The 574,177-nt window shown below is 45.1% G+C and overlaps 5 protein-coding genes, 2 non-coding genes and 1 pseudogene across 69 annotated transcripts; 4 read left to right on the forward strand and 4 right to left on the reverse strand.

Annotated features, from left to right (window-relative positions):
- The first annotated feature begins 1,118 nt into the window (after positions 1-1,118).
- Positions 1,119-166,142, forward strand: INPP4A (inositol polyphosphate-4-phosphatase type I A). Of its 47 annotated transcripts, none has more exons than XM_045368772.3 (26): positions 1,119-1,339; positions 79,261-79,322; positions 80,545-80,735; positions 81,279-81,323; positions 94,974-95,092; positions 97,485-97,601; positions 97,885-97,964; positions 99,618-99,729; positions 100,651-100,741; positions 101,287-101,434; positions 105,103-105,233; positions 107,179-107,283; positions 107,764-107,872; positions 110,154-110,171; positions 113,978-114,161; positions 115,480-115,698; positions 116,778-117,033; positions 120,614-120,646; positions 124,909-125,081; positions 125,985-126,108; positions 126,986-127,112; positions 127,378-127,518; positions 129,873-129,970; positions 134,132-134,244; positions 138,309-138,463; positions 163,906-166,142. In XM_045368772.3, exons 3-26 carry the CDS (start codon positions 80,630-80,632, stop codon positions 164,057-164,059), a joined length of 2,958 nt encoding a protein of 985 aa, XP_045224707.2. In that variant the 5' UTR covers positions 1,119-1,339; positions 79,261-79,322; positions 80,545-80,629; the 3' UTR covers positions 164,060-166,142. The 47 variants fall into 47 exon arrangements, 43 of the variants coding, with proteins under 43 accessions (XP_045224707.2, XP_073867132.1, XP_045224700.1 ...); XM_074011031.1 differs by having other exon boundaries at positions 116,778-116,916; XM_045368765.2 differs by lacking the exon at positions 163,906-166,142 and adding an exon at positions 148,403-151,707.
- On the reverse strand, positions 158,803-166,127 carry COA5 (cytochrome c oxidase assembly factor 5). Its single transcript, XM_005575051.5, has 3 exons — positions 165,943-166,127; positions 161,253-161,336; positions 158,803-160,179 (listed from the first exon to the last, which is right to left on the reverse strand). The coding sequence occupies exons 1-3, from the start codon at positions 166,039-166,041 to the stop codon at positions 160,138-160,140; spliced, it is 225 nt and encodes a 74-aa protein (XP_005575108.3). The 5' UTR covers positions 166,042-166,127; the 3' UTR covers positions 158,803-160,137.
- A 118-nt stretch (positions 166,143-166,260) lies between the features above and the next one.
- On the forward strand, positions 166,261-182,103 carry UNC50 (unc-50 inner nuclear membrane RNA binding protein). Of its 4 annotated transcripts, none has more exons than XM_045368784.3 (7): positions 166,261-166,361; positions 167,386-167,669; positions 168,405-168,525; positions 177,052-177,129; positions 179,818-179,957; positions 180,043-180,144; positions 180,504-182,103. In XM_045368784.3, the coding sequence occupies exons 2-7, from the start codon at positions 167,390-167,392 to the stop codon at positions 180,527-180,529; spliced, it is 747 nt and encodes a 248-aa protein (XP_045224719.2). In that variant the 5' UTR covers positions 166,261-166,361; positions 167,386-167,389; the 3' UTR covers positions 180,530-182,103. The 4 variants fall into 4 exon arrangements, with proteins under 4 accessions (XP_045224719.2, XP_045224718.2, XP_073867151.1 ...); XM_045368783.2 differs by having other exon boundaries at positions 181,763-182,103; XM_074011050.1 differs by lacking the exon at positions 177,052-177,129.
- Positions 182,104-182,723: 620 nt separating this feature from the next.
- MGAT4A (alpha-1,3-mannosyl-glycoprotein 4-beta-N-acetylglucosaminyltransferase A) lies at positions 182,724-311,733 on the reverse strand. 5 transcript variants are annotated; one of them, XM_045368782.3, is made up of 16 exons: positions 311,648-311,733; positions 306,856-307,184; positions 256,668-256,835; positions 253,110-253,250; positions 241,099-241,232; positions 220,718-220,764; positions 218,851-218,964; positions 217,931-218,006; positions 207,049-207,163; positions 205,543-205,673; positions 201,438-201,545; positions 201,125-201,318; positions 197,690-197,768; positions 196,406-196,472; positions 189,321-189,433; positions 182,724-189,190 (listed from the first exon to the last, which is right to left on the reverse strand). In XM_045368782.3, the coding sequence occupies exons 2-16, from the start codon at positions 306,947-306,949 to the stop codon at positions 189,164-189,166; spliced, it is 1,608 nt and encodes a 535-aa protein (XP_045224717.1). In that variant the 5' UTR covers positions 306,950-307,184; positions 311,648-311,733; the 3' UTR covers positions 182,724-189,163. The 5 variants fall into 5 exon arrangements, with proteins under 5 accessions (XP_045224717.1, XP_073867149.1, XP_005575110.1 ...); XM_074011048.1 differs by having other exon boundaries at positions 187,955-189,190; positions 220,718-220,760; XM_005575053.5 differs by lacking the exon at positions 311,648-311,733 and adding an exon at positions 310,903-310,957 and having other exon boundaries at positions 187,955-189,190.
- On the forward strand, positions 221,519-224,305 carry LOC135966924 (DNA topoisomerase 2-alpha pseudogene; annotated as a pseudogene).
- Positions 311,734-364,559: 52,826 nt separating the features above from the next.
- Positions 364,560-364,698, forward strand: LOC123568554 (U4 spliceosomal RNA). Its single transcript, XR_006691917.1, has one exon. It is a non-coding gene; the product is annotated as a U4 spliceosomal RNA (small nuclear RNA).
- An 11,939-nt stretch (positions 364,699-376,637) lies between these two features.
- CRACDL (CRACD like) lies at positions 376,638-522,967 on the reverse strand. 10 transcript variants are annotated; one of them, XM_074011051.1, is made up of 10 exons: positions 522,680-522,967; positions 431,632-431,711; positions 422,722-422,890; positions 417,174-417,309; positions 416,665-416,829; positions 411,316-411,510; positions 405,890-407,858; positions 380,203-380,372; positions 378,944-379,088; positions 376,638-377,463 (listed from the first exon to the last, which is right to left on the reverse strand). In XM_074011051.1, the coding sequence occupies exons 2-10, from the start codon at positions 431,699-431,701 to the stop codon at positions 377,324-377,326; spliced, it is 3,159 nt and encodes a 1,052-aa protein (XP_073867152.1). In that variant the 5' UTR covers positions 431,702-431,711; positions 522,680-522,967; the 3' UTR covers positions 376,638-377,323. The 10 variants fall into 10 exon arrangements, with proteins under 10 accessions (XP_073867152.1, XP_045224692.2, XP_045224694.2 ...); XM_045368757.2 differs by having other exon boundaries at positions 376,638-377,466; XM_045368759.2 differs by lacking the exon at positions 522,680-522,967 and adding an exon at positions 518,754-518,864 and having other exon boundaries at positions 376,638-377,466.
- LOC123568486 (U7 small nuclear RNA) lies at positions 425,642-425,703 on the reverse strand. Its single transcript, XR_006691861.1, has one exon. It is a non-coding gene; the product is annotated as a U7 small nuclear RNA (small nuclear RNA).
- Positions 522,968-574,177: the final 51,210 nt, after the last annotated feature.

Here is a 574,177-nt window from a genome sequence, read left to right on the forward strand (position 1 = left end):
AGGGAACTGTTTTATTACTAAGTTACTTTTCAGAAGAGAAATAAAATAAAAAGTCAGAAAAGAAATAAAAATTTAAAACTAGGGCTCTTTCTTTCTTTTTTTTTTCTTTTTTTTTTTGAGATACAGGGTGTTGCTCTGTCTCCCAGGCCTCAAACTCTTCTGCTCAATCGATGTTACTGCCTCAGGCTCCCCAAAAAACTAGTTTTTAATTTATTTTTATTCCAGACTATTGTGTGTATTTTGGTGACTTGAGGAGGATCAGAAGTAATTCTAAATGAGTTCGGAGAATTCTTTCCATTCCTAAATCTCTTTTTTTTTGAAGTAAATCATATGTATAAATGCTGTGCCTGAGAAGTATTCTGGTTTATTGAATTAAAATAGTTTGAATAATTTTTTTTCGGATAAAATGTGAAGACTCAAAGATAAGGATACGTTTAGTCCAATATTTGCCCTTGCTCAAGGAGAAATGTTGTTTTAAAGTCAAAGTGAAATTTTTTTCCCAAAACTTCTGATTCCTCTTTTTGTCTATGGCAAAATAGAAACTTGGGGCCAAGCGTAAGGACTGATGCTGCTGCAAGTCTGTGAGTGCACACTTAACGCACACAGGCCGCAACAGGTCTGGAAGGACATACACTTAGAAGTTAGCAATTTTCTTCTTTCTGCAAGTCTGTATTTTCAAAGAATTAAGATTTTAGTTTTTTTGCTTGTCTCTGGTTGGAATGTTCAGTTTCCTGAACATCTCCTGGGAAGCGAGCACGTCTGCACTTCGGGAAGTGCTCTTGTCCCAAAAGGTTGGGAGCGCACCCCCGGGTCGCGGCTCCTCCAGGAAACCTTCCCTGGGGGATCCGTCAGGGCCTCAGAAGCCTCAGTGAAGGTGCCACCGTTCAGTCAAGTCCAGAAGTTCAAGAACTCCTTGCAGGTGAAGCAGTCACAGGCTAGGGTGGGATCATGTGGGAACCCAGCAGTAGGAATTGGCGCGGGCAGCTCGGCCACCGGCCCTGCGGCCTCAGGGGGCGGCCCCAGCTCGGACATGTCGCGGGGCGGGGGTCGAGGGCGCGGGCCGGCCTCAGCGCGCATGCGCGGCGAGGGGGCGGGGTCAGGGCGGGGCTGCGCCCGGCGACTAGAGCGGCGGCGGCTGGGGCTGCGGCGAGCGTGGAGGGTTCGCGGCTGGTGCGCCTCCGGGTCGGGCTCCGCGGGCCGGGGCGGGAGGACCAGCACCTGAGGCCGGGCCCGCCGCCCGCGACTTCACAACCAGGCGGCGGCGCTGCTGCTGCGGGGCTCCGGCGCGCGACCCGGCGGGACAGCGGGGCGGCTGGCGCCGGGGGCCGGGGAACGCCAGGTAGGTGGATCGGGCCGGGCGGGAGGCGACGCGGCCGCCGCGGGGGCCGGGGCCGGGGACTGACAGCGGGCGCGGGGGCGCGTCCGGGTCCCTGCTGGGCCGGACGGAGACGGCGCCCGCGGTTTTCATGGAAATTGCACTGCCTAGCGGTGCCAGCGGTCCACCTGCGGTGGCGTCTTTTGAGAACAATCCGAGCCCGGCCGACCCCGAGCCCCGTGAAGATGCGGCCGCCCCGGCAGGGGGCCGGGTGCCGGGTGCCGAGCGGGCGCGGGGCCGCGGGATGCAGACGCGGCGCCTGCCCGGTGCGGCTCCAGGGCTGGGTCTCCGGGCTCCTGACGCTGAAGGCCTTGCCGTGTTTTGGGTGAAAACATCACCGGGTGAAAGTAAACATGCATCTCCGTGTAGGAAATCTGGTCTCTATCCTCGAAACTCCTCCCTTTTCTGCCCGCCCTTAGACCCCGACAACATTTCTGGCATCTTTGCTTTCTGTTATTTTATTTCTCCCTGGCTTTGCTAGTCAATTAATTGAGGCCTGAGAAATGTGCAGGGATCTGTGGCAGTCTCTTGAAAAGCCAGCCAGGAATGGGTAGGCCCCAGAAGACAGACATTCAAAATGTCAGAGGTAAATTTGTGTCTTTGTGGGCGAAGGAAGGGCGTGTTGATGGTCTCGCTTCCCTCCCCCTGTTGCCTGCCCTCTGACATTACATAATGATGGGGCCTTCCTGCCCCGAGTTCATCCATAATGACAGACCATGAAAATGTTCCTCTGGGTGAAAGACCTATAGCTGGTAGAGCCCATCTTCTCTTTGGCTTTGCCACGGAATGTGTCTTCTGCCGGGAAGCTGCCTAAGAGTGGAATTTGATTTGTCACCTGCCCCTCAGGACATTTAAACCAAGGGAATGGGGGTGGGGTGGCGATTTGGGTGTTGCAAAGAAATTCTGCCTGGTTCATCCGTTCACAGTGGGTTGTGTGGACCGTGGGGAAGCCAGTGGGGTTGAGGACAGAGTGGGTTGACTACGGTGTGAATCATGGTTCTGCCGCTTGCTGACTCTGGTTCTTGTCTCTAAAAGGTGAGAGCAGAGCTTTTTTTGCTGTTTGTTTTGGAATCTAGCTGCTGTTGGCGTTGGCCGGTGCACGTAGAATTGCTAATTTTTCTTTGGTTGAAAACACGCTTTCTTTAACGAAAATTTTGTTTTTGGATCTGGGCTAGGGCATTTGTTTCGGGGGTTCTTTGCTGAAGTGTCAACTGCTAATTTACTGTTGTCTTTGAAGAAAGAATGATGGGGCCCATGTGAGAAGCACAGTGTGGTTGGTCTGTTGGAGGAGTGGTGCCAGGAGACCTTGATGCTGTCTGTCCCAGGGGTGGCGTTGCATGTGAACGGGCCTCCCAGTGCCTCATTCCCTGTGATGTCTTGTAAACACGCCTGTGAAGCCAGAGCTACTTGGTAGAGTCTGGCTTGAAGATAAGGCTTAAAGAAGTGGATGTGGACAAATTCAAAGAGAAAGAAACATTGTATTTCTACTGAGCTCCTTATAGAATTAGTCCACTTACCTGGCCACCTTACTCATCATGTAGCAACTTTTTGCATTTAGAGTTTTCTGTCTCAGGGTGTTTATCTGCTTACGTAAGTCTTGTTTCCTAACTAGATTCAGAACCAAGGGCAGATGTTACAGTGCGTCCCTGTTTTGAAAACTGGATATTTTGTACTATTGCTGTTGAACCGAATATTAGCTTTTTTTTTTTTTTTTTTAAATCACTTTAAGGAAAGGATGAAATAATACACATGAGAGCTTTTTGTAAACTGTAGAGCACTAGAAAAATGGGATGTGTGTGACAGAGAACTATCAGCCCTGCAAGTCCCTTTAACTAGCTGCCTGCCTAAGAGGGAGCGTTCTCAGCCAGCATCTCTTCAAATGCACACAGGAATGGACCTGAAGGCGGTGTGGGACCAACAGACCCACTGATCCCCAGCCCAGGGCTTAACATCTCAAGAGTTCAGTGAGGCAGAGTGGAGGGGGAGGCTTCCCAGCAAGACTGTTTCATCCTGTTTTCGTTTTTAAATGAAAAGCTCCTTTTTAGCTTAGTAATCCAGAAAGGTTGCCGCAACATCATCAACCGCTCATGGTGTCAGGAGGCTTTGACTTTCACTGAGAAGAAAATAGCACAAATCTGCAGTGAAAAAGGCTTGATTATGTTGGCGCTTCTGTAGAACTTGATTAATGAGCTGGTCTTGAGAGAGCCTTCGAAATGGCTTTTTTTTTTTTTTTTTTTTTTTTTTCAGTGTCCTAAAACAGAAGCTCTGTGAGGAAAACATATTTCCAGGAGACCAATATTAATGCCCATGCATGCTTGCTTCATTTTCTCTCTCTGTTTTAAGGAAAATGCCATCAGGAAGCTAATCCCAGGGAATTTACCTATATTTCTATTCATATGCACATGTTCTCTAATTTTTTTTTTTTTTTAGTATTTTGATATAGTTTTAGACTTACAGAAAAGTTGCAAGAATAAGCCAAAGGTTTCTCAGATTCTCCAAATGTGGACATTCTGTTACACTGCTTTATCATTCTCTTGTATTCCTATGTATTACTACTTTTTTCTGAACTACTTAATAGTAAGTTGCAGGCTTGAGGCCCTTTTACCTCTAAATGCTTCACTGTGTATGTCCCAAAAAACAAGGATATTCATAACAACGGTAATCCCAGCACTTTGGGAGGCTGAGGCAGGCAGATCACAAAGTCAGGAGATCGAGACCATCCTGGCTAACATAGTGAAACCCCGTCTCTACTAAAAATACAAAAAATTAGCTGGGCGTGGTGGCAGGCGCCTGTAGTCCCAGCTACTTGGGAGGCTGAGGCAGGAGAATGGTGTGAACCAGGAGGCGGAGCTTGTAGTGAGCAGAGATTGCACCACTGCACTCCAGCGTGGGCAACAGAGTGAGACTCCATCTCCAAAAAAAAAAATCATGGCTGGGCGCAGTGGCTCATGCCTGTAATCCCAGCAATTTGGGAGGCTGAGGCAGGAGGATCACTTGAGGTCAGGATTGTGAGAACAGCCTGGCCAACATGACAAAATCCTGTCTCTACTAAAAATACAAAAATTAGCGGGGTATAGTGACAGTCCCAGCTACTTGGGAGGCTAAGGCATGAACTCAGGAGGTGGAGGTTGCAGTGAGCCGAGATCATGCCACTGCACTCTAACCTGGGCAACAGAGTGAGACTCTGTCTCAAAAAAAGAAAAAAAAATCAGGAAATTAAGGTTGATACAACACTATTTAGTGTAGAGGTCGTATTTAGATTTTGTCAATTGCTTCTATAATGCCCTTTATAGCAAAAGAAAATCCTAGATCATCTGTTTTGCATTAGGTTTTTCTGTCTCTATAGTGTCCTTTAATCTGAAACAGTTATCAAGTCTTTCTTTTGTATTTCACAGCATAGACATATTTGAAGACTACTGACTTTTTAAGATAATGCCCTCAATTGGGTTTCCTGTGGTTTCATGATTAGATTCAGGTTTTGCACTTCTGGTGGGAGTAGCACAGGGTTGCAGCAGTCGCAGTCTTCTCTTCTCTCTCTCTCTCTCTTTTTTTTTCTTAAAGAGAAAAGATCTCCCTTGGTTGCCCAGGCTGGAGTGCAGTGGTGCCATCGTAGCTCACTACAGCTTGGACCCCCTCCACTCAGTGATCCTTCTGCCTCAACCTCCTGAGTAGCTGGGACTATAGGTGTGTGCCATTGCACCTGGCCAATTTTTAAATATTTTACAGGGACAGGATCTCACACTGTGTTGCTCAGGCTGGTCTCAGACTCCTAGTCTCGCCATCCTCCTGCGTTGGCCTACCACAGTGCCGAGTTTACAGATATGAGCCACTGTGCCCGACTGATGCTGCAGCCTTCTTAGTGTGCCCCAGCAGGAGGCATATGCTGTGATTTTCCCCTTCTCTGGCCCTGTTAACTTTGATCACTTGAATTAAGGTGGTATCTATCTCATAAAAAAGTTACCATTTTTCCCTTTGTAGTTAATCTGTGTCTCAAAGGAAGAGAATTTAACACTAGGTAAATATACTGTTACTTCTCATACAGTTACTGACTAGTTTCAGAATCCATTGATGTTTCTTACCTGAGTCAATTATTAACATAGTTGGCAGATGATGATTTTCTAGTTTCATAGTTCCTTCTATATTTATTAGTTGGAATTGTACTGAAAGGAAGAACCTTCCTTTCTCTATTATTTATTTTTTGATTTGTATCGCTGGACTCATGAATTCTTGCTTTATTCAATAGATTATAGTCCATTGCTCCAATCATGTATTTTATTGCTCACATTATCCTAGATTTGGCCAGTGGGAGTCCCTTCAATCTGGCTTTTGTGTCCTTTTGACAAATGCTCATCATTGTTTGAGGACTTTTCTTCCTGGCACAAAATCTTCAAGACTCAGCCTCTACTTTCCTTGTCCCAGCCCTGGAATCAGCCGTTTCTCCAAAGAGTCCTGGTTTCCTTTAGTGGAGAACGGTATTAAAAACCGAGATGGCCGGGCGCGGTGGCTCACGCTTGTAATCCCAGCATTTTTGGAGGCCGAGGCGGGCGGATCACGAGATCAGGAGATCGAGACCATCCTGGTTAACATGGTAAAACCCCGTCTCTACTAAAAATACAAAAACTTAGCCGGGAGTGGGGGGTGCCTGTAGTCCCAGCTACTCAGGAGGCTGAGGCAGGAGAATGGCATGAACTGGGGTGGCGGAGCTTGCAGTGAGCCAAGATCGCGCCACCGCACTCCAGCCTGGGAGACAGAGCGAGACTCCGTCTCAAAAAAAAAAAAAAAAAAAAAAATTAAAATAAACAACAACAAAAAACCCCCGAGATATAGGCACTAAGCCTGCCCGTTGCTACTGAGGTGTCACCGATTCTAGACCTTCTCAGGGGATGGATGCTCTCATTGTAAACATAAATGTAGTCACATTACACACAATTTTCTGTGGCTTGGTACTCCTTCCATTAGGCTGTGAAACTGTATTTCCCTTTAATTCGGCCACCATTTAAGAGAATAAGTCTTGTCAATTTTGCCAATCTAATGGGCAAGGAAGACATTATTGTTTTAATTACATTTCCCAAATTCCCAAAAATATCGGATACCTTTTCTTGTTAATGTATATTTTAACTTCTAATGAATTACCTTTTAATATCCTTTGTTCATTTTTTCTTATCGGGCTGTTTTTCCTTATCTTACTAGATTGTGGAAGTTACTGTAACTTTGAATTTTATTCTTGGCAGCTTTAGAATGCTTTTTAAAGTGTGATGCTTTTTTTTTTTTTTTTTTAAGTCCTAAATGCCAAGGAACCCCAGCTTTTCTGAGTACCCCCTGCATGCCAGGCCTCCCTGGACATCCTGTGGGAGGTTCTGTCCGAAGGTGAGCTGTGGTGTTGAGGAGTGGTTAGGACACCCTCCTGAGGGTAGTTAAAAGAGGCTCAACTGGGACTAAAACCCAGTTATATCACCTAACTTCCTTCACAGGATTAAAAAATAAATGCTTTTCAATGTAGGGATAAAAATTGATTACCTGGACTTGCCGGTATCAACAATTTTCTATTTTCAGTATTTTGGTTTATAAATCAGGACTTTCTTTTACACAGTCCTTTTTGCTGAGCATACACACATGCATGTCTTTCAAAACCCTTTATTTTATCCCTAGAACTATTGTGGACTCTGGCGCTGCACTTTCTGTGAGCATCCAGCTAGCTGTGTGACTTTGGGCAAGGGGCTTAATCTTTCTGTGCCTCAGTTATCTCGTCCACAAAACTGGGCTGATGGTAGTAGCAGTCCCAGAGGCCTGTTGGGGGATTAAATGAATTAACAGTTAATCCTGGTGCCTCAGAAGTGTGCAGAACGGAAGTGGTACAATGGGTTCATATACAGAGTGTGGGTGGTTGGCGGAGCTTGGAATTAGATCAGCCTTTCCTCTGTGGATTTAAGCTCTTAGTTATCTCTCTTTTTTTGAGATAGAGTCTCACTCTGTTGCCCAGGCTAGAGTGCAGTGGCACCATCTTGGCTCATTGCAACTTCCGCCCCGTGGGTTCAAGCAATCCTCCTGCCTCACCCTCCCGAGTAGCTGAGGTTACAGGCATACACCACCACACCTGACTAATTTTGTATTTTTAGTAGAGACAGGGTTTCACCATGTTGGCCAGGCTGGTCTCGAGCTCCTCACCTCAGGTGATCCACCTGCTTCAGCCTTCCAAAGTGCTGGGATTACAGGTGTGAGCCACTGCATCCAGACTTAGCTGTCCCTTGCATCATAGCCTGTCTGGTATTGGAAAGCCAGGGTCCTGGGTGCGGTGTGCATGTCTCCTCTTTCTGGTCTTTGCACGTCCCTTTGTCGTGCCTTGTGAGGCTCGCAGGCCCATGCCTGCCAGCCAGCCCAGCTGGCCTCTGGTGTTTGCCCACAGCCCTAACCTGGAGTATGTGTAAGACTGCTGGTTTTTAATATGGAACTTGTTCAGTGAGGCTCACCTGGTGAAGGACTTAGGCACAGTAAGCAGATGTATACGGTGGGGGCGGTGGCGGGGATCATGCTCTGGTCAGGTCCATTTTCTGGAATAGGGGCAGGAAGACAGGGATGTCCTCTGATGTCCAGGAGGAAGGGTGGGGACCACTGGAAGAGGAAAGTGTTTACCTGCTCCCAGCTCCGGTCCTGGGATCCTCCTAGAGCCCTTCCCTGAGACACCTGGTAGTTCTGACCTCCGGTTGCTGCAGCGCCCCTCTTGTTGCACCTCACCAGGTGGTATTCTGATGTCTCCCCCTACCCCTTTCCTGCGCCTCCCATAGCCCTCACGCAGGTGGCCTCAGCTGCTATTATGAAAGCTGTCTGTTATTAATTCACCCTAGTATATTGAACACCCCTCTTTCCCTCTCTCGTGTTGCTTGCATTTCTAAATGGTGTATTCTCAAACCAATTAATTTGAATTTTCAAGAAGGATGACCTGAGTGTGTGAACTCTGGAAATGTGAAGGAAGTGTTTAGGCAGATGGTTGTTTCTGGGGGAACAGGGTCCTACGAGGAAACAGGGATGCCCAGTTCAAGCTTTTCCCTGGATTATGGGGTGTGTCAGTTGGGATACTTTTGGCTGCCAGCAGTGACATTTATTATCTCAGAGAACTGGAGTCTCCATCAGCACGTCACAGTTTCATCAAGGACCTTGATTCTGCTCCTCTGTGCAGCCATCACTGCCGGTTTCATCCTAGCGGGTCAGTCTCCTCGTGATTCTGAGATGGTCATTAGGGGCAGTGGGACTGCATACTTCCTTGTTCCTGTCCAGCAGGAGCAGGGAACGAGACCAACCAGCTGATTCCCCAGCCAGCGTCTACCAGTCCTTCCCTCTGGCCTGTGAGAGCAAAGGGTCACGGGGCCTTCCCTGGACCAGCAACTTGAGGCTGTTGAGAGTGCTGTGTGCTGATTGGCTTAGGCTGGTGGTCCTCCAGGTGCAGTCCTCAGACCAGTAGCGGCAGCATCACCTGAGAACTTGTTAGAACTGGAGATTCATGGATCCCATCCCACCCACTGAATCGGAAACTCTGGGATGGGGCCCAGAAAGCTGTGCTTTGAGAAGACTTCCAGGTGATTCTGATGCAAGGTCACATTGGAGAGCAGCTCTTTTAGTTTAATCAAGACTTTCCCCACTCCCCAGTTGGAGACAGAGCTGACTTCCTGAGGACTGGGGAGGAGGTCAGGTCCTAGAATAGCAAGAAGGAAGAGTGGATGGTGGGTGGCCGGCCCACCGTGTGAACTAGCCAGTGTTTAAGGCCCTGAGGGCCACTTTGCTCTCCTGAGTCCTTCCCCTGCCCCCCCATTCGCCGGCTTGTCCACCCATATAAGTTTCTCAGCCCCCTTGCGTGAAGCTTCTTCAGTTCCTCCAAGTGTGGCCTGTACTCTCCCTGTATGACTCGGTGCTAAAGGAAGCAACCTCAGTAACACCCCAGCTCCAGGTCCGTCTCTGGCCTAGCAGGGATGGTGTCCACTGGGCTGGTGCTGAGAGTCCCCATGGGCTATTATGACTCATCTTCTGAAGCCGTTCCTGAAGCGTGTTCATTTGTGTAGGGGCTGCCTACGCTGCTGCTCCTTGCTCGGCTAGAAAAAAAGAGCAGTGCAGTTAGTAGGTGCCTGAGAAATATTTAGGGAATTGGCCTGGAGACAGCCCAAGTGATTACTTTCAGTGGTGGTTTTTGCCTGTGTTCTGTCCCCGGTTTTGCAAGTACAACTCCAACTTAATGTTTGGGTGAAATAAATAGCCACCTCCATGGTGTAATTTGTGAGATCACAATGACCCACTTTTCTGAATTTTTCCTGAAACTAAAGAGTTGAGATATTTCTGGACTTTCAGCTTTAAAGATTCATCTTAATACATAAAAATAACGTTTAAGGGTAGTCTTGCGCTGAGCTCTAACCACATTTGCACTAATTATTGAGGAAGGAAGGGCACCTGAGGAGGAAACAGGCTAGAGAAGGGTCCACACAGCACGTTTCAAAATGCAATGGTTCATGAAATCAATTTGAGGCTGTAACTAGCATTAAAAAGCTTTTTTGAAATATCAGATATCCAAGTACATTTCCTATGGGAAGCATAACCCTTTTTTGGTGAAATATCTAGTTATTCACATGCAGTGTATTTGGGGTATTGTGATGGCGTGACTGTTTCTTACAGTGGGTTTTGGTAAAGATGTGTCAAACCCTAGGGCTGAGTGCAGTGGGTCCCAACCTGTAGGAAGGCGGGGCCTATGCTGGATATGTGTACACTTGGGGTCTTTTCCTGGGCCTGTGGCTTTTGTCAGAACCTGGTGGTCTGTGACTCGCCATAGATCGAGAACCACTGACCTAAAAGCAGAGGAGACTTTCAGTGGTGTGGGCCAGTGGGAGTGGAGCTGGGGGCATGAGGAGCAGGTACAAAGCCCTGGGCCTGCTCCTGCTGTGGCGTATTGTCCATGGCATTAAGCCATCTGGGCCAGATCCTCCTGATGAGGAGGCCTCTGCACGGCCACCCTGAAAGACAGCGGAGATGGTGGCAGGGAGTGTGTTGATCACCTGAGGTCAGGAGTTCAAGACCAGCCTGGCCAACATAGTGAAAACCCGTCTCTACTAAAAATACAAAAATTAGCTGGGTATGGTGGTGCATACCTGTAGTCCCAGCTACTCGGGAGGCTGAGGCAGGAGAATCACCTGAACCCAGGAGGTGGAGGTTGCAGTGAGCTGAGATCACACCACTTCCCTCTAGGCTGGGTGACAGGGCAAAACTCCCTCTCAAAAAAAAAAAAAAAAAAAAATTAACTCTGGTTGCCAGATGGGTCCTTTACCTATCAGGTGGATCCGCATATTCCTTCATAAGAGAGAGTCTCCTTGTTTGGGGTGGCCCCAGTGAAGGCATTGCTGCTTGTGACTCCCCGCTGGAATCCTTTGTGCCTTGACACTGTCAGGACAGTTCCCAAGACTGGCTTCGGGTCAGCCATGATCCCCATTATTTAATGCAGGCTCTAGTCTGGTTTGTATCACAAAGCTTGTGTAGTGATGGCTTTGGCATGTTTGTACTTGTTGTTTTGGGGAAGGGGCAAGTTGGATTGTAGGTAGAAAGTGCTGGATGTGAATCCAAGTCAGCTTTCTCATCTGTAAAGTGGGGAGGGTGCTGGTCTCACAGGAGGGTGGCGGGGAATGATAATATACATGGGAGAGGGCTGTGAACCGCAGTGCACTGGATCAGTCCAGACACGAATGTTTCCACCCCCGCTCCACCTCACAGTCTTGGTAACTCTGTTTTCCCCCACAGCACTGTTATTTTTCACGTGTGCTCAAAGGGCTGGAGTATACCCTGTTGTTGACTCCTGCTCAGGGCACCGTCCAGGGGAAATGTCACAGAAGAAGGAGGTGCTGAGAGGCAGGGATGTCCAGCGAAGTTCAGAGGAGAAGGGTGTTGGGGTGGGGGGGTGGGAGGAGGAAGTGGAGGGCTGGCACTCCCTAAACTCTCAGTCAGCTGGTCACTGACCCAACTGAGCCTTCTACTGACACTGGTTTTATAAGGAATGGAAGGACTAATGATTGTACGAGCTGAAATGTTGAGTATTTTCACATTTCTTATTCATTCTTTGTTCTCAGTATATGCAAATGTTAAATGAAATGATCACATTACATAATTGGGTGATAATCAAATGGCAATAAAATGGTAAGTTTGACAGAGCCCAATATTTTAAAATAGGGCTACGTGCCAAGAAATGTCAAGATAGGCTGGGTAAGGTGTCTCAGGCCAGTGATCTCAGCACTTTGGGAGGCCAAGGTAGGAGGATCGCTTGAGCCCAGGAATTCAGACCAGCCTGAGCAACAAAGCAAGACCCCGTCTCTACTAAAAATTAAAAAATTAGCCAGGTGTAGTAGTGCACACCTATATTCCCAGCTTCTTGGGAAGCTGAGGCGGGAGGATCACTTGAATTCAGGAGGTTGAGGCTGCAGCGAGCTACGATCGCACCAGTGCACTCCAGCCTGGGTAACAGAGTGAGGCCCTGTCTCTATAAAAAAAGAAAAAAAAAAGAGATACCCCAGAATCTTCCAAATATTGTTACCCTTATGGTTTGGAAGAGGGGAGTGAATAAATGGATTGGCCTTAGGGACGGCACCTTGCTGGTAGACTGTGCCCACCTCAGGTAGACGGGAAGGGCTAGCAGTCTCATGTGTAGTTTGTCTCCAACTTGCCAGTGACTTGGTGAAGTCATGCCTGAATCTCACCTTCCTCTTTTCTTGTTCATCTAGCGAAGGTGATTTCCTTTGTTCCTCCCCCGTGGCATCCTCCCTGACGGTGGAATGGAGTGGTGGTAGTGCCCAGGGGCTACATGGGTGAAGTGTGGTGTGTTCTTGATTTAGTTGGCATTGGACTAAGACACACACGCATACAAGTGTCTATTTAGGGAAGTTGTTCTTTAGTCTGTTTCCTTGGAAATACTGCCTTTTTATTCTTTCACTTTCTCTCCCCTCTGCAGTGATTCAGCAGTAGCTTTCTAGAGAAGAAGAAACTACATAGTGTCAGAGACCCTGGAATACCAAGGATATGTCAGTGGAGAGGGAAGCTGCCTGTGTGTCACGCAGGCCACATTCTTCCTGGTCCAGCTAGAGCGTCCCGTGCCTTTCCTTGGTTTTTCCAGCCTCTCTCCATCACTGCTTCTGAGGCCCTTTGCAGACAGTCCCCCAGTGCAACTACAGCATTTTTGTAAGACCAGCCCTTGTCGTTTTCCCCTTGACTGATGGAGACCACTTGACTCTAGCATGCTGTATGCACACTTATCTTCTGTTTCAGATCTGAACTGTCTTTCTGGCAACTTTCTTTCCTCTTAGCCATTCCTGACTTGTTTCAAAAAGGATACATGGACTTGAAATTACCAGTTAAAGCAGAAAGTGATTAAAAAGAAAAAAAGGGCTTCAAATGTCAAATGGATACAACTGTATAAGTTGTAGAAGAAGCTCTGAACATGTTACAGGGAGGTTGCCATTGCTAAAAGCTTTTACATTATTTATTTATTTATTTTTAGAGACAGAGTCTTGCTGTGTTGCCCAGGTTGGAGTGCAGTGGTGTGATCATAGCTCACTGCAGCCTTGAACTCCTGGGCTCAAGCATCCTCCTGCCTCAACCTCCCAAGTAGCAATGACTACATGCGTGTGCCACCACACTTGGCTAATTTTTAATTTTAATTTTTTCTGGAGACTGGATCTTGTTGTGTTGCCCAGGCTGGTCTTAAACTCCTGGCCTCAGGCAGTCCTCCTGCCTCAGCCTCCCAAATTGCTGAGATAACAGGGCATGAGCCGCTGTACCCAGCCACTTTCACGTTTTTCGTTCTCATCCGTTTCTTCTGGAAACACCACAGAGACCATGAGAATAGGAGCTTGTCTTACTCCATAGTGCAAATAGTCTTACAAATAGTGTTCCACCATCAATTGCCCAAAACATGTGTTTTGTGACTATTATTGTAGGATGCCTTTGAACTGTATGGTATGTTAAGTAACTCCACTGGAGGGAGGAAGATCTTTGTGTTTTGAGTCAACTTAATTATTTAATCATTCTTTAATTAGTGTAGTGTCTTTACCAAGCTAGATAATTCATATCTTTTGTCAAAGAGAGAAGAAAGCCAGTGGATGGGTTGTGAAGTGGTGAGGGACTTTTTGTATGGGTGGTTTTTCGTGTGGCTCAAAGGGAAGGATACCTCAGTGACAGCAGTGTCACCGGAAACAACTTCGTACCAACTTGCATGGTGAGGAACATTCAGGTTTTAAAGTTAGTCTCACTCAGTTTCTCCTGGGGGACAACATTGGCCTTTCTCACTGGGGATTTGACTGTTGGGCCATGTCCCTGGGTGTGTCCCAGCCCAGACACTCAGGGTACTGGCCACCCTGCCTCAGCCCCCTCTGGAGCGAAGAGAATTTTAAGCAGTAGTGGATATAACTCATTTCAAGTAGGATTAGATCTAGCCGGGTGAGCATAGTGGCATGCACCTGGTGAGGCTGTAGTCCCAGCTACTTGGGAGACTGGGGCCGGAGGACTGCTTGAGCCCAGGAGTTTGAGACCAGCCTGTCTCAAGCAAACAAACAAACAACAGGATTCCGTGAGCTATGACTAAATTCCAGGGCAGTAACTGCTGTGTTATTCTTTGGGAACTGGGCATCCCAGGGTTTGACCAGTGTTTCATATGATAGGTTGGCTCTTTTGTAAACTATTAGGACTATACCAGTGTTTCTCATGGCAGCTAGCAGCCTGTGGTGTAGACAGTGAACCTAACTTAATGGACTACTGTCATGAATACAGACAGGTGCTATTTTTACCTCATAACCTAGATTCGTCTGCAAATTAAACATTTGAGACAATAAACAGGAGTTTGGTTTATTAAAGCTGTTTGAACTTGCTACTCAGGCAGGCCTAGAAATAGGATTGGCTAGCTTTTTTAGGATTATATAAATGTTGACTCTATTAGGGAGAAATTCTTATTTTTGTTTTGTTTTTATTTTAGAGACAGGGTCTCACTGTGTTGCCCAGGCTGGAGTGCAGTAGACAGCCATAGTTCGCTGCAGCCTCAAAATCTGGGGCTCAAGTGGTTCTCCCACCTCAGCCTCCCAATTAGCAAGGACTACAGGCACATGCTACTGTGCCCAGCTAATTAAACAATTTTTATTTTATTTTATTTTTTTAGAAATAAAGTCTTTTTCTGTGGCCCAGGCTGGTCTGGAACTCCCGGCCTCAAGTGATCCTCCTGACTCAACCTCCCAAAGTGCTTGGATTGCAATCATGAGCCATCACACCCTGCCTGACTTCACATTTAAAAAAGGCTTGAGCCTGGGCAACATAGTGAAGCTTCATCTTTACTAAAAATTAAAAAATTAGCTGGGCGCACACAATTATGTGGTGCACACGTATCTGTAGTCCCAGCTGCTCAGGAGGTTGTGGCAGGAGGATGGCTTCAGCCCAGGAGTTCAAAGTTGCAGTGAGCTATGATTGTACCGCTGCACAACGTCTTGGTGACAGGGGCTTGCCCCTGCCTCGGAAAAAAAAAAAAATCATCAAATAGCCCTTTCTCACCTTCTCTCCCCTGGGAGTGGCTGCGGACAGGCAACAAATGAACACAACACGTTTCCTGGTACCTAAGATGAGTCTTTGCTGCCTGTGACGCCTGAGCCTAGTGATTATCTTCCAGAGTGTTTTGCTAGCCAGTTCTTTCTCCATAAAAACACTCAGATTTTTTTTCCTCTTTGAGAGTGAAATGTTTTACTTAAGGAAGCTGACCACCGAACTTCACAGAAATGCCTTCCTGCCCCATCATGGCTGTGCTGGTCTGTGTGGTTTTCGGGGCTTGCTTTCCCATTCTGCTGGTATCCTGGGTGAGCCTCTGGCCCAATGAATGGGATGCCACACATTTTTTTTTTTTTCCAGGAGAAACAGAAGGTGTTGGGACCTCTGAGCATGCAGAGTGAGGCGTGGCCAGGGGGAAGTGGTTCTGATTTCCACATTGCGTCTCTCTGGACCTTAAGGGGGAAGGCACTCAGTGGAGCACGGCAGGGAGAGAAGCACAGCAGAGGTGAAGGTCTCAAAGCGTGACCGACTGTGAAAGGTGGCTTTCAGCACACCCCTTGTGACCCTGCTAACACCTGTCAGGATGGCAGCCACCACACGCCCGAAGGCACCCGAAGTGCTTGATTTTGACTGAGTTTTACCACATTTGCCACCGGTGTGATTGGAGCATTCGTGGGGCACGGAATGTGGTACCAGGTCAGGACTGCGTAGTACTCAGGCAGAGCTTTGTCCTTCGGGAACGCCGCTCACTTGTGAGACAAGATGGATGGTTCAGGTCTGGACTGGCCCAGGGGAGGGAGTGACACTGAGTAGACCTGGGCCAGGGGCTTGCCCCTAAACCAGTGGTCCCTGCACCTGGGAAAATCGGCACTCTGATGGCCTCACCTGTTTCCCGCCCACCCCTCCCTACCCTAGTTGAGTGGCCTAAGAGAGGGTAGAGTTCAGGGAGCTGTTAGGAGGAAGGGGGTCACTGCTAAGTAGCCAAAAGGAAAAACAACATAGAAGTAAGAAAATCTACCAGGACACCCAGGAGGGCTGGCGTGCAGAGTGCTGAGGGGCTGACTCCCCTGCGTCCGTGTGTGGGAGGCCCTCTTACCCTCTCCTCCTTGGTGTGCAACTGGTTAATAGTAATTCCTTGAGGATCTGGAGAAGTTGCTCAAGTATTAGATTCCACTTTACTGCATGCTTCAGGGGCATTGTGTCCCACAGTGGCATTCACAGTGTGATGATTGCCAGAGTTCTCTATGGACACACCCTGCGAACATCATGGATCTGGGTTGTCATAAGACTTAAGTGTCCTTCAGGGCAGGGACAATAGCTCAGTTTTCCTTGTATCTCCAGAGTGCCCCACTGTGCCTGGCACAAAATAGGCATATAATCAATGTTTGTTGAGTGAATGAATGAACAAAGCTAGTCTGTCCTTCTCAAAAGTAGCAAGAGAAGCCTCAGCCTGTCTTGGGAAGACAGCCTGCTTCCCTGAGGTCAAGTTGAGGTTCAGTCTCACTGAGGAGAAGGAGGTGAGACCAGAAGCCACTGCACAGCTGCTGCCCCAGTAAGTTCTCGGGGAGAAACCGGAATGGTCAGTTTGTCTCCCTGTGCTTGTCAAAGGCAGAAGCCTGTTCTCAGCAGTGACCTTTTTTGTCCTTGGCACACAAGCCCTTTTGTCCAGGTGGCTGGAACCTAGGGCTGCTTCCGCTCCTCTGGGTGAGAAGGTGCCACACCTTCGGGTTTGGTCATCGTGTGTGTGTGTGTGTGTGTGTGTGTGTGTGTGTGTGTGTGTGTTTAAAAGTCAAAGTTTTCCCCATACGCATGTACGTGTACACACATATGCAAGTGTGGTATTATAGGTGCTAAAGGGTGCAGAGAAGCCTGGTAGGGTAGGGGCACCCAGGAAAGGTGACCTCTTCCTCTCATGGGTTTTGGGGAGCATCACAGGGCCTCAGGGAAGGGTGAGTTATGTGTCAAGGGAGGGCAGTGGCTCAAGCCAGGGGCCTTCAGAGATAAATGAGGAGGGACTGGGGCAGTGCATCAGGAAGGAGGCTCCGGAGAGGCAGGGCCAGATCACCCAGGGGCTTGAGCCCCTTCAGGCCTTTCGTAAAGTTTGGGAATTCATTCATCCGACACTGGAGGGTGTCAGACTCTTTAAGACTCTTCCATTCTTTTTGTTTGTATCATTACTTTAAATGACAGAAGCAGTTCCATAGTCATTTTCGTGGATTGGGGAGACCTTGCTTGGATCACAGTAATTCTTACAACGGTGCCAGTGCTCTCACCACCAGTTTCGGGGGATGGTGGGCCGCGACTTGGCTTCCTTGTCTCCGCTCCCTGTTGCCTGTACAGTTGCGGATGCCACGGCTCACCGAGTGCCGCGTGGCAGTGGGTCCTGCTGCAGGATGTCCACAGTGCGGACCACAGGGCAGGGTGTCCCTGGCCTCCACGGGGTCAGGGGTGGGCTGTTATCTGTGAAATGACAGAAATGAAACCCGGCAATGGGGAAGAATCGTCTGCACCCCCTGTAAGCCACCTATGAAGCACTGTGCTGAAACACCATGAGGAAGAGGAAGCATTGGGGTGTAAAGAAACCCGGAAATACTGGTTTCTAGAAACGGTATTAATTGTCCCAGGGGCTCTCCCTACAGTGTGAAATAGCTGACTGGGCAGCTGCAGCAGGCTCCATCTTCTCCGTAGCCGTGCTCTTCCCGTGACCTCACGGGGTGTCTGCGCAGTGGGTGCAGCGCAAAAAGACCCAGTCAAGCCTGCCAGCCAGTAGCTGGCGAGGGGTGGTCTGGTAGTGAGAGACGATTACAGGGACGGGGTTGGCTCGTGGTTCTGCCACCCCACCCTCCATCTCTAAGATCCTGGGACTCTGACATGGAATATAGACTTCACTGTGCCACACGATGTAGTGACGTGGCAGAGGAGGCAAACAGGGTAGAAGGAGACAAGTCAGAGAAGAAGGAAGGACGCTCACCGCCAAGGCCGTGGCAGTCACTGCCAGCAACAGTCGTGGGCCTGGCTTCGATTCTGTCACCTGCGGGGGTGACTGCCCCAGAGCAGGGCCCCTTGAAATCTTCCATCCCCTTATTAGCTGTGCACTAATGTCTCTTGGAGAGACTTCTCAAAAACCTCCGTGTACTTAACTTGGTTTGAGGCGTTTGATAACATTTTATATTTTGTTTCTTAATAGGCAAACATTTTCATGGCTTAAAAATTGTAAAATATAGCAGGATATGTGGTGAAACCTGCTTCCTACCGTACCCTCTAGCCATCCGTGTCCCCTCTGTTAAGACACCAATGCCATATGCTTGTGGGGTGTTTTCCTGAAGTTATGCTGTGTATATGCCAGCAGGCCTGCGTGTGCAGACATGAGACAGTTTTCCACACCCCGGTGCCGTGCTGCGTGCTCGCTCTGCACCCCTTCTCCTGACGGTTTCACTGGCCCACGAGGAGTTCCTTTGTCCAGCTGCATGCTGGCCTACTGCCGCGCTGTGCTGCAGATTCTTCAACCAGTGCTCTCTGGGTGCCTGTTAGCCTCTTTCCAGCCTGTGCTTGGCACTAATACGTTAGTGAAAGAAGTTGCACCCCCCTTGCTGTGAGGTCTGGGCCTAGGCTCTGGCTGGATTGCGTATCACTCTAGCTGGAAAAAGAGGGTGGGGATAGATGACGTTTTTAAGCTTCTGCCCAGTTATTTTAATTATGACCTGGCCTGTAGGGTTTTCTTTGGGAAATCGGCAGTTAATGGTTAGATAGTATTTGTAAGGCGTGTGCCTTTAAAAGATTGCCTTCTAGTGGCCGGGCGTTGGTTACTCGCAGCTGTAATCCCAGCACTTTGGAAGGCCAAGGCGGGTGGATCACGAGGTCAGGAGATTGAGACCATCCTGGCTAACACGGTGAAACCCCATCTCTACTAAAAATGCAAAAAAATAGCCAGACGAGGTGGTGGGCGCCTGTAGTCCCAGCTACTCAGAAGTCTGAGGCAGGAGAATGGCGTGAACCCGGGAGGCAGAGGTTGCAGTGAGCCCAGATCGCACCACAGCACTCCAGCCTGGGCGACAGAGGGAGGCTCTGTCTCAAAGTAAATGAATAAATAGATAAAAATAAAATAAAATATTACCTTCTAGTTAACACACAGACCTTTTATTTTTTTAATTTTAATTTTAATTTTTTTTTTTTTTTTTGAGACAGACTCTGTCATCCAGGCTAGAGTATAGTGGCGGGATCATGGCTCACTGCAGTCTCTGCCTTCCAGGCCCTAGTGATCTTCCCACTGCAGCCTCCTGAGTAGCTGGGACTACAGGTATACGCCACCATGGCTGGCTAATTTTTAATTTTTTTTTGTAGGTAGGGGGTTTGGCCATGTTGCCTAGGCTGGTATTGAACTCCTGGGCTCAAGCAATCCACCTGCGTCAGCCTTTCAAACTGCTGAGATTACGGGTGTGATCCACCATGCCCGGCCAACACACAGACATTTAATTTTTAATTAATTTTTAATTTTTAATTTTTAAAAATTTTTATTGGTGACAGAATCTTATTCTGTCGCAATCTCGGCTCACTGCAACCTCCACCTCCCAGGTTCAAGCCATTCTCCTGCCTCAGCCTCCCAGGTGGCTGGGATTACAGGCGTGTGCCATCATGCCCGGCTCATTTTTGTATTTTTAGTAGAAACGGTCTCGTTTCTACTAAAGGATCTCGAACTCCTGACCTCAGATGATCTGCCCGCCTCCACCTCCCAAAGTGCTGGGATTACAGACATGAGCCACCATGCCCGGCCCACACAGACATTTTAAACTAACCTGTAGCATCGTACAGTGAGGCTTGTCAAGGCCGCTTTTGGCCCCAGTTTCAGGTACACTGGCTCTGTTGGGCTTTCCTCCGCCTGGCCTGTCAAGGGGCCAACTCAAGCTGCAGGTGCAAAGGCAGATGGTTCTGAAGGGACCTTAGTGACAGCCAGGCCCAGGAACATCCAGTGCTTGTGTGGAAGTCTACATTTCAGCTGTGATGGTGTCTCGCTGAGGCTGGTTCTTGCCACGCCCTCCCGGCGTTTCAGCTGTCCCAGCCAAGGTGCTCTGCATCTTAGAGGGAAGGGAACGGCCTGGGCAGGGCATTGCCCATACATTCTGGAGTCGCGTTGGTTGGCGGTCTTCAGTTTCTGAATCTGCGATATGGCATGGTCGTTCGTCACAGGTGGGGTGATGCGAAGTTACCGAGTGGGAGCACACCTGCCCCTTCTCATTTCACTCATGCAGCAGGTCATTTTCAGGCACAAAGGAAGTGACTTGTGGAGCTGGCCCTGGGGTCCGTAGGAGAGCAGGAAGTAGTAGCCACCCGCAGAGGGCTCACAGGCATGTGCTTTCGAGACTGCTTACAAGCCCTCGTGTGGGATTTAGGGCAGATCAGAGCCATGAGCCTCCGTGGACAAGTGAAGGTCTGGTGGGTGTGAGCTGTTAGCCCTAGAGTCTGCTACGTGCTGTAGTGCCAGGGGCCGAGGAATGCGGAGGCAGCTCTTCCTCCGGTCTCTGCTCGCTCCGTGCACAGCCCTTGTCTCCTGCCTGATAGCGGTCAGTGGTCAGTTGGCTCAGGGTACACGGTCTCTACCCAGTGAACCGGGCGCTGGCAGAAGCTCATAGAAGAATGGGTGCAAAGAAGATAGCTCAGAGGGCCTGCAGATGGCCGCTTTTAGGAAGTGAATAGGCTTCTTCTTTTTCTTCACTTTTTCTTTAACATACTCTTGAGGTTTTGAGGCTCCACCCTGAGCTCTTTGTGTCTGAGGGTTGCTGTGGCTTGGTGAAGGGCACAGTCTTCAAATCTTGCACAGGCTGGGGAAGGTTGGGACAGCACAGCCCTGACTCTCAAACAAAATGGGGCAGAGGGGAGGGCAGGAGAGCCGTTAGATTCTCAGGGCCTGATCCTCGCAGGAACTCAGGGGAAGCTGAGGCCCAGGGTCTGCATGGCGGAGGCCGAGCTCGACGGAGGAAGTGGAATTATTGCACACGGTGTGTTTCGACACTTGAGTCTCACCCCTGAAGGAGGAAAATCGAGAGTGGGGGTGCACGGAGCAGGGGTGAAGAAACAAAAAGCGGGGGTTTAGGGGAGAGAGAAACCTCTTTGCATGAGTCAAGCTGAAAAGCACTTTGGAGGGTCAAGTGTTAGGCAGTGTCTTCTTTTGCCTGCCCAGCTCCTCCTTCTGCCGTGTCTGCCTGACAGGGGCAGAGTTCTCAGTTCCCACGTCAGACTCAGCAGCAGCTTCTCCTTTGACGGTTGCAAGTCCTGTGGCTGAGAGAAGTACTTGTGCTGTGTTTCTGCAAAGGTTAGATGGCCCTGATCACAGCTCATGATGCCTCGGATCTGGGGGGTCCGCTCCACGAGGTATGAGCAGAGGCCATCCTGTGAAATATTTTCACTAACTGAACTGAGTGTTGAAGACAAGGCCTGTGGCAAAGTTATATTTATATGGAACAAGCTGCGAGTCCTTGGACAACCTTGGAAACTCCTTTTTAGGACAGAATCAAGTGAGACGATACACACGCAGGAGCTTTTGTGAGCGGGGTACAGGACTCACTATTGCAGCACAAGGTTGTAGCTTTTCACACAGCTTTTGAGGATGGGTTGGTGGTCCAGGGAGGATGTCAGGAACTGTCTTTCACTAATGGGGATCCTGGAATTCCTACCACGTGCCAGGTAGCGTGCTTATGGCTTTGTATCCACTTCCCTTTTAATCCCTTGTATTAGCTTCCCGTGGTTGCTGTGACAAACTCGGTGGCTTAAAGCAACAGGAACTTATTGTCTCACTGTTCTGGAGGCCAGAGTCCAGAATCAGCATCACTGGGCTGAGTCAAGCTGTGGGCAAGGCCATGTTCTCTCCAGTAACTTAGGGCAGAATCCATTCTGTGGCTGCTGGCGTGCCTCGACTGCCGGCCCCTTCCTCCGTCTTCACACCAGCACGGTGGCATCTTCTCTCCATGACTCCACTTCTCTCTGCTTCTGTCACACGGCCTTCTCTTCTCTCCAAAATCTGCTACCTTCCTGTAAGGACATTTGTGATGGCATTTGGGGCCTACCAGCGTGATCCAGGATAATCTCATCTCAAGATTCAAAACTTAATGAGCCTGCAAATCCTTTGCCGTGTGAAGTAACAGTAATAGGTTCCGAGGATTTGAACGTGAACCTCTTTTGCAGAGGGCATGATTTGACCTGCCACACCTCACAGCAGCCTGATGAGGACTGTACTGTCCCACATACAGTGGGCTTGATGAGGAAGCTGAGGCTTGGGGAGGCCTGGGGGTGGCCGTGGTCCTTTCCTCTCCCAGACTCTGGGGTAGCTGACTCTGGGGTCATTTTGTCGTGTTGCTGGGCACTCACTTGGTGAACAGATAATCCCCTGTCGTTTTACTATGTTGTTACATGGGTTTGAAAAAGAGTTTTTCAGCTCTCTCTGGCTGAGCCCCCGTTCCCGTGAGGGCCTGTGGTTTCTCCTCCCGGCTCCACCCTGGCTTCAGTGCAGTGCTTGAGCGGACAGTGGCTTGGGTCTCACTCTGGCGCTCTCCCCCTTCCTCTCTGCTCTGTCTGCCACAAGTCTCACGCCACCCCTCCCCCCGGTTGCTGAGGAAGGGACCTTCTTGTTATTTTTATTTTTATTTTTTGTGATGGAGTCTCACTCTGTTGGCCAGGCTGGAGTGCAGTGGCGCGATTTCTGCTCACTGCAAGCTCTGTTTCCCGGATTCAAGCAGTTCTCCTGCCTCAGCCTCCTGAGTAGCTGGGACTACAGGCGCCCACTACCACGCCCGGCTAATTTTTGTATTTTTAGTAGAGATAGGGTTTCACCATGTTGTTCAGGTTGGTCTCCAACTCCCAACCTCAAGCAATCTGCTTGCCTCGGCCTTCCGAAATGCTGGGATTGTAGGCGTGAGCCACCGTGCCCGGCCTTGTTATGTTTTTTTAAGCTAACCCTATAGAGCACTCACTGTGCACCAGCACCTGCTGGCTGAAGGGGGTGACAGACATTGCCTATCACAGATTACGATGAGTCACCGGCATTTTTGGAAGTTTACTGTGTTGTTGCTGTACATGCAGCACTTCATGTAATCCTCATTACTGTGTTGTTGTGCATGCAGCACTTCATGTAATCCTCTCTTTACTGTGTTGTTGCTGTACATGCAGCGCTTCATGTAATCTTCTCTTTACTGTGTTGTGGCTGTACATGCAGCGCTTCATGTAATCCTCTCTTTACTGTGTTGCTGTGCATGCAGCGCTTCATGTAATCCTCTCTTTACTGTGTTGCTGTGCATGCAGCACTTCATGTAATCCTCTCTTTACTGTGTTGTTGTGCATGCAGCACTTCATGTAATCCTCTCTTTACTGTGTTGCTGTACATGCAGCACTTCACGTAATCCTCTGGGATTAGATGATAAATGTCTGTCATGCCATTTTACCAGTGAGAGAATTGCAGCTCAGAGAAGTTGTCGCCCAGCTGGTTGGTGGCAGAGGTTTCAGAGGTCTTTCTGTGCATGAAACCCTCACTTGCGGTTATGCCAGGTAGGCCTGGAAGGGGGTAGACCCATTGCCAAACTCACAGGAGAGAGAGGAGGGCACTGACAGGTGGTGATGTCTGTCTGTCTTCTTTCTGGTGGGGACCCACAGTTTTATTTCCATCTCTTCTTCTTTTTCTTTATTAATACTTGTCTCACACTTGTGTGTGTTTTGGGCAGTCCCTAAATAACTACAGCAGGCTTCCGAAGGCTGAGTTTCTTAGAGTAGCCGGGAAAGGGCCTTTGTCTTTTCCTCTTAGATGTTCTCTTGGTCTGGTTTGTGCTGCTATAAAAGAATACCTGAAGCTGGGTAGTTTTTAAAGAAAGGAGGTTTACTTGGCTCACAATTCTGATGGCTGGAAGGTTCAAGACTGGACATCTGCATCTGGTGAGGCCTCAGGCTGCTTCCCCTCGTGGTGGAAAGTGAAGGGGAGCTGGCGTGTGCTGAGCTCGCATGGCGAGAGAGGAAGGAAGGGAGCGGTGTGGTGGTAGTGGTGTCCCAGGCTCTTTTCACAGCCAGCTCTTATGGGAACCAACGGAGTGAGAACTCATGCACTCCCAAGGAGTGGGGGGTTGGGGGAGGGCATTAATGTATACATGGGGGATCCACTCCCATGGCCCAAATACTTCCCATTAGGCCCCACTTCTAACATTCAGGATTAAATTTCAGTGTTTGGAGGGGAAAAACATTGTCCTCTTGTGCCTGTGCCACACCTGCCCCTCTGTCCCCCTCATCTGCTGATTATTCATCACGCTGTTAACTTGGTTTCTCCATCCATTTAAACCCTTTCTCCTTTCCCCCTACTATGTTACTGTTAGGACTGCGAAGCTGTCAGCAGTGTTAGCGACACCGCCCACATGTAGGGGCGACAGGTACAGTGAACCTAGTATCATTAGCGTCCTTTGCTCTTGGAATGGAGCAGAAATTATCTTCTCAACCTCCATGGATTTAAATTCTGTGTTCTTGATGTGAAGCTTCTTTTCCTTAAGTTAGAGTTTTTGCATATACACCCCACACATACACTTGCATTTAAGTTTCTTGTCTATATATGCACACACAACACACACTTGATTTTCTTGCATCATAACGTTTTTCTGATTTTAAATCAGAAAAGGGCAAATGAGTTGAATAGTTACCTATTAGTTATAGATAATTATCTATTATCTAATTGTCTATTATCTAGTTCTCTATTATCTAATAGTTATGTATTATTAACTATCTAATAGTAATCTATTTCTTTGGAACTTAAGTACCAACTTAGTGGTAATTTTACATGAAATGAAATGTTCTCTGGGTTCCAGATAACTTATAAATGGGCTTTTAGAGTACAGCCTGTTGGTTGAACAGGCCGTAAGTTCAGCCTCATCTTTGTAGAGTTCCACAACTAAGTTTTACAATTATTTATGAATGATAGTGCTTAGCATACTTTCCAACTCAGTGAGACCATGTCCTGACTGAACTTGTAATAACCCTGAGTAAATCTTAGTGAAATAATATTAAAACTTGGAGGTTTTACAGTCAGAGAGATCCTTAGACACACCAATTTTAATGTCTCAGTAAAGAAAACAATTTTATTGGTTGATTGAGACAGGGTCTTGCTCTGTTGCCTAGTCTGGAGTACAGCCATGTAATCATAGCTCACTGCAGCCTTGAACTCCTGGACTCAAGTGATCCTCCCACCTCAGGGTTCTGGGTAGCTGGGACTACAGAAATGCGCTACCATGCCTAAATTTTATTTTTTATTTTTTTGTAGGGATGGGGGTCTTGCTGTGTTACCCATGCTGGTCTTGAACCCCTGGCCTCAAATGATCCTCTCACCTTGGCCTCCCAAAGTGCTAGGATTTCAAGCATGAGCCACCATGTGTGGCTGAAAACAGAACATTTATAAGGTGCCACTAGGGGAGGGTAATGAAGGAAGGGGAATAAAATCGAAACCAAAATAAGTGCTGTGTGGTGTGTGGCTGGTGGGTGGGTCGCATTTCGGATTCTAAGAACCGTGGCATTTCTTTTTGTTGGTTCTGTTGATCCTGAAACCAGTGAGACTGCAGTTTGTGAAGGATGGTGCTCGAAGTTGATAACTCCTCCTGGTTCACTGCAGGACCATGAGTCCAGCTGAGACCAGATGCAAAGCTCAGGGCTGAGATTGAGAGCCAGAGAGACCCAAAGTCTCTACATCACACCCACACTGGTACATCCAGCCTAGGAGGTACGGTGGCCGCCTCCCAGGGTGGTTGCTGAGATGGTTTTGAGCAGAGCAGAGATGAGCCAACCATGGCAGGACAAAGTGAACGGCTGGGAAAAGGGGTTGTGGGGGTTGGAGGTAAAGGGAATTGGAATAGTGTTGCAACTTTCCCCGTCCTGGCTGTACCTTACCATCACCTGGGGGCTTTTGAAAAACATGGCGTCCCGCCCCCTCCCACGCTATGCTAATTAGCGTAATCCCCGGGTGCAGCCAACATGACATTTGCCACCTTTCCCATGAGGTGATTCTGAGGTGCAGCTGGGGTGGAGAGCAGTGGGCCTTAGAGGTTCAGAACTTGGCCTCCTGGCTGGGCACAGTGGCTCACGCCTGTAATTCCAGCACTTTGGGAGGCCGAGGTGGGTAGATCACAAGGTCAGGAGTTCAAGACCAGCCTGGCCAAGATGGTGAAACCCCATCTCTACTAAAAATACAAAAATTAGTCGGGTGTGGTGGCGCGCGCCTGTAGTCCCAGCTTCTCGGGAGGCTGAGGCAAGGAATTGCTTAAACCTGGGAGGCGGAGGTTGCAGTGAGCAGAGATTGCTCCACTGTACTCCAGCCTGGGTGACAGAGCAAGACTCCGTCTCAAAAAAAAAAAAAAAAAAAAACTTGGGCCGGGTACAGTGGCTCAGGCCTGTAATCTCAGCACTTTGAGAGGCCGAGGTGGGCGGATCACCTGAGGTCGGGAGTTCAAGACCAGCCTGACCAACATGGAGAAACCCTGTGTCTACTAAAAATACAAAATTTAGCTGTGCGTGGGGGCGCATCCCTGTAATCCCAGCTACTCGGGAGGCTGAGGCAGAATTGCTTAAACCTGGGAGATGGAGGTTGCGATGAGCTGAGATTGCGTCATTGCACTCCAGCCTGGGCAACAAGAACAAAATTCCGTCTCAAAAAAAAAAAAGTACGTGGTCTCCTGATGAAATAGGCCCACCTATTTCAAATCCCCTCATACCGGTATTGAGCCAGTCCCTTAGATGCCGAGCCTCAGTCCCCTCCATCTCTCAGGCTGTGAAGGTGAACTGTGATGTGTGATGTGTGATGTGTGATGTGTGATGTGTGATGTGTGAACTGTGATGTGTGACGTGTGATGTGTGATGTGTGATGTGTGAACTGTGATGTGTGACGTGTGATGTGTGTTGTGTGATGTGTGATGTGTGAACTGTGATGTGTGACGTGTGATGTGTGATCTGTGATGTGTGACGTGTGACGTGTGACGTGTGATGTGTGACGTGTGATGTGTGATGTGTGATGTGTGAACTGTGACGTGTGACGTGTGACGTGTGACGTGTGATGTGTGATGTGTGACGTGTGAACTGTGATGTGTGACGTGTGATGTGTGACGTGTGACGTGTGACGTGTGATGTGTGATGTGTGAACTGTGATGTGTGACGTGTGACGTGTGACGTGTGACATGTGACGTGTGAACTGTGATGTGTGACGTGTGACGTGTGACGTGTGACGTGTGATGTGTGAACTGTGATGTGTGATGTGTGATGTGTGATGTGTGAACTGTGATGTGTGACGTGTGATGTGTGAACTGTGATGTGTGATGTGTGATGTGTGAACTGTGATGTGTGACGTGTGATGTGTGATGTGTGATGTGTGAACTGTGATGTGTGATGTGTGATGTGACGTGTGACGTGTGATGTGTGATGTGTGAACTGTGATGTGTGACGTGTGACGTGTGATGTGTGATGTGTGACGTGTGATGTGTGAACTGTGATGTGTGATGTGTGATGTGTGAACTGTGATGTGTGACGTGTGATGTGTGATGTGTGATGTGTGAACTGTGAACTGTGATGTGTGATGTGTGACGTGTGATGTGTGAACTGTGATGTGTGACGTGTGATGTGTGATGTGTGATGTGCATAGTGGCAGTGTGTTCTGCTGTGCACCATGGAGGATTCCACGGCCATAGAGGCTTAGTCATGACTGATGTGAAAGGGCCAGCAGCACGTGACCTCCCACCCCTCTCCTTACACATCTCACTTGGTAAAACCATAGTCCTGGCTCTGGCCACTTCTCAGCACAGTGGCCTGTGGCTGGAGAAGAACACATGACATGTTGGTGAGTCTCTAAATTCATGGTCTCAGAGCTCCAGTGAGCCGTTGGACGTGCTTGGCATTCGGGGTGTTTCCCTGTGGTCCTAGGCTGGGGAGCGGCCCCTGGATTTTAAAGAGTTCTGGACCCAGTGGTGCAGGTGGGGAGACCTGGCCAGGGAGGCCACTGGGAGGCTGACCCAGTGCAGGTGCAGCTCCACCTGGAGCTCCCCTGGTTGGACTCCGCCTCACAAGGGGCATGAGACTCACTCGGCGCTGCTTCTGAGCTCTGAGTCCTTGCTCTTTAGTGGTCTGTCCCTTCCCTTCGCCGGGAGGCATGGCTCGCTGGGCTTTGGCCCCCGCAAGGAGGCCTGGTGGGGCCTTTCCCCTTCTCAGCCAGGCACTGAAGGAGCAGGAAGGGAAGCATGATGCCAGAACCACAGGAAGAAGTGGTGCTGAGTTGGGTGGTCACTTGCTTGGTGTGGCCTCTGGTTAGACGTGGTTCAGGGCCATGCTGCAGGAGGAGCTGGAAGACTTTTCTTCCTTTTTTTTTTTTGAGATGGAATCTTGCTCTGTTGCCAGGCTGGAGTGCAATGGCGCGATCTCGGCTCATTGCAACCTCTGCCTCCTGGGTTTAAGCAATCCTCCTGCCTCAGCCTCCTGAGCAGCTGGGACTACAGGCGCGCACCACCACGCCCGGCTAATTTTTGTATTTTTAGTGGAGACAGGATTTCACCATATTGGCCAGGCTGGTCTCAAACTCCTGACCTGGTGATCCACCCACCTCGGCCTCCCAAAGTGCTGGGATTACAGGTGTGAGCCACCACACCCGGCCGCTGGAAGACATTTCTAAAGAACCCATCACTGTCCCTCTCTAAATAGGTTTCAGTGTGGTTTTATGTTTGTTACAACCTTGTTGATCTGTAGTTTCAGAAACCAGAATGGTTTGGCCCAAGCTTTTGTTTTGAGATCACACTAAAATAGTGCTAGCTGTGGGTGTTGGAGGTGCCTCCTGTGTACGTGAGTGTGCGTGTATGTGGTGTGCAGTGCATGCATGTGTGTGTCTGTGGCTTCACTGTAGATGGCCGGCGTGAATGACGACCTGACCTGAGTCCTGTGAGAAGCACTGTTGAGTTACTTCTCAGTCATTCCACACAGGAGAAAAGGACGAATGACCCTGTTGGGTTAAAACATTGAGTTTCGCAAAGCTTTTTTCCCTTTATACTTGGCAGTCTCACAAAGCTATCAGGAGAAAATGTAGAATTAAAATATATAGCAGGTGGGAGTATGGTTTTTTAACTTACACTTAAGGTTTCTATGGTATCTCATCGTGTGTGGAATATTTCTGTTAGACCATCTGAGAATTTTAAGCTCTGGTGGATGGAAGTAAGGTTGCTTTTGAGCAGAAGGTTTGCCGTGCTGCTGCTGCTCAGAGGCTGAGCGCTGAGGAACCAAGGTCGACGCCCAGTGTGTGCTGGCCGCAAGTGGACTGTGTAGATTCGGAGTGCTTAGTCTGGCGGTCTGCAAGCTTTTAAAACATTTCTTCATTTAATAATCTATAAACGTCGAAGCCTCCCACGATGTTGCCGACCCTGTTAGTAAGTTTGCCGCAGCCCCCCCAGCTGCCAGGAGTGCCTGAGAACCCCTGTGGGGGCTGAAGTCACAGACAGCGCCGTGGAGTTCGGGACTGTAGCTCTGGAATTCTGCCACAGGCCAAGCAAACTGCCAGGGGTGTGTGGTCTGGGGTGAGGACTGATTGAAGAAGTAACAATCTTGGATGACTTTGAAAAGCTCTGGGAGGTGCCGTTGATGTGATGTTGGTACTGGGAGTGTGCTGGAGGCCACCTGTCCCCGCCCCTCTTTTTGTGCCCCGCAAGGAGGGTGTGGGGATCAAGAGTTTCAGCTGGGCGCTGGTCGGCTCCAACAAGGCCTCTTTTTGGTCTCCCATGTGACTCCATTTTCTCGTTCTCTCCTGTGGCCGGGCCTGTCTCTGCCGCCCCGGAGCAGCAGTGTGGTCCACGTGGGTGGAGACCTTCAGGGGCCAAGGAGGGCTGGGCCTTGGGAATGATGAGCTTGAGCCCCTGTTAGGGTCCGGGGTTGGGGGAAGGGCACGAGGTACACAGCTGGGCTTGACCCAGCCCTTCTCCTGGGAGTTCCCTCAGAGTGTGCCCCGAGCAGAAGGGTCTGTGCTGTGAGCACACCCACGGCAGTGTGCACAGACTCGAGTCCTCCAGCAGATTCTCTTGGCTGCCCTGGATGGAGTCAGGATGAAACTCTGCTGGGGAGAGCACCGTCCATGGAGAAGCCGACCTGATGTGGACAGACGCGCTCTGTGGCGGGTGTCCAGGGGACCGGGCCGGTGGTTTAGACGTCTGTCCCTTTCTGCTGAAGTGCTTTCTCCCTCATGCGGCTGTTTTCCGCGTGTCCTCTGTCTTCTGGACGATGACTTTCTGAGGGAGAGGCCACAGCAGATACGTCTGTGTCCCCTCCCTAGCCCAAGCCCAGAGCTCAGTGAGGGTCTGCAGTGGGTATTCAAATCTGTGCATTCTCAGCAGGAAGCATCTGCAGGACGGGGCAGTGAGGATTGAGAACCTGAGATTCTCCTCTCACAGAAGAGGGCACTGGGGCCCAGAAAGGGCAGTGGCATGCCTAGAGTCTGGCAGCTTAGCTGGGGCATGGCTGGCTCTGGAGTCCAGGCTCCAGGCCTCCTCTCCGCGAGGTGCTCCTTCCTGCGGCTCTGAGCTGCGCTTCCGCTTGCCACCGTGTGGTGCCCTGGGCAGGTATCGTAGGTGCAGTGTCGAGAGAGGAGGGCAGTGTGGTAGGAGTGTGGAGTGTGGAGGTCAGTGTGGGGACAGTGGAGAGTGTGGGGGGCAGTGTGGGTGCAGTGGAGAGTGTGGAGGTCAGTGTGGGGACAGTGGAGAGTGTGGGGGGCAGTGTGGTAGGAGTGTGAAGTGTGGAAGGCAGTGTGGGGACAGTGGAGAGTGTGGGGGGCAGTGTGGTAGGAGTGTGAAGTGTGGAGGTCAGTGTGGGGACAGTGGAGAGTGTGGGGGGCAGTGTGGGTGCAGTGGAGAGTGTGGGGGGCAGTGTGAGGACAGTGGAGAGTGGGGGGCAGTGTGGGGACAGTGGAGAGTGTGGAGGGCAGTGTGGTAGGAGTGTGGACTGTGGAGGGCAGTGTGGGGACAGTGGAGAGTGTGGGGGGCAGTGTGGTAGGAGTGTGGAGTGTGGAGGGCAGTGTGGGGACAGTGGAGAGTTAGGAGGGCAGTGTGGGGACAGTGTAGAGTGAGGAGGGCAGTGTGGGTGCAGTGGAGAGTGTGGAGGGCAGTGTGAGGACAGTGGAGAGTGTGGAGGGCAGTGTGGGTACAGTGGAGAGTGTGGGGAGCATTGTGAGGACAGTGGAGAGTGTGGAGGGCAGTGTGGGGACAGTGGAGAGTGTGGAGGGCAGTGTGAGACAGTGGAGAGTGTGGAGGGCAGTGTGGGTGCAGTGGAGAGTGTGGAGGGCAGTGTGGGGACAGTGGAGAGTGTGGGGGGCAGTGTGGTAGGAGTGTGGAGTGTGGAGGGCAGTGTGGGGACAGTGGAGAGTTAGGAGGGCAGTGTGGGGACAGTGTAGAGTGAGGAGGGCAGTGTGGGTGCAGTGGAGAGTGTGGAGGGCAGTGTGAGGACAGTGGAGAGTGTGGAGGGCAGTGTGGGTACAGTGGAGAGTGTGGGGAGCATTGTGAGGACAGTGGAGAGTGTGGAGGGCAGTGTGGGGACAGTGGAGAGTGTGGAGGGCAGTGTGAGACAGTGGAGAGTGTGGAGGGCAGTGTGGGGACAGTGGAGAGTGTGGGAGGAAATGTCGGGACAGTGGAGAGTTAGGAAGGCAGTGTGGGGACAGTGGAGAGTGAGGAGGGCAGTGTGGGTGCAGTGGAGAGAGAGGAGGGCAGTGTGGAGACAGTGGAGAATGTGGAGAGCAGTGTGGGTGCAGTGGAGAGTGTGGGGGGCAGTGTGAGGACAGTGGAGAGTGTGGGGAGCAGTGTGAGGACAGTGGAGAGTGTGGAGGGCAGTGTGGAGGGCAGTGTGGGTGTAGTGGAGAGTGTGGGGGGCAGTGTGGAGACAGTGGAGAGCGTGGGGGGCAGTGTGGAGACAGTGGAGAGCATGGGGGGCAGTGTGGAGATAGTGGAGAGTGTGGAGGGCAGTGTGGGTGCAGTGGAGAGTGTGGGGGGCAGTGTGAGGACAGTGGAGAGTGTGGGGAGCAGTGTGGAGGGCAGTGTGGGTGTAGTGGAGAGTGAGGAGGTCAGTGTAGGTGCAGTGGAGAGTGTGGGGAGCAGTGTGAGGACAGTGGAGAGTGTGGAGGGCAGTGTGGAGGGCAGTGTGGGTGTAGTGGAGAGTGTGGGGGGCAGTGTGGAGACAGTGGAGAGTGTGGGGGGCAGTGTGGGGATAGTGGAGAGTGTGGGGGGCAGTGTGGGGACAGTGGAGAGTGTGGGAGGCAATGTCGGGACAGTGGAGAGTTAGGAGGGCAGTGTGGGGACAGTGTAGAGTGAGGAGGGCAGTGTGGGTGCAGTGGAGAGTGTGGGGAGCAGTGTGAGGACAGTGGAGAGTGTGGAGGGCAGTGTGGAGGGCAGTGTGGGTGTAGTGGAGAGTGTGGGGGGCAGTGTGGAGACAGTGGAGAGTGTGGGGGGCAGTGTGGGGATAGTGGAGAGTGTGGAGGGCAGTGTGGGGATAGTGGAGAGTGTGGGGGGCAGTGTGAGGACAGTGGAGAGTGTGGAGGGCAGTGTGGGTGTAGTGGAGAGTGTGGAGGGCAGTGTGGGTGTAGTGGAGAGTGTGGAGGGCAGTGTGGGTGTAGTGGAGAGTGTGGGGGGCAGTGTGGGTGTAGTGGAGAGTGTGGAGGGCAGTGTGGGTGTAGTGGAGAGTGTGGAGGGCAGTGTGGAGGGCAGTGTGGGTGTAGTGGAGAGTGTGGGGGGCAGTGTGGAGACAGTGGAGAGTGTGGGGGGCAGTGTGGGGATAGTGGAGAGTGTGGAGGGCAGTGTGGGTGTAGTGAAGAGTGAGGAGGGCAGTGTAGGTGCAGTGGAGAGTGTGGGGAGCAGTGTGAGGACAGTGGAGAGTGTGGAGGGCAGTGTGGGTGTAGTGGAGAGTGTGGGGGGCAGTGTGGAGACAGTGGAGAGTGTGGGGGGCAGTGTGGAGACAGTGGAGAGTGTGGGGGGCAGTGTGGAGACAGTGGAGAGTGTGGGGAGCAGTGTGAGGACAGTGGAGAGTGTGGAGGGCAGTGTGGAGGGCAGTGTGGGTGTAGTGGAGAGTGTGGGGGGCAGTGTGGAGACAGTGGAGAGTGTGGGGGGCAGTGTGGGGATAGTGGAGAGTGTGGAGGGCAGTGTGGGTGTGGTGAAGAGTGAGGAGGTCAGTGTAGGTGCAGTGGAGAGTGTGGGGAGCAGTGTGAGGACAGTGGAGAGTGTGGAGGGCAGTGTGGAGGGCAGTGTGGGTGTAGTGGAGAGTGTGGGGGGCAGTGTGGAGACAGTGGAGAGTGTGGGGGGCAGTGTGGGGATAGTGGAGAGTGTGGAGGGCAGTGTGGGTGTAGGGAAGAGTGAGGAGGTCAGTGTAGGTGCAGTGTAGAGGGGCTGACGCCGTGTCGTGGGCCACCTGCTTCCCCTCCTTACTCTGGGCATGGGCCGTGATGGACTGCAGTGTGGTCAGGGCCTCCCAGGAGGTGCCACTCAGTGAATGGCCTCACCTGGGCCGGATGGTGACCATGAGCTGGTTGCTACCTTTGGAGTCTTGGTGGGTGGGTGGATGGCACCCAGGGTCACACAGCATTAAAAAGTGGATCCAGGCCTTAAAGTATCTTGATTTTCCGCTTCACCAGGTGGTTGAATGAAAACATGTTGGAAAGGTAATACATGTGATTGGGGAAGATAAGTTTATTTACAGGAGGACATTTTCATAAGTTTTGTTTCAGGGCATTACGTATCTCACATGGTTACACACTGTGAAGGTATTACCTCTGGTCTCATTCAAAAATTACAAAACGGCATATCGAGAAGAATCACCTCTCCCACCTTGTCTTCCAGTTCCTCTCCCCAGAGGCAAGCAGTGTGCCCAGCATTTTTGTGAGGCCTTCGGGAGCAGTCTGCCATATACAGACACGGATGTTTCCATACCCTTTCTTCTGAAGTGTGCATTCGTTTGAGCAGCTTGTTTGGAAAGCCGTATAGGCGGGTTGTGAAGTCACTTTTGGTTTTGATTTCAGCCTCCCATTCTTCCCCTTTCTGCATGTGTGGTATCTACTATCACCGTGGCAGCCTCAAGAGCAGCCTGTGTGGGTGGGTTTTGGTGTCCACGGTGCCGTGGGCGACGGCCACCCCCAGCCCTCCCAGTGCTTGGCGAGACCCGAGAGTGGGTTTTGCTTTTTGAAGCAGGATTTGTACACAAAAGGACATCCTCTGAAATAGTTGGGGTTGGGAGCTTGCTTTTTGCTGCGTTGTGTTGTCTTCTCTGTAACGTGGAAAACCTTAGAGATCCAGTTCCACCTGTGCTCCGAAGAGCCCTGGGTGGGACGAGCCCACGCTGGCACCGCATGGCCGCTTACCCCACAGGCTTTATGGGGAGAGCCAGATCAGGCGAATGTCCTGCCCGGGTCCTCCTGCTTGGTGAGTGACAGACAAGACCCAAACCGGGCTTCTGGCCCTTGCTCTGGGCCTTTGGTGTACCCCGATGTCCTGGGAGGCGGCAGACCCATCTCACCCGAGCGCCATCACTCCGACATTTGGCAGCCTTTCTTTGCAGATTGCCATTAGCATCAGCCTAAGTGAGGTGCAGGAATTTCATAGTTACAGCTTGGGTTTTTTGTTTTTTTTTTTGTTTTGTTTTGTTTTTGTGTGTTTTTTTTTTTTTTTTTTTTTTGAGACGGAGTCTGGCTCTGTTGCCCAGGCTGGAGTGCAGTGGCCGGATCTCAGCTCACTGCAAGCCCCGCCTCCCGGGTTCACGCCATTCTCCTGCCTCAGCCTCCCGAGTAGCTGGGACCACAGGCACCGCCACCTCGCCCGGCTAATTTTTTTTTGTATTTTTAGTAGAGACGGGGTTTCACCGTGTTAGCCAGGATGGTCTCGATCTCCTGAACTCGTGATTCGCCCGTCTCGGCCTCCCAAAGTGCTGGGATTACAGGCTTGAGCCACCGCGCCCGGCCTGTTTTTTTTTTTTTTAAATTCTATTTCATGAATAAAAAGCATCTTCAAATAAGTTTTCTTGTGTACCAAACCCATGTGGGGCCCTGGGGGATCCAAAAGTTATTTTTTATTAATCACTTGATAAAAGCTTATTTGGGGCTCCTGCAGTGACTCAGCTTTGTTAAAGATGAAGAGTTAAAGATGACTTAGGCCCTTCCCCTAAGGAGCTAGAGGAGACAAGGATGTCCACTGTATCAGAGGTTTTTTTTCTTTGTGGCAACAGAAAGGGCCATGTCACAATAAGCAGAGGGTATTTCCTTCTGCCTGGAAGTGAGGGAAACTTCACAGCGGAATTGCTGTTTAAATTGGTCGTGCAACATCAGTATGAATTGCCAAGCAGACAGGAACAGGAGGGGCACTCCAGGTGGGAGCGAACGGCTGAGCAAAGGCATGGAGAGGGCCCTTGTGAGATGCTGTCGGGAGCAGCTTGTGAGTGTGGTACTTAGGAAGCTTGGGAGACGGAGGAGGGCGGGAGATCTACCCTGGGTGCAACCTCATGCTGCGTTCTGTGTGTGCTGAGAGCCACAGAGGGGATTTAAGCCAGGGAGTTAGCCCATTCGATTTACAAATTAAGAGAGACCTCTCAAACCCCATGGGTGGTGTTTGAAGTTCTGAGGTCATCTTTCTTTCTCAGCTATTTAAACTCAACTCTTGACCAACCGGGATGACAGGTGAGGTAGGAGAGGGAGCATAGGCCTTGGAGGCAAGCAAAACTATGGGTAATACAGGAGTCAGAATATGGTGTGAAATACATTTAATCTGGCTGGAATTCCTTGTAAAATTTAGCAGGACATTGAACGTTTACAGATACTTAGTTTTTTTGCTTTAGGCATCAATATTACATTGCATGACCAACAGTGGTTGTAGTCTCCTGCTGTTTGCTGGGGCATACTGGGCTGTGTGGGCAGGGCTGGGCTCAGCCACCCTCTCCCTTCTACCTGCTTTCCTCACCTGGGGTGGGGGTTTTGGGAGGAGGGGAGCAGTACTACCTGTGATGGGGAGGGACGGGCCTCTGTAGGGGGCCCTGCGTGTCCATCTTGCCTGCCAGTAATCGCTGTGTGGAATGCAGTTATAATGGTTTTTATTTTAAAACTTTTTCCACAAATGCACTATCTTCTCATTTATTTACCAAGGCTAATCCACAAATGTTTAATCCACCCACAGGTAATCCAGATTTGATGGCAGAACTTTACTGAAATCAACTCCAAATAGTTTTGTGGTAACAAGTCTTTGCAATGATATCTTGCCCTTGTTTTTTTCCTTAATGAGTCAGATTTGCCACATGAAATTTCTGCCATCTCAAAACTTTTTGAAGAATTTAATTAGAATGGGTACATAGGATAATGAAGATTCACATTGTAGAAACTTTTAAATGTTGAGTTTCAATTGTTTCTGGAATTTTAAGTTTCCTTTTTTGGTGCCAGGTGATGCCCAGTTTCAGGGACAGGTGTTGCCAGGACACACGAGCCAGTGCCAGTTTGACTAAGCTTTAGGGTTATATATTAAAGTAACGCATGGCTGGATGCCCATTCAAACTAAGACATGCTAAGCTCCACGTCTGAGCAGTAATGGCCCTGTTTGCTGTCCCTCGGAAGGGTTCACACCCAGGAGCTCAGAGCAGGGACTTCTCCTTGTTCTGGGGACGAGCTCTCCTCCACCAAGCCCCGCTTAGGTATCCAGTCTCCAGCCACAGTCGGGGAGGCTCTCAGCTGGGGTGCTGGGACCCAGCCCTGGGGTGCGTGTGGGGAGGAGCCCTGCTCGGGGGAGGGGTGGTGCCCCGGAGACCTCTCCGGGCTCAGAGGGCAGTGATGGACATTCCGAAGCGGATCCAGCAGGGCCGGCCTCCCTCTGAGCTCATGGTTTCCGCAGCGCTTTCCCTCATTCACCATCACCTGGGAATGGCCACGAGAGCCTTGCCTCCCTTCCTGTCTTCCAGAAATTCTCATGGGACCCTCCCGCCCACTCTCTTCCTGGCCTGTGACGATAGTGGGTTAAGTTTGCACTTTTAACAGATAATTAACCTTCATCATGGCCTCGTTTGCTGTTGTAACTGTTCCCTGTTCTCTGGGTGCTCTTGGAATTTGAGTCAGGAGGACCACCAGCGGCCTCAGTCTTCTGACCTTTAAAATGGGACTGGAGTGGGAGACGGATCCAGTGCGAGTGCAGTCCCTGCGGCCCGCAACCTTCTGTCTCTGTGCAGTGCTGGTCTCCAAACTCCAGGTCTATTTTGTGGCCTGTTCAGGAACTGCCTCTGAGCTCCCTAAAATAGGATGTGCTATTTTGGACACTGCTGTAGGTGGGAGGAGTGTGTGTTTAAAGCTAAAATAGAGCGCACTTTAATTTGCGGGTGTTTCCTTTTTCTTTCTCAGCCACACTGTGTTTAAGTCACAGTGTCCTCCCTCCCACCCAGGGGCACAGCCTCAGGCGGGCCCTGCTCTCGGTGGAGGCCTCGTCATGACGAGGGAGGTGGCCACCAGGGAGGAGGATTCCTGTCGCTTGGGACCAGGACTCCTCCAAGTCCAGGGAGCTGTTACGAGGCTCTGTTCCTGGATGGCTTGTCTGCTGATCTGAGGTCCGGGGTGTGAGAAGCTCAGCCAGCCTTGCAGTCCAGCTGAGTGCCTCTCCACCAGACCTGCGCTGCAGTTAGAGTGAAGGCGAGGCAGGCGGTGGGGGTAGGAGTGGCAGAGCACACCCCGATCCCTAGTTAGTGGAGTTAACTCTGGGCACGTGTCAAGTCTCCCTCCCCGGACTTCCTTTGCAACAAATCATGGTGATCTCTTTGGACCTTTTCAGTGGTTACCGGTGTGGCTGTGAAGAGGGTCCCTGCCCCAGCTGGGGAGGACGGGTGAACGGGGGTAGGAAGGGTGAGGGGGTGAGGGTAGAAGGGTGTGATGGATTTCCGAGAAGCCTGCAGGTGTGTGTCTGTCCCATTCTGTCCTGACTTACTCTGCATTCAGTTCTAGCTGAGCGTGAATGCAGCCCACACCCATGGCTTTCCGTGGTGGTGCGATGTTTCTGTTTTTTGAAAAGAGAGAGGTCTAGTGTTTTTGTAGATTGTTAGGACTTAACTGGAAATAATCGTGTTAAGTCTTCAGGCATCTTTCAAAGATGGCAGGCTAGAGATGGCTACTCCAGCTTGAATGCCTAGCGGTCACCTGGAAGACGTACGTGTTCAATGCAGATGCTGGGCCCTACCCGCAGGGAGTCAGGCTTCATAGATGGGCACTCCCTCCCAGCTCCCGGGGGTACTGCTGCTGCCAGTTCACAGAACACACTTCCAGTTGCCCGAGAGTGCTTGTCCTATTCCACTCCCCACTAAAGATATTATTCGCTGATTTTTTATCACTTTCCCCAAACTAGGCTACTTATTTTGGTGCTAATTGATGGCCTTTTAATTTTAGGAGTGGGAGGTGCTCCTGTCCCCATTTGGCTGCAGTGGTGCCGATGGGGGGTATCTGCTGTGCCTTGGGTGGGAGCTCCTCCTGTGTGTGCGTCGTGAGGTATCCCAAGGCTACCCTACTTTGATGAGTTGAGCAAGGTGTCTTAGAAGCCAGGTGCTGACTGCTCTATCATAATTACAAGCCAGTTCGAGATAAATACATAGTCAGTGGCATCTCTGCATGGGGATAGCTGGTTTGAAGCAGCTTGCTCCAGCCCTGGGAAACAGAGTTTTGACCCTACTATGTATGAACTGACAGTGTGGGCTGCATCAGGATCTTGCCAGGTGTGCCAGGAGGCACAGAACCCACGTGTAACCTGCAGCCCACAGTTTCTGCGACACAGAAAGTGTGGCCAGGTGCTGGGAAATCATTGTCTCACAGATAAAACGTCTGACATGCACCAGCTTTTCTGAAACAAATAATGGTTGCAAATGGAATTCGGGGCACACAGGACAACAGATTTCTTCCTCTCCTTGAAGAAAGCTGTCTCCTTTATCCCTTTGACCGACTTGGATTGAGCTGGAACCCTTTGTGCCTGACTCTGGGCTGGCCCTTCCCTCAGGGTCTCTGTCTGGTCCATGGGTCAGCTCTCCCTTGGGCTGTGCACTTCTCTAGAACTGCCTCCCAGACACCTAGTTTGTGACTTCCTAGAAAGCCTGTGGCAGGGAGCTATTTTCTTAAGGCTGTAGAAACTGCCCCCAGACAGCCCAGAGGGGCAGGGTCCTGCCCCCAGGAGTGCTGCTTGAGGTCTGTTTCCTGCAGTCAGGGCTTCCAGCCAGCTCGCTGTCCTTCCAGTGCCTCCTCTGCTGCCCGCCAGACACGAAGCCTCTGGCTGACGCCCTCCCTGCCAGCCCCAGAGGCCTGCCCTCTCAGCCTCTGCTGAAACTGAAGCTTTTTTCTGTTTCTGTAGGGCACTGGGTGGAGCCTTGCCAGGGGCTCCTGGTTCTGACTGTCTTGGGTGGGTGGGGAACTCAGCCCTGAGAGGTTGGCTCGCTGAGCATTTACCATATGCTGGGCGTTGGGCCAGATGTCTGTCTAGGATCAGTTTATTAATCCCCAGCTACCTGATGAGGTAATTATTATTCATTTCCATTTCGCAGAGGAGGGAAGGGATGCTCAGAGAGAGGTGGAGTGACTTTAATCTGGTGCCCTATCATATGCTCTCGTGACACAGGGCAGCTTTTTGCTGTGGAAAGGACTGTCGTCATTTTACCTGTGTTAGGAACATCATCACTGACTGTGGTTCCCCTTCACTGTCATTCTGGACATCAAGGGCTGAGTCTGGGCTCTTTCTCCTATGGGTGTCTGCCCTCTCACTTGGCCCCAGGCCTTGGTGGCCCTCTGTGCACTGAAGAAGTAAATGACCCAGGTGGCCAGCTAGCTCCTTTGATTTGCACACATGGTCCCTCACTCCTGGCCAGCATCCCTTGCCAGGCAGAATGTGCCCATCTCCAGTCCCTTGCATTGCTGGCAGCCTCAGACCCCAGAGCACTGCACCTTCCGCCAGCCTGTCTTCTTGCCAGCTGTAGCCCCGGGGCCCGTGCGTCCATCTCCCCAGCCAAACTCCCCCTGTGCTGGCCTGTGAAGGGTGAGTTGGGGGCAGGGCACCGCACGCCCCGGACCCTTCCAACCCCAGGAAGGGGTTGTGGTGCCGCACGTTCTCCGTTCCGACATGCTTCTCAGGCTGCAGGCCGTGCATTACCAGTGTGCAGTTTCGGAAACCGAGGCCCAGAGAGAGCACAGCAGCACCTGGGGATTGACCTTGAGTTAAACAGGTGTGCTGCAAGTTCTCCTGCTAGTTACCTTTCAATGCCACCACTGGGGAGGGGGTGTCCTAACAAAACAGAATTTAATCAGAGCACCGTGAACTTTTCCTGCAACTGACACGTCCATCTCAAGGTGGAGGGTGTTACTACCTGCTGTCCATTGTAATCCCTCACCCCACAGAGAGATCAGGAAATGAACAGGAGACTTGGAGGAACGTGAACCTGGTGTGATCCTGAGTGGAGCAAAGACGTCTTCCTCTGAAAATCCTCTGGAGGGAAAGAGACGGTGTGCATTTCCTGTACCAGTGGCGGCTTGGTCCCTCGGCACGCATACATCGACCACTCTTGGCAGCCAGAACCCTCGCTCCTTCTCCTTCCGGTTGCCTGTGGCTCTTAGATAACCTGTGGTCTCTTCGGGGTGCTGGTTTCTTTAGGGAGCTGCATTTGGCTTAAGGCTGGCATGTGTTTTGGCTGTCTGAGTGGGTTTAGATACAAAGATTCAGTGACAGAGTTCTCTATATAAAATGATTATATCACAGTGAGCCTCAGTAACAGATTAATGGGGACGGAAGGATTTATTATGTTTCCAAGTGATCCAGTGCGAGCAAGCAGGCTCTGTGCCAGGGGAGAATTCTAAGTGCTTGTCCTCCCTGGGGAATGGTGTTTTGCAGAATCCCAGGAAGACAGGGAGGCTGTGACAGCCTGTACATGTGATGCTCGGCTGGCCTTGAGTGTCAGCTAGCTTGCTGGTCTTCAGGGTGCTCCCTGTCCATGGCACCGCCTCTGGCTGGGCGTTCCGTTCTCTAGTGAAAGGTTTCCTCAGCAGCACCTTTGCCTCTCCTCCTTCCTTCATGACGAGTTTGCCATGTTGGAACTGGATTGTTTGATGTCTTGTCCTGGCTTAACAACTCAACATTGTGTATGTTAAAAGCTCGAAGTTTAGACTCACGCCTGTAATCCCAGTGCTTTGGGAAGCTGCAGTGGGGGGATCACTTGAGGCAAGGAATTTGAGACCAGTTTGGGTGACAGAGTAAGATCCTGTCTCTAAAATAAATATAACTTTTTAAAACTTGGAGTTGAAGCAGAAGCCATGTTAAAGAAAGTGGCATGGCAGGTGATGTGAGGGACCCTACTGGGCCACCTTGCTGTAAAATGTTTTCTGTATCCTGCTTTTTTCCTCGTTGCCTTTCCACCTGTGGTTCCCACAGTATCATATTTTGGGGCTGAGACTCTGGAGATCTGGGTAAAATCCCATCCTAGAGGGACAGCAGGTTAAATTGCTTTTCCTGTCTTGGCCAGCTGTGGTTTAGCTTATTGGTGCCAGTCAGAGCAGGGCCTCGAGGGATATTGGGACTGGTTGCACCTGGTTCAGAGTACGAGGCCCTGCAAAGAGTGCAGTCTGAAGAAGAGTGGGATTAAAAACGAAAGCAGCCAACAGAAAGGTGGACACCTAGAGGCAGGTACAACTGGCTGTCCTGGAAAGCAGAGAGGGGCAGCTGTGGGCCTCTGTGCAGGGGCCCTCCAGTGGTCACACCTGCCAGAATGGAGGTGTCTCCCCCGTGGGCCTGTCACGGGGAGGCCAGTGACCAGCCAGTCAGCACTGACGGTAGGCAAGTGTGGTTGACATCCAGGGATGAGCCTCTGAACGACCCTGGGATGTGATCCAAAAAGATATATGTGTACTCTTGCATTTAAGAGAAGTGCAGAGCTTTTGCTCTAAGCTTACACTTGAAAAAAATTTTATACTTACATTGCTTTTTTGAAAATAAGTGAAAACATAAGATAGGTTGAATATCCCTGATCTGAAAATTCAAAATTTGAAGTACTTCCAAACCTGACACTTTTTTAGCACTGACATGACCTTCAGAGGAAATGCTTATTGGAGCATTTTGGATTTCAGATTTTTGGATTAGGTATACTGAATCTGTAAGTATATAATGCAAAGATTTCAAAATCTTAAAAAAAATTCCAAACCCTAACCACTCCTGATGTCAAGCATTTCAGATAAGGGATACTCAACCTGTTCTAATAATGATTTTGGCAGGTACCTTTTTGTACTCTATAATAATAAAATGTTTATTAGGCAGTCGTTTGTGTGAAAAATGATAGGAAGAACAATACAGTGAATCACCACTCAGCTTTAGACATTTTGATGACCAATACACTTGAAACTACATATGCCTTCCCACCTTCTCTCTGGGTTACCATTACCCCGAATTTGCTTTTCATTTTTTCCATTCATCACATTCTTTTTGTTTTGTGACCCAGTCAGTCTTCCTAGTTTTCACGCTGGGAGACAGGAAGCAAGCATTGCTTAGCTTCACTCTTGTGATGCTTGTGGTCAGAAACAGGTATTGCTTGAAACTGGGCTTGTGGCTGCAGGGCTGCCCCAGGCGGGCAGAGATGGTCAAGTGCAAGGTGGGGCTGCTGTGGGGCCAAGTCCTGATGGATCATGTTCCCCCTGGTCTTGTCTTTCTGCTGTCTCGCTGCATGTGGGGTCTGTCCCCATTGCCAGTGGGAAGGGCAGGCTAGTCTGTGTCCATCTTTGTTGCAGAGTTGGCTTCCTTCAAGCAGGTTCACCCTGCCACTGAATGTCCCTGTGGTCCATGCCTCAAACACCTCGTCATTAGTATTGTTTCTGAACCCTGCCTACACGTAGCAGCATGGACCAGCTCTCAGCCCTTTCTCTTCCTGGGCCTACCCTACCTTCCTGTTGGCTACTCTGCTCCCATGGACGGTTGAGAGGGAGACCCTCTTTGTGGCTATCCAAAGTTGCACATTGGCTGCCTGCAACAGATGGACTGCATTGTAGTTGGTCTAGTGAAGTCCGCGCTTCCTCTCCACCCTCTTGCCTGAGCCTCCGCCTTTGCATAAAGAAGCTCCTGCACCCCCATCCCTCCTTGCAGATGCCCCTCTCCACACGCCACCTCTTCACATAACCGAAACATGGCTGGTTCTCCCAGAAGAGCCAGAGGCCTCTAAATGGAGTGAGGTCCTTTCTCTGCATGTCCTGTCTCTCTCCAGAGGGGGGGCTTGGAATGTCTTTCGCTTCCATCCATGACTGTGCCATCCCCTCCACTCCTGTCCCTGCCCTGTGTCACTCTGGGTTACCTCCGGCCCCAGAGGTCTCTGAGGTCCCATCACCTTCTGATGACTCTGTCTGCGGGGACGAGTCTGTTGTTCACTGAGCCCCTGGCCTCCGGCTTCCTCTCCCATGGTCATTCCTGAGGCTGCCCGCCCCACCCAGTTGCCTACCAGCCTTCTGAACTCCCATCTCCGCTCCTCCTGCGTGGCCTGTTCTGGCTCCGTCTCCTCCCTGTCTGCCAGGCTCACTGGATCTTCGTTTACCTTGACCCTGCAGTCAGTGAGACCAAGCCCCAGTTACTGTCCTGATGAGCTCAAAGTTCAGAACGCAGTCATGTGACCGGGGCGGGGAGCCGTGCACAGGGCCCTGAGAGGGTGTGAGGGATTTGAGGCAGCTTCTGGAAGGAGAGCCCTTCCAGCCGAGAGGAATTTAGCCCCGGAGAGGCGCTAAACAACCTGAGGATGGTACAGTTCCCCAGTTACTAAAATTTTGCATACTTCTTGTAGAGGGTTTAGTAAAACATAGTCTAGAGGAAGCAAACCAGAAAAGCATGATGTGTCCATCTCCCAGTGCTAACATTTTTGTATGTGTTCTTTTCCTGTCTCCCGCTCTGCGCGAGTGCTTCTGTGTCTTCATACTGGTAGGTCTTACTTAGAATCTGACTTTTTCGCTTGCCAAGTTGTCATAAAACCGATTTCCATTTCAAATGTCTGTATGGTATTTCACATATGATGAAGCCATTATTTACCATTTCCCTGACAGGCTTATAGGCTGCTATTAAATCTTGCAGTTTATGGTGTCAGATCCTTTATGGTACAAGTAATGCTGCAGTGAGCATCCTTGTCTGAGATCCTACTGAGAGTACTGGCTTCAGTCTTCCAGTCAGTGGCTTTTCTCCCACTTGGCTGGCCTCTTGTAGCGAACAGAGAGTGTGTGTGTCCTGGTAGCTGAGTAAACTCCAGCTCTGCACATCTGCTTGGTGGAGTGGCTGGGGTCTAAATGAGTGTGACCTCAGCTTTTGTGGTAGTGGAGACCGTCCTGGTCACGCAGGGTCCTTGCTGCTTGCAGGCCTGTGGCTGCTGAAGAGCTGAAGAAATGTTACTTCTTTGTAAGAAATATTTTAGATGGAAATGAAAACCTGTGATAATCATGCGGTCTGGTTGCAGCATGAAATGTGTTCACAGGCTAAGATTCAGGTGAAAAGGCAGGATGCCATATCTTGTGTACTTGCTGAGCTTATCTGTGTAGAATATCCAAGTCAGAACTGATTTTAATTAAGGTATCTGCAGGAGGTGGGGTTTCCCTCTCTCTGTTTTCCAAGCCTGCAGTAACAGAACTATGGCATCCATCTTTCTTTTTAACCTTTCCGTCTTACTGCCCTACGTTGGCCACAGTCAGATTTCTCGAAAGCCCCTAGGGCTGGGCGCGGGTGTCTGGTTGCCCCTTCGAGGCTCAGGGCTCACTCTCGCTTCGGGAACATGAATGCAGCTCTTCTGGTGGTGAGAACCCAGCGGAGGGTTCCTTTATTTTGTTGATTTCAGGGTGTAAGTATTTAAATATTTGAAAATATTTTGATTTTTAAATGAGACGTGTGGGAACTTTTTTGATTCATCACCCTTGGAATGGTTACAGAGTTTTGTTTTTATAATACAAAACTTTCCTGAGGTAAATCTGTGACTGAGAAAAGAGAGATCTATTTGAAATATCTTGTCTAAAGTACTAAAATATTGCTGGTTGATAACCACTTAAATTGAGTATTTTTCTTCGTAAACATTAAGTTTGATTGAAAGAGTTGCTGTGATTTCCAGACAGTCTTCTTTACTGCTTATTAAAATAAGGGGAGGGCACCTCCAGATGAAAATGTTAAACTAGAGGCAGGTCTGCTTGAAAGTTTTGAGTCAGGAACTTCAGTGGGAGATTTGCCAGAGTCCCACGCAGTAGGCCATAGGCTCCTGTTTCCTTGAGTCTCTGGGAGGAGGTTTCACCTCTCTGTAATGGAAAGTTGGATTTCTAGGTTTTTTTCTGGATACTTGATGGGGTCCTGTAATTGTGTTGACTGATTGATGCTCTTTCCTGGAGTCTCGCTCATTAATTAGGCCCATTTCTATGGAATGCACAAATATTGAAGTCTAAGAATCAGATATATGCTGGTTGAAGATGCTGTGTGAAGCAGCAGAGCTACTGTGAACTCTCTGGGATCCCGAAAGTCTAGGAAGTTTGGAAAATCCTCCTCCTTGTCCAGGCCTGTGCTTCCCTGTCCTCTCTGTTTGCTTTGCTTCCTCTTTCTCCTTTCCTTGCTTTTGGTTATCTTCTGAAAGATGAGACTTTACTTTTCCACACCTTCCTGACCCTCCCTTTCCCCAAAGCAGCGATGCATCTGAATGGCCTAAAAAGGCATGGAAACCCAGGGGTTCCTGATCTGGCAGAAGTTCCTCAGGTGCCCACAGGGCCTGAGGTCTGGGGTGAGGAACACCTGGTTCAGGTCAAAGAGCTTTTAGGGTGTGGGACTGGATTTTTGCATACAGGTTACATCAGAAGGAGTCCAGGAGTAAAATTAATTCTTAGAAGGCCAAATTGCATGAAAGGCAAGGCGAAGAGGGGTCTGCAAACACCAACCGCCTCTCGAGTGTCTGACTGTACTCGTCTCATGGCCTCAGCCTGGAGGGAGCTGACTGGGGAGGCATCTGTGGGCCCTGACCTGGAATGCTGCACAGTGGCCTCAGCCAGTGACAGGGGTGGGCGAGGCTGAGTCTGGAAGCAAATGCCAGCCCACAAATGTGCAGTGATGGGTACCTACGGAGGTCAGGGATAGCTAAGTACTGTGGAGAGATAAAATGTGTGGCGTACCATCCTTGCTCTTAAAAGGAAAAAGGCGGGGAGCCGGGCGCGGTAGCTCAAGCCTGTAATCCCAGCACTTTGGGAGGCCGAGACGGGCGGATCATCAGGTCAGGAAATCGAGACCATCCTGGCTAACACGGTGAAACCCTGTCTCTACTAAAAAAATACAAAAAATTCTAGCCGGGCGAGGTGGCGAGTGCCTGTAGTCCCAGCTACTCGGGAGGCTGAGGCAGGAGAATGGCGTGAACCCGGGAGGCGGAGCTTGCAGTGAGCTGAGATCCGGCCACTGCACTCCAGCCCAGGCGACAGAGCAAGACTCCGTCTCAAAAAAAAAAAAAAAGAAAGAAAGAAAAAAGGGGGAAAAAAGCAAAGACTAGTTGATTCAGAGCTAAGGTTGTTTGTTAAATAAACTTTTAAGTTTTGGAATAGTTTTAGATTTACAGAAAAGTTGCAAAGAGTGCCCGAGGTTCTCCCATATCATACCTCCTGCCAGCTTCCCTGTTGTTAACATGTTAATCACCATGGTACATTGTAGTGCATTAGTCGTAACCAAAATTGATACATTATTCACCAAATTCCATGTTTTATTCACGTTTCCCTAGTTTTTAACCTAATCATCTTTTTCTGTCCTAGGATTCTATCCAGGATACCAGGTTATGTGTATTTGTCATATCTCCCTAGGCTCCTTGTGGTTGTGAGTTTCTCAGAATTTCCTTGTTTTTAATGACCTTGACGGTGTTTAGAGACAGAATCAATTTTTATTTTATTTATTTATTTTTTTTTGAGACAAGGTCTTGCTATGTTGCCTACGTTGGTCTCAAACTCTTGGACTTAAGCAATTAGCCTGCCTCAGCCTCCCAAAGTGCTGGGATTTCAGGCCTGAGCCACCATGCCTGGCCTGTCTCTTATTTATTTAGTCATTTATATCAATATGGACTCATGTTTTTTTTGTTGTTGTTGTTTGGGTTATAATTGTCAAAGTTGAGTAAAATATAGAGACAATTCTCTGTTTTATTTAGGAAGCAAGAATTGTAGTTTCGGGTGTATACACAGACTGGATGGTCTTCCGTATGTCTGAAGAACAAAGAGAAGGTTGGAGGTTTTAGAAAAAGCAGACACATTACCCATTATTTTGAAAGACAGTTCATTGGTACTAGTAATGTTTCGAGGAGCTGGCAAGCTCTGATTGGTGAGTGATGGCAGTGGATAAAGCTATTCTTAGAGTTACAGCAGGTTGTTTCGGTAGCTATTAGATAAAAACTGGTTTCAGGTCACAGCAGGCAGTTTCAGCAGCTGGACTTGTGGAGAATTACCTTCCTGTGGCAATGTTACGTGCCCAGGGTGCTCTGTCCCGCCTTGGCTTCTCGATTCTGTTTTAGTTGGATATGACAGGAATAACCCAATCCATATGACCAGAGTAATCCAGTACTAGGGTATTCATTGTGTTGCTCAGATTGTTCCAGCTTTGGCCACTGGGGGCTCTTCCAGTTAGCTGGTGTTCCTCTGACACACCTCCATTACTGTGGGTTGTTTGATTTTGAGTACTTCCTTATTGGCACTGCAAGATACTCCAGGCTCATCTTGTGTATCTCCTGTCCGAGCCCTAGAATCACCCATTTCTCCAGAGAACCCTCATCCCTTTTATTGGAGTGTGGTCTTAGAAATCAAGATGTGGGTGCCAAGTGGCTAAAGTTATTGTGATCTCAATTTATGTGTACTCAGCTGAGCAAAAGCAAAGCATCCAAATGGCAGTGGCAGCAAAAACTACCTGAGGATTTCTCCCCATTTGCCAGTTCTGTGTTTCCTTCTTGGGCTCTACCCACACAGTTTTCTAGTTGCAGACCTGCTGTGCACCTCATTCAGAGTTCTGTACCTGAAATTGTCTCTGTCGTGGTGATGTCTTTATGCACAGGCACTCACTCTTACTCTGAAGTCACTCACCCTCTCACCAGCTCGTGGTAGAGATGCAGTAAGCAGATCTTGAATGAATGAATTCTGCTAGTTCCTCTCTGAGTCCTGTAGTGGCTCTAGGTCAAAAGCAGTAAAATCTGGAAAAAACCAGAGGGGAAAATAGTTTGGACACACGAGAAGCTGTGTAGACAGGAAGCAAGTGGGAGCTCCTTGGAGAGGGGAGTTGCTTGAGACTGGAGTTCAGGGAAAGGACCAGGAGACTGGGTTGGTACTGGTTCTTGCGGGCTGGAGGGGGTGGGGTGGGGAGTGTTGTGAAAGCTTCAAGTGCAGAGGACTGAATGGAAGCCTCACAACGCAACCTAAGGACTTTGGATTCTTGCTTTTGAATACATGCACTGCGTGTGTGTGTGTGTGTGTGTGTGTGTGTGTGTGTGTGTGGAAATGGTGTAGTTTGTTGGCTGTCAGCTTCACTAGGAGGCTGGTTTGGAGCCTGTTGCCTTAGCTCTGTGGGGGGATGATGGGAATAGTGAAAAAGAGGGTGGCAAAAGCAGAGAGTCTCAAAGAGGGGACAGAACTCAGTGACTGACCAGTTTGGTTGATGGTTGGAAAGAGGTGTCAGATACATCTGAGCTCCCAAGAATGGTGGTATCTGGAAGGGAGAGAAATCAGGAGGAGCCAGTTCTGAAGGGAATGTGGTCTCGGGTCTCAGTGGATACCAGGAGTTCAGAGGTGGGTAACTTGGAAATGCAGGACTGGGCCTTAGGAGAGTCGTTAGGGCCAGGGCGAGAGGGGTTTTGACATCATCTCCTGGATGGCCTTAGTGGATAAAATTGACAAGGCTGCAGAGTGGAAGGATATACCAATGCCCAACCCTGGCTTGAACTTGTCCCTGTCCCTTGATGTTGGGAAGCAGAGATTCCCTGTCATGTCGAATGACTCAGAGGGGCCCTGGGATGCTGAAGCACCAAGTGGGGGCTGTCATTTACACACCGTCTATGGATACCGTTGGTACCAAGCAGTATAGGGTCTTTTATCTTGGAGATTCTGAGCCTCTGTGATGGAACCCTGAGGTGCGCATGTACTATGACAGTCCCATTCTGAGGGGAAATTTGGCCCTAATGCTTCCTCTTCGGCATAGCAAACTCGGCTTCCTCTTCTGGATAGGGTGCACAGAAATGTTTCCTCTAGTCTGTAACTATGGACAGGTAATTTGTTTCTGGGAGGTAAACGAAATAGGTCACCTTTAACGATTTGATCTGAGTTTTTGTCCTTGAATGACATGGAATTACACATAGGGTTTATATTTATACACCCCCCCACCCACCCCATGCAGCTGCAAGATTCTATCTGCCTTTTCTTTTCCTTCCCTATGGGATCGACATCCTTGTAGGATCCAAGTGCTTGTGGAGTGGGGAGGACAGTCTAGAAAGGCCTAGGGCGATGGAAGCTACTGCGGAACTCCTTGTAACCTCTTAAGGTGCGGTGGCAGGCACTGAGGTTGGGGCTGTGACCATGGTGAGAGGTGCTCCAGGTCTGGGTGTGCCTCTAAGTCTTACAGATGGCTTGGGCATGAGGGAGGGAGGGACTGACTGACAGAAAGCACAAAGATTCCACGTGTTTGGCACGGCCACTTACTTGGAGAATGGCAGTGCCATTGCTGAGATGGAGAAGACCGGGGCAGAGCAGGCTGGACACAGCAACAGCGAGCATCCTGGAAAATTGGGCATCACTTGAAGGGCTGGGTGTTTCATCTGGTTTCCTTTTTCTGGCCATGCTGCATATCACATGGGAATCTCTACAAGCAGAGGAGGAGAAGGTGGTTTCAGAAACAGCACTTGGCCCTGGAGAAAGTCATCTTGTGTGAAGATGAAGGTGCCCTGTGGGAGGAGCTGTGCCCATCCCTCAGTGGTCTCCTCCGTTGGGCCTCACAGAGGTACCTCAAGTCCCTGCACCTGTGCTATCATGGCTGTATATGGAGGTGGAGCCCGGGGTTTCTGGTGAGGGAGTTTGACACTTCACTGGTTCATATGTGACATACTCCAGAGGTATTTGCGACCTGGTTCAGTCCTGACCCCTTTATTGTCCTCGTGGGGATACTTCCTCTCTCCTTTTGTTTGAAACTAGGGCTCCACATCTTGCCCTAGAATTGCCAGCCACCTGTGATGCCAGGGCCTCCAAGTAGATGAGGCCAGAATCTCCAACAGTCACCTGCAGCTGGTGTGGATGGAGGTCCTCTGCCTGCCTCCGGCCAAACAACAGCTTGAGTTTATTTAAACCATCAGTCCTTTGGGCGTCATAACAAGTCACGAGGGGCTTTTGTGCGTTTTCCAAAATTATTATTTTATAACATCTGGACTCTTTCTGCTTTGGAAACAAAATGAAAACCCTTTGCAAAGAAAATAAGCATTTTAATGATAGCATTTTAATTAAAAAAATTACAGTAGGGAAAAAAATAAAATGAGGTTACTTTTTTTTATGTTGACAGAGAAAAAAATTCAAAACCCAAACTGGGTCAGACAGACAATAGTAGGAACAACAAGTCCTGCCTGTGTCCGCGTGCAGCAGAGTCTCCGTCAGAAACAAACTGTATTTCCAGAAAGGGGGCGGGGGAGGAGCTTCGTGCACTTCCTTGGGATTTTCCCATCGCGGGTAGTAACATCGTCAGACGGCAGATTTTTCTGTTTGGATTCAAGTTTCTATTTTGAGCAACCACTTTGCTGAAAGCATGCTGCTCTCTGACCCGAGGGTCTCATGAGCAGCCATCCTGGACGCAGCCCCACGTAGGGCCTGGGGAGCAGAAAGTCAGCCGAGTGCCCTGAGTCCCCACTTACACCCCCAGGCCCCCACCATCGGCTGTTCTTTTTAAAGCATTGACTCCTGCTGTCATCTGGATGATTTGGTTTCCAAGCCTCCAGCCAGGAAGACGCCGCACGTGTTTCCCTTGACAGGAGCACCGAAAGCTGATAACCTGGTGGCAGGTGAGGAAGGTGAGCCCATCACGATGAGTAGACGTGACACCTGGAAAGGTGCAGCAAGCCAGGTGCATTTAATACGATCTGCGGTCCTGTGCATCCCAAGAGAAGGCACTTTGCACACCAATCACCTACCTGAGTCATGTTCCTTTTCATCCCCGTGTCAGAGATGAGCAGACGGTGGAGCACCAGGGAAATGACCCTTTGGGGCACACAGTCATGAACAGGATTGGATCTGTACAGCATTTTAACTGTGTTATGATTCTCTAGTTCAGAATAGTCTTTAAAATCGGGGAAGAATATACAGATGCTCCTCAACTTACGATGGGGCTGCATTCCCACAAACCCATAAGTTGAAAATATCATATGGCACAAGTGCATTTTTTTTTTTTTTTTTTTGTGACAGAATCTTGCTCTGTCACCCGGGCTAGATCTCAGCTCACCTCAGCCTCTACCCCCTGGGCTCAAGCGATTCTCATGCCTCAGCCTCTCCAATAGCTAGGATTATAGGTATGAACCACCATGCCCGGCTACTTTTTGTATTTTCAGTAGTGATGGGGTTTCACCATGTTGGCCAGGCTGATCTCGAACACTGACCTCAAGTGATCCGCCCGCCTCAACCTCCCAAAGTGCTGGGATTACTGGTGTGAGCCACCGACAGCTGCATTTTTTACTTCTGATGTTTTGGTCTTATGATGAGTTTATTGGGATGTGACACCATTGTAAGTTGAGAAGCGTACTGAGTGGATTTCACACCATCCTCAAGTCGAAAAATCATTGAACTCTTGTAAGTTGGGGACTGTCTGTAGTACATGATAGAAAAATTTTCTCCTAGCATGGTTTGCTTTTTATAAAATTTCCACCCAAGTTGTATCTCACTGGCCAGGAGCTGCTGCTGGAGATTTTCCTGCTGTAACATCTCTCTTGTCTGAAAGGGTTGGTTCTATTGACGTGCTGCCCCTGGGAGGGCCAATGCATTAGGCCTTTACTCATTCCTGTCTTACTCAGAGAATCGATCCTGCCTTCAGCTGGCTAGGAGGAGATCTCAAAGGGGTGAGAGGGCAAGGCTGTAGAGACCTGGGAGCCCATTAGGGATGACTGGATTGGTGTGATCATGAAGGTGAGCACACTCAGGTCCCAGGGGGAGGTGAAGGCAGGAGCCAGCTCTGGAAAGGGTCCCCGTGGGGCCTGTACAGGAAGCATAACTCTTGGACTGTCTGGTATCAGTTTGATATCTGAGGGACTCACTGGGAAAACAGAGCCTAGCCAGGACCCCTGTCCAGAGTAATAGCAGCTGTGGTTTGCCAAGTACTGACTTTGGATCTTGCAGGCTATTGAGAATTCCCATTTAATAGACAAGGAGCCTGGGGCCAGAGGGGTCCTGGAGTCCAGTTCAGTTCTGCAGCACCTCCTACATGGCAGAGCAAGCATTGGAGCCAGCGGCTCTGGCTTCTCCCCTGATATCATGGGCAATGGTCTTATCCTGGAGCTTCAGCCTGAAAGACCCTCCACCAGCTGCCCATCAGGTGGACGTGGTTGGCTGGTGGCGTCACATTCCCTCCTTAATGTGGATTCTGAGAACAGTCTTCTGTCCTTGAAGATTGGACAACAGTTGGGGACTTCCAGGAACGTGTTGGTGACTCCCTTTGCCCCTGTGCTGGGTTCCCTGAGCCCTGTGTTTTTTGGAAAGCATGAGCTCTTTCTTTGGATGTTGGTTGTGAGTGGGAACTGCGCCCCCTACGTATCCAGGGAGCTACTCTGAGGGAGATGTGGCTTGTCTGCCTACCCTGACTTCCTGGTGACTGGTGATCACACACCTCTCATGATACTAAATTTACCTCTTATTTTCAACTTATTTACTAATGAGGATATATGTCGGGGTGACTGTTATTTTTCTGTTTTTATTTTTTTTTTTGAGACAGGGTTTCACTCTGTCATCCACGCTGGAGTGCAGTGGTACAGTCTTGGCTTGCTGCAGCCTCAACCTCCCAGGCTCCAGAGGTGCACTCACCTCAGCCCCCCGAGTAGCTGGGACTACAGGTGTGTGCACCTCCACGCCTGGCTAATTTTTGTAGACACAGGGTTTCACTATGTTGCCCAGGCTGGTCTTAAACTTATGAGCTCAAGCAATCTGCCTGCCTTGGCTTCCCAAAGTGCTAGGATTACAGCCTCAGCCCCAAAATAATGTCTTTTTTAAAAGCATGGTTTAATTCTATCTGGCGAGGCAGAACTCTACATAGAGTGTAGAGTTCATATTCTCCAGGTTAATGCCAGCTTCCCTAACATGGCATATTAAGCAGGGAGGAACTTTTGAGTATAACATTTTGTGGATTAAGAATAAAGAAATTAAGATTAAATTTTATTGGGATTCGCTTCTGGAATAGTGGTATTAGGGGCTTTGTGGACTTGTTGCTCAGTGAAACAATAACCGATAAAAATTATTTTAAGAAAACAGCCAAACTTAGAAACTTGCCGTATGTCCTAAGGGCATACAGCAAATGAAGAAACATTTATTCAAGAAAATCTGCTAGATCTCAGTAAGAATAGCAGATGTCTGTGGCACTCGAGCCAGGACCTGCTCCCTCCTTCCGTTTTCCCATCCACTGCCCAGCTCAGCATGAGAAGCTATCAAGAGTGACCAAGAAGACTGGGCTCCCTTTTCCCCAAGTTCCCCTCAAGGGCTATGGCATCTCCCCAGGAGAGCAGGCTATCAGCATCCTCCTATCTCTGGCAAGGTTCCATGTTGCAGAGGCTAAATTCCAGGAGACTGTTGTTGCCCCTACTCATAGGGCAGAGATTCTACCTGAGGCCGAGAATACTGGGTCCCCAGTTGCCCTTTGTCAGTCCAGCTAGTTTGTAGGACAGAGGTTCCATCCTAGGAGAATCAAGCCAAGAAGAGCAAAGGCTACTGCCCCCATCCAGCACCCTGTTCATAAAGTGGAAGCGTCACTCCGAGAGAAGTGGGACACTGTGCTCCTAGCTCTAGAACAGCGACTCCATTTTCCCAAGTAGGAGAGGTAGGATATAATAACAGAAAGCTCTGAAGCTCTCTGAAAGATACTGACTTTGTTTATAAAAGTGTAGGGAAAGTTCAAGCCTAAGGGTGTTCTAAAAAAAAAAAAAAAATGGAGATTTTGGTGGTAATTAATAAGAGGCTGATAAGCAACAGGCAAAAACTTGGGCCAGAGACCAGGAAAGAGACAGTAAAGAGTCATCTGGGGTCAGAACAAACCTCAAACCCTGACATCAAAAACTATCCCTGTGAAAGGTCTCCATTTAATTAGATAAAATGTAGAACAATTTATGCCCTAGGCAGTGGTCAAAAACAATAGAGCAATCAGGCAGCAGTTAGTGAGATCTAACAGCTGGGTATGAAAACACCAGAGGCAGACAGCTTCACGAAGAGATTAGGGTAGATACAGACAGCCCTGATAAAATGATTGTCATCCCGGAGAGAATGTGTGTACACTCAAGACTGTGCCCCCCTGAGGAGCAAAATCAAAGGTTGGGTGGGGAGGGGAATATACTTCACCACAGGAGTCCAGCCAAGTCATTGAAAAAATAAGCAAACAAAAACAAGCCCTGGGATAGAGGGGCTTGTAGTATCCAGAGTTGCTACGATATTTTAGCTAAGATGTCATTTTCAACACAAAATTATATGCAAAGAAATATGTGTTTTTGGCCGGGCGCGGTGGCTCAAGCCTGTAATCCCAGCACTTTGGGAGGCCGAGACGGGCGGATCACGAGGTCAGGAGATCGAGACCATCCTGGCTAACACGGTGAAACCCCGTCTCTATTAAGAAATACAAAAAAAACTAGCCGGGCGAGGTGGCGGGCGCCTGTAGTCCCAGCTACTTGGGAGGCTGAGGCCGGAGAATGGCGTGAACCCGGGAGGCGGAGCTTGCAGTGAGCTGAGATCCGGCCACTGCACTCCAGCCTGGGTGACAGAGCGAGACTCCGTCTCAAAAAAAAAAAAAAAAAAGAAATAGACAATGACAGAAAAATGGGTATGACAGAAAAAAAGCAGGCAACAGAAGCTGCCTGGGAGAGGATACAGATGTTGGGCTTAACAAAGACTTTAAAACTGCTATTGTATTTGTTCCACTGGTCTACTTGTCTATTTTTATACTAGTACCTTACTGGTGCCCAGAAATAAATTTAGACATTTGTAGCCAACTTATTTTTGACAAAGGTGCCAAGAACAGGCAATGGGTAAAGGACAGTGTTGTTAACGAAGAGTCAAACTCTGTAAAATATTTGAAGAGATTTATTCTGAGCCAAATATAAGTGACCAGCCCCAGGAGATCCTGAGAACATGTGCCCAAGGTGGTCAGGCTACAGCTTAGTTTTATATGTTTTAGGGAGACATAAGATATCAATCAGTACATGTAAGATGTATATTGGTTTGGTCCGGGACAACTCGAATTGGTGGGACTTCAGCTTATAGGTGGATTCAAAGATTTTATGATTGACAGTTGGTTGAAAGTGTTAAGTTACTACCTAAAGACCTGGAATCTTAGAAGGGATTGTTTGGGTTAAGATAAGGGGTTGTGGAGACCAGGGCTTTATCATGCAGATGAAGCTTCCAGGTAGTAGGCTTTAGAGCTCTTATAGGACCTAAAATGGTGCCAGATGCTTAGTTAATTCTCTCCTGGGTTAGGCAAAAGACCTGGAAAGGGAAGGGGATTTTCTACAGAACGTAGATTTTCCCCCACAAGAGACAGCTTTGCAGGGCTACTTCATAATATGTCAAATAAATATATTTTTGAGTAAAATATTTTTATTTATTTCAGGGCCTGCCATCTATCATGTGATGGTATATTGGCGTCAGGCTGGAATCTGGTGTCTTATTACTACAGAGAGTCAGTCTTAAGATCTCTGTTTTATCAGTCTTAAGACCTCTGTTTTAGTGTTAATGCTAGTCAGTTGTGCCTAAATTTCAAAGGGAGGAGGGTATAAATGAGACATATCCAACCTCCTCTTCCCATCATAGCCTTAACTAGATTTTCGGGTTTACTCTGAAATGCTCTTGGCCAAGAGGAGGGGTCCAGTTCAGATGCTTAAGGGGCTTAGAATTACATTTTTGTCTTATAGTCTCCAATAAATGCTGTTGAGAAAATGGGATATCCACCTACAAAAGAATAAAATTAGACCCTTATTTCTTACCATATACAAAAATTAACTCAAAATCAATTAAATACTTAAATATGAGACCTGACACTATGAGACTGCTGAAGAAAACATAGGTGAAGTGCTTCAGGACATTGGTATGGGCAAGGCTTTTTGAATAAGATCTCAACAGCACAGGCAACAAAAGCAAAAATAGAAAAATGGCATTACATTAAACTAAAAAGCTTCTGCACAGCAGAGGAAACAATTGACAGAGTGAAAAGACAAACTACAGGATTGAAGAAAATATTTGCAAACTATACATTAGACAAGGGGTTAACATCAGAAACATACAAGGAACTCAAACAGCTCAATTGCAGAAAACAAATAATCCAATTTAAAAATGGGCAAAAGACCTGAATAGACACTTCCCAGAAAAAGACATACAAATGGCCAACAGGTATAGGAAGAAATGCTCAACATCACTAATCATCAGGGAAATGCAAATTAAGGAAACAGCTGTAAAGTGAGGAAGAAGCTTGGGGCCTGGAGTTTATAGTCTGGGGTTAGAGTGTCCTGGTTCTACTGCTATCTGCTTTATGACCTTGAGCTGGTTGCTTTTCCCTCTCTGACTCTGGGTTTCACGTGTGGCCCTGAGCACTCAGGAAATTATCACTGGGAAGTGCTTGATGGAAGGTCTTTTCCACCCTACTCTCAGCAGGTCAGATATGGGGAGGAGAGAGAGGGAGTTAGGTTTCTCTGCTTCGCTGTTGATATGGACTTGGTGCCCTGTGTCCCAGCCGCTCTAACTGGCTGAAAGCAGCCAAGGTAGAGCTCAACCTGTGGCTTCAGAGGGTGCAAGCCTCAACCTTGGCAGCTTCCACATGATGTTGAGCCTGCCAGTGCACAGAAGTCAAGAATTGGGGTTTGGGAACCACTGCCTAGATTTCAGGATGTAGGGAAACTCCTGGATGTCCAGGCAGAAGTTTGCTGCACAGGTGGGGCCCTCGTGGAGAATTTCTGCTAGGCCAGTGCAGAAGGGAAATGTGGAGTGGGAGCCCCCACAAAGAGTCCCTACTGGGTCACTGCCTAGTGGAGCTGTGAGAAGAGGGCCACTGTCCTCCAGAGCCCAGAATGGTAGCTCCACTGACAGCTTTCACTGCGCACACCTGGAAAAGCCACAGACACTCAATGCCAGCCCATGAAAGGAGCCAGGAGGGGGACTATACCCTGTTGGCTATTTGCATGTCTTCTTTTGGGAAATGTCTATTCAGATCTTTTGCCCATTTTTAAATTGGATTAGTTGTTTTCTGCAGTTGAGTTGTTTTGAGTTCCTTGTATGTTTCTGAAGTTAACCCCTTGTCTAATGCATAGTTTGCAAATATTTTCTTCTATCCTGATTTTGTCTTTTTACTCTGTTGATTGTTTGCTTTGCTGTGCAGAACTTGGGTGCAACTGCCCAAGGCTGTGGAAGCCCACCTCTTGCATCAGCATGACCTGGATATGAGACATAGAGTCAAAGGAGATCATTCTGAAGCCTTAAGGTTTGACTGCCCCTTTGGATTTCAGACTTGCCTGGGACCAGTAGCCCCTTTATTTTGGCCAATTTCTCCCATTTGGAATGGCTGTATTTACCCAATACTTGTACCCCCATTGTATCCAGGAAGTAACTAACTTACTTTTGATTTTACAGGCTCGTAGGCAGAAGGAACTTGCCTTGTCTCAGATAAGACTTTGGACTGTGGACTTTTGAGTTAATGCTGAAATGAGTTAAGACTTTGAGGAGCTGTTGGGAAGGCATGATTGGTTTTGAAATGTGAGGACATGAGATTTGTCAGGGGCCAGGGGTGGAGTGATATGGTTTGGCTCTGTGTTCCCACCCAAGTCTCATCTTGAATTGTACTCCCATAATTCCCATGTGTTGTGCGGGGGGCCTGGTGGGAGAGAATTGAATCATGGGGGGTGGTTTCTCCCATACTGTTCTCATGATAATAAGTCTCACGAGATCTGATGGTTTGATGAAGGGAAACTTGTTTCACTTGCTTCTCATTCTCTCTTGCTTTCTGTGATGTAAGATGTGCCTTTTGCCTTCTGCTATGATTGTGAGGCCTCCCCAGCCACGTGGAACTGTGAGTCCATTAAATCTCTTTTTTATTGTAAATTACCCAGTCTCAGGTATGTCTTTATCAGCAGCATGAAAATGAACTATTACAACTGTGCACCCTCCGCAAGCAGAAGCTGGCTCTTCTGGCTCTTGGCCTCTCACTGGCAATACTCACCAATTCAGGTGCTGGATTGGGTGGTGATAAGATGGAAGATGCAGATACAATCCATAAAGCACTGTGTTAAGGACTGAATTGTGTCCCACCCTCAGATCCATATGTTGAAGTACTAACCCCTAATGTGACTGTATTTGGAGATGGCATCTGTAAACAGATCATTAAGGTTAAATTAGGTCATAAAAGTAGAACCCTAATCTCATAGAACTGGTGTCCTTATAAGAAAAGAACTCATGAAAGAGGTGCACAGAGAAAAGGCCATGTGAGGACACAGCTCAAAGGTGACTATCTGTAAGCCAGAGAGAGTGGCCTCACCAGCAACTGAATCAGCTGTCACCTTGACCTTGGACTTCCCAGCCTCCAGGACTGTAAGAAAATCAATATCTATTGTTTAAGCCCCCTCGTCTGTGGGATTTTGTTATGGCAACCTGAGCAGACTGATCCACATGTCTAATGTGGAATCTCAGTGCTCTTTTTGCCCAGTTCTGACCCCCTGAGGAACTAGGAAAGCAGTCCTACTCACAATTATCAAAGCGCAAGCATGAATGATGATGACAAATAAAAAAGACTGTTTTGGAGATTGTTTTCTTTCTACCCTTCTTCGTATCTGTTTGCTGACCAGCCTGGTGACAGAAGCCATCTGTCGGCCTGCTGTGGGGTCTGCTTGTGAGCACGGTGATACAGGGGAACAGAATCGCATGTCAGCAGTTATCCCAGAAATGCCAGGTTTGCTTCAGATTTTGATTTCCTCCCTGTTTTCTCCCCTCAAACAGTATTTTTAGAACTGCCTTGCAGCTTCCCTGTAGAAACCTTTCCTCACTACATGGTTTAATCCTCTCATCTAGCCTTGTTTAAGATCTACAGAATGCTATATTTATTTAACTTTATTTGAGATTTCAAGGCTTTTCTGATTGTTGCTCCAAGTAATCTGAATGCAGAACTCCAAAATTTAAGCCTTAAAAGGCTGAACTACTGGTGTGTTTGGGGACTGACTTATTTTCTCCCTTTATTCTAAACCTTATAGGGCAGGGCAGCTAAAAAATCCCCTTGGAATTAATGTCAGAAAGTCCCTTTTTAAAAATTAATAAACTTAAAAATTTTTAGAGCAGTTTTAGTTCACAGAAAAATTGAGTGGAAAGTACAGAGAGTTCCTATATATCCCTTATCTTCACACATAAAGTCTTTTAATTGGGCCATTGTAACTTTCAAGGACAAAAGGATAGTATTCCCCTTTATGGAGAAGTAGTAAGTTTCTTGGCTAGATTAATGGCCTTCAGTGATGGATGGGGGAGGGTGCAAGTGTCTGGCTAACTGCTCAGCCTGCGGCTTGAGTGAACCTGAGCCCAGGACCCAGCAGAGTGTACTTGTGTCTGTGAGTCTGGTGGAGCCATATGAAATGTCAATGGCAGACCCATATCTAATTCCAGGGGAAGCCTTTCCGGTGGTCACAACCTTGGGCCGTGTTGTTCTCCAGAGAGAGTGTGTCATTTAAAGATTGAAATCCTAACTCCTACCTTTTTAAGGTAGTTTTTCCTGTATATCTCATTTGATCCTCAGCAAGGTCTAGTGTCGTTTAACTTAGTAACTTGTGGTCTACAAAGCCCCCACGCATGTTTTCTTACTTGAGATTTCAGCAAACCTCTAAGGTGGGAGTATTGTCCCCACTTTATGACATTGGGTGTGAGCTGAGAGCCAGATTCTCCAACAGCCAGCAGCTGATTGGTGTCTGTTTGATGATCCACCAGCACTGTTTGAGGGGGGAAAATAGGGAGGAAATCAAAATCCAGCTGTGGATGGAGATGGCATGCTGTCCTCCATGCACCCTGCCGCAGGTCCACTGTCTCCCAAAGGGGATGTCTGCTGTTCCAGAAAAAAGTCATTCAGTGAGACTTGTGAAAGCATGTGAATAAAGGAAGACTTTATCCAGGACCATCACGATAGGTATGGGGACCACAGCAACAGGGGCTTGCAGAGGAGCGGGATCGGGCTCAACTCCCAATACAGCACAGGCAAGTGGGAATTTATAGCCTAGGAACAGGGTAGGAGGTCAGCGGATGAGAACTTACTAAGAGGAAACATTAAGAGTAAAGTGGATTCTGGCTAAACCCACCTAACAGGATTCTTGCTAAAGACTGGCCAGGACAATCAGACATCACCTAGGGAATGGTGGTAGAGGAGCCTAATCAGATATTGAGGAGGGGAGGTTTTTGCTAAACTGGCTCGGCAGGGTTCTTTGCTAAAACTGGGTTTTACAGGGAAGTGCACAGATGGGCCTGGAAGGTTCAGGAACCTGACTCAAGTTTGGCTAAGCAGAAAATCTTTGTTACTGCCACTGGTGGAATGGCTGCAAGCCTTCTATTTGAAGAGCTTTAAATTTGTTTTATAAATCCTTAAATACTTAGCTAGTTTAAAATATTCCGTGTAGTAAATTTAAGTTAAAAAATGTGTTTAGGCCAGGTGCAGTGGCTCATACCTATAATCCCAGCACTGGGAGTTTTTTGGGAGGCCGGGGCGGGCGGATCACTTGATTGGGGGTTTGAGACCAGCCTGGCCAACATGGTGAAACCTCGTCTCTACTAAAAATGCAAAAATTAGCTGGGTGCGGTGGCACGTGCCTGTGGTCACAGCTGCTTGGGAGGCTGAGGCAGGAGAATTTGAGGCAGGAGAATTGCTTGAACTTGGGAGATGGAGGTTGCAGTGAGTCAGGATTGCGCCGCTGCACTCCAGCCTGGGCAACACAGCAAGACTTCGTCTCAACAAGAAAATGTATTTAAAGAAAAACCTATGGACCACAGTACAAGGTCATGGTAGAAGCAGTGATTTCCTGAGTGCCAGTAGTTCAGGAAATACTGTAGTATCCATGCTAACTTCGGGAGGTGACCGTGGAAGTCCAAGTCCTGTGCTCTTTCCAGCCTTGCTGGTTGTACACAGAATGTGGAGGGCAAGAATCACCCCAGCCCCCCATTCTCTGAACCCTGATGTCCTCACTGAGGCAGGGAGTCATGATTTCCCTGTGGTGAAGCAGGCCTTGTTGTGAGGAGCACATGACAAACAGAAGAAACACCATTGATACCGCTTTGGGCCCTCCAGCAGCTTAGAATCCTAGCCTGGGGGAGGGAGGTGAGGGCTGGGGAAAGGGACCACATCTGGCAGGGGGACACTGAAGTGCCTAGTTTGTGATTTCCCTGGAATTTGATAGTTAAATTCAAACCTGGACCAGGTTGAGAGCCCAGGGGCTCCAAGTCTATATCAGTTGCATTTGCATCATGTTTGTCTGCCTCTCACTAGTGGTTGAAGAACATGTCGGGCCCATGCACGGCTGAGCTGAGCAATGCTGTGAAGCGTTCAGCGGCGTTACTGTTAGTCTTGGCCTGTGCAGGTTTCTCTGACTGATCCTTTCGGTATCTGTGACCTCAGTTATCTTCCTACATCAGTGCCCACCTGCTCCTGGGTACACTGTTCTGGAATGATGTGAATGTGTTCACACCTTGCTAGTGGGCGTGCATCTGGCCATGCAAGAGTCTAGTCCTCACGGAACCCTGGTTTTGGGGCCAGATGATAGTCCTGAAGGCATTAGGTGGTACCTGTGTTCTCCTGGGCTGGCCACGTTCTCCAGATGAGACAGGGCATTCCTTCTGCCAGAGGCCTGCCCACAGTGGCTCCACCGTCAATGTCCTGGTTTGCACGTACGGAGGCAGGGCCTGAAGTTGTTGTTGGTAAGTAGGGGCTTGAGGTGGCTTGGAGGCTGTACCTGCTACATGTTGGTTTACAGTTTTTAGTTTTTCTATAGGTTTCTTCCAGTGGGACATAGGATTACTTCTAAAAAATGAATTCCAAAGGCACATTTTCCCCTGATCTCTTTATTTTCCAGCTACCAAGAGTGTTTTAAAAAATGTAAAAGCACACGTAGAAATTGTAATGAGCTTTCACTGTCACTGCTCTTGGTGGTGGTAATTTTACGTATAATATATGACAGGGAGACACTTTGTGAGGGCCTTTGTTCTCAATGCATTCTCTCCCTCTCAGAACTCAGATGTAAATAAAGTTTGGAGAAAGAGATAATGGTGAAAGTACCTCAACATTTTCTTATTTTTGCATTGATATTCCTACTTGTTAGCATTTTCTTTGGAAACAGCACCACAACCAGATTAGGAATCTTTCTGGAACAGAGGGAAGATAGTTCTTGTGACTTTTGTGAGCAGTCTCACTACTGCGCTGTTTTTGGGTGGGGTCACCTGGGAGACCCAGCTCAAAGGCAAAAGATGACCCTGCTCTAAGGGTTTTCCTAATAGACCTGAAATTGCTTTGCCCTCTTGAATTACCCAAGTGGTTTTAGTTTCTTTTGTTGTTTTTGATGTTGTTGGATTTTGTTTTATATTTGCAGAATCAGTGCTTCCTTCAGAGATAGTGAGTTTCGACTGACTAGGTTTAGTCGTGCTGATGACAAACTGACCTTTGGAACCCCTGGAGACCTCCTGGGACAAACGAGTTGCCCTTTATGTGTTGGTTGTGAATGTTGCCTGTTCGTTTGGTGGTGGGTGCCATCATGACCCAGCTTTACCAGGTCTGAGCAGGGATCTGTCTTTGCTGGTGAGAAGGGATGCTCATTGCAATTCTTGTGGGCAGGTTCCTCCCTGGTTTGTCCCAAGTGAGAAAGAGATTTATCTTCAAAAGCCCAGTAGGAGAGTCCAAGAGAGTACCAGGACTTTTCAGATTGGTTTGAACAATTGAGATCCTAGGGAGTTCTTCACTGCCTGCAAGCTAAAACCCAGCTCTGTGGTCTGGTGTTAGAGGATCTCCACAATTGACCTCGTCCTGGCTCTCCAGCCCCGTTCTCTCTTTCCTTAATACACAAGACTTTCCTGTTTCCTGAATGAATGCTTGTTGCTGGATGCCCCTGTGCCTGTTGCTTTTGAAGTCAGATCAGTTCTCACCTCGTCTGGATCATCTCCTGCCAGCTTTCAAGCTTCCTCCTTGCCTCCCTTGCAGCATGGGGCATGCATCTCATTTTGTCTTGGAGTTGTGTTATCTGAATGTCTTACTCCATCATTAAACTGTTGGATTCTTGCAGGCAGAGATCGCTTCTGACTCACTTGTGTGTTCACTGTAAGTGCCTAGCTCAGTCCTTGTTGAACAGACGAATGGACAGTTCCAGATTACAGACTTCTCTGGACACTCGCCTCAGAAGGCATTTCAGACCATCAAGCCAGGCTTGCTTGACAGGATGACAGACTCCTCCTTCTGCAGGCAGGGCTGCTGTCTGTCTTCTGCCCTGGTCCCTCCCCTGTCAGCCTGATCTTTGCTGGTGGTTGAGAAGAGGTGCCACGTGAGAAGAAGGCAGATGTTGCTGTTGAGCGCGAAGGTGCTGCGTGTCGGTTGGCACCTGTCCCTACGTGGTTGAACTTACTCAACCACAGCTGTGGTGGGTAGCTACAGAGCACTGCCCAAGGAAGGGCACGGGCCTCAGAGGCACAGCTGGTTGCACTCTTTTAAAAACTGCACTTCTTTTTGAGGTTTCTTGATTCCAGCCGCTGTCAGCTTTGCAATAAAGATCTGTGGTCAGGCCACTGTGGAAGAGGCCCCTGGAGGGCTGCCAGTGGGGGGTCCTCCCTCACCAAACATTGAACGCTGAACAACAGCAACACAGCCGAGTAGCTGAAGCCGTAGAACCCTCTCTCCAGGAAGGTCCTATATGAAGATGAGGACTGCTTGCTGCCCTTTTGATTTGTTTTAATGAGAATGTGGAAGACTGAAGTCCTTTTGTGTCTTCGCTAAGTGTTCGCCCCAACACTGAATGTTTCAAACAGGATTCCATTTTCACAGCTAGAATAAACAGGTGATCCATCAGTTTGCCAGAGATCTGCATGTAGTAAGGTTGCTGACTGTGTGACCACTTTGTTTCGTGGGACCTAGAGGACCAGGATATCTCTGCCGGATTTCAGTTTGTTGATGAGGAAGCTAGAAACAGCATTGTAACGTTGGCGCTGCCACTCGGAGGCCTCGGGCCGGTCGTCCCCGGTCTCCTGGCGTACTGCCTGGTTTCTAAAATAGCATTGTCTTCCCGGCATTTCATTGATCTGTGGTGGTGGCTTCACATTTATAGCCCTTTATGGAATTTTGTTGCTACTCAGAAAATTTTTTATTTTCTTGTGAAGCCAATTTTGACACTTGCGAATTAGAAAGCGGGCTTTCCTAGTGCTTATAAAAATACACAGAGCCCGCCTGACTCCACTTGTCTGAAACATGTTGTTATTAACTTTCAACTTATTATCAGTTCTGCTCTTAACGTGGTGCTCTACAAGGAAATGATGTGTCTGGTGTTCATCTTCAGTGCCTCATCAGGGCCACGTGCCATCCTGCTGAAGGTGCAGGACTGGTAATGGCGAGGGGGTCCACAGCTTTGGCTGGCCTTGACATTCTGCACCATGGGATTGAGCAAGCTTGAGCCCATCTTACCAGATTCACTGTAAGCTCTCTGTCTTGTCTTCGTTTTCCCAAAGCTCTGTTAGCATGGACTTTTGAAAGTTGCCTGGATATTAAAGTGTACTATTCTAATAACTTGTTTTCTAGTAAACAAGACCAAAAGTTGGCTTCATGGTTGCTCACTGACCTGGCATAAACTAGAACATGAAGCTTCTCATTTAGAAAAGGTTCAGGCAGCCTCCTGCTGGGATCTGCCCAACCCTCTAGGAGGTGCCATGGGTGCCCAGCTCTCCTTCCAAGGGTGCACTTCGCCTTTAGGTTCGGGGAAAAGTACTGGGCGCGTCTTTGGGACTGTTGTGTCTCATGAGTGGGCTGACCTTGGTGGAGGCCTGCGTTTCCCACGTGAGGCCTGACGTTTTATGTGTCCAGCCGGAGGGATGAGCTGGTTCACTTTCCCTGCAGCGCTTCCTTGTTGAACCTGAAAGAGAGGACAGGGGAGCTTTTGTAGGAGGGAGGACACATGCTTTATTCTTAAACTGTGGGGCGTGTGTCACCAGAGAGAACTGGAGACAGCGGCGACTGTTTCTCTAAACACCTTGCACACTCTTCCCTGACCAAATCAGGAATGAGTAAAGCCTGTCGGTAATGGTAAAGAGAAGGCAGTTACAAATAAAACAGTCTTCAGACAAGCAGAGCAGAGAAGCCCCGCTCGCAGAGCCAGCCGTCACTGCAGACACCGAGGCTTGAGTTGTGTCTGACCGATTCCGCAGGAGGGTGCGTTTCCCCTTCCACTTCCCCATTGAAGTATATTATTTCTGTACAATATTTATGGAACCCCTGTCTCCACCATTAGAAATACAGAAGAGTTTTGCTTTTTTACTTTACTATTAGTTGATATTGTGGGCTAGGTTTTGTCTGTTTACCCTGTTCACAAATTTTTGTGTTTTTTTTAAATTTATTTTTTAACTATTTTTGACAGAAACATTAACAATATTTCTTCAAGGGGTTTAATTTCAGCTTAATTTAAGAAAAGAAAATCAGGCTCAAGCCTGTAATCCCAGGACTTTGGGAGGCCGAGGCGGGCGGATCACGAGGTCAGGAGATCAAGACCATCCTGGCTAACACGGTGAAACCCCGTCTCTACTAAAAATACAAAAAACTAGCCGGGAGAGGTGGCGGGCGCCTGTAGTCCCAGCTACTCGGGAGGCTGAGGCAGGAGAATGGCGTGAACCCGGGAGGCGGAGCTTGCAGTGAGCTGAGATCCGGCCACTGCACTCCAGCCTGGGCGACAGAGCGAGACTCCGTCTCAGAGGAAAAAAAAAAAAAAAAAAAAAGAAAAGAAAATCAGACATGAATGATACAAAAAATAATCTTCTCTCATCTTAAAGTTCTGCCTTTCGCTTCTCCAGGAAGCCCCATTTCCTGACTGGAGTTTGGTGTTGCTTGATGGGAAAAGCTGGAGATGGAGTCAGAGACTGAGTAACCCCAGGGGATGCTTATGAAGACATGGGTGGGGACAGGGTGGGAAATAATGAGGAACTCTACAGCTGAAACAGATGACGCCTTTTCTTAGCATTTGGTAGCAATGGACGTGCTGTGCACTGTCCTGCATATCAGAAAGAGCACTGGACCAGTAAGGCCTGCTTTTAGGTCCTGACTGCTGCTCCTGACCTTGAGGGAGCCCCTCTACCATGGTGTGCCTGGCTCCCAGGCATCAAACTAGAACAGCCGTCTCTCCCAGCCCAGCGGTGTGGTGTGAGGACCAGGCGCGTCAAAAACCGTGGGCAGCATTTGCAAGCTGCGTTGTTGTTGCTCGCACTGACAAATTTCTTCCCCCTTGAGGTTTTTGACCTACAGAGACCTCTAGAGAAGGTATTTCCTCCCATGGAGACCAGATGAGGCAGGTGAGCGGGCGGAAGGCACCTTGGCCTGAGAAGTTCTTGGTCTCGTCCTGTCTTGACCCTCTTCTGTGGTTTGGAAACATTGTGAGAAACCACATCCCTTGCATGCATTGGCAGCAGATCCTGTTGAAGTCCTGGGAGAACGCAATGCTGTGAACAGACGGAGGGGAGGAATGGTGGCTGCTCCTCGCAAGAGGAAGGGGTCCTGGGCACATTTGGACTTTGCCTCCGGGAGTGGCCCACAAGGCGGGCCCTTCCCTACGACGGGGAGGGGGAGTCAAGGAAAGGAACTCAGCATTTTCAGGGCTGCGTTTTCACACAGCAAGCCCTGAAGCTGCGTTTGTTTCCTGAAGCGATCTTGATTTCATCCAGAGGAGGAAAACGACGTTTTGGAGAGTCTGCGGTCTGGGGTGCTTTGATCCTCGTTCACAGTCCAGGGAGGTGTGGCCGCATTCGCCTCCTCTGCCCTGCTTGGCAACTCACTTTCTTGGGGAATGGTGGCCGCTGGCCGCTGCTGTTTTGACCAGATAGCTGGGTAGACCCTGAAGGGGCCATTCTGGCCATTTCTGGCCTCAGGCTGGGCAACGGTAGAGTAGAGGATGTAGAGGCTTCTGGTCATGCCTCTGTAGTGTCAAGGTTGTGCGTGACTGATCCTTGTGTTGGGGTTTGCTTGTGTTAATTTATAGATCACTTTTAGTTTTCCAATAGTTTAAATGTTCTAAACAAAAGAGTTTATAACTAATTATGTGTTTCTGTTGTGTGTCTGCTACAATGTAAAGCCATCTAGTTAACATGAGAGTTATTTGACCGTTCCTTTTAAAGTTGAAGCAACACCTGCTGTAGGGGAATCTCCGTTTGGCTGCTGAAAGTTGTGATGGATTGAAGGGTGGTGGTGCTCCACGCCTTTGTGGGCGCTGTCTCCCACCCAAGCTCATGGGTAGTGTTGAAGCCCCCATGCTACAACGTGACCCCCACCCCTGCCTGGGGGGCCTGGCTCAAGCTGGAGAGAACTGGGAGAGCACCCATGCAGGCGGCCTCTGGTGGCTGGAGCTGGAGGGTTTAAAGTTGGGGGCTGCCGCAGCCCCCACCGTGTGGACTGGCTCATTTGCAGAGTGGGGGGATGATGGACATGGGTAAGCGGAGGGGAAGGGCCACATGTGCTGCCAGCCTTGGAGTCAGTGGGCCAGCTCAGCCATGTTCCTGCTGAGGTGTTTAGCTCAGCCCAGACTCCCAAGACACATACGCCTTTCTGCCTGAGCTCCCCCCCACCGGCAGTGTCCTGCCTGAGCTCCGCCCCCGGCAGTGTCCTGCCTGAGCTCCCCCACCGCAGTGTCCTGCCTGAGCTCCCCCCACCCCCGCAGTGTCCTGCCTGAGCTCACCCCGCCCCCGCAGTGTCCTGCCTGAGCTCCCCCCCCACAGTGTCCTGCCTGAGCTCCCCCACCGCAGTGTCCTGCCTGAGCTCCCCCCCCCCGCAGTGTCCTGCCTGAGCTCCCCCCCGCAGTGTCCTGGCTGTTCTCTATGGTGTCTTAGTCAGGCTAGAAGGAGTTCCCATGACTGTTCTCACCATGATGGCATTGTCACTGCATCCCCGGGGTTGAGGGCGTGGATGGTGAGGGCATGGGGTGAATGCAAAACACTGTAAGGCAAGCAAAGGACATTGCAGTGGCTGGGATGTGGGCTGCCCACTTTGCATTCTGTGGTGAGAAGCCATGAGCAGCTGTAGCCACACCCCTCCCGGAAGGGAAGAAGGAGAGAAGCAGAGCTTGGGTTAGAGACTGTTCTAGAGGCTGGGGCAAGTCAGGGTCCAGCTTCCAGGTGGCCAGCTCTGAGCAAGGGAAGCAGGAGCAGGCACCAGGCCAGGCCTGACAGCCTTGTGTTTGGGTGGAAGAAGAAAAGGGAAGAGAAACCACCATCTTAGGCAATGAATAAGGCACACCCAGCCTGCTTTGGGGTTTGGAGCCTCCCGCACCCGGCCTCCACCATAGAGGAGCCAGACTGGGTTCATGCTCCACAGTCTTCCAGCTGCGTCTCCTGGAACCAACCTTTGAGTAACTACCCCGGGTGAGTGATGATACCCCCCTTATTGTGGACCCACACTCAGAGATAAGCCCAACCCACAGATCACAGGAAGCCCGTGTCCTTATCTGTTCAGTTCTTGGCCCTCTTGGAGCAGCATGTCTCCTTTGATGAGGGGGTTGAAACACTGGATGCTTTCCTCGGTCCTTTCATACACTTATTTAGAAATTTGTGTGGCACTGCTGGAAGGCCTTCCTGGACAACAGACGGGCAAACTTTCAGTTAATCGTGTGAGGGCTTCAAGTGGTTTCAAGTGAGCGTGGAGTAAGAAATGAGACTTGTCAAAGTCCTTGCCTGGTGTAGGAGAGAGAGCCGCGCTGCCCCTGGTGCACGCTGACTGCAGTCCTAACCAGGCAGCTCTGACAGCAGACCGCCATGTGCAGTGTTCCTGTCGTCTTTGTCCGTGGTATTGGGAAATTGATGTGGTAATCAAATGACCAATGAGGCCTGGTGTGCGGGAGTGAGAGGGGTCATGTGTGGGAACACTGGGTTGATTTAACTCAAGAAAAAACCCCAGAATCCCTGGCCGCAGCACGCAGGGGTGCCCCTGCCTGGAAAGGACAGAGTAGCAAGCCAGCCCCTCACCCAAGGGAAGGCTGCAGAAGAGGTTTGGTCCCCACCATTGTGGCCCTCAGGTTGTCCACCATTTATCTTTGTTACACTTTGTGATGTAGCTCTAGACCAACCCTCCCATCATCTTTGTGTCCCTAAGGCCTGCTCCGTAATAGACCCTCACCTGTTTGTTAAAGCAGGGGTCCACAGTCCCCGGGCTGCAGACCAGTACTGGCCTGTGGCCTGTTAGGAACTGGTCTGAGTGGCAGACATTACTGCCTGAGCTCCACCTCTTGTCAGTCAGCGGCGACGTTAGGTTCTCACAGGAGCCAAACCCTGTTGTGAACTGCACATGCGAGGGATCTGGGTTGCGTGCTCCTTAAGAGAATCTAATGCCTGATGATCTGAGGTGGAACAGTTTGGTCCCGAAACCACTCCCCTTGACCAGCCCCCCAAAATTGTCTTCCACAAAACCAGTCCCTGGTGCCAAAAAGGTTGGGCACCGCCGTGTTAAAGACATTGCCAGTTGACAGAGAAGAAACAGCATGAGGTGCAGAAGCAAGAAATTGGAGGTGCTGAGGAAAGAGTGGCTGAAGTGTGTGGTGTGGGAGGCGGCCAACAGACCTCCGCCAGCCCCAGGCTGCTCCTGGCACCTTCCAGACATTGCGCTTGTGATGATTGACACATCTCCCTCATCTCCCAGATTGTGAGCACCTGTTTTGCTCAGCACAAACATTTTAAAGCACTTTCTTCAGGGCAACTTATTTTCAAACTGCTTCTTACAGAAAGTCCCCTGAAGCTTCATGGTGTGTGGGTGAACCACAAGGAGCTGAGCTGCAGTTCTAAACTGGGCTGTCTCAGAGACCTCCAGGAGAAGCTGGGAACCAAGAAGGACATCAAAGAAGTGAGGGAGTTGCCTGCCTTGTTATCTGAGGAAGGACAGTCCCAGACAGGGTGGCTGATGCAAAGGCCACACCAGATAAAGTCTAAACAGCAAAGAGGCCAGGGCAAGCGCGGGGTGAAGACACTGCTAGGAGATTCATGGGCCCCATCATTGCTGTTGGACACAGACTCTGAGGACTATGGGAGGGACACTGGTCAAATTCCCAGGGTGTGGGAGCTGGGGTACTGAGGGAGTTGAAGTTGTACTTATGGGGAAGATAGAGCTGATAGAATTGTCGATGGATTGGACGTGGCATGTGAGAGAAGGAGGAGGCCTGGATTTGATTTCTTGCCTGGAGCAATTGGAGGGACAGAACTCCATCTACTGAGATGGGAACCCTTGAGGGGCTGGTGAGGTGGAAGAGGAAGGCTGGAACGGTCTGGGCTTATTTTGCTCCTGGAGCATCCTCGTCTGCCCTTTTGTTTCCAGGTATCTCAGTCAGTTCAGGCTGCTATAACAAAACTGAGACTGGTAAACAACAGAAATGTATTTCTTAGACCTGTGGATGTTGGGAAGGCACTGGCATTTAGGGTCAGCTGAGGGCCTTCTTGCCGTGTCCTCACATGACAAAAGGTGAAGGGTGAAAAGGGCCCACCGAGTTCCCTCCAGCCCTTTCCTTCAGCATTAACCCCACCCATGAGGCCAGAGCCCTCAGGGTCTAATCACCTCCCAAAGGCCCCGCTTCTTAATACTATCACATTGATGGCTACATTTCAACATAGGAATTCTGGGGGATACATTCAGACTGTAGCACAGTGACTGACTCCCTCCATCGGAGTCTGGGATGTGCGTATGTATTCTGGTTCAGGCCCTGTATTATAATAGTCAACACATTTATTAAACTAATGAGGCATGTCAGTTAAGTAAACGAAGTTAACTCGTTGCCAGTGCTACCTGTCCATCTTCACTGGCAGACAGAAGGCTTGGGAAATGGGAAGCCAGAGATAAATGAACATCTCCCAGTGAGCACAAGCTCGGGGGCCCTGAGTCTGGTCATTTGTGTCTGCAGGTGAGAAGGGATGTGCATTGCCAGCATGTTACTTCTCTTCCTGTGCTTGATTTAATTTGGTTTTTTTTTTTTTTTTGAGATGGAGTCTCACTGTGTTGCCCAGACTGGAGTGCAGTGGCGTGATCTCTGCAACCTCCGCCTCCCGGGTTCAAGTGATTCTTCTGCCTCAGCCTTCCTAGTAGCTGGGACTACAGGCATGTGCTAGCACGCCCGGCTAAGTTTTTGTATTTTTAGTAGTGACGGGATTTCACCATGTTGGCCAAGATGGTCTCGATCTCCTGACCTTGCGATCTGCCCTCCTCGGCCTCCCAAAGTGCTGGGATGACCCGGCCCCTGTGCTTGATTTTCTAAAGCACATTGCTTTCCTGTGTTTAAGCCCTAGCAGCACTGCATGGACGTTTTGCAGCATGCTTGTGTGTTAAGTGTCCTTTGAGTCAGAGCTTTCCTCACAGTGACCCTCTCCTGCCCTGTGCAGGTCCAGGGAGGTAGGAGAGGGCTGGGCCCCAGCTCTGAGGGGAGGAGGAGGAAGACCTCTCCAGTGTAAGAGGACTGTGATGCGGCCCCTGGAGAACATGGATGTTCTATCCTGGAGGGACAGAGCACCTGCCTCACTTCCCTTGAGAACATGGATGTTGTATCCTAGAGGGACAGAGCCCCTGCCTCACTTCCCTTGAGAACATGGATGTTCTATCCTAGAGGGACAGAGCCCCTGCCTCACTTCCCTTGAGAACGTGGATGTTGTATCCTGGAGGAACAGAGCACCTGCCTCACTTCCCTTGAGAACGTGGATGTTGTATCCTGGAGGGACAGAGCACCTGCCTCACTTCCCTAGGCGTCCGGGGTCCGCTCACACTCCTCTGAGTGGGGGACTGTGAATTCCTTCCAACAGTGGTCGTACCTTCATTGGGCAGGTGAGGAAACTGATGCACAGAGATGGGACCCTGTGGAAGGTCACACGCTTCATGGTGCCTCACTAGGTCTGATGCCACTGCCTGGGCTCCCCTCCCCCATGCCACCAAGCCGTATTGCCTCAAGAACAGGCCTGCGCGCTCATGTTCCTTTCCAATAGCAACCTTTGGGCCTAATTTTTGGTGATTGTAAACTGCACCGCAAGCAAAGTACCGGTGAAAAGTTCTGGTTGGAGGAACTGGAGAAAGTAGGAAAGTTGGGTAAAATTCAGATAGACTTAGCTATAGAGAAAGGGCTTCCAGGCTCACAGATGGCCCCAGTACAAGCGCTGTGGGGGCCAGCCTCAGGGGAGGTTAGGAAAAGCCAAGGCGAGAACCTCGCATGGCCGACAGCGCATGCCCCGAGCTCTGTGCAATGTTTTCTGTGTTTCTTCACATACGTGCTTGCTCCTCTGTGTCCCGGTGAGACCAGTGTTATTTCCGTTATACAGAAGCTGAGGCTGGGAGAAGCTCGGCGGCTCTTGCACCTATCGGGGAGGAGGGATCTGAAGTGGGATTAGCTGAGCAAGTGGTTGGATTCCTGAGGCCCCACTCTGGGCCTCACAGGTTGATCCAAGGGTTTAGTTTGCGGAAGGGCAGGTGTCGACACCTGTCTGAATCCATTTTCTGCTACTCTAACAACATACCACAGCCTGGGTAGTCTGTAAAGAAAAGCAACTTATTTCTTACAGTCTGGAGGCTGGGAAGTCCAGGAGCGTGGTGCCAGCATCTGGTGAGGGTCTTCCCATGGTGGAAGAGCGGAAGGTAGAAGCCAGCACGAGAGATAGGGAGAGGAAACTGGGCTAAACTCCCGGTTTATGGGGAACCCACTCCGCTCACTCCTACAGAAACAGCATTAATCCCTTCATGAGGACAGAGTCCTCAAATGGCCTAATCACCTCTTAAAGGCCCCACCTCCCACTGCTGTTACGACGACAAGTTTTCAACACAGGAACTTTAGGAGAACACATTCAAACTGTATCAAGAGCCTTCTGTGGACCAGGGTGCTGGGGGCCTGGTGGGCTGGGAGCCAGAGCTCAGGAGAGGCATGAGGAAGGCCTCCCAGGTACCCTCCACTCTTGTCCTGGTTCCTGCAGCATCTGGCCTTTCCATCCTAGTTAATACCTGGGCCTTTGAGACAGCATTTGTGTGTGTGTGTGTGTGTGTTTTATGCTAGAGAAGCATACTTTACTTTGTTTAAAAGATGAAGATCTTCCTAAGCAGTTGGCTTTTGTTTGAAAGAAAAAAAAAGGAAGACCTGCTTGCTTCCACTATTCCCTTGCACCGTAGGATGGGGAAGGACATGCAGCGCTGGAGGAGTCTCCATAGTGGGCAGATTAGAATCCAGGACCCCAACTGCTGTATCCTAGGCCTCACTCCTCCTGCATCACCTCCCAGAATCAGTCCTTTTGCTTTTATCACCCATGTCCACGCCACAACCCCTTCCCATTTGCCATCAGATGGCAGTTTTCTCCAGTGTTCACCATTCTCTTCTTCTTCTGGGGCAGCCCCCTCAAGTTGGCCATATTTAAGGAAGAATGAGTTTTCATGTGTTCTTCTCACTCCGAGTTCACACACTCCTCTTCTCATACCCATTTTATCATTTGCTTTGCATTAAAAGTAGATTCATAGCACTTAACGTTCTCATTTGTTATGTAGAGGCATTCATTCATTCATTCACTCACTCACTCATTCATTTCAAATATAAATCAGAGGAAGTTTCTGTTGCCATTGGCTACTGCTGTGGAATACTTGGAAGCAGGCCTTCCTGGTCCTTGCTGTGTGCAGCATGTACCTCGGCTGGTGACGGACCTGAGTGGATGCTTGGGAGCAGAATGTGAGCTGTTGTGGCAGTGGGTGTGCCAAGCCCACACACAGGCTGGTGCTGCCTTGTCTTTGGAGTGGAGCCTCCAGGTTGCTGGTCACCTTGGGCTTGGCCATTCTGGAGTTACTGCTCCTGTTCTCTCTGTTGGTCTTGCCTTGTCCCTGCTGCCCACCCCTGTCACCGCAGTCATTCTGGCTCTGGCCCATTCAGTTTGTATCATCAGTGGCTGCACTTTAGTTACCCTGTGCCCATCCCCATGTTTGTGCCTATGTCATAGAAAATCCTCCTAGATGCCCATTCTCTTATTTGCTGGGCTTCAAGAATTGGTGGCCCTGAAGTCCCCAAGGGTCTCAGGACCCCTGTTAGGTGTAAACAAGGTCTGAGTAGAGCTCTGGGTAGGCTCAGTTTCCATCTGGCTCTAGGGGACCTATGGAAACAGAGCTGGTCTGGGACACTGTGGTTGAGATTGGGTCACATTTTCTCTCTAGGTTGGATTAGCAGCTCTAGTAGAGCCACTTCAGTGAACCTATCATCTTGACATTAAAGCCATCTCACACCATAGAGTGTCCAGAGTGGTGAGGTCCAAGGCTGGCCTCGGGAACATTGGGAGTAGGGGAGGATCAGGGGATGTGTTCCGGGTGTCCTGAGCCCCACCAGGAGTTGGGGGGGGTGGCATTGTGAAATCTGTATTTGGTCTTCCTCCCTCTTTTCCTGAGGTATTCTTAGAATCTCTGGAGTGATAGGAGTGTCTTTGTATGCTAGTGAGATGACTGGTGGCTGGGGGCTCTTAGATTGCTCTAGGATTGGCTGGTTGCCAGGGTAACCAATCCCATGATTAGAGGGCTGGAATTTACAGTCTTCCACCCTCCCACCTCTGGGGAGGGGAGAGAGGCTGAAGGTTGAGCCTGTAGATCAATGGCCAGTGATTTAGTCAATTATGTCTATAATGAAGCTTTCATGAAAGACCCCAAAGGAGGCCAGGTGTTAGGGCTCACACCTGTAATCCCACCACTTTGGGAGGTCAGGGTGGGATTATTGCTTGAGGTCAGGAGTTTGAGACCAGCCTGGACAACATAGACCCCATCTGTAATTTAAAAAAATTAATTATTATCCAGATTTGGTGGCACACACGTGTAGTCCCAGCTGCTCAGGAGGCTGAGATGGGTGGATGGCTTGAGCCCAGGAGTTCGAGGCTACAGTAAGCCTTACATCATTGCACTCCAGCCTAGGAGACAGAGCAAGACCCTGTCTCTAAAAGCTGAAGGGGGAAAAAAAGTACAAAACCCCAAACCTCCAAAGGACTGAGTTCTGGGAGCTTTTGGATAGCTGAGCATGCAGAGGTTCCTGGGGAGTGGCACACAGGGCAGGCAGGGCAGCTCCACGCCCTTCCCACATGCCTTGCCCTATGCACCTCTTCCGGCTGGAGGTTCGTCCGCATCCTTTGCAGTATCCTTCCCGTCTGTCTGCAGGAAGGTGATATTTGTCTCTCTGAGGTTATTATTAATAGTAACTTTCAGTGCCAGTGAATGGTGTGACACCTCACTGGTCTATGATTTTAGCTGTCCTGGATTTGGGGTTTCTGAGAGTAAGTCTTTCCTCTTTCTGCCCCTGTAAAGTAGCCTCTTTTTTAGGGACTCCTGACTCATGGTCAGCTTCATGCCAGCCTTTCATTTTACTTTCTCTCGTGCTGCCTGTGTTTGGAGAGTAGAGGCACAGTGAAGCTTCTCAGCCCATTTGCTGCTGCGGTGACAGCAGTAGGCTGTGGTGGGTAGGACGGGGTGGGGTAGGACAGGGTCCGGTGGGTTGGGCAGGGAGAGGGACCCCCATTGCACCTGGGTTTTTTCTTTGGGTTGATAACGATAGTTCATCCTTCATCTCCATGCGACTTTGAAAAAAATCACTCTGCCTGAGCTCCATGACCTCATCTGTGCAACTCCTTTTAGAAATTATTCTTAGAAGAACCCCAATGAATAAGCAAAAGTGGAGCTCTGACGTGTTAATCCTCGCCCCTCAACTCCAGCTCAGGGGAGCCTGAGAGGTTCCTGGGGCGGAGGGGCCTGCAGTCCTCCCTCTAGGCCTCTGGCAAACCTTTCCCAGGGCTGCTGCTGAAGGCCTTGCCACTTACTGGTCCTGTGTGAATCCTAACACCCCTCCCGTCCTGCCAGTGCCCTCTCCGCCACCCCTTTCCCTGCCCCCCGTGGCTGGAACGGACATCATGGGAAGTGGAATAGAACCTCAGGGTTTGCTGTCCACTTGATGCCCCGCTGCCGCTTGTTGGAGGGGTCACGTGACTGCACAGCGTGAGGAATGGGAGCTGCTCACTTCTTGGGTTATTGCTTTTTTTTTTCTTGACACCAAGAAAAAATTCCAACCCCGTAGGCAGCTCCCACACAGTCTGTCTCCTCTTCTACTTAAGTGCAGTTTTTCCTCTTCATGAGCTCTGGTCTTCAAATGGAGCTGGGAGGCAAAACAAGGACCTTGGGAATAGAAGAATCCTTGGTGAATTTCCTTATATTAATGAGACCAAGAAGAGAAATCACGTTCAGCTGAGCAAATTAGCTTTGCGTTCTGGGCCTTGATGACTTAAATTGCAGATTCTAATTAAATGTCCCCAAATAATTACGAAGTGCTTCTAAGGTCTTTTTGACCTAAACGTTTCTGTGGCCTGTGAACTCTCTCAGGTGTAAAATTGGTTTGTAGATGTACCCCGTGAAGCATTTCTATCTCCAGAAACCTCACCGCGCCTAAGATACAAACCACCCTCCTAAGGGCAGAGCAGGCAGGTAGAGTGGGCAGGGACCCTGCGGGGAAGGGTGGAAAGGGGTGGGCTGGCAGGATGTTGGGGTACAGATGTGTCCCTCTGTTAGGTGGCCTGTCTCCACTGTCGCAACCGAAGCGGGTGACGGACACCTTCACTAGCAGGCTGAGCTGGGCGGCAAGGCAGGCAATGGAAGGCTGGAGACACTGGGAAGAGGTTCAGAAGAGAGGAACCCTTTCTTCTAGCTGAAATCATGCCTGGGATGCTGCCCTGCCTCTGGCCAGCATGGGGCGCAATCTTCAGTGACACAAGAGGACGGCCGTTAGAGAAGGAGGAAGACAGTTCCCCATGATCACACCCCCAGCATGGCTGTCGTCTTGATGCAGCCTCCTGCTGGCTCTCCCCTCTGTACAGTATCTCTTTAAACGGCTGCAAACAGAGCAAAGGTGGGCTATTTCTTTAAAAACGCATGATGCAGAACTGACGTAAGTGGTTTTTTTTTGTTTTTTTTTTTTGCTATGCTGTCTTGTATACACTTTGTATTGGGGTATAAAAATCACCTGCCTAGAGCTCAGTGAATTTCACACAGTCAAGTCTGTGTGTAAGTCACACCCAGATCATTTCCAGAGCCCCAGAAGCCCTCTCACTCTCCCCAGTCAGTACCCACCCCTTCAGGAGACCACTCTCCATACTCCAAACGCCACAGATTCGTTTGGCCTGTGCTTGAACTTCATACGAATGGATTTGCCTGGAACGGTCTTAACTTTTCCCCTTGACGTTGTTTCTGAGACTCATCCCATTGTTTCATCTGTTCTGTTGACGAACATTTAGGTTGTCTCTAGTATCTTACTCCTGTGAACGTTGCTGCTCCAAACCTTCTCTACAGGCTTTTGGTGAGCATAAGTGTGCGTTTCTGTTCGCAGCTGCCAGTCTGAGTTGTATGCCAGGTCACAGGGTAGGTGTATGTTCAACTTAAGTAGAGACGGCCAGTTTTCCAGCGTGGGTGACTACTTACGCTCTACCAGTAGAGTGTCACTTCCAGTTACTTCACATCCTCATCAACACTTGGTATTGTTGGTCTGTGTCATTTTTGCTGTTCTAGTGCTTGTGCAGAGGTATCTCATGGTTTCAGTTTGCATTTCTCTCATGACGCATGGGGTTGAATAACTTTTTATGTGTCTATTGGCTATATTATGATCATTTTGATAGCCAGATAATAGTGTGTCTTATGGATGTTCCAGAACATTCTTTTCTTACCTGTAGCTGGACATTTGGATTGCTTTATTATTATAAGTAATGCTACAATAAGCATTTTTACCCAGTAGTCTTTTCCGTGTTCTAGACTATTGGCAAGAGTTTTGTTATCATTTACACATTTTGATCATTAATGCCAGATGGCTTTCTGAATGTTTGAAGTACTCTAAGATGGACTAACAATGTAGGAGAGTCCTAGACAGCTTCCCCCAGGTCTTCCAGCAATGTGTATTCTCATTAAAGAACAAACAAAACTCTTTAGGAGGACTAATTTAGGTGAAGGAAAGCATATTTAGCATTGTGTTACTTAAATGAGTTTGGTCACTTTTTCAAAATGTTTACCACGTGTGTTCCTCATTTATGAATTCCTACCTTTTGCCACTTGCATTTTGGTGAGTGTTTTGTTAATGTGTACAAGCATTACTGTAAAAAGCAGATGTTAGTATGGTAAGCACTTTCCTGTTTTACCAGTCACATTGCATATTGCTTCACTTGTGTGCCTTTGACGTTCACCAGCAAATCTTCCCCTTGGTGATTTTTATTGTGGCTCCCCCACCAGGACACTGCCCTGCCTGCGGAGATGCCCAGGCTGAAGGTCCCTGGGCACCCCTAATGGGAGGGATAGGAGCACAGCCTGCAAGAGACACTGAGTCGGCCTTGGGCTAAGCACTCTGCTCTTGCTGTCATCTGATTCCCCGACCCTGGTGCTTTGAGAGGGATGGCTCATGAGCCAAGCCCTGAGGCCTGCCTAACAGCCCCTGTGGTGCTGAAGCTGGCTGGGGCCTGGGGGCCCAGTATTGTGGGAGCCTAGTGGAGTTTGCAGAGCCCTCTCCTGTTCATGCGCATTGGTTTTCATTGCAGCCCCATGAGATGGGTGCAGCCCATCCATCCCGAAGGGCAGGGCCTTAGAGAGCCCTGCTGCTTCTCCCAGGGCCTGTAGTTTGTGAGTGGGGAAACTGGTCTCAGATTCTCATCTCCTCATCTCCCTAAACCACACCCAGCTGCCCACTTGGCTCTTTAGGACAGGCCCAGACTCCCCCAACAGATCAGCCCTGCAGGGGAGAGGCAGATGTGCTTTCTCTTTCTCATTCATTTTGGGTTTGGGCAAAACTTGTATTTCTGAGCCAGAAGGTTGGATTGGGATGTGGAGCTCAAACAAACGTGGATTAGCTCTTGGCCTCTCCACGTTTCCAGGCATTGCAGTCTCAGGAACTTCATGTTTGAGCAGCTTGTTAAGTTTTCGCTTTCTTATTTTTAGATGATGGATTTGGACGTGCTTCTATGAAGAAATGCCACATGGTCCGAGAGCAAACATGTCCAGTAAGTTGTTTGGTGAATTAACCCAAGGACAGGCGCCCAGGTCCTTCAGGCACAGGGTGTGGACACTGTTTGAGAAGACAGGGCTGTCTCTGGAAATAGGAAGACCCCTGAGACAGTGTTTAAACCAGGCTTATTGCTCAGTCTAATTATCTTAACTTCTAAAGGTTGGTTCTTTCTAGAGACAGCAGGAGTTGTAGCACATAGGGTTGGAAAAACCTGAAACTCCCTTCTTGCTGCTTAACCTAGTTCTGAGAGCAGAGTGTGAGCTCTGGAGCTCGGAGCCATGTGAAGCGTCTGACTCAGCCTGTGGCAGTGTTTTACCCAGAACCCTCCCTTTCCACAGCACAGCACCCCCCACTTCGCTTAGGCCTAGATTACGTGCTTTGCGGGAAGCAAAGCCTGAGACCCAGACACGTGAAGTTTATGCAGCTCCGGGAAGAAAGCCAGCAGGCTAGAGTTTTGAGCTTCGTCCCGCTAGTGTTTTGCCACCTCTATGTAGCCCGTGGGCAGCAGACTCTTCTGCAGCCCTTACCCTTGTCACAGAGGCTGTGTTGAATTGATTTAAATTTTTTTTTTTTTTTTTTTTTGAGACGGAGTCTCACGCTGTTGCCCAGGCTGGAGTGCAGTGGCGCGATCTCGGCTCACTGCAAGCTCCGCCTCCTGGGTTCCCACCATTCTCCTGCCTCAGCCTCCTGAGTAGCTGGGACTACAGGCGCCCGCCACCGCGCCCGGCTAATTTTTTTTTGTATTTTTAGTAGAGACGGGGTTTCACTGTGGTCTCGATCTCCTGACCTTGTGATCCGCCCACCTCGGCCTCCCAAAGTGCTGGGATTACAGGCTTGAGCCACCGCGCCCGGCCGAATTGATTTAAATTTTTAAAGGTTCTACAAGACTTGCCAACAGAAGAGCATAATAAAGAGAACAAGAAAATCTCAAAAGCCATATTTTATGATTATATGAAAACTGTCATTCACTGTGGCATATCTCCATTGAAGAGGACAGGACATCCTCAAGCGATCCCATGGACACCCTGTGTTGGGGAGTGGGGAGGAAGAAGTGACCGGAAGGGGCGGGGAGTAGCGGACGGTCCACCCCGGTTCCTCACAGGCTGGGGAACCCTGTCCCTGTACCTTGCCCCTGTTAGGTCACGTTCTTTCTAAATGAGAGCATGGTTTCTCTCATCACCATCCCCCTGATTTCTTACCAGTGCTCCTTTTCTCAGGGCTACTGCCACTTTAGCGGACTAGGGCTCGGTGCCAAGGCTTCCCGGGTAATCAGGCGTGGTCTGATCCAGGATCAATGACATCATGACAGCAAGAGAGCACAGCCCTCGCCATGGCGCCAGGGCCCGTGCGGTGCAGCGGGCTTCCACCATTGACGTGGCGGCCGACATGCTGGGCCTCTCTCTGGCAGGTGAGCCTCACAGGGCCTGCACCGGGCTCCAGGTATGAGCTCACAGCGCGTGGGCTCCACACTGTGGCAGTGCTGGGAGGGACCCGATGAGTCCCCACGACTACCCTAGACTACAGGGTACCCTGGTTTGGCATCCTTTTGGTTGAATGAGGAAATAGGGAAGGGGGGCATCAGCCCTCTTCCTGTGAACCGCTTCTGCTGGAGCCTGACTACATTCGTTTTCCAGTGTGGTGGGGGGCACCAGCAGGGTAGTGTGGGAATGTCCAAGTGTCTGGCTGGCTCACGCCCAGGCAGAGGTAAAAGCCCTCCCTGTTGTGGGTGTGTAGATCCGAGGAGAAGCAGGGCTTTGGCTGTGGGGTCAGGGGCTTCTTAGCAATCTCAAAAACAAAGTATTTTTAAAATAAAGAAATTGTCTTGCAAGGCAGTTTTTGTTGTTGTTGTTGTTGTTGTTGTTGGGGGAAAGTAGAGGGTTATTTGTGCATTTAATCTGAAAACGGAAAAGTTTATTAAGGGTGATTTTTCTGTCATTTCTTTTCTATTCAGGAAATATACAGGACCCAGATGAGCCCATTTTAGAATTTAGCTTAGGTAGGTATCTTTCATTGTTTTTTGTCTCAAAAAATATTTTACTTAAAAATGAACACAAAAACACGACCACCAGCGCATGGGCTCGTCTCAGAGAGCTTGCTGCTGCCGCCGCCACTGCCGCAGTGTTTCTGAGAAGGCGGGGCCCTCACAGCTGTCAACTTCTGTGGACGGGAAGGCACCTCGGAGGCTCTGTGCCCACAGGTTCCTGGCTCCTCAGCATGGGGCCCGCTCCCTTGGGGGTGTGCTCTGCACAGGGGGCTGGGGACAGGGAGGTGAGCCCACCTAGAGCTGTCAACAGGGCCCTCCCCACCCCCACCCCAATGGGAGAAAGGGAAGGAGGGGCTGGCCAAACCGGACGTAGAGTTCAGCTTTGTTGCCCCCGGCTGCAAGGCCTTGTGTTGGCTGAGTTTCACTCTCCAGCCCTCAGTTCCCTGTTGTATAAAAGGCAGCACTGGCACCTGCGTGCTGTCTTTCTCAGGATCAAATAAGAATATACTGAAAAGTGGATCAGAATGTGCTGAGTCCGGGGTCAGTGATGCGTGGCATCCCTGTGCTTACCCAGAGGCCTGAGACGCCTCTCCATCAGAGCCCAGTACTACCCAGCACTCCGCTCCCCTTTTCCCATTCCTTAGTCAACATGAGTTGGTGGCCTGGCACCAATGTCCAAGAGGTGATGTGACATAAAAGAGGCACCTCCTGGGGAGTCAGATGACCTGGATTCCAGCCTTGACCATGCCAGGCTAACCACGTGGCCTTGAGCCTGCCACTCGACCTTGCTGGAACAGTTTCCTCCTGTGCTACATGAGGATTCTACTGCTTGTTTGAGAGACAAAGAAGATCAAGGTGGTTAAGCACCCCCCAGCCCCAAAAGACTTGGACAAATTGCAAAACCCTTAAAAGTGTAAGTACACTACTGGCCGGGTACAGGAGCTCACATCTGTAATCCTAGCACTTTGAGAGGCTAAGCCAGGAGGACTGCTTGAGGCCAGGAGTTTGAGAGCAGCCTGGGCAACATAGCAAGACCCTGTTTCTAAAAAAAAAAGAAAAAAAAAAAAAAACGTACCTGGCTGTGGTGGCACACACCTGTATTCCCAGCTACTGAGGAGGCTGAGGTGGAGGGCGCCCTTGTGCCTAGGAGTTTGAGACTACAGCGAGTTATGATTGGGCCACAGAGGGATGCCCTGTCTCTAAAAAATAATAATGAAAAAGAAACAAAAAATAGAATTTGGAAGAAACTGAGACATTGCAGAAAGTTCCAAAGAAATTATAATTTATGTTGGCCAGGTGTGGTGGCTCACTCCTGTAATCCCAGCAGTTTGGGAGGCCGAGGTGGGCGGATCACCTGAGGTCAGGAGTTCAAGACCAGCCTGGCCAACATGGTGAAACCCTGTGTCTACAAAAATACAAAAATTAGGCAGGCATGATGGCGGGTGCCTGTAATCCCAGCTACTCAGGAGGCTTAGGCACGGGAATAGCTTGAAGCCAGGAGGTGGAGGTTGCAGTGAGCCGAGATTGCACCATTGCACTCCAGCCTGGGCAACAGAGCGAAACTCTGTCTCGAAAAAAAAAAAAAAAAAAGAATTATAATTTATATACTCAAGAAAACATAGTATATCTATAAAACAAAACCAGGACACTATAAAGGCAAAAAGAACAATTGAAGAACAAGAACAATCTTAGATATTTAAAATACGATAGACAAAATTTAAAAAATTCTGTAAAGTTTGGAAGTTGGTCAAGGAATTCTTCCAGAAAGTAAGATTTTAAAAACAAAATAGAAAATGGGTAAGAAATAGAAATGGAAATTTTGAGAGTAAATCCAGAAGGCCCAATATTTAGAAGAAAAAACAGAAGAGAATGTAAGGGAGGAAATGCAAAGAAAGAGGAAATCTCCGAGAACTGAAGAATGTGTCTGTAGGTTAAAAATGTCTACCAAGGCCCAGCACAACGATGAGAGAGACCCATAGCAAGATATGCTGTGGTGAAATTTCAGATCATAGAGAATAAAATGAAGATCCTAAAAAGTTCCAGGAAGAAAATAAAACAGATCATACCCAAGGATCAGGAATAAAACTGGCATGGAATGTCTCAGGGACACTGGAAACTGGAAGGAAAACTGGAAGACAACACCTTTAATTATATTTTCAACCCAGAATTCTCTGCCCAACCAGACTGTCAGTCAAATGTGAGGGTAGGAAGGAACTTGTTTCAGCTGCACAGAGTTGTACAGCAAAAATTTACTTCCCCTGCATTCTTTTCTCCGGAAGCTAGTGGAGGATGTGTTCCCATCCTAAAGAGGGACCACACTAAGCAAAGAAGTCATGGGATCCAGGAAACAGGGTCATCACAAGAGGGAGGTGGAAGGAATCCCACATGGTTTTTAATGAGTAATACGTGCTTAACTTTCATCATGACAATGTGGATTTAACAAAATTGAGCTAAAATGATTGCATATGGAGAGAGGATGACAGTTGGTATAATTGAGTTAAAAATCCTCATCCCCTCTAAAAGAAATCAGGACATTTCTGAATCTGGTGAACGGAAAACAGTAATATAGTCATGTTAATTGGGCACATGGAGGAAGAAACTGCTTTAAAAAGTAAGGATGAGTTTTTTTTGTTGTTGTTTTGTTTTTTTTTTGTTTTTTTGTTTTTTTTTTTTTTGAGACGGAGTCTCGCTCTGCCGCCCAGGCTGGAGTGCAGGATGAGTTTTATGTAAAGTGAATTTTACCCCAGTTTTTTAAAAAGGGAGGAGCCAGGTACAGTGGCTCATGCCTGTAATCCCAGCACTGTGGGAGGCCGAGGCGGGTCAGGAGATTGAGACCATCCTGGCTAACACGGTGAAACCCCATCTCTACTAAAAATACAAAAAAATTAGCCAGGCGTGGTGGCGGCGCCTATAGTCCCAGCTACTCCGGAGGCTGAGGCAGGAGAATGGCGTGAACCTGGGAGGTGGAGCTTGCAGTGAGCCGAGATGGCGCCACTGCACTCCAGCCTGGGCGACAGAGCAAGACTCCATCTCAAAAAAAAAAAAAAAGGAGCAGGAGCTGAATTATTGAATGGACAAATGTGTTGACTTTTAAAATAAAAATTTTAAATTTAAAAAATGTATGTTCATTGTAAAACTTTCAATACAGAAAATGTTGAAGAAAAAGCAAACTTTATTGCAGCGAGGTAGTCAGTTATCACTTTGGTATATATCCTTCCAAGTATATATGTTTGACCCTGTACTGTATGGAGATTTTTCATGATTTTTGGTTGTGGAAGTGATGGAATTATTTCCAAACATGTCGTCATAGTGCTCTTGACATTCTTTTTTCATGTAGCAAAACATCTTTTTAAATATGTATGGGGTCTGCTTCATCATTTTAAATGCCTTCATAGAGTCTCTAATAGCGCTGTGCCATACTTACTTTAGCCAGCTGTTCGACTTTCAGGTTCTTCCCAATTTGCCATTATAAACACCATCACAGTGAACGTATTTATGTATAGATCTTTCATACATTTTGCTGATTATTTCCTTAGGATATACTCTTGAATATAGCATTGTCGAATCAAATGTATGCAGTTTACCTCAACAGCATTTATTTAGCGTTTAGTCAGCTGGGATTACAGATGATCAGGTTGGAGAGACAAGGCTTACACATCAGAGGTGTGTGGTTTCTATGGAAATATGCCAAATGAGTGACGTAAGTGAGCCTGCAGGCTGCTCAGAGAAAACTTATAATGGAAGCTATGGAACTTGAGCCAGGAATCAAACCCTGGTTGAAATTTAGATAGGCTGGGTTGTGGGAGGAGGCCAGGAGAGAATGTCCCTTGTAGGAAGGCATGTTCTGAAGGTGGCCATGGGACCATCAGCCCTTAAAGTAATCTCAGTCTTCTCAGCCTTTGGTCACCTGCTGTACCTTAGTCCATCTGCCATCGTTACTGCCTGAAAGACCTGAATATTCCTACCTTGCATAGGTGTCAAGAAAACTCACACCTGATAAAAGGGCAAGTAGAGAGAAGCCACAGGTCACTTAAGGGTACTTTGTAACTTAAAGGAGAGACAAGTAGATCAGTCAAATTAGGGGATTCCTGTTGAGGCAGATGTAATGGAAGAAACAGAGAACTTAAAATAGTAATAAAACCTTGAAGCCTCTAGAAGAAAAATAGGAGAACTTTCAAACTCAGGGTAGGCATAGATTTGGACAGAGCACAAAAAGCACTTTGTTTTAGTTTGCTACTGCTGCCATAACAAATTACCACAAATTTAGCATGTTAAAGCAATACAAATATGTGATCTTACAGTCCCTTAGATTAGAAATCCAGTGTACTCACTGGGTCTTTGCGTAGAGTCTCACAACACCAAAATCAGCGTTAGCAGGGCTGGATTTATTTAGAAGGCCTCTAGGGCCTGTTCCTATCAATTTCCTTGCTCATTCACGTCGTTGACAGAATTCAGTTGCTAGTGGTTTTAAATTTTAGGACCCCAGTTTTTTGCTAGCTATCAGTTAAGGCCCGCTCCCAGCTCATAGAGACCACTCACATTCCTCTTGTGGGCTTATAGCCCTCTGCCTCCATCTTCAAAGCTGGCAGTGGCAGGTCTAGTGGCCTTCCATGCTTTGAATCTCTCCTGCCTCTTCTTCCATTGTTATATCTTTATGATTCACCCTAAGGCCTTCGTCTTCTACTTTCAAGGGCCTCTGTGATAGATTGAGCCCATCCGCATGATCCATCTGAAGATCCCATAATCACATCTGTAAAGTCTCTTTTGCCATGTAATGTAATCGATTCGTAGTTTCTGAGGATTAGGACATAGATACTTGTTGTCAGGGAGGGGCTTCTCTGCCTACCACTCCCTAAAATTTAAAAGGGATACATTGGATTTCATCAAAATAAGAAATTGCTGTCCATAAGAGAAGAGACATCACTAAGAAAATGAATAGATGAACCACAGACTGGAAAAAAACATTCACAACACATATACTTCACAAAGGACAAATAAATAGTAAAAAAGTAAACAACCCAATTTTTAAAAGAAGCAAAAGACTTGAGCAGACGCTAGACAAAATAAGTTATACAAATGAACAATAAACAATAAAATGATGCTTAACATCGTTAGTCGTCATGTAACCGTAAATTAAAACACATCCATTAGAATGGGTAAAATTAACAACAACAACAAAAACACTAACTGTACCCAACTGGAACTTTTGTATATTGCTGGTGGGAGTGGAAAATGATACAAACACATTGGAAAACTGTTAGTTTCTCGTAAAGTTAAATAGATTTCAGGCGTTTGTAATTATGCAGAAGAAATGAAAAAGTGTTCACAAAAAGACATGAACAACAACATTTATGTCACCTTTATTTAATAGTTCAAAGCCGAAAACAGCCCAAATGTCTATTAACAGTAGAAGGAATAAATTGTACAGTGGAATAGGACTCTTTTTTTTAAAAAAGAATGAATTGTCAGTACATGTAATAACATAGATGAGTCTCGAAAACATTCCGTGTGTATGAAATTCAAGAACAGACAAAAGAATAGTGATGGAAATCAGAAAATGATTGCAAAACTAGGAGATTTGTACAAGAGGGAACTTTCTAGTCTGACGAAAAAGTTGTACTATCTTGTTTTGATGGTGCTTACATGGGTGTTTATGGTTGTCAAAACTCATTGATCAGAAAAACCTAAGCTCTTTGTATTTTATTGTATCCAATAAATAATGAAGGTTCATGAAGATATATGAGAAGATATTACAGAGAATGAAAATTAATTTTTGGAAATAAAAATCAGTTTACTAATTTTAAACCACTAGTTGACATTTAAAAAATAAAATAAGAATGATGAGGGCAGATATGGCAGAGTGAAGACTTCCAAAAATCTTCTCTTCTATAAAGGCAATGAGTGTACAAAAATGGTCAAAATTGTTTCAGAACTCTGAAAATTAACAGAGGCCTACAGTACTCTGGGGAACATTTATTTAAGAAAAATGGTGTATTAATCTGTTCTTGCAGTGCTATAAAGAAATACCTGAGGCTGAGTAATTTATAAAGAAAAGAGGTTTCTTTTCTCTTATGAGGCTTATGGTTCTGCAGGCTGTTCAAGCATGGCACCAGTGGCTTCTCAGCTTCTGGTGAGCCCTCCGGGATCTTTTATTTACAGCAGAAGGAAAAGCAAGAGCGAGCATCTTACATGGTGAGAGAGGGAGGAGGTGCTGCACACTTTTAAACAACCAGGTCTCACGTAAACTCAGAGCTAAAACTCACTCATCACCAAGGGGATGGCGCTAAGCCATTCATGAGGGATTTGTCCCCCATGATCCAAACACCTTCCACCAGGCCCCACCTCCAATATTGGGGATTACATTTCAACATGAGATTTGGAGGGGACAGAACATCCAAATAATATCAAATGGCTTCTTAGTTAGAACAGAGAGCTTTATGATGTTTTAACTTGCCCCGTTATCGTCCTCTCCCTAGCTCCAGGTAGCCTTGAAAGCCAGCATCTCGCCTAAAGGTCACTGAAGGGGACAGAATGGGGTTGGAGATCCTACAAAAAGCCCCTTTCTTAGAGAGTTGTCATTATTTGTCCTGTCTGGCAGTTCCCTGGAAAACCCCACATCCTGTACCTGCCTTTATTTGGCTTAACTCAGAATCAGTGGGAACAGTTTTTTCCCTGAGAATGTTTGTCAAAAACAATCACTGTCCATTTTTTGACATTACAGCTGCCTGAGGTAGTGATAACAGTTGGAGCAAACAAAAAGCTAAGCAAAAAAACCTTAAAAGGGGAAGCTGGGGAATGAGATATTCACAGGGAGATTTGAAAAGCTCTTTCATATTCCTGGGAACCTCAAAGGCCCGTGAAGGGCTGTGCACGTGTCCAGAGCTGTGTGCATACTCAGGAGACTTGAGAAGGCCCTAAGCAAGTACCTGAGATTGACCCTGAGGTTCTATGCAAGCAGCACATGAAGTCTAAGACAGAGTTATAAACTGACTGCCTGAACGATGAAAATGCACCCCAGTATACACACAGGGACTGTTAGCTAAAGCTACAGCAAAGGTCTGTGATTCTGGTATTTACAGAAACATCTGTCCAACCATTATCTGACTACTAACCTAATGAAGCAGTCACTTCAATGGCCACACATGACAAAGAGTATTACTTTACAGAATTCAATCAGAAAAGGCACTGAAGAAACAGCCACACAAAAGAGCAGCAACAACAAAGCCTGGGGAAGGGGGAGAATCTAATTCCAGAGATCCCACATTGTATTATTTAAAATGTGTAGTTGCCAACAAGAAGTTTTGAGACATTGCAGATAACAAAGTATGGCTCATACACAGATGGAAAAAAACCCATACAGTCGGTAGAAACCATCCGTAGGAAGCACAAATGTTGAACTTAGTAGACAAAGATTTGTAAATCAGCTATTTTAAGTATGTTGAGATAACTGAAGGAGACTATGTCCAAAGAACTGAGGAAAGTGTGAGAACAATGTCTCACCAAATAGAGACTTGAAGAGATAGAAACTATAAAGATATCTAAATAGAAATTCTGGAGTTCAAAATTATAATAACTGAAATGAAAAATTCATTAAGAGAAGCTCAACTGTAGACTTGAGAAGGCAGAAGAAAGAATCAGCAAACCCGAAGACAGGTCAGTTGAGATTATCCAGTCTGAGGAACAGAAAGGAAAAAAGAATGAAGAGAAATGAACAGAGCCTCAGATACCTATGGGACACAATCAAGTGCACCAATATATGTATAATAGGAGTACTAGAAGAAGAGTAAATCGAGAAGGGGGAAGATAAAAATGTTTCAATAAATAATGACCAAAACTTCCCATATTTGATAGAAAACATGAATCTACACATCCAGGAAGCCCAATGAACTCCGCGTAGGATAAACTCAAAAGAGATCCACACTTGATACATCATACTCAAACCACTGAAAGCCAAAGACAGAATCTTTAAAGCGGCAGGAAAGAAGTGATCTATCGTGTATAAGGGATCATCAATAAGAGTAACAGCTGATTTCTCATCAGAAACCATGGAGGTCAGGAAGGTGGTGGGATGATGTATGCAAACTGCTGAAAGAAAAAGACAACCAAGAATTTTCTATTCATCAAAAATGTCCTTCATAAATGAATAAGCCATATGTGGTATGTTTATACAACTGAATGTTACTCATCAATGAAAAGGAACGAAGTATGGATATTTGCTAGAGTATGGATAAACCTTTACAATATTCTAATTGAAGAAGCCAGATACAAAAGCCACCTATTGTGTGATTCCACTTATATGAAATGTCTGGAATAGACAAATCTATATAGATAGAAAGTAGATTAGTGGTTTCATGGGGGACCAGTGAATGGGGTAATGGGTTTGGTTTGTTGTTGTTTTTGGGTTGATGAGAATGTTAAGATGTTAAGGAATTTGTGGTGATGGTTGCACAACTCTGAATGCCTTTAAAAACCACAGAATTGGGCCGGGTGTGTAGCTCATGCCTGTAATCCCAGCACTTTGGGAGGCCAAGGCAGGCAGATCACAAGGTCAGGAGATCGAGACCATCCTGGCTAATATGGTGAAACCCCGTCTCTACTAAAATTATAAAAAACTAGCTGGGCGCGGTGGCGGGCACCTGTAGTCCCTGCTACTCGGGAGGCTGAGGCAGGAGAATGGCGTGAACCCGGGAGGCGGAGCTTGCAGTGAGCTGAGATCACGCCACCACACTCCAGCCTGGGCAACAGAGTGAGACTCCGCCTCAAAACAAAACGAAACAAAACAGAGAATTGTGTACTTTAAGAGGGTGAACTTTATGATATGTAAATCATATCTTAAAAGAAGCGTAGTAAAAATCAAAGCAACACTGCTGAAAGCTGTTACAAATCTGTGAAGGTAAACGAAGGAACCCTCTCACAGTTCAAGGAGAAAATATCAAGACAGAGATTGTTGGTGAAGAGATATGACAGGTTTGGGAGTTCTGGTATTTGATCAATAGGAGACCTAGAAGCAGAGAGCCGGAGAGAGGAGTAGCAGCGAGCCAGAAGCAACAGAGAATTCTTTCCAGAGGGAAGAATGGACTTAAGACTCAAGAATATTCCAACTGCCAGGCATCTCCTTGTGAGACTAACACATTCTAAGGAGAAAGAAAATCTTTTTCTAGATAAATAACAAACAAAAATCAAATCTACCATTAAGGACAACTAGAAAAAATGAAAAAAAAAATCTGAACTATCTGGTCCATGCGACCAGAGAACTGATAGGACCGTAAAGAATCTGAGAGCAGAGGCCCACTTATTCCTTTGAGGGCTTACAGTGGTTCCCAAGAGGAAGGCCAAGAGGTCCAGAGGCTGTGCAGTGCTTTAGACAGTGTCTCAGTGCAGAAGTGACAGGGGTTGCTTTCTAGGGTCTGTTAGGGGAAGGATACTTGACGAAACCCCTCTCACTTTGATCTAGAATCCAGAAGGCTAAATCTAAACCTCTAGAGTAAGGGGAACCAGAAGCAGGTGTTCATAGGGACTACAGGTTCATTAAGTTACTGCAAGTAAATGAAAACGTTTCAGAGTGCTAGTCCTCCCTAGAACCTTGCAGAAGTAGTTACAAATCTTGTCTGGAGAAAGACAGCACCATCCTAGGCCTCAAATCACTTCTACAAGCAATTCTTGTAGTATTCAGCATAAAATCATGATTTCTCGGAAACAGGAAATAAGAAATATGAACAGAAACAGTAAACATAGAAATAGACCCAAAGGGGCCGTGTATATTAGAGTTAAGAGACAAACACTAAAATAACCGTTATTGACTATATGTCTTAGTTAATAGGGGCTGCTATAACAGAATATTGTAGACTGGGTGGCTTAAAAAATAGAAGTTTATTGCTCACAGTTCTGGAACCTGAGAAGTGCAAGATTGAGATGCTAGGATATCTGTTGTCTGATGAGGGCCAGCTTCCTGGTTTGCAGATGGACGTAGTCTTGCTGTGTTCTCACATGGCAGAGAGCAGAGCAGAGGGAGCAAGCTCTTGTGTCTCTTCTTTTAAAGGCACTAATCCCATTCATGAAGAGTCTACCCTCGTGACCTAATCACCTCTGAAAGGCCCCACCCCTAATACCATCACATTGGGATATAAGATTTCAACACATAAGTTTTGATGTTTGTGTCAGAGGACAGACCTACTTCAAGAAACTTTAGGGGGACACAAACTTTCAGTCATAACACTATGGTAAAGAAGAAAAAAGACGACATTGAACATTTTCAGAGAACTAGAAGCCATGAAAAGAACCACATACATATTTTAGAATTCAAAGAAAAATTTCAAGAAGAAAATTTACAAAATGAAGCCAGAGCCATAAAAATAATGGAAAAAAAGCTCAGAGGAGAGTAAAAACAGCATAGTGAGAGGTCTAACATTACATTTATTCTGTATCTTTAAGAAGGAACACAGAAAAGGGTCCGAAGCAATATTTATAGGTGAGCATTTCTCCCAAATGAATACAACAGTTTCACCAAATAAATACAAACAAACGTACCTCGGCACATCATAATGAAACTACTGAAAGCCGCAGTCAGTGGGAAAATTATAAAAACTGTCACAAAACACAATCTTAAAGTAGCAACAACTAGACTGACAGCTGACTTCATAACAGAAACATAGAGGCCTAGAGACAATATATTTAAAGGGCTTAGAGAAAATAACTGCTTAGAGAACATTTCCTTCAAGAAGTAAGGTGGAATAAAGACATTTTTTAAACCTTGAAAGCTGAAAGCATGCCAACACCACACTTACAGAATAAACAATGCTAAGAGATGTTCCTCAGTAGAAGGCCAATGATTCCAGATGGGCGTTCACCAATAGAGAAAGCACTGAAAATTCCAAGACATGAGATTAGGGGTCAACATCTGGGTTATAGCTGCACAAATAGCAACTATAGAAAAACATGCACACACACACAAATGTGTGTGCTAACAAAAGAGAGAGCTGGTATGGCAATCTTAATGTCAGAAAAAGTGTAATTAGAACCCGAAGAGTAGATCGAGCTGTGAACAGTGGTTAGTTAGGTCACCACAGGTCCTTTCAAAGGACGGAGATAGCCAGTAACTTACAAATGAACAAAGATATCTTCCCAACTAAACTCTCCTCAAAGCATGTCAAGCTATTGCTCTCCCCCACCCTTCCAGAGTCATATCTCTTCCTTCCCTCTTTGTATTTTTCTGTCTTTTAATCTCTCCTTTTTTCTCCCTGTTCTTTCTTTCATTTTTATTAATGTCTTCCTTCATCCCATCACTCCTCCTCTCCCTGAATTTTGTGTGCATTTGTCTCACCTGTTGTGGACACAATAATATATTTTTAAATAGGAGTTCATATGTTTTTTCTATTTTATTTTAAAATTGCAATAAAATGTACACAAAATGTATTATTTTAACCATTTTTAAGTATACAGTTCGGTGGCGTTAAGTATAGTCATGTATCACTTAATGGTGAGGATACATTCTGTCAAATGTGTCATTAGGCGATGTTGTCCTTTTGTGAACATGACAGAGTGTACTAACAGGATCCCAGATGGTGCAGCTTCCTAGGCTCCTAAGTATAGACTGTCACTCCTAGCCTATTAGACTATGTCCATGGTATAGCCTGTTACTCCTAGTCTGTTACTGTGTCCATGGTGGAGCCTGTTACTCCTGGCCTGTTACTATATCCATGGTATAGCCTGTTACTCCTGGCCTGTTACTATGTCCATGGTATAGCCTGTTACTCCTAGCCTGTTGCTATATCCATGGTATAGCCTGTTACTCCTAACCTGTTACTATATCCATGGTATAGCCTGTTACTCCTAACCTGTTACTGTTTCCATGGAATAGCCTGTTACTCCTAGCCTGTTACTATATCCATGGTATAGCCTGTTACCCCTGGCCTGTTACTATGTCCATGGTATAGCCTGTTACTCCTAGCCTGTTACTATGTCCATGGTATAGCCTGTTACTCCTAGCCTGTTACTATGTCCATGGTATAGCCTGTTACTCCTAGCCTGTTGCTATATCCATGGTATAGCCTGTTACTCCTAGCCTATTACTGTGTTTGTGGTATAGCCTGTTACTCCTAACCTGTTACTATATCTGTGGTATAGCCTGTTACTCCTAGCCTATTACTGTGTTCGTGGTATAGCCTGTTACTCCTAGCCTGTTAGTATATCCATGGTATAGCCTGTTACTCCTAGCCTGTTACTATATCCATGGTATAGCCTGTTACTCCTAACCTGTTACTATATCCATGGTATAGCCTGTTACTCCTAGCCTGTTACTATGTCCATGGTATAGCCTGTTACTCCTAGCCTGTTACTATATCCATGGTATAGCCTGTTACTCCTAACCTGTTGCTATATCCATGGTATAGCCTGTTACTCGTAGCCTGTTACTATGTCCATGGTATAGCCTGTTACTCGTAGCCTGTTACTATGTCCATGGTATAGCCTGTTACTCGTAGCCTGTTACTATGTCCATGGTATAGCCTGTTACTCCTAACCTGTTACTATATCCATGGTATAGCCTGTTACTCCTAGCCTGTTACTATATCCATGGTATAGCCTGTTACTCCTAGCCTGTTACTATGTCCATGGTATAGCCTGTTACTCCTAACCTGTTACTATATCCATGGTATAGCCTGTTACTCCTAACCTGTTACTATATCCATGGTATAGCCTGTTACTCCTAACCTGTTACTATATCCATGGTATAGCCTGTTACTCCTAGCCTGTTACTATGTCCATGGTATAGCCTGTTACTCTTAGCCTGTTAGTATGTCCATGGTATAGCCTGTTACTCCTAGCCTGTTACTATATCCATGGTATAGCCTGTTACTCCTAACCTGTTACTATGTCCATGGTATAGCCTGTTACTCCTAGCCTGTTACTATGTCCATGGTATAGCCTGTTACTCCTAGGCTTCCAACCTGGACAGCATGTTACTGTACTAAATATTACAGGCAGTTGTGTATCTAAACATAGAAAAGGGAATGTGTTTGTACTGGGGTGTTAGGATGGCTGTGACATCACTAGACAATAGGAATTTTTCAGCTCCGTTGTAATCTGTGAGACCACTGTCATGTATGTGGTTTATCATTGATTGTAAATGAACAGTGGCTCACTTAAAAAAAAAGAAGAGCTTTGTTTACTTTGCCATAGAATTCTAATTTTCTTCCAGCATCCATCCATCCACCTGCCAAGACACGTGGGGCACCATATGCTCAGAGTCAGCCACAGCAGGCACAGGATGCAAGCACGGGTAGCTCTGTCTTAGATTTCATAGACTCCGTGGTTCCTTTGCTCGATTGCTTAGAGTTGGAATAGTTACCGAGGTCAGACTTGAAGGGTTGGACCTGTATGAGGTTTCTGGCTTTGTGTTCCACTCCATGGACATGGGAAGCCCCTGTCAGCGCAGCCTTTCACTGAAGTTATGGCATTGCTGTCTTGGAGGGTGCTGGGGAGGGGGCGTATAAAGAGATTGTTTCAAATTTTAAAAATCACCTCCCTGTGACAACTGACGATGTGATCGTCTCACCTCTTTGAATGTCGTTTACTCTTTGTGCTTTCTTTGAGTGTATTTGGAACAGAGAACTGATGAGAGTCTGGTTTTAAAGGATTCATTTCTTTCCCATCTTGATTCTGTAGCTTGCAGTGAGCTGCATACTCCATCGCTAGATCGAAAGCCAAATAGTTTTGTTGCGGTGAGTGTCACCACCCCTCCTCAGGCATTCTGGACGAAGCATGCACAGACGGAGATCATTGAGGTGGGTGCTGGTGGTCCCTCCCTGAGGTGCTGTGGGACATTCTCTAGTGGTGTGTCTTGTCCTGATGTTCAGTTACTCGTGCATCTGTAGCTGAAGCCGTATTTACGTGAGTTGTTGCTATTTTCCCGTGGGTTTTCAGTACATTGATATTGTTCATCACATTTACTCATCTGGGTAGCATTTATGTTGCCATATCCTTTACAGTTATTGATTAACTATTGGCAGCTTGTTTTTGAACAATGATCCTGTAAGCTTTATTGCCTTGTAAGAGGTAAGACCTAATTCCTTCTTGTCACCTCCAGTTGGCTGTTACTTTGGAAGAGTTGTGCTCGTTAATCAAAGCTTAGAAGAGTATTAACTATTAACCACTCTCTTGTCCAGACATACCCCTATTTTTGTTGGTTTTTGTTTTTACAGCCTTTTGAGTTTTGTGTCACATGTTTACGTTTTCCACTAAGTTACATGATAAACATTTATGGAGGGAATTTTGCAAAATCCTTTTAGATCATTGAGCACACTACGTAACACTAAGTGTAGGAGTTGGTGGCATGAGATTCTGCAGTTGTACAGTGAAGAATTATCAAACTTAAACTGCATTTCTTCTTCTTCACCAGTTGTGCATTTTGGAAGCTAGCCCACCCTTTCAGTCTCTTAGGAACTTATTTCCAAGTTCACGTCAACAATTCTGCTTTCTAAGCATTTGTCGAGTGCTACCTACACATCTAAGCATAGTGCCAGGCACTGTGGATGATACAGAGCCCACCAGGGCACAGTCCCTGCCCCGAGGAACTGACCAGCTGGTGGATGGGGAGGCAGAAATGAATATGGCTGCCCCTGTGCACAGCGAGTATGGGAAGTATTGGAGTAGGAAGGTGAGGAGAGCACCAGGAGGCTGGGATCCTATCTGACTCTCAGAACAGGCTTCCTAGGGTGGGGCTTCATGAAATTCTGCTTCAGTACGTCTGCATTTCTCGCAAGCATTTCTTGCAAGCTCCCAAGTGCATTTCTCCCAAGTGCATTTCTCGCAAGCTCCCAAGTGATGCCCAGGTAGCCAGTCGGGGGACTCCATGTGAAGAGCCCCGCCAAAGTTCTGTTGTGGTTATGCAGATGTGTGACCACAGGGAAGGATCATGCGGGTTTGGGGTCTAACTGTATCCTGGTCGGTGTGTGAAAGGCACACGTAGGAGAGCAAGGAACGAAAGCCTTGAAGGCCGTGGTGTTAATCAGCACATGGTAGTGAGCCAGTGTAGGCTTCTGGGCAAGGGGAGTCACCTGACCAGATGTCCTAACTTGTATAGGACAGTCATTTGGAGGAGCGAGAGTGGGAGGGAGTGGAAAGAAAGGAGTGTGTGACAGAGACTTTGAAGGTGAACCTTGCAAGGGGAGTTGCAAGAGAATAGCATCTCCCAGACAGCAGGGAGTTTTGTCTGCTTTGCTTCACTACTGTTTCCCAGACACTTAGAATAGTGCCTGGTGCCCAATAAATGTTTGTGGAAGGAATGAGTGAATGAATGATCACTGGGTGGTTGAGAACAACAGAGAAGAAGGCACCAAAGTACATGCCCAGGCTTTTAGCCTGCTTGGAAAGGGAGTCAGAGGTGGCCTTAGCCAAGGGCGGCCTTAGCCAAGGGCGGGTAGAGGGAGAGATGAGTTGGTCGAGGCCCTAGCAGCCCACTCAGGTGGAGCTGTCCAGTCAGCTTGACCGCCTGGATCTGGATCTGCAGAGAGAAAACGGAGCCAGAGGCCCAGGGAACAGTGGCTGTGATAATTACCTGGTACCTGAGAGAGTATGGTATTACGGGGCTTTGGAGGACACGGCTAAGCTGCCGGGAAATAGTCACCTATAATCTAAAAACTAGTAGTTGATCCTAAAAAAAAGGATAGCTTTTAAAAAGTCAGGCTTTAATTATCCCAGACACAGGCTTCTAGAAGTATATAATAAACCACTTAAGCCATTCATTTTCTCTCTTTCATCTGCTTGTTTGTACCTCTTAAAGGAATAACCCAAAGTCGTAGGTCTAAATACACATTACACTTTAAGTCATAAAACTAAGAGTGCGTGTGGACATCCAACTTGTTTCAGTTTTTAGAAATTCCTCCCTCTGAGTGTGAAACCCATGAAATGAGTCCTCAGGCCGAGCTTGTTTCATGGGCTGATTTATTGTGTGTGGATCTGTCATGGTCTGTCAGACTTCCTTTTCCTCTTTTAAAAAGCAGAGGGTTTTGTTTGTTTGTTTGTTTTATGTATTTATTTGAGCTGCCTTTAGCATTCGTGTTGATTCAAGACAGTGAGAATGTTAGTTTCTCATTCTGAAAATGTTGATGTATTTCAAAAGCAATTACATTTTTAAAACCCAACCCTGTGTTCTGATTATTTCCTTTTCTGTTCTAGGGAACCAACAATCCTATATTTCTAAGCAGTATTGCCTTCTTTCAAGACTCTCTTATCAATCAGATGACACAAGTCAAACTCTCCGTGTATGATGTCAAAGATAGATCTCAGGGAACAGTTAAGTAATGTGTTGTAGTTCGTGGGATTTTCTTCCCTTTGAAAAAATTATGTAATCATTTGAATGAGAGGTGAACACAGATTCACTTCACTACTGGCTCACAAGTTAGCTCATGTCTAAATACATTTGTCTTTGCAAATTTTTAAGCTTTCCCATCGGGCTTCTGACATCAGAGTAAGAGGTGCTGTGGGAGGCAGTCAGCTGGACTCTCTGGGGCCATGGTAATTGCATCAGAAGCAAAGCAAGTACACCAATGCTGCCTCTCTTCCTTCTCTTCCTCAGATGTATTTACTGGGCTCTGGAACGTTCATTGTCAAAGATCTGCTGCAGGACAGGCATCATAGGTTGCATTTAACACTAAGGTTGGTGTTCAGTTTTATTCCCTTGGAAGGATCTGGAATGATGAGGTCCAGGGACAGGTGGGGAAAGGACCCACTTCCTATACTGAGAGAGCACCCTTCCCTTCCCAGAAGCAGTCTGTGTGGCGACACTGTGTTGTCTCCTGAGGCGAAACAAATTACTTAGCCTATCAGGGAATGGTAACTTTTAGCATCCATAGGAGATATGAGCACAGCTGTTCCGAGCCCTAAAGGAAGGCCTGGATACATATCTAATAATACTGAGTGTGTTTCTCTGTTATTTAGCCCCTCCCCAGTAAAATATAATCTCCCAGACAGCAGGGAGTTCTGTCTGCTTTGCTTCACTACTATTTCCCAGACACTTAGAATAGTGCCTGGTGCCCAATAAATGTTTGTGGAAGGAATGAGTGAATGAAAGAGAAACGCCCACCGTGTCCCAGGATGAAAAGATGAAAGATATCAGGATGTCAGTCCTTCCAAATCATTTTAGGGGCACTTCCCACCAAAAACTCTGACATGGTGTTCTTTTTTCAGAATAATGTAAAAATTGTGAGAACTATGATCTGGGAAAATAATCCAAAAAAGCTAGGAAAATTTGACAAAAAATTAAGTCCCTGCAATGTTGAGACGTTCTGAAGTTACTGTAAGTAAAGTAAAGACAGTATTGCAGGCGTTGACTATCTAATCAGTGGACAGGATGAGAACCCTGCAGCATCGTCTAAACATAGTTTGTTTAGAGAACTTCATTCAGGAAAAAGGAAAAAGGAAAAATCTTAGGTAAAATGAGAGGGATCATGTAAGGAAAAGGACTTTGAGAAAAATATTTAGTTACATCATGCGTCAGAGTTAACTCTAGTTGGGTTAGAGTTAAATGTACAAAATGGACACCATTCTTTTTAAAGGAGCTAAAGGCGACTGATCATTGAACAGATAGAGCAGGAAAGGACTTCACAGGCACGAGGACAGGGCGAGGAAATCACAAAGGAAATGGTCAGTAGATGGGACCAGACAAAAATTTAGAACCTGGTTAAGTGAGACCTTGTAAATAGAAAGCCTGAAGTTCCAGGGTGAACCCAGGCTCCCTGGATGGATCAGATGAGCCCAGGCCACCATCAGCCACCTAGGTAAAATTAGAGGGATCGTGTAAGGAAAAGGTGTCAGGTCAAAGCCGACTGAGGCTGGGGTAGCCTCAGCTCTGTCATCTCAGGATTCAAGGGCCTTGGGCTAATATAAACCTGAGGGTGGGGTGGGAAGGAACAGAAAAGGGCCCAGGGCCAGAACAAGGTGTTCTCTAGTCCTCAATCTGGCACGTGTCCCCCTCACCCTCTGGGCAGGGGTGAACCCAGGCACTGGCAGCAGCTCGAGAACAGCATTGGCTCCTCCTCAAGGAGGCCCCCTCTGACTTCACCCGCACGTCCACACTTCCCTGTGGTGCATTGTCCGTTCAGACACAGCCCTCCGCTGTGCCCCATGGTTTTCTCGTCTGTCTCGCTGGGGACGAGCCCTGTGTACACAGCGAATGCTGACCGACTGGTCAGTCAGCTCGGCCCTGCTGCCCCCAGGACCCTGATGACCCAGTATGGCCAGGACTTTGCATTTCAGCAGAAAAGAAGCACAGTTGCAGCACCACTCATTAAAGCATGTTGTACATCACAGGTCTGCAGAGAGTGACCGTGTGGGTAACATCACCGTGATTGGCTGGCAGATGGAGGAGAAGTCAGACCAACGGCCCCCTGTGACCCGGTCTGTGGACACTGTCAATGGGAGGGTGAGTTACGCCACTTTCCTCCTCTCCTTTAGAAAGAGCAAGGGAATTAATCGGTAAAAATGCGGCTCTCGTGGACTTAGCCTTTGTGCTCAGCAACGGGCAGGGCCTGCTGCTTGATGCCGCTCCCCATGGACACTCCGGTCCTCCTTAGGCACACCTTGAAGCAGGAAACAGGGCTCCCGCCTGTAAAGCCCTGCTGCCCTGGAGCCTGCCTGTGTTCTGGGTGCTATACTGGCCACATCTAGAGGGCAAGAGTAAGCAGGAAAGAGCCCTGCTGGAAGAACTGCAGTCGGGGGCAACTTAGCGGGTGTGGAGGGCAAGTGAAGAGGCATTTAGGACCCAGGTCATCTGTCCTGTTTTGTTAATATCTTCCTCTCCCAGACACATGCATGCCCTGCAGTCTCCTGGTACATACCTTCACCTTTTCATATGCTCCCCTCTTCCCCGATCCTCCTCCGCCTCTCCAGCTACACCCTCCTGCACCCACTCTCATGCACAGTCTCTCACACAGACACTCAAAGAAAAATTCTAATTTCAGAGCCCCAACGCTGGTAAGTAGTCATTGTTGTACAATACAGAGATGTCTCATTTCACCCAAAATAAGCCCAGAGTGTTAGTTCTGGAAATATCCCTTGGCATCATCTATTCTCTTCCTTTCCTTTTATACATCAGAACACTGAACCACAAGGTGAAGTGGCTGAGAAACCACGCCTGCCTAGAGACTTGTGTGTGCATGAAGTGGTTCAACACACTGGGAGGTGAATTACTTTGTGGCTTGGGCAGCATCTTTATTGTAGAGTTCATGGTGGATATTCATCTTAAGAGTTCTGTTGTGATGTATTTAGGCCACTGTTTCTGCTGAGTGTTCTGGAGTCATCTGAATCTCACAGTTTTCTTGTGCATTTCCTTACACATTATCAGATGGTTCTTCCCGTCGATGAGAGCTTGACGGAGGCATTAGGAATCCGATCCAAATATGCTTCGTTGCGAAAGGACACTTTGCTGAAATCGGGTAAACAGCTTCCTCCTTTGGTATTCTTGCCTCTCTTGTGAGTATCCACTTGGGCCTGCAGTCCCCTTTGCTCCCCACCTGCTGCGATTGTCCCAGCCATGTACCCTCATTGTCACCTCTCTGCTGCTTATCCTCGTGTTCTTTTTGCAGCATATAAAGAGTTACTACAAAAAACAATAATAATTTTCCTTTAAAGAGGATTAAAAAATAAAAAAGAGTCAGTAATACTCCAAGGAAGTCATACTTCATCTCACTCTTTCCTGTTTCACATCGGGGTTGGTGACTGGCGACAGCCTCCCTGCCCCCAGCTGCTCGCGCTTTAGAGTTAGTTACATGTTCTGGGACAGGAAGATTGCATGTTGCTGGGAAGAAGCGTTCAGACCTAGTCATTTGGTAGGTTTTCGGTGTAAGAGTTTTAATTCCCGTGAGATGAACAGTGAGAGGACTTGAGTTGTCACCATCCCCGAGGGCCAGGAGCGAAGAACCCACGAGGCAGGTCTGCAGCCAGTTCACATTGCAGCCTGTCTCCTGTCATCCCACCTCAGTGTTTGGCGGCGCCATCTGCCGCATGTACCGGTTTCCAACCACCGACGGTAACCACCTGCGGATCCTGGAGCAGATGGCAGAGAGCGTGCTCTCCCTGCACGTGCCCCGGCAGTTCGTGAAGCTCCTACTAGAGGAAGATGCAGCCAGGTGAGGCCACACGGAAGGACTGACTGTCCATCATACCCATATCATGTGCCCCTTCCTTTCTGAGATATAGCGGGCAGAGCACGGGCATCAGATAGACTGGACTGCAGACACAGCCTCTCCCCTGCAACTCTGTGGCCTTGGCTTGCCTAAGCCTCAGTGTGCTCATTGGGATTATGGATTCCTGTGCAGGGATTTTGTAAGACAGTGTGCTTGAACCCAGATGTGTGTCCTGCACTCAGAACCTCCTCCCTTCTCCTCTTTCCTCTTTTTTTTGAAACAGAGTCTTGCTCTGTTGCTCAGGCTGGAGTGCAGTGGTGCAATCTCAGCTCAACGCAGCCCCCGTCTCCCAGGTTCAAGTAATTCTGCTGCCTCAGCCTCTGAAGTAGCTGGGATTACAGGTGTGCGCCACCAGGACTGGCTAATTTTTGTATTTTTAGTAGAGATGGCGTTTCACCATGTTGATTAGGCTGGTCTCGAACTACTGACCTCAGGTGATCCACCCACCTCTGCCTCCCAAAGTGCTGGGATTACAGGTGTGAGCCACCATGCCCGGCCTGCCTTCTCTTCTTTTCTTTCCCCTCTCACTAGTCCTTCAGAAAGTTAGAAATAACTGGTAATTGTTTGATCCTAGCTGCCCAGCAGTAGTTTTCTAGGTTAGGGTCATAGATAAGGGCTCCAGAAGACTGAGTATGACCTGTCAGCTCACTGTGGTCCCATAAGGGTCTTAACCCTTCTGCATCTCTCAACCCAGGGCATATTTTGTCAGTGCTAAGGTGAGGAGAAGCCCAACAGGTGGCCCAGGCCGTGCAGATTATGTCCCCTGTCTCTCTCTGTTTCAGTTTTGTGCTGCTGTAACAGAATGCCAGAGACTGAGTAATTTATAATGATCAGAAAAGTGTTTGACTCATGGTTCTGGAAACTGGGAAGTCCAAAAGCATGGTGCTGGCATCTGGTGAGGGCCTTCATGCTGCATCATCCTGTGGTAGAAGGCATCACACAGCAAGAGCGCTCTTGAGAGAAGGCCAAACTTGCTTTTATGACAAACCCACTGTTGCAATAACCAACCCATTCCCACCATAATGACATCAATCCATTCATGCGGGCAGAGCCCTCATGACCACATCATCTCTTAAAGGTCCTACTTCTCAAAACTGTGGCATTCAGGATAAAGTTTCCAACATAGGAACTTTGGGGGATAGTCTCAGACTGTCATTTCTCCTCCTTGTCCTCAAATGATGTTAATTATAAACACAATATAACAGAAGCATGAAAGAAAGCAAGGTAGCCAGAATCCTGCTGTTTTCAAAGAGCTATTTTGTTTACATTTTTTATCTGGAAAAAACATCACACTTAAAGATGAAGGGCAAGAATAATGCAATGAGCACCTAGATACCTTTCACCTAGAATCACCAATTGTTAATATTTTGCCAATTGCTTTCTCCATGTATGCACATATTTTAGTAATTTTAATTTTACAAATTTTCATTAAGCTTTGTCCATATTTTTGTGTATTTACATAGTGACAATCTATTTTTCCATGTATTTTCGGTTTTTATGTTTAAATTTCCCATTACATGGTGTATTATAACTTTAAAGAGTTTATTCATTTTTTATTTGAGACAGGGTATTGCTCTGTTACCCAGGCTGGAGTGCAGTGGCGCCATCAGAGCTCACTGCAGCCTGAAACTCCTGGGCTCAAGCCATCCTCTTACCTCAGCTTCCTGGACAGATAGAACTACAAGCACACACCACTATGCCCAGCTAATTTTTTCATTTGTTGTAGAGACAGGGTCTTGCTCTGTTGCCTAGGCTGGTCCCCAACTCCTGGCCTCAAGCACTCCTCCCACCTTGGCCTCCCGGAAAGCTGGGATTCCAGGCGTGACCCACCATTCCTGGCCAAGAGTTCATTCACTTAACAAGTGCTTTAGTTCAAGGGTTTTGTTGTTGTTTTCAGCAACAACCACATGTCAGGCACTGTTCTCGGTGTGGGAGGCTTCTTGGTGAGCTCAGTGTGGGGGTTGGTTGGAAGCAGAACTGGGAACCTCACACAGGAACTCCAGATGTGTCCGCGTGTGCTGGGACTGAAAAGGGAACTGTGAGAAGAAAGAGGGTGCTCAGGGCAGGCCTCTGTGAGATGATGACATTAAACTAACACCTAAAGCCTAGGAAGCAGTCACATGAACACGGCAGACACATTCCAGAGAGAGAAACTAGCAGTGGCCTGGCAGACAGAGCTGCTGTGCTCAGAGCGGCCTGAGGTCATGGGGTGGCAGGCCATGTAGCCCTACCTGCTCTGGGTGTCCTTTTATATTAATTTTGCTATTTTAATAATAATAAAATGGCACAGCTTTTAAAAACAATTTAGACAAGTCAGATTTCCTAAGACCTTATATAAAATTTAGCTTTTTTTCTTTCTCAAAGGAAAACATGAGTGCAGTATAAAAAAAACAAATAGCGCAGAAAGGTTTTAACTAAAAACAACTCTTGGGGCTCTACTTTCTGATCTGCTTCCCAGAAACAATCACTTTTTGAGAGTTTTAGTGTTTACTGATGTATTTCTAAATATATGTGTAAAGTGTTCTCTTCATTAATCAATAAATTCATTAATCAATTTCAGGGATTAGCTACTGATTTTCTATGCTGAGGGTTTGGCCTTTTATACCTTCCCAGTCCCCATTTTCCTAATTTGGTTATCGTTTTTGTTTTTAAATCCATCTTGTGATTTTGCTGTTATGATTGTGTAGCTGTTCTTCATTGCTGAGCTAAGGAATTTATATTTCAGTTCTTATACAGCTTTTATTTTTTTGGAGATGACAATTCCTCTTTTTCTTCTCTCCTCCCTCCTCTTCCCCCTTCCCCCTTCTGTGACCCTGTGCCTCTGTCGAGCACACACATAAAGACAAGATCTGGCCTGATTTCATCCACAGTGACACAGCGGGCCACTTTTAGGTTCAGACGGCTCCTCTCTCACATAGACACGGAAGGAAGAATAGCCAGAGGTCCCAGCTCCCATGGTCCTCGTCCCATACCCAGAAAGGATGGCAGTGAGACAGAAGGGCTTGTGACGGCAGCGCGATCTGTGGAACTCCGCTGCTGAGGAGCCAACTCTAGGCTGCAGCTGAGCAGTTTTAGATTCTGCAGCTCCCTTATCAGGGGGAGGGCAGAAGGCCCACACCTCAGGAGAACCTGGGAGGCGATGAGAAACGCCGTCCTGATAGCCTCCTAGGGGAGATGATGAGACAAGCAGGAGATGGCTCGGGGCGGTTACTCACAGCCTGCAGTCCTCTCTGTTCCGGGAGGATCACACGTGGTTTGCCCAGACTCAGGTGGGCTGTGGTTTGAGCCTGTGCCTGAGGGTGCCTGCAGGTCATTAAGGTAAAGCGTCTCCCCGGCAGCCCTGCCTCCTTCTCCCCACCTGCACTTAGTTTCCCTTGAACATTTGACTAAGTTCCCGTGAAAAGCTACTCTGGATACATTCCCGTGTGGTCAGTGGTCTGCCTTTCATGTAGCTAGTTGCCTTTTAGACAGGTAGTGTAACCATTGTCCTGGCCCACCCTGGGCATCCGTGATTCTTGCCCTGCAAATGCTGTTGTCCTGGGTAGGCCTCCTGGGCCTCTCTGGGGAAACCAGTTAGCCCGCAGCCTGATGCATCTGTGTCTTGCTTTCAGAGTGTGTGAGCTGGAGGAGCTGGGAGAGCTGTCCCCTTGCTGGGAGAGCCTCCGGCGTCAAATTGTCACCCAGTACCAGACCATCATCCTCACATACCAGGAGAACCTGACCGACCTCCATCAGTACAAAGGTGGGCGCACCCCCATGCTGTCCCCACACACACACAGGCACACACACACACTCTCACTCACTGTCACTCACCCTGCTTTCCCAGCCAGAGATCTGGAAGACAGGGCCACTTACACATTCCCACTGACAGACCCTTTAATGCATTTTTAAAAATAACTTCTCATGTAGGTGTGAATTCTTTCAAATATGGGTTTTTCAGATCTTAATTAAAAAGACCAATCTGTGAATTGCAGTGAAGAGTCCTCCTATGGTGTCATCTACCAAAACAGTCACTGTGGAATGAAATTTAGGGGAGGCGAAATCTCGGGCTATTACTGGTTCATGTTATTTCTTCATCTTGGACTAATGTCAGTACAGTGACCGAAAGGATGTAGGTCACTCGCCTGGAAACAAAGCAGGTTTTCTTGATTTCGCGATTTAAAGAGTCGGGGTAACTTCTGTTAAACATATACATTGTTAAGGGGGAACTCTGTATTTTAAGGCACAGAAAGCAAAGTGGAGTGTGAATGAACACCTCACTGTTTCTCCTTGAAAGATGCCATTTGATTTTCAAAACGCTCTCAGGGCAGATTTAGAAATCTGTTCTTGCTCCTTTTTTATTCCAAGTGGAATGCATTTTTTGGTTTTTCGTTACTCTATGTATTACTTTAGCATTTTGAATTATTCTCTATTTTTAGATTCTTCCCTTTGATTCCTCTACATAATGGAATTTCAGGGTTTAAGGAAAACCATAAGCCCTTAATATGGTTTTGACACAGAACCTATGAACCCGTCCGTAAACTTGGATGAGAAGAAGCCAAATGCAGAACTGACAAGGAGGTGTTGCTTAGGCTTGGCGTGAGTCTGAAGAGAGGGTCTGAGTATGTCACCAGGAGAAACGGCAGCATTTGCCCAGGAAGGAACCGAGGGACTCACCCATGCCTGCTGCCTCTTACCTGGGAAAGTGTGAAACCCACCCAGCCTTGAGTGTTCTAGAGCAGAGCTTCTCAAATGTCAGTGTGCACCCGGATTCCTTGAGAACTGTGTTGAAGTGGCGATCCGGGATTGTGCCTTTCTCATAGGCTCTCGGACGCTCATGCTGCGGTCTGTGGACTGCACCCTAAGTATCAGGCCTCAGAGAGCCATCTCCTGTGGCAAACTGGAGGCACACAGTGGCTGGTCTGCGGTTCGTATGCTGGCAGTATCAGTTGATATTTTTCATTAGATGAAACGTTTTTTTTCTTCTACTCTTGTGGTTGTCAGTTTAATTTGCAATCCCTTTATTTTGTAGGCATGTGATTCTCTAATTAGTTATGGATTCTGATTGTAGAAACAAGATTGTGGATATTTGTTATAAAATAGTGTCCAGGCTCCTTAACCAACAGACGTGAACAGGGAAACATCGAAGTTCGTGTGTCAGAAGGCTGGAATCAATGCTGTATTGCATTTGTTCATCTCGATGGGCCTGAAGGGTTGAGAAGGCCTCTTCATCAATTTTGAGAGTTGAGATGTATTGCTCTAGCCAAACCAAATTCTTAGCTGTTTGATGATGGCGGTCTCTGGAGTCAGAACTGGCAGTCTCTGGCATGGACCCCTTTGCTTATTCCAGTAGTGCTGACATCGTGCTGCACAGAATGACATTTTTTGTATCAGATCTCTCAGTAGAGAGCCGGGTCTTGGAAGACGCAGCATCGTTACCATAGCTTTTTGAAGCCAGTTCTCCCTGGCGCCATTCATTCCCTGAGCACCCAGAACCAGCTCTCCCGACCAGCGGGCTGCCCTTGGCGTCTCACCCACCTGCCACCTGCAAATGAAATGTGCTCATGGCAACTCAGAACCTTCTAGGCCACTGCTGACACATACCTGCATATATGCCACAGCATCCTCTGAATTCCATGTTCTACTTGCAGCTCGTGAACGCAGCATGCGTGCTGATGGCCTTTATCTTCTCCTGTTCCATTTCTTAGGGCCCTCGTTTAAAGCAAGCAGTTTGAAAGCAGATAAAAAGTTAGAATTTGTTCCCACAAACTTGCACATACAAAGGATGAGAGTTCAAGACGATGGAGGATCAGGTACCTATTTTTCTGCCCCCTCTCGTTGAATCACATTTTGCTGCTTTTCTCTCTAGGTACTTGGTCCCTGAGTGCCCCACATCTGCCCATTTCCCTGTGTGCTCTGGGCGGCTGGGAGGAGAGATTTGTCACAAAGATCTTCAGAAGGCCTCTGTTAAGAGCCCACACCCCTTCCTTTTGTCTCTCCTCGCTCTAGCTTCCCTTTGCATTTCTGCAGTAGAAAGTTGCCTGTAGGCCGTTCTGCCCAAGGAGGGATGCAAACAGGAGTTACAGGGTGGCTTTTTGCAGCCCGTGTGGCTCCACTTGAAATGTTTTGAACCCCTTTTTGCTGAGGTGATGGCACTGGGCTCCAGGAGACCCTTGGGCGGCCAGGGCTGTGGGAGGGAGGGTCAGGACCCCAGACTTGTGTGCATATCCCTATAGCTGGCTTGTCCACAGGCCTGAGCCCAGAGTAATGGAGGAGAGCTTTCTGTCATTCAGATCAGAACTACGATATCGTCACCATCGGGGCGCCAGCAGCACACTGCCAAGGTTTTAAGTCAGGAGGTCTCCGCAAAAAGCTGCACAAATTTGAAGAGACCAAGAAACAGTAAGTAGCCAGAGAGAGCTTGTGGTCCTTGTACAGTTTTCTGATGCTTCTTTTCTCCGTTTAAAATAAAATCAAAGTATGACCACAAGAACATCCAGCCGTCTGATCTGCCTCTGCATGGCGGGAGGATCTGCCTCATGGAGCCTGTGCTGCTCTGTTGGCGTGTGACTGAGCTGGGTGGGTGATGAGGGCACTGGATCGATGGTCCTGTCCTGCAAAATGAGGAGCAGATTGTGATCCCACCTCAGAAGTGGTGCTCCGGGCAGCCACCCTGTGCGGACTCTGCTGGCTCGGCATCCTTTAGAGTCCCTGGCCAGTCAGTCGAGCACCACAGGCACTGAGCCTGAAGCATGTTGTTTCCTAGAGTGCAGCAGTGGTAAACATTCCCAGTTTCTGAAAGATTTGGGGGGCCGTACAGAGCTCCTGTCCTGAGCAGGAAATTTCCAGGTAGGGCGGGTGGTGAAGGGCATGTCAGGCAAAGACGTGGCAGAAGCAGTGCACGTGGCGAAATGTGGCCGGGTGCGCAGTGCCGGCGGCGGAGAGCTAAGAGGGCTGGCCTTGCTGCCAGCCTGCTCTGTGACCAGAGGTACAGTGCCCAGCAGATCTAGGCTTGGTTCCAGGAGCTCAGGGCCTTGCCTGGGAGTAGACAAGTCAGCAAGCGCCATTTGGCGTGACCAATGCCCGAAACAAGCATGCTGTTTCGGGTGCATGGAGCAGGGCATCCACCCAGCCCCCAGGGGTGGGAGGGAGAGAGCCAGAAATAAACCCAAGCTGTTGTGTTAGATGTGCGGGAGGCATTGATGATCTTCCAGAACGTCACCTGTGAAGATTTCAGCAGCTCAGGAAGTGGGGGTGATGAGTGTCGATGACCGGTAAGGTCCTTGGACTGTGACCGTAAAATAGAGGAAGTAGCATGAGGTGTTTGGTTGAGGGAGAATAATTATGACTTAGCATGTGTTTGGGCTGATAGGGAAAGACAGAAGTGGATGAGGTAAGGTGAATGAGAAGAAAACAGTGTTGGAGCAGGGTTCTCACAGGATGGAAAGAGGCAAGAGCAGGCGTTCGTCAGAAGGGCCAGGAGAAGAGGGGGCGCTGCAGAGAGGTGTTTGAGGTGGGAAGGAGCAAGCGGAGGCATCCATGGACAGCCTCTGCGGCATGTGGGCTGGGGAGGGTCAGACTCAGCAAGCGAGCATGGAACAGTGTGAGGGAAGGTGAGCAAAGGCCCAGGGAGCGTCACAAGAATCCCCTGGACGGTCAGGTGAAGAACTCTGGCACAGGCCACGGAGCTGGTGGGTGGCACCTGACTGTGCTGCCACGGCTGGGAGTCAGGACATGACCTGAGAAAACGGACTCTAGGCTGGAGCTGGAAGGAGGTAAAAGGTCAGATCCGTGGCTGAGGGGGTCAGGGAGGCAGCTAGGGGCATCACTGCTCAGGGGCAAGGCTGAGCAGGGAACGGAAGAGCGTGCCCTGTGAGAATCACGTTCAGATACATGCACGGGCTGCCTGGGCCAGCCCAGAGCCCAGTGAGTCCTGGAGATGGGAGGAGAAACAGGGAAGGGGAATTCAGGCCCCCAGACAACCTACTTGACCTCGATTCATTCCCAAGGGTGCTTCCCTAAGACAAACCAGGTAACCGGACCTGCCTTAGGATTCGCTGACTCCAGCGTCCCTTTGGGAAATAGGAAGAAGACGCAGCTTCCTGTGGCCACCGCAGCTCTGCACAGCCAGCCAGAAAGCGTGTCTGTCGCTCCATTGCATGTTGCCCTGTGGAGAGTGTGAGCGTGCAGCTTGAGATGGGGTGGGGCCTTGAAGGAGAACGCGTAGTAACTCTGTGTGGCCAGTCGAGAAGGGGGCCTCCTGGGGGTCTTCATCCCAGGCGGCTTGGGGTGTTAATTCTTGATAACTCTGCATGTTAACTTTAGAATTTATTTCTCAAAATACCTCTTTAGTATTTTTCAAATAGATAAGTTTCTATTTAATTTCCTACTAATGCCATCAAGCCACTTATGGATACGGTATTCATGATCTGAACTTTCCTTCCAATGCAGAGGTAACTTGGCCTGAGGTGGGGTGTCTCCCTGGGGCTCGAGCACAGGGAGTGAGGCTGCCCTGAGGAATAAGCACGTCGGGCTCATAATTGTAGTCATCCCTGTAGTTGGGACCTCAACACATAATTTTAAGTATTTTGTCAAAAAATAAGTTGGCTTTTTAATTTTTTTGTTTTTGCATTTGGTATTTGCTAACAAACTGCTAATATTTCATTTTGGTTCTTTTCTTTAGCAGTTTTGAGGAGTGTTGGTGAGTTTTCTGTCTGTGGAGAGAGTGTCTGTTTGGGTCTCGTCCTCACGCAGAGAAAGCTTGTGCCATCCCCACCCCTCCTCGTGTGGGCTTCCCCCGCGGTGCTGCCATGGTTCCTAGTCACGCACCTCGTAGACAGTTCTCCCTTCCAACTGCAATGTTCTTTAATAATGAATAGCCAATCTTCAGTCTGCTGTTTTACCTTTCAAACCTGGCAGCCGCGTGTTGCCGTGCTCGCTCTGAGAAAGGTCCTCGTTCTGTTTCTCCCAGGAGGAGGAAGGGCCCAACCTGGGAAGCCTCTAGGTGCCGAGTTCTCGTGTCAGCCCCTGGGTGCAGCTGGGAACCCCTTTCTGTCTTAAACAGGAATCTTGTGGCTTTTCAGTTTTCACTTCACTATTACCTCTTGTACAAATGAAGCCAGCCTACCTCTTCATGATACTTATTAATTTATGCTGATGTTAATAACACTGTTACCAGGGTCAGTTTTACTCCTGGGGGTGGGTGCAAACCAAGATTTAATACAACTGAGTGGCTTTTGCCACCAGATAATTAGTTGACAGTTAGAATCCACAGTGTCTGCTGCCTGGGCTTCCCTCCTGCTGCCCCAGGCTCATAACAGAGGCTCTGCAGTGGTGCTTCATTCAGAGGCACCTGCAGCCCCTCAAGAAATGCTGCTGCCTCAGAGCCTGTGACCCATGGGGCTCAGGGGCTATGGCTGGGCCCTGCTGCAGGTGTCAGGCTCTGCTGGGGGCATCTGACAGCAGGGAGCACTGAGGACATTCCTCCATGTCCAGGCTGAGGCCTCTCAGCTTCCCCCTGGGGTCCTTTTCCCTGAGGGTACTTCAGGTACAAGGGAGGGAGGAGGGCATCTAGGCACGGTCGCTGCTGCTCCCGCCTCCCTAACGGAGGAGACCCACGCTACTTCTGTGGAAGTGGCTCCCAGCCTCCCCTCCCTGCCTTTTCTCTACTGGGGCCTCTTTCAAGGCCTGATCTTTCCCATAGGGGACAAGTAAAGTACTTAGGGGTTGAGTCTAGGGGTGCAGGGGAAGAGGAATGGGAGGAGAGTGCCAAAGGCCCAGCTGCCACCAAGGCCTGCTCCTGGGTAAATCCCAACCCAGGTGTTTTGGGTTGAACCTTGTTACTGGGGAACTTTCTGAGTTCCTGGGTTCCCTCTGAGGACCCTCCATTGCCCAGTCTGGGCCTGGTCACCCCTTCCCCCTCTGCTCCCTGCTCCCCATATACAAGACTGTCCCCGAAGCGGGGAGGGGATGGAGTGGGGAGGGTTATAGGCAGAAGGAGGGTCCCTGCCTGGAGACTGTGAGGGGCTAAATCCCAGGCGGAGAGGACCCAGCCTCCCCATCCTCCTACCCTTGCAGAACCCAGCTCCTTGGGGGCTCAGCCTCTGCAGAGGTGATCCTGCTCTTCTCATGTCCAGAGTGACTGTTGCTCAGCAGTTACCAGCAGTTCCTGGCCAGGGCCACAAGACTCCACCCTTACGCTCTCGTGGCATCTTCAGTTTAGCCCATGACCCCAGCTCTGGGTAGGTCCGGGTCTGGGGTGGGGTCCTAATGCAAAGTCCAAGGGCCATACCTAGGATACTGCCTCCTGGGGCTGCCCCTGGGCTTCATGTCTACACCTCCATCCTGCCGCCTTCATGTGGCCGCCTGGTTTTTAAAACTAGGTAGTTGAGCACACATGCTTCTATTTTCCTCATCATCCTAAACAGCACTTCTTTGGAATTTGCCTTTTCTTGCCTCTGCCATGTATATCCCGTGCATAAGTCCCAGGTACCATCGTCAAAACATGACTTGTGAGAACACAGGGCAAGTAGAGGGCAGTGCTTTTCTCTTGGCCTGGGCAGAGGGTATATATTTGTTGAAGGGCACACGGCCACCTCCTTGCACAGAAGTAGATCTGCATACAGCACATTTAATATATTTACTCTAAATATTGGGGGTCTGGGAAGAATCCATTTTTTTTCACCATTTTTGGAGTCAGGGTCTTGCTCTGTCCCCCAGACTGGAGTGCACTGGCACCATCAAAACTCACTGCAGCCTCAAACTCTTGGGCTCAGTTGACCCTCCTGCCTCAGCCTCCTAAGTAGCCAGAACCACAAGCACAAGCCACCATGCCTAACTAATTTTTACATTTTTTTAAAAGATGGGGTCTCCCGATGTTGCCCAGGCTGGTCTTGAACTCCCGGGCTCAAGCAGTCCTCCCACCTTGGCCTACCAAAGTGCTAGGATTATAGGCCACCATGCTTGGCTGAATTGATTTTTTAACACCCTATTTTGAGATTGTGTTTTTAAGACGAAATGATCCTAGAAGGCAGCTATTCATTTGGAAGAGTGATTGCAGATTGGAAAGTAGTCGTGTGCACATCGTGCTGTGGAATGACTCCTGTTGTGCCCCGCGAGCTTGAGTGCGGTCTGCTGCATGAGCTTCTGGCACATCCATTGTTTTTTACTGTGGCGTGTGGGCTTGTGGTGGTGGTGTTTCTTTCTGGGGTGCTTTGGTTTTCGGTTTTTGCATGTTTGCCGCATAATCCAGCAAGGGAAGGGGTAGTGGTGGTTTCTTGATGACCCACTTTGGGACTTCCCTGGGAAGGGGCCAATGGGAGAAGATTCTCAGCCCTGAGCAAGGTGACCGTCATCTCCAGGGGAAGTGATGGAGGATGTGGTGAGAGGTGCCCTCGCTCCTCCTCTTTCTCGCTGTTCCCCAGAATTCAAAGGGTCACTCTTTATAGGGACCAGTCAGGACCCCTCATCCTATGTGTGAAGGGACACCAGTTCTACCCAGAGCTCACAATTTCAAATTTTAGGAGGAGACCCTCTGCACTGGTGGCTTGTACTTCTCTGCTTTCCTCAGCTTCCTCAGATGGTCTGAAAATAAATGTATAATATTGCATTGATTGGGATCCAGGCTAAGAGACACGCAATTCATCATCACCATGTAGTTGGACCCAACATGCTGGCCAGGCCCCTATAGCGGGGGGACGTGAAGTTGGTCCTTCAGAGCCTCCTGATTGTGCTGGGAGGGGCCAGGCTGTAGGCTGTAGGCTTGGCATCAGACCCCTAGACACACACGCTGCTTGGTGGCGAAGAGGTGGGAAGGAGGGATAGCCAGGGTTTCACAGCCGCTGAGGAGTCCGGCTTTGCCTGTGGCTTGGCATGTTCTCTACTTTCTCTTTATTTGATGAAACATTAGTTCTCAAATTAGGGAAGTCCTGGAGTGAAGGAAAGGGAAAGGAAACCCAATTTTCTAGGGACTTGCTGGGGTCAGACATGAGAAGAAGGATGACTGTGGGTGTGTTCACAGGGAGCTTGAATTCCTGATTGGCCAAGTGAAAAAAAATAGGTTTTGGTTGCTTGGGGACAAAGTCCAACACCCACTGCAGTCTCTGCTACACTGTGATAACCTGACCCCTTCTTCTGTAGATGGTCTCCACGTCTCCACTGAAGTACTGCTTACAAGTTAATAGATGAGGTTGTGAGGTGAAAGATTATGATCATTTGGGTGATTACGGGATATGATTGTTCAATACCTGTTCACACATTTACATACACAAGTGAAAATACAGATACATGCAAATACAGATGAAAGACTGAGTCATAGTTTAATATTTCAAGCTTCTGCCATATAGACAGGAAGAATCCACTAAGATATACTTTGCTCATCAACAACTAGAGTAGCCTAGGAGAACAGCCCTGAGTCATCTTAGGGTTAATGTGACTGGGGCTGGCATGGTGCTGTCGTCCTTTACAGATTCTGGAGAATCCCTTAGAATCTGTTCTTATCCTTTCCAGTACATCATCTGGCTGCCAGTCCATAATCTACATACCGCAGGACGTTGTCAGAGCCAAGGAGATCATCGCCCAGATCAACACCCTGAAAACCCAAGTCAGCTACTATGCAGAGCGGCTGTCAAGGGCAGCCAAGGACAGGTCTGCCACTGGCCTTGAGAGGACACTCGCCATCTTGGCAGACAAGGTAGGAGGGGTGCCCTGCTGCATGTGGGCTGGGGAGTTTCCTTGGGTTTCTGGGGGCCGCCGGGCAGCCCAGGTGTGCCTAAGGTGGTCCACAAAGAGCGTGACATTGGGAAGACTTTGAAGGTCTACCTGAGGTCCATTTCCCACAAAAACCAGGGCGGTTTCGTGATTCGTCCGCAGAGCCGGACAGACAAAGGGCAGAGCCCAGGGCTCATGACTCTTAGGTGCAGCCTCAGGCACGTGTGCCCTTCAGTGAGTCTGTGGGGCTCATTTTGTTGAGGCTAATACAGTTCCACGTCTTTCTCAGTAACAGCCTAACCAGCACTCTTTTTTTTTTTTTTTTTTTTTTTGCCACATTTCTATTGTAGTTGAATTTGAAAACAGAAACTGAGCTATTATACAGACATAAGATAAGAACAATATAATTTTATTGGCTTACATACAGTCAGTACACCAGCTTCTACTTAGCCATAACTTGATCCTGATTTAAAAATATGTAAGTATTAATCCCAACTGAGGAAGTGGCTATTATCAGACCCTTTTGATGGATGATGCTTTTTCCCATCACTCAGTCTCCCTCTCAGTGCACACACACACACACACACAGTCACACACAAACACACACAGATTCTGACTGCACCTCTGCACTCACACTCACTGTGCTATTGAACTGCTTTTCCTGATCAGAATGTGTAATACCCTTCACGTGTGTTCACACAGCATAAAGAGTGTGAGGTGGGGATTAGATCCACTGGAAAAGAAAGATGTAGTTGTCAGCAGTAACATTGTGAACCACAGAACCCGTGATGCGTGCGGAATTCTCCTAAACCAGACATGTTGTGCCAGGAGGCCAGCTACCCAGACCCAGAACTTGATGTATTAGATGCTGAGGAACGAAAGATAAGACTTCCACAATTGAACCAAAGTAAGACCTGACCCCTGGACACTTGTTCGCTGGAAGGTGGAGGACAGACCAGGAAGTCTGTCAAGGCTGGGGCAGTGGGCTGTCTCTGCAGGCCCCTCCCCTAGCAATCACAGGTCAGAGGCAGGCAGGGATCAGAGAATGTCAGAGATTTCTCACCCTCTTTTCCTCTTGCTTGGTGGGAAATTCTTGTTAAGATTCAGCCCCAGCGGGCCACAGGGCCGTCTTCGTATTCAGACATCTTGAGGGATGTAGCCCTTCAGTTGCTTTGCACTGTGGAGAAAGGCAGAGGGGTGCAGTACTGGGCTTTAAGCCCATTCTCCATTTCTCAGATAAGGCAGGGGCCTCCCCAACCCCTGGCCTGGGCTCAGCAGCCTTGGTTTGTGTGCACCTGCAGACACGGCAGCTGGTCACGGTCTGCGACTGCAAGCTCCTGGCCAACTCCATCCATGGGCTGAACGCCGCGCGGCCTGACTACATTGCCTCCAAGGCTTCTCCCACTTCGACTGAGGAGGAGCAGGTGATGCTTAGAAATGACCAGGACACCCTCATGGCCCGGTGGACAGGGAGAAACAGCCGATCTTCCCTGCAGGTGGACTGGCACGAGGAGGAGTGGGTGAGTCTGCTGCCGTGGCTGTCATCCCACTGCTGGACTTGGGCCGAAAACCGCAAAGCCTGTTGCCAGTCTCTGTCCCTCCGAAGTGCCTCAAGGTTTGACTGCTGGGAACAAGCTCCAGGTTTCCTTCCTGGATGGCTCCTTGGCTCCTGATGCAGGGAGGGAGACTATTTTGGAAACCTGGTGTCCAGATAGGGGTAGAGCTGTGCTGGGGCCTGGGCCAGCCTCAGGCCTGGATGAAGAGGAAGAGAAGTGGGTTGTCCTCCCCTGTTGGAGGTCTCTCCTTCCCCTGCCGCCTGTGCCTTCTGTGGCCCTGGGATGCTTGAGACCAGTCAGGCCTCTCCTACTTCCTCAGTGCTCTGTTTGCTGTTAGATTTTCCAGGGCTATGTGTATGTGGGGATGTGGTAGCTCTGGTGCTGGGGCAAGTAGTTGTGGATTTTGGAGCGGCCGCCCTGACATTGCATCACATTATTGTTCCTCAGAGAATTGGCGCCGGGAGCAGGATCTGTGTTTCTTGAGGGAGTGACATATTGTACAACTTGTTTTTGCCATTGATTGAGACTACCGCTTAGAGGCATTGTTCTGCAAGCCCTGAACTATTAATCAGCAGCAAAGTAGCATCCTATATGCTGTGTGTGTTTCTGCACATCACTCCCAGACCTCCCTCACCTCCTCCCCACCTCCTCTATCCAAATTTCCGTTCCCTTCCATCCAAAGGAGACCTCCATCTTGTCTGTGTGTGACGGTTGTAGGAAGTCTTCAGTGGCAGGAGGAGGAGATGGGACAGTGCCCTGTGGCCCTTCAGGCAGCACTGGAGGGCCACCTGGCCTCCAGAAGAGTTACTAGCAAACCTTTCCCAAACTCTAGAAACAATGGCCACAGGAGATCGATACATCATTGAAAAGCAAATGCAACTTTAATGGGGAATTAGGAATCATCTTTATATTTCTAAACTTTGAGGTATTTTAACAAGTGTGGAAGCCCAGGGCAGGGGATCGGTGGAGGGCGATTTGGTTTGTGTTCTGTTTGTGTTTCTGTTCGGGAGAGCTGACCCACACGGGCCCCTTTGATTTGGAAGGAGAAAGTGTGGCTGAACGTGGACAAGAGCCTAGAATGCATCATTCAGCGTGTGGACAAGCTGCTGCAGAGGGAGCGGCTGCACGGCGAGGGCTGTGAGGACGTCTTCCCCTGTGCAGGCAGCTGCACCAGCAAGAAAGGTAACCCGGACAGCCACGCCTACTGGATCAGACCAGAAGACCCCTTCTGTGATGTCCCCTCCTCACCATGCCCCTCCACCATGCCCTCCGCTGCATGCCATCCTCATCTGACCACACGTGCGTATGCATCCATGCTTCCCACACGCTGCCTCCACTTCACCTTGTGTTGCTTCCGTTTGTCTGTGTCTCTGATCCATGCACTCCTCCCCCACGCAGACTGCAGGGAGGGCCGCCAGGTGGAGCGGGGGCGTCCCAGTGCACGGAGCAGCGGGCGGTGAGAGCGGAGTCTCCGGTTGCCTTTCCATGTAACTGGAGCCCATGTGTGATTCTGCATCTCTGCCAGTCAGAATCTCAGGGTCCTCTTGGGATACACCATCCTGGCTCTAAGGGTTGGGCTCCTGGGCTTTTCAGGTTTGTAAAGCAGTCTGAGAACCTGAAGGAGGCCAGGATGCAGACGCCTTTCTGATGTGATTGTCTATGGCATTAGGAATTGGTTGAGTGAAAGGGGAAAGGGGAATTGTGCAGGGACACAGCTGGATGAGAGAGATTGGCAGGTCCAGTGGACGCGTCTGAAAGCTGGTTGGCATTGGCTGGGCACTCTCTGACGCAGCAGAGGCATGTTGCCTTGGGGCTTGGTAACAGAGAGTGGGCCCCTGTTCCTGGGCTTCTTGTGGTCCGAGTCGAGTGGTTTGGTAGGACATTGGCATGAAGCAGCACGCCTCACAACAGTCTCCTGTCCGCAGAGACACGGCACACCAGGACACTGTCCTGCAGAGAGCCTTAAAGCTGGGAAACGGTCCCTGCAACTGAGGTGCCTCCCGTCTTTTCCTGTAAGAGCCGGAGAGTTACAAGCTAGGCGGCTGAGACTTGCCCACAGACCTAGCTTCTGCCTCCTTTTTGTTCTCCTGTGGGAGTTTTAAGCCATAGTAGGAAAGGCCCAGATGTGCTGGGATTAGGCTTCCTGTGATGAGGGCTTTTATATTCTGAATTGGGGAACTTCCATTCAAGGTGTCAGCGTGCTTCTTGGTCAGAGCCTCTGGGCAAATCCCCCTTCGGGTTGTCAGACGCCCTTTGCCTATTTACTCCGCCTGCAGTCTGTTTCCAGGGCACTGTCTCACTTGAGCCTCTGTCTCGACCGTTGTCCCGTCACCCATCTCTCCATCTCTGGGGGTTTGTAGTTTCACTTCCCCACACCTGTGATTGGTTCATGGAACTATTTTATCTTTATTCATGTTCTCTTTTTTATGTAAATCGTGTTCCTTTTGAAAACTTTCTGAAAGTTCATTGTTTATTTCTTTCCACTTTATTATCTTGTGATTTTAAATTTTTCTACAGATAACGAAAAGAGTAATTTATTGGCTGTTTTAAATGTGGGAGCTAGTTTATTTCATCAGATGGGATTATATCCCTAACTTAAGTGTCATTTTTTTTCTAGGCACATCCTGTATTGTTTAAATATAGATACATTTTTATTCAGTTTTAAAGTTATTTAAATGAGCATTTATGCTATTTAGGGTTTGGCTTGCGTGTGCCATAAAAATCAGCTGTTATAATAATGGGAATGTGAAGCTTACTTACATTTGAGAGAGTCTAACTCTGCTGATCAGTACTCAAAGAAATGTATGAAACCATATGCCACCAAATTATCTGTGGATGGTCCTTAATTTAAACATTTTTAGCACAGCCAGGAAGCTGTTCAGTCCTCACTGTAAGCAGGAGGATCAGAAAGAAGCAGTCTGTGAGGTATTTATTTCAGTGAGTCTTGTCCACAGTGCCACGGCTTGGCTCTGTCGTGGCTTTTTATATCATTCCAAGTTACTGGAGCCATTGTTTTGGCTTAATGAGCAGGTGTGTTCACACCAACATATTTATTATATGAAAATAACTCTGTACTGCTCTGAAAGGCATCATCACTTTTCATTCCAGTGCTATGCCCTGTCCTAGGTCCTTGGTTTTTATTTTTCACCAGGGAGCTGCCCTGCCTCAGAGCTGCCCTGCCCTGATCAGAGAGCCCTGTCTGGCAGGTGAGGGTCACCCAGGGCCAAGGCTTTGTGGGGGACCCACTGACAAGTATCTGCCAAAACCACAGAGGCTCCTCAAACTTCCCTTCTTCTCATCTCTCCAAAAGTCTCCCGTGCCCCTCTACCCCCACCTGCCAAGGTGTGCCACTGTTGCCCCACTAGGATTTAGTGGCTTCTACCGCCTTCCTCCTGTACACTCTGTCACTCTCCTCATACCCAAAGAGACCCTTAGACCAAGTTTTTCTTAGTCTGGGGTCTGTGGGTACCCACAGGTTCTTGTACCCCTGAGATTATGTGCTGGAATCTGCGTGTGTATAGAGAGGAAGTCCAGAGTGGTCATCTGTTCCCAACTGCATGACCCAAGGCAAGTTACAAACCATTATTCCAGGAGTACCAGGGAAGACCCCCTCTTTCTCCCCTTTGATTGAAAGATGAATTTAGCAAATCGGGTTTAATCCCTGATGCCTTCACAGCAACGGTCCCAACCCAGCTGTTGGGGAACAGGCTCCTAGACCTTCCTCCTCATTCATGAACTCAGAATCCTAGAAGATGGGTTATGGGGAGGCAAAAATCTGTATTTTTTCAAGGCCTCGCATAACCTGATGAGCAGATCAATATGTAAGAGCCACAGTTCCGAATCACTGTGGGTTTCTACCTTTGTTAGCAACATGGTCTCAGGGTATCTGGGTTAACGAAGAGGTTGAACTCTTAACCTTACAGATGCCTTTGTATTCTCTTTCCCCTTTGCCAGTTTGAAAAGTCACTTCCAAAGACGATGAGAGAGGAAGGATGCTTTGCCCTTCTTTACAACCTAGGTTGTAAAATCCCCATCAAGCTGTTCTGGCTGTTCTTCGGGATCCGGGATCCGAGGCCACCTCATTTCCGCATCCTGAAGACATTCTTTGAACTGAAATGCTCAGACATAAATTAACATATATGTTTTCTCCCATGATTCCTTTTCAAACTCATTTTCTCTTAGATGGTGCACCCAGTTAACTGGAAAGTTTAGTTTTTAAGGGAAATATGAAATTGAAATAAGGTTAAATGGAATCAAAATTGGTATTCTTTGAGGACCTGAAGGGACATTCTAATTGGAGACTACCCCTAAATCACAAAACTTAGCATTTGGTTTAAATGTGGAAGATTGGCATCGTTGTTTTTTTTTTTTGGTATACTGGTTTCATTCCTGGATCTTAACACTTTGGATCTCAGCAGTCAATCCTGAGCCCAGGCTTCCCCGGTGAATCAGAGCAGTGGGCCTGACCGGGGAACGCTCCGTGTGCTGGTCAGTCTCTCTCCTTACAAGTTGCTTCCAGATGCCGCAAGCCAACGCAGGGCTCCGCCACTACAATGTGATTTATGTGGGTGCTGTTTCCTGCAGCATTTATCACATTGTAATAAGCTGGATCGCACATCCCGAAGAGCATTGTATGTTGAAGTATTGGCAACATGAATGTTTAAGCCGGGGAATCTCATTGTTTACCACTGAGAGGGCTTGCTGCCGGAGTACTTTGGTGAGCCTTCTTGGGGAAGAGGCAGCCAGGCACCAAGACCTCTTCTCTGTTTGTTAGCCACGTTACTGCAAGCTGCTGACGCAGCTGCTCTGAGATTGAGTTGCTTGGTTTGAACTGTGTGCTGCTCCTTAATCATCCATGTCGCCCTCCATTTCTGTGCAGATTGCAGCCCCCCTCCTGAAGAGTCCAGCCCAGGTACGTGGTTTCCGTTCAAGGCTCCTGCTGACGCCCTCTTACTTAACACTCAGGTAGTGTTTTGTAGCTAAATTACCAAAGATTGCCTTATGATCCCAGAGTCGGGAAAGTATTCCAGGACCACCTTCGTTGTGAGGCATGAAACACTTTTCGCAGGTTTGGTGAGGGACCAGCTGAGCAGAGGAAATTGTGACCTGAGGCAGACTACCACATGTCTTTGTTTTACTCTTACATTCTAAAGTCTTTTCAGATGAGCGCGTTGGGCTACCTGACGTGGGTGACCTGAGGTAGGGAGGTACACATTTTGGACTTTCTGGGTGCGGTTTTAGAATTCTTACCAGACATCGCTATGGGCCTCAGTTGGAGTTAGTGCCAGAAATGTAATCTCTTTGCTGCATTTGCATGTAGAAACCAATGTTTATGGTTCTAGTTCAGGGGTTGGCAAGCTACAGCACTGAGCTAAATCTTGTCCACAGCCTGCTCTTATAAATAATGTTTTGTTGGAAACCAACCTTGCCCACTTGTTCATGGATTGTCTACAGCTGCTTTTGTGCAGCAGTGCCAGAGTTCATTGCAGCAGAGAACCCGTGGCCTTCAAAGCCTAAAATATTTACTGTCTAGCTCTTTACAGAAAATGTGTGCTCGGCCGGGCACAGTGGCTCCCGCCTGTAATCCCAGCACTTTGGGAGGCCGACGCGGGCGGATCACGAGGTCAGGAGATCGAGACCGTCCTGGCTAACAATGTGAGACCTCGTCTCTACTAAAAATACAAAAAAAAAAAGGAGCCGGGCGTGGTGGCGGGCGCCTATAGTCCCAGCTACTCGGGAGGCTGAGGCAGGAGAATGGCATGAACCCGGGAGGCAGAGCTTGCAGTCAGCCGAGATCGCACCACTGCACTCCAGCCTGGGTGACAGAGCAAGGCTCCATCTCAAAAAAAATAAAAAAAGAAAAAAAAGAAAAAGAAAATGTGTGCTGACCCCTGATCTAGTTCATATTGAGTTTCCTGGGTATTGCTTGTGGTTTTGAGCATGAGTCCCCCAAATAATAAATATGATTTGATGTTCTTTTTCTTACATTCCAAAAGTCAGCTGCATGGTCAGTCTATCGCTTGCGTATTTCTGACTGGTTATACACGTAAGAGAGCAGGATACTTTGTTGAGTTCTAGAATGTAACGAGTCCATGACTGTGGGATTTACCAGGCTAACGGCTATTCCTGTGCATTGCTAGTGAAGCCTGTCCACCCATACAGCCCCGTGAGTCAGCGTAGTGTGGTGGCTCCTGGCAGCAACCCCAGGACGCTCTTAGAAGTTAGCCCGTCGGCGGGTTAATCTGATTGGACACCTCATAGGGACTCTCCCAGTTTGCTTTCAGCCCCTTCATAGTTTCTCTTTCCCCAAAAGTCAGTGTCACCTTGAGCAGGCCTTGGGCCCCACCCCCTTGGACCCTGAAGGTTATTGAGGCCTTGGTAGATGTACGAATAGTTGGCCTTGGTCTCCTCCTCCATGTCCTCCCCTGGGCCCATGCCTCAGCTGACCTCCATGGCAGGCCAGTGCCTTCAGACCGAGCTGTCGCCTGAGCCTCAGTGGTGCTGAAGCCTGGGGCCGTACCCAGCCGTTAGGGCCAGGAGAGGGCTGGTGGCGTGTGCATCTGCTCCCACAGAAGCTCGGGGGTCTTCTCAATTCTGGGCTTCTGAGGGTTGCAGAACTAATGGGAAGTCTCGTGGGTCCCCGGGCAGCCCACGGACAATGCCTGGCCTGTAGAGCCCTCCTGGTTGTGCGTCAGCTGGGACATTCCCAGAAGCACTGATGGCTTTTTCACAGTTGATGCTGATGGACTAAGATGGTCCCTGCAAGGAGTTCTTTTGGCTTTTCCTGGAGAACTGCATTTAATCTGGGCTAAAATATACACACTTACAAAGGCACACACACTCTCCCTTTCTCCCTCCCCTACTAATGAGGGGAAAATGCAGAAGCAAAGTCCGGATTTGAAAGTGCTCTTCAAAGTTACCTAAGTTAGTATGGCCCATGGATTCACTACCGGTCTGCAAACATTACGGGTTAGGAACTAAATAAGGAGCTTTCTACAAAAACACGGGTCGGCGACGTCACTCAGGACATTGTTTCATTGAGCTGATGTTTTTTCATAACTCGGCTTTCTAGTGAAGGAAGCAGAGTATAAACCCTTCAGCGATCCCGGGGACCCAGGTGCCTTTACGTCACTAGATCCTGGGTAGAAATCATGTTACTGCCCAAGAAACTCATTTTGGTTGAAGTTTTAAAAAATTGTTCCAGACATGTCTGAGCCCTTCTCTGGGCAGATAACCACACTCACCTTCTACCAAGTTCCATATCTCCTCTTTTCCAGGACACACGTCTTAGTGCTTTTTAGCCATTCTTTCTATACTACAATTTTTTTTTTCCATTTTTTTCCTGATATAGCAAAGCAACGTTCTCATGGGAATTTAGTTTAAAGGGAAATAGGCAAAGTGAAAAAGTTGTAAGACCGATTGTATAGTTTGATCATTTTCAGATTAAAATAATCATGATTTTTACGATATGCATGATAGGTAGAAGAGCAAAGTAAAACTGGCAACATTTTCTTTAAGAGCATGTACTTCTTAGAGAAGGATAGTCTACTGCCTACCTTTCCCCAGACTGTTTGGCTAGAAAAACCTGTTTGCCATTGGCATTTTTGATAGGCACTTCATGTAATCGGCATACATTCAACAGAATTCTTCAAAGAAACAAAAACATGGTCTCTGAGAACTTCAGTGGAGGAAAGAGACTCGGATATTATCTAGTGCCTCTCATTTTATGAAAAAGGTCCCACATGGCTGAGGGGTCAAGGGCCTGGCCTGTGGTCACCTCTGCTCAGCAGTGGCCGGGGCCGGGACTCAACATTTTCCACCTCTCAGTTCAGTGTTCTTCGTCACTGGGGTTCCTTTGCTAAGACCTGTTTGCTGTGGACTTTCTAAATTTAAGCCTGCTTTTTCCGTTACAGATACAAACGCTGTCCACAAACAGTTAGTGTGCCTGCATGTGCAATTAGGCCACCTCCAACTTTTGAGCTGCTACAGATACTTAAACATTTCCATTAACCAAACACTGAGTGTAGGGAATTCTTAGGCATGTTTCAATATTTCTTTAGGTTGGTTTCTCAGTGACGTGCCAACCGTCCAGCTTGAGAGGACAGGGCCAAGCCGCCCTTCTCTCGGTCTCTGAGATTCTGTTTATCTGAGACAGAGGTTACCCTCTGGCAGCCGCACAGCTCCCACAGCCCGGGGCCTTCCCTGAGTGCCGTGCCGGGACATGGCCTGGTGCATTCTGTGGCTCGAACCCTCACCCTAAGGAGCCTGCACTGCCCGGGCTTCACTCCGCAACTTCTCACCATGTTTGGTGTGGTGGATTCACCAAGTGGTGATGGCCAGATGCCTATTTCTGGTCTTAGTGACCTGTTACAAATAGAACCTTAATGAGGGCCTGTCTTCCCTTTTAAATGTCTTCTAAATAGGAAGGAAAAAAAGAGTCAAAACCCAAAATATCTTTCACCCTGTTTTTCTCCCTTGAGGCTCTATTTTTAAAAAGTTGTTTTGGTATAGGGTCAAAGTTTCCATATATTCCTAAAAGAAAACTGAGCTAGAAATAGTACTGGGGAAGGAAGGTGGGGGTGGGGAAGGAAGTGAGTGCAAGGTGGGGCCGTTCTGAGGGCTGAAAGCTCTGGAGCTGTGAGGAATGGTCCCCCTCCAGGTGTGCAGGGTGAGAATTGAACACAGTTGCATACAAGGCTTGGCAAGGGCAGAGGAGTCTCTGACTTAACTTCATACCCAGGTCAAGAGAAGGGGGAGCACAGAGAACCTTTCTGGGGTCCTTCCTCTTCGCGTGGAGGTGCTACCGCGCGTGGAAGGAGATGAGCCTCTGCGGACAGAGCATTTTCTGGCCTCGTCATGACTTGCAGAAGTTTTTTTGTTGTTCTCCCCCAAAGGCATTGTCTGAAGTATTTCTGTCTAGGGTCCCCAACAGGTTCAGGAGACCAGGCATGTGTTGGAGGTACCGGAGTAGAACTGATGTTTGAGGTTGCTGGAAAGAGCTGGGGCTCGAGGGCTAGGGACTGGGTTGGTTCTAGACAGAGCTAGAAGATAGGGTGGAGATGGGCGAGTGGGAGGACTGCAGTGGTTAGGGGCCAGGTGACTTGTTAAATTGCCAGAACCTAATTCTTCAAATACATCTCTCTCATTGTGATGACCCCCTCGCTTGTGCCGCAGGTGAATGGAGTGAGGCCCTTTACCCGCTGCTGACCACTCTCACCGACTGCGTGGCCATGATGAGTGACAAGGCCAAGAAGGCCATGGTATTCCTGCTCATGCAGGACAGCGCGCCCACCATAGCCACCTACCTGAGCCTGCAGTACCGCCGTGACGTGGTCTTCTGCCAGACGGTAGGCCCCGGGAGCACCCCGAGGGAGGCAGCGGGCACCTCCCAGCTCGGAAAAGACAGGCTTAGGAAGCCCTTGCCTCTCACTTCACTTGTAAAGTGAGCACGCTAACCCTAACCCTAACCCTAACTTTGCACCTGCAAAGTCTGCTGATTCTGTACCCAGGAGGTAGTGAGGGCGTGGGTGGCGCAAGCCTCTTTGCTATGTTTGTTTTTTTTTTTTTTAGCTGCACAGGAGTTGAGTGAGGGCAACAACACAGGTATTTGCGGTCAGTGCAGACATTGCTGATATAACAGTAGGTGCCTTAGGTCTGCAGCTTGTTGCAGGACTCTTATTGTTGAGAGAAGTGAAGCCTTGAAATGAACGTAACAAGTTTAATAGTTGCCAGTAACCAAATTAGTAAAGTGAACAGTGCTTTGGGGTTGGGCTGGTTCTCTCCGAGTTCCCTCACCCATCCTGGAGAGTCCTGTTTCATTCCACAGAAAATCTCCCACTGAGGAAACTTTGAGTGACCATGTTGTCTCTCACTTCTGTTTTTTGCTGGGGCTGAGTTTCCAGCCAGGGTGGCGTGGCTCTATGAGCAGATAGACCCTTTCACTGTGAGTAATTAATTATGGGCTTCCAGAAGGTTCCAGCCTAGGAATAATGCCAGGTACAGGTCAGGTCAGAAGCCGGGCCAAAACCAAACCTACGTTGTGAGTGACAGGAATAGCAAGCCCACTGTTGGGCGTCTTCCCATGGCTAGGGCGTGCCCCACCTGGGCTTCTTGAGGGACAGGAGGTGCTGCTGAAGCCCCTTTGAGTAGTGGCAACAGGGGAAGGGGGCGGTGGGGGGCTGGGCATGATCTGACTGCCATTTGGTGGGCAGGCATGTGACCCTGAACCGCTTCACCCCACGCCCCCACAGCTGACTGCCCTCATCTGCGGCTTCATCATTAAGCTGAGGAACTGCCTGCATGACGACGGCTTCCTGCGCCAGCTCTACACCATCGGGCTGCTGGCCCAGTTCGAGAGCCTGCTGAGCACCTACGGTGAGGCGCCCCGGGCCAGGATCGGGAGCCCTACTTGCGTGTGTGGTTTCCATCTTTTCTGGCTAGGTATTTTTCTCACCGTACCAGTAATGCGTGCTGATTAGAATAAATCCAAAATACATAACAGCAGACCAGATGGCAGTCCTGGCAGTTACACAGGCACACGCCTTGGTTTGTTGTTGTTTCTGGTTGAGGATGGATGTTCATCACTTAACCAGTAACTTCCTGTTGGACTTCGGGTTGTTCCTGAAACACCAGTGCAGCAGTGGCCTCTGTGCACGAGACACTTGTGGGCCTGTTTCTACGGCTCCTGAATGACTAGAAGGAGAGTTACTGGGTCAGAGGGTAGGAATATTTTTAAATTTAATAGATATTTCCAAGTTGCTTTCCAAAAAGGCTCTCTTCTTCCTACCCTTGTTTATTATTTATTTCTTCTGAGAAGGTGATAGAAAGCATTTGTTAATCTTTGGAAACCGAGGACATCGAATAGATATCAAGCCCTGTGTAACGGGAGGGTCTGGCCTCAGCAAAGCTGCTTTAGCATCTCTCATTTCGTGTTTCAAGAGCTGGCTTTGCTTTCTGAGTTTATGTATTTGTTTCCCTCCCTACTATCCTGCGCTTGCCCAAGAAAGAACGGGAAAGGATGGCGCGTGTTTCCACCGGCTGCATGTTCTGATGTGGCTGTGGGATTTCAGAGGCATTGTTGACTGACAGAGGAGTGGGTTGCAGGGGAAGAGGCTCAGAAAATCCCCCTCCCCCAGAGCCACACCTGCACCACTCCTGTCACAGCCAGGCCCGAGCTCGGCTGCCTTCTGCTGAGACTGGGGAGAGCGGCAGGGCCCTCTGCCTGACAGCCCCGCCCCTCTCTCGTGTCCAGGGGAGGAGCTGGCAATGCTGGAGGACATGAGCCTTGGGATCATGGACTTGAGGAACGTGACCTTCAAAGTCACTCAGGCCACTTCCAGCGCCTCCGCAGACATGCTGCCCGTCATCACAGGAAATCGGTAGAGTGTTGGTTTAAAATTCTCTGAGCCAGAGAGCAGTGTTCGTATTTGTTTATTTCAGGGAATCTACTCTTCCTTCTGAATTTTTTATCCTATTTCATTTTGTTAAATGCTCTGATTACAGCCCCTAGGTTAGTACCACTCCCTTAAAGGTCTGTGGTTGGCCGTTTGGCCATCACTGAGCCAGAGGGCCAGCCTGGGCACTGCCGTCTGCTCGGTGGCCCTCTGGCCTCACACTGCTCTCCCTCTCTCCGCCTTTCTCCAGCGACGGGTTTAACGTGCGGGTCCCTCTGCCGGGTCCACTGTTTGACGCCCTGCCCCGGGAGATCCAGAGCGGCATGCTGCTGCGAGTGCAACCCGTCCTCTTCAATGTGGGCATCAATGAGCAACAGACACTGGCCGAGAGGTGCGTGCCGGCCCTTCGGGGCTGCGGGAGTGCGGCGGCCTTGGAGATGACACAGAAAACGTACTTACCCCTCTTCAGGCTCCAAGTGCTGGACAGACGTCGTTATCTTTCCCTCCTTTGGCCAACATTTTCGTCATGGCCGTGCACCTCACTGTCTTTGGTGCTAGGGACACAGGGTGGCCCAAAGGTGGTCTCTGTCCTCAGAGACTCAGCAGGTGGGAGAGAGAGACATGGATGCAACGATGAAGACAGATACAGGGCATTGTGGGATCCCGAGTAGGGCACCCAGCAAGTTCTAAGGGGGTCTGTAGAGGCTTCTTGGAGTTGCAGGGGATGAGGCTTTGAAGTGTGAGTAGGAGTTGGATGATTAGGTGGAGGGGAGACGTGTCAGATTAAGAAGACTGAGGAAAGGCCTGGTGGGGAGAAACAGCATGTAGTTCAGGGGCAGCAGGTTCCAGGCAGGGATTGGCAGGTAGGGGTAGACAGGCTCTGTGTGCCAGGCTGACACTCATGCCTGAACCTAAAGGCTTACACCTTGTAAACTGCCCTCCAGGGTCACTTGCCACTCCGCGGAGGGGAGTTGTGTGTGCCTGTGTGTGCACATGTGCCTGTGTGTGCACATGTGTGTGAGGAGATAGGGTAGATGGGGTATATGTACCCTGTACTGGCCTTCCACTACATGAGAATGAGTCCTGTGTTGTCAGTGATCTTCATGTGATGTGTGTAGACTAGTCTAAACAGATATCTTCAAGTACTTGCTGTGAAGGAAATTTGGTTTCCAGAACAGTATGCCATGTTGCTGCTGGGCCTTCTCATGTCCAGCCCCAGTGGTTGATGTCCATTGTCGCCCAGGTGTAGGGTCACCCCAACTTAGGAAATACGGTGTTGTTGCTGGGAGACAATGAAGAACTTTCAGTGGGCCAGGACGCAATCCGATTTACATTTCAAGTAGGTTGTTTCACTGGCACGTGCTGGGAGGAGATAAAGGGGACAGGTGTGAGGAGGAAACTGCTGGGAGGAGTCCAGGCCAGAGGTGGGAACCTGGATCAGGGCCGGGGGAGTGTTGGTGTTCTGCAGAGGGGTAGGCTGGGGAACTGTTTAAGTGGTCAGTGGAAGGGTTTAGTCTTTAGTGGGGCTGGGGCTGAGCGGGAGGAGAGTACACCAGACAGACCCACCCACTGAGCTCATAAACTGGCAGGAGAGTCGTGTCCAGAGGCAGGTGGTGAGCTGGGTTTGGGCTGAGGGCACCAGCCCAGGAAGCAAAGCCCCAAAGGTGTGAGCAGAGCTGGAGGCGCCTATGCCAGGGAGAGGCAAAGCCTCACTGGAGCCCCAGCAGGGAGGTGGCCCAGGGAAGGGAGAAGGATGGTGCCTGCATCCGGTAGCTGCGGATCCCACGGGCTTGCAGGAGCAGTTTCTGGAGAGGACTGAGCCAGGGCCAGGTGCACTGAGTAGAGGGGAGGGTGGAGGATGCAACGCTGAGGACAGAGAGGACTTGGGAAGAGCAGGTTCTTGGCTTTGTTCCTTTATTGGCCCTGCAGTCACTGGTGAGCTGGGCTTGTTTATAAGCTGAGGGGAGAGCCCTCAGAGGGGAGACCACAGGCCCAGGGTCAGGGATGGCCCCCAAGGGAGCAGGTGCCTAGAGAAAAGGCCATTGTGGGCACCGGGGTGGATGGGCTGGGACTCGTAGGAGGGAGTCGTGCCCTCTGAGGGATGCTCTAGGGCCGCAAAGAAACTGATGCTCAGAAGGCCTCTCAGCAGGGACTTGTGGGACTGCACTGGGGCCCAGGACCTGGACTTCAGAGCCTGCATTTTCTAATGACCACCTTGTGCCTTGTTTGCAGGTGGCATTTTATGGCCTTGTTTCTTAGGCATTTGGCACATGCTCCTTGCAGCACACGGAGTGTAATCGGGGTGAACCTGCATGATGAGGAAAGGGCAAGGGCTTCATGGTCAGTCCTGGAGGAGCTGGCAGTCAGGCATGTGCATTCTGCACACACAGAGTGACTTCAGATTGGAGTACAGGGCTGCAGCCTCACCTCCCAGCCGTACCTCACTGCCGTCCCCCCTCCTAAGTGCCTCAGGTGTGCTGCACAGGGCCTGTACCAGATCATGTTCTGATCATCTCTCGGCACGCCTGTAACAGTGATACATGATTCCTGCCAATGCAATGCATTTAAACTGATCAGCAACACTGAAGAGATGCCTTTCTGCTCGGAAGAAGGAAAGTGGCTTAGAATTTAGATATGCATAGGAACTGTTTGAGAGAATCAGCATAGTTAGTTTCCATGCAGTTGTGTTCGTGTTGGAAGAAAGTGACATTACCCAACTAATGGCATCCCCTATAATCTCCCAAGGTTTGGTGATACGTCTTTACAAGAAGTCATCAACGTGGAGAGTTTGGTGCGGTTAAATTCCTACTTTGAGCAGTTTAAGGAAGTTTTGCCTGAGGATTGTAAGTATTTCTTCAGTCACGGTAGGTTTCACTTACTCGTCTTTTTATCAGTTTAGATGTCTGAGCTCTGGCTTGCCCTGCCTCTATTAGTTCATGTTCCTTCTCTCCCTAAACACACACATGCAGAGAGAGAGAGAGAGAGAGAAAGAGAGAGAGAGAGAGAGAGAGAGAGAAGCTTCCCTTGGCCGCGGCCCTCATCCATCTCTTTGCTGTTGATTCTCTACTAGCCTGTGAGACATGGCTCCTTCCCACGCTGTCGTAGTCACTGACACTCGATGCGTTTGGTGGCACGCATTGTGTACCTGCTGGTAGGGCTTGGGGGAATCCCAGAGGCAGGACCCACCCTCGGCCAGGTGAGCGGCCCACACACCTCCCTTTGTGGTGCTTAGAGAGGAAGATGCAGGGCCAACATTGCTGGGTGTTTGGGAGCAAGATGGCCCCATCTCAGCGTCTCCTGGAGGCCGTGGAGATGCTGACAGTCATCTCTCTGCGTGTCCTCCAGTGAAGATGCTGCAGCTAGGGCTCTGCGGCCACAGAACTCAGGGAGGAACCGAGGGCTGCACAGCACTGCCTACGAGTAGAATTCCCTCTTGAATTCAACCCAGTGAATATTCCCTGCAGACCTGCTGAGTGTAAAGTGCTAGAGGATCCGATGGCAAATGAGGGGTGGACCCTGCCTTGGAAGGAGAGCTGGTCCCAGAGTGCCGGCCCCTCTCTGCAGGCACTGCTACAGTCACTAGGGGGCGCCACACAGCAGACGGTGTCATCCCCACTGCCTTACACGAATGTCCTCTGCTGGGGGTTTCCAAAGAGGGAACCCACGTCGGCTGGGCTTTAAATTGGGCAGGCTTCATCTGCAGCCTTTTGGACGGTATGGTAGACCTTAGAGTTTAGAGATAGTCAAACGGTACTGCTGGTGAACCTTCACAGGTCACGGGTGCGCCAGGCACTGGGCTGGGCTCTACATACATTTACTCGCCGAATCCATAGCAGCCCATGGGTCGGTAATAGGATCCATGTCCAGATGAAGAAAGGGGCGCCTGGCTCTGAAGCCCGTGTGCTTGGATTGTGGCCGAAGCCGTCCTGCTAGGAGACACTGACACAGAACACTCGGGGCCAGGCCAGGAAGTTGTGGCTGCAGCAGGGAAGCAGTGGGAAAAAAGCTGCCTCTTCACAGATTCATCTAGCAAGAGCGTGTGGCGGGGCCGGAAGAGGGGAGGCAAGCCGCTGATGGCCAGCATGAGGCTGTGAACTTCAGATGACACTTCAGATGAGATGTTGCTTCGCTCTGACCACAGCCGGGTAGTGACAGTGAGCGTGGAGAGAGGGATGAGGTATTAGGAGGGTCTGGGCTGAGGATGCGCTCCTAAGCGGCCACGTGCAGCTGGCGCTGGGGAGGTGAGGGCTGTGCCTGCCGGGAGAGCTGACAGACCTGGCGCTGGGCAAGGACGCTGGAGTTGGCGGCAACAGCAGGGGCTGCCCCGCCGATGAGAGAGGCACAGGGCTATAGGGGAGAGCGAGCGCAGCACTGGCCCAGCTGAGCTGATGACATGGGCAAGTGACCTGTGGGGAGTGCAGATGTGGAGCCACAGAGCGGAGCCCTTTCGTGGTTGAGGCCACTGAGTGGCAAGACGAGAAGGGGCTGGAACAGCATCTGGAGGGGCCCCCGCCCCCAGGGGGACAGCAGGGAAGAAGGGACTCAACAGAAGGCCAGAGGGAGCATCACAGGCTAGCAGGAAGAAGATAGGAGCCAGGAGGGTGTGGGGCGCTGCTGGACTCCGGATGTGTGGACAAGGAGCTGCCGGTGATCTCTCCCAGACAGTCTCACTGTGGCGAGGGCTGGGCCAGGGATCAAGGGGTGACAAAATGGTGCTGCCTTGGAAGGGCCCACTTTGTCCCGAAGACTGTCAGCGACTTGAGGGATGGGGCTGTGGGCAGGTGGGACACACCCTGGAGCTGCAGGGGCCATGGGAGTGCTCAGAGGCCTGAGGAAGGAGAACACACAGGGCTGGAAGATGCAAGAGGACTGCAGAGTCCCAGGCGAGGCCCTGGAGCGGGCAGGCGGAGGGTGCCCTTGCAGGGAGGGAAGGAGGGAGGAGAGAAGGTAGGGACACGAATGGAGGAAGTTTGCTCAGGCTGGGCGGCCTCAGTCTCCCCAGTAAAACAGGTGTTCTTGTCCCACTCAACATGAGAGAGGTGAGCACAGAACTGGGGCCTTGAGGGGAGTGAAGGTGACTGGCACAGATGCCATTGGAGCCAGAGAGCCTGGAAAAGTACAGATGCCCGGGCCCCACCCCAGAGTGTGGTAAGTGGGCAGGGCCTGGGCATTAGGGTTTCAGAAACTCCCCAGGTGGTCCCTGTGTGCCACAGCCAGGGTGGTAAATATAACATGAAGTCGAGGTCCTGCAAGGATTTGGCAGCTGCAGGCCATCAGTGCCGTGGGCGTGGGAGCTGTTAGAAGGCGTCCTCATGCTCTTTAGCAGGGGTTGGAGTTCAGACAGCGGACTTATCACACACTCGCCACAAGCCTGGCCCCCTGCTACCCACTTTATGTGGATTCTCTAGTCTGATCCCCACAGCAGCCCTGGGAAATGGGCACCGGTTTCACACCCACTTGGCAGATGAGGAAACTGAGGCATGGAGAGCGAGTCTCCCCAGGAGCTGGGCCAAGCCCAGGCAGCGTCTTCTGACTGCTGTAGGGGAGAGGATGGGCCCACCCGCAGGGCCAGCCAGGGAGCCACGAAGGTGAGCAGGGAGGGAGCAGGGAGGGAGCAGGGGCGCGCTGAGGCCGGGAGGAGCGGGAGTGCTGAGCGGCTGCAGGAAGTAGGAAGCGGGAATTTGTTCCTAGCGCCCAGTCCCCAGGGCTCGGGGAGCCGTTACCATAGGCAGTGAAGGCCCAGGGTGAGCGAGGCCTCTGGAAGCCGAGCAGCCAGGCTGGACCACGCAGGCAGGAACGAGCCGACTGGACCGTGACCCAGGAAGCTGGGGCAGATGCGGCCCAGGTACCCCTCCCCGCAGGAGGATGGCTGGTCTCTGAGGCTGAGGAGATGGAGCCCACCAGTTGAATATCCCCAAACTTTGCGTGGTTCCTCAGTGGACAGGTATTCATTAAAGTAGGGGCTGCAGGGGCAGCCAGCGAGAAGCCAGAGTGCATCCTGGGAGGTGAGATGGTCTACGCCGGGGGCATATATCCTGACCCGGCTAAGCTCCCCTCCTCTGGGCTCCCACAGCTTCCATCTCAGCTGATGCCAGCTTTCCATCTCTGTCTCTGGCCTGTCCCCTGACCGGTGTGGTGCGGAGCACTCAGCAGCAACGTGAAGTAATTAGCACAGAACCTGTGTACACCAGGGCAAGGCTGTGTGGTGGAAACCAGGTGTGCAGTTAGATCCCAGATGCTACCATGTACTTGGTTTGGCTTTGGGCATTCCGGCGCTGTGTCTGTTTTCTTTAGCCATGACCTTGAGGCTCTTCTCTTTGTCTTTAATAATCCCAGTGTTTGAAAATTCCAGAGTACCTTTCGGGAGTGGTTGATGTTTCCCTCAGTTTTGTCTGGGGCTTCTTGGTAAGGTGACCTGATGGATCTTCAGGCCCAAGGGGTCCTGGAAGGACCTGGAGATTGCCAGAGTGGAGGAGGAGCTGTTAGGATGTGGCAGCAGGGGCCTCCCTGGGTCCTGCAGAGGTGTGTTCTCCTGGTAGGGGCCAAGGGACCCCTGGCAAGGGCTACGCTTTCCTGATCCCTCCTCAGGTTTCCAGGCCTGCTCAGTGGCCCAGACCCACTGCCCCAGTTTCTTCCACCCTGGGGAAGGTTTGAAGACCAGCTGGATCCCCCCTCCGACTCCCTGCTAACTCCCTCGTCTGGGAGGGGTGCAGGAGGCATGGGTAGTTACAAGGAGTCCTGTAGGTGGTTCGGTGGCCATTCCCAGCCCCTCAGAAGAACTGAAGGGAGGTGAAGGAAATGTCCTTTGAAGGTGGCAGTAAAAGAAATTAAGTGCTCACCACACCAGCAGCCATGTCCTATCCCCAAACACCTCCATCCCTTCTTCAACTGGGACCTCATCGTTTTACCACTGTGTGCCACGGCAGCTCACTTGGGTGGGCTCCCTCTGCCAGGGGTGTTCCTGGGTGCGGCACCCACTCCCACGGACTCCTTTTCTCTTCCAGGCCTGCCTCGGTCTCGCAGTCAGACGTGCCTGCCAGAGCTGCTGCGGTTCCTGGGTCAGAATGTGCACGCCCGGAAGAATAAGAACGTGGACATTCTCTGGCAAGCCGCTGAGGTACTGGTTATAGAGAAGAAAAGGAGGCTATCGCGGTGCCCGTTACCGAACGTCATGACAGAAACGTTACAAAGCAGAATCTCCGAGGAGAGCAGAGCTCTCCACACGGGGAGAAGAGGGAGTCACTGAGAACGTTCAGTTCACGGGTCCGTTCCTTTGGGGCTGCCTGAATTCTGATAAACCTGACACAGCCCATCTCTTGGGCATTTACTAGCCAGGCTGATGACAATTGTCACCCTCAGAAGCCTGGCGATCGATACCAGCTGAAACCACTGTCTTACTGCATCATTTAATAGGGTCAGAAGGAGGCCATGTGACCTTTCAGGTCTCTTTAAACCATCTTTATCGTCCATTGTGCTTCTGAGCTCCTCATTTTCCCAAGCACTTACCCTGCTCGTAGTTTTTTCTAAGTTTGTTTGTGGAATTCCAAGCCACTGCTCTGAGCCTGGGTATCAGAGCAATTTCGTAGCTGGTCATTCATTCACCCTCCATGAGGGGTGAGGTTAATTCTTCTCCACAGCAGCATAACGTGCCCAGCACTGGGACCCGGGCACACGTGGCCTCCAGTGGCATTGCCGCTCCCTGCCTGGGCCTGAGGAAAGGGAGGGTGAGCCCAGGAGGGAGGTGGCACTGCACTGCCCACCACACCTCAGCCACCACACCTTGTCACAGAGCTCGAGCAGCAGGGGGTCCCGCCCTCCACGGCTTCCCCGAGCAGCTCACTCTGAAGTGTGCCGCTCCGTCTTGTCAGGAAGGGGCTTCTCTCAGCCCCGGGTCTCTTCCACAGCAGCAGACGGTCTCAGCTGCTCACGGTGCGTGGCCGCCGCTTCAGGTTGGTTATTAGTCCTGTGTTCAAACCGGGCTTCATGAAGCCGCACTTTGTGAACGTGCTGTACATTCTGGGTTTGTTAACAGTCGTGGCTGCTGATACCATTCCGTTGAATTCAGCTTTAAAGAGTGAACATTCCCCTCCATCTGCTGAGTGCCTCAACTGGTCAGCCTTTATCCTTGTGGGAAGCAGGGGGTGGGTCAGTCTGCAGATCTCCCCTCTCTGGGCCAGGCTGCCCTCTAAATCTTTTCCTTCTAACAGAACACATTTGGAAGCACAAAGTGACAGGAAGTTCGGCAGGTTTCTCAGGCCTCATTTTTCAGGTATCCTCTTGGTTTTGGGGCCTCATCTGGCATTGCTTGCTCAGGACAGGCCCAGCAAGTGAGGTGTAGGGCAGGGAACACACTGGCTGCGGGGGTCTCTGCAGCAGGGCAGAGGGGGCTCCCTACTGTGTTTTTTCTGGGGGGTTGCTAAACCCCCCTGGCCAGGCTGTGACAGCCTCTTACCTAAGCACCTTAAGAGATTTTGTGTGAAGAGCAAGCCTTTCCCACAGGACACGAAGAATACAGAGGGTGGCCGGGCTCGGTGGCTCACGCCTGTAATCCCAGCACTTTGGGAGGCCGAGGCCGATGAGTTACCTGAGGTCAGGGGTTCGAGACCAGCCCGGCCAACATAGTGAAACCCCATCTGTACTAAAAATACAAAAATTAGCCAGGCGTGGTGACGCATGCCTATAATCCCAGCTACTCGGGAGGCTGAGGCAGGAGAATTGCTTGAACCTGGCAGGCGGAGGTTGTAGTGAGCCGAGATCACGCTACTGCACTCCAGCCTGGGTGACAGAGTGAGATTACATCTCAAAAAAAAAAAAAAAAAACAAGAATGCAGAGGGTGACACAGCTAGGTGTCTGAACAGTGGTGGGGGACTGGGGGACGTGCACTCACTGATTCGTTCTCCTTAGAATACACACACAGGCAGCTTTACAGACAAGCGGTGCAGAGACCTTGTGCATGCCTTGTTTGGGAACTGTGGTCCTACCTGTCTATTGCCATGTAATAGAAAAATCATTAAGTATAGGGACAACTGACCATCCCCTGTCACCAGAACAGAAAAGCAGTGCATCAAGTCCTGTATTTCTTGTTCCTGTAGAGGCCTCAGGGTGTACAAGCATGAGTGTAGAGGTGGCAGGCTCTCAGAGACCCCCAGTTGCATGTGTTCTCACGTTGTCCACCGAACCCCAGGCATCCCCTGGGGATAAGGGGTTGTGGAGCAGCAGTGCCAGCCACTCAGGTACTGAGTCCTCCCATCCTCAGTCTGACCAGAGCTGCTCTCTTTTTCAGGCTCTTATTTCTTTTCGTTTGTGTGTATGAACAAAGGGTCCCTGGCTAAATAGCTGGAATCCCTTTAGTCAGGTCTCAGCCCGTATCTCATGGATGGGGAGACCCAGCAGGGCACCAGAAGTGGCTGATGGCCATCTGGGATGGGAGCCTGGCACTGCAGTGCCCTCTCGGGCAAGGATGCATCACGGCCACCCCTGCCTGCCTTCCAGAACCTTACGTTAGCTCTGGATACAGCATCCATGAATTTAAAGCTTTTTGAAACCTGTAGTGCCAGCTTCCATCATGTGTTTGGGTCCTGAACTCTACAGCCTATAGGATTTAGTGCACACACCAGGCTCACTCTTGCTTTGTCAGTTACAACTTCACAAATGTGATTAATTTACTCTTCATTAGCTTAAGGTCTGCTTATCTGCTTAGAGCCTGTTAGTTTTTCTTTTTTCTTTCCTTCTTTTTGTCGGTCTGTTCTCAGAAGAAGCCTGTCCTCCTTCTGATTGTCTTGCCTGAACACTGAGTCTATTCTGTTTTGCCTTTCCCTAGACAAGGCTCTTAGCACTGTGCCACGTGTGCCATGTTCGTGTCTAGCGATGATCCTGGCAGTGACTGGCATGCTCTCTGGCTTTGCTGGCCTGCCAGGCAGGTGTTGTGCCATCTTCAGGAGTTGACGAGACACTGATATTTTTCTGGCGTACAACAGATACCTGGAGCCCGCCATCACATCACTTGGATGATGTTTCATTAGATACCAGCCTTGGCGTCATAGTGCAGTGTCTGATAGGGTGCATGGCCCTTTACCTGAAGCCCCTGTGGCCAGATGTTTTGGAACGCACAGGTTTTCAGATTGTGGAAAGTCCTGTGGTGCACAATTGGTGTTTGTTTATGTAAGTAACATGGTGCACATCGCATGTGTGTACCATGGTATACATACAGGATTTAACATCCCCGAGGGAGCCTGAGACAGCACTCTGCAATCATATTATTGCCACACTGAAAAGTATGAATATTTACATAACATTGGATAAGTAAAGATTGTAAGTGGTCTTGTATCAGCTCAGGTCTGGTTGTGCTGCCAAATGAGATTGCCACAGATATACAAGAAAAAAATCACCTTGTTTCAGAGCTTGCTGGATTTGGTGACTGTGTGCCTAGGATTGTATCTAGTGGTGCAGGGAAAATGCCCTGAAATCTCCCCGTGGGGAGAGGAGGTGCACTCAAGTGGCCTTTTCCCAGTCCGGAGGCTGCCCTGCCCCCTACTCTGTGAGCCATTCTGTTGTGAGGAGGGAAGTGTGCTGGCATTAACTCCGCGACCGGGAAAGGATGGCGGGAGGAGGCCTGTGGGGCTGGTGATCAGGAGGTGGCCAAAGGGCAGTGCAACTTCTCAGCTGCTCCCGTCTGTGCAGGTGAGAGAGGAGAGTCGAGAGAGTAGGTCTGTTCCTTACCTTCCAGGGAGATCTGGAGACCTGGCCCGGGACTATGGGCATCCTGAGAGTGGCTCTGGCTTCCCCAGTGGGTCATCTTTGCCGCTCTCTTTCCCTGAGGGATCAGCAGTGAAGGGCTGAGCGTGACAAGAGGGCCCAGGCATGGTTTGGAAGGGGACAGCACACTGCAAAAGAGTGTCCTGTGGGAGAAGACAGGCCACATGAGGGATGGCAGGGATGACGGCAGGCCCGCAGGCAGCATGCTCCCCAAAGGGCTGGTGTCTGTAAGTGACTTGGTTTCTGTTACCAGCTCTGGCAGGGCATGGAGTTGGGGAACAGAATGGGAGCATCTGGCCAGGCCTGGGTGCTGAGTTTCTGTCCCTGCCCTTGCTGGGCTGCTTGGGAGCCTCTCTTGGGTGTGAAAGGTGCTGCCTTTCTGCGGAGCCTCGCCTCCTAAGCACGGCCCATGTTTCTGTTGGCAGATCTGCCGTCGCCTCAATGGGGTCCGGTTCACCAGCTGCAAGAGCGCGAAGGACCGTACAGCCATGTCGGTGACGCTGGAGCAGTGCCTGATCCTGCAGCACGAGCATGGCATGGCCCCGCAGGTCTTCACCCAGGCCCTGGAGTGCATGCGCAGGTGAGTGCTGCAGCCAGGCCGTGCGCCCCGCCTGCCCCGGCCCGTGTAAACTGCAGATGAGCTGGTGCCCTGCTCCTGCCCGCGGGGCCTACCCTGCATGAGCCCCTTGACTCCAGCCGTCACACTTGAGTTTGACAAACCAGTCAAACTATTGGCACAATCAAATTCAGACAGGGTGCTCTTGTAAGGAAAGGTGAGGGGAAAGAGCTAGCAGGACTTTCTGAGCAGGACTGCCCGGAAAACCGGTAGACTGGTGGGCCAGCCAGGGGTCAGGCAGCTAAACGGGAAGCTGGGATGCAGCCGTGACGTGCAGTGCCCTGCTGGCCACCTGCCTGGCCGTGGGTGTGACTTCAGGCCAGTGCTTTCTCAGCAGGCATCTGCTGTTGTCGTCGTGTACATATTGATATCCGCACATTTCCAAACTCGAGCGAAGCAACGCGTCTGCAGGTTGCACCGGTCTGCTCCGCTGCTTCTCTAGCAGTCGACACAGTTGGCTCTCACGAGCCAAGTGTCACATGAGTGTTTTATCATGAGAGCTGTCCGTGTGCCCTGGCGACCTCACCCTAATGATGTTCTGATTCTGAGGCAGCAGGCGTGTTTGCAGAATGAAACCCGGAACTAAAAGTGTCTCCTGTTGATCGATGCCTTGTTTCAAGCACTGCTGGGCAGCCCCCTACCTCACATACCAAAAGAAAGGATAAGAAACCTGGTTTCCCGTCTCCTTCGATGTAGTCACCAATGCTGTTAAAGTCTCGTTTCCAACGGTCACTTCTACTAAATGTTCTGTATCATTTGTCCTCTCACCAAATTATTTAAAGTGTTCAATTCTCTTATCCTTTCTGTATGTTTCTGCCATTTGACCTTCTCACAACAATGCACAAAAGCAGCGCGCGAGTCCCTGCCTCTTGATAAGCGCATTTTGTAGAAATGGAATCGTTTTGTCCTGTGTTGTCTTTCCAAGTTCATCCCAACCTCTCTGTGAAAGCTCGCCATCCCTCTGCCCAGGCTCAGGGAAGCAGTGGAGACTCAAAGACCCCTGCTCCGGGGCACCTTTTTAAAATTTTAATTCCCTGGTCTGCTCCCCAGGAGCCTCGGTGCCCTTCAGGCCTGATGTCCAGTGTGACCCTGGTGCTGAGGGACGGCAGCTGCGCCTGTGCCCATTAGCTGCACGGGGGTGGGAGGGGACGCTCTGGTGAGCTGCAGACCTCCGCCAGTAAAGAAAGGAGAACGAAGCGGACAGGCATCCCTGCGGTGGTGGCAGCAAGGAGCAGGATCAGGGCGAGTCAGGAGCCGGCGCCCCAAGTTAGGCACACAGTCCACGCGGAGACCTCTACTCAGTTCTTGGGCTCTCAAACAAGTTCAACAAAAACCATTCATTCTGACCACCTCTGAACAGAGACCCCAGGAGACCAGTGACAAAGTGGCCCCAGGGAGAGCCACAGTGCGATGGCTGGCCTGCCACTGAGCCCAGACCCGCAAGGGCCCTGTCTGCCTTCCCCAGCCCACTTGGGTTGTGTGCTCAGGACAGCTGCTACAGTTACAACTGTTAGGATGCACAGTGCACAAAGCACTTTTTATAACTTTTAATCACATAAGGAATTGAAAATCCTTGTAGGAAAATTAGAAAATACAGATAAACACCCACACTAGTTCTTCAGAACCCTCCCCACAAAGAATCCCCCGGTTTCGTACTGTGAACAGGTAGCGCTGCTGACATTTGGATAGATTCTGAGATAAGAGACGTGTGTGCCTGCATCTGGGTGTGAGGACGTACACGGGGGCTAACCAGTCCCTGCATTACACCAAGCAGAAACACCCACATGCACAAACAAGTGTAATTATATTTGCAATTAACAGTCTTGTGAGCATTTTTTAGGTTAATAAATGTAGACCTTCTCTCTCACTTTTTTTTTTTTTTTTTGAGGTGGAATCTTGCTTTGTCACCCAGGCTGGAGTGCAGCGATGCAATCTTGGCTCACTGCATCCTCTGCCTCCAGATTTTAAGCAACTCTCCTGCCTCAGCCTCCTGAGTAGCTGGGATTACAGGCACCAGCCACCACACCTGGCTAATTTTTTGTATTTTTAGTAGAGATGGGGTTTCGCCATGTTGGCCAGGCTGTTCTCAAATTCCTGACCTCAGGTGATCCATCCACCTCGGCCTCCCATAGTGCTGGGATTACAGTTGTGAGCCAGCACACCCAGCCACTTTCCACACACTATAATTTATCCAATTTGCTGTCGTTTAATATTTAAAAGCTGTATATGGTTTTCCAGCATTTTAATCAAAGGCACAGTGAATATCATTATACATTCTCCTAGCCACATTGCCTTAGGTTAAAAAGTATACATGTTTGTAAGGCTTTTGCATAATTTTAGTACAGATCATCAAATGGTCCCCACAGTAGCCGCTCTCGTGCCCGGTGTCCCAGAGTGCACAGGACACTACCCGTGCCGGGCGCTATCTGTCCTGTCACTCTCGTGAGGCTTCTGAAGCTGTAAGGGCTGTTGTTTCTCCGCGTTAGCGGTAAGGGCCCTGGGGCCTGGCAAAGGGAAGGAAGGCCCTTCCTCCTGGGGAACAGGCAGCATTCCCTCTACCTCGCCCTCTTCCTCTCTCAACACCCCCCTGCCTCCAATCATGGATGTCTTCTTAACTTGCTTATTTATTGGTTTTCTGAAATCTCTACAGTGAACATGTATTACTCTTAATAGTTTTTTAAGAAGTTATAAAAACAAAACAAAGCTGCATCTTACTTTACCTGTGCCTGCCCCGGAATTCTCACACCAGCCCTGGGGACACGGCTCGCTGCCACCTTGAGCCGACCCTTGCAGGTCTGAGGCTCTTGTCACAAGCATTGGTTTTAAGGGGACTTCTGTCTTTGGTACAATCCCATGAGGGGAAGACATGTACCTGTTCAGACGGCTGCAAGCCGAGGTGGCTGGGTCACAAGCTAGCAGCTCTGGCCGCTGGGGTGCCGAGGACCTGCAGTTTAGCGGAGAGCCCCAGAAGGCAGCATAAACTTCCACCCTGCCCGTGGGTGGACGGGGACGTTTTGGTTCATGGCTTTCTGGCTTGCATCTTATCAGACGGAAGAGTAGAGCATGCAGGTGGGGTGGAGGCGGTGGGGGCCAAGGTGGCACCCAGGCTTTTCTCCTGGAGGCCCAGGGTGACTGGTGGCCAGGGCTGTGCTGTCAATGTTCAGCCACCAGCCCTGTCCCCAAGAGCCCTGATCTGTCATGTTGGCCATTTCTGTGGCATAAATGCTTCTGCCAGGGCCCGTTTCAGGCTCCCAATGTGGCACCACTGAACATGGAGTTGGGAAGAGAGTCACACATTTGGCCACTGGGGCGCCCCTGCCCCCAGTCCTGGGGCTGACGCCCTCGAAGTAGGCCTTCCTGAGGGTAGCCACAGGGCCCCCCACCAGCCTGTCCTGGCAGGGAGTGTGGCAGCGGGCCAGTGCTCCGCGGCTTGGGAATCGCGCCCTCGCAGAACGGCACATTCCAGCAGGGCCACGGGGCCTTTGGGCTCCTCTGGGAGAGCTGGGGAGGGCCCTGTGTGAAGAGGAACCCTGGGCCTCCTGCCGCCCCATCTCCCAGTGGAGCCTTCACAAGCTGCCTGCTGTGTCCTCAGGCCTCTGATTCTGTGTCACTGCTGCCACTTGGCAGACATAAATGTGCTCCCAGAGTCGTGTGGTGCTAGGTACCATCTCACCTCAGTGCAGTTCTTCTGTAGCACCAAAAGGGGAGAGAAGCCCCAAATTTCCAGTGTGGTATTGGCTGGATTCCACCCTTGGGGATGCTTGTAGAACCCTAACTTGCAAAGATGGAAACAGCAGTTCGCTCGTGCCTGCACGGCTGAGCCTGGAACCCGAGGCGGGGCTGGCGGGGGCTCTGCGCTTGGTTGGTTGGTACCTGAGGTAAATGGTTTTCGTTTGCGTGGTTGATCAAGAGGCAGCTTTGGCCAAATCCTTTGTACCACCCCCTGCTCAGGCATCTGTGAGAAGGTCAAACCCCCAATGGTTCTTCATGTTCAGCTTGCTTCTCAGAAGTCCCTGTGTGTGCAGCATGTGGGAGCATGGCCGGGCGGCATGGAGTTGGGCTTGGCCAGCCGAGAGAGTGAACATGGAAAACCATTCGTTCAACCTACATGTGTTTATTTTCAGTAGATTGCAGTATTTTTTCTTATTTTCACTTCTCTTTCTCTCCTTTTTTTTTTCCTGTAACTGTGCTGGTTTTGTTTTGGTCTTCCTCTCATACCCGTTTCTGCATTCCATCTTTTCTTTCTCTTGTGACTTCATTTCATTTTTGTTTAACCTTATCTTTTGGTTCTCTTCTTTATCCCATCCTTTTTGATAAAACCCATCGCATGTGTCTTCTTTCTTTCTTTATTTTCTTTCCTTTTTCGTTTTTCTTTCTCCCAAACTTTTTCCTTTTCACAGCATTGGAACACGGGAGGTAGTCACCCAGAAGAACTTGAGCGGCCTGGTGCCCATCCGAGACTTAAGGCTAGACCCCAGCCTCCTCTGTTCCATTCCTTTATTGGCTCTGAGCCCCAATTTACTGATTGTGTGGCTCTTTCTGAGCATAGCATACCTGGTGACCAAATTGCGTTGCAAATGAGTATCATTCTGAAAAATTAATAAGTCACAAGAAAAACAAAAGTGCCAGAACATGTCCAGCCACCGTGTACCTAACTGGACAGAAGGAATGTGTCAAAGCGTGGTCTGCCAAGAAATATTTCATGCCTTACATTTTGACGTTTTGTTCTTCTGAACTGTAAATATCTGCCAAATTATTTCACCAAGAAGACTTGTTTGTTTAGCTCCTGTAGCATCTTCAGTGCTTGTAACATGTTCTTACGGTACCCTGTCACTGCACTGTTTAGCTGGCCTGGAATTCCTTGTACCACGTCTCTACCTTCTGATGTACAACTATCTGTCACCTGTACCTCTCATGTGCCCTGCTTCCAAGAGAAACTAGTTCTGTTTGAAGAGAATTTGTATATTTGATACTATTCTTTAAGTGGACTGCTAACCCTTCCTTTCCTTTCAGTGACAAACAAAAAGAAAAAGACAGATGCTTTATAACCGGCCCATCTAGAAAAACCTATCTAATAGGACATGTACTTCCTGCTTTCAATTCAAAGCGTAGTCCCTGAATTACAGTCGCAAACAGTTTGCAGAGTCCTACCATTTCCTTGCTTATGTTTATTATTTCCAATTAAGGATGACACAAAGCTGTGAATACAGTAGTACACTGTAGCAAGAGCCAGGCACAGTCAGACACAGAAAGATCACCTACTGCATACGCCAGACACAGAAAGAGCACCTACTGCATACGCCAGACACAGAAAGATCAGCCACTGCATACGCCAGACACAGAAAGAGCACCTACTGCATACGCCACAGAAAGATCACCTACTGCATATGCCAGACACAGAAAGAGCACCCACTACATACGCCAGACACAGAAAGAGCACCTACTGCATACGCCAGACAGAAAGATCACCCACTACATACGCCAGACACAGAAAGATCACGTACTGCATACGCCAGACACAGAAAGATCACCCACTGCATACACCAGACACAGAAAGAGCACCTACTGCATACGCCAGACACAGAAAGAGCACCTACTGCATATGACATTAGATTTACTCTTCACCATGTAAGGATCATTCAGCTGGTTCGAGGAATTAATGCATATAGTCACCAAAGGCTGTTAAAGTTATATACTTTTATTTATTTTAAAGCAGTATTTTTCATTTAAAAATGGTATCTTTAATTGCAGTTTAAAGTTCCAACATCTTTTCTCTCTTACTAATCAAATATGATTGATAATCAAATCAAATCAAAGAAAAATTGCCAAAAAAAAAGATCCCTGACTTGTGGGCAGTTGCGGTGGATGGAGCCGTGAGAGCAGCAGGCGCTCTGGTTTCTGCCGGTGCCCCTCAGTCCTCACGCGGCATTCCCTGCAACGCGATGACGTGTAACCTTAACACCCATGTGGGGCAGAGGGTAACTGTACACCTGTAAAGGTGACCAAATAGATCAGGAAGAACTCCCCACACCCTGTGCAGGACAGGCAGCGGCTTCTCTGTTTTCCAGTTCATATTACGTTGTGCCCCCACTTCCTATCTCCAGCTAGTTCCCCATACACTGTAGTTGATGAAGACAATTTTCTTTAACCAGGCCAGAAAAATGGGAATGAATTTAGAGAAGTTTGCTTCTCCAGAAACTTGACACCCACGCATGCCCAGAAATCCAGTCGACCACAAAAGTCCTCTCTCCAGGACTCCCAGACCTTACCCCGGGCTTTCTCTCATTCGGTCTCAGCTCAGAGTCTGGGTCCTAGGAGTCATAGAAGCGGTTAGCAATGAATGGCAAATGCTAGACTCGACACTTTACATTCTAAAGCGTAAGACCATCCTGAGCACTGCAGGCTCCCCAGGGCAGGCGTCCCCTGTGTGTCACCCCGTAAGTGAATCCACGCTTCTCCAAGTGCAGCGTGTTCACTTGTCTCTTCTAAAATAAATGAGGTGGCTGTTGTGGCGTAGCTCCTGGCAGCCTTCAGTAGGGAGTCTCTCACCAAACGCCAGCTCCTGGGTGGTGTAAGCTCTGGTAGCATGACAGCAGTCCCTGGGCAGCGTCCTGTCCAGCCTGTGATTATTTGAAAGGCATGTTTGCCACTTTCCCTCTTTCACATTGAGCCGTGCACTTCACCTGAGACCATCTTGTTTGCATTATTTGAAAGCAAGAAATAGAGTCCACAGCCTCCTCCAGGTCCCATTTCACAGCTTCCTGGTCCTGCTCCTGGTAATGTGGTTCCAGTGCCTGCAGTGGTGACTCACGCGCACTCCCACCTCCACAGCAGGGCTAGTGGCAGGGCAGAGCCCATGCACAGAGGGGGCCCTCTGACTGCAGACAGCACCCCTCCCTCTCCCAGGGTTCAGGGATGCTTCTGTGGCATCCTCTAGGGGCCCCTCCCAGGCCCCTGCCCCACAGCACAGAGAAGCTGTGCCCAGGCCGAGGAGCCCCTCCCAGGGGGCCTCAAGGGCACCATGGCCTGATCCTTGATTGTCACCACACCTTTTCGCCCATGTGGGCTTGGCCCTTGGGCTGAGAGAAATGAGACCAAAGGGACCGAGATAAGGTTCTTGGTTTCTCTCCACCAGGGGCTGGGTGAACATCAGTATGCCGCCTGTGCGCTTGGAGAGCTACCAGAAGGACACCATGAGATTAGCGTAGGCAGTGGGCTGGTGTTGGTTTTTTACAACTTAAAGTATTTGAGAAAAGAAACTCCGTTGCTCTCCCTTTATGCTGAATTTTAATGTCACTAAGGCCTTTTAACTCATGAAATCAGGCCAAATACATATTCAAAATCTTACTTGCTTTAGTGAGAAATAGGATGAAACAAAGATGGGGAGATGATTCAAGAAAGGGGTCACTGACATTTAGTGATGGTTTTTAGTTGCTTATACAGTAGTAGTGCTGAGGCACTGTCAATGTCAACCAGCTCCTGGTGTCCAGGGAAACCATGATCAGGAGTGGCTCTCTTTGGTTGGTCTTATAAAATTGTTGTGTAAGTTTTTTCAACTAGGGTGACAGTCACCATTTACACCTATGGCTTGGTTCCAGCAGAGATTTTAACACGATGGCCTGTTCCCCCACAAAGTGGCAGGTGTAGCAGCCACGCCATGCTTGGCCATAGAATCACTAAGATCCTGATGACTGCAGATGAGTTCTCAAGTAGAAGACCCCACTGGAACCGGAAAACTAGAGGATTCCCTAAAATTACCTGTCATATGGGGTGTCCATTTTAATTTTCATTTCAAAAATGGATGCCCTTGGAAAGAAATAATTTGTTGATATAATAAAATAATCGTGGAGCTTTGAAATAATTAAGTCCCTCTTGCTAAAATCTATCTAAGACCACCTCAACATGTACCATTGATTCCTAAAAAGTATGCAGCCAATGTAATCAGTGGAGGTGTCCTGCCTTAGGGCAGCAGCTTGGCCTCTGCAGCAGGAAGCCCCAGTTAGCACAGGCTGCCTTCGCCACCTCTGCACACCTCGCCCCGGGCCCTCTTGCCAGCTCATCCGCACAGGCAGGTGGCAGAATGACTGTCGGCTTGTAGATCAGCCACATCAGCCGGATTTTGCAAATTCAGACATCTGGGGGAAAGTAAATACAATTTGATTTGAAAACTACGTTGAAATGAAAGTATAATCTTTATTATAATTTCACGTCTGATGTGTTCAGCCAGCTAAACTAGGCACTAGCTCCTTTAGCATGTAAATAAAAGATAACGTCAAAGTTCACAAATTATTCTGCCTCGCGCCTCACGGCAGTTTAGTGTTTACTAGTGATAGGTGGTTTTTAAGCAGTTTGTACGTTTCTATATAAATGGAGAAGCCATATCTGAAGTAGTTCATTAATGTAAGAGTTTCCAAAGATTAAAGGAGATTAACTGTATATAAGAACCTATAGCTTCTGCTTTAAGTGGAAGTACGTTTTTGATTACTGAATGAATGTTAGGCAAACATGATTGTTCCTTGCTCCAGGGGGCCTGCTCCTGTGGCCTAGGTGTTCAGCTCAGATGACACACATCTAGCTGAGGCCTTGAGGCTCTGTGACAAGAAAGCATATCCAAGTTACCAAATTAGTTATAACAACCAGGTGGATACTTTTCTAAACTATCGGAGCTTAGCTTTTGAATAAAAATTACTGTCTTACCAAAAGTATTTTACATGTTCTTGATAATGAGACTGTCATTTTCACTTTAAAAGGCTTGAGCAATTGCCACTAATGTTTTTTTTAAAATGCATGACATAATGGTCTTCACACAATTTGAAGTTTTTTAAAAAAATCACTGTTTCTTGGTAACTGCAAATTTTACATCTCATAAGGGGAATTTTGTACTAAATTTGATAACTAGTTGATTTCACTGCTAGTCTTAGAACAGTATAAAGCTATGAAGTTATACTGTGCTGTGGGAAGTCATTTATGTTTAAAATCGCTTTTGCCAGTTAGTTTTATGTCTACACCTGAACATTTCCCAGAGAACTCCCCGGATGCGCTCACTGAGCAGGTGAGGCCACCTCACGCAATGTTTGTTTTTGTCCCCTGGATTGCCATGGCAACCTTCCATCAAATGCAGCTGGGGATGATGCTGGTAGTGAGTTCTCTAGGGAAGGGTACCTGTGGGCTCTCACTGGCTCAGTGGCACCTGTGCAAGAGGGAATACGTGGGGGCAGCCCACCTGTGGAAGGGTGACTGGCTGCTACCAGAACTCGGTGAGATCCCTCCCTCATAACATTCCAGCCCTGATTGCCAGGCTGCTCTGCAGACAGTGCATGAACCCACTGGATTACCTGGCACCCAGAACAACTGTCCTCCGGGAGACAGCAGACCAGAACAGCCTCCCTAGCCAGCTGGCTTTGCTACCTGTTGAATTCTGCAAGGAAAGTCCGCATTTTGAATTCGATGTGACTACAGCTCTTGCTAATATAGAAAAGTGCAGCTCTTTAAAGCTCTGAAGTGCAACTTTAGTAAGAGTAGTAGTATTTCTCTTTCCACTTCATTTGCTGTGTAAGAGAATCTTGGAACCACAAGTTATGGTAGAACCCCAGATGACTCAGACATGAGCTACATGAAGCCATTCACTTGGAAAACGTTTGCTTCCACTTAGCTACAGTGCTGCTTTTAGGAACGCACAACTCACAGCCCCATGCAGCATGTGTCCGTCTCTGTGCTTCTTAGTTGCCTTGTTCAGAAACCTGCCATCTTACGTATGTATTTGTTGTAAATGAGTCCGGCACCCATTTAAATTAATCTTTTTTTTAATGTTATGAAAATAATCAGTTCATTTCATCTTAGTTTAAGTCTTTTCTTTTTTCCTTTTTTACTGCTGTCATTTCTTGTGCTTGTTTTTTTCCCCAGTGAGGGTTGTCGAAGAGAAAATACAATGAAGAATGTTGGAAGTCGCAAATATGCATTTAATTCCCTGCAGCTGAAGGCTTTCCCCAAGCATTACAGGCCTCCCGAAGGGACTTACGGAAAAGTTGAAACGTGAACACACGGTTTCCTCTAATTAGCTGTTACATAATAAATGTGGGTACCCTCTAGTGTCATATATGAATTCTTCAAGAAGACCCGAAGGATTGGTTTTTATTTTTTGTGGTTTTTTTTTTTTTTTTAAAAAAAGAAACATTTCACTAAAGAGTTTCTGGAGCATGTTTTTTGTTTTTTGGGTTTTTTTTTTCCCATTGGAATCAATAGGAGGTAATGTTTGGCTCAATAGTGTGGACAGTAACAACTGCCCATTTCAATAGCCTTTGGCTGTAACTACACAGATCTCATCAATAGTTACCTACATGAATCAAGCTAGGTTTGTCCGAAATGCTAGAAGACTTTTTCAGACGCCTACTTGCTCACTTATTTTTCTACAGAGTAACTCAAAAGTGACCATTGAATTACAATCCACTTTGTAAAAATCTGAATGTAAAACAGTAAATAATAAATTAAATAATTGGATCGTAGGCAGACCAATAAATGTGATTTGGGGAAAGAAGCTAGCACCATCTCATGCAGTGAGAATAACGGGTTCTAGTGAATTATCCTATCTACACCACCACCTGAAGAAGTTGAAAGAAAGATTGATAAATCAACGGGAGATAAGACTTGGTTAGAAGGTAACATCTGCAAGGCACCCCACACAGTTGGGGCCACTCTTTTTTCTGTCCCTCATGAGTTACAGAACAGGGAGTCTGCTGGAGACACAAAGCCAGCAGTAAGGTCCCTTTAGCCTGTCTCCTGTTCTCTGAAGCTCCCTGCCTAGGCTTCCCCATGCCCAGAGGACACATCTCCCCTTCTTCTCTAGATGTTAATCTAGGGCTTCAGATGTGGCATGTCAACACTCCCATGGGGAATTTATGACCATAGAGATAGTAGAAACCTAAATATTTTCGGAAAAAAATTTTTTTGCAGGATTTCCAATTCATCTTCGAAAAGACAGTACAATCGTGTTTGAACGTCTGATAAAAGTGTCTTATTTTTAGGTTTGCAATAATTGTTACTTTTTTATTCTCATTCTTATGTAAGATGACAATTGAGAAACAGTTGAAATTATTCTCCTCAAATGAGATTTTGAAAGGGATTTATGGGCCATAAAACTTAGGAATTTCATAGAAAATTGTGTCTGGTCATCTTTTATAAGATGATGATGAGTCTTATCTGCACATAGCAGACTTTTTTCCTTAGGAGTTTATATGTTTTATTGATTCTGTTTATGATGTTTACATGTTCTTGAAAAGGTTGTCAAAGAAATATATATGGCACATATTAATGATGCTGATCCTAATGATTTGTGAACCTCCTAGAAATTCTTATGTCTAAAAACCTAGAGATTCTTCTGGTTCCTTTAGAAACACGTAACAGACTTGGGCCAGGGGTGCTGAGGCACGGGGAGGACTGCTTCTTGGCAGGAACACAGAGGGGGAGGGCATCAGGTAGGGGTGGAACTGGATGACCTTCCAGACCCGCTCCTACTCAGAAGTCAGCGCGCAGGCAGAGCCTGCTGTCTCCCGATGCTTGCAGGGAGGAAAATGTCTGTGGAGGACACTTGAATGAAGGATGAAGCTCTCTGCCGCTCCCTCGAAGCTGGGTTCACTGTGGCAGGCAGGAGGCCGAGAAACTCCTCCCGCCAAACCCACTGCTCAGGTGGCTGCTGCTGGTGTCAGAGTCTCCTTTTTAAGTGTCAGTTTCTGTTCACAGACAGTTCGTTTCAATATGGCTGATTTACCCTTTCACCTCCCCACCATCTCCTTTAATTGGTAAATTTTTAGTTCCATCTTTTCTCATTTGAACTTTAAAAAAAAAATCTCCTTGCTTTTAAAAAATACAAGTATTACTCACATAGTTTTCAGATCTTTTTTGTCTGAAGAGCATTAAATATCTGCACTTATCAAAGGGAATATAGCAGATGTTGATCATCTGTCAGCAGTTTTGCATGTGGCACCTTTATACGAATTATTTTCCCAATTTTCGCTTTCTGTAATGGGTCACCATAAAACTGTAAGACTTGGCAAATGCTGTAGAAAAGGTTCGGGTTTCAGGATCTCTCTGAAGGCATCGTTCCTGGGCGTCCGGCACCTGCACGGGTGTGTGTTGCACAGCCCTGGAGGCCAGCAGCTCCTCTCTTCTCTAGGAGTTTCGAGTTTTCAGAGGTGCAGGGAAGGCAGTTTTACAGGTTACCATAAAATAGAGGTTCCGTCTATTCCATCCAGTGTTCCTTACAATGCCTCCCCATTTAAAAAGAAAAGAGATCTGTGGAAAACCGGGAATGTCACGTGGATTCTGTCAGAGCTTCTACAGAGCACAGTTGCCTTTAGTTTCCTTTAAAGATGTAAAAATATTGTATAATACAGTTTTGTCCCTACGCAATTGTATTTGCCAAGCTTAGTGCATTATGATACCTTTATTTATTTGTTTTGGGCAGTATTAATATATATATATATAAACATACAGTTACTGTTTTATATATTCTTAGGTCATTCAAAGCCATGTATGCTGTAAATGTGCTAGTCTTTAGAATGACACATAATAAATAACTGACAAGATATTAAATGTGGTCTTGCCTGATTGATCCTATTGGGAGGACTAGTTCTACGTGACCAGCCTGTGACGGGACCGTTGTTGTTGGGCATTGCGTTGAGAGCTCGGGTGCTGAGTACATATGTTTGTAAACATGGGACCGTGGGAGACTTCCATTTTATAAGCTTGTTTCTGCCTAATCTGAAGCAGAGGGGCAACAGGGTCGAGGACTTTGGGAACGGCCAGACCAGGTCCCAGTCCAGGTTCTGCCCCTCACTGGCTGGTGACTCTGAGCAAGCTGCTTGACCTCTCCAAGCCTCCGTGTCCTCGTGTGCAAAGTGTGGACAACAACAGTACCGTCCTCATGAAGAACGTGCAGCGCGCCGCGGAAGCAGGTGCTCGTAAATGGCAGCCATTGTTGTTACCTTTCCGTCCGTGAACATGGACCACATCACCTCCGTGGGTAACCCAGTCCTTGTTGTATGACTTGTCAAAATGCAGTTCCACTTGTATTGATAGTGACCCTGTTCATCGCCACCAGGACTGCATCTTGCACCACCGTGCCATCTTCTAGGCACACACGACCCGTTATCTCCCTTGGAAAAATTCCTCTCACTGGAAATGTACAATTAAAGAATGATTGAAATGTTTAACTCTTGGAGTTTTTAGTATTACCAGACTCCTAGAAATTTAAGCTACCACCAAAAATAACATGTGCCTTTTCCCTTTATTCTCACTGATGGTAGCAGTGCACCTCGTTTCAATGTCCATTGCGTTGATTACTGTGAACACTGAACATCTTTTATACCTTTATGGTATTTCTATTTTTGTGACTTCATTGGAGTGTTGGCCTATTTCATATAGATTGTTTGTAATATACAATGTATTAACCCCAGTCATATGTTGCACACTTTTTAACCTATTTGTCAGCTGTCTTTTGGTCTGTGGTAGGGGGTTATACAATATTTTAAATGGTTTATATAGTCACATATACCTGTCTTTCATTTTGATGCTTGTTCTGAATTGGAGTCCTGGCTTCACCATGGAAGGTGGGACATATGGGGCAGCCATGTCCTTGTGGGCACGGTGGTGTGGCTGCGTGCCCACGACGAGGGGCTGGACTAAAGTGCTCACTGGCACCTTGCTTGGTGCGTGGGCCGTGCTCAGTTTAATATTATTAATAGTTTCTACCTTCACTGTCGTGTCCCAGGATGATTTTTCAGCATTTACCTGTTCTTATTTCTAGGATGTTTATGGTTTCAGTTCTGCATTTAGATTACTCCATCTGGAATCATGTTGGTGTCAGTCCTGTGTTGTGCTTCGAGTATGCTAAAGTCAGAGGGAATCCCTCAAGGCCAGGCCTAATTTTGCTTCTCTTTAAAGTTAAGCCAAGGAGAAGACATGTCAGGACGCCCAGACATCAGCCACCGTGAGCTGCTTCCTGCCCTCCCTCCCCATGCCATTCCCCGCTTTGGTTTCCTGTTGAGTCTCTGCTTAGTACATGACTTGGCACAGTCTGGCTGCCCAGATCTAGGGGAGCTGTCCCAGGGAGGCTTTGCACTGGAGGAAGGTAAGAGGAGCCGGAGGTTGGAGCTTCCCGATCTGTGATTTTTCCGAAAACAGAAATGATTAGCCATGGGGGGCGGTTACGTCGTTATATGTTGTTCTACTGGGTAACCGTCCTCTGTTCTCTACCAGCATCACCCCGCAGGTTGGCACCATTTTTGAACAGAGGCTTCTCACAGTGTCCTCAGCAGTACTGAGTGCTCCTCGTGTTGTAGTAACGAGCAGCAGATCTCTGGTCACTCTGAAGGGCTGCCAGCCTTTCTCTTTTCTCACGCCTGGGGGAGAAGAGCTGTTCTGTGTGTAGGGGTGTTGGGAACACATGGACAGAAGGAACTGGCCTCATGTCCCATCGTGCTCCTGGGATGGCTCTTCTAAGACCAGCACTTCTTCCTGGCAGGCAGGCCCTCACAGAACTCTGCATTTGGAGATGGACAAACTGTCTTGTCACTTGCACCCCAAAATGTCCTTCTGTACAAGCCCCTCTTAAGAGCTGGTTTTCCGTAAGTTGTAGTGAGGGCACTGCTGTGCTGTGCGCAGGAGGAACCCCGGCCCAGAAGCACAAGCTCCCTGTGGAACCTGCAGGGATGGCAGTGATGACAGAACCAAGGGGGTCAAGGAAGGTTGGAGAGGAGTGGGCAGCAGAAAACAGCTCAGGCTGCCTGACCTGGCCCCCGGCTGCCCATGAGGGCCTCCGGAGAGGGGCGGAGCTGGCTTATCGGGATCCGTGATGGTTTTTACACTTTTAAAAGTGCCCTCTTCTCAGAGGCCCTGGTTATTTCCAAAAGTAGGAAGTAATCAAATTTACAGTGGATAAAATCCAGTATTTGAAATCAGGAAGACAGAAAAAAAAAAAAGCAAAATAGCATCTCTTTCTGAGAGGTATATGCTGACCAAAAAGATCTTTCATTCCTGTGAACACCAGGCAGCGCAGCCTCTGGCAGAGAGAGGAGAGCTGGGTTGTAGAGATGGAAACTTGTGTTTGGCAGCCTGTCTGCTCCCAATAGGGGCCCTGGCCGCCACTGACCTCCTGATGCCTCGCTGACGCTAACTGTGGGTACCAACCAGCACAGTGGACATCGGCCCCAGGATCAGTCTACGATTTGTCTGGAGGCCAAATGGTGACTTTTAAGTGGGGAAAACTGGTGGGGGCTTCACCGTGCTCTGCAGTGTAGTGGGATCTGTGAGCTGGCCTGCACAGGCACTCCCTCCCCTGCCAGGGACACCAGGGAAGCTTCTTCAGCCTGAGGCTGCGCCCTCCGTACAATTCCACCCCCATCCTGTGCCAACAGCAGGCAGACGGAGAGTAGCTTGGTCTTGTTTTTATTAGCTATGGCTCTCCAGGCTATGACAGGGCTCCCAGGGTGCAGCCTCAGAACGCCCATACTCTCTAGATCCCTCCACCGCGCCCGTGTCTTTGCCATGACTTCTTCCTGCACCAGGCGCCATGTGCCTTGCAAGCCAGTCCAGGCAGGTCTTTCACACTCTGTTGTCCCACATAGCAGAAAAAGCTGAGTAGACAGGGTAGGAAACATACTTCTGTCCCCATGGCTCCGAGGAGGATGCTGTGTTAGATGGATGGAGACAGACACAGCACTTCACTGCCTCCTCCTCCTCGCCACCCGGCCCTCCCTTGGTGTCTGTGGCCTGACTCTCTCCTGGTGGTCCTACGTCTCTGACCGTCCCTCCTCACTCTCAGATTTGCTGTCGCTCACCACCTGCCAGTAATGGCGTGGTGTTCTCCTGGGTTCCGTCCATAACTTTCTCACTTAAGATGTTCTTCCTGAAAAATCTTACACATTGCTGTTGAACAAATGGTCACTTATATGCTAGTGACGCCTAAACTTGTAGGTCCATCCCAGACTCTCCCCCAAGGTCCAGATTACCTATACTTGCAAGCACTGTGCCTGTCACTTTGCCTGTGTCACAGTCATCTCAAACACAGTGTGCTCATGCCCCTCCTCCTCCAAGCTGGCTGATCTCCCTCTAATAGATGACCTTGGGGTCATTTTCTCCTCCACATCCCATCAGCCACTGAGACCTGTATCTCTTGAGAACCATTCCATAATTTCCATCCATGCACCCCCAGGCCTGGTCTATATCTCCTCGGATCTGGACCTCTCCTGAGCATCCTCACCCCTCCTGTAAGGCTGGTCTTAGGTCTGCCTTCCTCTATGGTGATTTCTCCCCACAAATGAAGTTGGCCCTTTCAGAAAAAGTTCCTCTCCTTCAGTGTTGACTGTGACGACTCTATCATGCATATGCTGTCCACTGTCAGTCCCCTCTGTATTCACAAGAGCAAGTGTAATGCCTGCCGTGAAGGACCTAAAGTTTGTTGAATAAACAGATGAACAGATGGTGGTTTTGTGGTGGTCAACTGAAATCTTTCCTATTTCAGCACTGGACCACACTGTTTTTCTCTCTATGTAATCAGTTATGCTAAACGCATCCCAAGGAGCCAAATTCAGAAGGTCAAAGGAGAAGGCAAATGGCAGAGTGTGGTAAAGGGGCTAGTGAGAGGGTCTCTAAAAAAGACTAAAATTACAGGGGGTTCAGGCAATGTTATCTTGATCTGGATGGCCAGTTACATGAGAGATTACTTTGTTCTTAACATACGAACATCCTATTCACTTTTCAGTATACTGGTTATGTTTAACAGTAAAAATTAAATGTTAAAAACCCACCATTTTTGAACAATCTCCAAAGGAAATTAAGGAAACAGTTCTATGTACAGTAGCACCACAAAGAAAATTCTCAGGAATAAACAACCAAGGAGACAAAAGTCTTGTATACTGGAAACTACAAAATTTTGCTGCAAAGAAATTAAGGACTCCAATAAATGGAAAGACATCTTGTGCACATGGATTGAAAGACCTAATATTGTTAAGATGACAGTACTGTCAAAAGTGAGCTACAGATTCAATGTACCCCCCTCATCAAATTCCCAACTGATTTTTTTGTGTGTGGAAATAGAAAAATCCATCCTAAGATTTACATCGAATCTCAAGGAATCCTAAGTAGCCAAAACAATCCTGAAAAAGAACAAAGCTGGAGGTCACATACTTCTTGATTTCAAAGCTTATTATTACAGAGCTACAGTAATCAAAATAATGTGGCACTGGCATAAATACGTACAGACAGAAGTGCAAAAGAGAATAGCATGCCCAGAAATAAACCCTGGCATATATGGTCAAATGATTTTCCACAGGACGCCAAGACCATTCGATGGGGAAAGAACATCTTTTCAACAAATGGTGTTGGGAAAACCAGCTATCCTTAGGCAAAAGAATGAAGCTGGACATTCACACCATATACAAAAGTTAATTCAAAATAGATCAAAGACATAATTTAAAAGCTAAAACTCTTAACTCCTAGAAGAAAACACGGGAGCAGCTTCATTGGAGTCGGCGGTGACTTGGGTATGACACGAAAAGCACAGGCAACAAAAGTAAAAATAAACTAGACTACACCAAAATGCAAAACCCCCGTGCATTAAAAAAAAAAAAAAATGAAAAGGCAGCCTACAGAATGGGAGAAAATACTTGCAAATCATGCATCTGATAAGAGGTTAACATCTAGAATATAGAAGGAACTTCAACTCAACAACAAAAGAACAAACAACCTATTTTTTTAATACCCATCTACCACCTTAACCATTTTAAGGGACTGAAAATGATTTAACCCATTTGAATGATTTAACCCATTCAAAATGACTTGAGACATCTCTCCAAAGAGATATACAAATGGCCTCGAAGTACATGAAATTATGTTCACCACTAATCATTAGGGAGATGCAAATTAAAACCACATTGAGATACTTCACACCTATTAGGATGGCCACTGTTTAAAAAAAAAAAAAAAAAAAAAACAAGTATAGGCAAGAATGTGGAAAAGTTGAAATCCTTGTGTGCTGTTACTGTAGACTACTACGGCTGCTGTGGAAAACAATACGGCTGATCCTGAAAAAATTTAAAAATAGAATATGTGCTCCAGCAATTCCACTTGTGGGTATATACCCACAAGAACTGAAAGCAGGGTCTCAGATATCTGTATACCCATATTCACACAGCATTATTCACAGTTACCCAAAGGCACAAGCAACCGAAGTGTCCACTGACAGATGAGTAAACAAAACAATGTGCTATGTACGTACAATGGAATATTATTTGGCCTTAAAAAGGAAGGAAATTTTGATATGTACTACAACATGGATGAACCTTGAGGACATAATGCTAAGTGAAATATGCCAGTCAAAGACAAATGTGGTATGAGTCCACACGAGGCACTTACTGTAGTAAAGTTCATAAAGACATAAAGTGGAATGGTGACTGTCAGGGTAGAGAGGTGGAGGGGTGGTGGAGTGAAAGGGGAGTTGTGGAGATTGGTTGCATAATTGTGAACGCACTCAACTCTGTTGAACTGTACACTTAAAAATGGCTAAGATAGTAAATGTTATATGTATTTTACCACAATTAAAATTTTAAAAATAGATTGCAAATAAAGGCCTGAAAAATTATTTTTAAAATGAATCACAGACTTACACGGAAGAGGTAAAACTGTAAAACTCTTAAATGAACAGAATAAATTTCCATCAGCTTAGATTAGGCAATGGTTTCTTAGATACACCAAAAGAAAAAATAAATTGTAATTCACCAAAATTAGAAATTATACTTCAAAGGATACCATTAAGAAAGTGAGGGGACGGCCGGGCACGTAATCCCAAGCACTTTGGGAGGCCGAGACGGGCGGATCACGAGGTCAGGAGATCGAGAGACGATCCCGGCTAACACGGTGAAACCCCGTCTCTACTAAAAAAATACAAAAAACTAGCCGGGTGCGGTGGCGGGCGCCTGTAGTCCCAGCTACTCGGGAGGCTGAGGCAGGAGAATGGCGTAAACCCGGGAGGCGGAGCTTGCAGTGAGCTGAGATCCGGCCACTGCACTCCAGCCTGGGTGACAGAGCAAGACTCCGTCTCAAAAAAAAAAAAAAAAAGAAAAAAAAGAAAGTGAGGAGACAAACCACAAATTGGGAGAATCTGTGAATCACTTATCTTTAGGCGACTCATATCTACAACATACAAAAAACTGTTACAACAGTAAAAAGAACTGAACTGAGAACTGGACTAAGGACTTGAATAGATCTAGTTTCTCCAAAGACATACAAATGGCCAATAAGCGCATGAAAACATGCTCAAACATCATTAGCCATTAGAGAAATGAAAGTCAGAATCTCAAGTGGATAGCACTTCATACCCAGTAGAATGGCTATAATCAAAACATGAATTATAACTGCTGGTGATGTGGAGAAATTGGAACCCTCAAAGATGGTTGGTGGAAATGTAAAATGCTACAGCTTCTGTGAAAAATTTTGGCAGTTCACCAAATGCTAAAGTTGGCCAGGAACAGTGGCCCACGCCTGTAATCCCAGCACTTTGGGAGGCCGAGGTGGGAGGATCACCTGAGCCAAGAGTTTGAGACCAGCCTGGGCAACATGGGGAGACCCTGTCTCCACAAAAATACAAAAAAATTAGCCAGGCGTGATAGCACGTGACTGTGGTCCCAGCTACTCAGGAGGCTGAGTTAGGAGGAGCCTGGGTGAGACTGCAGTGAGCTGCAATCATGCCATTGCATTCTGGGCAACAGCAGAGACCCTGTCTCAAAAAAAAAAAAAAAAAAAAAGTTGGAATTATATGACCCTGTAATTCTGCTCTTACGGAAACATATGCTCATGCAAAATTTGTTCACCATTGTTCATAGCATTAGTCATAATAGCCCAAAGTGGAAACAGACCAAAGTGTGCCAACTGATGAATGGATACATAAAATGTGGTACATCTATACTGTGGAGTATTATTCAAAAATAAAAGGTAATGAAGTACAGATAGATTCTACATGGGGATGAGCCTTGAAAACATGGTAAGTGAAGCCAGTCACAAAAGGCTACATGTTATATAAAAAGTGGATTAGTGGCTTTTAGAGGCTGAGGGGGAAGGGAAGTGACTGCTAATGGGTACAGGTTGCTCTTTGTAGTGATGCAAATGTTCTGGAATTAGTGGTGATGGTAGCTCTGTAGATACAGTATAAAAACCACTGAACTGATAAGTTTCAGGGTGAATCTGATGGTATGTGTATTTCTCCAAATAAAGCTCAATAAAGCTGTTAATAAAGATGAGAAGGCTTTATAATATACATTTTAGAGTTGTTTACTTTTATTAATAAAAAGTTATATCACTTAAATATGTATACAGTGAAAAAAACCATGACTATCCCTTTCCCAGTGAAAAGGATTACACTCAACAGACCTTTGTGATACTCTGCAACAATGACCCATGCTGGGGTGGAATTCTCACTTTTTAGTAGAACCTTTACAAACTCAAGTGAGCTGTACAACACCCTGACTGCTTTAACTCCAGTGAACCATGAAGGTATAAAGACGCTAGGGTTGTTTGTGATTCTTCAATGCCAAAAGTAAAGTTGGAAACTTGGATTCCTGTTTGACTCTACTGTATTAAGTGATCAGAATAAAATTAAGGCTAATTTTCAACCACTTCATGGTTTTCATTCTTGCTTCTATAGTGAACATCTGTTGTTTCCACTTGCTCTAAACCCCTTTCCTTTTGGGATTCAGCTCACTGCTCATCCATGTGATTCTGACAGGAGTCAGCAATGACAGCGCAGATAGCCCAGGCCTGGCCAAGATCACAGGCCCCCATCCCCTTTTCCATAGGGACTGGTCCAATGCAAGGGCAGGTGATCCTGGGAAGACCAGAGTCCTTTTATAGGATTTGATTTGTGAACCCTGAAAAAGGAAGTTCTCTCTCTCCCTTTTGAATCATGGATCGTAAAGATGTGGGCTTGGAGCTCACACTGGCCCATTATGTAGAGAGGGCCAGCCTGAAAATGAAACCAGGAAACAAAAGCAGTCCGAAGATGATGGTAAAGAGCCTGGGCACCACAATGTGGGGCCGAGCGCCAGCTACGCCTGTGGATTCTGTTGAGGTGCTGAGGTTACTACTTCAGTGAATCACAGCACACATGAAGTATTTCTTCTCTAAGGAATCAAACACAATTTATTTTCGAACTAGACAGGAAAAGACTGAATAAAGAAAAAGTTCATCCTAAACTTTCCCAACAGACATCTGGATGGGCTCCATGTTATCAACTCTGTCAGTCACATCAGTGGCCTGTACAAATTGTGTAATTCGATTGAAGAGTCAAGTTTGCAAATAACAGTCTTTCCATTCTCTGTGCTTTAGAACAATTCTCAAAACACATTTATTATGCTGCCAACCCGTAACTGTTCAATTAGGTTTTTCTTCTAAAAATAACTTGGATCAAGAGAATCATTTACTTTATACATATTCAAAAACAGAACTCATCCATTTTCGTCAGCGTTCCATGGAGGGGAAATCTGGTCCAACCAAACAGATATGGTAAAAAGTATGTTTCCTGTTTTGGCTTATTTGTGTTAATGACCAGAGAAAATATCTGTTGTCTTCCATCTTGGCTTCAACGTAATGTATCAATATCCTTTTCTTCCTCTGAATCTTGCTCTGTTATCCAACTGAAAATAAATATACAATTAAATCAAATTTGGTACAATATAATTAATTAAACACCCCTTACTTTGGTAAGGGTATCACTGTATGAGAGAAATAAACCAGTTATTAGCAAAATCAAAAAGGCAATGACATCAGAACTACCAAGAAAAACCACAGTAATGAAGATGGCACTGACAGGGCGCGGTGGCTCACTCCTGTGATCCCAGCACTTTGGGAAGCCGAGACAAGCAGATCACCTGAGGTCAGGAGTTCAAGACCAGCCTGGCCAACACGGTGAAATCCCATCTCTACTAAAAAAAATACAAAAATTAGCTGGGCATCGTGGCAGGCGCCTGTAATCCCAGCTACTCAGGAGGCTGAGGCAGGAGAATCTCTTGAACCCAGGAGGCAGAGCTTGCAGTGAGCCAACGTCGCACCATTGTACTCCAGCCTGGGCAACAGAGTGAGACTCTGTCTCAAAAACAAAAAAACAGCATCCTTAGGTCAAAGTGCTTTCTTCCTTTAATGGGATGATCTTATTTCTGGTTTTGTACTTTTCTCCAAGAAAAGGGTCTCAGTTTCCATTCCAAAGATCTCCGTAGATCTTCCAAATCAAAGAAAGTCAGAAAGAACCCCAGAGATTTGTAATATCTTTTTAGGCCCTATTTCTACAATCCATCCCTCCAAAATTCAAACACAGATACGGGCATTTTCTCTTAGTCACATAAGGCACAAGTGTATACAGCTTAGAGCTCCACACGAGAGGTTTGTGGACACTTGCCAACCGAGCTGAACTCGAGAGTGGCCAACAGGAACTTTTACCCATATATACCTGCTGAGACTTCATTCTCACCCTTTCGGAAATGCATGAAGTTCAGCAGCTGTGGCTAGCACGGTGACAGAAGAACATAAAAATGAGCTGTGGGTTTTCCTGAATGCTACCTAACATTAACCCACTGGAGTAAGAACTATTATCTACATCCTTTTTTCCAAACCATATCACTGCAACTCATCTATAACTATTAAGTCTTTCATATATTTAACCTCCATATAGCTAATTTTTAGCATAAGCGTTTAAAAATCTTTAACCACTTACCATTGATCTTCTACACTCAAAAAATGCATATTTTAAAGCGCTGCAGTGTCCTTCCTTCAAACACTGCCGAGGGGATTTTCCTTCCTATGACAGACACATAAAACAATATAAACACCTTGGAAATTTTCTCACAAAGTACAAAATACTTGTCCTGAAAACAGTCCTTTTTTAAAGTGTTAAAAGAGGAAAATAGAGAGTTATGTAAGAAACAGTTCTTGACCATCCTGGCTAACACGGTGAAACCCCGTCTCTACTAAAAAATACAAAAAACTAGCCAGGCGAGGTGGCAGGCGCCTGTAGTCCCAGCTACTCGGGAGGCTGAGGCAGGAGAATGGTGTAAACCCGGGAGGCAGAGCTTGCAGTGAGCTGAGATCTGGCCACTGCACTCCAGCCTGGGTGACAGAGTGAGATTCCGTCTCAAAAAAACAAACAAAAAAATCTATTTGGGCTGTTGGTGCCTAAAGAATGAAAAAAAAATGTAACTTGGGAACTTTAAGGACACTGTTGAATTCTTGAAAACACTGGTTTCCATGGGACACTTTTCCTTAAATTGTTTATATTAATATCTAGAAAAGGATACCTTCATTTCCTTATGGGTGAAATGTGTGAACTGGGTACCTTAAAATCAGAATATTTTTAGTGTCAGTACGAAACACTTTACATAGCTAAAGTGTATGAGGCGGGCTAGAATACTACTTAAATAGAAATGTGGCCCATTCATGCACCAGGAAAAATGTAACCCAAAGCTCATATGCTCTGCATAATCAGGGATTTTCCCTCAAGCAGATTTTGACTCTGCAACCTCATCACTGCAGCCACTCCCCAGAACATTTATGTTCCAAGTGCCAGGCACACTCCGCTAGTTTTTACTATGAAAAGCTACAGGGTAGTATGTCTGTGGTATTCCTGTCCTCCAGGATCCTGGCCACCTTCCAGTCTGTATGTCTGCCTGGGTCCTAGATATCAAATGTCATCTACACCAGTGACTCTCAAAAGTGGATCAGAGTCGCAAATTTCCTTCCTCTCCAAACTCTGCAATTCTGCTGGCGGGATGCCTTGCCCACATGAACAATGTGGAAGCAGACAACAGACTAACCATACAAAAGGTTGTAACTATAGTTTATAAGCTGATGCCTCTTCAAACTGTATCTAAGAAGCTACCTTTTTCAAAAGCTTTCAACCTATATTGCCAACTGCCTGGGGTAAAAATCCATCTAGATACACTAAAGCTAAGAGACAGTCATTCATCATCCACTCCACCCCAAATAACAGACTGCTAGCTGTCTGCTCTTCCTTTTTATCCAGCATATGACTGGGTGAGAATCTCCTGGACACCCTTGCATTTAGCTGTGGTCATGTGACTAAGTTCTAGCCACTGGAATGTGTGGGAAACAGGCGTAGAACTTCTGGGTTGGTCTTTAAAGAGGCTTGCCCCCTTCCTCACTTCACTCCATAAGGTTGCCGGGCCTGATGACTGCAGTCTTGGACCATGAATATGAGAGCAACACCCTATTTCCTATATTTTCCTATTTTCACAGCACAGAGTCACAAGAGTAACAGTGTCTGTGTCCATGGGAGATTGAGGGAAATGACCAGGCCCTGATTATAGGCACAAGAACAAAAGAGAAAGTTCTCTATCTTATTTAAGCCACTATTATTCTGGGTCTCTGTAACATGTGCTTGAATCTGTATTTTAACTAATACACTCCCAAGCTTTTTTGCCTTCTGAGGTCAAGATTAGTCAGTGCTCTCAAACATGGCTGTGACCAAGAACCAACCTAGGAAAGAAACTTTTAACTTATTGGGGGTGGGGTGAGGGCAGCAGTGGAATCTGTACTTTTAAAAAGCCACGCCACTTCAGGCCGGGCGCGGTGGCTCAAGCCTGTAATCCCAGCACTTTGGGAGGCCGAGACGGGCGGATCACTAGGTCAGGAGATCGAGACCATCCTGGCTAACACGGTGAAACCCCGTCTCTACTAAAAAATACAAAAAACTAGCCGGGCGAGGTGGCGGGCGCCTGTAGTCCCAGCTACTCAGGAGGCTGAGACAGGAGAATGGCCCGAACCCGGGAGGCGGAGCTTGCAGTGAGCTGAGATCCAGCCACTGCACTCCAGCCTGGGCGACAGAGCGAGACTCCGTCTCAAAAAAAAAAAAAAAAAGCCACGCCACTTCTAGGTGATTCTGATGAAGAGTCAGCAGGTCTGGAAGCTGTTAGTGGAGACAAAGAAGATATCCTGTGATGAGTGAAGTTCCTCTGGCAGAATTTCATTGTCCTGATCATCCAGGAGTCATTAAATCCTAAGAAGTCTCTTCAAGAGATGCCTTTTGAATCTGCTTTTTCCCTGCTTCCCTCCAGGCCCACTGGAATTTACATCCTTACCATTACCCTGAGTTTCTCTGAGGCCCTCTAACTCCTTGACAATCTCCCAAAGCAGCATCTAGAACTAAATACATGTTTATGTTGAATTTCTCTCTAGAGTGAGGTACTGCAGGTTTCAGGTGGACTGGCAAGAAGAGACTACAGCACCAACCTGCCCTAAGATCAGATTAACCTTTTTATTCAAGAACTTAAGAAATCAGAAATTTCCATCATAAATAAGGTTGCCATACAGAGCAAGCAAAGACCTCAGCAGAGCTTTCCTTGGTCTTTCAGAGTCCCCAGTGAGGAGCGGTCGGCAGTAGCTGCCAACAGACTGGAGGAGATGGTTCTGGACCTGCAAACCTCTTCACTTTTGCCCTTTTACACTCCAGCTGAAGTCACCATTCAGAATGAATTTAACACAACCTGTAAACGAACTTCCATCTAAAGAACTGTTTATAAGCATCACATTTTCTGGCTGACCAAACTGAGCACTGGTAAGGCCACATTCAATGGCGGGAAAAGCAAAGTCTGTACCAGCTGTCGCGACCACAATCTCTACCTACAGCATTCCAGCCAAACGGCCCCGCTTTCTACACTGCAGAGGCCATGTCCCATTCGTCAGTGTTTGTTCCCTGAGCCGGAGCCTGGCACTCCATACATGTTTGCTGTATCAACCGCTGCAGAAAGCCAGCTTGGACTTCTCTGTGCTGCTGCTATTGTCTTCCGCTTGGACTTTTTTTCCTCAGTCCTATTCGGTGTGCTTTCTTCCCTTGACTAAACGTGGCCTTCCGTGCTGAACATCTAGATAAAATCCAGTCTCCTCACTCTGACACACGCGCAGGCCTTCACACCTGGCTGCAACCTTCCCCTCAGGCTTCTCTCGCATTCCCGTATTGCAGGACGCTAGCTCCTCTGGGCCCTCCCACGTCTCCCTGCCTCTGCACTTGCTGTTCTTTCAGATCTTCCCCACAATCACAACAGTTCCCACTTCTTTACTTGATAAACTGCTATTCAACTTTTAAGACTCAGCTCAAATGTCACCTCAGAAGATTCCAAATTCTGAAGCAAAATCAGATGCTCTCCATTGGGCTAAGGCACTTTTTTCCTCAAGATCTAGTCATTAAACACGTTTAATAAATGCTTACAGTATTATGGCAGGAATTTAGACTCTTAGATGTCTATTTCTCCCATGACACCAAGCTTACATGGATAGTGACTGCAACTGATTCATCTTCGTTATAACCAGTGTCAGGCACCATGCCTGCCACTTAAGAGGCATTTACCAGGAGCTGGCTGAATGGCAGCACCAGTGAATACGGGGCAGAGGGGACACAGCCCCGGACAGGGGAGCCTGAAAACAGCGGTACCTCAGTTTCCTCATTTATATAAGGAAGTTGGGCGAGATAATCTCTTAAATTTATAATAACTCAAGTTTTACTAGACCTTGGGAGGCGAGAATGGCCGACTGCTAAAATCAGTGAACCAAACATAAAATTGTGACTCGGCAGAAACACTAATACGGCCCTATAGTGGATGTCCATTTGGGGGTAATCTTTTCTCTGAAATAACAGCAACTTTCTGGAACTACATCTCCCAATGCAAAGATAACCGCACACAATTGAATGCCCTCTGGTCGGGCCTCTGTAACTGGAAAAGGCACTTGTGGTTTATTTGAGCTCTAAAACCAGAACCCAGGTCCACTCTGAACCTCACTACATGCCTCAGTGCATTCCGAGAGGGTGCTGAGGAGACCTGTGTCTGTAGTAGGGGAGTAAAGTAAGAGCGTAGGGGAAGCAAGATACCAAATCGTGAAAACATGGAGTTGCTTTATTTTTACAACTTAACATCCAAGAATGCAGAGAACTGTAACTCAGAAACAAATTCATATCAACACAAGGCAAACTGAGCACACATTCAGTCACAACTGAACGGGCAGGGGACACGACTGGCCAGGGCAGTGTACCAGGTTTACACAACTCTCTGGAATCATTAATTCTGCAGATCATCATTTCTAGGCAGGCAAGAAACCCGGCTTATTCTCCTTTATGTCTCCAGAACCCGGCAGAGTGCTAGCATGCAATACACGCTTCGTGAACTGAAATGGGTTAATCTTTGCAAAAACCCGACAGGGTGGGTTTATCGTTATCTCCGATTTAACCCCACGGGGAACTAGCTCAGCGGATCTGCGCACGTTCAGTGAGCCCAAGCTGTGACCTCCGCCCGGGATGGTTAACTCCAACCGCCGCCGCGGGCGACCCGCTGCCCTCCGCCGAGCCGGGCCTCCCCGGGGCAGGCGTCGTCACCACCGGGAGCGCCCGGCCGCGCTACCTGGACCACACAGTCCGACTGCAGCAGACACTCGCCCAGGTCCTCCTTCAGGCCTCCGCACGCGCCGCTCTCCAGCTTGTCCTCGTAATACTTGGGCATGACGGCGCTTCCCGTCCGCTGCGGACTCTACTTTCTTCCACTGCAACGGTGGCGACCGGATCGGGAGCAAGCGAGGCCCCAGTCTCAGCGGGCCGGAAGCCAGCGGCAATAACTTCCGGCGGGCCGCGGCTGTCGGGCCGAGGACTACAGGGCCGAGAGGTGGCGCGTGCGCGACGGAAGTGGGTGCGCGTGACGGGGCGCGCCGGAAGCGCCGGCTACGTTGCGGGAAGGGAAGCCCGCCCTGTGGCGGCTGGGCTCGGCTGCTGGGAGGAGGTGGTGAGCTGGTTCGGACGCGGTTCGAGGCTGTAGCAGGATTCCAGGTGAGGCCTGAGGACCGCTCTGTCCTCCCGCAGCCCGGGTTCGCGCCGGGGGCCATTTAATCCCGACAGCTTGCGACCTGATATCACTGCGGCCTGACAGTGACCATGTCGGCGTCCGGCCCCGCGGCCGGCGATAGAGTTGCGGATAAAATGAAAGGACGCCCAGTTACCTTTGCATCATAGATAAAGAGCATTTAGTATTAGCATGTCCGAAATGTTGCGTGGGATGTAGGCGTACTAAAACCTTATTCGTGGCCTGTCTGAACTCCACACGGAGCTGGGCATTCTGTTTTTATTTGCTAAACCTGGCGGCCGTATCCGCGGCCCCGGGCAGGGAGGGAGCAGCTGGGCCCGGTCAGGCGCTGCCGGCGTCCCGGGGGCCTGCGAAGTGCAGGGGAGACGGGCAGCCGGGCAGTGGCCGGCGCTCCCCGGAGCTCGGACCGGTTGGACTGGACTCCGACGCTACCGCTCCCTCTGGTGACCTATTCCGGATGTAAAACACTAGGGATCGGAGTTTTGCTTGGTTTTTAATCTCATTCTAGTGACCGAGGAGCTTGCTGGCAGTGCGCTGATGGATCTATGTGAATAGGCCATTTGTTTTACCTTTTCGGTAACACTGTTCTAACCGGCTGAAACATTGCTTTCTTAGTTATTTTCTTAAAAGCTTGGTGGTTAAGAGCACGGAATTTCGAGTCAGATTTGGAATCTTGGCTCTATCACTCTTCTTGGAGTCATGGGGCTGTCACATCATCCCCGTCTCTGTGATGGTAGCTGCCCCTGGATATGTGTTATTAAGTGATTGAGAAGGGTGAGCTGTTGCCCTTGCCTGAGGTTGCAGGCTGCGGTTCCCAAGCCCCAAGCCCCGCCTCAGAACCAACTGCATTTGCTTTTGACTCCTGGCCTTTCTCTAGGGTTGGGAAGAACATGGAAAGTGACCTCCCTGCCAAGTAACTCAGAAGAGGGGTGCCCGTAGCCAAAAGTTTCTTCAGCATACGTGTAAAAGAAATGTTTTTCTTCCATCTAGGAAGATGTTACCGAGTACTTCAGTGAATTCCTCAGTGCAGGGGAACGGAGTCTTGAATTCCAGGGATGCAGCAAGACACACAGCCGGAGCGAAACGCTACAAATATCTGAGAAGGCTTTTCCGCTTTCGGCAGATGGACTTTGAATTTGCTGCCTGGCAGATGCTCTACCTGTTCACATCCCCACAGAGAGTTTACAGAAATTTTCATTATCGAAAACAGACGAAGGACCAGTGGGCCAGAGATGACCCTGCTTTCTTGGTCCTGTTAAGTGTCTGGCTCTGTGGTAAGTGTGTGTGTCTGAGACAGAATTGAACGCTTAGCGTTTCTGATTAGACTTTTTATTTGTTATAAATGTGTTGTGGGTCAGAATCTGGAAATATTGGAAACTATTTCTCCTTTTTACTGAAGCCTCAAAAATCTCACAGGAAAGAAAGTCGTAGTCTTGGTTCTACAGGTCCCAAGCAGATACCAGAGTAAACTGTTACCCTAGGACATTGAAAAGCAGGGGACGAAATTCACTCCATATCTTTTCAACTACTGTGAACCAGTATGCAGCTGACTGTGAAAAGGAATATGAAACTGGAAATTGCATTTCAGTCAGGCAAATCCAGAGTGAGAATTGTAAAAGTATTGATGTGAACCTGAGAAACTGAAGTTCTCCAATTCCATAATGCAAGGGTCTCATTTACCTGTAGGGTGTTGAGGTGGGTAAGATATTGAAGTTTACAGGGTGTTTTGCACCTTAACTGGACTTAAGGTATGTTAGTGCCTTCTCTAGACTGGCGTTCTAAATACTGAGGCCACCGTGGTGAATCAGCCTGGCAGGGGCCCACCTCAGGAAACTTCCAACTCTCTCAGTGGCCACGCTTTGTTCCAAGGTGGTGTTCACACATCTTGGGAGTTTTGTGTACAGACCTGTCTCTCCCACTAGCCTGGGCATCTGGAGGGCAAGGGATGTGTTCTGTATTTCCAGAACCTAGCCGAGTCCCTAAATGAATCTTGTGAATCTTTCTTTCAGTGTCCACTATAGGATTTGGCTTTGTGCTGGACATGGGATTCTTTGAGACAATAAAGCTTCTCCTTTGGGTTGTATTCATAGATTGTGTAGGCGTTGGTCTTCTGATAGCAACTTTAATGTGGTAAGTACCATAACTTTGGTTTTTCAGATACTGTTGTAGCATCTCCATTTGTTTGCTTCAGAGCTACAATGGCAGCAGATGGAAATTGAAACCAAGGTAGAGTCACTGAATGATCGATTTTGACTGCCAAGATTATTACAATTTGCCCTCCTGTGTTGCCACCTAGATCAGAAAATAAAGACTGGTTTATATTGTCAAATATAGCAAATAATTGAAATAATTATGTTTTGAACCCAAAATATCTGAGATAGGTCTCAATTTAGAAAGTTTAGTTTGCCAAGTTTAAGGACACGCCGGTGACACAGCCTCAGGAGGTCCTGAGGACATGTGCCCAAGGTGGTCGGGGCACAGCTTGCTCTTACACATTTTAAGGAGACTTGAGATATCAGTCACCATGTGTAAGAAGTACATTGTTAGCCGGGCACGGTGGCTCAAGCCTGTAATCCCAGCACTTTGGGAGGCCGAGACGGGCGAATCACGAGGTCAGGAGATCGAAACCATCCTGGCTAACACAGTGAAACCCCGTCTCTACTAAAAAATACAAAAAACTAGCCGGGCGAGGTGGCAGGCGCCTGTAGTCCCAGCTACTCGGGAGGCTGAGGCAGGAGAATGGCGTAAACCCGGGAGGCGGAGCTTGCAGTGAGCTGAGATCCGGCCACTGCACTCCAGCCTGGAGGACAGAGCCAGACTCCGTCTCGAAGAAAAAAAAATGAAAGTGGGGAAAGCAGGTTATAGTTAGATCAGAGACAAATGGTTGCATGCTTTTGAGTCTTTGATCAGCCTTTCACTGAACACACAACTTACTTGTGAGAGGCAAGTACAGGAATAGTCATTTATGCCTTAGTCTGGCTCAGTGAGTCTGCATTTTTAGATGAACAATGGGGCAGAGGAAGCAATCAGATAAACACTTGTCTCGGGTGAGCAGAAGGAGGACTTTCTGTCCCACACCTGTAAAGATAAGCTATCTTAGGAATAAAATAGGAGGCAAGTTTGCCTGACACGGTTCCCAGCTTGACTTTTCCCTTTGGCTTAGTGATTTTGGGGTCCCGAGATTTATTTTTCACATACTAACAAAATCCCTGGTTTTGCAAAAATGTTACAGATTGAGCCAGTTCTGCTTAAGTTGTCTGGATGATAGCATGGTTTTCTGCATTTGTCAGGAGGGACCAGTTCTTGATATTCATTGCGTTTAAATCCATTTCGATCTAAAGGGTTATTTTGTGGAATCTTACTTTGAATCTTTGCATTAAATGAAGTATACTTGAAAAAGAAGGATTTTTTTTTAAACTTCTCATGCCTTCCTACTGAGAATAAAACTCTCTAACCCTCACCCCCCTCTGTCTCTCTGTCACACACACACACACACACACACACACACACACACACACACACAGGCTTTGTCAAAAGGGTTCTCAGTCTGACTTTGGTTGATTTAACAACAGCAGTGTACTGAGGACAAATCTGGTGTTTAAATCCTTCTGTGTGGTTGGCATGCTGGATGAAGGGCAGGGGATGTGGCCAGTGATCTCAGTGGAGGACCAGTGGTTGAGTGGGCGTGGTGGTCATTGTAGTGAACATTTCAGTTACAGAGAGACCTGGGTCCAAATGCCAACTTAGTTATCTGTGAAACCCCCCTTTTTTTTTCTTTATTATTATATTTTAAGTTCTAGGGTACATGTGCGTAACGTGCAGGTTTGTTACATATGTATACTTGTGCCATGTTGGCGTGCTGCACCCATCAACTCGTCAGCACCCATCAACTCGTCATTTACATCAGGTATAACTCCCAATGCAATCCCTCCCCCCTCCCCCCTCCCCATGATAGGCCCTGGTGTGTGATGTTCCCCTTCCCGAGTCCAAGTGATCTCATTGTTCAGTTCCCACCTATGAGTGAGAACATGCGGTGTTTGGTTTTCTGTTCTTGCGATAGTTTGCTGAGAATGATGGTTTCCAGCTGCATCCATGTCCCTACAAAGGACACAAACTCATCCTTTTTTATGGCTGCATAGTATTCCATGGTGTATATGTGCCACATTTTCTTAATCCAGTCTGTCACTGATGGACATTTGGGTTGATTCCAAGTCTTTGCTATTGTGAATAGTGCCGCAGTAAACATACGTGTGCATGTGTCTTTATAGCAGCATGATTTATAATCCTTTGGGTATATACCCAGTAATGGGATGGCTGGGTCATATGGTACTTCTAGTTCTAGATCCTTGAGGAATTGCCATACCGTTTTCCATAATGGTTGAACTAGTTTACAATCCCACCAACAGTGTAAAAGTGTTCCTATTTCTCCACATCCTCTCCAGCACCTGTTGTTTCCTGACTTTTTAATGATTGCCATTCTAACTGGTGTGAGATGGTATCTCATTGTGGTTTTGATTTGCATTTCTCTGATGGCCAGTGATGATGAGCATTTTTTCGTGTGTCTGTTGGCTGTATGAATGTCTTCTTTTGAGAACTGTCTGTTCATATCCTTTGCCCACTTTTTGATGGGGTTGTTTGTTTTTTTCTTGTAAATTTGTTTGAGTTCTTTGTAGGTTCTGGATATTAGCCCTTTGTCAGATGAGTAGATTGCAAAAATTTTCTCCCATTCTGTAGGTTGCCTGTTCACTCTGATGGTAGTTTCTTTTGCTGTGCAGAAGCTCTTTAGTTTAATTAGATCCCATTTGTCAATTTTGGCTTTTGTTGCCGTTGCTTTTGGTGTTTTAGATATGAAGTCCTTGCCCATGCCTATGTCCTGAATGGTATTACTTAGGTTTTCTTCTAGGGTTTTTATGGTATTAGGTCTAACATTTAAGTCTCTAATCCATCTTGAATTAATTTTCATATAAGGAGTAAGGAAAGGATCCAGTTTCAGCTTTCTACTTATGGCTAGCCAATTTTCCCAGCACCATTTATTAAATAGGGAATCCTTTCCCCATTTCTTGTTTTTCTCAGGTTTGTCAAAGATCAGATGGCTGTAGATGTGTGGTATTATTTCTGAGGACTCTGTTCTGTTCCATTGGTCTATATCTCTGTTTTGGTACCAGTACCATGCTGTTTTGGTTACTGTAGCCTTGTAGTATAGTTTGAAGTCAGGTAACGTGATGCCTCCAGCTTTGTTCTTTTGACTTAGGATTGTCTTGGCGATGCGGGCTCTTTTTTGGTTCCATATGAACTTTAAAGCAGTTTTTTCCAATTCTGTGAAGAAACTCATTGGTAGCTTGATGGGGATGGCATTGAATCTATAAATTACTTTGGGCAGTATGGCCATTTTCACGATACTGATTCTTCCTATCCATGAGCATGGTCTGTTCTTCCATTTGTTTGTGTCCTCTTTTATTTCACTGAGCAGTGGTTTGTAATTCTCCTTGAAGAGGTCCTTTACATCCCTTGTAAGTTGTATTCCTAGGTATTTGATTCTCTTTGAAGCAATTGTGAATGGAAGTTCATTCATGATTTGGCTCTCTGTTTGTCTGTTACTGGTGTATAAGAATGCTTGTGATTTTTGCACATTAATTTTGTATCCTGAGACTTTGCTGAAGTTTCTTATCAGCTTAAGGAGATTTTGGGCTGAGACAATGGGGTTTTCTAAATATACAATCATGTCATCTGCAAACGGGGACAATTTGACTTCTTCTTTTCCTAACTGAATACCCTTTATTTCTTTCTCTTGCCTGATTGCCCTAGCCAGAACTTCCAACACTATGTTGAATAGGAGTGGTGAGAGAGGGCATCCCTGTCTTGTGCCAGTTTTCAAAGGGAATTTTTCCAGTTTTTGCCCATTCAGTATGATATTGGCTGTGGGTTTGTTATAAATAGCTCTTATTATTTTGAGATACGTTCCATCAATACCGAATTTATTGAGAGATTTTAGCATGAAGGGCTGTTGAATTTTGTCAAAGGCCTTTTCTGCATCTCTTGAGATAATCATGTGGTTTTTGTCTTTGGTTCTGTTTATATGCTGGATTAAGTTTATTGATTTGCGTATGTTGAACCAGCCTTGCATCCCAGGGATGAAGCCCACTTGATCATGGTGGATAAGCTTTTTGATGTGCTGCTGGATCCGGTTTGCCAGTATTTTATTGAGGATTTTTGCATCGATGTTCATCAGGGATATTGGTCTAAAATTCTCTTTTTTTGTTGTGTCTCTGCCAGGCTTTGGTATCAGGATGATGTTGGCCTCATAAAATGAGTTAGGGAGGATTCCCTCTTTTTCTGTTGATTGGAATAGTTTCAGAAGGAATGGTATCAGCTCCTCCTTGTACCTCTGGTAGAAATCAGCTGTGAATCCATCTGGTCCTGGACTTTTTTTCATTGGTAGGCTATTAATTATTACCTCAATTTCAGAGCCTGCTATTGGTCTATTCAGGAATTCCGCTTCTTCCTGGTTTAGTCTTGGGAGAGTGTAAGTGTCCAGGAAATTATCTATTTCTTCTAGATTTTCTAGTTTATTTGCGTAGAGGTGTTTATAGTATTCTCTGATGGTAGTTTGTATTTCTGTGGGGTCGGTGGTGATATCCCCTTTATCATTTTTTATTGCGTCTATTTGATTCTTCTCTCTTTTCTTCTTTATTAGTCTTGCTAGCGGTCTGTCAATTTTGTTGATCTTTTCAAAAAACCAACTCCGGGATTCATTGATTTTTTGGAGGGTTTTTTGTGTCTCTATCTCCTTCAGTTGTGCTCTGAGCTTAGTTATTTCTTGCCTTCTGCTAGCTTTTGAATGTGTTTGCTCTTGCTTCTCTAGTTCTTTTAATTGTGATGTTGGAGTGTCAATTTTAGATCTTTCCAGCTTTCTCTTGGGGGCATTTAGTGCTATAAATTTCCCTCTACACACTGCTTTAAATGTGTCCCAGAGATTCTGGTATGTTGTATCTTTGTTCTCATTGGTTTCAAAGAACATCTTTATTTCTGCCTTCATTTTGTTATGTACCCAGTAGTCATTCAGGAGCAGGTTGTTCAGTTTCCATGTAGTTGAGCGGTTTTGATTGAGTTTCTTAGTCCTGAGTTCTAGTTTGATAGCACTTTGGTCTGAGAGACAGTTTGTTATAATTTCTGTTCTTGTACATTTGCTGAGGAGTGCTTTACTTCCAATTATGTGGTCAATTTTGGAATAAGTGTGATGCGGTACTGAGTAGAATGTATATTCTGTTGATTTGGGGTGGAGAGTTCTATTGATGTCTATTAGGTCTGCTTGCTGTAGAGATGAGTTCAATTCCTGGATATCCTTGTTAACTTTCTGTCTTGTTGATCTGTCTAATGTTGACAGTGGGGTGTTGAAGTCTCCTGTTATTATTGTATGGGAGTCTAAGTCTCTTTGTAAGTCTCTAAGGACTTGCTTATGAATCTGGGAGCTCCTGTATTGGGTGCATATATATTGAGGATAGTTAGCTCTTCCTGTTGAATTGATCCCTTTACCATTATGTAATGGCCTTCTTTGTCTCTTTTGATCTTTGATGGTTTAAAGTCTGTTTTATCAGAGACTAGGATTGCAACCCCTGCTTTTTTTTGTTCTCCATTTGATTGGTAGATCTTCCTCCATCCCTTTATTTTGAGTCTGTGTATGTCTCTGCATGTGAGATGGGTCTCCTGAATACAGCAAACTGATGGGTCTTGACTCTTTATCTAGTTTGCCAGTTTGTGTCTTTTAATTGGAGGATTTAGTCCATCTACATTTAAGGTTAATATTGTTATGTGTGAACTTCATCCTGCTATTATGATATTAACTGGTTATTTTGCTCATTAGTTGATGCAGTTTCTTCCTAGCCTCAATGGTCTTTACATTTTGGCATGTTTTTGCAATGGCTGGTACTGGTTGTTCCTTTCCATGTTTAGTGCTTCCTTCAGGGTCTCTTGTAGGGCAGGCCTGGTGGTGACAACATCTCTAAGCATTTGCTTATCTGTAAAGGATTTTATTTCTCCTTCACTTATGAAACTTAGTTTGGCTGGATATGAAATTCTGGGTTGAAAATTCTTTTTTTTAAGAATGTTGAATATTGGCCCCCACTCTCTTCTGGGTGTAGAGTTTCTGCCGAGAGATCTGCTGTTAGTCTGATAGGCTTCCCTTTGTGGGTAACCCGACCTTTCTCCCTGGCTGCCCTTAACAGTTTTTCCTTCATTGCAACTTTGGTGAATCTGGCAATTATGTGTCTTGGAGTTGCTCTTCTCGAGGAGTATCTTTGTGGCATTCTCTGTATTTCCTGAATTTGAATGTTGGCCTGGCCTACTAGGTTGGGGAAGTTCTCCTGGATGATATCCTGTAGAGTGTTTTCCAACTTGGTTCCATTTTCCCCCTCACTTTCAGGCACCCCATCAGATGTAGATTTGGTCTTTTTACATAATCCCATACTTCTTGCAGGCTTTGTTCATTTCTTTTTCTTCTTTTTTCTTTAGATTTCTCTTCTCGCTTCATTTCATTCATTTGATCCTCAATCGCTGATACTCTTTCTTCCAGTTGATCGAGTCGGTTACTGAAGCTTGTGCATTTGTCATGTATTTCTCATGTCATGGTTTTCATCTCTGTCAATTCGTTTATGGCCTTCTCCGCATTAATTATTCTAGTTATCAATTCTTCTACTCTTTTTTCAAGATTTTTAGTTTCTTTGCGCTGGGTATGTAATTCCTCCTTTAGCTCTGAGAAGTTTGATGGACTGGAGCCTTCTTCTCTCATCTCGTCAAAGTCATTCTCTGTCCAGCTTTGATCCGTTGCTGGCGATGAGCTGCGTTCCTTTGCAGGGGGCGATGCGCTCTTATTTTTTGAATTTCCAACTTTTCTGCCCTGCTTTTTCCCCATCTTTGTGGTTTTATCTGCCTGTGGTCTTTGACGATGGTGACGTACTGATGGGGTTTTGGTGTGGGTGTCCTTCCTGTTTGTTAGTTTTCCTTCTAACAGTCAGGAACCTCAGCTGTAGGTCTGTTGGAGATTGCTTGAGGTCCACTCCAGACCCTGGTTGCCTGGGTATCAGCAGCAGAGGCTGCAGAAGATAGAATATTGCTGAACAGCGAGTGTACTTGTCTGATTCTTGCTTTGGAAGCTTCCTCTCAGGGTTGTACTCCACTGTGTGAGGTGTGGGGTGTTGGTCTGCCCTAGTGGGGATGTCTCCCAGTTAGGCTACTCAGGGATCAGGGACCCACTTGAGCAGGCAGTCTGTCCGTTCTCAGATCTCAGCCTCCGTGTTGGGAGATCCACTGCTCTCTTGAAAGCTGTCCGACAGAGTCGTTCGCGTCTGCAGAGGTTTCAGCTGCTTTTTGTTGTTGTTGTTGTTGTTTAGCTGTGCCCTGTCCCCAGAGGTGGAGTCTCAGTTGAAAATGCAGAAATCACCTGTCTTCTGTGTCGCTCGCCATCTGTGAAACTCTTAGTCCCAGTCTCTTTATTTTGTAAAATTGAGTTAACTATTTTGTCCAATTTTTGAGAGAATTATGTTATGAAAAGTACCTGACACATAGTTAAGTGTTCAGTATTTGGTAGTTACTAATATTTTAAGCAAAACTCTGCAACTATAACTTCTGATGATACCAGCCTTTTTTTTTTTGAGATGAAGTCTCACTCTGTCACCCAGGCTGGAGTGCAATGGTGCAATCTCAGCTCGCTGCAACCTCCACCTCCCGGGTTCAAGCAAATCTCCTGCTGCAGCTTCCCTGAGTAGCTGGGATTACAGGCACACTACCACCACACCCGGCTAATTTTTGTACTTTTAGTAGAGACGGGGTTTTGCCATGTTGGCCAGGCTGGTCTCGAACTCCTGACCTCAGGTGATCCTCCCACCTCGGCCTCCCAAAATGCTGGCATTACAGGTGTGAGCCACCACGCCTGGCCAATACCACCCTTTTACAGGCGTAGCTCAGATATGCTAGTTCCATGCCAGACTACTTCAGTAAAGCAAATATCGCAGTAAACTGAGTCACAGAGATGTGTTGGTTCCCAGTGCATATTAAAATCATATTTACACTGTACTGTAGTCTTAAGTGTACAGTAGCACTATGGCTCTATAAAGCAATGTACAGACTTTAAAATGCTTTATTGCTAGAAAATGCTGACACAGAGACGTGAAGTGAGCATATGTTGCTGGAAAAATGGCACAGGAAGACTTGCTGGACATAGTTGCCACAAACCTTCAATATGTAAAAATGAAAAAACTACTGTATCTCTGAGGTGCGGTTCAGTGCAGTGTGATAAAATGATATATGCCTGTATTTTTCTTTGTAACTTCTGACTAGTACAGCAGAACTTTTGTATATGCTAGTTAGCCAATAAATGCTGTGCACTGTTAACATAAATTCTAAAATCTGGCCTAGAATTAATACTAATGTAAGTCACATATTCATTACCAAGAAATTCATGAAAAACAAATGGTGTATTTTGAAATTTCAATAAATAAGACTTTCAAAGGAATAGTTTCATAATAAGCATTCTGCCATGAATACAGTAATTCTGGAGGCCACTGTCTTAGTCTGTTCTCAGCGCTGCTGTAAAGAAATATCTGAGACTGGGTAATTTATAAAGGAAAGAGGTTTAATTGACTCACAGTTCTGCATTGCTAGGGAGGCCTCAGGAAACTTACAATCATGGCGGAAGGCAAAGGAGAAGCAGCCACCTTCCTCACAAGGTGGCAGGATGGAGTGAGTACAAATGGGGGAAATGCCAAATGCTTATAAAACCATCGGATCTTGTGAGACTCACTGACTATCACAAGAACAGCATGGGGGAAGTTATGTCCATCTGGCCCCACCCTTGACATACGGGAATTTCGGAGATCACTGTTCAAGATGAGATTTTGGGTTGGGGACACAGCCAAACCATATCAGCCACAGAAACCAAATCAACCTGGAGATTAGCACTTTTCATGTGAGTCTGTATCATAGTTCGAATTAAATAGAAAGGGATTCAGTGTAGTTTTGAGAACCTATGTTGTGTGAGGAACTAGAAGGAGAAGTGACTGCATGTAATGATGACCATCACAGATGTATTACTGAAGCCAGCATAAGGAGGTGGTTTGTGGAGATGGGGAATAGTTGACTCCTGGCACCAGGAATTGCAAGTGCAGAGGCATAGAGGTGTAGAACAGCATGCTAGGTCTGGGAGCATAGGGTGACACCGAGTGACTGGGGAAGAGATGTGACTACAGAAATTGGCCTTAATGCCATTCAGGAAAAAAATTGGACTTTATCTCATAGACTGCATGTTTGGGTTGGGGGCAGAAGGAGGTGGGGAGGTTTGAGGCTTTGAAGTAAGGAAATAATGTCAAACTCACACTTTAGGAAAAATCTTTTCCATGGCAGTGGAGGAGGCAAAAGTTGGAGTAGTGAGTGGGCAAGGCTGGATACACTTGCAGAGGTCTGCGTAGGAGTAGAGGCGGCCCAGATAGTATGGTGGTGATGGGAATAGAGAGGAGAGATGGATTTGAGAGCTTCCTGAGATAACAAGGTATGAGGAGGATCAGGAAGGGGGAGTAGGTGGGAGGCTCCTTTGGGATGGCCTGCAAGGTTTGGCCTTGGAGGACTGAGGAAGCAGCAGGTGCAGATGAAGCAGCCCTTGATGGCCTGTTGAGTTCAGGGAACTTGTTGAAGAGTGGAAAAGGTCAGTAGACACTGAGGTTGATGACTCTAGACCTAGAGGCAAGAGTCTGGGCCATGATGAGCCTCTGACTGGCGTTAATATGGAGCTGGGAGGTGAAAACCACAGTGCCTTGGAGTGCTCTCAGAAGGCACATCTGTCTTCTAGAGGAAAGACTCTCACTGAGGCCAGAAGCTTGGAAAGTGCCCATTTGGGATAAGCAGGGGAATAGGGGCAGCAGAGAACTTCTGCTTTCATAGAGGGTGCTCTTGGGGAGTGAGCTACATGTTGAGTCCATACAATTTGAATGGCACACATTCTTGGCTAAAAAGGAAACTGTCTTGGTAAGCTCTAGTTTGTTCAGTATTGTTTTGGCATTTTCAGATAACTAAATGCAGGAACTGTTACCATTAGTATTGTACCATGTTTTTCATCTGTTTATTTTTCATTTTTATCCCCAGTGTCAGAATAGTATATTCTTAATTGTATCCTTGAGATGAAATGAAGTGATGAAATGAAGTGATACATTAAAAAGTACATTGAATTTCCAGTATATGTTTATAATACAACTTTTGTTGTTTGAAGATCTACTTTTCTATTACTTGGATATTTTACTTTTTATTCATCATTGAACTGAAAAACTAGTAGGCCATGTTGTAGAACAGTGACATACGCTTGAATAATTGTTCTTACGGCTGGATGTGTCACTCTTCCTAACTGCTTCTTACTATTTCATCCTCCTCTTAATAGGGGTCTTGGGCCTTGGGCCTGTTCATTATCCACATTTCTTTGGTGACATGATTCAGGCCCGTGGCTTTAAATATTAATATCATCTACACACTGATGAGTTTATATCTCCAGTTTGGACTTGTCCTCTAAACTCTAGACATGGTATACAACTTCTTACTCCATACTAGTTGGCATCTTCAACATAACAGGTCCAAATTCAAACTTCCGCACACTCCTTCCCACCTCAGAACCACTCCTCTCACAGCCAGCCCCACCTCAATTGAAGGCGGCTTCATCTCCATCTTCCATTTGTTCAAGGCAGAAATCTCTCAGTCATCCTTGAGTCTTTTTTTCTCATACTGCACATCCAATAATGTCGGGGGTCTACCTTCCGAGTATCATGTGTGCCACATCTTAGTACCTCCACTGCCACCAGTCCCTCTGCTCATCTCTTCCTTGCTATAGCCTTCTAACTGGCCTCTGCTTCCAGTGTTGTCTCTCGAGTGTGTTCTCAGATCAGCCACCAGGGAGGCTCTGTCAAGGCATTTAAGTCAAATAAGGCTTCTCATTTCACCAGGAATAAAAGCCAAAGATTGTAAAATGGCCACAGGCTCCATGAAACATGGAGTCAAACATGGATCCTGTGTGACCTGATGTTGGACCCAACCCTGTTTCTTCTCTGACTTCATTTCTTGCTCCTTTTCTTTCAGCACATTGGTCTTTTTACCATTCCTCAGACCTGCCAGGCACCATCACTGTCCTTGGGTCTTTACCCAAATGTTACTTTATAACCCTCATATGTAAAATTGCATCTCAGGTTTGTATTCTCCACATTTCTCTACTGCTCTCTCTCTTTCCATAGTACCATCTAACATATTTATCCATGGTCAGTCTTCCTTCCTAGGTGGAAGGTAGGGATTTTTGTCTGTTTTGTCTAGCTCCAGAATTTAGAATGTCTGCCACATAGTAAGTAAACATTTACAGAATCAATTTTATTATGAAAGAAATTTTAATTTTGCTCTTAGGTTCATCTCTAACAAGTATTTAGTGAAACGACAGAGCAGAGACTATGATGTGGAATGGGGCTATGCTTTTGATGTGCATCTCAATGCTTTTTATCCACTCCTGGTCATTTTGCATTTTATCCAGCTTTTTTTCATCAACCGTAAGTAGCAGTTACTTAGAATATTATCCAAGTCTTCACTGCATGCATTGGTGAAGGGACTCATGGTCTGCATCTCTTCTGGCAGATGTTATCCTGACAGACACATTTATTGGATATTTAGTTGGAAACACCTTATGGTTGGTTGCAGTTGGCTATTATATCTATGTCACTTTCCTGGGATACAGTGGTAAGTAATTTTTTAAAATGTTTTTGGGTGAGAACATAGGAAGAGGGGGAAAGTTGTAACAGTAATACTAAGAGCTTGCTTTTATGGAACACTTACAGGCACTGTCCTAAATATTTTATGTGCATTATCTCATTTAATCTTCATAATTACACAGGTTTACTTGTTTCTGGTTTTCAAATGAGGAAACTGAGGCACAGAGATTAAGCAGCTTACCCATGGTCATGCAGCTAGAAAATGGCCTAGCTGGTATAGAACAGATTTTATACTTTGAAGGAGCCATGTTAAACCATACTGGTTATCTCCAAATGACTTGCAGGAATCCAAGACCATTCGCTCCTCCTCTTCTCCCATGCTTTCAGGTTGTGGGTTACCAGCCGCAGGGTAGAGCGAAGAAAGGTGGGACCCAGAATCTTGTTACACAGGTCTATGAACTGAAGTTCTCTAAAGCCTTTGGAGTCATACTTCTCGCCCCCTTTTTAGTTTTCTCGATTACCGTATGGTTCTGTAGACGATCACAGAAGATCGGGCCCAGCATTTATTGTCCTCAGGACATGTTTGCAGATTTACTCTTAAATCCTGTTGTCAGTTCATTTTTCTTAGTATGAATGAGGAACATTATTTTTCATTTATGTTAAGAAATGATCTCCATTAAATAAAGCCACATAAAATCTAGAGACTGCACTGTATGTTTCTTAGCCCTTCCTTTCCTGTTACTGTGGATGGTTAGGGCCTAACTGTAAACACAGATGGCTTTGACTGTGCCTGGCTCCAGAGTTGTTCCCACCCGCATTCTCTCCCCCTTCGGCTGGTTGGCCAGGGAACACTTAACGCCTTCATTGTAATGCTTTGTTTGGGGAGTGCTTTCTCTAGTCCAGGGGAGATGTCTGTGCCATTTCTAATGAATTTTGAAAGTGTTTTGTGATGAGAACACTGCAGCACTGTGGTTTCTCTAAGTGGTTATTTGAACACTGCTCCTAACTCCTATACCACTTAGAATAGTTGGAGTACAGCTCAGTTTCTGTTTAAGACCTTCCTGTATGAGAAATACTCAGGTCAGGATGCATGGGGTAGGCCCGCCAACTAACCAGTGACCAAGAAACATCAGTATTTGGAGCCAGATTTTTATATTTGAGTTTCAGTTCTTTTCTGAAGCCTGGGCTACTAGTTGAGCTCACACCTTCTTCAAGTGAGGGTATAATGCTTTACACTGGAAAATCTCAAATAGCTAAAAGATATTTTCCTGTATCATCCATCTCTGTACTTGAAGTTGGACTCCTAGAGGCTTCTGAGGCAGTCACAAGTTTAAATTCACCACTGTTTTCATGAATATTTGTGATATTTCTCCCTGTTAACCTCTCTTGGTCCAGTGTATGTCCCACTCAGTCTCTGTGCTGAAATAATTCCTCTCCTAGGTTTCTTCCCAGCCCTAGACAAGAAGGAAACAGCACAGAGGGGTTGGGAGGAGTAGTCTAGTTCTGGGTATAAATAGCATAATCTTACTGATTCAAAAGATGCATTCCCTTCCACCCCACATGTTGAAGTAAGCTGTCTTTCAAAATGTTCATTTATTAGTCATAATTTTTTTAAAAAAATCAGTTTGGATTCCTTTCTTTTCCAGCATTGCCATTTTTGAAAAATACAGTAATTCTTCTGTATCCATTTGCACCTCTGATTCTGCTCTACGGGCTGTCCCTGGCACTGGGATGGAACTTCACCCATACTCTGTGTTCTTTCTATAAGTACAGAGTGAAATAAAAAAAAGTGAGAATATTCAATCATAACTGTGTCAACAGTATTGTGAAGTGATCATTTCTTGTAAAACTTGTAAATAAACTATCTTTGTAGATATCTTAAAGGTGTAAAGTTTGCAAATTTGAAGAAATATCAACACTGTGGTCAGGTACATTCCTTAAAACTAATTAAATGTACATTTCTGTAATAAATATTTTTTAAACTAAAGCATGTGTGTTCACTCTAATATTTGCAAACCTAAGAGCTACATGTAAAATGCTAAGGGCATGGGGAAAACATGTAAAACAACATGAATTAAGTATTTTTGAAAGAGTATCTAGTTGGAGAACAAGGGAATAATCATCCAGCCCCATCTCTCTCCTGTTGACAAAAATGCATAATCTCCATTTCTAATGAGCTGTATTTTAAATATTTAGATAAGCCACATGATCCCTTCTAACCTTCAGAATCCTCTTTAACCTGTAGTATCCCTCAAACGGGGGTCACTGTACTTCAGGCCCTAAGCATCATTAGTAGCATTTTCTACATTAAAAACTTACTAGCCCCTAAATATTTTAGATCAAAGAGGCCCAGGTAGCTACTCTTATTTTAGGAACTGTATAGTGCATATAATAAAGTGAACATCAGCATAATATTCGTCATCACTGTCTTCACAGTAAGGCTTTTTTTCCCCCTTTAAAGACTTTACAAAACCCAAATAAAGAATCCACTCTCTTTTCTAACTGAAAATGGGTAACTAGTATGTATCAGTGTTAAACAAAATTAATAATAAAATACTACTCATTAAGTTTCACCTGTTTTTATTAGAAGGAATCTTGAATTCAACATGGCTTTTTAAACTTCTTTATTTCAAATACACATGAACGGTTGTGGCACAGAAAAACAGTGATGAAAGGCACAATCAACAGGACCAGTTATTAGGTTTTCAATTATAGCAGCAAATCTGAAAATAAATAATCTTCCTTTAAAAATCCAACAAGTACCTAAAATATTACTACAGATAAGAATCATTCAGCCAATGAAGACATTTTAAGGAAAATATATACAATACATTTAAGGAAAAAAAAAAAAAATCTGGTACAACCTGGCAAGGAGATTCCTCAGGCAGCTTCTCTAAGGGATGCTTCCAGAAACATCCCCTAATGCAAAGACAACCTTTCCAAAGTGTTCTGAATGGGACACTTCAGTTTTTTCATTCCATAAATGAAACACAGTTGTTATACTATGCTGATTTCTAAATCTTTCTTAGAAAACATTACTGCCTACACTGAAATGAAAAGTATCAAATCTACTGGCAGTGCATCTTACAGTACTGTCGATAGCAGCCATTTTTAAGGCTCAGAGAATATGTCTTCAAAAGATATTTTCACCAAATTTGAGCACACACTGAGCATTTCAAATAAATAATGGAATGCTAATCAAGCAAAAGTACCAAACCCTTGGATCCAGGACAGTTTGCTAATTACTAACACAATGAAACAGCTAGGAGCAAGTGACACATAAAATAGCCTCCCTAAAGTCCAAGAGTATTAAAATATTCCCCACAACAAAAACAGTCTTCATTTAAGAACAATGTTAGCACCACTATTTTTTTTTCCACAATTTTTACTGCAACGTTAACAGTGGGAATGATACTTCGCGCAAAGTGCCTTCCCGTCAATGCTCAGTTTACTTTCTTGAATAAGGTCTTCTAAATTCTCAGCTCAGACGCACTCTGGAGTGCCAGCTTGCTCACTCCCGTCTGTTCCTTTGAAAAGGATCTAGTTAGTGCCCAAACCGGTGAAGGAGTGTTTCAGGTAAGAAGAGAGGAGTTTATATATAGGTGTTGATACAGATATGTATAACAAAATCCTCAGTTTGGTTGGGTCTTTAAAAAATATCTTTTTAGCATTGTATGATCACATGCACTAAAGAAAGTAAGCATACTAGTTATCGTAGCATATAAGATCAATAATTTAAAATGCACAACTACCAAAGTCAAAATTTTACACACTATAAATATTGCAACATAGCTTGGAAAAGTTCCTTTTCTATAAAGGGATTGGATTGGATAAAGTTCCCTTAAAACATTAAGGTATGATTATGACTCACATTTCTTAACTTTTGACAGTCTTAACCTCTCATTTTCTTTCTTTTAGTTCTACTTGTCTTGTATCAAGGCCATGGCAATACAGTAAAAAGCACAAAAATTAATGGACAAAATAAAACTTCATTAGCAATTAATGGCTTGGAAGCAGAGAGGTATTTGCAAAACATTCTCAAACTGCAAACATTTGGCTGGCCCATACAGGATTTGATCTGTTCTAGATGGTAAAAAGAGAAACTAAGTTTTGGTTAAAAAAAATTAAGTCCCTCGATAAACAGCAGATTATCTGATCTCTACAAGGCCAAGGTTGTTTTTGCTCTTAATGTTGTATCTAAAATACCACTGTTAATCATTCTTGAATTTACTTCTGACAGGCTCAGAGCAGTCTAAATCAGCATAAAGTAACACCTCTTCTAGAAATAAAAAAGATTCATTATACACTGTTTCAGTCCTATTCCTATAGTCTCATTCTAGCAGTTCCTTTACAAAACGCTACTCAGTAAGATGCTGCAACTTTGCCAACAAACGTCCAACGAAGACGAACTGAGATCTCTGGCAAGAGAACATCCCCACCGAGGTCCAGGTACATGACTTGCTACTGAAGACTTTATTCATGCATTTACCAAGAAAGATCCAGCATACTACAGGGAATCAAGTACGAAGAGTTCCTCTTTACCTCTTTTAAAATACTGTATTCATTTCCTATTCCGACATAACATATTTGCCACAAATTTAGCAGCTTAAAACACCACTGATTTATTCTCTCATAGTTCTGTAGGTCAGAAGTCCAAGCAGGCTTAACTGAGTTCTTGGCTTAGGGTCTCACAAGGCTGGACTCAAAGTGTTGGCCAGGCTTGGTCTTACCTGGAGACTGGAGATGAATGCCTTTCCAAGCCCATGAATGAGCTGAATTCAGTTCCCGTGGCTGTAGGACTGCAGTTCCCAGCTCCCTGGGCTATTAGCCAAGGCCTCTCTCAGCTCCTTAAAGCCCCGTGCATTCTTTCTCACGCAGCCCCCGACCTTAAAACAGCAATGGTGCCTGGGGTCCTGCTGCTTTGTCTCTGACTTCTGCTACCAGCCCGAGGAAACTCTCTGCTTCTAAAGGAGTCACAAGATTTGATTAGCCACCCCTAGACAGTCTTCCTTTTGCTACATAACATGATATAATCATGGATCAAACAGGTTCCACCCATGCTCAGAGGGGGAGGATATTGTACAAGGTCATTGGCAGGGGTGTCAGTAGGGGTCATTCTTAGAAATTTGCGCACCACAAATATACACTGCTATTCACTAGAACAATCTCCAAATGTGCTGTTTCCACATAACCAATCTTTTCTTTGAGGGACAGCACTGTTGGGAGACAACCTCTTTTTCATTATTATGATCGATTTTTTAAAGGCCTTCATAATTTTGCTTATAGTTTTAAAAATAACACCTTCTAATTATTTACTAGTGCAACCACTGATTTGAGAAGCTATACACTTTGTTCAAAGGTATTCAGCCATCTCCAATGCTTGAATAAATACACACATACGTATCTACAAGCCTGTGTGCTAAATAATCCTTTGTGTTCACTTTTTCCAAAGCTTTTCAATCACATTGTCTGTTCTGACTATACAGCATGGTACACAGTGTGGTACAGTGCACGATGTGGAGAATGCACGAGACTAAGATAAAGAACTTAAATCTTACATCTTAGAATTCTAGAAATGGGTCCTCGGCTTTCTCTTCTCACCCAAAATACTCATCCTCATTTGCGTTATGTTCTATTCCCATGTCTGCTTTTAACCTCATAAGGAGAATGTATTAATCGTGGTTTCTAAACTGTTCATAATGAGCACTCTGGACACAGTACTGGTCAACAGAGCTCTCTGCGGCGATGGAAAAGTTCTGCGTCCGTGGTGTCCAGTGTGGTGGCCACTAGCCCCACATGGCCACTAAATACTTGGAATGTCACTAGTGCGTGTGATGGCAGAACCGGGTAAAAAAAAAATTATTTTAACAGCCCCCATGTGTCTACTGGCTGTATGTGTTTTTAAAACTAGTCCCAACCTTTGACACTTTTTCCATTTCCTATTTTGGTAAAATGGTTCAGTGCCCTCTCAAGGCAGAGTATTTACCTTCTTCCAGTTCCAGGGACTCTTCCCCTCCCTTAATCTTCTGCCCTCACACTGCTCTTAAGGGCGACCACTACAATCTCTTGCTGGGGAAAGCATGGCTGCTTCTACTAGTTGAGTGCAGAACTGGGCAGAACGGAGGGAGTAACCAACAGTGAGAGGCCCTGAGCACCCATCACAGGAGAGGACAGATGAGCAGTATGAGCTGCAGGCTCGCCTCAGGAACCTGAAATCTGGTGAGAGAGACAACACACACCATACACACAAACTTATCCACAAACAGTCCAAAACTAGACAGCTGATTGTGTATGCAAGAGTATGGCAACATCAGCAGGGAGAGGGAGTTAAGAGAGAGAAAGTGGGCTGGGCATGGTGGCATATACCTATAATCCCAGCACTTTGGGAGGCCGAGGCAGGAGGACTGCTTGAGACTGGAGGTCGAGGCTGCAGTGAGCTATTGAGAGCACCACTGCACTCCAGCCTAGGCAACAAAGCGAGACCCTGTCTCAAAAATAATACAAAATAATAATTAAAAAAAAAAGAGAAAGGAGGGCAGCTGGAAAAACTGGTCCCACATCCAGATGCTGACTGGCCACCTGCCTTGTGCCTGGCACACCCTAGGCACTGGTAGATTCATGGGGAGGGAAGTACAACAAAGTCCTGGAATGATAGGAAAGATTTGACTAAAAGGAGTCTTGGGAACAAGAATGAGTTTCTTAGGAACAGGTAGGCTGATGCTGGGAGGGGAAACTGCATGAAAACAGGGAAAAGCGAGCCAGGCAGACTGGCTTTAAAGAAGTTGTAACAGATCACACCAGGTGCTGCACTAACTTTCTCCTCCCTAGATTTCCAGCGCATGGTCTTTCTTCATGAAACCAGAGTTGGCAACTGAGGAACCAGGGACCCAAGGGGACTCCTAAGCCCACCTGCACAGATTTTTACCTCTGGTTACTCAGTTATTTTTGCGGTCATTTAGTACGCTAAGCTGGTGGCAAAATTTTATGATGAAAGGTTATTCCTGTTTTTGAATGAAATTTGCTTGTGGGCACTGGGCCAAGGAAATTTGAGAAGAAAAAAATTCAAGAAAGTGAAAAGTAAATTTAAAACATCCTAATAAAAAAATTTCAACTGGCCTTTAACTGACATAAAAATCATTTTTGGCAACGTGATTGACTTTTCAATCAAGAAAAGTAGCTAAAAATTGTAGCAACATGGAGTGATGGAAATAATTGTACTGTATCAGTGTTTCCAAACGTTTGCACTTCCTAACACTGCACAGGAAATGAAGCTATTTGATGCAGTTGGTTCAGCACATTGGGTAACTAGATGAAGCTCCTCCAGGTTAGAGGCCGCCAGCTGGAACCTTGCCCCAACACTAGGCCCCAGCCGGCGGCCACTCTGAAAGCTCAGTGAATCCATCTCTGCCCATCTGCAACCAACCTGCAACCCACTTGTGCCACCCCAGTGTGTCCAGCAGACTGGCTGGGAACTGATGTTGATCATTCATCTTTTTTTTTTTTTTTGAAATGGAGTCTTGCTCTGTCGCCCAGGCTGGAGTGCAATGGCGCAATCTGTGCTCACTGCCAGCTCCGCCTCCCGGGTTCACGCCATTCTCCTGCCTCAGCCTCCTGAGTAGCTGGGACTACAGGCGCCCGCCACCTCGCCCGGCTAATTTTTTTTGTTTTGTATTTTTAGTAGAGACAGGGTTTCACCGTGTTAGCCAGGATGGTCTCCATCTCCTGACCTCGTGATCTGCCCCCCTCAGCCTCCCAAAGTGCTGGGATTACAGGCGTGAGCCCCCGCGCCTGGCCGACAATTCATCATTTTTTAAAAGTACTTTTATAAAGATCACTGATTGCGGAGACCGGTAATATTCTTTGTTTGTAGCAGTAATATCATTTGGAATTGCATGTTTAAGAGTAATAAATACACTCTCCTGGACACGGGACTCACTTAGCAGTTCATACTACAATAAAATCATTTTGGAAAATATACTACTACTAATATATTTCGCCAAAAACCAATATTACAATTTTTCTTTAAAATTATACCAATTATGACTCATACAATAGCAACACCTAGAAAACATTTGTCAGAACTCATAAAATGAGTGCAGATATAAAAGAATCAACAGGAGATAATGCACCTAATTCATGGATTAAAGACAAAGATTAAAAACAAAAGAAGAGTTTGTCATTTTACACATCAGAGGAAATATAATAAGTCTACAATAATCTGGGTTGAATGCATCACACTTACACATTGAAAATTTATCAGACTGACTTTCTGTGGCTATACACCATACACAGTATAGTAAAGTAACCCTCAGGAAGGACATTAGTCTTTAAAATCTTGGCTTTTAAGGAATGACAAATGTCTTTGAAAATATTTTGTTCAGTCACTGTGATTATAAAAGTACTTCAGTTAAGAAATCCATCTATAATCAATCTTAAATGGCAGTGTATTTGAAAAATGGCATTGATTTGTAATGTTTGCATTTCCAAAGAAAAATATAGAAAGAACTTAAAAAAGCAAGGTAACTGGTTTTCAAAAAAAGTATCGATTCAAAAATCTACTGCACAAAAATATGTACGTAAGTGTTTCTAATAAATTAATTCCATAACATTTTTATGTATATTTATATATTTATATATATAATCCCTGATAATCTATAAAAGAGGGTCTATAATAGTAAAATAAGTGAACCTCAAAAGTACCCCCTTCATAAAATGTATGCAACATTAGTTTTTCTCAAATTTAAGGAATGTAACAATATGTACAACTGTTATGTATTAGTATAATACCAAAATAGTACAAGTCATATTAACAGGCTGTCATAATTGAAAAATGTTTGAGTCAAGTTAAAATCGGAGGACAGCTTAGTTTCAAACGAATACAATTATTATGGGAGATTCACTTTCCAAGTGGAAATGACAATTGTCTTATCTACAGTAGATTTCACAAGAGGTAGTGTTCAAGTAGAAATAAAAAAAAAAGATACATGCTTGACTATCTTTAATTAACAAATTCACAGGAAAAAATGTGTTGGTTTCTCAGCAGATGATCACTTGGTGGCTTTTTTAATATGAATCTGAAATACAAAATCATAAAAGGTATGATAAAGCTGTTAATTCTCAATTCCAAAAAGGCCTTAAATACAAAATAAAAACATAATAAAAATGTAGTTTCTAAGCTGTTTCACTAATTTGATATATGCTTACCTCATTAAGAATGGCCCAAACAGCAGAATTCTGAATAACTGAAAGTCGAAAGGCTGAAATGGGATTGAGGCTTGGATCCACCATTCCTTCTGCAACACCATTCTCAAATTTTCCTTCAAAATAAAAATTAATACTTGTTGGACACACTGAGATAAGCAAACATAAAATATCACTGAGTTAAGGCAGGAAAGGAATACACCAAAATATTTCTAGTCGATGTCTTTTGACAGGGCATGGGTAATTTCCTTCCCCCTTCTTTCTACTTTTGTTCAGCTTTTATATTTTTCATGAAGAAGTGCATATTTAAAAACTTCACAGGCGATTTACTTAATTAGGCAGAGCTATACTTTTTCTCACTACAAATTAAAAAACAAAAATACATTTGTTCTTACATCAACAATGTTTTAACCTATAGGTTTTTTTGTAAATTGTGATTTACCTAAATCTTACCAAAATATAATCTGTACCATTATGCACTCTGATTGCTTTGAATGTTAATAACAAATTTTGATTTGTGAATTAAATATGCACACAGTTGTTCACCTTGAGCAAGGACTCAATACAAGTGTATTCTTTCCAAAGGCACATTTAGAAGGAATTAAGAAATAACGCCTCTCTACACAGTTCAATATAAAACTCCATTATAATAAGCTAAAATAGGCTCTCCTATAAAAATAAAGACCAAGAACCAGACAAGGTAACGTACTCTGTACCACCTTTCTTTATATAAGGAATAATATCCATCTTAAAACAAAATCAAAAAATGTTGTCAGAAAAGTGACAAGAAAACGGTTCATCATGGGCCAAATTCCTTTAAGCCAACGGTTGGTAAACTTTTTCTATAAAGGACAGTCCTTGTGGGCCAAGAGGAAGTTTGAGATTACTATGTAGGGTAATATATACAGGAAGAGAGAAAACAAATTTTCACAAATCTGAGGTGGAAATTCAATATATAATGATAACTGAATACAATATATAGTTTTTGGTAATCTAGGTATACCAAGGAGAACATAATTCCTTTCAGGAGTATAACATTTCACTTAATTGGGGTTCAAAGTTAATGATCCCTATAATCAAAACTGACTGCAAATGTTCCCTTGTTATTGCTGATTTATAATGATATTTTATATACATCTTTGAAACATTCTTTCACACAGCCTAGGTGCTGCCTAATACTGATATCAATCCACAAACACACGATTTTACTGGGGCACACGCATCCCTTGGGAGGCATTTATGGAATTCGATTTGGTTTTCCTTTTGGTATATTATTAGCCTTCTGGTATATTATTACACTGCAGATGAATCATTTCCAATTGAGATTTAGGCGAAGTTCCTCAATTCAATGGATTTTGAGATATGGAAATTTCTCTTTCATTTGTATTGAGGTCCAAAACCACTGCTGGGACCATAGTTTGAGCTTGGAAAGTGCATCTGCCGTAAATTTGTGTGGGATGGAGATCTTGCTTCCTGTTTTAACTTTTGACAGCATGAAAAATGTATAAAAAGCTTGATGGTACTTCAAGTCCAATGTTAACTAACTGTCATTACAATGATTTGACTGCAATGTAAGTTTTGCATATAAGCACCATTTTGTCTTGTAATTTTAGGTTGAATTCATTAAGAAACAGTATTAAGTATGCAGCAAAAACTAATTTTCTTTTTTTCTTTGAGATAGAGTCTCACTCTGTCACCCAAGCTGGAGTGTGATGGCACAATCTCGGCTTACTGCAACCTCCACTTCCCAGGTTCAAGTGATCCTCCCACCTCAGCCTCCGGAGGAGCTGGGATTACAGGCATGTGCCACTACACCTGGCTAATTTTTGTATCTTTTTTAGCGATGGGGTTTCACCATGCTGGCCAGGCTGGTCTTGGACCTGTGACCTCAAGTGATCCACCTGCCTCGGCCTCCCAAAGTGCTGGGATCACAGGCGTTAGCCACCATGCCCAGTCTAGCAAAAATGAATTTTCAAAGTGGTAATAGTTGTTGAGGGAAGTTCTCATTTGGGAAAATTTCAATCTTGGTCCTGAACTCAAAAAAACTGCAGTAAATCTTTACCACTGCTAAGCCACTGAACTGCTGTGTGGCAGGGCAAGTCAGGATATTCAGTTCCTATTTCTGACAAAAATTCACAGCATCTGTGATGGCTAAGTCCATGAGAGTGAATAAGGTTCACTGTTGACACTTTGGTTCAATGACATATGACACATTCACATCTTTTCTGCAAAGTACCTGGCTGATGAATAATAAAATAAATAACGATAGGCTTTAAATACCTTACATTTTCTCAAGCTTTATAAATTAATGCAACTAAGCCATCTTCTCCACACATTTTTTTTTTTTTTTTTTTAAACCACCATTTGTTGTAGCACATCTTAGCAGATTCTACTTCAGGTTTTACTGAATTTGTGTTTTCTCAGCCTGTGTGAAAATACTCTTCTCTGTAGTTGTTCCAAACTGACTATTTATGGGGACCAACTCTTCAGTCTCTTCAGCCTTGGCATTGATTCTAAGTAACAATTGAGCAGTACCAGTGACAACTCCATCAATTCCTCAGGAGCCAAGAAAAACACTCAAAATAATCTGCTTTGCTTTTTGACTACTGATATTGCTCCCAATGTCCTTAAGTCTTCAAGCAATTGTTATTGCTGAAAGCCTCCTATCCTTAAATAAGTTTACTTTCTCAGCTGCTGCTCCTAAACATGACTTAATTAACTCGATTGGTAAGTGGTTTTTCTTGCTTAGCTAAAAAATGAGCCACTTGAAATATCACTTTGGGAACAGCCTCATTTGTATTTTTAGTGAAGAAATTCTGCTGTGATGAGATATTCCATTCTAGACTTCCTAACTTTTCTGACCACTGCTTTCCTGTGAGTTGGGAATATCGTTGTATTTAGCTTAATAACATACAGCTCTCACGTAACTGCACAATAACTACAATAACTTGCCAACAATTTTGTAAAATAACCCACATTCTACTGTGTTAAAAGCCACAATGCTCAAAATCTACTTTTCTTGCTTTGAGGATGGATAAGTACTTGTAATTTTTTTAAGTCACAGCGCCATGATATGTGTGGCTCTCAAAATACTGTCCAATTATAAATGCATCATTGTGCAGCAGTGCAAAGCCAGGAGAGCATGACTTTGATCTCTACTGCACCTACTCACTCATCTCTGCTGTTGGAGAGTAGAAGCACATACACACTACATTAGAAAATGAGCATGGCTGTCTTCCAAAAAAAACTATTTATGGACACAGAAATTTGAATTTTATATAATTTTCACATATCACAATGTATTCTTTTTACTTTTTTAACCATTTAAAAATAAAAAAAGAAAAAGACTTAAAAAATGTTTTTAGATCACAGAGTATTCAAAAACAGGTGGAGGGCCAGATGTGCCCCATGGGCTATAGTCTGCTCATCGCATGCTGTTACATTATGCAATCCATCATCCAGTCTCACAACATAGTAATTAGATTAATCATAAGATAAGGTACATTCAGATTGAAAAACCACAGCGGAGCAGGCTTGTACTAATTTGTATTGTAAATGTTGAACCTAGAGCTTCCACAGTAATGCTTTTATTCAAAAATCATTAATAAACTTATTTCATAGAAGTTTGTCCATACTTGGTGCTGTACTGGGGTAGCAGGTAGGTGCTACCAAAAATTATTATTGAATATTGAATTGGACAGGGGATTCAGAGCTTAAAACTATTGCAAAACTTGGAACATTTTAACCAATGCGACACTGAATACTGTCACCTGATGAGTTCATTTAATTAGAAAAATAATTACCAAATGATAACTAGCTTCATCAAAACACTGTCACCCAGCAATTTGTCCTCTCCCATGTATAAGAACAGGATATATACTTCAGCAAAAGATTGCAAACAACCTAGGTATCCATCACTAGGAGTCTGGCCAAATATATTACAATATGCTGATACAAGGGAATTCTAGGCAGCCAATTAAATGACTGAAGAAAAAATAAAAAGAGTAAGCCAGGCACAGTAGCTCACACCTGTAATCCCGGCACTTTGGGAGGCTGAGGCAGGTGGATTATCTGAGGTCAGGAGTTCGAGACCAGCCTGGCCAACACAGTGAAACCCCGTCACTACTAAAAATACAAAAATTAAGCCAGGCATGGGGCTTGCGCCTGTAATCCCAGCTACTCGGGAGGCTGAGGTGGAGAGAAATGCTTGAACCCGGGAGGCAGAGGATGCAGTCAGCCAAGATTGTGCCACTGCACTCCATCCTGGGCGACAGAGCGAGACTCCATCTCTAAATAAATAAATAAATAAAATAATGAAGTAACAGTTGAAGATAATGCAGTTGAAGATTTGCTTCTCTTCTTAAGTCTATATTGTTGAGAAACTCTCATACATGTGCATAAGTGTTCAAAGCAGCCGTGTTTATTACAGCAAAAACATGGACACAAACTTTATGACCAAACAGAGAACAGATTGTGCTATCCACAGAATCCATCCATACAGGAGTGAAAAAGAATGAGTCGTAAACCCACACCCCCACATGGATGAATCTCACAATTGTGAGGGGGAAGAAACCAAATTGTAGACTACAGAAAGATATTTATATCAAATGTGAAAACAGGCAAAATCCCACTGTGCATTGCTTAGGAATATATTCCACAAGTAGTAAAAATGGAAATGGTAACCATAAAATTCAGATATTGAAGGAGAAGAGAACCTCCACCTCCTGGGTTGGGTTCAAGCGATTCTCCAGCCTCAGCCTACCAAGTAGCTGGAACTACAGGCATGCACCACCACACCTGGCTAAGTTTTGTATTTTTAACTAGAGATAGGGTTTCACCATGTTGGCCAGGCCGGTCTCGAACTCTTGAGCTGGTGATCCGCCTACCTCGGCCTCCCAAAGTGCTGAGATTACAGGCGTGAACCACCGTGCCCAGCCAAGCCCTTGGTTTTCTCGGCTGGTTTCTGCTACTGGACTGGGGCAGCGAGCTGGGGCAGCGGTGATCAGGGCCAAGTATTCTCACCCTGCTGTGCCTGGGGCACACTTCTGCCCAGATGCATCAGCTGCTCTTGTCTGGAACAGAGCTTCTGCAACAGAACTGGGGGTAAGGAGAGATGCTGGCAGCCTGACCTTCCTGGGGAGATGCCACAGCCCTAGCCTAGAAGCTGGCAGGAGAGTCCAGATACAGTCCAGGCTGTACCGGCACAGGGCAGAGCTCTGTCCCCCTGAGCTGGGGTGGTGTGGGTGATGAGGCTGGTCCTGGTTCCCTCCCCGAGATCTGGGAGATTCTCATGAATAAATGTTCCTCCATTTGCTTCAAGCCCTTAGGACAATCTTCACAGATTTAAAATAGTTTCTTAAAAAAATTTTCACCAGTTATAACTGTTTTGCTACCGAGAGGGTCAAGGAAGCTCCTCACACACAATTCCATTAAAGACTTCTAAAGGAAGCAGAATTTTCTACATTCAGTTGAAAAAAGATCAGCTGCTCTTGAGTTCTGTTCTGTTTGATTACACAAGGTCCTAGGCTGATGATCCAGAAGTTCTCTTCTCGTTCTAAGAACATGAGTTGATATTTTAGATGGTCATTTTCTTCAAATTACTATAGAGATATTTAATATAGATGTCTCCATTTCCTATGCTACTTTTGTAATCTAGAACATACCATTCTCAGAAATTTAATAAGTGACAGGTAATGGGGTAATAAATGTCTTGGATACTCGGCTGATTTTGTGTATATTTCTAGAGATGGGCTAAGATACAGCCCAAATGTAAAAATCATTCATCCACCAAAATGATAAAGAAAGTAGCCAGGGTTATTGTGCAAGCCTCTTAGCAACGGCTGAATGACACCTGCCAAAGGTAGAACCGCTCTAGAAAGGGCTTAAAAATGTTATCTATGCTATAGACCTACAATATCAAGTTACCAATATTCGCTCTTGCCTAAAACTAAGAGAAGCATTCGTTTGTTTTAAGCAAAAGGAAATGTACAGTTATTTATTGAGTCTGTGTCTACCAAGTGACAGGCCCTGTTAACTACAGGACATGCAGGGGAGACACAGCCCCTCCCTCTCCGGGGGGAGCGCACAGAACGGAGCTATGGAACGACACAATCACACAGCAAAGGCGCACATGGGGGGTCTGAAGAACAGGGAAGAGGGGCCACTAAATTGGCAGATTAAAGGTGAAAAACCATTTATTAGAAGGAAAAATAATTGACCAAACATTTCAGGCAGAGAAAATGGCTAGAGATGTGGCTGCCCGGAGAGTGTGGGGCCTTCATCAGAGGAACAACAGTCTCAGGGCTGGAGAGAAAGAGCGAGAGAAAGTCACAGACGTGAAGGTGGGTGGGAGCTAAGGGATCGGATAACGAAAAGGTCTCAGGATTCTAGTTACGTTTTGGAAAAGTAACTGCAGTGGCTCTAGAAAGCCACAGGAAAGCCACAGCAGGACGCAGTCCCTCCCTTGGCTGTCAATCGGAGACACGGGGCAGACTGCCCCTCACAGACAGGGCGACTCAAGGCTTTCAGATGAAAAACTGACAGATTTGTGCTAATGGACAGTAAGAAGAGGGCGGTCTTCAGGGTGACTCCCAAGGTTAGGCTTAGGCGACCAGATGGATAGGGACAGCAAAAACTGGTGACCAATAAAGAAATGTGGGTGTTACAGACGCTTGTGGTAGGCGGCTTGTGGCCGGCAGGTATAAGGCTATGTCAGTGGACATCTCAACACAGGTGTGACGCTGGAGAAGGGGGAAGGGGCCCGAAGCACGGATTCTGGCCTGTCATGTGAGCTGAGACCGGAGAGGAGCTAAGCCCGTCCAGTAGGAGGCAGTACAGGCAGACTCTCTATCAGCATCAACAAGAGCACGGCAGAAGGAGCGAGAAAGACCAGGAAGTGAACCAATCTGTGATATGAAATCCTACTTGGGTCAAATAATAAAAGCAAGTACTACAACACAGCACACATAAAACCCTGGAGGACACTGGTAATTGTAATCCTCAAGTTGCTGAACATCTGAAAAGAACTTAAAAGTACTTCAGGAGTAAATCCACAAAAATAAAGGCCATTTTACTAAAGTAGATATTACCTATTCTGAAATAGCCATCTTCTAGTCGTTTGTCTTTGGTTTCTTTGCTTATTTCCAAACCTTCACTCTACAATAAAACAAAAGCATTAATTTCAAAAATAATTCTTTCTATTTAACCTAAGTTATCAATATATCTTAATATAGATGAAGTGGCATTTGTAACACAGCTATCCCTAAAAAGAGAAATATCATCTCAGTCTTGAACTTTAAAAAACGTATTATATTAATAATAAAAGGTGTTTTCCTAAGCCATCATTTGAATCTATATATAATATATTGGTGGTTGGAAATGAAACATTAAATCAATCAAATAGAACAGTATTTTCTATTAAAACTATAGAAGAACTGTGTAGTTAACTTGGAAGAAATCTAAGGATTCCATAGAGACCAATAAATTAAATTGTGTATTAATTAACAGGCATTAAAAACACATAGAATTTGGGACTCAAAATACAAATAGCAAGCAAACACTAAAGAAAACAATGATTCAGGCCAGGCGCAGTGGCTCACGCCTGTAATCCCAGCACTTTGGGAGGCCGAGGCAGGTGGATCATGAGGTCAGGAGATCGAGACTATCCTGGCCAACATGGTGAAACCCAATCTCTACTAAAAATGCAAAAATTAGCTGGGTGTAGTGGCATGTGCCTGTAATCCCAGCTACTTGGGAGGCTGAGGCAGGAGAATCACTTGAACCCGGCAGGTGGAGGTTGCAGTGAGCCAATATTACACCACTGTACTCCAGCCTGGCGACAGAGTGAGACTCTATCTAAGAAAAAAACAAAACAAAACAAAACAAAACAAAACAACGATTCATTTCTTTTCCTAGTAGAAACGTTCATATTATTTACAACCTCCACCTCCCAGGTTCAAGTGATTCTCACGCCTCAGCCTCCCGAGTAGCTGGGACTACAGGCGACTGCCACCATGCCTGCCTAAGTTTTGTATTTTTAGCAGAGATGGGTTTTGCCATGTTGGCCAGACTGGTTTTTAACTCTTGACCTCAAGTGATCCACCTGTCTCAGCCTCCCAAATTGCTGGGATTACAGACGTGAGCCACCAGGTCGGCCTGTTATTTTCCAAGATAAAATGAAGGCTCTTTCTACAAATGGGTCAAATGCACTCATCAAATATACAAGTGCTTCATATTTCAAAAAAATTAATATTATTCACCATTGAGTCCTGCAAATCATGAGAATTTTCTTTCCCCTTAAAAACAAGAAAAGCTTCAAGCTAAGTCTACTAGTATAGTTGTTAGGGAAAGGTAAGAGGAAAAAGCAGTCATACCTTAAAAGGCAAAACTTCCACAGTTGTGTTTAGCAGAATGTCTCCAGGATGTTCTTGGTTGCCGCTATGGAACAAATAACTGAAAATACAAACATCCAGATAAAAACACAAGTTGGGCTAGATTCTACAAAGATTCAAGAAAATGAGCTTACCTTAGAGTCAACTTTTCTGGACAAGACTCTAAGCAAGCAAAGTTGACAATGATAGAGCTTGCAGTAACTGCACAGTATGTGTTCTGAAAGGTTGTAGGGAACTTAAAGACTTAAGAGTATGACCCCTAGTTCATTCCTTCTGTCAGAAACAATTATGTTTGCTGCCTAACCAAATAATGTACCTAGACATTTTCAAAAAGGATGACAGTTTTATGTCACTGTCTATAATGCTTTAAATATTTAAACCTCTTCCCAGGAAGAGTCAAAATTATAACACCTATGTAATACTATTGTATCTTGTATCTGAAAAAAACTTTACCGGAACAACCGGTAGTCATGACATGTCCAAAGACCAGTTCTAGGCTGGGCGTGGTGGCTTACACCTGTAATCCCAGCACTTTGGGAGGCCGAGGCAGGAGGATCACTTGAGGCCAGGGGTTCAAGATCAGCCTGGGCAACATAGTGAGACCTCGTCACTACAAAAAAAAAAAAATTAGCCAGGCATGGTGGTATGTACCTGCAGTCCCAGCTACTCAGGAAGCTAAGGTGAGAGGATTGCTTGAGCTTAGCCCAGAAGGTCTAGGCTACTGTGAGCCATGACTGTGCCACTGCACTCCAGCCTAGGTAACAGAGCAAGAACTCATCTCTAAATAATAATAATAATAGTAATAAATAATAATAATAATAAAAGAAACAAAGACTAGTTCTACCCAATACAAATAACTTTAATATAAATATACTAAAAGTAAATTAACCTCTTAAAATATCTGAATATCAATATTAAAACATTTGAAGAATGACTAATTATCAATATATGGTGACAGATCTAAAATACTCTGTGGGTATGAGTATAATACTGTTTTGATACTCTGAAAACAAACTAGTAAGTATGCGTACGTGTCAGTGTGTGGGGAAGGGTGGAAACTAGGTAAGACGTGCAAAGTATGTCTGAATCTAAACCTAACTTGAGTTCAGTTGCATGGTTAAAAGTTTAGGCTTAGGAGTCAGAAAGACCTGGGTCCAAATCCTGGGTCTCTCACTTACTAGAATTTTCACCTTTCACGAGTTTCCTCAGCTTTCTGCACCTGAGTTTCTTCTGTAATGCAGATAGTCCCATCTACCTCAGACGACTGCTCCAATCAGTTCAGGAGAACTGACAAAAAGTCCCCTGAACATTCAAAATGCTCAGCCAGTCACAGCGTGGTTATGATACAGTTACAGCCGCGGGACGGGAGATGTGGCTGTAAAAGGGTAACATGGGAATTCTTGGGGTGATAGAAACGGTCCTTATCTTGATACAGTGGTGTCAAAACCACAGTCTGCAAGACGCTACCCTTGGGCAAGTGGGGTGATAGATACACAGGACGTCTCAGTTTTACTTCTTATAGCTGCATGTGAATCTACACTTTCTCAAAAGTCAAAAACTAAGAAAAAGAAATTGATTGTTGGCCAGGCATGGTGGCTCACGCCTGTAATCCCAGCACTTTGGGAGGCCGAGGTGGGCGGATCACCTGAGGTCGGGAGTTCAAGACCAGCCTGACCAACATGGGGAAACCCCATCTCTACTAAAAAAAAAAAAAAAAAAAAAAAAAGAAAAATAAATTGATTGTTGAGGGAAAAAGCACACAAAATAAATGTATCAAGTCAAATGAAATTGTCCCTGTTATCTCACCTCTATTAACAGTTTAATAGATATTTTACAGATTTGTTCTATGTACATATATAAAATATTGCTTTTATTATTTCAAAAAATCCTTCTATAATCTATAAGTCTATACTCTCTCTATAGAATGCTATATATTCTAGAATCCTATACACATAGAATGCTATAATCTATAAAATGATAACGATATTCTATAAAGTTATAAAATTTGCTTTTTACCCCACTTAGTGCATATCTAAAAAAGTTTTCATGCCAATACATATTAATCTATGTCATTATTTTTGATGACTGTTTACAGCATTCCACTGAGTGGCAATATTTTATTTAACCAAACACATGCTAACGGATATCTATGTTCTTTCTAATTCCATGCTGGCTCTCTGAGTGGTAAACAGTATCTCAAAGTGCAGAATATTACTAATAGTATAAAAATGAACTTTAACAGCAAAACAAATAAATGCTCATGCAAGTGCTAAATATTATTCAAAACTATTTCTGTATGTTCTTCCAGTAGTATTCCCATTGCTTAAAACATTTTTACAACTTGAATTCCTCTTTGGAATCAGTTGAGAGTAACAAAAGAAGATTATTCACATCATATCACAGCTCTAAACTGTTTCTGACCACCTTAAATAGAATTACTGACAATGACTTCTGGTGGGTTCTAGAAATCAAATTGGCCCTCCCATCGGGACACACAGAATGAAATACCACCGAGTGGGGCACTATGTTCTTTTAAGTCTGCCACGGCCAATCTGGGGAACACACCCAAACCTGAAGAAAGACTGAAGGAATCATGACTATTAAATTAAAAATAGGCCAGATGCAGTGGCTCACGCCTGTAATTCCAGCACTTTGGGTGGCCGAGGCAGGTGGATCACTTGAGGTCAGGAGTTTGAGACTAGCCTGGTCAACATGGTGAAACCCCATCTCCACTAAAAATACAAAAAAAATTAGCCAGGTGTGGCAGGCACCTGTAATCCCAGTTACTTGGGAGGCTGAGGCAGGAGAATCTCTTGAACCCGGGAGGTGGAGGTTGCAATGAGCTACATCGCACCACTGCACTCCAGCCCGGGCAACAGAGCGAGACTCTGTCTCAAAAAAAAAAAAAAAAAAGTCCTAAATTTTGTAAAATGAATATAAATGCTCGAAAACATAAAACGGCTGTAAATTTCTCCCTGGTGTACCGAAAATAACCTAGCATTTGTAAAACCATTGACTAAGAATAGTCATACTCTGTCAAATCTGTCATTTCAACCAAATTACTGGGCTAATCAAGTAGGTCCAGATCCATCTTCAAGAGACATGCCAAGATGAAGACATAAACACTAATTTGAGATTTTTGAGAGTTGCGCATATAAGTATTAAAAAAATTATACTAGATGGAAGTCCAGAAATACCAACGAAGTTCACCAAACATGTCTAATGTCGATGTTACATCTGAACACAACACACTCATTTTATTATGGAGTTGTTTTACATGTAATTTAAAGCCCAACATTTTGGAGCCCACTGTGTCCCCACATCTGTCATGCACACACACACACAAATCTATTGTAAATCACATTATGAATAAGAGGTCTGAATTGTAAGATCACATACATTTCAGTAATCACCAACCTTTCTACATTGACTGGTTTATCAAATTTAAACAAGATGTAGTCTCCAGCTATTGGCGTGATAGCCCAGAAAAAATCCTCTCCCATGTAAGTCTTCTCCAGCGTATGCCCTTGGTAGACCTTCAAGGAAGTAGACACCTCTGCAGGTGGGTTTACATGGATTTTAAGAAGTAACGGTTTCATGTAATCTTTATCCTGGGAGCAAAGACATATATGCTATTAAATAATATACAGCTTATTTAAGAAGAAAAACAATAATTATACCTTAAATAACAAGTTGTATGTTCATGAGAAAATAAAATTAAGTCACCAACCGTGAGTTTTTGGATTTTTCCTGATAGTGATGAGTGCAGACCAACGTGTTGGAAAAGGGAAGGTCTGAAGCGAATTCGCAGATTTGCTTTCTGTCTATCACAGTGTTTCTAAATATTTAAAAAAAAATCATGTTAGTGTTGCATAATAAAGTGAAATCTTGCCCTCACCGGGAAAATGAAAAGTCCTTTATTAAAATATTGAAAAGAAGGGCAGGGCATGGGTGGGTCATCCCTGGTAATCCCAGCATGTTGAGAGGCCGAGGCAGGTGGATCACCTGAGGTCAGGAGTTTGAGAGCAGCGTGGCCAACATGGTGAAACCCCGTCTCTCCTAAAAATACGAAAATCAGCCAGGTGTGCACGCCTATAATTCCAGTTACTCGGGAGGCTGAAGCAGGAGAATCACTTGAACCCAGGAGGTGGAGGCTGCAGTGAGCCGAGATCGTGCCACTGCACTCCAGCCTGGGTGACAGAGTAAAACTCTGTCACCAAAAAAAAAAAAAAAAAAAAAAAATTAAAAAGAAAACAATATCAAGTCATAATTACAAGTCATGTTTTTTTCTAGTCTTTGAGGCACTAATAGATTTGCTGCTTACTTGATAGACAGTCATGATCCAGAAATTTAAAATAAGCATAGTTAAGAGAAGAATGAAGAGTCTAATTTCAACCATCCTTCAACACATGTCAACAAAGATTTGACTTTTAACATTAAAAATGCACAAACTATAGACTCGGGGGTTGGTTCAAATATATGAAATATTTTTGATTGAATAATATAATGAAGAATTTGCAAATTATAAATGGCGCATTTTGTTGCATGAAAGCAACTTGAAAATGTGAGGCAATCATTTGCTTAGAAGCAAGTAAATGATATGAAAAATTCCACAGACAGTCTCTGTCAACACAGGGAGGGACACCTATGTTTCTTTTTTTTTTTTTTTTTGAGACGGAGTCTCGCTCTGTTGCCCAGGCTGGAGGGCAGTGGCATGATCTCGGCTCACTGCAAGCTCTGCCTCCCGGGTTTATGCCATTCTTCTGCCTCAGCCTCCCGAGTAGCTGGGACTACAGGCGCCCGCCACCACGCCCGGCTAATTTTTTGTATTTTTAGTAGAGATGGGGTATCACCGTGGTCTCGATCTCCTGACCTTGTGATCTGCCCGCCTCGGCCTCCCAAAGTGCTGGGATTACAGGCGTGAGCCACCGCGCCCGGCCACCTATGTTTCAACTCAACAGTGCCCCATGGTCTAGATGTTCCATCTCAACCTGTCCTCATGCGTGGGCCCGTGTGTGAAGGCTGTGCAACACCGAGGGCCCCCTGGACAGATATTTTTAGACTTTTCATTTTCAATAACTTATACAAGTTTGGGGCCAAAAAAAAACAAAAGAACACATATTTATAAGAAATTTACACTTGGCTGGGCATGGTGGCTCATGCCTGTAATCCCAGCACTTTGGGAAGCCAAGGTGGATGGATCATCTGAGGTCAGGAGTTTGAGACCAGTCTGGCTAACGTGGTGAAACCCCATCTCTACTAAAAATACAAAAATTAGCAGCCAGGCCTGGTGGCTCACATCTGTAATCCTAGCACTTTGGGAGGCTGAGGCGGGGGCGATCATGAGGGCAGGAGATTGAGACCATCCTGGCCAACACGGTGAAACCTGGTCTCTACTAAAAAATATAAAAATTCGCCAGGCATGGTAGCGCATGCCTGTAGTCCCTGCTGCTTGGGAGGCTGAGAAGCAGGAGAATCGCTTGAACCCGGGGGGGCAGAGGCTGCAGTGAGCCGAGATTGCACCATTGCACTCCAGTCTGGGTGACAAGAGTGAAATGCTGTCTCAAAAAAAAAAAAAAAAAGAAAAAAGAAAAAGAAAAGAAAAGAAAGAAATTTACACTTGAGAAGACTTCTAATAATATACTGGGTCCTAAAATGCCTATTTCTCAAGAGGTTTCACTTCACTGGCATCATTACTGTCACTATGATACAGGTGAAATAGGGTATTTTCTTTGCACAAATACTAAAGTGGAAGGAAAAAGAAAGGGAGGAAGAGTCACAGGGAAGGGCAAAGGGCGGGAGAGGAGTGCGAGGTTGAGGAGACAGCGAAACCACCAAGGCAGTGTCTGGAACTCAGCCTGTCACTCCAGCGGCAATGGAAGGACTCAAGGGCCCAAGGAGGCTGATAACCCTTTGGGAGAATGTGTGAATGATTCGCAGGGTTTCCCGGGCCACTGTCAAGCATGTGGTGACAGCACCCTCGACATTCTAGGGGAAGCAACTGAAGAATTACAGGCCACAGAAAAACATGGACTACAGAAGGGTGAAGGAATGGATGAAATCATCCAAAAGTTCATGTACCCAAATTTATGGATGATTTAGAGGGTTTCTGTGGTTTTAATTTTTACTATAGATTTTTTCACCTCACAGGCTCATTTTAGAACCACATATTAAATAAAATTGCACAGGACGAATGAAATGCAAGCATATTGTAGGAGGTTAAAGATGACACTAACTTTTTTGTGTCCTAAAATAAAAATTTCTATAAGTCACAGTGAAAATACATGTAAGGACTGAGATCTCTAAAAAATGAATTGTTTAAAACAATTTATATGTTCAACTAATTGTCGGAAAACAGATAACTCTGCCATTTTGCTATATTCCATGATTTCCTCTAAGAATGTGTTTTTTTTTTTTAATTGTGTGTTTTGTTTTTTTTTTTTTTTTTAAACAAAATGCAATGGTAGCCTACAGACACCAGAGGGTAGTATCTTAAAAACTAGCAGGTATGAGGATTCAACTATTCTAGGGAGCAGAAGGTCATGAAGTCACACTAATGCTTATTTGTTACAATGAACGGTAAGACAACTCTATGATGACATTTTCTTACAATAATACTTATCATTACACATCAAAATGGACCTTTTTAAGAATTTGTACTTCTATATTTTGTTTATGCTTACACCAGATAAATTAAAAGCTGTATTTTTTCAGAGATACAATTCAAATTGGACAAGGAAAACATACCTAATTACTCTTTTTTAAAAAAAATTACGGTTTTTTTTGGTAGAGATGGGTCTTGATATGTTGCCCAGGCTTGTCCTGAACTTCTGGGCTCAAGTGATCCTCCAGTCTTGGCCTCCCAAGGTGCTGGGATTACAGGTGCGAGCCACTGCACCTGGCCTAATTACTCTTTTTTTTTTTTTTTTTTTTTTTTTTTTTTGAGATGGAGTCTTGGTCTGTTGCCCAGGCTGGAGTGCAGTGGCGTGATCTCGGCTCACTGCAAGCTCCGCTTCCCAGGTTCACGCCATTCTCCTGCCTCAGCCTCCCGAGTAGCTGGGACTATAGGTGCCTGCCACCACACCCAGCTAATTTTTTTTTTTTTTTTGTATTTTTAGTACAGACGGGATTTCACCGTGTTAGCCAGGATGGTCTCGATTTCCTGACCTCGTGATTCACTCGCCTCGGCCCCCCAAAGCACTGGGATTACATGCGTGAGCCACTGCGCCCAGTCTAATTACTCTTGACAATAAGATCTCTATGGTAATAACGTGCTATCTGAATGATCAAAGCAAAAATTATTATTCACTTACTTGACTGCAATCATCACCCCAAAGGTAATCATATTATTATGAACACTGGCTTGTTGTGAGTAACACTGAAAGGTACTTTAACGTGTCATTGTTTTGGTATAAAATATTACTTCTATTTTATTCCTCATGTACAGACGTGTTAGGGTCTAATAAAGTCCGCAGTATACATGGAAAAAGAGAGTGAACAGGAAATATGAAGAAAACAAACTGCAATGGCATCGCACGCAAAAACGGATATGAGCAACATCTATAGCCAATAGTTAGCGAACTGCCAGGGCTTACAAACACTAGAAACGTTTATCAGCAATTTAAAGGACGTCCATCATCTTGCAACAGCTTCCTGCTTTACAGGATTTTCCACTGCTATCTAAAAGTTCTTCTACTATAGAAACTTTGTATCAGCTCAGGAAAGAAGTTTTATATCACCTACCTATTTAACTATTTATTTGCAAAATCTCTAAAAGTCACTTTCATGAAATACAGAAAAGAAACTCCCTCCACTCTGGTGAGGAATTAACTTACTGCATCTTTTTCAGGGTTGCAGACTTTCACCCAGAGAATATGGTCCAAGAGCCAGTCAATGGGTTTCTCCTTGTAAAACATGAATATGAATTCTACAATCAGAGTAAGATCCGGCGCTTGAAACATTTTACCTGAAAAGATATTCCCAGTCAGTAGCTGCAATACAGAAACCAAGCACCAAACTGGCTGACATTCGTGAACTCTTGTCCACGACCTACGCTGAAGCTTGTGCATTCAACTACAAAATCATCATAAACAATTTCTCCACTTGTATTATCAAAATTAAACAAACTTGCTTCGGCTAAACTTTTTCATGAGCTGTCACCTGGGTGTAAACAGATGTAGTAAATTCCTGATGTTATTTTAATAATCTATCGTATACCTAACGGCCCAAAGCATTCAAAAGGCAAGTCAGATATTTTCCCTTCCTGTGTTACTAAGATTCTTCCGTTAAACACTGAGAGGTTTAGGTAAAAAATTTTCATCCAAATCAATAAATCCAAACAACAAGGACTCCTAATTTTGTTTTCACTGAAGCATTCACAAGTAAAGATGGTTTTTGAGTCTTAAGTTTTGAGTTAAATGATCAAGACAGTCAAAGGTCCAGCCTCTAATGCTTAAAGTGTTAAAAAGTACCATAGGAGATGAAATGTTATCCTCTGAGTATTATTTGAACCCTGTAAATTTCCTTTAATTCTTCAACTTGAAACATATATATGTATTTTTTTTTCTTTAGATAGAGTCTCGCTCTTGTCCCCAAGGCTGGAGAGCAGTGGCATGATCTCAGCTCACTACAACCTCCACCTCCCCCGTTCAAGCAATTCTCTTGCCTCAGCCTCCCAGGTAGCTAGGATTACATGCACCTGCCACCACGCCAGGCTAATTTTTGTATTTTTAGTAGAGACAGGATTTCACCATGTTGGCCAGGCTGGTCTTGAACTGACCTCAGCTGATCCACACACCTCGGCCTCCCAAAGTGCTGGGATTACAGGCATGAGCCACTGCGCCTGGCCAACTTCAAACATATTCTTTATAGCTGGCTAATTTTGAAACAGCAGCCAAAAAACATTTAGAAATGAGTGCCCCAACTAGTTAAGAGAAAAACAAATAAAAATTAATCACCGAATGAGGACTTCATGCATTACATGAAAATACTAGGAATTCATATGAGAAAACTCTTTGTGGTCCTCTTTTTAAAAGAACCGCAATCTTATGTTAACAAAGGAGCTGGAAATGCCAGAGAAGAAAAAATCAAACATGTTCACCAGGACCACGGTTGGCATTGCGGAGAACTCTAGAGGAAACACAACCATCTGAGAAGTCTCCAAATTATCTTGGGTTGACTTTCATCATGTCATACAAAGAGGTTTACCTAACTTAAGTTTTCTCAAAAACAACCCATTTCTATAGGAAAAAAGACAACATTAGGACAAGTAAGCATTTGGTTTTAGATTCTGAGAGTCGCAGTCATTTCTGAAAAGTAGGTAAGTGTGACACTTTTCTTACCAATGAAGCCCAGCTGGGAAAACTCTAGAATCATCCATTCCTCAGAAGAAAGTTGAAGTGCAAAATTTTTTATGGTATTAAAATAATTTTGTTTGACAATAATATCATCTTCAAGCTAGAGAAAATTGAACAACCATATTAATAACATCAAAAAAAAAAAAAAAGAAGGAAAGGTATTGAGAGAAGGACATTATTATGGAAAAATACAAGCATACTTTTATCATGAAAATCAAGAAAACAATGGTAAAAACAATAAAAATATAAAGCTAGAGATTATTAAAAGAAAGTGAAGAAAATAAAATGGAAGAAATACATCGTCTAAGTCAACTAAGCCACTCCTTTCTATGGGAAATAACAATGAGGAAAATGAGGACATCCTTTCCAAGTAAGACAGCTGGAATGATGCTGACATGTGAGTGGACGGGGCAGAGAGAGAACAAGATAAAGGTCTTATCACAGCAGAAATTATGGGGACAGAGGGGGAAAAGAGAGAGAAGGAGGATATCAGGATACATTCTATGGGGGAGAAAGCACAAAGAAAGTTTATACTGCATTTAGTAGTCTTCCTGTTAGTAGTGATAATGGTATTGGTATTTTGAAGCTATTTTAGGTATATTATAGAATAAAAATTTATATTATTAGGATATTATTAAAAACCAAGGCTTTTAATATAAAAGAAAATAAATACATGTAAACATTTGAAAAGCTAAGTACAAGCCCTATAATTTTATTATAACCCTGAAATCTTACATCTTAATCTAGTTTGAATTGGAACTATCAATACAAACTTGTGATTTTTTTCCTCTGTAAAATAAAATACACTTTTTCTTGCTGAAAGTCCTAGAAGCAAAAACAAGACAATAGCAATGGGCACCTTTAAGCGCCCAGATTGTGTTTCTATATACCACACACCCTGAAGAGGAACAGATCCGTTCAGAGATCTGTTCGGAGAAATGATCCGTTCTAGATCTGGGATAGGAAATCATCAAAGAAGCAATCACGATTACTGAGGCCAGGCGCCGTGGCTCACGCCTGTCATCCCGGCACTTCGGGGGGCCAAAGCAGGTGGATGGCTTGAGTTGCCCAGGAGTTCAAGATGAGCCTAGGCAACAGAGCAAGACCTCATCTCTACAAAAAATAAAAAAATTAGCCGGGCACGGGGATGGGTACCTGTAATCCCAGCTACTTGGAAGGCTGAAGCAGGAGGATCACTTGAGCACCCCCAAAAGATTGCTGGACTTATAAAGGATACAAAAGCCAATTTGAAGGGGTTCCCACTGGATTATGATGTACCAATGAAAGCATCAATAAGAATAATGATTGTAATGGACTGGGGCAAATCAAATGTATTTTAAATATCCATGAGTTCATAATGATACATTGTTTTAAGGGGATACATGTGCAGGTCTGTTACATGGATAGATTGCATAATGCTGAGGTTTCGGCTTCTATGGTACTCGCCACCCAAATAGTGAACATAGTACCCAATAGGTAACATAATGATACTTTAAAAACAGCTACCACTGGAGATTGCTAAGGCACCAACTTTAAAAATTGAGAATGAAATCAAGCATTTACTCCAGCTTTTCTTTAAGAACTATTTTTCAAGGTAATCTAATAAAGGGAAGAAAAATTCTTTATTAGAAGAACTCAACATAGCATTTAGAACTAAGCTAAGAGCATCAGCAATTACAGAATTAGGAAAGCACCACTTGGAAACCGCTAATGAAATAATTGATCTAGGGAAGAAGAATCAATGGATGCTGAAGCCTTAAGTGGAACAGCTACGGGAGAGCTAAGTTCATAATGTAGCAATGAGGCGGGCAGACGGAACCCACTGATTACTCTCAGCATCACTGCAGGTGGGACTGCCTGAGGTAACGTGCTTTCTTTTTTTATTTTTGAGATGGAGTTTCCCTCTGTCGCCTACACTAGAGTGCAGTGGTGCGATGTCGGCTCACTGTAACCTCTGCCTCCTGGGTTCAAGTGATTCTCCTGCCTCAGCCTCTCTGAGTAGCTGGGATTACAGGCACACACCACCACGCCTAGCTAATTTTTTTGTATTTTTAATACAGACGAGGTTTCACCATGTTGGCCAGGCTGGTCTCAAACCCTTGACCTCAGGTGATCCGCCTGCCTCGGCCTCCCAAAGTGTTGGGATTACAGGCGTGAGCCACGGCGCCCGGCCCGTAACACGCTTTCTTATGCGCTACCATAAGAATTACTCAGTACCACCTGTGAAGTGCCTGCATCATCTGTCAGTTTTCCAGAAGGCACTGTGTTCAACTCAGAGTTCTTTGCAATAAACCACTTTATGAAACTGTGTGATGCTGTCCGTGGAAACTCCATTCTAAGCCACAGCATCTCCCTTTCCCCTGAGGTGTATGTCTGTGACAATCACAAAGTAACTCCTGACTCCACTGCCTTTTGGAAAGCATTCTTTAAGAGTCATGGGTGTGGGCTGGGCGCGGTGGCTCAAGCCTGTAATCCCAGCACTTTGGGAGGCCAAGATGGGTGGATCACGAGGTCAGGAGATCGAGACCATCCTGGCTAACACGGTGAAACCCCGTCTCTACTAAAAAAAAATACAAAAAACTAGCCGGATGAGGTGGCGGGCGCCTGTAGTCCCAGCTACTCAGGAGGCTGAGGCAGGAGAATGGCGTAAACCCGAGAGGCGGAGCTTGCAGTGAGCTGAGATCCGGCCACTGCACCCCAGCCTGGGCGACAGAGCGAGACTCCGTCTCAAAAAAAAAAAAAAAAAGTCATGGGTGTGATACATTGCTAAACCATGCAACCCTGGAGTCATATCCCGAGGGGATAATTATGAAGTGTGGAATAAATTCCTTTGCCACATCACCTCTCATCTGTCTTCAACAAAATGTCCCAGGTAAAATCTATGTATGACCATTTAAAACTATCATTAACTGAGAACTTTTTAGGCTAGTATGTTTTTCCCACTAATACTTTGTAGATGACAATGAACTCACTGAGAGAACTGCACATAATAAGCATATGTGAAGACTTGAATATAAAGCAACTCACTCTTTCCTGAGGCATAATTTTTGGGCAAATGTGATTATTTTAAGAATGTTCAGGCTGGGTGCAGTGGCTCATGCCTGTAATCCCAGCACTTTGTGAGGCTGAGATGGGTGGATCACTTGAGGTCAGGAGTTTGAGACCAGCCTGGCCAACATGATGAAACCCTGTCTCCACTAAAAATACAAAAAATTAGCCAGGCGTGGTGGCAAGTGCCTGTAATCCCAGCTACTTGGGAGGCTGAGGCAGGAGAATCACTTGAACCTGGGAGGCGGAGGTTGCAATGAGCAGAGATCACACCATTGCAGTCCAGCCTGGGCTAGAGGGAGATCATGTCTCAAACAAACAAACAAAAAGAAGAATGTTCAAGCCTGGGCAACAAAGTGAGACCCTGTTTTTTACAAAAAGTAAAAAAAAAAAAAAAAAAAATAGCCAGGCATGGTGGTGCATGCCTGTGGCCCCAACCACATAGGAGGCTAAGGCAGGAGGATCACATGACCCAGGTCAAGGCTGCAGCGAGCCGTGAACTGTGTTTGCACCACTGCACTCCAGCCTGGGCAACAGAGGAAGACCCTGTCTCAAAAAAAAAAAAGAAAAGCTCATTGACGCCAGTGGCTCACATCTGTAACCCCTGCTCTTTGGAAGGCAGAGGCAGCAGGATCATTTGAGGCCAGGAGTTCAAGACCCGCCTAGGCAACATAGCAATACCCCCGTCTCTACCAAAAAGAAATACAAAAATTAGCCTGGTATGATGGTGCATGCCTGTAGTCCCAGCTTCCTGGGAGGCTAAAACAGGAGGATCACTTGAGCCCAGGTGTTTGAGGCTGCCATGAGCTATGACTGTGCCACTGCGCTCCAGCCTGTGTGACAGTCAGACTCTGTCTCTGAAAAACAAAAGAACGTTCACTGAATGTGACTTTGAAACAGCTGAACAATTAGAAACAATAAATGACCAACAACAAGGTTGATTATGATATCTGAATAACAGGACTTCAAGAAGGGATTAAAAATCACACCAATCTATATTCACTGGCATATAGAGGTACGTACCAACAATACGGTAAGTGACAGTGAAAAAGGTTATCAGACAGTACATACAGCATGATCCTCCATTGTAAAAGAGGGCTGTGTGAGAGTGACATCAGCAAGACAGAAACAGGAAACCCAGACACACAAGACACATTCCCCACACGAGACACAGATTTAAAATCTGAGCATTCCACAGCCAGAGGCCCTCTCTCGGGCACCGTGCACCGTGAGGAAACTCTCAATTTCCGACTTCTCCCTGAGGACAGAAAGAAGTTGGTGTACGCCCAGTGTTTTTGACTTTTTCAAGTGCAGCCAGAGGGAATGATTTCTGTCTCATCTAAATCAAAGTAGTGACAGGAACAGGGCACCAGGTTGGGAGCTAAGAACAAAGGCCATCACTTGGCACCAGACGTTGCAGTACCAGAGACAGAAACTAGGTGGAGCTCCAGTACTGCAGCTTACTACAATACCAACAAGGCCACAGTCCCGCAGAGCTCGTGGGTAGAAGTCAGTGAACTTCAGTTACGAGATTACAACCACAAGGGGAGAGGACATGGCCCCAGAAAAGGCTCAAAGGGCTCCAGAGTCTTTAACTAGGCTGACTGAAGAAAATCCTTCCGCTGCAAAACCAGACTGCAAAGACTGGGAGAGGTGGCTGATTTTTCAAATGCCAAGATCCCAACAACAAAAACAAGATACACAAATAAACAAAAATACGGCATAAAAGGAACAAGTTAAAACTCCAGAAACCAACTCCAAAGAAATGAAGACATATGAATTGCCCAGTAATTCAAAATAACTGTCATAAGATTGCTCAGTAAATTAAAAAAGAGCAGAGATAGACAACTAAATGAAATCGGGAATATGATGCATGAACAAAATGAGAATATCAACAGAGATAGAAACTACAAAGAGCCAAACAGAAATTCTAAAACTGAAGAATACAAAACCTGAAGTGAAAATTTCACTAGAAGGACTAAACAGCAGACCTGAGCAGGCAGAAGAATCAGTGAACTTAACGATAGGACTTTTGAAATTACTGAGGCACAGGAGCAAAAAGAAAAAAGAAGAAAAGAAAAATAATGATACCCTAAGGGACCTACAGACAGCATAAGGCGAAACAACATACACATTATGAGAGTTCTACAAGGAGAACAGAGCCAATTTCAACTTCCCAAATATGAGGATAGAAATGGGCACACAAATTCAAAAAGTTCAAAGAACCCCAACTACAAAAAATCGATCTACATCAAGAAGTATCATAATGAAGTTGTCAAAAGTCACAAAGAAAGGATCTTGAAACCCGTAAGAGGAAAGTGACCCAACAAATACAAGATAACATCTATTAGATGATGAGCAGATTTCCCAGCAGAAACTTTATAGGCTGGAAGAAAGTGGAATGATATGTTCAAAGTGCTAAAACATACTAAACAAAAACCGGCCAGCCAGGAATATTATATCTGACAAAATTGTAATTCAAAAGTAAAGAAGGCTGGGCGCGGTGGCTCACACCTGTAATTTCAGCACTTTGGGAGGTAGAGGCAGGTGGATCACCTGAGGTCAGGAGTTTGAGACCAGCCTGAACAACATGGTGAAACTCCCATCTCTACTAAAACTACAAAAATTAGCTGAGTGTAGTGGTGGACACCTGTAATCCCAGCTACTCGGGAGGCTGAGGCAGGAGAATCACTTGAACTCACTAAAAATACAAAAAATTAGCCAGGCATAGCGGCAGGCGCCTGTAATCCCTGACTCGACTCTATTGTCTTTTGGAAAGCATTCTTTTTTTTTTTTTTGAGATGGGAGTCTTGCTCTATCGCCCAGGCTGGAGTGCAGTGGTGCGATCTCAGCTCACTCCAAGCTCCGCCTCCCAAGTTCATGCCATTCTCCTGCCTCAGCCTCCCCAGCAGCTGGGACTGTAGGTGCCTGCCACCACACCCAGCTATTTTTTTTTTTTTTTTTTTTGTATTTTTAGTAGAGACGGGGTTTCACCATGTTAGCCAGGATTGTCTCGATCTCCTGACCTCGTGATCCGCCCGCCTCAGCCAGAAAGCATTCTTTAAGAGTCATGGGTGTGATACATTCCCAAACCATGCAACCCTGGAGTCATATCCCAAGGGGATAATTACGAAGGCTGGAATAAATTCCTTTGCCACATCACCTCTCATCTTAGTCTTCAACAAAATGTCCCAGGTAAAATCTATCCTGTATAAACCTTTAAAACTACCATTAACTGAGAACTTTTTAGGCTAATATGTTTTTCCCACTAATACTTTGTAGATGACAACGAACTCACTGAAAGAATTCCGCATAATAAGCTAATGTGAAGACCTGAATATAAAATAACTCCCTCTTTCCTGAGGCGTAATTTTGGGCAAATGTGATTATATTAAGAATGTTCAGGTTGGGCGCAGCAAGGTGGAGGTTGCAGTGAGCTAAGATCATGCCACTACTGCACTCCAGCCTGGAGAACAGAGCAAGACTCCATCTCAAAAAAAAAAGAAAAAGAAAAAAGAAAGAAAGAAGAAATTAAGACTTTCCCAGATAAACAAAAGCTGAGTGGGTTCATCACGACTAGACCTGCCCTATTGCTGAGGGAACACTTTCAAGTGAAGTGAAAGGTCAACAAGCAGTAATAAAGCACTATATAAAAATATAAAACCCCTGGTAAAGGTAAATATAAAGATAAATATGGATGTAGTAAGGTAATGCAGGTGCATGAATCACTTTAAAATCTGGTACCCCTTTTAAATCTTTTAATCACATTAAAATCACTTCTTAAAGACCAAAAGCATAAACAACAATTATAAATCTAAGTTAATGTATATGCAATATAAAAGAGGTCACTGGCGTCATTGGTAAAACAGAGTGCACGGGATACAGAGATGTAAAACGGTAGAGATTTTGTCATTGAAGAAATCAGCTTCAAATAGATTGTTATAACTTTAAGATATCTTATGTCATTGCAATGGTAACTACAAAATGAGTATCTATTGAATATACACAAAGGGAAACAGAAAGGGAATCAAAACACGTCACTATTTTAAAAAATCAACAAAATACAAAAGAAAGCAGCAAGAGAGGAAAAGATAAACAAAAAGTTCCAAGACATACAAAAAATAAAGTAAATGGCAATAATAAGTCCTTCTGTATTAGTAATCACTAAAAATGTAAATGGGTCAAACATCCCAATTAAAAGACACAGGCCAAATGAAAATTTTTAATGAGATCAATTAATATACTATCTACAAGAAATTTACTTTACATCAAAAGACACACATGGGTTAAAAGTGAAAGAATGAAAAAAAAAAATTCATGCAATCCAGAACCGAAAACAAGGGTGGCCATACTTAGACAAAATAAGACTTTAAGACAAAAACTGTCACAAGAGACAAAGAAGGACATTATATAATAATAAAAGGGTCAGGCAAATATCTGAAAAGACCTAACAATTCTAAATAAAGATGCACGTAATAATAGAGGTCTCAGATATAAGAAGTCAACACTGACAGAACTGAAAGAAGAAACAAACACCACCACAGTAATAGTAGGGATTTCAATTTTCCACTTTCAGTTATGCATAGATCAGACAGAAGATCAATAAGGAAACACTGGACTCAAACGACACTATCATCAAATGGACCCAACGGACATAAAGAACACTGATCCCAACAGCAGCAGAATACACATTCTTCTCAGGAGCAATGGAACATTCTCCAAGACAGACGACATGTTAGGCCCCATAATGTCTCAACAATTTTTTTTTTTTGAGACGGAGTCTCGCTCTGTCGCCCAGGCTGGAGTGCAGTGGCACGATCTCGGCTCACTGCAAGCTCCGCCTCCCGGGTTCACGCCATTCTCCTGCCTCAGCCTCCCGAGTAGCTGGGACTACAGGCGCCCGCCACCTCGCCCGGCTAGTTTTTTTATTTTTTAGTAGAGACGGGGTTTCACCGTGTTAGCCAGGATGGTCTTGATCTCCTGACCTCGTGATCCGCCCGTCTCGGCCTCCCAAAGTGCTGGGATTACAGGCTTGAGCCACCGTACCCAGCCACCAATTTTTTTTTTTTTTAAGACAGGTTTTCACTCTGGCACCCAGGCTGGAGAGCAGTGGCACAAAGCTCACTGTAGTCTCAATCTCCTGGGCTCAACTGATCCTCCCACCTCAGACTCCCAAGTAGGTGGAACTACAGGTATGCACCACAATGCCCAGTGTTTTTTTTGTATTTTTAGTAGAGACATGATTTCGTCATGTTGCCCAGACTGGTCTTGAACTCTTGAACTCCTGAACTCAAGTGACCTGCCCACCTCAGCCTACCAAAGTGTTGGGATTACAGGTGTGAGCCAATGCCGCCTGCCAACAGATTAAAGAAGACTAAAACTATGCAATGTATCTTCTCTGACTACAACAAAATGAAACTAGAAGTCAATAGCAGAAAACTAAACTCGGAAAATACACAAATGTGTGGAAATTAAACAACTCATCCCTAAACAACCAACGGGTCAAAGAAGAAATCATAAGGGAACTGAGAAAAACATCCAGAAACAAATGAAAACAACAACAACAACAAAAGTCATACAAAGAGGGAAGTTTATACCAGTAAACATTTACATTAAAAAAAAAAAAGATCTCAAAAATCAGCAACCTAACTTTATACCTCAAGGAAATTGAAAAAAAAGAAAACAAACTAAACCCAAAATTAGCAGAAGGAAGAAAAAAAAATAAAGATTAGATCAGATAAATAGAAAAAAAAGCAGAAAAAAAACAAAGAAACCTAGAGTTGGTTTTTGAAAAGATCAATAAAATGAATAAACCCTTAGCTAGATTAGCTAAGAAAAAAAGAAAGAAGATTCAAATAACTAAAAGTAGAAATGAAAGAGGGAACATAACAACTGATATCACAGAAATAGAAGAATTACAAGTGACTCCTAGGAACAATTATGTGCAAATTGAATAATCTACAAGAAATGGATAAACCTCTAAAAACATACAACTTTCCACGGGTGAATTATGGAGAAATAAAAACTTGGAACACACTCATAAGAACTAAGGGGACTAAAGCAGTAATCAGAAACCTCTCAGCAAAGAAAAGCCCAGGACCAGAGGACTTCACTGGAGAATTCCGCTGAATACTTAAAGGAGAATGAACATCAGTCCCCCTCAAACAGCTCTCTTCCAAAGAACTGAAACAGAGGAAACACTTTTCAAACATATTCTATGAGGCCAGCATTTCTCTGACACCAAAACCAAAGACACAAGAAAACGACAGACCAATATCCCTGATGCAAAAATCCTCAGCAGAACACTAGCAAATGGAATTAAACTGCACATTAAAAGAATTAGGTATACCATAACCAAGTGGGATTTATACCTGCAATACAGGGATCATTCAACACACAAAAATCAATTAGTGTAATATATACTACATTAAGAAAATGGAGGAAAAAAAACACATGATCATCTCAATTGATATGGAAAAGCAGATGACAAAATTCAAGACACTTTCTTGATTAAAAAAATATGACAAACTAGAAATAGAAAAAAAAAAACTTCTTCAGCAAAATAAAGGTAATATATGAAAAACCCATTGGTAATATCACACTTGGCAGCAAACAACTGAAAGCTTTCCCTCTAAGATTAGGAGCAAGGCAGGGAGTCCCACTTTCACCACTACTAGTCAACACAGTGCTGGAAATCCTAACCAGAGCTATTAAACAGGCAAAAAAGTAAAAGGTACCCAAACTGGAGAAGAAGTAAAATTATCATTATTTGCGGATGAAATGATCTTATATGTAGAAAAAACTGAAGAATCCACCAAAAACTACAAATAATAAATGATTTCAGCAAAGTTTCAGGATCCAAAGTCAACACACAAAAATAGTTGTATTTTTGTATACTAACAATGACCAATCCAAAAAAATAAAAATAAATAAGAAAACAATCCCATTTACTATAGCATCAGAAAAGATCAAATACTTGGGAATAAACCTAACCGGGGAGGTGGAAAATTTTTCTACAAAACATTTCTAAAAGAACTCAAAGAAGATACAAATAAATGGAAAGATATCCTGTGCTCATGTATTGGGAGACTTAATAATATTAAAATGTCCACACTAGCTAAAGCGATCGATAGATTCAATACAATCCCTACCAAAATCCCCAAGGCATTTTTTACAGAAATAGAAAAAAATCCTCCTAAAATTTACATGGAATCTCAAGGAGTCTCAAGTGACCCTAAACAGTCAAAATAGTCTTGAAAAAAAGAGAACACAATTGGAGGCCTCATACTTCCTAATTTTAAAACATGCTACATGTCAGGCGCAGCAGCTCATGTCTACAATCCCACGACATATTGTGTTCTTGGTAAAAGCTGGACTGTTGTGCTGCTAAAAAAATTGGACTGTTAGAATTAAATGTCAATTTTATTATCTTCAAAATAGTGGTAACAGTATTGTGGCCTACAAAAAAAAATTATTTCATTGTAAGCCCACTAAAGAAAAATTGTAAGAAAATTCCTCTTTAAAATCTGCCACATAATGACATCTTAGTTCTTCTAGACAGCGAAGAGAGGGAAGAGGGGAGAGAAGATGGGGGAATGGGAGAAAAACAGGAAAAAGGTAAGGTGTCCCTACTCAGTGGAGAAACGTCAGAGCCCACATGCTTGGTTACCATGGAAACCCCTCTGCTCTGAGATAGTTATGATTTGTCAGATCTCAGAGGGTTTGCACTTCCAAAACTTCCTGTTTTAATGAAAACATACCCTTGATAACACTTTTTCTTTACAAGTGTGAAAAACATTAAAGGAAAAACCCCACTTACCTGAATGTAATATATGCCCTTTTCTTGAGCATACATCATTAGAAAACAGTAATCTAGGTTTTGCTTTGTTCTCCATCTGAAATAAACATTTGCAAAAAGTAAGTTAGGAATCAGACTCAAACTTAGTAAAATAAGATTAAATGTATAAACCTCAAGTGTCTATATGTCATCTATGTATATGTACACACACACACACACACACACACTCACTCACTCAGGACAAAGAGTCAAAGAAAATTCACTTTCCTCTAATGAAGCCTTTATCAAAATGTATTCCCAAGAACACTAATCCTCAAGCTGTCCTGAGGAAAAAAGGAGTCTAATTATCAAGTAAGTCTGTATACATATTCCCCTTCTAGAAACATATTAGTTTATAAGAGGCATGAAAATATCCAGCAGTAAAGACATTTATTGGAAAAAAATTTCTTAATACATATTTTTTCCAAACTTCCTTGACCACAGACCCTTTTTTCAGTAATATCTTAATGTTTCATCAAACGAGTGCTTCAAAAATTGCACTTTTAGGATCCCTGCTCTAGTGCCTAGGACTGTTTGCACACAGATAAAAGTTCATAAATAAGTACTGAATGCTTAAAAAAATTCATATTTAAATTTACAGTATTAAACCCTGTCACTGAATTCCTGGTAGCCTACAGAAACACTCTGATGAAAGTTAAATAAGAGAAGTGGATCTAAAAGCTAGTTTAAGAAAACACAGTAAAATAAAAGCTGATGTGAAGTTTTTACATATGCTAAGAAAACTCCACATTATTTCACAAGTGTCCTGGACTTAACGAGACTGACCTAGAATATTTTACCAAATTCAACTCTAAAATGTTTTCAGCTTCGATAAATAAAAACTACATGTATTAGATGTTTACGCTCACAAGTGCGGAAGGTTTTAAACGGCACGTGCTCACCTTACTCTTTCTTTGGAGTCTCCAAATGTCTCCTTTAGGTTTGTCAAGTCTGGATAGTAGCTTTCAGGGGGTGATATGACTTCCACCAAGCCAGAACTGATTTCTTTGGAAAATCTATTATGAGAAAGGTTAGCTGAGTTACTTAAGTTCTGTAGGATTTTATTTATCTCAAAGCTCAATACACTGTGTTTAACATAAAACACATCAGTAATCATTTGTAGCAATGTATAATGTTATGGCCACAAGGTGTTCAATGGAGCATCTCATGATTGATTTCCTTTAGAGAAAATACAGTTTTTTCTAATAGCAAAAGTTTTTTTTTTTTTTTTTAAGTAATGCTTTAAAAACTGTAAAATACTGCTCTTATTAAAGTAGCATAGAAATCCTAAGCCAACTGCAGGCATTAACATTCCTAAAATGCATCTGAATTAAAACAACAAATCAAGGTCTCACAGAAAATAGAAAATTGAAGAAAAACAAGTAAGTATGTATCTTTAAATACATATATTTATGCAAAAACCGAAGTTCTGACATCTTCGAGAAGCTTTGCTCGTGGGTTAGAGACCACATGTCATTCTCAACCAGCATTTCTCAACTGGGGGTGACTCTGCCTCTGGGAGGACATTTAGCAGTGTCTGAAGACATTCTGATCGCTACAGCTGTGATCAGCACTACTGACGCCTGGTGGGTGGACACTAGGGATCCTGTCCCACATTCTACAATGCACAGGGCAGCCCCCACAACAAAAAATCATCTGGCCCAAAATGTTCACTGCGCTGAGGTTCAGAACCCTTTCTAAAGTTTTTTAATTAGTCTGTACTGACCGAATGGTAATTTATTTTGCATTTGCATTCTCCCTTGATTCATTTTTGCAAATCTCCACAAAATGCTAGTGCGACTGCCTGCCTTTGCACAAATGTTCTTAGTGTTTAACTGTGCTTTTTGTCTGAGCTTGGTTTTCTACACACTGAGGAAGATGTAAATCAATAGAATCCTTGCATAAGCCCAGACTTGCCCCTGAGGTCAGTGGGAAAGGGGGCCAATCATCACTGCTCTGTTCCTTTACTTAAGAAGTCTACGCCAAATTGTGTTTCTATGAGGACTTCCAAGAAACTCAGCACTTCAGGAAAATCAAACAAATAGCAATTTAATCCTGAACTATGCATAATTTTTAAAAATATTCAATTTTAACATTTTGATGGACAAGGAGTCACATTATATTAAATGTAGGGTTAGCAAATGATTGTTGCTTCTTTTTGGTCTTTTCTTTTTAAGTAGAAGGTATGTCTTCTAGGGTCAAAAAACAGATACAATTTAATGAAGAAATTCATAGCAAGATTAATTTTATTACATAATTAAGGCAATATTATAAAAAATAATATCTGAAACTTACTAAGCTTCCCCTCTGTTACCTACCATGTGCCTTGCTCATAGTGAACTGCTACTCAATCTTTGCAGAAGAGAACAGATTAAGACATAGTTTAAAATTGAGGTCTGAAATTACTACATAAATATCTACCCTGAGAGCAGAAAAATCTTGCCTGGTAGATACAGTGTGAAAGATTTAATCTCATATGACTCTCTGTGTATTCATTGTCTTCAAGATTAAAGACTGTTATTTAATAATGTTACATACATAGGTCATTCAAGTCTTTTCTATAATGAAATACACCAATTCATCCCATCACATAACTGGATATATATGCACCTACTTTATGACAATATAAAATACCAATCAGAGGTGATCTAGTAAACAATGAACTCCACAGAGAAATGAACTATCAGGGAAGGCATTTTCTTTTAGCAAGAAACCCAAGAGATAACAGTAACCAAAATATTCTTATGTTTATAATTAAGAAGAACTTACTCTTTCTCCAGGTTGGCTACAACACCATGCACATAATCAGTATCTGTCTGGGAAAGAAAAAAAATGTATCTACATTCAAGTTTTTATGTTTTTATTTAACTGTTTATACTGAACTCAAAATTAAATGAATGATAAAAACATTCATTAAAAACATATATTAAATTTTTAGACAATTGATTATATTTGCATTTCTGCATTGTTCTATTGTATTATGGAATGTCATTGAGCACTTGCTGATAAAATAAGCAGACATTGACGTTATTATTTTTAATTGTCTGTGTTGCATTCACTACGAAAACTGAGCACAAAAACTATTTCTACTTCTATCAAAACATCCAAACTATAGTGAACAGTATTAGTGACAGATGCTGCATGATATGAAGAAAGATTTTTCTAACTTGGAATCATAAACCCTAGATTCAAGATTTGCCTCTGTAGCTACTTAACTGTGTGCTCTAAAGTAAGTCATTTCTCTGAGTTTCAATTTCCTATTCTATTAAAAAAGGAAACATCTTAGAGATTATGAGATTAAGTGATAAAACTATGTAATAAAAAGCTGCTGTTATTACACTATATTAATATTATTACACTGACACTGAGAACTGAATCAAGAGCACTTCAGTTAGAAATAAACATTTATCAGATCTGTGTATTTTTAAATTATGAACAAGTCAAAATTCTAATACTTATTAAATTTACTTTATTTATTCTTTTAATGAATCACATATTCACATTTCACAAACATTTATCGAATGCCTACTCTAGGCCAGGCTGGAACCACTGCAGTGAACAAGTCTAAGCATGGCAAGTATGTTTTAAACAGACATTTTCAACCAAGTTCAGACCTAACCCACCCTGGAGGGTAGAAGCATCAGAAGAGGCTGCCTGGAAGAGGTGACATTCAACAGCAAGAATTGGCTTGTTCCAGGGCTCTGGCTCCCAGAGGTCTAACAGAGATAAACACCATTAGCTCTTCTCTTCTAAGAGGTAAACTGAGTCTGTCTCTGATGCTATGTCAAAGACCATGGAATTGGGCCAAAGTGAAAATTCCAGCTTTGCCTCTTACCAGCTGGACAGCCTTGGGAGAGCTGCTAGGCCTCTCTGGGCCTCAGTTCCCTGGTAAATTCGAGAAGACAGGAGAAACCGCTTTCTAGGATAGCTGTATCAGATGCTAGTCCACCCAAGACCAAAACTTCCCCAAAACTTACTAACAAAGATCTGAAACCACAGAAAAGTGCTATGTCAGACCTTGAAGCTGATGATGCTAAGGACAGCATACCACTGTCTTCAAGCCCTCCTGCTACACATTTCCCAAGTGAAACTGAAATTACAAACACAGTTCCTAAAAAGAATGTGACAGTGAAGAAGACAGCAGCAAAAAGTCAGTCTTCCACCTCCACTACCGGTGCCAAAAAAAGGGCTGCCCCTAAAGGAGCTAAAAGGGAACCAGCCTTGAATTCTGGTATCTCTCAAAAGCCTGATCCTGCCAAAACCAAGATTTGCCACAAAAGGAAGCCATCCACTTCTGATGATTCTGACTCTAATTTTGAGAAAATTGTTTCGAAAGCAGTCACAAGCAAGAAATCCAGGGGGGAGAGTGATGACTTTCATATGGACTTTGACTCAGCTGTGGCTTCTCGGGCAAAATCTGTGCAGGCAAAGAAACCTATAAAGTACCTGGAAGAGTCAGATGAAGATGATCTGTTTTAAAACGTGAGGTGATTATTTTAAGTAATTATCTTACTGAGCCCAGGATGGGTTTTAAAGTTACCTGAAGCTCTTAACTTCCTCCCCTCTGAATTTAGTTTGGGGAAGGTGTTTTTAGTACAAGACCATGAAAGTGAACTAAAGCCCAAGTGTTCTTTAGCTTTTTATAATACTGTCTAAATAGTGACCATCTCATGGGCATTGTTTTCTTCTCTGCTTTGTCAGTGTTTTGAGTCTGCTTTCTTTGGTCTTTAAAACCTGATTTTAAGTTATTCTGAACTGTAGAAATAGTTATCTGGTCACTTCAGCATAAAGCAGTGTGTTTATTAACCATCCACTGTGCTAAAACTAGAGCAGTTTGATTTAAAAGTGTCACTCTTCCTCCTTTCCTACTTTCAGTAAATATGAGATAGAGCATAATTCTGTTTTATCTTAGTTTTATACATAATTTACCATCAGACAGAACTTTATGGTTCTAGTATAGATACTCTACACTCAGCCTCTCATGTGCTAAGTTTTTCTTTAAGCAATGAGAAATTGCTCACGTTCTTCATCTTCTCAAATCATCAGAGGCTGAAGGAAGACAGTTTGGCTGTGTCTGTAACTTGACACAGTCAATAGAATGAAGAAAATTAGACTAGTTAGGTGATTATTTCAGCTCTTGACCTGTCCCCTCTGGCTGCCTCTCAGTCTGAATCTCCCAAAGAGAGAAACCAATTTTAAGGGGCACTGGACTACAGAAGACTTGGGGACAACATTTGCTCCAAGATCTTAAATGTTATATTGATAACCATGCTCAGCAATGAGCTATTAGATTTATTTTGGGAAATCTCCATAATTTCAATTTGTAAACTTTGTTAAGACCTGTCTACATTGTTACATGTGTGTGACTTGAGTGATGTTATCAGTGTTTTTGTAAATATTTACTATGTTTTTCTATTAGCTAAATTCCAACAATTTTGTACTTTAATAAAATGTTCTAAACATTGCAAAAAAAAAAAAAAAAAAAAGACTGATTAACAGGGTGGAGCACAGGTGATGGGCAAACGTAAATAATTATAAGCATTATTTCTCCAGTGTGTGTGTCCAGACACCATCCTCCTCCTAACTCCAGATCCTTGCCCCTTCAAGGACCCCAGGAAGCCCAAGGGACAACTAGGCCAGGGACATGGCAGGCTGGGTTGCAGGGCCATGGCCATATTTTTGAGCCAGCCAGAGCCCTACTGATCTGGTTTGGCTGTGCCCCCACCCAAGTCTCATCTTGAATTGTAGCTTCCATAATTCCCATGTGTTGTGGGCGGGACCCTGTGGAGACAGCTGAATCATGGGGGCGGCTTCCCCCACACTGTTCTTGTGATAGTGAGTAAGTCTTACAAGATCTGATGGTTTTTGTAAGAGGTTTCCCCTTTCACTTGATTCTCATTTTCTCTCTTGTCTGTTGCCATGGAAGACATGCCTTTTGCCGTCCGCCATGATTGTGAGGCCTTCCCAGCCATGCGGAACTGTGAGTCCATTTTTCTTTATAAATTACCCAGTCTTGGGTATGTCTTTACCAGCAGCGTGAAAATGGACTAATACACCTACCTATCCATTTTAAATACAGCAATAACTCATAAAAATGCTCAATTGTTAAAAGACTCAATGATATATAAAATATCATCTATCTTATAAAGACTGTCAAAATACTTAATACTTGAGAAAAACAAACAAAAAAGGTATAGCTTAATCCTGGAAATTATAAAACCATCAAATTAGAAAAAGTTTTTATAACAGGTTTTCTGAAAAAAGTATTTTAATTTCTGTAATTGAAAGTAATTCTAATTTTTGTTGTTCAGTCTAACAACTCATGAGTAAGATAGTTTCATGAGACCACATCCTTCAAACTCTTAACAAACTATGGAGACACAATTGGAATATAGCTCAAAGCTCTTTGTACTTCCTCTATAGAAGTCCAAACATTAGTGATTTCTTTTTAAATAAATTATCATTCACAAATTTGACCAGTGAGTACTCATTAATCTATAACTTTGAAGAATATGAACAAGCATGGTTTTTACGAACTTCACTGTGTTTAACAACCTGAAATTCAATTCGATAAGCATTTAATGAAGGACAATAATTTGTCCACCTAAGGAAACAGGAATACAAAGGTGAATAACACCAGTTCCAGGTCTCTGGCAGGCTGTCCAAGAGGGGAACTAAGAAGAATAAACTTATGTGAACTTAGATTTGTTACGTAATGTGTAATAAAATTTACAAAACAAAGTAATCCATGTGTACTACTACACAAAATCCTATGTTGCCTTCTAGTTAATGTATGCAGTAAAAGATTCACTTAAACAACTGTAATTTGTGTCACTTTACACAAATTACAAATTTAACAAAAGCAGTTCTAGGAGGGAAGAAGAACAAATAACAATCCTTCTCAAACTATTTCAAAAATGTGGAAGAGGAGTGAATACTTCCAAACTCTTCTTAATGAGGCCAGTGCCACTCTGACACCAAAGCCATATGAAGACATTATAAGAAAATTATAGGCCAATATTTGTGGTGAACATACACGCAAAAATCCTCAACAAAATACTAGCATTCAGCTACACATTAAAAGGATCATTCACCATGATCAAGTGGGACTTATCCCTGGGATCCAAGAATGGTCCAACATATACAAATCAATGAATGTGATAACTCACATTAACAAAATAAAGGACAGAAACCATACGATCATCTCATTAGATGCAGAAAATACACTGGACAAAATTCAACATGCTTTCATTATGAAAAAGTTCTCACCAACCTAGGTACAGAAGGAATGCACTTCAACACAAGAAAGCCATATATATGAAAGACCAACAACTAATGTTACACTGCATGGTAAAAAATTAAAGCTTTTCCTTGAATATCTGGAACAAGACAGGGAAGCACACTCTCAACACTTCTATTCAACATAATACTAGAGGTCCCTGACACACTAATTAGCCAGGAGAAAGAAATAAAAGGCATCTAAATAGAAAAAGAAGAAGTGTTTGCTGAAGTCACTGTTTGCTGATGACATGATCAACTCACACTTACAGAAAACCCTAACGTTTCCACTAAAAAACTGTTAGAAGTAATAAATACAGTAAAGTTGTGGATACAAAATCAATATACAAACATCGGTAACATTTCTATATACTAACAATGAACTATCTGAAAAAGAAATCAAGAGAATAATCCCATTTAGTATAGCTACCAAAAAAAATACTTAGGAAAAAATTTAACCAAGGAAGTGAAAGAAGTAGACACCAAAAATTATAAAATGTTGATGAAATAATTTGAAGAACACACAAATAAATAGAAAGATATCTTGTGTTCATGGATTGGAAGAATTAATATCATTTAAATGTCCATATTACCCAAAGTGATCTACAGATTCAATGTAATCCCTATCAAAAAATTTAATGACATTTTTCTCAGAAATGGGAAAAAATCCTAAAATTCATATATAACCACACACACACACACACACACACACACACACACACACCGAATAGCCAAGTTAATCATGAGGAAAAACAATAAAGCTGATGGCAACACACCTTATTAATTTCAAACTATACTATGAAGCTACAGTAATGTAAACAGTATGGTATTGATTTTTTAAAAACAGACACACTGGCCAATGGAATAGAATATAGAGCCTAGAAATGAACCCATGTATGTATGGTCAGTTGATTTTTGGCAAAGGTGCCAAGAACACGCAATGAAAAAAGTTTCTTTAGTAAATGGTGCTGAGAAAACTGGATATCCACATACAGATGAATGAAAGTGGACCTTCAACTCACACCAAATATACAAATCAACTCAAAATGGAATGAAAACAAAAGAAGACTCTCAAACTACCAGAAGAAAACATAGGAGAAAAACTACACGACACTGGCCTGAGCAATGGTTTTTTGGATATGACCCCAAAAGCTCAGGCAACAAGAACAAAAATAGACAAATAGGATCACATCTAACTAACACTCTTCTACATGGCAAAGCAGATAATTAACAGCATGCCTGATAACCTGTGGGTTAGGAGAAAATATCTGCATGCTGCACATCTGATAAGAAGTTAATATCCAAAGTATGTAAGGAACTCAAACAGCTCAAGAGTAAGAAAAAACACTGGAAAAATAGGCAAGGGATCTGAATAGACATTTCCCAAAAGAAGACATACAAATGGCCAACAGATATATGAAAAATGCTCAACACTGCTAATCATTAAGGAAATGCAAATTAAAACCACAATCAGATATCATCACATCTGTCAGGATGGCTAACTGTCAAAAAGACAAGAGATAACAAGTATTAGGAAGAATGTGGAGAAAAGAAATGGATGGCTATATACACTGTATCCATGCGGGATACACACATGGATCTACCATATCCATATTATCAAGCTCTGAGTATAGGTTGGTATATAAAGAAGATTTCTGCTTGTAGAACTTAAAACTGGTGAGAGAAGCAGTTCATAAGCAAACAAAAATATGTACACATATGGATGTATATATATAACTGAATATTGTGCTACAAAAATAGAATGCAATAATAGAGGAAACACAGAGATGATCTATTTCAACATTACATTCAGAGAAAATCTGTCTGAAGATTTAACATTTAAGCCTAAATTTGATATATATTTCTATTCAAATGTACAAAACTAAACAGAAAACATTAAAAGGGCTATTTTAAGTTTATTAATTGGAGCTTTGTCCTTAATAGTATGTTGATGCTATAGCAGTGGTTCTCACTTTTTATAAGAAACCATTTAGTTCAAAAGATGCTCATCATCTACCCATCTCTGATCACCTCCATGAACAGTCTCTCAGTCCAGGCCTCACCTCGATTATGGCAACAGCTTTCTAACTAGTCTCCTTTCTTTTGCCCTTACCAAAGCAGATGGTAGGATCCTATTTAAAAAGGTTAACTCATATTATTCTTGCCAAAAATGCATAGCCAAAATAGAATCATGAGAAAATAGCAGATAAATCCAAACTGAGACATTTTACAAAATAACTGACCAGTACCCAACAAATTTGTCCAAGTTCATGAAAGACGCAAACATACTGAGGAGTTGTCATGGACAGCAGGAAGCTAAGGCATGAGAACCACTAACTGCAGTGTGGTGTTCCGTAGTGCATGCTGGAACAGAAAGGCAAACCCAGGCGGAAAAACGTGAAACTCAGGTAAAGTCTATAGTTTGGTTGAGTATTATACCAGTGTTAATTTCCTGGTTTTGATAACTGTGATATGGCTATGTAAGTTGTTAACATCAGAGCAAGCTGAGTGAAGGAGATACCCTCTATAATTTTTGCAACTTTCTATAAATCTAAAATTATTTCAGAATAAAAAGTCGTTTTAAATACTTTTTTTCTTTTTTAAAAAAAGGGTTGGTAAAGTGTCTTTTCTATTAAAAACTCTCAAATGACTTTCCATCTAAATTAGGGTCAGGATTGGCAAAACAGATCCGCTGCCTGTTATCCTACAGTAAAATGTTATTGAAACTCAACCCCACTCGTTCATGTATTGTGTATGGCTGTTTTCAAGCTAAAATGGCGAAGTTGAATAGTTCCAACAGAGACTGTACGACTCCCAAAGCCTAAAATATTTATTACTGGTCCTTTAAAAAAAGTTTGCCAGCCCTAATGACTTAGAGTAAAAGCCAAGTTCTTGCAATGGCCTGTAGCATCCTATGTGATCTGGCCCACTCCACCCTTCTCTGCCTTCCTGCTACTGAGCCCCCCACCTTCTCTATTCAAGCCATATAGGCTTGCTGTTTGGCAAAAGGTGCCAAGCAATGCTCTTGCCACAGGGCCTTTGCACATACAGTTCCTCTGCTTGGATTGTCCAACTCTTACATCCCTCAGGCTTTTGCCCAAATGTCCTGTCTACCCTCCCTGGGCAACTCAACTTTTCTTATGTACTGATTTATCCTCCACAGCACTCATTATCATCTAACATTCACCTAACATATTACATATTTCGGGGTTTTCTTTCTTGTCCTTCTACGTAAGTTTCAGTGGGCAGAGGCTTGTAAAAATATGTATTGAATTACAAACAAATTATTTGCTTGTAAATGTTTATTGAATTACAAGCAAACTTTACGGAATATTGTTCATACACACACACACACACACACACACACACATACAATTTCTTTCCTATAGTAGTTTGTATGATTTTTCTTTTTTTAAGAAACATAGCCTTGCTCTGTCACCCAGGTTGGAGTGCAGTGACATGAGTGATCATAGTTCACTGCAGCCTGGAATTCCTGGGCTCAAGTGATCCTCCCACCTCAGCCTCCCAAGTAGTTGGGACCACAGGTGTGCACCACCATGCCTGGCTACATTTTTATTTTGTGTACAGATGAGGTCTTGCTATGTTGCCCGGGCTGATCCCAAGCTCCTGGGCTTAAGCAATCCTCCCACTCAAGTCTCCCAAAGTACTGGGATTAGAGGCATGAGCCACCATGCCCAGCCAGTTTGTATGATTTACAACCAATGCATAAACATTTTTAAATCTAGCTGCTGAAAAATTACAGGCCAAAATACTACTGATATACCAATACAATAAATCTAGCATTTAAAATCAAGAATAGAAGCTAGACAGATTAAAAAACTAGACAGATAATTAGCAAGTATATAGAACACCTGAACACTATCAACCAACTTGATCTAATATATATCTATAGAAAGACACTTCTAGCTACTCAGGAGGCCAGGGCAGGAAGATTGCTTGAGCTCAGGAGTTCAAGACCAGCCACTGCCACATAGTGAGACAAAAATTAAAAACTAAAACTAAAACAATTAGCCATGGAAAGGCATGGTGGCTCATGCCTGTAATTTCAGTGCTTTGGGAGGTCAAGGTGGGAGAATTGCTTGAGCCCAGGAGCTCAAGGTTACAGTGAGTTATGATCACAACACTGTACTCTAGCCTGGGTGACAGAGCAAGATTCCATCTCTAAAATAATAAATAGATTAGATGGACAGATAGATTAGACAGACAAATGATAGATTAGATAGATGATTGTGGAAGGAAAGAAGGAAGGAAGGAAGAAAGGAAAAAAGAAAGGAAAGGAAAGGAAAGGGAAGGAAAGGGAGGGAAGGGAAGGGAAGGGAAGAGAAGGGAAGGAAAGGGAAGAGAAGGGAAGATAGGAGGGAGGAAGGGAGGGAAGGCACTTTACTGGATAACAGCAGAATTCATTCTTTTTAAGAACACATGAAACACTGTCCAGGACAGCCCATACACTAGGTCATAAACAAGTATTGATAAATTTTAAAGGACTGAAATCATGCAAAGTATGTATTCTCTGACTATGAAGTAGTTAAATTACAAACCAACAAACGAAGAAAATTTTGGAAATCCTCAAACGGGTAAAAAAAATTTAAACACTTTTCTAAATAACTCATGGGTCAAAGAAGAGATTATAAGAGGATCAGAAAGTATTTTGATCTGAATGAAAATGAAAACATGACAGATCAAAATTTATGGGATGCAGCCAAAGTGGTACTTAGAGGCAAAGTTATAGCTTTAAACTGGCTATATTAGAAAAGAAGAAAGCCTTCCAACCAATAATCTACCCAATCACCTTAAAAATCCAGAAAAAGAAGAGTAAGCCAAACTAAAAGCAGCAGAATAAAGCTAATAAGATTAGAGTGAAAAACTAATAAAATAGAATGCAGAAAAACGATAAAGTCACAGAGAGTTTTTTTTTACTTTACTTGCTACCTAAAAGGACCCAGAAGACGAGGAAATGGAGAAGGGAAAGCAAAGAAAATAGGGGCTGGGGAATGGGTGGGGGAATGAAAACAGGAGACTATTTTAACCAGCTTTGTAGAACTATTGGACACTGTAGCCATGTACATGTATAACTAATAATTTTTTTTCAAAAAGCAGAAAAATAAAGCTAATGGCATTAAATATTAACATTCTAGTGTACTGCTAGACTTTAATTTAGGGCCAAAATTTATTACCTAATGGGTTTTTAAAGATTTTTTTTTTTGAGATAAGGTCTCTGTCACCCAAACTGGATGCAGTAGCTTGATCACAGCTCACTGAAGCCTTGAACTTCTGAGCTGAAGTGATCCTCCCACCTCAACCTCCTGAGTAGCTGGGACTACAGGTATATACCACAATGCCTGGATAATTAAAAAACATTTTTTTAGAGATAGAGTCTTGCTCTGTTGCGCAGGCTGGTCTACAACTCCTGGAGATTCAAGTGATCCTCCTGCCTCAGCCTCCCACCTCATTGGGATTACAGGCAGGAGTCACCGTGTCTGGCCTTTAAAGAGTTTTAGTCTCTTCCAGTACCTTCCTCATTTTGGTACTTCAATGGACACTTGTTCAGTAAGTAAAAGAATACTTAAAATGAAATGTACCCTTTTGCCTTTAAAAAAAAATATGATTAACAGGCAACTAAAAGAGTTTGTATTGTTTCTATGGCTGTTGTACTCTTCAGGTGCTTTGGGACAGAAAAAGAGTTCAAAAACATCAAGTAACTAAACCTTGGTTGAAGGCAGACTAAGCTGTCTTAACTAGAACAGACTCAGCTACTTACACAGAGTTTGGGTGGGAACACAGCACTGACAGTACTTCCCACTTTCCCTCCTGGAAATCATTTACAATTATCAATGAGAACCTGATGCAAAAACTGCAAACTTTATTTTAAGGTATTAATAGCCCAAATTCTTAAACTCCAAAGGGATCCAGTTTAGTCGTAATAACCAGAGGCAACATGAAGAGCTGCACAGGCTAGCAGTATTTGCAGGAAGCGGCCCAACTGCGTGGCAGCAAGAAAGGCAGAGTCGTCTGGAACACTACTCTGTCACCTCATCCTCCTGTAAACCAGCAGCCTAGGGAAAACTTCATCTCCAATGATGATCCTTAAAGATGAACCAGCACAATAACTAACCAAAGTAATAAGACAAAAAGGGGAAATTCTGCAGAACAAAAACTATATGTATCTATGTGTGTATAAACATGTATGCACACGCACAAACACACACACCAGCTGAAAAATTATGACCAAACATTTCACCATTCATTTAAAACAACAAAAAGCTCCCAATTAAAGCAGTTGCCACCAGGCAGCAAAATGCATATTAATTCCGATATCTAAAAAATAAATAATGAAAATAAGTTAGCATTTGGGTGAACATGTTTGAAAAGTAAAAAATGGAACTAAAATAGAAGAAAAAATTAATAATGTTAAAAGCAGACATCAATGGATCAGAAAACAAACAAAAAAGGAAATAATAAATACACCCAAGAAGGTTTTTAGAACATCATAAATGAAAACAGATCCGTTAACTAGCCAGTCACAAATACACACGCGTGCACAAAGCAATCAGAGGGAAGCATTGCAAAAAGAACAGGAGCCTGCATTTCCCACCTCTGCCTAAAGCAAAGTTTAAAAGTTGGATAAAATGGATAATTTTCCAGGAAAATATTTTATGAAAATCAGAAGGAAATCTAAATAGCTGTTTATGCTCTAATATGAACATTAACCTTATACTATCTGTACAGAATTAGGGCCATTACATGTCTCTGAATGGGTACAGCTATCAACAGTCATCACGGTAAACCAAGTGTCTAAAACACAGTACTGGAAGGAACACTGTTCAGTGTACACAACACACACGGAGATTTTAAAAACCATGTGATTATATTTTTATCAAAAAATGAATTAAAACACAAAAGAAATAATATTTCTTAGTATAAATGAAATGCACGACAGAAAATAAAAATAAAAACCAAAAATGCCACAGCAATTTAATAAATACTCTCTGGTTATTCAATTTCTATATTCCTGCTGTGCAAATTCCTTTTTTCTTTCCTTTTCTTTTTCTTTTCTTTTTTTTTTTTAAACAGAGTCTCACTCTGTCGCCCAGGCTGGAGTGCAGTGGTGCGATCTTGGCTCACTGCAACATCTGCCTCCTGGGTTCAAGCGACTCTCCTGCCTTAGCCTCCCGAGTAGCTGGGACTACAGGCGTGTGCCACCATGCCCAGTTAATTTTTGTATTTTCAGTAGAGATGGGGTTTCACCAAGTTGGCCAGGATGGTCTCGATCTCTTGACCTTATGATCCGCCCATCTCAGCCTCCCAAATTGTTGGAATTACAGGAGGGAGCCACTGCGCCCGGCCTCTACTGTGCAAATTTCTGACCCTAGGCAAACTAACTAGCCCTGTTAAACCAGCTTACATGAAAGAGTTTACTTTAAACCTTTAAAGACCATAATAAAGGTCTCGGGCACTCTTCCTGTGAAGCAAACCAGAATGTGTACTATAGTAAAATAAGAACACTGGAGAGGGCTGAGCAAGATGGCCGAACAGGAACAGCTCCAGTCTCCAGCTCCCAGCATGAGCAACACAGAAGATGGGTGATTTCTGTATTTTCAACTGAGGTAGCGGGTTCACCTCACTAGGGAGTGCCGGACAATCGGTGCTGGTCAGCTGCTGCAGCCCGACCAGCAAGAGCTGAAGCAGGGCAAGGCATCACCTCACCTGGGAAGCACAAGGGGGAAGGGAATCCCTTTTCCTAGCCAGGGGAACTGAGACACATAACACCTGGAAAATCGGGTAACTCCTACCCCAATACTGCGCTTTACCAAGGGTCTTAGCAAACGGCACACCAGAAGATTATATCCCACACCTGGCCGGGAGGGTCCCACGCCCATGGAGCCTCCCTCATTGCTAGCACAGCAGTCTGTAGCAAGGCTGGCAGAGGGTCGCCCTCCATTGCTGACGCTTAAGTAGGTAAACAAGGCTGCTGGGAAGCTCCAACTGGGTGGAGCCCACAGCAGCTCAAGGAGGCCTGCCTGTCTCTGTAGACTCCACCTCTGGGGACAGGGCACAGCTAAACAAAAAGCAGCAGAAACCTCTGCAGATGCAAACGACTCTGTCTGACAGCTTTGAAGAGAGCAGTGGATCTCCCAACACGGAGGTTGAGATCTGAGAACGGACAGACTGTCTGCTCAAGTGGGTCCCTGACCCCTGAGTAGCCTAACTGGGAGACATCCCCCACTATGTGCAGACCAACACCCCACACCTCACACGGCGGGGTACACCCCTGAGATGAAGCTTCCAAAGCAAGAATCAGACAGGTACACTCGCTGTTCAGCAATATTCTATCTTCTGCAGCCTCTGCTGCTGATACCCAGGCAAACAGGGTCTGGAGTGGACCTCAAGCAATCTCCAACAGACCTACAGCTGAGGGTCCTGACTGTTAGAAGGAAAACTAACAAACAGGAAGGACACCCACACCAAAACCCCATAAGTTCGTCACCATCATCAAAGACCATAGGCAGATAAAACCACAAAGATGGGGAAAAAGCAGGGCAGAAAAGCTGGAAATTCAAAAAATAAGAGCACATCTCCCCCTCCAAAGGAACGCAGCTCATCGCCAGTAACGGATCAAAGCTGGATGGAGAATGACTTTCACAAGTTGAGAGAAGGTTTCAGTCCATCAAATTTCTCAGAGCTAAAGGAGGAATTACGTACCCAGCGCAAACTAAAAATCTTGAAAAAAGAATGGAAGAATGGATAAGTAGAATAATCAATGCAGAGAAGGCCATAAACGAACTGACAGAGATAAAAACCATGACACGAGAAATACGTGACAAATGCACAAGCTTCAGTAACCGACTTGATCAACTGGAAGAAAGAGTATCAGCGATTGAGGATCAAATGAATGAAATGAAGCGAGAAGAGAAGTCTAAAGAAAAAAGAGGAAAAAGAAATGAATAAAGCCTTCAAGAAGTATGGGATTATGTGAAAAGACCAAATCTACATCTGATTGGGGTGCCTGAAAGTGAGGGGGGAAATGGAACCAAGTTGGAAAACACTCTTCAGGATATCATCCAGGAGAACTTCCCCAACCTAGTAAAGCAGGCCAACATTCAAATTCAGGAAATACAGAGAACGCCACAAAGATACTCCTTGAGAAGAGCAACTCCAAGACACATAAATGTCAGATTCTCCAAAGTTGAAATGAAGGAAAAAATCTTAAGGGCAGCCAGAGAGAAAGGTCGGGTTACCCACAAAGGGAAGCCCATTAGAAAACAGCACATCTCTCGGCAGAAACTCTACAAGCCAGAAGAGAGTGGGGGCCAATATTCAACATTCTTAAAGAAAAGAATTTTCAACCCAGAATTTCATATCCAGCCAAACTAAGTTTCATAAGTGAAGGAGAAATAAAATCCTTTACAGACAAGCAAATGCTTAGAGATGTTGTCACCACCAGGCCTGCCCTACAAGAGACCCTGAAGGAAGCACTAAACATGGAAAGGAACAACCGATACCAGCCATTGCAAAAACATGCCAAAATGTAAAGACCATCGAGGCTAGGAAGAAACTGCATCAACTAACGAGCAAAATAACCAGCTAATATCATAATGGCAGGATGAAGTTCACACATAACAATATTAACCTTAAATGTAAATGTACTAAATGGTCCAATTAAAAGACACAGACTGGCAAATTGGATAAAGAGTCAAGACCCATCTCACATGCAGAGACATACATAGGCTCAAAATAAATGCATGGAGGAAGATCTACCAAGCAAATGGAGAACAAAAAAAAAGCAGGGGTTGCAATCCTAGTCTCTGATAAAACAGACTTTAAACCATCAAAGATCAAAAGAGACAAAGAAGGCCATTACATAATGGTAAAGGGATCAATTCAACAGAAAGAGCTAACTATCCTAAATATATATGCACCCAATACAGGAGCACCCAGATTCATAAAGCAAGTCCTTAGAGACTTACAAAGAGACTTAGACTCCCATACAATAATAATGGGAGACTTCAACACCCCACTGTCAACATTAGACAGATCAACGAGACAGAAAGTTAACAAGGATATCCAGGAATTGAACTAAACTGCCCCAAAGGGACCTAATAGACACCTACAGAACTCTCCACCCCAAATCAACAGAATATACATTCTTCTCAGCAACACGTCACACTTATTCCAAAATTGACCACATAATTGGAAGTAAAGCACTCCTCAGCAAATGTACAAGAACAGAAATTATAACAAACTGTCTCTCAGACCACAGTGCAATCAAACTAGAACTCAGGACTAAGAAACTCAATCAAAACCGCTCAACTACATGGAAACTGAACAACCTGCTCCTGAATGACTACTGGGTACATAACAAAATGAAGGCAGAAATAAAGATGTTCTTTGAAACCAATGAGAACAAAGATACAACATACCAGAATCTCTGGGACACATTTAAAGCAGTGTGTAGAGGGAAATTTATAGCACTAAATGCCCACAAGAGAAAGCTGGAAACATCTAAAATTGACACCCTAACATCACAATTAGAAGAACTAGAGAAGCAAGAGCAAACACATTCAAAAGCTAGCAGAAGGCAAGAAATAACTAAGATCAGAGCAGAACTGAAGGAGATAGAGACACAAAAAACCCTCCAAAAAATCAATGAATCCAGGAGCTGGTTTTTTGAAAAGATCAACAAAATGGATAGACTGCTAGCAAGACTAATAAAGAAGAAAAGAGAGAAGAATCAAATAGACGCAATAAAAAATGATAAAGGGAATATCACCACCGACCCCACAGAAATACAAACTACCATCAGAGAATACTATAAACACCTCTATGCAAATAAACTAGAAAATCTAGAAGAAATGGATAATTTCCTGGACACGTACTCTCTCCCAAGACTAAACCAGGAAGAAGTTGAATCTGTGAATAGACCAATAGCAGGCTCTGAAATTGAGGTAATAATTAACAGCCTACCAACCAAAAAAAGTCCAGGACCAGATGGATTCACAGCTGAATTCTACCAGAGCTACAAGGAGGAGCTGGTACCATTCCTTCTGAAACTATTCCAATCAATTGAAAAAGAGGGAATCCTCCCTAACTCATTTTATGAGGCCAACATCATCCTGATACCAAAGCCTGGCAGAGACACAACAAAAAAAGAGAACTTTTAGACCAATATCCCTGATGAACATCGATGCAAAAATCCTCAATAAAATACTGGCAAACCAGATCCAGCAGCACATCAAAAAGCTTATCCACCATGATCAAGTGGAATTTATCCCTGGGATGCAAGGCTGTTTCAACATACGCAAATCAATAAACTTAATCCAGCATATAAACAGAACCAAAGACAAAAACCACATGATTATCTCAAGAGATGGAGAAAAGGACTTTGACAAAACTCAACAGCCCTTCATGCTAAAAACTCTAAATAACTAGGTATTGATGGAACGTATCTCAAAATAATAAGAGCTATTTATGACAAACCTACAGCCAATATCATACTGAACGGGTAAAACTGGAAGCATTCCCTTTGAAAACTGGCACAAGACAGGGATGCCCTCTTTCACCACTCCTATTCAACATAGTGTTGGAAGTTCTGGCTAGGGCAATCAGGCAAGAGAAAGAAATAAAGGGTATTCAGTTAGGAAAAGAAGAAGTCACATTGTCCCTGTTTGCAGATGACAGGATTGTATATTTAGAAAACCCCATCATCTCAGCCCAAAATCTCCTTAAGCTGATAAGAAACTTTAGCAAAGTCTCAGGATACAAAATTAACATGCAAAAATCACAAGCATTCTTATACACCAGTAACAGACAAACAGAGAGCCAAATCATGAATGAACTTCCATTCACAATTGCTTCAAAGATAATAAAATACCTAGGAATACAACTTACAAGGGATGTAAGGGACCTCTTCAAGGAGAACGACAAACCACCGCTCAGTGAAATAAAAGAGGACACAAACAAATGGAAGAACAGACCATGCTCATGGATAGGAAGAATCAATATCGTGAAAATGGCCATACTGTCCAAGGTAATTTATAGATTCAGTGCCATCCCCATCAAGCTAACGATGAGTTTCTTCACAGAATTGGAAAAAACTGCTTTAAGGTTCATATGGAACCAAAAAAGAGCCCGCATTGCCAAGACAATCCTAAGTCAAAAGAACAAAGCTGGAGGCATCACACTACCTGACTTCAAACTATACTACAAGGCTACAGTAACCAAAACAGCATGGTACTGAGATATAGACCAGTGGAACAGAACAGAATCCTCAGAAATAATACCACACATCTACAGCCATCTGATCTTTGACAAACCTGAGAAAAACAAGAAATGGGGAAAGGATTCCCTATTTAATAAATGGTGCTGGGAAAATTGGCTAGCCATAAGTAGAAAGCTGAAACTGGATCCTTTCCTTACTCCTTATACGAAAATTAATTCAAGATGGATTAGAGACTTAAATGTTAGACGTAATACCATAAAAACCCCAGAAGAAAACCTAGGTAATACCATTCAGGACATAGGCATGGGTAAGGACTTCATGTCTAAAACACCAAAAGCAACAGCAACAAAAGCCAAAATTGACAAATGGGATCTAATTAAACTAAAGAGCTTCTGCACAGCAAAAGAAACTACCATCAGAGTGAACAGGCAACCTACAGAATGGGAGAAAATTTTTGCAATCTACTCATCTGACAAAGGACTAATATCCAGAACCTACAAAGAACTCAAATAAATTTACAAGAAAAAAACAAACACCCCATCAAAAAGTGGGCAAAGGATATGAACAGACATTTCTCAAAAGAAGACATGCATACAGCCAACAGACACATGAAAAAATGCTCATCATCACTGGCCATCAGAGAAATGCAAATCAAAACCACAATGAGATAGCATCTCACACCAGTTAGAATGGCAATCATTAAAAAGTCAGGAAATAACAGGTGCTGGAGAAGATGTGGAGAAACAGGAACACTTTTACACTGTTGGTGGGATTGTAAACTAGTTCAACCATTATGGAAAACAGTATGGCAATTCCTCAAGGATCTAGAACTAGAAGTACCATATGACCCAGCCATCCCATTACTGGGTATATACCGAAAGTATTTTAAATCATGCTGCTATAAAGACACATGCACACATATATTCATTGCGGCACTATTCACAATAGCAAAGACTTGGAATCAACCCAAGTGTCCATCAGTGACAGACTGGATTAAGAAAATGTGGCACATATACACCATGGAATACTACGCAGCCATAAAAAAGGATGAGTTTGTGTCCTTTGTAGGGACATGGATGAAGCTGGAAGCCATCATTCTCAGCAAACTATCGCAAGAACAGAAAGCCAAACACTGCATGTTCTCACTCATAGGTGGGAACTGAACAATGAGTGCTTGGACTCGGGAAGGGGAACATCAGACACCAGGGCCTATTATGGGGAGAGGGGAGGGGGAGGGATGGCACTGGGAGTTATACCTGATGTAAATGACAAGTTGATGGGTGCTGACGAGTTGATGGGTGCAGCACACCAACATGGCACAAGTATACATATGTAACAAACCTGCACGTTGTGCGCATGTACCCTAGAACTTAAAGTATAATAATTAAAAAAAAAAGAACACTGAATTAAAAAAAAAAACCAACATTGTTTTCATACTGTATACTAAATACTCCATGAACCTGAAAATTCTAGAAACTCAATTTTTCAAAGTTGAACAGTAGGTGCTCGTCCAACTTCATGAATTTGTTATTTCCTTATAGAATCTAAATTCAAATCCTATAGTTTTTATGTAAGGTATTTGGAATGCTGCTGTGCAAATTGCTGAAACAATGTGAATAAACAAGGTAATATAAAAAAATATCTTAGGCTGGGTGTGGTGGTGCACACCTGTAATCCCAGAACTTTGGGAGGCTGCAGTAGGAGAATCACTTGAGCTCAGGAGACAACCTGGGCAACATAGTGAAATCCCGTCTTGACAAACATACACACACACACACACACACACACACACACACACACACACAAAATACAAAAAATTAGCTGGGCATGGTGGTGCACACCTGTAGTCCCAGCTACTCGGGAGGCTGATATAGGAGGATTGCTTGAGCCTGGGAGGTCGAGGCTGCAATGAGCCAAACCTGCACCACTGCACTCCAGCCTGGGTGACAGAGTGAGATCCTGTCACAAAATATATACATATATATTCATTCAATACAAAGTCCTCTTCATGGTTACCACCAGCATCATTTGGTTGTTCTGGTTTAGGCAATATTCTGCCTGAAACCCACCTCAAAAACTCCTTCTGTCTCTTTCTAACCGCTTCATTTAGCCATCACCTCCGCATACATATGATTTCCTGTTCCGTTTTGCAACAATTACAAAGAATTCAGGTGTTTTTGAACAAGAGACAACCTGTATCAGTTAGGAAACAGCCTAAATGTCTATCAATCACACATTAAATAAATTGTGCTAAAACCACATAATGAAATATTTTATAGCCACAAAGAATGATGTTGTGATATTTATTCTTGTTAGCATGGAAAAATGTCCACTACATTAAAATATATATAGAATGGTTCCATTCATATATAGCTGTACAAGCCACAGGAAAAAAACCCTTAACATATATTTTGAAATAGCTATATTTATATAGAGGAGTAACAGGTAATTTTTCATTATACATTTATGTAATTGTTTTGAACAGCATGCATTTGTTTACTTCTCTAATAAGGAAATCATCAAGACCATTTTCATCTAAAAAGACATGGGGAACTCTAAAAAGTTACGAATTAGTGGGCCAGAACTATACTATGTCCTAAATCCTTTCCCATTCTGAAACTCTACACAATAATTAAGAAAATATTTACTCTAGGGTCTTCTTCCTCATGATTTAAAAATAACTTTTTCGAGATTTATTCTTTCTCTAAATCTTTTGAGGATACTAAAATACAAGAAGTGTGGTATTTCTCATTCACACGATTTCTTAGGAGTACAGAGAAGGGATGGAGAGAATAAAAGGATGATGAAACTCCAGCTGAGACTAAACCTTTTTCAGGTTTCAGGACTCCCAAAGATCATCAGTGCAAATGTCCAAATTTAAGTCTTAGAGCTAGAAACGGGGACATGTCTTTTTTTTTTTTTTTTTTTTTTACATATTTTTCTTTTTTTTTTTATTATACTTTAAGTTCTAGGGTACGTGTGCACAACGTGCAGGTTTGTTACATATGTATACATGTGCCATGTTAGTATGCTGCACCCATTAACTCATCATTTACATTAGGTATATCCCCTAATGCTATCCCTCCCCCCCCCTTCCCCTCACCCACCGACAGGCCCCGGTGTGTGATGTTCCCCATCCTGTGTCCAAGTGTTCTCATTGTTCAATTTCCACCTACGAGTGAGAACCAACCCAAATGTCCATCAATGACAGACTGGATTAAGAAAATGTGGCACATATACACCATGGAACACTATGCAGCCATAAAAAACGATGAGTTCATGTCCTTTGTAGGGACATGGATGAAGCTGGAAACCATCATTCTGAGCAAACTATCACAAGGACAGAAAACCAAACACCGCATGTTCTCACTCATAGGGGACACGTTCTTAAAGATCTATGGGTATAGCATTCTATTGACAACAAAGATTACTATTCCTGGTTTGTAACTGCAGGAGAGAAGTAAAGGCAAATATAAGTTAGATTTACATTAAACTGTCAGATAGAATATATTACCTAAGCTTTACTCATCACATTTTTTAAAAGTGCTTTTAAAAGCATATTCAAATATTCAATTAGGGTTTCAACTCTTATAGGCTATATATGGTAAAAACATAACAACAATTAAATAATTACCTCTCCTATGAAGACTACTATCACACAGTCCAACTTCTCTTCAGGATACAGATTATCAATAAGGGAATGAAGAGTTTCTATGAGGTAAGATTTAACTTCTCTTTTCACTGTGGGAATGCCCATGACTATGGAAACTGAAAAAAAAAACAAACCGTAATTATATTAAAAAATTGTACAAGGACAATACAGAAAAACACTTCCATTTCAAAAGTATTATACCCTCTCAAATGGATAGGAATAATTGATGGATTAAAATATATTAAGTTTCAGAAAGAAAAATAAAGAATACGCGGGCATACCTATAATGACTGTAATTCATTTTCACATAGCTTAACCATAAGAAAAAGGGAACTGATAAAAATGAAAGACATTAAACCTCACACTAAAAATGAATGGCTGTAAAGTATAAACAGCAAACTGTATTATACAACTAAAACTTAAAAATACTAAACATATCTTAAAAATTAACGTCTTATCTATTGACTTCAAGCATAAGACATGCCAAGAAGAGCACAACATCAATTGTGTGGTTGTTCTTGCCAACAATGCATAACCTCAACTTAACCACAAAAGAACATCAGAGAAATCCAAACTGGGGCAATGCTCCACAAAATAACAGTACTCTTTAAAGTGTTATGGTCATGAAAGACAGGGTAATGAACTGTCCCCGATTGGAAAAGACTTAGGAACCATGACAACTAAGTGAAATATGGGATCTTGAGTTGGATCCTGGAAGAGAAAAATAACAACAATGAAACACATGACAAAATTGGAATAAGAGCTAAGGTTAGTTAACACTGTAGCATCGACGTTAACTTCCTGGCTTTTGATCACTGTACTAATGGTCATGTAGGGACACTGGGTAAAGGCATATGAAAACTTTGTGACCGGGCACAGTGGCTCATGCCTGTAATCCCAGCACTTTGGGAGGCAGAGGTGGTGGACTACTTGAGCTCAGGAGTTTCAGACCAGCCTGGCCAACATGGTGAAACCCAGTCTCGACTAAAAATACAAAAATTATCTGGGCATGGGGGCGTGCACCTATAATCCCAGCTACTTGGGAGGCGGAGGCACAAGAATCACCTGGGAGGCAGAGGATGCAGTGAGCTGAGATTGTGCTCTTGCACTGCAGCCTGGGTGACAAAGCAAGATTCCATCTCAAAAAAAAAAAAGAAAAGAAAAGAAAAAATTTTGTGTACTATTTGTGCAACATTTTTAAAGTCTAAAATTACAGTCAATGTTCCTGTAATGCTTGTTTTCAACACAAATTTGTTTCTACATGATTAACATATTAGGGAAAAATTGGGGCATAACACGTAAAGTTCACATTAGCTTACGTGCAATTTGTCTTCTGAAACAAACACCAGGTCAGCAACAGAAAATTGTACCCAGCTGATCTGAGTTCAGAAAATTGAACCGAACTGTGCAGAAATACTGCATACAAAATGCACACACATCAAAATACCTACCAGCGGTCTCAGTTCACCACAGCTATCAACCACACCCATCTACACTGGGTGTTGCAACCTTCCATCAGATTTCAAATAACCTACCTCACAGCCCTTCACAATAACTTAAAAGCTGCAACCTTCAGCAACCCACTTTAACAAGCAAATCTCAGGGCTTTTTCAAGATAGAGTGCCACATCTATGTATTTCTCAATCATTTAACCTGTGAAAAAATGTGCCACCATTATTATTAGGTTCTTATCCTTTTTTATGTGTAACTGACAAAGTTTTTTGAGTGTTGTGATCCTAACCCCCTTGCTCTCATTTTTTTGCACCATTTTCATACCACAGTGATTTTTTAGGAACATATTGCATTATAGAGGTATTTCAAAGTAAGTTTTTTAAAATTATGCCTTAAAGTCTTAGTATACTAAGTATGTATCAATAGAGAAGTATTTTGAATATGTTAAAAACAACTTAGTCTTAATCATGCAACAAGTTTTTGGAGATACTAAAAAATACTTATAATTCACAGAATTCTAATGCCAGCGGCTGGGTGCAGTGGCTCACGCCTGTAATCTCAGCACTTTGGAAGGCCGAAGCGGGCGGATCACGAGGTCAGGAGATCGAGACCATCCTGGCTAACATGGTGAAACCCTGTCTCTACTGAAAATACAAAAAATTAGCCAGGCATGGTAGCGGGCACCTGTAGTCTCAGCTATTCAGGAGGCTGAGGCAGGAGAATAGCTTGAATCCAGGAAGTGGAGGTTGCAGTGAGCCAAGATCGTGCCACTGCACTCCAGCCTGGGCGACACAGTGAGACTCCATCTCAAAAACAAAAGAATTCTAATGCCAGAAGGAAGCATAAAGACCATGGATCTACCACCACGATTCTTGAGGTAAGAATACTAAGATGTGAAAGGTTTAAGGGACTGCCCCAAGGTCTCATGCCACATTCCTCTATTCCATTTTAGGTAAGAAGAGTTTTCAAGCACTCAAAAAGATATTTGCTCTACAAGACTCCGTCCCCCACCTCCAAAAAAAGATATTTGCTCTATTTGTTTTGCACATGTTTACTGCAAGGCATTATTCTAGGTGTCAGGCATACAATGGTAAATAACATAGATAAGGTCCCTGCCCTTATGGAACGCACATTCTAGAAAGGGGAAAAAGATTTAAAATATATGTGTCTTACAGGATGATATATATAGGTTGATACTGTCAAAGTGATGAATGGGGAGGGGGTACCCCTATAGGTCATGTGGTCACGGAAGGCCTCTCTGATACCAGTTGAGCTGGTAACCATGAGAAAGAGCTGATGAAGAACACTGCAGAAGAGGAAGCAACAAGGCCCTGAAGACAGAATGATTTTGACATAGTCAAGAAATACCAAGAGCAGGTTGGATCGAAAGCAGAATAAGCCCAGATTGAGAAAATCAGCCGGGGGTCACATTGCATATAACAAAGTTTGTTTTAATGCTGAGTGCAAGAGAAAGCCATTGTAAGGTTGTAAGCAGGGGAGTGACATTATCCAATTTGTAATTTTAAGAGATTATCAAATTTCACAAAAAGTAAAAGCACTTTGGGAGATCAGTTAGGAAGTTACTGTATTAACTAAAGAAAGATGGTGGTTTAAACGAGGCTGTAGGGTGTTTGAAGAGGTGGAGATGAGTGGATGATGGAGACCCTCACCAATGGGGCTTCAGCTGGCAGACAAGAGAAGGGGAGGAATCAAGGATGACTTGAGTAAGTGGACGGGGCAACTTTCACTCAGAACAACATACTTGAGGAGAGGGCCCCCAATCCAGATTTCTGTTCTGACCAAGTTACTCTGAGATGCCAAAAGACAGGATGAGTTACAATGGAAGCAAAATTACACAGAATAATCTACCTCAGAATTTAAGGCCGGGTGTGGTGGCTGATGCCTTTAATCCCGGCACTTCAGGAGGCTGAGGCAGGAGGATCACTTGAGCCCAGGAGTTCGAGACCAGCCTGAGCAACGTGGCAAGACCCTGTCTCTAAAAAAAATAAAAAACTTAGCTGGGCATAGTGGAGCATGCCTGTAGTCCTAGCTACTTGGGAGGCTGAGGTGGGAGGATCACTTAAGCCTGGGAGGTGGAGGCTGCAGTGAGCTGTGATCACACCACTGTACTCCAGCCCGGGCAACAGAGCGAGACCCTGTCTCAAAAAAACAAAAAAAAATTACAAGCGTAACAACTAGGATGAGGAGCATTCTTAGAAAATGCTAACTCATATGGAGTGCAAAGACTGCACTTATGATGAAAGCAAAACCCATGGTGATCCACAGTGTGCAAACAAAAATGGCATAAAGTCACAACGCAAATTCTCTATCCCTACCACACTCTTGGGGATTTCTGGTTTCTGCTTTGCTTTGCTGAAGTTTAGATGGTACGTGATATGGTTTGGCTGTGTCCCTACCCAAATCTCATCTTGAATTCCTACGTATTGTGGGAAGGACCTGGTGGGAGTTAATGGAATCATGGGGGCAAATCTTTCCCATACTGTTCTCGTGATAGTGAATAAGTCTTACGAGATCTGATGGTTTTAAAAAGAGGAGTTCCCCTGCACAAGGTTGCTCTCTCTTTGCCTGCTGCCATCCATGTAAGATGTGACTTGCTCCTCCTTGCCTTCTGCCATGATTGTGAGGCTTCCCCAGCCACTTGGAAATGTAAGTTCAATTAAATCTCTTTTGTAAATTGCCCAGTCTCAGGTATGTCTTTATCAGCAGCATGAAAATAGACTAATACAGTAAACTGGTACCAGTAGAGTGGGGCGCTGCTGAAAAGATACCCGAAAATGTGGAAGCGACTTTGGAACTGGGTAACAGGCAGAGGCCGAACAGTTTGGAGGGCTCAGAAGGCAGGAAAATATAGGAAAGTCTGGAGCTCCCTAGAGACATGTTGAATGGCTTTGACCAAAATGCTGATAATGATATGGACAATGAAATCTAGGCTGAGGTAGTCTCAGATGGAGATGAGGAACTTGTTGGGAACTGGAGTAAAGGTGACTCTTGTTATGTTTTAGCAAAGAGACTGGCAGCATTTTGCCCCTGCCCTAGAGATTTGTGGAACTTTGAACTTGAGAGAGATGATTTATGGTATCTGGTGGAAGAAACTTCTAAGCAGCAAAGCATTCAAGAGGTAATTTGGGTGCTGTTAAAGGCATTCAGTTTTTTTGTTTTTTGTTTGTTTGTTTGTTTTTGGTTGTTGTTGTTGTTGCTTTGAGACAGAGTTTCACTCTTGTGGCACAGGCTGGAGTGCAATGGCATGATCTCGGCTAACTGCAATCTCCACCTCCCAGCTTCAAACAATTCTCCTGCCTCAGCCTCCCAAGTAGCTGGGATTACAGGTGCCCGCCACCATGGCCAGATTTCCTGTGCTGTTTTGTATTTTTAGTAGAGACAGGGTTTCACCACATTGGTTACACTGGTCTCGAACTCCTGACCTCGTGATCCACCCGCCTTGGCCTCCCAAAGTGCTGGGATTATAGGCATGAGCCACCACGCCTGGCCAGCATTCAGTTTTAAAAGGGAAAGAGCATAAAAGTTTGGAAAATTTGCAGCCTGACAATGTGATAGAAAAGAAAAATCTCATTTTCTGAGGTGAAATTCAAGCCAGTTGCAGAAATTTGCATAAGTAATGAGGAGCTGAATGGTTAAGCTCAATGGGGAAAATGTCTCCAAGGCATGTCAGAGACCTTTGTGGCAACCCCTCCCATCACAGGCCCAGAGATTTAGGAGGGAAACATGGTTTCCTGGGCCGGGCCCAGGGTCCCTCTGCTGTGTGCAGTCTAGGGACTTGGTGACCTGTGTCCCAGCCACTCCAGCCTTGACTAAAAGGGGCCAAGGTACTGCTCAGGCTGTGGCTTCAGAGGGTGCAAGTCCCAAGCCTTGGCAGCTTCCGTGTGGTGTTGAGCCTGCAGGTGCAAGTCAAGAATTGGGAACTTCCACCTAGATTCCAGAGGATGAATGGATACGCCTGGATGCTCAGGCAAAAGTTTGCTGTAGGGGTGGTGCTCTCATGGAGAACCTCTGCTAGTGCAGTGCAGAAGGGACATGTGGGGTCAGAGACCCCCTGACAGAGTCCCTATTGGGGCACCACCTAGTGTAGCTGTGAGAAGAGGACCACTGTCCTCCAGACCCCAGAATGGTAGATCCACCCATGGCTTTCACCACGTGCCTGGAAAAGCTGCACTCAACACAAGCCCATGAAAGCAGCCGGGAAGGAGGCTGTAACCCGCAGAGCCACAGGGGCAGAGCTGCCCAAGACCAAGGGAACCCATCTCTTGCATCAGTGTGACCTGGATGTGAGACATGGAGTCAAAGGAAATCATTTTGGAGTTTAAAGATTTGACTGCCCTGCTGGATTTTGGACTTGCATAGGGCCTATAGCCCCTTTGTTTTGGCCAATTTTTCCCATTTGGAATGGCTGTATTTACCCAATGCTGGGACCCCATTGTATCTAGGAAGTAACTGGCTTGCTTTTGATTTTACAGGCTCATAGGTGGAATGGACTTGCCTCATCTCAGATGAGGCATTGGACTGTGGACTTTTGAGTTAATGTTGAAATGAGTTAAGACTTCAGGGAACGGTTGGGAAGGCATGATTGGTTTTGAAATGTGAGGATGTGAGATTTGGGAGGGGCCAGGGGCGGAATGATATGGTTTGGCTGTGTCCCCACCCAAATCTCATCTTGAATTCCTGTGTGTTGTGGGAGGGACCCGATGAGAGGTAATTGAATCACGGGGGCAAGTCTTTCCTGTGCTGTTCTCATGACAGTGAATAAGCCTCACGAGATCTGATGGTTTTAAAAAGAGAAGCTTCCTTGCACAAGCTCGCTCTCTCTTTGCTTGCTGCCATCCATGTAAGATGTGACTTGCTCCTCCTTGCCTTAGGCCATGATTGTGAGGCTTCCCCAGTCATGTGGAACTCTAAGTCCAATTAAACCTCTTTCTTTTGTAAATGGCCCAGTCTCAGGTGTGTCTTTATTGGCAGCGTGAAAATGGACTAATACAGCGTGTTTAGAGAATAAACCATTTTATCCCTAATACACTATTTTAGAGTTAAAATTTAAATTATTTAGCTTAAACCAGGGTATTCAAAGACTTCAAAAGCACTAAAAATGAAACTTTTAATTTCAGCCCAACCTACAAAATTAGAGTAACCGCGCTTATGGTAATTTGTAAAATTACCACCAAAAAACGGTAGTTTCCTTGGCCTTCTGAGCCCATGGAAGGGCTTCACTTCTTAGTCCCCTTATGGTTGGGGACTGTGGGGCCAAAGGGATATAATTATTAATAGCCCATGAGTCATCGGCATGTGTAATCTGTGGGCTGAGCACTGATAACTGCAGTGTGAAATCCTTGAGTTGCCTGTTCTTTTTGGCAGAGCAGCCAGAAACATTCAAGATGGCAACTGCTCTGTCAGCCTGGATCCCTGCATGACTGGTCAACCTTGGTGGACATGTACTATGAGCAAAAAAAAAAAAAAAAAATACACATGTGTTATCTCAATCACTGAGACTCTGGTGTTGTTAGTTACCACAACATAACCCAGCCTGTCCTATCTGATACCATGTTCTTCTACCATTTACAAACCAGAAAATGTAAGTATTCTACTGAGTTAGAGTTCAGAAGAAATATGTCAGCAAAGAAGAAGAATATGGTCATATCATCCTTTTAGGGAGGAGCAATATGGACCAAGGAAACCAAACAGAAATAGAGCCAACGGGTTTGGCTAGGTACTGGGATCACTGATTTTGTTTTAATTCTGAGTGCAAGAGTTCCATTGATTAACCACCTAGTATTTCCAATTCAAGTAGTAACCGTGCATATATAATACATCTATTGTGTACTAGACAGTCTGAAATACAGCCATGAGATAGGTAAGCCCCCTACCTCATGGTATTTATAATTTGACAGAACTATCAACTCTGATTATTTCATTTGCTTCCACTTTCCTGGGAAGTTTTCCAATTCTAATTTGTATTTCTTTTAAAGTAAAAAAAGAATTAGGAAAAATCTTGGCATTCTCAATCTTCAGTAACTCAATCTACCTTCAGTTATAACTAAATTATGTCCCCTTAAAAATGTTCATTGCTAGCCAAATATTTTTAGCCTATCATGTTTCCTTATGGTTTGACTTTAGTCATTTATTCCTCATTTCTTTCCTTATATATCATGACAATATTTTTTTTTTTCTTCTACTGCCTCATTGCCCTTTCTCTGCCTCTGTCTTCCTTGTGTTCATCTTCCTCTTTCCCTGGAAATTAACTGGTGGAAAACCTTCAAGTCTGAGTCCTAGGCCCTAGGAGATCTCATCCATTTCTGTGTCTTCAATCACTTACTCCCAAACAATGACTCATAAAATTAAATCTAACTCAGATCTCTCCTTTGAGTCCCAGATCTAAATATCCAACTGCCTACTCCAACATCTCCACTGTGATATCTCAAAATCACCTCCAAATTATCATATCCAAATTTAATTTATAAATTTCTCTTGCAAACCAGTGATGCAAAACAGTGTCTACTGTCCTCTATCTCACTGAATGGCCCGCCACGCATCCAGCCACTCAATCCAGAAACCCTGGGCTCATTCCTGACCACTCCTCTACCTCAGTCCACAAATCCAGAACACTATGTCTTCCCTGATACATTCCCATATGTTCCAAACAACTCTAGGTCCGTCTTCTACTTCCCATCTCTACTACTACCACTGCTACCTTGTCCAAGTTGACCCTCTCTCCAGTGGATTACTGAAACAGCCTATCTGGTTCTTCATATTTATTCTTCTTCCCACATCCTCAATCATCCTTCCCATTCCAGCAAATCTGATCTCTGTAAAATTTAAATCTTACCAAGTCATTATTAATAAGTACTGTTGAAAACCCTTCAATGGCTTCCTACTGCTCTTAGGATAGAAACCAAAATCCCATAAATGGTCTAGGAGGCCCTACATGGTCTGGCCTCAACTTACATCTCTAGCCTCATCTTGTTCCACACACCTCCTCACTCTACACTTAAACTACAGCGACCTTCTTTCATTCTCTAGAACATTCCACACTCCCTTCCATAACGGGACTTTTGTAGTGCTCTTTCCATCTTCCGGAATATTCTTTTCCATTGTGATGGAGAGAATAACAGTATCCCAAAGATATCCATGCCATAATTCCTGGAGCCTGTGAATATGTTACCTTACATGGCAAAACAGACTTTGCAGATGTGATGAAAGTTCTTGAGATGGGGTAATTATTCTGGATTACCTGGTGGGCCCAATATAAACACAAGGGTCTTTATGAAAGGAAGGAGGGAGGGTCACAGCAAAAGAAGGAGATGGAACAACAGAATCAAGAGGGTCATGGTCAGAGAGATTTGAAGATACTGTACTTTGAAGATGAAGGAAGAGGCCACAAAGTAATGTGGAAAAGGCAAAAAATAAATAAATAAATAAAAAGGATCCTTCCCTAGAGATTCCAGAAGGCACACACCCCTCTTGACAATCTGGTTCTAGGACCTCTGCCTTCCCAAACTGTAAGATGAAAAATCTGTGTTGTGGTTTAAACACAGTGATTTTGTGTCCATTTGTTACAGCAGCAATAGGACACCAACGCACCCATCTTCACCAGTAAATGACAGATTCTATCAGCCTCAGGCCAAACGCAATTTCTCAGAGTTCCTTTAACTCCCTAATTAGGCCAAAAGTCCTTCTTACACATTCTCAAAGCATCCTTTACACTGGTAATTACAGTTGTAATTATACAGTTGTTTGTATAATTGACTACGTGACTAATTCGTGTCTTCTTTACTGGGCTGAAACTCCACAAGACTCAGAACCACATCTAATTTTGTGTACCAAAGTATCTGGCAAGGTGCCTGGCCCATAGCAATTGCTCGTGGACTTTTATTGCAGCAAATACTCCAAGAATTATCTGTTATCCACCACCAAGCAGTAGTGCCATTTCACTAGATAACCCAGTAAAAGTCTTTTCTCAGCTCTCTTGCTCTGCCCTAAATGGGCCCTTCAACCTGAAGACCTGAATGTTTCTTCAACTCAAAGAAATTCACTCCTATAAGCTGGTAATTCCCTCTTTTCACTCTCTTTGTTCACTCCTTCTGAAATTACTACCAGATGACCATTAAAACTTCTGTCTACTTCCATTCTTTATGCGTTTATGCTGCATTCTAGAAGAAATACAGAGCTCGGTCTTTCTGATCACTAATTTGATCTTTAGCTATGTCTAGCTAAAATTCCGTATCGGTCCCTCGATATGGGATTTTTAAATATAATCATTGAAATCATAAGTACAAAGATTTCTAATGGATCCTTTGATAATGGTCAGTTATTGTATTATGGGCAAGTTGTCGTCCCTCATTTCTAGAAATATGTTGATGTTTTATTTTTAAATCATATTCGTTCTGTTTGTTCTGCAAACTCAATTTTCTTTAGTATTAAGTCATCCATGGTACTAATTTTCTTAAATGATTCGGCAACCCCTCGTTCCTGAAGTCGCCTTGCGCCCGTTTGCAGTCTCTGGGTCTGTTTGCCGCAGCCTGCCTTGGCGAATGTGGTGGGAGGATACAGATGTGGTGCTGGGTAGTGGGCCGGCCGTTTTCTGTTCTGGGTGTGAGAATCCCAGCCACTCCCCTGGGGTCAGCAGCCACCGGCAGCACTGTCCTTCCTCTTCAGCCTTACGATGGCTTAGCTGTTCTAAGTGCTGTTCCCTAATTAATCAGCCTGAACACTGAAAAACAGAATTTCTAGCAAGAAGCTGTTTTTCTTCATCTAAGAAACAGAAGTTCTGAATATGAAACCCTAGATAAGTTCTGGGCTTCCATAAAATTCCAGAAATTACAAACAAAATTATATCTTCTATGGGCATTTTCCGAAGTAGAGATTGACAGCTTTCCTAGAATATCCAAAGGGTCCTGTAACTAAAAATATTAAGAGCTGTTCCCCAACGATTTAGGGAGGAAGATGTTTAAGGTAGTAAATATGGGTTATTTGCCTATCCGTTTTTTCTACCGAGCTGTTTTTTCTACCTTTCAAAAATAGTGGCAGCTTTATAAGAATGTTAACTATTGGAAAGCTGGTTGACCAAGATTTTATTCTATTTATAATGGATAAAGTCATGTAAACAAATGGGATGGAATACCTAGCTTCAAAAGAAAGAGAATGTCACATTTATAAAATAAAAACCTAATAGAGACCTTGGAAGTTTTAAATGACTTTAAAATCACTTCTAATTTCTTTTCATTTGATACTCTTATGAATGAAGAAATAGTCTAAACAAACAAACCCACAATCACTTAAGACATCTTATCCAAAGAGTGGTTATTAAAGGGAGACATGATATCAGCTTCAAAAATAATTAACAATCAACATTCTAAAACAAACAAACAAACAAACAAAGAAACAAAGTACCACACATACCTTGTTAGTCTCTGTATACCTGGCACCTGCAAAATGCCTGGCTTCAATAAGTATTTTTTGAATCATTAGAGAAAGGAAAGAAGGAGTTTGTTTCAACATGCTATTTTAAGAGTTTCTACCTCCTTAAGAAGGAAGGTGGTATATTATTTCAACTGATTAATGAAATAGACAGCAGAACTAAAACAAGATGAATGTAAAAGTTTACATTTATAGATCAGTGAGAAGATGTGATCCCCCCAAAAAGACAGCAAAATACTTAAGAATCCCATTGAATCAAAAGTAGACTCAGCTTTTCAAAAACACTAACCCAAAAATGAATTTTGGTATCTATGAAGTAATCGTTTCATCACTTGTTAAAAACTTACAGAAGAACAAAATAATATTCTGCCCTCTGCATTTTAAAATCTACGAAGAAAAGATTAACAAAGTTGACACGGCGGAATAAAAAGTATGAGTGGTAAACGGCTCTTGGGCTGGCTTGCTCAAGCCCACTTCCACTCGGCGGAGTGTACTTCGATTTCAATAAATTTGTGCTTACGTTGCTTCAAAAAAAAAAAAGAGTGGTAAATAGTTTCTATATGGAAAATTGAGGAAGTTCTGTTGGCTCTGACAAGAAGAGAAAAATAAGCTATATAGTATCTTTTGAATAAATTAGGAAGAAGTAAATCAAAGTATTTCTACTACTGCATAAAAAGTTACACGAAAGTTACTATCTACTTACATCTCTGTACGAAAATGAGGCGGATGTAAGAAAAACCTTTGTGACGTGACCAAAAGAGCTGTTAATTTTGAAATAAGATACAAGGAGAAAATGTCATCTCTCTACTTCTCAAATCTCTAAAACAGAAAAATGACCAAGGTGTCAACATTTGTCTGCCTAGGATGGGGCCTCAACTAGATTTCACATGGTCCCTTTCGGCTATATTACTTTGGTCTACAAAGGAAATGTCCAACTCCTTTCAACATGGGGTTTAGAATGAGACCCAACCTGATGTGCACAGATAAAGAAAGAACTTTTATTTTTTGACCTCCCAGACTTCTGATGGTGAACATAAGAGTCCAAAACACAATTAACAGCAGTAGTACAACTGCAGTAAGAAACAAAATAAACCTACCTCCTGTTCTTCCATTGCCAATCTGCACAGCAGGTCGAAGACTTCCTTCATTTTTCAATAAATGAGGCAAATGATAATAAATACTTGGCACTTGAAGAGATTTTTTGCTTGTTAACTCCTTTAACAGCTTTAGGGTATTATCTGAAACACAGAAGTATAATTAATACACAAGAATTACCTTACAGAAATTGCTGATTTTATAAAACCAGCAGTAAAAATTAATGAGAACTAGAACTAAAGAATTTTCTTTCCTAGTTTCACACTCTGGTAAATGAGATCTCCATTTAAGATGAAAAGGACACTTTCAAAGCCAGAGTCTCACAGGTCATGATGTTGATAAAACTGGCTGAAGGAAACCAAAATGGCCAGCTAGAGGACCATAAGAAGGTGGGATGCTAAGGGCTCACCTATATAATGTGTTAGAACTCAAGTTTGCCAAGCGGACTCTAAATATGCTGTCAGTTTATGAAAACGTAATAAATAATAATAAGTACATTCACTATCAATCACTTTCATTTTCTTTTTTTTTTTTTTTTTTTGAGACAGGGTCTTGCTCTGTAGCCCAGGCTGGTGTCCACTGGCACAATCACGGTTTACTGTCGCCTTGACCTCCCAGGCTCAAGAAATCCTCCCCGCCTCAGCCTCCTGAGTACCTGGGACAGCAGGCACATGCTACCACAATGGTTAATTTAAAAAAAAATTTTTTTTTTTTTTTTTTTTAAAGACTGGAGTCTCACTATGTCGCCCAGGCTGGTCTCAAACTCCTGGCTCAAGCAATCCTACCTTGACCTCCCAAAGTGCTAAGATTACAGGCATGAGCCACCATGCCCAGCCATTCACTTTCTTTATGCATTACATGTTATCAAAATTTCACATGGAAGGAATTTTTTTCTGAAAACTTCAAGTAAAATAATATAAACAGCATGAGCTGGGAATGTCCAGCACAGATCACAACTTTCAGAGAGTTTGATTTATTTTTCTCACTCCTTGGTAGTATAAATAATATTGTTTTAAAATTTCATTAAATTATAATTTAACCTTAGAAACAAGGAAGTTAGCAGTAGGAATTTGTTACCTCAACTTCATTAAAAATGAGAAGAACCAAAAATTCACAAAAGAAATGCAAATGACTGTCATATGTAAAATTGAAGTTTAATCTCATGAGTGAAGAAACAATTACAAATTATAATATATCTATCAATTTCCACCTATGAAATCAGTAGATTAATAATATTAAATACTGGTGATAATAAGATAAACGTTCCAACTATTCAAAGCAGCATCAAAAACCCTAAAACATTTCTGTCCTATTACTCAGTAATTTCCCTTTGAAGAATTTAGCTTCTATGCATTCAACAAATATTTAGTGATTATCTATTTTATTCCAGCAAATGTACCATGTGTTCAAAAATCAATAGTCACCAAAACACAGATCTTATTTCTAAGGAAGTCATAATCCAATGAAAATAACTTAAAGGTTACTAGAAATATGATTGATTTATATACAAATATGTTCACCAGAGTTATAAACTACAGGGGAAAAACCCCCCAGAAAAACCCATCTGAATAACTGAGAAAAAATGTTTAATATATTATGGTATCTATAGCTGGCATATTCACAGCCACTAAAAATAACATTTCGAAGATTATTTAATGACATAGTTTTAAAATGCTCATAGTATAATTTCTTTTTTTTTCTTTTTTTTTTTTTTTTTTGAGACGGAGTCTCGCTCTGTCGCCCAGGCTGGAGTGCAGTGGCCGGATCTCAGCTCACTGCAAGCTCCGCCTCCCGGGTTCACTCCATTCTCCTGCCTCAGCCTCCCGAGTAGCTGGGACTACAGGCGCCCGCCACCTCGCCCGGCTAGTTTTTTGTAATTTTTAGTAGAGACGGGGTTTCACCGTGTTAACCAGGATGGTCTCGATCTCCTGACCTCGTGATCCGCCCGTCTCGGCCTCCCAAAGTGCTGGGATTACAGGCTTGAGCCACCGCGCCCAGCCCACTCATAGTATAATTTCAAGAGTGAAAATCAGGTCATCATACACAATAACAACTTTGAAGAAAAATAGTCATGGAAAAAATACTAGAAGGAAACAAAAAGTGTTAGTAGAAATCACTGGGAATCAGGCTTATGGGTGATTTATGTTTTATCTACACCAGTCCATGAGTTTCGACATCAGGGGGACATAATGTGAAGTTTATCAGCAGGAGGAGGAGGAGTATGCAACTTTACAAATAAGGGCAGGCAGTGGATCTGGAGATCCAGATGAAGCTAAATGAAAACAGGTGAAGCTAAATGAAAAAGTATGCTAATCTAGAAAGATTATGCAAATTTGGAGGCAATCAATTAGATATGTATGTCGATTTCATTATCAGATAAAGAAGAGCACAGAAAGAGAGATCATTTGACCTCATCTTACTCTGACCAGGATTTCTCAGAGAAGAAACAGGCCAGATACTCCTAAAGTATCCACTAGAAAACTATGCGTGTTCTTCATTATAAATCAGGTTTAAGAGCACTAATTGCTTCAAATAGTTCAAAGATTTCTCCAGAGTCCATCTGAAGTCCACACATAAGTCATCACAGAAACACGGATACACAGAAAGTTAAATTGTAATCTCATTTTGAGTATGTTTTCAGAAGATGCACGTTCTTCACTACTGCCAATGAAATTTATTCCACTGTAATTTAACTTTTTTTGTTTCTGAGATGGAGTCTCGTTCTGGAGTGCAGAGCTGGAGTGCCGTGGCGTGATCACAGCTCACTGCAACTTCCGCCTCCAGGGTTCAAGTGATTCTCCTGCCTCAGCCTCCCGAGTAGCTGGCACTACAGGCACGCGCCACCACGCCCGGCTAATTATTGTATTTTTAGTAGGGATGAGGTTTCACCATGTTGGCCAGCCTGGTCTTGAACTCCTGACCGCAAAAGATCTGCCCACCTCGGTCTCCCAGAGTGCTGGGATTATAGGCGTGAGCCACTGTGCCCAGACAATTTAACTTAACATGACTCTCTTGAAATCAAATTTAGCAGGTAATAAATTTTTTTTTTTTTTTTTTTTTTTTTTTGTAATTTACTAGAAGAGAAAGTTTTGTGTGGTGGTTTTTCTCTCTGAAAAGGGTAACAGATGCTGGCTGATAAACTATTCTACATGACCTTCAAAAAAAATATTCCACATGCCCCTTTGAAAATATAATCTTTTTCAGCCGGGTGTGGTGGCTCACGCCTGTCATCCCAGCACTTTGGGAGGCCGAGGCAGGCGGATCATGAGGTCAGGAGATCCAGACCACCCTGGCTAACACAGTGAAATCCCCTCTCTACTAAAAATACAAAAAAATTAGCCGGGCGTGGTGGTGGCACCTGTAGTCCCAGCTACTTGGGAGGCTGAGGCAGGAGAATGGCGGGAACCCGGGAGGCAGAGCTTGTAGGGAGCCGAGATCGCTCCACTGCACTCCAGCCTGGGCGACAGAGCGAGACTCCGTCTTAAAAAAACAAAAAAACAAAAAACAAACAAAACAAACAAAAAAATATATATATTTAATACAAAAAATACTGTTTGTACCTGAAAACTTATTTAATGCATCCTTACTTCCATTTGTTTCTGCTCCTACACGCTTGAACTGTTGCACAATGGTATTTAATTCAGAAGAGCGCTGTGAGATTCTATGTTCAGCTATTCGAAGACGTTCTTTCAAAGCAAGGAATTCTCGTTGATAAGCAATCAGTTTTTCTAGAAGCAAAACCAAAACAGTTATAGTATATGTCTTAAAACAAACAACATAATCTAAACAGAACTGTAAAATTACGAAGTTTAAAGTTGAGTTTTTCAGAAGAAAATATTTATTCATTGATACATAACAGAAAAAAAAGGGCTCTGACTTGTTACATAACAAAACTTACATGCTCTTATTATTTGTAAGAATGCTCTTAATGCTTATTATTATGCTCTTATTATTTGTAAAAATGTGAGCAGTCTCCAGCACTTCATATAATTAAAGATGGATAAAACAATAAAAGGTTTAGAATAAACACTTTAAAGCATCATACTAACATCATCTGTCAAAGGGTACAAACAACTATAAATACCGTATTCACATCAACCAGATAGAGAGATGAGGCAGAAACTGATGGTAATATATATAATAGTATAATGAATATAACATATTTTGTAGCATAATCATTAATTTCCATAGACCAAACTTTCCCTCTGAACTTCCTAGTCCTCAAAGATTTCCCTAGGCCAGACATCAGTCAAATTCCTGATCTCTAAAAACACAGTGAGTGGCCAGGCGTGGTGGCTCACACCTGTAATCCCAGCACTCTAGGAGGCCAAGGTGGAGGATGGCTTGAGCCCAGGAGTCCAAGACCAGCCTAGGCAACACAGCAAGACCCCATCTCTACAAAACAATAAAAAATTCGCGGCCGGGAGTGGTGGCTCACGCCTGTAATCCCAGCACTTTGGGAGGCCCAGGCGGGCAGATCACAAGGTCAGGAGATCGAGACCAGCCTGGCTAACATAGTGAAACCTCGTCTCTACTAAAAATACAAAAAATTAGCCAGCCATGGTGGCGGATGCCTGTAGTCCCAGCTACTCGGGAGGCTGAGGCAGGAGAATGGCATGAACCCGGGAGGTGGAGCTTGCAGTGAGCCTAGATCGCACCACTGCACTCCAGCCTGGGTGACAGAGCAAGACTCCATCTCAAAAAGAAAAAAAAAAAATTAGCTAGGCATGGTGGTGTGCGCCTGTAGTCTCAGCTACTCAAGAGGCTGAGGTGGGAGGATTGCTAGAGCCCAAGTGTTGGCGGCTACAGTGAGCTATGATCACACTACTGCACCCCAGCCTGGGCAGCAGAGTGAGACCTTGTCTTAAAAAACAATAAAATAAAAATCCACTGAGCTAGATGTACAATGACCCTTGTTAAAAGATATTCATTTTAATAATTTAAGAGCATCACAGGACAAAAAAACCTGGTCTAGGAAATGAAAGTGGGCTTTGATGAGGATAAATGTAAGCATTGACACAACGAGTAGAAATTAAACAGCAAAGAGACAAAGCACACAGTAGAAGAGGCTCAAGGACAGAACTGGACACCAACACCTGAGAGATGGTGGAAGACAAGAGGACATTCATTTACTTGCTTGGTGGTACTGAGTCGTAGTGGAAGCTGTGAGAATGTTATGCACAATGTCCGCAACCTCATTAAATTAGGATAAACCACAAGCGTGCTTCCAACTTCTATAGGAAGCTAAAGCTACTACTTTGACACCTAAACAAACCTTAAAAAGGCCTTTTTTTTTTTTTTTTTCCTGAGATGAGTCTCACTCTGTCGCCCAGGCTTGAGTACAGTGGTATGATCTTGGCTCACCGCTGCAACCTCCGCCTCCTGGATTCAGACAATTCTCCCACCTCAGCCTCCCGAGTAGCTGGGATTACAGGTGCACGCCACCACACCCAGATAATTTCCGTATTCTTAGTAGAGACAGGGTTTCACCATGTTGGTCTGGTTGGTCTCGAACTCCTGACCTCAGCTGATCCGCCTGCCTCGGCGTCTGAAAGTACTGGGATTACAGGCGTGAGCCACTACGCCCAGCCAGAAAGTCTTGTTTTTAATTTAACATTATAATTTCTGCTTTAATCATGGATAGAAGCAATAAAAACAGACTTATGAAAAATGAATCTGCAGTCTTAGTAACACTCAAGTATACTGTTCCTTGTCCCTTACATAAAGATCCTTACAGTAAACACCTCTTAAGATTCCATAGCAGAAAAAAAATATCTCTGGCTTAACTGCCATGCTTCACCGCATGGAATAACAGAAGCACGTATGTCACCGTATTTGCCTTAATTTGCTTGGAAGGAAAGGAGAAGAGGTAGGACGGAGAAGGCTGTGATGGGGAAAGGGCATACAGGGAGCTCCAGGGTGCCAGCTACGTTCTGTTTCTCGATCTGGGTGGCAGTTTAGTGAAAGTCATTCATGGTTTAGGCATTTTCTGCATGTGTAAATTCACAATATAAGACATGTGAAAGAGATACTATTCCCAAACACAAAACTATGAACGATTATATTAAACAATTATAAGAAGAGACACATAAGATATATGTGAAGAAAAGTACAAGCCTTTTACTGAAGCCTATAATAGAATCAATAAAATTATCTCTTATTCCTAAATAGGAAGACTCGGTCTTAGAAAAGGATTAATTCTACCCTAAGCAAAAGAAATTCAATTGAGTATCTTTCTCTTTTTTTTTTTTTTTTGAGACGGAGTCTCGCTCTGTCGCCCAGGCTGGAGTGCAGTGGTGCGATCTCGGCTCACTGCAAGCTCCACCACCTCCCGGGTTCACGCCATTCTCCTGCCTCAGCCTCCCGAGTAGCTGGGATTACAGGCGCCTGCCACCTCGCCCGGCTAATTTTTTGTATTTTTAGTAGAGACGGGGTTTCATCGTGTTAGCCAGGACGGTCTCGATCTCCTGTGATGTGCCCACCTCGGCCTCCCAAAGTGCTGGGATTACAGGTGTGAGTCACCGCGCCTGGCCCAATTCAGTATCTTTCAAAATAACAAATTTTTTGAACTGATGTATAATTCTAATATTTATCTAGAAGAATTAATGTTTTTAAAGGGCCAAGAAAAATCTAGAAGATAATATGGGGGAACTTGCTCTGAGATCAGAATATGTTATACGGTTACAGAAACTAAAAGAGTATGAACTGCCAGTCCAGAGGGTGTGGACAAGGGCAGATCAGTATAAACACAGTGTCCAAACACAGCGTGTGTCCAGAACAGATCTTTGAGTTCTTCCCTTTTTATGTGAACAACATTCGAATCCTACCCTTAAGACTTAAGCAGTGCCTAGATACTGGTTTCTCAACACCATTTGCCACTAAAATAAATTAGAACTCTTTGGAGGCCGGGCATGGTAGCTCACCCCTATAATCCCAGCACTTTGGGAAGCCATGGTGAGAGGATCGCATGAGCCCAGGAGTTTGAGACCACCCTGGGCAACGCAGCAAGACTCTGACTCTATTTTAAAATTTTTTTAAAGAACTCTTTAGAGAAATAACTTTAAGATAAACCTAGAATATTCTTCTGCCAGCAAGAAAGTACTATCAAAAGAAAAAAATGACCTAGCCAAAGGGCACAGAAGGGCAGTCGAGAGGCCCCCATTGGCCAAATGGGGAGCAATTTAAGTACCAAAATAAATATTGATGGTAATGGATTATAACCCATTGAATAAAATAAGAATCCATGAGTCCGTTGGGAGGCTGAGGCAGGAGAATGGTGCGAACCCGGGAGGCGGAGCTTGCAGTGAGCTGAGATCGCACCACTGCACTCCAGCCTGGGTGACAGGTGGAGACTCCGTCTCGACAAAAAATAAAAATAAAAAAAAAGAATCCATGAGTCCGTATCAACAATAAATAAATAAAAATGAGTGGACGAGGGGAAAGTGTTTCTTACAGAAGGCCAGTTACTAAATGTAGAAGAAATCATGAACATTAGAAAAACCACCATTTTGGGCCGGGCACGGTGGCTCACACCTGTAATCCCAGCACTTTGGGAGGCCGAGGTGGGCGGATCACCTGAGGTCGGGAGTTCAAGACCAGCCTGACCAACAAGGAGAAATCCCGTCTCTATTAAAAATACAAAATTAGCTGAACGTGGTGACGCATGCCTGTAATCCCAGCTACTTGGGAGGCTGAGGGGGGAGAATCGCTTGAACCTGGGAGGCAGAGGTTGCGGTGAGCCAAGATCACCACTCCAGCCTGGGCAACAAGAGCTGAACTCCGTCTCAAAAAACAAACAAAAACAAAAACACGATTTTGCAACCATCATAGCAATAACTGACTCAGGCAAGCATCAAAAATGCATGCTAAAACTAACCGGTGAAAGTCTGATGAGAAACAGGTATTTATAGCATCTCAAAATACCTCCCCACAAAGTAGTCATTACTTTACAAAGAAGGAAATGATAATATCACAGTGGAAAAACCTGACACCATCTTCATCAAGTGGTCAAGGTTAAAGTTGGCAATAATGGGACAGACATCATGTGCCTTGTGAAGTGAACCCCAGAGGATCCCCCTCATTACGTGGAATTCCTGCCAAAAATGCATAATCTGATTCTAATCTCAAGGAAACGTCGGACACATTCAAATAGAGGGATTATGTATAAAACAAATGGTCCACTTTAAGACACGTCAAGGTCATCAAAGACAAAGGCTGAAGAAATGACCAAGGGTAAGGAGAGACTAAATGCAAAGCACTGTCCTGGACTGGATCCTGGACCAGAAGAAATAAATGCTGTCAAGAACATTACTGGAAAAGTAACAGCACACAGACTGCAGAATGGGTATGATTGTGCCAGTGTTAAATTTCCTGAATTTGACACTTGAACTGTGGTAAGGTAAGAGAATGTCCTGGTTCTTAGAAAATAAACATAAAATTATTTAGGTGTAAAGGAGCATGATTTCTGCAATTTACTCTGAAATGGTTCTGAAAAGAAACAAATATCTGTAGAAAGGAAGATGATAGAGGCAAAATGTTCACAATAGGTGAAATGTATAGAGAAGTTATTTGTACTACCCTTCATTTCATCATTTTTTTTTAATACAAAGATGATTTAAAGTAAGCAGGAGACTGAATGGCAGATATAGGCTCAGTCTTTCATTAGCTCTTGAGTGGCAGAAAGGGATAGGAGTCTGAGGGCAGTCTCCATTTCCACATGCATTTTCTTGTTATGTTTTGAAATCACCCTCTCAGAGACCAGCTTCACCAAGTAGGCAGAATAAGCAGTCCCAGTAGAGAAATGCCCCACCCCTAATTCTAAAATGCTTCCCTGCTTTGAGGGGAACTGTCCATGCTTTTGGAAAGTTAGCTTAGAAAAAGTCCCTGGGGGCCCATGGGCTATTGGATAATATCACAGATATTTAGTTTCTAGCCCGGATGCTATTGCTGTTCTTAGTCCAAGGCCCACAGCTATGAAAAGGCTCCAGAGGGGCCATTTTTCATCTCTCTCACATCCATCCTTTGTTTCTGACTCCATTCTGCCATATTGAAAGAGTTCTCCACAACAACAGGGCACCGTCATATTCCATCTAAAAAGCTAACTCAGTTTTCTAGAACTTTCTAGAATTTTCCCTAGAATTTTCTCCATTTATAGTTCCCATAATACTACACAGCTTTCTTGAGGAAGAGAGCTGTTTATCTGCTTCCAGCATTCAGTTCACTTTAACATAACAGATGAAAAAATTCCTCCAAATTAATACATTTGATAATTCCCTATTGTCAACATTAGTAGCAAAATTCTTATTTTTGCTTTTCTTTGAATCATTTCAATCGGTTTGTAGGGAGGGTTATGGCGGGAAACTGAGGGAACTCTCATACTACCATCTTACTGGGAAGTGCCAGGTTTTGTTTGTTGTTTTGTTTTTACTGTAGACAAAATCTAACTTTTTTAATTGTAGAAAATTATATGTCCAGCCTAGGCAATGAAAGTACAAATTATGTTTTGTACAAATCATGTTTTGTGAACCCAAGATTCTAAAACAAAATTTCCAGAGAAACCACTTTGATTCTTCAGCTCAAATATTTAGGTCAGTTTTCCAGTGAAAAAGATAACTTTGGACTTTCAAAGACTTACTAGGCTAAACCGTATAAAATTGCTGATATTTGATCCTTTTTGGCAAAAATGGTAATTTCATATGAAATTGTTCAACAGTATAAATGAATGATTAACATAAACAAAAAGCACCAAGAAGTCACATCTAATGTGTGGTGAATAAAAACAGACCAGAGAACTTTATTTTTAAAAGAATAGTAACTTCTTATCAGCAAGATGTACAAGACACTACTAAATTCAGAGCTAACATTAAAAACTGGCTTTTTGTATTGAAATAAAAACTACCAAAAGTTAAACCCACTCTTTATTTCTTAAATTAAAACATTTTAATATTTATTAGATAATAAAATTCTGGCACTGAAAAAAAAAATCTGGGCTGGGCACGGTGGCTCACACCTGAAATCCCAGTGCTTTGGGAGGCCAGGGCAGGAGGATTGCTTGAACCCAAAAGTTTGAGACCAGCCTGGGCAAAATAGGGAGACATTGTCTCTACAACAAATATTTAAAAATTAGCCAGTGTGGTACTGCATGCTTGTAGCCCCAGCTACTCAGGACGCTGAAGTGGGAGGATCCCTTGAGCCCAGGGGTTTGAGGCTGCAGTGAGTGGCAAATGTACCATCGCACTCCAGTCCGGGCGACAGAGCAAGACCCTATCTCTTAAAAAAAAAAAAAAAGTAGTCATCTGATTCAACTTTAGTACCACATTGAACCGATACAATTCTTTCCACAGATAAAATTTAAATATGAATGAGGAACGTTTTTAGTAAGATTCCAAAATTTAACAATCTTTACTTCTCAGGAAGCCACTGCCTTTGAAAAAAGTTTTATTTCACTTTTTAAAGATTTCACATGTATCACTCTTACACAACCATTTTAAATTAGAAAGAAGATGGCCTAGATGAAATTGCAGAAAATTTCCCACTTATAAACCTCTTAAGCATAAAGAAAAAAAATAAAAGAACTGGATTCAGAGGGTGGTTTAGGAGAACTAATGCCATAAAAAGCCAAAAGACACAGTGAACATGAGTCCAAATGAAATAGGCTGAAAGAACAGAACTTGAACAGACAATTCTAAATAGAATGGATGGCCAAAACTTACAAACGAGACCAAGTATCTCACTGTTTCCTGAATTTATCATGCATAAGAACCACCTAAAAGCAAAAGGGTTCATTAAAAAGCAGAGTTCTGGACTTCACTTCCAGGGATCCTGATTCCATAGGTCTGAGGTGGGGCCTAAGAATGTTTTTTTGTTTTGTTTTTTTTTGAGACGGAGTCTGGCTCTGTCGCCCAGGCTGGAGTGCAGCGGTGAGGTCTCAGCTCACTGCAAGCACCACCTCCTGGGTTCACGCCATCCTCCTGCCTCAGCCTCCCGAGTAGCTGGAACTACAGGCGCCCGCCACCCCGCCCGGCTAATTTTTTGTATTTTTAGTAGAGACGGGGTATCATCATGTTAGCCAGGATGGTCTCGATCTCCTGACCTCATGATCTGCCCGCCTCGGCCTCCCAAAGCGCTGGGATTACAGGCGTGAGCCACCGCGCCCGGCCTAAGCTCCCAGGTGACGCTGATGTGCCAGTCCCAGGTCCATGAGCTGTGAAGCCCAGAGGCAGCCAGCGTTATCCTCAGGGTAGTTCTAGACTCGAGCAGCCTAGAAGTTGATGTAGTTCTAGTGTACCAGTTCCTTCTCCTCTCCTTTCCTCTGGCCCACGGGTTAAGGGTTCCAGGGACAGGGGGTGCTCATTAAAATGTTTGGGGCCATAATCCTGAAGATTAACTTGGGGCAGAAAGGGGTTTCCAAGTATCCAGTGAACACCAGTTTCAAAGGTCTCTTACATGGCATTGTCAAGATTATTCTGGTTTTGGAGTACTCCAGTCAGGATCCAACACATATGCATGGATTCTGAAAACAGCTGCACCCTTCTAAATTCAAAAGGGAAAATGGGGCTCATAGATATACAGGATCATACACTTTATTTAAATTAAAATAATGTATATAATTCATTTATTCCCTTACAAGATGTTTTCAGTATACTTACAAATCAGTGACTAGTGAATACCAAATTGGCTATGGTTGAAATATTTTCTGGAATGCAACCACTATTTCTCTAAGCTGTCGGCTAAGTAATATAATCATTAACAATGTCATTCAAAACAAACTTCCAGGTAGAGGTTTAATAAGTTAAAATCTATCCCCTAACCTAATAAACATAACACCTTAAGACAAACAAACAATGCTGCAAGTACCTATAACACACTTTTTTTTTTTTTTTTTTTGGAGACAGAGTCTCGCTCTGTCACCCAGGCTGGAGTGCAGTGGTGCGATCTCGGCTCACTGCAACCTCCGCCTCTTGGGTTCAAGCAGTTCTCCTGCCTCAGCCTCCCAAAGAGCTGGGATTACAGGTGCACACTGCCACACTCGGCTAAGTTTTTATATTTTAGTAGACATGGGGTTTCACCGTGTTGCCCAGGCTGGTCCTGAACTCCTGACCTCAAGTGATCTGCCCGCCTCGGCCTCCCAAACCTAAATAGATGTAATAATTTTCCTTGATTTCCCTTGGGAAAGAGCAATCTCTTTTTAGTAAGTTCATCATAAAGTCCCAAATTCCCTTATCATAATAAAATGAGGAACTATAAAAATTCATACCTCATGATAACATTCATTAGAGTATACTTAGTTATATGTTTATAACAGCTCTTCTAAATATATTAACAATGATTGTATTCAACCTTTTTAAAATTCAACAACCACAAGGAGCTTGGAATAAAAATTCTAAGATGATTATAAACTATTTTCCTTAAGTACTTTAAAGTTACTGGGAGACACTTCTTCATAGAGGTATATTTCATTCTAAAAGGAAAATTAAAAATATTTTGTATTCTGAAAGCTATAATGCCCTGTATTTTCCTATGAAGAATTCCCAAGACACAGCATTAGAATTCTAATGTAGTTCTACATTAGGACTACAAAGATAACTACATAGTTATCTAATGTAGAACTATGTAGATAGTTGTAACTGTTATAAACATATAGCTAAGTGTACTATGTAGATAGTTCTACATTAGAACTATCTTTAACTAAAAAGCAGGGTACTGATAATTAACCAGTCACACACTATGGAGTAGCTCTATTAACAAGCGTGTCCTCTTACTGCATGTCCCTAGCTAGATCTGGTTATTCCTTGTATGACCTATTTCATGCTTTCTCCTTCTTCCCTCTTCTCACTTTCTTCTTGTTTGTTCATTTCCACCTTCCCCCTCCTAATATTCTTCTGCAAAGTCTTTTTCAAATTCTTCTGTGTTTCTTTTCTGGACTTTACATTTTCAATCAAACTTTACTGCTCTCACCTCTTTCATGTTATTCATGCTCCCCACACCCAACCCACAATAGCCCTGCCTCCTTTTTCTTTGTTTCAAATTACTGAGGACTTTTTTTCTCCAAGTGAACGGTTTAAACAGTCTACTCGCTTGCCCTGCAGGCCCAGACCAAAATCACAGTTGACACCATTTCCTATACCAGCTAGTGCTTCTAGGCTGTGGCACTACTACTTTAACTATGGGAACTTGACAGACCCACCCTGTGGTCTTGTGAAAGGGGCCTAGTGAACCAGAAGATGCCTCAGACTGAAAAAGAAAAAAACAAATGAATCTGCCTAACTACAGGTGAGGCAGCAGGGAGAATGTGAGCTACAGCCTACTCCACCCTTGTCTGACTCTTCCAATAGTCCACTGATGATGAGACAGGTGAGGATACAGGTTATCAAGATTTTATCTTCCCATCCCATCTCATTCCTCCTTAACCCCCAGTATGTCACCAAGGTCCACTGCACCCACATTTAGCTATAGTTTCTTTTTTGAAATCTTCTATGTTTAAGGACTGAAATTTCATGGCTTTTAGTCTTTCTTAGAAACCTTCCACAGGATAAAGGGAACATCTGGGCTTTTTTTTAAACAAACAAAAAAAAGAATATAACTCATTCTGTCTAGCAATGACCGTATGTGTCCCTCAGACTGTTTTATAAATCTAAGACACGGTGGCGAGTGGACTCTGCAGTGACCCCAGTGACCCTCGTCCTTCTGGTATTCACAGACTTCCATAACCTCTGCCCCTTGAGTGCAGGCAGGAGCAATGACTTGCTTCTAATGAACAGAAAATGGCAACGGTGATAGATGTCACTTCCGGGATTAGGTTATATTATATAGGACTCCATCATATATCAAACATCTATAGTGTATAGTATAATATATGGTGTCTACAGACTTCCTAGCTGGCTCTGAAGAAGTAAACAACTGAACTGAAAAGCGCATGTCACAAAGGGCTTAGCGCCGCTTCCCAGTAAAGAGCCAGCAACAAGCCTGGGCCCTCAGTCCTACAGCCACAAGGAAATGGCTTCTGCCAACAATCTGGGTAAGCTCGGGAGCGTATTCGTTCCAAGTCAGGTCTCAAGATGATACTGAGGTCCAGCTGACACCTCAATGCATCCTTCTGAGAGCCCAGGTAGAGGGCTCAGCTAAGCCAGGCCCAGTTTCCCAGCCCACAGAAAACGAGAGATAATAACTGTATGTCATTTTAAACCACTAAACTTGTGGTAATTTATTGTGCATAAATAGATAACTAATACAGATATAGGAGACCAGTGAGCCTATTTTTTCTGTATCTTAAACCTTTTTGCTATTTCATTTTTCTAAGAAGTATTTTACAATTTTACAATTACTCATCAATCATTCCTAATCATGCTTAAAAAAACTAAATAAAATGGAAGAATGATAGAATCACCTGGAGGATGGTACACAGTGACGTAAATCACCACTATTATATTATCTTTTAGTTTTCTTATTGCGTTGCTAAGACTGTTGGCATCATCTTTCAGGACGGTATAAAAGAAGTTCAAAAACACTACTTTGTCGTCTTCTGTAACCTTTGCTGAAAACAACTGAGAATCTAGGATTTTTCCTTTTTGTACCCAAAATGGCAAAAAGAAGAAAAGTCACAGCAAAGATACCTCACAACTGTAGGACAAATCAGAAAATGAATGTAGAAAGACGGGTAGTATCACCACAGGCTCTAATAATGTTGGTAAAACTGATCATAAAAGCAAAATCTCAGACTATGAGTCTTCAGGTGACAATATCCTTGAAGAACTTTCTCTAGTTCAAGATGACACTTCCAGTCCAGACCAAGATGGAATAGACACACTTCTCTCTATGCATCCTGCTAAACACAATTATAAATCCAGATAGTATAAATAAGGAGGCTGGACACCATAGCTCACATCCATAATCCCAACACTTTGCAGGCTGAAGCGGGTGGATCACTTGAGCTCAGGAGTTCAAGACCAGCCTCAGCACCATGGGGAAACCCTGTCTCTACAAAAAATACAAAAATTAGCCAGGTGTGGTGGCAGGCACCTGCAGTCCAAGCTACTCGGGAAGCTGAGGTGGGAGGATGGCTTGAGCATAGGAGGCAGAGGTTGCAGTGAACTGAGTTTGTGCCGGTGCACTCCAGCCTGGGCAACATAGTGAGACCCTGTTTCAACAACCACCACAAAAAATTAAAAATAAGAAGACTCTGAAAGGTGGAAAGCATAAGGCGGAAAGGGCAGAGTCACTAGGACCCAAGAAACAACACAGTAGTGAGTTCTGAGTTTTCTTTCTGCCTCATATATCCTAGAATGGGAACTAGAAACGTCAGCAACCTGAAAACACCAACAGGAGCACACACACACACACACACACACAAAAAGGACTAAGAAAAGCCTGCTAACTCTATGCAAAGGACTCAATGAGGGGCAACCTAGCAGGACAGAAAACGTCAGACAATCACCACTCTACTCCAGCCATACACCATGAAAACACATGGTCCCCTCCCCACCCTATCAGCAATGGCCAGGCAGGGAGCCTAGACTTCCACCCTTGCCCATCTGTTAAAAGGCCCCCTCACACCCATAATATGTGGATGAGGTCAGGAAAGACTGAGGGAGGGAGCTGGGACTTTCACTACCCTCCACCAGTAATGAGCCTCCCAGTGAGGCATGAGTGGAGGCCACAGGGGAAGCAGTAGCAGCACTCCTTCTCCCCTCTTAGTAAGGGTGGCGTCAGCACAGGCCTTACGGGAAACTGACCTCCCAACCCTGCACAGCTGGAAGGAGGAATCCCTCCCTGCTTCTGATGGATGCTTTGGACTTTCATCCCATTCCCACCAGCAGAATGAGGTGGCACAGCCCCGCACCCTCCCAAAATGATGTCAGAAAAGGCCAGCTATGACAGACAATGTAAATAAAAGCCAGTCTTATAACAAACACCCAAAATGCCCTGAACACAACTGAAAAATCACTCATAATATTAAGAACCAGGAAAATCTCAACATCAGTGAGAACAAACTATGAACAGGTGCTAACACCAAGATGATGCAGATGCTGAAATTATCTTCTAAGGATTTTAAAGCAGCCATCATAAAAATGCTTCAATGGGTACATTAAACAAATTTTTAAAAACTGAAACCCTAAGCAAAGAAATAGAAAATATAAATAAACAATAGAAGTTTTTATAAATAAAAAAATAAACAAAAAACAAATAGAATATAAAACATAATATTTGAAACAAAAAAAACCTAATGGGTGAGCTCAAGAGCAGATGGAGAGAATCAGTGATCCTGAAGAAAGACAACAGCAATTACCCAATCTAGGCAGAAGAGAGAAAACAGACTAAGGAAAAAATTAACAGAGCCTCAGGAACCTTTGGAACTGTAACAAAAGATCTGAGATCTAACACTGCTATCGTCAGCATCACAGAAGGGATGGATAAAGAGGGTGGGGTGGGAAAAGTACAGTCATGCCACATATATGTCCAGGGGTCCTGTAAGATTATAATGGAGGCTGGGCGCAGTGGCTCACACCTGTAATCCCAGCACTTTGGAAGGTGGAGGCAGGAGGATCGCTTGACGCCAGAAGTTCAAGACCAGCCCGAGCAACACAGTGAAACCCCATCTCTACAAAAAATATAAAAATTAACTGGGTAAATGTAGTCCCAGCTACTAAGGAGCTGAGGCGGGAGGATCACTGGAGCCTAGAAGACTGATGGTAAAGTGAGCCATGCTCACACTACTGCACTCCAGCCTGGACATCAGAGCAAGCCCTGTCTCAAAAAAAAAGATTATAATGGAGCTGAAAAATTCCTATCGCCTAGCGACACTGTAGCCATTGTAACGGGATAACACAATGCATGACTCACATGGATGTGGTGATGTTGGTGTAAATAAACCTACTGCACTGCCAATCATATAACAGTCTAGCACATACAATTATGTACAGTACATACTTGATAATGACAATAAACTGTTACTGGGTTTTGTATTTACTATACTATACTTTACTATACTTTTTATTGTTCTTTTAGAGTATACTTCTTCTGCTCATAGGAAAAAAAGTTACCTGGAAAACAGCCTCAGACAGGTCCTTCAGGAGGTATCCTAGAAGGAGGCACTATTCTCATAGGAGATGACAGCTTCATGTGTGTTACCGCCCCGGAAGGCCTTCCAGTGGGACAAGATGTGGAGGTGGAAGACAGGGAGACTGATGATCCTGATGCTTTGTAGGCCTAGGTTAATGTGTATGTCTCTTCATTTTTAACAACAAAGTTTAAGAAGTAAAAAAATAATAATTTTTAAATAGAAAAAGCTTATAGAATATGAATATAAAAAATAAAATATTTTATGCGGTTATACAATATGTTTGTGTTTTATGCTTAGTATTATTACAAAGGAGTCAGCTAAAACTTTTTTAAGTTAAAAAGTTACAATATGCTAAGATGAATCAATTATTAATATTTTTTGAGACAGGGTCTCGTTTGGTCACCTGGGCTAGAGTGCAGTGGCCCAGTCAAGGCTGACCGCAGCCTCAACCTTCTTGGCTCAAGTGATCCTCTCACCTCAGCCTCCAGAGTAGCTGGAAGTACAGGTACGTGCCACTATGCTCAGCGAATTTTTGTGCTTTTTGTAGAGACAGGGTCTCACTCTATTGCCCAGGCTGGTCTTGAACTCCTGAGCTCAAGTGATCCTCGCACCTCAGCCTCCCAAAGTGCTAGGATTCCACGTGTGAGCCACTACCCCCAGCCAGGTTAATTTCTTTTTGAAGAAAGAATAATATTTTTGGGCCGGGCGCGGTGGCTCACGCCTGTAATCCCAGCACTTTGGGAGGCCGAGGCAGGTGGATCACAAGGTCAGGAGATCGAGACCACGGTGAAACCCCGTCTCTACTAAGAATACAAAAAATTAGCCGGGCGCGGTGGCGGGCGCCTGTAGTCCCAGCTACTCGGGAGGCTGAGGCAGGAGAATGGCGTAAACCCAGGAGGCGGAGCTTGCAGTGAGCCGAGATCGCGCCACTGCACTCCAGCCTGGGCGACAGAGCGAGACTCCGTCTCAAAAAAAAAAAAAAAAAAAAAAAGACTAATATTTTTATAAACTGAATGTATCCTTAGTTCGGTATTTGTGAAGGCTACAGCAGTCTACAGGACTGTACAGGAATGTCTTAGACCTTCACATTCATTCCCCACTGACTCGCTGGTATCTAGAGCAACTTCTACTCCGGCAAGCTCCATTCATGGTGAGGGCCCTCTACGGGTGCACTGTTTCACCTTTTATACTGTATTTTCCGTTTATCTTTTCTATGTTTAAATATATTTAGATACACAAATACCATTGTGTGGTAATTGCCTACTGTATTCAGTATGGTAACATGCTATACAGGTTTGCAGGCTAGGAGCAGGACATAGGTGTGTAGTGGGCTGTACCATCTAGGTTTGTGTAAGTAGACCCCATGATGTTCACACAACAAAACGACCTAACGGCGCATTTCTCAGAACACATCCCCATCATTAAGTGACACGTGACTGTACTTGGAGAAATAATAGCTAGAATTTCCCAAATTTGGTAAAAGACATAAACCTACATAAAGATTCAAGAAGTTGAGCAAAACCCACAGGATAAACCCAAAGAAACTCATGAAAAGAAACACCACAACTCAACTTTAGAGAACTAGAGACAAGGCCGGGCGCAGTGGCTCAAGCCTGTAATCCCAGCACTTTGAGACGGGCGGATCACAAGGTCAGGAGATCAAGACCATCCTGGCTAACACGGTGAAACCCCATCTCTACTAAAAATACAAAAAACTAGCTGGGCGAGGTGGCGGGTGCCTGTAGTCCCAGCTACTCGGGAGGCTGAGGCAGGAGAATGGCGTGAACCCAGGAGGTGGAGCTTGCAGTGAGCTAAGATCATGCCACTGCACTCCAGCCTGGGCGACAGAGCGAGACTCCATCTCAAAAAAAAAAAAAGACAACTAGAGACAAAGAAGAAATCTTGAAATCAACCAGAGGGAAAACACATATGACCTACTGGAGAAAAGATTCTGAATTACAGCAAATTTCTCATCAGAAACCATGGAGGCCAGAAGGAAATGGCACATTTTTTAAGCACTAAAAGAAAACAACTGTCAACCTCAAATTCCATCTATGGAAAATTATCCGTAAGGAATAAACGAAAAATCAAGATATTCTTATAAAAAAGAAAACTGATAGAATTTGCCATCAGCAAACCTATCTGAAAAGAATGGCTAAAGGAAGTTCTTAAAAAATAAAGGAGATGATAAAGGAAGGAATCTTGCAGCATCAAAAAGGAAGAACTGAAAAAAAGAAAAAAATGCAAGGAGACATTCCTTTTCTCCTTGAGTTTTCTAACTTATGTTTGATGGTTGAGGCAAAACGCGTAACATTGTCTGATGTGGTTCTCAATGTAAAAGAAATATTTAAAACAATTATAACCAGGCTAGGCAACCAAGCGAGACCCCATTTCTATAGACAAATTAAAGAGTTAGCTGGGTGTGGTGGCACACATCTGTGGTCCCACATATTTGCAGGGCTCAGGTGGGAGAAATGCTTGAGCCTTAGAGGTCAAGGCTGCAGTGAGCTGTGACAGAGTGAGGCCTTCTCTAAAAAAAAAAAAAAAAAAAAAAAAAAAGTTGATATATCAACTGGGGAGAGCAAAGGACTTCAAAGGAAACAAAGTTTCTATACTTCACTCAAACTGATAAAACATCAACCCCAGTAGACTCTAAGTTATATATGTATATTGAAATACCTAGAGCAACCACTCAAATATCTATACAAAGGAATACACTCAAAAAACACTACAGATACATCAAAATGGAATTTTGAAAACTGTTTCAGGAACACACAAGAAGTCAGGAAAAAGAAAATTAAATCACAGAAGGAACAAACTATAAAGAAAGATAAAATGGTAGACTTGATTAAGCTTAACATAACAATAATCACACTAAACGTAAATGGTCTAGAGCTCTTGGGGAAGACTCTTTCAGATTTGTCCTCCACCCCAGCCCCAGCCCCAGCCACCCACCCACCATGGAGAAGGCAGAGCTGGCCCAGAAGGCCAGGCACTATGACAACATGGCCACCTACACAAAGGCCATGACCAAGCGGGGCACCCAGCTGTCCAGCGAGGAGCACAATCTGCTCTCAGTGGCCTACAAGTCTCAGTGGCCTACAAGTATGGGGTCAGGGACTACAGGTCCACCTGGAAGGACATCTCGAGCACTGAGCAGGAAACTGACACCTCCGATATGAAGTTGCTGCTGATTAAGTACTATGGGGAGAAAGTGGAGTCTGAGCTGAGATCCACCTGCACCATGGTCTTGGAATTTTCTATATATTTTCTATATATTTCTATATATTTCTATATAATTCTATATATTTCTATATATTCTATATATTTTTTCTATATATTTTCTATATATTCAATAGCCAATGCAACTAATCCAGAGACAACTGTCTTCTATCTGAAAGTAAAGGGGAATTACTTTCAATATCTTGCTGAAGTTGCATGCGGTAATGACCAAAAACAGATGGTACGTCAGGTGCAGTGGCTCATGCCTGAAATCCTGGCACTTTGGGAGGCCAAGGCGGGTGAATCACTGAGGACAGGAGTTCAAGAACAGCCTGGCCAACATGGCGAAATCCCCTATCTACCAAAAATACAAAAATTAGCTGGATGTGGTGGTGTGTACCTGTAATCTCAGCTACTCGGGAGGCTGAGGTAGGAGAATCACTTGACCCCAGGAGGTGGAAGTTGAGTGAGCTGAGATGGCACCACTGCACTCTAGCCTGGATGACAGAGCAAGACTCCATCTCAAAATAAAAACAAAACAAAACAAACAAACAACAAAAAACACAGATGACAGATAATTCCTAGGAGCTTACCAAGAGGCATTAGATAATTTAATATGCAAGAGAGAGATGAAATCCCCACTTCCAATCTGCTTGGGGCTGGCTCTTTTCTACATTTTACTGTGAGAGCCTTAACAACCCTGAGCTCACCTGCCCACTGGCTAAAATGGCATTTTTTGTTTTTTGTTGGAGACAGAGTCTTGCTCTGTCTCCCAGGCTGGAGTGCAGTGGTGTGATTTCAGCTCACTGCAAACTCCGCCTCCTGGGTTCAAGTGATTCTTGTGCCTCAGTCTCCCGAGTGGTTGGGACTACATGTGCTCGCCATCATGCCAGGCTAATTTTTTGTATTTTTTAGTAGACGTGGGGTTTCACCATGCTGGCCTGCCTGATCTCGAAATCCTGGCCTCAAGTGATCCATCCACCTGCCTTTATCTCCCAAAATGTTGGGATTACAGACATAAACCACTGCACCTAGCCCTAAAACAGCCTTCAATGAAGCCACTGCAGAACTTGATACGCTGAAGACTCAAAGACAGCCCCTCATCGTGCAGTTTCTGAGAGACAACCTAACAACACCGTGGACATCACACAGTGCAAGAAAAGAACGTGAGGCAGGAGAAGGGGCTGAACACTAAATGCATGCAGGGTGTTATCCTTCTTCCCTTCAAGAAGCCTTTTTTACCATGTCCATTCCTTATGAAACTTGGATTTCCTATAGCAAAGAAACCTATTCATGTGTATGGAACCAGCTGTTTACAGTATTTCCACACTGCAGCTTTGAGAAAACCTGATTGCCTGATTTGTGTTTGTCTTGGCCTTCCTGGTGTGCACTTACTCCTGTAGAAAAGTATTCACAGCTTCATTCCATATAAATGAAAGGAACTTGAAGAAACCGATGTAGAGGACATATTTGTATCTGGTATTTAAGTAATCTTAACCAGTTCTGCAAGTGACTGTGTTTTGTATTACTGTAAAGATATGAAAATGTAGTTAATTACAATTTGAAGAGTGTTCCACAGAATTTTTTTTTTTTTTTTTTTTTTGAGAGACAGAGTCTGATTCTGTCACCCAGGCTGGAGTCTAGTGGCACAATCTTGGCTCACTGCAACCTCCGCCTCCCAGGCTCAAGAGATTCTCCTTCCGCCTCAGCCTCCCAAGTAGCTGGGACTACAGGCATGCACCACCATGCCTGGCTAATTTTTCTGTTTTTTGTAGAGATGGGGTCTCACTTTGTTGCCCAGGCTGGTCTGGAACTCCTGACCTCAGGTGATCTGCCCACCTCAGCCTACCAAAGTGCTGGGATTACAGACAGGAGCTACCACACCCAGCCAACTTCCTAATTTCTACATTCCCTCCCTTGCTCTTTGGGATTTCCTTTCAGTAAGCAATTTTTCTATGCTGTTAATATATTCCTTTTTAGTTCCTACTAAAATGCAGAAGTATTAGACTGAATGGAAAAGCACTTGCCATCTCTGGGCTGGAGGCCATAAATTTGAAATGCCTCTTATATCACATATTACAGAGGTCATGTACATCTGTGGCAACAGGGAGTTTTCCTATTCACTCTTCATTTGCTGTTGTCTACGCTGACGTCTCTTCCCAATACGAATTCACTTACACCACCTGCCTTTGCAGTTCTGGTATTCACTTTACTATGTAATAGAAGTAGCTTGCTGCCGCCAGAATACAAGCATTGCTTTTGGCAAATTAAAGCGCATGTCATCTCTTAATACACTAGAAAGGGGAAATAAGTACACACGTCCAAGTCTAAAAGTTTAGTCCTTTTCCATGCAGATTTGTGCACATGTGACAGAGGGTATCCAGCCTGTCTAGTGATTGTTCTTTAGAGCTGGACCACGACTATGTGCCACTAATCACTGGCTGTAGTCCCAAAAGAGCCTTGTAAAAATGCTATGCCCTATGAAACAGCAGAGGAACACAAAATAAAGTCTCATTTTATAAACCATTTACTATAGCTTTGTAACAACTGCCTACCCGTACTTAAGAAATGGGTGAATTTATTACTTTCTAAGGTTTATTGATATCTCCCTTTTATCTTATGTAAATTGTAGTCATGATGCCTATATTTCTGCATTGTGATCCACTTTTTTAGGGGTGCCTGGAAATGTACAGAATTGGACTGCATTTCTGAGAGTGTTTTACTACCGATCAATTTCATGGGCCATCTCTTCCTCAGATGTAAATGATCTCTGGTGAAGTGTTATAAGGAATAAAGTGGACATTTTAAAACTAAAAATAATATAAATAGTCTAAATGCACCAATTAAAAGGGAGAGTGGATTTTAAACTATGATCCAATTAAATGCCATGTAAAAGGATGGCATCCATGCCATGGAATCCTCCTCAGCAAGATAACAGAGCAAACTACTCAAACACCCAGCAACTTGGATGGGCCTCATGGGCATCATGCAGAATAAAAAATTCCAATCTCTCACACACTGTACGATTCCATTTATACAACATTTCCAAAATGACAAAATCATACTGAAGGATAGTAGACTAGGTTCCCAGGGGTTAGGGATGATGGGGGATGCAGGGGTTGGTGTGACTATCAACACCACAGGGGAGATCTTTGTGGTGATAGAACTGTTCTATAGTGGTGGTTACAAGAATCTAGATGTGATAAAAGGACACAGAACTATCCACACTCAAAATACCAATGTCAATTTCCTGATTTTGATATTGTACATTATATACACCTAAGTTATCTCAAGAAGTAACTGTCAGGGAAAGACGGGTGAAGGCTGCACTGTATCGCTCTGTCTTTGCAGCTTCCTTTAGTTCCACAATTATTTTTAAATAGATTTTTTAAAAAGCAAAGCAGACAAGAATCAATGATCGAATAATAATTATTAAGGGCAAAAAGAAAATAGGGCATGTTCATCCAGTGGGTCATTCAACTGAAAGGACTTCACCACAAGGTTTGTCAGAGGAGCCCAGAACACTGCCTTACTAAGGGGATGTGTAACAGTACTCTTTTGTCTACTGTGTATTTGCACGACAAGATTTAACTGGATGGGTTCTTAAGAAGACACATGCTAAAGGTTGATGTACACACGAAAGTGATTAGAAAGAGAGAGAATGTTAAAAAATGTTTCATTGATCATTCTAATTGCTGTTTATAAACCTAATAATAAAAATGTTTTACAACTGAAAAGATGGCCATTCTCTTTTCAAAATTGTTAGCTGTCAGTTTGCAAAAACTGCCATTTGCATTTGATGATTCGAGTGCAGAAGAACTAGAAGTAGCGATAAGCTGGCTGGGTGCGGTGGCTCCTGCCTATAATTCCAGCACTTTGGGAGGCCAAGACAGGCAGATCATTTGAGGCCAAGAGTCTCAAGACCAGCCTGGCCAACATGGTGAAAACCCGTCTCTACTAAAAATACAGAAATGAGCCAGGTGTGGTGATGGGCGCCTGTAATCCCAGCTACTTGGGAGGCTGAGGCAAAAAAAAACCACTTGAACTCAGGAGGCAAAGGTTGCAGTGACCTGAGATTGCATCACTGCACTGCAGCCTGGGCAACAGAGCAAGACTCCATCTCAAAAAATAAAATTAATTAAAAATAAATAAATATACTCTGAAATCTCCTCACATTTGCTTACATTAATGCTCATTAATCCTCTCTTCTTTACACAAACCCCAGTATCAGCCCTCCTTTTATTCATCTCCTGGCCAGGAGCACAAAACTGTTCTCCATGCCTTTTCCTTTTCCCCTTCATTATCCTTTGCACCTTACATTTCTAACTGGAAACCCTTCAATGACTACCTGCTTAACTCTCCAAGATGATCTCCTCACGTTGCCCAGGATCTTTCTTGCTTCGGTATTAGCAAGCTGCCTGGAGTGCTCCAAGCCCACCCACTATGAGTTTCATTGCTCTACGTTCATGCTGTCTGCCTACCAGACCCACCTTCTCTTTCTTTATTGGAAAAAAAATTCCATGCATCCTTCAAAATACTCTTTCGTTGTCTTCCTGTGAAGTTTTCTCTGATCTCTATCCTCTCTTTAGCTCCTTTTTATCTTGTTAACTACACTATTTTATATCAACACAAACTGTACTATAATTACATACTTATCTCTTTTTCCCTTCTCAGCTGTGAGTTCCTTGACAGCAGGTTTGTCAGGAGTTCCTAAGACTATCCCCAGGTTCAGTGATTCACTTGACGGACTCACAGGACTCAGCGTTGAGTTGCAGCACAGGGAAAAGACACACGGAGAGAAGTTTGGAAGAAACCAGGTATGCAGGGACACAGGACGCACTTCCCCCAGTAGCGAGTGCTGACAACGTGTGCAACGTGTTGTCTACCAGGGAAGCTCATTGGAGACTCAATGTCGAAGAGTGTTACTGCGGGCTGGTCCCATAGGCACCCGCTGCCTAGTACATACCAAAATTTCAGACTCCAATAAGGAAACCAGGTGTTCAGCATAACCACACAACTTGTACAAACAGTTTCGGCGCAATGAGCCACTCTTCTCATGTAGGCAAAGATTATTATCAGGGTTTATCAGCCAAGTTCCCAGAGGCCAGCCAAGGACCAGCCTTTCAAGACGGCCTTTCTGACAACTAGCAGTCTCAGATTTGCCATGTTAACTCTTTTCTGCACAGCAGGAATCATAGTTTCGTCTTTTTTTCCCCTAAATGCCATTGCCTTACAGAATGCCGAGCAAGAAGTAACAATGTCAGTGAACTGAGGCAAATCCTCTTAAACTAAAAAAAAATATTAAAAAATTGATCCATAATATGCACAAAATTCGTTAAACCATTACTTATAAGATTAAGCTAATTACAGTAATTGTAAAATGGAATATTATGGACCCACTACAGTTCTTGGTATGGGAAACATTTGTGATATATGAAGCAAAAAATGTACATTATACAATACGCGCAGCATAAGGGCAATCCCATTTTTTGAGGGAGACAGATATGCAGTACTGTGAGACAAATTAGCAAATGTAGGAAGCCGTGTTTGCCATCTCCGCTTGAACCCCTGAGTTTGTGACAAAACGCTCCCTGGAAGAATGCTTTGAAGACAAATAGGGTAGAGCACATGGCCCACCACAACTCTTGCCTGAGTCATGATGTTTCTTACAGGATGAATGACCCACCCTTGCCTTTTTCTGCACGTGAGATAACCTCTGACGGGGTTAGTGAGTATGCTTCTGCAAGCTATAACCAGATGTCCTCTGACACCCAAACCTTGTGATTCCACTTTTATGGAACTTTCTGAGCAAGTGTGATATGATTTTACCTGGAATGGACCCGCACTACCTGCATATAAGCAGTGGCTGAAACGCTGTGCCACAGCCATCTCACGAGACCTCTCCAAAGGACCACTCCTGGGCTACTGGCCTCAGGCTCTAGTCCTTAGCAAGACTTCTGAATAAAATTAACTTTAATTCTTTAAAAGCTTGATTTTTTCTTTAGTTGACTATATATATAATATATACTACATATAATATTATATTCGTATGTAAGTATATAAGTATTTACTATATATTAATACTCTATATTATATTAGTATATGTTGCATTATCTATCTATCTATAAGGTAGGTCTTAGAACCCCTTTACACTCTCTTCAAAATTAGACGACCCCAAAGACCTTTTGTTTATGTGAATTATATCAATCAACATTTACCATATTGCAAATTAAAACCAATAAACTTTTAGAAGACGTATTTAAAATTCATTTAAATTTGAATGATGGCCGGGCGCAGTGGCTCATGCCTGTAATCCCAGCACTTTGGAAGGCCGAGGCAGGCAGATTACCTGAGGTCAGGAGTTCGAGACCAGCCTGGCCAACATGGCAAAACCCCATCTCTACTAAAAGTACAAAAATTAGCCAGGCGTGGTGACAGGTGCCTGTAATCCCAGCTACTCAGGAGGCTGAGGCAGGAGAATCACTGGAACCCGGGAGGCGGAGGTTACAGTGAGCTGAGATCGTGCCACTGTACTCCAGCCTGGGGAACAAAAGTAAGACTCTGTCTCAAAAAAAAAAAAAAAAAAAAAAAAAAAAAAAAAAAAAAAATTCCATTACATGTTAGCATAAATAACGTATTTTATTAAAAATAATTGTTTTCTTGGCCGGGCGCGGTGGCTCAAGCCTGTAATCCCAGCACTTTGGGAGGCCGAGGCGGGTGGATCACGAGGTCAGGAGATCGAGACTATCCTGGCTAACATGGTGAAACCCCGTCTCTACTAAAAATACAAAAAAAAACTAGCCGGGCGTGGTTGCGGGCGCCTGTAGTCTCAGCTACTTGGGAGGCTGAGGCGGGAGAATGGCGTGAACCCGGGAGGCGGAGCTTGCAGTGAGCCGAGATCACGCCACTGCACTCCAGCCTGGGAGACACAGCGAGACTCTGTCTCAAAAAAAAAATAAATAAATAAATAAAAAATAATTGTTTTCTTAAAAAAATTAGTGAAAAGAGTGACATTTGCTCACATCTCCTTAATTCAGCTGAACAGAATATAGCTGAGTTCTCATCTGCTTCAGCTATTTCTTATGAGAGTGGAAAAGGCCATTATAAAAATGGTCTCCACTTCATGAACCTCCTGAAAGGGTCTAGGGATCCCCACAGGTCCTTGGATCACATGTTCAGAACCACTAGTCCAGAAAAATGAAAGAAAATATACCAAAAATGTTAACACTGCTCTAAAGATTCAGTTCACTGGTACTTTATTTAAGATTTCTATGCGTTTGCATCCTATTAGGTAAGGCTGATCGATTAGTCTCTTTTTTATGCCATTCTTGTCCACTACTGGTTTCAGAGTCCAGTACAACTTTATCCACTGTATCCATTGTACAATGGGTCTAGAACTGGACAATTACTCACAACCCCAAAACCTGATTAGTAATGCTTCTGAAGCAGCACAAAAAGATCAGTTAATGTCCTGTAATAACCCAATGTTCTCAATTTAGTCCCCTCTAATATGTCAGCCATGAATAATATCCTTTCAGAGTTAAGAATATATCAAACACAGATTGCAGACAGCCTCTGAGCACAGCACATGTACTGCTTAAGAAGCTTTCCAACCTGGAAAAATTAGGTTAGGAGTCTGTTTCAGGAAATGGATGCTAGCCAACGAAGCTGAACATAAAATAATACCATGCCAAGTGCAAGGTCTATACTGGCCAACTTTAACATACCAGCAAGAGAGACTGCTGACCAATGTGGCAGAGGCTAGGTCTACATTCTAGACCCTCGTTAGGTCCTGTTTTAAAATTAGGTCCTTATTTATAACACCTGAGACATTCAAGACTCTTCTTTTTAGAAAGTCAATATGGCAAAAACTTTCTTATGCCCTGATACTGTGTGTGTATATTTACAGCTTAAAGAGTCCCAGGTGTGCTGGTGACGAACCCTGGCTGCCAATCAGAATCACCTGCGGGCACGTTCAAGCCCTTCCCAGGGGGATGTCTAACTTCTAGCCTAACAGAGTGAGAGGGCTCTGTTATGAGCCTTCCCACAAAGCAACTATAAAGCTGGTCAAGAGTCAAAAACAGCCTAGTTGGTGCTCTGGAAATGAACCAGGACATTCAACAACCTGAGACGTGTTTATTCATGAAAACCACCGGACTTCAGGTGGGAACAGCACAAGTCTGTGACTTCTCCAGCCAGGAGCTGCCCTCATCTCTCCTCCCCCCAGCTCTGTCAATTCAGACGTTAACAAGCCTGGGGCAGGCCTTGAAAACTAGCATACTCACTGTCGCTGCTGGCAGGGACTCAGTGGATTCAGAGCGTCCTCAGTGACAGCAGCAAGCCCAGGGGCAGGCGAGCAGCACGGAGGGCCAGAGGCCTGCAGCCATGAGGCTGCTGCTCTACCTGGGACAAGCAACGGACCGGCGCACCAGCTGGAGACTCAACAAGGAGGCCTTGAAAGCGAGACGGCTGTAAGGAGCTTAAAAAGCTCTTCACGCATCCCAGGTGGACGAGAGGCTCTGAGCATGCGCAGCAGACAGCAGTGTAGGCCCACACCATCCACGCACACCTGGTCATTAGAGCCGATGCGTGCACACACGGAGAAGCTGTAAAAGGAGACCAGGGCAAAGTACAGCTGGGGTGCACTCGCAAATAGCTTGCGGTGCCCTGTGCTCCACAGTCTAACAGGTCCTGAGCAGGGAAGGGAGCCCTACCCGCTCGAGGTGTCTGACTACTACAACCACTGACCAAGCTTTGCTGAACGCCATGCTATGCAGACACAGGGGCAAGCTCTCTAGGAAACCAGGCTTAAAAATAAAAACTAATCAAAACGGAAGTACAGAGACATCCAGAGTCAGACACAGCCGGAGAGTCAGACTTGAGATTTAGTCCAGTCCAGTTACTTAAACAAATGAGCAAATAAAACAATCACCATCCATTTGAGTTAAAAATGTAAAGAATCCAGAACTGCATCAATGTATTACTTAAAATATAGGGCAGTCAACAAAAACTCACAGGACAGCAAAGAAAAAAACCAGGACCCATAGTCGGGGGGAAAAAAAAAATTCCAGCAGTCGATGGAAATGGTCTGTGAGTATTCCCAGATGGGGGATTTAGCAGATGAAGACTTCCAAACAGTTACTATAAATAAGTTAAAAGAACTAACAAAGCCAAGTTGAAAGAACTAAAGGACCATCTGAGGAAACTGACTCAACGAAGAGAGAACATAAAGAGACAGGAAATATAAAACAAAATGGAATTTAGTTGTTACAGCAACTAAAATTAAAATTCACTAGAGAGGCTCGGCAGCAGATTTCAGATGGCAGAAGAAGAGAAGAATCAGTGAACTTGATGTCAGGTTAATAGAAATTATCAAGTCTGAAGAACAGAGGGAAAACAGATTGAGGAAAACTGAACAGACTGAACAGAGAGGCCTTACAGTATAGGATACCCCCAAGTGTGCACAGAAGGAAATAGAGAAAAAGTAGGAGAAAAAAATATATAGGAAAAAGTAATGACTTTCTGCAAACTAGGAACAGAGGGAAACTTCCTCAACTGGATAAAGAACACCTTCTTGAAGGCAGAGGAGTCTTTGAAAAATGTCAGTCAGACCGTGGTGCACCCTCGGCATAAAGCCTCCCACTGAGGAATGAAATCCAAAGGTGTCACTGGGGCCTCAGTGTCCAGTGTGACCTGGCCCCTGCCTGCTTTTCCAGCTTTATCTCCCACCACACCCCCGACACTCGCTACCCCTAACAATGCTTTCACCACACTAGCTTTCTTTTTTTATTATTATTATACTTTAAGTTCTAGGGTACATGTGCATAACGTGCAGGTTCAGTGACAGACTGGATTAAGAAAATGTGGCACATATACACCATGGAATACTATGCAGCCATAAAAAAGGATGAGTTTGTGTCCTTTGTAGGGACATGGATGCAGCACGAAACCATCGTTCTCAGCAAACTATCGCAAGAACAGAAAACCAAACACCGCATGTTCTCACTCATAGGTGGGAACTGAACAATGAGATCACTTGGACTCGGGAAGGGGAACATCACACACCAGGGCCTATCATGGGGAGGGGGAAGGGGGGAGGGATTGCATTGGGAGTTATACCTGATATAAATGACGAGTTGATGGGTGCAGCACAGCAACATGGCACAAGTATACATATGTCGCCACACTAGCTTTCTTTTACACTCTCCTAAGGTGCCACACTCACTCTGGCCTCAGGACTTTTGTACTTGCTGTGATACTGCCGGGACCCCTCTTCACTCCAACTGTCTGGCTCCTTACGATTTAGGTCTCAGTTCAACTGTTACCTTCTCAGAGAGGCATTCTCTGACCACTGGCATCTAAACAGCCGTCATTCCCACCTCAGTCACTTGCCATCGCCTCAGCTTGTTTGGTTGTCAGTATTCATCCCTCTCTGAAATAACTCAGTCTGCCCAGTTGCTCAACTATGACTGTGTAATGTCCCCGCACTGAGCCTCTCTGTAAGTAGGCTCTATATAGCAAGGACATTACCTATCTTGTTTACCATGAAATTGCCAGTGCCTAGTGGGTCGCCACCTAGTACATGCTCAATAAACACTAAGTGAATGAATAAATTAACTGAGCTGAAGAGAGAAAAAGCAGCAATATGAAGAAAGCTACTTAAGATCAAAATCGCCGGGCGCGGTGGCTCAAGCCTGTAATCCCAGCACTTTGGGAGGCCGAGACGGGCGGATCACGAGGTCAGGAGATCGAGACCATCCTGGCTAACACGGTGAAACCCCATCTCTACTAAAAAATACAAAAAAAAAACTAGCCGGGCGAGGTGGCGGGCGCCTGTAGTCCCGGCTACTCGGGAGGCTGAGGCAGGAGAATGGCGGGAACCCGGGAGGCGGAGCTTGCAGTGAGCTGAGATCCGGCCACAGTACTCCAGCCGGGGTACAGAGCGAGACTCCGTCTCAAAAAAAAAAAAAAAAAAAAAAAAAAAAAAGATCAAAATCACTATGCTGGCCTATGTAAAAAGTGTAAAAGCACTATGTAAGCAGTCGCTTACATCTGTAATCCCAGCAGCTGGGGAGGCCGAGGCGGGTGGACTGCTTGAACTCAGGAGTTTGAGACCAGCCTGAGCAACATGGCAAAACCCTGTATCTACAAACAATACAAAAATTAGCCATTCAGCCTGGGCAACATAGCATGGCCCCATCTCTACCCTCCAAAAAATACAAAACGTAGCAGGGTACGGTGGCATGCACCTGTGGTCCCAGCTATTTGGGAAACTGAAGTGGGAGGACTGCTTGAGCTCAGGAGCCCGAGGTTGCAGTGAGCAGCGATCATACCACTGTCCTCCAGCTTGGGCAACAGAGCGAGACCCTGTCTTAAAAAAAAAAAAAATAGCCAGGCATGGTGGCAGGTACCTGTAGTCCCAGCTAGTTGGGAGGCTAAGGTGGGAGGATGGCTTGAACCCAGGAGGCAGAGGTTGCAGTGAACCATGATTACACCACTGCACTATAGCCTGGGCAACAGAGCCAGATCCTGTCTCAATTAAAAAAAAAAAAAAGTATTATGCCAATAAAACACTAATATCCCATAACTAGGATTAGCAAATTGCCCTCAGGATCAAATCTGTTATTGCAGTAGTTTATGTGCTGAGACCAATAAGGTCATTGTTCACTTACTCCTCCATAGCTGAGCAAATAGGCTTCTGGAGAGTACCCCGGAGGCACAACTCACCTGTGGGAACAAACATCCCTTAAGGCGTGACAGGAGGACCTCCGGCGTGCTGCATTTCTACCTGATCGTTAACCCTCGCTTTCTGATAAGGAAACCCAAGTTACTTACCTTGATTCCAAGAAGTTCCCCTGAGAAGAGGGTTTACTGAGCTTCTAGATCTGATCAGCACACTGAAAGATCACCTTTCATTACTGCCCCAGCAAAACGCTTGCCCCCACCTCCGGCAATGCTTGCCCTCCCCCCATTTTAAGCACAGATTGCAATGCTGCGCAGATTTCACAGGTGTGATTAATTCATTGGCTCGTGGACTCTCTCAGGTGCGGAGGTTCATAATGATCTTGAATGATGGTTCTAAATAGCAGGGAGCTTCATCCCCCCGCATACCTAAGCGAGTTCAGCAGCAGCATCCAGGCTCCTTGTTCCACCTGATCGTGGCCAGTTGTTCTCTACCACCGCCTCTCACTTCATGAACAGGGTGACGGCATGCTATCTTTGCCTAGGATGGTTCCAACTGACAACTGTCACCCCAACACGACTGTCAACAGTACTCCCTTTACTTTCAAGTGCCCTGCTCTGGACAGTAAATCATATGATCACCCTGGCTACAGAGGAGATAACTATTATCCATTTTAAAAGTATCTATAGTGGAACAATTGATTAGGTGATTGTGGAGTAGTCCGAACTTAATGAAAATCAACTAACAGTAAAATTCCCATTATTGAACACAAAGACCTCACTGTGCCCAAACCCTGAAAATGAGAAAACCAATGCAGACGTTGAACAGATTTATAAAAATAATAACACAGAGGTTTTGATATGGTGCCCTAAATGCTATCCACCATGTATGTAGGCACAAAAAAGCTACTTCTACTCTTTTATGTCATGACCTAAACCCTAAAAGTTAAGCTTTTGAGTGAAGAAGAATGAAAATTCTAGACAATAGCCAGTTTGGATGAATTTGGACGAGAATCTTGCTAGGAACTAGAGAACGGAATGGTGTAAGAAGTGGCTTCAGAGTGACATCAGCAAAAATGGTAGAGGAGGGACTACCGAGGTGTGTCCCTCCCCAGAATTATCAAACTGACGTGAGTTTTTTGATTTTTGATTTTTATTTTTACGATCTCAGCTCATTGCAACCTCTGCCTCCAGGTTCAAGTGACTCTCCTGCCTCAGCCTCCCGAGTAGCTGGGACTACAGGCGCACGCCACCATGCCCAGCTAATTTTTGTATTTTTAGTAGAGACAGGGTTTCACCATGTTGGCCAGGATGGTCTCGATCTCTTGACCTCGTGATCCACCTGCCTCGGCCTCCCAAAGTGCTGGGATTACAGGCATGAGCCACTGTGCCTGGCCTCATGTGAATTAAAAAAAAAAAAAAAGATGTAGAATATACATGGCATAATACTACCTGTGTGAAGTTTTTAGATACTAAAATTATATATATGTACATATACACATACATAAAAAGTGAATATTCACATCCATAAATCAACACATAAAAATGTACTACAGGAGTACACAACATGATGTGGTTTGCCCCAGTCTAGGCAGGGTGGCAGAGATGGAAACTGGGTGGGAGACTTTAGGGAGATCGGCCATGCTTTCTTCATTAAAAATGAAAAAACAAAAGAAGACTAGAAGTAAATATTAAAAATCTGGGCCAGGCACGGTGGCTCATGCCTGTTATCCCAGCACTTTGGGAGGCCAAGGCAGGCAGATCGCTTGAGCTCAGAAGTTTGAGACCATCCTGGCCAACATGGTAAAACTCCGCCTCTACTAAAAATACAAAAATTAGCTGGGTGTGGTGGCGGGCGCCTGTAGTCCCAGCTACTTGGAAGGCTGAGGCATGTGAATCACTTGGACCTGGGAGGCAGAGAGAGGTACAGTGAGCTGAGATCACGCCATTGCATTCCAGCCTGGGCAACAGAGAGAGACCCTGTCTCCATTTTTATTAAAAATGAAAAATCTGAGTAATAGTAACATAGGTGTTTCTGTATCATTTACGATACTTTTCTGTATAATTTTTAAAATTTAAATGGGGTAGGGTGGTGTGCAGGCATGGCCTCTGCCTCCTTAAGAAGCTCATTGTTTAGACTTCAGCCTAGTTTATTTTTGCTGGCTGCTAGCAATCACTGCTTCTTTTTATAAGTGTTTATGCTCACAAAGCACCCAATGAATATCTGTCCACAGATGTCAAGCTCTGCAATCTGCGGTAGCCACTTTCTCATCCTTTAATAACAGTAATAATGGTATCTGCCTTTATTTTACCTCCTAGCACTTCTCCCGATCTTACAGCTCCTCTCCGATCAACAGTGGAATGAGAGGGGGAAAAAAAAATCATAGCAGTCTCATGAGAGCTAAAATGACCCTTGCAAGATGAAAGAGCAAACTACAAGAGAACCAAGGTCTCCAGACTCCCCAGTGATAGCACAGCCATTATTCCTCAGGAAAAGAAAACCATGAACAGCATCTGGAGAGGTCAATGACTTCCGCAACCACCCTGCCTGTCCCTTCTGAGAAGGGACCAAATCCTACCATTCCAGAGCAAGGCTGCTCACGTGTAATCTCCGGAGTTCTTTCTGGATCTTCTCTGTGACTTAATCCAAACAGTGAGACATCTGTTTGGAGTCAAAAATTCCACCATTCCACAACATACCTAACCCTCAGTAGGACTTGCTTTTACAAAATGGTTTCAAAGTAACCTAAGTTCCACACTGTGAATCTACATTTTCTGGCTATTTATAATAATTTTTTGTCAGTTGCCTCAAGTTTACTTTAATCAACTGTAATAGACCAAAATATATAGGTTAAGCCTACGACATCCTCCCCTGTGATGCGGTCAATGTCAGGGGTATTTTAGTGAGCACAGTTTTTTTTTAAGAGATGGGGTCTCACTATGTTGCCCAGGCTGGTCTCGAACTCGTGGTCTTATGAGATCCTCCCACCTTGCCCTCCCAAAGTGCTGGGATTACAGGTGTGAGTCACTGCACCCCGCCAGTGAGCACAGCTGACCACAAGCTGCTTTTCAGGTCCATGATAAAAAGAAAATATTATAAGATTAATGAGATTTACTAATTAGATATACGCACTGATTATGTGTTTTATTTTAATGAAAAGCCATGAGATTTATAAGTACCCTCCTCTGCATCAAAACAATAAACCTGAAATCCTAAAGTCTAACATTATGTGTAATTATTTCTAGAAAAAAAAAGGTTATACCTGCCTTAAACTTTGGCACACATTTTGCTAGGAAGACACTTCAGCAGTTACATTTAGTAACAAAACAAAGATCCACTGCCTCACTCCAGTTAACAGGTGCCTCTTCCAGAAATACCAGCAACCAGTAATGTAGAGGCTTCCACTTAAAGGGAAGTCTGCTGGAGTGAACAACAGATGTTTGCATGATTGAGGTATCCTTTAACGAATGGCGGCGTGAACTGATTTTTTAACCTAAAAACAACAGTTAAACTGGTTGTTTCACCATCAAGCCAAACTAGTTTTTTTGCCAACTTTCTTAAATGGAAACTGTGTACTTAAAAAGAAATGCAATATAAACAATAGGGTGAGAATATAATTAAATACTAGCTAAGAAGATACAGTTTTGTGAAAAGTATCCAAAGCAATCACATTGGGTGACTGAGCATTCCAGAAGCTCATCTGTGGAGGGTCCATCCAGAATACACTGCTCTACTGCCCTGAGAGCCGATTCTGGCTGTACACCCCACGGAACCAGACACACCTAGGGTCAGACCTTCTTTCTATCACTTTCTAGTCATCTCATACAGCTGGATTAAGTACTTTGCTAACTGCCTGCGTGTCTTCATGTCAAACAGGGATATTAATACTCACTTCCTTCCCTGTAGCTGTAGTGTGGACTAAAGGAGACCACAGAGAAAAATGCGGTCTACAAAGGGTGCTTCTTCACGCTCCCAAGCACCAACCCTGAGCTTGTTTTCAGTTTAGAAGCTACAGGCTTATTTCCCCTGAAATGACAACAGCATACGGCAAGAATGGAGGTCCGATCGGTCCTATTATTTCTCTGCACAACTGTCTGCAAACAAATGGGACTTTATTACCAATTTAAAAAGGGAAAAACAGGAATGGACAAAAGATAGATTTTGTCTATTTTAGGGAGAATGTTGCAGAATTACAAAAGAGGCAACTTGAGATAAATGCATATTATGAGGCGCAACAAAAATAAGACATTTTACAAGTCTTGACGTTCGAGTTTTTAAGTTTAACTGACACCAACTTAAGGAAAGAACAGCCCAGTAGAAGGGAAAAACCTAACATGGTAGCCAACCGCTGGACATCCAGTTTAGGAGTATGAGATTTCCTGGAACATTTACCTCCTTTTTCCATAACTCACACACAGGGTTTGGGAAGAATGTTTTTCAAAATTTTTGGTACTTTGAAACAGCAACCAAGCTGCCAACAGAAGCCTCCCTACACAGAAGCTTGCCAGGACAAACAAAGGGGCAAATTCAAGCCATGACTGGCCATCTGCCACAGCATAAAGCAAGAGATAAACTAGTTGGCAAACTCTTTCCCTAGCCCACAACACTTTTCACGTTCTCCTTTAAGTAAGAGGTTCAGGCTACCCAGTGTCCCTACAAAACTCCAGTCCTCTTAGAACTTCACTTTAGTGAGCTGGAGTTCACCCCCACACAGCGAAGTCTTAGCCATCAGTGAAATCTCACTGAAAAGGAGAGTACAGCAACATGACTGGATAAATCGGAAAAAAACAAAAAATGACCATTTCCCATTTCCCAAAAACAACAGGAACACTTTTGTCCATCACTAACCCTCACAGACACCCAAATTCTGCAGTCTCTAAAACAATTCCTCGTGAAAGGAACTAGGACTCTTAAGACATAGCTAATTCCACATCATCAAACAGGAAAATAAAAACCAGGATGGGTCTACAAGCATGGAAACAGGGTGAGAACGCAAGAGTGCTTTCAAGGATGTCAGGGGAGAATGCAGAAAAGGCGAAGAAAACAGCCTAACACGGTACCCAGGAGCCAGGCTGTGACAATGTAGACATTAAGAGAAAACAAATTATATTTAGTGGATATACATTTGAAAAAAAAAAAAAAAACTTATTCCAAAAAAGTTGAAATGGGCCGGGCGCGGTGGCTCAAGCCTGTAATCCCAGCACTTTGGGAGGCCGAGACGGGCGGATCACGAGGTCAGGAGATCGAGACCATCCTGGCTAATATGGTGAAACCCCGTCTCTACTAAAAACACAAAAAACTAGCCGGGCGAGGTGGTGGGCGCCTGTAGTCCCAGCTACTCGGGAGGCTGAGGCAGGAGAATGGCGTAAACCCGGGAGGCGGAGCTTGCAGTGAGCTGAGATCCGGCCACTGCACTCCAGCCTGGGCGACAAAGCGAGACTCCGTCTCAAAAAAAAAAAAAAAAAAAAAAAGTTGAAATGCAAAAAGATAAAGACAAGGAATATGATTAATTTTGTGTCAATTTGGGTGGTTGTTGTTTTGTTTTTGTTTTGAGACAAGAGTCTCACTCCATCACCTAGGCTGGAGTGCAGTGGCCCGAACTCGGCTCACTGCAACCTTCACCTCCCCGGTTGAAGTGATTCTCCTGCCTCAGTCTCCTGCGTAGGTGGAACTACAGGCACGCACCACCATGCCTGGTTAATTTTTGTATTTTTAGTACAGACGCGGAGCGGAGGGGAGAGGGTGGCAGTTTCACCATGTTGCCCAGGCTGGTCTTGACCTCCTGAACTCACGTGATCTACCAAAGTGCTGGGGTTACAGGCGTGAGCCACTGTGCCCAGCAATTTTTTCTGTTTGAATAAGTAGAAGACAGTCATAGATTTGTTATTTCCTTCATCTAATAAGTATGTCTGCTTACATAGAAACTTTTGTCTATCTGTGTGTGCAATAATGATGGAAGGAAAAAGGAAGTTCTGTGCAAACCCACAGTTTTGGAGCAAACGAAGAAGTATAAGAAGAACAGGGGGTGGGGAGGAAGATAAGCACAGTGGTCACAAAAAGAAGTTGGGTTAAAAAAAAAATCAGTCATCTATCGTAAAATAACCAAGATGCTAGACTAGATCTCTTGTCTGAGAAGGAGAAAAAAACTCTAAGCGGCCTTCCGATCAGAAGATTCCAACAAGAAATGCTTAAGTTTGCAATCTCTCTACTAAGTCGATATCACCACAAGTGGTTGGTAAGGAACGCTATTCCATAGGGGAAACACCAGCCTGGGAAAAACTAAAATCTATATGATAAATCTGAGCTCAAAAGTCCTCATTAAACTAACAAGTTAATTTGAAAAAAAAAAAAAAAAAGGACCCAGACAACAAGAAACCTAGATTTAAATTATGTCAGGGAAGCAACCAGGTTCCTGGCGCCCACTCAATGCTCAGTCAATAATCCTGATCACATTTGACACGCATCGTCCCAGAAGACGTTCACTTTTTTATTTTCCAGCTTGGTAAGATTTCTAAAATCCCAGACAGGTATAAAAATAAGAATTACTATTAACCTTAGGAAGGTTTCAAAATGAAGAAATTAATGAAAAAGCCCATAGTATTGATAATAATACGTTTAAATATAGATATGGTAGTTTTCCAATATTTGTACTTATTTCTTATATTGATGGAGGTGTTTGAAGTTCAGAAAAAAAAAATCAGCTATCCGCTTAAGTAACTTACAGGAGAAAAAAAGACATGTGTTCACACATGCATAAGTACCATGCTAGCATCAATCATGGCTCACTGCAGCCTCGACATCCCAGTCCTCAAGCAATCCTCCTGCCTCAGCCTCCTGAGTAGCTGGGACCACAGACAAAAGCCACCACACTCGGCTAAGTTTTACATTTTTTTGTGGAGATGGAGTCTGACTTTGTTGCCTGGGCTCATCTCAAGGGATCCTCCTGACTCAACCTCCCAAAGTGTTGGGATTATGGGCATGAGTCAAAACACACAGCAGGATATTTTATAGCAAGTAAAATTTAGGATAAAGTAGTAACATGACACTCTTCACCACAAATTCCTGCTGAGCCCTTCAGATCTCTTGTCACCTTTACTGCTACCATCCCTGCTCCCAGCTCTAACAGTCCCTGTCCCCTCCTCATTCCCTCAGTCTCCTCCACTCTTCTCCATCCTTTGTGCATCTGGACCCGTATCCATCAGACCAAACACTACCACGTCCCACTCCTGGGTTCAATCCAACATCCACCTTCGCTATTAACACAGGAAATACCTTTCTCCCCCATTAAACGCCTGTCTTCTTTTCAGACCAACTCCAGCACCGCTTCTTGTGAGAAGCCTTTCCAGAATCCCTCATCTGAATGTGCTGTTTCTACCCCAGTGCTATCACAGCACTGTGTTCACACCCCCATGAACACATGAGTAACACTACCGATTCTCATCACTTGTCTGGGTCCTTCAGAGACGCACTGTGAGAAAGACTGCTTTTTAAAAAGCTGCTGACCTGACGACTGAAATAGTTGTGGACCAACGTGTGCACCAAAATACAGGAAAGACAGGTAAATGCCAAATGTGCTTTCTGGAGTTTGCTACACAGGGGTGACCCTTTGTGACAACTCACAGAACTGTACACTTACGATTTGTGCACTTTTTAGATCTTTCTTATACTTTCAACATTGCTTAAAGAAGAGAAACTGCTCTGAATGCAATAAATATGTAAACCTGCCGAAATGAAGATGCATTCCCATGCCAACCCTTCATGTTCTTGGTTAGAAAATCATGTCATCTCATCTCAACTGTGGAGGGAAGACAAAACCCTGACATGTGAACATATATGATTATTTAAGCTGGAAACAAACTTTGCCAAATGAATACTGACTATAATTTGCTTTAAGTTACTTTCTAGCTTCCTATTGGAAATACACAGAACAGAGCTTCTTAAAAAAAAATGCCCTTTTGGGCCAGACACAGTGGCTCATGCCTGTAATCCCAGCACTTTAGGAAGCCAAGGTGTGAGGATTGCTTGAGCTCAGGGGTTTGAGACCAGCCGTGGCAACACTGTGAGACCTCATCTCTACTAAAAATAAATTTTTAAAAAATTAGCCAGGTGTGGTGGTACACACCTGTAGTCCCAGCTACTCAAGAGGTTAAGGTGGGAGGATTTCTTGAGCCCAGAGGCTGCAGTGAGCCTGGAGATGGAGGCTGCAGTGGGCTGAGATCGCACCACGGCACTCCAGCCTGGGCAACAGGGCAAGACGATGTCTCAAAAAAAAAAAAATGGCCTTTTATCTTTAGGTTTTGAAAAGTAAATATTAATAGACATGCAAAATATACTTCAGCAAAAAAAGATACAGAATCCACTTTTCCCAAATAAGTTATTTAAATCTAAATGTTAATCAAATCAACTCTATCCCCAGACTTTCATGTTTACAACATAATTGGCAACTAGAGTTTTCTCCCAAAAACTAAATTCTTGATTTACCGTGGTTTGAATAAAAAAATTGAGGCTAAATCTAATCTAAAAAATAAACAGAAACAAAAAACAAAAAACCTGTAGGCCAGGCACAGTGGCTCACACCTGTAATCCCAGCACTCTGGGAGGCTGAGGCAGGTGGATCACTTGAGGTCAGGAGTTCCAGACCAGCCTGGCCAACATGGTGAAACCCTGTCTACACTAAAAATACAAAAGAAATCCAGGAAGGATAAACCAGAAGATAGTGAGATTGAATACCTACAAGGTATTGGGATGGGAACTGGGTAGAAAGAAGGAAGGAACAGAAATGGGACAGAAGGAATGAGAAGAGACACATCTCTCAGCATACCTTTTTTCCTGTTCTGACTCAGAATCAAGATGTTTCACATATCCAAAATGTAAATGACTGCAATTAGCAGGACATGGGAGAAACCCAAAACAGAATACAAACAGTAATATAGGGACCTAAACAGATTATAAATGAATAACATAACCACACAGAAGAGGAAGTGACTAAAATATAAGCTAAGTAACTTTAGAAAACAGCATCTGTATATTACAAGACTAAATACAAGAAGAACTATGCACAAACATTGTACCCTAGTAAATTTAATTTTCACTTGTGTATGGGTTAGAAGTCTGAAACTACTGTTTGTATATAGTGGGATTGAGCATAAGCAATTCTACCGGGATAGTAAGAGTCATATCTTTTTTTTCTTTGAGACAGAGTCTCACTCTGTCACCCAGGCTGGAGTGCAGTGGTGCGATCTCAGCGGTGCGATCTCAGCTCACTGCAACCTCCACCTCCCAGGTTCAAGCTATTCTAGTGTCTCAGCCTCCTGAACAGTTGGACTACAGGCGCGCCCACCAGCCCGGCTAATTCTTTGTATTTTTAGTAGGAACGGGGTTTCACCATGTTGGCCAGGCTGGTGTCAAACTCCTGACCTCAAGTGAGCCACCTGCCTCAGCCTCCCAAAGTGCTGGGATTACAGGCATGAGCCACCACACCCTGCCAGAGCCATATTTTTTTTTACCATCAGAGACAGGACTTACAAATAAGGAAAAGAGGAGACTAGCATGGACACTACAGTATTCGATTAAAATCCAAGGGATCACTATGAATTCATGGTGTTTAGTTTTAAGAAATGCAGGTGGACATGGCAATAGCTGCGGATGCTATGCATGCACACATGTATCCCCTCGCTCTGTGCACTGAGAGGGACTGGAAAGATGGTGCCACAGTAGGAATGAGCCCAGCGAGACTCCATTCTCCAAAGGAACTAGAGGCTCCTTGGAAAGATTATTGCTTCCAGGACTGGAGTAGAGAAAATACAGGACAAGCCTGGCGCATGCTACGGCTCTAAAAATGATGGAGACTAGATAGAGGTGGTAGTTGCACAACAATGTGAATGTACTAAATTGTTTATTTTAAAAGGGTTAATTTTGTTATGTTAATTTCACCTCGATAAATTTGAATAAAATGATAGGGGCACAACAAAAGGCTCAGAAGCCAACTTGAGGAAGCTCCTAATGGCCACCTCTGAGACAATGTCAACGACAAAATAAGTTACTGTAATAAAGGATCATAACCCACAGAATTAAATATCCATGAGTTCATATTTATGTAAAGAAATAAATGAAGGAGTGCTGGGCGTGGTGACTCAAGCCTGTGATCCCAGCACTTTGGAGGGCTGAGGCAGGTGGATCACCTGAGGTCAAGAGTTCAAGGCCAGCCTGGCCAACATGGTGAAACCTGTCTCTACTAAAAATACAAAAAAAAAAGTAGCTGGACGTGGTGGCGCACACCTGTAATCTCAGCTACTCAGGCGGTGGAGGTACAAGAATCACCTGAATCCGAGAATCCGAGAGGCAGAGGGTGCAGTGAGCCGAGATTGTGTCACTGTGTTCCAGCCTGGGCGACAGAGCTAGACTTCATCTCGGAAAAAAAAAAGAGAGAAAAAAGAAAAATGAGGGAGAAGAGACGTCTCATCTCTTCGTTACAGTGGAATTCCAGTTAATTAATAAGTACAGCAAGCATGATGGAAACAGAAAGTTACATTTGGAAAACACCACAGAAAGAATTGCTGTAGGCAGCCATAAAAAAAGAATGAGATTATGTCCTCCGCAGGGACATGGATGGGGCTGGAGGCAGGAACAGAAAACCAAATACGCCCTGTTCTCCTAAGCGGCAGCTAAACGAGAACACGTGGACACACAGAGGGAAACAACAGACACTGGGGCCTTCAGGAGGGTGGAGGGTGTGAGGAGGGAGAGGATCAGAAAAAATAACTAATGGGTGTAATACCTGGGTAATGAAATAATCTTTACAACAAACCCCATGACACAAGTTTACCTATGCAACACATCTGCATTTGTACCCTTGAACTTAAAATAAAAGTTTGAAAAAACTGCTGCAGGCAAAAATCATCAAAGGATGTTAACATTTGTAGGTAAAAGTATGATGAGAAACAGGATATTGGCTTCCACAAAATGCTTATTAATTACAATAGAAAAATAGTAATTTTACATTGGAAAAGCCTATCAGACACCACTTCAACCAAGTGATCGAAGCAAACATCACCAGTAACAAGACGCATCAACATTACACACCTCCTGATATAACGTGGTAACTGAAGGACACAGCCAGGGTGCAGTGGCTCATGCCTATAATTCTAGCAGTCTGGGAGGCTGAGACAGGAGGATTGCTTGAGCCCAGGAGTTCGAGACCAGCCTGGACAACACAGTGAGTCCCTGTCTCTACAAAAAATTGTAAAAATTAGCCGGGCATGGTAGTGCACGCCTGCGGTCCTTCCCTCAACTTTGGAAGCTGAGGTGAGGAGACTGATTAGGCCCAGGAAGTCAGGGCTGCAGTGAACCATGATCACACTACTTCGCTCCACCCTGTGTGACAGAGTGAAACCCCGTTTCAAAAAAAAACAAAAAAAGGTAGCTAGGCGTGGTGGTTCACGCCTGTAATCCTAACGCTTTGGGAGGCCAAGGCAGGTAGATCACCTGAGAGGTCAGGAGTTTGAGACCAGCCTGGACAACATAGAGAAACTCCATCTCTACTAAAAATACAAAACTTAGCTGGGTGTGGTGGCGGGCACCTGGAATCCCAGCTGCTCAGGAGGCTAAGGCAGGAGAATTGCTTGAACCCGGGGGGCAGAGGTTGCAGTGAGCCGAGATTGCACCTCTGCACTCCAGCCTGGGCTACAGAGTGAAACTCCATCTCAAAAAAAAGGACAGAACATCAACATCATTTCTGTGGTATTCCTGTCAGAAATGCATTAGAGTTGTCCCTTGATATCCATGGGGGATAGGTTCCAGTATCTCTGAGTATACCAAAATCTGCAGACGTTCAGGTCTCTGATATATGACACAGTATTTACATGTGACCTACACACAGCCTCTTGCATACTTTAAATCATCTCTAGATTACTTATAATATTATAATATCTAATACAATGTAAATGCTATATAAATAGTTATTATACTGTGTTTTTTAGAGAATAATGACCAAAAAAAGTTTGTACATGTTTCAGGACACACACAAACGCTGAAGACCTAACTACATTTTCCATCTGTGGTTGGTTGACTCTGTGTATACAGAGATTCAACCATATATACTTATTCAACTATATAAGTATACGACTGTGCCTCAATCTAACCAGATAAATCAGCAAGCAAATTCAAATTAAGGGGCATTCCACAAAAATGTCGAGGACATAAAAGACAAAGAAAAGGCCAGGCACAGTGGCTCACACCTGTAATCCCAGCACTTTGGGAAGCCGAGGCTGACAGATCACCTGAGGTCAGGAGTTCGAGAACAGCCTGGCCAACATGGTGAAACCCCATCTCTACTAAAAATACAAAATTAGCCAGGTACGGTAGAGAACACCTGTAATCTCAGCTACTAATGAGGCTGAGATAGGAGAATGGCTTGAACACGGGGGGTGGAGGTTGCAGTGAGCTGAGGTCATGCCACTGCACTGCAACCGAGGTCGTGCCACTGCATTGCAGCCTGGGCAACATAGCCAGACTCCATCTCAAAAAAAAAAAAAAAAAAAAAGATGGAAGAAATTTTCCATACTGGAAGAAAGTAAGAGGACACGACAACTAAATGCACTGTGGGATTCTAGACTGGACTCTGGCACAGAAGGACGTTAGTGGGAACTCGGGTGAAATTCAAATAAGGTTTGTAGATTAGTTAACAATTTTAAATCAAAATTAATTTTTTGGTTTAGAAAATTATTCTACTCTGATTATATATAAGTTGCTAATATTGGGGAAGGCTAGGTATAAGGGAAAATCTGTGTACTATTTTTGTACATTTATTGTACATCTAAAAGTATTTCATAATAAAGTTTTTTAAAACATTTACTGCTGTTCAACTTACTGTTTAATTTACTGTTTTACTGTTTTGCAGCTCTCTCCTCCCTCCTCTCCTACACTACAGCAAGGATATTCCTCTGACATGTTCGAATGCTAATGTATTCCAGATCACAAACAGTGCCTGGCACACAGAAGGCACTCAAAAAACACAGGTCGACAATTTCGGCAAGCCAGAATGATGACAGCATATTCCAAATCCTAGACTTAGTATTAATTTTTCTTATATCGTATTTGAAAGCAGCTTTGCTTATTCTGTAAAGACAAACAAATCTAAAAACTTTGATTCACTGTTTACAAAGAAGAATCATAGTTTTCCATAAAAATGCTCTGTCTGGTGTTTCTGTTATAGCTAACAGGATATGAATCTGATCTTTTCTTACAGTAAGTGTTTTCTCAGAATATACTGCAGTCTACTGATTCAGAGATACACATTTTCTCCCATATTTCAACATCTGAAATCAAGGGGACTCTTACACGTGATGGCATGTCATAGTTTAATCAGCAGTTGCTTTTCCTGCTTAGCAGTACTTTACCATCACGGTGCATCTAATAGTGTATTAAATTTGATGAAATCTGGTAATGAATAAAGCATTTTCAAAATATTTTTGGAGCTCCACTTCCAACGCAACAGAATAAGCTCTGCTGATCCCCTGTGAAGTGAAACTAGTGACAACTATTGTTTAAAAAACCTCTTAAGAGGACCTGAAAATTGCCTCAAGGACAAACAGCAAATGAAGAAATACCTATATGAGAAAACCTATAAAAATTCAGTGAGAAAAGTGAGAGCACAGTATTTGAACCAAGATCATTCCCCGCTCTCCTCTCCTCAGCCAGTGAGGTGGAGACCTCACTCCAGACTACAGCAGCCAAGAACACAGGGCTCCCTTTGCTCTCCAGTTCCAAGCTGTGGGATTTCATCCTGGGAGAATCAGGACTTCAACTTTTCTCCTGCTGCCCCCAGCTGCCTGTAGCTAAGGTTAAGTCCCAGGCAAGTAGGCCGGGCGCGGTGGCTCAAGCCTGTAATCCCAGCACTTTGGGAGGCCGAGACGGGCGGATCACGAGGTCAGGAGATCGAGACCATCCTGGCTAACACGGTGAAACCCCGTCTCTACTAAAAATACAAAAAACTAGCCGGGCGAGGTGGCGGGCGCCTGTAGTCCCAGCTACTCAGGAGGCTGAGGCAGGAGAATGGTCTAAACCCGGGAGGCGGGGCTTGCAGTGAGCTGAGATCCGGCCACTGCACCCCAGCCTGGGCGACAGAGCAAGACTCTGTCTCAAAAAAAAAAAAAAAAAAAGTCCCAGGCAAGTGCAATTGAGATGTGGGGGGTCTCTTACTCTACACAACCTCTGCTGATGGAACGGAGGCTCTACCTTGCGTGCAGCGTCCTGAGAATATGAGGGCCCTGACAGCCCTTTCTGGGGCTTGTAAGGTAGTGGTTCCACACCTGGAAAAGCAGAGCCACAAGAACCTCAACCTCCTGGCCTCTCCACTTAGTGCTCAGCTCCTAGAGCGGGGCTGCCACTCAGAGAAAAACCTGTCATTATCCTCAGTCCCACCTCAAGACACAGAAATCTTGTCTGGAGCCACAGAACAGCTCCTGATCGCTTCCCAAAGAAGGAGCTTCATTTGCAACAGCTCCTGGAGAAGTTTGGGCCTAAGAGCCCTCTCAAAAACAGTGAAAGTTGTGGTGAGAGAATGGGGACAACTGTGGATCTAGTGAAGATACAGCCTGGAGTGTGGAGACTAGCTTGCAGGAGACAACCTGCAAAAGAGGTAGAAAGGAGGAGTCCTCCTGGGGTCAGAAAAATATCAGACACTGTCCTCAGAAACTATTTCTTCAAAGGAATCACGATTTTTATCATAGAACATATCATAGGTCAAAAAAAAAAAAAGGAACCAAAATGTAGTTTGTAGCAGAATGTATGTCCCAGGGCATTGGTGTAAACAATAAAACAATCAGCTGGCAATTAGTCTAGGAGTCTCAGAAAGAGTAAAGGGGCATCCCAGGGTGAGTGTGGGCAAACCAAGAGCTGAAGCTCCAGCCAGCCACTAAACAAATAAACCAGCAAATAATAACAGGTAAAGGGGACCTTAGTACCCAGGGTTGCTAAAATACATTTCTCTAAAATGTCCAGTTTCCAATAAAAAATTATGAGATGTACAAAGAAACAGAAAAATACAACCAATACACCAAACGGGGAAAAAAAACCAAGCAGGTAACAGAAACTGCCTGTGAGTACAGCTAGACGAACTAGATGTTGGATTTATTTATTTATTTTTATTTATTTTTTGAGACGGACTCTAACTCTGTCACCCAGGCTGGAGTGCAGTGAGGTGATCTCGGCTCACTGCAACCTCTGCCTCCTAGGTTCAAGCAATTCTCCCTGCCTCAGCCTCCCTAGTAGCTGGGATTACAGGTGCCCACCACCACGCCCAGCTAACTTTTATATTTTTAATAGAGATGGGGTTTTGCCATATTGGCCAGGCTGGTCTCGAACTCCTGACCTTAGGTGATCTACCTGCTTCAAGCCTCCCAAAGTGCTGGGATTACAGGCATAAGTCACCATGCCCGGCCAGGATTTATTTTTAAAAGGATTTCAAATCAGCCATTATAAATAAACTCACAGAACTAAAAGAAAATTTAATTGAAGAAGTAAAAGAAGGTATGACAAAGTGGCATCAAATATAAACTATCAATAAGAAGACAGAAATTTTAAGAAAGAACCAAATGGAAATTCTGGAGTTGGAAAGTACAATAGAAGTAAAAATTCACTAGAAGACCTTGTGATGGTTAATTTTATGTGTCAATTTCATGGGCCTAAGGAATGCCCAGACAGCTGGTAAAACATTATTTCTGGATATATCTGTGAAGGTATTTCTAGAGGAGATTAGCATTTGAATCTGTAGACTGAGGAAAGATGACCCTCACCAGTGTGGGTGGGTATCGTCCAATCTATTAAGAGCCTGAGTAGATCAAAAAGGTGGAGGAAGTGCAAATTTGTTTCTGGTCTGAGCTAGGATATCCCGCCCTCAGACAACAGCTCGCCTGGTCCTTGGGCCTTTGAACTTGAACTGGGACTTTCGTCATTGGCTCCCTTATCTCGAGGCCTTTGGACTGAGACTGAATTACACTACCAGCTTTCCTGGTTCTCCAGCTTGCGGATGGCAGATACTAGGACCTCTCAGCCTCCATAATCACATGTGTCAGTTCCTATAATAAATCTTCTTGTGTGTATGTGCACAGGTTTGTGTGTGTGTGTGTGTGTGTGTATGTGTTCTGTTTCTCTGATGAATCCTAACTAATACACACCTCAACAATAGATTTGAACACAATGGAGAAAGAATTAGCAAACTTGAAGACAGGTTGGTAGAGATTATGTAAGCTCAAGAGGGAGAAAAAAAAATGAAGAAAAATGAACACAGCCTCAGACAAAGGTGGAACACCAATAAGCACACCACCACATGTGTAATGGGAATACCAGAAGCAAAGGAGAGAGAAAGGAGAAGAAAAAACATTCAAAGAAATAATGACTTAATATTTCCCAAATTTACTGAGGAACAATAAGTTATTCATCCAGGAAGCTCAACAGACTCCAAACAGGGTCAATAAAAGAGACCCACAAACACATGGTGGAAATGAAAAAAGTCAAACACAAGAAAATCTTGAAAGCTGCAAGAGAAAAATGACATGACTTACAAGAGAACTTCCATTAAGATTAATAGCTGACTTCTCAGCAGAAATTAAATAGAGGACAAAGGCAATGCAACGACACCCAGTGTTCAAAAACAACAAAAGCCCTTGTTAACCAAGAATCCTATGTCCAGAAAAACTATCTTTCAAAAATAAAGGTGAAATAAAGACATGAAAATAAACAAAAACTGAGGGCATTCATTGTTAGCAGACATGCTTTATAAGAAACACTAAGGGAAATTCTTTAGGCTGAAAGGAAGTGACCCCAGATGGTGGTTCAAATCCACACAAAAAGCAGCAATAATTATGAAATTAGAATATACACTATTAATGTATTTTTTTTCTTCTTTCTGTTAACTGATTTAAAAAGTCAATTGTATAAAATATTTATATAATTCATTGCTGGGTCTATAACATGTGGAAATATATCAGTAATACAATTGCCAGTAATAGCACAGAAGAGGTAGGTGGAAATAAAACTGTAATGGGCTAAGGAAATAATAACACATAAAAATAATAATTATAACAATATATTGTTTAGTTTGCAACATTAACAGATGTAATATGTATAACAATACCCCCCAAAAGGGTAAAAAGGAACAGACCTACATAGGAGAAACACTCCTATATATTACTAAAATTAAGCTAGTATAAATCTAAAGCTGATTCTGTTGAGAGACTACTAAAAATACTCAAAAGCAGTGAAAAAGTCATTGATGAAATTAAAATGCTATACTAGAATTCAATCAATGCAAATAAAGCAATAAGGTAGGAACACAGGAACAAAAAAAGACACGAGGCACAGGAAAAACAAAAAGTCAGATGACAGAAATGAATCCAGTTATATTAATAATAGCATTAAGTATGTATGAATATACAACCCAATCAAAACGCAGAGAGTGTCAGACTGGATTTTAAAAGGCATGATCCAACTATATGTTGTCTACAGAAGACACACAGTAAATTCAAAGATAAACGGATTGAAGTAAAAGAATAAGAATATGTACAGGTCCCATCACTTTGAAAAAGTCTGGTAATTCCTCAAATGATTACACATAATAGAGTTATGATAGGACCCAGCAATTCCACTCCTTGGTAAATACCCAAGAGAAATAAAAACACATGTCCACACAGAAACATGTACCTGAATGTTTATAGCAGCATTATTCATAATTAGCCAAAAGTTAGAAACAACCCAAAGTTCACCAGCGGATGGGTGGATAAACAGTGTGGTATGTCCATACAGCGGACCATTATTCAGCTGTAAAAAGGGGCAAAGCGCACATCCTCTCTGTATACTGTGCAGTAACCCCACTGTGAGGTGATCTGCCACTACATGGGTGAACGTTGAAAAGATTAAACTAAGTCAAAGAAGCCAGTCACAAAAGACCACATACTATAGGATTACATTGATCTGAAAATCCGGAACAGGGAAATCTGGAGAGATGGAAAAATTAGTGGTTGCCTAACCCCTAGGAGGGGAGGGGAGGGAGGTGGGGATTAGGACAGCAATAGCTAAAGGGTATAGGATTTCTTTTTGAGGTGATAAAAATGCTCTAAAATTGACTGTGGTGATGGATATATATCTGTGAATATACCAAAAACCGATTCACTGTACACTTTAAATGGATGAATTGTGTAGTATGTAAATTGTATCTCAAGCTGTTTAAAACTGTTTAAAAACATTTTTGCTGAAGGAATCAATCATTTATCTAACAAATGCTTATTACATGTTTACTAAGCACTACTGGATCAGGCACTGCAAAAATAATACCAGTCTCTGTCCCCATGGACAGGGACCTATGACTGCTTCGTCAATCTCGCCCAGGGTCTAGATTGCGCCTGACCAGCAGGAGGTTCCATCAGGAGCCCTCCTCCTCCCAGCAAGACAGACATGTAACTACTCCTGCCCCACTCTCACAACACCCACCTACAACCGTCCCAGTTTGTCCAATCCACATAATTGGAAATCTGCCTCATTTCTACGTGGGAATCCAGTATACCCCGCTGAAACTGTTACTCTGTCTTGCACCACAGCTTCCCTGGCAGGATTCCTGAAATACTCCCCAACCTATGCCAATCCCATGCACCAGCTCATGTTTTCTTTCCAGTGCTGAATGAGGACTATGTCAAACCAGTACTTCTAGAACCTGTACTTGTAAGATTCTCCCGGGGGCCTGAAAGCTTAAGGAGATGAATAACTCCTCCCTTCTCAGGCCCAGTCCCAAGGTGCAACTTGCGCCAGCAGCGTGCCGCAGCAAGACAGCGGAGGCAGCAAGAGAGCTGGCCCGAAGACACGCACCCCTAAAGATTGAGAAAGGGGCCATGTGGGTACAAGGTAGCAGTTAGGTCAGACTAGGACACTTCCTATTTACAGGAGACTATAAAACCCTTGCCCCATCCTCACTTAGGGCTGACACCATTTTAGGCCCCAGCCCGCCTGCTCATTAAAACAGCATGTTGCTCCACACCGCCTCGTGTTGTCTGTCACGTTGTCTGTTATGTTGTCTGTTAGCACGCTCTCGGGGTTTGAACCGATACAAGAACCTTGCAGTACTGTGATTACCAGCGACAACACTGAGAGCACCTAAGAGTCCTAGGTGCTGGTATTAACGAGCATCTCACAGTTCCAAAGCATGAATACTCTACTCCCCTTCAGAACTTGTAGCTGCACATACAGCTCCCAGTACCTGATATGCCCAGTGTTCCCCACTCTGCCTGGCTTGGCCTTCACATTCATCCTTCACATTCTACCTCCTGGGTAACGCACCTGAAGAATTAGGAGCCTCTGCCTCTGCTGTTCCGAGCAACAGACCAAGAGCTAAGAGCATAAGCTCTTGGATGAGGCTGCCTGAATTCCAACTTCAACGCCACTACTTAACATATGACCTTGGTAAGTTTCTCAGTCACTCTGCCTTGGTTTCTCCATTTACAGAAAGGGGATAATATCTCCCATGGTTGTTATGAGGATCAAAATACATATAATACACTTACAGGCAAGCACTGTTATTGTTTCTATCTAATTCCATTTGATGGTATATTTGTTTACATGCATCTTTCCCTGACCAGTCCCTGAGCTGCTCAAAGGCATAAAATTACCTATGGCTTTTCTTATTAATAGCATATAATATAGGGCTAGGCGCAAGATTTGCACATGTAAGGGACCCATGAATGAATGAAAAAAAAAAAAAAAAACCATTAGTCTAGCAATGTCAAAGGTTATAGAAACCACACTTTCAAAATAAAAATCAGAGCACGTGGTTTATGGGTGCATTAGAATTGAGTCTCTCAAAGCGGGACTTCTCTGAAAAATCCAGGCTGTCTGACTGCCAGAACTATCTAGAAAGAATCCAAATGCCCAACAGTTTTAGCGGTTACAGAAACGATAACATTTAACACAGAAGATTTTATGTAACCATAGCCAGAAACCTGTGTTGATACCTGGAAGAGTCTGGAAAAAACACTAAGTAGAAAATCAGAGCAGAAGTTTGCAAAGAGGAATTATGGAGTTATTCAGAGAATGAAGATCAAAGAGAACAGACTGTGTGTGTGCATCTAACACTGCGTGATGAAAGCATCTTTAGCTTTTAAATTCATTTTCATTCAAAAGACAGCTTAATAAAAATAATGATGCTTATTATAAGGCCTTTACATAAGAAACAAGAAAAATAAAACGGAGATTCCAAGACTTCTTAGCTTTCAAATAAGGCACAGTAAGAAGGGTCAAGTTTCTCCACTACTATAATTCTCTGAATAGATGTTTCCTAAAAAAAAAAAATATATATATATATATAATATATATATAATATATATATAAAATATATAAAATATATATATATATTTTTTGCTCATGTCAGGGACAATCAATAGTTTGATTAACTATTCAAACTACTTCTTGATTGGCTGGGCGTGGTGGCCTGCGCCTGTAGTCCCAGGTACTCCTCCGAGGAACAAGAATTGCCTGAACCCAGGGGCAGACGTTGCAGGGAGCAGAGGTCTTGCCACTGCACTCTAGCCTAGGTGATAGAGTGAAACTGTGTCTCAGAAACAAAAACAAAGCACTTCCTGACTAAGCCTTCTCCTTTGGTACAATAAAAACATGAATTCTAAAACGTACGTATTTGTACACAAAGAAAAAAGGCCTTTAGCAAGTTTTTCATTCAACGTCCCCCAAGAGTTCCCCCCAAAATTAGAGTCCAACTCAGAGAAAGACAAAGAATGGGAAAAGACTCTACTTGCTCAAGGCACAGAGCATGTTTTTACTTATATCAGCTTTTTTTAACATATACATGCACAGATATATACATATGCAATATGTATATATAGACACGGATGTAAACACACATCAGAAAAAAATAAGGTCACAAAGCAATCTTTTCTGTTGTCTTCATATGAGTCAATAAAACAACATCAGCAACAGCAGCTTAAATAGCCCAGGTGATGACAGCTACTGTAACAAACCAAATATGCAACCACCTCAACATTTCCATCTTTCTTCTCATCATCAACATTCCTTAATCAAAGGAAAGAAGACAAGTAAGAAGTATGGGTAGGAATTTACTTCAAGTAGTTTCTCTTAAAAAAAAAAAAGGCAAATAAATACATTATCCTTAAATTATAGAATTCCAAGCAATGAACAGATAGCTTCTCTTTAAAACACGGTTCAACAGCCTAAACGTAATTAATTTTTTAAAATGTTTTAATATTCCGATCAGAATTTCTACTCATCCCTGCTTAAATACTTTTGCCTAAGGAGTAATCTGTCAATGCACGCAGTTTAAATCATTAACTACATAGCACCCAATCATTAGCATAATTAGCATGTAAATTTCACGAAGGCACTAATTGTGTCCTTTTAAGTGTTTTATGCAACACTCAGTACAAGGAAGCTTATTAAACACTTATTATGTTTAGTAAAAAGAACAAAATGCCAAAACAAAAGTCTTTATTATTCAACTCGGCTGTCATGTATAATAAAAACCACTGATCAGTATCTGTTTCTCCAAGTACAATTATAAGAAACTGAAAACAAAACAAACCCCACTGGAATTAGAAATTCTGTCTCCTCTGTCCAAGAATACTGTTTCATTTTTCTATCAGTAAGAAACTGCCAGCAGATAGCATGTAACATGCAGGATGCCAGGGTATTTGACCTAAGCATTTAGGCACCTTAACCAACCAAAAAGTCTAGTACATGTCATGCACACTTTCTGAGTCATTTTCCTTACCTTTCCCATTTTGCCATGTAGTATACCAAGACAAAGTAAGGAAGGAAGTGATAAATGCTAACGCAGTGGCTACAGTTCCATTGCGGAGCCTCATCTCATTTCACCATCACACTGGTCCATATGTGTACGATGACAACACCCAGGACTGTTTTCGTTTCACCCTGAAAGTCAACCGAATGCAGTCCTCCTGGCTCTAGGCCAACAAAAATCAATAAGAGAGGTTCATTTCAGATGATCTTCAGGAGGAGCCTAGCAGGGATGCCGTTCACTACTGTATGCGGGATTGTCTTTGCGGTCTTCATACGCTGATGCCTCGGCCTTTTCGCTTCCTATTCGGGGGGAAAAGAGAAAGACAAGCTCATTCACTAATGCAAAATGTAAGTTTCTTCATTCACTATTCGTCATTATCAACAGACTTTTGGCTAAATTGTATCTATAAAGATTATCCCTACATCGAAACTACTCATTTAACATACTAGAATTATCTGGTCCTTCTCCTCCTGGAAAAAGAATACAAAACAGCTTCAAACTATATTCCCTGCTCATTGGTTTTGTTTGGTCTGTAAAAAGAAAAGTGATGGCTACTGATTTTAAAGGGAGAAACGGAGCTCACAGATTCCAAGATGAGAACTCTAACGATCACACAATGGTTCCTGAGTAACATAAACTTCACTCTCCCCAGTTTTCCTATTGCACAATAATAGGAAATTTTTTTAAATAAGAAAATTGACAGAATATAACATATAAGGGTCAAAAGACGTGGGCCCTTGACCCAGCTCTGTCATTACTTACATGATTCGGGGCATGCCACTTATTTAGGTCTCAAGGTTTCATTCATAAAATGAGGAAACAATCTGTCCTGTGTCCTCTTTCACATATTGTCATAAATTATAAAAAGGTTACAGTTATTACTGCTATTTATCACGGTCATAAAATAAATGTCATTTTTCCAGTGACTAACCCACTCCCAGGGTGTAAATAAACTGGAAATATTTAAGCATTTAGAAAATGCGGCAATCCAACCAGGATACGGTATGCCTTAGGCCCTATCACTCTGCATTGCTTTAACTCAAGAAATCTGGGAAATCACCACTGAACGAACAAAACTGTTGGGAAAAGGGAACGAAATGGTCTTAGGCACAGCATTCAACATATAATAGGTTCTCAAAAAATGTTAACTGTACTAAAAACCAAACTTTTTTGGTTAATTGAACAACAACAACAACAAAACCGGCCAGCTACTGGTTCCAGTCCACTCTATGCATGGTCAGTCTCAATCCCTGGAGGCACGTCGGGCCCTCCAAGATGTGTACAGACTCCTGGTAGCCTCAGGGGGTGCCACAGGATGCACCTGGTAATATCCTGACACTGTAGTGGGGGAGTTAATGTACCTCCAAACACGGCCAGCAGTCCCAAGGGAGAATTCTCTCCAGGGAAGAGCATAACTGATTAAAGCAGACAATTCAGAACTTGCCACCACCACTGCTTCTTAACACTGAACATTACTAGAAATTCCCCCAGTAAAGAAAGATCACAGGGGCATAGTACTAATAATGATAGCCACTACAACTTACGAAATGTTTCCTATGTGCCTGATCTACCATATGGTTTAAATCTTCACAAAATCCTATGAGGCAGGCATTATTAACCCTGTTCTACACATAAGGAAATGAATCCAGAGAAATAACACGAATTTGTTTGACTCCAAAGTCCAAGCTCTCATCTACTACACTTTCCCTCTCAAACGAGGCACCTGCACCTGGCAATATGAAGCTAAGTGCTAGGGATATTCCAAGCATCACGTTAAACTGCAGAATCTTCCCAGAGTATTAATTATACCCAACTGTAAGTGTAAATTTAAAAAAAAAAAATTATGTAACACACACTGATCTACTATGGAGTAAGTTGCAAAATTCATGGAAAATTTCAAAGTCTAAACATGCAACTTTAAACAAATCTCCACTTCCTGTAGCTTTTGGCTAATACCTCACCACCACCCTCCACCAAACTATGCCTGTTAACCCTCCTCAGACAGCAGCTCTATCTTCCATATAATATTCTAGAAGCACCTAACCTCTTTTACTACCTGAAGACAAAGAGCTCTAAAAATATTCTCAAGTAGAAGTTATCATTGTTCTCTAAGACTGAACTTATTCACCTTCTACAATTAAGACAAGTTAACATCAAACATGACCACATCTACAGTTTAATATTAAAATCTTCACAGTGGCCAGGTGCGGTGGCTCATGCCTGTAATCCCAGCACTTTGGGAGGCCGAGGCAGGCAGATTACCTGAGGTCAGGAGTTCAAGGCCAGCCTGGCCACCATGACAAAACCCTGTCTCTACTAAAAATACAAAAATTAGCCGGGCATGGTGGCAGGTGCCACCATGTAATCCCAGCTTACTCGGGAGGCTGAGGCAGCAGAATTACTTGAACCTGGGAGGCAGAGGTTGCAGTGAGCTGAGATCACGCCACAGCACTCCAGCCTGGGCGACAGAGCAAGACTCATCTCAAAACAAAAAACAAAAAACAAAAAAAAACTTCATATCAAGTCTCCTCTAATTGTCTTAAATCAATAAGCACCCAATAATGAATTCTGATTATAAAAACAGGGGTGATAATTCTATGAATTATATAACTTGGAACGTTAATCCCTGTGTGGCATTATATTAAAATACTTGTAACTTTCAGCTGCTATCTACTTAGCCCTGTTTCACTTCAGAAAGAATTTTGTTCTAGTAAAAGATCTAAAAACCATACAGGTTATTAGAGTAAGCACTCAATTCATAATGGGAGAGGTAAAGAGCCCATCATATGGTAAAGGATATTTTAAAAGTTTTACTAAATACAAATAAAACTCGTAAAAAAAAATCCGTAGACATGCGTAGAGACAAGTAAAAGTAAATGAACTCTGAAACCAAAGTAAACTATTGATATGCTACCCCTAATATATGAAAAAATTAAAAAATACTGGATCCAGGAAGTTATGAAACTCTGAAGAAGATACCTACAATGAATTCTACTAGCAAATACGCCCTGAAGTTTTGCAAGAAAAATATGAGTGTTTTACTCAGTAAGAATGTAGTCATACATTTTTAATTAGGTTTCCCAGCTAATAAGTTTAACTGCACAGCACAAGTGAAGAAACTCTTCGGACAGGAAAAAAACAAGGATCTACTCGCTCTTCAATCATAAGACATAATTCACAGGCTGGCTTGTAAGGCACAGGTGACCCACATTTTTATTAGTGTCCACATTTGCAAAAATTTTAATCTAGCCCCTTAATATTCTCGGAGACTATAACCTAACACGTTTGAATCTTTAACAACAACAAAAAGGTAGTGGCTAAAATTGCTAGTCATTTCTCCACCCTCCCAAAGGTGAACGGAACTTTCAACTCTAGACACCAGACTGTTTTGTTAGCAATCCTTTAAGGCCTTCAGTCTTCATTTTATTACTGGACACAAAACCTTTACTTATTTTAAAGTGTTCTCTGAAATACTCAATATAGTGCATGGCTGAGAACACTTTGCTGAACGTTTGGCATATTCCTTAATCAGCATCCCACTGACAGGGGAGAGGTGCCTTAAGAATGAAAGGCACAATAATCCCTGATACCCGGAATCAATAAAATCCATGACGTAAGCCTATATAACTTTACACACCACAATTATGGCAAAATTCATTTATTTGCCATTTATAAACGAGTCAGTTTTCTTTAATACAGCTTACATAATGTCATCGTCCAGCGCGTTTTCGGATTTACACGTGTGGGTTACGGAAATCTATGTCAAGATAACCTGTTCATCAAACTATTTTTTAAACATTTAGAAAAAGAAACATAAACCACAGAACACATATTTTCATTCTAAATTTACAGTCTACGTTCCAACGAACGACTCTGTCATTATCTTTTATCAAATAATTCGTCCAACAGCAAAAGCACAACAGCAAAATACACGGAAAGCATTCCAAGCATACATTGTGACTGCTTCTATTTTCCAATGCGGAATGTAGGCAACGAAACCGCTCCAGAGAAACGCACCGTTGCGAGGAATAAAGGCGGGTGTGCAGAAAAGCTCGCCTCCGAGATGTCACCTGGCACACTTGGCGGAGTCCCCGAGACCCAGCCTCAGGGTCCTACTGCGGCTTCCTCGACACGCAGGGAGTTGAGGCCTGGGGAAACGCGGGGTGCTCTTCCACGCGGGCCCCGCAGCCCTTCACTTTGTGTGACAATTCCCTGCGAAGGCTTCACGGCCGGTCCCCTCCGGGAGCAGCCCCTGCCCCTGCGCCCCGGACCGTCCGGCCCCCGCCCACCTGCCCCGCGGCCCCGCGAAGGCGCCGACTCCCGCGCAGCCCCCGGGTCCCGCAGGCAGCTGTCCCTCCCCTTCCGCACCCCCCGGATCCGCACTTTGCTCCACTTTTCCCCAAAGTCGCCGAGCCCCGCCACGCCGGGGACGCACCAGGCGCCGGGCCGGCCGCAGGGAGGGCGCGCGGCCCCGAGGGGTGCGCGGCGCGGGGCAGGGACGCTGGGAGGACGCCCCCGCCCGCGCCCCGCCGCCCGCCCCCGAGGCCCAGCCGCGCCCCGAGCCGGCCCCGCGCCCAGAGGCGCCGACAGCTCCCCGCACAGAGCTCCGGCCGGGCCGCGGCGCAGTCGGCTCCGTTACCAGCAGGTGGATCTCCCGCAGCCCGGGGCCGCCGGCGCCGCCCCCCGCTCCCGCGCCCTCCGCGCAGCCGCCCCGCGCCCCTCCCGCCCCCGCGCGCCGCCGCTGCCGCCGCGAGCCCCTCACCCGCCGCTGGCGTCTCCGTGCTCCCGCGGCTGCCGGCGGAGCTGCTGTGGCCACCGCTGCCGCTGGCGCTGCCGGCCGCCCCGCCCGCCCCACCGGCTCCGCCTCCGCCGCTGGAGCGCCCGCCCCGCCCCGCCGGGCCGCCCCGACCCCGCCAGCCATTGGCCGCCCGCCGCCGGCCCCGCGCCCCGCGCCCCGCGCCCCGCCAGTGGCCCGCGCGACTGTCACTTAGGGGCGCCGCCGCGCAGCCTGCTTAGCGTTCGGGAGGCCGGCCCGGCCAGCGGGGTCCCGGCGAGGTCCGGAGCGGAGCCGCGGTCTCGGGTCCCCGGTCTGGGCGCCGGCCTGCTCCCCGCCGCCCGCCGCCGCATCTGGCTGGAACCTCCCGGCGCGTGCAGGGACCGCTCCGGCGGCCAACAAAGGCCCTCGGCCTGCGCCTCGCGCGCGACCCGACCACCCGGGCTGCCCCAGCTCCCAGCCTGCCTCGACCCGGCCCCTTCCCAGCGGCGCGCCCTGCTCCCGACCGCCCTAACTGGGCGGCCTCCCCGGGGACAGGCCCCGGGCCCAGCCCCGCAGGAGCTCCTGAGGCCCCGCGGACGGTCGCGACAGCCCCAACTTCCCGGTGAGAACCCCGCGAATCGGCCCGAAGGGCTGACTTCAGCAACGGGGAAGAAGAACAACAACTAGGGTTTCAGCGCACATCGTTGGGTGCTGATGCCCCTGATTTTCCACCATGCCCCGTTCTCCCGAACCCCATGTCCTTATCTGTCACCGTTTCACAAGGTCAGAGATTGACTTCAAAGGCAAAAAATTGACTCATTTGTAGAAAGCCTGGGTGGTCTGCCCCTGTTTTTCATAGTATGCCTGGGACTTGTGCTAACAGTAACTACCCCTGGGCACATCCTGTTTTGAATCCTTAACCGTATAGCAGGTATGGGTGTTAGATCGTTCGTTGCATATCTCATGTTTTAGAGTTATTCTCCATTTTTCATAAGAGGAAACTCTGAGAGGTGAAAGGACTTGCCCAAGGTCACACCGCAGGTAACGGTTCAAAAACAAGGGATGTGTTAACTTTATTGCTGCAATAATCCTTACAGCAATCCTCCCGGGTGACATGTGAGGGAATTGAGGGGCCAAAGATCAAGAAGGCAGCCTTGTTCCTATCAAGCTCCCAAAGGAATAAGTAGATTCTTTTCAGAAAACAGTGATTTCAATAACTGAAAACTCTAAAAGGCATCAGTCAGAACGGGGGCCCCTCCCCACCTCCGATATATTCCTTTATTTTTATCTCAAGATAACAACAATTAATAATCAGCTAGAACATGCATGGAGTTATCACCTTTCCCATGGTGAGGTTTCTCCATGACGGCTAATTTAAAACCTCAGGAAGAAACACGTGACATCCCTGCTGCCATGGTCTCTTACTCCTTTAGGGGAGAACCATACCAAAAGATCTGTCCACCGCCCAGCGCTGTGGACACAACTTAGGGGATCACAGCCATGATATCCAACGCCAGCTCTTCTCTCTACTTCGGGTGTTTTCTCTCTACTTCCAGTTTGGCTGTGTCCTCACCCAACTCTCATCTCGAATTGTAAATCCCACAATTCCCATGTGTCCTGGGAGGACCCTAGTGGGAGGTAATTGAATCATGGGGAGGGTCTTTCCCGTGCTGTTCTCGTGATAGTGAATACGTCTCACAAAATCTGATGGTTTTTAAAAAGAGAGTTTTGCTGCACCGATTCTCTCTCTTTGCCTGCCGCCATTCATGTAAGAAGTGACTTGTTCCTCCTCGCCTTCCGCCACGATTGTGAGGCCTCGCCGGCCTTGTGGAACTGTAACTCCATTGAACCTCCTCTGTACATTGCCCACTCTTGGGTATGTCTTTATCAGCAGCATGAAAACGGACACACACGTTGGGGACCTGAAAGCCAGGTTTCCTGTATTCCATGACAAAGCCATTGCCAAGTAGCAAGCTGGCAATTTGATTCATGACCAGATGTGTAAACAGAGGTAAAGACTGAGACCATTCCAAGGTAAAGCTTTTAATACATTGTTGGCTATAACTTGCCTAACATATCTCCTAGGAATAGATGATTCTAGGCCTTGCTGTTACGGTGCTCTTAATGACAGACAAGCACACTACTTCTTACAGAGGAAGAAAGGACTGCCATCTGATAACATCATGGAGAATGCTCCCCAAGCCATTTTCATGAGTTACCCCAAAGACCAAATGGAACAGGAGCTGTTATCCTTATTTTATTCAGGAAGAAACTGAGGCCCTGAGAAATCAAGATATTTGACAGATACAACCAGTAATTTAGGCTATTAGTAAATGTTTGAATCAGAGTTCAAATCCAGGTCTGTTTAACTCCAGAGCCCCTACATCACCCCTCCAGACTACCTCTCTGCTCACATCTTCAGCAAGTTACAAAATTTTGTTGAGTGGATGAATATTTTTACATATATTTCCCAGCTGGGCACAGTGGTTCATGCCCATAATCCCAGCACTTTGGGAGGCAGAGGTAGGAGGATTGCTTGAGCCCTGGAGTTTGAGACTGGCCTGGGAAACATAGTGAGACCCATGTCTTTAAAAAAATAAAAATTAAAAATTAGCCAGGTGTGTATGCACCTGTAGTCCCAGCTACTGGGAAGGCTATGGCGGGAGGATCACCTGAGCCCAGGAGTTCCAGGCTGCAATGAAATATGATCATGCCACTGCACTGTAGCCTGGGTGACAGAGTGAGACCCTCTCTCTCTCTCTCTCTCTCTCTCTCTCTCTCTCTCTCTCTCTCTCTCTCAAAAAAAAAAAAAAAAAAAAAGCCAGGTGTGGTGGTGGCTTACTCCTGTAATCCCAGCACTTTGGGAGGCTGAGGCGGGCAGGCAGATCACCTGAAGTCCAGGACTCCAAGACCAGCCTGACCAACAGGGTGAAACCCTGTCTCTACTAAAAATAGAAAAATTAGCTGGGCATGGTGGTGCATGCCTATCATCCCAGCTATTTGGGAGGCTGAGGCAGGAGAATCTCTTGAACCCAGGAGGCGGAGGTTGCAGTGAGCCAAGATGGCACCATTGCACTCCAGCATGGCCAGTAAGAGTGAAACTCCATCAAAAAAAAAAAAGATGTTTATCTCCACCTTCTCCAGTTTTTTTCTCTTAGTGAAGGAAGGAAATGAAAGCATTTACAGACATTCTGTAAGCAGAGGCATATGCCAGAGGAGAAAGGAAAGGGGGGAAGGACAAGCTTCAGTTATGGACTCCATGGGCTTACTCAGATAAAAAGCAGGAATTCCCCCTGGACTCTGGGTAGTGGAGGAAACACAGCAGAAGACGAAAAGTATACAGGAAAAACACAACTGCTTTCACTGGGAGACTTTTTTGATACTTTGTTGCTGCTTCAACTGGCAGCAAAAGGGCAGGTTTTGGAGGATACAGTTACACTTATCTCAAACCATATACATTGTAGCTCAGGAAAGTCTGGGTTTCAGTGAGTTGTCCCAAGAAACTGGAATGCTATAGAATATGTGATTCCAAGGTATAGGGGAGAATTGGTGGATGATTCATGTTAACTTTGCACAATTTATGATCTTGGATTTTCCAACTAGTCCATAGTATCTGTTAATTAATAATCAAAGACAATCCATCCAAACCCCACTGAATCCCATTCCATGTCTTTTTCTCTTTTTAATATTGTGGATGATGATTCTCCTCCTCTATCACTTCCTTTTTATTTCTTCTCTACTTCTACAGTTTCTGTTTCTGCCTTTATTGAATACTCAGTGGAATTGTACCCAAGAGGTTCTGCCAGAACTTGACCATTTTATAGTCTGTCCCCAACAAAGCTTCTACCTTGAGGCTGTTTTCCTTTCCACACACATTTTCACTGTTCCACAAACTTTTTCTGAGTGCCTATGATTACAGAGGCAGCTGTTATCTAACCACAGAGTGCTCACGGTGAAAGAAGTGGCTAAGTAATTAAACCACAGTACAGTGCTGCAGACACACAGTGCTGGGACACTCGATAGGATTGAGCCATCTCGGGGCAAGGAAGGCTTCCTGGAAATGATATCTGTGCTAAAAGCAGAGTACAGGAAGTGAATCTTTTCCTTTTATCTCTTTCATGGTAAATGGCTGTTGGCGGGGCCATGCCTATAGCAGTCAGCTTCTAAGAATTCAAGCACATAATCTCTAGTTTTCTTTTCTACCCCAGCCCCCTCCATGCATTAACAATCAAGCTTGCATTATTTATGAATATTTATAAAGATTGTGTTTTCTGGCTTCTTGGCCACTAGCTCCAGTGAGATTCTTCCCCCGACCTTCTAGAGGAATCATCACATCAGGAGGCTCTCCCTGGCTTTTAAAATTATTTTATTTTTATTTATCATGTTTTTTTGAGATGGAGTTTTGCTCCTGTTGCCCAGGCTGGAGTGCAATGGCACAGTCTCGGCTCACTGCAACCTCTGCCTCCCAGGTTCAAGCGATTCTCCTGCCTCAGCCTCCCAAGTAGCTGGGATTACAGGCATGCACCACCATGTCCAGCTAATTTTGTACTTTTAGTCGAGATGGGGTTTCTCCATGTTGGTCAGGCTGGTCTCAAACTCCCGACCTCAGGTGATCTGCCTACTTCGGCCTCCCAAAGTGATGAGATTACGGGTGTGAGCCACTGCACCCGGACCTCCCTGGCTTTTTAAAATGGTATATGCACAAATGGTAGGAGAACTCTCAATTGTAATCGATCAACAGCACACTCAATCACTAGAAACTAGATAAACCGGACCAGGGTGAACAGTATAGAGTCTATTAACTCTTTGTTAGATGCAGAGTGTTTCAGACACAGCATACAAACTATTTCTGTTGTATAATCAGGGAGGCCCAAGAAATTAAGGAGAGAAAATGCAAATACTGTGTTTAATATTCAACTCTAGGTGGATGTTAAGTTTCATCCAGATGAAAGACCTTAGATTTCTAACAGAACTGAATTATTATTATTTATTTTATTTTATTTATTTATTTATTTATTTTGAGACAGGGTTTCACTCCCATCACCCAGGCTGGAGTGCAGTGGTGTGATCTCGGCTCACTGCAATCTCCACATCCCAGGTTCAGTGATTCTCTTGCCTCAGCCTCCCAAGTAGCTGGGACTACAGGCACACACCACCATGCTCAGCTAACTGTTGTATTTTTTGTAAAGATGGGGTTTTGTCACGTTGCCCAGGCTTGTCTTGAACTCCTGAGTTCAAGTGGTATGCCCACCTTGGCCTCCCAGAGTGCTGAGATTACAGGTGTGAGCCACTGTGCCCAGCAAAATTATTCTTATTTTTAAATTTTTATTCTTCCCCCAAAACCTTTGCTCAAAGAGAGAACCCTTGAAAGATACCTCTTCTATTTCACTTTCACACCCCTGGGGAAGATCTATCAAGTGACTCATACAAATGTCAGGTTGTGTGGCTACATAATTATGAAATTGTAAGTCTTTACCATGCTTAAGTGTTGTGGCTGTTGGTATTTACATAATGTACACAAGGCATTCCTAAAATTTTTACAGAAAACTCTAGAGGATCCAACCTGTCTTAGTGGGGGACAGTCTCCCCTGCATGCATTGTTAGAACAAACCACAATGCAGAGTGGCAGCAAAAGTCTCTGTCAAGATGGTTTAGAAAGCTTGAAGGGATCACCCCTACCTTGTAAGGGATGTAGCTACACCGTTCAAGCTGACTCACTTATTTTCATTATATTCGATGTATACTCAGAAGACACAGTGGAAGAGAATTGTGTGCCAGACAATTACAGAGCTTTGGAGATTTTTTTTCTTTTCTTTTTCTTCTTTTATAAATTTGGTACTTGTAAAAGATACTGGATGAATAGCCCTGTATCTGAAATCCACCCATGCATAAAACCAATTCGAGCAATTCAGCTGTGCTACTCTATCAATACGTTTCAAAGAGAATAAAAATCTTGATTCACATCAGACGTCCAGTACCATGACTGCCAATTGTTGGAGTTACGGGTATCTGGACAACAGAGTCTATGCTACCTTGTCATGGCCTCGGATGTTTCTTTATCCTCTTTTAGGGCAACGCTCCATATCCCTACAAGCCAGAGTCCAGTCAAGAAAAAAAGGTGGAGGGAGCCAGGCACAGTGGCCCATGCCTGTAATCCCAGCACTTTGGGAGGCTAAGGCAGGCAGGTCACTTGAGGTCAGGAGTTTGAGAACAGCCTGGCCAACATGGTGAAACCTCATCTCTACTAAAAAGACATAATTAACTGGGCGTGGTGGCACGCGCCTGTAATCCCAGCTACTCAGGAGGCTGAGTCAAGAGAATCGTTTGAACCTGGGAGGTGGAAGCTGCAGTGAGCCAAGATTGCACCATTGCACTCCAGCCTGGGCAACAAGAGCAAAATTCTGTCTCAAAAAAACAAAAACGTATTAGGCATCATTTCAAGCCAAACCAGAAGCTAGACCTGGAAACATGAGGGAATCAAGAACTATAAGCCTCTCAGATCTTTCAGGTCAAGTGGGATTTATACCTCTCTTATTTACATTGTTCTTAAGAGACTGTTCATGTGTCTCATGGCAGCCATGAGGACAGTGTCACTGGTAAAGAGAGACTGCTCTATCAAACAATGCCTCTGTGTTGAGCTCCCATCACGTGATCAGCTGTCTGAAAGACATAGAATTGTAAAATGTGGTCTTGGCCCTCAGGGAGTTCACACTCTGGTTGGAGGAACACCCAAGACCCGCCTCTTCTCATGCCTGCTCGCCTCTAACCTCTGGCCCTCAAGCTGAGCCATTCCCCCTTCCATACCGTGAGGCACGCAGCTGCCTCTGGCAGACCCACTCCCATGTCCATCCCACTGCCTCCTTGGCTAGCTAACATCCTTCAAGACTCAGCTGGAAGCCACCTGCCTAGGAAGCCTCCCCTTACCCACATGCCTGGGAAAGCCACCAGCTGCACTGTCCCTACTCCTATCAGAGCATGTAGCCTCACTCACTCTGAGTTCCCAAGCCGGTCTGCCACAAGTAGGTTAGAGGAAGGCAAGCCTGAGAGCTTCTCAGCCTTTGGAGTGTCTGGGTGCTGAGTGGGACCTGGAGCCAGCTACAAGCAGCCCAGGGTGCCATGGTGAATATTTTCATTTTCTCTGTGTTTTATTAAGTGAAAAAGGCTTGGCAGCACCACTGTCATCATCTGCTAATGTATTTGCCTCATTCACCCAGCTCTTGAGGGCAGAGACTGTCTTAGTCATCAATATATCCCAGGCACCTGGGAGCCATTCTGCAAATGGTCATTGATAGAATGCAGGAGGACTTTGTGGGAGAGAACAGACTTGATCAGAGCCTTGAAGAACAGATGTCGGATTTGGACATGTGCAGAGAAAAAGGAAATACACATGATAACAGAAGGATCATACCTGCAAGGTCACAAACAGGGTGGTGCACACTTAGTGTTCCTGGCACCTGGGCAGGATAGCCTGACCAAGACGGACGGTGTGAACAGAGGCATCATGGGAAATGTGTCACACCATGGAAGCTGTGCAGTAGGGTTTGCGCCTCAGGCTTGGATAAGAGGAAAGCACTGAACATTTCTGAACGGAGAAGCAACATATAACAAAAATATTCAAAGATGAGTCTGAAAAAAGGACAAATTGAGCAGAGGAAGTCTGATGTCACTGACAGCGGCTAGGGAGTTGCTGTGTAATATTTTCACCTGAATGAAAAAAACAATGGGTCTTGTGATCATCAAAAAAATATTTATTGATGGGCCGGGCATGGTGGCTCACACCTGTAATCCCAGCACTTTGGGAGGCTGAGGCAGAGGTCAGGAGTTCAAGACCAACCTGGCCAACATGGTGAAACCCTGTCTCTACAAAAATACAAAAATTAGCTGGGCATGATGGCAGGTGCCTATAATCCCAGCTACTCAGGAGGCTTTGGCAGGAGAATCACTTGAACCCGGGAGGTGGCAGTTGCAGTGAACTGAGATCGTGCCATTACACTCTAGCCTAGGTGACAGAGAGAGACTGCCTCAAAAAAAAAAAAAAAAAAATCCTGAGCTGCTACGATATACCCAGTCTACATACCTCTACTAGAGACCCTTAGTAAATATTTGCTCCTTGCCTTGGTTTTGCTTCCTACCTGAAATTGTACATTGGTCTAGGATTAAATTCATAAGGCTTAAGATGGGATAAAGGAGAGCAGGGAAAGAGACCTGTCTTCAATACATGACCAAATGCGCTAGTATTAGTGTCTCAGAGGCAATTGAAAATGCCATGTTGCTTCAGAAATGGACTATAGTAAAAACTAAGGTGTCTCTTTAGAGAAAAGAACCTTCTGGAATTCTGAAGCCTCCATTCAATAGACTTGTTCAAGTCAGCATCTATATAAGGGAAGCATCTCTCTGGGAAGACAGAGACAGCATAAGAAATCAAAAATCAACAATGCCTTCCAAAAATAAAATATTCATTCATGGAAGCATCAATAACACATTCCAAGATCATATCCACAAAGTGCACTGTAACACTGAAAACCTAATTTTAACAAATTCTTTTTCTTTTCTTTTCTTTTCTTTTTTTTTTTTTTTTTGAGACGGAGTCTCGCTCTGTTGCCCAGGCTGGAGTGCAGTGGCCAGATCTCAGCTCACTGCAAGCTCCGCCTCCTGGGTTTACGCCATTCTCCTGCCTCAGCCTCCCGAGTAGCTGGGAGTATAGGCGCCCGCCATGTCGCCCGGCTAGTTTTTTTTGTTTTTTGTTTTTTTTTTATTTTTAGTAGAGACGGGGTTTCACCGTGTTAGCCAGGATGGTCTCGATCTCCTGACCTCGTGATCCGCCCGTCTCGGCCTCCCAAAGTGCTGGAATTACAGGCTTGAGCCACCGCGCCTGGCCTTCTTTTTCTTTTTTTGAAACAGGGTCTCGCTCAGTCACCCAGGCTGGAGTGCAGTGGCACAATCGGGCCTCAGTGCAACCTCAACTTCCTGGGCTCAAGCGATCCTCCTGCCCCACCAAGGAGCTGAGACTACAGATGCTTGCCACCATACCTGGCTAATTTTTATTTTACATTTTAGTAGTGACGAGGTTTCACCATGTTGCCCAGGCTGGTCTGAAATTCCTGAGCTCAAGCAATCCACCTGCCTCAGCCTCCCAAAGTGCTGGAATTGCAGGCGTGAGCCACTGTGCCCGGCCTCAAAAATTCCTTAAAAACTTTTTGCCAGCCATTTGTTTTGTGTACTTAACAAATGCTTATTAAAGATACATGTTATGGAAGTAAGTTGCCTCTGGTTCTGTACAGAATGGGATGGAAGAGCAACATTCATATCTTATCCTGGAGATGAGGGGGATGTCAGCAGGGTCTTCCCAGGTGAGGGAGCAAGAGAACAAAGTTAAGAGAGGTGCAAGAAAGCTGAACACACAGTTGAGTTACACCCCACAGCCCTCACTCTAGAGGAACTCAAGTCTTGAGCCAGGAGCACTTCCATTCCTTCTCCTCTGGGCCCCCAGGATGGCTCATAGCCTTGGGCCATCTTCCAGCCAGCCCGTAGGCTTTCCTCAGTGTTGACTTCCTCCAGCAATTGAACCGTTGCTGTATCACCGAACACCTTTGTCCTGCTGGTCTTCTTCATAAGGACTCCATGTTAGCTGAAGCTTTTGCACACAAGACAAGCACATTTATTGAGTATCATTTTCCTGATACTAACTGAATTATACACAAACATCAATCAGAAGTTTGATTCACACAAATGGGATGCTAGCACAAAGAGGGCTAGCTGGAACCCAGGGCCCTAGCACTTGGGCCCTGCCCCACAGGGATGATTTCAGGGACTGAGACCAAAAGAACTCTTCAAATCTCTTCTTGGAAGGTCTTTTACATAGAGGCATGCAGTCTCATTCTACCTCATCCAAGGTAGAAGCAGAAACACAGAAGATGGAGCAGGCAGGAGCCAGGAGTAAACCAAGAGGAAGCCAAAAGGCAGAGAGGAAAGTGGAGGGAGAATGCGTGAGTCAGTGAACAGGCAGAAGTAGCAGAGACGGAGAAGCCAACTGAGGGGATGAGACACCAGGGAGGCAGTTTCTGTGGGACAGTGGGAGTGTCCACTGCTGGCGGGAAGGATGGACAGACTGGAATTCAGCCATGAGGCTGCAGGACCTTCCTGCTTGGATTCCTGCTTGTCTGGACTTACCATCATATAACACCGTGGACAGGGCAGAGCAGAGGGGCCAGGGAGTTGAGGAGGAGTGTCACATCCTCAAAACAAGACTCTTGTTTTTTATGAAGGACTGTGACCACTTAACAATATCACATATGTGAATTCAAATGCAAACAATCAAACATTCTAGAATAAAAGACATACATGTGCTTTTCACATTATCCATGGTTTATGTTATAGGCTCTGTTATTCCTTCTCCTGTCACTCTAAGTTGAAGAAAGTAGGAGGTAATTAGACTTATTTTCGTTTAAGACAACTGGGCATGGATGGAAGTTTGAATTAACAAACTTCCAGATCTCATGAAGGCAGCAAGAGATCCAGTAAGGATAAATGCGTGACTGACTTTTCCATACAGATTCTAAAATCATCATGTAGAGGACAAAAATGATTTCCTTCTAGTAATCATGATTCTAATTTTTCTGTTCCATTTATTTTACCAAAAGCCAAAATACTACCAAATGACCAAAATCACACAAATCCTCTTTAATTTCAGAATTCACTGGCACTACTAATTTCAGAATTCACGGGCACTACCTGTGTGATACTATGTTTTAATCATTTTTCTAATTTTCTAACCTGAATCCTATCTCACTGGCCACATTTATGTTGCCATTCAGCATTAACAAAGAAGGTGATATTAAGAAGTATTGAAGAGTTGGACTCTGAAACTTCCAGCCAGATGTGAATTTGCCATCATGGGCTTGTAATGAAAAAATATATAAAAGCTGCTCCCAGCTAATGGAAAAATAAATTGGAATTGTATTGGGAAAGTACCCAAAAGAACTGTCCTTAAATGAGAATTGGGTTTTTATTAGAAGAATCTGATAAGAGTAAAAAAAAGAACATTAGCTCCCCCCATCATCTAATGGTCTGTGTTACTGTTTCATCGTCCTCCTATAAAAGGACATTCCACTCGAGTATCTCTCAAATGTTTTCATAATTATGAAAGTATCCTCTGTCCAGCAACCTGAAATAATTTCTCATTTCAAATGGAAGCTTCAATCTTGCAATGAAAGTACATATGCCAATTTCTTCATCTTCTAAGCACTAAAGGAAAAACCATCACCTCGGCCTCTGCAGAGAAGAACAAATATTTGGGAAGCTTTTTCCTCATAGATTTTAGTACTTCCCATAGTCACTATTTGATTATACATCATATTCCTTTCCTGTTAAATATTTTCTGAGTGCCTTCCTTGTGCCGGGCACCGACACTGTGTGGTGCCCACAGCTGAACACGGCTCTTCATTGTGTCTGGGGTGAACGGTAAGGGCAGGTAGATACGCAAGAAACGAGGTTTATATGCCAGATTTTTCTAATAAAAACAGAAAGGCTGGGATTGGGCTCAGTTTGTTTTGTTTTTTTGAGGGGGGAGGTGGGAAGCACAAGCACAAGCATAGAAAGTGTGGCCTGCCTTTAATGGATGCGGTGGTGGCAGGGGGCATGTTTTAGTGTAACTTGGTCAGAGCTGGGTCAGGAGATCTTCCTGGCGACAGCACGAACAGTGGGCAGGGGAGGAAGGGTGGGTCCTCTGAGCAAGAGCGAATCAGTCCTGACTTGGGGCTGCTGAGAGGATGGTGAGAGGAGGAGGCCACCGGAGGCACTGCGGTTGGGAGCGCAGGTGGGGCTGATGGTAGATTCCAAGCCAGAGCAGGGATTGAGGCGAAGATGCTTGGGAGCTCGGCTACTTCAGTGCTGGCTCTGCTGAATCTGTGTTGGTAAGAGACACGGGGATGCTGCCCTCTGGCAGGAGTGGGCAGTGAGCCCCAGAACTTGAGGGAATCAGCGGGCACCAGCAAGATGGAGAGAGATGATGGCTGAGCAGAAGCCATGGCGTTTACCAACTCGGCCACTGGTCACTTCCCTGAGAGTCATTTCAGTGGAACAGTATTGGCTAAAGGCCACATGGCCGTTTGTCAAGGTTGAATGTGTGGGGATGGGCTTGGGCTATGCATTTGCAGGGAGGACTAAGGCTCTCTGGTTTTGTTTTTAAGAAACGCTGGGGCTGGGCACAGTGACTCGTGCCTGTAAGCCCAGCACTTTGGGAACCTGAGGCAGGAGGATCACTTGAGCCCAAGAGTTCCAGACCAGTTTGGGAAATATAGGGAGACCCCCAACTTTACATAAAAAGAAAAATATTAGCTGGGCGTGGTGGCACATACCTGTGGTTCCAGATACTTGGGAGGCTGAGGTGGAGGAGCCCTGCTTGAGCCCAGAAGGTAGAGGCTGCAGTGAACTGTGATCGTGCCACTGCACTCCAACTCCAGTCTGGATGCCAGAGAAAGACTTTGCCAAAAAAAAAAAAAAAAAAAAAAAGAAAAGAAAAAGGGGTCTAATGGATAAATCGTAAATTATGGTCTTCCCCATAACTGGCTACATCCCACTGAGCATCCCTTTGTCTTGGCCAGCTTAGTATTCCTAACCACTCTTGACACCTCTGCTATTTTTCTATAATTATAGATAAGAATGATATAATAGTAAAAGCAGCTAGTATTTCCAAAGCATGTATACTCTACCAGGCATCACACTAAGAATATTAATACATATTAATTAATTTGATCTTCCCTACAGCCCTGAGAAGTTGGGACTCTCATTTTGCCTGTTTTGTAGGTGAGGAAAATGAGGCAAGAGAAATTAAATAACTTACTGACGTTCACACAACTAGGAAGTAGCTGAGCTGGGAGTCAGCCCAGGAAATGTGCTGAAGTCTATGCACTTAATTAAGATGCTGGCCACCCTCCAACCACTGCAAAGGTAGAAAGGAAGGCAGGGCATGGTGGCTCACATCTGTAATCCCAGCCCTTTGGGAGGCCTAGGGAGGCAGATTGCTTGAGCCCAGGGGTTCAAGATCAGCCTGGGCAACGTAGTGAGACCCCACTCCTACAAAAAAAATTTAAAATTAGCCAGGCATGGTGGCATGAGCCTGTGGTCTCAGCTACTTGGGAGGTTGAGGTGGGAGGATTGCTTGAGCCTAGGAGGTCAAAGCTGCAGTGAGCCATGATCACGCCACTGCACTCCACCCTGGGCAACAGAGCAAGACCCTGTCTCAAAAAAAGTATAAGAGGAGTTCTAGGAGCTTTACAGAAACTAAACGAAATTGTAGAAAGCTTTCAATATTAATTTTTTAATATGCCGGCTCCTTTTAGAGAGTGCCACGAACTAAATTCAACATCAGAGCTGAAAAATCTATCAGCACCATAAGCCGATGATTTAGGACTCAGACACAGGAGGGATCTGAAAGCATCTAGAGTCAAGTGCCTTTTTTCACATAAAAAGAAACCACCATCCAGGCCAGTAGAGTGACCTGGCCAAGGTCACATCGTGGCTAAGAACCAGCAGAGACTGGAACTCAATGTCCCAAGTTTTTCCACTGCACCCAAAGGGCCTGGAGGTGGAGGAGACAGGGAGATGGGTGCAGTGAGGGAGGAAGGAAGCAGCTGAGGTGAGGCTGCGCCTAGGGCCCAGTCCAGGGTGCGGGCTGCATGGCACGGGCCTGCCCACGGGCTACAGCCCATGTCAGGCCTCTACTGAGAGGTGGCTCGGAATTTGCATGTTACTTTTCAGCCATTTCACACGACTCATTTCCTTTTCCTCTCCTCCGGTGTCTTACGCTATCTATGCCCAGAACAAAGTGTTGATGAGGCCTGACCCATTAGTGCCTAATTAATGTTTTAAAATTAACTAATGTATCTGTACATGAGTGAATGATCAAAGGAGAAATGGAGAGGAAAAGTAGTTCCCCAGATCTCCCCTTCATCTGCCAGGGAGGAGGAAAAATAGCTTCAGTAGAATCTTCTTGAATCTTGCAGAAGAAAAAGACGCTGTCTGTAGCAGTAACTTGAACCGTGCAACGTTCATACTAGTCTTTTTTAAGATTTGTCCACTTCAACATCGAAGCTCCCAGCTTGTCAGTTGCAGTTGGTAACCTTCACCTTTTAATGACATTTCATCTTGTTGTCAACAGGGATGCAGTAATGTGAAAACACTGAACGTGTGTCTTTTGCAAAAACAACTTTCCACACACACACAAAAACTTACTGTGCAAACATGGCTTCTCCCTAAATGGCCCTACACATAGGCCAAGAAACAAAAAGCACATTTTGCAAAATAACCACCTCTCCCAAAACTGTTACAGCTTTTTGGGTGGTTCTGAAACTTGTAATCAGGAGAAGGAGAAGTTTTTACTATCCAAGGATCACCTTCTGCATTTGCCTTAAGTTAAATGACTTAAAGAGAATACAAACACATTTACTTTCCACATCAAAAATATGCCTAGTTTTTGGGTTGAATTTTAGAGTATGCTGAATAGGCAGTTATTTACATGGATTCGATTAGGAACACTAGGGCAACCCCAGAAAAAAATTAGTTTCCTTGAGGATTCACTGATGTCTGACCCTTAGCATTTTGTTTACGGCTTTGTTACTTCAGTGGAAGGATTTTCCAGTTGTTCAAGAATGAAGGCTCCTGGAAAGCACGTTGCATTTCATCAAGGTTGATAAAGGCCTGTGGGTGCAGACAGGTCATCAAGACAAGCGAGGAGAGCTGGGGTAAGGACATTGCCAGCTTGATCACAATGGCAAATGACAACTGAGTTTAGTCCCCAGGTCAGTCAGGCAGTAGGGAGTCGTGGAGGTGAGTGATGGATGAGCAGCTGCTACACAGCTCCGGCCAAATTCTCACCTCCTGGGATGGAAGCCCAGAGTAGTCGCATCTGCTTTTTTCAGAAGCAATTGAAGTTCTGAGCCTAATGTTAATTTTCCCAGTTTAAAGTAGTTGAGGGACTACACAGAACACATTTTCTGGCCATATCTAGCGTGTGGGCCTCAGCTTCCAATCTCCGTGAAACCCTCTCACTTATTGTTGTCTTTAATGTAACCAATGGATAGGATTTCTTTTTCCCCCTTGGCATGGAGTCTTTCTTCATCACACAATCTGGACTGCAGTGGCAAAATCATGGCGCACTGCAGCCTTGACCTCCTGGGCTCAAGTGAGCCTCCCACCTCAGCCTCCCAAGTAGCTGGGACCACAGGCAACCAGGCTCAGCTAATTTTTTTTAAATGTTTTATAGAGACAGGGTCTCACTATGTTTCCTAGGCTGGTCTCAAACTCCTGGACTCAAGTGATCTGCCCACTTTAGCCTCCCAAAGTGCTAGGATTACGGGCGTGCGCCACTGCACCTGGCCAGGTAGGATCTTTCGAGCTAGCCCGAATCCTAAACTTCCTGTCTTTTTTTTTTTTTTTTTGAGACGGAGTCTCGCTCTGTCGCCCAGGCTGGAGTGAAGTGGTGCGATCTCGGCTCACTGCAAGCCCTACCTCCCGGGTTCACGCCATTCTCCTGCCTCAGCCTCCTGATTAGCTGGGACTACAGGCGCCACCACCACACCCAGCTAACTTTTTATATTCTTTAGTAGAGACGGGGTTTCACCATGTCAGCCAGGATGGTCTCGATCTCCTGACCTCATGATCCGCCCACCTCGGCCTCCCAGAGTGCTGGGATTACAGGCGTGAGCCACCGCACTCGGCTTGAATCCTAAACTTTCCATTCAATATCTGTGTTATATATAAATGAATATATGGTATATACAGTTATGTCTCATTTAGTGACAGGGACACATTCTGAGAAAGGCATCATTAGGTGATTTCATCACTGTGTGAACGTTATAGAGTTTGCGTCCACAAACCTAGATGGCAGAGCCTACTACACACCTGGGTTCTGTGGTATGGCCCATTGCTCCTAGGTTACAAACCTGGACAGCAAGTCACTGCAGTGAATACTGTAAGCGGTTGTAGCATAATGTTAAGTATGTGTGTGTCTAAACATATCTAAATGTAGAAAAAGTACAGGAAAATTACAGTATAAAGGATATAAAATGGTATACCTGTATAGGCCACTTACCAAAAATATACACTTGTATAGGGAAGGCCCGGAAGCTGCTCTGGGTGAGTCAGTGAGTGAGTGGTGAGTGAATGTGAAGGCCTAGGACATTACTGTACACTACTGTAGACTTTAAAAACACTATACACCGGCTGGGCACAGTGGCTCACGCCTGTAATCCCAGCACTTTGGGAGGCTGAGGCAGGAGGATCACCTGAGGTCAGGAGTCCGAGACCAGCCTGGGCAACATGGTGAAACCGCATCTCTACCAAAAATACAAAAAATTAGCTCAGCATGGTGGCGCATGCCTGTAGTCCCAGCTACTCGGGAGGCTAAGGCAGGAGAATCTCTTGAGCCTGGAAGGCAGAAGTTGCAGTGAGCCGAGATTGCGCCACTGCACTCCAGCCTGGGCGACAGAGTGAGACTCTATCTCAAAAAAACAAAAAGAAACAACAACAACAACAACAACAAATAAAACTATACACTTAGGCTACACCAAATTTATAAAAACAAAACATAATTGTTCTATGACATTACGATGGCTATGATGTCACTAGGCAATAGAAATTTTTCAGTTCCATTGTAATCTTTTGAGACCCTCATTGTCTATGTGGACCATCCTTGACTGAAATGTCATTATGAGGTACATGACTGTACTTTATGAATATATGTGTTGCATATTAATGTTACACATTATATGCTATATCAGCTATTAATATTACGGGATTGTAGAAGCCCAGTTTTGCATCTGTAAGATACTTTTATTTCATTTTATGTTTTTGTTTATCCCAACCACCAACTGAATGCATCTGTAAAATAAATATGACCTCAGCCACCTGGCAGGGCTGTTGTGTTTGTGGCACGAATTCTTTTCCATTTGGATTGAACGTTCTAGGGGAGCTGCTTAAAACCTGGGTCCCTTTAGGTTTGATAGTTTGTGAAAAAGCTTGCTTTTAAAGCCAGGGTAAGGCAGATGGGAATGGGATTGGGAACTGATGAACACAGGGAAATTCTGGAGCAGCCACAGAAGGGAATGCTGGAAACTGGGCCTGTTTCCTTATCTTCAGCCCTTGTCTCTGGTTTTCATGACTGTGCGCTTTTGTGCGTCTTAATGTAACCCCCCTTCCTTTCCAGAAGTGTTCACTCTTTAAGATGGAACAGGTGATGAATGGGAAAGGGTGCTGGTGGCAGGGAGGGGCCAGGGCAGGAAGTGGCCCCGGTCAGCCCAGGAAGGTGGCGCCCCACACTGTGCTTGGCAGCCTCGGGCCCGTGCGGCTGTCTTGCCTCCCTTGGTGTCTGCCTTAGACCAGACCTGTCCAGACGCCGTAGAGATAGCAGCATGCTCGGTTTAACAAAAGCAGTTTGCAATGTGTAAAGCACAATTTTAACTTTGTAAAAAGAAAAATAGATGTCTGTAGGAACGAAAAACCTCCTGTGTGGAGTACCCCAAAACGTGGGTGGGAGGGAGGATCGCTTTTCCCAGAACCTATGAGCTCCCCAGGCTGATGCTCTTCTCTGTTTGGATTTTCCACCCCACTCAGCAGCCTTGAGCTCTGCTGGGTCCCTTGTGAAATCCTTTCTGCTGGTGCTAGGCTGTGCTAAGCCATCCAGTCTTTGGTATTTTAGAAGAAGGCAGGAGAAACGACACTTTGCTGGGCTGTGCCCCACCTAGTTTTGTTTTTTGTGGCTGAGTTTTGTTTTTTGTCTGTCACCCAGGCTGGAGGGCAGTGGTGCCGTCATAGCTCACTGCAGTCTCAAAGTTCTGGGCTCAAGTGATCCTCCTGCCTCCGCTCTCCGGAAGGTGGGACTACAGGCATGCACCGCCACACTTGGCTAATTGTTTTTTATTTTTTGTAGAGATGGGGGTCTCCCTACGTTGCTCATGCTGGTCTCAAACTCCTGGGCTCAAGCAATCCTCCCACCTCGGCCTCCCAAAGCACTTGGATTACAGGTGTGAGCCACCCGCCCACTCCTGGTGTTGAGGCTGCTGCATCTTCCGTGTTTCCTCGGCACTCTATGCCTCCCTGGAGATGCCACGGAGATGGAGCTGGAGGTCAGGTCCTCAGCCCGAGGCCCCCGTGCCCTCTTACTCTGTGAGTGTACTCATCCTGTCTACCCCGGCAGGCCTCCCCGCCCACCCCTGCCCTCATGCCACCGTCCTGAATCACCGCCGCTTGCTGCAACTTTATTTGAGTGTCCCACACTGTAGAGTGTGTAACATAGAACCAGCCCGGAGTGGGCTCTCTCTCAGTAAATGAGAAGTGCTTTCCCTTTTTTTTTTTTTTTTTTTTTTTTTTTGAGACAGAGTCTCGCTCTGTCGCCCGGGCTGGAGTGCAGTGGCACGATCTCAGCTCACTGCAAGCTCCGCCTCCCGGGTCCAGACCATTCTCCTGCCTCAGCCTCCCGAGTAGCTGGAACCACAGGCGCCTGCCACCTCGCCCGGCTAATTTTTTGTGTTTTTTAGTAGAGACGGGGTTTCACCGTGTTAGCCAGGATGGTCTCGATCTCCTGACCTCGTGATCCGCCCGTCTCGGCCTCCCAAAGTGCTGGGATTACAGGCTTGAGCCACCGCGCCTGGCCGTGCTTTCCCTTTTGAAACCAAACTCATCATCTTTCTCCAAAATACATCTTCTCCCCCCAACTTCTCCATTCTGGGTACAGCATCCTCTTGCTCACACATGACTGAGGCTCAAATCTCAGACTCAGCCTTTGCTCCCCGCCTATCTCTCCCCCTGCCCCTGTGCACTTCTGACTCAGCTGCCAACTCCCATCTGGCTGCCTGTTGTCAGCAGCCTTGGGTACATGCATCTTGTCTCATTTCTCCTGTCTCTTCATTAGCACTAAGCCTCATGACCTCAGCTGTCTGGTAAGTGGTGTGGAAGCCCTTGCAATCTCGCTTAAACATAAACAGGGAGTACATCTGGGCACTGTGAGGGACAGAAACCGGGAACTGGAACCAGAAGCTGCAGGGCATCCAGGAATAAGGCATTAGACTCTATTGGAGGGAAGGATTGGGAGGTAGGAGAAGCGGGGACGGTTGATTTTCTGTAAAGGAAGAGTTCCAAACCCCTCAGCCTGGCACTCAAAGCCCGCCCTGGCCATGTGGTTTCCTACCAACGGCACCTCTTGAACGTTTCTCCTCAAAAACACCACGAACATTCGTGCTTCTTTTTCTTCATGTCATTCAAAAATATGATTTTAAATTGTAAGGGGCATTATGAAATAAAAATGTCTAAGAAAAGAAATATATCTCATTAAGATGAAGGTCTCATACACCATGAACATTCATGCTTCTTTTTCCTCATGTCATTCAAAAATATGATTTTAAATTATAAAGGACCTTATGAAATAAAAATGTCTAAGAAAAGAAATATATCTAATAAGACGAAGGTCTCATTTTCAGTAAGACATAAGTAAAGTAAAACTTACAGCTTGACTTTTTAGAAAATGCACTGTTATGTAACCTATAAACTAGGTGGTATGGCATAGAAGTTTGTTCCACTGTATATTGATGGAGTCTCAAAGATATGAAGGTGCTACGGTCTGAATGTACCACCAAATTCTGGTGTTGAAATTCTAACCCCCAAGGTGATGGGGCCTTGGGGAGGTGATTAGATCATGAGGGTGGATCCCTTACCTCTTCCATTATATGAGGACAAACCAAAAACCTGAACCAAGTCTGAACCAGGAAGCTGGCCCTCACCAAGCACTGCACCTGCCAGCACCTTGGACTTCCCAGCCTCTAGAACTGTGAGAAATAAATGTCGGTTATGAGCCATCCAGTCTTTGGTATTTTACTATAGCGGTTTTTGGTACTTCCATTATGGCAGTCTTTGGTGTTGATACAGAAGGACTGGGCTCCCGACTAAACCCCACCCTTAAGCCTGGAATGGCGGCCCTAAGTGAAAACAGCTGACCCTGTTTTTCCACCCAAATGATGCCTTTTTGGCCTTCCATGCCTCATCCTGTGCCCATAAAAAGACTTCAGCTGGCAGAGCAACACAAGTGGCTGAGTGCTGGGGATACACACGGCTGAGCAGTGAGGAGACAAGCAGCTGAGCATCAGGGGTACAAGCTGCTAAGCGTCAGGGATTCAAGCGATTGAATGGCAAGCAAAGAAGCAACTGAACATCAGAGACTGTGGATAGATATGGCTAACTTCAGCCGGTGCAGCTTTGGAGAGGGGCCTGGCTGGAAACAGCCAGCCTTCAGGGAAAGATCACCTTCTTTGGGCACCATCTTCTTTCCAACTCCCCATCCCGCTGAGAGCCCCTTCCATTGCCCAGTAAAATCCTCCATAGACACTGCCCTTCAAGCCATTCGTGAGACCTGATTCTTCCTGGAGGCCGGACAAGAACCTGGGTGCCAAGAGGGCAAGGGCTGCCACCCTAACCCTCCACTGAGCTGGTTGGCGCTTGGCTGTCCCAGGACGGCAGAACTCAAAGAGCCTTGGTTGGCCGCCGATGCAGGGCCTGCACGGAGCCTTCTCCCACCAGAGAGGAGCGACCGGCCAGTTCCAGCGTTGGTTCACTCTGGTTCCCACACTTGCTCACTCGCTTGCTCCCTCTTGCAAGAGAATTGAGCATGGGGAGGCTGAGTTAATGAGCCACACCCCTATCGCAAGTCCCGAGAGGGGGTCAAGGGAATGATCCCATCTCAGCATTTTATTGTAGCCGTCTTTGGTATTTTATAGTCAAGTGGATCAACAGAGAAAGGAGCTCCCCAGTGGGTATTTGTTATATTTTGTTTAATAAGCATTTTCGTGGCAGAAATAGATAGCTGTGTTGGGGCTCAGATATCAATATTCCCCAAAGATGGTGTTTTGACATGCTAAACTGGGATCTCTCTGACTCCCCCACCCACACTGTCTCTCCCACGGAATCTGGAGTTCCTTTACCCACCTAACATCCAGACCCACCAAGGAGAAGAATTATTCTTTTTCCCTCCCTGTTGTCATTATTTATTGCAGGAAAGGAGACCAAGATGTAAGCACACCTGAGAAGATCCTTTTCCAAGTATCCTGATGTCTCCAAGGGCTGTTCAGATTCCAAAGAGAACTATCTACAAGTTAATCTCTGTTACTGGAGTCATTCATTCTCTGCAGCAATCCCCTCCACAGAATTCCTCTTCTCCTCCTTCTCATCACCTGTTTCACCAGGATCCAATCCTCCGTTCTTTCTGTAACCTCACGGAGAAGCTGGGTCTTCATTTGGAAGGCTTGCATGTATACATGATAAATAAATAGCTATGCCTTTTCTTCTATTAATCAGTCTGCTTCAGTCAGTGATTTTTAGTGAAACTTTAGGGGGCCAAGGGCCTTGGTCCTCATACTTGCCTGTCCAATATCAATTCTTCACTCTGCTTTACTAATAGAATCCTGATTTGGGTGGGACGGGGGGCATGACGATGTACCCAACCAAATAAATACCTTTCCAGTCTCTCTTGAAGATATGGGTGACAATGTGATAAAATTCCTGTCATTGATAACTAAGCAGAAGTTGTGAGGTGAGGCTTTTATATTGGCCCTTCCCCCTTCCTGTTGTGTGGATAATGAACGTGATATCTGGGGCTTTGGTAGTGATTTTATGACTGCGAGGACAAAGACCTCACCCCCAGGGATAGTAGAGCTGAGAGTCAGGAAAAGCCTGGGTTGCCAATGCTTGGAGAAGCTGCCACATCAGCCCTGAACTGCCTAACTCCAGATTTCTTGTTATGTAAAATCCCTAATCAGTGGTTCCCAGTTTTCTCACCAGAGAAGCTCTAAAAATTATTGCTGCCTGGATCTCACCTCAAAAGGTTCTTACGTAATTGATATGGGGTGCGGCCCAGCCATTTGGTTTTTAATATCTTCCAGATGATTCTAGTATAAGTCCCTTTCGGCTAAGAATGGTTTGGCACCATGGGATGTTAGCTGCTATGATTTTTGTATTAATCTGCCTTGTCTTCTTTGCTGCATGAATCAATTTCTTGGTTGCTGCCTCTGTTTCACTGTCATTTTCAGGAGACTTCATTTAACTGGTTCTAGGGATTTTAACTTACTCTTCCCCTGTGCGCCTCCTGATTTCCGTCCAGTTACTTGTGAAATATTGGGAACAAAAAAGCGATGAAGGCTCTGTCTCTAAAACTGCTGATTGAGATGTGGTATTTAACAGCTATGAGCAATAAGATTAGATAGATGTGGTTGTGTTTTGTTGCTGCTATGCCCACTAGCTGTGATTGAGAAGCACTAGGATGGAAATCAGGGAACTTTTCTCCTTGCTGTTTTGTTTTATTGTGCACACTAAACAAACCCTTCTTTCCTTTCTTGGATTCAGGCAAACTGGCTTTTCCTGTCTAATCCACATGCCACTATTGCCCAGAACCTGCTTGCTGTGATCATTCCCATCTTTACTGGTCTGTTCTCACATTGCCAATAAAGACATACCCAAGACTGGGTAATTTATACAAGGAAGAGATTTAATTCACTCACAGTTCCACATGGCTGAGGACGTGTCACAATCATGGCGGAAGACAAAGGAGGGGCAAAGTTACGTCTTACATGGCTGCAGACAGAGTGTGTGCAGGGGAACTCCCTTTTATAAAACCATCAGATCTCATGAGACTTATTCACCATCACAAGAACAGCATAGGAAAGACCCACTGCATGGTTCAGTTACCTCCCTCCAGGTCCCTCCCATGACATGTGGGAATTATGGGAGCTCCAATTCAAGATGAGATTTGGGTGGGGACACAGCCAAACTATATCATCATCTACATCTTCTGCATTTCCTTTGCCTCATTTGACATTTCTTTTGTTAGAGTCCATGTTGTGTATTATCTAAGATTCATGATTCATCTCATTTTATTACTCAGATAGTCTGAATAAGAGAATCCAATTTTTGGCAAAGATCCCCTCATTAATGTAACTGGCCTTAAAAACCTCTCTTATCCTTTTTAGTGAATGTGGCCATTGACAATCTAATCTCGCAAGTTTGACAATATCACCTGCCTCCTTCGTGGGAATCACGGCGTCAATCCCAAAAGACTCACCACTGAGTTGTATTCTCAAACACTGGGACCAGTTTAAACTAAACGGCCGTAAGAAGAGAAAACCGGTGTTTCTATGTAATACTGTTCGGCCTTGGTATTATTTAGAAAAACAAGAGAAATGGCCTCCTACTGGAACTGTGGCCTTTAATACTATACTTCAGCTCGATTTGTTTTGTAAGCAGGAAGGAAAATGGGGTGGAATACCATATGTTCAAGTGTTTTGCTCCTCGGTCAGAATAAACCCTGCAGCAGACATGTGCATGTTTGACGAGAGAAAAGGAAGAAAAAGAACCAGACATACTAGATGATCCCTTGGTACTGCGCCCCCAGTTCAGTGGACATCTTTGGGTGGAGCAGAACCTCCTTCTGTCAGCTCTGAAGGTTCAGATGTGTCAGCCCTTTCTCCCTCTAGTCCACCTGAAAGTTCTATTGAGATCCCTTCATCCACTCCTCCTTACCTGTCTAGTCCTACTGTATACCCACCACTCCCTGAGGAACTTAGCCCTGCAGGTACTGCTTAGAGCAGAGCCTCTTATCAACCTCCAAAGGGAAATCTTTGGCCACTTAGACAGGTGGCAAATGGGGAAGAAGTGACTGCAAGACTATATGTCCCCTTTTCTATGTCTGATTTGGCTCTATGTAAAGAGAAGTTTGGTCATTTCTTTTTTTTTTTTTTTTTTTTTTTGAGACGGAGTCTCGCTCTGTGGCCCAGGCTGGAGTGCAGTGGCCGGATCTCAGCTCACTGCAAGCTCCGCCTCCCGGGTTCACGCCATTCTCCTGCCTCAGCCTCCCAAGTAGCTGCGACTACAGGCGCCCGCCACCACGCCCGGCTAGTTTTTTGTATTTTTAGTAGAGACGGGGTTTCACCGTGTTAGCCAGGATGGCCTCCATCTCCTGACCTTGTGATCCGCCCGTCTCGGCCTCCCACAGTGCTGGGATTACAGGCTTGAGCCACCGTGCCCGGCCTAGTTTGGTCATTTCTTTAAAGGGGCAGGAAAATTCATAGATGAGTTTGAGAAATTAGCTCTGACCTATAGTTTAATGCTGCAGGATCTGCACGTTTTATTGTCTCTGTGTGGGAGAGAAACACCACATTTTGGGGACAACTAGGACCTATGCAGATGAGGTATTAGCTCATAACCCTAACCATAATATATATCAGGCAGGAGGTGTAACGGTTCCAGATCAAGATCCAGAATGGAACAATCAAAGGGGCTGTGAGGACGTGGAGAAAAGAGACCACACAGTCACTTGTGTGTTGGAAGGGATGAAGAAATATGTGAAAAAGTCTGTTCACTATGAAGAGGTTAAAGAAGTTTCTCAGGGCAAAGATGAGAATCCAGCTTTGTTTCAAGGGCGTTTATTTGGGGCAATTTGGAAATATAGTAACACTGATTCCGCCTCAAGGGAAGGACAGACCCTTTTGGGAGTACATTTCATAATCCAGTCAACCCATGATATCTGTAGAAAACTATAAAAATCAACTCTGGGTCCCCAGACTTCTGTGGAAAAAGTTCTGGATGTGATGTGGCATTTTCAGTTTTTAATAACAAGGAAAAACAGAGGAAACGTAAAGAACAAGAAGGACCTCCCGCAAGGTGCAGCTCTTCACTGCAGCCTTAATCTCACCTCCCACGCGGGGTTGCCCTCCTGACTCTTTGTCTGAACAAGGAAAGCAGAAAGATGAAAAGCCCAAAGCTGGGTATCTGCATCTCCATGCCTTGGACATGAATCAGTGTACACACTATAAGAAAACTAGCCATTGGGGCCGGGCGCGGTGGCTCAAGCCTGTAATCCCAGCACTTTGGGAGGCCGAGGCGGGCGGATCACAAGGTCAGGAGATCGAGACCACAGTGAAACCCCGTCTCTACTAAAAATACAAAAAATTAGCCGGGCGCGGTGGCGGGCGCCTGTAGTCCCAGCTACTCAGGAGGCTGAGGCAGGAGAATGGCATGAACACGGGAGGCGGAGCTTGCAGTGAGCTGAGATCCGGCCACTGCACTCCAGCCTGGGCAACAGCGTGAGACTCCATCTCAAAAAAAAAAAAAAAAAAAAAAAAGAAAACTAGCCATTGGAAGGGGGACTGCCCAGCGCTCCAAAGGGGGCCATCAGCACCCAAATTAATGATGGCCAAGAAAGCCAGGCAAGCCCAAGAGTGACAGGGCCTGGGACCTTGCGCCACAACTCCCACTGGACACCTAGCCATATCTCCAAAGGGGCCTCGGGTAACCCTCAACATGGCAGGTAAGACTATTAACTTCCTTTTGGACATGGGGGCTGCTTGCTCTGTTTTGACCCCATTATAATGGGACTCTGTCACCCCAAAACTGTATGGTCATGGGGATAGACAAGCCCATAAATGCCATTTTACCTATCCTTTTTTTTTTTTTTTTTTTTTTGAGACGGAGTCTCCCTCTGTCGCCCAGGCTGGAGTGCGGTGGCACCATCTCGGTTCACTGCAAGCTCTGCCTCCCGGGTTTACACCATTCTCCTGCCTGAGCCTCTGAGTAGCTGGGACTACAGGCGCCGCCACCACCCCCAGCTAATTTTTTGTATTTTTAGTAGAGACGGGGTTTCACCGTGTTAGCCAGGATGGTCTCGATCTCCTGACCTCATGATCCGCCTGCCTCGGCCTCCCAAAGTGCTGGGATTACAGGCTCGAGCCACCGCGCCCGGCCTTCCCTATCCTTTAACTACGCTTCAGGGACTTTGGTTTTCTCACATGCCTTTCTTATCATGCCTGAATGCTCCACCCCCTTGTTGGGAAGGGATTTGTTAACTCAACTGCGAACAGTAGTATATTTAGAAATCAAAAGACAGACTAGGGGTTGCTTCTTCTCCTTTCCGGTGATAAAGGAGAAGAGTCAACAGGGGACTGATCTACTTTACCTGTTGAAGTAACCTCCCAAGTAATCCTATAGTATGGGTCACTAACATTACAGGCAAAATGTTACATCTTCCCCCAGTTTGCATCCAACTTAAGCCTGGTGTCCCATATCCCTGGAAGAGACGATACCCCTTAAAGCCAGAGACACAAAGAGGGATCCAACCATTAATAGCTAAGTTTTTGCAGTTTGGGTTGTTAAGGCCCTGTGAGTCTCCTTGTCATACACCAATGTTGCCAGTTAAAAAGCCAAATGGAGACGACAGATTTGTTCAAGATCTTCGAGCTGTCAATGACACTGTCATTCCCATGCATACTTTAGTTCCCAATCCCCACACACTGTTAGCCCAGGGACTTTGGTTTTTTTTTTTTTTTTTTTTTGCATTCCAGTACACCCTGATTCACAATTCATGTTTACTTTTGAATAGACTGATCCTGATAGTCATGTAGCTTCTTAATTAACTTGGACAGTTCTTCCCCAGGGGTCTAGGGACAACCCTCATCTGTTTAAAAATGCACTGACTAGAGAATTAAAGATGGTACAATTAAATAAAAACACTAATATCCAATAGGTGGGTGACTTGTTGGTTTCTAGCTCAACTAGAAGAAACTTGGACAAAAAATACCATTCAGTTACTGAACTCTCTGGGAGCTAGTAAGTATAGGGTCTTGGCCACACAAAGCCCAGATTTCAACTCCAGAGGTTAAATACTCAGAATAAGTCCCAACCCCCGACACCCAGACAATAACACCAGAATGAAGGGAAACTATCCTGGACATTCCAAAACCCCGAACGCGAAAACACCTGTGGACTCCCCTAGGGATGGCAGGATTCTGCTGTTTCTGGGCACCTGGATTTGGGCATATAGCCAAGCCTTTTTATGAGACGCTGAAAGGAGCAGATCCCTTTGGAATAGTAATTGTGAACAAGTTTTTAATACTCTCAAGGAGAAGTTGGGGTAAACTCCAGCCCTAGGGATCCCTAATCTTGATAAGCCATTTTCCTTTATATGACTGAAAAACAAAGCACTGCTCTAGGTGTCCTTGTCCAGAAACTGGGAGATATTCCCTGACCAGTGACATATTTTTCTACACAACTAGACCGTGTCACTTCAAGATGGCCTGGATACCTCAGGGCAGTTGCAGCAACTGCCTTAGTCGATGAAACCAATAAACTGGCTTTAAGACAACATCTGGAGGTTTTAACCCCACACCAAGTAGAAGGAGTCCTAGAAACCAAAAGACACCAGTGGATGACAGGGGAACTCTTATTAAAATATCAGGCTTTATTACTAGACACTCCCGATGTAACTCTTAAAGTATGGCATACTTTAAATCTAGCTACTCACTTGCCTGAACCCACAGGCACCCTAGATCATTCTTGTATACAAGTTATGGAGCAAGTTTACTCCGTGGAAAATCTCGGCTCACTGCAACGTCCACCTCCTGGGTTCAAGCAAGTCTCCTGTTTCAGCCTCCCGAGTAACTGGGATTACAGGCATGTGCCACTATGCTATGCCCAGCTAATTTTATATTTTTAGTAGAGACCGGATTTCACCATGTTGGTTAGGCTGGTCTCGAACTCCTAACCTCAGGTGATCCACCCACCTCGGCCTCCCAAACTGCTGGGATTACAGGCACGAGCCACCACACCCCGCCCATCACATTCTTTAAAAAGCAGAGAACTGAGTGACACATTCTTGAAAATTTTCCATTCCGAATGGATGAAACCTAAGAGCAGTTGTTTAAGGCGTCTTGGATGCTGGAAACTTCGCTTCCCAGGGTGGCCTATTCTTGGAGACTCCAGGCAGTAAATGTTTTACCAGGTTGTGTGTTCACTCCATTTGTTATTTGCTTCATTTGTTCATCTTTAAAGGCACGCGATGCTATCAGACTTCATTCTATGTCTATGCTACTGATTTCTGTTGACTTACCCCCCACTTCCCCCTGTCTTCGATGGCTAGTTACTGTTTTAACCCCACACTGGGTTATGTCTTTTATTCATTTACTCTTGCACCCTCCTCTGTCATCACTGATGAAAATTTATTCATTTATTCTTGCACCCTCCTCTGTCATCACTGATGAAAATTTAAGCTATACTGGCCCAAGATCAGCCTTTGAAAACACTCCTTGTGTGTTCTCTCGTGCCAACATTGGGACCATATTTTTCTGGTTGTTGAGTGATTTATGTGGGATGAGTTTAAACCTCTTCCTGAAGTTAAGATGTATCATGTAAATGACAACGTTTGATTAATCAAACTTAGACTCAGTAGTTAAATGTTCCTACTGCAACAGAATGTGCTCTTCCCATAGCCATACTGAAGAGTACTTCACGTTAATTCCTTGGAGGGGTTAAGTAGTGAGGCGGCCACAGGTGCTCGGATCAGGCATTTTCCTTTGTAAGGGCTGGAGAATGACTTTCTCCCCTTTCTTATCTTTAGCTACCTTGCGAATTCTCCTAAAGCTACTGAAACAATGGCAATGGTTTAGACGCCCTGCATCTCCAGGGCTCGTGGTTTGTGCACATCTCTCATCTAAATAAATATAAATACTTTCTCTGTTTCTATTTTATCTTCCCCAAATTCCTGTTTCTGTTGTTGCAGCTTCATAAAACCCAGGGCCCACCTGGCAATAGCAGCTGCTAGCCCAGGTCGAAGTTGGGGAGGGGAGCTGCCTTCCAGGTGCACTCTGTGTGATCCCGACTTCCTCCTGACAGTGCCAGGAACTCCCACGAACTGCTTTCGTGGTTGCATGCGAAAACCTTTGCATTTCTAGAACTCTCATCCCCAGCAGGCTGGGCTGTTGGCTGCGGTGGGATTGCTAGCTGGTCTAGACCCGGCCCCTCCTTCCCCAGGCTTTTCCCACCCCCTGCTTCTCTCTTGGCCTTGGGCCTCACGCCTGAGTCTCCAGCTGCCACCTTGCTGTTGGTTTACTGTTTCTCTGTGATGCTGTTTCTAGCTAGTTATAATTGGCAGGAAACCAGAAGCCTCATCTGCCTAGGGCGGAAGTCACGTCTGGAACAGGCTTCCCCCTTAAGACTGTGGGCCAGCCCAGCATCTTGCCACTTTGTGTGGGACTTCCTCATTCTTAGTACATAACTGTTTGACCCTCAGGGATGCTAGTGTTTCCTGGCCTCGGTACAGTTGACTTCTCCAGAAACTCTCTGGCTCGCTCTCAGTTTCCTGGAGCCCTACATCCTAATCACAGAAATGGGAAAATCGTATCTAGAGTCCCATAGAAAGAGAAATAGAACCCCCATGTGTGCCTACAATTCATCCGTTCTCGATTCATTATTTTTAAAATGTAGCTGATGGTTCGGTTCTGAGACCAGATGGTACAAAAATTACTATTCACTCATGGTAGGGCCGCCAACTACAATAATCTTTCAGAAAAGTAATTTAGTGATATAAGTCAGGACCACTTAAAAAACCCTTAGAGTTGCTCATTCCACTCTTAGGAACTTATCCTAAAGACATCCACAGATGTGGACCAAAATTTGTGTGCAAGAATATTATGTAGAATTTCTGTATTGAGAGAATTTGGAGGCAGCCTTGCTGTCCAAAAATAGGACTAAATTAAACATGGTACAGCAATATAGTGAAATATTATATAACCATTAAGTTATGTTCTTCAACAGTTATTTATAAAATAAGGAAAATTCCAACATTTTTGAAGAGTCTTTTTAAAAACGAGAGGACAGGCCAGGCACAGTGGTGCACACTTACAATCCCAGTACTCTGGGAGGCCAAGGCAAGTGGATCACTTGAGGCCAGGAGCTGGAGACCAGCCTGGGCAACACAGTGAGACCCCACCTCTACAAAAAATACAAAAAATTAACCAGGTGTATTGGGGCACACCTGTGGTCCCAGCTACTTGGGAGGCTGAGATGGGAGGATTGCTTGAGCCCAGGAGTTTGAGGCCACAGTGAGCTGTGATTCTGCCACTGCACTCCAGCCTGGGTGACAGAGTGAGATCCTGTCTCAAAATAAAATAGAATTTAGAAAGAGCACATGCATGAACAATGGAACATAACACTTTAGGTAATAATATTATCCCAATCACATAGGCATGCTTAGGGCAAACACAAAAACATTCATAGTATTTATCTCTGGTGGTAGAATTACTGGTGATTTTTGAAAAATATATATTTTTTTCTGTATATTCCAAGTGTTCCACAATGAATGTGTCAGTTTCCTAATCAGAAAAACAATTGTTATTTGTTAAAAGAAATTAGACGACAAAAAAAGCAAAAGCACAAAGGCCTTGCCTGTTCCCCCCCCCGCCCCCCGTTTTACCACATCCTTTCTCACTGATGTAGAGAAAAAAGGAACTAATATTTATGGTGCCAAGAATGTAAATCCTTCTTATAACTTGGAAAGTACATGTGTATCTTTCCCATTTTAAAGGTAATAAAGTCACCGAAGAAAAGGGTGGCAAAAATAAAATGGGAATGCAGGTCCACTGGCCTCAAAGGAATCTTCTTGCTTCTACAGCGTCCCACTCATGATAGTTTGAAGTTGCATCGTATTCTGTACCTGGGCTTTTCCATTTTATCAAAATAAACTTCTGTTTGGTAACAAAGATATTCTACTTTCTGTAAAACTGTCATTCCAGCTAACTTTTGTTAGCTGAGATTTTGTCTAAGTAGTACCAACGCTTTGAATAATCGTACTAAAAATATAGCCTAATTGGTCTGAATGAAACTGAACAACTGCAATTGTTCAAACAAGCTGGATGCAGCATTTTTGCACGTGTCTCGTCATTTTGCTACAGTAGTCATTGCAAACGAGTGCCTGATACACAAATTTTGGAGAAGTCATGGTTTCGGGCGATCAGCTTGGAGAAGCTGCCATCTCCTCTGTCCTTCTGAGAACATCCTCCCAGCTGGTGGCATTAGCATTCTGCCTGACCAGGTAAAGCCCTGGCAGGTTGTAGGAAGCCTCCTGTGGGAGCTGACCAGACCTGGAATACCCCTTCTGCATCACCCCAAATTGAATATGGTTATGCAGACAGCCTTTAACAATCCTTGTCGCCTGGATCTGAAATACACTTTAACATGTCACCTATGTCATCTTGCCACTTGCCTGCCCCCGCAGATCCACTGCTGCTATGTGACAATGGCCACTGTGCCGTGTTTGTCTGTTACCCTGTGACCCAGGAGGAACCGAGAAGACGTATCATTCCTCACCTTTTATGATAAGGAAATGGGGACCAGAGAAGTTAAGCAATTTGCCCAAGGCCATGCAGCTTTAAGTGCATGCATCAGAGCTGCTGCTGCATGTTTTTTTTTTTTTTTTTTTTTTTTGAGACGGAGTTTCCCTCTCGTCGCCCAGGCTGGAGTGCAATGGCGCAATCTCGGCTCACTGCAACTCCGCCTCCTGAGGTTCAAGTAATTCTGCCTCAGCTTCTCGAGTAGCTGGGATTACAGGCGCCCGCCACCATGCCTGGCTAATATTTGTATTTTTAGTAGAGACGGGATTTCACCCTGTTGGCCAGGCTGGTCTCGAACTCCTGACCTCAGATGATCTGCCCGCCTCGGCCTCCCAAAGGGCTGGGATTACAGGCATGAACCACCGTGCCTGGCAGGCTTTGGAGGACTTACAATGTGACTGTCTGAAATGAGATGTGTTCTGAGAGTGAATTATGCCCTGGACTTCCAAGATGTGTTTTGAAAAAGGATGCATAATATCTCATCCGTAATTTTTATATCAATGGCATATTGAAATGTTCATTTTGGATATACTGAGTTAAATAAAATACACCATTAAAATTAATTTCAGTCTCTTTTTTTTTTTCTTTTTTAACGTGGTTACTAGGAAATCTTAAATTACAAATGTGACTCGCATTGAATTTCTATTAGCAGCAATGTCTCAGAACTCCGTTTTTCTCATCTGTTAAATGATGTTAACAATGAGAACACCCATAAAGTTCCCAAGACAGTAAATGTCCTATACATGTTTATGTTCTTCCCACATCACTTTTTCTCACCACAACACCCAAGCCTCCTGACTTTCATTTGCGTGATCCAGATCCATTCAAAACCATTGTTCCATTTCCATCCAGATTTCTCCTGAGTCAGGGTTTTGTTTTTTTTTTTTTTTTTTTTTAGTCATGTGTCATTTGAAATCTTATGATTACAGTTTGTAAATAGCAAGTCAGAAGTTGGAAACTCAGCCAAGATTCTGAAACTGCCTTGCCTAAAGCAGAGGCACTGGAGAATGCACCTATTCATAAACCCGTCCCAGGCGCTTGTGAGAAGATACACTGACATTTCGGCAGGAAATGCACACAAGGTAATTCATTCCTATAGAAGCTCGCTGAGCATCAGTCTGGTTGCGATATGAATTATTCATGTCCCCCCACCTCCCCCGCCACGCCAGCCTCATGTTCAAGGCTGATGTCAGTGCAGGGCCCATAGCTCCTCTCCCTAGACCCTTTCCTGGACAGCTGTGCCCAGGTCAACACCCCGTCCCAGAGCCAGCTCTCATTCTCTCTGTGGTGAGGGCTCACCCACGTGGGCCCAGAGGCTGTGATCGACACCTAATTGGCCACTACAATTCAATTTTCTTGTCCATCTGCCAGAAGACAGATGAATTCATCCAGCAGCCAGCCCAGGACTCCGGAGGAAACACCTCAAGATAATTTATGAATTGATTTATGCCACTTCTCTTTCCACAAAGAATGTACGGTGGCTGTGTAATGTAAGTGGCCTTTTGTTGAATTTACCAAATTGGTCTCTCATTTCGTGTTGTGGATGTCCTAGGAGGGAGTGACAAATGCATATGCTACAAGGCCCAAACGGTGATGCTGATGAGGAGCAAGGAGGAGGGAGTAAGCAGCAGGGAGCGGTGGAGACTGTGCCCATCGGAAGAGCTCCTGACCCTTCTGCAGGGGCAGCCACTGCCCATCCAAGCCGGGTGTCGCCTGTGATGATGCTCTTGGTGTTGCAAATCCTCTGATCTGTTACAAAAGGTCAGATTCCCAGATTTTAATGTGGCGATCTCCCGATTTTTGAAGCGTGGGGCTGCATAAACCTGCCTATTGGTCCCATTCAGCCAGCCAGTTGATCGTCTCTGATCTTGTTTGTCTGCTTGTATAAATGGCAGGCTTTCACGCCGAGGATTCTAACTTCATGTTCTTTTGTATTCCCTCTACCCTTCATCCCTCCTTCCACAGTGGCATGGCGTTTACACCAATTACGATTTTCAGAATTAGACACCAATTTACCATCCTCATAGTTGCTCCAGGCGCATCTTTTTAGTTATTTCCTTTTGTGTCCTCCTCCTTTTTTCTCGAAGTTCTCCAGACTCCGAGAGGAGGGGAAGCAAGAACAGGAGTCGTTAACGGCCCCTTTCCAGCCACACACCCTCATCTGTAAGAAAACGTGGCTGAGTCTCCCTCTCTGTGCTTTATCTTCTGTGTGGCCGAAGCATTGCCGGAATGTCAGGGCTCAGGAGAGAAGAGGGGAAGGACGCCAGCTGAGGGTCCGGAAGGTCTCTCCTTGGTTGTAAGGCGGCGGTGGAGCAGTTGCAGGCGTGCCGGACCCACCTCCATACATCCTCTGCCAGGCGTTACTGAGCTCCTACCCACCTCCCCATGTGCCTGCCACCTGTGGGACACTTTCTTTTCTGGGGCTTGTCTTGTAAAAAGTGCCACTGCCTCCTAATGTTGTGGCCCATTCAACTAGATACTTTGTCTTTGATGACAAGCCCTGGGGTCCCAAAGAAACCTGGGCTATCTCTGCATGAGTCACCAGAATCTGTAAGTCAAATTCAGTTTCGGTAATTGGCTATTTGAGTCTAAGAGGTAGTTTGTTTGGTTCTTGTTTTTTCTTTTTCTTTTTCCCTATAGTATTGATAAAGACACAGATTAGGCCAGGTGTGGCAGCTCACACCAGTAATCCCAGGGCTTTGGGAGGCTGAGGCAGGAGGATTGCTTGAGCCCAGGAGTTTGAGGCCAGCCTGGGCCACTCACGAGAGACCCAGCTCTACAAAAACTTTAAAAATTAGCCAGGTGTGGTGGTGCATACATGTGGTCCCAGTCACAGGAAAGGCTGAGGCCAGAGGATCATCTGAGGCCAGGAGCTCAAGGCTGCGGTGAGCCTGGATGGTACCACTGCACTCCAACCTGCGCAACAGAGGGAGACCTGGTCTCAAAAAACAAAAACAGATGCAAATCGACTTCCGTGACAGGAAGCAGGTCCAGATGACTGTTTTTCAATTGACAAATAGAAATTATATATATTTATGATGTACTACATGGTGTTTTGATATATGTTTACATTGTGAAATAACTAAATCACACTAATTAACATATGCAATCTACTCTCTTAGCACATTTCAAGTATACAATACATTGTTGCTAACTATGGACACCACGCTGTATAATAGACCTCTTGAACTTGTGTCTAACTGAAAATTGGTATTTTTCGGCCATTAAAGGCATTCCCCGTCACCTCTGCTCTGAGTCCCTGCTAACCACCATTCTACTTTGCTGTTATGAGTTTGACGTTTTTAGGTTTCTCTTATGAATGAAATAATGTGGTATTTGTCCTTCTGTGCCTAGCTTATTTCACTTAGCAAAATGTCCCCAGGTTCATCCACGGTGTTGTAAATGACAGGGTTCCCTTGTTTTCTAAGGCTGAATCACATTTCATTACATTTATATACCACATTTTAAAAATCCATTTATCCATTGATACACACTTAGGTTGATTTTATATCTTGGCTATTGTGAATAATGCTGCAGTGAACACGTAAATGCAGATAACTCTTTGCCATGCCGATTTTTCTTTTCTTCTTTTCTTTTCTTTAGTTTTCTTTTTTCTTTTTGAAACAGGATCTCATTCTGTTACCTAGGCTGAGTGCAGTGGCCTGTTCAGGGCTCACTGCAGCCTCGACCTCCCAAGTTCAGGTGATTCTCCTGCCTCAGCCTTTAGAGTAGTTGAGACCACAGGTGTGCACCACCACACTCAGCTAATTTTTAAATTGTTAGTAGAAATGAGGTCTCCCTATGTTGTGCAGGCAACACAGGGATCCTCCTACCTCAGCTTCCCAAAGTGCTGGGATGACAGGTCTGAGCCAGCACCCTCAATCGATACACCGACTTCATTTCCTTTGGATATATATGGTAGTTCAATTTTTAATTTTTTGAGGAAGCTCCATCCTGTTTTCCATAATAGTTATACTAATTTCCATTCCTAGCAACTGTGTAACAAGGTCCCTTCTCTCCACATTTCCTTATTGGTGCTCAGAAGGCAAAATTTGAAGAACTACAGTGTTAGTATAAAAAATGTTACAGCACTTTTATGGGAGTTGAAAGAAGACAGCTGCAATTTCAGGAAACTGATTAAGAAACACTTGGTCATGCAACATTTGCTCCACATTTTCAAGAATGTGTCAATCAGTTCTCCGCTTTTTAAAGAATGTGATGGGCCAGGTGTGGTGGCTCATGCCTGTAATCCCAGCAGTTTGGGAGGCCAAGGCAGGTGGATCACCTGAGGTCAGGAATTTGAGACCAGCCTGACCAACATGGTGAAACACAGTCTCTACCAAAAATACAAAATTAGCCAGGTGTGGTGGCGCATGCCTGTAATCCCAGCTACTTGGGAGGCTGAGGCAGGAGACTTGCTTGAGCCTGGGAAGCGGAGGTAGCAGTGAGCTGATGACGCCACTGCACTCCAGCCTGGGCAGCAATAGCAAAACTCCATCTCAAAAAAAAAAAAAAAGTGACGGGCCCGGCACAGTGGCTCATACCTGTAATTCCAAAACTTTGAGAGGCCAAGGCAGGCGGATCCCTTGAGCTCAGGAGGTTGAGACCAGCCTGGGCAACATGGTGAACCTCTATCTCTACAAAAAATACAAAAATTAGCCAGACAAGGTGATACACACCTGTGGTCCCAGCTACTTGGGGGGCCGAAGCAGGAGGATTGCTTGAGCCCAGGGGGTTGAGGCTGCAGTGAGCCAAGCCGGCACCTCTGTACTATAGCCTGCATATCAAAGTGAGATCTTGTCTCAAAAAAAAAAAAAAAAAAAAAAAGAATGTGACAAATATAATGTAGCCTTCTCTTGATGACTCGGGGCAATCACTTATGATCAAAAATTGCATTTCCGTCTGTAATCCCAGCACTTTGGGAGGCCAAAGCGGGCGGATCACTCAAGAGGCTAAGGCAGGAGAATGGCTTGAACACAGGAGGTGGAGGCTGCAGTGAGCCAAGATTGCACCACTGCATTCCAACCTGGGTGACAGAGTGAAACACCATCTCAAAAAAAGAAAAAAAAATTGTATTTCAATTCAGTAAGCATTTACTGAGCCTCTCTACTTCGTGCCAAGTACTACACATCGACCTTTAGCCATTTTTTAATTTACTTTAAAACTAGGCTTTGAAAACATTATGCTAAGTGAAAGACGTCAGTCCCAAAGGACCATCCATTTGTATCATTCCATTTATATGAAATGCCCAGAATAGGCAAGTCTGTAAAGACAGAAAGTAGATTAGTGACTGCTTGGGGCTGGGGGGACTGGGGCGCAGTGGCTAGTGTGGAGTGATGACGATGTTCTAATGACATCTGGGGCAACGATAATGCCCTGCTGATTGCGGTGGTGGATACGCAACGGTGAATATATTAAAAAGCGACTGCACGGTACACTGTAAATGGGTGACTTGTACTGTGTGCGAAATATATCTCAATAAAGCCTGCTTTTTAAAAGAGATGTTGGCAATGTTCGGAAAACAAAAAGAGACAGCACCTGAACAAGGACGAGGAAGGGAGGACAGTGGGCGGGGCTGGGTCAGAATGATGATCAGTCCCTCTTTGTCTCCGTAGGATCTTTTGCCCCTCCTGGACTAGCTTGGGACACTCTGCTGCTCCACCGTCTGCTCTCCCTCCTGTCCCCATGCCTGCCTGTGACAGCTTCGATGGCATCAGCTGCTCCCCATCCACTCTGGTTCTGAAAACCACAGAGGTTCAAGGCTGGACTTGGGAGTCGCAAAGCCCCCGGTTTTATGACAGGGGTGTGACCTGCACCAGCAATGTGACCTTGGACAAGTTTTTAAACCATTTTTCTTTCTTTCTTTTCTTTTTTTTTCTTTTTTTTTTTTTGGAGACGAAGTTTTGCTCTTGTTGCCCAGGCTGGAGTGCAATGGTGCAACCTTGGCTCACTGCAACCTCCGCCTCCCAGATTCAATCAATTCTCCTGCCTCGGCCTGCCGAGTAGCTGGGATTACAGGCTCCCACCACGTCCGGCTAATTTTTTGTATTTTTAGTAGAGATGGGGTTTCCCCATGTTGGCCAGGCTGGTCTCGAACTCCTGACCTCAGGTGATCCACTCGCCTTGGCCTCCCAAAGTGCTGGTTTTTTTTTTTTTTTAACCTTTTTAAGCCCCACTTTTCTCATCTATAAAACAGGAATGATGATATCTATCTTATGGTGTTATGGTGAGGATTAAAGGAGATAAAGCGCAGAATGTGTCTGACTCATAGTAAGTGATCAAAAGGATTTTGTATCTGGGAAGGGGAACTCAGCAGGCTGTCAGGGAAAGTTTCACTACAGATAAAGCTGGAATCCTCAGAGCATGATGCTGGAGGTAGTTACTCTGGCTACTCAACTCGGTCAGATGTTAAGGATGTTGCTATCAATGAATGTTCCTGCCAGATGAGATGTTAACTGAAGCACCAGTGTTCCTTAAAATAGTAGAAGGGGGAGGCTGGGAGCAGTGGCTTATGCCTATAATCCCAGCCCTTTGGGAGGCTGAGGCAGGTGGATCACAAGGTCAGGAATTCGAGACCAGCCTGGCCAACATGGTGAAACCCCGTCTCTGCCAAAAATACAAAAATAAGCCAGATGGGGTGGCTGGCGCCTGTAATCCCAGCTATTCGGGAGGCTGAGGCAGGAGAATTACTTAAACCCAGGAGGTGGAGGTTGCAGTGAGCTGAGATTGCACCACTGAACTCCAGCCTGGATGACAGGGGGAGACTCTGTCTCAAAACAAAACAAAATACAAATAAAATGTCCCTTAACAGCTGTTAGCCACTGCAAGGATGTGGGTGGCTGAATTTCTAATCTTACCCTGGCTTTTTTCTCCCTCATACAGTGTTGGTAGCAGAGAAGAGAGGAAGATCTTGAAGTTCCTGATGAGGCCAGTTGAACTCTGAGAACCTTGGGCCTCATCTCCCTCCCACTCTGCCCTCGCAAGCCTGGCTCAGTCTTGATAGCTGATGTGTGGAGTGTGTGGGAGAAGGTCGGGCTGGGACTCACTCCGGTCAGATCCCTCTGTCTCCTCATCTCCAAGGCTGCTGTGATGGGAACAGCAGGAATCTTTTCCCCTCTGTGTCTACCCCAGTGTGGTTATTCAATGTTGGTGGCCTCTCAGTGCTAGAAAAGGGACATATTCTTCCTTCCAGACATACTGGAATAAAGGAAGACAGTGGTTCCTAAGGACATCAGACACGGTGGGAGGGAAGGGAGCAGATGGCATATTAGTTTGTGTTGGCTGCCAAAGCAAATACCACAGACCACATGATTTAAAACAGAAGTTTTTTTTCTCACAATTCAGGAGGCTGGAAGTCTGAGTTCAAAGAGTCAGCAGGGCTGATATCCTCTAAGGCCTCTGTCCCTGGCCTGTAGCTGCCATCCTCTCCCTGCGTCTCCACGTGGTCATCCCTCCGTGTGTGTCTGCGTCCAAATTTTTTCCTACAAGGACAGCAGTCATATTGAAGTAAGGACCAGTCCATTTTAATGTAGTCACCTTTAATGACCCTATTTCCAAATGCAGTCACATTCTGGATGTCTGGAGGTTGGGGTTTCAACATTTGAATCTTGGGGGGACAGAATTCAGCCCATAACAGATGGTGAGGGGGACAAGCTCCTTCTGCCACTTGCAGAGAATATCAAGATCACAGGCACCTGCCAGAAAGTCCCCGGGAGAAGGGTTCATCCTTCTACCCCGGAGGATGTCCTGCCCGGGGAGCCCCACAGGGCAGCAGCACAGCTGTGGGCTCACAGCTGGCCACTCCAAGATTCCTGGGTGCCTGGGCCGGGTTCGGGTTTATTTGAACAGGAGACCCAGGAGGGAGCAGAGGCTCTTTCTCTGCTCTGCAGTTATGAAACATACTTAGGGGAAAATCAAACTCCATGCTAATTTAATAGTTATTAATAATTGATAACACTCATTCCTCAAGGATTGTTTGTACAGTGCTTGGAGGCCTGAGAATTGGTGATAATGAAATTTTAGCATAAGATAAAATTGGGTTAAGGGTTTTTCTGCCTCTGTTTAAAATGTTCCTGTATTAAATATTCATTTTAGGTTATCAACTAATAAACAAATATGTCCCCCATATGCTCCCATGTGTGAAAATCTAATGTGATAATGAAAGTAAAAATAGTAATAAACAAATGATAGGAAAAACGATCATTTGCTACACAATGAATAAATGATTAGAGTAATAGATTAACATGAAGAACAGGCACAGGGCGGGAAGGGGAAGCGGTTGGCATCTACAGCTCGCTCTGTGGTTTGTGTGGACACGTGACTCGATGCCAGCAGCTCTCTCCTTTGTCCTTCCAGCAGGTGTTACTGAGCCGTGATGACTTGACAGTGGCTGGGCGGGTCTCACCGGAACGGGGCAGGCGCGCTTTGCCTGTGTTCCTGACTCCCCCTCCTTCCCGTCTCGTCTTTTCAAATGACGCCATGAATGCAAGAGGGGGCAAAAGGTGAAATGCAAACCCTTTGAGTTAGCCCTGCTAAAATCTCCTCATTTCAAATCCTGCTGGCAATGCCGCCTGTAGCCTGCCTCTGTGCCCCTCTGGTCGCTTGTTCTCCTACCCAGTCCCTAGAGATCATGCCCATCAGGGTTCATCCTAGAGCTCCTGCTCTTCTCTATAGCCCGTTCTCACAGCCTTGGAAAATGCCTCCACTGACAACTCCCAACTTACATTCCGTGCCAAGACCTTCCTCGGAGCCCCAGCCTCACACATCCCACCACGCCTCACACATCCCATCCCCTCGTCTCCTTGACATCTCCGCTTGGTGACATGCAGGCTTCTCAATCTCCCTGCTCCTTCCTCTGCCTCAGTAAATGCTGGCCCAGGCCGCTCACCTGCTTGAGACACAACCCCAAGAGGCATCCTTGATGCTTCCTTTTCCATCACTCCCCATATCCAACCCGTCCATGAGTTCTTTCGGTTCTACCTTAAAAATACCCCTGGGGGCCAGGCACAGTGGCTCACACCTGTAATCCCAGCCCTTTGGGAGGCGGAGGCGGGCGGATCACGAGGTCAGGAGATCGAGACCATCCTGGTTAACACGGTGAAAGCCTGTCTCTACTAAAAATACAAAAAAAAAAAAAAAAAAAAAAAAAAAATTAGCCGGGCGTGGTGGTGGGAGCCTGTAGCCTCAGCTACTCGGGAGGCTGAGGCAGGAGAATGGCGTGAACCCAGGAGGTGGAGCTTGCAGTGAGCCGAGATGGCGCCACTGTACTGCAGCCTGGGCGACAGAGTGAGACTCCATCTCAAAAAAAAAAAAAAAAAAAAGAAAGAAGAAGAATACCCAAGCTTCTTACTGCACAGAGACCCTGACTAAGCCGCCCCACCTATCTGGGCAGCCCTGTCTTGACTGCTCTTCGCTCTCCTCTGACATTTCTGGCTGGCTGGATCGCTAATGATCCCCTAGGACTTCATTTAATACTCTAAGTGAGATCCAGATCAGGCTCCTCAGCATCACCTGGAGCTCGTTAGAAATCTCAAGCCCTCTCCAGACCTACTGAATCAGGAATCAGGATTTCAGCAAGATCCCTGGGTGATTCAAATGCAGGTTAAGGCTTGAGAAGCTCTGCTGCAGCTCAGAGCACAGCAGGCCCCTTTCCACCCCAGGGCCTTTGCACGTGCTCCTCTTTTCCCGGCTCCTCAAACAGCTTGCTTCTAGGACACCTCTGGAAATGGATGTGATGAACCATGGCTGCTTCTGGGGAGAGAAACGTGGAAGCTGGCATTGGGGATGGGAGGGAGAATTACTTTGAATTACATGCTCTCATTCACCTTCAAATAAGCCATTTTAACAGCTCTTTTTCAGTCTTCAGTTCTATTTACAGCCACTGTGAAAAGTAATCTCCCTTCCTTCCTTGGTGCCACAGTGTCCTTTGTTTCCTCAATGGCATTCGTTCATCATGATTTGGTGATGTTTCTTCACTGATGTCTTGCTTCCGCCATCAGCATACAGGAAGTGAAGATGGTTCACCCCCCTGCATCCACCAGCTTTAGATCCATGCTGCACACAGGAAGCTCTGAAACGCTGACAAAATGCGCTTCTCTGAAATCTCACATTCAGATGCTCCTTCCTGACCCTTCCGTCCCTCCATGCAGTGCACCTACTAATTTGCTCCCACGACTCCTGTTTCATACCCACAGGAGCGCCGGTCCTGATGGCTCTGCTGTTATCTTCCAGCCTCCTTGGTTTGCATCTGTTCTGTGGCTGCTTTCTTCTCTGGCTCCCACACACAGAGCAGGTGACCTGACCTCAGCATAACCGAGAGAAATGAAAGTCATCAGAGGCAATGCGCTCACTTCCCTGCCACGAAGCCCACAAACCTGTCCACGTTTGCTGCTGTCTTTTTCTCCCTTCCATTTGCTATTGTGCCACTGCTGTCTTTCTGAAAGTGCTCTGATCTCACTCCTCCAGTGGTGCTGGTAAACGTTTCACACCTGGCTCTCTGGGAATAAAAAGGTCTGATCTGAAGAGATTGCTGGTTTCTGTGGTGTAAATACTCCCATCACAGCCAACTGCAAGCCACCAATGAGATAACACTACACGCAGAGTTGGAAGAGATGCATAGACATGAGTGATTATATAGCATTCTCGCCATAGGGACACAATGGATGGACATTATCTCAGGGGAATAGCTATTGGTAGAAGGTAGCAAACTAGGAAGAGATGAGTTTTCAGTATTTATTGCTTTGTTTCTAATGTAACCTATTTAACTGTAAGTTTTCATCATTTAATTTTTAACACTGGCTGCATTTGGTGCCTGGCTCAGAAAATTCCTGCAGATTTCACAATCAGCTCTCCCACCTGTGGTCATGCCTTGCAGTCACTTTTCCACCCCCACACAGTTCTCCGTCACCACAGTCTGGTTTCTACCCTACATGCCAAGGAACCTCTTCTACCTCCTTGTTGCTGACTTCCTTCTTACCTTCCTGGATCCCCAGGGGTGTGGGACTCTGGGACCACCTACTCCTCCAGCTTCCACAGTCCTGCAGCACCCGGCTTCTGCCTCTCCTCTGCCCGTATACTCCTGCTCTCTGTCCTTCCTCAATTCCTCTCCTCGGTCTGTCCCTCAGGGTTTCTGGCCTCAGCCCTGGCTCCCTTTGAACTCTCTCTGGGCCACTTCGGCCATCTCCCCGCCCCATGATCCTCTTCTCTCTGTGGGTGACACTCCATTCTCTATCCCCAGCCCAGCCCTCTCCCAGGCTTTGGCCCACAGCAGGTGCTCACGGAGCATCATGGCTTCAGTGAACACATGAAGGAACGCGTCGTTGAAACTATCCCTTGTCCCCTTCTCACTGGCCCCCAGTCCATCCTCCACATTTATCCAAAACCCATCTTTCTCAAATGCAAGTCTTAAGCACTGCTTTCGAGCCTCTGGCAGACTGCTGCAGTGGCTCAGGGAGGCCAGGCTGGGGCCAGGCTGGCGAGAGCAGAGATGCACAGACCTGGATACATTCGTGGTGGCTTGTGGAGTGGAAGCCACAGACAAGGGCACCCACCGAATGTGGAGGGTGGGTGGTGACTCGTGGGTGCCTGGCATAGACATCCAGGGGCAGACAAACCATTCACTGAAACAGGGACTTCGAACCATTTCTGCTCTAACTTCTGACGCCAAGTGCGTGGGTTTTTACCTCCCACTAACCAGTTCTCCAACTCTCCCGACACCAACTGGGTGTCCTACGATTCAATTCAGTTTTGACACTATCCATCAGCGTCAGGTCCTACAGGTTAAGAGCTCTGTCCCGCAAGGCTGCCCCCACTTCAGAGGCCAGTCGCAAGGCCTGGGCCTCCCATACGTCTGACCAATGGACTATAAACTGGTGGTTCCCACAAACTCCTTCTCAGGTTTAGAACAGCTCACAGAACTCAGGAAACATTTTACTTACACTTACTGGTTTATGATTAGGATGCAACTCGGGGACAGCAGATGAAAGGACTGCCCTGGGTGAGACATTGCAGTGGTTGCTGCGGAGTGTCCAGGCTCTCTCTGGATGTGCCACCATCCCAGCACCTCCCTGTGCTCACCAGCCCGGAAGCTCTCCAGCCCTGTCGCTGAAGGGTTTTGTGGAGGTTACATCCCTTAGGCATGGTAGATTAAAACACTGGGCATTGTTGTGTACTTCAACCTCCAGTCCTTCTCATCTCCTTGGAGAGGAGATGGGGTAGCTGAAAGTGCTAACCCTGTAGTCACAAGGTTGGTTCCTGTGGCAACCACTCCCAACTGAGGCTCTCTCGGAGCCCACCATAAGCTCAGGTATGGTTAGAGGGGGCCCATCTTGAATAACAGAAGACATTCCTCTCACCCCTATTTCTTAGGAAATCCCAAGGCTTTTAGAGTTCTTGTGCCAGAACCAGGGTGGAGAATCAAATATATCTCTTATGATATGACAATGTCACAAGGACTGTCACAGGAAGAGCAGATCCGTGTGCAGGGGAGGTGTCTAGGTGTACAGGTGCCTACTGGACTTCCAGAGACCAAGAGGGGCACGTGGTGTTCAGAACAGAGGTCTGGGAGGAAGTAAAGGTGGGAGTTGTCAGCATACAGATGATAAGAATGTCACATAGATGAACAGACATTTCTCAAAAGAGGACATTCATACAGCCAACAGACACATGAAAAAATGCTCATCATCACTGGCCATCAGAGAAATGCAAATCAAAACCACAATGAGATACCATCTCACACCAGTTAGAATGGCAATCATTAAAAAGTCAGGAAACAACAGGTGCTGGAGAGGATGTGGAGAAATAGGAACACTTTTACACTGTTGGTGGGATTGTAAACTAGTTCAACCATTATGGAAAACAGTATGGCGATTCCTCAAGGATCTAGAACTAGATGTACCATATGACCCAGTCATCCCATTACTGGGTATATACCCAAAGGATTATAAATCATGCTGCTATAAAGACACATGCACACGTATGTTTATTGTGGCACTATTCACAATAGCAAAGACTTGGAATCAACCCAAATGTCCATCAGTGACAGACTGGATTAAGAAAATGTGGCACATATACACCATGGAATACTATGCAGCCATAAAAAAGGATGAGTTTGTGTCCTTTGTAGGGACACGGATGCAGCTGGAAACCATCATTCTCAGCAAACTATCACAAGAACAGAAAACCAAACACCGCATGTTCTCACTCATAGGTGGGAACTGAACAATGAGATCACTTGGACTCGGGAAGGGGAACATCACACACCGGGGCCTATCATGGGGAGGGGAGAGGGGGGAGGGATTGCACTGGGAGTTATACCTGATGTAAATGACGAGTTGATGGGTGCTGACGAGTTGATGGGTGCAGCACACCAACATGGCACAAGTATACATATGTAACAAACCTGCATGTTATGCACATGTACCCTAGAACTTAAAGTATAATAATTAAAAAAAAAAAAAAAAAAGAATGTCACATAGATGAAAGCAAACATTTTCAGCAAGTTTTCATGGATTTTAGAATAAATTCTAAATGCCTAGGCATGGTCTCCTACAATACCTCCGCCCCTCAGCTTTCCCTAGCTCTTGGTTTGGGTCTCAGCGCCAGCTCCCCTCCTCCACCCGTCCCTGCCCCACCCCTTCTTCCACTTCCTGCAAGAGAGTGAATACCATGCCTACCTTGGGTGGTTCGGGCTGCAATACCAAAATACCATAGACTGGGTGGCCTCTAAACAACACGCTTATTTTTCACAGTTCTGGAGGTTGGGAAGTTCATGATCAAGGGGCAGATTCAGTGTCTGGTGAGGGCCCAATTAATGGTTCATAGATGGTGCCTTCTGTCTGTGTCCTCCCATGGTGGAAGGGGTGAGGGGGCTCCCTGGGGCCTCTTCTTATAGGAACCTATCCCATTCATCAGGGCCCCACCCTCATGACCTAACCAGCTCTCAAAGGCCCCACCTCCTAACACCAGCATACAGGGGTTACGCTTCAACATAGGAATGTGCGGGGGACACCAACATCCAGACCGCAGCAAGGCTTCTCCTGCTTGCTCCAGCAGATCCTCTGGCTGCGGTGACTGCCACGTGCCCTGAATGGAAGGGCTGTTCTGTGTCTGCCCTAGGACTTGGCCAACTCCTCTGCCCAGTGAGCTGAGAGCCCACTGGGGGCGGGGACATCCTTGTCACTCTCCCCGTGTTTCCTCAGTGCTTACCCAGTGCCTGGCTCATGGTGGTTGTTCAATGAGCATGTGTCAGAAGAAGATGTTATGCTGTGAGCTCTCTGAGGCTTGTGAGCTGGCCTCAGGGAATGCAAGTCCAACTGTCATTGGTGTTGGAGGTAACTGAACACCAAGTCCTGGCCAGTGTCTCCCGGATGCTGTACACTGTGTTCTCGGGGAGGCAGGAGGACTTGCAGCGGATGCCAGGGACACGTGCCCACGTCAGCCTCCCCTTTTCCGGCCACATTTCAAACAAGTCTCCAAAGCCATGTAGCTTTTCCAGACCTCACCTTGAGTAAACACACAGCTGCTGCCTCTCACCCACTGAGCTCGAATCTGTCGTCATTTTTGTATTGTGCACCCGTGTATGGTTTGGCTACAGGCAACAAGGTGCCGATCTGCCTCTTCATGGAAGCATCGAGGCTCTTGGACTGTGAACTGTGCTGGTGAGACGACGAGGAGGGGACATTGGGACTTAGCAGTTGGCACAAGGCCTCCTGGAGCAATTCCAGGACCCCTCTAGGGAGTTACCACAGTGGTGACAGGGAAGATTTACCATCTGGGACTGTGCTAGGTGCCAAGCGGAGCAGAGCTTGTCAGGTTCCCAGAACCGAGTATTAATCAAACAGGAAATGTCTATGCCCGTTCTTTGCTAAGCTGGATTCCTCGCTCACTAGGCATCAAGGTGCCTGTGGAGCACCCCAGGCATGAGAAAGGTCTCGGGAGGCCGAGAGTGCCTGGCCTGCCCTCCAGCCCCACCCCGGGTCACACTTGGGGTCCCTGCAGGCGGCTCACTGTGAATGGAGGAAGCCATCGTGGACTTGGGTCCCATGGGGCTGGCTCTTGGAGAAGCCCTGTGGAACCGTGGTTTGGTTCTAATGAGGGTAGAAGATTCCAAAAGTGTATCATGAAAAGCTCCATGACCACCTGTGTTTTAGAGACTTTGGTGACTTCAGAGGTCTTGAAATACAACCCCAGAGAATAACAGTCAGCTTTGGACATGTGTGTTTGTGTGTGCGTGCATGTGTGTGTGTTTTGGGCGGGGTGGGGAGGGATTCCTAATTCCCACCCCCCAGCCTTCCTCCTGAGCTGGAAGCCAGCCTTGAACAGGCGAGGGTGGGTTCTTACCTTCCTCAGAGATGGTTGAGAACCACAGAGGCAATTCCAAGTCAAAATAAACCCGGAGCCTTGTTCCAGCTTCTGTGTTTAAAGGGAAAGTCACTGTACATTTCTCCTGGATGCCCTCCTGCCCCCAGAGTCTCGCTTCTGTGTCTGAACAGTGGGTGACTTCTCTCAGTGAACACACTTTTTGTTGATTACGATTTTCCAATCTGTTTCTGAAGCGGGGGGAAGTTATAGCTGGTAAATTCTCAGTCCGGACAACACACAGTGTCACTTCACAATAAAATGTGTGAGGACAGGTAAGACAGTTATTGTCCTTGCAACATTAGAGATCACCATTAGGTGGTATATTCGTCCAGGTTCTCAGAGAAACAGAACCAATAGCATATAGATATATAGTTATGTACCATATAACAACGTTTTGGTGAATGACAGGCCACACATACAACAGTATTTTTACCATGCCTTTTCTCTCTCTCTTTTTTTTTTTTTTTTTTTTGAGATGGAGTCTCTCTGTTCCCCTGGCTGGAGTGCAGTGGGGTGATCTCAGCTCACTGCAACCTCCGCCTCCTGGGTTCAAGCGATTCTTTTGCCTCAGCCTCCTGAGTAGCTGCGACTACCAGAATGCACCACCACATCCAGTTAATTTTTGTATTTTTAGAAGAGATGGGGTTTCCCCATTTTCGCCAGGCTGGTCTCAAACTCCCAACCTCAAGTGCTGGGATTACAGGCATGAGCCACCGCACCCAGCCTTACTGTGTCTTTTCTATGTTTAGATACACGAATACTTACCATGTGTTACATGGCCTGCAGTATCCAGTACAGTATCATGCTGTATAGGTTTGTATTCTAGGAGCAACAGGCTATACCATAGAGCCTATAGGCTTGTTTAAGTGCATTCTATGATGTCCACACAATGACTTAATTGCCTAACAACGCATGTTTCAGAATGTATCCTCACTGTGAAGCAATGCAAGACTGCACGTGAAGAAATTTATTATAAGGCATTGGTTCCCCTGAGTACGGAGGCTGGGAAGGCCCACGATCTGCTGTCTGCAAGCTGGAGACTCAGGAAAGCTGGGGGTTAGTTCAGAGGTCCAAGAGCTGGAGGGCCAGTGGTGTAGATTGAGTCTGAAGGCCTGAAAAGCAGGGGCACTGGGGGAAGGTGGCAAGCATCGGACAGAGAGATGGCAAATCCTCCCTCCTGCTCCAGTTTTGTTCTGTTTGGGTCTTCAGTAGATTGGGCAATGCCCGCCTGTATTACTGATGGCGATCTGCTTTACTCAGCCCACTAATCCAAATCTCTTCCAGAAACACCCACACAGACAAATCCAGAAATAATGTTTAACCAGCTATCTGGGCAACCAGTGACCCAGTCAAGTTGAAACATAAAATTAACTATCACAGGTGTCATGGTAGCTTTTTTTCCTCTAAGTAGCTGAAATAAAAGTTAGACAATGCCCATTGTACCCTCTTACAGAATGAGGGAATGAAGCCTACACTCTTTGGCATTTTGAAAACAAAGCTGCCAGCCAGGTGTGTCCCCGTGTCAGCACCGGGAGCTGCTTTTCATTCCCCAGGTCCAACCCTGTCATAAAAGTGCAAGCTGAACAATTAACAATTTGCAGATGATATTTAAGCAGTGCCTTGGGCGGGGTGGGGGGGGGGAAAGAACAACGTGACTTTTCTTTTCTGTTTTTAGTAACATTCTTGGTAACATATTTATGCATTTTGTACAGAAGATATAAGTAAATATCGTGGAAAAACACACTTTATATCCTCCAAGGCCTTAATAATCATGGCAGTTATCAAAGGCCCAAGAAGGCCTCAGCACTAAATCATGTGGCTTCAGAAATGCGTGAATAAATCTGTAGTCAAGCCTTTGCAGAGGAAATGTGAACTACAAATCAATTGGCCTCAGACAATTCATTTACTTAATTTATCCTTTGGATTTACAAAGACACCCAATTAATTTAGAGATGCTTCCACTGGCACTCGCTGCTCTGAGGGCCCCTGGCTGAGAGTATTGAATTCCTGGAACCAATGACTCATGTCGTTTCTTTCTGTGCATTGTGCTCGGCCCCTGGAACCCATCTTTCCCCATTTTAGAAGGTCAAGGGATTAACCTGTTCAGCATTTTACTTATTTATTTATATATTTATTTATTTATTTGAGTCTCGCTCTGTTGCCCAGGCTGGAGTACAGTGGCGTGGTCTCGGCTCACTGCCACCTCCGCCTCCAGGCTTCAAGTGACTCTCCTGCCTCAGCCGCCTGAGGAGCTGGGAGTTACAGGCGCCCACCACCACACCCAGATAATTTTTGTATTTTTAGTGGAGACAGCAGTTCACCATGTTGGGCAGGGTTGGTCTCAAACTCCTGGCCTCAAGTGATCCGCCCGCCTTCTCCTCCCAAAGTGCTGGGATTACAGGCGTGAGCCACCACATCATGTTCCTTCAGCATTTTAAAGGGAACTCATCACCTGAATTGAGATGCTAAAAGGACTTTGCCCCAAGGGAGAACTCTTCAAGCTGACAGCCTGGCTTGGAAAACACCCACTGGATCACCAAATGCTGACTGAGGCTTAAAGAGAGTTCTAAGAGCCTTTGTTGGGAACAGCAAGCCCAGGACCACTCAAGCCGGTGTGTGTTTGGGCTCAGAACTCTCCTGGAGTGATTCACCTCACTCTCAGTGCAGCTGAGGCTGTTGACGTCACTCTTAGCTTTCCAGGCTGTTAAAATATCAATCATATCAATACACAGGGAGAAAGGAGAAAACAGTTCGGCCTAATGGATTAATCATGTTCTTTTGAATATCCCCTAGAATACGAAGAACTGAAGCTTTCCTCAAGATATCCTTTAGGAAAACTAACAGCTTCAAGGAGAAGAACCAAGATAAGTGGCCCAAGGTTGGTTCCCAGGGAAAGCAGAGAGGATTCAAGATGTGGATGTCTCAGAGCGCCATGTGAGCGCATTGCTTCCATGAAACAGCAGTTGGTTGACCCAGAAAAGGTGCAGAGAACAAGAGTTCTTGAAGATTATTGGTTAGACTGAAAACTGAAATGTGACATGATTTTGAGTATTTACTGGAGTATAAGAAAAAAGAATCCGTGTGACTTTGATGGTTGCAACTGATTTAGTACCAGTGAATTATATTTATTTCTCCAATCACACTACTTAGTTCTGCAATGACTAATATTTATATAATTAAAATAACGTAAATATCGTTTCTTGGCTTGCAATTTTTAGAATCAACTTCTGGCAGAGCACCAAAGACCTAGTTAATTTACAAAACAGAACGCAAACATTATAAGATGGGTGCCGTGAAAGTTACAGTAGCATTAACAGCAGTCGGGCAAAGATGGGGAGAAGGGCAGGGTGAGGAAGGAATAGCAAGATCCTCATGTTGCCAAGGGGAGGCTCAAGAGGAACGGTCTGTTAATGGAAAAAGAAACAGCAAAGTTATAAAGGGAAACAAACCAATGGGAGAAACTATTAATATATATGTTGATAAAAGACAAGTCTTGGAGGGTCGCAGAGGAAAGAGTGTAAGAAAACAGCCTGTTGCAAGGCAAGAGTAACGCCACCTGAGGTGAAATCACCATCAGGATTGATGTTTGACTCCTGAATACCAAGGTATTCCCACAGTCAGGCCAATAAACAATGCCTGTAGCGTAGACAACTGTTATAAAAATGCTTATCTAACTTCCCCAGTGGTCACGAATTTTGCAGGAGGGTCTGAGACGTGACCAACTGTCCATGTTTTACCAAAAGCAGTTTGCTATATAAAGACTACTTTCTGGAGGGCAAGTACAGGAATCAACCGTCTCTCGGCCACCAGAGATATTGCTTCTGCTTGTTAGTTCCTTTTAAATGTTTCTTTCTTTCTTAGCCAGGTGCGGCGGCTCATGCCTGTAATCCCAGCACTATGGGAGGCCAGAGCAGGCGAGTGTCACCTGAGGTCAGGAGTTTAAGACCAGCCTGGCCAACATGGTGAAACCCCATCTCTACTAAAAATACAAAAATTAGTCCAGTGTGGTGGCGTACACCTGTAATCCCAGCTACTTGGGAGGCTGAGGCAGGAGAATCATTTGAACCCAGGAGGCAGAGGCCGCAGTGAGGTGAGATCGTGCCATTGCACTCCAGCCTGGGCAACAGAGTGACTTTTTTTTTTTTTTTTTTGAGACAGGGCATGACTGTTGTTCAGGCTGGAGTGCAGTGGCATGATCATGGCTCACTGCAGCCTCCACCTTCCAGGCTCAAGTGATCCACATCAGTCTCCTAAGTAGCTGGGACTATAGGCATACACTACCATGCCCAGCTAATTTTTGTATTTTTGGTGGAGATAGAGTCTCACTATGTTGCCCAGGCTGGTCTCAAACTCCTGGGTTCAAGGCATGTATCTGCCTCGGTCCCCACAAAGTGCTGGAATTACAGGCATGAGCCACCATGCCCAGCCTAAATGTTTCTTTCTGAGAAACTGGATTTGTTAACCTCTTTCTTCTTCCTCTCAGTTCCTTTGGCCTCTGGGGGTAGGCTTACCTGCTTACCACAGAAAAAAGAGGTAATGTAAGACAGGAAATTTTGGCCGGGCGCGGTGGCTCAAGCCTGTAATCCCAGCACTTTGGGAGGCCGAGACGGGCGGATCACGAGGTCAGGAGATCGAGACCATCCTGGGTAACACAGTCAAACCCCGTCTCTACTAAAAATACAAAAACTTAGCCGGGCGAGGTGGCAGGCGCCTGTAGTCCCAGCTACTTGGGAGGCTGAGGCAGGAGAATGGCGTGAACCCGGGAGGCGGAGCTTGCAGTGAGCTGAGATCCGGCCACTGCACTCCGGCCTGGGTGACAGAGCGAGACTCCGTCTCAAAAAAAAAAAAAAAAAAGACAGGAAATTTTATTAAAAAAAAAGTTTTTTAATTTTTAGTTTTTTTTTTTTGAGATGGAGTCTTGCTCTGTTGCTGAGGCTGGAGTATTGTGGCATGATCTTGGCTCACTGCAACCCCCACCTCCCAGGTTCAAGCAATTCTCCTGCCTCAGCCTCCTGAGTCTCTGGGAATTACAGGCACCTGCCACCATGCCCGGCTAATGTTTGTATTTTTACTGGAGATGGCATTTCACCATGTTGGCCAGGCTGATCTCAAACTCCTGACCTCAAGTGATCTGCCTGCTTCAGGCTCCCAAAGTGCTGGGAGGAAATTTTCTCATGTTTCATGGTTGGGTGAGGGGGTGTCAATAGATTAATATATCAAGAAATAGAGTTATAAGCCTGTATTACGTAGATAATATGTGCATCCACCCAAAGAATACAGAAAATAGTTAAATGTGATTATCCTGGAGAGCGGGACTGCTTCATGGAGAGCAAGGCTTTGCTCATTTAATATTATTCTATAGCTCAGGAATCAGTTAACTATGACGCACAGGCTGGCTGCCTCTTTTGTAAATAAAGTTTTATTGGAACATAGTCACAGTCATTTGTATAAGTATGTGGATGTATGAGTGTATGAATGACTTTGCATTGATAATGGCAGAGTTGAGTAGTTGTGACAGAGACCACATAGCTTAAATATTTGTCATTTGGCCTTTTAAGAAAAAATTTGCTGACCTTTGCTATAGACTAGGATTAAACAAACAAACAAACCCATATGTATGCTTTATGCTGATTTAAAAAAAAAAATTAAAGTGGGGGAAAGTCTAAACTGCCCACTTTTCAAAGCCCATTTCCAAACCACTGTAGACTTGAACTCTAGGTTATAGAAACCTCCACATAACTTCTTTTCATTCCTAAATTGTCTCTAGTCACATGCATTTGATCCTGGAACTGGAATATTCACCATATTGTTTTATCTAATATTTCCAGCTCTCAATAGCAACAACAAAAATGTGGCATACAAAAAACCATGAAAAACACAGTCTAAAGAGATGAAGCAACCACTGGGACCAGACCACATATGACACAGATGTTGGAGCTATCAGACATTAATTATGATTAATATGTTAAAGGACCTAAAGGAAAAGGTAGACAGCATGCAAGACCAGATAGGCAATTTCAGCAGAGAAATGGAAACCATTATAAAGAATCAAATGGAAATACTAGAAACAAAACACAGTAATGGAGATGAGATGTGCTTTTGACGGGCCCATCAGTATAATTGATAGAGCTGAGTAAAGAATAAGTAAACTTAAACATATTACCCAAAATAAAATGCAAAGGGGAATAAAGCAAAAAAAATCTCAAGACAGTACAGATAATCCAAGTACTGTAGAACAATATCAGAAATATCAGACAGTCTAATATAAGCATAATTGGAATTCCAGAAGAAGAAGAAAGAGAAAATTGGGCAGAAAACATATCTGAGAAAAATAGTGGCTGGAAACTTTTGAAAATTAGTGACAGAGCTTTATGCAGTGGCAGTATCATAGCCAATGAGGTTTATCTGAGGTGTGATTATTGCTAACTGAAAACTTTTCCTAATACTCCACCATGATGACTTGAAATACAGTCAGCACTGGCAATTTTTGACAGTCTGTACAGACACTGAACTTTATAGTTAAAAACTTAGCTAGAGACACAGAATCAAAGATCTAAGAATACCAGAGCACACCAGCAGGATAAATACCAAAAACAAAGAAACAAACATACCTAGACATATCATGTGTAAATTGCTGCAACTCAAAGACAAAGAGAAACTCTTGAAGGCGATCAGAGAAACTAAACATGCTATCTATTGAGGAACAAGGATAAGAATTACAACAGACTTCTGTCAGAAACCATGCAAACCAGAAGACAATGGATTAACATCTTTAAAGTACTAAATGAAAAAAAAAAAAAAAAAAAGGCTGGCAATCCAAACTTCTATACCTACTTAGAATATCCTTAAAAAGATATGAGAAGTGAAAACCTTCTCAGGCAGACAGAGATTGAGGAAATTCATTGCCAGTAAACCTACTCTACCATAAATATTAAAGGTAGATCTTTAGGCCAGGTGCAGTGGCTCACGCCTGTAATCCCAGCACTTTGGGAGGCCAAGACGGGCAGATCACAATGTCAGGAGATTGAGACCATCCTGGCTAACATAGTGAAACTCTGTCTGTACTAAAAATACAAAAAAAATTAGCCGGGCCTGGTGGCAGGTGCCTGTAGTCCCAGCTACTTGGGAGGCTGAGGCAGGAGAATGGCGTGAACCCAGGAGGGCTTGCAGTGAGCAGAGATCGCATGACCGCACTCCAGCCTGGGTGACAGAGCAAGATTCTATCTCAAAAAAATAAATAAATAAATAAAAATAAAGGTAGATCTTTAGGGAGAAGGAATATGATAAAAGTCAAAAGAGCATCAGAAATGAAATAAATAAAAGCAAAGTAAAACATTTTTTCTTTATTTATATTTCCTCTAAAAGATAACTGTTAAAAGCAAACACAGTAACAATAGAATATGTGTTTATAACATACGGAAAAGTGAAATGTATGGCAAACAAGGCACAAGAAACGGGAAGGAAGAATTGGAAATATATTTTTATAAAACCCTTACAATAACTGTGGAATTGCATAATGTTATTTGAAGGCATACTCAGATTATTTTAAAATGTATATTTTAAATGCTAGAGCAACCACTAAAACTGTTTTTAAAGTATAAATGAGATAAAATGGAGTGATAGAAATACTTTAATAGAGGGGATATTCAATATTGATATATTAATAGAAGTGATAAAATTGAATCATAAAATATACTTCTGGTCTGGGCAACATAGGAAGACTCTACCTATGAAAATAAAATTAGCATGATGGCACATACCTGTAGTTTGAGAGGCTGAGGTGGGAGGATTGCTTGTGCCTCAGAGGTTGAGGCTGCAGCGAGCTGTGATTGAGCTACTGCACTCCAGATTAAATGGCAGAGTGAGATACTCTCAAAATAAAATAAAATAATAGAAAAATAAACACAGAGAAGGTTGTAAAAGAGAAAAAAGGAACAAACAACAAACAGAACAAATAGAAAACAACTAGTAACATGGTAAATTTAAATCTAACCATATCAATAACCATTTAAAATATGAATGATCTAAACATGCCAATTAAAAGACTATGACTGAATAAAAAAGCATGCCTCAACTTCATACTGTCTACAATAAACCCACTTTAAAGATAAGACATACATAGATTAAAAGTAAATGGATGGAGGCTGGGCACGGTGGCTCATGCCTGTAATCCCAGCACTTTGGGAGGCCAAGGCAGGCAGATCACTTGAGGCCAGGAGTTTGAGACCAGCCTGGCCAACATGGCAAAATCTCGTCTTTACAAGTAAAAAATTAAAAAAGGAAATAGCTGGAGAAATGTACACTATGCAAACACCAGCCAAAAGAAAGTTGGAGTAGCTGTATTAATTTTAAAGTAAACTTAAGAACAAGGAAGATAATCAGGAATAGAGGCATTATATAGTAATAAAGGGTCAATTCTCCAAGAAGACATAACAGTTCTCTACGTATTCGCACCTAACCACAGAGGCTTCAAAATACACAAGACAAAAACTAACAGATTTGGAAGGAGAAATAGAGAAATCCACAACTGCAGTCTGAGAGTTCAACACTCCTCTTTCAGTAAATGATGGAACAAGTAGGCAGAAAAATCAGTAAGGATACAAATGACCCAAACAACACGACCAACCAATTGGATCTGATTAACATTTATAGGACTTTTCGCCCAACAACAGCATTTCTCAAGTGTACATGGAACATTAATTAGCCAAGAACATTTGCCATATTTTGGGCCACAGAATGCCCATGTAAAGGCAATATTCCATGTAACAGGTAGTTGTGGTCTGATCTGTAGCCGAGAAGAGCAGGTTTGGATAGTTTGAAACAAAGTTCCTCTTTTCTTTTACCTGTCTCCTTCTTTCCATCTCTGCTGCTCTTCCACTCCCACTAAGAAATACTGCATGGAAACATTCATGTAGCTAATTACCTTGTTTATTAATCCTTTCAACAGACATTAGCTAGACACCTACTGTGTACCAGGTGCACCACCATACTGGCGATTGACTGGGTGTAAAGTAAAAGATGGCATTGCCGGGGCTGGTGAGTGCCTCGCAAATGAAGACTGTAGCCTTCTGCAGACTGACTCAAAGCAATGTCCTGAGAAGGAGGGAGGGGCACAGGGACTGAAGGTATCGGAAACTAGGGAGAGCGAAGAGAACTAAAAATGGAAGATGATTCTTTCTCTTTCTTTCCTTTTTGTTTTTGGAGACAGTCTCGCCCTGTCACCCAGGCTAGAGTACAGTGGCACGATCTCAGCTTACTGCAATCTCCACCTCCCAGGTTCAAGAGATTCTCATGCCTCAGCCTCTGGAGTAGCTGGGATTATAGGCATGCACCACCATGCCGGCTAATTGTTGTATTTTTGGTAGAGACAAGGTTTCGCCATGTTGGCCAGGCTGAACTGGAACTCCTGACCTCGTGATCCACCTGCCTTAAGTATCAAAAATAAGCTGGCCTTATTTGTGGCTGACCACAAAGGCTTAGAGTTGGTGGGGCCCAAGAAGTCATCTCTCCTAGCCCAGACCTAGAGAGGCAACCCCAATCCTAAATGTAGACCACACTAGACTTGTACGTTAGTTTATCAGGACTGCCATAACACAGTATCCCAGACTGGGCAGCTTAAACAAGATAAATTATTTTTTTCATAATTCTAGAGGCTGAAAGTCAAAAATCAAGGTGTCAGCAGGGTTGGTTTTTTCTGAGGCCTTTCCTTGGCTTGTAGATGGCCATCTCTGTCTTCATCTGGTCTTCCTTCAGTGTGTGTCTGTGTCCTAATCTCCTTTTCTTCTTGGTACACCAGTCATACTGGATTAGGGCCCACACTAGTGACTTCATTCTACTTTGATTACCTCTTTAAAGACCCTATCTCCAAATACAGCCAATTCTGAGGCATTAGGCTTAAAACTTCCACATATGAATTTTGAGGGACCCAATTGAGCCTATAGTTTAACTCTGAAGCCCGGCATCCCATGGGAAGAGATCATAGAGAGAAGAAAGCTCTGAAACCCTGCGATGGCCAGAGCAGAGGTGTCCAGTGGATACACGGAACTGTTGCCTGTAAGGGCAGCAACTGCTGGGATCCAGGTCCCCTGCAGTCACATTCAGGATCCCCATTGATCCAAGACACATCTGTCTCTAGCCAGTGCCAGGAAAGCCGGCTCTGATCTTGGCCACTGAGAGTTTAGTGCCCAGCCCTATATCCTTTGTAAACTCCTCATTTCAGCACCACTGGTGGACAGTGCTCTGAGTGGAAAGGGTAATTTGAGGCAGAGGCTCCGGTGGGTGGCCCTACACCCAGCGTTATGGCGGGCGTCCAGCCACTGCCTCCTGCTCTGCCTCGTGGGAGCCTGGGCAGCCCGCACTGGCGGAAGCACCTGATCCTTATAGATGAGATGGTAAGTGGGGCGGCAGGGGTAAGTGGTGATGAAAACAATCCCTCCGCCCGCTCCTTGGGAGAGATGGAGAATCTAAATATAAAGGCTTCTGCTCCTGAAAGATTGGGTTTATTTTGTCTAAAGGACTCCTTAGTGATTTGCTTCCAGTTTCCTTTGTCTCTGCAGAAATTTTGCATTATCCTAAGTCTGATGGCAGAATTCTTATTCCCATGGGAAATCTTTCAGGCGCAACTTGTTCTTTCTGGATCGTGAGCTCAATGTTGAATTTCAGTTTTTCTGCAAGTGGAATAGCAGCTGTCACACTGGACATTTGGCAGGGAGGGCCACTCAGGCTATAAGACCTGCAGGTCTGGAGGCCTCTGGCCTGCCTGCACACCTTCAGGGTGCTCTCTGGAGAGGCTGGGCTCCTGGGGCACACCCTAACCACAAGCCTGGCCGCTGCTGTTTCTATGCACCTTCTGGAAATCACACACATCTCTCTTTTCTTTCCATGCGAATAAGGATAATTTCCCAATAGAGAAGCATGGAAGGAAGCTAGACAGTGCATAGAAAGCAAATGTCAACCACACCTGTGCTGTCACCCAACACATGTGTTCAGCCTGCATTGTTTCTGCTATTTGACCCCAAAACACCTGTTCACCAGAGATTATTTCCATTGATCAAGGGATAAATATTTCCCTCCGCACAGGAGTTCAACAGAACCAACTGAAGGGCTCAGGGGTGGGGCTGGGGGAGCCGATGTGTAACAGGGCCCAGAAGAGCTGCCTTCTGGTAATAAAAAGCTGTCAAAGCATTCTGGACAATGACATTCTACATAAAAGCCTACTTGGGGGACTTTCTGAATGATTACTTCTTGGTAATGAATAGTAAGAAGAGCACTATGTAAAATGCCCCTGCCTTAGATGGTACCTGTTGTCATTCTAGATGCAGAGTGGCTCCAGGCTGGGGACGCCGCTCAGTTCAGACTTCCTCTGAGGGCGAGGATCCATACAGCATCCTGGAGGGGTGAGGTCCTCCTGCAGCCTGCCCCCTCAGGTGCCAGAGAGCTCACTCCTGACCGGATATCCTGTCCTGCGCTGAACAGCTCTCATAGTTAATACTTTTCTTTCTCTCGAACATTCATTTATGGTCCTGGTTTGTTCCCTGTGGCGTTATACAGAATGAGTCCACTTTCTCTTCCTCCTTCCTTCCAACAGCTGCTGTCAAAACCTCTCCTCCCTCCCCGGTTTCTCTGAGCTAAGCCTCTCGCTTCTGTGAAGTCTCACCCACAGGAGACTTTCTCGCCTGCCATCCTGGTTGTCCTCACACGAACCCTCTCTGGAAGTTAAGGATTTGTGTAGGGGGGTGCGTATCACTTCCGCCTACATTCCACAAGCCAGGACTTGATTGCAGGCCTAGGCAGATGTGTGTGTTGGGTGGGAGGGGGCTGAGGCTGGCGATGCGGTTCCCAACTGGGCATCCGCTTCCAGAACCACTCCATACCATGCGAGGGGACCACAGGTGTTCGAGGTATGCCTCCAGCTATCTCTGCTCACAGGCTGAGACAGCCTGCCATTCGGGAGGTGTTAAATAACATTTTCTCACACTGTGCTTACGCTTATATTCTTAACCCCAGCTAAAATGTTAACTTTAAAACAAGTAGGGATTTTTCACTTCAAAATACAGAAAAATAATATGAAAAACCTGCTGTTGTGTAACAAATTATCCCCAGTCATGCTGACTTAATAATACATGCAGTTTCAGTGGGTCAAGATTTGGGAGCAGCCTCGCCGGGCAGTCTGACCTGGGATTTCTCATGAGGCTGCTGTCAGTGTGTCAACTGGGCTGCAGGCTTCTGAAGGCTTGACAGGGGCTGGTGGGGCCCATTCCAAGGCAGTTCATCCACTTGGCTGGCGGGAGGCCTCAGCCACCAGCGCCAGCTTGCTGGCCATGGGAAGGAGCTGTGTGGGGATCTCCACAGGCTGCCTGAGTGTCCTCGAGATCCAGGGACTGACTTCTTTCAGAGCGAATGGTCCAAGAACATGCACACAAACTCAGCGGTGTCTTTCATGGCCTAGCTTCAGACAGCACACATCTTCCCATCACTCTCCCGCACTCAAGGGAAGGGGAATTAACTCCACACGTTGAACAGAGGACTGCCACAGCATGTGGGGACATACTTTGAAATGCCTAAACTATTTCCATTTCAAACCTCCTCTATAGGAATTATTTTCCTGTCTTTTTCCCCTAGAATCTAATATAATAATTGCTGTCTTTGAATTTTTTTTCTTCCCCAGTTTTCCATTTAACAGTGATGCGAATCTAGAGCCCACCTCCCTGGTTGCATTTTTCTCAAAATGTCAGGGGTACCTCTATTTTCTCCCTGTTTTTTCTTCTTCTCAATGACTCTCTGCCTATGAAATAGACGAGCATCCCCTCTGACGTGTGCACAAGGACGCCTGGGTTGTCCTCAGGTGGGCAGCCTCACCCGAGTCAGAAACGGTGACGGTCTCAGGGAGAAGCTTATCCAAACCTGGATGGGGTATGGAGGAGGACTCTCTTCAGGGCTGTTTGCATTGTCAGTCCTATAAGATGGATTTTTTTTTTCTTTTGAGAAGTGTGGCAACCCAGGATGGATGGAATCACATGAACCACAGATCCTGTGGCTAGTGGTTTTAAGCACTTATCAAAGCATAGCCTTGAATGAGGTGGAGAACATTTTACTCATGACATTCTCCTCAGTGGGATGACTCCTTTTGTTCTGAAGACATTCTCTGTTAAGCTGCTTGGCGTGGTGTACGAGGGAGAGCTCAAGGCAGGCCTGATGTGCCTGAGACAACCAAGGGAAATTTGTCCTGCTAGGGAGGTGGAGCTGTGGGACTAGGAAGCTAGGGAGGGCCATGTCCCTCAGGAGGCGTCCCCTCCTTGTGACCCCAGTCCCAATTATTTAATGGGTCTGACCAAGACACAGAATGCAGATATGCATGGAGTTCTTCTGCAGACTGCTGAAGGGGCCAAGTTCTGGGAAAAGAGAGCAAAACTTCCAAGAACGCACGAGTCCCAAGTGCAAAGGAGACGGTAGAAATAGAAGACCCAGGAACCAGGGGCAAAGTTTTGCATTTCCCAAGCATAGAATCTGCTGGCATCCAAGTTGATTTTACCTTGCTCTTCAGGGGAAAGGAGACTCCTGGGTATCTATCATATATATGGGCTGTCAGAGCGCTGTACACCCAAATAACATCACACACCCTTCTGCCTGAATACCAAAGCTCAGCACTAACACTCAAGCCACGGTAAGGAAAATGGGCCAGTGTCCCCATGTAGCCAGGGCAAGCACATGACCATGTCATCGTTACAGTGGCTCCCCCTTATCAGCTGGATCAAAACGTGGGGCTCCTATTGCCGGGAACCACAAAAGCAGCCTGCAAGTGTGGGTGCTTCTTCCTTGTCTGAATCTCTGGACGGCGAGGCGTGCTTCAGAAAGACCTGATTCAGCAATTTTCCCTTCTCTCCTACAAGTCTATTCCTATTCACACGTAAACCTGCTCTTGTAGCAAATGAATAGGAAAACCTTCTCTTGCCCCCAGCTACTGCCATTTCTTCTGCTCCTGTATTCATGTATGAGTAAAATTTCTTGGAAGTTGGTTATAGCTGATGTAGCTACAGGCTGGCCAGCTTTGACCTACTATACCTATACCTCCACCCCCACTTGTCCATGGGAAGGGCCCTTGTCAAGTCATCTGTGACTTTTGGGTTCCCAAGCCAATGGCTGCTCTTGTTCTCATCTGGTTGGATCTCTCAGATCCCACTCTCAGCAGATCCCACTCTCAGCGGGTCCCACTCTCAGCGGGTCCCACTCTCAGCAGATCCCACTCTCAGCGGGTCCCACTCTCAGCAGAGCCGATTCTCAGCGGGTCCCACTCTCAGCAGATCCCACTCTCAGTGGGTCCCACTCTTAGTGGGTCCAAATCTCAGTGAGTCCCACTCAGCAGGTCCCACTCTTAGTAGATTCCACTCTCAGCAGATCCCATTCTCAGCAGATCCCACTCGCAGCAGATCCCACTTTCAGTGGGTCCCACTCACAGCAGATCCCACTCTCAGCGGGTCCCACTCGCAGCAGATCCTACTCTCAGGAGATCCCACTCTCAGCAGGTCCCACTCACAGCGGATCCCACTCTCAGCGGATCCCACTCTCAGCGTATCCCACTCTCAGCGGGTCCCACTCTCAGCGGGTCCCACTCTCAGCAGATCCCACTCTCAGTGGACCCCACTCTTAGCGGGTCCAAATCTCAGTGAGTCCCACTCAGCAGATCCCACTCTCAGCAGATTCCACTCTCAGCAGATCCCACTCTCAGCAGATCCCACTCTCAGCGGATCCCACTCTCAGCAGATCCCACTCTCAGCAGATCCCTCTCAGCAGATCCCACTCTCAGCAGATCCCACTCTCAGCAGATCCCACTCTCAGCGGTTCCAAATCTCAGCAGGTCCAAATCTCAGTGAGTCCCACTCAGCAGGTCCCACTCTCAGCTGATCTCACTCTCAGCAGATTCCACTCTCAGCAGATTCCACTCTCAGTGGGTCCCACTCTCAGCAGGTCCAAATCTCAGTGAGTCCCACTCAGCCGGTCCCACTTTCAGCTGATCTCGCTCTCAGCAGATTCCACTCTCAGCAGATCCCACTCTCAGCGGGTCCAAATCTCAGTGAGTCCCACTCAGCAGGTCCCACTCTCAGCGGATCTCACTCTCAGCAGATTCCACTCTCAGCGGAGCCCCCTCTCAGCGGGTTCATCTTACACAGCTGATTCTTCCCTCTTCTTTCCAACACTTTTTCTTGCCTCACTTTTGCTTTCCCTTTTCCTTCACAGACCCTTTTGACAACTCTAGATCCCTAGTGCAGGAGTGTCCTAGGATCAATCCTGCCACCCTGCTCTCCCTTGTCTAGACCCCTGACTTCCCATCCTATCCAAATGCTGATGACCTGCAATTGTACAACTTGATATTTCCACTGAGATGTCTAACGGGAATCTCAGATTTAAGATGTCCAAATTGAACTCCTTTCTGTGAATCTCACCCTCCACATCCATTTCCGTGTTACCACGACTCACCCAGAAGCTCCAACCAAAAATCTAGGTGTCATCTCTACCTCCACCCTTTCCTTCTCACACCAACCATGTCAAACCCAACTGCATGCTGGATTTGATGCTAACTTTATTTTTGAGAGAGAGTCTCATTCTGTTGCCCAGGCTGGAGTGCAGTGGGGCGATCTCAGTTCACTGTAACCTCTACCTCCCAGGTTTAAGTGTTTCTCCTGCCTCAGCCTTCCTAGTAGCTGGGATTATAGACATGCACCACCACAACAGGCTAATTTTTTCTTTTTTTCTTTTTTTTTTTTTGTATTTTTAGTAGAGACAGGGTTTTACCATGTTGGCCAGGCTGGTCTCAAACTCCTGACCTCAGGTGATCCACCCTCCTCAGCCTCCCAAAGTGTTGGGATTACAGGCATGAGCCACCGCACCTGGCCTGACACTACCTTTAAATTGTGGTTTGAATCCATCTGCTTCTCTCCACCTCCAGCATTACCTTAGACCAGGCCACCATGACCATTTTTATAATTAGATCACCTCCAGTAAACCTTTCACTAACTACCCAGTCTCACGTAGTCCTGCCGGCATGACCAAGACCTTCTGTTTTAGGCTCGCCATTGAACTTACTGCTATTTTTACTTCCGGTTTTTTGGTATGTTTTATATTTATTTATTGTCCCCCCACCATACCCACATAAGACAGGTGTGGCACAAGGTTAGCCTGTTACTTGTTTGTTCATCAGTTGTCCCTAGGCCCTCACAGAATGCAGGCACTAAAGCGTCACCTGAATGAGGTGAAGGAATGAATGAAAATACCACAGTTAAGGCAGATGCTCACGATTAAAAATTACAAACGCCTGCCCTCCCCTTTTCCACTCTGTCTAAGGAATTAAAAGAAGAGGTGTCCCTAGGACATAGAAGCCCCCAAGGTCAAGTTCAGTGCTCTCATGTCTGGGTTGTCTTTGAGGCCACAGATTCGCCACTGCACCAGTGCTTTTTATTTAAAAATTTTTTTTTCTCAGATGGAGTCTCGCTCTGTCACCCAGGCTGGAGTGCAGTGGTGCGACCTTGGCTCACTGCAACCTCCACCTCCCGAGTTCAAGCAATTCTCCTGCCTCAGCCTCCTGAGTAGCTGGGATTACAGGCGCGTGCCACCACGCCCAGCTAATTTTTTTTTATTTTTAGTAGAGATGGGGTTTCACCATGTTGACCGTGCTGGTCTCGAACTCTTAACCTCAAGTGATTTGCTGCACCAATGCTTTTTAAAAATGGGGATATTGGCTGGGTGGAGTGGCTCATACCTGTAATCCCACACTCTGGGAGGCTGAGGCAGGAGGATCGCTTGAGCCCAGGAGTTCAAGACCAGCCTAGGTAACATAGTGAGACCCCGTCTCTAAAAAAAAAAAAAAACAGAAGATTAGCCAGGTGTGGTGCACATCACATCTGTTGTCTCAGCTACTTGGAAGGCTGAGGCGGGAGGACCGCTTGAGCCCAAGAGCTAAAGGCTGCAGTGAGCTGAGATTGCTCCACCACACTCCAGCCTGGGGACAGAGCGAGACTCTGTCAATAAAATAAAATAAATAAAACATAAAAATGGGGATGTTACTCGAGGGTAGTGTTTAAAAGCATGGGCCTTAGAGTCACTTTCCAGGTTCATACCTGCTATAGGATCTTAGCCTCAATGTGCCTCAGTTTCCTCACCTGCAAAGTGGACATAAATACTTACCCTCAAAGGACTGTGCAGAGGATTCTAAACTACATATGAAATACAGAGCAGCAGCTGGCTCAGGAATTGCTCCCCCGTCTTTCTTCTTAGGAAAACTAGGGCTGGTAATTCCTTGCAGGCTTTTATCATCTCTGCTGCCACTCTGGACTTCCCAACATCGCCAAATTTCGGCGAAGGTCTCAGCTGGTTATGACAGAAGGGTCACCAACTCCACGCTGAAAGTGGCAACTGCAGGGCCACAACCTAGTGAATTCTCCCAGTGTCCTAAAAATGGCACCCTTCTAACTCACCAGGCATCAGAGAGAATTAAACCAAGTCCTCAAATCCACAGAGAATACCAGCATCTGCTTGAACAAAACCAAACCAAATACTTTTGATCTTGCAGTGAAATCTGCTGCCTCAAAATGGTTCATCTGAAATCACCTGCTAAGGAGAAATGATGGTTTGGGGTTAATAATAGCCAACATGATTTTTGCCAGTTAAAACAATTCACAGACGCCTTGGCTTTGGGAGCAAGGCTAGATGGATGGAGTTCTTGTGTTAGAGCATATTCACCATGGAATTCAGTATTGACGTTCTCTAAGAGAATGCAATCAGTAAATCAATTTGGTTGGGAAAAAAACTGACCCAGGACTTTCTCAATAAAGGTAGGCTCAATCAACTTGTGTAGTACTAACAGCTAGAAAAATAATATTCATGAAGATGGAAAATACAATAAAAGTAGCAAGGCCCTAGGGTATACAAAATCAAATTATAGTATATCATGAAGTTGTACTGATTCTGATGGCTAAATGCCCCCAGCTATACGTATTCCCATGGAGACTACCTTGTTCAAAGGAACAAATTGGAACTGTTTTAAACAGTAAAGAGGCATTCTATAACCAAGACAATTCTGAGATTTCAAATATGTTTTCCTTCTGCCTGGTTTTTCCACATTCCACATTCAGGGGTCAGACTGGCTGATGCACTAGCAACCCAGCTTTCAACAGAAATATGCAGGTTCCATTGATTAGATGCTCAAGAATGATAACTTCTAAGGAATTTTTATATATTCAGTATGTCGTACTAAATAGATGAAAAGAGTTAAAACCCTACATTACTGTCTGTCTTCAAAATTCTCACTGGGGGAAAAAAAACCCTCAAAAACTCAAACTCCACAATTAACCCAATTCAGAATTTTAAATGAGGCATGTATGAAGCAAACTCAGTGCTGGAGGATGTTCTCTAAATCTGAGGAGAAATAACATTTACACTTAGAACAGAGGCATGTTTGAAACCTTTTATTAAACAGGCAATGCATTGTGCAGTGGTTAAAGACACAGATGCCTAGTGGAAAAGTTTAAAAATTATTTTGGGAAACAGTCTATGAATTGATGAACCCTGCCATGTTCCTTCATCTCCTTCTCAGAGTGGCTGCCTTTAGGAAAACAGATTGTTTTATAGCTGCTCTTGGAAACGGCATCTCTGTTTTGCCATGAATGTCATGCCTCGTAGTAAACATGAGAGAAGACAGGATCCACAGGCAAGACAGCGACCAGAGACATGGGCTGATCTCAGCTGGAAGCACAGATGTCCCTTCGCCTAGAAGGGCTTCTCTTCTGGCCTTTGCTGGGTGTCCTACTTACGCGTCCAACTTCATTTCTGTTTTCTTTCTTGTCTGAGGCTTCTTCATCAAGGGAATTCTAAAAGACACACGCGTACCTTTGGGCACAGGAACTGGTTCCTGGATCTTTCAGTGTTGTTCTTGTTTCTGGGCCCTCTGGCCCAGGAGTATGGCTGTGTGTTGATCCTCTTTGTTTTGCCTGGTTCCTTCCTCTTCCCCAAGTTCGTCATAACTTGATGATAAAATCAATCTTTAAGTTTCACGGTCTGTTTGCCACAATATACTGGCAGTTTTTTAACTAAGTGGCTTGTCAGGGTAGTGGACATGCTTTATCAGCACACTGCCCACCTATTTTATAATCTGGGGCATGTCACTCCAGGCTTGAGATTTCTTTCTGGCAAGTTCCATCCAGGATGGCTGATCTGTACTGGCATAACTGGCTCTCTTCAGCTGATGCAATTCCTTCTCCATCATCACTGCAGACTGAGCTGCTTGGAAGGGAGACAAAACAAACAGAAACATGAGCAGCGACTTCGGATTTTCCCTTAAGCCTCTTGCGTTTCTTGAAATAGACATCGAGGTCTTAACTGTGTTCTCGAACAGAAAATTCAATAATATGTGAACATGCAAGGAAGATTTGGGCCTAGAATATGTCATTTATGTGATAAAAAGACTTACGAACAAGTTCAAACAATTCTGGCAATGCAATGAGGTGAGAGAGACTTTGGAAATAAAATGGCAGGAGCTCTACAGATGGGCTGCACAACAGTGTCCCTCTACTTAACACTACTGAACTGTTCACTTAAAAATGGCTAAGATGGTAAATTCTGTTATGTGCCTTTACCACAATTAAAAAACTATAAAAATTTCCATATATATGCATTTTCGTATATATATATGTATATTTGTGTGTATATATGTATGTGTGTATACATATGTATTTTTTGAGACAGAAGTCTTGCTGTGTTACCCAGGCTGGAGTGCAGTGGTGCAATCTCGGTTCACTGCAATCTCTGCCTCCCGGGTTCAAGCAATTCTCCTGCCTCAGTTTCCCAAGTAGCTGGGATTACAGACATGCACCACCATGCCTGTCTAATTTTTTTATTTTTAGTAGAGATGGGGTTTTGCATGTTGGTCAGGCTGGTCTTGAACTCCTGACCTCAGGTGATCCGCCCGACTCGGCCTCCCAAAGTGCTGGGATTATAGGTGTAAGCCAAGGCGTCTGGCCTAAAAATTTTTACATATTGATACATGCAACAACAAAGGCATATCTTGAAGATGCTATGTTCAGTGAAAGATGCCAGATAAAAAAGGGCACATACGTTAGGATTCCATTCATTAGAAATGTCCAAAAAAGGCAAATCCATAGAGAGAGAGTAGATTAGTGGTTGCCTAGAGCTAGGAGTGGGAGTGGGACGTGACTGTAAATGGGCATGAGGTTTCTCTTTAGTGTGAGGGAAATATTGTAAAATTAGATTGTCATCATAGCTGTGCGACTCTGTAAATACATACCTGCTCACTGTCAATATACAGTCATCCCCTGGTGTATGCCGGGGGTTGGTTCTAGGACCTCTCCCACCTGCATACACCAAAATCTATGAATACTCAAGTTCTGCAGTCAGCCCCGTGGAACCCGCATATGCAAAAAGATGGCCCTCTGTTTTCTCAGGTTTCACATCCTAAGGATACAGGTAATTTTCCATCTGGGTTTGGCTGGAAAACAGTCAGCATTTCAGTAGACCTGTACAGTTCAAACTTGTGTGTTCAAGGGTCAACCTTATACTTAATGAACTGTACACTTAAAATGGATGAGTTTTATGACACGTAAATTATATCTCTGTAAGAGCTGAGTAGAAAACTCAAGGTGGCAAGTAATTCGCAAAAACCAAACCAAACCAAAACCCGAACTGCAGGAACGACCCAGGAAAATGATTTCAAAGTATGTGGTCATGTTTGCAGATTTCATACCCAAGTTCTGATGGGACAAAGAGATTCCTCTTTGCAGCCCCTCCTTGAGGTTGAGCTTTGCCCCCTGCTTCCGGTCCACAGCGGGCTTCACAGGGGTTATCAGGAAAGACTTGCTGCGGACAAAGTCAACTTGCTTCACAGGCTCCTGTTGGGACACAAGACACACGCTGCCAAGTCACCAGTGATTCAGACAGGGGCAAACACACCCAAAGTGAAGGAGCTGCAAGGCTGCCCGTCCAAGATGCTTGCACTGCTGGCACTTTCTTGGGAGGGCACCCTAGTGTCAGCTCACTAACACCAAGTGGTCAGATGCTGGTGCTCAGACTGGCATGCGGCCTTATCCTGGCACACGCATGCATCACGGCTTCCTTCCTGTCCCCACACCTGGCTTCAGGGCCAGATGGCAGATGGCAGGGATCCCATTTGGCAGTGAAGATGATTTGTTTAGAATCGATTTGTGATTTTTATGACAGTTGGTATAGTTACAGATGTCCCAAACCGGTTACTACTTGTTTTCTAAATGCCCCACGCCTGCATGAGGGTCCTCGAGTCTGGGTATAGTGGAGGTTCTAGTTAAAACGAGGGGAAGCAGGTCCTACTGCAGGCTCAGGCTCTCTTCCCCACATGGCTGAAACGCACAGATTTATCATGGTGCTATTGGGGGATACAAAAATTGCGAGTCTCGGCCTGATTCTAGGCATAGTTGTTTGGGCTGGTGAAAGCTGCCTTCCGTTCAGAGTACAAAATGAAACCACAGGTTCCAGCCCTGCAGCCGCAGGTGAGGAATGAGGAGCTCCAGCATGTGGCCAGTGGAGCAGCAAAGAGCAGGGCTCACTCCTCACAGCATGATGAGCTGGGATGGAGCTGTTGACATCATTGCTGTGTGTCTAACTCAGAAGTTATTTTAACCTCCTTCCATTTTTCTAGATGCTGAGCTGCTGCGTTGCCAAGGAGGCAGGGAGTAGAGAGCTGTCTGCACCGCCGAAGTGACTCACGTGCTTCTCTGCATCCCAACAGCTCAGCATGTGCAAAGGCAGGCAGAATGCTCCACCATGGGGGTTAGTATTTGGCAAGTCATTTATTTTGCTTCATTGGCCCTCGACCACACATCCACAAGCATCACAGGTGACGGTCCCTGTGACGCCCATGCAGGACGTGTGGTCCTTATGGGGTCCTCGCCCCAGCCCCAGCTGGCTGCTCCCTCCTGCACCCACAGAATGGAAAGCATCTGCTCTAAGCAACAGGGCTCTCTCGGGCACCTTGGCTTGCTTTCCTGGTTCAGACTTCAGGGTCCGTGTCCCAGGTTTGTCTTCCTGGTTGGGTGGCTGGTCCAAGGTCCCTCGCCGCTTCTGCCTAGTGACGGTGATCCAGGGTGGCACAGGCTGCCCATCAGCTCCAGGCCCTGTTGCTGCAGGCGGCAGACTCTTTTCTGTTGGGTAAAGGCACAAGATTATAGAAACAGTCCAGTTCCCTCTTTGGTTTCACGCTTTGTGTCTCCCGCACAGAGAACACTACTGCTTTGGTTCGGGGTTGCAGGGGGTCTGGGCGAGCATTACTTTCTTTAGGGGACTTTGTTTTCTTATTAAAGATGCATCAGAGAGATTATGCTCCTCTAGTCTGAGTCATAAAAAATTAAATGCAACTGCTTCTATAGGGTCTGCGTGTACTTAAGCCAACTTCCTCTTGGGAATCCCTTCTGGAAGGAGATAAAAAATAGTACACAAATAGATACAATTTCTTTAATATAATCCTGTCATTGTGGACATACTACCCGATTCCTGCTCAAATGTTGTAGACGCACTATTAACCTCTTGTCTTCTAACAACTGTGAGCATAACCTTCCCTTTGTGGAGAGAGTGACACCAAAGACTGGTCACAGTTGCTTTCCTTAATGTCCTAGAGAGAAAAGAAATAGTGCCTTTGAAACCATATGTTGGCCAGGTGCGGTGGCTCACACCTGTAATCCCAACACTCTGGGAGGCCAAGGCGGGCGGATCACCTGAGGTCAGGAGTTCCAGACCAACTTGGTCAACATGGCAGAACCCCATCTCTACTAAAAATACAAAAATCAGCCGGGCGTGGTGGCGGGTGCCTGTAGTCCCACCTACTTGGGAGACTGTGGCAGGACAATCGCTTGAACTTGGGAGGTGGAGGCTGCAGTGAGCCAAGATCACGCCACTGCACTCCAGCCTGGACAAGAGTGAGACTTTGTCTCAAATATAAAAATAAAACTAAAAAAGACACCATATGTTTTGTTGACTCTCCTTCCGTATTAACTGTGCTTATCTTTGGGTGGTGAAACTGTGGGTCATTCCCCTCCTCTTACATTTCAACTCTTCTGTATTTTCATATTTTCTACAATAAGAATTTATTACCTTCATCAATAGAAAAAGGAAATCTGTGGATTAAATAAGTGGCTTTTCTTTTTTTTTTCTTTTTTTTTTTTTGAGACAGGGTCTCATTCTGACACTCAGGCTGAAGTAGAGTGGTGCGATCAAGGCTCACTGCAACCTCCACCTACTAGGCTCCAGTGATCCTCCCACCTTGGCCTCCTCAGCAGCTGGGACTACAGTCATGCACCATCACGCCCAGTGAATTTTTTGTAGAGATGGGGTCTCACCATGTTGCCCAGGCTGGTCTCGAATTCCTGAGCTCAAACAATTCGCCTGCCTCAGGTTCCCAAAGTGCTGGAATTACAGGCTTGAACCGCCTCCCCTGGCCAATAAGTGGCTTCCTACAGGTACATCAAAAGCATAGAACCCAAGGTTCCCTGTGAGCCTGCTTCTGGATGTTTGCCTGCCACAGGATAAAACAAAGGCTGAAACTGATCTCCAACCACCTGGCACCTCTCCTCGGTTCCCTTCTACAGTGCGCCTGAGTCAGCCGGGTGACAACAGCACCGTTTCACAGCAACACATGCAGATGTCCGGGAGGAGTTAACATCACTGTTCTCTGTGGCCTGATGTATTCCACCCCTTGCTCTGGTGTGCAGAGGATATTACTCACTTTGTCTTTGTTTCTACTTCCAGTTCAGGCTGGAATTCTTTTCCCTTAGTGCCCTAGTCAAAAAGGAGGTACAAGGACGGGTGGCCACTGCTTTGCAAGCTACAGTCTCCTGCTGGGAGCGAGAAGAGCCTTCAGCCTCACACACCCAGGATCTCCCCTGGTCCTGGCAGCCAGGGACGGCTCCCACTCCTTTTTCTGGCTGCTCCCTGGGGCCTCCACCGGACTGGCCCCCTGGGAATCCTGCTCCATCTCTTGGACTCATCCTACCCCTTTCCTGACTCTTCAGTCTCTCCCTCTGCAGCTTTGCAGAATGCTTTGGGCTTCCATAGCTTGAAGTCTCCACGGAGCCTCACTGTCCCCTGAAGGCCCAGTTCTCCCTTCTCCTCTACCCTTAGCTCAAATGGCCTCTGCCTATGTCTCGTCAGCCACTTCCTGCACCAGCCACGAGCTGACACCACTGTTTGCATCCTCCCAACCAACCAACCCCAAATCCCAAGGTCAAACCTGGTCCTCAACCTGCTTCACCCCTGCAGCTCTGACGTGGGTGCACATCTGTACATCCTCTCTGGGGGAGCCTGTCCCCGTGAGGCATCCCTCCAGCCTCTGAGGCCCTACTCCAGGTCTTTGTCTGAGTTTTTTTCCTAATCTGGAACTCCTGCTTGCTCCTGACCCTCAGCCGTCATCGCTTCCTCCCAGCATTCTCTCTTCTACTCCTGATCCAACAGGCAGAACTGCTGAAATTACTAATACTTCCTAGTGTACAATCCAGTCCTACTTTCTATTCCCAGCCAGAGTCCAGCATCTCTATTCTCCTGTTTCACCTTTCTTTCTTCTTTCCATTCATTCAGTGTTTGCTACGGGCAAGGACTGCTTTATATTTGAGGTGGGAAAATAAACAACACATTGTTCCTTCAAAAAGCTCAAAGTCTAGTTGGGGAGACAAGATGCAAACAAGTAACTGTGGTAGAAACTGGAAAATGCTAAAATTTACAAAGGGCTATGCGGACACAGGGCCTACCACTGGTGAGTGGGAGTAGGGGTGCTTCTGGGTTGGGATCTGGAGAATAATCTTCCAGGCTGGGGATGGGGGCAGGTGGAGGAGTTGTGTAAACCAGTCCCAAGGAAGGGTCTTTTCTGTCTTTTTTTTTTTTTTCTGTCCATCATGGGGGAGCTGTGGGAGTTTTAAACCATGGGCTCACTCTGGAGGTTGTGTGGAGAATCAGTCTGACTGTGGAGGGACGAGAGGCTGGGGAGCTAGGAGGGAGGCTGTGGCCACAGCTCAAGAGAGTTGACAAGGGCTTGGATATCCTGTTCTAGAATCCTCCCTGCTGGTTCACCAGGGCCCCCAGACGCTACCTCCTCCATCAAGTCTGTTCTGGTCAGTCTCTCTCCTAAGTCCTCTGTAACCTCTTGAGAAACTTGCCTCACTGTGTTTGGTACTAGACATATTTGCTAGCTGAGCATCTACCCCACTGAAGTATACCTTTGGTCATAAGCATTTCTTACTACCGAACAAACACACGCCATAGACTATGTGCAGATACAGTTCTAAACGCTGAGCTTGGCAAGAGGTAAATTTTCTTTTCCTTACATCAAGAGCATGCTGGCAGAATTCCATCCCGGCCACAGAAAGGTCACCTGCTGCTGCCTGTCTGTGGGGTAGGAATGTTTCCAGCTGTACTGTGTGTGTGTTTACGCGTGTGTCTGTGTTCACGTGCAGACCCACAGGAGTGGGCTGGTGCCCTGGCTGGGCCAGGCTGTGCTGCTGTGGGGTAAGGCAACCTGCAATAGCAGCATCACCAAGCAGTGGGCCAGTTTATGACCACACCACCAGTTCTCTTTTTGGTTCCTGCCTCTTTCTCTGCAACTGCTGGTCTTTCCTTTTATTCTGTATTCTCTTCTTTCTCACCTTTTTCCTTGTCAGGAATGCAAGACCCTTGTAATCTCCAGACTTTGTTACAGGGACTGTCCAGGGCCACCCTCATAGGCAGAGGAGTGCAGGAATGGCAAATGGGGGTCTAGACACCAGGAAAAAGGGAGAAAACCCACTCCAGCTCCCTAATGTAGTTCACAGATGCCTGAGATTCCACCTGGAGCCTCTCAGCAGGTAAGCTGAGAAAGGGGTGATGGGCTGAGCATCACCTTCCACAGTGCTGAGACTCAGAGACGCTGCGCCTTTGTCCCCAGTGAGCACAGGCAGAGCAGCTGTGTGATGAGCCACCCTGCTCTGTGGGAGGGGCCTAGGAGGCCTCTCCGAACCGTATGCTCACCTCCTGTGCTTGGCACCCACACTGGCAGTGCAGGAGCTCTGGGATCTGCCCCATACTCCACCTGGGGAGGGCAGGAGAAGGGGCTGAAGCCCCGGCAATGTGCGGGGTAAAGGCAGGCTTCAGAGGCCAAAGACCTTACAACGTGACTGCTCAAGCATGAACATTCAGGGTCGAGGCTGCACCATAAAATAGCTTCTGAGATTAAACATGTTCAAAATGTCATTAATCCCGGGATAATGCAGACGTGGCCTCAGCTCAGATAAATCAGTTGAAAACACTCCTTTGTTTACCACTTCCTGCCTCCATACACAGACAACGTTAATCTCCCGGGGATTTGGCTAAAGACTCTGACATCTCGATTTCTCCTCTCCAACTGGCAATGAGTTTAAGCTGTCAAGTGTGCCTGGGTTTGCAGCAAACAGCCCAGGAGCATTTCTCACAGGCCAGGGACCAGCAATTCCGGGTCTGTGTCTGTGTGAGCGCCTTTGCGGATTGTGGAAGAGCCAGATTCCCCGTGCAGTGCAGCTGCCCTGGGAGGAAGGGTAGCAAGTTTGGTTTGCTGCAGGGCAGATGCAGCAGGACTCCTCTGAAGGCATGGTGCAGAGGGTGCAGGAAGCCGGGACGGCAACAGAGCTCCTCCCGTTTAACTCATAGGAAACCAACTTTGGATCAGAGAAAATAGTATGATGTCATTTAAGGATAGGATTCCTTCAAAGGAGCAGGTGGTAAGCTTGTTCCTCTCCAGATTCCTCCTCCTCCTTAACATGCCCCCTGCAGTCCAGGATCGATTCTGAAAAGGACGTTGCTCCAGCACTAACTTCTGAGGGCCCCTGTTCTTGGGGTTGGGCTCAACGGGCTATGCTAATGAAGGTTTCCTCCCTGGGGCCAGGGCAACGGAGCTGCTAACGATGTGACCCTGGGGCCCGCAGAGCTAGTTTAGGGCCTCAGGCTAGTGCTCTTGGGCAAATTCCAGGACCTCCCTGAGACTCATTTCGGTGTAATATGAAGAAACAGAAGTCTCTACACCTCCCAGTCAGACTGTAAAGATTCCATGAGATAACCCACTGTCTACACCTCCTGCTGCGGTTATGAAGATTTCTTGACATAACCCACTATCTATACTTGCCAGCGTGGTGTGAAGATTCTATGACATAATCTACGACCTAGGCCTCCCAGTGTGATTGTGAAGTGAAACAGCCACTGTCTATACCTCTCAGTGTGGTTGTGAAGGTCAGGTGGAACATCCACTGTCTACACTTCCCAGCATGGCTGTGAAGATTGTGTGAGAATCCAGGGAAAGCCGTTAGTGCGGTACCCGGTGTTAGCTGCTGCTGCCACAATGGCTGCTGTTGTTATGTGGTTGTTGCTAGTGTTGTTATCACTGTTGCCGCTGGAGGAGGGGTGGAGAATTTTGGTCAACCCTTACCCCGGAGCTGATGCAGACCAGTGAGCCATTCTGCCATGACAGTGAGCCCTCGTGGCTCTTGTGATAAGAAAAGCACGGCAAGCACTGGGTTGCACCCCAGCCTCTTGCAGGGCCAGGCAGCCAGGCTGACTCTTGGCTCCCTGAGAACATCGTCCACGGGTTCTAGCAGACCGTCTTAATGCTGTGTGCGTGCCAGTCTGCCTGCAAGCCCTGCAAGGGCAGGTGCCTCATCCTGGTCACGTCTGCCACAGCATGTGAGAGCCAGTGGGTCTGATCAGGGCTGCCCTGTTGGTGCTGCATCGTGGGGGAGCCTGGCCCAAGCCACACCAGTGTGCACCGTAGTCCCGCTATCCACAGCAGCACTCTCTCCTCCATGCACACGCTGTGTGTTAGGTGAGCCTGGCCATCCCGGATGCAGGACACACTGCCCGAGGTGAGACCCCACTTTTCATCTGCATTCTCAGGAATCACTCTTAAAATACCCCCTCACACAGAACTCTAAATACCCTGTACGAGAGAACCACAAAGTTTTCAGACCCACATTTGGCATTATTACTGAGCTATTTGTATTCGGGAAGATTTAAAATGAACCGTTTCAAAAATCCTCAATGTTACACCATTTCTAGAGATGTTCAACGACACCTACGTGGGACAGGTTCGTTTTATCACTTCACTTTGACTTTCTGATTGGTGATGGTTAGTTCTTTTAGTGCCTATTAAAATTCAGCCTTAAGGTACTGTTTTTTTCCTTCAGAAAAACTTCTGTAATGACCAGTTGAGGGGCCAGGGTGGGACCCCCGTGGTGGACCACACCCCGTATGACACTAGGGACGCAGCTGTTAAGTCTGGAAGCTGAGGGCTGTCAAAGGACACAGTCTCCCCAGAGGCAGCGAGCTGTAGTACAGTGTAAATTCCCGGGTTCCTTGCCTTTTGACCAACGATATAAAGCAGAGGCTCTGCCTTAAGGTAAGGCAGCAGGATTTCCAGGCCTCTAAAAAATTTGGTATATGGTATCCTTTCTGAAGCACCAATTTTTTCAGCCTCCCGAGTAGCTGGGACTACGGGTGCGAACCACATGCCTGGCTAATTTTTTTTTTTTTTTTTTTTGAGATGGAATCGCTCTCTGTCACCCAGGCTGGAGTGCAGTGGTGCAATCTCGGCTCACTGCAAGCTCCACCTCCCGGGTTCAAGCTATTCCCTTGCCTCAGTGTCCTGAGTAGCTGGGACTATAGGCGCCCGCCACCTCGCCCGGCTAATTTTTTGTACGTTTTAGGAGAGACAAGGTTTCACCGTGTTAGCCAGGATGGTCTGGATCTCCTGACCTCGTGATCCACCTGCCTTGGCCTCCCAAAGTGCTGGGATTACAGGCATGAGCCACTGCGCCCAGCCATGCCTGGCTAATTTTTTAAAAATTAATTATTGTAGAGATGGGGTCTCGCTGTGTCACCCAGGCTGGTCTCAAATAATCTTCTCACCTCTGCCTCCCAAAGTGCTGGGGTTATGGGTGTGAGCCACTGCGCCTGGCCTGATGCAGCAATTTCTAAGAAACTTTTTCTTTTCATACCATTTCTTTCTTGTTCATAGAAGTACACGAGCATATTGTACAGATTTAGAAAGTAGATAAAAGTATAAAGGAGAAAAAAGCTTCCCATAAATCAACCACCCAAGGGAGCTGTGTGAACACTTCATACTCTGGCATACGCTACTTCCAATTTTCTCCGTTATGCTGCCATCCTAAAAATGCACATCAACAGCTCATTCCCAGGTCTTCACAACGTTCTCTGTAGAAGAGAGGCCTGAGTTTGCTCAGACTTCGGATCTAAAGTGGATGCATCATCGCCGTTTCTCACAGCCAGCTGAAGCTAGCACAGTCACTGTGCCTCGGTGCTTCGACAGATAGAGCCGCGGTCCTCTGTTCTGCCTGCCTTCCAGGTCCACTGCCACGGCCGTGGCTGACCTGGTGGAAATGGGACCCGACTACAGACACTAAGAGGACTTCTGGGGCAGAGGTGGGCCCGGGCCCTGGGGACACATGGGGCCACAACACCGCTGCAGGGTTTCTCAGGCTTCCTAGATAAACAACTTGAGGGGTTTTGTTTTTTAAAAGCCATTTATTGATTCTTTTGTCAGTCTTGACTCACAGGCTGCTCCTGATCAATACATGCTGGCAAAGTCTACAGTCGCTCGTCATCACATCTGTCCCAGAGCTAGGCTGTGTGATCCCACTGTGGAACTCGGGGTGGTAATGCTCACCCAAGGCTTCTTCTCAAGACCGTGCTGAGCATTTTGAGACTGAGCAAGAGCTTTTCACAGGGCAGGCCTCCACTGTCAATGACAGGAGACGGGGCTGTGTCCCAGTTCCACCTCAACTTAAGCTTGCCGCCATTCCTTCCTCTCCTCATTCAACAAATCGAGTCAATCATCGCTGTGCGCTGACTCCGTATTTGAGAATTCGCCTACTCGCTAAAATACATTTGTAATCCCCAAATCAATACACATGGTGTTGGCAGCAAAAAATTTGAGTTTCCCAAGGTGCAAGTTCCCAGCTGAGGTCAGGCAGTGACACGTTGCCTTACTGTTTTAGCTCTTACGCCGTATACAGTATTTTTTTTTGTAGTCTACTCAGGGCCACATTTTTGGGCACTAGGTTTTCTTGTGATTCTGCTGGTTAGGCCCCCAAGTGGAGGGCTCATGCGTTCCTAAGCCCAAGGAGGCTGTGATGTGCCTGACGGAGACAATGTGTGTGTCAGATAAGCTTCATTCAGGCATGAATTACAGTGCTGTTGGCGGTGTGTTCAGTGTCAATGCATCAAAAATATATATTAAATAAAGCATCTTTAAACAGAATTACACATAAAACAAGGTTATGTGTCGATCTATTGATGCTGTGGCAGGAGGCACACAGGAAGCTAACCTTGCATTTCCTCCAGGAGCAGTGGCTCAGTATTTGCTAAGTTAGCTTGCGGTAACTTTTCAGAACATAACTTCCTTAGACAATGAGAACGGACTGGACCTGGTGAGTGCCCACCAGGTACCAGGCCCTGGGGAAGGTGCTAAGTCTAGACAGGAAGGATTTTTTGAATCGTTCTCTCCAGTGCATGGAGACAGGCTCTCCTGCAAGAGCCATCAGGACCAGAGGGATCCACTGACAGCCACCACGGTCCACAATCAGGAATGAGTTCCAGAGCCTGCTGAAAGCAGACACGGTAGGGCCTCTGGGGGTGCTGGTCTCATTCTGTTTCTTGGTCTGGGGTGTTCACTGGAAATGCACTGAGCTACACACATAGGATCTGTGCACTTCTCTGTATGCATATTATTCTTCAATTAGAAGTAAAAGCACACATATAACAAAAAACACCCTAAGATAGGAGTCACTAGGTGCTTGAGAGTGACCAGGAAGAAGAGCCTAGCTCCCTGTGCAAGTACAGAGTGAGGCAAGTTTGCACACAGCGCTCTTTCCACACTGCGATTAAGCAAACTGCCCCGGATGCCCTCACCAGCGGACCCTTTCCACCGCTTCACTACCCCACAGCCTCAAGGGCACCGTCCCTAGGGCCTCACCCGCTTTGCCTTTTGTAAGCACTGCCTCCCCTCATCCACACAATCTCCCTCTTCCCTCCACCCTCCAGAGCCTCCCCCCCTCCTGCTCCACCTCCTCTCCTAGGTGGAAATGCACCACTCGGCCAGTGCAGAGGCTCTGACTCCACACAGACTCACTTTACAGCCTAGGGGCAAACAGAAGGACACTGTTTCTGGGAGCTTCTTTCCCAGCCACCCGCATGGGGCTGCCAGGGCCAAACTGCCCTCATCCCTTACGTGACTCCCAGGTCAGGAGGCACTGCCAAGGGCTCCTCAGCCGGCTCTCCTGCTTTCCCAGGCCAGGCTTTCTATGGTTTGAATTTCCCAGCTGATGCTCAGAAACCCGCCTTCTCCTGGCCTACATATCTCTTTTCACACAAGCTTCAACTCCACATGGCAGAAAGACAAAAGCCACGGCTGCTTTAATAGCCCTAGTAGCACGCTTCTATCCTAAGAGGCGAGGCGGTGAGGGCCCGGAGGCACCGTCCTCCCGGTGAAACGGCTGAGGGAGTCAGAGAGTCTCCCGGTGGCAGCACGTATTTCCGAGGGCCTCACCCGGTAGCGTGTTCATCACGGGGTGGGGGTGAGTATCGGTCCTCGTCCCAGGGCAGGAGCTTGCTCAGGTCCCCACCGTAGAAACCAACGTGAGTTCTTCCCAAACGGGGCCCCGGGATCTGCTTTGGTTGTTGTCAGAGCCCCAACTACATCTGCTTTGGGGATCTGCTGCTCACAGGTAACATGTGTGAGAAGGCATTCATAAAGAAAAACAATCGTGAGTCACATCTGTGTGTGCGTGTGTGCAGTGAGGCCAGGAATCCGGCCAGCCATGTGTATTGGGGACACCCCAAGGGACAGATGACTTACCAGGCTCTTTTCCTGACTTCTGGGACAGCTGCCCAGCACCTGGCATGTCGAGGCTGGCAGACATCCCAGGGTGGCCTGGTCTAACCTCCACGTCCCACAGTGGAGACCCGGGGGAGCCAGGGCCGGGCTCAAGGGCACAGAATTGTCAGTGGAGGAGCTGGACTGAAAGCACATTGCTAAACTGCCACTGTCTGCGCGGTTAAAGCCAGCCTCTCGGCAGGAGGCAATGACCAGTCCACCTCCACAGAGACAGCTGGTCTCCACTCCCAACCAGCTGATATAACTGGGACCTCACAAGGACATGGGAAGGGAAAGGCACAGTTATTTAGAAATGACTTTGAGCTAGAACACATGATTGAAAAAAAGGTGAAAAATTATTCGACTTACACTTTGAAATGTACACAAACGCCTCACCTTAGATTCCTTGTTTCCCCACCTCAGATCTCCAGGAACTGCTGGAATTCTTCAAGAACTGTCTAGGGTGGCCAACAGAAGAGTAACTAACCCATTCCAGGGACAGCCATTGTCCTTGGAGCTCAGATTTCCCTTTCTCTATTACATCTGGGCCCTCCTTCACCCACCACTAGCCAGGTAGGGAAATTTCTCCCGACCAAAGAAGTGTTCACAGCTAAGGTTTATTCCATCTTTGTCTTCAGAGCAGTGTCATATTCATAATGACCCTCACAGCCCTCCTTGCAATGTAAGGATATTTTCAATCCCCATTTTAGATATGGGACCACAGAGTCTTGTGGAATAAAGTGACTTGTCCAGGGTCACTTGGCCAATATGTAACAAAGCTGGGATTTGAACACAGACCTCTTGATCTCTAATCTTCCTTCACTACATCACATACCATCTCTTACTAAGAGGTATGACCTCATGACTGTCCTATAAAACCACTTCCTCCCCATTTTAACTTATTCACTGAGTGGCAAACAACAGTTACTCAGCCTTGGCCCTGCTGACATTTTGGGCTGGATAGGTCTTTGTTGTGGGGATTAGTCCTGTACACCATAGGATGCTCAGCATCTCTACCCGCCAGATGCTAGTATACCTCCCTTCCCCACCCTACCACAGTGGTGTCAATCAAATACGTCTCCGGGCACTGCCAATGTCTGCTGGGGCCCACACCTGCCCCAGCTGAGAACTGCAGTGCAGCACCACACTGGGGAACGCGGGCTGCAGTGAGCCTATGCGGGCTCTACCTCTCCTCCACAGTTTACTAGCTACATGCCTTCGTGCAAGTTCTTTAACCTAAGTTTCTTTTATTATTTGCTAAATAGGATTGTTGTTGAAAATTAACGCATAAAGCGTTTAACATAATACTCGGCACTTAGTAAGTGCTCACTGTATGTTAGCTATTGTTATTATTTGCCCATTTACTGAGAGGGTAAATCCGCTGTAGACCCCGACTTCGAGAAGCTGATAGAGGGAGACAGGCATACAGGCAGAAAGGTGAGGTATTACGGTGCCTCGACACCCAAGCCATTTTTGGGAAGAGCACAACCCTTACGGGGTCTCAGAAAGATGCTGTTTGCTAGTGACAGCCCTGAAACAGTGCTGCCCAGTAAAATCTTGTATAAAGATGGAAATGCCTTCTGCTGTCAACCAGTCATATGTGGCTCCTGGACTCTTGAAATGTGGCTGCTGTGACTGAGAAACTGCATTTTAATTTGGCTTACATTTACATTTAAACAGCCACATGCAGCTAGTGGCTCTGTGTTGGAGCGCGCAGACCCGGAGCCTCACCACTCCACGTGTGGTCCGTGGACCAGCAGTGCTGCCACCATTCCAGACGGACTGGGTGGGAAGCATCACTTTGAGCAGATTCACAAATACTCCTAAGTGTGAGAAGTGCTGCTGTCCTAGAGTCCAGGATCTCTACACTGGCCACACATTAGAACCACCTGGGCAGCCTTTAACACTCCCACTGTCTGGGATTCACCCTGGGCAGGTCCACCGAATCCATGGGGGTGGACCCCCAGGTAAGCGCCAGTCACAGCCAGCATTGCCAACCGCGGATCTTGATGCTGCTCTGAGCGTCCACCCAAAGAAACCCTGAAGAGAGAGCTCACAGTATGTGGTCCCCTTTCTGGCTAATACCAAGTGCCCCGCTGACCAGAGGGCCCAGTTCCTGAGAACGGGGCTGACATCTGCCCCCTGCCCCCAGGCTCTGGTAGATGTTTCTTTTAACCAGCCAGTGCCCCTGGTCCCCAGGACATCGACCCCCAGGGCTGCCCATGCTACGGGTCCACACTGTTGCCACCTCAGACCTCACCTCCTGCCACACCCTTGGCACTGCTCACAGGGGCCTCGGACACTTCCCACTTGTCATGAAGACACTGTCTTCTCTTCCTCAAACCTATTTCTCTCCTGAGCCCTGGGGTGAGTGCACAGAGGGTCTCAGCACCTCCCCCACCCGACATAAGGTTAATGGCTGCCGTGGAGAAAGCACTGAAGCCGTCCCTCTGAAATGGCACCAGTGCAGCTGCAGGCGATGGGTGACGCTGCTCATCGGCTCCTGGGAGGTGGGCTGCACCTGTGCAGGGACCAGAGCACTGTACCTGCAGGTTCTAGACAGAGAAAAGCACTGCCCAATCCTGGTCTCCACAGTCCCCCATCCCAGGTAGAGACTGTAAGACTTCCGGCACCTTCCCAGTCCTTCTCAGGTACCAGCAGTCACCATGGTCACTTTTGTTATTATCATTTTTTTTTTTGTTTTTGTTTTTGTCTTTGAGACGGAGTCTGGCTCTGTCGCCCAGGCTGGAGTGCAGTGGCGCCATCTCGGCTCACTGCAAGCTCCGCTTCCCGGGTTCACGCCATTCTCCTGCCTCAGCCTCCTGAGTAGCTGGGACTATAGGCGCCCGCCACTACGCCTGGCTAATTTTTTTTTTTTTGTATTTTAGTAGAGATGGGGTTAGCCAGGATGGTCTCGATCTCCTGACCTCGTGATCCGCCCATCTCGGCCTCCCACAGTGCTGGGATTACAGGCGGGAGCCCCCTTGCCCGGCCATAATCAGTTTTAATTCAGTAATTAAAAAGTGTAGCCTCTGGGCGAAGTCAGGTTTTGACTCCTGAATGCAGGGTGTCTGAGTTGGGGTTTGAGAGGGCTTTACCGAGGGCTGAGAGCTGGGGAAGGAGGCGAGTGGGGAGATGAGCAGGGCTCTCTGAAGCCTTACAAGGTTTTGTCCTGCCTGGGCCTGGCAGACACTTGAAACTGACACTGGGGGATTCCCAGCCACCACTAGGACTCTGGCTGTGACCGCTTCTCACTGTCCCCTTGTGCTCTTGGCTGGCTCCTCAGGTGAGGCTCTGGGAGCACAGGTGGGTCATGTGGTGGTCCTGTCTGCCCCATGCCCACAGGTGGCCTGAGTCCAGCAGTCCTCCATGTCTCCCAACTGCAGGGCACACCTGTCCAGCTTCTAAGAAGTCCCATGGAAGCCACCCTTGCAGACTGCATGAGGGAAGTTCCCTCTAGTTCCACCCGTGTTGCGCTGGTGGCTCACAGGACTGCAGCGTGCTCTCCACAGAAAGTGTTTTTGCAAATCTCCTTTATTCCTCCCCACTCTCTGTATGTTCTGAGGACGGGGGTGGTGAGTGGTTGGTGACTCCACCGATCCTGCACACGTGCTCTCTGGTATCTTACATCTCTGCATTGGTGCCTGAACCAAAACTGGGACAAGGAGAATCCCATTCTCACACAGCATTCTGTGCAGCTGAGATAAGAATAGTACATGTTTAGGAAAGTATGACTGTACTGTATGAAACTGTATCACGTTTTGCAGTTAAAATGCCTTTGCTGCCCTATATGCTGCTATTACAAATAACCTCATTATATAAAGAAGGAAATTAAGACTCAGAGTTTAGGAGACTCAACTTGCTCAGAATCCCACAGCCCGAGAGGTGCTCCTCAGAGTAAAACCCACAGATCCACACTCTTCAGTCTTACCACCCAGCTGCTGCCTTGCTCCCTCATCCCAGCACCTGGTCATGCAGACACAGCCTGGTCCAAGGACCACTCACTGCAGGCTGGGAAGCCCAGGGCACGGGTATGGGTGCTCAACCGAGGAAGAAAAACCCTGGAAGTTCTCAAGGGCTCAGGATCTAATTCAGGGGTCAGGTGAAGGACGCTCAATACGGGTAGGGGTGTGTACAGAGTGCCAGGGAGCTGGCATCAGGGGTGGGGCTGCAGGAGATGTTGGGGGGAGTGGAGTGGCAGACAAACTGAGAGAGGCAGAAATGTTTGTTTTGGCCAGAATCTAAAAAGCCTTAAATGCCTTCTCCAGGAGTTTGAATTTTATTCTAAACATAATGGGAAGGCGTTGAGAATTTTTAAAGAGGAAAGCTCCACGGTTCCACCGACGACCTGGGAAGAAAGGGGAAGAAGAGAGTTGGAGGGAGGAGGCACTCACTGCAGGTGTCAGGTTAAGGAAGAGGCTGGCATGGGGACATGGGAGGATAAAGACGCTGCACATTGCGATGACCAGAACTTGCTGACCAAGGCGAACATCATGACTGGCATTTTTCATCCATCAGATTGGAGGAAAAAAAACCACTGACGACATTTGGTGTTGATGAGGGAGTGGAGAAATAGTCTCTATTCTGCTGGAAGCAGTGTAAACCTGTACAACCTTTACGGAGGGTAATTTAAAGTTGTCTATTAAAAGTGCACATGATCTGAGAATCTGAAAATCCACTTTTAGGAATCGATCATAGAAAAACAACAGTGTGAATACATAGGGATTAAAATGAACAAGAATGATTACTGCGACACTGTCAGCAAGAGGGAAAAAAGCTCAAACAAGTGGAATGCCCCTTAGGAGGGGAACAGTGACATAAAATACAGAACACATAGAGCGTAGCCCTTAAACAGAAAGAGGTGAGGCAGTTCACGCTGATTAAAAAAAAAAAAAAAAAAAAAAGGTGCCCATGCTTTACTGTGGAGTGCAAACGCAGGCCAAGATGTACAGCATTTTTGTGATTAAAATAAAAGGATCCACATGCCTAGATCTGCAGGCCCATCTTGCTGTGGTTATGACTGCGGTGTTCAAGGGAAAGAGGATGAATCTGGCAGTGTGGTTCCCCCTGGGGAGTGGGATTAAAGAGGTTCAGAAAGGGGTGGGCAGGAGGCCACTACCCCTTTTTTTTGTATTTGAAAATTATTCTGGCCGGGCGTGGTGGCTCACACCTGTAATCCCAGCACTTTGGGAGGCTGAGGCGGGTGGATCACGAGGTCAGGAGATACAGACCATCCTGGCCAACATGGTGAAACCCTGTCTCTCCTAAAAATACAAAAAAAAAAAAAAGCCAGGCATGGCAGCGCGCGCCTGTAGTCCCAGCTACTCGGGAGGTTGAGGCAGGAGAATTGCTTGAACCCAGGAGGCAGAGGCTGCAGTGAGCCGAGATTGCGCCACTGCACTGCAGTCTGGTGATAGAGTAACAGACTCCGAGAAAGGAAAGGAAAAAGGAAAGGAAAAAGGAAAGGAAAGGAAAGGAAGAAAGAAAGAAAAAATTATTCTTACATTTATATAATAGTAAAATGCACCCTTTCGTTGTACAGTTCCATGGGTTTTAACACGTTTAGCTTCTTATAACAATCATCACAAACAGGATACAGAATATCAACACCCTGAAGAATTCCTTCTTCCTTCCCCTATGTAACCAGACTCTCCTTCTACTCCCAACCCCTGGCAACTACTGACGTATTTGTTCTCTGTCCATATATTTTTGCCTCTTCCAAATGTCACAGATGGAATAATTCAGTTTGCAATTTTGAAAGACTGGCTTTATTCACTGAGCATGTACAATTAAGGCTACTGTGCATATTGGGGGTTCATTCCTTTTGATGGCTAAGTAGTTTTTCATCATATGGATGTACCACAGTTTGTTTACCCATTCACCAGCTGAAGTACATGTGGGTTATTTCCCATTTTGGGTGATTATGTCATTTATATTTTTATTTTTGAGACCGTGTTGCTCTGTCACCCAGGCTGGAGTGCAAGTGGCACAATCTCTGCTCACTGCAACCTCCACCTCCTGGATTCAAGCGATTCTCCTGCCTCAGCATCCCAAGTTGCTGGGACCACAGGTGTGCACCACCACGCCCAGTTAATTTTTTATTTTTAGTATACATGGGTTTCACCATGTTGGCCATGCTGGTCTCGAACTCCTGGACTCAAGTCATCCACCTACCTCGGCCTCCCAAGGTGCTGGGATTACAGGTGTGAGCCACTGCACCTGGCTAGTTTTTGGTGATTATGAATAATGCTGTTGTAGACATTAATGTATGACTTTTGTGGGAATGTACATTTCCATTTATCTAGGATAAATACCTAAAGTGGAATTGCTGGGTCGTAAGTGTATTTTTAATTTTATAAGAAATTGCCAAACTGTTTTCCAAAGTGACTGTGCCATTTTGCATTCCCATCAGCTATAGAAATGACACTCTAATGAGAGTTGCATTTTCTCTACATCCTCATCAGCACAATGGTATTATCAATATTTTTTGTTTTGGTCATTTTAATAGTTATGTAATCGCATCTCATTATGGTTTTGTGTTTCCCTAATGGCTAACAATGGTAAGCATATCTTCAGGTGCTTATTTGCCATCTGCACACTTTCTCTGGTGAAATGTCTGTTCATGTCTTTTGCCCATTTTCTAATTTGTTTGCTTTTTTTTTTTTTTTTTTTTTTAAACCATTGACTTTAGAGAAGACTTTATATATTCTAAATACTGGTCCTTTATTGGATATGCAATTTGCCTATCTTTTCTTGCAGTTTGTAGTTTGTCTTGTCAGGCTCTTAACTAGGTCTTTGGCAAAGCAAAAGTTACTAATTTTAATAATGTCCAATTCATCAAATTTTCCACTTTGGATGCTTTGATGACAAGTCTAAGATGTCTTTGCCTAGCCCTATACTGCAAATACTGTCTCACATTTTTTCTAAAAGTTTTATAGTTTTCATTTTACATTTAAGTCCATGACCTCTTTTGAGTTAATTTTGTATATGATGTGAGACTTAGGTCAAGGTTCATACTCTTGCCTATGAATGTTCCTATGCTTCAGGATCATTTCGTTGTGATGTACAATTTGATAATATTTTGTTAAGAATTTTGCATCTAGGCAGGCACAGTGGCTCATGCCTGTAATCCCAGTACTTTGGGAGGCTTAGGTGGGTGGATCACCTGAGGTCAGGAGTTTGAGACCAGCCTGACCAACATGGTGAAACCCTGTCTCCACTAAAAATACAAAAAATTGGCTAGGTGTGGTGGTGGGTGTCTGTAATCCCAGCTACTTGGGACGCTGAGGGAGGAGAATCACTTGAAGCCGGCAGATGGCCATTGCACTCCAGCCTGGGCAACAAGAGCAAGACTCTGTTTTTTTTTTTTTAAAAAAAGAATTTTGCATCTCAATTCAGAGATACTATAGTATATTAAATTGCACATCACAACCAAATGGTCCTGAAGCATAGGAACATTCATAGGCAAAAGTATGAACCTTGACCTAAGTCTCACATCATATACAAAATTAACTCAAAAGGACTTAAATGTAAAATAAAAACCATAAAACTTTTAGAAAAAAAAATGAGGAAATATAGTATCTCTGAATTTAGTATAGTATACAAAGAGTCTATGGTTTTCTGTATTGTCTTTAATTCCAGTATTACAATCATGCTGGCCTCATAAAATGGGTTGGGAAGTGTTCCCCCTTAGTTTTGCATGAGATTTTGTATAATTGGTGTTACTTCATCTTTAAATGCTTGGTAGAAATCACCAGCGAAACCCTGTGAAAATGGAGTTATCTGGAAGGTTTTTACCTACAGATTTGATCACTTTAACAGATATAGGACCATTCACGCTACTTTTTAAGCTTGATAGTTTGTATCTTTCAAGGAATTGGCCCTTTTCTTCTCATTTGTAAAATTTATGTGCGTAGAATTGTTCATAGTATTCCCTTATTATCATTTTAATGCCTGTGGGGTCAGTAGTGGCACTCCATAATGTTTGTAATTTGTGTCTTTTTTCCCTCCGCTTTTAAATCAACTTTATTGGCTATTTTGAAGAACCATCTTTTGGCTTCATTAATTTTTTTCTATTATTTTTATATTTTCATTTACGTTTGCTCTTATGTTTATTATTTCTTTCCTTCTTGCTTTAGGTTTAGTTTTTCTTTTTCTAGTTCCTTAAAGTGGAAGCTTAAACATTTTTGAAACATTTTTTTTTCTTGCTTTGAAACATTTTTTTTCTAATATAATTTACTGTTGAGTTTCCCTAAGTACCACTTCATCCGCATTCCACAAATTTTGATATGTTGTATTTTCATTTTAATTCAGTGTTCTAATTTCCCTTGAGACATCCTCTTTGACCCACGGATTATATAGTGGTGTAGGGTTTAATTTCAAATATTTGATGATCTTTTTCATATTTCTTTCCAGATATTTTTCAGATGTTATCAAATTCTTATTTAATTCATTAAGGGCACAGAACAAGCTTTGGATAATTTCAATTCTTTTAAATTTAATACAGGCTATTTAGTGACAATATGGTATATCTTCATGAATGTCCCATGTGCATTTGAAAAGAACATGTATTCTGCTGTGGCTGGTGGGCTGTTCTATAAATATCAATTAGGTCAAGTTGGCTGATGATGATGTTCAACCGACTTGACCTAATTGAAATATCTTTCCTGATTTTCTACCTGCTACTTTTCTTGACTACTGACAGAGGAGTGCTAAAGTCTCTACATCTTACTATGGATTTATCTATTTTTCCTTTCAGTACTACCAAGTTTTTGCTTCATGTATTTTGAAGCTCTGTTGTTAGGGACACACACATTTAGCACTATTATGCATTCTTGATTGACCAATATTGCTAAAATTATCATTACATAATGTTCCATTTTATTACTAATAATTGTCCTTTTTCTGAAGTCTTCTTTGTGTGATATTAATATATAGTCACTCCAGCTTTTCCAATTCTAAAATTTCTATCTTTATAGCTTCTACTTTTTTTTACAGAGAATTTCTATCTTTCCATTAATTCCAAGAGTACTCATTTTTACTTTTTAGAATGTGGCATAATAGTTGCTTTAAAGTCTTTGTCTAATAATTCCAACATTTGAATCCTCTCAGGGTTGGCATTTGTTGATTGCCTTTTTCCTTGAGAATTTTTTAGGCTTTCCTGGTTCTCTGTATGTTGGATAATTTTGGTTCATATCCTAGATATTTTGAATATTCTGCTGAGACTTGGTCCTGTTAAAATTCTCAAAAGGTTTTGCTGTGCTCATTCTAGTCAGTTTTATGCATGTGCAGCTCAGGGATGAGCCCAGAACTTCATACACAGATTTAAAGGATATCTAACTCAGATGTCTCCTTTCTGTAATCTCCACTCCTCAAGGTTCTATGGCTAGAAAGCCAAGGTTTAGCCTCTCTGCACCGTAGCACCTTCTTGTGACTGGGACCACCTCAGGACAGAGTGGCAAGGGAAAGGAGCCTGCAGGACCCCCAACCACCATACCTGTCGCTGCTGTCTGTGCTAACACGGGCGTATAGCTTCATTACTGGGTTTCTCTGGGCATAGTATCTAAAGAGTCAAAAGAGCTCTGACCCATAGGAGCTGCCGTGGGGAGAGGCAGGTGCTCACCTGGAGTGCTCTAGGCTGGTGCTTACTTGGAGCAGGGCTGGAAGGGCTAAAGGGCCGTTGCCCTGCAGAGGGTATTGCTATCATCTTCGGCAGGGGTGAGGGGTGGGCCACTTCACTGATGAGCCAAGATTAGGACTGAAAGAATCAAGAGTTGTGCCTCACTAGGGACATCACTGCCACTGCCACCAGGGCAAGCAGTTTTCAGCTTGTGGTTGGCATTTGCCTGGCATAGGGATGAGAGAACAGAAAGAACTCCATCCTGCAGGGATGCTGCCGCTAAGAGGGATTTGCTGCTTCGTTGCTGGTGTTCACTTGGAGTAGGGCCAAGGCTGTCCAACAAGCTCTGTCCCATAGGGGCTGGTGGTGGGGGTGTGCAGTGGGATCTAGGCTGGGAAAGTCTCAGGAACTCTGGCCTGCAGGAGTTGTTGATGCCACCAGTGACAGAGGTGCTCCTTCACTACTCACACTTGCTACAGAGTCATCGCTTGGGTCCTGATCTATCTCCTCAGGCTACCAGCTCCTCTTATCTACCTTTCAGAGTCCTCTGATACTCACTTTATGCATTCTGCATAGGGTTTGATGTTGTATCAGTGGGAGAGAGGGGGTGGTTTAAGTGTTTATTCCATCTTGGTCAGAACAGCAAGTCCCTTTTCATGTCATTTTTAAAGCCGTAGGATTACAAGGTGATTTTCCTATCATTTTTAGGCCTCTCAGGGTTGTTCATATCAAGATATTTGTAATAACGCTGAGGTTTCTGGCTTGAGTATCTGGGTAGATGGAGTACTGAGAAGGAAAGAGAACCGTGCTGGAGGTGGTATCGATAAATGGAATTATGAATGCTGAAGTGTCAAGTCAGGGCTGCTCATCAGATGGGTAGGTGGCTGGTTGCTGTGGCCCAAGAAGTCAAGGGAAGCAAGAACTCTAGGAAATGAGTGGGATTCTGTGATGAGTCTTGCACGAGGGAAAATGAGGAGAGGTCGCTTTGTACTGGGTGGCATGCAAGGATAAGACACAGATGGCTGAGGAGCAGAGGAAAGGCAGGGAAACAGAGGTTACAGTGTTGATGACACTTGCTCAGAAGGGACTGTGAAGGGAAGGGCAAGACTAAAAAAAATGCCAATGTAAGCAAAGCTGGTTTTCTTTAAGAATTCAAAACATATGTGGGTATATATCCAAAAGAACTGAAATCAGAATCTCGGAGATATTAACACTCCCTGTTCACTGAGGCACTATTCACAACAGCCAAGATGTGGAAACAGCCTAAACGTGTTTGGACAAACAAATGGATAAAGCAACTGTGGTGTATACCTACAATGGAATATTATCCAGCCTTAGAAAGGAAGGAAATTCTGTACTTGCAGCAACAGGAATGAACCTTGAAGACGTTATGCTAAGTGAAATCAGCCAGTCACAGAAGGACAAGTATTACACGATCACATTTCTATGTGAAATCTAAAATAGTCAAATTCATACAATTGAAGAGTGGAAAGGTGGTCATTAGGAGCTGGGAGGGGGAGAGGGAAATTGGGGGCTGTTCATTAATGTTTATAAAGTTTCAGTTATGTCAAGAAAAATACGTTCTAAAGATCTGCTCTACAACATTGTACCTATAGACAACAATACTGCATTGTACATTTTAAAATTTGTTAGGAGGGTCGATCTCATGTTAGGTGTTCATATCACAATAAAATGAAATTTTGAAAATTCAAGAGATAGGAATATATTTTTAGCAGGATGCCAACAAAACCCTTGACAGCTTGTATTCTAACCCAAATGAATTTGAATATATCTGAACTGTGTCATTTAAAAAGGGTGACAGTCTCTTTCAGTTCATTTCCTTCAGAAAATGGCTGTGACATCCAAAGACAAGGTGGGCCAGAAAATGGCTGTCTACACTCCTCCGGCATCCAGCTACCACCTGCCTTCTCCACGCAATAAACTCCGCGCGTCAGTCCCCTGTGCTCTTCCCATCTTTTGGGGCCAAGAAAGAGCTTGCATGGCAGGAGGACATTAAATATTTGTTGAAAACAAGAATGCATGAATGAGTGAGTACTGGAGTCTAGAAAAAGAGGGTCAGAGACTGGAGTGTGTTACTCTGTCACCAACCCTGTCTGGAGGAATCCAGCTCAGATTAGCCAACGCCGGTTATCAAATGAGGTCCCCAAGTGAGAAGGGTGGTTTCTTACGCTACCTTCCAAAACACCAACCTGTGACCATGACTTTGTAAAAAAAATAAATCTCATACCCAGAAACAAGACAGACTAGAAGGAGAGTCGACCTAGGAGTGATTTTTTTTCTACATACTTTCTGTGTTTTCCAATTTTTCCACACAATATTCTCTAACTCCTTTGTTCTCATTCTAATCCTGTGTGCAGAAGCTGCTTTATGACCTGTAATTTAGACTCTGGGATGGATTGAACCAACAGGAGGATGTAAAATGTTCTGCACAAATGAACACGGCTGATAACCCTGGGCCATTTACTTCCTAGGACAGATCAGCAAATTATGAACCAGGCCTATAAACAGGGCTCCTCTGCCTCGAGGAGCACAGACACGTACTAAGACTGCAGTAACCACTCCAGCACAGCCCCTGTGAGGCTCAGCCCCTTCGGTAAGCCAGGCTCCTGTTTACCACAACCAACCACCACTGCATCCTTCCCTACTCCTTCTGCTGAAGTGTTCCTCCATTCCTTCAAAGAAGGAAAACAAGGTGTGGAAGAGGAGAAGGAGGAATAAACCAGGTGCTGGGGACCAAGCAGCTTGAGTGCCCAAAGCTGAGTCATCTGGAACACGTCAATCATCCAACTTTACTATACATGCCCTGGAGGGAGGACGGGGGAGGTGGCAGACTATTCGGGAGCTCTGGGCAAGGTATTTGCTACCACAACAGCAAATATTAGGTCTTTCTGGAAGCAGAGTGGTATTGTTATTAAAACTCATTACCTGTATGTTTTATATGAACTGAATTGCTTCTAGCTAACATAATTTGGGAGCAATGAGAATGATAATAGTAGAAGTGATAATAATCAATGAAAGCACAAACAGATTTGGTATCTGGGGAAGGTGTGGGGGCAGCTTCACTACTGGGGTCTGACAGTGCAGACCCTGAGATTCTGCTCTGGTCAGCATGAGATAGTCCCTCAAGGTCCAGGTAGGATCAGGCAGCAGGCCCAGCCTGTCCTGGTACCTGTCCTTCCAGTACCACTGCCCCTGCCCCCAGAGTTGCTTCCCTATAGAATGCAGGTAATTCCTTCCCTCCTTTCTGTGTGGTAAAATGAATATCATTACTCATGCCCATAAAGTAACCTAGATTCTTCTTTCGCTTTGGAATTCATCTAACTCTGTCATTTCTATGGCTTTAGTGAATGTGATTAAACTTAGATGGACGAGACAATTCTCTTCTACTACATAAGAAAAGCTGTTAATAAACACTCTATTACATTTTATAAATCAAAGAAAAATACACAAGGTCTTTACAGACCATCCCAGGCATTTTATAGTGAAGAAAACCTGGCTTAGGTTGAGGAACTCACATATAAATAATGGGCAAAGCATTGCCCTCTGAAGCTTCTTTCCCAGATTTGACTATGAGCTTGATATTCTGTTTTTAAGTTCCATTCATTTAGCAAGCCCTTGAGAGACGTTTTCAATTCTGGGCCATGAAGGTCAGGGTTTCATGTGCACAGAGAGCGACTCCTTCCTCCCTTGCTACTTCAATGGCTTTTTTAATCACTCTACAATAGCTTCAATAACCTCAATGGAAATCTGCAGAGTGGATCGTCAGCTACGGCTTGAACTTCCTCCAAATTCCCGCACTGATTATCCTACTGCAGTGGCAGCAGCAACTCAAAATCACGGCTGTGCCAAGGGGCCTTCAGATTGGGAAGGCCACATGTGTGGGCTCTTTGGAACTGTGAATCCTTGTGTGTCACCTTAGCAATTTAAAGTACTGTAAAAGAGCCAGAAAAGATTAGACTATTTTGGAACTGTTTTCACATTGTTTTGTATGAGCTAATTTTCTTCCTGTGTATGCATCTTCCTCTTAGGGTACAGGATTCCCTCAGAGAGCCACCAGGTTCTATTTCCCTTCTGTCCTACAATACAGTGCTTGAGTAGCCTGAAACATTCTTTTTTTTGTTTTTGTTTTTGAGATGGAGTCTCTCTCTGTCACCCAGGCTGGAGTGCAGTGGCATGATCTCGGCTCACTGCAACCTCCACCTCCAGGGTTCAAGTGATTGTCCTGCCTCAGCCTCCTGAGTAGCTGGGATTAGAGGTGCGCGCCACCACGCCTGGCTAATTTTTGTATTTTTAGTAGAAATGGGGTTTCACCATGTTGGCCAGGCTGGTCTCAAGCTCCTGACCTTGTGATCCGCCTGCCTCAGCCTCCCAAAATGCTGGGATTACAAGTGTGAGCCACCATGCCAGGCCAAAACATTTTTAAAAAACAAAATTCGCCATGGAAAACTTCTCTCTAGGGCCCTCATCACATGCACACACAACTTATTTGTGTAGTGTCGTTTTCTGGCTCACAGATTTCCATTAATTAAAAAAAAACCAGCAGGCCAGGCGCGGTGGCTCACGTCTGTAATCCCAGCACTTTGGGAGGCTGAGGCGGGTGGATCACTTGAGGTCAGGAGTTTGCAACCAGCCTGGCCAACATAGTGAAACCTCGTCTCTACCAAAACTGTAAAAAAAAATTAGCCAGGTGCAGTGATGGGCGCCTGTAATACCAGCTACTCGGGAAGCTGAGGCAGGAGAATCACTTGAACCTGGGAGGTGGAGGTTGCAGTGAGCCAAGATTGTACCACTACATTCCAGCCTGGGCAACAGAGTGAGACAGAGTCTCAAAACAAACAACAAACAAACAAAAAAACCCAGCAATGAAAGATTCTTTAGCTCTGCTGCAAACACACATTTTCAACAGATTTCTCATTTCCTCACTTCCATAAGAAGTGACAAACGTCAAAGACAGAGAAAGGTCATCTACTTTGCTCATTTCAAAAGACAGCTGCCTTCAAAGATTCCTACGTTCTGCCTCAATCTTAACACAATCTCCCTTTCACGACAGCAAGTAAATGCTGACCCTCTTGAGAGACTTACATTTTATACAGACTTGTGATTCCAATACATGGAATACGTTCCATGTGCAGCTGGGCCACGCGAACCTGATTATGAACAGCAGGAGGAAATTCTTTCTTAGAGGAAAAGGTCAGAAGGACCCTGATAGAGGAGTATGTTTCATTTATAGCCAAGAAATAGCTTAGGCCCTAAAAGAACCTGCATCAAAATGAGTACGCATGTCCTGGGATTTGGACCTTGCTGAGTTTCTCAGGTGAAAAGTGGGAGAAGAATTTGACAGATTCGCTGAGAGTCCTATCAAAATCAGTTTTTACATTTCTCTTTATCTCTACACACTGAATTCCCTGTACTTATACAAAATCCTGGTATTTATTTTCCCTTTTCTACTCTTTATTCCTTATTTTCTCTCTCTTTTTAAAAGAGACAGGATCTCACTGTCACCCAGGCTGGAGTGCATGGCACCATCAGAGCTCACTGCAGCCTTGAACTCCTGGGCTCAAGCAATCCTATTTCAGCCTCCCAAGTAGCTGGGACTACAGGCGTGCACCACCACGCTTGGTTAGTTTTAAATTTTTTTGTAGAACAAGGTCTCGCTATGTTGCCCAGGCTGGTGTTGAACTCCTGGGCTTATCCGCAGGCCTTGGCCTCCCAAAGTGCTGGAATTACAGGCATGAGCTACCGAGGTCGGCCTATTCCTTACTCTAGATTAGGGGTGTCCAATCTTTTGGCTTCCCTGAGCCACACTGGAAGAAGAATTGTCTTGGGCCACACATAAAATACACCAACACAAAAGGCCACTGATGAGCTTTAAAAAAAAATTCGCATAAAGTCTCAATGTTTTAAGAAAGTTTACCAATTCCTGTTGGGCCACATTCAAAGCCACCCCGGGCCCAGGCAGCGAGTTGGACAAGCTTGCTCTAGATCAGACATGATGTTAGTGGGAATTCTGACTCCTTCCAACTCCCCTGCAACAACGTTTGTACCAGGAGCATTTACACAGTTAGCGAGTGTCCAGCAAGATGTGCCAGCGGATGTGGATCTCCCCAGGCCCTGCCCTTCCCGCACCCTCGACGCGCTCTTACCAGCTCCCCTGCGCAGCGACCTTTTCTCCGCCGTCCTGGGCTCCTTCCTGGGGTCGCGTTCTCCCGGGCCGGTGTCGGGGGGCGCGGCCTGGTGCGGCAGCGTGAAGCTCTGCAGAAGCGGCTTCCGGGGCAGGGGCGGCTTGGAGCTGAGCGGCTCGGGGGGCCGGGCCTTCCCCTTTCCTTGGTCGCTGGGGGCCCTGGCGCCTCGAAGGGCGGGGGCCGTCCCGAGGGGACACTTCTCCTCCTTCGGGAGCACGGTCAGCGACCTTTCTAACCGGACTTCCGCACTGTACCTCTTCACACCCTTCGTCTCCTGGGAGGCGCCATCCCTGTATTTGAGCGAGACGGAGGTGGACCGGAGCTTGACGGGGAAGGGGTTTCTGTCCTCACTCGGGGCCGGCTCCTGGGCGGCTGGGCAGGGCTCTCTCGTGCCGGGGGTGGCGGCCGCCTCCTGGGGGCTCCTGCGCGGCCCGGCCGGACTGGCCGCCCTGTCCCCCGAGTCCTGAGGGCCGCACTCCGCCGGCTTCCGAGGGCCGGGTTTCGCGTGCTGGGGCTCGGGGAGACCCTGGAGGTCGTCAAGGGCCGCCTCGCTCCTCCAGGCCGGGCTGCTCCTCGCGAGAGGAAGGCGGCAGCTGGCGCGTTCCAGCGGGCGGGAGGCGCCCGGGCGAGGCCGCGCTCGGCACGAGGACACCGAGAACTTCTTCGCGCCTCGCAGCTCGGCGCCGCCCCTCTCCGCCTTCCGCTCTGGAGCCGCCCTTTCGGCGCCCGCCGGTGGCGCCTCGGCCCGCTCGGCCTTGGGGCGCTCCGGGGCGGCGGCCTCTGCGTCGGGGGAACCTGGGCCGTGCTCCCCCGGGGGAGACTCCGCGGCTGCAAGCGTCGGGGACGCGGCGGGGCCCTCGCTGGCGGCCGCGGGCCGGTGCTTCAGGCAGCTCTTGGGCGCCGGCGGGCTCGGGGCGGACGCCGCGGAGGGCTCGGTCCCAATTCTCTCGGGCTCGGTCTCTGCCCCTCTCTCGGGTTCGGTCCCCGCTCCTCTCTCGGGCTCGGTCTCTGCTCCTCTCTCGGGCTCGGTCTCTGCTCCTCTCTCGGGTTCAGTCCCCGCCCCTCTCTCGGGTTCAGTCCCCGCTCCTCTCTCGGGCTCGGTCTCTGCTCCTCTCTCGGGCTTGGTCTCCGCCCCTCTCTCGGGTTCGGTCCCCGCTCCTCTCTCGGGTTCGGTCCCCGCTCCTCTCTCGGGTTCGGTCCCCGCTCCTCTCTCGGGTTCGGTCCCCGCTCCTCTCTCGGGCTCGGTCTCTGCTCCTCTCTCGGGCTCGGGCGCCGCTCCTCTCTCGGGCTCGGGCGCCGGCCCTGGGGGCCCCTTCTCCTCGTCCGGGAGCACGGGCGGCGTCGGCTCCGCTTCCTTCGGGACACTGCGGTCTGGCCCGTCGGGAGCAGAGGACGCCTCCGAGGTGGCGGTGGGGTCAGTCTCGGGGGGCGTCGTGTCCCCCTCAGGGAGGGCGGTGGGAAGCGGGCTCGCGACGTCTTCGGGAGCACAGACCACCGCCTCCGCCGTGTCCGCGGCCGGGGCACATGGGCCTGCTGGGGGCGCCTCCCCCTCCTGCTTTCCGCCGTCGGGACCTGGATGCGGGGGGCCCTCCGGCGGGGACGGGGGCTCCACGCGGAGGATGGGGGCCGACTCGGGCTCGGCGAGCTCCGGGGTGGCCGGGCGGCCTGAGGGGTCGTCCCCGGGGGCGCCCTCCTCCTCCAAGCTGGCCCTGAGCGCCGAGCAGTGCTGCAGGCGGGCGCGTCTGGCCCGGACCCCTCCGAGTGGCGGCAAGGGCGCCGGTGGCCCAGGCTCAGGGCCTCTGTCTGGTGCCACGTCCTGCTGCCCAGAGCTGGGGCTCTCTTCTGGGCTGACTTCCAGCAGTGGCTTCTCCTCGTTTTCCTCCTCCTCTGGGGTGCACGTCAGGTCGCTCAGGGATTCAGACTGAGCGCGCTGAGAGAAAGAAAGATAAAAAGCATCGTCACTATAGCAAATTCCAGGAAGCCTGTCAGCTCCCCACTTTCTTCAAGGCTTGTAATGGCTTAGTGATAGCAGTGATAGAAGCACTCTAAAGTTGGCACTTAAGCAGGCATGTACCCACGGGTGTCTTTTCTCAGTTTGTATCCTCCTGGTCTACTTGGGCTCACAGGTGTATCGGGACAATGGCAGATATGCCTCCCAAGTAAAAGTCTACAGCTCCTCTGACAGAGCCTCAAAACCAGTGGACTAGAGAGTAACGCCAAGGGAAGGAGACCAACAGCAGCCAGCGTCTGCCATGCTCTGTGCTCCAAACTTGTTATTTCATTTAATCCTGCATTCATCCCAGTGAGGAAGGGATGATGAGTCACTTTTTGCACTTGAGAGCCAGGAGCTCAGAGAGGCCAATACCTTGTTCAAGCCTGGCCGAGCAGGTGGCGGAGCTGAACAGCTGGGGCTCTATGGCCCTGTGTTCATCCCAGCCAGTCTCCCATGTCAACACTTTAGGAGTGCACCCTCATAGTAAAGTCAGACTGGTTTTCCTAAAAGATGGCTCGTATCATGCCAATAGCTTACCACAGCTATATAGGATAAAACCAAAATTTTCAGCTAAATTTACAGTCCTAGATTCTCTGGTCTTAAGTTGTTTCTTCCACTCCCTACTCAGGTCAAACCAAGCCCTCAACACTGCGCCAGACACTTGGTCTGAGTGACTGTCGCCTCCCCACTCTCCCCCACCCCCCTGCCCCCAACCTCCAAGATATACTACCAGGACCCCCAAGGACTGCTTCAAACTCTCCCACTCTTTGCAGTTTAAGATTCCCCCCTTCTCTAACCTCCTGAAGCCCTACTGGCTTGGCAAACGTATGCTGCCTTGTGATATTCTTCTGAAAGATCTCTAGAATTCAGATTCCAGTCCAACTTCCTCCTTTTGTCACAGAGTCAGTTCCTGCTCTCCCGGGAAGGAAAGGAGCTCCAGGTAACCAAGAACCATTCAAAAGTAACATGTGGAAATGACCAAAAGGTTGATTGTGTAGAGACTGATCTTTTTAGAAAGTTCGTGATATTAGACACCAAGAGTCACCCAGGCTATTGCTCTCTCCTTCCCTTTGTCTAAAGCAGGAAATGTGACACTCAGGGTATGTTTGCAATAGGTTTTTCTTCTTGCTGTTTGTTATTATTTTAACATTTTTCATGGCATCTGCTTGCTAATAGAATACAGGATGCCTGGGATGTCTGTGACAATACCTAAGCAAACTCGCACCAAAATACACGATCCTATTCTTCTGGATTTAAAAAGAGGAAGAGGCACAAAGAAAGCTACAGAAGAACTTTCAAAAGTTGCAGGTCCTTTACTTTGCCATGTTGATGACCTTCTGCTACTACAGGAAACTGCTGATGTTGAAACCTCTTTAGGATGGAGGTCACCTTTTAAAACTATCAGTCACGGAGCCCACACAAGGCAGCAGAGGGGGTGGCATGCCTGTTCTTTCCCGTCCTGGGAGCATTTAGGGAGCATCTGAAAGCACCTTCATCCCTGAGAGGGGCCAGGCCACAAGGAAGATCCTTATGGTTGGGAAGAGGGACCTCATGACCAAAGGGCAAAGGGTGCTATGGACACTGAAGGACAGAGGCCCCCAGCATCACAGGTTCCACAACAGTGGATGGAGGAAGATATGGACACCTCTGAGAACTTAAGATACCCATGCCTGCTCTTACCAAGTAGGGAAGGGGAAAAGAGGGAAAGACCATGGATGTGACAGAGTTGAAATCAAGGAAAGGCTGTGTTTACCTGTTTGCGCAGACTGGCTACATCAGGTTTTCTGTTATTCTACAAAGTGGGATTCCAGAACTAAGTCAAGTTCAAATGTAAACAAAGAAGGATACAGCCCTGCCCAGATGGGAGCAAGAAGGGAGGCTGCGTTTCCACCTGGAATAGACACCAGGCTTCGCTCTGTCACCAAGTCCTGGCCAGGCAGGTTGTGGCTGTCTATAAATGCCCTGGCCAGAGCAAAAGACATCCCCATGGGAGTCATAAATCACAGACTTGACCAGAAGGGAGCAGGCCCTGGCCCTGTGGTCTCATTCAGCACGAGGACAGGCAGGTCTTCAGTGACTGGACCTTGTCACGCCAACACAGCACACAGCCTCTAACTGTACATGCACTGGACACACACACCTATGGCACAAGTATCCTGGTCCCTACCTGGCACATCAGCCTGAAGGTAACTCACCTTGCTTCTTTCTCCAGCATTAGTCCCCTCAAAAGTCCTCTCTGCTGGCATGAGTTTAAAGAGCACCTTCCATATGCCCAAAGGAAAACTCGCTCTCTTCAGGGAGTTGCTGAACTCCTGAGTGGCCCTAGCCCAACTGTCTCCAGCTGAGGCACCCAGCTTGCCCTGGGTACTTCACCAACACACCCCAATCATGTCGCCAGGGAAGGACACAAGATGTTAGCCTATGAGCATCTCTTTATCAGCACTGTCATTCTCCGTGACCAGGCTGGCCCCCACTCCAGGGGGGAGGCGTTACAGTGCCCGTCAGGTAGGGGAAAGGGAACAACCCTGTGTGAACCTCGAACCTGCCAGTAAATGAAGCCCAAGTGTTCCATGAACCAGTTTCTCAGCTTCTAGGACTAGGAGGTAACGACACCCCAAGGCAGCACACCCGGAGAGGGGTCTGTCTTTTCTCCCCATGCTACTGAGTAGGCCCTCGTCCAAGGCAGGTGTCCACGCTAGTGTTTCGGCTTCTTTCATTCACTCATTTGTTAATTCACTCATTCATTTGTTCCATCGTTCGTCCAACAACTGTTGTCATTCAACAACTCTGTGACCCAAAATGTTCTAAGGGCTGAAAGTGCAGCCGGGACAGGGTCTCAAAGAAGACTGGCAATAAGAGCACATCCATTTACAAAGGTCACTCTGGCATGAGGCGAGTGCTCTGAAGGAAGTGAACGGGCAGGGTGAGTTTCTCTGGGGGACTCTCAGGCCCCAAGGCTGGGACACAGCAGCACCAAGGCCTGAGGCTAGAGGCAGCTCGGGAGCTCAAGAGGCAGAAAGGTGGCCAGAGTGCTGAGTGAGAAAGGTAAGAAGCCTGAGGGGTAGGCAGGACCTGATGTACCAGGCCTAGAGTGTGGACTTTACTCTGAGTGCACGGGGAAGGCAACCAGCATTCAGTAATGAGTGTGTGAGGAATGACGGACAGACGGATGGATGGATGGATGAATGGAGCGATTCTGCAAGGGAGAGACAGATCTGGTTTATGTTTAAAATGGTGAGCAACTTCATCTTCTGCAGCATGGCTCCATCAACTGTGGGAGTGCTTGGAGGGGCACGAGACCCTGTGGGAGGGAGTGAGGTAGGTTGTGCGGGTTTGCAGGGGGTGTGTTAAGCCTGCCTGGCCTGCCTCTGTGTGGAGAAGGAAACCCAATTACCGATGAAAGCCGCCTCATCTTACTCGACCGCTGGTTGCGGGGCTTGACCTGGAGCTTGTGCTTAGCTGCAGAGTTGTCCAAGCAGGAGGAGGATTCTGGAGGGTAACTGAAGTCGGCCACTGGTGCCAGGCTGCTGTCTGAGGTCCGGGCAGAGACAGTGCTGTCGCTTACGTGGTCTGGAGACACGACAGAGACCTTCATGGGACGAGAACAGACACACAGAGCATGAACCTCACCATGTGAAATAAGGACGACCAAAGCAACAATGCCCTTTTCTGCCCAGGCTCAGTCTTCTCACACGGTCTCTGGCTTGATGTGTGTGGAAATTCTTTCTTTCTTTATTTTTTTTTCAAGGTGGAGTCTTGTTCTGTCACCCAGGCTGGAGTGCAGTGACATGATCTCAGCTCACTGCAACCTCCGCCTCCTGAGTTCAAGCAATTTTCCTGCTGAGTAGCTGGGATTACAGGCACCCGCCACCACACCCAGCTAATTTTTGAGTTTTTCATAGAGACGGAGTCTCACTATGTTGGCCAGGCTGGTCTCAAACTCCTGACCTGGTGATCCGCCCGCCTCGGCCTCCCAAAGTGCTGTGATTACAGGCATGAGTCACCACGTCCGGCCAATACTTTCAATTTGATTCTCAACAAGGAGGGGTCTAGGATCCTCCTGGAGAAAGGTAAATGGCTGGGAGTTTAAAGTACAGGGCCAGCTCCTGGAAACCTGCCACTCCTTCCCAAGACCATGCAGAGAACCTGTGTCTCAGGCTCCCGTGTCACTCTTCTGTGGCAGCTGGCACAGGCACTTCAGACAAGAGCTTTCTCTGTCAAAACACACCAGCCCGATTTGTCCAAGGGCACAGTCACCTGGTCCTGTCTCTGGAAGCTGAGAGGAAGGTTCAGAGGTGTGATTTTAGAAGCAGGGGCGCAGAAAGTGCCAAGCCCACCACCCAGCATTCCATCACTGGAACCCTGTTGGTTCAACCTAGAAGATCTCTGTGTGCTCATGTGTCCTTTTGAAGAAATCTGGCTGGAAACTGCCATCTGTTAAGTTACAGGTATTTTACTCATTTATACTTCAGCACGGAAGAACTGATAGCAAATAGCAAACATGTCACCTGGGACAAAGGGATGCTGACAGCCATGTGGAAGAATGAGGGCAATACCCACAGATCCCTGCCCCCCGAACTTGGCCAGCTCCACCACTGAGTGAGGTCGAAGTTTGCTCCCCTGTGGACACGAGTTGGCATACAACTTGGAGCGCCTGTGAGCACATGCAGCCCAGACGAGGGGCGAGGTGCACAGGGAGACTATGGGAGGTGGCAGGCTTTTCATATAACTCTGTGATCTTCAAACAAGCTTTGTATTCAAGCACAGTGTGCAATATTAGTGCCAAGTTTCCATTTAACTTTAGAATTTTATTCACACAACGATTCAGTAAGCCCTCATGAAAACAGTGAATGAAGCAGTGAGACAACACACCAGTGCCGTCCCCAGTGGCAAACTCCTAGGGCCATGGGCACATCTGCTGTTTCTTTTCCATAACCCTGGGACCCCCACACAGAGCAGGTGCCCAGCAGCCTTTGCTAACCCGGACAGGGAACCATAAGGATGATCATACTGGAGAGATGGGCTCCGATACAGGAAGAACAACCTCTCCCTGTTCACGTGAAGCTCTCTCCTATTAATAAAAGTGTAAGTTTATCTGTATAAACGAGGAGGAGATAATTACTAAAATGGGGGAGAAGAGGCTAAAAGTGGTCATAATCTACTTGAATTCTCTTTTAGCTACTCAGGTACTTATGGGAATAAGGCAAGAAAAATTATGTTAAAAATAAGTCACAAGTCTCCTGATCACAACTACATCTGTGCCTGTGGCTCTGGCTCTCACTGTGGTCACTGACAACTCAGGAAGTCACCTTAGATTGGGAAATTGATACCTTTCCCAGAGAGCCTTCCTTAAAGGTCACAAACAGGATGTGTACATTTAAAAATAATCGTACAGAGTCTGTAATATTTACCCTTGTCTAGAGGAACAATGTATAAACATTTGGTTAAAAAGAAAATCTCACTGCCTAGGACTCATGAGAATAGACGAGAGGAGCCGCTTTGCAAGTGCAGTGAGAATGATCACGGTGCCTGTGACAATAATACCCCGGATGGTTCCTCTTTATAGAATAAAGCCCAATACCCTGAAGGCTCCGAAGGATGCAGAGCAGGCTCTCCTCCCTGTGGGCCACCCTGTGTCTGTCCTGCGTGGGCAGATGTCTTGGGTTCAGACCCACTCTGGCCCCTGGGTTAGGGGACCTTGGCATGGAGCTTAACTTCCCTGACCTGTGTCCCAGGTACAAGCTCTCCCTGACTAAAGAACTCAACTCCTCTGGCTTCAGAACTCTCACTTCTGTTTCCACGGTTGCTCTGAGAGATCTTGGGGTCCGGAAAGACCCCAAGGAGAATCGTGCCTGTTGTTGATCAGTGATGTAACTACGTGAGGTGGGCTGGCGCCCGTGCGGAGGAGGTGAGGGCTGGGAAGCTGGCTTCATGAGTGGGCTGGCAGCATCCAGAACATTGACCTCTGCATGGCTTGCTTCCAGTCACCCAGTGTTTCCTGAAATCTGTGCTTCTGGATGATTCTGAAAGCAGAGGGTTTAAAAGTCTAGCATGTGGCTCTTTGTTGCAGGGAAGGCAGCCCAAAGGACCCAGAGGAAACAGCCTGGGGTCAGAAGCTTTTCATGGGCGGCCCTGAGTGACAGGTGCTTTAGGATGTGTGTCCTCAAAAAGAGGGGCTCAGCCACTGAGGAGTGGGCCAGGGGCAGTGCATGCAGGAAGGGCCACTGGACAGGAAGCAGGGGGGCCTGGCTGTTCCAGGGGTGAAAAGAAGCTGCTGGTCCTGCTGGGAAGGAGAGGTACTGATCTACCCAATCTCATCTTGTCCCCCCAAAACCCTCTGAGCCAAAACCCTCTGAGGACAGAGATTCTAAGAGGCGATAAGCCTGCCTGAGGCCTCCCTCTGGAGCTGTGGGGCACGTATTTGTTCATTTGACACCAGGTCTGTGTTCCCTCCTCATCTTCCCTTCCCGCATCACCAGGAGTAAGATGACTCAGTCGCCTTGCCGGTTTATCACACTCTACCTGGCATGTCCTGCTTCATAGCAGGACACCTAGAATAGGACCAGTGAGACACCATGTTATCTTAAAAACCACCAGGTAAAACTTTCATCAGTTGTTACCACACTCGGTAATAAAATTTGAAAAAATTATTCCATATATTTCCTGAAAACCTTATTCTATCAGGAAATGTCACCTTGGTTATAACATCAAATACTTGCTACTAAAGACTCTTTTTTCCATAATAATCTTAAATTTTTCTGTCTGTGTGGGCCTGTGTGTAAGCATGTGGGCCTGTGTAAGGTGTAAACAGCCTGCAGCCCATCGTTTTGGGGCTTTAGGCACCGTTATATCAAACACCACATATTCTACAAGCCCATTTTAAAGGGTCTGTTGTTTTTCCCTCTCAATCAACCAATTATGCGTAAAAACTTTCAGGCCTCTAAATGCAATCATTGTGTCTTCAAAACGATGAAGACACTTAAGATTACCTTTTTGTTTTTAAGTCTTAAAGGCTCAAATTTTGGTTTCCTGTGAAGCTAGTAGATTGTCCATATTACCCAATAATTGATAAAATCTCAGAGCTTTTTTTTTTTTTTTTAAATAAAGGACCAACCACAGGAGGTGCTGTGACAGATAAGGTCAGGCTGGCCCAGCCAAGCCAGCTGTGGAATTTGTGCCTCATGCTGTCACACAGGTTTGGAGATAGGCTTGCTTTTCAATGGATGGGTTCCTCACTACCTCTCCTCTTACTGCCCACCCTGGCTAAAGGCAGAGAACTGGGATGCTGTGAGAGTCAGAGACCTGTGGGATGGGAGGAGGGGGAGTCCATCTATGATGAGGAACGAGGCAGCTCACGACAGACCTCTTCCTACTGCAGAGCTCAGAAACGCACAAAGTCACATCTGCTCCTGAGAAGGGGACGCTGAAACTGCACACAGGAGTATCTGGAGGTGTTAAAGGGGTACAGGGTTGGCTCGGTGAAGTCTACGAAATAGGCCACACCATCCTCCTCATCCTTTCTCCCTTCTGCTCGAGGCTGGAGAGAAGGCCTGGGTAGCCCACAGTCCTCAGACCCTGCTCATTCCAGGAGCAGGGACAGCTTCGCCCTGGAGCAGAATTCTGGAGAGAATAATTCTGTAGCCAACTTCATGTCAGTCCCCACCCCACACACTCAGCCACACCACAGTCCTTCTGCCTTTTTCATCAGTGATGTTCTGGGAACTCACAACTACACAAAAATCTGGTGTGACAGGGTTTATAGGTGTCAACATTGAAGTGGCTACTGAACAGAATTCAGAGAAGCACAGAATCTGCAAGGCAATGGGTCACAACGAAGCCCCCCTTCACTGTGAATGGCCCCTCAAGCAGGCCAGAGGTGACAGGGGCAGGTGTGTGGCTATAAAAATAACTCTGGCCTTGATTTGTTTTTCAGGTGTCAGCGTTAACAGATAACTCCAACTCTATCCATCCTCCACAGTCAGGCTTGTCTACATGGGAACGATGACCACCTATTTTTAACATTTATGTGCAAGTACAGTGTATGGGCATTAAGTGCTCTTACCACAATAACATAGTTTAAAATGTGGCAGCACCGCGAGCTGTGTTGTTTACGCGCGAGAAAGAGCTCAGTTCCTCGGGGACCCCCTCTTGGATTCTAATGGGAAAGGTGGTGTTTGGGACTGGTTCCTCCACCCTGCTGAGGTCATCAGTTCCTCTCTTGCTTGTCAACCTTTCCCTGCTGCCCTGTTTGCCAGCAACACAGCACATGACTACCCCTATGCTGACACCGCCTTCAGGTCACAGACTCAGGCACCAGAAACCATCAGAGCCTCGACTATCACGTGCTCACTACTTGCCCCTCCCGCCGGCCAAATGTCGTGGCAACAGAAAACAGACACAACGTGTTTCCCTACTTCTAATGGGGTTCTGGGTCTGGTCATCTGCTCAGACAGGAAAGTCAAGGCACAGGGTTGATTCTGGGTTGATTCTATCAACCTATCACCCTCATAACAAATGTCACCAAAACCACGTCTCCTAACCAGACCTGAATTTCTACTCAAAGAACGAAAATAAACACAGCTCAAGGGCTGACTGTAGGCTCCAGTGACCCAGTCGGCCACAAACCATGCACAGCCTCACCTATCCATGGAAATCTCAAGGGCACACACAGGGGATCCCAGAGCTCCAGCGCCCTCCAGGGCAAGTGTGGACGGAGACGTGCAGTGGCTCAGGCCGTACTTGCCTTTATGGTGGTGCCGGGACCCACGTCGTGCAGCAGGGACATCTCTGGGGGGCTCCTGGGCAGCCCATCGTCCTCAGAGCTCATGCCAGCATCCTCTCCGCGCTTGGCAGGAAGCCCCCCTGGAGGAGGCGGTGGCCCCATTTTCACATTACACTGTATTTTTAACTAGATTGGAATAAAGAACATGTGCTCTTATTTTCATCAATGATATTTATCAACAGATCCTCCTGCTCTAACTCATTCATGCTGGAAATGCCTTCAGTGCCTTGGCGTGGTGCAGAGAACTGAACGTGCATCTGCCACCAGCTCTTCCACTGCCATCTCTTCTTTGTTCATCTAAGAATGAGTTGAGATCCCACTGTAACTCATTTGGTGTCTCCTGGGAGAGCTGTCATGTACATGTGATTCTACTTTACGGCATATCAAATAAACCAAGCGGAAATCATTTAAAAACTTCTCAGTGGATACTTGACTTGCACACCAGGTGACATGACCAAGGAAACATTTACCTGCAGTGCTTTAATCCGATCACACACATTTTCTTGGGAAAACACCCGCACAGGCCGAGTAGGGTCCTGTCCGGACTCAGGAATGAAAATACTGTCGTGAGAAAGGGCCCGGCTGCCCAGCGTGCCCCTCGACTCCCTAGGATAAAAGAGCCACTGTGAGACTCTGCCCACCTCCATCTTACTGACCCCCGGGGGACTCAGAATGAGAAAGGGGGATGTGGGTTAACAGAATATCAAACGACACTCCCTCTGCTGCATTTACATTTCAGGGGTCCCTGACTTCAGTTCATCCACACACTGTCAACTATTTGGAGCATTGCAGAGATAGGAATCTTCCTAGGAGATCTAAAGGTTGCGTGAATTATTTTTATTAATGAAAAAACCAAGGTTTGACAAGGTGTGAGGTGCAAGACAGCAAGCCTGCAGAGGGGAGGGGCTGGCACGGCCAGCTTCTGAGGATGTCGCGGCTGCCCCGGGGAGGGTGAGGTCCCGCCTTGTGGGCAAACACGCAGCCCCTCCATGGGCTGAAGGCTGTATGTGTGCAGCAGGCTGAGGGCCTACCTGATGAACGCATCCTCACAAGACAAACCAAGACATACATCCGTGGCTGGGTTGCAATGAGAACTACTAATCTTCAAAGCCGTGGCCTCTTTTTATGACCTGGCACCATCCGTGTGACCAAAACCTCTGTGCCTGCCTAGATCCTGGAGCAGAGATGGTGGCCTTCTGTCGTCGCCATCCCAGTCCTTTCCTCAGCTCGGAGCTCAAGAATCTGATCTGGTACTGAACCCACAGGACATTCACAAAATGTCCTAAAAGGATATGGGAATTAGCTGTCAAATTTTCCTGGCAGCGCTGGCTGCCTGAACAATAGGTGGAAGGAGATGACTGAGACCCAGTGATGAAGGAAGGAAAGCCTACCTCTGCACACACTGGACATCTCGTGTGCACCACCCCACGTCCTCCCCTCCTGCCACTCCCCTACCCTGGGCATCCTGTCCACCGTGGGGCATTAAGGACTCTGAGGTGTGGCCCTGTCCCACTGTCAACCAAACTGTGTTGGTTAATAATGCTTCCTTCTCATTAAACTCTCATGCCTGCAACCGTAAGCTTGCAAGTGGGAACCCATGGCTCCCAGGATGTGCGTGTCCTCACATGCCAGGGAAGGAACCACACCAACTGAAGGAATCGGGCCCTCCCTGCCCAGGGCAGCTCTTAACCCAAAGGTCGCACACACACTTGGATTTCCCCTCCCCAGGGGACAGCCCATGGCCCACACTCTCTGGGAACCACAACCACCACCCAAGCACCTCCGTTTTGGATGTAACGAGGAGTGGAGGCAGCATGAAGAGGCCTCTGCAAAAACACAAAATGGCACATGTGCAAGGCCATTCACTACAGCAATATTCAGAAGACTGAAAGACGGGAAATGCCCAGTGCCCCTCAGTAGGCATCTAACTGAATCAACCATGAATGTCATACAATGGAGGACTCCACAGCTGGTCTGATGGGCAGGAGGGTCTCCACACGCTGCATACAGGCATCACCAGATACTACTAAGTGAAATAAATAACAACCACTGCAGAACAATGTCCACAGTATGTCAGCACTGCATAGGAAAGGGGGGCCTGGATATTATCTGAACATGTGTGTGTGTTTCTTATATTTAAAAAAATGAAAACAGAAGAAGAAATAACAAGTAAATAAAAGTGGTTTCCTTTAGGGGGAAAGAAATAACTAGATGAGGAGACATAGTGCAAAGATACCTACATTTACAACTTTGTCTTTGAAACTATGTAAACGTTTTATATAATTAAAAGATGAAACCAAACAAAAAGAGAAATTAAAAAATCACTAAAAAGGTCGGGCGCGGTGGCTCAAGCCTGTAATCCCAGCACTTTGGGAGGGAGGCTGAGACGGGCGGATCACGAGGTCAGGAGATCGAGACCATCCTGGCTAACACGGTGAAACTCTGTCTCTACTAAAAAAAAAATACAAAAAACTAGCCTGGTGAGGTGGCGGGTGCCTGTAGTCCCAGCTACTCGGGAGGCTGAGGCAGGAGAATGGCGTAAACCCGGGAGGCGGAGCTTGCAGTGAGCTGAGATCGCACCACTGCACTCCAGCCTGGGCGACAGAGCGAGACTCCGTCTCAAAAAAAAAAAAAAAAAAATCACTAAAACTAGAAAACAAACACAAACAAACAAATCTAATTTTATATCAGATTGTTGGCACGACCACACAGAGAATATAATAATTTCAAGTGACTTTGACTCCACATCCAAGATAGAATACATTCTAAGAAAAACAACAAGAAAACCAAAGACAACAAATTGCACTCACTGATCTTATGAGTAGTAATAATAATTAAAAAACCAAAAATATTGAATTGCACTCTACAGTTTTATTAGCAATAACACTGATTATAAGACAGTGTGCAGAAAAGTATTTATAGTATCTTTAACTTCCATGTAGGAAAGGGATAAGGAAATTATTATGAATATATGATAGGTTAAAGAAAATAAGTCATTTCATTAATATCATAAGGAGCCCTGGTTTCCAGTGTAAGAGAAAAGAGAATACAAAGAATTAAAGAAGGAAAAATGTCTTACTAAACTTGAATTGGAAATATCAGCAAATTAATGATGAATTTTTCTCTTGAAAAGTAAACCATTTCCTAGCTATATCCACTGGACAGGTTTAGAATCAGTGACAGTCAATCAGTAATTATCACCCCTGGCAGCTGGACTGAGGTCTTTAAAAGCCATTTCACACCACAAGGAGGGGGCCAGGGCCCTGTGAAGAAAGTGCTGATTCCAAGTCAGGGGAAGAAAATACACTAAATAAACCTGAGATTTCTCATTGGACAAGAAAGTAAGGAAGCCATCAAAGATGAATGGGGTCATGTCAAAAGACAGAGCGAATTTCAAGTGACTCTCAACAGCCTAAGATGGAACAACTTGAGCATTACATGAACAAAGACTCATGGATTAAAAAGCAAATCAAATATATAAAAAGTAATGCATTCCAATGATATCTGGGAAAAAAAAGAAAAAACAAAACCCACTGCCACTGTCAGGAGTTGCCAGGGGACGACGTCATTACTCTGAGGGTGGATCAATGAAAGGAGAGCCAAGCATGATCCTGACTTTCCTCTAGATTGTATTTCAGAGCAACCAAGCAATTGACGGAGGAAAGTTCTTCATCAAGGAATTTCAGTTAGCAAGTGTACAATGAATGACAGAATTAGAAAAACCACCACTTTGTGACAAAATAACAAATCATCACCAAGTGTTAAAACTGTCAGGTGAAGGCTGGTGGAGGGACCACAATGACACACGCTGAACCCACTGCTCAGAAAGCATGTGACTCATCCCGGGATGTGACAACATCCAGCACCTGCTTGAACCTGACAGCATCTGGATCCACCGAATGATGTACCGGGAATTGGGAGAATGTAGGAAAGAGCTGAATCGCACCAAGAGAAAGCAAAGCCAGAATACGGGACATTCTGCAGGACACGTGGCCCTGCTTTGCCTTCAGATCAATGACATGAAACAAAGGGAGAGGGCAAAAGGAAATCGTTACAGATTTAAGAAGCACAACCGCACAGACACAGACGCGATGAATGGGCGTCACTTTCTTCAACCCACAGGGTCCCACGTGGTTTGCTCGCACTAATGTGCCTCAGTAAATGGAGCTGTTTTCCCCCCAGTGATGGATGAGAAGTTGCTGCAGACTCTCCCACAGACCAAACAGTACCTTCCTCTTCCTCTGTGCTGCTGTCTAAAAATGTCATTTGCACTTCCCAGGCCTCCTCATGCCCCACCCCCAATCTTCCTTGCCTAGCATCAAAACCAGCAAACTGTTAGCAGTCACTGAGCACCAGCTCCCTGCAAGGTGCTAGGAATATCAAGATAAAAAGCACACCGTCTCCACTTTCCCTGGACCCCGGTGGCAGGGAGGACATCAGCAAGTGGGCAGGACAATTCATCCCAGCTTGCCCCTCTGGCTGGGCTCCCATCTGTGGTTAGAGGGGCCACACCCAGGCCTGTCTCTCCAACACCAGAACTGTGTGCTCCAGTCAACAGACGGGGTGGATGGGGGTGGATGTTAGTTTCCCTGGGGCTTGCAAAGTGATGACATTGAATAATTAGCAATATTATCGGTGATAACATCTCGTTCCCCAAGAGTTCAGAGCACCGCCTAAAAAAGTGCATGCACGGCTGGGCACGGTGGCTCATGCCTGTAATCCCAGCACTTTGGGAGGCCAGGGTGGGCGGATCACGAGGTCAGGAGATCGAGACCATCCTGGCTAACACGGTGAAACCCCGTCTCTACTAAAAATACAAAAAATTAGCCGGGCGTGGTGGCGGGCGCCTGTAGTTCCAGCTGCTCAGGAGGCTGAGGCAGGAGAATGGCGTGAGCCCGGGAGGAGGAGCTTGCAGTGAGCCGAGTTCAGGCCACTGGACTCCAGCCTGGGCGACAGAGCGAGACTCCGTCTCAATAAAAATAAAAATAAAAAATAAAAAATGCAAGCACAGTGTATCCCTTCCACACTTCACACGGTGCGATGTGAGTCTATTACAATCCCTGCTAGCACCAAAAACAAACAAAACCAAAAAACAAACCCAAAACTGGAAAAAAAAAAAAAAAAAAAAGTTCCAATCTTTCCTTTCCAGTCATCTGGTGCCACCAAGTGGCCAGTAACGTTTCTACTCCTTTAAAAAACAGGCGAGGAAGCTGGGGAGGAGGGGAGAGCAGGGGAGGGGACAGGACACCATTATCCGGATGCTCAAGCCTGGAACCCATCTCGGCGTGGTCTGTACCCCAAACCTGAGGGATATTATGTTTTCTGAAGAGTTCTACCCTTAAAGGGCCAGTGTTGTCTTAAAAAAAAAAGGTAAAAGCTAGCATAGCAACAAATCTGTTTCGTTTCCTCTTAGTCACAGAAATAACTGCTAGAATAACTGCAGCATATGTACTGTAACTATATTTTAATGAAATACAAGTTACAAAAATAAGGATTTCTTTACTAGACCTCCCTAGTTTTTTGTGCTTATTGGGTCTGTTCTTAACGATATTTTTGGATGATTTTTTCTAAGAAAGCAAGAAGCACCCCCTCCCCACCCCCATCAAGTGAAAATATTCTGATTAGATTATTCAACGTTCAAGTTTAGAGAAATGTATTTTTCTAGTATAGTATCTAGTCCTCAAAAGAGTTTTAAGTCAAGTTAAACCAGGGACCCTATCCTGATCCTGTCACTTTCAACTGTAGGATGCTGGGCAAGTTCCAAATTTTATCTAGGGCTTATTTTGTCCGTTTAGAAAATGGCATACAGTACCTCGTCTCCCACAGTTATTGTGGACTTAAACACACACAGCGTTCTCCACCCCTAAGTTTGAAAAGACAGAAAACACAACTTCTATGGAAGAACCTCTAATGGAATTACCCAGGAGGAAAGGGGGCTCAGAAATCCAGCAAGTCACCAGGATAATGAAATAGTGTATTTGGGTGCTCCTGGCCCGAGAGATGTAAAATGCAACTTACTCCAGCTCATCCTCGGAGTCGTAGCCCACTGGCCCAGACTCGATGGCAATGACCTCATTCCTCGTCTGACTCTGTTTCCAGGTGCTACTTTCTGTGGACGATGGCGATTCTTTTCTCTTCTTCTTCCCAAAAAACTTCTTAAAAGTTTTGAATTTAGATTTTTTCTTTCCTATACAGATGAGAGAAAAAAGCAAATGATTAGTAATAATAAGTAAGAGTGTTACAGTATGTGTTCATGTGCATGTATGCAATGGGCACGTAAAAGAGAGAAAGCAAGATTTCCATCCACGCATCAGTTATCTGCTTCTGGAAAGTCCTTTTATGGTGCAGAAGTACATGGTATACCAGTTTTGCACACCTGAAAACACATCTTGTTTTCTTTTATTTAGGATATTTAAGTAAAAGAGCCAAGAACACTTTGGAAGATGATCACAGAATCAAAATTAGCCACTTTCTTCTCATCTATAACCAAGTTCTAATTTCTAAAATATATGTAAGTCAACTACAAAAGTCCTGAGGAGGTAAAGGTTACGGGATAACCCAAGCTATTTAGAAAATAATTCTTGGCCAGGCATGGTGGCTCACAACCTGTAATCCCAGCACTTTGAGAGGCTGAGGCAGGAGGTTTGCTTGAGCTCAGGAGTTCAAGACCAGCCTGGGCAACATAGTGAGACCTTCTTACTACAAAAAACAAAAACAAAAACAAAAACAAAAAAAGTTGGGCATGGTGGCACATGCCTGTAGTCCCAGCTACTAGGGAAGCTAAAGTAGGAGGTTTGCTTGAGCCCAGGAGTTTGAGGCTGCAGTGAGCTATGACCGCACCACTGCACTCTAGCCTTAGTGATGGAGCAAGACCCTCTCTCTCAAAAAAATATTTAAAATTCTGAAATGCTTTGTCTAGTGTGAATACAGCATCAAGGACAGAGGAGGCCCAACCTCATGGGCAAGAAGGTGGCTCTCTAGGGCACCAACTATATGATGAGCTAATGACTTTGGTGAGAAAAATAATGAGACTGGTCATCTCCAAAGGGGAGGGGTGTGGCCAGGCTGAGCCCAACTCTGCCATGCTTCCTGGATTATTAGAATTCACCACACTTTTCAACATTTTGTGATCGCTTCTCTGGTGACAACTTCATTCTCTCCCACAAATTCTATCATACCCAGGTTTCCATGATTTCACATTAGCTGCTCAGCAAAGTTCATTCCTTTTCCAGAATAGTTACAGAACTGACAGTGGAGGGATGTAGCATCGTAGATTACCAGGATGCTGTCTAATACCTCCTGAAAATTTGCAAAACAATTCATTAGATTTTATAATAATTTAATAAACTGAATTCCTTAAAAAACCCAGGATCTTTCTGTTGTGTTTATATTACTGTCTCCTTGGGAAGTTTACATGATCTTACTCTCATGGGGAGAATTCCTTAGGATTACTTTAGTAGGAGTTCCTACATCATTACAGGTAGAACAAATCACTCTCCAAGGATAAATCAGTTCTACGGCACAGTTTTCTCAACGCCTAGTGTGGAAGTGTTCTCAACTTTACAATCGTAGAAAATGTTTATGTTGTTAGTAGATGGTTCTCAGTGAGCATTTATTATTTTGAAAGACTCTTAAGAGTTTTCTGCATTTCATCAGGACACCCTGTGGCTTTTGCCTAGTCAACAAATTGGAACGCATCCTTGAAGGCCTGAATAGATACACAACCTCAATATCACAACCTTCAAAGATGCTGCATTAATGGTGTCCTCATGTATAACTGGTAGACCTCAAGTATAACTGCTGCACACCTTTGTTCCACTGGCAGGGCTGAGTCAGCCATCCATTTGTTCAAGTTATATTTCTTCTGCTAGTCTTTGTAGTTCAATTTCTTTAACGGTTACAGGACTAGTCCAGTTTTCTACTTCTTGAATCTGTTTTTTTAGTAACATTTTTCTGAAAATGTATTTTTTTTCCAAATTCTCAAATGTATTGGCCAAAAATTATTAATAATATCCTTATATCTTTCAAGCATTCACAACATCTATAGTGACTGATGCCTCTTTTCTTACCCTGATATGAATTATCATAAATGTGCCTCTTCTTTGTTCCTTGATCAATGGCACCAGAGGCTGACCAATTTTAATTGCCTTAAAAAAGTTTAGCTTTGTTAATTCTTTCAGTTGAATGTCTATTTCATATTGTATTAATTTCTGTTCTTATCTTTATTCCTTCCTTCCTACTTTCTGCAGGTTTACTTTACTATTTTCTTAAACTTCTTGAGATAAACATTTGATTTATTACTTTTTAGACTTTCCTGCTTTTATAATATAATATTTAAGGCAATGCCTTTCCCTCTAAGTCTGTTTTAGCTGCATCTACATATTTTAGAACGTAGTATTTTCATTATTGTTTGGTCAAAAATATTTTCTAACTTCTATTATGATACCTTCTTAGACTTGTGGGTTATTTAGGAAAGTATGTCTTCTTCATTTCCAAGCAGTTGAGGATTTTCTAGCTTAATTAATTATTTCTAGCTTAATTATTATTTCTAATAATTATTGTTATTGATTTCTAGCTAATTAGTTATTGATTTCTAGCTCAATTAATTGCACTGTGGTCCAGTAACATACTCTGAACGATTTGAACCCATTCAAATCGGTTGATACTTGCTTTATGGCTTACCACATGAACAATTTTTTAAAATGTTCTTGGTGTGCTTGAAAATAATGCTTTTTCTTCAGTGTTCTATATATGTCAATTAGAAGATCTCTCTTAAAAAATTGTGTTGTCCAAGTATTTTATATCTTTACTGACTTTTAAAATGTTTGTTTTAGCAATTACTGAGAGAGATGTGTTAAAAATAACCCCACTGTGATGACAGATTTTCTTATTTATCTTTAGTTGTCAGTTTCTACTTTACAACTTTATTTGTTGGGGAGGTTGCTTTCCTGCAAAAACCGGAAAGCCTGCTAGACAAATTCTAAAAGAGCTGTAATACTTACAACTTTCTATAATACGTTAATGCATAGAAATGTAAAATTATTTTCTTGCTGAGGAACTGAACATTTTGTGAAAAGGCCCTCTTTATGTTTAGTTATGTTTTTTGCCTTACATTTCATTTTGACTGCTCTTAGTACAGGTAGATTATACCAAATCGGAAAATCTGAAATGCCGCAAAATCTGAAACTTTTTGAGCTCCCACCCGATGCTTAAAGGAAATGCTCACTGGAGCATTTCAGACTTTGGATTTTCAAATTTGAGACACTCAACTGGTACGTATAATGCAAGTATTCCAAAATCTGAAAAAATCTGAAATCTGAAACACTCCTGATCCCAACATTTTGGATAAGGGATATTCAACCTGTATAGCTACACCATCTTCCTCTACCCAGCGCTCACGAGGTACAGGTTTTTGTATCCTATTACTATCCTTACTTTTCTGAACCTTTATAGTTAAGACTCATACATTTAGAGTTTTGGAATCTAATCTGATAATCTTTAACTCTTAAATGGAACAATTAATGTAATTAATTAATCTAACTAGTCCACTCACACTCACTGTAATTACTGATATATTAATAAAAACAAATCTATCATCTTATGTGTTTTTTCATTGATCTTCAAAAAAAAAAAAAATTCCATTTCTTCCATTGCTAGTTTATAACCCTTATCTTTTGCTTCCTCTTTCAGTGGTTACCCTAGAAATTATACTACACATTTGATTACAGGTCAATACAAGGACCTTAGAATACTTCAATTCCATTTTTGGCACTATTGTTTTAATTCTGATTGTTTAAAAAAAAACCCGAAGTTATTTCATGTTCACATAGATGTATCCACTTGCTTATTGTTTTCTTTGTTCTTCATTGCTTCTCATACTCCAGATTGTGCACTAGGAAGATTTTCCTTTGGCCTGAGGGCACATTCGTGCAGAATCTGTGTTTACTGGGGGCTTACTGGGACCAACCCAGTTTTTGTTTGTCCGAAAATGCTTTCATTTCTCCATCACTCCTGAAATACATTTTTCCTAGGTATAACATTCTATTAAGCTGGTGCAAAAGTAATTGCAGCTCTTGCCATGACATTTAATGGCAAAAACAGCAATTACTTTTGTGCCAACATAATAGTTTGGCAGTTACTTTTCCTAAGGATATTTAGGCTATTATTTCCCTGTTTTGTGGCTTCTGTTGTGTTGAGAAGTTAGGCATTAGTTATTTTTTTGCTCCTGTCCAGGTAATCTGTCTCTTTTTCTCAGACTCATTTTAAGATTTTTCATCCTCCTTGGTTTTCTGCAGTTTTACCTCATGTGGATTTTTCTTTGATTTATCCTTCTTGGGATTCATTGGGTTTCTTAAACCTGTGGGTTGGGTCATCTTTTTGATAAAATCCAGAAAATTCTCAGTCCTTCTCTCCTCCCTTGAGACTATGCTCAAATGGATATTACACCCTTTCACTTACTCTCTACGCTCCTTGTTCCCCTTTGTGTATTTTCCATCTTTTTACCATTCTGTGGTACATTTTGTATAATTTCTTGTGATCTATCTTGATCTGATATAATCTGCTGTTATAACCATGCATTTTAATAATTACATTTATTTTACATAAATATAATTGAAGATAAAATTTTAATAATTACATTTATTTTAAATGAATTTATGTAAAATAACATTTTAATCATTACATTTATTTCTAAAAATTCCTTTGTTTTTCAAATCTGCCACATCTTGTAAAAAAAAACTTATTTTGTAAATTACACACAGTAAAATTCATTCTTTCTGGTGTACATAGAGTTGTATAATTATCACCACAATCAAGATACAGGACTGTCCTCATGCTGCCCTTTTGTAGTCCAACATTCCCCGCTATCTTTAACCTCTGGCAACCACTTATAACTTTTCTGTTCCTATAGTTTTGCCTTTTCTAGAATGTCATATAGATTAAGTCACACACTATGTCCCTTTTTCATTCTGGCTTCTTTCACTCAGCACAACACATTAGAGGCTCACTCATGTTATACCAAATCAATAGTCTATTTCTTTTTATTGCTGAGTAGAACTCCATTGTGTGAATATACTAGTTTGTTGAACCATTTCAACCTGCTGAAAGACATCTGGGTTCTTTTCAGTTTTTAGTAATTATAAATAAGTTGCTATAGTTTGTGCGTGCGTGTGTGTGTGTGTGTGTGTGTAAACATAAGTTTCCACTGCCAAGTAAATACCTAGGAGTTGGATTGCCGAGTCATAGGCTAAGTGTATGTTTAATTTCACAAGGAGCTGCCAAAATGTTTTTCCAAAGTGGCTGTGCCATTTTGCATTCCTCCCTTCAGTGTATCCTTATCAGCTCCTCTTGCTATGGTGGTTTTCTCCAGACATTTAATAGGTGGGTCCTGGTATCTCACTGTAGTTTTACTCTGCATTACCTAATGATTATAGATATTGAGATTTCTTCATATGCTTATTTGCCATCTGCACATCTTCTTAGGTTAAAGCATCATTTAAAATTTGCTCCTCATTTTGTAACTGAGTTATTTGTTTTCTTATTTTTGAATTTTGAGAGTTCCAAATATATGCTGGATATAAGTCCTTTATCAAGTGTGATTTATAAATATTTTCTTCTAGTCTGTGACTTGTCTTTTCATTTTCTTAAAAGTGTCTTTCTCAGAGCATATTTTAAAGTTTTGATGAAGTCCAATTTATAAATTTTTTCCTTTTATGGATCAGGTATTATATCTAAGAATCCTTGCCTAATCCTTGGTCATAAATATCTTCTACTATGCTTTCTTTTAAAGGCGTTAAGAGTTTTATATTTAGGTTTATGACACATTTTGAGTTAATTTTTGTATAATCTGTGAGGTATATTTACATATGAATGTCCAATTGTTCCAGCACCATTTGTTGAAATATTATCTTTTCTCCAATGAATTGCCTTTGCAATTTTGTCAAAATTGATTACCCATATTTGTATGGGTCTGTTTTTGAACTCTACTTCCTTCTGTCTCTGTGTGTCTTTCCTTTTGCCAATACCATACTGTCTTGGTTACTGCAGCTTTATAGCAAGTCTTAAAAACAGGTAGTATGAAGCTTTCAACTTTACGTTTTTTCAAAATTGTTTTTACCTATTCTAGCTCTTTGTTTTTTCACACAAATTTTCAAATCAGTTTGCCAATATCTGCAAAAAGTTCTGCAGGGATTTTGATTGCTTCCTCTTTACCCCTCCCTCCTCCCCATTTCTGATGGGTTATTTAAAAAAAAAATCATCCCAGGCACTATTATTATTTCATCTATGTGGACTTGGCTTTTTCCTAAATGAAAAAATCTCTGACTCTTCATGGAAATCAAATAAATTATTACTTGTCAGTATTCCTGCTACAGAATATTGAGCTAACTGTGTGTCAGTCTTCCATAACTGACTTTTAAAGACTGCACTGCAATCTTGGTGTATTTGTGTAAGAGTTCTGAGTGCTTTTCTGTATATGTTGTATAATCATGTCATCTATAAATAGAGACAGTTTTATTTCTTCCATCTCTCTGTCTTTTATTCCTTTCTCTTGCTTTTTTGCACTGGCTGGGTGCTATGCCACTTTTCCCTGGATGTTTTAAAACTTTTTTATTATCTTCAAACATAGTATGCATAGTTGTTTTATAGGATGTATTTGGTAATTCTGATATTGATGCCTTCATGTGTCTGTTTCTCTTGTCTGTCTTCACGTGTGCATGGCGTTCTCCTTGTGTGCATATCTCCGTCCATAGTTCCCCTTTTCATAAGGAAACCCTACTCCAATATGCTCTCATCTTAACAAATTACATCTGCAATAACCCCGTCTTCAAACAAAGCCACATTTGGAGATGCTGGAGACTTCAACATACGTATTTGGTGGGAGCACCATTCAACACATAGCATGTTCATTCTCATTCATAGTATACTGCTGCCTTTGATGCCTGGTTATCACTATGTGGTTGTCATGACACTGAAAATATTGTTTTCTGTAATAACTTGAAGTCTAAATAGAAGGCGCCTTCCTTTAGTGAATATTATTGGTTTCTGCAAAGTACCTGGGTTTGAATCCAGTCTAGAAGCAGTATGAACCAAGTTCAAGGGTTGAGGGTCTCTGAATTACCCGAATGGTGGAAACTCAAGCTACAAATCTACAAAAGGGTTGGTTTACCCCTACTTCACACCTACTCAGATTTGGTAGCTCCTTGGCTCCCCTTTATTGTAGAGGGCATCTTCTATTAGACCATCTACCTTACACAGACCTTGTAGTTTGATATTTGACCTTGCTCTCACCTTCCACCCCATGAAGACATGAAAATTTCCAAGACTGGTAAATGATCTAAGGGCAAAAGTGGCTTTTATACTCTGTTGTCTCTCCAGGTTACCATTTTCCTTTTCTTTTTTTTTTTTTTTTTTTTTTTTTTGGAGGCAGGGTCTTGCTTGTTGCCCAGGCTGCAGTGCAGTGGTGTAATCATAGCCCACTAAAGCATTAACCTCCTGGGCTCACACAATCCTCCCACCTCAGCCTCCCAAGTAGATGGGACTACAGCTGTGTGCCACCATGTCCAGCCCATTTTAAAATTTTTTTGTAGAGACAGAGTCTCACTATGCCCAAGCTGGTCTTGAACTTCTGGGCTCAAGCAATCCTCCCACCTCGGCCTCCCAGAGTGCTGGGATTACAGATGGAAGCTGCTGTGCCTGGCCCATTTGCCTTTCAATTCTGGCTTTATTATTTCTTACTGTGAAAAATATTTTAAAGAATATTCTTATCTAGAATTTTAAATTTTAAGTGGAAGAGGATTGGTCTGAATAACTTAAGCTCACTATTTGAAAAAAGGAAAACTTAGTCCGTTTTCTTCAGTAACCTCTGTGTGTATTCAGAACTAGCACTTATTGAGGTCATTTCAGGCTGATGAAATATTTATTCAAACGTTTCTTGTTTAAAACAAGTAATAATTCAGTGTCCCATAATATGAGAAAATTTGAAACTCAATTTTTCTTCAGGGCTCATCTAAAAACCCTCACGTTAAATCTGGATTTATTTGGTATCCATTGAAATGTGACAAAGGAAAAATGGTTCTAATATGAAATAATAAGAAAAAATCTATCTTTAATATCTGAAATGGAGCCTTTGCTGATATTAGCATCCGAAGCTAGTGGCTAGCAGCTAGGATTTAATATTATTGGGAGCTGTTTCTCCTGAACTGTATCAAAGAAGATCGCTACTGGCATTTTGAATGTAAATAAGAGAGAGATGAAGGCCTTGGTTACCAAAATAAGGGGAGTATATGAATGGCTAATCTAGGGAAAAGGTACATTGTGGGGAGATTACTTTTTTAATGTCAATTTTACAACTCTGTCGACATAAATAGCAATATGTGGATAACAGTAAACCAATCACATGATTGGAGAACTCTTCGAATGTCTTGTGAGATGGTGATTCATGGGCCTGGAATTCAGCTCAGCAGAGAACATAGTAAAGATCTCCTTCAGAACAAAAGTCATGAAGGAGAGGGATCAAAGAGTCCTGATGTAATTATTTTTTTACAGATGATCAGGCTGCTAGGTACTTTGCTCAGCCTCCTACTGATACCTTTGGATATTCTTAGATGGTGAATGAATCCATTTAGTACCTCTTCTTTTGCATTCATGTCAACCAAACACAGGGACATGGTTACCTCCAGAAAGGAAGAAAATGAGCTAAAAGGTCCCTGTGCTTGACAGAGAAGCAGAGGAAATGTGCCCCAAGCAGCCTTAAATAATGTGCATGTGCCCTCAGTCACAGTGTGAAGGGCCTGGGAGTATCTGAGCACACTGGGAACTGAACCCCCACTTTTCATACAGAGAACCCCAAAGGCCTGCCTCTGTCAGCCCCTCTCCCTGCCCCACAACAAAGCAAGTGCCCTCCCCAGAGCAGGGGAAGCAGGGCCTTACCCGTGCTGTCCTCCCCAAGGCCTTCTGCAGTCTCCCGAAGCTTAATGTCCATCACCCTTGTGGAAATCATGTTGAGCTCGCTGAAATTAGATGGAAATTCACGTTACAGAAACGTGGTTAGCAGAAGTTACCCATGAGTGAAACGGTGTTCGTGACCGCATTTGCCATGATCTGGCCTGCACACACCCCAGCAAAGACAGTCCAGGGCAGAGTACAGCACAGTACAGGCCAAAACCACGTCCACAGCCACAAGATCAGCAACCGCAACAGTGTTTAATCACTGACTGGGGCAATTTAATGGAAAACAGATCACTGAAACAAATGCTTCACTAATTTACACAATGCAGATTAGGTTTCTTTCAAAACAGTTTTTCTCAAATTATAAGAAATGATTTTTTTTCTCTTGTTTACTACAGGAAGTTTGGAAAATAGAATGAAAATCACCCATAACCCAACCAAGCAAGGATCACTACAGTTAATGTTTTCATTTCCTTCCAATAATTTTTTACGCAAATATTTTGTCCACATGCACACATATCATATTAGGAAGCTTGACTTCCTGATTGTCTTACTTATACCACATCATTAAAATTCTTCACATGTTATTTTAATGGCTACCTAATATTTTGATATACTACTGTACCATCATTTATTTACATTGAGATTCTTTTTTTTCGAATGCAATGAAAAATTTCAAACAGATACAAAAATGTGAAGAACATACAATGAACTCAAGATACGGCTAATCTTGCTTCATTTTTACCCCCACACCCCATCCCACTCCTAGGAGGTGATTTCTAAGCAAATCATCCCAGACACGATGATCATTTCATCCCTATAAATTCAGCTGCTTCCTGAATAACAAAATCCCTCACTCTTCATGGAAATCAAATACGCGATTATTGGTCAATATTCCTGCTACAGAATACTGAACTAATGGTGTCCATGCCTTCCATAGCTGACTGTTACAGTAGGCTCTGCCTCCAAGGAGGCGAAGGTTGCCCACCGACCAAGGGACAACAAATGGATCTCATGTCGCACGGAAGGTTTCAGAACTTACTCATGTTTTACATCCCAAACATCTTCACACTGATAAGAGCATAACATGGGGTGGAGGAAAGGGGCAAAGACTTGGATGTTAAGCAGTTCTGGGGTGGCATCTTTACCCTACCACCTACCAGTGCCAGGCCTCAGTATCCTCATAGGCAAAAGGAAGATGATAATACTATGATGAAATGAGACCAGGACACGGCATGCAGCAGGCACAAGCTGAGCCCTGCTGTCAGTTCCCGCAGCCCACTCCTCACTGCCGCGTGCTACTGTTTATGCACAAAGGCTTCCAGAGCACACATGCCCGGCACGGCCTGGCAGCAGGTAAGCGCCGGTCGTCCAAGCAAATGGCTCCCTTCAAAGTCGCCATTGTCAGTCACGGGACGAACACCCGGCTTCCCAGCTGACCCCTGTGCTTCCGGATCCCCACCGCCCGATGGGCTCAAACCACTGCCAGGTGACTGATGAAAACATGTTCAGGGCTGCAGAGGAATGTCTGCCCAGAGACCGCAGGCCGCACAGGTGGAGAACCGTTTCCTTCATGTGACATGCCAGGTGGCGACACCCCAGAGCTGTGACAATGGAACATCAGCTCTGTTGGGCCAAGTAACTTGTCTTTCTGAACACGCGTTCCCCAAACCGCAGTAAAGTTCAAGGAAACGCCAGATGTAAAACCGTACTTAGAAAGGCAGTGTGGCAAATGCCCATCCCTCCCAGACCTCCTTTTGCTCCTCACACGAAGACAGTGCTTCTCACTGGAACTCCAAGGTCAAGTCAGGCCACCTCAGTGTCCCCTCAACCAGCACCTGCTCTCCACCCTTCTACTCTTGGAGTTCTGAGAGCTCTAAATCCAAGTCAAAGAAAACTTACTCTTTAAACGAAATCCGGACGGGCACGGCCTCTTCATGGGTTCTAATGAACTCACTAGAGTGCTGAGCCTCCAGCCCCCGCTGCAGGGCACAGCACCTTGTCAGTGTGTATCTGGGCACCCACAGAATCCAGGGGAGTCCTGCCTCTCAAAAAGACCCCTTAATGTGGAGGCTGCCCCACTCCCTCTCCCTCCACCCTAACTGACCACCGGCTCCTTCCCAGCTTAGAGCAGAGTTCCATCGTTAGTCTCAGCTTCTATTGAAATATTTCTACAGAAGTTAATTCACATAAAGAATGAGAACAGATTTTAATATGGTATTTTAAAGATTTCAATCTATTATATTTACCTACACAATGCAAAGAAAAATATCTGTACCCTGACTCCATACATCTGAGCACATAATTATGTATGAAAGCTTTAGTGTTCACCCCACAGATTCCCTAATCCCACACCACCCTCCAGGCTGTTTGGACCCCTGTGGATCCTTTCTTGCCTCCCAGTACCGTTCTTTCACATTGCTCACCAAGGTTGTTATCAATAACTTGTTTGGGAGGTGTGTCTGCCTAACATCCCTTCCTCCCACAGCTGTGGGTTTTGAGGGGTGAGTGCTATGCCTATTACATTCACTGCTCCTTTACCAGTACCCAGGACAGTGCCCGACCAAAGAACTGAACAGAGCACACGAAACAAGAGAACTGACAAACTAGAGGGGCTTCTGGGTATTAGAATCCTATGAGATCTTGGAATAGCAATTCATTTAACTTCAGAGAGCTGTAGAAAGACCCAGAAAGAGTGACTGTTGGTTCACCTTTCCCTTGTTAGTTTGAGGAGGTGATTTAATCTACCTGTGGTCAGCATTAGGGAAAACATCCACCTTTATTCAGTCTTTACACCTCCCTTTCCAACAGTGCTCTCCCTCACTTTCTTCCCATGGCAGGGTTCTGCCATCTACCCTGTGTCACCTTCTTGCAGGTCAGTATCAGCAGTGATGTCCTCTCAGAGGTAACTATTTTAAGTAGAAAACTCCAATGAAAGGAAGTAACTGCCAACAAAGATTCTAAACTCCAGAAAAACATCCTTCGAATTTAAAGGTAGGTTAGACTTCCAAATGGTAGAGTAGCCAACACCACAATAAAACTTTCCACTGATGATAAGTATAAACTATGGTGAAAAGATTAAAAACAATCATTTGAAGGCAGTTATGAGCAACCAAAAGCAGAAATTAAAGTGGAATCAACTCTTTTTTTCTTTTTTATTATTTTTTAATTTTTTATTTTTGGAATCAACACTTAAAAGAAGGGAACTGCAGTAGGAGTGATTTATGTGTGTAGGGCTTTTGGCCTGGAAAAGGTCTCAGGTATGTTTATTGTGGAGTGGCTGGAGCTCAAATAGAAAGCCATAATCTTATTGGCTTGATGAATCCAAGAATGGAATTTAGGACTGCCAGAGCAGATGGAAACTGAGGGAGAATATCTTAGGAAGGAAAAAACTTCAGAGACAGGGACACCAAAATCCACATGTAAACCCCTTCCTAATTATTGGCTCCCCTCCCCTGAATTCTGCACATACTGGGGAGACTCCAAGGAACCAGGCAGAAGGTAACAGCTGGGAGGTTGAGGGAAATGAACTAAAATTTTTCTACTGCTCACTGCAGGAGAGACAGAGTTCACAGGTAACAAATAGCCTGCCAGAATAAAATCAGTAATCTTCAGGACAGCATAACAGATTCCAGAGTTCCTATGAAATATCATTTACAATGTCTACCATATAATCAAAATTTACAAAACATGTAAAGAAATAGGAAAATATGACCCATAGTCATGACAATAAAACACCTAAGAGAGAATAATCCTGAGTGATCAAAATTCTTAAGTAGCAGACAAAGACTTTAAAGAAGCTACTTAAAACAAAAATGTAGCCATAATGAATAAAAAGATAAAGAATTTCAAATTAGAAACATACGATATAAAGAAGGAACAAATGGAAAACATTAAGATGAAAACTGTAATTTCTAAAATAAAATATTTATTAAATGGGCTTAACAGCACATTGAAGACATCAAAAGAAAGGATCAATCAAATTGAAGAAAGATCAATAGAAAAGATCCAATCTGAAGAACAGAGAGAAAAAAGACTAGGAAAAAAAGTGAATGTGAACACAGCCTCAGTGACCAATGGTACAGTATTTATTTGTCTATCTCATATATATATATATATATTTATACTTTAAGTTCTAGGGTACATGTGCATAACGTGCAGGTTTGTTACATATGTATACTTGTGCCATGTTGGTGTGCTGCACCCATTAACTCGTCATTTACATCAGGTATAACTCCCAGTGCAATCCCTCCCCCCTCCCGCCTCCCCGTGATAGGCCCTGGTGTGTGATGTTTCCCTTCCCGAGTCTAAGTGATCTCATTGTTCAGTTCCCACCTGTCTATCATATATTTAATTGAGCCCCAGAAGCAGGGAGTGGGGGGAGTGAGGAAGCAGGAGAGAGAAAGAGGGAAAAGGAGAGAGAAGAGAGAAGTAGAGAGAAGGGGTGGGGGGTGGAGAGAGAGAGAGAGGGAGGAAGGGAGGGAGGGAGGGAGGGGGAGGAGGGGGGGGGAGGGGAGGGAAGGGAAGGGAAGGGAAGGGAAGGGAAGGGAAGGGAAGGGAAGGGAAGGAAAGGGAAGGGAAGGAAAGGGAAGCAGGAAAAAATATTTGGAGAACTTATGAATAATAATTTATCCAAAATAGTGGAAAAGATAATGTTACAGATCCGAGAATCTTAGCAAACGCCAAGAAAACCACAACAAGGCACATCATAGACCTCAAAGAAGTGTGGAACACAGCGTAGTGTACTAAAACCAAAGAGGAAGAGGAAATCTTGACAACAGCCAGAGAAAAATGACACATCATAAACAGGCAAACAACAATATAAATGACCAACAATGATAAGAAAATGCAACAGAATAGCCTCTTTAAAGTGCTGATAGAAAACAAAGAACAACCCGATATTCTATATCCAGAAAAATTATCCTTCAATAATGACAGCAAAATATAGACATTTTTAGATAAGTGAAAAGTGCGGCCGGGCGCGGTGGCTCAAGCCTGTAATCCCAGCACTTTGGGAGGCCGAGACGGGTGGATCACGAGGTCAGGAGATCGAGACCATCCTGGCTAACACAGTGAAACCCCGTCTCTACTAAAAAATACAAAAAACTAGCCGGGTGAGTTGGCGGGCGCCTGTAGTCCCAGCTATTCGGGAGGCTGAGGCAGGAGAATGGCGTAAACCCGGGAGGCAGAGCTTGCAGTGAGCTGAGATCCGGCCACTGCACTCCAGCCCGGGTGACAGAGCGAGACTCCGTCTCAAAAAAAAAAAAAAAAAAAAAAAAAGAAAAGTGAAAGAATCTGTTTCCAGGAGATATGTACTACAGGAAATGCAAAAAAAAAGTTTTTTAGGATGAAGGAAAATGATACCATATTGAAACTGAAAGCTATAGAAAGAATGAAGCACAACGAATGTGGTAAATATGTGGGTAAATATTAAAAAGTACATGTTTTTCTTCTCTAAATTTATTTAAATGCATATAACAACTATAAAAAACTATTATGAATTTACAATGTATGTAGATGTAATATGTGACTATAACATAAAGGTAGGAGTTATACATATGACTAGACTATCACAAGGTTCTGGTGTTTTATGTGAAGTGGTACAAGATTAACGCTAAACAGACAGTGACAACTTCAGAATTAATACTGTGATCCCTAGAGCAAACACTAAAAAATGTAATGTAAGGAAGTTTAGCTAAAAAGCTAAAATAAAATTTATAATGGGACACCCAAAAATTCAATAAACCCAAAGAAGGCAGAACGGGAAGAACAGAGAAACAAAAACAAAACCAAGCCGGCGCGGTGGCTCACACCTGTAATCCCAGCACTTTGGGAGGCCAAGGCGGGTGGATCATGAGGTCAGGAGTTCAAGACCAGTCTGGCCAACATGGCGAAACCCCGTCTCTACTAAAAATACAAAAATTAGCTGGGCATGGTGGTGGGCACCTGTAATCCCAGCTACTTGGGAGTTATTAGCTGCTGAGGCGGGAGAATTGCTTGAACCTGGGAGGCAAAAGTTGCAGTGAGCCAAGATCATGCCATTGTACTACAGCCTGGCGACAGAGTGAGACTCTGTCTCAAAAAAAAAAAAAAAGAAAACCAGATGGGATACATTAAAAAGTGGAAAAATGATCAATATTAAATAAAAATATAAAGCTTCTAAAAAATCATCAGAACCTATCTACTTGATGTTGGGATAAGCAAAGATGTCTTACACATGCCTAAAATAAAAAACCATAAAAGAAAAAATGTATAGTTTGCACTTCATCAAAATGAAATACTTCTGCTCATCAGAAGACAATGTTAGAAAAATGAATACGTAAGTGACTGGTAGAGAGAAAATATTCATAAAAAATATCTGACAAAAATAAAACCACTTGTATCTAGCATGTATAAAGAATCCCTAGAACCCAATAAATGAAAAGCAAACAATCCCTTGCCTTAAACTTGGGCAAATTATTTGAAATACAGGCAAATAGACAATAATGAACTGTCACATGAAAAAGAATATAATTAAGGAAACATCAGACAAACCCAAATGGGAGACATTCTGTAAAGTAACTCTGCAGTACTATTAAAAACATGTCAAGGACAAGAGGAAGGCCAAGACACTATTACAGAATAGAAGCAATATATGATCCAGGACTGGAAAATGAGGAAGTGCTATAAAAGCCACTATTGGGACAAATGACAAAGGTTACATATGGACTGTGGATTACATAATAACATCACATCAATGTAAAATTTGCTGATTTTTATGACTGTAACTATAGTTATTAAAAAGAATGTTCTTAGCCGGGCGTGGTGGCTCACGCCTGTAATCCCAACACTTTGGGAGGACAAGGCAGGTGGATCACAATTTCAAGACCAGCCTGACCAATATGGTGAAACCCCATCTCTACTAAAAATACAAAAATTAGCTGGGCATGGTGGCGCATCCCTGTAATCCCAGCTACTTGGGAGGCTGAGGCAAGAGAATTGCTTGAATTGGGACCTGGGAGGCAGAGGTTGCAGTGAGCTGAGATCATGCCACTGCACTCCAGCCTGGGATACAGAGCAAGACTTCATCTCAAAAAACAAAAACAACAACAACAACAAAAAAAAAACAAAAAACAGAAACAAAAACAAAACAAAACGAAAAAACATAAAAAAGTTCTTGTTCTTTGGAAGTACATATGTGATTTTTTGAGCTCACTACCAGTCCAAAAAATGTCATAAACTTATAGATATATATATATTCTTTATATAAACATATAAAGAAATAAGGATATATCAAATGAGGCAAAGTGAAAAATTGGTAAATGTGACTAAAAATTATGCGATAAATTCCTTCATTATGTAACTTTTCTGTAAATTTGGTATTATATCAAATAAAAAATTACACAAAAATTATCCAAAAAAAAAAAAAAAGAGAGAAGCACTAATTTCAGAACGGCAGTGTGAAGAATTTGGTGAAAAGTTTGACTCATACACAGGGAAAAAAATCAGGCAATAGAAACTTACTTTAAGAGGGCACAGGTGTTGAACTCCTCAGACAAAACCTTCAAAGCAGCTATTATAGATGTGCTCAAAGAAATAAAGGAAGATGTGCTTAAAGAGTTAAAGGAAGGGATGATTACAAGTTTATCAAATTGAGATTATTAAAATAGAGGTAGAAACTATAAAAATAACAAACTGAAAATTCTTGAGTTGAAAAGTATAATAAGTGAAATGAAAAAATTCACTGAAGAGGCTCAACAGGAGATTTGAGTTGGCACAATAAAAAAATCAGCAAATTTAAAAAATGCAATTTGAAGGAAAAAAATGAACAGAGGCTCAGAAAAATTCGTCATTAACTATACCAATATTCAGAATGGGAGTCCCAAAGGAGAGGAGAGAGAAAAATGTAGAAAAATGATTATCTGAAATTATAGCCAAAAACTTTCCAAATTTGAGGAAAAATAACCTACATACCCAAGTAGCTCAAAAATATTCAAGTAAGATAAACACAGAGGTCTGCTCCCAGACACAGAGTAAAAATGTGAAAGCTAAAGATAAGGAGAAAAACTTGAAAGCAGCAAGACAAAAAAAGACTTATCATGTAGATGAAAATCATCATAAAATTTATAGCTAATTTCTTATCAGAAACAATGGAGGCCAGAAGACAGTAGGGTGACATATTCAAAGTACCAAAAGAAAAAATTTGTCAACCAAGAATTCTGTATCCAACAAAGTTATCTTTCAGAAATGAAGATGAACTAGAGATATTAAAGATAAACAAAAACTGAGATGATTTCTTGCTAGCAGACCTGTCTTACAATACATATTAAAGGAAGTTCTTCTGGCCAAAAGCAACACCAAGCAGTAACTTGAATTGACACAAAAAATCAGAGGCATCAATAAAGGTAATTTTGTAGGAAATTATAAAAGACAGTATAATTGAATATTTCTTCTCATCTTTTTTCTTATAGCTGATTCAAAAAGCAATGGCACAAAATGGTATTAAAAATTGCACTGTTGGGACTATAACATATAGCAATGTAGTATATTTGACAATAACAACAAAAAGGAGGTGGGTGGAAATGAAATTTTTGTAAATTTTAAAACTTCGTATTTTCCTGATGCCTCAACATCCTCACAAACAGGCTGTGAACAGCATGCCTAGGCAACCAGGTGTTCCAGTGTGAGAAGGCTGGTCCCTGCAACAAGTTCCCCTTCTTGTCCCCTGACTATGACCTAGTGACATTCAAATGAACCAGTAAGATCCTCTCATGATTCTTACAAGTGTACTCCACCCTAATCCCTAATAAAAGCACTTGCCCAGGGATCCACACTGTTACTTATCTCCCCACCTGCTCTGTTGAGTCTGCTCCCTAGGAGCTCCCCCAATATGATCCCATGCATGGTGTGGCATGCCACACCTCCTTCTCTAGGACCTGTGAGTACAACAAATCCTTTAATGGCATCTGTCTCTCCAGGTGCAATTTCCATAGTCATGTGGAATGATCCTTATACACCCTAAAAGGGGAATTTATTACCCCGTTTACAACATAGCTACATTGGAGTAAGAAAATGACATCAGATGGTAACATGATCCACAAGAAAAAAGAAAGAAAAACAAAAATGGTAAAAGCTCAATATATTTTGTACAGACCCTATAAATATGTTTTTTTCTCCTATTAGTTTCTTTAAAAGAAAGAAAATGATATAAAAATATAATTATTGGGTCTATGACAAATATAGATGTAATATGTACAACAATAATAGTACAACAAATAAAGCAGAGAATAAAACTACTAAGGAGCAATGTTTTTATATCTTACTGGAACTAAATTAGTATAAATCTTCAATTGATTCCAATATATTAAGATGTATATTATAAGGCCTAGATCAGCTACTAAAAAATAACAGAAGAAACAAGAATTAAAAATCAATAAGAAATTAAAATGTATGACTGACAATATAAACTTAAAGGGAGGTAGCAAAGAAGTCACAGAAGAACAAAGTACTCTGATATAAATAGGAAACAAAAAGTAAAATGGAATTTGTAGATGTAACCATGCCAATGACATTAAATGCAAATGGTTTAAATAATCAATATTAGAACAAATAAGCAGAAAATCAAGTGATATAAGAGACTTGAACAACCCTATAGAACAACTAGACCAAAGATGTGTGTATGTATGTATGTGTATGTGTATATATATATTTGCATATCTATCTGTCTTATCTATCTATGGAACATTAACAATGATACCATATGCTCAGCCACAAAACAAGACAAAATACATTTAAAAGAATTTAGTTCATACAAAATATATTCTCCAACTACAACAGAATTAAATTAGAAATCAAAAACAGAAAGAATTTTGAGAAGTACATAAATATGTGGAAATTATGCGATGAACCCCTAAATAACAAATGAGTCAAAGAATAAATTACATGAAAAATTATAAAGTCCTTTGAGATGAATAAAAACAAAACCACAACATACTAAAACATATGTGATGCAGATAAAACACTGCTTGGAGAAAAGTTGTGCTTATAAACACCTATATAAAAAAGAAGAAAAAGTTGGGTGCAGTGGCTCCTGCCTGTAATCCCAACACTTTGGGAGGCTGAGGCAGGCGGATCACATGAAGCCAGGAGTTTGAGACTAGCCTGGCCAACATGGTGAAACCCCATCTCCACTCAAAATAAAAAAAAAAATAGCTGGGTGTGGTGGCCCATTCCTGTAATCCCAGCTACTTGGGAGGCTGAGGCATGATAATCTCTTGAACCTGGGAGGTGGAAGTTGCAGTGAGCCCAGATCGCACCACTGCACTCCAGCCTGGGTGACAGAGTGAGACTCTGTCTCAAAAAAAAAGAAAGAAAATTTAAATTGCTATCATAACTTTCCACTATATAAAACTAGAAAAAGAAGGGCAATCTAAACTGAAAAGCAGAAGAAAAGATAAAATAAATATTGAGCAAAAAGTAATGAAACAGAAAATAGAAAAACATTTTAAATAATCAATGCAACAAAAAGTTGGTTCTTTGAGAAAATCAATAAAATGAACAGACCTATCACTCTACTGACGGAGAGTAAAAGAGAGAAGATTCAAATTGCTAAAACAAATAATAAGAGACCATCACTACCAACCTTACAGAAATAAAAAAGATGTATTTTAAGGGAATATTATGTATTACTGTATGCCAAAAAATTAGACATCCTAGATGAAACAGACAAATTCATAGAAAGACACAAACTACTGAATTTAAGTCAATAATAAAAATAATAGACTTTTAATAAGAAAAGAGATTAGTAATTTAATAACTTTCCACAAAGAAGAATCCAGCTCCAAATGTCTTCACTGGTAAATTCTATCAAATACTTAAAGAATTAACAGACACCTTTCCCTTCACAAACGCCTCTAAAAAATATAAGAACAGGTGACACCTTCCAGCTCATTGTGAAACTAGTATTACCCTAATACCAAACCCAAAGACATCACAATAAAAGAAAATTATACACCAGTATCTCTTATGCATAGAAACACAAAAATTCTCAACATAATACTAGCAAACTAAATCCAGTAAGATATAAAAGTGAGTTTTATCTCAGGAACACAGGTTGGTTTAACATATGAAAACTAATTAATGCAAAAGCCATGTTAATAAAATAAAGGACAAAAATCACATGATCACTTTAATGGAGGTATAAAAAATAAAGATGCAAAACTCAACAGAATACTGGCAAAATTAACCCAGCAACATATAAAAGAGATTATACAGCATGACCAAGTAGGATTTATTGAAGAATGCAAGGTTGGTTCAACATATGAAAATCAAGGGAATAAATCACATTAACAGAAAACTGACAACTATTACATTATTATCTCAGTACCTACAGAAAAAGCACTTGATGAAATCCAACATTTCTTCATGATACAAACACTCAAACTAGGAATTGACAAAAGCTTCCTAAGCATGATAAAGGGCATCTATAAAAAACCTACAGCTTACATCATACTCAGGTTGTGAAAGACTGAATGCTTTTCCCTTGAGGTAAGAAAAAAGACAAGGACATCTACTGTCACACTGATAATCAACTTTGTACTGGACATTCTTGACAGGGCAAGCAGTTAAGAGAAAGAATAAAAAGCATTGAGATCGGAAGGGAAGAAGTTAAACTATTTATATTGGTAGATGACATGATCATGCACATAGATAATGTTGAGGGATCCATTAAAACATTATCATAACTAAAGTTTGCAAGGTTTCAGGATTTAAGACCAATACAAAAATAAAACCAGTTGTATTTCTACATACTAGCAATGAACAATCCACAGATGAAATTAAGAAAATAAACAATTGCATTTAAAATACTATCCAAAAGAATAAAACAGGAGTAAGTTTAACCAAGGAGGTAGAACACTTGTACATGGAAAATAACAACAATGCTGAAAAAAAATTAAAGAAGACATAAATAGATGGAAAGATATTCTGTGTTTATAAATCAGAAGACAATATTATTAAATGGCAATATTCTCCAAACTGATTTACAGAATCAATGCAACCTTTATCAAAATCTCAGCTGGATTTTGGGCAGAAAGTAACAAGTTGATCTGAAAATTTATGTGGAAATGCAAGGGACGTTGAAAAGTCAAAATAACCTTGAAAAATAATAAAGATGGAGCATTCACACTTTCCATGTTTCAAAACTTACTACAAAGCTACAGTAATCAGGACTGCATTGTAGTGGCATATTGGTAGACATATAGTTCAACAGAAATAAATGCATACTCTTATGGCCAATTGATTTTCAATAAGGTTGTCAAGACAATTCAATGGGGAGATACCATCTTTTCAACAAACCAGGCTGGAACAAGTAGACATCGACATGTGAAAAATAATGTGTACTCTTACCTCACACTATACATAAAAATTACCCCAAAATGGCTCATAGATCTAAATGTAAGTGCTAAAACTATAAAGCTGTTAGGAGAAAACAGGAGTAAGCCCGTCATTTTAGGTTAGGCAATAATTACTCAGATGTGACATCAAATGCATCAAAAGAGAAGATAGATAAGTTTGACTTAAACATTATAAGCTTTTGATTCAAAGGACTCTCAAGAAACTGCAAAGACAACAGACTAGGGAAAATATTTGTATATCGTCTATCTGATAAAGGACTGGTAGGCAGTACATAAAAATAATTCTTATAACTCAATAATAAAAAGACAGCCCATTTAAAAACAGACAAAGGATTTGAACATAACTTGCACAAAGAAGGCATAAAGAAGGCAAATAAGTGCATGAAAGATGCTCAACACTTTTAGTCATTATAAAATTGTAAATCAAAACCATAGTGATGGCTCATGCCTGTAATCCCAGCACTTTGGGAGGCCAAGGTGGGTGGATCACTTGAGGTCAGGAGTAGGAGACCAGCCTGGCCAACATGGTGAAAAAACATCTCTACTAAAAATACAAAAATTAGCTTGGCGTGCTGGTGCATATTTGTAATCCTGGCTATTCGGGAGGCTCTTGAAGAAGGAGAATCGCTTGAACCTGGGAGGCAGAGGTTGCAGTGAGCTGAGATCACACCACTGCACTCCAGCCTGGGTGACAGAGCAGGACTCTGTCTCAAAAACAACAACAACAACAACAACAACAACAAAACCACAGTGAGTTACTACTTCATACTCACTAGAATGACTGTAATAAAACACAGATAATAACAAGTGTTGCAAGGATGTGAGGAAATCCGAACCTTCATTCATTGCTGGTGGAAATGTAAAATGTAGTAGGTACTTTGGAAAAGCCTGGCAGTTCCTCAAAATGTGAAACATAAAATTACCATTCAGCCCAGCAATTACATTCCTAGATGTCTACCTCAGGGAAATAGAAACATATGTCCATGGAAGATTCTGAGAAAATGGTAGTGTAGAAAGCACCAGGAATCTGTTTCCCCACTGTTTCTGCTAGTGCAATTGCACTAGCAGAATCTATCTGATGTAACTATTTTGAAACTCTGGAGTCAACTGAAGGCCTGCAACTTCCAAGGGAAGGATCGGAGGGTATGTTGTGGTTAATTTCTGTCCATTTTTGTTCTTACAACCGTAGCATCCACCCATCCCCCCGACTTCTCCATGTATATGTTCCAGGAACAGCTTGTACGCAGCTTGCAAAAGCCAGAGTGAGCAAAAAGAACCCTGTCCTCCAGATACTGGGGATCTGTCCTCTGGTTGTTGCTTCTGATAACAGAGGTGCAGATAAAGAGGTTGCAGCCATTGTTGTTGCACCTCTCCCCATTGTTGCAAGACTCCCTCCAGCCCCAAGTGACTCCCTGCAGATTTAATGGGCTGGTACCCTTTTTCTTCTTTCACTTTTCTTGTTTCTCATTCTGAGAGCTAGATATCAAAGACTAGGCCACTCAAAAGCAACTACATATGAGAGGAAATTAGAAAGTCACCATACATGCCTGCAAAAAGGCTCAGTCTCAGGAAAGATCTGGGTAGGCCTTAAGTTTACACTTCAGGCTGATCATCAGCACTAAGACTGCCTGCAACAATTAAAACAAACAAACAAAACCCAAAAATCCAAACCAGCAAACCCTGGGACAAGGAGAGAAGCTAATTTCCAGAGTTACCATACCCTTAGACTCAAATATCCAGTTTTCCACAACAAAAAATCACAAGACATACAAAGGAACAGGAAAGTACGGACCATCAAAGGAAAAAAAACCAACAGAAACGATCTCCAAAACACACCTGATGATGGATCTACTAGACAAAGACTTTAAAAGAGCTATCTTAAAGATGTTCACCAAACTAAAGGAAGATGTGGAGAAAATCAAGAAAATGATGTCTGAACAAAATTGAAATATCACTAAAGAGATTTTAAAATCTTGAAATCAAAAAGAAATCTGGGAGGTGAAAAGAACAATAACCGAAATGAAAAATTCACTAGAAGAATTCAAAGGCAGATTTCAGCAGGCAGAAGAAGAATCTGCAAACTTGAAGATATAACAATGGAAATTATCAAGTCTAAGGAACAGAAAAAAAGATGTGAAGAAAAGTGAACAGAAAATAAGGGATCTGTGAGACACCATGAAGTGGACCAACATACACATTGTAAGAGTTCCAGAAAGAGGAGAGAGAGAAATGGGAAGGAAGAATATTTGAGAAAATAATGGCTGTAAATTTCCCAAATTTGATGAAATATACATTATATATTTATACATTTATACGTTTATACATACACATATCTATACATACATTTTACATTTATACATTTATTCATTTATGTGTTTATACATACACATGTTAAACATACATATGTTTATGCGTGTGTATGTATAAAACATCCATTTAGCTCAATGAAATCAAAGTAGGATGAACTTAAGCCCACACCAAGACACATTATAATCAAACTGTTGAAAGCCAAAGACAGAAAATCTTGAAAGCAACAAGAGAGATGTCACTTGTGACATACGACAGATCCGCAATAAGATTATCAGTAGATTTTTCATCAGAAACTTTGGAAGCCAGAAGGTAGTAGGCTGATATGTTCAAAGTGTGAAAAAAAAAAAAAAAAAAAGTCAAGCATGAGTCCTATATCTGGCAAAAGTATCCTTGAAAAGTGAGCGAGAAATTAAGACATTCCCAAATAAATAAAAGCTGAGGGAGTCTGTTACTACTACAGCCGTCCTGCAAGAAATGCTAAAGAGAGTCCTGCAGGTTGAAGTGAAAGGACACTAGATATTAACTTGAAGGCATATAAAGAAATAAAGATCTCAATAAAGGTAAATACATGGGAATTATAAAAGCTACTATTATTGTAAAAATGGTGTGTAACTCCATTGTTTTGTATTTTATGTGATTTAAGAGACTAGCACTTTTTTTAAAAAAGAGGTACAGGCTTTTAAAACCAACTTATGATGGTTCAACTTACGATTTTTGACTTTACAATGGTGCAAAAGTAATACCCAGTCGATAGAAACCATCCATCTCTTGCAATGCTGGGCAGTGGCACCAAGTCTCCAGTCAGCTGTACCTTTTCAACTTAATGACATTTTCAACTTATGATGGGTATATCAGGACATAACCCCACTGTAAGTCAAGAAGCATCTGCAATTATTAGTCTCAAAACTAGATTCCACCTATATGAGGTACTCAGAGTAGTCAAAATCATAACATCAGAAAGTAAAATGGTGGCTGCCAGGGGCTGAAGGAGAAGGGATTAGGAAGTTACTTTTAAATGTGTACAGTGTTTCCATTTTGCAAGACGAAAAGAGTTCTGGAGGTGGATACTGATGATGACAGCACAACAATCTGAATGCACTTAATACCACTTAAAATTATTAAGATGGAAAATTTTATGTTATGTGTATTTTACCACAACTAAAAAATGAAAAAACATGCACAAAAAAACCTGTACACTAATGTTCATAGCAGCATTATTTATATAATAATCAAAAAGGAGAAATAACCCAAATATCCATCTCTGGATAGATAGAATAAAAAACATGTTACATACATGTAACGAAAAATTATCCATCAAGAAAAAGGAATAAAGTAATGATATATGCCACAATCTGGATGAATCTTGAACACATTAACCTAAGTGAAAGACGACGGCGGCAAAAGGCCACATACTGCATGATCCCACTTACACAAAATGTCCAGACTAGGCAAATCCACAGAGACACAGCGTAGATTAGTGGTTGCAAAGAGGTGGGGAGAGGGATGCTGGGGAAATGCAGGTAGAATGGGAGTGACAACTAATGGGCACAAGGTTTCTTTCTGGGGAGATGGAAATGTTCTAAAATTAGATTGTGTTCCTTGATGCACAACTCTTTAACAAAAAACCATTGGTTGTACACTTTCTTTTTTTTTTGAGACGGAGTCTCACTCCATCACCCAGGTTGGAGTGCAGTGGCACGATCTCGGCTCACTGCAACCTCTGCCTCCTAGGTTCAAGCAATTCTCCTGCCCTAGTGTCCGGAGTAGCTGGGACTACAGGCACTCACCACCATGCCTGGCTAATTTTTGCATTTTTAGTAGAGACAGAGTTTCGCCATGCTGGCCAAGCTGGTTTTGAACTCCTGACCTCAGGTGATCCACCTGCCTTGGCTAGTTCATGCCTAGGATTACAGGCATGAACCACTGTGCCTGGCTTGATTAAACACTTTAAACGGATGAACTTTATGATATGTAAAGGATACGTCATCAAAGCTGCTGAAAAAGGATGAAATAAAGACATTTTTAGAAAAGAAAAGTTGATACAATTTGTTTCCAGCAAACTCACACTGAAACAACTGTTACAAGAAGAGGGATGCAATCTCGTGGAGAAGACTGGAGATGCAGGCAGGAATAGGGGAAAACACAAACGTGGATAGATACAAACGTCCACAAGAGGTGGAGGTGGGCTGGACTCCAACCCAAGCCCTGTGCACACCGGCAGAATGCGTGCCTCAGCCCTGCTCTCCCTCCACCAATGGCACTCCGTTTCCTTCCAGCTCGTGGCCTTTGCAGATGTTGTTCCCTCTGCTTGAACTTGATGTTCCCTGCCTTCACATTCCACTTTGGTCTTACTCCTACTCATCCTTCAGCTTTCAGCTTTCATTCCACTTCCCCAGCAACACCAATCTCTCCCTTCAGGATGTGTCAAGACCTCCCGCAACATACTGTGGGAGAGGTTATGCCTTTTGTTCACAAAACCTATGTGTTTTACACGTATACATGTTTGTGTGATTCTTTGATCCATTTCTCCTTTACAGATTCACGCCTGGGTACATTCCCCATACATTTAATCAATTTTTCCCTTTCCTGGGGAAAAAGATGAAAATAAATTATGACTTAACTATTGTTCTCTAGTGAGTCACGCCAAGATCTGCCTGTACCTTTTTTTAGAAAAATAAGTTTCACATTACTGAAGCAAATGGAATGTGAAATGCATGCAAAGTTCCTGTGAGAAATCTCTGTTCAAAAATTGTGCCAGCTTGCTGCTTAATGATATTATTATCCTCAAAAGCAGAGGAACTTGACAGCTGGACCCACCCCAGAGAGGCAGGGCATCAAGATGGGACCTCACCGCAGTCAGCCCTTTCTCCCTGAAGGTGTCAGAGAACTTTCTGCTCTTTTTTTTTTTTTTTTTTTTTGAGACGGAGTTTCGCTCTTGTTGCCCAGGCTAGAGTGCAATAGTGCAACCTCAGCTCACTACAACCTCCATCTCACGGGTTCAAGTGATTCTCCTGCCTCAGCCTCCTGGGCAGCTGGGATTACAGGCGCCCACCACCGACCTCGGGTGATCCATTCGCCCGGGCCTCCCACCTCCTGCTCTTTGAAGCTGTCATCCACTTGTGCGCAAAACCTTGTCTGTCCACTTGTCAGAAAGGACAGTGAGGACAGAGAGACAGATCTGCTCTGACATATGAGAGAAAGGCAAGCAAGGAAATCTCATAATCAAAGGGCTGAAATCAGAGAATATTCCGATGCTAAATGACAGAGCTCTAAGTGAAGCAAGAAGGGTGAGTAAAGGAAGTTGGCTGGTCAGATTTGAAGTCTCTTATTGTCCTGCGGTTAATGTTTATTTGATTTTTAAACTAAAGTAAGGCTTGGCCTAGAGAAAGCGTCTTTCTTGCTAAGTAGGTAAAACTGGAAGACTAACTCCATGAGGACAGATAACATGTCACCAGCATGGAACTGCTACATGGAAGTGCTCAATGAATATTGGGTTTTTTTTTTGTTTTTTGTTTTTTTTTTGAGACGGAGTCTCGCTGTGTTGCCCAGGCTGGAGTGCAGTGGCCGGATCTCAGCTCACTGCAAGCTCCGCCTCCCGGGTTCACGCCATTCTCCGGCCTCAGCCTCCCGAGTAGCTGGGACTACAGGCGCTGCCACCTCGCCCGGCTATTTTTTGTATTTCTTAGTAGAGACGGGGTTTCACCGTGTTAGCCAGGATGGTCTCGATCTCCTGACCTCGTGATCCGCCCATCTCGGCCTCCCAAAGTGCTGGGATTACAGGCTTGAGCCACCGCGCCCGGCCAATGAATATTGTTAAATGAATGAATGAATGAGCAAACCATCCTGAGGCACTTAGCAGTAACACCTGCTAGATGAAAGAATCATTTCTCTTTTTTCTTCTTCTTTTTTTTTTTTTTTTTTTTTGAGATGGAGTTTCACTCTCATTGCCCAGGCTGGAGTACAATGGCATGATCTCGGTTCACTGCAACCTCCTCCTCCTGGGTTCAAGCGATTCTCCTGCCTCAGCCTCCCGAGTACCTGGGATTACAGGCACACACCACACCACCACGGCCGGCTAATTTTTTGTGTGTGTTTTTTTTGTTTTTTTTTAGTAGAGATGGGGTTTCACCATGTTGGCCAGGCTGGTCTTGAACTCCTGACCTCAGATGATCCCCCGCCTTGGCCTCCCAAAGTGCTGGGATTACAGGCGTGAGCCACCGTGCCCAGCAGAAAGAATCACTTCTTAATGATCACCCGGCACATTAATGCCTCAAGGACAGACTTCCTTCAAAATCTATGGCTCAGGTAGACAATGTCACATCTCTTTAGCCTGAGTTCTTCTTGCCTAGTGTCTTCCTATAAACACCATCTACCCTACAGCCACACCGAGCTGAAGGCTGCTGGGCTTTGCAGACCCCTCGGTTTGGGAGTAAAGGAATATAGAAGCAGAGGAGGTCCCTGGTGAGCATCTTGGTTTACTTCCCCAGGCTCCCCCTCGGCCATGGGCAGGGCAGGGACAGTGAGGGCATCCAGAGAGAATGGCAGGCCACAACTTGCTGGGCTGCTTCTTTGCAAGAAAATACCATAGCTTCATTCCAACACTCAGTCAGCCATGAGATAAACAGCATAGTTTATAAGCATATAAATAGTATCTTATATAAACTGCACTATTTTTTAGAAACTACCTAAATAACAGTTGATTTAGTGGTATTCAGAGTCCCTATAAATGGACAAATTAAGTAACTTAGCTAGGCATGCATACAGCTATCCAACACCGTGTATACTCATATATATGCACACATGAGCCTATGTTCACATGGGCCACCTAATCCTGCACGAACACCCCTGAATACAATTCATGTCTTAGACCGCGATGCATGACAGCTTTCATAAGAGCAACCTGTTTTCACATTCATTCAGAAGTGAATGTTTTCATATGAGATTTGAAAAACATTAGTTTAGACATTTTCAGGTTATTAGAGTAAAAAAAAAACTATCAGAGACTTTTACAAAACCATTATTTCAAAAATAGCTAAGCATCAGACTTCATAACCTTATTTTAGAAATTCTATTTGCATAATTCTTGGTAAGATACAATATAAATTCACTCTAACGCTGGGGAGTGTCTTACAAAGAGGCCATCTAACTTGGCAACGTTCAGTCTCTCAGTGAGAGCTGTAACTCGTGCTGACTGCTGCACACATATGTGACGATGAGGACACCGAAGCCCTGGGCACAGTTTTGCAAGGGCTGGCTTAGTTTTAACTTCATGAGTTTATTAAGGTAATATACTCCATTTTTGTATGCATATATCCCCCAAATAATGCTTCATTTATCTAGAACCCTACATTTGTGACTGACGTTTCTGCAGCACAGCAGACGCAGAGCTGAATTTATTTTTGTTTTTGTTTTTCAGTAGGAAATAACGCTCCAAAGCCTATTACCAAGACATAACATCACCACTCTATCCTGGCCCACACAAAACGGGCGGAATCGGCAATGAGGTTTCACTATTAGTAAAAAGAGTTTTATGAAACCGTAACAATGCTGATGACTTATATACACAGCGCTTTACCCAGTACAAGGCCCTGTCCTCACAAGGAATCCTTGAGTTGTTGGGTTACTACTCGTTTGCAACAAAGAAAGTGAGGCTTTGAGGATGGACTGTCTGCCCCAACTCCCCGAGCACCCTCCAACCCCTGCTGCCAGGCAGTGCGTGGGTCTTTCCAAAGAAGGAACAACAATTTCCCAAAACCGTTCACCCAGCTCGAGTGATGTGCGGATGTAACAGTCACCTGTACTGACAGAGACTGCCCGACTGGGAATTTTCCATGTGGGGTATGAGAAACACAAATCTGGTTATTTATGCGAAGCAAATGAATTTTAATCAGGCCATAGCTCTACTTCCCTCTGCACCACTGTGCACAGAGTCAAAACGCACTGAGAGGCCGGGCGCGGTGGCTCACGCCTGTAATCCCAGCACTTTGGGAGGCCGAGGTGGGCAGATCACAAGGTCAGGAGATCGAGACCATCCTGGCTAACATGGTGAAACCCCGTCTCTACTAAAAAATACAAAAAAAAAAAAAATTAGCCGGGCGAGGTGGCGGGCACCTGTAGTCCCAGCTTCTCGGGAGGCTGAGGCAGGAGAATGGCGTGAACCCGGGAGGTGGCGGAGCTTTCAGTGAGTGGAGATGGCACCACTGCACTCCAGCCTGGGCAACAGAGCGAGACTCCGTCTCAAAAAAAATAAAAAAAATAAAAAATAAAAAAAAATTTTTAAATGCACTGAGAGCCAAACACCTTCCAGGGATAGGGTCACCTACAGCAGGACAGGATCTCTGCGCAGGGCTCCGGCTTTGGCGGTGCAGGAGCTCAGGCAGAGCATCTCCCAAGGCTGTGGCTATCCGTTGAGCACAAGTCCTTTGGTGCTGGGCTGTAGGTAGTGGCATAATTACAATACCTGTAAACTTTGACCTCTGCTGCCTTCCCTCCACTCAAAGCATATCAACTATGCCATGGAGATCCCAACTGTAAGCGTGGTATGGTAAGAATGGCACACTCTGCTCAGCCAGCCCTCCTTCCCTTTCCCTTTCCCTCTCCCTTTCTCTTTATGAATATGTGTGTGTGTCATAAAGGAAACAAGGAAAATCCTTATTTTGCTCCAGAATTTATACAACTCAAGGAGATAAAAAGTATGTAAGGAAGGAAGTCATAAACATTCTAGAACATAAGGTAACAGACGCTGCAGGTTTATCCATAGGCCTCAGGGGCTGGTGGTTTCCCATGCCCTGGTGGTCACGGCCTGGCCTCCCCTCCCTCGCGTCTCTCCCCCACCACCTCTTTGCTCTCAGAGGGCCCACCTGGGGTCAGGCCTGATGCACTGGTAAAAGGCAGCCATCCTCCTGAGTGTGCTGTGAGTCTCCAGCTCTCTCATCCTCCTGGAAGCTAGCAGCAGGGAGAAGAGTGGGCCTCCCTGTCCTGTGAGTGGTCTAGGGCCCACGGGTCACCACTGGTTGCTGATCAAGAGCCCTTGTCCCCATCTCTCACAGAAGCACCCACGGGCCAGGAGGAAGTGGGGCTTCTGCCAAGCCCAGCCCTCCTGTGCCCCGTGAGCTCCTTGGGCGGGTGCACAGGCACACAACAGAAAAGGCCGTCTAAGAAACGCATGCACTTCCGCCTTCCACTCCAAGCCCTGAAGGCCGGGATGGGGGTGGCCTGGCTCTGTAGGGAGCTGGACTTGCCTCCCTGTGATTGGCATCCCCGCTGAGTTGCTTGGGCTTTGTTGATCGTGCTCACCATGGTAGCAGGCAAAGGGCAATGGCAGGTGAGGCTGCATTCCCCATCTGAGGAAGGGCAGGGCTCAGGAAGAAAGAAGAATGCTGAGAAAATCGGAAACAGCTTCTGAGCCAGACACACCCAGGCCCAGGGCTCTCCTCTCTCATTCCAGGACCAAAGCCACACGGCCCCTCCTGCCTCACCTTGACGTCCACTTGCTATCTCGGTGCGAGGGACCCTGTGGGAGGCACGCGCGTCTCTGCCCCGCACACTTGCTCCTCGGTTTCAGTTTTCTTTTCACTTTTCCTTAAAGGCTCATCGTGTTACCTCAGGTCCTTGATATGCTTTATTAACTGCTTTCCTGGGGCCGTCCCAGTGCTCCTTTACCAGGGATCTGCTTGCCCCACTCATTGTCCCACTGATGGGATTTCCAGCCTTCCCCCTGGAGCCCACACCTGGCAGGGGCAGGGGCCACGCCGTCCCAGAAGAAATCACCCACTGAACCTGCCCAGCCGGCTCCCCAGCCGCCCCACGTGACAAAGCCACTTGCCCCGGTGGCTCCTCTCTGATTACCTGCAGCTGCCACTTCAAAATAATAGGCTCCTGCAACCGGCACCACAATGCCACCTGACTCAAGCTCCTCCCAAGTCTGATGGCTGCCAACTGCGGCCGGTACAGTCAGCAGTTTCCAGGCAATATCTGGAGTGTTGACGGAGGGCTCAGGGTGGCAGGTGTGATTCTATGTTGCTAAAACCCAGGAACAGGCAGCAGCAAGGGCGACTTCTGAAGATGGTTCTGAAGAAGTCCTAGTTTGCTTTTCTGTTTTCCAAATGGCAACTGTATATAGAATTCTACTCAAATGGCCTACAGTTTAAATAATAAAGCACAGCAAACACATTTGATGATGACAGAAGAAAGCAGTGAGTTCAGAGGAGAGGTCAGATGATAATCACGCAGCGCGCTGAAGGTAGTTTACATACATTTGCCCTTTGTGCAATTAGAGTCTGCAGCCCACTGTGCTCCTGCCAACACCTTGGCCTTCTCCCAGGGAGAGGACCAATTAGCTGGTGGAGAGTCCCCTGTGTCCTGGGAGGTGGTGCAGGGGCCCCTGCAGCAGAGTGGATTACTAAAGGGACAGGGACTGGGCCCTTGAAGTCTCTAAGGATTGTCCCAGCCAGCAGCACTCTCTGCCCAGCAGCACGAGCTGGCCACACCCCACAAGGCCCGCGGTGGCAATTCCACCCCGTTCAGTGAGCCGGATTGAGCTTGCAGCTTGCCTCTGCCACTAGCTTTCACCTGCTCTGGGCATGTGACCTGCCCTCTGTCAGCAGCAGGCCCCCTCAGGAGCCTCTTCAGTACTCTGTCCCCATGGAAGCCCAGCATGCAGGTCATGCCCAGCACAGAGTGGCCCAATGCCCCAACAAGACACCACTCCACACTGAGACAAAGCCCCCAAAGGGAGGCGCTGCCACATCGTGTGAATGCCCAGGGACCGAGAGATTTGCTGAAGAGCAGGGGTAGCCACACACCTGCAGGCCTTGACACCTCCTCTCACTGCCCCTCCACCGCCTCCCAGCGTGCTCTCCACAGCACGGTGCGCACGTTACCTCTCCGCTCAAATTTCAGGAGCAGAAAATGTCAGGAGTTTTCTTTCTTTGCCCTTCTTTGCTGTGCCCAAGCCATACGTTCCCTGAGACACCAGAGAACCAAATGAAAAGGTCAGTGACACCCATGTGCATCTATTAAAATGGAATTTATAAACCGCAACAGAAAATACCTTATGCAAGGACATCTAAGGACTTTGTGATAGGCCCTCCTCAGGCCCTAGGCTCATTTCATTCAGAGGGAAGGAAATGAACATTTATTAAGCACATCTCAGGTCTCATTTAAGGCCCACAACCAGCTATGAGTTAAATGGTCCGTCGCTTTTTTTCGCAGGTGAGGAAATAGAGGGTCTGAGCAGCTAAGCAACCAGTCCCAGATGACTGAGGCAGTCAGTGGAATCCAACCCTGAAATCAAGGCCTGTGCCCCGCACGTGTGAGCTCTTCCCCATGATGGCAGCTGCCTCCCAAGAAACCCTGGCCAAGAGTCTGAGTGACCAAGCAAGCTATATCCTTTCTGGGCTGGAATCTGACAGCATGTATCAAAACCTGCTGCTCTAGTAATTTCACTTCTGGGGAATTTGTCCTAAGGAGATAACCCTGCATTCTTCTAACAGTGTCCTGGAAACATCCTAAAGGCCCACCAGTAGGAGACACAGGCAGGAGGTCAGACACAGCAGCAGGTCACAGTCATAGGAGGGATGTTATCCAGTCACTAGAAATCATGATTTATTCATGAAATATGAAAATATTCAGTGACGTGGGACGATACCACCACACATTGCAATGGGGGCAAAATCAGCTCTGACAGACTCCTAAGAGTATCCAATAGCAAAGTCAGGGAATCAACCTGAGTGTCCATCAACAAATGACTGAATAAAGAAAAAGTGGTGCATGTACACCATGGAATACTACACAGCCGTAAAAAAGGAAGGAAATCATGTCCTTTCCAGCAACACTGATGGAGCTGGGGGCATGTACACCATGGAATACTACACAGCCATAAAAAAGGAATGAAATCATGTCCTTTCCAGCAACACAGATGGAGCTGGGGGCATGTACACCATGGAATACTACACAGCCATAAAAAAGGAATGAAATCATGTCCTTTCCAGCAACACAGATGGAGCTGGGGGCATGTACACCATGGAATACTACACAGCCGTAAAAAAGGAAGGAAATCATGTCCTTTCCAGCAACACAGATGGAGCTGGGGGCATGTACACCATGGAATACTACACAGCCGTAAAAAAGGAAGGAAATCATGTCCTTTCCAGCAACACAGATGGAGCTGGGGGCATGTACACCATGGAATACTACACAGCTGTAAAAAAGGAATGAAATCATGTCCTTTCCAGCAACACAGATGGAGCTGGGGGCATGATCCTAAGTGAAATAACTCAGAATAAGAAAATCAAATACCAGGCCAGATGCAGTGGCTCATGCCTGTAATCCCAGCACTTTGGGAGGCTGAGGTGGGCGGATCACTTGAGGTCAGGAGTTCAAGACCAGCCTGGCCAACACCATCTCTACTAAAAATACAAAAATTAGCTTGGTGGGGTGGCACATGCCTGTAATCCCAGCTACTAGGGAGGCTGAGGCAAGAGAATTGCTTGAACCCTGGAGGCAGAGGTTGCAATGAGCCAAGATTGCACCACTGCACTCCAGTCTGGGTGACAGAGTGAGACTCTGTCTCAAAAAAAAAAAAAAAACAAACAAAAGAAAAGATCACATGTTCTCACTTATAAGTGTGAACTAAACAAGGGGTACACATGGACATAAAGATGGAAGCATTAGACAATGGGAACTCCAAAAGGGGGAGGGTGGAAAAATTATTTATTTGGTACAACATTGACTATTTGGGTGGTGGGTACACTAGAAGCCCAAACCTCACCATTATATTATAAAATACATCCATGCAAAAAACCTGCACTTGTATCCCTGGAGTAAAAAAATTAAAAATAAATAAAATAAAAGTGAGGACGTATCCCCGTCATTTGAAGAGCTTGCTCAGCATGGATTCCGCTTCAGTAAGCCTGGGCTTCAGCCCAAGACGCCTGCATTTCTAACAAGCTCCCAGGTGATGCTGACGATGCTGCCTGTGGACCTTCCTTTGATGAGTACCACGTGTGCAAAATGATGTATGCAGTAAGAACCCGTTTTTATTTTTATGAAGCTCTTAGTGCATAGAATAAATAAAGGAAGGATCACAAAATGATGCGAACTGACGTTATCTCCGGGTCATGGAACGATGTTCATTTTAAACTGTCTTGTGCTTTTCCACGCTTCCTAAGTTTTCTGACTTTGCATGCATTTTGTTCATAATGAGAAGAAGCTCCAATCGTTTCTGTTAGAGACAAGGCAGTGTGATGTAAAAAGACTGGGATTTGGGGCCCAGGATTTGGAGTTAAGTTACTTCCCCTCTCTGAGGCTCAGTTTCCTAACTTGGAAACCTCATGCCTAAGCGATTGTGAGAATTGAAGCAGATCCTATGGGTAAGTTTCTACGCCGTGCCTGGCACACAGAAGGGACTCTCGATGTCAGGACCTGCCTTCTCCACTGCTGGGAACAAGATCTCGTGTCTACGAGTGGCAATTTCTGTCATTTTCACCAGGTACTTTTGCACCGGCGCCCTTGTTTGTCTCCACATCATCTCTGTGACAGAGGCTGGGGGAGAAGCTATCGCTGTAGAACTTGAGAGCAACCGAGCTGCCCAAGGCCACAAAGCAAGTCAGCACGGGTGCCTGGAACCTCTGCCCCCAGAACACAGCTTCCCTGCTGGGCTCCACTCCCTCTAATGTACCCATTGCATGACCCACACACAGGGACCACAGTGGCTGAGCTCTGACACCAGGCTGGGAACAGGTGCACTGCTGAACTGGCCTGGGACCGAGACACAGAACTGGAGTCTCTCTGGGCCTGCCAGGACACAGGCTAGAGGATCCCACACGCGATGTGCCACTTAGCCCGCCACCCCTCTAAGAGGAACCCTCACTCACTCATGGGGATTAAAAAACATGACGATGTGCTTTTCCTCATGGAACATTTTGAACATCTCATCTGTTGAAATAACTCCACAATGGGCTGGGCGCGGTAGCTCATGCCTGGAATCCCAGCACTTTGGGAAGCCAAGGCAGGCAGATCACCTGAGGTCAGGAATTCGAGACCAGCCTGGCCAACATGGAGAAACCGCATCTCTACTAAAAATACAAAAATTACTTGGGCATGGTGGCACATGCCTGTAATCCCAGCTACTCAGGTGGCTGAGGCACAAGAATCGCTTGAACCCAGGAGGCAGAGGTTACAGTGAGCTGAGATTGTGCCACTGCACTCCAGCCTGGGTGACTGAGTGAGACTCTGTCTCAAAAAAAAAAAAAAAAAAGAAAAAGAAAGAAAGAAATAATTCCACAAGACAAGTTTGCTACTGGTAAGTTCTTTTCAGCTGCAAAGGCAGTCAACCAATTATAGCCCCAAAGCCCAACTGAGCTCTCAAATTACTTAGATCGGTTGTTTACAATGGTCAGAAAGGAGTTAGGTAACTTTAGAATCTTCCCTTTGCTGTGTGATGTTCAGGGTAAACTTTTGTAAGTGGCACCTGCCACATATATATTCTTTTCTCACTTAATATCCCAAAGTGAGGCTATATAGAACCTAACAGCCATCATGGATTGCATTGATCCCTGATCAAAATCAAAACAGGAAACTGCAGCTGCCGCTCATGTTGCCACCCTGATGATTTTTCACAGCTCCCTCCAGGTGGACATGGCTCTGTGGGAACACCAGAGTGAAACCCGAGGGCTGTGCCCTAGCTGGGAGTCAGGAGGCTCCGCACAGGCTGCTGGGCAGAATCACTGCACCTTGCGCCTCGTGGGGCCAGTCTCCCTCCACATGCCTGGACGCACCCCTCCCAATGTCCGGGAGGCAAAGAACAGTCATTGGAGAACTTGTTCTTAAAGATGGGACCTGTGTGGTGACCTCCTCCACGGCCTCCGAAAATCCACACTGTGGAACAACAAGGGACTGCAGAATGTCTGGAAGGTTTCTGGGCAAGGGGTGGTGACAGAACCAGTGGTTCCTTCTGTTCCGGTCTTAGGCCAGCCCAATATTGTCATCCTCCGTCACCCCATCGCTCCACCATTAGAGGTAGCCCAAGGCACAGGGGACAAATGCTGGTGTTTCTACAAAGAAAGGCCCATCCTCATTACTGATTGCTTCATGCTGCTTCCAAGGGATTTCACAAACACAGACCCTCAGCTCATGAAGGCAACCTAGGCTCACTCCGATTCTGTTCCTCTGGCCATCTCTAAGGAAAGCAAGATGTCCTCCCCAAAACAACCCCACTGTAGCAATGCCCCGTACAAGGCCTGCTACACAATCTGTTCTTCACTTCCCTCCCACCTGGAGCCCATGTACTGCGTGCAGAGCAAACACAGTTTGCATAATAAGCATCTTATGAGATCAAACCACATTCGCAGGAATGCCTTGCAAACTTCACCTCCCAAAGCGCCGTCACTCTGCACAGCCGCCTAAGTCAAGCGCCTCACTGTCAGGGGCAGGCGTGGCTCCCCGCCCACGTACACCACGAGTCACAGAAGAGGGTGCGGTCCGGCCCTTCACTCAGCACATGAAGACACAGCTCAGAGAAAGATTCGGCTGCCGGCTCAGGTTTTCACAGTCACCTAGTGGGAAAGGCACAACCAGATGCCTGGCCTCCTAACTGCCACTTCCCCGTGCTTCTTCACACAAGGCAGGCCCCTGCTAGTCCGCTCAGCAAATTAGCACCTCCCGGCTGTGTCATCTCAGACCCTGTGCTCCTCACTGACATCTGTCACACCTGTCAGTCGCTCTGTACGGGTGTGATGAGACAGGCCACTGCAATCTCTGACAGAGGGAAGAAGCAAAGTCCCAGCTGACAGACAGCAAGAGAGAACAGAGCAAGCCTGGGACACTGGGCTGTCACCCAACATTCTATCAGCTGGTGGATTGAGCAGAAGAACCGCACTCAGGATCCTTGTGGCCTGACACGTAAGACATGCAGACATAAATGATTCAACACACGGGCATCATGAATGACTGGGAAATAACCCATTACCGGAGACTAAGAAAACAGGCTTCAGCACGAAGGACAGAAATAGATGTTCCATACACAGCTGGTATCTGCATTTATTAAACAAAAATAAACATGATAGGAACCTGTCAGCTAATGAGATGACATATTTGCCCCTGGTAGGCTGGCACTCTGGAACTCTGACGACATAGAGGCCACAGATGTCAACGATTTGCCCCGCTGGGGCTGTAGAACATTGCCTGTAGGCACATAACATGGCCTGCCGGCCTGCTTGCTTTCCTCTCGGTCAACTCTCAGGTTTCCCATCAGCCAGCCAAGCCACAAGCTTGCAGACTGGTTTCTTATACTTGGGAGCAAAAGCCAGTGTGCTCCCGTGATCTCCCTGGCCTGGGAGAACATTCAGGTTTGGAGTTGGAGGTGTAGATATGAGGAAATTATACAATTATTGAGAACAAATTGTATGTCTGAATTTGTTTGCCTTTATTTTCTTAAATCGAGAGTAAAAATATAGGTGATATTTAGATTCCTTTACAGATCTAAAATCACCTTGAAAGTTGAGTAACTGAAAAGGTATTAATTTAGTTTTTATTTAAGTTGAAAATAGTTTAGATAACCAGCACGAATGCTCTAGAGTAGGGGTCCCCAACCCCTTGGGCCGTGGCCTGGTACCAGACCGTGGCCTGGTGGGAACCCAGCCACACAGCAGGAGGTAAGTAGCAGGCGAGCAAACATCACCACCCGAACTCCACCTCCTGTCAGATCAGCAGCGGCGTTAGACTCTCACAGGAGCGTGAGCCCTACTGTGAACGGCGCATGTGAGGGATCTGGGTTGCACGTTCCTTATGAGAATCTGCCTAATTCCTGATGGTCTGAGGTGGAACAATTTCATTCCAAAGCCATCCTCCTGCCCTTCCCTGGTCCATGGAAGAATTGTCTTCCACGAAACTGACCCCTGGTGCCAAAAAGATGGGGGACCGCTGCCCTAGAGAGTTTAAATCCACTGTTACATGATTTTCAGTTTCTCATTCTGTACAAGTTGCTGAAATCTCAGGAAGGTGCCCTACTGAACAAGGCTTTTGCCCTAAGCCTGTGACCTTGTGAAGGGCCAGGCTAGGTGGAATTCAGCTTTGTCTTCCCAGCACTGACAGCATGTGTTAGGCCCCAGTAAACGGTCACAGACTTAAATAAATGCATTGTAAGTCTACTTTCTAAAGGGATTACTAACCACAGCTTCCACGTTTAGAGATACATTCTTTTCATCACCACAAGGAAAGACAAGGCAAAATGGCACCACTGGCACACCCATTGCCAAGCTCCCATCACCTGCCCTTGGCAGAAATCAGTAATCAATCACAGTGTCATTCTCAGGTTGCTCACAGCACAGTATATACTCCAGGCAGCTACCGCCGGTGGCTCAGGGCAGCACTCGGCTAGACGCTTGCTGCCTCTATTGGTAGGAATAGCAATAAGTCTGTAGAATACATCATAGTGCAATTAGTTTTAAAAATAAATTTAGTTGGTGGCTCACGCCTATAATCCCAGCACTTTGGGAGGCCAAGGCAGGTGGAGTACCTGAGGTCGGGAGTTTGAATCTAGCCTGACCAATACGGTGAAACCCCATCTCTACTAAAAATACAAGGTTCTACTCTTGACTTTACCACTAACAAGTTACTAAGCAGCTGAGTGACTTGTGATCAGTCACTTCCCTCTCTGGGCCTCAGTTGTGATCCAAGTGGTTTGGGCTCTGATATCTAACATTCTATTATGGTCACGCACCATGTAACGGTGTTTCAGTCAATGACGAACAGCATACATGACAGTGATCCTAGAAGATTATAATGAAGCTGGGAAATTCCTATCACCTAGTGATGCTATTGACATTGTAACATCATAGTGCAATTAGCTTTAAAAATAAACTTAGTCGGTAGCTCATGCCTGTAATCCCAGAATTTTGGGAGGCCGAGGCAGGTGGAGTACCTGAGGTCGGGAGTTTGAGACTAGCCTGACCAATACGGTGAAACCCCATCTCTACGAAAAATACAAAAATTAGCCAGGTGTGGTGGTGGGCGCCTATAGTCCCAGCAACTAGGGAGGCTGAGACAGGAGAATTGCTTGAACTTGGGAGGAGGAGGTTGCAGTGAGCCGAAGTCGTGCCACTGCACTCCAGCCTGGGCAACAGAGTGGGACTCTGTCTCAATAACAATAATAATAATAATAAATTTAAAATAAATAAATAAATTTACTATATCCTAGGTTCACAGTGTTTATGAAGTCTACAGTAAGTGTACAGTCATGTCCTAGGCCTTCATATTCACTCACCACTCACTCAGTCACCCAGAGCAGCTCCAGTCCTGCAAGCTCCATTCATAGTAAGTAACTATACAGGTGTACCATTTTTAATCCTTTTTTTTTTTTTTTTTTTTTGAGATGGAGCTTCACTCCTTTGCCCGGGCTGGAGTGAAGTGGCGCGATCTCGGTTCACTGCAACCTCTGCCCCCAGGTTCAAGTGATTCTCCTGTCTCAGGCTCCTGAGTAGCTAGGATTATAGGCGTCCACCACCACGCTCAGCTCATTTTTTTGTATTTTTTAGTAGAGACAGGGTTTCACCGTGTCAGCCAGGATGGTCTCGATCTCCTAACCTTGTGATCTGCCCACCTCGGCCTCCCAAACTGTTGGGATTACAGGCGTGAGCCACTGTGCCCGGCCCACGCTCGGCTAATTCTTGTATTTTCAGTAGAGATGGGGTTTCACCATGTTGGCCAGGCTGGTCTCAAACTCCTGACCACAGGTGATCCACCTGCTTCGGCCTTCCAAAGTGCTAGCATTACAGGCATGAGCCACTGCGCCCGGCCCATTTTTAATCTTTTATGTCATCTTTTTACTGTCTCTTTTCTATGTTTAGATACGTTCAGATACACACAAACTTAACATTGAATTACAATTGCCTACAGTGTTCAGTATAGTAACACACTGTGCAGGTTTGTCATCTAGAAGAAATAGGTCACATGTAGCCCAGCTGCATAGTAGGCTATACTGTCTAGGTTTGTGTAAGCCTATTACATGATGTTCACACAATGAAATCACCTAAGGATGCATTTCTCAGACCATGTTCCTGCTATTAAGTGATCCATGACTGTATTTTACTTTTGAAAAATAAAAGTCTGTAAAATTGGCACAAACTCAGTTTTATGTGAAGATGTTTTCGTTAACCCACATATGAAACAGATACAGGAGCTGAGACCAACACGTACAGATGCTCCTCAATGTACTAAGGGGTTACGTCCGGATAAACCCAGCGTAAGCTGAAAATACTGTAGTAGCAAACGCATGGCTGAGAGGCGCCCAGCATCCACGAGAGAAGTACAGTTTCTATTGAATGCGTGTGGCTTTCATAGCATCGTGAAGCTGAAAAATCCTAAATTGAACCACAGTAAGGTAGGGACCATCTGTATTGAAAATATATTTTCAAAATTTCGTTCTCAATATATGGCTTGTGTGTGATCCAGTAAAATGAATGCTATGACCACAGAAAGTCCCTCTGGCCTGGCCCAGTGCACCTCACCTACAGCCACTACCACCACCCTGGCCCTGAGAAATCTTCCTGCTGCCCTGGCTTCCCTTCCTCCGAGCCGCTGCCCACTCACACCTGATTTGACACATCTCCCTCCTGGACTCTGAGCTCCCTGAGGGCAGAAACCAGTTCTTTTCATCTTCGTAGCCCTAATACATATGCACAGTGGGGGCTTGATAAATGTTTTATGAATGAGTGAGCCTCACCACCTGTGCTTAGAAAACCTAAGGGCAGAATTCCTCAGATACCAAACCTGCACTGGCTTTTACTAAGGTCTTTCACTGTGTGCATTTCTTCTGAATCTCTAAGAAAAACAAATGACAAATAGTTGATTTTCTTTGAACTGTTTCATAGGATTCTCTGAGTGATTCAGATATGAGGTTGGCCTGATTTGACATCAATATCTTCCTAGGTTGTAATTCTGAGACATACATTCAGAGAGTGAGGACACAGAACAATATGGAAATGCATTTGGCTCATTATATGAGACATCTAATATTCCAAATCATTCTAGCCTCTGTATTTTATTTATTTATTACCATGTTTCTCAGAGATGGCATCTTGCTCTGTTGCCCAGGCTGGACTGCAGTGGTGCAATCTCGGCTTACTGCAACCTTTGCCTCCCAGGTTCAAGCAATTCCCCTGCCTCAGTCTCCTGATTTACTGTCCTAGGTGCACACTGCATGCCCAGCTAATTTTTTACATTTTAGTAGACACGGGGTTTCACCGTGTTGCCCAGGCTGGTCTCGAACTCCTGAGCCCAGGCAATCCGCCCGCCCTGGCCTCCCAAAGTGCTAGGACTATAGGCACGAGCCACTGTGCCCAGCCTCAACCTCTGTATTTCAAAGATCTTTAAAAAAGCAGTGAAGTCTTAATTTTCTTAAATATTTCCATGGGGGTGGACAGAGTACACAGGTGGCCCACACCATTTAGCACATAATGACTTCTACATTGTCTCATGGGTCGTAGCTGGCCTCCTCAGACTGTAAAGTGCGTGTGCACGGTACCAATAAACTTGATACGTTCTGCATATCCTACAGTGCTGAGTACACGGTAGGTGTTTAATAAATGCAGAGTTATTAATACAGTGCAACATGTACACTGTGTAATCCTCCTATTGGTACAAGCTATGTTGGACCCAGCACTGGGCATGGTACTGTAGTCACAAAGGGAACATCTGCCTGCGTTCCTTGGTTGACTGATGCACGGAAGAGTGACCAGAAGAGGACGGGCTGTGCTGATCAGGCAACATCCTGTGAACAAAGAAGGACACTGGAGAATTCTCCAACTTTACTGTTTCAGGAAGCCACGGCATGATGATGGCGACCGCTTACTCTGCACTAGGCACTGTTCTAAGTAGCTGATACATGCTTACTCCTTACGTGGTAGCTGAATTGAGTATTATGAGCACCAAGCCAGGCAACTCGGAGTTGTCACTGAAAGGTAACGTCACCAGGTGGCAGTGAGTGACATCGCTGCATCAGTATGGCATGGCGGGCAGGTGGGGCCCCACCTTCTCTGGGCGTCCTGAGTCCTACAGACGACAGGATGGAGTGTGTTTCTGAGGGGGTGTTTGCAGGGCGTCTGCCCCGGGATAGTAGAGGATTTCCAGTTCTCTGGCGGCGGGGTCAGGTGGCCGCGAAGCCAGGAGAGGAGCTGACAAGGTCTCCTCCCACACCTGTACCTAGTTGCTTCAAGGGCAAGGGCACTGGAGCCAAACTCAACCCAGACTGGCCCCAACGGGTCCAGAGGGAAGGCAGGTGTCGGGAGAGCCCCCAGTTGGGGGGCTTTCAGGCCATTGTGACAGGTGGCCATTCGGACAAGAGTGACACATCCACCTCCCTGCAAGGGGGAAGCCTTGCCTCCCCTACTCCATGGGCCCCTTGGCTGCCGTGGCTGAAGGAGAACTTGCGGAGTACCCTTTGTAATAGCTTGAGGGGCTGTGAGCTAAACCCTCCTGGAGAGGCCTCACCCCTTCCACCCTCAGGATGGCTATCAGCGCCACTGCAGGGCTCCTAGTGCCTTCAGAGCCAACACGTCAGATGGGCTGCGCTCGGCACCTGCCTGAAATCAGATGGACAATTCTATGTCTGGGGAGGCTGTGGCTTTGGTTTCTGCCTGGAGGCAGCCCTTTAGGACTGAGTCCGTGACGGTGAGCATGGTCATAGGCTGATGCGCCCACCTGCCAGGGCATGTTCAGAAGCCTCATGGAGGGAACGCTGGTGCCCCTGCCCCTCAAGTGCAGCCTGGGGCCCAGCGGCCTCAGCCCCACCTGGAAGCAGGTCGGAGATGCAGACGCTCAGGCTCCCCGCAGACTGTGAATCCGAATCTGCATTTCGCCAAGGTTCCCAGGTGGTTCCTCTGCACATTCAAGCTTGAGAAGCACCGCCTTACAGCTCTCGTTCTCAACCCCGGCTGCACATCAGAATTGCCTGGGAGCTCTGACAAATCCTGACACTCGGGTTAGGCCTCAGCCCAGTTGCTGGCAGTGGGGCTAGGGTGTGTAATTTGTGAAGCCCCACCCTGGTGATTTGAGAATGCAGGCAGAGCAGAGAACCACCGTTCTAGAGGCGTATCAAGGCCTTTCAGTGTGACTGTCGTGTCATCAGGGGAGCCTTCAGCTGGGACACCATATATACCCACATGGTGCTCACCCACAAGGGCAAGGAGCTGCCACCAGCTTGGTGTCTGCACCATCCAGGCGACGGAAGCCACTCATGGCTAATGAGTGTTTTCCTGGTCTGTGACCCAGTGGTGGAAGCTAGGCACACAGCATCATGGCGGGGAGGGGCGGGGGTCTCTGAAGTTGATCCAGTCTACTTCTGAGAGGTGCCTCTTCCAGCACAGGCTTAAGGCAGCCCAGGAAGACCCGGCCTCTAGTCAGTCAGGCTGCCCTCAGAAGGCCTGGACAACTGGAGTTCCTTGGGAAGAGGCATGATGCTTTCTAATCCTGGGGGAGGACCTGGGAACAGCAGGGTTAATGGGACTAAAACACAACGCGGGTGCTGTGTGGGAGGCACCTGGTTCCACATCCCACACTACAGTCTCCAGAATAAAAGGTTTTCCTTTGAGTCACTGAAGGCCAAATAAAGGAGAACGGAGGGACTGCAGCCTCCTAGAAATGGGAACTCATCTGGACAACTAAAGGCCACTTAGGCTGCATTCCACTTGAAACCAGTGGAGAGGCGGCAGCTCTGCTCCAGGCACTACTGAGCAGAGGGGACCACTCCTCCAGCAGGGCTAGAAGCTGTGTTCACCCAGGGATTCAGTTCGCCAGACTCTTAATATACGGTATGGCCCAAGACAGAAACTGCAGACGTGGCCCAGGCCTAAGCCAGTCAACGTAGTTCTATCCCCTGGCAAGAGTGGTTGTTTCAGGGACAGGTATGGGACTGGTTTCAGGCCCAGGAGAGTGAGGCTCATGGATTTTCAGAACTGTTGCAACAGAACATTTCTTTTCTGTTGGGCCTGGGAAAATGAGAGTCTATGAAGGAAGGAAGCACCGCATGATAAAGACAGAAAAGCAAATGCCTCTGGGGACTCTGGAGTCCTGGATCCAGCTATTCCCGAAGCTGGCTAGCTGTGATTTTCCAGATGAGCCATAAAACCTGTCTCTCTGTTTTTTCAAAAGCCAAACAAGCCTTACCTGCAACAGAAAGAGTCCCAACTAATTCCCTGAGCAAACAGGGGCTGGCTGAGGGATGTCAAACCATTTGAATCCCCCTGGTTCCACCTGGAATGCTTTGTTTGGTTCCATTTTTTAGATCTGTAGAACAAAGGGGCTTGGTGCACTTTCAGGATTTTCAGTGACAGCCAGGACAGGCTGAGGCAACCTCTAAGGCAGGTATCAGTAGAAGCAGCGTCTGTTTGTTGCGGATTCACAGGGTAGAGGGATGGCCCCTTTGTATCAGGGTGACTTTTCAACAGCTCAGTGACCAGCAGAATAAGCAAAACCCAAGCTGTGGCCCGTCCCCTGCACATGCCCAGTGTGATCTGATGGCTGCGCTTCTTCTGCCAGGCAGGAAAGAACCTAGCAGAGGATGAAGGGTCTTAGAGTGAGACAGACACAGGCAGACCCAGGTAGTGGCAGCAAGGTCCTTGGATAGAAAGAGCTGTGAGTGGTGTTTGGAAAACGACGCCTTGGTGTCCCATACAGTATTCTGTGCCCACTGGGAGCAGGGGCAGGGGTGCCCTAGGGCAGGGCAGGTCACCAAAAGCAAAAGAGACCATAAGACAGAAGGCTCCCTGCCAACCCAGGGTGAGTAGAACAGAGCTGGGAGGATAGAGATCTTGTTGGCATGGAGGAGCAGTGGTGGTTCTCCCGTCCACACACCCGGGCACCACAATCTACCTCCCAGAACTCCGGTGCTGGAGGCCGGAAGAAACACCAGGCTGCGTGGGATTAAGAGGGCGGGCAGGCAGCCCTGGGGGCTCAAAGCGTAAACGAGGCTGAAAGTTCTCAGGCGCCTGCACTGGTGGCCTGAGACCTGCCCTGGAAAGCTCAGCCTGGAGTCGTGTACACATCAGGTGCTCGGCAAGCGGCAGGAGCGTATTTTGCTCCCACTAGTTCCCTGGCCCCTTGGGAAGAGCGCGTTTGTATAAAGCTAACACAGCCAGTGCAACAAACCAGAGATGATAAACCTCTGCCATCCAGAGAATAAACCCTTCTGTTCTGGGCAGAACAGAAGTAACTCCAAGCTCTGTCTTTACTGGAGTCCTGGTGTTGTTTAACAGCCTGGGCCTAGTAAGTTTCTCACCTATCAAAAGGGGACCACAAGGCCTGTCGTCCAGGCTGCTGTTTAGGACCGAATGAGATGATGTAATGTACAAAGGAGGGATGGAGCTAATGGCAGGGATTATTGCTCACTGTTATTTTTGGCATCTCTCAAAATGCAGCACATGGGCACCCACCCACACCACCTCCAGACAGACCTGCTCTGGCTGTCCCGTCCTAACTCACTGGGATTCAGAAATAGTGCCGCCCACAGGAGCTGATCGGTGGCTGGGAAGCGGCGTGTGCTGGGGGGATGGGGTGGGCGCGGGGCAGCAGACCCCACCCACCTGGAGATACAGGGCAGTAGAGGGCATGAGGGGGGTGGCATGGCAGAGCCTGGTGCTAAGGAGGCCCTGGAAGCACAGGCAACATCGCCTATACTGGCCAAGTAACTCAGAAGCCTGCACAGCTCACAGAACCAGGAGAAAGGGCTCGACACGGAAGGACAGGGAGGGCAATGGCCAGATATTGCCAGGGACCTATCACGCTCTCTGCACAGGTCTTCAGAGAAGAAACATGCAGGGCTGGAAGCAGGTCAAATCGAGTGAGGTGGTGGGGCTGGACCTGAACCCCACCCTCTCCACAGTGACAGGGCCAGGCAGCAGGACATCCCTGCCCATCACTGCCACCTGACCCAATTCCAGCGGACAGAGGATCGCACGGATGATCCTATCTACACAAAATGGTCGGGGCCCCTGCCTAAAATTCACGTGCTGAAACCTAATCCCCAGTGCAATGGTGTTACGAGGTGGAGCCTTTGGCAGGTGATTAGGTAATGAGGGTGGAGCCCTCACAGATGGGATCTGTGCCTTATAAAAGGGACCCCAGAGTGTTCCCTCACTCCTTCTGCTGTGTGAGAACAGAGAGAGAAGACAGCTGTCCATGAACCAGGAAGGGGACTCTTGCCAGACACCAACCTGCCAACGCCTTCGTCTTGAACTTCTTGGCTCCCAGAACTGTGAGAAAGGCCCTGCTGTTGTTTGTGAGCCACCCATCTTATGGTATTCTGTTAGAGCAGCCCGACAGGACCGAGACCTGTCCCCACCTGCAGGGACCTGAAAAACAGGAGGATAGACTTGGGCCTTCCAGAGAGGGGAGTCAGATCCTGTGCCCACTTCTTCAAACCTTGGAACAAGTGACCACGAAGTCAGCTTCAGCTCAAAAGGAAGGTAGCAAGAGGGGGCAGGCCACAGAAAGGTATTGGAGTGTGGGAGGGTGTATGTCTGTGGCAATCAGGCATCTGTACCATGGGGCCATCAGAAGAAGTCAAAGTTCAAATACAGGGGCTGTGGTTTATAGAGATGATCCAGTCTAGACAGTGACTGAAATCTGTGGCTGGGGCCAATTCTTCAGCAACTACGAAGGGTGCGTGAGACACAAGGCTTGGATAATACGGGATCGGAACTCCTGACTTCATATCAGTACCCTGTTCTAGGCTGATTTCAACGTCTCTCTTTTAACTTATGCCGAGGAGCTGCTAAAGCAAGGGGGAGGATGTTGGTGGGAAGAGCTACTGCATTTTTCTTTTTCAAATTTGTTATGGTGGCAAAATACATAGCAACTCCATTTTTCAAGTTTCTCAGCAGAAATAAATAACAGCCAAAAGCCATAATGATGCTGTTGGATGCTAATGTTTACAATTCAGAATGAAATAATTGTCATGAAAATACAACTGACAGGGTGTCGTATGAACTTAAAAAAATAAACTCAATAAAACTGCACAAGGGAATAATAGAAAATGCAGATGAAAATACGGTCTTCAGAGGCTCAGAATCTCAGAGGTGGTAAAAACTGGAGCTCTCACTTGGCAACCAACCAAACATTTTTCAAGCAATGGAACTGAGGTTGACAGGATCTGTAACTTGCCTCAGGACACAAAGTGAATGAGTGACAAAACTGATCTCTCTTGCTTAATCAAATATGATGATACTAAACATTCAGTGTGATTCAAAACACTTTAAATCATAAAACCAAAAGCAAATGACATCAGCAAAAATGACAGAATAAGGATTTCCAAAAATTCTTTCTCCCATGAAAATAATGAGGAAACCGGTTAAAAAGAAAAAAAGGTCAGAATGAACTTTGTCAGAACTCTGGAAATTAATGCAACAATTCAGGGAACATTTATGTGAGATAAACAGCCAAATCTCAGTAAAAACAGTGAGCTTTATAGCATTTTAATTTGCCATATTTCACTACCCTGCTCTCTAGTTCGATGGCAGCCTTGACAACCAACAGCTTCCCAATAACTGTGTAAACTAGCAGCCTGGCAGCCACTGGAAGGGGACAACTGGGTTGAAGATTCTTCAAAGCTTCATTCTCAGAGATTTGTTATTAACTGACCTGGCTGGAGGTTCCCTGGAAAACCTCACTTGCAAAAAGGAAAACCCACTCGAACCTGAGTCAGAAGTCACCCAGTGTGAAAAGCCTTTTCTCTCCCACTGAGGTGCTTGCTGAAGACAATTACAGGCAAATATCTAACTTCACAGCTGCCTGAGGCAGTGAATAACAGTTGGGGCAAACAACAGATTGACTAAAAAGCTTGCAAGGAAGCTCAGTATATCCCTGGGTATCTAGAATATCACCTGTGCATATACTCAGGGAAGGCCTGAGAAGGCCCCAACTAAGCTCTCAAGACTGATCTTGAGATTCTGCCCAAATAGGAAGAGAGGGTTTAGACAGAGTCATCAACTGCCTGGTTGAGTGTTGAAAGGAGTGTCCCAACATGCACACAGAGATTTCAGCAAATATTGGGAGGTTTACTAGTTACAAATGTTTAAGAAAATCTCAGTCTGATCATTAGCTGATCACTAAGCCAACGAAGCAGAGACTTCAGTGGCCACACATGACAAAAATATAAACCTTACAGAATTAGTTTAGAAAAGTCAATAAACAAAGAACAACAACAAATCCTAGGGAGACAGAAAGAATCTAATATTCCAAGCTGCCACATTATATTTTTAAAATTTTCAGCAAAAAATTACAAGATACAAAAAGAAACAAGAAAATATGGTCCACATATAGGGAACCCAGTCAGATCTGCTAGACAAATAACTTAAATAAATTATTTAAAATATTTTCAAATAATCAAAAAACATATATAAAGGAGAGTATGAGAATGATGCTTCATCAAGTAGACAATACACATAAGGAAAAATTTTTAAAGAGAACCAATAGAAAGTCTGGAGTTGAAAAGTACAATTACTTAAATTTAAAAATCACTACAGGGGCTCAATGGCATATCTAAACTAAAAGAAGAAAGATTCAGTGAACTTGAAGACGGGTCAATTGAGATTAGCCAATCTAAGGAATACAAAAAAATAATAACAAAGAAAAAATGGCTTGGCACAGTGGCTCATGCCTGTAATCCCAGCAGTTTGGGAAGCTGAGGCAGGAGAATTGCTTGAGGTCAGGAGTTCAAGATCAGTTTGGGCAGCATAGCAAGGTCCTAACTCTATTAAAAAATTTTTTTAAATTGGCCAAACATGTTGTGTGCACTGTCGTCCCAACTACTCAGGAGGCTGAGGCAGAGGATTTGCTTGGGCCCTGGAGGTAAAGGGTGCAATGAGCCATGATCAAGCCACTGCACTCCAGCCGGAGTGACAAAGAAAAAAAGAAAAAGAAAAATGAACAGAGCCTCAAAGACCTTGGGGTAGGATATCACTGAGCATACAATGTGTACACTGAGAGACTCAGAAACGGAAGAAAGAGAAAGGTGCAGAAAGAACATTCAAAGAACTAGTAACTGAACACTTCCAAAATCTGAGGAAAATATGACCCATCCAAGAAGCTCAATGACCTTCAAGGAGGGTAAACTCAAAGAGACTGACACCTAGACATATCATACTCAAAATGTCAAACCCAAAGACAAAGAGAGAATCTTGAAAGCAGCAAGAGAGAAGTGACTTATCACATATAAAATAAAATTAGTAACCAATTTCTCACGAAAAGTCATGGATGCCAGAAGACAGTGAGATGAACTATTCAGGCTGAAAGTGAAAGACTGTGGACCAAGAACACTATATCCAGCAAAACTACCCCTCAAAAATAAAAGGAATGGGGAGAAATTGCTTAATGAGTGTAGAGTTTTCTTTTGGGGTGAAGAAAATGTTTTGGAAATAGATACATGTGGTGGTTGCACAACATCGTAAATGCACTGTCACTAAATTTTTCAATTTAAAATGATTAATTTTATGTTACATGAATTTCATCTCAATTTTTAAAAGACAGGAAAATTAAGACTTCCAAGATAAACAAAAACTGTAGAGAAATTAGCACTAGCAAATCTGTCCTACGTGAAATGAGCATTGAACAGTAATCCAAATCCAAATGAAAGAATAAAGAGTACTAGTTAAGGCAATTACATGGGTAAAAATAAAAAGTAGTATAAATACACTTTTGTTTCTAATTTTTCCTTCTAATTTAAAAGAAGACTGTGGAAAGCAATAGCTATAAATCTGAGTTAATGAGCATATAAAGACATAATGTGTATAACAATAACAGCACAGAAAAGGGAGAAGGGAATAGACATACATAAGAGTAAAGTTTTTATATAATATTGAAATTAAGTTGGTAATAATCCAAACTAGATTGTTATTAATTAATATGCAATCTGAAATCCACTGGGCAACTACTAAGAAAATAACTCAAAAAACATAGTAGAAGAAATGACAAGGGAATTAAAATGGTACACTAGAAAATATCTGTTGAACATCAAAGGAGCAATGGAGGAATAGAGACACATAAAGTGACATGAAATGTACAGAAACCAAAGGGCAAAATGGCAGATGTAAATCACACCTTATTAAAAATTATGTTAAGTAAAAATAATTCAAATACTCCAGTTAAAAGGCAGACGTTAATAGAATAAAATTTTAAAAAGATCTACATCTATGCTGTATACAACAGACACATTTAAATTCACATTTAAATTCAAAGACACAAATAGGTTGAAAGCAAAAGAATGGAAAAAAAGATATACTATGAAAACAGTAACCAGGCCGGGCGCGGTGGCTCATGCCTGTAATCCCAGCACTTTTGGAGGCCGAGGCAGGTGGATCATGAGGTCAGGAGATTGAGACCATCCTGGCCAACATGGTGAAACCCCATCTCTACTAAAATACAAAAAATTAGCCAGGCATGGTGGCATGTGCCTATAGTCCCAGCTACTCAGGAGGCTGAGGCAAGGGAATCGCTTGAACACGGGAGACGGAAGTTGCAGTGCGCCGAGATCATGCCACTGCACTCTAGCCTGGCAACAGAGCAAGACTCCGTCAAAGAAAAGAAAAGAAAAAAGAGAAGAGAAGAGAAGAGAAGAGAAGAGAAGAGAAGAGAAGAGAAGGGGAAGGGGAGAAAGAAATAAAACAAACAGTAACCAAAACAGAGCTGGAGTGGCTATACTAATAACAGAAAAAATACTGTCTGTTTAAGATAAAAATTACTGCAGACAAAGGGGGAAATTGTATAATGATAAAAGTACCAATGAATCAAGATTTAACAACCATACACATATGTGCATCTAATATCAGAGGCCAAAAATACATGAAGCAAAGCTGACAAAACTGAAGGAAGACAGCAGTAATAGTTGGAATCTTCAATACCCTCCTTCAATAATTAATAGAAAAATTAAATGTAAGAACAATAAAGAAATAGGAGACTTGAAAAACATGATAAGCCAACTAGACCTAGCAGACATCTATAGAATACCAATCCAATAATAGCAGAATTCACATTTTTCTCAAAGGCACATGGAACATTATCCAGGATAGACCATCTGTTAGGTCATAAAATAAGTCTCAACAAATTTTTGAAAATTTAAATCATACAAGGTATGTTCTCCAAACACAACAGAATTAAGTTAGAAATCAATAACAAGAGAAATTTGAGAAATTCACAAATAGATTGAAATTAAACAACACACTCCTAAATAACCTATGGATCAAAGAAGAAATCATAAGAGAAATGGAAAATACTTTGACATTAATAAAAACAAAACCACCACATACCAACATTTATGGTACGCAGCGAAAACAATGCTTGCAACAATATTTATAGCTGTAAATGACAATATTAAAAAAGAAGAAAAGGTTCAAATCAATTACCTAAACTTCCACTTCAAGGAATCAGAAAAGAGCAAGAGAAACTGAAAACAAACAGGAGAAAAACAATAATAAAGATTAGAGAAGAAATTAATGAAATTGAGAGTAGAAAAACAAAGAAAACTAACAAAATCAAAAGTTAGTTCTTTGAAAAGATCAATGAAATCAACAAACTTTTAGTTAGACTGACCAAGAAGAAAGGATAGAAGGCTCAAATTACAAAAATTAAGAATGAAAGAGGAGACATCACTACCAACATTACAGAAATCAAGATGATAAGAACATAATACAAACAATGGCATGCCAACAAACTAGATAACCTAAATGGTCAAATTTCTAGAAAGACACAAACTACCAAAACTGACTGAAGAAGAAATAAAAATTATGAATAGATCAAAACAACTAAAGAGATTGAATTAAGACTTTTTAAACTTCCCTCAAAGAAAAGCCAAGGCCCAGGTGGCTTCTACCAGATAAATTCTACCAAATATTTAAAGAATAGTACAAATTATGTATCCCTTATCCAAAATGCTTGGGATCAGAAATGTTTCAGAGTTGGGGGTTTTCCAGATTTTTGAATATTTTACATTATATATACCAAGTAAGCATTCCAAATCCAAAAATCATAAATCTGAAATGCTACAATGAGCATTTCATTTGAGCCACATGTCAATGCCCAAAAAATTTGAAACTTTGGGGGCCGGGTGCAGTGGCTCACACCTGTAATCCCAGCACTTTGGGAGGCCGAGGTGGGCAGATCACCTGAGGTCAGGAGTTCGAAACCAGCCTGGCCAACATGGTGAAACCCCATCTCTACCAAAAATACAAAAACTAGCTGGGCATGGTGGCGGGTGCCTATAATCCCAGCTACTTGGGAGGCTGAGGCAGGAGAATTGCTTGAACCCATGAGGTGGAGCTTGCAGTGAGCTGAGATCGTGCCACTCCAGCCTGTGCGACAAGAGCAAGACTCCATCTCAAAAATAAATAAATAAATAAAAGATTCTAAACTTTGGCTGGACACAGTGGCTCACACCTGTCATCCCAGCACTTTGGAAGGCCAAGGTGGATGGATAACTTGAGGTCAGGAGTTCAACATCAGCCTGGCCAACATGGTGAAACCCTGTCTCTACTAAAAATACAAAAATTAGCCAGGCGTGGTGGTGGTCACCTGTTAACCACTGGGGAGGCTGAGGCAGGAGAATCGCTTGAACCCAGGAGGCAGAGGCTGCAGTGAGCCAAGATCACGCTACTGCACTCCAGCTTGGGTGACAGAGTGAGACTCCATCTCAAAAAAAAAAAAAAAAAAAATCCAAACTTTGGAGATTTTTGGGTTTCAGAATTTTGGATCGGGATGGTCAACCTGTAATGGGTACACGGCTTCTTTTTGGGGTAATGAAAATGTTCTGGAATTAGATAGTATTGATGGTTCACAACCTTGTTTGGGGATATGTTAATTATATCTCAATTATTTTAAAAGTAGGGAGGAGGAAATGAGACAATAGCAATCCAAGTCAGATATAACAATGTAAATCCTGGATATTTTCTTTCTTTGTTATTCAGTCAAGTTGAACACAATTTGGAAGGCTGTATACAAATCATAAGCCCTTTACATTTTTTGTCCTAAAAGTATGTGACTTTCTATTTTAATTATTTCAAACCTTTTCTACTTGAAAGCTTGGGAAAGCTTTCAATAAAGTTGAAAGGCATGAGTCAGACTAGGAGGACGTATATATAACACATACAGTAAAGGGTGTCTGTGTGTCTGTATCCATCCTTGATTTATAAAGAGGTCCTAGAAAGCAGTATGAAAAATGGCAAAAATTCAATTGAAAATTAGGCAAAGGACATGTGAAATCAATTCACATGACAGCAAATACAAAATGGGCAATCCTACTGAAAACTAAATGTAACAACCAGACTCCTGGAAATTTAAGAAGGTAGACACTATTCAACTGGCAGAGTATGAGAAATAGGCATGCCAATATACTGCTTGTAGGAGTAAAAAAATCATATACCTTTCCAGGACAGCCATTTGGCAATTTCTATCAAAATCTTAAATGTACTCATCCTTTGACCAGGCAATTCCACCTCTGGGAATTTATTCTACAGAAATATTCACAGAGGGCCGGGCGCGGTGGCTCAAGCCTGTAATCCCAGCACTTTGGGAGGCCGAGACGGGCGGATCACAAGGTCAGGAGATCGAGACCATCCTGGCTAACCCGGTGAAACCCCGTCTCTACTAAAAAATACAAAAAACTAGCCGGGCGAGGTGGCGGGCGCCTGTAGTCCCAGCTACTCGGGAGGCTGAGGCAGGAGAATGGCGTGAACCCGGGAGGCGGAGCTTGCAGTGAGCTGAGATCCGGCCACTGCACTCCAGCCTGGGCAGCAGAGCGAGACTCTGTCTCAAAAAAAAAAAAAAAAAAAAAAAAAAGAAATATTCACAGAGGCAAATGTAGATAAATGAATAAATATATTCCCTGCAGTCAGGTTTGTATTAAAAAAATTATACATATCATAAATATTCCTTGGTAGGAGAATGATTAGCTACTAAAGGGTAGCTAAAAGAAATGAGGTAGATCTATTTATGGACATAGAAGTATCTATAAAATATAATGTAAATTTAAAAAAAAATGATCTGAGGAGGCCGGGCATGGTGGCTAACGCCTGTAATCCCAGCACTTGAGGAGGCTGAGGTGGGCAGATCCCTTGAGGTCAGGAGTTCGAGTTCACACGGTCAACATAGTGAGACCCCATCTCTACTAAAAACAAAAAATTAGCTGGGCATGGCAGAGGGCACCTGTAGTCCCAGCTACTCTGGAGGCTGAGGCAGGAGAATCACTTTAACCCAGAAGGCAGAGGTTGCAGTGAGCCGAGATCACACGACTGCACTCCAGCCTGGGCGAAAGAGTGAGGCTCAGTCTCAAAAAAAAAAAAAAAAAAAAAGAAAATTTAAAAAATTTTAAAATGATCTGAGGAAAACATGCATATATGGTATGATTTTATTTTTGCAAGAAAACCCTAAACCCTAATATGCATATTACATATATGTGAGTGTAGCCAGTGATAGACCCAGCTGGACTCCTTACAGTGAAAGCAGAAACCCACAGCACCGTTCCTCACACTCTTACTAAACTCACTCCGTAGCCCTGCTCTGCCACTCCCAGGGACCTCAGCCACAGACTTTTTTGGTCTCTCTGATACCTGGGCCTGGCCTCTCCACCACCAGCTCACAAACCCCTGGCCAGCTCCCGTGTGGGGAGCCCACACCCTGACATCACCCTTGCAGGAGCACCATCAGCTCAGAAAGGCCCTTCCCAGGTGCCCTCAGCCTCCAGGCACAGCAGCAGGGCGTGGGGTACAGGGAGGGAAACAGGCTCCCTGCACCATTCTCCAAGGTAATCCTCTCCACCTGATGCCCCTCTGTAGCAGGCTGGGGGTCACTGGAGCCAATCTGCCTTCACCACACCATGGGACAAGGAGTTGTCTGGTGCCACCAAACTGTCCTCAGTCAAGAGCAGAGGAGCCCTATTTTCTTTTTTTTTTTTTTCTTCTTTTTTTTGGATGGAATCTCGCTCTGTCACCCAGGTTGGAGTGCAGTGGCGCGATCTTGGCTCACGGCAAGCTCCACCTCCCGGGTTCACGACATTCTCCTGCCTCAGTCTCCATAGTAGCTGGAACTACAGGTGCCCGCCACCATGCCCAGCTAATTTTTTTGTATGTTTTAGTAGAGACGGGGTTTCACCGTGGTAGCCAGGATGGTCTCGATCTCCTGACCTCGTGATCTGCCTGCCTTGGCCTCCACAAGTGCTGGGATTACAAGTGTGAGCCACCGCGCCTGCCCAGCCTGAAGGAGCTCTATTTTCACATCCTGCTGTGTAAACGTATCAAAAAGATCTGGAAGGATACACGACGGCTTTATCTCTGATGAAGGGATTATACCTTTTTACTGCTATTGCTTCTGTAGTGTATTTCCCCCCAATTACTCATGTAGTTAGAAAGAAAAAACGTCTCCCAGGTCTATTTCTGTCCGCCTCATTTTGAATAGGTTGTCTTTTACTGAGGAAATCCATGCCATCAGGGGTAGCCCAGTCAGGGCATTAGAATCAGCAAATACTTATGATCGCATCCACCTGAACGCCGGTGCACCGCAGAGTGGAGACCCTGGGTGCCACCCCCAGAAGCTCTGACTGAATTCACTGGGCATGGGCGTGGGCATCAGGCTATGCTCAAGCTCCCCAGAAGATTCAGAGGGACAGCCAGAAGCAATGGGCTTGCTCCTCCCAAAAAGGCCCAAAGCACAGACAGCTACTCCGAGCCCGCACCGACCTCCCCTACACACCACTTCCTCTTCCTCCGCCAGTGGCGCTGGCTACATAGTTCCAATCAGCAATGCTTCTGCTTAAGCTTGGATTCAAGACACTGCTTTCCAAGCAGAAAGCGATATTTTAGGTATAGGGGGAGGGAAAGCAGAGTGGGAAGAGGGTGAGAACACCCCCTCCCATCACATCTCCATAAACGATTTGGCTGCGAAGTCACCCTGAAGGAGAGAGATGGCTCAGGAGAGGCCACATGGGGAAGAGTGTCAATGTGAATTAGCGCACAGAAGCAACAACACAACCACAACACATAAAAGCAGCGTGAACCTGAGAGGCTGGGCAGAGCGGCCACACAAAATAGCCGGAGACGTGATTTCCCAAGGTACGACGGAAAATCCTCGGAGTTACCTGAAGTCACGCACAGGGGGGTGCCGGGTGGGCCCTCCTGGCCCAGCACTGGTGAGTGGGTGGCAATCTGTGTAGTGAGAGAAGTGAGGCCAATACATTTATATATACGCAATGAGAAAACAGGCAAGAAACGGTGTGGGGAAAGAAGCTCTGTGAACCTTCTCCAACAGCCTCAACTCCTCAGCCTGTCCTCTCCTCCCTGGATGGCATTTGGAGATGATGTCCCATGGTTTAACACACTTATTTTCAAGTATGTCAACAGTTATGATCTCCCTAAGCAGAATGTAAGCAAATCCAAAGACAGGGACCTGCACCTAAATTTCACCCATTACATTCCTGTTGGTGGCTGTGCATGGTGGATCATGTCTGTAATCTCAGCACATTGGGAGGCAAAGGTGGGAGGATTACCTGAGCTCAGGAGTTCAGGACCAGCCTTGGCAACATAGCAAGATCTCAACTTTACAAAGAAAAAAAAAAATTAAAAATTTAGCCAGGTGTGGTGACATGCGCCCGTGGTCCAGCTACTGAGGAAGCTGAGGTGGGAGGATCACTTGAGCCTGGGAGATTAAGGCTTCAGTGGGCCTTGATCACACCACTGCACTCCAACCTGGGCAACAGAGGAGACTCTGTCTTAAAAAAATAATAATAATAATTCCTGTTGGTGGATGGCTCTGGGCTCTCATAGATGCCGCTCTCCATTCAACAGAAAATTTGTCCTCAGCAGCTTCTAGCTACAATCCCCATGCTAGGTGCCTAGGATACAACAGTGACAACAGAGGGAGGGCCATGGTGGCAAAGATCTTACAGGCTAGATCTAGAATTATGACACACACAGTGGGGAAGGTGCTGGGATAGAAGGATTGGTGGTTTTGAGGGCAGGAAGGACGGACGCTCGGCTTGGAAGAAAGTGAGAACTAGGCTGAAGTTGGACAGGTGAATGGAAAACATGCCAGACAAATATCGTGCGTGGCAAGGAGGGAAAGAACAGGGAAGACGGGATTCTAGGCCCAGGGGATGGCAGATGTAAAGGCCCAGAGGCAGGGGGGAGCATAGCCTGCTCAAGGCCCTGGAAGAAATTCAGTATCACTGAAGTTCTGAGAGCTGGATTGGGGTGGGGAAGGGAACTAAGTAGACGGGGCTAGATGATTCCAGAACATTACACCATGCTAAGGTGTTTGGATTCTATTCTAAAGGTGATTAGAGCATGGCAAGATTTCAGACAGAGGATCTCATGATCAAATGCAAGTGTGAGGAAGATCCATCCCCTTGGTTACAGGGCTGCTACGTCTGAATGTTCGTGTACCCTCAAAATTCCTGTATTGAAATCTTAATCCCAAGCTGATGGCATTAGGTAGTGGAGTCTCTGAGAGGTGATTAGGCCATGGGGCTAGGGCCCTCATGAATAAGATAAAAGAGAACCGAGAGAGCTCGCTCGCCCCTTCCACCATGAGAGGACACAGCAGGAAGGTGCTACCTACAAACCAAAAAGTGGATTCTCACCAGACACTGAACCTGCTGGCATCTTGATCTAGGACTTTGGCCTCCAGAACTGTAAGGAACCACTCTCCAGAAGTTTGCTACACCAATTCAAATGGACTAAGTCAGGGCAGAAGCGGGAGTGGGGGGCTGTGGCAAGAGCGCTGGCTGGTGGCATGGGACAGGAGGAGTAGGCCAATTTGAGGACAGAATACACAGGATGTGGTGCCTGAAGAAGGGCCGGGAAGTGAGGAGAAGACACGGCAAGCATGCACCCAGGTTTCACATGCAAGCATGCGAGTGGACGGGGGAGTCCCTCGCTGAGACAAAACACGGCTGTGCTGGGGAGAGTTTTGGACATGTGCACGACCCCAGACAAGAAAGCATTTCAGAGGAATAAATCAAGAGCTGAACGGGAATAACTCTTCTAAATTCATCAATTTCACATAAACAAATACATTCATATAAACAGTCTCAAAAGGAAATAAATCCTGAGAGTGACCCCAAAAAATCCACCCAAACCTGTGCCCTACATTCACCTTAAGGGGCAAGTCTGGGGCAGAGCAGCAAACTGCAATCTTTTACGTAGCAGAGGAAACCAGACTGTGACCTTCAGGGAGTCCTGAGAGCTGCTGTTGGCAGAATGATTGACACAACACGGAAGTGAGCCCTGGGCTGGGGATGTGTTTAAACCTCAGCACAGAACAAACACCTTGCCTCTGGAGGAAGGGCTGGGGTCTGAGCCTGTTGTCAGTGACTACCAAGCTTGTCCAACCTATCTTATTTTGTTGGTGTTGTTCTGTTTTGGTTTTTTTTAGGCTTTTAGCAGCCTGAAGCCATGGTTGTTAGTTTCTGTCTCCAGTGATAAGTGGAAAAGAGGGATGAGGAAGGGGCTTTACTAGCCCAGCCAGAAATAGAAACTAGGAACCCGTGACTGTACTCTCTCTCCCTTGGACACCCCTGGCAGGCGTTGCTCACCCTTCTGGAATTATTTTACGTTATTTCTGAAGGATCACACCATAAATCGGACTTGGTTTTGGCATACGAGTCCACGGGTTTTGACACACACGTAGAGTCATGTAGCCACCAGCACAGTCAGGATGCAGATTTGTCCCATCGCCGCCCCCCACCCCAAAATCCTCCCCCACGCTGCTCCCCTACAGCCACACACTCTTCCCCCCTGGCAACCACTGATCTGTTCCCCATCACGATCGTTCTGTCTCTTCGAGAATGTCACAAAAATGGAATCGTACAGTATGTAACATTTTCAGACTGGCTTCGTTCACAAAGTGTGATGCTTTTGAGCTTCATCCAAGCTGTTGCATGTACCGGTGGTTTGTTCCTTTTACCCTTCTGGTATTAAACGTGAAGGCACTGACAGCATTGCTAAATATATATTTGCCTTGCTCCTCTTAGCACCCACCTTTCATCTTGCACGGATACCAAAGAAATCATCTCGGTCACAGGTGTCCTAATCTCAGCACACCAACTTCATAACATGGAGCATGAAGAAAATCAGTGACTTCTGCTGAAACCGATTAGCAAAACACCAAAACCTTGAAGCTTTCATAACTTTTTCTGGTCACTTTAAATTCCTAAAGTGGGGATGTTCCACATAATCCAATGAAAGGAGAAAAAGTAACCTTTCTTTTCATTATTTACAAACCTAACTTGGTAGATAAAGACTCAAGTTATTGTTTTTCTTTACCATTCCCACAAAAACAAGAGGGGACTAGGGGTGCATATAATCATGGGTTCAGCTGTTCACAGACTTTTGAGCTAGAAGGCAACTCTGGATAATATCCTTGTTTGACAATGTATCCAGCAAACATTTACTGGATGCCTGCCTGTGCGCAGCATGGTACTAAAAATAGAGACAGGGGTGCAGCCCCTGCCCTCCAGGCAGACAGTCCCAGGAGATCACAGCCACCGAGCCCACTGTGAGGTTCCGTGGCTAGCTTATTACTGTCCTCTCTGCATCTTGCTTAGGTTCCATTAAAATCCTGATGCTCCCCAAGCCTTCACCATCCGTGGGTGGGTCAGGGAGCCTCAAGGCAGCTGGGGAGGTTGCTGAGGGATTTACAGGTTGTCACATATAATGCAAAATGGTGAATTCATAATAATGAATCAAGAGTTGGTTATATTAGGCTCCAGCAACTCTAAAGGTCAAGATGCACAGACGATGAAATCAGCTGAAGGAAAGTTCTCTGTTGGTCCTTGACTGGGATGTGAATGTGAGGCTTAACTGTCAGACAGTATTTCACACATAAAAGAGAAAAAACAGCAGTGATCAATACTCATCTGCAAGCCATGGGCAAGCCAGCTTGGTATGCAATGTGGGGGCCTCAAAGAGGTCACCTCGCTAAGAGCGTGGGGAGATAAGACATGCCCACAGTAAAAGCATCGAAGCATGGTGTCATGTGATGAGTGACAAATGTGAGGCCTAGAAGAGAAATGTCGCAGAAGTTCAAAAAACAGAGGGCCAGGGTGGCCAGCCAGCTCTTAGCATCGCAGTCAGGTAGGGCACACCTCCAGTCCCCTTACCTGGTCACAGTGAGCGTGCTCTGGGCCAGGGCACGTTCACCGGAGTCAGATGGGCTTGCTGGAGCTGAGTCTGATCTCCTCAGCCTGGCTGTCTGCCCAGACCCAAAACATCTGCCTGTGGCTCCCATGTCATCCAGAGCTCAGCAGGGCCCATGAGGCCCTGAACGTCTTCCTAACAGCACCAAGAAAAACTGAGCCGTTGTGCGGATGAGGAAGGGAGGCCACGTGTCCCGTCACTGTGTGCCTCAAAGGTGAGTGCCGCCGCTGCCGCTGTGCTTAAGCAGCGCAAAGGCTGACCTGTTCTCCTGCCTAGAACAGCAAGAGCCTATTTCAAAGAAGACAACATTGTTTTTCCTTAAATAGAAGACGAATGCACTTATTTCTGCCAGAAGGTAATCTTCTTCCAAAAGGGGGAAGACGGGCTGAAATCCAGACAGGAGTCACAATTCACAGCCTCCTTTTGTTGTAACTGAAAAATCCCCAGTGATCGTTCATGGCTACTAGGCCTCCCCAAAGTCAGGACGCCAGCAACACACCCTCTGCTTTGTCAAACCAAACGGGGACCTGAACATAAGCAAGCTGATATGCCTGGGATGTGCCCCTCCCACCCCACCAAGGCAGGGTGGCAGCAGGAACATGAAATTCACCTGCCACCATGCAAACCAGACCATTCCCCAGACTCCAGTGAAGCAGTCCCCTGCAGCCACTCCCCTGCCAGCCTGGGGGCCGCTGGGCCACACGAATGGGTGACACAAGAGCTCTTAACCTCAGACGTTAAGCCTTTTAAAAATGTACAAATATGTAATAAGCACCCAAGTGACAAAGATATACAAGAGTCTTCACAGGACCTTGTAGTCAGTGGGAGAGCAGACACAGACAGTCGAAGGAGTCTCCATGAGAAAGAGAAGAACGTTCTTAGGGCAGTGCAGGAGCAGGTGCCAAGTGGACGATCACCGTGTGTGGAACACCTGGGACTGCAGTTGAGCCTGAAGGACAGTAAGGGAATGGCCAGGGGTGGCCCCACAGGCAAGGGGAGTGCCCAAGCAGGGGGCACTGGTGGCAAAGAGAAAAATGTGCTCAGTAGTCAGAGGCACCCAGAGAGACTGGAATGGAAAAAAAAAAAAGGCGTCTATGAAGGAAATGAGAGAAAAGGGTTGAAGGGCCAGGGCGGCCTGATGGTGGAGGCCCAAGGCTGACGCCGTAAGAAATGTGTCTGAGAAGTCTTAGCTCAGTGGGGAGGCAGGTGGACAGAGGCTCAGTGGGAGGGGAGGCAGGGAGATGGAGGCTCAGTGGGAGGGGAGGTGGGGGACGAAGGCTCAGTGGGAAGGGAGGCAGAGGGACGGAGGCTCAGTGGGAGGAGAGGCAGGGGGACGGAGGCTCAGTGGGAGGGAAAGCAGGGGGATGGAGGCTCAGTGGGAGGGGAGGTGTGGGATGGAGGCTCAGTGGGAAGGGAGGCAGGGGGATGGAGGCTCAGTGGGAGGGAAGGCAGGGGGACGGAGGCTCAGTGGGAGGGAAGGCAGGGGGACAGAGGCTCAGTGGGAGGGGAGGCAGAGGGACGGAGGCTCAGTGGGAGGGGAGGCAGGGGGACGGAGGCTCAGTGGGAGGGGAGGCACGGGGACGGAGGCTCAGTGGGAGGGGAGGTGGGGGACGGAGGCTCAGTGGGAGGGGAGGCGGGGGACGGAGGCTCAGTGGGAGGGGAGGCGGGGGACGGAGGCTCAGTGGGAGGGGAGGCAGGGGGACGGAGGCTCAGTGGGAGGGGAGGCAGGGGGACGGAGGCTCAGTTGGAGGAGAGGCAGGGGGACGGAGGCTCAGTGGGAAGGGAGGCAGGGGGACGGAGGCTCAGTGGGAGGAGAGGCAGGGGGACGGAGGCTCAGTGGGAGGAGAGGCAGGGGGACGGAGGCTCAGTGGGAGGAGAGGCAGGGGGACGGAGGAAGGCAGGCCTCTCAAGAGCACCAAGCACCCTCCTTGCATCCTCACCTGGCACCCTGAAAATGACGCAAGGGTCCAAGCTCAGCCAGGGAGCGATCTGGCCCCTCCACTCCACAGCCTTGTTAGTCAGAGCAGATCAGTCACGGGAAACAGAGACTCCAGTGTGGCTGCGGAGGGTGCCTCAGCTGTGAAGGAGAAGCTCACCCGGCTCCACCTTCTATCATGGTGCAGGAGGCAGGTAAAGGAAGTCAAGCTCCAGAGGAAGAAACGCTGAGCCCTTCCCCTCGCTTAGGACAGAGAGCCATTCTGCAAGCAATGGGGCTGGCACACAGGGTCCGGCCTGAAAGGCACGTGGCTCTGCAGCCCTGAGTTTTTCCCTTGGCTTCACTATTTAGCGTACCGTGACCTCGGACAGGTTCTGCAACCCCGCTCATCTGTGAAATGGGCTCGTCCCTCTTTGCAGGGTTGTTGAGAGTTAAATGCTGATGTGTTGGCACAGAGCCTGGCCATAGAAAGGGCTCAACACATGGTGACCATTTTGACCATGACGGTCCACGGAGCCTCTGCCACAGTGGGAAAGTTGCCAGCATGACACAATAGGACCTCTGGTTTTAGTTCCCACCAAGATCTTCCCAACTCAGCCCTTGGGAGAACCCTGATCTATATACAGATCACAGGGCATGGCACAAACCTCAGTCCCAGGGATCCCCGCATCCAGAGCTCAGAGCCCTGAAGGGCGGAGCAGACGTCCTGGGTGGCCAGCCCACGTGGCCTGGGGCCTAACCAACAAGCAAACTGGGGTCCACAGGTGGACATCACAGCCCACAGGACGTCTTATCCTGGATCTGTGACGGGACCACACACAGAGGTCACATCAGACCACACAGGGCCTGCAGTTCTCAAGAAATCTTATGTCTTCTCAAAGTCCTGAATCACAAAAGAGACACAGTCTAGAGACTCCAATTTATACTCTGGGATAGGGCCTTTTGTTAGAGTCCGGAATCCTGGGTTAGAATGAGCAAACCTGAGTGAACCCCACCAGGGTGTGCATCACATGAGCTGGTGCTGGTGAGTATTAACAAGTGACCTGGTGCTGGTGAGTATTAACAACAGCTTGCCGGGGACACACTGCACCCAGCTGGCTGCACATCAGGATCAAATGCAACCCTTCCCCAGGAACTCGCGAGCTGGGCAAAGCAGTAAGACAGGAACACAAGAGAAGCTGCAAACAAAGGCAGGCGCAATGAAGTCTGGACACCAACTGAGAAAGTGGGATGTCACAGATGGAAGAGGACCCCATGTCAGGACAGTCAGAAAAGGCCATTCTCCACTGTAAAAAGTTCCAAAGGTCTGCAAAGGGAACAACCAGGGCTAGCGACTTGGACACCGACCGATCCTAAACTGTGACTTGGAAACAGCTTGCAAATGAGATGTAGAGGTCAGGTCAGCCCATACGGCACAAGGGGAGAACATCATCAGTGAAAGGAGGCAGGACAGGTGTAGTCACGGACACGAGCGGGCTCGCCTCTCTCAGGGCTGCCAGCTCTATGCTGAAGGAGTCTCCGGCAGCCTTCGCTCCTGCTCTGCCTGCACAGCCCCGAGTCAGGCCTCCGGAGAAGGCAAGTGATGACCCTGCCAGGAAACATAATCCTTCTGCGAAGACGGGATCGAGACCTTTCCCTTGAGGATTCCAGCCGCGCCAGCAAACACTCTGATGACTATGAAGCGGGCTCCCCGAGTGTGTGGGGCTCCTGACTGTGTGGGTGTCAGGGGCTCCTGAGCAGTGGGCACGGGCGTTCTGGTCTTCAGAGCAGATGTATCCCCTCTCCCAGTTCATAAACCAGGCGTCTGGCTTTCAAAGGCATTTAAGATGAGCGTGGATGGGGGTCACTGGCTGCTGCCAGAGCCTGACCATCCCTCTAGCCGGAGGGAAGGGTCTGTAGGACCGAGGGACCTGTGCTAACTAGGCCTCTCCTCACCGGGCACACTCTCAGAACTTGCCACGGCCCAGCCTCCCTGACCTCCGGGACCCTGAGTCACCCCCCATCTCAGTGTTCCGGGCTCAAGTCACCTCTTCATCCGGAAAACATCCTGGCCCACAGGTCATCTCTCCCAAGGTAAGCAAAGAAGCCCCAGAACACATGCCCCCACGTTTACTGCCTCTACTCAGGAAAACGGACAGAGTGTCCTAGAGCCTACGACCAGCTTTACCACTCCCGCCAGGAAGCTTCGCATCCTGAGATGAAAACAGCCTTCCCCTTGGCGTGTACCCCCAGGGCCGCGCGAGCACACTCTCCCAACCACACAGCAGCAGGTGAGGGGGCCCTCACCCCTAGGACCGGAGTGCTCCTGTCCATTTGCTGTGGGGATGGGATCAGCCTCTACTCCTGAGGACACCTGACCTCAATGACGCAGAAGCCTGGGGAGAGCTCACTTCTCCCAGCCCCAGGGCTTCACATGAACTGGAAGATTCAGCACCTTGATCAAAACAGCCTGAAGCCACAAGGAGCTCCCTCCGGGCCTCCGCTTCCCTCACTGCTGCACAGACTCACGGCAAGGCTCACACCGAGTGGGCTCACTGCTCCATCCCTGGGGGCGTATGGACCATGATCGGGGGGCTGAGGGACCCGCTGTCGTAAACTTGCCAAAAGCCCACCTTCAAGATACATCATTTGTAAAAACTCCCTCATTTCAAAACCCATTTTGTTTTCCCCCCAATGCCTAAAAATCTCATCTAAGAAAAAAATGAAGGGGTCCTCTAACTGTCTCTCAGTGAGGCGTAAGAGCGGACATCGCCTTCACTTCACTCTGTTAAATAATTCCACCTTGGGGAAGAAATCGCATCTCCGTGGGCATGTGGAGGAGACAGATGCTTTCAACTACTGCAAACACTTAAATCAAGGAATAATTTTTTTCCCCAACGTGCCAATATACCAACGATGAAACTATTTGCATCTGATTAACCCCAAACTCTGAGAATGCAGTAGATATTCTCACAAGCTTCCCCCTCTGATTGCTCTTGAAGTTAGTCTCAGTAGTCATTTTTAAGTCAGATGCATCACTAAATTATGAAGAGAAAGATATTCTTTGCAGGATCATCCTTCAACACGCGCACGCGTCCACGTGCGTACACGCGAGTGTGGTTCTGCGATTGAGAAACACTGCCGCATTCGGCAGTCCTGCTCTCCTGGCCCTTAGTCTGGGTGACGCTACTTCGTCTGATCTCTGGCATGTCCCCTAGCGGCTCCGTGCCCAGAAAGACATCTGCGAAACAGAGGCACACAGCCTCATGTAAGAGAGCCCTCAGCCGCTTTCCTCCCAGGTGTCATCGATACTTGGAGTGCCCATCAGCCTAAATGCTGTGAGGACAGGGTAAAATGATCCCTAGAGAGTTATAAAAACAGAAGGAACACTGAGAGGTCAGACGCCGAACATAAAACAGTGTGATACGGGAGCCCCCTTTCCATGCACCCTCCACTGAACTATTGCAATCCCTTTCCTTACTTAGGTACACCCTCACTGTCCTTTCCTCGGGAACAGATCTCCAGGAAACTCCCCACTGCGGTTACTACGGCATCACAGTCGCCAGGCGACTCTCTGTCCCAGCCACACCCCCACCCTTCATTCAGCAGAGAAAGTCTCTCGATGGGAGCCCTCCTACAGAGAACCGGCCTTGCCGTCTGAAGACCTGGATGCTTGTCCCAGATGAGCCACCACATATGGGAATGGCCTTGGGAAACCCACGTGATTGTTCTCAGCCTGCTTCTTCATCTGAGCAGATGAAGATGCCATTTTTTCCTGTCCAGTTTGAGGATCCAATTAGATACTGCACCTGAATGCCCAGCCTTCCACGTGACAACGGACCCATGAGTGTTTATTGACTCAATTTTCATTCAAGAAGAACAAAGCCACCTTTTTAAATTTATTTCATTTCATTCAAGAAGAACTAAGCCACGTGGGCCCCTCACTGCTCACTTTGTGTTCTTGTGTCTCTATGTTTATGAAGAATATTGGTTTGTCATTTCTTTTCCTTTTTAAAAAAATCATGGCTATACTGGCTGATACCATTTCGATATTTTGTCCTCCACCCAATCTCATGTTGAAATGCGACCCCCAAAGTTGCAGATGGGGCCTGGTGGGAAGCGTTCTGGTCGCGGGGGTGGATCCCTCCTGAATGCTTTGGTGTCTTCCCCATAGTAATGAGTTCACGCTAGACATGGCTGTTAAAGAGAGGCTGGGCCCTCACCTCCCTCTCTCTTGCTGCCTCTCTTGCCTTGCGACAGGCAGGCTCCCCCTGCCTTCCACCATGCTTGGAAGCTTCCTGAGGCCCTCACCAGAAGTAGATGCCAACACCACACTCCCTATAGTCTGCAGAACCATGAGTCAAATAAACCTCTTTGCTTGATAAATTACTAAGTCTCAAATATTCTTTCATAACAACTTTTAAAAATTCTTTTTGCTTTATAAGTTACCCAGTCACAGGTATTCTTTTATAACGACACAAATGGACTAACACGCTGACCTCAAAATTATTTGGGAAGTGTTACTCCCTCCTTTGTGAAAGATTCAGTGCAAGACTGGTGTTACCTCATTTTTTTTTTTTTTTTTGAGACAGAGTCTCGTTCTGTCACCCAGGCTAAAGTGCAGTGGTGTGATCTCTGCTCACTATAGCTTCCATCTCCTGGATTCAAGCGATCCTCCTGTCTCATCGCCCCAAGTAGCTGGGATAACAGGCACATGCCACCATGCCCAGCTAATTTTTGTATTTTTAGTAGAGACGGGGTTTCACCGTGTTGGCCAGGCTGGTCTTGAACTCCTGACCTCAAGTGATCCACCCACCTCGGCCTCCCAAAATGCTGGGATTACAGGCATGAGCCACTGCACCCAACCTCTTTTTAAAATGCTTTCTAAAATTCACCAGTGAAGCCATTTGGTCCTGGAGTTTTCCTTGTGGATAAGTTTTTAATTATAAATTTTATTTTCTTAAAAAAAAAAATCAAACTTAGGGCCATTCATATTTTCACTTTCTTCTTGTGTCAAATTTGATCATTTGTCTTTCAAGGAATTTACCTTTTTCATTTAATTTGTTGAATTTATTGACATGCAGTAGTTATTAACATCCCATTATTATCCTTATAATATGTATAAGAGTTGTATTAATAGGCCCTCTTTCATTCCTGATACAGGAAGTCCTCACTCAGCACTGCTAATAGGTTCCTGGAAACTGTGACTTTAAGTGAAAAGATGTAACAAAACCAATTTTTTTTCTCTCATCAACCTTATAATGAAACAACAATGTTGAAGGAAACCACACACATTATTTCAGGACCTGCCATGTAGACTCTGTAATAAATTACTCTTACTTTTGCTTTAAACTCCAATTGTCTTTTTAAAAAATTTTAACATGAGAAAACAAGTTCTTTTTTTTTTTTTTTTTTTTTGAGATGGAGTCTCGCTCTGTCACCCAGGCTGCAGTGCAGTGGCGTGATCTTGGCTCACTGCAACCTCTGCTTCCCGGGTTCAAGCTATTCTCCTGCCTCAGCCTCCCGAGTAGCTGGGATTACAGGTGCCCGCCATCACGCCCAGCTAATTTTTGTATTTTTAGTAGAGATGGGGTTTCATCATGTTGGCCAGACTGGTCTCGAACTCCTGACCTCGTGATCCACCTGCCTTGGCCTCCCAAAGTGCTGGAATTACAGGTGTGAGCCATTGCGCCCGGACAGAAATTCTTTTAAATTTATCACATTATTTCCCATTTCTGGCACTTTTCATTCCTTCATATGGGTTCATATTCTATATGGGGACATTACTCTTCAGCCTCAAGACTTTCCTTTAATGATTCTTATAATGAAAGTCTGCAGAGAACAGTTTCGGTCATATTTTGTCAATCTGAATGCCTTTGTTTCACATTTAGTTTTGAGACAGTTTTTCCAGAACTTTAAAGATGTCCTCCCATTGTCTATGAGTTTGAACTGTTTTTGATGAGAAATCAAACATATCCATATTTTTGTTCCCCTATACATAATGTGCCTTCGTTCCTCTGACTGCTTTAATATTTTATTTTTATTTCTGATTTTCAGCAATTTAATTCTAGTGTACGTAGGTGTGATTGTCTTTTTTTTTTTTTAGATGGGGTCTTGCTCTGTCGCCCAGGCAGTGGCACCATCTTGGCTCACTGCAACCTCCGCCTCCTGGGTTCAAGTGATTCTCCTACCTCAGCCTCCTGAGTAGCTGGGATTATAGGCACCCACCACCATGCCCAGCTAATTTTTTGTACTTTCAGTAGAGACAGGGTTTTGCCATGTTGGCCAGGCTGGTCTCGAACTCCTGACCTCAGGTGATCTGCCCTCTTCAGCCAACCAAAGTGCTGAGATTACAGGCATGAGTCACCACGCCCAGCCTAGGTGTGATTTTTTTAAGTTTATCCTGCTAGGGGTTCCCTGAAATTCTAGAATCTGTAGGCTGATATGTTTTCATCAAATTTGGGGAAATATCCTCAAATATTTTTTGGCCCCAATCTCTCTCTCATCTCCTAACTTCCAATTGCACTTGTTGGGCTATTTCATATCATCTCTCACATGTCACTGAGGCTCCGCTAACTTCTTTTCGGTGTTTCGTCACTCTGTGACTCAGTTTGAATGGTTTTTATTGATCTGTCTTCAAGCTCACTGACATTTTCTTCTGCCAGTGTCCAAACTGCGCTTAGATCCATCCAGAGAATTCTTTTTCTTTTTCCTTTTTCTTTTTTTTTTTTGACACAGTCTCGCTCTGTCACCCAAGCTGGAGTGCAGTGGCACAATCTTGGCTCACTGCAACCTTCACCTCATGGGTTCAAGCAATTCTCCTGCCTCAGCCTCCTGAGTAGCTGGGACTACAGGTGTGTACCACCACATCAGGCTCATTTTTGTATTTTTAGTACAGACAGGGTTTTGCCATGTTGACCAGGCTAGTCTCAAACTCCTGACCTCAGGTGATCTGCCTGCCTCGGCCTCCCAAAGTGCTGGGATTACAGGTGTGAGCCGTCGCGCCTGGCCATCCATCCAGTGAATTCTTCATTTGAGATATTATATGTTCTAGTTTGGGAATGACCATTTAGTTGTTTCTTAAATTGCCACTTCTCTGCTGAAATTCCTGTTTGTGCACCCACTATGTTTGTATGGGTTGGTATTTATTGATCTTTTCTCTTCGTTATTAGTCTCCTGTCCTGCCTGTCTAGTGATTTTTTAAATTGTATGCTGGCTATTGCAGATAATAATTTGTTTGAAGAGTGCTGAGTTTTATTCTGGCAGAGAGTTAGTTGACTGGCATAGCATCTGGATTCTAACAAGGCTTATTTTTAGGTTTTGTTATGGAGAGTTTAGCGTGGTCTTGGGGCTAGAGCAATCTTATTCCTAATGTATGACCTTTCTGTGATCTCGGATTCAACGTTCAAGGTGCTCAGTAAGGTCTCATCACTCTAGCAGATTGGAACCCTAAGTCTTGGCTGGGTGCAGTGGCTCACGCCTGTAATCCCAGCACTTTGGGAGGCTGAGGCGGGTTGATCATCTGAGGTCAGGAGTTCAAGACCAGCCTGGCCAACACGGTGAAATCCCTTCTCTACTAAAAATACAAAAATTAGCTGGGCATGGTTGTGGGCACCTATAATCCCAGCTACTCGGGAGGCTGAGGCAGGAGAATCACTTGAACCCAGGAGGCGGAGGTTGCAGTGAGTCAAGATCTTGCCACTGCACTCCAGCCTAGGCGACAACAGTGAAACTCCATCTCAGGGGGAAAAAAAAAACAAAAAACAAATAAAACAAAACAAAAACTCTTAGTCTCCCAGCACAATGTGACTGTGTGACTTCCAGGTTGTGTTTAGCTCACCATCCTCCCCGCAACGTCCTGCCCAGTAGTTGTTCTCCGCCGAGCCTCAAAGACTCGTTCCCCGTGCAAATGCAGCCTAGCATTTGGCCAAGACTCAAGATCACTTTGAGGACATCTGAAGTCCCTGCTCTGCTCAGAACCCTCCTCTCCACTACCCTCCCCGGCAAGTTCCAGCTGCCTGTACTCTGATCTCTGCTGCTTGTGCTTGGCTCTCTGGTGACCTCTGCTTCCCTGCGCCTTGGTTTCGAGGGCGCTCTCAGACAGAAAGCCAGCATGAATGTGGGGCTTGACTCACAAGCTTCCGGTTGGATCAAAGACCTGCACTGAGTGTTGTTCCATTCTTGAAACCAGTTCCTTCATGCATTCTATCCGATATCACAATTGCTTGGGAAAGAAGAGTCAGTCTGATATTTATTGTTCCATCATGTCTGGGATTGGAAGTCTGATTACATTTTAAAAGGTGACTCTGGTTGCTGCATAGAAGCGACTGCCAGGTGAACTGCATACACTAAGACCAGATGAAAAAGGATGATGAGGGAGTATTTCTTGAAGCAGAAAACCTAATGTTTCGGCACGTGTTGAACGTCTCTGCAAATCTTGCAAGGCATCAGGAGTAAAACGTGTACCTTCAAGTAAACCCATGGGAATAGAAGGCCAGTTTTCATCTCCGACGTCAGGTAGAACATGCAGTTCTGAAGCTGGAATGGGAGGGATCTCACCTCATGGCTTTTCTGGCCCTGCCCAGCCCAGCCACTCTGTAGTAGGAGCTGCCAGTGCCCTGGAGCTCCTTTCGTGTTGAAAGCTGTAACCAGTGGGCGGACTGGCTGTCTCATCTGGGAGGCAAGCCACAAGAACAGGAGACCCTAAATGTGTAGCCTAGACAGCTCTGAGGTCACCCTCAGGTAGGGCGTCTCTTCCAGACAATTCCAAAATCTCAGCTGTGGGACAGGAATGGGTCCCACACCGCCTCGCTTGCAGACGCCGTTCCACGTCAACCCTCCAGCAAGTGATTTACCTGGCAAATGCCTGCCCTGTCCCTGCAGTGAGTGGTCTGGCAGGGGAGAGGCTAGCCCTCCTTCCTGGCCACACAGCTGGATGGCTCCACAGTTTCTCCCATCCCACAGCCTGTGGATAGTCCGTCAACCCAACGGCTTGGGAGTGAACAGAAAGATTTGATCAGCCCAAACAAAACCCCAAAGCCAAACTCATTCTATTGCTGCAAATGCCTATCAGGCAGATAAACTCCATTAAGCTCTGTCCCCTCCCTTCCCTGGTACAAGCTGCCACTTGCCCTGGACAACAGACCAACGCTCAGGTTTCCAAGGTGGCTTATAGTCCAGTGACCTTCCCCTCTCTGCTGTTGCCTCTATCAGCGGCACAGCAACATTCAGAGTCTGGCCCAGCCCAGCCACTCTGTAGTAGGAGCTGCCAGTGGCTGGCACAGAAGGCTGGGACCTACACTTGGAAGTGGACTGAGCCTCACAATTTCTGCTAAAAGTCCATCTGTACAGAAATAAATTTCATTCATACCTCATCTACTTTCTCTCAGCCTAGCCCGAGTCCCTGTATTTATTTGTATCAGTAAATTTGCACAGCCAGAATAATCCTAAAGGTTCAGAGGTCTACACTCGGAAAAAGCCCACTGCCCCAAACGTGTCTCGCCCAGCCCTGTGTTTAAAAGCTTCGTGCAAACTGAGAGTACAGGATGTATAAATGCGTCCTGAGTTTAAGCCTCACACAGAGAATCGGCATCTCAGCAGCTCTGCTTCCTCCGAGACTCTGGGGAGGTTTCTCCAGCGAAAATTCAGGAGAGATGGGCAGAAAGCTGCCAAGCAATTGCTATGTATGGTTTATCTGCACATCAGGAGATTCATGAGCCCTAGATAGCAACAGCAGATTCTTAACTGTCCCTTATGATATTTGCATTTGATTCCTGGTGCTTCTCAAGGGGAACGTATTTGTTCATAAAATTGCTTTCTTTATTTTGGTTCACCTTGCTTCTGGTTTACATGTAAAAACTGCGATGTCACTGCTGTAACTTATAAGAAGGGGTGAGCAGGTTCAGGAAAACGCTTATTATACATCTGAGAAAGCAGTTATGATTATTAGCTCAGGATGCAAACCCAGGGGAGGTTCTAAAGGTTTCCATGTAATCTGGACCCAAGCAACCATCGTCAAACCACTGCTCATGAAGTCTGAGGGTGCAAACAAATTGAGCTGTCAGGCTGCAGGATGCGAGCAAACACTGGCCGGGCAAATGGCATTTCCTCCCTCCAGCACCTTCCTGCTGCTGACCCGCCTGCTCTAAGGCCCACTGAAACCTGATGCCCAGACCAGCCGGCCTCTCCAGGGAACGGGCCTGGCACCAAAAGCTCCATCTGTTAGCACACCCCAAGCCACCTGGCCACTTTGCTCTTTTTCCCTGGTTCCCTTACAGGCAGGAGAATCTTGTCCCTCTGCCACCTGTAAACTCACAGAGCCTGTCCCGAGGTACAAAGCCCATCCGTGAGCGTGGCAGAGGGCCTGCGGAGTCGCTATGGAAGCCAACAACAAAAGGAATGGGTAGCGGGCCTTGGGCCGCTTTCAAAAAGGGGAAACTTAATTCTGAAGCGGAAAATGGCTACATTTTGCCCCGATTCCCACCCCTCCGGATTAGTACATCATGAGTAGTCAGTAACGCCATCTCTCCCACGTCGCACTTCCCCGATAACTTCGCACTACTTCCCACCTCAGAAGGTTGGCTCTATCTCCTCCTCCAGCTGCTCCTACCTGCAGGAAGCTGATTTCAGAGATCTCTTACCAAGGGGGCCGTGAGCTGGGACGCACCTTCAGGCAGGACCTCCCACTTCCCCATTGAGAACGGGAGACTGTCTCACCTCTGAAAACGTAGTCTAAGAAGCTCCTTGTGGCCAGGTGCGGTGGCTCACGCCTGTAATCCCAGCACTTTGGGAGGCCAAGGTGGGTGAATCACCTGAGGCCAGGAGTTTGAGACCAGCTTGACCAACATGGTGAAACTCTGTCTGTACTAAAAATACAAAAAATTAGCCGGACGTGGTGGCACGTGCCTGTAATCCCAGCTACTTGGGAGGTTGAAGCAGGAGAATCACTTGAACCTGGGAGGTGCAGGTTACAGTGAGCCAAGATCACGCCACAGCACTCCAGCCTGGGCAACACAGCAAGACTCTGTCTCAAAATAAATAAATAAATAAGCTCCTTGTTTCCCAGCCACTGCTTTGAGGACCCCCCAGAACCAGAGTCTCCTCTGCTCACAATGACAACCGTTTCTACAAAACAAGGAGCAGCCTCAAAGCCGAGAGAGCTGGAGTTGGAGTGTTCCCTCCCTCCACACCCACCTGCCGTCAGAGCGCAGTGTTGCAATTCGCCAGGCCTGGCTCCATTCACCTGCTGGTGGCCTCGGCCAGGGTTTGCTCTGACAGAGCCCATTTCCTTTTCTACAAAGTGGAGCCAATAATGGTGCCTCCTCTCACGAGTGACAGGAGGATTAAATGAGGCGATGTAAATAAGGTGTTGAGCCCAGGGTTGCCGGGAATTACCGCTCAGTAAAAGAGGGGCTGTTCTGGGCTTCGCTTCCAGTGAGTTTGCTGGGCACAGAGAATCAGAAAAATCTAAGACACCTTTTATTTTTAAAGGGAGGCTGAGAAGTTGTTGGCAGCACGTCCTGGCAAGATAGTGCCAAGCGTCGGGGGAGCAGCAGGTACCTGGGTGAGGTGCTGAACTGAGAGGCGGGAGACCCCCACGCCCGTGCTTCTGCTCTCGTCACAGGCACACCCCCCTTCTGCTTTCTAGGCCTCAGGTATCTCGTCCTTAAAAGGGGCATATGAATTCTGGCCCTGGCCCACTCATAGCGGGTGGGGGCTCAAGCGAGACTGCTGGGTGCACGCTGGGCCTTGCAAAGAACAGAGGCTACATCAGTGGGAGGGTTTCTCCAGATGTGTGCGACCCTTTGCACAATGCCTCCGGGACTGGTGCCAGCAGAGGGACGTGGACAGGGTGGGAGTCCACAGCACTTAGCAAGCGGCCTCCACAGGCCACCCATTACATCAGGCTCCGCAGGGACAAGGCTGATGGCAGCAAGGTCTGTGGTCTCAGACTCCCACAGATGAGAATGTCCCACTTCGTGTCGGGCCCAGGTGTCATCCAACACGCGATGTCCAAAGATCAAACAGAAGGACCAGATCTCAGTGAGGGGTGCCAGTGCCAGGAAGGGAGGCACCTGCAGGACCGTGTGCTCCCAAGCCCACTGGAAGGAGCCAGTGGGTGGCCCCTTGGCCACGCTCTGCAGCCAGCTCACCCTGGTTCTGTGAACCCGAATGCTGGTGACCAAGGCCAGGTCAGGGTAGAAACCATCTGGTTGAGCCTCCAAGCTGGGCCACCCTGAGCACCTGAGGGTGTTTTGATTTCCTCCCAGTCTGCGGTGCTCATAAAATCAAACCCATGGAAACCGCAAACACACCAATCCCTGCTCCGCCTGTGTTTTCCCATGTGGCTACAGGAAATCCACAAAGGTAACATGGTGTGCCCATACCACGTACCAAAGCCTTTAAAGACGTGTTGTTCTAGAACAATGCTGACACGCTCGTGATTACATATTTTACTGTTCCATCTAGCTGGCTCATTTGGTGGTGACACAAGTACCTGGCCCCTCTGCACCCCTGGGAGGCACAAAGCCCACGTTGTATTCTGCCCTAATGAGCCAAGAGTGACAAGCGCGGCTTCCCTGTTTTCTGGTGTGACAACCACTGGCGTCCTGGGCAGCATACCCGTGCCAGAGTTTAGAATGAGCAGGAACGGCGCAAGGGCAAATAAAACATTTTGCAATATATTAAAGTACCTGTGCCAACAATTCTCTGCCTTTTAACAAAAAGGCAGTTTGCAAAGAGTAAAGGAAGGCCAGACAGGAGGTGATGCATTGTCTGGTATTGCCTCTGCCTGCCTGGGTGTGCCGGGGGTAGGTGAAGGCGCTGAGCCGGCCGTCCCTGCTGCACCGTGAGCAGTGAGCTCGGTGATGCTCACACCTGTCTGCCACTCGCTCCCCAGGCATGACCTGGCCACGCCCATTCAGGGCCCATGTTTGTCTCCGGCATGCTGGGGTCACAGCAGCTGTGACTTTGCAAGGCCTGGTCCTGTGACCCTCTGCTCATCTATGATCGGGCTTGTGCTCGGCTCACAGCAGGCTTTCCCTGAATGCCCTGAGGTCTATGACAGCTCCTGAGAGCCGACCCCCACTGTGGTTGAGGGTGCTGACTCTCAGCCCCCGCCTGGCACATCCTCCCCCTCCCCGCTGCAGCCTTTGCTGAAACGCAGCTGAGCTAATTCTGGGCTCCCTGCCACCCGCACAAGCCCACGCTGCACATGCTCTGACTCACGGCTGAGGCGTCCAGAAGCAGCGATGGGAAGGAAGGCTGCTGCCAGGCACCCACTTGGCATCAGTCAATGGCCAGGGGTCCGTCCTTGGGCCTGACAGTGGAATCCGAGGGTGGATCTGAGACCTCTATCCGCTCTCATCAAATCACACTGGCAGTAGCTAAGCCCACATTTTAAACCCAGTGAATTTCTTGAGACATGCAGCCATATATACTCATAGCACACAATCATGCAGTTAAAACCTGGAATTAAAAATTAAACCTGTTATTCTTTATCACTGAGACCTATTTCAGCATGTGGTAAATTCTTACACTATTGCCACATCTCTCAAACATAAAAAGCATTTGATCAGAAAAGAAGGGAGATAATTTGCCTCCAGAAGTTTAACGCAATCTTATTTGAAAACCTTTTCCTGAAGACCTACTATGTGCTCTCCCTCTGAGTACGCCAGAACCTAAGGTGCCGTCCCCACCCTCGAGAATCCTCGGTCTGTGCAGGAGGCAGACAGCCATGTCCGTAACCCACTCATAAAGGAAGTGTGTGGAGTGCTGTCTAGAGGGAAACCACATGAGAACGGTCACCTCTGCCCAGGGTGGAGGAAGGGAAGAGAGCTGGCAAAGCTACTCAGGGTGGTCTGTGGGCAGTCAGCCAGTGGGGCTGGTCCCTGGGCAGAGAGGAGACAGGTGTGAGGCCTGTGGTAGGGGAGTGCTTGGGGAACAGGGAGTACAAGGCTGGAGCCTGTGGGGAGTGTGGGGAAGGGCTCAGACACAAGAAATGCTGTAGTCAGACTGGGAAGGACCCATGGATCTGGCTGGGAGGAGATAGATTGGAGGGTGCAGGCAGAGGGCCACGCCGATGGACTCACCCAGGAGTCCCTTAGTCACGCAGGACCGCACCTCCCACCCAACAGCAGGTCTGGGCATCTGAGGAGTCTTGGAAAGCATGGTCTTCGGGAGCAGAAAGCCCTGGCAAATGTACATGGCTGTGCAAGTGACTTACATGCTCTGAGCCTCCCCAGTCGTTAGAATGAAGAATCAGGCAATCCTTATCTTGCGGTGTTGTTTTCAGGATGCAATCAGCTAAGCTATGTGGGAGCCCTGGCAAAGTGCCTGGCCTGGGGCAGGTGATCCTGCAGCAACGCAGCAGGATGTGACGGGGAGAATATAAAACCAGCTTCAGACCCAACTCCACGGTTTACGCTTCATGTGCAGCCCAAGGACCTGGGGAGGACCTGATGCCTCAAAGCCTTAGTTGCCTCCCGCCCAGAATGGGCATTGTATGTGCCCTGTTGAAAGGCTAAGCAACCACCTCTGCAATGCAGGCTTTCAGCATCATCTGGCCAGTAAGAGGCTGCCTGCCTGCCCATGCCCCTCTCATGCCCAGGAGCCAGGAAGCCAAGGCAGGAGCCAGGCAGGGGGAGGAGGCAGGAGCCCCAAAGGCCCAGGTGACTGTATTGGTGAAGCTCTTCACTTCAGAAGTAACGGTAATTGCAGAAATGGGAAGGGGTCCTTGAGCAACCCGCAGGGTCCTGCCAGCCCAGCCCCCAGTCCCCAACATCAAGGAGCACCACCTCCTCACAGGCTCGTTTCCTGGGCTGGACCCTACCCCCTCACTCCTTCCACCCTCCCCCCAAGGTTGGGGCCCAGGCCTGAGCCCGCAGCACTAGGAGGAGTCCTGCAGCTGCTTCCAGCAGAACCAGCCGCCCTCACCCAGACATCAGGTTACAGAAATGGGGTCCTGTCCCCGCCGAGGGGGGCTCTACGGTTTACACAGCTGGATACGGGCCAGGACAGTTTACTGTGAGCTTCCATCCTCTTCAAGGGAGTCTTTTTTAAAGACGGGAGCTTGCGCAGAGCAGAGAGGAGCCCTGCCCCCTGCCCCCCACCAGCCTTTGCCTGCTTCCAGGGAACCAGCTGGTGACCTCATGGAGCTTCACACTGGCTCCACAACTGGGGCTCTCCTGCCGACAGACTCCTCCGTCAGTGTCTCTGCTGGAATGTGGAGACACGGACAGAGCCCTGAGCTGGGCAGCTTTGGGCACAGGTCCACTAGCACTCCTCCAGGGGGAGTCCCCGGGCGGTCAGCCTCTCTTCCTCCTGTGCCTGGTGAGACAGCACCACCCCAGGACTTCAGGCCCTAGAGAGAGAAGGAGCGAAAGGTTGCTCCCAGAGCGGGGCCCAGCCCTGGGAGATGCTGTTTGCAGTTGGAGGGTGCCCAGTGCGCAAAGAGGTGCCGTCCAGAGTTCCCCCTGAATCTAGAAGACCCAGGCTTTTCGCACCAGCCCCTGTTCACAGTCACAGGTCCCTGCCAATGTGAGTAGTTTTGAGGTGTTTGGCAAAGGCCATTCAAGGTAGAGAAATAATGAGGGGAGAAAGGTCGACCAGGAAAGGACTGGGTCCAACTCATGCTTGGAGTGATAAGAGAAGGCAGAAAAGGATATCACGTGCCAGACCTTAGGAGACTCAGGCTCAGGAACAAGGGGGCACAGAGTGCTGGAGAGGTGCTGGCCATCTGCCCCTTTTCTACGTGGAACAGCATGGGCTAAGTCCTCCCTTTCAGCCCTGGTGGCAGTGCCAGGAGCCGGCCAGAGCAAGTATCATAGCAGTCTCTTTCCTGAGCGCGTGGAAGGTACCTCCTGGAACCCTTAGAGATGAGTGGGGCAAGGCATAGCATAGGCAGCACGCCACGGGACCACAGGGACCGGGGATGCCTGGGGACTGGTGTAGCATGACTCTCTCTGGAGCCCTGGAGGAGCTGCCTGGGTCTGTGCTAATCCAAGAGACAGGGAGACCTCGTGAGAGTCACCTAGATCACAGAGGGACAGCCATCAGCTCTGCCAGGTGAAGGACGAGAGCCACAGAGTGATGGTGGGGGCTGCACTGGGCAGGCGAAGAGGGCACCGCTCTTCAGAGAGGGCGGGCTGCCTGCTGGGGTTGGGGGAACGAGCTGTGAGCCACACGTAGGTGCAGGCAAGGGCACGAGTGACATGTGGAAGTTAGGCAACACCAACTTCCGACAAGACATCAGGCTTTCTCCGACTCTCCCACCGAGGCAAGGCACAAAGGCAACTATTAAGCACCTCTGATGACCACCACTAAACCTCCTGGCACCCAAATCAAAGCTCTGACCGTGAGGACATGCTTTCTAGGCAGCCTGAGCATTTCAAGGCGTGGCCAAGCCTTGTGTTTGGCGAATGACAGCCCAAGTGCCCACTGGGCTGGCGGGGCTGCTGCCCTCAGGGTCACTGGGCCAGGCCTGAGGAACTGCCCCAAAGTTCCAGAGATGGACAGATGGCAGAGATCCAAACTCCCAGGACACTAGCCAGTCTCCGGGCATGCTTACAAAAAGGGGGGGACTTTCCCAATTATCAAGTGATTCAAAGGATGAGAAAAACTCTACTATGCCCACACAATGGAATACTTCTCAGCAACAGAAAGGAAGAAACCATTGACACACAACGACATGGATGAATCACAAAATAATCACGGGCTGGAAGAAGCCAAAAAAGCGCATGATTCCATTTAAGGCAAATCTTAGGAAACAGTGTGAACTGAGTAATAGGGACAGAGAGTGGACCAGGAGTTGCCCTGCAGGGGATCTAGGGAGGGATTATGGACACGCATGAGGAATTTTGGGGGCAATGGGTACGTGCACTATCTTGATCGTGGTGTTGGTTTCACAGGTATACACACATATCAAGATGTATGAAATTGTGCACTTTAAATGTGTGCAGATTATATCTCAATGATACCTCAATAAAGCTTTTTTTAAAAAAAAATGGATTATAAAAATATAGATATGAAATATCCCATACTTCTATAACAGCTAACCAGAAATCACATTTTTATATGTTTCCTTCCAGTCTTTTCCCTATTCCCACACATAAATATCAATTTTTTTATGTAGGATACAACCTCTTTTTGAAAACGTTTTATTATCCTGATTTTTTTTCTTCTTTTTAATGTGAAAAGTTCTATGCACCCTGGGAAGAGGAGGTGAAGATAGCAGCTTCCCACAGAAGGGGTGAGAAGCCGGGAGAGGAGCGAGTCCCTGAGCGGGGTCATGGACACAGGGCGGAGCATCTGCCTCGTGCCCTAAGCAAGAGCCTGCCCGGGGTCAGCACCTGTCCTTAGGTATACCTCACCCAAACCATCTCCTTTGCTAAACGGAGCCTAAATGACAGCAGTTTGCACCCAGTATCTGTTCAATCAGAATTTGCTAAAGGGAATCTGAATGAAATGAAGCTGAGCCTGCTCTCCAACACATCCTGCACCTTCTGCCTCCTGTTCTGGCACTGGCCCCCGCCTCTTCCCCATGGGCCTTCTTCTCCCTCCAGCTCGGCCCACTATCCTTCCTGCCTTCTTCATTTAGCCTTAGATCATGAAGTTCCCTCATTCCCTTGTGACTAAGCATCCTTCAGAAAGGTTCCCAAGGGCCTCACTGCACTCCTGCAGATGAATGACTCATTCCCCATCATTGGATGTTCAAATTCCTTCCAAATCTTCACCTTTATATATAACATTGTGATGAACATCCTTGCATAGGAATTTTGGACTGCAGATTTAATTGTTTCCTTGGGATAAATTCCTAGAAATGGAATCCCCAGGATAAAGGGAGGAATTCTTTTAAAGGTTTTGAGACATCCTGCCAAACTGCTTGGCAGAAAGCTTGCAGCTTCCTCTCCCAAGGCATATGAGAGTCCTTGCCAAACACTTTCACATGCATTGAGTACCATCGTTCACAAAAACAAACAAACAAAAGCAAAGCACACCACAAGTTTGTCAATTTAATAGCAACAAATAGTATCTTACTTTAATAGGGCAGGTACCTACCGGATTAATGTCAGATTGACTTTCTCACACTTGCTGACATTTCTATTTCTCCTTTTATGAACTAATTCCTTTTTTAAAATGTGTATACATTTAAAGGGTACAAGCGAAATCTTGTTACATGGATATATTATATAGTAAAGTCTGGCCTTTTAGTGTAACCATCACCCAAACATTGTACCCAGTAGGTTATGCCTCATCTCTCACCCCTTAATCCTTCCCAGTTGTCAATGTCTATCATTCCACACTCTATGTCCATGTATACACATTATTTTGCTGTCACTTATAGGTGAGAACATTGGGTATTTTGTCTAAGTTATTTCACTTAAGATAATGGCCTCCAGTTCTATCCATGTTGCTGCAAAAGATATGCTTTCATCCTTTGTTATGGCTGAATAGTATTCCACTGTGTACATACATCACATTTTCTTTGTCCAATCACCCATTAATGGACACTTAGGTTGATTCCATATCTTTGCTATTATGAACTGTGCTGCAATAAACATAAAAGTGCAGGTATCTTTTTAAAATAATGATTCCTTTTCCTTAGGGTAGATACCCAGTAGTAGGATTACTGAATTGAATGGTAGTTCCATTTTTAGTTCTTTGAGAAATCTCCACACTGTTTTCCATACAGTTTGTACTAATTTACATTCCCACCAACAGTGTAGAAGTGGCTGGGTGCGGTGGCTCATACCTGTAATCCCAGCACTTTGGGAGGCCAAGGGGGGTGGATTGCTTGAGTTCAGGAGTTCGAGACCAGCCTGGCCAACATGGCAAAATCCTGACTCTACTAAAAATACAAAAATTAGCCAGACATGGTGGTGCATGTCTGTAATACCAGCTTCTTCGGAAGTTGAGGCCCAGGCTGAGAATTGCCTGAACCTGGGAGGTGGATGTTGCAGGGAGCCGAGATCACGCCATTGCACTCCAGCCAGGGCAACAGAGTGTCTCACAGTTGTCTAAAAAAAAAAAAGAGTTCCCTTTTCTCCTCATCCATGCCAACTGTTATTTTTTGTCTTTTTTATAATAGCCATCCTTTCTGCTATCAGATGATATCACACTGTGCTTTTAATTTGCATTTCTCTGATGATTAGTGATGCTGAGCATTTTTTCATATGCTTGCTGGTCATTTGTGTGTCTTCTTTTGAAAAAATGTCTATTCACACCCTTTGCCCACGTTTTAATGGGATTATTTGTGGGTTTGTTGAGTTGTTAAGTTCCTAGTAAATTCTTGATATTAGTTCCCTGTTGGATGCATAGTTTGTAAATATTTTCTTCCATTCTGCAGGTTGTCTGTTCTCTCTGTTGATTACTTCTTTTGCTGTGCACAAGCTTTTTCATTTAAATCCCATTTGTCTATTTTTGTTTTTGTTGGATGTACTTTTGAGGTCTTAGACATGAATACTTTGCCTAGATCAATGATCAGAAGAGTTTCCTCTAGGTTTTCTTCTAGTGTTTTTATAGTTTCAGGTCTTACAATTAAGTCTTTAATCCATTTTGAGTTGATTTTGTATATGGTGATAGACAGGGGTTCCAGTTTCATTCTTCTCCATATGGCAATCCAATTTTCTCAGCACCATTTACTGAAAGGGGCATCCATTTTTATACCAGTGCCATGCTGTTTTGGTTACTTTAGCCTTTTAGTATAGTTTGAAGTCAGGTAATGTGATGTCTTTGGCTTTGTTCTTTTTGCTTAGGACTGCTTTGGCTCTTTGGATTCTTTTTAGGTTCCATATTAATTTTAGGATAATTTTTTCCTTTTGTGAACTAATTCACATCTCTCACCTACTGTCTTATTAAGAAGTTCATTCACAATGAGTTGTTCATATTCATTATTAAAGTTGTTTATATAATACATTAGTCATTTATGTTGGAGACTTTTTTTCTGTCCCTGGTATCATGTGTGGAAAGATGTTTTTCATCCTTTAACTACTTACTCTTACTTACCTAAATTATTTTTAGCACCTCAATGATTTCATTTTTATATTTAAATTTTAATCCACATGGAATATATTTGGGGGTTTGATATGAGCAAGGGGCTTGATGGTTTCCCAAGTGGTTAAATATTAACCAGATGTATTAAATTCTATATTCCAGCCTTTCTAGTCTGTTCCATGGGCATGTTGTCTATTACCATCACAATATCAAATTGTTTACATTATTATAAATTTACAAATTTTTTTGAAACAGGGTCTCACTCTGTTGTCCAGGCTGGAGTGCAGTGCTGCAATCACAGCTCACTGCAGCCTTGAAGTCCTGGGCTTAAGCAATCCTCCCACATCAGCCTTCTGAGTAGCTGGGACTGCAGGTGTGCACTACCACACCTGGCTGATTTTTAAAAGGTTCTGCAGAGATGGGGTCTCTCTCTGTTGCTCAGGTTTGTCTTGAACTCCTGGCCTCAAGCGATCCTCCTGCCTCAGCCTCCTAAATTGTTGGGACTACAGGTGTGAGGCACTGTGCCTGGCCTACGGTATGTTTTTTAATACGTTTTAATATCTGGTAGGTTATCCACCCAGATTCTGGCCAGGGGTTGCATTAAATCAGTAAGTTAATTTGGAAACAACTGAAATATGTAAGATATTGATCCCCCACTGCTGGAACATGCTGAACATCTCTACCTGTACAATGGCTCTTTTGTGTCCCTGGTACAATTTCATGATGCGGATTGTACACACTTCCCATGAGTATCGTTCCTGGGTATTCCATTTTTGATTCTATCATGAGTGGAACTGCTCACCTGTCACACCTGCTGACCTTGCGGGCAGAGGACTACGCTCTGCACACTTCTCATCTGTAGGCACTGTCTCTGCAGCTTTCACAAACGGGGCACAGCTGGTTCCAAAGCCTTCGCTGAGCAGTCATCCCACAGGCACCCAGGGCTGTCACCACCAAGGGGTGCCAGCACTTTCCTGCGGGACACAGGACCTCCCCAGTCTGGCTGCAGCTTACTTTGAAACTCCTTTGTCCCCTCCAGCCCTCCAGCACCTGTCCAGTCTCATCAGACACGGCACACTTATGCACACTGGACCCCTCTCCCAGCTGGAAAAGCCTCCCCATACTTCCCTGCCTGTGGAAACGGGTCTCACTCCTCTAGATTCACTCCGATGCTACCTCCACAATCCAAATTCATGAATCCCCACTGGAAGTCCATCTTGCACAGTAGCGCTTATTTTAATCTACTTTGTGATAAGAATCACCCACGTGTCTGTGTCCCCTATCAGGTGTGAAAGCACACCCCGCCCTAAGTCATCCTGCCACAAATCCAGCGCTGTGCCCACAGCTGCAGCAAATGCATGTTGACAAACTGGATCAAAGAAACCTCAGGAGTGGAGAACCTGCTCCTCCCTGCTCACTCCCTGAGCCAAAAGGAAGAAGTACTCCAGGAAGACAGGAGGCTGAGGACAAAGGAACATTTATGCCTTTGCAGAGTGGATGGGGGTGCAGGCCAGCCCTGCTCAGTCTGCACTCCCAGAACCGTCCCAACGAGGTCCCAGAACCTTTCCGACAACAGAGGAGCCAATCCGCTCTCCCTTGGGAGAGGGAGCCTGTTCTTGGAAATCAAGTCTGCCTCACTATGGCCCAGACATGCTCAGGCAAAGGCTAAGTTCTCAGCCCCAGTCACAGAGCAGATTCGCCTGCAAAGCTTGTTCAGCACCAGAAGGTCCCACCCAGCCCTCCTGAGTCAGCTTGGCAGGGTGCAGGCAGGGCAGCCACAAGTGATGCCGATACCGGGCCAATCTGCAGCCCAGGTGAGCGCACCTCCATCTCCCTGGCCTTCCTTGAATAGGATCCAGATGGGCAAAGGAGGAGGAAACCAACATTGGGCAGTGCCCAGAGGCAGGCCTTGGGCTCGGAAGGCTCTTGACATGTACTATGGTGTTCCCTCAGTGAACCTGGGTGAATGCTTGTCCCCATTTACAGATCAAGATACACAGTCAAAAATGTAAGTCTCATCCCCGGGTGACCAGGCTGGGCCTAGGACCAACCCCAATCCCCTACATTTGAGAAATCCATCCTTTTTTTGCTTAGCTAAAACTCCGAAGTTCCTGAAAGACCCACATATCTATCTCTCAGTAATCCCCACATACCCATCTCTCGGCAATCCCCACATACCCATCTCTCGGCAATCCCCACATACCCATCTCTCGGTAATCCCCACATACCCATCTCTCGGCAATCCCCACATACCCATCTCTCGGCAATCCCCACATACCCATCTCTCGGCAATCCCCACATACCCATCTCTCGGCAATCCCCACATACCCATCTCTCGGCAATCCCCACGTACCCATCTCTCGGCAATCCCCACGTATCCATCTCTCGGCAATCCCCACGTACCCATCTCTCGGCAATCCCCACGTATCCATCTCTCGGCAATCCCCACGTATCCATCTCTCGGCAATCCCCACACACCCATCTCTCTGTAATCCCCACGTATCCGTCTCTCGGTAATCCCCACGTATCCGTCTCTCGGTAATCCCCAGGTACCCGTCTCTCGGTAATCCCCACGTACCCGTCTCTCGGTAATCCCCACGTACCCGTCTCTCGGTAATCCCCACGTACCCGTCTCTCGGTAATCCCCACGTACCCGTCTCTCGGTAATCCCCACGTACCCGTCTCTCGGTAATCCCCAGGTATCCGTCTCTCGGTAATCCCCACATATCCATCTCTCGGTAATCCCTAAGGCTGAGGCCCCTGAGCACTTGATCCTGAGACGTGCTCAGAAGCCAGGGCTGCTTGCCTTACAGAACAGGCTCTGTCTGAGGTGGGGTCTCTCTGCGTTCCCGCAGCTCCTCCTGCACCTGTGCACAGCTACGCCAAGCCACCGGCCAGCCCCTCCTGCACTGAGTCATTCCCGCCTCTGTGACTCTGCCCCAGGTCGTGGAGACCCTGAGTCCCACTCCCACCCAGGGCCACATTATTACTTTCTCGGGCCCCATGCACGCTCACCCTCCTGTGCCCCTTGCTCCACTTAAAAAAACAATTACAAAAGCATATTTTCCGATTGTGTCAGTACAAAGGTGAATATATTAATATTACATATTAAAACATTTTCTTTGACCTAAAGTTTGTGTTTTTCTTCTTTTTTAATTTCTTTTCTTTTCTTTTTTGAAGAAGGCATCACAGCTCAGTGTTTATCATCCGATTAAAGAAATTAAAATGGCTGGGAGCGGTGGCTCATGCCTGCAATCCCAGCACTTTGGGAGGCCGAGGTGGGCGGATCATGAGGTCAAGAGTTCGAGACCAGCCTGACCAACATGGTGAAACCCCGTCTCTACTAAAATACAAAATATGCCCATGCACAGGGCATGGTGGTGCGTGCCTGTAGTCTCAGCTACTCAGGAGGCTGAAGCAGGGGAATCTCTTGAACCCGGGATGCAGGGGTTTCAGCGAACGGAGATCACACCACTGCACTCCAGCCTGGCACAGAGCAAGACTCCATCTCAAAAAAAAAAAGAAAAGACAAAAAGAAATTAAAACACTTTCACAGGCCTCTCAAATTACAATGGGCCCTTGGCACTGTGCCACCTATGCCCAGTGGGCCAGCCTGGACCCGTCATGAGCAGCGCAGGATGCCCAGAACACTCCCCAGGGAAGACCAGCTCAAGCACAAGCTGCCTATGACGTCATGCAGCTCCAATTAGCTTGACACCTAGCTCTCTCTCACAGGGGAGTCTAGGCCAAGGTCCCCTGCAAGACTGGGCCGCGGAGGGAAGCACATGCCTGCAAGGATCCGAAAGCATCTTGTGAGGGGCCAGGAAGGAGACAGGGGTCTGGGGTGTCTCATGATCCCTGAGCAGACAAAACAACTTGTATATTTCTAATGCTGAAAACTTTACCAGGCTACCTGATGCTTAGGGTTACTTTTAATGCCTGGAAACTAAAAAGAAATGAAATATAGAATTCGATAAAACTGAGTAGCAATTCACTACGAGAGTTGAGTTAGCTGAGCCTACTACACCTGTAAATTTGTAGGCCGGGTGCAGTGGCTCACACCTATAATCCTAACACTTTGGGAGGCCGAGGTGGGCAGATTGCCTGAGCTCAAGAGTTCGAGACCAGCCTGGGCTACAGTGAAACCCCATCTCTACTAAAATACAAAAAATTAGCCAGGCATGGTGGTGTGCACCTGCAGTCCCAGCTACTTGGGAGGCTGAGGCTGGAGAATCACTTGAACCCCGGAGACAGAAGTTGCAGTGAGCCGAGATCGAGCCACTGCACTCCAGCCTGAGTGACAGAGAGAGACTCCATCTTAAAAAAAAAAAATTGTGATCACATTTGGTTATCTCTTTTAGACTACATTCTGCTAATTCATATTATTTTTTAAAATTCATGAGGAAAATGGTACTTTGTCTCATAGCTGGAGTGAAAGCCTCACCAATTGCAGAAGCGCTGTGGTCCCAGGGCACCCCCTAATGGAACCTACTCAAATTGCAAGCAAAGTACCCAAGAAGAAAAAGCAAATTGCGAAAGGATAGCCTGCCATACCCACTTCTTTGAGAGGCCACAAATATTAATTATCCAAACACAGATTTTTATGTCTTTATATATGAATCCCTGATGTACATGCATTATCTAGAAATGAAATCAACACTAGGTCACGTATTTATACAGGCTATTATTTCTCAATGTGTCAGATGTTGATGTGATTAATTAAATATGACACCTAGTCAAGTCTCAAAATTCAGTGTCTGTCTTTCTGCTGATATGCATTTTCCCTACTGATGAATTGTGAAAACATAGTTACTGTCATATGAAAAGTTTCTCAAATTGTTCAATATTACAAAGGGAACTTCATACTCAGAAAAACTAGGAACTCTGGCTTTAGGGCAGAGTTTCCAGCCTTTACAAAAGCAAACACCATGGCAGGCCATCTTGGATATTGATCCTTGGAGGGAATTTCATGGGAATTCCACTTTAGTTGACAGTGAAGAGCTTAAGCCACAAGTTTGTCCAAAAACCATGTGTCCATCAGAAGAGCAAAGAACTGCTGTAGTATTAACATGCTATTACAACAGAAGTGTTTATTTAGGAATTGGGGAGAAACAAGAACAGACAATGTTTGGGAAGTCTCTGCTCCTTCAGTTAATGATGGTGGCACATGGCAAGCAGTTCACTCAGGTTCACCCCGGGAGCCATAAGACTCAGATGCAGCCACTCTGGTGCCACGTGACCACTGACCAAGTGCAAGTTAGGATCCTCCTGGCAGACCCTGGGCTAGAGCTGCCAGCTCGGGATCCCAGCCCACCGCGTCAGGGGCTTCAGTGACCACCTCCCTCTCTGCCCCACCTTGGTCTCCTGGGCTGGGGACAAGCAAGCCACTTTCACCTCAAAATAAAGACATCATTTCTGCTTTTAATTAGTGGGGTAATACGCAAGGCTATAATATATCCCTTAAGTACCTAACAGTGCTTGGAACACAGCTCGGGCTCAGCCAACCACGGAGCCATTCCCATCTCCCTCTGCTCAGCTTTTATTCTCACAGAAAGGAGCCAGTTATGTTTACTCCTTCAGAAGGCGAAGAAGGACTTAACAGCCAGGGCTAATTATGTGCTCATGCTGGGCCCAGCGAGGTATGCTCCACAAAACACGCCTCCCCTAAGGGACCCCCCAGGGCACAGCACCCCCAGGCATGGCCCATCTCCTCCCTCCTACTCCGCCACCTCCCATGACCCAGGGGCCCTGTCCAGCACCTCCACCCAGCAGGTCTTATTCCATTTTAACCAAGAATGCCTTAACCCCCCCCAAAAAGGGGGTGCTGAATGAGGTCTCATTATAATAAAAATATTGTTTCCAACTTTCTTGGACATCAGTTACAATAGATCTGCCATTTCCACACAAATGCTCGCCTTTCCTTCTCCCTACAGCCCTAGGAGGCAGATGCCACAACCTCGCAGAGGGCAGAGGAGGAAAGTCAGCCCAAGGCTGCACCTGAGGCCACCTAAACAGCACGGGCCCCACCAGGGTGTGGTCCAGGACGACCCAGCTCTCAGCCTGTCCCTTTCCTTCCCTTTCTCTCCTGTGGCAGCTGCTGCCAGTAGGGGCTGGGGAGAGGCAGGAGGGAAGGAGAGGGGAAGGAGGAGGGAAAGAAGAGGCTCTTGGCTGGACTCCAGCCAGGGTCCAGTCCCAGGTGGGACTTCAAGGAAGAAGGAGCTGACCAGGGAATGAAGGTTCCCTCCCTCACCTAGGCCTAGCCCCAGGCCTTGGGCACACTTGGGGGAGGAACTTGCCCAAGAGTGTTCACTAGCATTAAGTGAAACCCTGGGTGGGTTACCAGGACACGTCCTGACACTGTTTCCAAGTTCTCGGCTCAAGACAGGTTAAAAACAAGGTGACAAGGAAAGGACCCTGGGTTCAAATCCCTGCATAACTCGTCTGTGCCTCAGTTTGCTTCTCTGTAAAGTGGGGATAAAAACAGTGAGAGAGGAAGCAATCATGGCAGCGCCTGTGTGTCAGCTGAATAGCCACAACAGTACTGAAACCCACAACTACAAAGCACGCGTGGGCAGAGGGTCAAGGGCATCGAGGTTCACCCAGAGGAACAAAGGCTGCATTCACGGGGAGCGCGCCTCCTGAGGGAAGCGGGATAAAGGTGGACTCACAGCTCTCGCTCAGCAGCTATGCAATCCTGTCAAACTGACTTCACTTTGCTAAGCCTGGGTCTTCCCACTTATAAAATACACAGGGGCCGGGCACGGTGGCTCACGCCTGTAATCCCAGCACTTTGGGAGGCCGAGACGGGGGGATCATGAGGTCAGGAGATGGAGACCATCCTGGCTAACCCGGTGAAACCCCATCTCTACTAAAAATACAAAAAAACTAGCCGGGCGTGGTGACGGGCGCCTGTAGTCCCAGCTACTCGGGAGGCTGAGGCAGGAGAATGGCGTGAACCCGGGAGACGGAGCTTGCAGTGAGCTGAGATCCGGCCACTGCACTCCAGCCTGGGCAACAGAGCAAGACTCCGTCTCAAAAAAAAAAAAAAAAAACACCAAAAAACAAAAAAAAAAACACGCAGGGTGACGGCGAGGATTAAATACGACGGTAAAGGCGAAGCTACCCAAAAGGCAGAGCAATGCTTGACGGGTGGAAAACAGCATCAAATCTCTGAGCTGGAAAGGGCTTCTCTTCTAAACGCACACAAGTGCGTGCACACACGGACACACACACACACTTTATTAATTATTTTAAATCACAATACGGGGTGGGCAGGAGGGAGGGGGGTTATGCATTTGGCAACCTGGATTATCCAGTATTTATACGCTACAAAAAATTGTATTTTTTTACAATTTTTAAGATCTCATTTAATATGGTTAGAAGAATTGAAAGAAAAACCGCTGTAGCTGGTAAAATAATTATTACAATTTACTTCACAATACACAATCAACGCTTACCCCTCAAAAGTTAAAGGAAACCAGCTGTTACATACAAATCAAATCCTATTTTTAATTCACAAAGAGAAGGTGCCATAGAAACCTAAGGTGACTCATCTGGTACATGTGAAATGAGTATTATTTTCTCTTTTTAAAGAAAATATGGGTTCCCTGGACAGGCCTGATTCTTGGATGGGCTAGAAGCATGAGACACTGTACCCTCCCAGGATTAGAATGGGGAAGGCTGTCTCCCTCCACCTCAACTTAGAGGGGGCTGGGCGCCTTCTTTCTATCTCCGCCCACCATCCTTTTGGGAGCTTACAGGGGAGGGAGCACCAGGCCTCTTTAAACAGTCCATCTCTGCAGGGGTGACACCTACTGCTGGCTCCCAAGAGCATGCACCATGAGGCCAGTAGCTGCCCCCACAGTCTCCAACCCTCTGCAGGCCCCCAGCTGCACTTGGGGTTGCTAAAGACAATGTGTCTCCTGGAACCCTTCCTCAGCAATGTTCTCTCTGAACACAGAAAATACAATGATCCACTCAGAGGGGCGGCTTCGAACTCTACAGACACCTGAATTCACAGTAATTACGCACAAAGGCCTGTTTGAAGAGGCAAAGAGAAATGTTGTTCATAAACTGAAGGCGAATCAATTATGACTCATGAAAAAACATTGGCTATTAACTTAGCAGTGGGTTAATTCCTGCCTCCTTCCCACGCCTGCAGCGAAGGGTTGCTCGGCATTGACTCAACACGGCCAGGAACGGGGAAGAGAGCGCAAAGGTTCTCCAATGCCCAGATAGACTCACCAGACAGCCCCTTACAACCCACCCACCCTCTCAGCTAGGGCGGGTCCCCAGGGATTCTAAGTACTTGGTTTGTATGCAAGGTAAATCTGCAGGAACTATTTGCCTGCGGCTTCCCCTCATTTCTCCACCTGCTTTGAAAGTCAGGCTGGGAAGTGTCCAATCTGAGTTCCAAGAGACAGCAGGGAGGGAAGCTTCAGGGCTCATGTCAAGAGGCCCCACTATGGACGTATCTGGTTTCCCCTGTGGACGGAGGCGGAGGTCACAGAGCCTCCCCCACTAACGCAGAGCAGCAGGTGGGACTCTCCCTGGGGCGGGTGGATGGTGGGAGGTGTGCGACCTGGAGCCACCAATGACTCCCTGGCCATGCTGGAGGCAGGAGTTACTGGCGGCCAGCTCTGCAGTGTCACTCTGCGGTGGTTCCAGCACATGAAGCTGAGGCCCAAGCTTGCAACAATTCTGTGGGTCCTGAATTCCCTGCGCTAAATCCTCTTCTGCCTCAGCGAATGAGAGTGAATCCTGAGTAACACAGATGCTGCCAACCAAGATTCAGGAAATCTTGGTAAAGATTCATCTCTTGGAGAAAAAAAAAAAAAAAACTTGGTGTGAAAAAATTATTTCAGGCAGGACATATCAAAGGAGGAGTCTGGTATATACACTGGAAATCTACTTAGGAGATGGTACGCAAAGGCACTGATCAGACAAACACGCAAAAAATACAAAACCCATGATGGGCAAAACATCACAATTTTAAATGACGAATGGACAAGCACGTATATCGTCATGTTACTAACTGGCAAATGGTTGAAAATGACTTAATTTCATTTTCATGCAATTAAGACAGGGCTCGGAGACTGGAACCTATCCCTACAATGGAATTTCTTGCAGCCCTGAGAATGGATGCAAATGAAGAATATCTAATAATCTAGTACTGTGGAAAAGAGGCTCAACTTGTACCATTCATTTTGAAAAGGGAGCTCATGGCCAGGTGCAGTGGCTCATGCCTGTAATCCCAGCACTTTGAGAGGCCGAGGCAAGTGGAGCACTTGAGGTCAGGCATTCAAGACCAGCCTGGCCAACATGGTGGAACCCTGTCTCTGCTAAAAATACAAAAAAAAAAAAAAAACTAGCCAGGTATGGTGGTGCGTGCCTGTAATCCCAGCTACTCGAGAGGCAGAAGAATCTCTTGAACCTGGGAGGCGGAGGTTGCAGTGATCACAAATTGCGCCACTGCATTCTAGCCTGGGCGACAAAGAGAGACTCCTTCTCCAAAAAAAAAAAAAAAAAGGACAGCTCACAAAACAATACAGACATTACCTCTTTGGGGTAAATATGTACTCTAGTGCATATACGTATGTATGTATAGTCACTCTAGCATAGACAGAAGTTCGGAAGGCTATGCCCCAAATGTTGTAAGAGATTCACTCCTGTTCCGCTCCCAGGCTTGACGATAGAGACCGTTACTGCAGCACCCGGCCTCAAGCCACGTAACACAGTGGCCGAAGAGCAGCCTGACCGAGGTGAGGGAAATCTCAAGCCTATTCAGAGCCCCAGACAGCTGACTGGCCTTCTCCGTGCTACCTGCTGGGCCCTCCCTGCTGGCTGGCCTGGCCACGTCCGGTCTACGGGGCTTCCTCCCCTACCGAGAGGCCAGATACTCAAGAGTCTGATGCAGGCCCACAAAATTAATTCAGTCATTTCTGTTTTAGAGTGTGGTACCACATAAGACCTGCACACCAGCACACCTCCACTCAAAGACCTGTCTTGGCTCACAAAGGCTGTGAAAAGAACAAGACAACACCGGCCAAGTCTCACCAAGCGAGTGACTCAAACCTTCAAAATGCTTGTGTTTGTCTATAAAAGTGCCATTTTCAACCAGAGAGCATACTGGAAGCACTAACACACACAGGATAATTTCAGAATGTGATTTCCAATGGTGCGTGTAGCTGACACCCAGCCATCGACCAAAACTACATGGAATTCAGTTCCTGTAGAAATGATCACAGCTCAGAGACCGAATCGCCCAGCCCCATGGAGAGGTGTGGCCGTGTGACTCAGACCTCAAGGGAGTGGGTCTGACCCCTGAAAACACATCATTTCTTCTCCCTCCTCACCTCCACTGGACAAGCTAGTGCTGCAGAATCAAAGTCACAAATCTTCCATGCAGAAAAGATCCGCAAAAAAGTTCTTGGTACCCCTCCCTGGGGAAGAATGGTCAATAATTAAAGTACTAAAGCAAGATCATAGAAACTCCGGAGCCAGGAGAGGGGTGTTAAACCCAGGTTAGAAAGGAGGTGAAGAGTGGAGACGGGGCTTCAGAGCACTTGCGGTATTTCCCATGCCACCTGCACAGAAGGGACAGAACCCGAGAGCCAGGGTCTGGGTCGACGTCCATGGACCCGGCGTGGCCCCTCTGCCCACTGCACCTGCTCCATTACCTATCTGGTGCAGACCTTGTGTGTAGTCGCGGAGGTGTAATCACACCAAGAGCTCAGAGAACAGCCCAGTGTGCCCCAGACTCCAAGCAGCTTCTACAGTGGGATGGGTGAGCTGCCTCCCTGGTCATGTCTCTGTCCCAAGGAGCCAAGGGAAGAAACCATCCCTGAGCACAAAGTTCAGTGTCTGTGGACCTGAAGTGAGTGTAAACAAAGCTTCACGAGCCTCTACAGACCCCCGCCTGGTCCCAGAATGCCCCAGGCACGGCAGGCTCCCCCATCTGGACGGGATGATGGCTTCACAAAAATATGCCCAATCTCAAAACCCATTCCCAGGGACGAGTTTAGTGTCTTCTGTAAGGGGCATTTGTTAAATTGTTTGGGAACATTCAGTTCTGAAGCAAAAAACAACAAATGCAACGGGCGAATCTCACAGGATATGTCAGGTAGAGATAAATAGTAAGTAGAGCAGGTGTGTATCAAACAGAGGAGGAGATGCGAGCTCTAAGACACCTAGTATTCATGAAGTGCCAGATGGACCCAAGGCAGCTGGGCAGCAAAGACTCACTATACATTCGACATAGAAAAGGTGTTCGACACCACGACACATTCATATGCACGGGACCAATTACCCAGAGGAACCTGATATTCCCTCAAAATTCGCTTCCCCACTGGTGATCCAATTCTGGTCCTCTGAATCCAAGGCTGTTCAACACACTCACTAGTGAGCCCAGACATGGCAGGGCAGAACCATCCCTCTGTCTCTCCAACAGGACAGGGGCGTATGTCTTGGCCCAGGGCAGCTCCCATCTGTGGTCCCCATGCAAGGGCTTCAAGTCACGTCCTTCTCCCCACACATTGGTGGGGAGGGCAGATGCTGCAGAGCAAGAGGGGACACGCGGATACTTTCCAGCTACCCCATCCCTGTCCCCACCTTCTGTCCTGTGTCCCTGCCCCATCCCCGTCCCCACCCTCTGTCCTGTGTCCCTGCCCCATCCCCGTCCCCACCCTCTGTCCTGTGTCCCTGCCCCATCCCCGTCCCCACCCTCTGTCCTGTGTCCCTGCCCCATCCCCGTCCCCACCCTCTGTGCTGTGTCCCTACCCCATCTCCGTCCCCACCCTCTGTCCTGTGTCCCCTACTGCATCCCTGTCCCACCCTCTGTCCTGTGTCCCTACCCCATCCCTGTCCCCACCCTCTGTCCTGTGTCCCTACCCCATCCCTGTCCCCACCCTCTGTCCTGTGTCTCTGCCCCATCCCCATCCCCACCCTCTGTCCTGTGTCCCTACCCCATCCCCGTCCCCACCCTCTGTCCTGTGTCCCCTACCTCATCCCCGTCCCCACCCTCTGTCCTGTGTCCCCTACTGCATCCCTGTCCCACCCTCTGTCCTGTGTCTCTGCCCCATCCCTGTCCCCACCCTCTGTCCTGTGTCCCCTACCTCATCCCCGTCCCCACCCTCTGTCCTGTGTCTCTGCCCCATCCCCGTCCCCACCCTCTGTCCTGTGTCCCTACCCCATCCCTGTCCCCACCTTCTGTCCTGTGTCCCCTACTGCATCTCTGTCCCCACCCTATCCTACCTATATCACCTACCCCATCTCTATCTCACCCCTGTCCCCTCACTTCTCCCTGCGTGTTCTAAATTGCATCAAGGTTGCTCCCCACATGACAGCTTCCACCGGCAGCTGTGCTCAGGAGCACTGCGTATGGCAGTTATGCTCATTTTCCTTAAATGCCATCAGACCTCAGATGTAGAAGGACCCTTTATTGCTTTAGGGAGCGTTACTAGTGGGGGTCCTAATTGGTAATTATAACAAATGCCCTTTCACCTTCTTACAAGAAAGACAATAAGAGAGTAATACCTACAAATAATTTATGGAGCATTTTCTATGTTTGTCACACAGCACTCCATGTAACGCTCTTGTGTGTGTGTGCATATGTGTGTGTGTGTGTGTGTGTGTGTCTGCCACCTCCCACCCCATCTAAGGGGTGACTGAGGTTGCAGGACTTCTAAGTGGCACAGCAGAAACCAGAGCCTGGGCTGGGTATGGTGGCTCACGCCTGTAATCCCAGCACCTCGGGAGGCCATGGTGGGTGGATCACTTGGAGTTGGAGACCAGCCTGGCTAACATGGAGAAACCTCGTCTTTACTAAAAACACAAAAATTAGCCAGGCGTGGTGACAGGCACCTGTAATCCCAGCTACTTAGGAGGCTGAGGCAAGAGAATCCCTTGAACCCAAGAGGCAGAGGTTGCAGTGAGCAGAGATCACGCCACTGCACTCTAGCCTGGGCGACAGAGCAAGACTCCGTCTCAAAAAAAAAAAAAAAAAAAAAAAAAGACACCAGAGCCTGACTCTCCTGACCTTGACTGGACCAACTGCTTTAAAAAGAAGGCAACCTCCCTGCCATTTTCCCCTCCCACATATGGGGCAGCGTTTCCGACAGCAGTGTCTTGGGAACTGCACACCCCGCAGCTGATGGTTCTGGTGCTTCCCACAGACATGAGAATTTAAGGGTAGATACCAAGGACAGACTAGTGTATGGACCTCAGAGGTTAAGGCAAATACTTCTGGAAGTTATTCAACTACACACATAGTTAAAAACCAGCCCCACACACCACAGCCAGGAGGAGGCCTGAGCAAATAAATACCTTTTAGAAACGATCTTCCATAATTTCCTTTCACAGATACCCAGATCATAAGAAAAATGTCTAAGAATCCTTCCTACCAGCAGTCTCCTCTGGAATGGTATCTGAGCCTGTGAAAAGCCGAGGGCTGACGCTGCTAAGGGAGTGCTCTGTTACATCACACGCCTGTCTTACCGTTTCTCATCATTTCACTGCTAAATTCACTGGGCACCGCCAGCAACAGCGTCTCTTGTTCATTATCCACTTGGCTCAGGATTATGGGTTAGACTCCCTTAAATGCAATACAAATATCTTCAAGGTAATCTGTCAAAACTCCCCTTCCAAGTCCTTTGTGAACTGAGTGTGAACTAAACCCAGGGCTCGGGCTTGACAAGGGCTCATCTTATTCGCCAGAAGAAGCAATTACGACTCAGACCTTTCCGGCTTGTAGTGAGTGCCAAGCACACGGGGGTTTGCTCGGATGACGAGGCGGCAACAGCATAAATAGGAACGGTGGCTTGGAAAACGCCGATCCCCATGAGAGTGGGCCGGCCTGTACACCCAGAAAGCCATTCGATCCCCCCAACACTGCCACCAGCTACTCCTTCCTCGCCTTCTCCCAGCCCTGACTGAAGTCTCCAGCAGCCCTGATGGCTCTCCCAGTCTTTTTCAGGTAACAAAAAGGCCTAGCACACTTAACCTAGGGCAGTGATGAATACAGAAATATTTTAAACTTCCTTTTATGTATCAAGGGCAAAGCCTGGAAGCTGGAGCCTAGAGCTCTTCCCAAAGCCATGATGTGCAGAGGACAGAAGACAGAACCTAAGAAACAGCCCCGCCCCACAGGTAGAAAAATGCCCTCTGGGCCTGGGACAGGAACCCAGGCACTGAGCACCTACCGCGGTGCACCCCCACTGGAGGGGCAGGGGTGGGGCTGAGGGGGCGTTCCTGTCCTACTTCCTGCCGGGACTCTGGGAAGGCCGAGCTCAGAACAGTAGAAATGGAGGCCTAACACGGCTCAGCACAACCTGGGTGGGCTCCCAGGTGCCCAATAGGGGCCCAGAAGAGAATTCAGAGTGTGGGGACCTCTGGGCCAATGCAAGAGCCAGGTCCCCGCTGTAGCTCACCCTGGGAACACCAGCTGCACAATGATGGAAACATGAGCAGGAGGCTCCATGCGGAGGGGAAGGGGACGCACTGGGGCACCGCAAAAGGACCAGATGACCAGCCAGGGCCGCTCCTCTCCAGCTCTGATGGGACTACAACCCTCTCCTGGTGCCCAGGGGTGACTTGTAGCAAAAAGGAGTCCCCGAGGAGTAACCTGGAGAGACTGAGAGACTGACTCTCCAGGGACAAAGCTACCTTTAAGCTAAATAGCGACTGAAATAATACCATTGATTGGGCTCTGGAAAAGCGGAACCATGCACTGGGAACTGAGTATACCAAAAAGGGAACCAAGGGACTTCACTGGGGACAGCAAAGTCAAGCTCACTTACACAAAATTTTGCACCCTTCCGCAATAAACCCGGGGCAGGTTTCCACCCAGAGTCTGCCTGCACCACAAGCAGTATTTATGTGCACAACAAGCGGCTGCATGACAAGGCACGAGGCCAGCCTGCAGGGGAAGAGCTAGCGGCTGCAAGGTAGCTAAGTCAAGGTAGCTAAGTGGGTATACAGGCCCACCAGCACATCAGAGAAAACCCGCCCTCCTGGAGGCCTGGTACCTTTACATCTATTTTCTCATTTAACCGACAGCATCCCTGAGGGCTGGCCAGCTGAGTCCATTTCAGCTGCTATAACAAAATACCATAAACCGGGCAGCTCGTAGACAACATTTATTCCTCACAGTTCTGGAGGCTGGAAGTCCAAGATCAAGGCACTGGCAGGTCGGGTGTCTGGTGGGGGCCTGTTCCTCACAGAAGGCGCCTCCTCGCCATGTCCTCACGTGGTGGAAGGGACAAGCAAGCTCCTTGCGCTTCTTTTATAAGGGCACCAAGCTCATTCATGACCTATCACTTCCCAAAGGCCTCATCTCTTAATACCATCACCTTGAGGATCAGGAATCAACGTATGAATTTTTGGGGGGGACACAAACATTCAAACCATAGCACTATCACTGCTCTCATTTCCCTGAAGAGCGCAATGAGACTGGTCAAGATTCTTTTTTGTTTTTTTGTTTTGGTTATGGTTTTTTTTTTTTGTTTTTTTTTTTGAGACTGAGTCTCACTCTGCTACTCAGGCTGGAGTGCAGTGGTGTGATCTCAGCTCACTGCAACCTCTACCTCCCTGGTTCAAGCAATTCCCCTGCCTCAGCCTCCCGAGCAGCTGGGATTACAGGTGCACGCCACCATATCCTGCTAAATTTTCTGTATTTTTAGCAGAGACGGGGCTTCACCACATTAGCCAGATTGGTCAGGAACTCCTGACCTCAGGCAATCCACCTGGCTTGGCCTCCCAAAGTGCTGGGATTGCAGGTGTGAGCCATCGCGCCCAGCCAAGATTCACCTTAACTAGCCCAAGAGGGCCAAGCAGAGCAGTGATCCCAGTAGGACAGCCACCTGTTAGTGAGCCTCATATGCCTGATCCTCTGCAGTAGCTGAACTGCGCAGCATCCACGGATGGTACACTTTATTTTCTAAGTGAGGAAATAGATGCTTAGAGATTAAGAACTTGACTCTCAGAGCAGGTCCAGAATTAGGGTGAGGTAAGTGAAGTACTCACCATAGGCACAAAATTTAAGGGGGTACCAAAAATGCAGTCAGATAAATGCCTTATTACAACATTTTAAAACATCAAAACAAATACAGAAATCCACAATGTACAAAATCTCACACTTTTAAAAAAAGACAGGATCAGTGATCCTGATTTTTCCTCTTGCCTCACGCTCCAAGATGGCACAGCACAGGAGCCGAGTCCAGAAACCAGCCCAGCTCAACCTTCTCCACCAGCTCCAAAGCAGGGACGCCTGATGTCATCACACGACACTGTCTCTAGATATCTTTCTCCTCACAATTTTATAACCTCAATAGGTTCTTAGGATGACCACAGTGCTCCATCATTCCAGGCGTGCGTCCGTGGGACCGAGCTCCAGGGAAAATACCAGGGGTCTACACTGATTCTAGTCTATGGTATATGCAAATGAAGGAAGGCTGCAGGCTCGAATAACCGAGTAGGATACTTTAAGACCAGTTTGGGAAGGTGTGAGCTGGCTCTAAAAGGGTAACACAGCTGCCTGTCTTCCACTTGGATTTCCTGGCTCAAAACTGTCAGCAGGACCTAATGCCTGCAGGCGGCTTGCACCTACACAGAGTCAAATTCACACAGTGGCACTGCTTCTGACTTGCATTTAAAAGCAAGTGACTATTATGCTCTGATCACATGTGAACTTCATACCAAAGCTTTGTTCTGTTCAACAAATATTTGTTGATTAAAAATGTGAACACTTCCTAGATCAACTCCAGAATCCCTCCCGGGTGGCGTGTAATCAAAGCCTAAAACCTGTTAAATAAACCATCACCTAAAGCACAAGGCAGTTCGTGAATGTGTGCACTCCTTTCCCCTGCAAGGGCGTGTGGAGACAGTGGGCACAAAGACCTTGCATGCTAACAATTTCAACCGAGCAGGACCTTCTCTCCCTCCTCTTTCATTTTCCTGGCGCGTAAACTGCTGGTTTTGCCTCATAATGGAAAGTTGAGTCCAGCAAAGTGAGCAAAGGGAAACTTTGGGCACTCGCACCAGAGCGTCCGGCTCCCCCTCGGCCCCAGGAGCTGCCCAGGGCTTCGGCGGCGGGGGTGGCGCCTCTCCCGGTCCGAGGGGGCCCCTGGCCTCACGGTCTCTGCCCTCGACCCCCTAGCCCCAGCCCGCGCCACCCCCGCCCGGTGCCTCCGCGCCCACCCCGTCTTCGACCCACGCCTGCCTTGGGCCACGCGATTTCAAACCCCTTGAGGTACCTGGCACGGGAGCGTGGCCCGGGCTCGGCGAGACGCGCAGAGAAGGGCACCTTTCGCGGGGTGCGGCGAGCCGGGGCTGCTCCCGCCGCGGTGCGCGTCTGGCCCCCGCCCGAAGCTGCGCCGACGCAGCAGGTGGCCGCGCGGCCTCCAGACAGCCCGGGTCTGCGGCCGGAGAGCGGGACACGGGCGCTGACACTACCCTCCCGCGGCCGGCCCGGCCCTGCGCCCGGCGCGCTCCCAGCTTCCAGCTCCCAGCTGCGGGCGCGCCGGCTCCGCTCGGCTCCGCTCGGCTCGGCGGGGGCGGACGCCGCTCAGCTCCCCTCGCCGGCCGCCGCGCGCACCTCCCCCGCGGTGCGCCGCTCCCAACGCCGCCTCCGCAGCCGGCCGGGCGGAGCGGGGCCGAGACCTCGGGGCTGGGGGTGCAGGCGCCGGCCTGGGCCTTGGCCGCCCCGCGGGAGGCGGGAGGGCGATCGGGGTGCGGGCCCGGCTGCCCAGCGCTCCCTCCCGAGCCCGCGCCGCTCCCGACCCGCCTCGGCTTGTCCGCGCAGCGGCGCTGTCGGGGCTCCAGGAGGGCCGGGGCGCACCGGAGACCCTCAGCGGGCGTCAAGTCAGTCCGGGACAGGCCCAGGGCACCCGCGCGCGCCGGGGAGAGGGACCCGGGACTCCAGGTCACCTCCGGATGCGCCCTCAAAGTCGGTGGCCTGCGGCAGGCGTGGGCGCCGGGGGAAGGAAGTGTGCATTTGAATAAAAGTAAAAGTTTGTTATTGTTGTTGTTTTATAACCGTGTGGGGCCCGAGCGTCTCCGGGCTAATTAGGGAAGCTGCCGCCCAGTCTGGAGGTGATTCATGGGTGTGACACTGGCGAGTGTGGGAAGAAAAACAGCTGATGCCGTCTCAGCTGCGCTCGCCTTTCTTTATTTTCTTTATTTCTTTCTTCTTTTTTAAAAAATGCTTTTTCTTGTAAAGACAGGGCTGGTCCATTTAGGGAGACCGCGCACGAGGGAGGCGCCTTGGGTGGTCACCCAGCGAATCTCCTCCGGAGCCCGAGCCGCGGCGTGGGTCTGCGGATGGTGCAGCCCGGCGGCCCCTTCCCCGGCGGTGCCCGCCCCGGGCCAGGCAGGCGAGAGGCGCGGGAGCTGCGTCCCAGCGGGGAGCCCAGGCCGCTACCAGTCCGCACGGGACGCCTTCAGCCCGGGCTTGAAGAGGTGATGCTAACGTCAGACGGGGACTCTTGGGTGTCACCCGACGCCAGAATGAGCGGCCAGGTCCGCGCTGTTTGGAGGGGGTCACGCGGGAACCGCGCTCCTCCGCGGGACGCTGGGTCCGAGGTGAGCGCCGCGCACGCTGCAGGCCTGGAAAAGCCGCGCTGCTGCGCTGTCGGAGGCAGAGCCGGCCTGGACCCCGGAAGGAGCTCTCTCCACCTGTGGCTTTCAACGGGCTCAAAATCCCAGATAGAAGAATCGAGGGAAACGAGGCCCAAGACAGATTCCCACTTACTTGGGCATATCAAACGAAGTTTCCTTTTTGAATTTTTAATGTTAGCCCTTGGGCACAAGCTAGTCACTTAAAAGCCTCTTTTGATGGTTAAGTGCTTTAAGTTCCCTGTATGAAAAGAACAAAAATAGTGATTCAGCCTTCTAGCCCCCCAAATTAATAACCTGCATTCACAATGAACGGGTGACTCATGACAATCGGAGACAACGAGTTTGTTGGGTGCCTGTGTGTTTGCTTTTTTCAAAATCTTCAAACTAAACTGAGCAACTACCAAAAAAAGGCTATACTCCCCTCTCCTCTCCCACCTTGAGCCTCTGCTCCTCGCTCTTCAAAATCACGTTAGTTTTTGTTGCCGTAACTACTAAATATTTATGGACTCCATAAACTGCCTTTCTACCGAAGAAATTCGTCTCCAGAATATCTTAAACCTCTGGCTTTATTTGTGTTCTGTGGGTGGCTTTTGAAGTGCCTGGATGTTTTCAGAAGACAAAAACTAAAGTTCCTGGTGATTACTTAAGGCCGAGAACATGGTGTCAACACTCAAAATAGAAACTGGCGGGGAATTTTGTGAATAGGTTGGGAAAATGGACAATTATCTGAAGCCTGGTAGAGCAAGCACCTTCACCATCATGCTTTACAAATGTGGGAAGGAACAGTGCGCCTCCCCTACCCCTAGCACTTTCACCTCTGGTTCCCAGGGCCCTGCCAAGTGGCTGGCAGTCAAGGAGGCTTTTCCCCTCCTTAATGCCTTTTGGATCAAGCCTCGAAGCCAGGTTGAGAAATGACTAAAATGTTCAAGTAAGGATTTGTCAAAGTTGCAAAAGAAACAGAGACCCCAGATAGCTTTTCTTGCAGCCTGCATGGACAACCGGAAAGCCAAGAGCAGGGGGTTGGTTGTTTTTGAGGCTCCAGAACATCTCTCAGCTGCCCTTGAACACATCCCTTTCAGAGAAGGAGAACCTCATTGACAAGCCAAAAGAAAGAAGACCATGCTACTTCTAAATATATTGCACCTCACTGGGAACACGCTTTTATCAAATACTAGGCACTGATCTAAGCCATTTACAAACAGTCACTCATTTAAATCATCCACCTGCCAGCAGACCCTCTGAACTAAGACCTGCCATTACCCTGGTTTTGCAACCAAGATGCTGCTATTATCTCCATGTGGTAGATAAGGAGACTTAGCGTGAGAAGGGCAAGCACCTGTGCCCAAGGGCATGCAGATAGTAAGTGGCAGAGCCAGGGTTTGAACCCCTAATCTGCAGTTAAGGCTGGGCAAGGCTGCCTTTCTGAAAATGATGTCTACCTCTGCATACTGAAAATATTTTTCAGTTTAGAAAAGAAAGGAATATCAGCCCTTCCCACACTCAGGGAAGGACATACTCTGGGATCTCAGAAAGCAAGAGTATTTACACTTTTGATATTTACCCTTAAAAGTATTTACATTTGCTTCTTCACTCAGTTATTCCCAGCACCATCATCATCATTGCTAATCATCAGTCCTGGGTCTTCACTTAGTCAAACCAGATGCTGGTGATTAATGGGGTGAAGACGGTGAAGTCAAAGGCAATATGCTTCTAACCCAGGTGGTAGCAGGGACACTCCTTCAGGACAGTATTCATCCCAGGTTCTGCTTTTGGGTCTTGAGACACTCGATCTGCTTGTCTTCATCTGGATTCAGAAAATACAGCCCCATAGGCACAGACATCCATCCCTGCTGGGGAGAGGATTGGAGTCAAGGGCCAACCAGGAACCAATTAGGAAGAAATGATGTCTCACCAGGTCCATTTCCCAGGTGAGCCTTGGTGGCAGAGGTCGAATTGAGCCGCCTCACTGCCAGAGGCCACAGGGACCCTACTCCTGAGGGGCTCTCTGCAGGCTGGCTGTCCAGCAATACCCAGATCCCAGCCACCATCCCTCTCATCCTCCTCCAGCAATAGGGATTGGACCCTGTCCTTTCCCTCTTTCAAAACCCTTCCCTGGCTTCTCTGCAGTGAGGTTGAAATCCAGACTTCTTAAGGGGACCACAGCTCTTGGGCCTCCTTTCAGTACCACGCTCTGCTCCCTCCACTCCAGCCACACTGGCCTTCTTCCGGTTCTGTGAACACCCCAAGCTTCTTCCTGCCCTGGGGGCTCAGCCCAAGCTGCCCCCACCCTTCACCTGGCTGACTCCCACTAATTTTTCGGGTTTTAGCTGCAATGACATTTCCTTTGGTCTTTTTTCCTGACCTGTATTTCCCTCCTGCTCCTCTTCTTTAGAGAACATATTACACTTTGGAGTGGTTTATTTTTTATTCCATACTGGAGTCCCCCACCAGCGCACAACCTCCAGGAGGGCAGGGTCTGACTCTGTGTCCAGCACCTAGCACGGTGCTGGTTTACAGCAGCTGCTGGATCAGTATTTATTAATCAATGAACTTCCACCATGACCTATCATGACCCTGAAACTGCTGTACCTCAGATGCATGAGACTGCACCCACTCTCTCTTCCCAACTCTTTTCCACCCTAGTCTTGCTCCCGTTGTTTCCTGAACTTCTGCTCCTCCCACATCCAAGGACCTTCTGCTCCAACTGCTCATTTCTGACGAGTCATCTCTCTTCAGCCTCCACCCTGCCTAACCCTGAGCCTCATGGTCATCCCCCGACTGCTCTCTTACCTGCACCCCCAGTGCCCTCATACCTTGGTCTCCCGCCACCACACCTTCCTGGTTGAAACCCCAACCGTACACCAGCCTCCTCTCTTCCTACACAAACCCTTTGTGCCGCCAAGGAAATTCACAGAACCATGCAGACCCAAACCACAAAAATACAGTCTCCACCCACACTCGGGCCTTACTACCTTGAGCCCATTAATGCCTAGTGTTCCATTATTGGAATGCTAAGCTTGTGGGAGTTATTTACATCCTACTGCTCAAGGTCATGGCCAAGGTCTGATTTTTCACCCACAAAAATTGCAACCTCCAGCATAAACGGGTTAAACATTCTCTGAAAAACAAACAGGATGGTACACGAAATAAGAAAGAAGGAAAGATCACCAATAATTCCAACCGCAGAGGTAATCACTGTTGGCATTTTATTGTTTTTCTTCCAGTTTTTCTTTTTCCAAAAAAGGGGTTTAAGCTGGCCTGCAAACTCAAATGGCTTTTACATAGTTGAGATTAAGGCAAATACACAAGATTGTATCCTGATTTTTTCAGCTACATTCTAACACAAGTATCTTCCCTTGTGATAATGTGGTTTTTAGAAATATAAGTTTTTAATAACTGATATTCCATTATGTGATGCATCATGATTTATTATTTTAAACCATTTCTCTATTGTCTTCTTTTCAACTTGGGAGTATTCGACAAAATTCTTTGACCAGATCTGTAGGCGGCCAGACTCAGTGGCTCACGCCTGTAATCCCAGCACTTTGGGAGGCCGAGGCAGGCAGATCACCTGAGGTCAGAAGCTTGAGACCAGCCTAACCAACATAGTGAAACCCTGTCTCTACTAAAAATACAAAAATTAGCTGGGCGTAGTGGCAGGCGCCGGTAGTCCCAGCTACCTGGGAGGCTGAGGCAGCAGAATCACCTGAACCCTGGAGGTGGAGGTTGCAGTGAGTCAAGATCATGCCACTGCACTCCAGCCTGGGTGACAGAGTGAGACTCAGTATCAAAAAAAAAAAAAAAGTGTCTGTACGCATAATGTTTCTGCATTTATTTTGCCTATATTTAATTTATTTCCTTAGGAGACGTTCAGAGAGGAATCCCTGAGCTGATGACTATGAACGAGCTGAAGGCTCTGAGTCTCAGGGTGGGAAGGCGACTAAGGTTCTAAGGCCTGAAATACGCCACATTATTTCCTTTGTTCCTGCACAGCTCACTTTGCCATTGCCCACAGCAAAGGTAGCCCTAACTGCTCTCACATACTGTGTGTTCCCGGTCTGCACCATGTTCTCCGCTGAACAGATGGCTTTGTGTTCTTCTTTGGAGAACATTAATGACGGGTATGAACTCTCTCAATGCCCCATATCCACCCCCAGACCAATAACATTGATCTTTGATCCTAGACATGAGACAGTATCTCCCTGCCGCTTAGATCTTTCTTAGGGAAGACTGGCTTGCACCCACTTCCTCCAAGAGCACCACCCACAAAGATGGATCTTTCCAATCTGCAAATATTATCATGACATCCATTGTTCATTTAGTACCTATAATATATAAGACATAGGGCCGGGCGCAGTGGCTCACGCCTGTAATCCCAGCACCTTGGGAGGCCGAGGCAGGTGGATCACCTGAGGTCAGGAGTTTAAGACCAGCCTGGTCAACATAGTGAAACACCGTCTCTACTAAATATACAAAAATTAGCCAAGCGTGGTGGCGGGCACCTGTAATCCCAGCTACTCGCGAGGCTGAGGCAGGAGAATCACTTGAACCCGGGAGGCGGAGATTGCAGCCAGTCGAGATCGTGTCATTGCACTCCAGCCTGGGCAATAAGAGTGAAACTTCGTCTCAAAAAAAAAAAAATTACATTATTTGCTTTCACAGATTCCCATTTGAACGTCCGTGAGGGAATTCTATGAAGGTCAGAGCTTTTGTGGAATGTGCCCAAAGGTCGTAGTGAGACTAAGTATCCCACCCCATACATGACTCCAAAGCTCTTGACTTCGGCGTGGCATTTCTAGGCATTTCCTGTGTTTTAGGCTTCATTGCTCCAGATTTGTCTTGGAAAAGGGGATACATCATAGTCCCATTTTTCACATGAATTTGCAAATATGGTCTGAGGATTATAGATTGTTACGCACATCATTTAGTGTTGATGCTTTGTTCTAATTCTATGAAATTCTGTTAACATTTAGACAGGCATTGAGGGCCTGTTTGCTCTCTTTTATTTTTCCTACTTTCTTACCTGTCATTTATGTTGTGTCATCTGTCACCACAGCACCCAGGCAGGTACATTTTTTGTGTACACAATCAGGCAGCAGTATGCGTTTTGTCTCTAACCAGCAATTAACTATCTTCAGGACAACTCCAACAGCCTTGAGGTTCTGCATTTATTATCACGCCTTTATTTCGCTGGTTCTGAATGTTTTCTCACAAATTGTTACAGCTTTTTTTTTTTTTTTTTTTTTTTCTTTTTGAGACAGAGTCTCACTCCGTCACCCAGGCTGGAGTGCAGTGGCACGGTCTTAGCTCACTGCAACCTCCACCTCCCTGGTTCAAGTGATTCTCCTGCCTCAGCCTTCTGAGTAGCTGGGATTCCAGGGGCACGCCAACACACCCAGCTAATTTTTGTATTTTTAATAGAGATGGGGTTTCACCATGTTGGCCAGGCTGGTCTCAAACTCCTGACCTCAGGTGATCCACCCGCCTCAGCCTCCCAAAGTGCTGGTATTACAGGTGTGAGCCACCACGTCCAGCCTGTTACAGAATTTTTTGTAAAATAGGTGGCAGATTAAAAAAACAAGTGGGGCCAGGCATGGTGGCTCATGCCTGTAATCCTGGCTCTTTGGGAGGCCGAGGTGGGCAGATCACCTGAGGTCAGGAGTTTGAGAACAGCCTGGCCAACATGGCGAAACCCCATCTCTAGTAAAAACACAAAAATTAGCCAGACATGGTGGCTCAAGCCTGTAGTCCCAGCTACTAGGGAGGCTGAGGCAGGAGAATTCCTTGAACCCAGGAGACAGAGGTTGCATTGAGCCGAGATCATGCCACTGCACTCCAGCCTGGGCGACGGAGTGACTCTGTTTCAAAAAAAAAAAAAAATCAAAATCAAGCAGACTTAGGTCAGAACAAGTTTAAGGCATTCTATATTTTCCCTTTTGGAACATTTCTCCTAATTTAAATACTATACATCTGATCTGGCCAGTTTACTGATCTGTCGGAAGGTACCTCAGGTTTAGTGAACATTAAACAGCTCTGGCTTAGTGTTGGCTGAGACTGGGAGGTTATATTTCTATTAGAAATTTATCATGGCTGATAAATTTCATAAAATTGCATTGTTTTACAGTTGGGTAAATCTTGGTAGCTGTTGTTCTTGTTTGTGTGCAGGGAAGGATTGGTTTGGTTTTTGCTTTCTGAGTGTGTCTGAACTAAAGGACACACATCTTAAGTGTGTGGCTTGAACTTTTACATACAATTACTCCCCTACCACCATCATCCACATCATGATCTAGATTATTTCCAGCACCCGGGAAGCCTTCTTGGGTGCTTTTTCAATTCGTGACAACCCCAGGTTCACCACTATTCCAACCTCTATTATCATAGACCAATTTTGCCCGTTGTTAAACCTGATAGACAGGCATAAGTAGACTGACACAGTGTGTCTTCTTTGGTGTCTAACTTCTGTGAGCCAACATTATGTCTGTGAGATTCAACCATGTTTTGAATATTTATCACTGTGTAGTATTCCCTTGTACGGATATACCAATTTACCTTGGGCACCATCTTGGGCATTTGAGTTGATTCCAGGTTTGTGTTATTATGATAAATCTGCTATGAACATTCTTAAAGATGTTTTTGGTAGGCACAAGCACTCAATTTTCTGGAATATTATCCAGGTGTGGAATTCTAAGTCAGGGTATATGTATGCTTAGCTTTGGTAAGTATTGCCAAACATTTTTCTGGGGGTGATTGAACTAGTTTACATTACTACCATTCATGTAGAAGTTTCACATCCTCCACATCCTTGCATATGCGATGTTGTCATTCTTTTTAAGTGTAGTCATTTCAGTGGGTGCTGTAGTGACGTCTTATTGTGGTTTTAATCTTCATTTCTCTGATAACTAATGAAGAGTATCTTTCCATTGGCTACTTTGATATCCTCTTTTGTGAAGTGCCTATTTGCCTTTTGCTATTCTATTGGGCTATTTTTTTCTTTTAGATAGATAGATGATAGAGATAGATGATAGAAAGATAGATAATTGGATAGATAGATACATAGATAGAGAGATAGATAGATGATAGAGATAGATGATAGAAAGATAGATAATTGGATAGATAGATACATAGATAGAGAGATAGATAGATGATAGAGATAGATGATAGAAAGATAGATAATTGGATAGATAGATAGATAGATAGATAGATAGATAGATAGATAGATGATAGAGATAGATGATAGAAAGATAGATAACTGGATAGATAGATAGATAGATAGATAGATAGATAGATAGATAGGACTTTTTTTTTTTTTTTTTTTTTTGAAATGGAGTTTTGCTCTTTGTCCAGGCTGGAGTGAAGTGGCATGATCTTGGCTCACTGTAACCTCCGCCCCCCAGGTTCAAGTGATTCTCCTGCCTCAGCCTCCCAAGTAGCTGGGATTATAGGCGCCCACCATACCACACCCAGCTAATTTTTTGTATTTTTAGTAGAGACGGGGTTTCGCCATTTGGCCAGGCTGGTCTCGAACTCCTGACTTCAGGTTATCCACCCGCTTCAGCTTCCCAAAGTGATAGGTGATAGGATTACAGGTGTGAGCCACCGCACCTGGCCAGACAGAACTCTATATATTCCAGATTTCATTCCTTTATTGGAAATGTATCTATATTTGTATATATTTATGTATTTAAGTCTGTGTGTATATATGTGTGTGCATGTGTAGATACATACATACATACATGGAGGGAGGGAGGGAGACAGAGAGAATGCGCAAATACCTTCTCCCAGACTGTGGCCTGCCTCTCCGGCATCGGCCTCCTTTGTTCCTGCACAAGCCCTTCTGTGCTGCCCAGGAAATTCACAGAGCCATGCAGACCGAAACCACAAAAACGTACGGTCTCCAGCCTCACTTGGGCCTTAAAACATTTAATCATTCTCTAAAAAAACAAACGAGATGGTACATAAAAAGAAAGAAGGAAAGATCGAGAATTCCAACCACAGAAGAATCACTATTGCCATTTTATTGTTTTTCCTTCCAGTTTTTCTTTTACAGAAAAGGCATTCGAGGTGACCTGCAAACTCAAATGTTTTCTACATAGTTGAGATTAAGACAAATACATAATTTTGTGTCTTGATTTTTGCAAGTATGTTGTAACACAAGTATCTTCCCATGTGATAAAGTTTTTATAAATATAAAGTTTTAATAACTGGCTAATACTCCATTATGTGGGTACATCATAATTTATGTTTTATCATTTCTCTATTGCCTTCTTTTCAGTTTGAGGGTATTATACGAAATTATTTGACAAATATCGGCCGGGCGCGGTGGCTCACGCCTGAAATCCCAGCACTTTGGGAGGCCGAGGCGGGCGGATCACGAGGTCAGGAGATCAAGACCATCCTGGCTAACACGGTGTTAGCTCTCTACTAAAAATACAAAAAATTAGCCGGACGTGCCTGTAGTCCCAGCTACTCTGGAGGCTGAGGCAGGAGAACAGCGTGAACCCGGGAGGCAGAGCTTGGAGTGAGCCGAGGTGGTGCCACTGCACTCCAGCCTGGGCGACAGAACGAGACTCTGTCTCAAAAAAAAAAAAAAAAATTTATTTGACCAATATCTGTGCATGTAATTTGTCTGCGCTTATTTTGCCTATATTTATTTCCTTAGGAGGCAGAGAGGAATTCCTGAGCAGATGCTACGAATGGGCTGAAGCATCTGACAGTCCTAGCGGGGGAGGCTTCTAAGGTTCTAGGGCCTGAATGACACCACATTCTTTCCTGTGTCCCTGCACAGCTCCCTGTGCTATTCCCCACAGCAAAACTAGCCCTAACTGCTGTCATTCACTGTGTGTTCCTGGTCCCCACCGTGTCCTCCTCTGGATGGTTTGTGCTTCCTTCTACAGGAAACATTCAAGTTACCAAGTATAAGTTCACGAATAAGCTGACCCCAAAATGGGGAGAGTTTCCTGGATTATCTAAGTGGGCCCAAGGTAATCATTAGGGTGTTTCAGAGTGGAAGAGGGAGGCAGATGAGGACCAGAGAGAAGGTTGTGTGAAAAGGGCTTGGCTCAGCACTGCGGGCTCCGAGGGTGCAGGAGCCGCAGGCCAAGGAATGCGGACAGCTTCTAAAAGCTCAAAAAGGCAAGTGAATGGATTCTTGCACCTCTAGAAGGAATGTGACCCTGCAGACACCTTTATTTTAGCCCAGTGAGACCACTATCAGGCTTCTGGCCTCTACAACTGTGGGGTAATTAATCTGTGTTGTCATAAGCCACTAAGTTTGTGGTAATTTGTTATCACAGCAGTAAGAAACTAATGCTGAATCTATTTTCAATTTCCCTAGTTGTATTGCTGGTAACCCCATTTTCCAATTCCACTCACTGGCACAGTCTATATAGCAGAGGTGTCTAATGGTAGACACACCTGGGCTGAAACCTGGCCAAATATAATAATATTTTAAATGGGGGCTGTCATTCACGCTGCTCTAATGGGAGTTAGACTGACTCTAAGCTAAGGCTCTTCTAGGAACCCCCCCCTTTTTTATTTTTATTTTTTGACACATGCTAAACGCTGACAGTCTGAGATTGGAGTCTTGGGCAGCCATTTAAATGCCTGTGGGCAATGTCCATCACAATATCTTCTGGTAACTCAAAAACATTTTCAGTTTTAACTTGTTCAAATTTTACAGGATTTATTATTAATTCTTCCCTCTTAAAAAAAAAAAAGGTGTGCTATGCTATCTAAAAGTCATAGTTTTGTTGGTTTCTAACATTAACAATGTTATTTTCCATGAAACTGCACTTTCCTGCTTAACGCTTACTCTTTCTGACACTTACTACTTTCTTATTCAAAGGCCGTGTCAGCTTCCTGGCCTGTAGGTGAATCTGAAAGATTATTTTGAAACAGTGCACATAATGATGCTCATTTGATGTTTGTATGAAACAATATTTTAGACAAGAGAAAGACGAACTTTGATGATGGTTATAAATAAAAAGTCCAGACCACTGCTTTTCTTTTGGGCAGAGAGATAAAACAAGCATGTGTCTGATTTGCGTGCTGGCCCACATAGCTCCCTTTGCAAATGTGGCTTTAAACCAGCTAATCTTTTAAAAAGTCTTTACAGACTAATTTAGAAGCAAGGAGAACAAATGTGGGAGTATAAATGTGAGGCACCGAATAAGAGTGACAGTCTCTGCCAATGAACATACTGCTGTGTTTCTGCGTACCCAATGGCGTTCACGATTTTCATTTAGATGAAGCTACCTGGGGCTTGTTTCACCTCCCCAGCACGACGTGCTACGTGACTGGAATTCAGATTTGGAAGGTTCGATCCGCACTGGAGCCTACAGATCGTGCTCTTCAGCTTCATTGTCTGAAGGACGGGAGAGTGACTGGCCCAAGGTTACCCACAAATGGCTAAGCTTGCCTCACACCTGCACCCAAAAGACGGCAGATATAGCTCCTGCCACCTCCTCTCCCAACTGATTCTCCCATTTCTCCTCTGATTCTGCCGCTTCTCGAGTCTCTATTTTGCTAGTTGCCAGCACAATTTTGACAGACAAGTTTACCTTTTTAGTAGAACAAATTAGCAACATTCTTATTAATTTGATAGGAAAGCAACATCTTATTTGCCTGACATGGATTGTACATGGAAAAAGGGAATGTAGGGGTTTTTAAATTATAAAGATATTACGATAGGTCAACATGTGGGGAGTTCCTTAATTGTGGCTGAGTTATGAACAAAATTACGTTCAGAAGCAGTTGTTTGGTACCCAAAACATATCCTCCTGTGAAAACTGCTTCTGCAGCTCTTCCTTATCTCTGTCAGGGAAATGCTCTGACATTAAGGCAAAAGAACTCAGCGAATGTTTCTATAGCAAATGGTAACACTAAAAATAGTGTCTGGAGTGAAAGTAAGACGTGGAATAATTTATTCACTGTTTCCATGGAAAAATAGGGAAGTGGGAATAGATGTAGCCACTGTCTGGCTGTGCCTGTGAGGCCTTAGGCAGATTGGGAGACTTGCTGAAAAGAAGTGGGCTGGCATGCGCTGACATCACTTTCTAAACAACTGTTAATCATGTTACCACCGTCTCCATTATCTCCTCCCATTCTGAATGTCTAGGACTCTGTGGTTTACTTCTTCTATGTATATATGAAAGTGTTCTTTGACTGTGTCTTTGTATCCAGTTGCCTATTGCCAGATCAGTGTTAATTCTATACAAAATCACCCAGGAGTGGTGACCCTATGTGACATTGTGATACAGGTGAAGCTTGTTTGTGGTGCACTTGGAGTTCTCTTGCAGCTCAAAGACCTATCCTGCAAATGCCTGGATCCACCTTCTGCAGGCAAAGCCCTATTTTATTGCCCACCTCCAGGCTTCATTCAAATATACCCATCATAGAAACCTCAGCTAGTAAACCAACATGTTGGTAAACCAATTGCATAGCAGGCTTTGTTGGCCAACACATGTTCCTGCTTAATCCTCATAAAAGTCCTGTGAGATAAATGTTATCTCCATTCCAAGAAACAGGAAACTCAGAGGGAACTTGCCCAAAGTTTGAGTAACTAGTGAGTGGGGAAGCCAGAATTCAGAACCAACTGGGTTTGACCCCAAAGCACTCAGTATGAGGTCTAAGGCGTAGGCACTCAGAAGTCGCCTCTCTTCCTCTCTATTGTGAAGAATTTGGGGAAATTCTGATAAATGGATTTAGATAATCTGGTGGTTCTGAACTCAAATGCTTGGTAGAAACTTAAATGTATTTTCCTTCTAACCTACGGGGCATAACCATAAAACCAGCAAGCTGTGAGAGCTGCATATGGCTAAGCTGACTCCCATGCTTTTCTGGTATTGCCTGTGGCTTAGGGATGCCGCCCTCTTGCCTCCCATGGCTTACCTTCCTTCTGTGGCCTGAGAACAGATTTAGCTAAACGAACATATTCCTGCTTCCTCGTATACAAACGGGCGCTGGCTGGGAAAGGAGAGGACCTGTGACTAATGTCATTAGCCAGCCTTTGTGAGCCTCTGGGAAGATGGCTCTGCAGTTCTTTCAGCTAAGCCATGATGTGAAAATAGCACATCCCAGTATTCAATGCTCTGCAGACAATTAAAGTTGTGGATTTTACATCAACACAAGTGACTTTATAGCTCAGTTTTTAAAACAAGAGATTTTTTAAAAGTTTATTCTGAACTTCTAACCTTGGGTACAATGATGTATGAAGGACTAGTTTTAACAACTAGAAAACTGGGGGGAAAAATGAAACAGTTATGTTCATTTAACTGCTAACAGCACAGGACTGTGAGCCCTGAGAAGGAAACAAATTAAGTTGAATCCTAAGATCGCCTTGGCTTCCTGCCTGAAGGTGATTTCTGGACTGCGTGGGCAAACAGAAAGAACTCAGTGTCTGGCAGCCTCACTGAGTTAAGAAAATTGAGATCAGAATTGAGGGAGGCTGAAGAAGCTGGAATTTGCAGGGCAGAGTTCTGGAAAGGAAAAAGCCAGGGGAAAAGAACTCCAGAGGTCTAGTCTCTGCTGACAATGAGGCTGCAATGCACAGAATGAAACTCCACAAGGCAGGGCAAAGGATAAACAGGGACCTGTAGGTTGAACAGTTCCCAGTGCTTACTACAGATGGGGGTTTATTCAAACATTGACCAGCTTGTGAGCCCCAACAGGGAGTCCTTGGGGATCACACAGCTCCTTCGGTGAAGACAAACCTTAGTAGTGGGATTTTCCCTGGATGAATCATCCTCTAGACCTACCTGAGCAAAGTGTAAGAGCTTAAACTGTGTCCCCTCAAAACTCCTATGTTGAAGACCTAACCTCCAGTACCTCAGAATGTGCCCTAATTTGGAAGAGGGTCATTACCGATGTTATTAGTTAAGATAAGCCCGTACTGTTTTGGGCGGGGCCCCTAATGCAACGAGACTGATGTCCTTATAAAAAGGGGAAATTTGACTGGGCGTGGTGGCTCACGCCTGTAATCCTAACACTTTGGAAGGTCAAGATGGACAGATCATCTGAGGTCAAGACTTCGAGACCAGACTGGCCAATATGGTGAAACCTGGTCTCTACTAAAAATACAAAAATTAGCCGGGCGTGGTGGCGGGCACCTGTAATCCCAGCTACTTCAGAGGCTGGGGCAGGAGAATCGCTTGAACCAGGGAGGCAGAGGTTGCAGTGAGCTGAGACCATGCCACTGCACTCCAGCCTGGGTAACAAGAGTGAAACTCTGCCTTAAAAAAAAAAAAAAAAAAAAAAAAGGTTGGGGGATTTGAACACAGACACACCAGGAAAAAAGCCATACGAGCATGAAGGCAGAGAGCAGGATCATGTGTCTAGAAGTCAAGAAACACCAAAGACTGCCCGGAAGCCCCAGAAGTCAAAGGACAGGCCTGGAACAGATTCTCCCTCACATCCCTCAGAAAAGACCCACCCTGCGATCACCTTGACCTAGGATTTCCAGCACTGTGAGACAACACATTTCCGTTGTTCAAGCCACTCGGTTTGTGGCACTTTGTTATGAGAACCCTAGCAAACTAATATACAAAACTCGAAAAGCAGATGGCGGGCATGGGCAGTGGGGGAATGCCGGGGAAGCCACATTCTATGAGACCCTGTGTCCTCAGCCAGACCAGTTTGCACTCACATTGCCACAATGAGATTCTAAATGTCAAAAAGCCGAAGGTCCACTTGATGACTCCGTGTTCAATAGAAACCTCATGGCCAGGCGCGATGGCTCATGCTTGTAATCCCAGCAACTCTGGGAGGCCAAGGCGGGCAGATCACTTGAGATCAGGAGTTCGAGACCAGCCTGTTCAACATGGCGAAACCTCACGTCTACTAAAAAGTGCAAAAAAATTAGCCAGGTGTGGTGGTGGGCGCCTATAATCCCAGCTACTTGGGAGACTGAGGCAGGAGAATCACTTGAACTCAGGAGTCAGAGGTTGCAGTGAGCCGAGATCATGCCACTTGACTCCAGCCTGGGTGACAAGAGCGAGACTCCGACTCAAAAAAAAAAAAAAAAAGAAGAAATTTCAGGTGATCAAGTCTGTCTAGATAAGACCCCTGTGAAAGACTGGCAGAGGAGATGTTGGACTTTTTCACAGAGTTCTTTAAAGATCTTGTAGACAGACTTTAAGTGTTTGGAGACATTGTGTCTTCCTTGGGAGTGGTGTCATAACCAGATCTTTAACCACTGGTTAAACTGGTGAACTGGGGACCTACAGCACCAACTGAACTGGCAGACTCCAAACAGGCAAACCAGGTGTATTTTCCATCCAGTGGGCTCAAATGTTCAACTTGGACTGGAAAAATCTGGGCATTCTCCCACAACAGTGTATCTCTCCATGAACTGCTGGATAGAGAGCAGTTTAAAGCATTAAAAACCAAACTAGAGGCCGGGCACGGTGGCTCAAGCCTGTAATTCCAGCACTTTGGGAGGCCGAGACGGGCGGATCACGAGGTCAGGAGATCGAGACCATCCTGGCTAACACGGTGAAACCCCGTCTCTACTAAAAAACACAAAAAAACTAGCCGGGCGAGGTGGCGGGTGCCTGTAGTCCCAGCTACTCGGGAGGCTGAGGCAGGAGAATGGCGTGAACCCGGGAGGCGGAGTTTGCAGTGAGCTGAGATCCCGCCACTGCACTCCAGCCTGAGCGACAGAGCAAGACTCCGTCTCAAAAAACAAAAACAAAAACAAAAAACCAAACTAGACATATCATTCTTAGCCTATTCAGGAAAAGGTATTCAATGATCAGTCCATTTTTAAAGGTTTGAAAAGCTGCAAATCCAAGACTACAGTTTCATTCTACAGTTAAATTGGTGTGGGATCTTTTTAATTCTTATTTTTGCAGACAGTTGCGCTGTACGTAACAGCTGTGTCAAAATAACTGATTCACGGCCCTCCTATCTCCAAGTTTTAATTTTTAATTAATGTGTGGTTTTGAATTTTTTGGTTAATTTCCTTCCTCACATGACCTCTCTTATCTTTTATAGTATCTAAATCTACATACCTTAAGAGAACCTGACAAAAAAGAAAAGTAATAGGAAGGAAAAAATCTGGGCGGTGAAGTGATTGGTTTTACCCTTCATACTCTGAAACTCACTGCAAAACCACACGAGAAGAATAGCTAGCCCAGCCTTGCCATTCTTTCTCAAAATGAGGCTTGTTAAAAAGAGTAGACCACTAACAACTCCACGCCCCTTGAAAGATTAAAATCACTGCCCGAGTCATTTTAGTGCTGAAGTGACCAGCAGCACCAGCATTCTCAGACAGGCTGTTCTTGTGTGACTACCAAGGTATGACCTCCAGTGGGACAAGCAGGGAAATAGACTGTGCTTTCCTTCCTATCACTTTTTTTTTTTTTTGACTTAAGGTTGCTGCAGAAACACGGGTGGGTTTGGAGAGACAAGTATTCAAAAATCTTCCACAATTCTTCCCCAAAGAAAAGTAGGGGCAGATGCCTACTGCCATAGGGTCTCCACAGGATGGGCAGGGGAGTGCCATCAACAAAACCAGGGAGTGGAAGGGGGCGCTGCCTAAACTGGGAAGGGTACCATAAACGTCAATGGTGTTAGTATTGGTGGAAAGAAGCCTGGTTCTGGACTTGATTCAGCCCTGAGGTGATTTGTCTACCTGTGGCAATTTTCAGAAACTTCATTAACTTCAATTTTCCTATCGGTAAAATGAAAAGATTAACCTGTTTAGAATGTATCTGATTTCAAATTCCAACATTCAGTAGTTCTGGCAGAAGATAAGAGGCTAGATTTCATTCTTTCTTGGTAGATGAGAGATTGACAATGAACAATGTTTTGAAAGTTATACATTACATATAGTGCTATTTGGCATTGCCATTGAATTTTCAGCTGCATTTGTGTTAAAATAACAGCCCCCTTTACTGTGCATTTACAATGTGCCATACACAGTACCAAGCATGTTATAACTGTATTGTCTCATTTTATTCCTTATTCACTGGCACTGACATCTGAAGAATCAAAGCTTAACAAAGGCATGTAAGTGTAACAGGCAGGAAGCAAATTTAGGTCTTTCTGGTTACAAAGTCAATGCTTTCGACCACCGGCCTCCTCCACATGACTCAGTTGTTTCTGTTTTAAATCAAAGGGGGTTTATTTTCATAATAAACTCAACTTCTGTTGATTTCTTTTTTTAAATTTTTTATTATTATACTTTAAGTTCTAGGGTACATGTGCATAACGTGCAGGTTTGTTACATATGTATACTTGTGCCATGTTGGTGTGCTGCACCCATCAACTCGTCATTTACATCAGGTATAACTCCCAGTGCAATCTCTCCCCACTCCCCGCTCACCATAATAGGCCCCAGTGTGTGATGTTCCCCTTCCCGAGTCCAAGTGATCTCATTGTTCAGTTCCCACCTATGAGTGAGAACATGCGGTGTTTGGCTTTCTGTTCTTGCGACAGTTTGCTGAGAATGATGGTTTCCAGCTGCATCCATGTCCCTACAAAGGACACAAACTCATCCTTTTTTATGGCTGCATAGTATTCCATGGTGTATATGTGCCACATTTTCTTAATCCAGTCTGTCACTGATGGACATTTGGGTTGATTCCAAGTCTTTGCTATTGTGAATAGTGCCACAATGAACATACGTGTGCATGTGTCTTTATAGCAGCATGATTTATAATCCTTTGGGTATATACCCAATAATGGGATGGCTGGGTCATATGGTACTTCTAGTTCTAGGTCCTTGAGGAATCGCCATACCATTTTCCATAATGGTTGAACTAGTTTACAATCCCACCAACAGTGTAAAAGTGTTCCTATTTCTCCACATCCTCTCCAGCACCTGTTGTTTCCTGACGTTTTAATGATTGCCATTCTAACTGGTGTGAGATGGTATCTCATTGTGGTTTTGATTTGCATGTCTCTGGTGGCCAGCAATGACGAGCATTTTTTCATGTGTCTGTTGGCTGTATGCATGTCTTCTTTTGAGAAATGTCTGTTCATATCCCTTGCCCACTTTTTGATGGGGTTGTTTGTTTTTTTCTTGTAAATTTGTTTGAGTTCTTTGTAGGTTCTGGATATTAGCTCTTTGTCAGATGAGTAGATTGCAAAAATTTTCTCCCATTCTGTAGGTTGCCTGTTCACTCTTATGGTAGTTTCTTTTGCTGTGCAGAAGCTCTTTAGTTTAATTGGATCCCATTTGTCAATTTTGGCTTTTGTTGCCATTGCTTTTGGTGTTTTAGACATGAAGTCCTTACCCATGCCTATGTCCTGAATGGTATTACCTAGGTTTTCTTCTAGGGTTTTTATGGTATTACGTCTAACATTTAAGTCTCTAATCCATCTTGAATTAATTTCCGTATAAGGAGTAAGGAAAGGATCCAGTTTCAGCTTTCTACTTATGGCTAGCCAATTTTCCCAGCACCATTTATTAAATAGGGAATCTTTTCCCCATTTCTTGTTTTTCTCAGGTTTGTCAAAGATCAGATGGCTGTAGATGTATGGTATTATTTCTGAGGACTCTGTTCTGTTCCATTGGTCTATATCTCTGTTTTCATACCAGTACCATGCTGTTTTGGTTACTGTAGCCTTGTAGTATAGTTTGAAGTCAGATAGCGTGATGCCTCCAGCTTTGCTCTTTTGACTTAGGATTGTCTTGGCAATGTGGGCTCTTTTTGGTTCCATGTGAACTTTAAAGCAGTTTTTTCCAATTCTGTGAAGAAACTCATTGGCAGCTTGATGGGGATGGCATTGAATCTATAAATTACCTTGGGCAGTATGGCCATTTTCACGATATTGATTCTTTCTATCCATGAGCATGGTATGTTCTTCCATTTGTTTGTGTCCTCTTTTATTTCATTGAGCAGTGGTTTGTAGTGCTCCTTGAAGAGGTCCTTTACATCCCTTGTAAGTTGGATTCCTAGGTATTTTATTCTCTTTGAAGCAATTGTGAATGGAAGTTCATTCATGATTTGGCCCTCTGTTTGTCTGTTACTGGCATATAAGAATGCTTGTGATTTTTGCACATTAATTTTGTATCTTGAGACTGCTGAAGTTGCTTATCAGCTTAAGGAGATTTTGGGCTGAGACGATGGGGTTTTCTAAATATACAATCATGTCATCTGCAAACAGGGACAATTTGACTTCTTCTTTTCCTAACTGAATACCTTATTTCTTTCTCTTGCCTGATTGCCCTAGCCAGAACTTCCAACACTATGTTGAATAGGAGTGGTGACAGAGGGCATCCCTGTCTTGTGCTAGTTTTCAAAGGGAATGCTTCCAGCTTTTGCCCATTCAGTATGATATTGGCTGTGGGTTTGTCATAAATAGCTCCTGTTATTTTGAGATACATTCTATCAATACCAAATTTATTGAGAGTTTTTAGCATGAAGGGCTGTTGAATTTTGTCAAAGGCCTTTTCTGCATCTATTGAGATAATCATGTGGTTTTTGTCTTTGGTTCTGTTTATATGATGGATTACGTTTATTGATTTACATATGTTGAACAAGCCTTGCATCCCAGGGATGAAGCCCACTTGATCATGGTGGATAAGCTTTTTGATGTGCTGCTGGATTCGGTTTACCAGTATTTTATTGAGGATTTTTGCATCGATGTTCATCAGGGATATTGGTCCAAAGTTTTCTTTTTTTGTTGTGTCTCTGCCAGGCTTTAGTATCAGGGTGATGTTGGCCTCATAAAATGAGTTAGGGAGGATTCCCTCTTTTTCTATTGATTGGAATAGTTTCAGGAGGAATGGTACCAGCTCCTCCTTGTACCTCTGGTAGAATTCAGCTGTGAATCCATCTGGTCCTGGACTTTTTTTGGTTGGTAGGCTATTAATTATTGCCTCAATTTCAGAGCCTGCTATTGGTCTATTCAGGGATTCAACTTCTTCCTGGTTTAGTCTTGGGAGAGTGTAAGTGTCCAGGAAATTATCCATTTCTTCTAGATTTTCTAGTTTATTTGCGTAGAGGTGTTTATAGTATTCTCTGATGGTAGTTTGTATTTCTGTGGGGTCGGTGGTGATATCCCCTTTATCATTTTTTATTGCATCTATTTGATTCTTCTCTCTTTTCTTCTTTATTAGTCTTGCTAGCGGTCTATCAATTTTGTTGATCTTTTCAAAAAACCAATTCCTGGATTCATTGATTTTTTGGAGGGTTTTTTGTGTCTCTATCTCCTTCAGTTCTGCTCTGATTTTAGTTATTTCTTGCCTTCTGCTAACTTTTGAATGTGTTTGCTCTTGCTTCTCTAGTTCTTTTAATTGTGATGTTAGAGTGTCAATTTTAGATCTTTCCAGCTTTCTCTTGCGGGCATTTAGTGCTATAAATTTCCCTCTACACACTGCTTTAAATGTGTCCCAGAGATTCTGGTATGTTGTATCTTTGTTCTCATTGGTTTCAAAGAACATCTTTATTTCTGCCTTCATTTTGTTATGTACCCAGTAGTTATTCAGGAGCAGGTTGTTCAGTTTCCATGTAGTTGAGCAGTTTTGATTGAGTTTCTTAGTCCTGAGTTCTACTTTGATTGCACTGTCTGACAGACAGTTTGTTATAATTTCCATTCTTGTACATTTGCTGAAGAGTGCTTTACTTCCAATTATGTGGTCAATTTTGGAATAAGTGTGATGTGGTGCTGAGAAGAATGTATATTCTGTTGATTTTGGGTGGAGAGTTCTGTAGATGTCTATTAGGTCTGCTTGGTGCAGAGTTTAGTTCAATTCCTGGATATCCTTGTTAACTTTCTGTCTCGTTGATCTGTCTAATGTTGACAGTGGGGTGTTGAAGTCTCCCATTATTATTGTATGGGAGTCTAAGTCTCTTTGTAAATCTCTAAGGACTTTCTTTATGAATCTGGGTGCTCCTGTATTGGGTGCATATATATTTAGGATAGTTAGCTCTTCCTGTTGATCCATTTACCATTATGTAATGGCCTTGTCTCTTTTGATCTTTGATGGTTTAAAGTCTGTTTTATCAGAGACTAGGATTGCAACCCCTGCTTTTTTTTGTTCTCCATTTGCTTGGTAGATCTTCCTCCATCCCTTTATTTTGAGCCTATGTGTGTCTCTGCATGTGAGATGGGTCTCCTGAATACAGCAAACTGATGGGTCTTGACTCTTTATCCAGTTTGCCAGTCTGTGTCTTTTAATTGGACCATGTACTCCATTTACATTTAAGGTTAATACTGTTATGTGTGAACTTGATCCTGTCATTATGATATTAGCTGGTTATTTTGCTCATGAGTTGATGCAGTTTCTTCCTAGCCTAAATGGTCTTTACATTTTGGTATGTTTTTGCAATGGCTGGTACCGGTTGTTCCTTTCCATGTTTAGTGCTTCCTTCAGGAGCTCTTGTAGGGCAGGTCTGGTGGTGACAAAATCTCTAAGCATTTGCTTGTCTGTAAAGGATTTTATTTCTCCTTCACTTATGAAACTTAGTTTGGCTGGATATGAAATTCTGGGTTGAACATTCTTTTCTTTAAGAATGTTGAATATTGACCCCTACTCTCTTCTGGCGTGTAGAGTTTCTGCCGAGGGATCTGCTGTTAGTCTGATGGGCTTGCCTTTGTGGGTAACCCGACCTTTCTCTCTGGCTGCCCTTAACAGTTTCTCCTTCATTTCAACTTTGGAGAATCTGACAATTATGTGTCTTGGAGTTGCTCTTCTCGAGGAGTATCTTTGTGGCATTCTCCATATTTCCTGAATTTGAATGTTGGCCTGCCTTACTAGGTTGTGGAAGTTCTCTTGGATGATATCCTGAGATATCAACTTGGTTCCATTTTCCCCCTCACTTTCAGGCACCCCAATCAGACGTAGATTTGGTCTTTTCACATAATCCCATACTTCTTGAAGGCTTCGTTCGTTTCTTTTTCCTCTTTTTTCTTTAGACTTCTCTTCTCGCTTCATTTCATTCATTTGATCCTCAATCGCTGATACTCTTTCTTCCAGTTGATCAAGTCGGTTACTGAAGCTTGTGCATTTGTCACGTATTTCTCGTGTCATGGTTTTTATCTCTGTCAGTTTGTTTATGGCCTTCTCTGCATTGATTATTCTACTTATCCATTCTTCCATTCTTTTTTCAAGATTTTTAGTTTCTTTGTGCTGGGTACGTAATTCCTCCTTTAGCTCTGAGAAGTTTGATGGACTGAAGCCTTCTTCTCTCAACTCTTCCGAGTAGCTGGGACTACAGGCGCCCGCCACCACGCCCGGATAGTTTTTTTGTATTTTTAGTAGAGATGGGGTTTCACCATGTTAGCCAGGATGGTCTCAATCTTCTGACCTCGTGATCCACCGCCTTGGACTCCCAAAGTGCTGGGATTACAGGCGTGAGGCACCGCGCCCGGCCAACTTCTGTTGATTTCTTCATAAAATTAGATATATTGGTTTTAAGTCCATGTGAATGCACAGCAGTTTCCAGTAGGTAAACAGAAGTACATACATTCTATTATAGGAAAAAACAATGGAATAATATCCATTCTATGATAGGAAATGGTAATGGAATAATGTTCATAAATGTGAAAAGAATTTAAAATGTTTCTCTTTTTCAGAAATAAGATTTTAAAAAATCAAATGTAAGGGAAAAATTTAAGTGATAGGTCGGTGCATGTGAAAAAATAAATAAAAATCACATCTTCTTCCTTCCCGCTCCCCTACCCCGCCCTCCTTCTCCTCTTCTTCTTCTTCTTTGACACAAGATCTCACTGTGTCACCCAGGCTGGCATGCAGTGGTACAATCATGGCTTACTGCAGCTTCAACTGTGGTGAGTAATTGGAAATTAAAAGAAATACAAGGCATTCATACTCAAAAGGAAGAGTAAAACTATATTTTCAGATGACTTGATGCTGTAGATAGAAAATCCTAAGGAATTCACCAAAACTATTAGAACTAATAGACAAATTCATAAGGGTTGAATGGCAAAAGATCAATACACAAAAATCAATTGCATTTTCATGCACTAGCAATAAACAATCTGAAATTAATAAAACAGTTCCATTTAGAATAGCATGAAAATAATAAAATACATACAAGAGAAGTCAAATTCATAAATTTGACAATAGAAGCACAAGACTCATACTAAAACTGCCAAACATTGAAAGAAATTAAAGAAAACCTAAGTAAATGAATAGTTATTCCATAATCATGGATAAGAAACTCAATATTGGGCTCTGTGGTTCACACCTGTAATCCCAGCACTTTGGGAGGCTGAGGTGGGAGAATCAGTTGAGCCCAGGAGTTTAAGACCAGTCTGAGCACTATAATAATACCCCATCTTTACAAAAAAATTCAAAAAATTAGCTGAGCATGGTGGCATGTGCCTGTAGTTTCAGCTACTCAAAAGTCTGAGACGGGAGTATTGTTTGAGCCCAGGAGGTTGAGGCTGCAGTGAGCCATTATTGCTGCACTGCACGCCAGCTTGGGTGAGAGAGCAAGACTCCATCTGTAAAAAATAAAAACAAACCTTAATGTTGTTAAGAGGACAATACATTCCAAGTTCACTTACAGAGTTAATGTAATGCCTATCAGAAACCCAGCCCACTTTTTTTTCACAGCAATTAATAAGCTGTTCCTAAAATTCATAAGGAAATACAAGAAACCCAGAATAGCCAAAACAAAAATCTTGAAAATAACAAAAATAGCAGACTTACAAAATAACAAAGATAGCAGACTTACACTTTCCAGTTTCAAAGTTATTGCAAAGCTACGGAAACCAAGACGATTTGGTACTGGTACAGGATAGACATATATATCAAGGGAACAGAACTGCTAGTATGGAAATAAACCCTTACATTTATGGTTAATTAATGTTTGACAACAATGCCAAGACAATTCAGTGGGGGAAGGAATAGTCTTTTCAATAAATGTTCCTGGAGCAACTGGAAATCTGCATGCCAAAGAATGAATGAGCATCCTTTCCTCACATCACACACACACAAAATAATCTACAGTGGATTGTAGACATATATGCGAGAGATAAAACTATAAAACTCTTAGAAGAAAACACATGGATAAATAGTTTTGACTTGGGTTAGGCATTGATTTCTCATATTCGATGCCAAAGGTGCAAGTGATAGAAGTCAACATTTGTAAAAATCATAAATTTTGTCTTTCAAAGTACACCATCAAAAAAGTTTTCAAAAACCCAAAATATTTGTAAATTATACATTTTATAAGGAACTTGTATCCAGAATATGTAAAGAACTCTTGCAATTCTATAATAAAAAGACAACTGGGCCAGGTGTGGTGGCTCACACCTGTAAACCTAGAACTTTGGGAAGCCAAGGTGGGTGGATCATGAGGTCAGGAGACCGAGACCATCCTGGCTAACACGGTGAAACCCCGTCTCTATTAAAAATACAAAAAAACTAGTCGGGCGTGGTGGCACGCACCTGTAGTCAAAGCTGCTGGGGAGGCTGAGGCAGGAGAATTGCTTGAACCTGGGAGGCGGAGGTTGCAGTGAGCTGAAATCACACCACTGCACTCCAGTCTTGGGTGACAGAGTGAGACTCTGTCTCAAAAAAATAAATAAATGAAACAATAAAAAAACAACCATATAAAAGTGGGCAAAAGAGTCATACATGCATATCTCCAAAGACATATGAATGGCTAATAAATACATTAAAAGATGCTCCACATCATTAGTTATCAGGAAATGCAAATCAAAGCCACTTCGCACCCACTAAAAGGGCATAATAATATTGTCAGCAAGAATTAAGATATACAGATTTAAAGATACATATTTATAAAAGCACTCAAAAATTCAAGTATTTAGTAACATATTTAAAAATTTATGGAACAATACCTCCACACAGAAAACTATGAAATTATTACTGAGAAAAATCAAATAAATGGAGGACTATATGTTCAGGGACTGGAAGACTCCATATCATTGAGATGTTCATTCCTCTCAAATGGACCTGTAGATTTGATGTGGTACCATAAAAATCTTAATACGTTTCACAAGGCATTTCGCTAAGTGATTTTCAAATTATATGGAAATGCAAAAGCAAAAATGGCCATGATACTTTTGAACAATAACATAATATGAAAAGACTTGTGCTAAAGGACATCAAGACTTTATTGTAAAGTTACACTAATTAAAGCAATGAGGTATTTGTCAGATAGACAAACAGACCAATAGAATAGTATAGAATGCCAGAAACAAAGCCACACATAATTCATCCTTGATAGGACAAGATGGTAATGCAGAGCAGTGGGGTAAGATGGTCTTTTCAATAAATGATGCTGAGTTAACTCAAAATCTGTATATTTAAATTATCCACACCTGTTGCAAACCCCACATAAAAATCAATTCCAGATGAACTGTAGCTCTAAAATTGACAAGCAAAACAATAAAGTTTATAGAAGATAATATGAGCTTAGTTTAGTTATGACCTTAAGGTAGGGAAAGATTTCTTTCTTTTTTTTTTTTTTTTTTTTTTTGAGAGGGCGTCTCACCCTGTCACCCAGGCTGGAGTTCAATGGTGCGATCTTGGTTCACTGCAACCTCCACCTCCTGGGTTCAAACGAGTCTCCTGCCTCAGCCTCCTGAGTAGCTGGGATTACAGGCGTGTGTGCCATGCCCGGCTAATTTTTGTATTTTTAGTAGAGATGGGGTTTCACCATATTGGGCAGGCTGGTCTTGAACTCCTGACCTCATGATTCGTCTGCCTTGGCTTCCCAAAGTGCTAGGATTACAGAGGTGAGCCACTGCACTTGGACAAGGTTTCTTAGAAGAACAGAAAAAAATCTACATTCTTAAAGGAAACTATTAATAAATTGGACATTATTAAAATTAAAAACTTCTGTTTATTAAAAGACAACATTAAATGAGTGAAAAAACAAACCACAATGGAAGATTATTTGCAACACATGTTACCAGCAACAAGCTTGTATCCATAATACTACCTAAAAACAACTATAATTTAAGAAAAAGAGAAAACCCAGTAGAAAACTAGGTAAAAAACATGAATAGGAACTTCAAAAATACATACGCCGATTGGGAAATAAGCACCTAAAAAGGTGCTCAGCTCCGTTAGTTATTAGTGTGATGCAAATTATAACTGTAGTGAGACACCACTTTACACCTGCCAGCAAGACAAAAATTCAAATGATTGACAATGCCCAGCTGGTGGAGCAACATAAACTCCCTTGCTGGGGGGTGTGCAAATTAGCACAGTTACTTTGGAAAACAATATGGATTATCTACTAAGGGGAACAGATGCATACTCTTTAATCTAGTAATTCCACTTCTAGATGTACACCCCCCAAAAATGTGTGCACATGTGCACCAACAGACATACATATGAATGTTCATAGCAGCGTCATTTGTAAGAGTCCAAACCAGGAAACAACCCAAATGTCCATTGCCAGCAGAATGAATAAATTGTGTCACATTTGTATAATCAAATAATACACAGCAATGAAAATGAACATACTGAAACTATAGTTACATTTATCAATATGGGTAAATCTCATAAACATCGCATGAAAGGAAGGAAAAATAGTACTCTGTGATTCCAGAGACAATCCTTGTCTCGGAACAATCCACCTTCACAAATAACTGAGGTTTGTAGAAAAGCAGAAAGATTTGATAGACGTGATGAGGGCTACAATTTTCAAAAGTAGATCAGTTATAGCAATAGCCATAGTTCATGCAAGGTACAAAACTATTTTGTCAAATAGATACAACTAAATTATAAGTCTTAGAAATCAGGACATTGGTTATTTCGAGGAGACAGGAATAGAGATTGAGTCTGGGTACAAAGGAAACCACTGAGATTTGATTTATTCATCTTTTTGCTCAGGTGATGATTTTATGGGTATTTATCCCACAATAATTTATTGAGCTCATAAAAATTTGTATTGTATACTTTTCTGTATGGTTATAATACTTTACAATACAAATGCATGCTACAAAGTATTACTAAAACTTTATTATCTTACTAGATTTTTCTAATAATATATACAGAAAATTAGGATCAAATACTTTCCTCCTCATCTTTACAGGTGACTTTTTCTAGCCTTTCTCAATTTATCCGGCATATCTGATGTCTGGTCTATGATCCTATGTGATCATGGTCACAAAGATATTATTTTTCGGAAAAAGCAAACAAGCAAAAGCTCTTCCTTCCCATTGTAGAATCTGGAGATCTCTTTGTTGTTTTACCCCAGAGAGCTCTCAAACAATGAGCAACAGTACTCAAACAGAATAGAGAGCACAGAGAAGAGACAACAGTCTGCTCTGTCTGACTTTGATGATCTGTGCAAACTCTTCAAATAGACAACTCCTAGTCACTCTTTCTCACTAAGAATATCTATAAACCTGCCATTCATTGCTATAATAGGAGATACTATTCTATTGACTCATGAATGAATTACCCACTTGCCCCAGTGAAGGTATTTATTTCTTTCTTTCCTTTTTCTTTCTTTTTTTTTTTTTTGAGATGGAGTCTCACACTGTCGCCTGGGCTGGAGTGCAGTGGCATGATCTCAGCTCACTGCAAACTCTGCCTCCCAGGTTCAAGTGATTCTCTTGCCTCAGCCTCCCGCCACCACACCCGACTAATTTTTTTGTATTTTTAGTAGAGACAGGGTTTCATTATGTTGGCCCAGCTAGTCTTGAACTCCTGACCTCATGATCTACCTGCCTCGGCCTCCCAAAGTGTTGGGATTAGCACGGCACCCGTGCCACGGCACCCGGCCAAAGGTATTTATTTCAAAACCTCTGAAGGCTAACCTACTGCCAGGCAGGGGCTTAATGAAAACCTGAAGTCATTTATCTTTTGATCTACTGGCTGAAAATCCTTGTCTCTGAACAATCCACCTTCACAAATAACTGAGGTTTGTAAAAAAGCAGAAGGATTTGATAGAAGTGACAAGGGCTGCAATATTCGTAAGTAGATCAGCTATTAAAGGAATAGCCATAGTTCATGCAAGGTGCAGGATTGGACAGAAAAAAATATTTTCTTCCTGCACTAGAGAAAGTATGAAGTTCTGATCACAGATACATTTCAGAATTTCTAAAACATATGAAAACTTTTTGTAACAGGCAATTGAAATTCTAGTTTTCTATGGACATATACTATATAAATATGTATGCTATATAAATATGTGGATCTATATACATGCACAACTATTTATCTCTATCTCTGTGTGTGTATATATACACATACACATATATGGAGATATATTTATATATACATATTAATATATGTATGTATATATACATAAACCCAGACTTTTCAATTATCCACTACAAAAAGTTTTCACCAGTCTATGTAATTGTTAAGGGTGTATACATATATACACACACACACACACACACACGTATATTTATACATATTACATATTATATACACATGACATATTATAGGATATATAAGTATACATCTGTATATATATGTGTGTATATACATATATATAAACCCAGACCTTTCAATTATCTACTGTAAAAAGTTTTCACTAGTCTATGTAATTGTTAAGCATATATATACACATGTATATTTATATATACATATTACATATTATATACACATTACACATATATATAATTATACATATGTGTGTATGTGCATATATATACCCAGACCTTTCAATTACCTCCTGTAAAAAGTTTCACCAGCCTATGTAATTGTTATTAAGGGTGTTTTTAAAAAGGCACTAGATATGGCTTTTCCTCCAATAGATATAACCAAGTCCATGTATTTATTAATGCAAAACCCAGGATTAACGGCCTTCTTCCAAATAGAAGGCCTGAAATGGTCTAAGAGACTCTTTTTTTTTTTTTTTTTTTTTTTTTGGAGACTGAGTCTCGCTCTGTCGCCCAGGCTGGAGTGCAGTGGCGGGATCTCAGCTCACTGCAAGCTCCGCCTCCCGGGTTCACGTCATTCTCCTGCCTCAGCCTCCCGAGTAGCTGGGACTACAGGTGCCCGCCACCTCGCCCGGCTAGTTTTTTGTATTTTTTAGTAGAGACGGGGTTTCACTGTGTTAGCCAGGATGGTCTCGATCTCCTGACCTCGTGATCCGCCCGTCTCGGCCTCCCAAAGTGCTGGGATTACAGGCTTGAGCCACCACGCCCGGCCAAGAGACTCTTGTATCATCCGGTTAACTTGACTATTGAATTTTCCAACTCTAGGATGCTAAGGAAGTTCTTGAATTGTTTTCTGCCCATGACTATTTTTCTTCAGATCTGCCTTTAACTCCCTCCTGCAGAGACTCACCGCCTGCTTTCATCTGAGTAAATGCTTATATAAATCATTATATAGACTTACTAAAGCTATGTTTTGTTTAGTAAGAAAGTTTTGAAAGGTAGAGAGAAGTGCACCATGTTCCAAAAATGTAAATGTAATTGAAAAAGGAATCCCTCAGCAGCACACAGTTGACATTGCCAATAGACAGGCATGGAGTTCACCAGTCATTTGGCAGAGAAAGAGACACATGCTAAGACTGGCTGCATGAGAGTGCAATTTCAGTGAGTTCTCAGGGTTACATAAAAGCGTCAAGGCCAACCTTTCACCCAGATGAATGTGAAAAAATTGGTTTCACACGTTCATTCAATAAGTATTTATGGAATATCTTCTATATGAAAGGTATTGGCACTTGAGGATGAATTAGTGAAAAATGTTGCAATGGTCCACTGAAAGAAAAACAGGAAGATCTACATACTAAAAAAAAACTAAACGTCAGTTTAAGTTTATACTTAAATACAGACGAAAACATTTTTCTTTGATAATAAAGTCAAGAACAAGATGGTCGTGAGACATGTTCCTGATTCCATGGCTCTGTTTGTCTAAAGGCTGTCATCTTGAATCACAGACGCGCACAGATGGAGTTAATTAGCTGCCCTTGAGCTAGGCTTACCTCCAATTGCCCATTGATGGAAACATCATTAAAGAAACTGACCTTTAATACCAATCCCTGAGATCCCACAGCCTGTTAAGAAAACTGAGGAAGCAGAGGGATTTCTGTCCCATCAAAGAGTCTGAAGTCTTTTATTTCAGAATATTGCAAGATGGCATCTCTGTTACATCAGTTTAAGAGATAATGCAGTGTTAATAATTGTTTTAACGTCTGTTTTATTGTCAGACAAAACTGTTTAAATTGAGCTCAACTAAGCACATATAAGTAGGTGGCAAACAGAATGCAGAGTTTTTCTTAAATCTTAAGAACATAACATCACATTTGTCTTGCCTAAATAGATACCAGCTCGGCATTACCATACATGTAATTACCATTACTCCAAAAGAAAAATAAACATAAAATAATTCTTTGTTTCCTGAGAGACAAGAGTGGGGTATTTATATATTTTATCTTTTCTTGTTTGTTAAAACTTCATTTGGCCTTCGTTTTACTAAATGTGTGGGTGTAAGATACAAAATTTCCTATAAGTACAGCAAGAACTTTAAAACACAGAGGGAAGCGGCTTTTCCCCCAACACTAAATCAAAGACTCTTAGTCGACACTAAGAAAGGGAAAAGGGGCTCAGAAAGGATAACAAGAGCTTGTCTCCCAACTGAAGACCTGGCCTTTCTCCTAGGAAGAGCTTCTCCCAACTCCCCTCCCTGCATCAGCGGCCTCTGGAATTACCCTTGGACCTTGAACAACATGGGTTTGAACTGTGCAGATCCACTTATACGTGGATTTTTTTCAAGAAAAGTTACATGGAGTGTGCCTGCTTCTCCTGCGACCTCTCCTACCTCTGACACCCCTGAGACAGTAAGACCAACTCCTACTCTTCCTTCTCCTCCTCAGCCTGCTCAATGTGAAGATGATGAGATAAAGATCTTTCAGATGATCCACTTCTACCTAATAGTAAATATATTTTCTGTTATGATTTCCTTAGTAACATTGTCTTTTCTCTAGCTTACTTATTGTAAGAATACACTATATGATACACACAGCATACAAAATGTGCTAATCGATTATTTATGCTCTTGGTAAGGCCGCTGGTCAACAATAGTTAATATATAAATTTTGGGAGAGTCAAACATTATTCAAGAGTTATCCACAGATTTTTGGCTGAGGTGGGGAGGGAGAGTGTCAGTGCCCCTAACACCTGCATTGTTCAAGGGTCAACTGTTCCCTCTGCAGCTTCACTGGCCCCTTGTTTGACTCCACATGCCACATCTCTCTGACCACTTCAACTGAAAGCAATAAACATGAGCTCCTCAACCACAGCCCAACCAAGTTCATGGAACTCCTAGGGTCCATGAACTCGCATCTTTTCTTTGTGTGACCACCAAGTACATGTATTTCTGTAAGGCCTAATCCTTTTTCATTTTTTAAAAAGCTTTATTTTAGGTTCAGGAGTACATGTGCAGGTTTTTTATACAGGTAAACTCGTGTCATGGGGGTTTGATGTACAGATTATTTTGACACCCAGGTACTAAGCCTATTACCCAATAGTTATTTTTCTGGTTCTCTACCTCCTCCCACTCTCTAGTAGGCCTCAGTGTCTGCCATTCCCCTCTATGTGTCCATGTGTTCTCATCATTTAGCTCCCACTTATAAGTGAGAACATGTGGTATTTGGTTTTCTATTACTGCTTTAGTTTGCTAAGAGTAATGGTCTCCAGCTGCCTCCATGTTCCTGCAGAGGACACAATCTCATTCTTTTTTATGGCTGCATAGTATTCCGTGGTGTGTATGTTCCACATTTTCTTTATACAGTCTTCCATTTATGGGCATTTAGATTGATTCCATGTCTTTGCTATTGTGAATATAGTGCTGCAATGAACATTCACATGCATGTGTCTTTATGATGGAACAATTTATATTCCTTTGGGTACATACCAGTAACAGGATTGCTAGGGTGACTGGTAGCTCTGCTTTTAGTTCTTTGAGGAATTATCGCACTGCTTTCCACCCTGGTTGAACAAATTTACACTCCCACTAACAGTGTATAAGTGTTCCAGTTTCTTTGCAACCTCACCAGCAATTTTTTTTTTTTTTTTTTTTTTTTTTTTTTTTACTTTTTAGTAATAGCCATTCTGACTGTTGTGAGATGGTGTCTCATTGTGGTTTCGATTTGCATTTCTTTTCATATTCTTGTTGGCCGCACGTATGTCTTCTTTTGAAAAGTGTTTGTTCGTGTCCTTTGCCCACTTTTTAATGGGGATGGGTTTGGGTGCCCTTTATTTCTTTCCCTTGCCTGACTGCTCTGGCCAGCACTTCTAATACTATGTTGACTAGGAGTGGTGAGAGAGGGCATCCTTGTCTTGTGCTGGTTTTCAAGGGGAATGCTTCCAGCTTTGGCCCATTCAGTATAGTATGATATTGGCTGTGGGTCTGTCATAGATGGCTCTTATTATTTTCAGCTATGTTCCTTCAATACCTAGTTTGCTGAGAGTTTTTTTTTTTTTAACATGAAAGGATGTTGAATTTTATTAAAAGTCTTTTCTGCATCTATTGAAATGATAATGTGGCTTTGTCTTTAGTTCTGTTTATGTGATGAATCACTTCTATTGATTTGCATAACCAACCTTGCATCCCAGGGATAAAGTCTACCTGATTGTGGTGAATTAGCTTTTTGATATGCTGCTGGATTAAGTTTGCTAGTATTTTGTTGAGGATTTTTGCATCAATGTTCATCAAGGATATTGGCCTGGTTTATTTTATTGTTGTGTCTTTGTCAGGTTTGGGTATCAGGATGATGCTAGCCTCACAGAATAAGTTGGGGAGGCATTCCTCCTCCTTAATTTTTGGAAGAGTTTCAGTAGGAATGGTACTAGCTCTTCTTTGTACATTTGGCAAATTCAGCTGTGAATCCATCTGGTCCAAGGCTTTTTTTGGTTGGTAGACTATGTATTACTGTTTCAATTTCAAAGCTCATTATTGGTCTGTTAAGGAATTCAGCTTCTTCCTGGTTCAGTTTTGGGAGAGTGTATGTTTACAGGAATATGTCCATTTCTTCAAAATTTTCTAGTTTGTGTGCATAGAGGTGTTCATAATATTCTCTGATGGTTATTCCTACTTTTGTGGGGTCAGTGGTAATATCCCCTTTGTCATTTCTGATTGTTTATTTGGATCTTCTCTCTTTTCTTCTTTATTAATCTAGTTAGTGGTCTAGCTATCTTATTAATTTTTTCAAAATCAGCTCCTGGCTTCACTGTTTTGAATGGCTTTTCCTGTCTTAATCTCCTTCACTTCGGCTCTGATTTTTGTTATTTCTTGCCTTCTGTTAGCTTTGGGGTTGGCTTGCTCTTGCTTATCTAGTTCTTTTTGATAGGATATTAGGTTGTTAATTTGAGATCTTTGTAACTTTTTGATGTGGGCATTTAGTGCTATACATTTCCTTCTTAATGCTGCCTAAGCTGTGTCCCCGAGATTCTGGTTTGTTGTATTTTTGTTCTCACTAGTTTCAAGGAACTTCTTGATTTCTGCCTTAATTTCATTATTTACCCAAAAGTCATTCAGGAGCAGGTTGTTTAATTTCCATATAATTTTATGGCTTTGGGCAATTTTCTTAGTCTTGAATTCTATTTTTATTGTGCTGTGGTCTGGGAGAGTGGTTGGTAAGATTTCTGTTCTTCTGCATTTGCTGAGGATTGGTTTATGTCCGATTGTGTGGTTGATTTTAGAGTATGTGTCATGTGCAGATAAGAAAAATGTATATTTTGTTGCTTCTGGGTGCAGAGTTCTGTAGATGTCTACCAGATCCATTTGGTCCAGTGTTGAGTTAGGTCCTGAATATCTTTGTTAATTTTCTGCCTTGATGATCTGATACTGTCATTGGGGTGTTGAAGTCTCCCACTATTATTGTGTGGGAGTCTAAGTCTCTTTGAAGGTCTCTAAGAATTTGCTTTATGAATCTCAGTGCTCCTCTCTTGGGTGCATATATATTTAGGATAGTTAGCTACGATGCTGTGACCAGTTGAGGAAACAAGGACTGTAACTGTCAAGTGCCCATTGTCATTGTCAATTGAACCCTTTACCATTATGTAATGCCCTTGTCTTTTTTTTTTTTTTTAATCTTTTTTGGTTTAAAGTCTGTTTTGTCTGAAATAAGGATTGCAACCCCTGCTTTTTTGTTTTCCCTTTGTTTGGTAGATTTTTCTCCATCCTTTTATTTTGAGTCCATGAGTGTCACTGCATGTGAGATGGGTCTCTTGAAGATAGCATACCACTGGGTCTTACTTCTTTACCCAGCTTGCCACTCTGTGCCTTTTAATTGGGGTATTTAGCCCATTTACACTCACAGTTAGTATTGATATGTATGTATTTGATCCTGTCATCATGTTGTTAGCTGTTCATTATGCTGACTTGCTTGTGTGATTGCTTTATAGTGTCACTGATCTGTATACTTGAGTGTGTTTTTGTAGTGGCTGGTAACAATCTTTCCTTTCCATATTTAGTGATTCTTTCAGGAGCTCTTGTAAGGCAGGCCTGGTGGCAACAAATTCCCTCAACATTTGCTTGTCTGAAAAGGATTTCATTTCTTCTTTGCTTATGAAGCTTAGTTTGGCTGGATATGAAATTCTTGGTTGAAATTTCTTTTCTCTAAGAATGCTGAACATAGGCTCCCAGTCACTTCTGGCTTGTAGGGTTTCTGCTGAGAGGTTCACTGTTAGTCCGATGGACTTACCTTTGTAGGTGACTTATCCTTTCTCTCTAGCTGCTTTTTTTCATTTTGACCTTGGAGAATCTGACGATTATGTGTCTCACCCACAGTCATTATGTGTCTTGGCCATAATGTGACTTGGGGATTATCTTCTTGTGAAGTATTTTGCCATAATCACAGTAATAAAATGTATCCTACCAAAGGATTATGGTCTTGGGGATTATCTTCTTGTGAAGTATTTTGCAGGGATTCTCTGCATTTCCTGAATTTGAATGTTGGCCTCTCTAGCTAGATTGGGAAGTTTTCATGGATGATATCCTGAAATATGTTTTCCAAGTTGCTTCCATTTTCTCCATCCCTTTCAGGGATGCTAATGAGTTGTAGATTTAGTCTCTTTATATAATCCCATATTTCTTGGAGGTTTTGTTTGTTCCTTTTCATTCTTTTTTCTTTATTCTTCACTGACTGTCTTATTTCAGAAAGCCAGTCTTAAAGCTCTGAGATTCTTTCCTTGGCTTGGTCTATTCTTCTGTTAATACTTGGGATTGCATTACAAAATTCTTGAGGAGTGTTTTTTTAGCTCTATCAGGTCGGTTACATTCTTTTCTATATTGGCTATTTTGTCTGTCAGCTCCTATATCATTTTATTATGATTCTTAGCTTTCTTAGATTATGTTTCAATGTTCTCCTGGATCTTGATGATCTTCATTCCTACCCATATTCTGAATTCTATTTGTCATTTCAGTCATCTTAGCTCAGTTAAGAATCTTTGCTGGAGAACTAGTGCAGTTAGTTAAAGGAAAGAAGAAACTCTGGCTTTTTGAGTTATCAGAGTTCTTGAGCTCGTTCTTTCTTATCTTTGTGGGCTGATGTTCCCTCCATCTTTGAAGTTGCTGTTGTTTGGATGGGTTTTTTTTTTTAATCTTATCTGATGACCATGGGGGTTTGATCATCACATAAGGTGAGTTCAGTCTACTGGCTTTGTTACTAGAAGACTTTAGGGGACCAAGGCTTAGCTGAGGACTTCTGGACTGTGTGCTCTAACTCTGCGGGACTGGTATTAGGCCTCGGCTCCGATCTCTGGCTCCTTGAGGTTAGGAATGTGCTGTGCTGGAGAGCAGAGGTGCTCCCAGATGGCTGGTCACAACACTACAATGGCTGGTGCCAGCCAAAGTACTTCACAGGGCAGTGGCAGCAGGATCTGCCCTCGTTTGCATGTGCTAGCAGCAGTGGCAGCAGCAGCACACTGGGGTGCTCACTCATCAGCTGCAGCAGGGTGCTAGTGGGTGCTGGCCTCTGTGCAGGTGTTTGCAGCAGTGATAGTGCCAGTATGGCTCAGGGGGATGGGAGTCCCTGCCAGAAATTGTGTGCACATTTGCACTGATGGTGGTGTTAGCACGGGGGTGGAGTGCTGGTGAGCACAGACCTATGTACTCTTTCTGTGCATGTTCACTTTTGCGGCAGTGGCTGCTCAGAGCTGGGGTCAGGTCTGCTGTTTTCTGTGCCTAGTTTTGTGCCAGCCTCCCTGGTGCAGGGCTGGGGTGCTGGTGGGCCAGGACTGGTGGATTCCATGCCCACCAATGCTTCCATGACAATGACAGTGTGGCGGGCTGCACTCACACTAGCAGCAATAGCATGGCATGGTGCACACAGGTGCACTGGGAGGGAAGGGAAGGCTAGGTCCATCTGTGCACACATGCACCAGCAAAGCAATGTGGTGGGTGGCTGTGGGTGAGTACTTACAGGCAAAGGTGGCATGGCATGGCTGCAGGGGAGGGAGGGTACAGGCAGGCTGCCTGATCCTTTTGACTCCTCGTCAGCAACCTGTTCTCACCATTATTAGATTTATCTCTATCTTTTTTGTTGGTGATGATTAGACGGAATATTTGTTTTTGGTATTTGACATTTTTAATTTATATATAATTGTACATATTTATGGGGGCACATGTTATACTTTGATACATCCATATAATGTGTAATGATCAAATTAAGGGTAATTAGTATATTCAACACGTCAAACATTTATCATTTCATGATGTTGGGAACATTCCAAATCTTCCTCTCTAGGTATTTTGAGATATACAAGAAATTATTGTTAATTATAATCACTCTGCTATGCTGTTGAACACTATAACTTGTTCCTTCTGTTTGTGTTTTTGTACTCACTAACCAACCTCTCTTCTTTCCCTCTTCCCCTGTACCATTCCCAGCCTCTGGTAACTGCCATTCTACTCTCTACTTTCATGAGATCAACTTTTTTAGTTTCTATATAAGTGAGAACATGTGATATTTGTATTTTGGTGTCTGGCTTGTTTCACTTAACATGTCTTCTAGTTCCATCCATGTTGCTGCAAATGACAGAATTTCATCACTTTTTATGGCTGAATAATATTTCACTGTATATAAGTACTGCACTTTCTTTATCCATTCATCTGCTGATGGACACTTAATGTTGATTCCATAACTTGGCTACTGTGAATAATGCTGCAATAAACAAGGGATATCTCTTCCACAGACATCTCTTCCACATAGTGATTTCTTTTCTTTAGAATATACACCCAATAGTGGGACTGCTGGATCATATGGTAGAGCTATTTTTTTTTTCATTTTTTTGAGGAGCCTCCATATTGTTTTCCATAGTGGCCATACTAATTTACATTCCTACCAACAGTATGTTAAAGCAAACTAAATATGGTCTGAGGACTATGTACTTCTATATTTGAGTCCTTGTGGATGAACTGTAACGTAATTTAGTAGGTAGACACGATTGAAAACCTAACTTAGCAGTATGTGCCTGTAACAATAGCTGAGTCCTGGCCAATCCTAGCAGCCATACTTCAACCACTCATATACTGCTCAGGGTTCAAACTGTGTTCAAATAAGACAAACACCAACTGGTAACCAATCCAGGTGTTTCTGTACTTCACTTCTAACTTCTGTACATCATGTTCCTTTTTTTGTCTATAAACTTGTTCCGACCATAAGGAATCCCTGGAGTCCCTCTGAATCTGCTGTGATTCTGGGGGCTGCCTGATTTGTAAATCATTTTTTTTCTTGCTCAATTAAACTCTGTTAAATTTATCTGAAGTTTTTTATTTTTTATCAAGTGTATAAGAGTTTCCCTTTCTCCATATCCTCACCGGCATATTTTTTGTCTTTTTGATAATAGCCAGTTTAACTGCAGTGAGATGATATCTCATCGTGGTTTCAATTTGCATTTTCCTGATACTTAGAGATGAACATTTTTTCCTATCTCTGTTGGTCATTTGTAGGTCTTCTTGGTGAAATGTGTATTCAGATCATTTGCCCATTTTTTAATCAATTTTTTTTTTTTTGCTAATGAGTTCCCCTATATATTCTGGTTATTAATCCCTTATCAGAAGAATAGTTTGCAAATATTTTCTCCCATTCTGTAGGTTGTCTCTTCACTCTGCTGATTGTTTCCTTTGCCATGTAAAAGCTTTGTAACTTGATGTAATGCCATTTGTCTATTTGTACTTTTGCACTTTTGTGTTATATTTTATAAGACCTTTTGAAGTCTTAATAAAATATTTTCCCAGACCAATGACCTGAAGTGTTTCTCCAGTGTTTTCTCCTAGTAGTTTCATAGTTTCAGGTCTTATGTTTAAGTCTTTAATTCACTTTAATTCATTTTTGTATACAGTGAGAGACAAAGGTCTAGTTTCATTCTTCTGCATATGAATATCCAGTTTTCCCAGCACCATTTATTGAAGAGATTGTCTTTTCCCCAGTGTATGTTTTTGGTGTCTTTGTTGAAAATGAGTTGGCTGTAAATGCATAGATTTATTTCTGGGTTCTCTATTCTGATCCATTGTTCTATGTGTCTGTTTTTATGCCAATACTATGCTGTTTTGGTTATTATAGCTTTGTAGTATATCTTGAAGTACATAGTTTGATGTCCCCAGCTTTGTTACTTTTGGTTGGGATTGTTTTGGCTATTTGGGGTCTTTTGTGGTTCCATACTAATTTTAGAATTGCTTTTTCTAGTTCTGTGAAGAATGTCATTGGTATTTTGATAGCGGTGGCACTGAATCTGTAGATCACTATGGGTAGTACAGACATTTTAACAATATTAATTTTTCCAATCGATGACCATGAAATGTTTTTCCATTTTTTGTGTCCTCTTTAACTTCTTTCATCAGTGTTTTATAGTTTTCACTGTATAAATTTTTCACTTCTTTGGTTAAGTATATTTCCAGTTTTTTTTTTCTTTACAAGCTATTATAAATGGGATTGCTTTCTTCATTTCTTTTTCAGGTTATTTGCTGTTGGTGTAAAGAAATGCTACTAATTTTTGTATGTTGATTTTGTATCCTGAAACTTTACTGAATTTATCAGATCTCACAGTTTTTTAATGGAGTCTTTAGGTTTTTCTAAATATATGATCATGTCATCTGTGAACAAGGATAATGTGACTTCTTGTTTTCCAATTTGGATGCCTTTTATTTCTATCTCTTGCATAATTGTTCTGGCTAGAACTTCCAAAAATGTGTTAAATAAAGTTGGTGAAAATGGGCATCCTTGTGTTGTTCCCAATCTTACAGGAAAGGCTTTCAATTTCTCCCAATTCAGTATGATGTTAGCTGTGAATTTGTCATATATGACCTCTATTGTTCTGAAGTATGTACCTTCTATACTCAGTTTGTTGAAGAAATTTTTTATCATAAAGGGATGTTGAATTTTATCAAATGGTTTTCAGCATCTATTGAAATGGTAATTTGTTTTTGTTCTTGATTCTGTTACTATGATATACCATGTTTATTGATTTGTGTATTTGGAACCATCCTTGCATTCCTGGGATGAATCCCATTTGATCACAATGAATGATCTTTTTAATGTGTTGTTGAATCTGACTTGCTAGTATTTTGTTGGGGATTTTTGCATCTATGTTCATCATGGATATAAAACCGTAGTTTTCTTTTTGTGTGTGTGTCCTTGTCTGATTTTGGTACCATAGTAATGCTGGTCTTGTAGAATGAGTTTGGAAGTTTTCTCTCCTCTTCAATTTTTTGGGATATTTTGAGTAGAATTTATATTAGTTCTTTAAATGTTTGGGAGAATTCAGCAGTGAAGCTGTCAGATCCTGGGCTTTTCTTTGGTAGGATACATTTTATTACTGTTTCAATCTTGTTACTTATTGGTCTGTTCTGGTTTTCTATTTCTTCATGGTTCAATCTTGCTAGGTTGTACGTGTACAGGAATTTTTCTGTTTATTCTAGGCTTACCAATTTGTTGGCATGTAATTGTTCAGAATAGTCTCTAGTGATCCTTTGTGTATATGTGGTATCAGTTTTAATGTCTCCTTTTTCATCTCTGAATTATTTGGGCCTTCTCTCTTTTTTTTTCTTTGTCTTGCTAAAGTTTTGTCAATTTTATTCTTCAAAAAATAACTTTCTTTTCATTGATCTTTTGTATTATTTTTAGTTTTTATTATTTGTTTCCTTCTACTACTTTTGGGTTGGGTTTGTTCTTGTTTCTCTAGTTCCTTGAGGTGTATCACTAAGTTGTTTATTTGAGATCTTCCTACTTTTTTGACATAGGCATTTATTTTTATAAAATTCCCTCTTAGAACTACTTGTGCTTTATCCCATAGGTTTTGGTATATTGTGTTTCCGTTTTCATTTGTCTCAAGGAATTTTTAAATTTTCTTTTAAAATTCTCCATTGACCCATTTGTGTTCAGCTGTATGTTCTTTGAATACCTGATTTCAATTTTTAAAAATTTATTAAGACTTGTTTTGTGACATAACATATGGACTATCCTGAAGACTGTTCTATGTGCTGATGAGAAGAATGTGTATTCTGCCGCTGTTGAATGTTCTGTAAGCATCTGTTAGCTTCATTTGATCTACAGTGCAGTTTAATGTCTCTTCGTTGATTTTTTGTTTGGATGATGTGTTCATTGTTGAAGATGGGATGTTAAAGACCCCTTCTATTACTGTATCCCAGACAATATCTCCCTTTAGGTCTATTAGTATTTGTTTTATATATTTGGGTGCTCTGGTGTTGAGTGCATATATATTTACAATTGTTATATCCTTTTTTTTTGTATTGACCTCTTTATCATTATATACTTGCCTTCTCTGTCTTTTTAAAACTGTTCTTGACTTAAGTCCATTTTAAGTGATATATGTATAGCTACTCCTGATCTCTTTTGGTTTCTATTTGCATGGGTTATCCTTGTTACATATCTCTGTATTGCCTATCTCTTAACTAATTATCGTAGTTACTGTTTTTAATAGTTTTAATTCTTCACACTTTATAAATGGTTTACTCACAGTATTAGAGTATTCTGAATTTGCCTATTTTCTTTCTTTTACCAGTGAGTTTAATATCTTCAGATGTGTTCTTGTTATATGTTAGCATTCTTTCTTTTCAGATTGATTGAAGAAATCCTTTTAGCACTTCCTCTAATACAGGGATGGTGTTGATAAATTCACTAAGAAGCAGAGTCTTTATTGCTCCTTCATGTTTAAAGGATTGCTTTGCTGGGTACAGTAATCTTGGCTAGCAGTCCTTTTTTCCTTCAGCACTTTTAATATAGCATCCCATTTTCTCCTGGCCTGCAGGGTTTCCACTGAGAAATCCACTGAAAGCTGTATTAGGGCTCCATTGAATGTGTATGTTTCTTTTCTCTTGCTGGTTTCAGTATTATGCATCTTTTATCTTTCGCTAATTTGATAATAATATGCCTTCGAGATTTCCTCTTTGGGTTGAATTTCATCGGTAATATCTGAGCTTCCTGTACCTAAATGGTGTCATTTTTCTCCAGATTCAGGAAATTTTCAGCCATCATTTCCTTAAATATGCTTTCTAGGCATTTTTGTCTCTCATTGCCTTCAGAAATTCCTATTAGGTAGACATTAATTGGCTTGGTAGTGCATCATAATTCTTGTAGGCCTTGTTCACTCTTTTTATTTTTATTTTTGCTCCTCTGATTGGGTTATAAAACTCACTAATTCTTTCCTCTGTTTGATCAAGTCTGCTGTCGAAGCTTTCTACTGAGTTTTTCAGTTTAGTTATTGCATTCTTTATTTGTAGGATTTCTACTTGGTTTTTAAATTGTTTCTATTTCTTTGTCAAATTTCTCATTTTGTTCCTGGATTGTTTTGCAAATTTCATTTAGTTTTCTCCTCATATTTGCTTGTGATTCCCTTAACTTCTTTAGGGGGATTATTCTGAATTCTCTGACATTTCATAGATCTTCAAATCTTCTGGGTCCATTGGTGGAGCTTTGTTGGTGTCTGTTGGTCATATTTCCCTGAGTTTTCAAAATCTTTCTGTCTTGATCCCTTCAAAATCTTTCATGATGCCTGCACATTTGAGAAGACATCCACCTCTTCCAGCTTTTGCAGGTGTTCTTTGGTAATGTCAGACCTTTCCTACCGAGTAACAGAACTTAAATACCAGCCTGGTGTTTCTTCACATTCTGGGGAGGACTTATAATGAGCTCCAGAACTAAAACACTGCCCTAGAACTAACTCATTGCCTGCCATTGTTTCCCGGTCTGAGGAAGACTTACAGTGAGTGCCCGAAGTTAAAAATTATCCAGGAACTATATTGCTGCTTTGCCATTGTTTCACAGTCTGGGGGCAGACTTAAGTGGGCATGAGAACTGAATCCTCACCTTTTAGTTGTTTCCAGGTCAGTTAGAAACTCCACATGAGCACCTGAGCTTTGTGGAAAAATCTGGCCAGCTACTCAAGACTTCCCACAGTTTGTACCCCCTGCAGCTCTATGACATCAGCCAATCTCTTCAATGTGGCATCCCTGCTGATCAAAGCACACAGTAGCCACCAAGATCAATGCCCCAGTCACTGCAGTCAGTGCCCCACTCTGTGTTCCTAATTCACCCCAGGTGGTTCAGCCCTTCTGACACTTCCAATGGTTCCTTTGGAATGAGACCAGGATGGGTTTCCTTGGAAGATTCCCAGACTGATGGGGATAGTGAATGTTCACCTTCAATTCCCTCCTCTTATCTCAGAAACTGTGAGCCTAGGGAAATTCTCTGTGAGTGGCATTGTGCCAGTTTGGGGGAAGAGGTGGCACAGTCTGAAATGACTATTTCTCTTGCTGATCATGGTTTCTCTAGATTTTGTAGGCCTAGGGGGTTTCTCTACTTCTCCCCTAAGTTTTGGTGAATTCAGAGTGGCATTCTTATCTTTGAATAATTTCTAATTGTATTTTTGTGAGGGTAATGATGCCAGGGATCTTCTATTCTGCCATCTTGCTACCATTTAAAAAAAAAAACTGCAACAAACGAACAAACCCCCCCACACAACTTTCATCAGTAGTTGTAGCAAAAAGAATAAAATACAATCCTTTTCTTAAAAAAGAGAAAAATCTACTTTGACATACTCTGGGAGTTCATTAAATCCAAGTCCTAAAAAGTGGTGACTTTAAAAAACCAATTAAAAAATAATTGGGGCAGGACTTCCAGAATGGGAGTGTGAGCAGCTTGACCATTTCGTGGGGGTGGGGGAGAGCAGGCAATAAGACAGCTTTTTAGGGTTCCTAGATGTTGGACTTAGAAGGCAAAGACTTCAAAGCAGCTATTGAAAATATGTTCAAAGAACTAAATGAAATCATGTTTAAAGAATTTACATAAGGTATGATGACGATGTTTCACAAAATAAAGAATATCAACAATAGGTAGAAGTTGTATTTTTTAAAAAAGAACTAACTGGAAATTCTGGTGTTGAAAATTACAATAACCACAATGAAAAACTGCTAGAGGGACTCAATGGTAGATTTGAGCTGGCAGAAGAAAGAATCAGTAAACATAAAGACAGATCAATAGAGTATGCAATCTGAAGAGTAGGGTGAATAAAGAATGAAGAAAAGCAAAATCTCAGAGAAATGTGGGACACCATTAATCTCAAAAACATATGTGTAAGGGGACTGCCAAGAAAGAACAGGAGAGAAAGAAGCAGAAAATAGATTTGAAGAAATAATAGCTGAAAAGTAAAAAATTTGATGGAAAACATTAATCTATATATATCCAATAATGTCAACCAACTAAAAGATAAATACAAAGAGATACATACCCAGACACAACATAGAATATTCAAACTAAATACAAAAAGAAAAACTTGAAAGCAGCAAAAGAAAAATTACTCATTACATACTCTGATAAGATTAACAGTTGACTCCTAGGCCATTATAGGAAGCCCCAAAAGACTAATAGCTTATTTCTCGTCAGAAGTAATGGAGGCCAGAAGGCAGTGAGATAAAAAATTCAAAATGCTGAAAAAAAAATCCTGACAAACAAGATTCCCATATCCAGGAAAACTATCTCTCAAAAATGAAAGAGAAATAAATACATTTCAGCTACCCCAAAATGAAGAGAATTTGTTGGTGGCAAACCAGCTTTAAAAGAGATACTGTAGGAAGTTCTTTACCCTGAAAAAAATGTGATGCCAGACAGTAATTTAAATCCACACAGAAAAACAGAGTTCCAGTAAAAGTAATTATGTAATTAATTACAAAAGATGGTATAACTGTAGAGTTCTTCTCCTTCCTTCTCTGATTTATAAAGCAATTATATAAAACAATAGGTACATAATTGCATTATGTGGCCGGGCGCGGTGGCTCAAGCCTGTAATCCCAGCACTTTGGGAGGCCGAGTCGGGCGGATCACGAGGTCAGGAGATCGAGACCATCCTGGCTAACACGGTGAAACCCCGTCTCTATTAGGAAATACAAAAAACTAGCCGGGCGAGGTGGCGGCGCCTGTGGTCCCAGCTACTCGGGAGGCTGAGGCCGGAGAATGGCGTGAACCTGGGAGGCGGAGCTTGCAGTGAGCTGAGATCCGGCCACTGCACTCCAGCCTGGGCAACAGAGCGAGACTCCGTCTCAAAAAAATAAATAAATAAAACAATATGTACATAATTGCATTATTGGGTTTATAACATACAGAAATATAATCTATTTGAAGAAACAGTAGTCCTCCCATATCAGGAGGGAGGGGATACATTCCAAGACTACCAGTGGATGCCTGAAATCAGACACAGTACCAAACCGTATATACCATGTTTTTTTTGACATGGTAACCAAGATGGCTACTAAGTGACTAATGGGTGGGTTGCCTACATAGCATGGATATGCTAGGCAAAGGAATGATGTGAGTTTTCATTACACTATTCAGAATGGCATGCAACTTAAAGCTTATGAATTGCTTATTTCTGGAATTTTCCATTTAATATTTTCAGACCGTGTTTGACCATGGGTAACCATGGGTAACAAACCACAGAAAGCAAAATTGCAGATATCAAGGGACTACTGTAATATCACAAAAGAGGTGTGTGGGAACAGAACTTTATTGGAATAAGGAAATAACACTAGTTTGTAATTTGAAGTCAAAAGAAGAAATAAGGAGAACCAAAAATAAAAAATAAGGTTAATTTTTAAAAGCCCTCTATAAGACTTGTGCTTTTCTTTTTTCCTTGAGCTTATTTAAAAGACATAAACTTATAAGAAGTAAGAATTATAACTGTGTATTACTGGGTTTGTAACATATAAATACTATATATACACTTATATACACAGAGGGAAGGGCAAAGAGTTATATAGGGGTGACACTTCTATAAGTCATTAGACTTAAGTTAGTAAAAACCTGAAGTAGATTCTAATAAGTTAAAATGTGTACTGTAAGTCCTAGGGCAACCACTAAGGAAATAACTTTTAAAATATCATGTAAAAATTAGGTCAATTAACATGTTAACTAGAAAGTATTCACTTAATGCAAAAAAATACTCAAGGAACAACGCAGGGAAAACAAAACATGAGATATATAGAAGACAAAATATTAAATAGCAGAGGTAAATCTAACAATATCAATAATAATATTAAGTGTGAATATAGATCAAACAATTCAATCAAAAAACAGAGAGACTGAATGTGAAAAAATGATCCAACTATATGTTATCTACTGAATACACTTTAGATTCAAAAATATAATAGATTAGGCCAAGGCAGGTGTCTCACCTGAGGCCAGGAGTTCGAGACCAGCCTGGCCAACATGGTGAAACCCCATCTCTACCAAAAATACAAAAACTTAGCTGGGTGTGGTGGCAGGCACCTGTAATCTCAGCTACTCAGGAGGTTGAGGCAGGAGACTTGCGTGAACCCAGGAGGCAGATGTTGCAGTGAGATCATGCCATTTTACTCCAGCCTGGGCAACAAGAGCAAAACTCCATCTCAAAAAAAAAAGTATATATATATATACACACACACACACACACACATACACACACTCAATCTTTTATATATATATATATATATAAAAGATTGAAGGCAAAAAGACTGAAAAAACATACTATGCAAACAGCAACCATAAGAGAACTTGAATGGCTATGAAGTATCAGAAAACATATAAATTAAAATAAAAAATGCTACCAGAGGCAAAGAGAGACATTTTATAATTATGAAAGAATCAATACATCAGGAAGACATAACAATTATAAACATATATGCACCACCTAACAATGGAGCCCTAAAATACATAAGGCAAAAACTGATGGATTTGGAGTGAGAAATACACAATTCAGTAATAATAATAGTTGAAGACCAATATTCCACTTTCAATAATGGATAGAACAATTGGCAGTAGACAAGGAAACACAAAAATATGAATAATACTATAAATCAACAAGACATAACCGACATCTACAGAACACTCCACACAAAAACAGTTTAGTACACAGTGTTCTCAAGTGTACATGGAAGATTATTCAGGACAGACAAAGTGTTGGGCTATGACACAAACCTCGATAGATTTTTAAAAGATTTAAATTTTATAAAGTATGTTCTCCAGCCAAAATGAAAATAAATTAGAAATTGGTAACAGAAGGAAATTTAGGAAATTCAAAACTATGTAAAAATTAAATAAGATTATTTATTGATTACTCCTGAATAATCAATAGGGCAAAGAAGAAATCACAAGGGAAATCAGACAATGTTTTGAGATAAATGTAAGAGAAAAATACAACATATTAAAATTTGTGGTATGGAGCTAAAGCAATAAAGGGAATTTAAAAAATTTATTTAGTAGAGGAAAATTTATAGCTACAGGCATTTAAGTAAAAAAAAAAATCTTAAATAAATAACATTTTAAGAAACTGTAAAAAGGAGGAGAAAATTAAATCCAAAGCAAGCAGAATGAAAGAACTAATAAAGATCACAGTGGAAATAAATGAAATAGAGAACAGAACAATAGTAGAGAAAAACAACAAAAGCAAAAGGCGGTTCTTACAAAATATCAACAAAATTGGCATAATTGTAGCTTGACCCCATTGTCTTCAGAGAGATTAACTGATCACAGCATAGTTATAACCATTCTTGAACTGAGCATTTTACTTCTACTTTAATAAGCCATAGTATTAACTTTTTTGGTATTAATTTTTAAGGAGTCACATTTGTACTGGCTTTTATTAACTTGTCATCTATTGGAATGTCTAGGTCATTTTTCACTTTGAATGTTAACCTCTGTTAATTATTTGAAGATGAGCAAATATCTAAACAAGAATAAGTTTAAATACTATATCTTTAAAGCAAAAATGAGTATTTATGTATATTTATAGATGTGTATGTATATGTACATACAAATATACATTGTGTGTGAATATAATTATATATGTATTCCTGCTGTTAGCTATAATTATTAGTCATCTTAGTTCTCCAAAAACTCCTTATCTCATATGCATGGGGAACCTCTCTTCAGGTTCCTCTAACCAGCCTCTTACACTCTCCGCTTTCCAAGGTGCAAATGCAAAGGATTCTGGGATTCAACTGGGACTCATTTCCCCTTGTCTTCTCAGTTGGCCTCAAAGCCCCTGGATTGTATCTGAAAATGTTAAACAAAATGCTTCCAATCTGGAGACAGCATGGTACTGATTTTGAGAGGGACACATTAATTTCATGGTATAATTTATTTAGTTATTTAATTTATACAGAAGTACAGATTCAGTAATAATAGACCAAACCATTCCACATAAGAAAATGCACAGAAGGAAGTGATGAGTAGACTATTAAAAAAGCAGGGCTATGAAGAAAATGTCAATCCATATTAAAACAGCACACTACAGTCTGACTTACCTCTCAGAATGTCTGAGTTTCAGCATTATGTCATTTAGTGATGATATCATTTCAGGAAATAATATTTCACATGTTGTGCTTACGAGTATCAATCTGGCTGAACCTCCCTCACTCAACAAATGCTGTGGTACTGAGCCAAGAAATATGGATAAGCACAGTAAAGAGATAATACTAATATATAAGAATTTTGCTCAAAATCATTGCCTTTTCTACTGTGAGAGATTTGAAGGTTTTAAAAATCTAATGTTCAACTTTTACACTGCTGGTGGGAGTGTAAATGAGTTCAACCATTGTGAAAGACAGTGTGGTGATTCCTCAGAGACCTAGAGGCAGAAATACATTTGGCCCAGCAATCCCAATACTGGGTATATACTCAAACGAATATAAATCCATCTGTTATAAAGATATATGCACACATAAGTTCACTGTGGCACTATTAACAATAGCAAAGTCATCAGCCTAAAGGAATCAACCTAAATGTCTGTCAATGATAGACTAGATAAAGAAAATATGGTATATATATACCATAGAATACTATGCAGCCATAACAAGAAATGAGATCCTGTCCTTTGCAGGGACATGGATAGAGTTGGAAGCCACTATCCTCAGCAAACTAACGCAGGAACAGAAAACCAAACAATGAATTTTCTCACTTACAAGTGGGAGTTGATTGATGAGAACACATGGACACATGGGGAGGAACAGTACACATTGGGCACCTGTTGGGGATGGAGGGAGAGCATCAGGAAGAATAGCCAGTGGACGCTGGGCTTAATACTTGGGCGATGGGATGACCTGTGTAGTAAATCACCATGGCACATGTTTACCTGTGTAACCAACCTACACATCCTGCACATATACCCCTAAAGTTAAGTTGAAAAAAGTAAAATAAAATCTGGTATTCAGTTGTCCACTAAAAATAAAGAGAAGGCATTTATATTTTAGCACACATAAAGATTTAAACTGATTTAAAATATACTATTTAAGACATATTAGAATTCTTAACAGTAGTGAATTTGCAGCCCTGCTGTGCTTGGTAAATTAATTATTTTAATAATTTTAAATAGTCTTTTTTTTTTTTTTCTTGAGATTGATTCTTGTTCTGTTGCCCAGTCTGGAGTGCAGTGGTGTGATCTCAGCTCACTGCAACCTCCACCTCCCGGGTTCAAGCGATCCTCCTGCCTCAGCCTTTCGAGTAGCTGGGATTACCAGTGCCTGCCACTATGCTCAGCTAATTTTTTGTATTTTTATTAAAGACGGGGTTTCACCATGTTGGCCAGGCTGGTCTCAAACTCCTGACCTCAAGTGATCCACCTGCCTGGGATTATAGGCGTGAGCCACTGTGCCCGGCCTTAAATAGTCTTAATATCAGAAAGTACTAATGAAAAGGGGTATGGATCTTCTCTGTGTCCTTTTCAATTTCTCTACAGAATAAGTAAGGGAATGATACTATAAGGATGTTAGCATATATTGAAAACTTACTATGTGCTTAGCACCATTCTAAGCACTTGGATTTAGAAGCTGTGAACTTATTTCAAAAAATTTAAATATTTGACATTAAACACAAAAGTTAGAAGCAGCCACAGACTGATATGTACATCATGCAAATTAGGTAAATATATTTCGAACTGACTTGGGGGTATATGAAGATTTGTAAATATTACATCTTAAACTACTACTTTCACCTGGAAAAAATATTCAGAAGTCCTGGACTGTGTTATTAATATCATATGTGAGATATTTTTGGTGAATGACAGTCACTCACAATTCTCTCGTCGTTTAGGATCCTGAGCTTTTTATTAATACACTAGTTTTAAGGATTCTTGGCAAGGAACAACTTTCAAACCACTCATGATTCTACTGCAATAAAAAATGTTCAAGTCAGTTTAACTATTCTTGAGAAAAAAACTAGGGTGAGTCAATGTACATCACATCTTCAGCTTCATTTTGAGGCTGTTTTCATTAGCAGGTAGTGAAATTTAAAGCAGTGCTACGTTACACAGGAATAAACAAACATATCAAAAGAGGAGAAAGTTTACAGGCCTCATAAAACAACAGTGCAAAACAAGTTCAAGTAACTTTTCAAGTAATCTGGATACCTTTCACTCCCAATCAAAACATCAGGCAAACAATGGAGAATTTAAAAAAATAATCTATACTGTTATAAAATACAAAATTACCAGTTTCTCTTTTTTTTTTTTGAGACAGAGTCTTGTTCTGTTGCCCAGGCTGGAGTGCAGTGGCACGATCTCAGCTCACTGCAACCTTCACCTCTTGGGTTCAAGCCATTCTCCTGCCTCAGCCTCCCAAGTAGCTGGGATTACAGGCACCTGCCACCACGCCTGGTTGATTTTTGTATTTTTAGTATCGGGTTTCACCATGTTGACCAGGCTGGTCTTGAACTCCTGAGCTCAAATCCGCCTGCCTGGGGCTCCCAAAGTGCTGGAATTACAGCCATGAACCACCACGCCCAGCCCATAAAATTACCATCTTACATCCTTAAAGGGTTGGATTTTATTTTGTAAGAACTAGACCCTATCAATAATGGATTATGATACTACATGGTCAGATTAAATACTAACCTCTAAGACCTAATTCAGAAAATAGCTTGAGTACATGAGGACTGAGCATCTCATGCTTGAATGTTTCTGTCACATCACATACTTTATTACCATGAGATCACACCACTCTTAGTGATTTACTATTTCGGCTAACCTATCATGGTAATATATATTGCTTTATTAAAAAATTTTCACACTTTTTCAGTTAAAAGAGAAACAACTAAAATTGCATGAATTAAAGTGGTTACAGCAACAATCACAAGGTACTTCGTGTTTAGTTGCTATTCGAAATTTTAAGTGCATTAGTGTAGTAAAAAGACTAGGCAACATTGTTTTCTGGAATGCCATGGTTTATAAGAAAAACACGTGACCTTTTCATTGAAAACAGCTTCACAAATAGCAGATATATCGTGTAAACACTCTTTATCTGTTACTCTGAAGAATTACACCCATACTTGAATAAAATCTTGGTAAATCCAAGAAGCAACAAAGAAGCCTCAAGGTGAAAGTTCTTCAGAGAGAACAAAGAGATGCTGAAGATTCACTGCTTATTGGCAAATACACCAGTTAGTGAAAACACTATGATTGGCAGGCAATGATCATACAAATCACAGCCAAAGATAAACGAGGCAGAAGAGCAAGGTGGGTAAGAGCATGGTCACTGGCATAAGACAGACACATGTGTTCAAAGACCGTGACTCAGATGTTTACTTGCTTTGTGATTATATATAGGACAATCATATCACTTCTCTGAGATCCCATTTTCCTCTCCTTATACCCAGAATATGGAAAAAATCATATCGACGTCACTGGCTGTTTGGGGAACTAATTATTTGCGTTCTACAAAACTTCGTGATGAACTAAGAATAACTATATTTATTATTAAAGAAGAAAAGTTAAAATAAGAAAGAAGATGGCAGAGT

Source organism: Macaca fascicularis, chromosome 13 (genome assembly GCF_037993035.2).
Source record: "Macaca fascicularis isolate 582-1 chromosome 13, T2T-MFA8v1.1".
Classification (NCBI taxonomy): domain Eukaryota; kingdom Metazoa; phylum Chordata; class Mammalia; order Primates; family Cercopithecidae; genus Macaca; species Macaca fascicularis.

Coding starts and splice junctions, on each gene's coding strand:
- INPP4A (XM_045368760.3), top strand. CDS start 80,630: ATGACAGCAAGAGAGCACAGCCCTCGCCATGGCGCCAGGGCCCGTGCG. Junction 114,162..115,479: donor TCGCCATCTTGGCAGACAAG/GTAGGAGGGGTG, acceptor GTGCACCTGCAG/ACACGGCAGCTGGTCACGGT. Junction 120,647..124,908: donor TCCTGAAGAGTCCAGCCCAG/GTACGTGGTTTC, acceptor CTTGTGCCGCAG/GTGAATGGAGTGAGGCCCTT.
- CRACDL (XM_045368755.2), bottom strand. CDS start 453,288: ATGAGAGAGCTGGAGACTCACAGCACACTCAGGAGGATGGCTGCCTTT. Junction 431,712..453,214: donor TGCATCAGGCCTGACCCCAG/GTGGGCCCTCTG, acceptor ATCTAATTTCAG/CGAGCTCAACATGATTTCCA. Junction 417,310..422,721: donor GACTCCGAGGATGAGCTGGA/GTAAGTTGCATT, acceptor CTTTTATCCTAG/GGAGTCGAGGGGCACGCTGG.
- UNC50 (XM_045368783.2), top strand. CDS start 167,390: ATGTTACCGAGTACTTCAGTGAATTCCTCAGTGCAGGGGAACGGAGTC. Junction 167,670..168,404: donor GTTAAGTGTCTGGCTCTGTG/GTAAGTGTGTGT, acceptor TCTTTCTTTCAG/TGTCCACTATAGGATTTGGC. Junction 179,958..180,042: donor CCAGCTTTTTTTCATCAACC/GTAAGTAGCAGT, acceptor CTCTTCTGGCAG/ATGTTATCCTGACAGACACA.
- MGAT4A (XM_045368782.3), bottom strand. CDS start 306,949: ATGAGGCTCCGCAATGGAACTGTAGCCACTGCGTTAGCATTTATCACT. Junction 218,965..220,717: donor GTAGCCAACCTGGAGAAAGA/GTAAGTTCTTCT, acceptor TTCTCATAATAG/ATTTTCCAAAGAAATCAGTT. Junction 197,769..201,124: donor AAACCAGTCAATGTAGAAAG/GTTGGTGATTAC, acceptor TTGTATTTTCAG/TTATTTGTTCCATAGCGGCA.
- COA5 (XM_005575051.5), bottom strand. CDS start 166,041: ATGCCCAAGTATTACGAGGACAAGCTGGAGAGCGGCGCGTGCGGAGGC. Junction 161,337..165,942: donor AGTCGGACTGTGTGGTCCAG/GTAGCGCGGCCG, acceptor TGTCTGTCATAG/GAAGGAAAATCCCCTCGGCA. Junction 160,180..161,252: donor TTGAGTGTAGAAGATCAATG/GTAAGTGGTTAA, acceptor ATTTATTTTCAG/TTGGATAACAGAGCAAGATT.